General features: G+C 37.6%; 3 protein-coding genes and 1 long non-coding RNA gene across 4 annotated transcripts; 2 read left to right on the top strand and 2 right to left on the bottom strand.

Annotated features, from left to right (window-relative positions):
- Positions 1 to 34,387: 34,387 nt before the first annotated feature.
- Positions 34,388 to 46,986, top strand: LOC140532824 (uncharacterized). Its single transcript, XM_072651761.1, has 4 exons — positions 34,388 to 35,150; positions 39,222 to 39,760; positions 40,663 to 40,729; positions 44,522 to 46,986. The coding sequence occupies exons 1-4, from the start codon at positions 34,406 to 34,408 to the stop codon at positions 46,039 to 46,041; spliced, it is 2,871 nt and encodes a 956-aa protein (XP_072507862.1). The 5' UTR covers positions 34,388 to 34,405; the 3' UTR covers positions 46,042 to 46,986.
- Positions 46,987 to 140,020: 93,034 nt separating this feature from the next.
- LOC140532823 (uncharacterized) lies at positions 140,021 to 171,749 on the top strand. The gene is made up of 3 exons (XR_011976679.1): positions 140,021 to 140,356; positions 143,000 to 143,121; positions 166,824 to 171,749. It is a non-coding gene; the product is annotated as an uncharacterized lncRNA (long non-coding RNA).
- Positions 155,296 to 245,977, bottom strand: GAD2 (glutamate decarboxylase 2). Its single transcript, XM_072651759.1, has 16 exons — positions 245,902 to 245,977; positions 244,877 to 244,936; positions 244,505 to 244,657; positions 243,061 to 243,294; positions 238,211 to 238,301; positions 237,520 to 237,632; positions 229,395 to 229,510; positions 217,748 to 217,827; positions 203,006 to 203,060; positions 200,383 to 200,499; positions 196,472 to 196,536; positions 189,913 to 189,991; positions 184,942 to 185,091; positions 178,320 to 178,427; positions 176,784 to 176,873; positions 155,296 to 155,469 (listed from the first exon to the last, which is right to left on the bottom strand). The coding sequence occupies exons 1-16, from the start codon at positions 245,975 to 245,977 to the stop codon at positions 155,296 to 155,298; spliced, it is 1,761 nt and encodes a 586-aa protein (XP_072507860.1).
- A 5,824-nt stretch (positions 245,978 to 251,801) lies between these two features.
- On the bottom strand, positions 251,802 to 499,718 carry MYO3A (myosin IIIA). The gene is made up of 34 exons (XM_072651758.1): positions 499,576 to 499,718; positions 492,317 to 492,501; positions 487,970 to 488,104; positions 452,827 to 452,931; positions 450,038 to 450,137; positions 422,681 to 422,757; positions 418,499 to 418,644; positions 415,022 to 415,087; positions 412,036 to 412,191; positions 384,036 to 384,135; positions 378,927 to 379,043; positions 378,063 to 378,167; positions 377,620 to 377,703; positions 376,100 to 376,302; positions 360,129 to 360,227; positions 359,925 to 360,039; positions 356,138 to 356,264; positions 352,343 to 352,553; positions 347,507 to 347,654; positions 330,753 to 330,906; positions 323,577 to 323,665; positions 322,060 to 322,189; positions 316,048 to 316,127; positions 314,067 to 314,144; positions 308,860 to 309,065; positions 303,001 to 303,112; positions 298,613 to 298,775; positions 297,267 to 297,390; positions 293,875 to 294,811; positions 291,494 to 291,641; positions 271,002 to 271,105; positions 261,038 to 261,078; positions 256,832 to 256,975; positions 251,802 to 252,008 (listed from the first exon to the last, which is right to left on the bottom strand). The coding sequence occupies exons 2-34, from the start codon at positions 492,482 to 492,484 to the stop codon at positions 251,900 to 251,902; spliced, it is 4,881 nt and encodes a 1,626-aa protein (XP_072507859.1). The 5' UTR covers positions 492,485 to 492,501; positions 499,576 to 499,718; the 3' UTR covers positions 251,802 to 251,899.
- Between the last annotated feature and the right edge of the window lie 69,382 nt (positions 499,719 to 569,100).

The following is a 569,100-nucleotide window of genomic DNA, read 5'->3' as shown; positions in this document are numbered from 1 at the left end:
TGTTTGAGCTTAGGCCTACCTAAGGCCATGTCCAGCCTCTATCCCCTAGCTATGACTGTTAGCCACCCACCTCCTCTCCTTCCTTCCAAGGACCTCCTTATTAGTCTGCACCATCTCCCTACCTCTTCACCCTTGGCACAAGACCTTCCCACATCATCCAGAAAGTGTGCCCAGCCAAAGAGAGATTTTTTTTTTAAAACAACTTTCTCCTCACCTCTAACATTTTTTTCCTTACATTGTTCCTTGTAGGAGCATGAATTTAGAGCAGGAAGGGGACCTTAGAAGTCATTGGATCAATCAATCAAAAAGAGCTTATTAAGTGCTCACTGCCTGCCAAGTATTGTTCTGGCTACTGGAGATACTGATACAAAGAATGAGACCATCCTTATTCTGAAGGTCCTTACATTCCATTAAGAAAGAGATAGGAGCATATGTAAGAATATGCAGACTAAATACAAAGTTGTCAAGGAGGGAAATTGGGAAAGGCATCCTGTAGAAAGTGGTGAAGGTGAGGAAAGAGGGCATTTCAAGCACAGGAAGTGACCAGTGAAAGACATGGAGATGGCAGCAAGAGAAAAACAGTTTGAAATGGATGTTATGGGTGGAGTTATGGGTAGTAAGACTGGCAAAAGTTTGGGGAAAGATTGGGAAGGGCTTTAAAAGCCAAACAAAGGAGTTTATATTTAATTATAGAGACTTTAGATTGGGCTGGGGGGCACATGGTTAAACCTGCAGTTAAGGAATAACATTATGGCAGCCATGGAGAGGCAGCCATTTCAGTAGTATTTGTGGGAACTGATAAGGGTCTGATCTAAGGTAGTAGCTATGCTGCTAGCTAAGTGTACAATTCAAAAAGTGTTGTGGAGGTAGAAATAGAAGGACTTGACAACTGACTGACTGCATGGGGTGAGAGATAGGGAGGAATCAAGGATGATACCAAAGGTACCACCTGGGAGAATGGATGAATGGTGGTTCCTTTGGTAAAAATAGGGACGTCTGGAAGAAAGTTAATTTTTTGAAGGGGATGTTACGAGTTCTATTTTGGAGTTGTTGAGTTTGAGATGTCTCCAGTGTCCAATAGGCTGTGATACCCAATTGAAGCTAGTTCAGAGGAGAGATTGTGGCTGGATATAGACATGAATATATATGTATGCATGCAGGTATGTATGTATATATATATGTATGGACATATATAATTAGGCATGTATACATGTGCATATACATGTATGTGAGTACATATTATATACATGTGTATACATGTATGTGAGTATATATTATATACATGTATATGTGTATATATTATCATCCTCCTGCAGATGACTCGTGCATGTATCTGAAGTCACTGAAAGAATGTAGAGAGAGAAGAGAAGCCCCAGGATAGAACTTTGGGGAGTATCCACAGATAGAGTATTTAATATGGATGGCAAGCTCGCAAAGGATACTGAGAAGTGGTCAGACCAGTAGGAAGACAACCTAAGAGAGAATAATGTCACAAAAACCCAGAGCAAAGTATCTAGGAAGAGAGGGTAATTAATAATGTGTCAGAGAGGTAAAAAACAAAAGAATGAGAAAAAAACACACCAGAATCTGTAATTAAGAAGTCTTTAGTAACATTAAGGAGAGCAGTTTGGGTTAATTAATGACTTCAGAAGCCAGATTGCAAAGAACTGAGGAGTAAAAGAAGAGGAAGTGAAAGAAATTAGTATAGATAGTGTTTCTGGGAAATTTGGCTGAGAAAAGATGGAGAGAAATAAATGATAGCTTGAAGGGATTATAGAGTCTTTTGAAGTTCTTTTACGTTTTGTTTTTTGTCTTTTGGAGGCAACTGGGTTAAGTGACTTGCCCAGGGTCACACAGTTAATAAGTATCTGAGGCTGGATTTGAACTCAGGTTCTCTTGATTACAGGACCTGTGCTCCTAGCTGGTCTTCCTCCTCCTCCTTTGGGCAAAATTTAAAGCAGTACAGAAGGAACCACTAGAAAGGAAAAGACTGAAGATAGGGAAAGAGAAGGGATGGCTAAGGCAACAGTCTTCTGGAAAAAATAAGGGATGGGATCAAGGGTTCATGTGAAGAAATTGACCCTGACCAGAAGAAGGGTCACTTCATCAAAGATTGAGGGAAACAGTGTTATGAAGAAAAGGAAAGAAGAGGGAGCTCATAACAATGACCTGAATGAGAGAGAGCACCTCAGCTGAGAAGAGGGGGAGAAGGGAAGGTGTGGGAGGTTTGAGAGAAGAGAATGTTTGGAATAACTCCTGTGGGGAGTGAGATAATTAAGGAGGAAGAAAAGATTGCCTTGTTGCAGTGAGGTCTCAACAGGAGCTGGATAAAACAAATGTGTAGGATACCCAGTTAGAGTGGTTAGACTTTGATGGATTTAGTGCTCATCCACTTCTGGGTAGAGCCCCTCCTTCTATCCCCATCAAAGTAGCCTTGTTTTATTTCAAGGCAGATTAAGATCAAGGCAGATTAAGAAACATTCATTAAGCACTTACTCTGTGCCAGCCACTGTGCTATGCAGTAGGGCTTGCCTCTATTTAGTCTCAATCACTGAATGCGTGTTGCCTCATGAGACCTGGAAAAGACTTTAACTGGAAAATACCAGGGTCCCCTACTGCATCCTGGGCCATCTCCATCCATCCTGATCTGTATCTGGTCACTGGACCCAGATGGCTCTGGAGGAGAAAGTGAGGCTGCCTCCTCACTTGAATCCAATTCACTTGAGTGTCATGGTACCACCTTCCTGATGTGCTTGGTCCTCTTCAAGAACGAGGGACAAACAAAAACAAACAGTATGCACTAGGGACACTAATACATGCAAAGAGAAGTTCAGTCCTTGCCCTCAAGCCAATTACATTCTAATTTGAGAAGATAACACATGAAAGGAGCTGAAAAGGGGACAGAAGGTGGAGAAGACCTCACCTGGGGCCTGGTGGCAAAGTCTAGAGGAGGAAGGATGGCTGGTCAGGGCCCTTCCTCATAATGAAGTTTCTGTGAGGAACTTACCAATGGGAGGAGGAACCTCAGGGACAGAGGAAAAAGAGGAAAAAGACAGAATCATAGTGGCCAAGTCTGGAGATAGTCTTGACAGGACAGATTTGGAAAACCCACTGTGGAGAAGAATGTGAAGCATTTTAGAACCAGGATCAGTCCTTTTCAGGATTCGAGTATCTCAGATCCAGAATTGCAGAAGGCAGCATTCAGTATCAGTTCTTCTCTGGTATAACCCATACATTTCAGAGCAACAGAACTTTTGTTTAGTACGACTTCCTGCTTCACTCCCACTCAAACTGGAAGGTTGGATCCCCAGAAGATGGACCACTGCTTATCCTCTAAGGGTTCTAGGAATAACTATGAGGGGGTTGTTTCTTAATATCATTGCTCATGAGCCCCCAAGGTTCTAATTTCTCAAAGCACTTATTGCATTGACCCGAATGGAATCTTCTTTCCTAACAGATATGGCATAGGTGTGTATCTAATTTTATTCCACCAATCTCAATATATGTTTTCTGATTTATTACAATGATTGGAAACACTTCACTTACAATTTGACTAACTGCTTTGTTGGAATCTAATTTATTCCTTTGATTGGGTGTTTCACTGATGCTATCTAGGAACTATTCACAATTGTTTTATGTCTTTGATTGATTTTGTAATTCAAAGATATTCTCACTCAGCAGAGACAGGAGTATACTGGGGCCAGCTTAAACTTGCTCAGGAAAGGCTGCTGTTGGTTTTCATTCTGAGCATTTACTCCTGGAAACCTGTAAACACTTTAAATCAGAACTAGATTTATTGTTTTGTTGATTGATTAGACTTCAGAAAGTCATGGAGGAAATGATAATGCAGATTAATCTTGAAAGAATATTATAGGTACATTTTTGGAGAGCTCATTATTGGAAATTTATCAGCACACCCCTAAGAATGTATTGAGATAGAGGATGTTGCTAGTTAACATGACCTGAGCTTGGGGTATAGGATATCCTTCTTACTGTATAATGCTTTACATACATAATCTTATAGTAATAATCTCAATTTCACTTCCAGTCACCTCAGCACTCCTACCCCCCGTTTACCTAGGACCAGTGTCTATCTGGCTCACTTCTTCCATTTTCTCCATATTGTTCAAGGCCTGAGGATGAAAATGAAACTCAGATATCTTGCTATTTTTTTCTGATTCTATTACCTGAGATTTTTATCCCAGCCCATTTTCCAGTTGTGTCATTTCTACCCCTACCCATTTGGTCTAGTCTAGTCTCTTCAAGTATTATTCTGCCCATTTTACAGATGAAGAAGATGAAAAAATAGTCTCAGAAAGCATGAGTGACTTGCCTAAGGTAACGTCATCATTGCTAACATTTATTTTGTGCTTATTATATACCAGGCACTATGCTCAGCACTTTACAGATGTGGTATTGTGAATGGCCAGGCAGTTGAACTCAGGTCTCTATACTTCAAGACTCACCATTGGACTATACTGCTCCATTTATAGTTTTGTAGAACAAGGGACAATAAAATCTGTGAATAGATGGATAGTCAGCAGAAAACTCAATTATTCTCTGGAACCACCTTGGGTCCTTTGTCTTTTATCCTTCAAGAAAGAGTCCTTTGTCTTTTATCCTTCAAGAAAGAGTAGACCACCATGTCTCTGCTTGCCACCTAACAAAATTCTAATAAGAATTCTTAAACTATTAACTGACTTCCCTTTATGGGGAAAAGGATGCTTCTTTTTTTTCTTGGTTTATTCACCAAATTTTTGTGCTGTCATTTTTTATTCAGCCTAGTGCATAATGATATTAAAACTACTCTTTGGCAGTTAATGGATTAAAAAGAAGAGGCAGTTTGAGCAGTGAATGGATAGAGGGCCAGTAAAGACTACTTGAGTTCCAGTCCTATTTCTGACACAAACTGGATGTGCTCCTGGGTAAGTCATTTAACTTCCAGCATCCCAGGAAATCTTTAAGCCTCTAAATTAGAATTGTCCATCTTCATTGGTCTAGGGAGTTTCTGTAGCTAAAGTACCCTCCACTGGTGAAACCCCAAGTCCAGACCTAGACCCACATTCTCTGATTCTCCTCTACTCCCACAAAAAGAGTTAAAAAATACTAAGCAAAAAATGATTAATAAGATTGTTAGGGCTATCCCAATCAGTGAAAAGGGGTAGTACTGTAAATTTTATTAATCATGTTCTACCTGTACTTTTTTTTTACCTTCCCTGGGAAAAAGTAAGTGATAAAAATCATTAAAAAAACAATTGGATAATTGGGCATTAGATGTATAAAAGCAAGCATTACTTTGCAAAAATAGAAAAGGCCTGTCATCTTGGAATAAGTCTTCTTTTAAATAAATAATACATTTATCTGACAACAAATACTTGCTGAGGTATTAGATAAAGTAGGTGATTTCAAGCTGTCACAAGATTTCATTCCAATATCTTTGTAGTGAAACGATATTTTACATTCCACAAAATCTCTTCAGCTTTGGGTGAGGTAAAGAACTTAAATCATTTTATGAAGGATTGTAAAGAAAATCCAGAGTTCACAGAAGCAGAAAGAAGTTATAGAATTTAAATAAAATTCCTACAAAGAACATTCGCCTGAGAATTCTGAGCTATAGCTATCCTAATCGTTATTCTCCTCAAATGCAATACTCCATCTTCTATCTTTGCACCAACCTTTGCACTGGTTGTCTGCCATGTGTGGAATATTTTTCCTCCTCAATTCTGCCCCTTAGTTTTTCCTCTCTTCCATCAAGATTCAGTTTAAATCTTAACTTCAACAGATCTTTCCTGGTTCCCCGAGGAAAGTACTGCTAGTCCTTTCCCCTCTGAGATTATCTCCCAGCTACTCTGTATCTATCTTGTATGCATCTGGTTACTTCAGTGTCTCTCTCCTCATTAGAATGCAGTTCTTTTTTTGTATCCCTAGAAGAATGTTTGACAGATGAGCCTCAATAAATGTTTGGTAATTGACTGACTCACTAACCTGTACTGTGGTTGAAGAAATGGCCCAATCAGTACTTTCCCCCCTAGTTTCTGTTGTTGATAAGTTTTTGTAAGTCTTATTAATTAATTGTTCTTGCCTTCCCTTAATACAGGTCATTGCAGATGTTACTTTCCAACACTGATGTTGCCTTCATTCCCCTTTGCAATTTCTTTCTTTCTTTCTTTTTCTTTCTTTCTTTCTTTCTTTCTTTCTTTCTTTCTTTCTTTCTTTCTTTCTTTCTTTCTTTCTTTCTTTCTTTCTTTCTTTCCTTCCTTCCTTCCTTCCTTCCTTCCTTCCTTCCTTCCTTCCTTCCTTCCTTCCTTCCTTCCTTCCTTCCTTCCTTCCTTCCTTCCTTCTTTCTTTCTTTCTTCCTTCCTTCCTTCCTTCCTTCCTTCCTTCCTTCCTTCCTTCCTTCCTTCCCTCCCTCCCTCCCTCCCTCCCTCCCTCCCTCCTTCCTTCCTTCCTTCCTTTCTTTCTTTCTTTCTTTCTTTCTTTCTTTCTTTCTTTCTTTCTTTCTTTCTTTCTTTCTCTCTTCTTTCTTTCTTTCTCTCTTTCTTTCTCTTTCTTTCTCTCTTTCTTTCCTTCTCTCTTTCTTTCTTTCTTTCTTTCTTTCTCTCTCTCTCTCCCTTCCTTCCTTCCTTCCTTCCTTCCTTCCTTCCTTCCTTCCTTCCTTCCTTCCTTCCTTCCTTTTTGACTTTTACTTATTTATAAGCTTTAGTAAACTTCACCTGTCTGTTTCAAATTTTAAAACATTACCAGCTGATAATCAAAGCACTTTAGCTTAGTCTATTGTAAAATTTTGAAAAATCTAACAAGCGATACCCATGAAAATGAAGTACATGCACAGAGCATTTCACAATATAATTTTGTTAGTCTACACCGAAAACCTTATGAGTATCAACTAATTATCATAGCTTAGTATAACAGAAACAAATGAACATCTGGAAACTTTTGGAAATTTGTCCTTTGTTAAAAATGCTAATGTGATCATCAGTCTGAAACAATGATTTTTGCATTCCATTCATTACATTTCATTCTAGAACAACAATAGTTTTGTCTACAAGATGCCAAATACAGAATTTTCTTTTTAACTTTTCATCCAGATCTCAGTTTCCTCATCAATAAAAGAAGGAGTTGGACTAGGTAGCCTCTGAAATTTCTCCAGAATTAAAACCTTTGATCTTAGGCTTTGGCACCATGGACAGTATCTAATTCTCTTCTCTCTGGGAGGGAGATTGGGCCGTCATAATTCACTCTGAGGTTTTATGTATCTTAGAAAGGGGAAAGGAAGTTGAGGCGGCTGATAGGAGGTCAGAGGAGGGAATTAACAATAGCAACAATAATATAATAATATTATATTAAACATGTATCATATGTAATGTTATATATATTATATAATAATAATAATTTCCATAGCTCTTTAAGGTTTGCAAAACATTGCACGTGTTATCTCATTTGATCCTCACAACAACCCTGTGAACTAAATACTATTATTCCTACTTTACAGATGAGGAAACTGAGGCTGTGAGATGAAATGACTTGCCTAGAGTCACACCGCTATTGCATGACTGAGGAGAGATTTGAACTCTTACCCACTGCGCCATCTAGCTGTCTCTAAAAGAAAGAAAATTAATGTATCTTGTACAAAACTTTTTAGATATTTACATGCAAAGCAATATAAGTATAGATAAAATCAATATATTGTCTGCAGTTTGGCATATTAAATTAAGTTTGTTTCAACAAATATTTGTTACGTGCCTACTCCATGCCAGGCACTGGGTTATAACACTGGCAATTTTGTTGTCATTCAGTTATGTCCAACTCTGCATGACCCCATTTGGGCCAAGCAAAGATACTGGAGTAGTTTACCATTTCCTTATCCAGTTTATTTTAAAGGCAAGGAACTGAGCCAAACAGGGTTAGGTAACTTGCCCAGGGTCACACACAAATGTGAGGCCAGATTTGAACTCTGAAGATGAGTCTTCCTGGTGCTCTATCCACCAAACCTCCCAGCTGCCCCAAACATTGGAGATACCAAGTAAAAAAATAAAACACTACCTGCCTTGAAGGAGTTTTCACTCTGTTCAGGTTGGGGTAGGGGTACACAGATACGTTTACCCAAAAAGACAAAGTAAATGTGTGGCAGTTTTGTGAAGTAGGACAATTAGGAACAGCTTCCTCTGTCCGGGGGTGCCTGAGCTGTGCTTGGGCAGCAGCTAGCTCTTTTACAAGGTTGGAGGTGAAGAAGGGAGGGAATAAGGGAGAGAAGAACACTTATTAAGCACTAGCTGTGTGCTAGCTACTATGTTGTCCAAATATCATCTCCCCTGATCCTCATTCAAAGCATGGGTGACAGCTCATTCACATGCTGGAGATAGAAGAACAAAGAGGATACCAACTTAGCTAGAATACAGAGTAAATGAGAGGGGGAATGTGAGCTCAGTCTGCCAGACATAGGCTCTAGGCTAGAACCATACTGGGAAGAACTCTAAACCCCAAGGAAAAGAGTTTGTATTTTTACCTAGATATAATAGGGAACCCGGAAGCTTCTTAATTCAACAAATATTTATTGTTTGTTATGCGCATAGCACTGTTTACACTCCTTCCCCCGTCATCTCTTGAAACCTAGTAATACAATTCACTTTGCAACCATTCACAATAGAATTTGGTAGAGCGAAACTAATGATTGAATAAAACTAAAGCAAAGGTCTAAGTCAATAGTTTGGGAGCAGGGGAGGTGACAGAGTGAAGATGCTACAAATTTTGGGAATTGATCTATGGCCCTGCCTGCACTTCTAGCTGACGCCATGGGTTGAATTCAGGTCTACACAAACACAAAGTATGGTAATTACCTGGTAAATCTAGACCGTGTAGAAAGACAATCTTGCTCATTTATTGCCTAAAGAGACTTTGGTCCTCATTCTAACCCAGAGTGGTAGAGAAATGGATTTTTTTTAAGCTTCAGATTGTCTGGGTGGTCTTCTATCTTTCTATATTCATTTTCTCAATAATGTGAAAAAATATCTATATATGTACATATGTGTATATATATGTGTGTGTGTATATACACACACACACAAGCATATATAAAACACAACACCAAGAGCAAAGTGGAACCAATTGGGACCAGCTCTCAAGAGCTTAAAATTTCAGTGTAGGGATTTATACTTGAAAAATGAGCAGATGCGACAAACCAGGACTTGATTTATCATTTTGTTGATTGTCTAAAGTTAAGAATGATAGATAAAAAGAGAATAATGCAGATTAAATTTAAAAGTGCGTCAAGCTACATTTTGCTTCCTAGAAAATCAGCTGTTAAACATTTACCTAAATGAAATTTTCATTATCTCCTTATCAGATTTTTAAAAGCTGAACAGTCTAGACTAGAGCAGGCAGGAATGTCCCTTGTGAGCCCTCCAAATAAACTGTGAACTCCTTGAGGGCAAGAACTGTCTTTTGCCTCTGTTTGTATCCCTGGTTCCTGGCACATAGTTTAGGTGCTTAATGAATGTTTATTGACTGACTGATTATAATTAGTTGCTGATCTGTATTTGGAGTTTCTACACCAAACATCTTCCACATTGATGAAGTTATGGATATACCCCTTGCCCCCTACCCACAAAAATTACAGCCCTTCACTTATTTCCTATATGTTATATGCAAGGAACTAGAGCTGTGTTTTTCTTTAATCTGAACATGTGTTTTTCTAGGCTAAGCAGTCCTGGGTGATACTGCACCGATTTGTATCAGCAACTGTTCAGCAATAGAAACAGGGCTGTTACAGCTTTAGAAAGTTGTCTTGGGGTATTGAGGTGTTAGAAAGGCAATTCAATAAGCATTTATTAAACACATACTGTATACTATCCATGTTCTAAATGCTGGAGATGCAAAGAAAGGCCCCCCAAAATGTCCTTGCTCTCATTGAACTTGTAGTCTAATGAGAAAGACAACATGTAAACAATTATGCACAAACTGGCTATAAATAGAATAAATTGGAGATAATAAAGTGAAGGCAATTAAGCAGAATCAGGAAAGGAATCTTGTAGAAATCTAGATTTTAACAGGGACTCAAAGGAAGCCAGGGAAGGCAGGAGGCAGAGATGGGGTAGGGCAGAATTCCAGGGATGGGGGTTATCTAGTAAAAATACCTAGAAGGAAGAGCTATGCTTCATTTCTATGAAGTATTATGGGCCTAGAGATGACAAGGAATTTGAAAAATTGTTAGGGGCCATGCTGAGCTTAAAGTACCTGAGTAGAGTAGGAGGGACTACTACTGTTAACTAGCTTACTATACTTGTTACAAATAACTGCAAACCTACATGAGGTATGATGGTAGCACCTGGGCTTGCCAGATAAAAGGACCATAGGCTTTAGAATTGGAAGGGCTCTTTGAAATTATCTAGCCCTCATATGTTATACACAGGCTTGATCTCTTGTTAGATCTATGACTATAGGACCCTCAACCCCTCCCCACTTGACACCCAAGTGTAGAAGAAGTCAGTACAAAAATAGAGCAAGTAACACTTTCGCCTAAACCACAGGTAATGTCTCAAAAATATATGATTCGCTGTTGGTTAAACTGTAAACTCATCCAACCATTTTGGAGAGCAATGTGAAATTATGCCCAAAGAGGTATTAAATTGCCTACACCTATACTTTGACCCAGCAATAATGCTACTAGGTCTGTTTCTCAAGATGATTAGGGAAACAGGAAAAGAATCTATATGTTCTAAAATGTTTATAGCAGTTCTCTTTGTGGTGGCAAAGAACTGGAAATTGTGGGGTTGCCCATCAATTGTGGAATGACTAAACAAGTTGTGGTATATGATTGTGTTGGACTACTACTGTGTTATAAGAAATGATGAGTTTGATGATCTTAGAAAAATCATGGATAGAAATTACAGTGAAATGAGGAGAACCAAGAAAATTTTGTATACAGTAGTAATATTATTTTAAGAACAACATTGAGTAACTGTCATTTTAACTATTATAATTATTACAACTAACTACAAAGGACATATGAAGGAAGATGCTATCTGTACCCAGATAAAGAACTGATAAATAGAAATATATACAGAATGTATATGTACATATGTACAGTATAAGTACAGAAATATGTACGTATTTGTGTCTAATGGTAATCATTTCTAGGGTGGGGGAGGGGAAGGGAAGAAAAAAGGGGACAAAAGAAAGTTACATGCTAACTTTATTATATATTTAAAAAGAATAGCAAGTTGTACATAATAGATCTATAGTTTCATATACAATCTTTTTTTTCCTATTCTATGTTATGGAAATTTTTGTTTTATTTCTTAAGTTCAAGATAAATAACATTTTAAAAAGTATAATTTCCTAAAACTAAGAAAAATGATGTTTTATTCTGAGCTGGATCCATTTCATGGGAAATAACATAAATTTCTTCTGCAGAACTGCTTTTTATTTCCATTTATCTTTCTTCAGACAATATTTGCATAAGTGGTGGGGAAGTAAAGAAGAATAGATCAGAAAAGGCAATCATTGTGAAATGTAAACTAGAATTCCATTCTCTAAACTCAATTAAAATCAATTTTGCATGTTCCATATACATTTTATGGAACAAGATGACGATGTCAGGATGTGCGTACTTTAACTAGCTTGTGAGTCTGCAGGCTCTTTTACTTAGTAAAGTCTTTAAGTATTTCATTGGCACATGTTTTTGAAAGATTGTTCTGTTTAAATATTTGGTTTTCAGTCCCTACAATATGGGTATTAAAAAAAACCTTGCAATAAAAAAAAAGAATGAATCTAGTATTGTTTTAAAGTGAACAATATGTCACTACCATGAGTGATACAAATTATTCTTTATCTAAGTTTTTTCTCTTTGGCTCAACTTCCAACTCCTAAAACTCACAAATATCTTTGAAACAATTTTTTTGTAGTGTCATAGCTTTGTCATTTCAAATTTAAAAATGAAAATTAAGTTATACTTTCTCTTTCTTTGATCTAACTCATTTCTATTCTTGCTAGCAATACTCACATTAGACAAGTCAATAAATTTCTTTTTGTCTATCCATAAATGTTTATTGAACCTAATTATAAATAGGTCCATCATGGCTTTCTACTCAAAATAAGAGGACTGCCTTGCACATGGCAAGCATTTGATAAATGTTCATTGATTGATTCCAATTCAAAATACATCAGGATCTTTATTGGTGCCTTGAATATTACCAAAGAAAAGCAGCTCAACAATCACATAAGAAAATAAAATCTTATGAAAAGTTCTTAAAGAAAAGAGCAAAGTGAAGAAAACAGTGATACAATAAAAAGACTATGGGGCAGCTGAAAAAAAAGCAAAAAAGCAAAAATCACAATTATTCCATTATTGACTATTTCCCTGTTTTTGTTATCTTTGTCAATTTGCTGCACGTGAGGTAGAACCACTAGGTTGTTTCTCTTATTTGGAGTAATGTTTTATGTGTTTGTTAATACTTTTGAGAACTATTTAATTTTTTTTTTACCAATTTATCTATTTGGATTAAGTTTCCTATTACCTTGGATATTAAATTCTTATTAGAGTTACTTGATGCAAAGATTATTTCCCAGTTGACCACTTTTCTTCCCATTCTAGTTTCATTGCTTTTGATGGTACAAAAGGTTTTCAATTTTACATAATCAAAATTACATGTTTTATTTTAATACATCCTAGAGGACAATATGACAAGATATGAGCCACAAAACTGACCTTTTGCTAGAACTTTACCCTTAAAATAGCATTAGAAAGGAGAAAAGTACTTTAGTATAAAAGTATTTTGCTACATTTATCTAGTTACGTTTGCTACATTTATTAGTAAAAGCTGGAAAGAACCCCACTGTTCAACAGTTGAAGAATGATGGAATAAATTATGGGATGTTAATGTAATAGAATATTACAAGACTATAAAAATGATAAATACCAATACAAGGAAGTATGGAAAGACCTTTTTGAAGTGATGCAAGATGAAAACAGCATACACATTAACTATAACTTGTTGTCCTTCGTTCTCAAAGAGGACCAAAATGACATCACTGTGCTGGAGTCGAGTTTCAATGTGTCTGATTGTGGCTGACCAGACTAATATGAGCTCAGAATGCTCTACCACAGGTCAGGCACAAATAGTCTGTGTGAACATTTGGGGTGGATACACTAAATTTGTGCATCCTACCTTTGCTTTGGGCTATTTCAATTCTACTTTTCTCATAGAGCACAGCACCTTATCTAATGTGGGCATGTTATGCTGAGTGGTCCTGTGCCAGGGTCTCCCAGGTCACACAATCAATTCCAAAATTCTTAAGTGAGTCCTTGAGAATGTCCCTGTATTGCTTCTTCTGACCACCATGTGAGTTCTCCATAAAACAATCTTTTTGTCAAGCGTACGTTTTGCATTCCAACAACATGGCCAGCCCATCGGAGTTGTACTCTCTGAAGCAGAATGTAAATGCTTGGCGATTTAGTACTCAGTATCTGGTACCTTATCCTGCCAGGTGATCTTCAGAATCTTCCTAAGACAATTCAAATGGAAACAATTCAGTTTTCTGGCGTGACGCTGGTGAACTGTCCAGGTTTCACAGGCATACAACAATGAGGTCAACACAATGGCTCTGTAGACCTTCAGTTTGGTAGTCAGTCTAATACCTATAATCTATAACTGTAACTACAAATAAAATTAAAGACAAAAACAGAACTTCAGAAGGATTTGAAAAGGATAAGTACAAGAACATTTCTAGTTTCTTTTTTTTGTCTCTTAGATTGCTTCTAATGTGTTAAATGTTTAAGGTTTTTTCATAATAATAACTACCATTTATAGAGCACATTTATAGGTACTGTGCTAAATGCTTTATAAATATTATAAATTATAAATATTATCCCATTCCATCCTCACAACAACCCTGGAAGGCAGGTGCTATTATTATTCCCACTTTACAGATGAGAACACTGAAGCATACAGAAGTTAAATGATTTGCTTAGGATCACGTAGACAGTATGTAAAACTGTACTATGCATACTTCTGTGTATCAGTTCTTTCTCTGGAGGTGGGTGGCATCTTCCTTCATAGGTCCTTTGTAGCTGATTTGAGTACTTCTAGTAATCAGAATAACTTAGTTCTTTGCTGTTGTTATTTGAAAAATTTTGCTGTTCCTATATACATTTTTTTGATTCTGTTCTTTGTTATTTCGTGCAAGTCTTTTCATATTTTGCTAAAATCTAATCTCTAAAATCATTTCTTACAGCACAGCATTCCATCACAATAAAATACCACAACTTTTTTAGTCATTCCCCAATTGATGGGCATTTCCTCAATTTCCAGTTATTTACCACCACAATGAGAACTGCTATAAATATTTTAGAACATATAGGTTCTTTTCCGTTGTTTTCCTTTCTTCCTGACCACCTTGAGAAATAGACTAACAGTGGTATTCCTTGAGTCAAAGGATTTACACACACACACACACACACACACACACACACACACACACACACAGAGTTTTATAGCTCTTTTGTCATAATTCCAGATTGCTCTCCAAAATGGTTGGATCAGTTCACAGTTCCACCAATGGTGTATTAGTATCCCAATTTTTCCACTTCCCCTCCAACATTTCTTATTTTCTCCTATCATTTTACCCAGTCAGGTGTGAAATGATACCTCAAAGTTGTTTTTATTTGCATTTCTCTAATCAATAATGATCTAGAGCATTTTTATATGAGTATGTATAGTTTTGATTTCTTCATTGAAGAACTGTCTGATATCCTTTGACAATTTATCAATTGGGGAATGACTCATATTCTTATAAATTTGACAAAGTTTTCCATATATTTGAGACCTTTATCTAAGAAACTGTATATAACCTCCCCAATTTTCTGTTTTCTTTCTAATCTTTACTACATTGATTTTATTTGTACAAAACTTTGAAAATTAATGTAATCAAAATTATCCATTTTGCATCTCACAATGTTCTCTATCTCTTGTTTATTCATAAATTCTTCTCTTCTCCATAAGTCTGATAAGTAATATGTTCCATGTTCTTCTAATTTTCTTATATTTCCCTTTAAATCTAGATCATGTATCCATTTTGACCTTATCTTAGTAAGTGGTATAAGGGGTACAGGGTTGGAGAACCTGCAGTCTTGAGGCCACATATATGTAATCCTCTTCTGTCCTCAAGTGCAGCAAGTGCAGTCTCTTGGTAAGATATTAGTCCATACCCAATTCCTGCCAAACTACTTTCCAGTTTTCCCAACAATTTTTTTTAACCAAATAGTGAATACTGATCCCAATAGCTTAAATCTTTACATCTGTCAAATACAAGGTTTCTATAATCACTTACTCCTGGGTATTGTATGATTACTCTGTTCCAATAATTTAACTTTCTTTTTCTTAAACAATACCAGTCAGTTTTGATAATTACTGCCTTTCAATATAGTTTGAGATCTGGTACTACTAAATCTCCTTACTTTACATTTTTTTTTCATTAATTCCTTGGTTATTCTTGACCTTTTGTCCTTCCAAATGAATTCTGTTATGATTTTTTTTAGTAATAAAATAATTTTTTGATAATTTAATTGGGATGATATTGAATAAGTAGATTAGTTTAGGTAGACCTGTCATTTTTATTATATTGGCTCTGCCTCCGCCCCTCCATGAACAACTAATATTTCCCCAGTTATTTAAATCTAACTTTATTTGCACAAAAAGTGTTTTGTAATCACTTTCATGTAGTTCCTGAGTTTGTCTTGGTAGGTATACTCCCAAGTATTTTATACAATCTACAATTATTTTAAATGTAGTATCTCTTACTGCCTCTGGTAGAGGGCTGTGTGTGTGTGTGTGTGTGTGTGTGTGTGTGTGTGTGTGAGATATATAGAAATGCTGATGATTTGTGTGGATTTATTTTTTATCCTGCTACTCTGCTAAAATTATTGTTTCAACTAACTTTCTTAGTTGAATCTGTTCTAGGTATATCATCATACTGCCTGCAAAAAGAGGTAGTTTTATAACCTCATTGCCTATTCTGATTTCTTCAATTTCTTTTTCTTCTCTTTTTCCTGTTGCTAGCATTTCTAATACAATATTAAACAATATTACTGATAATAGACACTTTTGTTTTACTCCTGATCTTACTGGGAAGTTTTCTAGCTTATCCCCATTACAAATAATGTTTGTTGATGGTTTAAGGTAGATGTTCCTTATCTTTTTAAGGAAAAATATATTTATACCCATGCTTCAAATGTTTGTAATAAGAATGAGTGTTGTATTTTTGTCAAAAGTGTTATTTTACATCTAATCACAATATGTTTGTTACTTTTGTTATTTATATAATTATGTTAATAGTTTTCCTTATATTAAGCCATCCCTTCATTTGTGGTATAAATCCTACTTTGGTCACCATGTATAAGCTTTGTATTATTGACTATTATTGTAGTCTCCTGGCTAGTATTTTATTTAGGATTTTTGTGTCCATATTTGTTAATGAAATTAGTCTATAATTTTCTTTTCCTGTTTTTTGCTCTTTCTGGTTTAGATATTAACACCATATTTGTTTCATAAAATGAGTTTGGTAGGACTTCTTTGCCTATTATTTCAAATAATTTATTTAGTATTGGAATTATTTGCTGTTTAAATGTTTGCTAGAATTCACTTGTAAATCCATCTGGTCTTGATGCCTTTTTCTCAGAAAGCTCATTTATGACTTGTTCAATTTATTTTTCTAAAATAGGCTTATTTAGATATTCTATTTCTTCTTCTGTTAATCTAATCAGTTTATATTTTTAAAATATTCTTCCTTTCCCCAAATTGTTAAATTTATTGGCACATAATTGGGCAAAATAACTCCTAATAATTACTTTGATTTCATCTTCTTTAGTGATATATTCACCCTTTTAATTTTAATACTAGTGATTTGGCTTTCTCCTCTCTTTTAAAAAATCATATTAACCAATGGTTTATCTATTTTATTGTTTTTTCCCCTAAAACCAACTCCTAATTTCATTTATCATTTCATTAGTTTTCTTACATTCATTTTTATTAATCTCAACTTTAATTTTTTAGGATTTTCAGTTTGGTGTTAAATTGGAGATATTTAATTTGTTCTTTTTCTAGTTTTTTAAATTGTATATCAAATTCATTGGTCTGCTCTTTCTCTATTTTATTGATATTAGCATTTAGAGCTCTAAATTTTCCTCTGATTACTACTTTTGCTGCATCTCATAGGTTTTGGTATGTTGTTTCCTTATTGTTATTCTCTTCAATAAAATTTATCACTTCTATGACTTGTTCTTTAACTCACTCATTCTTTAAGATTAAGTTGTTTAGTCTCCAATCAATTTTTAATTTGTTTCCATAATCCTTTTTTAAAAAATAATTTTTATTGCCTTATGATCTGAAAAGGATTTAATATTTCTGCTTTTTTGCATTTATCTATAAAGTTTTTATCCCCCTACATATGGTCAATTTTTAAAAAGGTACTGTTGAAAAAATATATATATTCTTTTCTATTTCCATTCAATTCTCTCCAAATATCTATCATATCTAGCTTATCTAAGATTCTCTACATCTCCTTGGCTTTTTATTCTTTTATTTTTGGTTAGATTTATCTTGTCCTGAACGGGAAAGATTGAAGCCCCCCACTATTATAGTTTTGTTATCTATTTCCATTTGTAATTCATTTAGCTTTTCCTTTAAACATCTGGATGCTATAGCATCTGGTGCGTATAGGTTTAGTATTGATATTATTTCATTATCTATTATACCTTTTATCATGATGTAGTTTTCCTGCTTATCTCTCTTAACTAAATCTATTTAGCTTTAACTTTGTCTGAGATAACGATTGCTATCCCTGCTTCTTTTGCATCAGCTGAAGCATAAAAAAGTCTACTCCAGCCTTTTATTTTGTACTCTATGTGCATCTCTCATTTTACACTTTTCTTGAAAACAACATAGTTGGATTCTGGTTTTTTTTTTTATTCATTCTGGTATTACTTTTACAGTTATAATTACTGGTTGTACGTCTCCCTCTATCCTATTTTCCTTCACTGTTAATCCTTCTCTCTTTTTACACTATCCTTTCTGAAAAGTCTAAATTACTTCTAAGGACAGCCTCCCTAATCCACACCCCTTCTAAGAATCTCTCCCTTATCCTCTCCCTTTACCCTTCTACTTGTTAATCTACTCACCCTTGTAAGAGACCCTCCCTTATCCACCCTGCTATTTCTTGATCTGCATACCCTTCTAAAAGTCCCTTCCTTAAGATGTATATTATTCCCTTTTAAACTCAGTTCTGATGAGAATAAGGTTCTAGCACTACCAGCTTTCCACCCCCTCCTCCCGTCGACTGTAACAATTCTTCATTCACACCTCATTTGAATGAGATAATAGCTACATTTTTCCTCTCCCTACCCAATTTTATTTTTTAGGATCATGCCATCATACTCAACTCAACCCCAAGCCTTCTATTATACTCTTTCATACTACCCAAATAATAGTAACATTCTTGTTACAGATAACTGTAACTGTATAATTGTATGACATTATAAGAAGTAAACAGTTTGACCTTATGAAATCCCTTATAATTGCTCTTTAATGTTTAGCTTCTTATGTTTCTCCTGATTCTTGTAGGTCAAATTTTCAGTTTAGTTCTGGTCTTTTCCTCACAAATACCTGAAAGTCCTTTGGTTCATAAATATCATTTTTTTCCCCATGAAGAATTACACTCAGCTTTGCTGGGCAAATTATTCTTAGTTGTAGAGTCAGCTCCTTTTCACTTAAGAACAAAATGTTCCGTGTCCTTTGATCTTTTAATAATAGAAGCAATCTTATGTTATCCTGACTGTAGCTCCACAATATTTAAACTGTTTTGTGTGTGTGTGTTTTTTTCTGTTGCTTATAACATGTTCTCCTTGACTTGGGAACTTTGAAACTTCCCAATAATGTCCCAGTGAGTTTTCATCTTGGAATCATTTTAACCTCTCTCAGCCTCAGTTTCCTTATCTATAGAATGAGAAGATTGGATTTCATGATCTCTATCAGTTCTAAATCTGTGATGTATCCTATTTTATTTTGTTACCTAGATACAGCAGTACTGTTAGTATTCTAGCGTGGGTTTGTTGTTTATTTCTTTTAAGCATTTAGTTTTCTCATACAAATTTACTAGAAGTTCATTATGTAGTTTTGATTTCATAAGACCTCAATATGCTTGGCTTAACACAAACACAATTCTCAACAAAGTGCCTTTTCTCTGAGTTTTAATATTTCATTTTCTCACTACCTGTTTTTTTTTAACCTGGCAGGAAACTCTTATTTGGAATGATCATCTTGAAAGCAAAGAGAAGCCGGTGCAAGCTTCAATGGGTCCCCCATCATTTTCAGCTTCCATATCTTCAACTGCAAGCCCCAACACCATATTGTAAAGCCATCACAGTTTACTTAAAATGAAATTATTTATTATGTAGCTCTCTTTATTCCTTTTAGAAGATACCCATTAAAAAATATCACTGTAGGCTTTTTAATGATAGAAATGCAACTTACAAGGTGAATCTAAAAGGAAGAAAAGGTATTTATAATTTTGATAATGTTCTTATTTAACAAATCTGAGTGATTACTGATACTTCCAGGATTAATTAACCCACCTCTGACACTAACTGTGTGATAGACAAATCAGTTATACTCCCTGGACCTTAGTTTCTTCATCTATGAAATAAAAATGTTGGACAAGATGATCTCCGAGATCCTTTCCCACTCGAACTGTGCTACTACTGTCATATGACATTCTTCTGCTGCTTCTCGCACATAATTCCATTTAGTACAATCCGATGAGCATTTATTAGGCACCAAATGTATACAAGGTACCATGCTTGGTATTAGAGATACAAGGAAATGAATGTAAGATTTCTTGCCCTTAAGGACCTTAAAGTACTACTAGGGGAAAACTACATACAAACAGATATATAAATACAAAAATATATGCAAATTATTTTGTTGTTGTTGTTGTTGGAGAGGATACTTACAACTGGGGGAACCAGGAGAGATCTTGTATAGAAGTGTCACCTGAGCTGACATTTAGTCCAAACTATATCCCCCAGAAAGCATCCTTGCCACAGCATCCTCCAGAAATAATTATCTGGACTGTTTAAAGGTAGCCCATACCTTAGGATAGCTCTAATGATTGGAGAGAGACTTTCTTTACATCAAGCCTAAATTTGTCCCCTTTGCAATTTCCATTCCCTCTTGATTCTTCCCTCTGTGCCAAAGAGAAATCTAATCCCTTTTCTTTACAATATCATTGAAATACTTGAAGAAAGCAATCAGGTTCCCCCCTGAGTTTTCTCTTCATTGTTCAACCAATGCTCATATAACATGGACTTGAGATCCTTCACCATCTTGTTGCTCATTTCCTCTTTCAGCTTTTCAGTGTTTTTCCTATATTATAGTACCCATAGATGAGAAAAACACTGCATATGTAGCAAAGCAAAGTGCATAATACAGTGGGATACTCTCCCCCTAGTTCTTGGAAGCTATGCCTTTGAATGTTGGTCATCATCATATATCAATGAGGCATATTGAATTTGAAGTCCACTAAAACTCCCAGGTTCTTTTTTTTTTCCTGACAAACTATAGTTCAATCCTTCCTCTTCCATCTTGTACTTGTGAAGGTTGATTTGAATTAAAGTGTAGACTTGGTACTCCTATTAGATTTCACCTTATTAGATTTAGCCTCAAGTTCCAGCCTGTGAAGATCTTTTTGTATCTTGACTTTGTCATACAATAGATTAGATAGAGATTGGAGCCAGGTTGTGAAGGTTTTTTAAATGCCAAAGAGAGGATTTGTATTTTATTTTTTATAAGGGGGAAGCATCCTGAGGGGTGTGTGTGTGTGTGTGTGTGTGTGTGTGTGTGTGTGTGTGTGTGTGTGTGTGTGTGTGTGTATAGGATGTTTAGTGTCAAGAGTGCTCTAACGCCAGGCAAGGCTACGTTCCAGCAACAACAGTGCCAAAGTGTACCTGATCACAACCAGGATAACTCTCGCTGGTTCCTCACACAGGCTTGTTTCTTTGTTAATTTTGTCTTCTGGTTCAGAAGTGCTCATTTACCAAAAATTTCAGATATTTGAGTTGCCCACACTCTAATGCTTAAATTTTGAAATGTGGAGGTCTTAGAATCTTATAATAAACTTCATCTTCTTAATGAAGAAACTAAGAACCATAAGGGACTAAGTGACTGCCCAGAGTGACAATGAGTTAGTATCATGACCAGAAAGAACCCCAGCATACTGGTTCCCAGTCCACTTTTTCCCATTGCCCATCACAGCCCACAAAACCTTCTCAGACTAAACCTACCCATAGTGAATCATTCTAGCTCTCTGTCTTCATAGTTCTAGAATATTGCAATTATTCATCTATACATTTCCTTTAATGTTTCCTTTCCTGCTTCATTTATTAAATTCTAAGTTTCTAAAGGTCAGGGATTGCATCTGTCATTTTTTTTGTCTTTCTTATGACGATGAATATGTAACTTTGTAGATGCAAGATACTTACATTGGGCATTCAAGAATAAGATATGGGTAATGAATTCAATGATTAAGCTAAAGAAAATACATGAATAAATAGTTCAAATGGATTGTGTTCTTAAAACAACAATCGTTATAATTTTAATATATCATATGCTTAGCTTTCATTCTGAGTTAATATCTTAAAGCAACTTGAATCACTCATAATAAAAACCTTTATACTTTTAGTGATTAGCCATTATTTGGATTAAAAATAAAAATAACTGATAATTACATAACAATGAAAGCTTATAACATACTTCATATGATCCCATATATTATTTATATATTTACAAATATTGAAAAAATAAATACCATTTCTGCAGCATATAAAAGTATGATAAACATAATTTATTATCATGATCAAAATTATTTTAAAAATCTACAGTGTGATGTAAGGAAATATCTCTGTTTTTGGTGAATCAAAATTTTCAAATGCTGTTATGGGGACTCTTGAACTGAAGAACGTTAAATGGTTTCTTTATGTGGTTCATACTTGGAAATAAAATTCAAAATATCATCAGCATAAAGAATAAAAACAAAACCAAAATCCATCAGTTTTCCATAACCTCCTGGGTCCAGATGTCTGACAACCATAGGCCATGACAAACAAATGAAGATGATGGAAGATATATTTTAAGAAAGTGATGAAATAATAGTAGGTGTGTTAACCACAGCAGAGAAATTCCAGTTTAATATCTGAATCCATCAAAAAAAAGCACAGAATGTAAGTGAAACTAGTGTTATATATGAAAAAAGATATAGAAACATAAACTTTACTCAAAGGTCTTTTTCATCTAGGAATAATATTCTTGCCAATTTAGTCTCACTTCTGGCATAGAGTCCAAAATATACAAGCTACTTGGACTATTTGATGAAAATCTCTCAAGAGGATAAACCCTACTGGGTTTAAATCAATCAGCACTGCAACCTTTTCCAATTTCAATAGTTAATTTTGTGTTTGCCTGTGTGCTAAGATTATAGTATTGATTGGTTAAAATTAGGAAAAAAAAGCGTAGGAAAAGTTACTGTAATTGACCCTGCCCAATTTTTAGAAATATCAAATTAAGATTTGACAGCTTTCAGTAAGGAGAGAGAGAGAGAGAGAGAGAGAGAGAGAGAGAGAGAGAGAGAGAGAGAGAGAGAGAGAGAGAGAGAGAGAGAGAACCATATTTAAATACCAGCTATAAACATTTCCCAGCTGAATATAAGATCAACTCAAATTATTTACTAAGGGCAGTTGTGTGACCTATGCAGCCTGGAATTTTATTCAGTGAAAACATTTACATTTTTGTTTGGATTTCATTAGTAGTAAAAGGAGAAACTAATTTTTGTTTTGCTTCCTGAGAGATAAGAGAAAAACAATTTTAAAAGAAAGTTCACCTTTCAAAAGGATGCTAACTTAAACTGACAGATTTATGACAACAAAAAAAGTTATTTTAAGACATATTTCTGGTAAAATGGTTTTTGATGATTTGGTCTTGGCATATGTTAATTTTAGCTATCATTTATTTATTTATTCCCATTTTATTATGAAAATTAATATTGTTCCTCCTATAGCCCTTCCTTCTAGTATTTTTCTATGTTTGCTTGAACTTACTTCAGAACCTTAAAAGATCTTTGATTTCACTGGTATTGGAAAACTCTAGCAATATGCATCTTCCATGACTTCACAGAACATTTTCTGTGTTTTGGTATCTCTTCCCCCTTCCCCCTCCAAAAAAAATTACTCAGTGGCTAATTATAGGATTGAATCTTTCTTTTCTAAACATAATTATGCTAGTCCTTGGATAACATTCTATCTCCAGCCTTATGCATGAAGTCTTTCCAGTTTGGTAGAACACACTAGAACTTGTATTTCATTGGCACAGGCTTTCCAATTCTAGGGTCACCTTCAGACTGTGATAAAGCAGTACAGTAGGACTTAGGATCCAGAGAAACAGATTTATAGCTACAAAGGACCTAAGAGGTCACCAAATCCACTTCCCTATTTTTACAGATGAGAAATAAAGACTCAAGGTCAAAGAGGGGGCAGAGCTGGGATTTGAGCCTCAGACTTTAATACTAAATTCAACACTCTTTCAATTGTGCTGGGATAGTAAAGGACTTATATAAGTGCCAATTTTAAATCAAGGAGATAAGTAACGGAAGAGGTAAAATGCTTTTTTAGATTTTAAAATATTACCGTATTCTTACACATTTCATAAATGAGACTTGATTTCCTTTTTATTGTCCAGTTTTATAGCTTATACTGTTCTGATTTCACACTAATGGAAAGAGGAAAAAGGTCACTTCACAAGGGAGGTTTTGGTCACTTGGCATAGAGTATCTAGGGTATCATTACCTATGGTATTTTTCATTAACGTCTCCATATCGATTTAAATGAATTAAACTCATGATGGCATGATCATAAATGTTAATGAAAAAATGAATTGGTAATACTGTGGAGTTCCATTACTGCCTCTTTTGGTGGATCTCCAAATTCATAAGATCAGTAAACAGGTAATGAATGCCCTGGGCAGTGCAATTGAATTTTACTCCAGTGTCTATGTGGAAAGATGGTATCTTTCATGTCTCTTTTTTAGTAGTTCTAAAGCAGAAGCATAACTAGGGTGGAATGACTGTGGCTTTTCCCCAAAGCACTGAGATTTAGAGGTACAAAATTTAACATGACAGTAGCAGAAAAGTCAATATGGTAATTATTCCCCCCTCCTGTTAAACTGAATTTGTCTTAATGATTTTGATATTAGCAGTTACAAAACTGACTGAAAGTCCTAGTCATGCTGTTGGACCCAGAGACCTGTGCTTTTCTCAGGTGCCAAAATCACTAATTATGACTGTTCTAAAGTAACGATAGCGCATGAAAAATATGACCCTAGCTTTCAAGTTGAGGGCTCAGATTTTAATTAAGAAGATCTATTTTTCCCTTATGCCTAGGAGTATGACAGTCAGAAAGTAATTCTGAGTAAAACCAATCCAACATCCATATATAGAGGCCAGAGCAGTGTCCCTAATGCTTTGGAAGGGAACAGGACTTCTTAGTCTGACCAGTGGGAACTCCCTGTATTGGTTCTTTTTCCTAGTGCACAGGCAGCCTATATATTTCAGGATTTAAGCAAAGATAACCCATAATTTAGCCTTAACTTGTACCTTGTGGGTTTGAGGACACATTGATACTTTTTAAGGAAAGGTTTTGATTACATTTTCCTTGACTAAAGAGTTTTAGAGTATTTAGTTGTGCTCACTGTATTTTACAATGGTGTGACTCCTTGCTCCATTCCAAGTATTGATATTAATTCATAGAAAAGCTGAATGATTAATTAAATTCTGGTAGTTAGCCAGGTCACAGAATTGGTCATTTAAGGACTTGATACCTGGAACCAGAGTTATCATTTATTGTCTTCATGTGCCTCTAGGTGACAATTGAGCTCTGTATGCTTGGGTTTTTCTAGTTCTGAATAACAGAAAAATTATTGGTTACTGTCTGACACACAGATGTGGGGAAAAGAGAATGCAATATTTCTTTATCCTTGTATATGGCTCCTAGAAAAATGTTGGGTGATCAGAAACTATTCTCATTGGGCTCATGGAACAGCTTCATGTATACAAGTGTTAGCTAATGTTGATCAAATGTATTTTTTATATTTATGAAGTGTTTTAAATTTATAGAATTTTTTAAAAAACAAAACTAGTCTATTTAGTTCCCTTTTTATATTAGTTCTCTCCCCAAATGTAAAAGATAATTATTAGGAATTGTTTAAAGGATAAGCTGTCACAACATACAGCTTTTAGATTATTTCAATTCATTGACCAATTAAAAGTGAATCAATTTGTGGACTCAAATTGCATGAGCAGTTTTATAAAAAATATTAATGGCTACATGCCTAGAACTGCCTAAAGACTTTAAATTTTCTTTAGCTTTTATGATTTTCTGTCTGTGATCTATGATAAAACATTTAAATTTTCCTTATTTTTCATTGTTTCTTAATATTCCTCCTTTTATTTAATTCATCCTTGATGAGTAGTTATATCAAAATGCCATTAAGAAAAATAAGCTTGCTTTCATTTTACATTTGTAGAAATACTTATACTATAACATGCTGCAGAATGTAGACATCCTTTGAAAGATCTCTTTGAAAAGAAAATAATATGTAAGTCTATCCACTATAATAATCATCCCCCTGTGCTACTCAGTTTCAAAGACAAGAAAGTACTTGGACCGTAGAACTTCAACAGATTTTTCATATGTGAGGGGGAATCATTTCCCTTCATACCTAGGGAAAATTCTTGGCCCATTTTAAAGCTAGTAATCTCTGTTCCTCTGTGGTATCTCATGCCTCCCTGAGTTCCTTAGTTTTACATTCTGGGATAGTAGGTTCCACAGAGCTTTAGTCAGAGATGTTACTAGGGTCCACACAGTCCTTCAGCGATGTAGCAATAATAACTCATAGCATTTAGTTAGGGATAGGGACTAGACCTAGAAATCCATTTGTATAGATCGTTCCCAATGAGGACACCCCTTGTTTCAGTGCATACAATTAATGCCTAGAGTACCAAGAGATTAGGTAGCATGCCCAAGGTTACACAGCTAGCATACATCAGAGGCAGGATTGAAGAGAAAGATAGGTCTTGAAGTCTTTTCTCTATGGACTATGCCATGTTGCTTTCATTAGCAAGAAGAATTAATTAAAATAGGAAACCACCCGAAGACCTGCCATACCTAATGTTAGCTCCTCTTTGAAATGATTTGCATAAATCACTATTTCCATTTTATTCACTGTCAAAATGGGCAAATAAGGACAAGTCATTTTCTGTCAACTTCCATTTTTCTCTTGGAAATAGTAGGATAAGATTATTTATTTCAGATACTTTACAACGTTGAAAGAAATAAGTCTGCCTGCACTTGGCTTGTTCATCCATTTTCATTCATAAGATATTTATTAAACAGCATCTAACTCTAATCCTGGGCAAATTAATTATCCTTTCCATGCTGTACCAACCTGTCTAAGTAGAGGGACTTCCTTCATTCATCGGAGAGCTTCTTATACCAATAAAATCATAAGGCCAGCCCCTATCTTTATACTACTGTGAGTAAGACCCTGTTCCTTCTCACTAGTCATCACAAGCATACAAATAACAAAATGATGAGACAGTCTCTGCTAAAGACATTAAGGTAGGATCATTAAGAGTAAAATAAGCAATCTAGATCCAGTGCCTCAACTAGCTAGAAAACATGCAAATCCAGTCACCATTCTGGGTCTCAATGTCTTCCTCTCTTAGGTGTCAGAAACAGACTAGAAAAATTATCTCAAAGGATATTTTCTGTTATTTATAAAACTCACTGTGCATCTCAATCTTTTTTTCCTCATCTCCTGGCATGGTATTTTTTGCTGTGAGAAACCTCTGAACACTAAAAGCTTAAGTTGGCACCAAAGAAGGATTCCCCAGCAGATGGGCTTCCAGACTTAATACCAGGCCTAGAGATTCCTTGCCATCTGTTTTCCTCTCTAACCTCCTCATCTTCTTTCTTTACTTCTTCAGGACTCTTGTTGGAGACGTCAGTATTGTGTCTCCAAGAAAAAGCTGCTATTCTGACCTTTGAGAGAAGAAACCAGGACAGGTGGCAAACTGCAGCTAGGGACTGGTGGTGAGGAGTAGGGAAGTCTTAGGGGAGGGGGAAGAGTTTCATGGTACACCTAACAATTCTCACACCCTTTGAGAGCCATTGCCCTATTGAATATCTTTTCTAGCTGAGTTTTACATGTTCCTCCTGAGTTATACATTGTGTAGCCTTCTCAAGGGGCTCACTCTCCCAATCTCAACTCATAATGGTAGGCAGATCCCCAGATGACAGTTGACTACTTTGGTTTTTAGGGATAACCCTGAAAGTTTGTAGCTTCTAATGCTAGCTCTCCTGTGCCCCCATCTGGTGTGCTCCCCCACTATCAATTAACTACTATGTATGAGACCTGTTCTTCTTTAAAAGTCAGTGCAAGCATAAAAATAACCAAAAAATGATTCAGCCTCTGATAAATGCCCCATGATGACACTAGCTTAATTTCAATTAGTTTTTGCAAAGGGATGTTTACTGAGAAGGTATCGCTTGCATAGAAATTACAAAAATAACTCTCAGATTGGGGAGGAGGTGCACTCTTCACACTATATACACAGTCCCTGAAGAGAGTGGGCTCAACCTTAAAAAACAAAAGGGCTGAGTTGTGCATGTTGCGAACACATAAAGTCAAGGGGTGGGTACCTCCTGGGCATGCGGTTGCTTTTCTTCATTCAAGGAGTCCCCTCACTTCTGAGAGTGTTACAGCACACATATAAGTACATTCCTACATCAGAGGGTGGTTGGGAGGAGAGTCTTTTACAGTTAACTATTATTGGAATAGTACCTAGGCCAGTGCCCTTTCTACCATGTGAAAATGTCTCACCAAGGTGGTAGATATAAAAGTAGAGAGGAAAAGATTACTTATAAGACTTGGTAAGTGATTCAAAGTGGGATGTGAGGGAAACAGCGGTCAAGGATGACTTCAAGATCTCAAACTTCTGGCACTGGACGAGGTTGGAGTGATACCAATATCGATATCAATACCAATAGCGATAACAATGATAGAAGTAGAAAAGTTGGAGAGGGTAGACAGGAGAAGATAGGTGAATTCATTTTAGGTTATTTTTAGCATTGAATCTGTTAGATCAATGCAGAAGCATTGAAAAAAACTGGGAAATACAAATCCTATTCACATCTGAGCACTGATCATCTCAGTGAAGACTAGAGTTGGGTATATTGGTTTAAGTTATTTTGAGAAATAAAAGAAAACTCCATTATTTTGGAGAGACTACAGTGGGAGTCTGTAAGCAGAAGACACAAGTCCCACTGCAAATGCTTGACTGCTCTTTAAGTGTGTTTTAACATTTTATTGGAGTAATGCACTATTGTTCAAGGACTGAGCAATCTGGAGTCTCTTGATAGCTCCATGGTCAAGTTAATTTACTTTTGTACATCTCTAGTTATTTTTGCTTTCTTTTTCTATCAGCTCTTTCCCTTTGAAACATCCTTCCTTATTTTGTTTGCTATGTGGCCTATATTCTGAGCACTACACTTAATTTTGTTTATTGTTTACAATTGTACTATAAAATCAAAGTATAATTTTATTATATTATTTTAGCAGTTAAGGACTTTGTTTAATAGATCTCCTCCCAAAGGATATGCTTTGATTTAAATATTTGTTGCTGTTGTAAATGCAGTGTTTGGCTGCCTTTGATTGACCCTCTAATTTGTTATTTCTAACGTAGGCAAACAAAAGTGATTTTAAAGGACAGAGTGGCTTTCTCCCTCCTAAGCATTTTGTTCTAGCTTCCCAATATGTGTTATTTTAATCTAAACTGTAATCTCTAAATCGGCAAAATATTCAATAGGTATAATTTAATTGATTTTCTTTTGAAAACAGAAAGGCAAATCTCTAGATATGAATAATGCAAAGACTTACCTAGAAAGCATTGGTTTATATTTTATCTTTTATCATAAATTTTAATTAAAAATGAGGCTTTTTGTGTGTGTGTGACTGATAAGGTGAATGGTCATTTCTTTAATTTCTTTCTCTAGCTTATCCCTACCTTCCCTATTCTTTTGAGGGAGATATTTGCTAAAGAATTTGCAATGACTATGTTAGTTTGTCAGCAACAGTTTCTAATTGTACATTGCTAGGTAACATTTCCAGTGATGGTGCACATTTCATCTTCTTTTAGGCATTCTCATATCCTTTCTCAATAGGAGGCATAGTTAATTATAAAATAAACTTGCCCAATTTTATCAAATTTTTAAGCAAAATGGGTTTAGAATAGTCTAAGCGAAGAACTTATATATCAATTTGTACTTTTATAAAATACTTCTTGTAAAATGTAAAGACTGAAACCCTGGATCAGTTAATTATTTATCATGTTTATTTTTAATGTTTGAAGGAAAATGTGTTTGGCTTCCTTTTGCATGCAAATAGGAATTAATTAAAACCTTCACAGAGTCTATGTATTCAATTTTTATGTAGCTCATTAATATTGTTTTCATTTGAGCATTGTTATACACTTTGTAGACAGTGACATTAACTTTCTCTCCTTTACATTCCAGGTAACTTTCTAGGTCTGGCCATTTTACTATTTAGCAGAAGGTAGGCAAAAGCATGTAAATTATAATAATTATCCCTTCTTAAATTAGAGACAGACAGGATGGTGGTAGTAGATAAGCATGAGTGAGTGGTGGAAAGGCAGTCTAATATAGTGGGTTGAGTGCTAGACAAGCAGTTAGGGGGACCTGGGTTTGAATCTCCCAAGGTACCTGTGTGACTGTGGGCATATCCTTTCACTGATTTTGCCTCAGTTTCCTCATCTTAAAAAATGAAGATAATAATAGCACCTGCCTCAGAAATGAGAGAATTTATGTTACATACATGGCAAATATTAAGATACTGCATAAATGTGATATTATCATTATTGTTCATGTTTACAATAATTACAGATTGGTTTCATTGCTATATGAATGCCCTCTAAGCAATGCCTTTAATGTCATTAGGGACCTCAAGGCCATAGGTAGCTCTCTAGGTCCTCAAGTGTGACCCTTTGATAGTATCTAGACTTCACAGAACAAAAGTTTAGATTCCATCAAACGGCCACACTTGAGGACCTAGAGGGCCACTTATAGCCTTGAGACTGCAGGTTCCCCACCCCTGGACTAGGACAAATGTAGAAAAAGTGTTGAAATGAATCTGATTGAAGGGAAATTAATACATTAACTAGCAAGGTACTTTATTATCAACACTGATGAAACATATTGCCTGCACTTTGCAGAGTGGTCTTATGGATTTATTTAAACTCATTGGCAGTGTAGCATGGTGTAAAAAACAAAACCCTGGTATATCCAGAAGATCTATATAGCATCCAGTCATCCATTTATTAGCTTTGTGGCATTTGGCTAAGTTACTAAACCCCAATAGACCTCAGTTCCTCATGTGTAATGGAAACTGTGTTTAGATATTTTAGGCTATGAAGAGCAATGTGGGGACCAAAGGGAGGAGCTGTCCAGCTGAGACAAAGTGAGAGGAAGCTAGTAGAGGTGGTAACACACAGGCACACCCCCATACCCACACACGTGCAGAATATTGACCTCTCCAATCTAGAGAATTTCTTGTGAAATATAACAACCAGTTGTTCTCCAAGTCCCATCCTCTTTAGCCTTGCTCCTCGGATCCCACCTCAGATTTTTTTTTTTGATCCTGCATCCACTTTAAAGATTACTTTCTGCATCCAGTCCTACTGTTTCACAACCATTTTGTCTTTTAATGATTGGCTTTCCACTTGGACTTTCTATCTCTCTAACATCCTACTTACCCTCATATTGCTATCTGTCAGACTAAAAAGGCTTCTGTTTGTACAATGGAAATCTATTCCCATAGTCCATAACAGTTCTGATTCTGCCCTTGCCCCAGTACAGAAGAATATTGTGGTGGCTGATATCTTCTAGTTCCTATATACTGTGATTCTAATCAGTGAAATCTTCTTAAAGAGAGAGTGCTTCAATTCTTCAATATTATTGGTACAGGATATATTGAGACTTAATTCTGTGTTTAGGGATCCTTGCCTGTGGGATCAATGAAGGTACTAAGTACTTATCCAAAGTTAGTTCCATGACAAGCACTGAGTGTGTTTACTAGTCAAGTTAGAGAATAGAAAAAAATTGTGGAAACTTAATAAAACAGAGAAATAAATTTGAAGATCTAGAAAAATGTATACATTTCTGGAGAAATGCAAGTTTTGAAAAACAAAAAAAAAGATTTCCTGGTAGTAAAAATTCAGACCACTAATTTTAATATTTGCTATCAGCCCAGTCTGAAGAGATGGTTGAAACTACAGGCTAAACATTAAAAAAATTTATTTCTGTGTACTTCAATCATAATTTTTCCTTCCATTGTTAGAATAGATGACCAAGGATTGCTTAAATGGTGCACTATGGGAAAATTTCTTGGTGGCCTAATTCTGCATGCTTTACTGGTTGAATCTAATAGAAGCTTTTCCTGAATAAAGAATGGATTTACAGAATCCTTCTAAGTCTTTTTTTGGGGGGGGGTCTCTTTACTGAGGGGTTACTCTTTGGTGCCAGAGGGCTCTTGAAAAATCACTGAAACTTCTGATGGAAGTGCTACTAAGGTGATCCCTTAGCTCGTGTTCATCCTTCCTTGCCAAAGAAGACCATGCCATCATGCCATAAGGTTAGGATTTTGGAGACAGGATGGCAGTAGAAAGAATGTTGCCAAGAGAATCATAGGACCTGGGTCTGAATCCTAGGCCTGCCACTCGATAACTCTGGGGTGAGTTACTTTACTTCTCTAAGTCCCAATGTTATAAACTATAAGATGAGAGTATGGCACTGAATAACATTTATGGTCTCTGAGCTCTAAGTCCATTCTTACAAGATGGCGAAACTTGATTGGGGGATCTGGGTGAGGTGAGGCTCATTCCAGGAAAATGAACATGCTGAATTTCCAACTTAAAATAAAATGATGAAATTAGACTGCCCTGTTCTTTACATTACTCTGTAGTAGTCAGAAAGTAAATGATATGCTTTGGAAAGTATGTTTATTCTTTCAGAGGCTACTGTTATAAATTACATCTCTGTTACCCCCACCATACCCTAAATGCTGCTCTACCTTCTACCAAGTGTTCTTTATATACCCAGGTTTTACTGGTCAATCTTGGTGAAGGAGAAGAGTCTACTTACTTATTTAAGCCTTTCTCAAAGAAATCTTTTGAATTGTCAGGATTTATGAAATGCCAAATGTTGATGAAAAATAGTTCCAAGTTAGATGGCATTGCAGAAAAGTGAATTTGTGTTAAGAAATGCTATGATATTCATTAATTAATCACCAATTTTTGATCTGGAAGGAATCTTAGAGACCAATTATTTAGTCTAACTCTCTGGATTTATACTTGAGTAAACTGAGACCCAGAGAGATTGGGAGATTTGCTAGTCACATAGGTAGCAAATGGCAAAGCTGGAATTTGAGCCCAGGTCATTCCATTGTTCTTCTTGTGTATCACAGAATCCAAAAAAGCTTGTGCATTTTTCATTGTCATAGAATCATGAGTTATCTTTATATTTGTATATGACTATTCAAGGAAAATATTAATTACAATTAAAAAACTGAATTCTTCATTGTCTCTTTTCTCTGTCATAGTGAAACTCCTTGGGGAGTATTGACATTGGAGTCTGGGGCTGTCTCTCATCAGAATTTACTGCATGTAGCTGTTACATGTCAAGAGATATAATCTAATTCAAGAAATACCAGATTTCTTTAATGATATACTGTGTTTGGAGAAATTCTGTTAGAGCTTTGATTTATGTTTAGATACTTTTGTAGGGCCTTCAAGAAGCGAGTTGGCAATGATCATGCTTATAATTTTGGAATTTGTAATACATTAATAATTATGCATGCTAATGAGAAAAACCTGGAAAAAAAACCTTGGTTTCCACATTTCTTCCTGATGTCCTGAAGTTTCAAAGAAAGATACCAATTAACCCAGTGATCATGGACAGTACAATTGTTTAATAGGCTTCATTGATTTTTTTCTGTGAAAATTTAAGAAAAGATTGATGGGCTCATAAGTTAGAATCTTTCCTTATTAAGGAGGCTGAGGAAAATAATTACCCAAGTACTCATTTTATTGCATTGTATTGAAAATATTTCCCTTTCCACCTATAAATCTCATTTTCATGGAACATGAGCTGTTTTAAATTGTATACAAAACCAGTTCTCTGAAGTTTTTGAAAATATGCTTGACATAGGTCTTCTAATAGATCATTAATTATATTGATTCATTCAGTCATATATTCAAAAATACTTATTTTGCAAAGAGTAGAGTTATGACATGGAAAGCAACAAGACTCAAAGGTGGAGATATAACTACTATAACATAGAAGAAAACTGAAAAAAATCATTCCACTTTAGGTCTGCTACTTGTCTTTCAACCTGACTAGGCCTCTACAGGAAAGTTGAAGTCTCATTTGGAGCTGCTTCAGGGTTTGTTCTGGGAATCTTCTCAGCAGAAGTTTGTTTTCAGAAGGTCGCTGGTTCGCAATTCCTCATGGGATTGAGAGCGGTTCTTTTCGGTGCCTTCCAAACCTTACACGTGGGCTTGGGATTTATGGGGTTAAAGGGAGGTGCTTGGGAAATCTGATGCTAAAGAAGTCTTAGGAATGTTACACATGTTACACATCCCCCTGCCAGCCTTTCCCAGCAGAGCGGTCACCGGGGCTGCTGCAGGGGAAACTTGACTCTCGCATCCTTGTATCACTGCCTGGACCCTGCAGACTCTCAACTCCTAAGACAATCTTTGCCAGCTGTTCCCTCTGCTGCTTTCCTCAGGTAAAAACAAACAAAAAAACAAGTTAACGAATACGCAAACAAAGTGTTTTGGAGGTGATGGAGGGATGAATGAGGTGAGCATCGGCCACCAGAAGTTCCTAGGTTTGGGGTGAGCATGGGGGCCAAGGGACATGGCTTGTGGGAAAGCTTCCCGGCCGGGATAGTGGTAAGGCAGGAGGTACACTTCCAGATGTTGCAGGGGGCCCAGAACTGCCCTGGGATTTCTTCGGCCCAGTGCCTCGCGCCCATCTCCTAGCAAACTCCTGGAATCACCCGGCGGACTGCCCTGGGGGCCAGGAGCGTGGTGGAGGCTTTCTTTGCCAAACCTTGGTCCTCCCTAAAGCGAGGCCAACAGCTAGAAAGGGGCTCTGGGTGGGTGCGGGGGGAGCCGCAAGCCCTCGGTCCACTGGCCCGTCCAAACCCTGTCTTTCCTCTTTCAGGTGCCCAGCATGCGGGAGGTGCGGCGGGGCTGGCCCCGGGGCGGCGCCGGCGGGGGCTGCTACGGCTACCTGGGCCTCTGCTTTCTGTTGCTCCGAGGGGGCGGCGCGGACCTGTGCCTGGGTCCGGCGTGCGCCGGCGGCGGGGGGGACCCCGAGGCTCCGCAGCCCAAAGCGCCGTGCCTGCAGACGGGGGCAGCCCGCTGCCCGGGCAGAGCCGGCCGGCCGTCGCGCTCCTTCCTGCACGGCGCCTCGGCAGGCCGCAGCCAAGCCCCGGTCAAGCAGCCCGCGCAGCCCGCCCCGGCCCCGGGCTCCTCATCTGCTTCCTCTGGCCAGCCCCGCGTCGCCGCCGCAGACCCCAAGCTGCCCCCGCCGCCGCTGGAGCGAGTCGCCGCCAGGGGCGCCCTGGAGCTGGCGGCCCCGTGCGCTCCGGGAGCTGACTGTGCGGCGGCCGTCGGGGCTCCCAACGCCACGGCTCCCGGCTCCCGGGACTGCAAGGGCCTCGAGTGCCGCCTGCCTCCCTTGAGGCTGGCGCGCCAGAAACACCGAGCCGGCGGCCGGACCTCTGCCCTCCAGCAGCAGGGCGAGGGCTGCGCGGGGACCAGGCTGGGGCCAGGGCCGGGAGAGCCCACCCTGGTCCGGGTCACTGAGAGAGCGGCCCAGTTCATTGGGGAGGTGACCCCCGAGCTGGCCCATCCTGCCCCTGAGCTGGGGGGCGCGGGCCTTGGAGTGCAGCTCACCTGCGACATCAGGCCAGGTGGGTTGGGGAGGGGAGGCCGAAGGGGAGAGGGACACCACTTTCTCGCTGGAATTGCCTTCGAGTTCTCTTCTGGACTCCTGAGAGGTCACTTACATTCTTAGGAGGCTCAGTTTCCCCTTCTGTAAAACCAGAATCACAATATGAAACCCCTAATCTGTGTTCCCTGGGGTATAAAATGGTGATGTGGAGAGAGAGCTACTTCAGAGGCCCGAAGATAGGGATTCAGGTATCAGTTCCGATTTATATTAGCTGTGAGGCACTGGGCAAGTTTTTAAATCTTTCAGTGCCCTAAGCAATTTTCATAAGAATTTATAATGCTGAAATATACATCGCCTATCTGTTTTGGTTGAAATAGGCTCTTCACTGGGCCTTCCCTGCATACCTGAAATCACTCATCAGGACGGAAAAAAAGACTGCCACCTCTGTAGTAATAAAAGCTTTTATGTTATAGTACCTACTGTGTACCAGGAGCTGTGTTTAGTGCTTTATAAATATCTCATTTGAGGAACTATCACCCCCTTTTACAGTTAGTGTCTGAGATTGGATCTGAACCCAGATCTTCTGACTCCAGGCTGGGCACTGTGCCATCTAGCTGCTCAATAGCTGGATACCTTGAGCAAATCATTAATCTCTTTGAATCCCAGCTTCTTCATTTGTAAGATGGGGAGAATACTTGTAGAACTTACCTTACAAGGTTGCTTTGAGCATCAGATAAGGTAATGGAAGTAACATGCTTTGGAAAATTTAAAGCTGTATAAATTACAGCTGTTATTTTTAATAGTTTTTGGTTACTTCTGCCTTACAATGTCTTAATTTTTATGTTCAATTATGTGCAACTTTTTTCAAATATTTATTTTCTTACGTAACCTATGAATATTTATGTTCTAGGTTTCCAATTTCTGGTATATTTTTGAGTACAAATTATAGAATACTTCATTCTAGAACATGAAAAAGTTATAAGCTATTTTACAGCTTACGACCTACTGGAACAAGCACACTAAGGAAATGGGGCTAGAATCCAGAATTCCCATTTAACATTATATTCTTTTTTAAGCCTATTTTTTGGAGGCAGTCTGGTGGCTCAGTGGATCTGCCTGGTGCTAAGAAGACCAGAGTTCAAGTGTGACCTTAGACACATCACTTAACCTCCTTTTGTCACAGTTCACTCAACTGTAAAATGGGGGTGAGAGTTCCTCAAATGAGGTTATATTTATACAACACTTAACACAGTGCCTGGCACATAGTAGGTACTGTATAAATGCTAGTTACTATTAACACATAGTTGAGGTGGCTAAGCAAGTCACTTAACCTCTGTTTGCCTTAATCCACTGTTGAAGTAAGTGGCAAACTATTCCAGTTTCTTTGCCAAGAAAACCCCATATGAGGTTCAATTGGACGCAATTGAACAACAAGCTGATTTTTAGCCAGTGAACTTGTTTTAGTAATGGGGGAAAGCAGTTTGAGAGCACTAGACTGATCCAGGAGATATGAGTTCTAATTCTGGCCCTTAAATAACTAAGTGTTCTGAGCAGATCCTTTAAGCCTTTCTTTTCCAGCATCCTCATTTCTAGAAGGATGGAGTTGGAATAAGTAATGCTTAAGAGTCCTTCTAGCATGAAAATTCTATTTGGAGAGCATGGACGAACTTAATTGAATTTGAATATAGAACTCTGGAAAGTAAAAGTGAACAGACATTATTAGATTATACTTCTAAATCCAGAAAAAAATTAATTTGAGCAATCTTTGGGCCTTTTTTTGTCCTGGATTAATTAAAATGGGCTGGGCTGTGTTCCAGGCAGTAATTACCATGATCTGCAATGGTTTTGCTCAAATGAAAGAGCCTAGTTGCCTTATTAAGGGGGAAGGAAAAAGGGGTGTTCCAGAAAATTAATTTGACCAGAATGTTTCAGTGCTATGTAAAGATAAAAGGGTTTGGAGAAATGCTCCTGGCAAATGCACTCACTTGTTCGTATTTATTTATTTTTTTTAAAACAGTGTTCTTTCCAAGGGAGAACTTAATTATAATTAAGTTTAAAAGACGATTTCCACCACAGTCCTCATTTTTTCACTGAGGACAACTCTGTGGTCAGGCTGCAGATCTCATGCCTTGTTGAGGGAGATTAGGATCTTTGGGCTTACTGGTCCATAGGTACAGAGACAATGTATTTCTGACCAAAGGCTAATTTCACTCCATTTGAGTGTCTAGTTTGTATTTCCTTTGTTATAGATATCAAAGTATTGATGATCTAGCACTCTGGTAAATAATGGGATAACAAGGAGTACAGGTGGAGTATGAGTGGCAGTGGAGAGAAACTGAACAGGTTTATCTCATTCCCCTGGAAGAAGATTAATGCCCCGCTGCAGAATCTCACACAAAAACACCACGACAGTTAGCCTAATGGGGATTCAGTTCAATGGGCATTTAAGCACTTTCTATATACAAGGCACTGTACTAGATGCTGGGGATAGAGACAAAAATGAGAATAACTTCTGTTCTGAAAGAACTTACACTCTAATGGGGTGGGGGTAGAGGGATACAAAGCCCCAGAGTCAATTAAGTGGTGGAAGAACTTAGGTCTTTTGGCCCCAAAGTTCCAAGGTCTTCCATGATGCTTCCATAATATGTAACTTGACTAGGCAGTTGATGGGGGCAGTTAGGTGGCCCAGTGGATGGAGTGCCAGCTTAGAGTCAGGAAGACCTGAGTTCAAATCTACCCTCAAACACTTATCTTTTTTTTCTTTCTTTTATTTGTTGTCAATTTTCAACAATCACTTCTATAAGGCCCAAATTTTATCCCCCTCCTTTCCCTATCCTTCCCCAAGATGGCATGCAATCTTATATGGGCTTATATTCCTATTAAACACATTTTTGCATTGGTCATGTTGCAGAAAAGAATTAAAACAAATGGGAGAAACCATGAGAAAAACAAAACATAACGAAAGAGAAAATAATCTGCTTCATTCTATGTTCCAACTCCATAGTTCTTTCTCTGGATGTGGAAGGCATTTTGCCTCATGAGTCCTTCAGAAATATTTTAGGTCCTTGCATTGCGTGAAGGGCTAAGTCTATCAAAAACAGTCCTTGCACACTGTCAGCCTCAGACACTTAGTAGCTGTAGGACCCTGGGCAAGTCACTTAACCCTGTTTACCTCAGTGTACTCATCTGTAAAATGAGTTGGAGAAGGAAATGGCAAACACCTCCAGTATTTTTGCCAAGAAAACCCTAAATGGAGTCACAAAGAGTTGGAAACGACGGAACAACCCAAGTCAGTTGATATCAGTTGAGGATCTACAGGCTCTATAGCATGTTACATCATCCGTGGACCTGACTTGCACAAGAATCATGTTGATAAAACTCTCATTTGTCCAGAAAACATGAATATTATTCTATGCATTTTACAGACAAGGATGTTGAGGCTTAGAGCAGTGAAGTGGTTTATTTTCCCAGGGCTTCAGTCACATGTAGGGACTAACTTGACATCTTTCAGTTCCTTGTCTGGGGCTGTTTCCATTGTACCATGTTGCTACTTCTGTTGCTGTTGTGTGTTTGTGGTTTGTGTGCCAAAACTTACTATATAGACTTCTAAAATATTGGTTGGTTTTGAGCAGTTGTGGGGAGCCTGTGGCCTCGAGACCACATGTGGCCCTCTAGGTCCTCAAGTGCAGCCCTTTAACTGAATCCAAACTTCACAGAACAAATATTGGATTCAGTCAAAAGGACTTTGAAGACCTAGAGGGAGCTACATATGGCCTCAAGGCCCTGCGTTCCCCATCCCTGGTTTTGAGGATATAAAGCCTTCAATAAATAATTTCAGGTTTGCACAGCAGAATAAAGGAAGAGAACCTAGGGTTTGTATTGTTGTATGAAGGTTTTGTTTGTAATGTAATAAGATTTTTCCTCCTTCTACAACTCTAAATAAAGATGTCTGATCGTTAAAATAATCAGCATTTTGCATTAATATTATATTACATTGTGGCAACTTAGCTTTTTAATGTTATTTATACTAAAACAGAAAATTAAGAGCAATACTGTGGGAGATGTAGTCATTCTTCGCACTGTTTTACAGGAGAAAATGAGGTTCCTTCTGAAGATGCACTTATCCTGCATTTGCAGCTTGCTAAAGGACAAGAAAAATTTGTTGAGATGCTAAAAAATCAGCAGAAAGTAATTGCTGATTTGCAGCACAAACTCACCGAGCAACAGAACATGCTGATTAGCCAGCAAACAGAAATCCTAGAACAGCAGAAGAAAATATATGAGCAAATGAATCTCATTAAGGTCCAATACAGCATGCTTTTGGACACAGTGAAACAAATGTCATTCCAGAATTTGCAGGAGGACATCCAGCATTACTTTCAAACTCATCTTCAAGGACTTCAAAACCAGGTCAGAAATCATCTACAGAAGTCATACTCTGTGCATAAGGTTGAAGTTGATGCAAAAATGATTGCTGTTGGAGAAACTTCACTGGACTGTGGCCTTTGTGAAAGTGATGAATTTTGCAATTTCCAGAAGACACCCTCTCAATGTGAAAAATGCACTCTTTGCCCTGCTGGCTTTTTCCAGATGTCTGAATGTTCCGCAAACACTGACCGGATTTGTCAGGTAAAATGTTACACTTTTATAGATTACAATTAATGATGTTTTTCAAGAATTTTGTAAGATGTTGGGAAATTTTACTCAAATTCAATTGAAATCACTTTCCAGTACCCTCTTCTCACCTTAGAACTTTTGCTCCAATAGAAAACCAACTAACACAGCAAATGTATCTGACATTGTATCCAACATTCCATACCCATAGTCTGTCGCCTTTGTACCAAGAGGAAGGGAGTATGTTTCATCATTGGTCCTTGAAATCTGATTGGTCATTGCATTTATCCTGATTTCTTATGTATTCTAGTGCTGCTCTCATTTTGCATTAATTATGATCATTTTGTATAGCGTCCTCCTGGTTCTAAGCATGGTCTTTGAAGAGTGGCGTACAATTCCTTAGAAGGTCCATGTTTGTTTGTCTTTCTAGCAAATTGTAGGTCCTGCTCAAAAAAAAAACCTTTTTACTAATTTAAATTTCCAGATATAAATTCTAGATATATTTTCCAGAATAAATTCCAAGTATATAAACTCCAGATACAAATTTTCAGAATAAATTCCAAGTATAAAATTCTGATACAAAATAATTTTAAGATTTTTTCTAATAACAGAATGTTAAATTTTAATTTTAAATCTTCAGTTTTACATAACAGGAAAGCACACTAAGACTTTGGGGCACCCTGTATAAATGCTCCATTTCTGGATGTGTAGACAAAACATAACTAAGGAATAGAGTTTTGAGTTTTAAGTTTCTTTATCTTGTGGTAATTAGGTAATAAAATTACATACTTCTTTTAAAGCAAGCTTATCTTTTAAAATGAATCATTCTATCCAGTGTTCATATCTGGTTATATTTATAAAATGACATTTTCATATTTATTATTATATTTGTAAAATGATATTATTTTATTTTACAGGACAGAGATGAATGCATTGAATCTCCAAATATTTGTGGTGAAAGAATAAAATGTCTGAACACTCCAGGTAATCTTTTGTGGACTGTATTTTCTTTGTACATATCTCTGTGTATGACAGATTGGTAAATAATAGATATTTTCACATTAGCATTAGTCATCTTAAGCACTCTGGATTGTGTGTGAATGATCTACTTTGGGGATTTTGCTGTGGGAAATTGTGATCCCAAATTGCTTTCTCATAGCTGAAGACTCAAGGGAGTCTTCCTTCAAACATCATTGTGTGTATCTTTGGGGAATACAAAGTAATTTTAATATTATCCTAAGCAAAATATAATTAAGAAGGCAAACTTGGTGCTGACAAGTTCCTGCAGTGCCTTCCTAAGCCAAAACCAAAATGATTTTAAAATTGTTTGGATTTTTGATGGCATATTCTTCTTTTTCATTGTTGTAGTAAGAGATTACTGTCCTCTTTTATACACATATGTATACATTGCTATAAGAAGTATCCCCAAACTCTTAGGACAGTTTAATGCTTAAATAGCTTAAAGGCTGAGTACCCATCAATCAATCAATCAATTAGTATTATTAAGTGCCTGTTATATTCCAGATACTTTGGTTAGCACTGGGGATACAAGTACAAAGGATAAAGTTATCTCTACCAGCAACCAACACATATTGGCTTTAATAGTATAAAATGGCCCTAAGACTTTTGGGACACCCTGTATGTACACTTTTCTATGTATAATTTTTTTATGTATATGTGGGCATATGCTTATGGACACATACCTGTAGTAGTAGACATAGGGACAGGCCTTTACCCTGTGATTTCCATGGTATGGGAGCCTCCAGATGAGGAAATCCATTCTTCTAATGGAGGGAGGTGCCTTCCCTGCAATTTAGAGTCTTAGACAGTTGTACTGTGTACTGAGTATGGAGTTGTGGAGTGTATCTTAGTACTGAGAGTGACTTGTTCAGGTCACACAGCCAGTTTGTGTCAGAAATGGGACCTGAATTTCCATCTTTCTGGCTCCTGGCCCGATCTTCTATACCATATTGCTGTTCAATATTATGTGTATGTATACACATATGTATATATGTATATATAAGTTGTTTACACACAAATATGTATTTATCTCTCTCCGTCACTCTCCCTCTGTCTTTGTCACTTTCTGTCTCCTGTTTGTCTCTGTGTCTCTTTTTCTTTCTTCTCTGCTTCTCTTTTCCCCACCCCTCCTTTCTTCCTCTTTCTCTTCCCTCCCCCAGGCCCATCCCATATAGTTATGATCAAACAGAGCCCAGATCTGTTTTTTTCCTTTTCATTATCATGCAGCTGACTTCCATTTATTGTAAAAAAACAAAAAACAAAAACACCTGAAGTCTTCCTTTTTTTCCTTCTCACAAGCTCTCCTATCTCACCGTTGTCTCTGGAGAACAGTTGGGGCACATTTGTAAGTATGGCTGGAGGAACATCTAACTTGGGAAGGGGAAGATCTTCAAGTACATGAAGAGTTTCTATGGGATGGATGTTGTTCTGTGTTCTCTCTGTCCACAGAAGTCTGAGTGAGAATGACTCACGGTGCTTTATGGTGCTTTAAGGTTTGCAAAGCACTTTCCTCAGCTGAGTTGAAGTTCTTCTTCAAACCCAGACTGACCCTGAGCACATCACTTCCTCCCAGTGTCCCAAACAGTTCTTTAATCCTCTTAATTAGCGGAGTCAGGTGCAAATTTGCATTGATTGGGGAAGTTTCTTGCCTGGGTTCCTTATACTGATGAACTACAGATCCAATTGAAAAAAAAAGATGGTGGTAGGGGGAAAGAATTCAATTAAAGTAAGAATTGCTTTGTTGGATAAAAAGTAGAACTTCACTGGCTAAGGTCAGTAAAATGCTGGAATAAGATACTGACAGATTGTATAGAAAAAAACAGATAGCCACCTATAATAGATTATTTACTAAATTATTTCTAAAGTGGAAGAATAAACTAATTGATAACTTGATGTCTCTTTGATTTTGTGATTTCCATTTTTCTGATGTAAGGGTCTTAGGATTCCCTAGCAATAGATATAGTTGGAAGTATAAATATTTGTATTTGGAGAAGTACATCCAATGTGCAACCTATTGGCCAGTCAGCACAGTTTGTAAACCAGCTCAGTGTATAGGCTGCTCATAATCTTTTGTGGAATATAAGATCCTCAAGGGGACAGTTTTTTTGGTCTTTATATCTGAAATGCCATGCATGTAAAAGGGGCTCAAGAAATACTTTTTGAATTGGATCAACTTCTAATACTTAAACCCCTAGGGAGGCAAATTTAGGTTTATTTGGTATGGAATTAGAAAGCTGCATTGAAATTTACTGCTATGGATTTAGAGTTTGAATATGACTTTGTGAGAAGAGGAAATTATTATTTATGGTTTAAGAGGCTTTTCTCTCTTTTCCTCCTCTCTCCCTGTCTCTGTCTCTGTTTTTCTCTGTGTATCTCTCACTGGCTCTTTCTCCCACTTTCTCTTTCCCCTATCCCTACTCTCCTCTTTATGTAATATTTGATTGAGTATTTGGCTTGTTCAGAAGCTCAACATTTCCTACCTGTCACTATTTTGCTTGTTTGTCAGTATGAGCAAAGAGGGTTCTGAGGTTATGGGGGAAAAATGATGGTGTATCAGAGCATCATGAGTGAAAATAGAAATTAATGCATAAAAAGAACAGAAAGGGATGTAAATATCTTTTGCACTGAGTATGGCGGAGTCATTAGCAGATTAAGCAAACTCTGATGTCTCTTACCAGACTATGGCTCCAGATGCCTCTGTCCTCTAGCCAGGAATAGAAAATGTCCCCATGATACCATGCTGCGGTTCTTACCCTCAGTTTTGGCATTGGGGGTTTCTTGAGGAAAACACTACATTGTTCCTGTACTTGGAATTGAAATCTTGGCCTCTGGCTGAGGAGCTTTTTTAAAAGAGTGAGAGACTAAAGAGAAATCAGTCTTTTGTGTCACCTAATTGAGTCTTCAATATCCCTTCTGCTTTCACTAAGAGAAAAATTAGGTCTTTACCCTAATACTTCATTTTACAATATGATGAAGTTAGACACTAATGAAAAAAGAGAAAACTCAAAGTTCTTTATCCTCAGTTAATTGATTCAAGAGGCATTTAATTTTTTTATTTGGTTGTCCATCTGAGTACTTAAGTGGTTTTACGTTTCCTTCAAGTTCTGTTCAGTATATAACTAATGACTCTCTTCCATACTCTGTTAGAAGCCTATATTGGAATCACATGCAAACATACATATGAACAATATAATGTATGTTATATATATGAGCAATATATGAACACTAGAACACAGAATTAATTTAATTTAGCATTATAAAGTCTTTTTGATGGAAGGGATCCTGGAGATTATAGAACCACCTTTTTCCCTTGACAGAATGTAAGCTCGTTTGTTTCATTCTTGGTGTTGATATCCCCGGGGCTTATCAGAGTACCTATCACATAGTAGGTATCTAATACTTGTCGATTGATTGATGATACTCAGCCTTTCCTTGAATAGAGCATGTGTGAAACACTCACTACCTACCAAGGAAGCTTAATAGTATCCTAGATGAGACCTTTGGAGAATTATTTCTAGCAAGCATTGCTCTGAATTTGTAATAGAAGGAGCTAAAATATATTGTGGTTTAAATGAGAATCATTCAAACTTTTCTGCAGAAAAGATGACACTTTCAGTGTACTTGTTTCATTTCTCATTTGAAGGCTTTATTTGGATAGGGCATTTCAACAGTTAAAATTTTGAACTTGCATTTTCCAAAGTATAGGTCATTACCATAATATTCCCAAAGTCAGTACTCTGTTTCCCTTCCAAACAGGTGGCTTCCGATGTCTGGGCATTGCAGAGAAGGATGCCTTTCTAGGGTTTTGTGGGGATGGTTATTTCTTCAATAGGGAAATGCAAGAATGCCAGGCTTGTTGGGAGTGTGAAGATGGAATGGTGGCTCTCCCCTGCTCTGCTGTTAGTGACACCGTTTGCTCAGCAGTCAGTGAAACCCAGCTCACCAAGTCTTGGGCTGCAGATCTCCAGCTGCCCTCAGCAAAGTCTGCCTCTGTTCAAGTCTATCCTGGTTTAAATCTTAAATTAAAAGGGAAGAAGAAATTCGATATTGCCTTCGTTGAGGACAGCAAGCTCATATTCAGGCAGCATGGGTTACTCTGGGTTGACCTAAACTTTGCTGTGAAACACAACTGTAGGAACTTTCTCCAGCTGTCCCTTAAGTCAAATAGCAGTGAGGAGGGGTCTGAGCTCAGTGGTGTTCGCATTGAACAACCAGAAGGAAAGTACTTCCAGAGTTCGAGTTTAAGCAGTGCTGCAGAGGTGGAGCCAAGCCAGACCCTAGCTGTGTTCTTGAGAAGCCCAAATCAATTCTGCAACCAGAGCAAAGACTTAAATGTGTATGACCTCAACACACCACTCAGTTTGTTCTGGTTGTCCCATGACACAGGGGCAGTGGCCATGAGTGCACAGATGTCCACAGCTATGCATTACCAGACCAACTACCGCCCTACATTTAAAATTAATTCTGTTTCTGACCCGTACATGATAAGCTTGTCTCACGATGGAAGAGGGATAAGGTTCACTGAAGCTGGTGTCATTAAGTTTGTTTTCCATCAGGCACTGTACTCCATGGGTCACACTTGCGTCCGAGAAGGGTTTTCTTTGATTTCGTCCATTAGCAGGAATGGTACCAACGTAGAACTGATGAATACATTCAAATCTGGAGTAAATTACCGAGACACTTCCCTGTCTGCCTCTGGGGCAACCAGAGTCCAGGCTGGAGATCAGATTAACTTTGAGATTTTCTCACCAGCCCAGTGTAGTGTTCGCTACTTTGGGGACAGCTTGGGCGTGAGTACATTTAGCCTCATCTGGATCCCATCTGCAGTTTCTACTGCCGTTTTAGCCACTGTTTCCACTACAGGCCTGCCTACTGGAGCTGTCAGGAACAAATTTTTGGATTTCAAACTTGTCACATCCAATGAGAAACAGATACAGCTTGTTTCTTCTGGACAATTTGCTCAGAGGTATTTCATATTTACAGAGAAGGGAGTTGCCAGTGTTGCTTTTAACCTCAAGTTGATCCATTCGTGTAATGTGATCAAGGTTACCTTAAATCAGTTGATTCAGAATCAGACACACCCAGCAGCAATCGCTCAGCAAATTGGGGGTCAGATGCCAGAGGGAAGCATGTGGACCAGTGTTAGCCTTTGCTCTTCTTTTGAAGTTCACAATGGTACAATGATCTCCATTTCTCTTGACTGTGTTCGTGGAAGGATCAATCAGATTGCCCATGAACGTGGAACAGGCATATCAATTTTATGGATCTCATCTTAACTTTTTTAGGGAATAGAAAAAACTGATGGGTAGCTTTGAAGATACCCTGTGGACATTGTACACTATTAAATAGTTTGTGAAAATGCACAAGGTTTTATAGAAATATTCTTATTTCAAGATGTTAGATTATATATACAAAGAGAAGACTCTTTTAAAAAAAAAAATCACCAACTTGCACTGTTAATCTTTGCCCCCTATAAGAGTTGGAGTTACAGACTCTTGGATTCAATTTAGGTTCTAGTTTTGACAGCACTGTCATATTAAATACAGTATTTGTGTAAACATCGTGAGAAAGTTAAATTAATAAAAACAATTTGATACAGAAATTCAGTACATTTCAGTTCAGTTCCAACAAGTCTGCACTTGGGTGTGTTCAGCCAAGGTAAAATGCTTTTGCAGGTTTGACTGTGGTAGATTACCCCAAATTTAGATGTGTTTGGTTGGCGTTGTTAGGTTAAAAAACTCTTGCTGAAATTTCAAATTAAATAAGTATGAAGTTCAATTTATAAATGCAAACCTGAAGGAAAGCATATTAATTATACTGACTTTTATTTATTTTAATCACTATTTATTTCTTTAGATGTTGTTCTTTTCTGCAAAAACCTATTTTGGAGGTTTTGTTTCTCTTTTATTTGTTTATTCACTCTTATTAATTTTTGCACTCTGTTATGTCATACATTGATTTCCCTCTCTTTGGAAACTTAAAAATAGAGGTGATTCCTACTTTGCATGTTTACCGATTATTTTGGCCCTAAGGATTAAATTTTTTCTTTTAAAAACTGTGTGCTGAATCACATATGTAATAATACAAGGGAGAAAATGCCCTGGCAATATGCTGACCAGATTATCAGAATAAAGGTTTTTGTTGCGATTGCTCCTTAAGAGCAGGGATGATGGTCTTTTACTTTTGATTGTATCTCTAGCACTTAGCACAGCCTACATATTAGGTAGTTAATAAATGTTTACTAACTGAATTCTTATTTGTGAGCATTCAGATTTGCATCCACAGGGCCATTTCCATCCTTATTGTGGAGTGTTGGGTGGTTGATGTGTTGGAGAAAAGCCTTGTGATTAGCTGTCATGGGGAGGGTGGGATGCAGTTTACCTTCCCTTCTTCTGGTTAGCTGATCACATACCTCTTGGGGATAAACCATGACCTTCCACTAGAGCAGTGAACTAGAGATTCAACACAGTATAGTGGGTGGAATACCAGCCTCAAAGTTAAGAACACTTAATACATAATGACTTTGTGATCTTGGGAAAGACACTTAAAAGACCTAAGTCAACCAGTGAAAGAAGAGAAAAGTCCTACACCTTGTGTTGCACTCAAGAAAGTCCTACTTCTGTGTGTACCAGGGTCTTTAGTATCAACAGTGTTCAAATTTATCACTAGTTCCTGATCTATCAAGCCAAATTCCACTCGTCATCCATTGATACACCAAATAACACTGTTGGAGAAGTGAAACAATGTATCTTTGCCTAGAATATAGACTTTCAGACTTATCTGAAGGGCTGTAGCAACTCTATATCCTCCTTTTGATATAGTTTTAAGATCCAGACTTGTTAGGAATGACCCATCTCCTTACTTGAGTGTATTTCATCCTTCAGTTTGTTAGTAGGACAGTCTCACCAAAAAGTACAGGATCGTAAATTTAGAGATAGGAGGGAACTTGGAAGTCAATAAATTCAATGTTTTCGTTTGACAATAAGGAAACTGAAGTTCAAAGAGAATAAGTGATTTATCTAAGGTCATACAGCAAAAAGTAGCTTGGGTAGGTCCTTATACTCTAAATTCAGTATTCTTTCTAGTGCCCTGCGCTGCTTCCCCACAGCTCCATGTGAAGAGACTATATATATATATATACATATATATGTATATAATGTATCTATATGTATGTATATATACTCATATATTTATATGTGTATATGTATGTATATATGTATATATGTGTATATATATATATGTATATATATATATACATATATATATATATATACATATGTATATATATATATATAAGTAAAGCTATTCCTGGATAAACTTTTCCTGGTTAGCATATTAGAAGATTAACTCGTGAAAAGATAGTCATCGTATCTGATATTTGAATGATCAATAAAGGAAACTTGAGTGGTGTGAAGCTGGGTTCATTTCTATCCCTTTAGTACCCAGTTTGAATGATGTTACTGTTCTTGCACTTCAGGTAAGCTAACCAGTTTTCAGCAGGTCATTCAGCCATCCCTCTGCCCTTCAGCCTCTTTTCAGGCTCCACTAACTCAAGATAAGGCCAATGAAGGAAGAGCCTTGGTGACCCCAGTATTACCACTCTGAGGATTTCCCCATTAACTCGGTGCACTGATCATGCGATCCAGGCACAAAGGCATTCTGGGGAAAGCTTATTGTTTAAGCCTTTCTGAGTTGCAATTTGACTGGACTTTAAAAAAACAATCTATAGGGGAAATCCCCGCCCCCTCCCCCCCTCCCCCCCGAATAGTTGCAATAAGCTTAATACTGCTACAGTCAAGTGATACAGGTGTACTGTTGAAGTTCAAAATTAGGATAGGCATAATAAAGCCTGGTGCTTCATCTGAGCACTTGGCGGGTGTTGATCATGTGGGACAAACTTGCTAAATTCACACACTTTAAAACAAACCAACCAATCTTAAATGCTTCTTTCTGTGGTCTTAGAGGCTCTTAACATTTTTAGCTTGTGCTTTATAGTTTTTGATGGTGTTACTGTGGCATGATCAAGTTTTAGTTTGAGAAGTGACATTAAAATAGCCCAGCAATTGTCTGTTAAACAGGAAGCCCCCCACGGACGTCTGAAAAGGAAAGAGCACAGTTAGGTGTGGGGAAAAAATAAATGAGTGATGCTCTGCGGCATCTTGGTTTTTGTAATCTGAGATTATCTGGGAAACAGTTTTAGGGAAGTTGGTAAGATAAAAATACATTGGAAAAGGGCAAATTGGATCTTATCCAATACTTGACTGAACTTGACCCAGACTTGTACTCTATAAATGTTGATGGCACTAACTCATGGATTCTAGTATTGCCATGCATTATAAAATAATAATATAATGCATGGGCATGCACTATAGAAAAATATAATTATAATTTTTGATGCTATGCATTATAAAAAGATAAACTGAGTCAGACACAGGAAGGTTTTGTACTAGTGCCCTCTATTTTATGTCAAGATCGTAGAACTGAGGTAGAAAGGGAGGAAGATTGGCATGGTGGAAAAGACACTGGATGGAGAATCAGAGTGCTTGGATTTGAGTCCTTCTTTGCCATTTACTACCTGAGTGATCTTACAGAAGGGACTTAACCTCTCTGGGCCTCATTTTCCTCACAGTGGGTAGAGTGTTGGACCTAGAGTAACGAAGTTGTTGCTGTTGAATCGTTTCAGTCCTGTCTCTCTCTTCATGACCTCATATGGATTTCTGGCTTTTTTTTTTTTTTGGACAAAGATACTGGAGTGGTTTGTCATTTTGTTCTCCAGCTCCTTTTACAGATAAGGAAACTGAGGCAAATAGTGTTAAGTGACTTGCTTAGGGTCACACAGCTAGTAAGTGTCTGAGGCCAGATTTGAATTCAGGAAGATGAGTCTTCCTAACTTTAGGTCTGAGCTCTATCCAATCAGCCACCTAGCTGCCCAGACCTTAGTTCAAATCCTGACTCAAGACACTAGTTATATGACCATGGGTCAGCTTCTCAACCTCTCTCAACCTCAGTTTCCTTATCTGTGAAATGGAAATAGTCATGGCATCTTCCTTACAGGGCTGTCATGAGGACCAAATAAGATAAAACTTGGAACACTTTGTAAATCTTAAAGTGCTATATAAATTCTAGCCATTATTACTATCCATAAAGTGAAGGGATTGAATGGGGTGACTTACTAAATTTTCCTCCATCTCAAAATCTGTAATCCAGTGATCTGTGGGGTATTATGCATGATAGGAAACTACTGGTTATGGGATACAAGTTGAAGGAGAGTCAGGAATGAAGACTAATTTTTAATTTTTCAAAGGTATTCTACACATTTGTGAAGGATCTCTGATTTTGTTGGTATGGGAGAAATCCCAGTGTGGGAACTCCTTCCATCAGCATAGATCCTAACATGTCTATGCCTCTGTAGATCACAGACTTGGAGCTTGAAGAGAACCTAAGAAACATTGTCTAATCTTTTTATTTTATCAAAGAGGAAACTAAAGGCCCGAGATATTAAACAACTTGTCTAAGCTCTCAGGTAGCAAATGCTGAGCTAGGATTTGAGCCTAGACCTTCTGATCCAAAATCCAGCATTCTTTACACTGTATCACCTTAAAACCTATAAGATTATCTGAGGCACAAGTGGATCAGTGACTTACCCAGAGTTAAACAGGTGGGAATTAAACCCAAGTCTTCTTGACTCCGAGCCCAACATTCTGTTCCTGTCTATCACACTGCCCTTTTTTTAAAAAAATTAATAGTATTTAATTTTTTTCTCAATTACATGTAAAGACAATTTTTAACAATCATTTAAAAAAAATTGAGCTCCAAATTTTCTCCCTCCCTCCCTTACCTTCCCTCTTCCTGAGATAGTAAGCAATTTGATATAGGTTATGGCATCGCCTCTTTCATAGTCATTATTTTTCTGGCACATACATATTACTATATCTTGTTATGGTCATTTCTGTTCATATTCCTGAAATTTTAAAGACACACTTGAATCCTCCTGGGTTATTGACTTCTCCTTCTCTCTCTCCCCAACTCTCAGACTGCAAACACATAAAGAACTACCTTAGGGAATTATTTTCCCTGTGAATCACAGGGCAATACAGAAGCATAAAATTTTACATCTTCCCCCTTACCCTCCCCCCAATCAAAATTATTGAAAACTTTAAATCCTTCAAATGCCCTACAAAAGCAAGAAATCTATAGAGGCCATGATGGAGAATCTCCCATCTTAGACATCAGCCATGTAATTTTCTGTCTGTCATCATTTCTAGGAGAGATTTTTGTACTATCACCGTGGAATTCACAAAGGTTGATTTCAACAACATTGCAATTACAACTCAACATACCAAAGGTAGTAAAAACCATTGAACTGTATTTTGGGAGCAGCAGCGACCCTATTAATGTGAAATGAGAAATCTGGGTGATTTTAAGAACCAAGCACCCTGCTCTCATCGCTCACTACATCTCATTGCATTATTAGGAACAATAATAGCTTTTAGATAATGGCACAGCCATTCAACCACAACAAATTTGCAAAGCATTTTCTTTTAAAGGTGTAGGCGAAGGTGATGAGTGGTGATTAAAAAAAAGCCTGAGAAGGAAATCTTTCTTTTCTTCTTAGGTCTCTACATAAATACTGTTCTTTTAGGACCATAGAAGATTTTTGTATAAAAAATTGCTAATGGACTTGGGTCTTCTTCAATGCTCAAGTTACTCCTGCCCCAAAGACTTGCTTAGGTGCTTAACGAAGCAGCTATGACTACTGGTGGATATTGCACTTGGGGTCAGCCGGATCCATATTCTGCCACTGATATTTGGTAGATATGTAACCCTGGGTAATTCACTTAGTATTTGCAATTCTTAGTTTCCTCATCTGTAAAATGGGGATAATATTAGCACCAACCTCACAGGGATTTTGTGATGATCAAATGAGGCAATATATGTAAAATACTTTGCAAACCTTAAAGCACTATAGGGAGTGTAGGGTTCTGGGCCACTGGGTTCTATGTAACCCTGAGGGATTTGGGGACAGTCTGTTCTCTACTGCATTAACTCCAGCTCCCACTGACTATGTTACCAGCACCCTTAGGGTTCTGTGCCTAGCCCCAGTTGTATTTAATCACTTACTCTCAGTTAGCTTTTACAAAGGAATATTTCCTTTAAAGGTATAGCAAGAGTGAACATACAAACACATCTCCTCCATACCTTGGGGGCATAGTCTTCCACTCTATAACTTTGGTCTATGAGGGGAGTAGGGTCCAAACTTAGTTCCTCTAAACTTGCTTCCTTTATAGCATTAACTGCACCAAATTCATATCTAGATGTGATATGACTTCTGTCTTTAGGCTCTGCATCTGCTAACCTGATGGTCCCTAAGACCTGTCCCCTAGGGCATTGTCTCCCAATGGATTCTGTCAGTGGAGTCACACCAGGAACAGAGTAGCCAAAAGGACAAAGGCATGAGAAGAACTCTAAGGCCTTTGGAATGTCTCCTTAGCAAAAGTTTCCTCTTCATTACTTGGTTAGGCATCCAGAACCAGCTCTAGAATGTCCACACGTGCTTCACAGTCTCTCCAAAGCACTTTCTTTAGAGGTTATAGGTTTATAGGTTCCAGAACCAGGGCTTCCCAGCATCTCCAGGAGGGACAGTTGCATCACTTGAGCAAACTGATGGGTCCAGACCCTTCTTCTGGAACTATGTAAATGACCACTAGCTAGTAGTCATTCACAAAGTATTTATGAAGTACTTGCTATGGTCCAGGCATTGTGCCAAGCACTGGGGATAAAAGAAAGGCAAAGGATTTCTTGTGACTGCTTCAGAGTTTGCAAAGGACTTCATACGTATAACCTCATTTGAGCCACACTATTTGAAGTAGGTTCTGTAGGTTTTAATCAATTAGCCAGTCAACATATATTTATTTAACATCTAATATGCAAGATACTGGAGATAAAAAATGAAAGAGTGGTTGACCTTAAGCAGTTATAGTGTACCAAGGGAGATACCCTGTAAACATAGACATTTATACAAAATATCTACAAGATGAATATGAGATCCTTCCAGAGGGAATACACTAGAAACAAGGGGATTTTGAGAAACTGAGGTGAGCAAACTATGCATTTCAATTAGGAAGTAGAGAGTCAGTTACTCATCCATTATCACCCAGTGCTAGAGAAAGGTTTTGAGTCTACATTTCTCCTGATTTCATATCCAGTACGCTAGCCACTATACTCTGTTGCCTCTCCAAAGAGTCTCATTAACTTTTTCTAGCCATTAAACTTCCATGAGTTAATGAAAAATGGGCCACCTCTTTTATGTAAAAATGGTGCCTCTGACTGGGCTACCACAGTTGTCTTACTGCTTTATTACAAATAAAAATGATTACAACTTCAAAAAGTTGAGGACATAAAGTCTTGCTTTCCAGTGGACGTAAGGAATTGATCCACCCATACTTGCCCTCTCTGTTTAGTTACTGATTATTGACATAGATGTATAAGTTTTGGAGGTGGATACTAAGGGTATAGTTTGACTATAGAACATACTGGAACCCATCAGCCTTCATTCATTCCCACACGTTTCTAGAAATCTGTCCATCTTCACTATTTACCTGCAAGGAGTAGCTAAGGTGCAGTGGATACAGCACTGGGCTTGGAATCAGGAAGACCTGAGTTCAAATGTGGTCTCAGGCACTTACTAGCTGTGTGTCCCTGGGTCAGTTACTTAACCCTGTTTGCCTCAGTTTCCTCGATTATAAAATGAATTGGAGAAGGAAATGGTCAATCACTCCATTATCTCTGCCAAGAAAACCCCAAATGGGGTCACAAAGAGTTGAGGTCTGAACCACAACAACAGCAAAGCGCATGGAAACATTCACCCATCTACCCCAGCTCCACCTTCTGTTCTTTTCCCAGAATGGTTACCACCCCTACCAGCTCCACCCATGACTTTCCTAAGCAAATAAAACAAAGGGAAGTGATGAAACTCAGGACCTTGGGACATATCAAGAACTGTTGGCAATGCCTTGAAATGCTTTGCTGTCCTCATTGGGAAATAAGACTCTTAACAAATGAGCTTGAAGAACTGAATGATGAGAGCACAGCCTTGTATTTCTAGTGGCCAGAAAAAAATAAGTTTGTCTCCTTAGACTTGACTGCTGATTTATAAATTTAATGAATCAGCAGAGTTTTAGAGCTCATAGTTCTAGAGCTGGAAGGTACCTTGGAGGTCATCTGGTCCAACTTACTTATTTTATATATGAGGTATGTACTATAAGTTTTGTTCAAACCAAAAGCATTTATTAGGTACTTCCTTTGACTCTAAATCCAGCCCTCTTTGATTCAAATCCAACTACTAGGTCATCTACTACCAATCTTTATCTTATATGTGAGGAAACAGTCTCCAAGAGGTCAGTCTAGCTCAAGGTCATGGAGCTAATTAGTGATGTGAACTGACAATATACCTGGGTACCTCAAAGGTATTTGATATAGTTTGAAGACATGTCCACATTCAGAAATGAATTATCTTTCCCTTAAGTACTCAGCTTATTATTATTATTTTTTGTCTTGTAACTATGCTGGATGAATAAACTTTCCCTAGCCTTCCAAGAGGAGGCAGCTAAATGGCTTAGTGGATAGAGCACCTGACCTGAAATCAGGAAGATCTGAATTCAAATGTGGCTTACTAGCCACATACTTACTAGCTGTGTGGAGCTGGGTGAGTCACTTAAGGTCTGTTTGTCTCAATCCATTGGAGAAGAAAGTGGCAAACCATTCCAGTATCTCTGACAAGAATACCCCATGGACAGCATTGTGGGGCTATGGTCCACAGCATCACAAAGAGTTGGATACAACTGAACAGCTCAGCAACAATCAAGCCTTCCCTGAAAGCTCTCCTAAGAATGCTGGTGAGAATGAATACTGAGCCCAGGTCTCTCACTAATTAGCTATGTGACCTTTAGCTAGTTTCTCTTGGGACCTGTTTCTTAACATATAAGATGGAGAATTGGATCTTTGGGTAAGAAAAAAATGACTGCACTGAGTCAGGAGGTCATGGTTTCCATCCCAGTTCTTTCACTAAAGGACTGAGTGGTCTTATAGAAATCACTGACCTTTTCTGGGTTTCTCCACATTCAAAATGGAAACGTTAGGAGTAGATGATAGATAAAGGCTACTCTGCTCAACTCTGATGGTATTACTGGGAAGAGGGTTGGATTTGGAGTCAGAGCACTTGGGTTCAGCTCTGTCCCTTACTCTCAGTGTGATCTTGTGAAGGAAGAAAGCAAATATTTAATGCCTCCTATGAAGCTTTTTTCTGTCTTGGAAGCTGCTCCTCTTTATTTATTTATTTATTTTTGTTTATATCTGTCTGTATGGTAAGTGTGTCTGTTTAATGCTGGAATCAACGTCTCCTAACCTCTGATCACTAAGCTGTTAGAACCAGGTTGGACTGAGGTGGTTTGGGAGTAGGAGTGGGGAAAAGAGAAGAATACTTTTTCCATTCCCTTCTATAAGGACAATTTCCCCTCAGTCTCTGGGTTCTTGCTCTGATTGCCACCAGCTCCAGCCTGGATTGATTGAAGTCAGAAAACTAGCTTTTTAAGGGCAACTGAGGGCATAGCCAATCAATAACCAACCAATGACAGTTGACCAGTTCCAATTTAAGTTATGACATTTTTCCATACATCCTAAACAGATTCAGGACTAATATACTTCTTTACATTTAGTTTAATACCCTATTACATATCCCTCATCTCTTTTGTGTTCTCACTTCTGTACTTTGTTACTGAATAAAGCCCAAACTCCTCAGGGAAGTATCTGAGTCCCTCTACCATCTGGTACCATCCTTATCTTTCTAATTATGTATTACCCTAGTCCCCTTCACCTTCTCTGTGGTTCAGCCAAACTGGATGGGCATTTCTTGTGAACACCTTGGACTTCCCCAACTATGCCTTTGCTCAATTTGTTTTGGAGGAAAGACCTTCTTTTTTTGCTACTTCTTCTTTTTCCCCAATCTTTCTGCCTACTGATATCTTATCCCTAACTCTGTATTTGAGAGAGAATCAGTCTTGGCAGCTAAGAGTCAAACTGAGGAGAAAAAGAATATGAAGGGAACTCAGCTGAGTGGTCCTCCTGGTAGAGACACTGTGCACCAGGGGGACGAGTGTGAGAACTCCACAGGGAGAAAAAGAACATTGGGACCCTGTAGTATTTGAGTTTACTTAGCCACATATGTTCCATAGGTTTGTACTTCATTCTCAGTGTACTCTAAGTCCCCCTACCCCCTACTTTGCCTACTGATGCTGTTTGTATTTGTGAGAGAATGCACCCTAGGTTGATGTGTGTTTGTGTGTGTGATTTATAGCTTCTGTTACTACTGTATCATCTTAAATAAATGCCTTAGTTTTGAGCTACTTGTGTCTACTGGCTTTTAGATGAAAGATCATCAATAGAGACTCCTGAGTGATCAATTTGGGAGTGCAGACCCACAGAGTAACCCCTAGTACCTATGAGCAGGAACATTGCTGGTGTCTAACTTGCAATGCTTTGAGTGAGTAGTTTAGGAGGTAAGACAAAAGGGGTGCTACAATATCATTGATCATTTAGAGTTTTTTAAAATGTGCTACGTCTTTATATGTAGCTCTATTTATCTATCTATCATCTATCTATCTTTATTTACAATAATGGAATGGGAGATGGAAGGGGGAGGGCAAAGTAAGAGAGAATATCACACCACGGTGGTCAAGGTGTGGATGAACCACATCTCAGTTTCTTCTTCCCTTTAAGGAAGTAATTGCAATTCAGATTTTTATCTCACTTTAAGGTTCACCAAACACTCTCCCCCACAACTCTGTGAGATAGGATAAGGCAAATATTAGAGTCTCAGTTTTATCGATGAAGAACCCTGAACTTAGAGGGGCTAAGTCATTTGGTTATTGTTGCACAGCAAGTAAATGGAAGATCTGGGTCTTGATTCCACCTCTTCTGACTCTAAGGGCACTGTTGTTTTCATTATACCTCACTTCTCTCAGTACATTAAAAAAATCTTCACTTAGACTCAAAAGACTGATCAACTTAAAAAGTATTTACCTCTCCTCCTAATGCAAGTCTCAGTTTGATAATTGTTAATGAACCGTTTTCCCTTGGGAAGACAGTTCTGAGTTAAAGTAGCAGGCTCTCTTTTTAGAAAATGCCTCACGTCTGAGGCTGGCACACATCAATTGCATCTCGATTTCCAGCTGTGCCAATGTATCTGTGTTACTGATTGGCTGCCTATCAAACTAAAATCTGATCTGCTTCATTGACAAACTGTTGTTCACACCTGGCTGTCATTAGTTTTCTAAATGTCGTGTCCCTCTTTATTTTCAATGGCACCAAATCGTCTTATCCTTCCACTTTCTACTTTTTCAAAAACAATTTTTTATTCATCAAGTCAGAACCCCTATCTTAGCCTCTGATTCATGAAAGAGGTACCAGAATGATCCAAGGCCAAGTTAAAATGCTCCAACCTTCAGGAAGTCTTCTCTGATCCTCCACAAGTAGATCCTCCACAAGTAGAAATGGTCTTTTCTTCCTCAGCCGTGGTCTAGCATTTGTTTGTATAATGTCAAGAGCTCTGAAGGTGTTTTGGAATACCTGGTTTAGAATTCTGGCTTTGCTTCTGACCTTGGGCAAAATCACTAACAGTTTCTTCATTTGTAAAATGAGAATTATAAGACCTAAAGAACTCCATCTCACAAGGTTGTTGTGATACAGTGTACTTTGTAAGTATAGTGCATTGTGAATAGTAGTTTTTGCATCTCCTTTTCTTGTACTACTTTGAAATTGTGCACATGGCATATCCTTCAGTAGTTTGGAAGTTTCTTGAAAGCAGGATGGAGGTCATACTCATTTTTTTTCTATTTCCTTCACTGCCTGGTACAATGTGTTTTGTATCATATTTTAAACAGCTTTCTTGCCTTTGATAATTTTCATTCAAGATTGGTTATACATTTTATATTTATCTGCATTTGATTTGTAATGATTTTCTGATTTTCATTTTATCTTCTGCCCTATCTCATTCTTCTATCACTTCTGTTTTGACAAGCTAGAAAATTGAAGCCATATGGCACAGCCTGGGCTAATACACTCTAAACATGTTTTTCTGCATAGTCTTCAAGAGACCTCTTGAATAACATAAGGATAATAAACAAACTATGTTTTTCTTGTATTTTTAGAGGGCTCCTTCCTGAAAGGGTCACAAATATGGATGAAAAATAAGTTTTTACTTTTAAAGTAATACATTTTTTAAACCAAATCCCCATGTGTCCTGGTTGAGATGTTATTTTAAAAATCTTTTCTGTTTGGTATGTATTATACATTTCTACTGATGCAGGACTTCTAATGAATGATACATTTACATTTGTTATGGAAGGAACCAATTTTGAAACTGTAGCACAAGTAATCAAATCTTTAAAATTGCAGTGATACATTTCAAGGTGTATTTTAGCCTTCCCGGGCTGAAATTGTACTGCAGCAATCAGGGTATAGATAAACTCCATCTTGGTTACTTTTTTTTCCTTTTGACAACTAATCATAATTTACACTTAGATCTCATTTTACAAAGCACTTCTCTCACAACTCTGAGTTCCTAGGCAAGTTGTTTCTCTGCAGGGGAGCTCTGCAGTCCACTGTCAGGACAAGGTTACACCTAGGAGAGGAGAAGAGGGCCAGGGGTGGCAGATGGATGATAAGGAGAGTGGCTAGGGATGGTTTCTACTACCAAGGACTATCCCCGTATCATTTAAACTAGAGTATGACCTTACAGAGATCAGGGATCATATCTTATATTTATGTATCCATACAGTACCTAACATGGTTTTGGGCATGCATTGAATTTTTAGTAAATACAGTTTAAAAATGAATCATGAAAGCACCCCTCTTCCCATACCAGTCACTAGGTGCTTCCAAATCTTCTGTAATACTGAGAGAGTTCACTATAGCACCGATCACAGCCCTACATTGTCTCTTTCAAATCAGTTTTTAAAATAATACAATTCTGTCTGCCCTCTGTTGCAACTCATTCCACTTTTTCATGAGCAATTCTCCAACTTGTTCAGATAACTGAGTTCCTCGCTATCCTTGACCATATGGATCATTTTCTCATTTTGGCAGGGTATATTTTCATGTGATAGTTTTTCCAATTACTATTCAAATTCTTGCTCATTTACTTCCTCTTTTATTTTCAGCTCCCTCCCCCCCTCAACTTCCCCATCTTTGCCTCCATCCTCTGGTTTCTTCCTCTTTTGTGGGGGAGGGGGAGGATCTACTTCCTTTTGTAAACCATTACTTGTTCATTTGATAATTATTGGTATTTACATGTTTATTTATATAATGTATGTGAGTTATCATTATTATTCCTTATCATCTCCATACTTTTCCTATTTTCTTTTGACTGTTCAGGGGAACATTATTTAGTGAAGTGGAAAGAGTGCTTGACCTGAAGACAGGAATTCTGGGTTTTTAACATGTTTCTCACTTTGACTAGCTCTGCGAATAGTGAGCATTAGTTTTGGCCATTTGTCAAATGGGTGCAATGATATTCACACTTCCTACCCCATAGGTTGTTGTGAGGAAAATCCTTTATAATCTATCAAGTATTTTATAAATGTGAGTTATTATTAATATTATCTGTTCAGTTGTTTTTTTTTAACTAAAGAAATTATTTCCAGTGGATCATCTAGCAAATGTTAGGGTAAAAACTAGTTATTCATGAAAATGAGAAGACAATGTCTAGAGGGGAGATTTCCTGGGAACCTTTTAGATATTGAGATTGAGAAATTCTCCCTTGCAAATGTTGAAACTTTCTCAATCAGAGAGTGAGGGAAGGCTAAAGCCAGAGAGTTTTGTATAGATGAGAAGCATCATGCAATAAGCCAGACTTAATGATGAGGATATGGATAGCTGAGTTGGACGAGGAAGTGCTAGGCAGTGTCTTTAGAAGTAGGTTCACTACTGTGATTAAGAACTAATTTTAATATGGTCTGATTTTAAGGACATTTGTCAAGGAGATAAAACAACAGGAGTGTGGGTTTGACAAAGAATGGTCATAATTTGCTGTATTTGGCATTTGGGGGCATGTACAGGATGTGTGTAATTTTGCTAATTTTGCTGTACCTCCTGATATGGACCCTATTGTCCACTGTAAAGGTCCTCTGCAAATGGTGGTGAATAAGCCTTAAAAGGAAAAAAATGATAAAGGAGGAAAGAAAAGAAAAAATTAACAAGAGGAAGAAATTGTTGTTAAAGAATATGAGGCAAGAGTAGGAGTTGGAGAAAGCATGAACAAGCTGCTGTTGGGAAACTCTTATGTCTTGAATAATCATGAACTAAGTAGAATGGGGACTATTGGTGCATGAGGTCCTGCTGGAGATATTTTTCCCACTTATAGTTTTGGTGTTGGGTGGTTTGTGAACATCAGGGCTGTAAGTATCAATGGACTGCAGAAGCAGAATAGAAAACCAGGACAAGGAAAGCTAAGGTTAAGATGGAAGACCATCAACCAGAGAAATTACCCAGAAGGTCTGAGAAATATTCAAAATCTAGCAGATAAGGTAGAACCATGAGTCTTGAGCTAGGTAAGCAGAACATGGAACTGTACATAAGGCAAGACTGAAAAGGTAGGCAGGCAGGAACCGGGAAGATAGAGATATCAAAGAGAAAGGAAAGGCAGTTGATCAAAAAGTAGATTGCTAGGCAATAGCCAGAAAATCTTGGGAACTGAAAAACTGAGTCAAGGCATTAGAATGGGAACCCAGACCAGCAGTCCAGGTGACAATGGTTCAAAAACCCAGGTGCCAGAAACAAGGAGTTCTTCCTTAGCATAGAACCTATTCTTCCCATATAGAATGGTTGCTTTGGGTCTATAAGGCAGAAATAAATAAGTGAGCATGCATGAAATTGGAAGGTGGGGGCAGAAGAGACAAAAGAAAAGAGTATCATCCATTGAACATCTTTTGTCTTAAGACACTTGTAGATTAAATCCAAATTAAACAAAATTCACTGGAGACCTTTGGTATCCCAAAATGAAATTGATGAAAAGATACAAGTCTTTAGCTTAGTAAATTCAGTTAAAGTTCTTCAAATATTGGCCACTGAATGATCCAGTTAAAAAATTGGAAGAAACATTATTTCTTCTTCCAAAAATCACTAGGATTCTAGTAAATCCAATTTAAACTACAAATAGTGATCTTTATAAATTGTGTGAAACCTTGTGCTCAATTCTCATTCACTTGAGTCCATATCTTTAGGACAAATGGATTGCCTTACAGGCCTATGAATGGAATAAGACTGAAGGTTCTAGTTTAATCACACTGACTGTAAATCAGACCAATAACTGTAGAATAGCCTACACTCCAGGAAGTGTAATTTGTAGTTGCACAGAGAGAAGACAGTAATGAATACATTCAAAACCAAGGGTTTAAAAGCTCTTGGTAGCTCAATTTAATGTTCATGATTGTTTCAGAAAGCAAGGTGGAAGGCAGTATGTGGAGAAATTTTACTGCCTGATTATCTATTAAAAATTTCTGAGAGATATTTCTTAAAGATAGGTTACTCATAAAATGCTTATGGGGAAATAAAGCAAAAGATAATACATATTTATCAGTTCTTCCATTTTTTTTTTGTTTTAAACTTTGGTATGTTGAGATAGCTTTATTTATTTTCCCCCCTTAGAGAAGACATTCTGTTTTGGCATGTGAAGATTTTAAAATATCGTTTATGAATATTCACAAGCTATATTATATATATACATATGTATATATATATTTATTATCTTCCTGAAAAAAAAAAGGAGTCAGAATCATGGTACACCTGTCTTCTCTTTCTAAGGAATTGAATAACAATAATTTTGTTCTTCAGAAAGTGAATGAAGCAACAAGCAGATGTTCTATTCTAGACCTGATTCTCACTAAAAAGGAATGAGAATGGCAAGAAGTGACTGGTTGTTCCTACACTTAATGATAGAGAAGAGGAACCCCAGGGGATAGTCTGATATTCATCCAAGAGTTTAGAGAATGAGATTTCAAAAAGTTCAGAAAAAAGAGTAGATAGGATGCTACGAATGAAAATTCTTCAGGGAAGTCAGTCTAGGAGTGATGAGTAATATTCAAGAGTGAAATTCTAAAGGCCAAAAGAGAAATAATTTCAATAAGAGGGAAAGTGGAATTTGTCTGAAAAGACCAACATGGATGCATAAAAAACTCACTAACCAAGTTAGATTATAAAAAGAAATATACATAAGATGGAAGCAAACCTGACTGTTTCCACCTGCCCCTTCTGCTGAATCTCAGGTAGCACAGCATTTGGGATGTGGGTATTTGTTTTAGTCAGAACTGCTGTACAGTGCAGGCTCCCAGTCCCTGGCAAGGGAGGGATTGTGCTGAACCGAGCCTGACAACATGGTAGAGGCAAAGGTTTCCAGTAGCTACTATATTGACAAGAACAGTGCCATTAACATTGCTGATGCCACAAACTTTGCGGTTTTATTCTCTACATGGACTGCAGCATTTGCTAAGGCACCCCCAGAGCTTAAGGGGCATTAGTCAGAGGTGAAGTTGGGCTCTCTGCCTTTTGGGGCAACACCTGCTACTGTATTTTCTTTTGATTTTTCTCCACGTTTCCATACCTTTTGGTGAACTCCAGTTTTTTATGCCTCCACCCTCTTTTACACTTCTGCTACCTTTCCTTGCATTTCTTCTGTTCCTCACTAAGGCATCTCCAGTATAACCTTGGTTTCCAGTGGCAAGTCCAATTTCAAATTTACCGTCCCATTCAGTAAAAATACAGTAAAAAATACAAACAAAACTTTTGTTAGAACAACAGGTTCAGATTTTTTTTCGTTGCTTATTTCAGAAAAGAGAAGGAAGAAAGTCTGGATTGAACAGGTTCCAATTAGACTCTTCTATCTGTATTTTTGGATGTTGTCAGTTTCTTCCTACTATATACCCTAGAGGCAACAGGACTGATGTCTCACCCCTTTAATTATACGTTCAGGATATTCTGAGTGCCCTTTAATTTTACAACTGTCATATCTAGTTCTGCAACCCCATATTTCTCTCCAGTAGGATCTCATGGAAGAGTTTGTCTCAGGAGAATAACCAAGATTCTTAAAGAGTCCACTTTTCATGTTCTCTTCAATGAACTTGACATGAAAAGTTAGGTTTGGAAGGGACAGGACCACAGATTTAAAGCTATAAAGGATCTTAGAGAGGTCACTTGGTCCAATTGACTCATTTTACTAGATTCTTCCTAGCTGCTAGGGCCTCCCCAAAGAAATGGCCATTTATTTTGTTTATACTCGTATATGAAGAGGCAATGGATGGAGTGGCTAGATATGACATGTGCTTACTTTGAACTTGGACAAACAAGTCACAGACAATAAGTGACAGCTGACCTGCATTGATAAAAGGAAATTTCCTCAATCTGGGAGGTCCCTGAACTAGTGAAACCACAAGTTTAGTCCCTACACTTGTGTGTGTGTGTGTGTGTATGTGTGTGTGTATATGAGATCACTCCTGATAAAGTATAAGCTGCTTGAGGGCAGGGGCTGTTTGATTTTTGTATCCCCAGTCTCTAGCATGGGCTCATTTAATAAATGCTCATTGACTGATCACTCAAGATCAAGTAGGTGGTAAGTGGCAGTCTTTTGGTGTATTCTACCAAAGATTTAGCTTGAAGATGCTTCTGAGTATCTACCTAAGTCAATCCATTTATGAAGCACATATTGTGTACCCAGCACTGTGTTAAGTACTACACAGCAAACACAAGAAGTAGAATGCATAGTTCCAATCCTTGATGAGGTTTTAGATTGGGTGAGAAGTGAAGATATAAAGACAAACAAGGTAGTGTGGTGGAATAGACAGATTGGTGGCAATGGAGTCAGAAGACCTGGGTTTGAACCTTTGCTCTGCAAAGGAAATGTGCAAAACAAACACTCTGTGAAGACCCAAGGGGAGGTAATCAGTGACTGGAATGGCAGCATTTATTCTGGAAATGATATAAAATGGTGCCTTCATTAGTCAAAAGAAATATCTTTGTCTATTTCTCCTTTATATGGCAACCACAGTGCAAAGTATGTCTACCACTTGGGTATGAAAAGGAGAGGGAATATGAAGGAATATGAGAGATCATCTCATTCAACTTCTTCATATATCATAAGGTCCAGAGTGACCAGGGTTAAGGGTACTACTCCTGGCTAGGAAAAAAAAAAGCAAAAATGAATTGATCTGTACAGAAATCAAACCTGTTGGATTATAAGCTTCTCAGGGATAGTCATGATGTCATTTTCATTTTTGTATCCTCAACATCTTACACAAAATCCTACACACAGTAGGAGATAAATAAGTGCTTGCTAAATTGATTTGAAGCTTGATTGCACTAATATGGTGTTCTAAGGTACTGAGCTAACCAAATAATCAAAATTAGGACAGATTATTTACTACCTTGTGTTGTTCTCATGTTATGTCTTCTTCCTCCAACTAGTTCATGACCTCATTATATCTTCTTATTCTTGGTTGATTATCATAACATCTAATGGTGCTAGGAAAACTTGGGTGCTTAATAACTGTATTGACTTGAGAAAACCACAAATTTCCTAAAGAGGGAAAATTTATTTTTTCTGTAGGGTAAAACTGATGAGGCTCTGTGAGGTGACAGTGGACAAAGCATTTTGTCCTTGGAGTCAAAAGACTTGGTTTAAGTTCTATTTCTCCACTTACTAGCCTTACAGATTTTATTGTCAACTAGTTTTTCTAGGTCTCAGTTTCTTCTTCTGTAAAATGAAAAAGGATTTAGACCTTTGATGATTATTCCAGTTCATTCCAGCTCTATCTAACCTTTACAGAAAGTCCCTTTTTCAGACTCAGTCAAGCCATAAATATTTAAAGTGCTTACTACTATATAAGTGCCTACACCATGCTAAGTGTTGGGGATACAAAAAAGGCAAAAGACAATCCTTGCCTTCAAAGAGCTTATGATATAATGAGGGAGATAACATGCAAACAAATCTGTATAAAACAAGCCATATACAGGATAAATAGGAAATTATGGAGTTGGAGGCACTAGAATTTAGAAGGGTTGGGAAGGGTTCCATTAAAAAAAAAAGAGAGAGAGATTTTAGATGTGATTAAAGAAATCCAAAGAAGTCAGTAGGCAGAAGGAAGGAGAGAGTGGTTCAGAAATGGAAGAAAGCCAGAGAAAATGGTAGAAGTCCAGAGATAAAGTGTCCTGTTCATGAAACACCAGGAAGCCAGTGTCACTGAATGGAAGATTCAGTTGGGTTGGGGAATGATTCATAAGAAGACTGGAAAGATAGGAGGGGGGCAGTTGTGACTTCATGGGAAATCTCCTTCTCTGTTATACTCAGACCTGGAAAAAGACCTCCAGAGTGTTGGGTAATTTCCCAGAGGAAGCTTTATGTAAATAAATGGACAAGAATGGTACAAACTGGAAGGCTGAGGCATTTCTCTTCAAGTTTTTTTCAATAAGCATTCACTAAGTGCCTACTGAGTGGCAGGTACCAGACTAGATGCTGTCCACTCAAAGAGAAAGACAAAATAGTTCTTGCCCTCAAAAAACTGACAGAGTTGCAATCTGCACCCTGGGAGTGGGTATCCACAGATTCACTAAGTAAGAAATATATATTTTTAAAGTTATGAATATGTCAATAGTGTGTTGGTAAATGTTTAACAATCACCTCTCTGGGAAAGAACAAATCCAAGCTAATTAACTATACAGGAAAGTCTTTTAAGTTTAATTTATATTATTGATATATCTCTCTCCTCCACTTCCCCATCCTTTCTTAATTCTAGACAATCAGCAAACAATAAATCAAATCCGGATTTGTAGTGCTTGCTGATTTCTGCAGTGTAAATGCTGACACTGAGAAAACTCGACTCTCCTGCGCTTCCTGGAGAAGGCTCCAGTACCACCCTAGACACACTGACTCCTATGACTGAAGATGACTGTGGTTTCCCCCCTCTTCCATGCAACTGACCTAATCAGGACACTCCTTTTTCTTTTCTCTCTTCTCTCAGATCAGCTCCATATTTGGGTGGGAGATGAAAATCTTTTTTTGGTTGAGCTGAAGAGGAAATATTTGGCTGAATTTGCATTCTCCTCAGGAGGAAGTGGAATTTCCCTCTCAATGGACTGTGTACCCCTTTTATTAGGACACTTTCATGTACTTCCTTGTATTGTTATTATTTGTTGTATAAGAAAACACCTCTACCCCACCACTATACTAAATTACAGTAGAGTAGGCACTATGTTTAATAATAGTCAACATTTATATATAATAGCAAACATTCATATAGCACTTTACAAATATCATTTTATTTGGTCATTACAACAACTCTGAGATATAGGTTCTATTATTATTATCATTCCCATTTTACAGATGGGGAAACTGAGGCAGACAGAGATTAAGTGACTTCTAGGGTCACACTGCTTGTAAGTGTCTGAAACTGGATTTTAACTCAGATCTTCTTGATTTCATATCTAGTGCCCTATCTCCTGCATCCCCTAGGTGCCCATAATGGTTCCTGTGTGACTTTTCCAGATTTATTTTATATTACTTCTCTTTACTCATTCCACGTTCTGGTCAAACTGGCCTAATTATTGCTCTTCTATTTGCTGTTTCTGATGTCCACCTTCCATGCCTTTGCTCAATCTTGGCCTCATTTCTGGAATGAACTTCCTTCTCACCTAAGCTTCAAAAGCATCTCAGGGTCCATTTCCTAATCTTTTTCAATGTGGAGGCTTTCTCCCTCCTTAGTAACCTCTTACCTGGTTCTCTAGGTCTATATCCTCTTTTAGAAAGTAAGCTTGCTACTTGTTGACATGGGAAAGGTTTTCTTTTTGTCTTTGTACCAGTACCCAGCACAGAACCTTGCACATAATAGGTCTTTTTTTAAAATTAATTTTATTTATTTTCAGCGTTCCACAATCACTACCATACAACTTAGATTATTATTTTTCCCTCCTTCCCCACTCCCTCCCTGAGACGGCATACAATCCTACACAAGTTCTACACATACATTCCTATTAAATACACTTTCACTATAGTCATGTTGTGTAGAAGAATTAAAATGAATGGGAGAAATCATCTAACAAACCAAAACGCAATACACACACACAAAAATGATCTGCTACATTCTGCAATTGAATTCCATAGATCTTTCTCTGGATGTGGAAGGCATTTTGCCTTAGAAGACCAATGGGAATTTTTTTTTTAAGTGCTTACATTGCTACAAAGTTCCAAGTCTACCAGAAAAAACTCTCACATACTGTGGTCATTGCTGTGCACAAAGTTCTCCTGGTTCTGCTCTTTTCGCTCAGCGTCAGATCATATAATTCTTTCTAGGCCTCTCTGAAGTCTTACTGTTCATCATTTCTTATAGCAGGATAGTATTCCATTACATTCATATACCATAGTTTATTTAGCCATTCCCCAATTGATGGGCATCCCCATAATTTCCAGTTTTTGGCCACTACAAAGAGTGCTACTATAAATATTTTTGTACATGTAGGATCCTTTACCATTTTTATGATCTCTTTGGGATACAGTCCTAGAAGCAATATTGCTGGGTCAAAGTGTATTCATATTTTTGTAGCTCTTTGGGCATAGTTCCAAATTGCTCCCCAGAATGGTTGGATCAGCTCACAGCTCCACCAACAATGAATTAGTGTTCCAACTCTCCCACATCCTCTCCAACATTTATCATCTTCCTGTTCTGTCATGTTTGCCAATCTGATAGGTGTAATGTGGTACCTCAGAGTTGTTTTGATTTGCATCTCTCTAATCAATAGTGATTTAGAGCATTTTTTCGTATGACTATAGATATCTTAAATTTCTTCCTTTGAAAATTGCCTGTTCATATCCTTTGACCATTTATCAATTGGGGAATGACTTGTATTCTTGTACATTTGACTCAGTTGTCTATATATTTTAGAAATGAGACCTTTATCACCGACCTTAGCTGTAAAAATTCTTTCCCAGTTTTCTACATCCCTCTGAATTTTGGTTGCATTGGGTTTGGTTGTGCAAAAACTTTTCAGTTTAATGTAGTCAAAATTATCCATCTTGCATTTCATAATGCTTTCTACCTCTTCTTTATTCAAAAATTCTTCCCTTCTCCATAAATCTGATAAATACACTCTTCCTTGCTCCACCAATTTGTCCATAGTATCAATCTTTATACCTAGATCATGTACCCATTTGTATTTTATTCTGATATATGGTGTCAGGCATTGGTCTATGCCTAGTTTCTGCCACACTTTTATCCAGTTTTCCCAGCAATTTTTGTTGAACAGTGAGTTCTTATCCCAGAAGCTGGGGTCCTTGGGTTTATCAAACAGTAGGTGGCTATATTCATTGTCTGCTGTGTCTTGAGTACCTAGCCTATTCCACTTGTCTACCCTTCTGTTTCTTAGCCAGTACCAAGTGGTTTTAATAATTGCTACTTTACATAGTAGATCTTTAATAAATGTTTGTAAATTATAAATGCATCATTGGTCTTTCTCCTTCAGTGTTTAGCACAAGGGCTGCCACACAGGAGGAAGTCAAGAAATATTTGTTCAGTCAGTTCCTTTGAGAATGTCCCTCATACTAATTTCTTTGGATCTTTTTAGTTGGATAGGATTGTTAGGTCAGAAGGCCATGAAGATGGCTCCATTTCACAGGACAAAAAAGCTTGTTGGTGATCAGGATGGGTCCTGCTGCACATATAGTCTGGGTATAATGGCTTCCTGATAGAAAGAAAGCTCATGACAAATGAACACATTTGGAGTGTTTTACTTATTCCCAAGTTTTAAGTGTTCACAGACAAAAACAATAAACTTGATCATGTTCTAGTCAGTCCTCTCTTCCCTATCTCATCCCTTCCCTCACCATCATTGTCTTCATCTCATGTGCTTTTTCATTCCCCTAAATTGAGGTGAAGGAAGGAACTCTGGAGATCCAACTGCCAGATGTATGCCTTGAGGAGGTCAAGGATCAAAAGAAAGACCCCTCCCCTCAGCCATGTCCATACACCAAAATATTTTTAGCAATACTTTTTTGTGGTAGAAGAGAATTGGAAACAGAGTTGATACTCATTGATTTGGAACCTCTAACCAAATCGTCATGCATGATTGAAATGGAATATTATGCATTGGTAAAAAATGATGAACATTCATTATAGAGAAGTCCAGAGAAACAGGGGAAGACTTATATGAATTTATTGAATGTTATGCTGACTCAGCGATCTGTTGTTCTTAGTGCTGTTGGTAAATCAGTGTTGGGAGAAGTTCTATTGAGGGAGCCATCATTCAGTCTGCAACTTTTGGATTTAACCTTCTATTTATAATGTAGCTCCTACCTGTGTACTAGCAGCTGAGAGTGCTGAGGTGCAGTGGAGATCAGCAAGGGATTCAAGATGGAGTCAGCTTTTATTGATAATTTTCTCAGTGAGATAAAGACCATTGGGATAGGTCAAGTGATCAGCCTGTAAAAGTGTTGCTACCTTGACATGTTTTAATAAACTCCTTTTAGTTTTCTTTTGCCTAAATTTTGCCTCCTTAATCAGGGTGCAAGCCTGAACAAAGAATTTTCCTTTTAACAAACTGATGGAAAGTGACATAAACACAATCAGGAAAGTGATATATACAAGAGCTACAACATTGTAAATTCAAATAACCATAGCCAAAAAAGATTGAAATGAAATTTTATGATATAATACCCAAGTTTGGCTTTTAAGAAGAGATAATGACAATAATGTTAGAAAGCATACATATAGCACTTTAAGGTTTGCAGAATGATTTTAAACATTATCAAATATGATCTTTACAACAATTTTGTGACATAGTTGCTCTTATTATCCTTATTTTACAGATGAGGAAACTGAGGCTGAAAGATGTTAAATGACTTGCCAGGGGTCATACAATGAGCAGAATTTGAACTCAGGACTTCCTGACTCCAAAAAGAATACTGCTCTGGACTCCACTACTCCACCTACCAGCCTAGTTATGGAAATGCACCTTCCTTTCTTTGCTAAGCTGTGGCACTATGAATGTGGGACATTTTATACTCAGTTGATATACTAGTGAATTGCTCTTTTCTCTTTCACCTCACTGGGTTGAGTAGAAAAGGAAGGAAATATTTAGAAATGAAGGTGATGGAAAAATAAAAGCTACCAAGAGCAATGTTAATGAATGGTGGCTTATATTTATATAGTGGTTACCATATAAATGGCCTCATGTGATTCCTCCACTAAACTAGAGAAATGTTAGGCAGGATAAAGCAGGTGCTATTCAGTCAACAAAGATTTATTAAGCCCTTACTGTGTGCCAGTCACTGTGCTAAGCACCAGTGATATAGATACATGCAAAAAGAAAGGACAGTCCTTGCTGTCAAGGAAGGTAAAAGGGGGAGTGTGTGGGTAGGATAAAGGTACCATTACTCAGTGAGGGGGTTGGCAGGGAAGTCTATAGAGTAACCTGAGGTGAAATTAAGATATGACTAGCCTGGTAGCCCATCTGAAAGGAGGCCCTAAGAGGAGCCATCCGAATATAGGGAGAGGCTGCAGGGGTAGAGGATTTTATTAACCCTTTTTGCTGCTTAGAAAACTAAGGCTCAGGAAGGAAAAATGAACTGCTCAAGGTCACACAGCTAGTAAATGGTGGGTAGGACTTTTTAAGACAAAACTTCAATGTAACACTGTTGTCATATCAGATCTGTCACTTCTTTCTCTCATTTCTTTTCAGAAAACCCCATCTCTGTCTGTCTGTCTCTCTCTGTCTCTCTCTCCTCCCACATCTACCTCTCCCCTTTCCCTCTTATTTCTCTGTGTCCGTGTTTCTTTCTACACGGTATACAGAAAAGGTCAAACTTGCATCGGATGGAATGCAGTCCCATCTCTGCTGACCTCCATTAGAGTTTCATGTCATAGCTGTAGGAGTCAAATGTGACTCTTTTGGGGCTTTGAGAAACTCTACTTCCCTTTGCAGCAAGTATCTCTGGAAATCAGATCAGCCAAAGTCTGAACTATTTTGGCTGCAGAATGCTGATTAAAAAAAAAAATAAGGAAGTAGGCATGGCACTTCATTATGCATGCAAACACACAATTTTGTTTCAGACGGCTTTCCCACTTGCACCACACTTCAGGAAGCTTCTAAAAATACCATATTCATTCACTAGGAAAGGATCATCATTTTATTTTATTTTTAAAAATTGTACTAAAGAAAATTATATAACATGCTCAGCTTGCATTCCTATTGCAGGAACAAAATATTAAAAAACTATTCACATTCATTTTCATATTTTGCCCTTGAGAAAATTAAAACAATATGTACTTCCTGAACGACAATTAGTGCTGCCATCTGTTCCCATGGGCAGATGTATTCAATCACCTTGTGATCTTTGCTTCCTGAGATTCTTTTTTTTTTTCTCCTCCACCTCCAAATCTTCCCTCTTCTTTGGAAGAACCACTGCACTGTCTGGGATGCTCCAATAGAGAGGCGAATGACTACTGGAAATGCCTTTCTTGATGGTCCAAATGAAAGAAACAAGGATAGGACCAACAATGTGCTCATCAGGTTTATGGGCCGCTGCTAAATTAGGTGTGGTTGCTAGTACTCAGGAAGACAGGAAGAAAATTCAAGATGACCTTGAGACAAAAACATGGTCTGACAAAAATAGGATGAAATTCAACAGGGAGCAGCTCCTACAGATGCTTTCTGGAAATCGGCACATCAGGCTTACTGTGTCCCCAACTGAACCCACCATCCTCCCAAACCTGTTCCTCGCTGTCCTAAGTTCCCTATCTGTGTCAATCAAGGTGCTAACATCCTCCCACGAACTCAAACCCCTATAATTATCTTGGATCTCACATCCCCTGTCAACTCAATCACCAGATTTCTGTTGATTCTACTTTCCCATTCTCTCTTGGATACATCCTTTCCTTTTCCTCCCCCTTTACTGCCACCCTAAATCAGCCCCTTCATATTTCTCTCCTGAACTATTGCAAAAACTTCCTCTCTTCCCCCATCCTTTATCTCAATACTCTTTCCTTCTCATCTAGGTTCTTCTAGGTTTGCTTGGAGAAAAATACAGTTGAAACAAAAGTATTCATAAGATGATTATCTGGTTTTATTTTCAGGTTCTCTCTCCCTCCCCTATCTCTCTTAAAGAGATTTTACTACTCATAACTGGTGGAGAGGTAGCTTGAGATAATGACTAAAGCACAAAATTGGAAGGCGGAAGACCTGAGTTTGAGTACAAATATATTATTTACTTATGTGATTATGAATGATATTCTAACTCTGACCCTTAGTTTTCCTATCTTTAAAATGGGCAATAATCCTTACTCTATCTACCTTATGGCATTACTGTGAGGAAATGTTGAGGTAATTCATGTTTTGTAAACTCTGAAATGACATAAAATTAAGGAATTATAAAGAGGAGTGAGGCAAAGCCAAGGGAGATTAATACTAACAGTGGTAATGAAACTTTTATTTTCAGTGGATTTTTTTGACTAATTGTCTCTTTCTCACTTCATCAAGAGATGGCATTATTGGAAACTCATCTGCCCTGCGTCTTTGATCACTGAGACAGCGAGGTTGTGTTGCTGTTGAGTCATTTTTCAGTTGTGCCCAACTCTTTGTGACCCCACTTGGGGTTTTCTTGGCAAAGATATTGGATAATGGTTTTCCATTTCCTTCTCTGGCTTATTTTACAGATGAGGAAACTGAGGCAAACAGGGTGAAGTGACTTGCCCAGGGTCACATAGCTAGTAAGTATCTGAGGCCAGATTTGAAATCAGGAAGATGAGTCTTTCTGATTCTAGGTCAAAGAGTCAAAACTGTAAAGGACCTTGATGTTGAAGGGTTCTTAATCTTTTGTGTGTGTATCTTGGACCCCTTTGGCATACTGGTAAAGTGTATAGACTTCTTTTTAGAAAAATGTTTTTTTAAATATATGAAATAAAATACATAGGATTACAAAGGAAAGCAATTATGTTGACAATACAGTCATCAAAATATTACAAAAAAAACCACTTCATGGATCCCAGGTCAAGAACTCCTCATAGAATCCAAAACTGTTGTTTCCCAGGGCCTAGAATAGATGAACTGACTTCCTAAGGAACATACATGTATCATAATGCAGTCAGGATTCTAGTTCAGCCTGACTCTAAATTCCGTGTTCTTTCCACCCCCCAATGTTCTGCTTCGTTTACTCACCTGTCCCACAATCAATGCCATTAAATGTAGATGAACCTTTAAAAACTTTGCTGTATTCTCTGACTGTGCTAGATTGTCACAATAGGACTGTGTTATCCATGGAAAAGATGAACCTTTGGGAATCAGATTGTTCCAAAGTACTTAGAAGTTGGAGACCATTTCACTTCTTAAAATGTATGACTAATTACAGTCTGAACATTTTTGGTGATAGCATCACTCCCTTCCAAATTAAAATGCTGGCAATGTGAACTGGAACATTTTCCCTGGGATTTAAATGCTTTCAGTTCCTCTCTTTGCCTTATGCAAGGAAACCAAGAGACCTAATTATATAGGAAGGATAGATAAGTGACAAAAGAAAAGCTTTGTCCTCTCAGAGTAGCAGAGAATTACATAGAGAAGTGGAAGAAATAGCAGGAATACAGAATAATAATTTTGCATGTGTCCTTAGAAATAAAGGCAAAAAGATTGCACATGACATAAATGCAAAAAGCCTGCTGATGGAAAACTCAGAAAACAAATGTGTGATTATAGGAAAGTTAACAGTCCTTCCAGTCAAAATGCTGTTGTGTACCATGCCCCCTGCAGCCGGAACGGAGTACAAGACCAAATCAGATGTCAGACTGGGAGGTCCAATCCTATATGCGATTCTCTAAATCAAAGGAACATAGGAGGGGTCCTTCAAAGGGGACATAAGGAGCACTTTAACACTAACCCTGTCATTTTATATGTAAGGACACTAAGGCCCATAGAAATTAAGAAATTTGCCCAAGAGTCTTTAGCTAGTGAGAGGCAGAGGGAAGACTCAATCCGGAGTCCACTGACTCTAAATTAAGCTTATTTTCCCCTGTTCTGTTATGCCTTCCTCAGGTCAATTTCCAAAAAACTGTGTTGTGGCTAACATAGCCCATTCCTTTTGGAGCACATCTGAATAAATACTCAAGTAAAACTCAAGTGAAAGCAGGACCTAGACTCAATGCCAGTAGCAGAGTTGAGAGTAAATTTCATATGATACTCCAGCCTTGGAGTTAGGAGGATCTGAATTCAAATGTGATGTCAGACATTAGCTGTGTGACCCTGGGCAAGTCACTTCACTCTGCCTCAGTTTCCTCATTTGTAAAATGAGCTGGAGAAGGAAATGACAAATCACTCCAGTGTCTTTGCCAAGAAGGCCCCAAATGGGGTCATCAAGAGTCAGACACAACTACTAAGTCAGACACAATCAACTGAATAATGATAACTCCTTGAAGAAGACACCACCCAGTGCCACGAGAATGTTACCTTTATTTTAAAGTGTAATTGAGCAAGACGCAGGAGAAGTATTGGATTCCAATTTGAGGTTGCCCAGGGGAAAGGTTTACTGAAGAAAACCCTACAGAATTGGGACACAGGAGGTATGAAGTAGCCAGATTCTTTCATTTGCTTTTCAGACTGGGGTTATTGGGCTCTTCATCTGTTATATGAAGCAAGATTTTTGTTGTTTGGCCATGACTACCAGATCTGCTTCTCCCCCACTGGGGCGTCCAGTGTTGTCTTTAGGTTTCTCTGGGTGATCTCCATGACCTGATGATAGTCACCAAGGAGGATGACAAAAGTCAGAAAAGTGAATAAGAAGGAAAAGGAGGTGCAAATGTTTTCCCCTGGACTCAAAAAAGACTCAGTTGGAGATATTTCTTGTTGGGATTGGAAGCTCAATTCCGTGTGGACGGTCTCGGGCGGGTAAAAGTGGGACTTCTAAATCTTAGAGTCTTACGAGGCCCTCCATGAACAGCAGGGGTTCGAGAAGGTCAGACTGAGCTAGCTCGGCTAGCTCGGGTATTTCCGCCTCTCCCCGGGAGATACGTGATGGGTGGAGTCTCCCTGCCCTCGAGATTGTCCCGGATTGGAGCACACCTAGTTACCTAACAGCACGGTATTGAAATGCAAACTGTGCAGCTGAAGGTTAAGTAGGATTGAGGAAGCCTGAAAGCTCTCTTAGCACGTGAGGAGCCAAGAGGACAGTAGGCTCCGCTCCTCTTCTTTCCTCTCTCCCCTCCCCCTCTCTCCCCGCTTATACTTCTACTTCCAATCTCTTATTGTAAGATCTTTGCCTCCTTGGGAGATCTTTCTCTTTCCCTCCTAAGGAAGAATTCCCCTGCACTTGTAACTAGACCCTGAAATAAAGCTCAACCCTTGTTTGACTCTGGAACGTCCTTTCTCTCATACGAGCATCCGGTTTGGCCAACCGAAGACCTCGGGATAGAGGTAAGCAGACTCGGGTAGCCCACAGGCCTCTAGGCCTGGCAATTTCTGTTCTGATCTTAACAAACACCAGATAAAATGGGCATTTCCATATACATACATAGTAGAAAAGAAAAAAGGGATTGTACAGGAAAATGAAGATCTCTTATGTATAGCTGACTTCTTAAGTATAGAATGAATTCAGCTTACACTTTCAAAGCTTGTTTGTACTTATTTCTGGCCATTCTTCTGTTCTTGTCTCTGAATTAAAAAAAAGATGCCTCAGTGATGACCTTCCTTCCTTCTTCTCTCCCTCCTTTCCTCCTTCCTTCCTTCCTTCCTTCCTTCCTTCCTTCCTTCCTTCCTTCCTTCCTTCCTTCCTTCCTTCCTTCCCTTCCTCTTCATTTTTTCCTTCTTTGGAGGGAGAGAACACTTCTGAGTAAGGGGACTGGGCAAATCTGAAGATAGAAAATGCTTAACAAGTGTTTGTTAAATTGAATTGAGCTGGATCCTAAAGGATGGGTAGATTTCAGCAGGCAGATATGAGAAAGAGGATGTTCTAGTGGCAAGGACAGTACACTGTTACAGAGGCAAGAAAAGGTGGGACAAGCTTGCTGAATAGTGAGTGGGCTGGTTAGTATTTTCATGTGTCCTATTACGATTTCCTACATATTGCTCTGACTCTGAGTGCATTTTGATTTGGGGAACTTTTCACTAGAAAAGCTGAAGACTGGGTATTTTTGAGATGTCAGTGTTTAAAACCATTTGCTGCTGTCCAGATAAGTCCTATAATCTAGCAACCAGGTCCCTGAAATGCTTCTCATTTACTTTTTTTTTAACCTCAAATGTAGACATTCATTGCTTCTGCTTCCTGGTATCATTTGTTATATCACTGTTGATTGGACAGCTGCCTTCATCCTCTTCTCCTCCAGGGTTTATGAAAGGAAAGCTTTCCTGTTTCATTTTTTATGGCTTTTTTTTTTTTTTTTGCAAGTCACATCTCTTTCCTGCATTATAGTTTCCAACTCTGCTGCTACCAGCCTTCCCCATTTCTTTGCACCTGCATGGTACATGATTAAATATGACACAGCAGTAACTGCACTTGGTATTTGTTGGATATACATGAAAATGTGCATTAATCAGATAAGACATTAATTAGGGAAAATCACGTGGATTTTACTTCAGAGCACATTAAAAGGCAGACTAGATTTAGCATTTGCAGTTTAATAACTGAAGCTATTTTGAATAAAATAAGTTTTAAGAATTTTTTAAAAAGTCCTTGGGATGAAGGTGATAGTTCCTTTCCTTAACTACTCCAAAGAGTTTTCTTTTTTTCATGAAAAACCAAATGCCAGGGTTTTAAGGCAGTAAATACTCCATGAAGAGAGGTAATTTGGGAGGGATATTAAAATGGCCAGTATTCCCAGGACTAGAATGTCAATCAGGCATTTGAGGGCATTGATCTACTTGGAGATTTCCAGATTCCTTCTCTTTCCTTTCCTTCCTTCTTGCCTCTCAGGTGGTAAAGGAGACACAGACCAATGTAGCTCAGTGGTATCTGACTTACTCCAGCATTTCTGGTGTAACAGGGAGCGCATTGTGTTCTCAGGTGCAACCTGGGACCTTCTTATGTTGAATCAATAGATGGGAGGAGGACCAGAATTCCCTAGAGCTTCATGGTCTAGTGGAAAGAGTACTGGACTAGGAAGTCAGGAGAACTAAGTTCAAATTCTAGCTAATGCTCCCTGGACAAGTTTTCTCAGCTGTAAAAAGGTGTTTGGAGAGTCTCTAAGGTCCTTTCTAGTTCTAATAACCTACTGCTACCACTACTACTACCACTACTACTACCACTACTACTACTACTACTACTACTACTACTACTACTACTACTACTACTACTACCACTACTACCACTACTACTATTGCTACTACTACTACTACTATTGCTACTACTACTATTGCTGCTACTACTACTACTACTACTACTACCACTACTACTACTACTACTACTACTACTACTACTACTACCACTACTACTACTACCACTACTACTATTGCTACTACTACTACTACTATTGCTACTACTACTATTGCTGCTACTACTACTACTACTACTACTACTACTACTACTACTACTACCACTACTACTATTGCTACTACTACTACTACTATTGCTACTACTACTATTGCTGCTACTACTACTACTACTACTACTACTATTACTACTACTGCTACAACTACTACTGCTACTGCTATTGCTGTTGCTGTTATTGCTGCTCCTCCTGTTGTCACTGTTGCTCCTCCTACTAACCTAATAATCAGATAACAGTAAGTTGAGATAGACTTCGAGGTTAGGAGGCAAAGGATTTCTTATTAGCTCTGCGAACTTGAGTAATTGACACCTTTTCTATACTTAGTTTTTATACCTGTAGGCAGGTTTAGGGGTAGAGGACAGCTGGGTGGTACAGTGGATGGAGCACCGGGCTTGAAATCAGGAAGTTTCTTCCAGCTTCAGATACCAGCTGCATTTCCCTGGGCTAGTCACTTCACCCTGCTTGCCTCAGTTTCCTCATCTGTAAAATGAGCTGGAGAAGAAAATGGCAAACCATTCCAGTATCTTGCTAGAAAACCCCAAGGGATCATGAAGAATTGGACACAGCTGAAAAATGACTCAACTCCCACAACGTACAGGGGTAGGGAATGGACATGAGATTTTAGTGGTATAGGGAATTCCTGGGTGAGGAAGTTTATCTAAATAATAATAACAATTATGATAGATGACATTAATATAGTGCCTTCTATGTACCACACATTGTGCTAAGCGTTTTACAGTCATCAACTCATTTGATGCTCACAACAACCCTGGGAGATAGGTGCTATTATTACCCCCATTTTACAGATGAGGAAAGTGAGGCAAACAGAGGCTACATGACTTGCCCAGGGTCATACAGCTACTAAGTGTCTGAGGCTGGATTTGAACCCACATCTTCCTGATTCCAGGCCCAGAGCTCCAACCACTGTGCAACCTAGTCGGCACCTTTTCTGGAACTTAATAGTCTTAGAGAGTTGTCTAGAGAATTGAGAGGTTAAATGACTTGCCCAAGGTCACATCAGTATGTGCTGTGTCAGAGTTAGTCAATCAGTTAACAAGCATTTATAAAGTGCTCACCTTGTGGCAAGTAGGAATTAGGAATACAAATTCTAGTGGAAAGAAAGACAGCCCCTGCCTTGAAGGAGTTTGTTTTCTACTGAGGAAGATGACACATAAAACGAAGCTGAAAAGATGGAAAGGGGGAGATGGGAAGGAAGGGCAAAGTACCTTGTTCTGGGCTCAGTAGAGAAAGTTCTGAGAAGGTATGTCAGCAGTGTTACCTGGAGAAGAAAGATGAAACCTTGGCCTTTGTCCTTTCTTAAATTTCTTAAAGTCTTCCAGAAGTGGAGTGAGCTTCCAAGGGGAAGTAGTTTCTATGGCATGGAAGACTCAACAGTACAGCCTAGAGAAAAATGAAGATGGTGGGACTTTACCTAGGTTTTGGCTTTGAGGAAGGTTCCCCACCTACTATGCCATACTGTCTCTCTTCTATAAAATAGAAATAATAACAGGTTGGTTGTCAAGGTTGAATGGAAGGACCTTGCAAACTATAAAATGCTGCACAAATGCAAGGAATGCCATATTGTCTTACCAACTGTCAAAGAATTTAGAAGAAAGTAACACAGATTTAGTACTAAAGCTGTGATGGACATCATCTAATCTTTCTTTAGTGATTTAGAAAACACTTCCCAACTTGGTAATGTTTTAGAATCTTTGTTGTGATTGTCAGTGATAATCATACAGTATTGTGAAAAGTATTTCCGTTTCCTCAAATGGAATTTGTCTTCAGCTTAGCTCATCGTTTTCACCCTCCACCATCCCAAATCCATCCCCTTCTTATTTCTATTGATGGTATCACAGCCTTTATCTTCCATATCCATTCAGTTTCCAGGTTCTGACAATTCTTGCTCCACAATCTCTTTTCAGCCTGTCTTGTCCCCCTTACTGGCTCTGCCTACCACCATGCTAATGCACCCTCATCACCTCTCATCTGGACTCCATATTTTTGAGTTTTTCAATGAAGCTTTGTTAAATGTCATGTATGTTTTTATGGTCTTAGATAATGTGTCAATAAATATATCAATTTTGTTAGTATTTCAATTTTGACCAAAAATAGATATAGTTTGTTTGGGCCTGATGATATTATCTAGAATTTTGAAAGTCTCATAAAAGAGAATGGAATTTTTGTCTCAGCTGAGGATAATACCATTCCTAGTTGAGTCCTTTCTTTGGTTAGCTCTGTTGTAGTAGGGGAAGGGGAAAGAAAGAAGCATTTTAAAGTGCCTACTATGTGTCAGACACTTCATGTGCTAAATACTTCAGAAACATTTTCTCATTTGATTCTCACCATAACTCTGGGAGGTAGGTGTTATTAGGATCCCTATTTTACAGTTTAGGAAACTGAGGCAAACACAGGTTAAATGATTTGTCCAGTGCCCATAGCTAGTAAGTATCTGAGGCTATATCTGAACTTAGATTTTTCAGACTCCAGATCCAGTGGTTTTTCCATGAATAGTCTTGTAATTGATCTTATCCCTCCAATCCACCCTTCATGCAACTGTCTAAAGCATTGAATGATCCTAATGTCACTTCTTTCCTCAAAAATCTCGAGTGGCTCCTATTTTGTTCATAAGAAAAAGTGCAAACGCCTTAGTTTATGACTTGAGGCTCTCCACAATCTGTCTCCAGCCTCCTTTTCCAGTCATATTTCACACAATTCTCTTTTGCACACTCTACATTTCAGTCAAACTGGACTCTTAATTGTTTCCTCATCCAGTCCTGGCTTGTCTGAACTGTCTTCTGACATGTTTACTTGTTGAAACTCTTTGCTTTTTTCAAGGTCCAGTTCAGATACCATATGATCTTCCTTGAATCACCCCATCTCAAAGTGTTATTTCCCTCAAATTTTATTTGTCTGGCTGTCTGCTTTGTCCTAATTACAGTGTAATTCATACCAATTATTCACATGCATGTCACCTCTCCTCCAATTATATGATGAGCTCCTTAAAGTCAGAGACTGTCATTTTCATCTCTGTGTCCCTAATACCTTACACACAGTAGTACTTATTAAATACTTGTTAAATTGAATCCCCTTTGGACAAGAATGTTTGAGTTTGAATTCAGTATCCCTGTTCTTAAAAAAGAGTTATCTTCCTTGTAGATGATATTACTTTTTGGTAGAACTGACAAGAACAGTGATTAGTGGGGGCCATTTAAAATGAGTGGTTAAGAAATACGAAAGAATCCTTTGATTTTTTTCCCCGTGTAACACTTCAAAGCCTGAATTTCCTGTGCTAGGGACTGGTCAGCTCAGTGACCAGAGAGAACAATGTTAATTTATTGCTAGACTCATTTTAAAAGCTGCACAAAGGAAAGACAAATCCAGTATTTCACCATCTGTAGTGTCTTTGTGTCTTAGTTGTTAAAGGCTACTGCTAATTCCAGCGTCCTGGAATTCTAAGAGTTGAGCTGTAATAAAAGGGGCACCTTTTCTTTAAGTTATGGGTTACACCTTGCTTTACAATCAATGTCTGATGGGAGGCGACCACTGAACAAGGAATGGGATTCTGGGAAAGCACTCAATGCCATATTTCCTTAGAAGCTACATCACCTTCAGGTTTCCATTGCTATAGATGTACAGAGCTCAGGCTCATTCAGCTACATTTGCTTGTTCATAGAGGCTGGCCAATGAAAGCCCAGTAATTATGAGCATAAAGAGCAGATTCTGCTTGATGCAATTTACCAGGTGAACTTTGGAGCATGCCTACATATTCTACTACTGTTTCCTGTTTATTGCATAGTGAAGAAAAGCCCTTTTCATTGGATGCAGTACCAAGTGTGCACTTATAAGGGCACTAACCAGCCAAAGCTAGCACTTTCTTCTCTTTCCTGGCAGTGAGCAGCCTCCAGGTGAGGAGAGAGGTAGTAGCAGTGATTTCCCCCTCCTGCCGTCAACTTCTTTCCCACCTAGGCATACAGGTGACAGTGAATTAGAGTGCCCCTGTTTCTTTCCCTTTTTGCATTTGTTTTTTCCTGGTCTTAGGTAAACAGTGCAAAAAGAATAAGAATCCATACCGGAATTTGCCACCAGCACAACTCTGAGGAGCAGTTTATGAGATCCAGCTCAGCAGTAAATCTGACACACAGCCAGAACTCCATTTTATGGAGTGACTTCCTCTGTCAGCATTTGAAAATAGAGCAAATGTTTTGTAGTGAACAATTTCATTTTCGGCTCATTTTCCTCAGAGACCTAGCAGCTATAGGAGAGAGTGTGCCTCCTTTGAGGTTATGGAGAGTGCTGATGCTGGGGGGTCCAACACTGGTTCAATCAATGCCACAAGGGAGATACTAACTGTAACTGATAATTATTATTGGAGAGAACACACTGGAATGGTATTTCAAGCTGCTGGCACCAGAAAGTCACCCCAACACCTCGGGAGTGTCTCTTGAATCCTGAGAGGGAGATGTCATCTTCCTCTGGGAATCAGATGTGATAGTGGGAGTTGGGATGAGGCCACTTGGACAGTTTATAAAAGCTTCACTTATGGTCATTAAACTGTTACCTGGAGTTTGCTATTGCCTTAAACTCAGGTTGCTTTTTTACTTAACCTCTGTCTGCTTGATTTGAACTCCTACTGCCTGATACCATGAAAACAATATTCCAAATATTGTTTCCACAAGAAATTATTATTTTTTTAAAAAGAGTAGTACATTCACAACAAACAGGCAGTAGGAAGACAGTGCTTTCCTTTGAAATCTCAGACTCATGTTTTGCTTAGTGCTCACTCATTGAGCAAAGTTTTTCATTTGCTTTCTTTTCTAGACTTTGAGCTGGAAGATATCAGTCAGTTAATCAGCAGTCACTTCTTAAATGCTTGCTGTTTTCTAGGCACTGTGCTAGGTGGTGGGGATGCAAAGATGTAACAGGGTCTCCAGAGAAAGTCACAAAGTTGTTAATTTTGTCCATTATAAATTCATACCACCTGACCTTCTCTGGGCACTTACTACTCATTAGTGCCTTTATATTTCACACTCCTCATAGATTTCTCCAAACCTTCTCTCTTTGTGCACTTCCAACTTTGTTTTTTCCCCCGGCAAATGTCAGCGAGTGATGTCATCTATATTTTACTGAAAAGATGGAGACCATTGATGGGAATTCCTTCAACTTCCCTCCTCCTTGCCACAAGGCTTTTCTCTCTTGACCCTTTCAACTCTTTTTGTCACTTAGTTTATACATGTATTAAAGGGGGAGAATAATACCAAGCTTATGTACCTCATGGACTAGCTATGTCTCAAAAGAGAAGAATAACAAATGAACGAATTTCATCCTGCACTGGCACCTATCTGATATCAAGAAACCTAGGGAAAGTCCCCCGGAAATTGTATGGATCTTCAGAGGATTATTTATAGGAGGGTAGCAGGCAAAGCACACAAAGGATGTGTGAGTAGATTCCAATCTATACCTTGGAAGGACCAATCTCATCAATGGGATCCAAGACCCATTGAAATAGTGAAGTGCCTTCTTTAATGCTTTGAAATTTTGATGTATCTGGAATTTCCCTGATGTAGATACTCCCTTCAGTGGCTCAGATCACAACCCATCCATAGCCTGTCATCTTGTGAGACTTTTGTCAACATCTTCTTATAAATTCCCATGAAATATGTTTTAGGAATTTCCTTTGAATCTTTTAACATCCCTAGCTCTTTCTACATGTCTGTTGCCTCCTTTTCTATTTATTCATCTTTCTGGATGATGTCTTTTGCACTGTTTGTCTTGCACAAATTATTGGCAATATGGGTTTTTGATGCCTACCATATACATGTGCTTTGATGTTTGGGCAACCCACAACTTTAATTCTTCAGAGATCAGAGATCATAACTTAGAGCCACACAACGCCAACAGAGGCATATTGTTGTTAAAAAGATAGGTCTTTGTTTCAGGCAGCAGCTTGGTGTCATTAAAAGCATTGCACAGTTTCCCAAATGAAATGGAGCCAAATCTCCTCCTCTCATTCCAATCTGGATTTAGTTTAATTGTCTGATCCTCAGTGTTCATCCAAGATACATTGGATGGACAATAGTCATTCATTACCCACTTGACTTCTCCTTGTGTGGATAGTGAGGCTGAAAATTTTTCATGGTTTTGGATCTATCTTCTAGGAGGCTTTGTTATGTTTTCAGGGTTTGACAAATTAGCAAAATACCACCCACAAACGGGAAGTTCAGGAAAATCTCACCATTGATGAAGGATCCCTCTTACATTTCCACTCTGTTCTGGACATTCTCTGTGATACCCTCAGACTGAAATAACTTCCCTCAGAGAAATGCTGTGAAGATCAAATGAAACCATACATGTGAAAGCCCTTTGAAAAATCTAGCCCATTATGCATACACAGAACAATGTTTTTATGGCAAGAGCGGCCAGCTTATGCAGGGCCACAAATACTAAGTAACCCCTAAAGAGGAAATGTCTCACCTCCTATAAAGGGTCAAGGAGAAGTATGGTGGGGGCAAAGGAGAGAAATTGGATTCCTCAAAGGATTCTGGAGCCAGGAAATAAATCACCTCTGCCCTCCGAGTGTCAACTGGCAGAAAGTCACAGTTCCTATGTTTTGTTTTATTTATCTTTTTGCTAGTTCTAACCTCATACTCTAGAACTACTTTTGAACCTTCCTATGACCTTTCCATGGAGGTCTTGGTCTATTGCTTGAGAAACTCTGAGTGACATCATACCATTTATTATCAAACCTTCTCTTGAGCAGAATGGGCTTCTGATCTTGTGAGAGGCAGCCATTGTGACTGTGGCTGTTGTTTTTCTCTCTCTGTACCCTCCTCACACTTGTGGTCTTTGAGGCTAATTTATCCTTCAAGCACGTGGAAGAAATACATAGGATGTAGGGGCCCATGGGAGGAGACAGTGTCCCATTGAAGAAAGTTTTGTGTGCTGTAATAATAATGATGATGGTAAAAGTAACAATAACTTGCAATTATATAAGCACTTTAAGACTTGCAAAGCACATTATATATGTATAAAAAACTATGCCTACATATTTCCTGTTTTTGCAACAATTCCATATATCACATGTAGTCAGTAAATATGTGTGAAATTCCCTGAGTCACTAACGGTGGTTTTATCCAATTATACTACTCTCTTTTAAATGGCCACATTCTTCTCTTTTGGAACTACATGGCAGAACCGAATAGTTGATATTTAAACTCCTTTCCAGTCTGGCTATGAATTATCCTAGCATCACATACAATGAGAACCTAGCTCCTCAGCTCTGTCACTGAGCCCGATGGTTGACAAGGTCTAATGAGCCCATTCATTTCAGGAGGACTTGGGCTATAAAATATTCCCTAGTGTCTCATCGATTGTGCTCTAGTTATATAGGACACCCTGGCCATATCCTATGCTATACATTATTTTCCTGTATAATCTTATTTCACAACATTATGACATCATTACTATGAATGATAACTTGAAATTAGACTCTCTTAAGGCCCAGGCTGAGGTAATCATATTAAAATATAACTGCAAACTAATATTGTGACATGAATGGGGAGGATGATAAAATGGAATGGAGAGGAGACATTTTGGTTTGTGTCTGTTGAAATAAAAAAACCAGAGAACATTGAAAGGCTGTATTACAAAGAAATTCAAGGGGCCATTGGAGAACTCATATTTCATTGCTGAACGGTCTGAGGTGAAGTGGTGTAGCAGATAGAGAGCTGACATCAGAGTCAAAAAGACCTGCCCCTGATATATACTGGTACAATGACCCTCCTGAAGTCATTTAACCTCTTTTTGCTCCCAAGCAACTTTCTAAGAATAGTTGCTGATCTATACTAGTAGATGAAATTTCCTCATTGGGAATTCTTTATGTTCAAAATTACAAATCTGAGCTCCCACCCTTTATTTCTCCCAAATAAAAAGATCCAAAAAAAAGCAACAGGATGTAGTAGAAAAGCATCATCTTAGGAACTGGGTGATTTGGATTCTACTCCCAGCTCTACTGTTAACTATATGAGTGACCTTAGATAAATCACTTAAGCTCTCTAGGCTCATGTCTAAATTGGATGAGGGTTGATTAGATGGCCACCAAAGGTCCTCCTAGGAAATTCTAGAATTCTGTTAAACAATGGAGATACTGATATTCCAGATTCCAAGTTCATCAGCATCCTCTAGTTCATAAGGCTATCAATGTATCTGCCATGAGGGAATCTGCTTTCACTCTGTACTGGTTCCATGTCCAGAAGGCCCCTGGGTATGGGGGTTGGGATTTTAGGTCTGAAAGGTTGTGGGGGAGGGAGCTGCTAGTATCATAGCTATAATGGAGGCAGGGTAATCAAGGCTCTGGCCCAGAGTCCTTATAATTTGTGGTCTTTCAATGGCCCATGATATATTGGGTGATCTTTCCTTCATCTTTACTTATCACAGGACACTTTTCACCCAAGAATGACTTCCCTTTTTCAGGGCCTGCTTTCCCCCGTAGCCAAGTCCTTACCTTCTATAATGAAGTTGTACTTTCCTCTCTGTTCTCTCTCCCATCTCCTCTGAGACCCCTTTTCCCCAACTGAATTTTCTCTGGGTACCACAATTCCTTGGTATGACTTTGTAGAGCATGAAGAGAATTTCCTCCATTGAGTACAGCTTTCAGCCTCAGGCATTGTGGGAACATGAGCTCTATTCAGGCCCCCCCCATACATACACATACATACACATACATATGTATATATACTCTGTTATAACATGGCTCTTAATGATGTATACTTGGTCAAATCATGTCACCCAGAGCATGATAACTACATATATGTGTATATATGTATGCATATACACACATACACATATATATACATAAACACACTCACATACACACATATATACACAAACACGTACACACATATATACATGCACATATATACACAAACACATGTACACATATATACATGCACACACACACACACACACATATATATGACTGACACCACAAATCTCAAAAGGTTCTATCCTCTAACATCACATTAGAAAGGAGACCATGATGTTTGTACTTCTTACTTAAAGATGCCACTATCAGTGTTTATTTCCCTACCAGGCCTGACCAGTCTTAGCAGGACTTGATCTTGTTTTATGTGGAATGGAAGGGACCCTTTGCCCCTGTGTTCCAGCTCTGTGAAACCTGAGATGTTTAGTGTTTGACAGAGGTCAGAGTTTGGCTCCAGGCTGCCAGATGAGAACCTTGTGCGTTCCTTATGGCAAAAGGCAGTGTTTAATGCCTTCAACATGTCACAGAGCATCCTCTAGAGACCTGATGAGAGGGTACATCTCTTTTCCTGTTTCTTTCTATATAGGAAACCAATCATGTAGAAACCCCTGCAAATAAAACAAAACCGTAGGAGTTTTAGTTTATTACACACTCATTAATTATGTGACAAAGTAATTTTAAAAAACCGTAACTGACCTTAGGGTGGATTTTTGTGGGATGAGATCTGCTATTTTATTGGTCTACGGAACACTGGTGAAGACACTCCCTCTTCAATGCAGATTGGTACTTGAAACTTATAGTCTAGGAATGTTACCTAGGACACAGACTTGCATAGGGTGACTCTACCAGGGACTTGAACCCTGGTTTTCTGACTCCTAGGCCAGCTCTTTATCTATTATGTTATAATAGGTGTTCATTAGGCTACATTCATAGAAGTACAAAGGGTGCCCTGAAGGTCTTTGTCCAGATTTAAGCTGAACTAAGACATTTGGAACAATATCATGGCGTTCTGAACTCAAGATGTGATGATATTCTGCACTGGTTAAACAACGTCTGGAGTATTGTGTTCCACTCTGGGGGCCACATTTTAATGAAGGACATTGATAAATTGGAAGGCATTTTAAAGAGGGGATTTACTCTCCTATGAGAATTGGTTGGAGATCTGGGAACATTAGGCTGTAGTAGAGAAGACAGAAGGCACATGGAAAAGTATCAACTATTGGAATGCCTGTCATGGGTAAGAGCAGTGACATTTATTATGGGAGCAAGGGAGGGAAGTCAATAAGTGCTGGGCACTGTGAAGCACTTTACAAATATTTCTCATTTGATCCTCACAGCAACCCTGCAAGGTTACAATTGAGGAAACTGAGGCAAGCAGAAATTAAGTGACTTGCCCAGAGCCACACGTCTAAGTAAGTGTCAGAGTCCAGATTTGAATTAGGATCTTCCCGCTTTCATGTCCCAAACTCTCCCCATGGTGCCACCAGTGACTTTTGTAATTCCAGGGCATAGAAGTAGGAGAAGGAGGTGAAAGTTATAGAGTACTGGATTCTGGTTAGGATGAGGAAGAACTTTCTAACCACTGGAGCCCTTTAAAATAGGCTCATTTGTGAGACTCTCTGTCACTGGAAATGTTGTAACAGAGGATGTATGAACATCTGTTTGGGAAGTTGTAGAGGGAACTCCTGAATATGGAAGGAAATTGGATTCAAGGTCACTTCCAACTCCAAGATCTTATGAATTTTAGTATTGAGAATGTGGATCATGTGATACCTATAGTAGGATGGGGAGTGAGGAATGGAAGGCAGAGTATTGGGTGTATTGTAGATGGGGTGTTGTCACTAGGATGATGGAGAGAGGAGGATGTCAATTGACCAATCAGATCTAACTTGCTAAACAAAAAAATGGAAACATTATGCATGTCTCGTACAAAAAAAAAGCCTATTTCTGGTACTAATTCAAATAAAGAGGTAAGAAAGGATACTTAAAAGAGAGTGAAGTGGGACAAAGTAATAAAAGTTAAAATTTTATGTTTATAGTTCTGGTAAATTTTTACTAATAATTTTTTCCTTTCCTAAATTTCCTCATAAAAATTCCTTATCCTATTAATAACAAGCAAGCAAAGTCATAGACCTCTTGGGGTAATTTCCAGGAGATTTGGATCGGAGGATACCATTATATACAGTATTCATTTTTTGTTGTCTTAATTGCCTATTCCAGTTCCTGGATTTTAAAAGATTAAAAAAATGCATAGACATGCTTTCTCTAAACCTTGGAGCTAGCGTGATATTGTAGAAAGAGAGCTAATGAGTTGGATGGCATTCTGGGGAGGGGAATCACCAGTTGGAGAACTGGGAACATCAGGTTAGAATAGACATTTAGAACAGAGAAGTCAGAGAACCTGGGTTCAAGTCCTGCTTCTGAAATTACCTCTGTTGCCTTGAGTAAATCATATAATATCTCTGGGTCTCAGTTTCCATACCTGTAAAATGAAGGAAGTGGGGTGGGATTTGGACTAGCTGGTCTCTGAAGTCCTTTTCAGATGTAAATTCATGATCTTCTTATTGTACCCATCCTAGACCAAATTATGAAGTAGGGAAATTTGTGATTCCAACCTTAACTTCCTGGGATCTTTATCCCCTTACATGGATATAAACTCTCTCTCCCAAACATGCTGTCCTTTCAAATTTGTTTCTTTCTCCAAATTTGCTCTCAGGAGGTTAGGTAGTCATTTATATCTTAGTGTGAATTGAATAGACGTGTACTTTTCTCGGGCATTTGTATTTTTGGTTTTATCTTTAAATGAGAAATGAAAGGTATTTGTCTACACTTAAAGAACTTTCAGGCATCAGAGATCAGGCATGAGAGTTATTTTGGGAGATGACGACAAGTGGATGGGTGAGAGAGGGAATCTCCTTATTCTCCTGAAGCCATAACATGTTGTAGGTCCTGCCTTGCCTCTTGCACATTTTCTTAAGAGAAGCAATTTTTCCATGTTTAAGAACCTAGTATTCCTAGCCACCTCCACCTCTTCAGACTTTGCTTCCTAGAGCTCCTTAAGCATTCAGAAGTAGTTTCAGGCCTGATCAGGGTCAGTGGGCAGAGATTGAGGTCAATTTTCCAGCTATTGAATTACCGATCTCTTTAACTAGTTCTTGGCTTATCTAAGGGTATAAAAGTTTAGTTGTGTCTTTGACCAAAGGCACAGACAGTTTATCAGGATGCTGATCTCTCCTGGCTTCTGATAGTAGAATTCCAAAGATTTATTCACAAATTAAAAAAAAAAATCCCACAGAATGCATGTTATGGGCCTGGAAGTGAAAACTGGGCAGTCACCAAAGATAAGGAGGTTAAAAAGGCTCTCACAGGAACTAGTACTTTGTCTATTAATCCAGAGCTGGCTCTTGTGCCCCTGTAGCCTATATCCCAGCTTAGAACCATTTGCAAATCCATGCCTTCATGCTTGTTGCATGGTTGACTGAATGTCCTTGCAAAAAACAAAAAAACAAAAAAACCCAAAACAAAACCCAACCTGCCCATATATAGAGGATTCATCTTTTCTATAACTTGTAACCACTGTGTTTTAGAGCAGGAGTTCTAAATCTGAGGTTCATGGATTTGTGGGTAGATTTCAGTGAACCTGGATGAGAAAAAGTTACATATTTATTTTAACTAACCTCTAAGTAACATTTAGCATCTCCTTCAATTATGAATCTTTTCTTCTTAAGCATTATTTGGAGAAGGTGTCTCTGGGCTTCACCAGGCTGCTGAAGGGATCTATAAATCTATATTAAAAAGTTTATAAATCTATAAAACAAAGCAAAAAATGTCAAGGATCTCTCTTCTAGAGTTTTTGTGCCTAAGACATTAAACAGTGTCTTATTAATACTTTTAAAAAATTGCTGTCACTTTTCAGTGCTTCTTGTATTATACACCAATTCCAGCTATCCTTGGCCTTTAAGAGTTTGGTCTCATCACCTTCTGAGCACTGGATCCATTTTTACATAAAATTTACTGTAAGTAGGGGAAGGGAAAAAGCATATATATATATATTTTATATATGTATGTGTGTGTATGTATGTATCTAGCACCTACTATGTGCTAGGCATTATGCTAAGCATTTTACAAACACTGTCTTATTTGATCCTCACAGCAATCCTAGGGGATAGTGGAGTAGATCCATTCTACTAATTAATAGATTGGAAAAAGTGGAAGCTCTTTTTAAAGTAAGGATGCATCAGACCATGAGAAAAAAACCAAAGACATTGATTTGCAAACAGTGTTGACTTGTACCCAATGACTTTAGGAATGTACCAGCTGGGTCCTTCTTAGTTTTTTGCCTTCATTGCTACTGAGTGTGAGATCATTCTCTTGCATAAGAATAATTACTTTTTTTTATCTTATGAAACAATAATAATTATTAATAGCAACACCACCACAACACAGTGGTATATGAATTACTTGAGACAAGCAATTATTTTGATATAGTTTTGCTTTGTGTTAGCAATGGGCATGTATGACTGTTTCTGCTCACGCTAACTAGGCTGACTCAGAATGATTGATGAAATTGGATTAAGCTGGTTTCCCTAATTTCAGTTAATATTCTCTCAGTTGAGTGCTGGATTTCATGCCTTAAAAACGTTTCACTGATCTCTTTCATTTTTTTTTTTTTTTAAGAAGGGACATTACTGCAAGCAAACATGCAAAGACTGTAGCTCCAAAAGAGCACACTTGGATGACTGTTAGAGATGTTGTAGTAGCTGTTGGTGAAGTCATATGTTTCAAGTGTAGTGTATATATACAAATGTGTATATTGTTTAAATACATACACACTTGGCTCATGGGTGGTATAGATAGGTATGACTGGTTTACCTCTACAAAGCATAGAAAGGCTGTGCCAGCACTGCCAGTAATCTAGCTTGTAGGGGAAAGGATACAAGACCAATTAGGCTGGCCTATCTCTTCTTTAAGCTCCAAGAGTGGTGTTTGTTGTGAATTATATTTATCTGTCATGATCCAAATATTTCCAGTCTAAGAGTTCTAATTCTGAGTTTCAGAAGGATAGTACTTCCCTGTTTGCTCTTAAGGAGGAAAATGCATTTAGCTTACACTTGCCAGCTTAGCCCCTTCTCACCAAATAGTGGTTGTATAAAAGATCATAAAAATAGCAAATAATGAGTAAACTCATTTTAAAAAGCAAAATAGTAAGCAGGAGTTGAATTTAGATTGGACAATATCCATGAATATGCAATAGTAAATGACATCTTTAGCCAGGAGCAAGATAAGATCTCAGTCTAAGCCAAGAGAAAAAAACTGTCTCACCCAGAGGAGGTTCATTTCAGCAGTTTCTAGAGTGCAAGTGTTGAAAGTCAAGGGACATGGTGGGACCAGCTTCCCACACATGCCCGTGATTCAGAGGGCTCCTGGTGGCCTTTCAGTAGTTCTCACCTTACTTCTCTTTTGGCCATCTCCCCTGAGGTTGTTCCTTAAAATCTTCCTCCAACCAATTGGCTAAAGTTCTTTTATCTGCAGCTCCTTGGATCAGCATTCTCTCAGCTAATCAGGAGTTACATCTCCCTCTACATTGCAGCATGCAGGTCATAGATCTGTGCTAGAGGGGACAGCCAAGCCTACCTGGGGCCAAGATTACACAAGAATCATTCAAGCACACAATGAAACAGGATCAGTTATACCAAAGTACAAATGAAAGTGTGGAAAATAAGAGAAGACCTTCAGAATGAGTGCAATTAGAGGGGTTGTTGTTGATTCCCCTATAGTGCAGCATGGTTTTCCTGAAGTTGGAAGAATATCAAGACTAGTTTAAAACTAGCAGCTAACCATTGCAATGACGAAAAAAGTCTGACACTTGTTATGTGTAGGACAATGCAAAGAATGAAATGCCAAAGATCAGAAAAAGATAATTTTATTGATGAAATTAATATTTATTCAAGGCTACACCACAACCAGGGAAAGTTTGGTGTTGTAAGGGATAGAGTGCTGGGTCTAAAGTCAGGAAGACTTATCTTCTTGAGTTCAAATCTGGCCTCAGACTCTGACTAGTCCACTGACTGTGAGCAAATAAAACAAAACCCAACCCATTTGCCTCAGTTTCTTCATTTATAAAATGAACTGGAGAAAGAAATGGTAAACCACTCCAGTATGTCTGCCAAGCAAACCCCAAATGGGGTCACAAAGAGTTGGACCCAACTGAAATGACTAAGCAACAGCAATAACAACACAGCCATTTAGAAGCAGTCCAGATGGATTGGTAAGATCTAAGCATCATCATCAGCTTGCTAAACATTTACTCCAAAAGATGTTTCAGGGATTTTTATTTCTAGTTGTGCTAAAAATTTTGTCTCTATTGCCTACATGGGTCTTGGATGGTATGGTTAGGTTGTTTCATAATCCGGATACAGGTCACACCAAAAGCTATAGGATAATGAATTATGCCTTATCTTCAACCTTAGAGCAGTTTATTAGACTGCTGTGACTGGTCTTACTCCCTAGTCTTTGGAAAGGTCTGATCACAAGCATCAGGACATAAGGCCAATCTAAGTGCTGGTCTAATTATGGCTACCAGGGACCTGCTTTTGTAGTTTTCAGCAGAGCAGAGATGCCAATGGGCAGTCATTGATGGTTTCATTCTGGGCGGGGAGCCTTCTGTGCCACAGCACACATCTCTTGCCTGTGTTTTTCCCCAGACTCTTTCTTAGACTTCAATCCAATCCAATAAGCATTTATTCATCATTTATTCTGTGCAAAGCGTTGTGTTAGGGATACACAAACAACATGGAAAAACAGCAAAATAGAATTTGCATTTTGTTGGGTGTGTTTGTAACGACATGTAAATAGATATAGAATAATTTGAGGAAGAGAAGAAGCACCAGTTACCAAAAGAATCAGAAAAGGCTTCCCCTAGGAAGATGATCCCCAAACTTTGCGTAATGATGCTTTCCTTTTTAACAAAAATTTTTGTCCCTCCTCTTTTCATAAAACAATGGAAATAAAAAATTTTAATTCATATAAAGCTAAGAATTTATTGCATATTTTATTACAAAACAAATATCAAGCATATAATAAAGTAACATTTTTAAAAACAAAATCCATTAAAATCTTTATATTCATAGCTTCTAAAAATAATCATAATTCTAATGTTATCAGTGGGATGGCTGGGCTTGTTTTTGGTACAATTTTTCAAAATATAAGATATTGATGATACGGTTATTCGTAATTACTTTTTCATCACTAATTGAGACTGATATATTATGTTTATAAAAGATACTTCAGAAAACCCCATTTCACATAAATAGAATATTATGATTGATAGTGAAATCCATTTCTCCTTGATGCACCAGAGAACTATTTATTTACCTGTAGCCAAGATATGATAAATTTTTTCAGATTCAAATATTTGTTTCAACATGCTCTCACAAGACAAGTCTATTCATCATTCTTGTTCAGAGAGTAAGTCCAAATTTATCATTTTTATCCAAGGCAAATTAATTTCTGGTATATATTTCTTTAAACATACCTAGGTCTTTAGAAAGAAGATTGTACTTGTAGAATGGTCAAGTGATCAATAAGCAAATTTTTACTTTTATTTCTTTTCACAACTAGCATTTTTAAAGTGCTTTATGGGTTGCAAATTTCCTTACAAATATCTCATTTTATCCTCATAACAATCCTAGGGAAGTAGATGCTATTTTCCTCATTTTACAGGTGAAGAAACTGAGGCAGATAGCAGTTAAATGACTTGCCCAAAACCGCATAGCTACTGATTGAGACAGAATTTGAAGTTAGGTATTGTTGACTTCAGGCCCATCATCCTATACTTAGTAGATGTCTGAGACTGAATTTGAAGTCAGGTCTTTCTGACTACAGGACTATCTACTATGCAGGGATTTTAAAATTTAGGTGCTATTCTGGTGGCGATGCTCCATTTGCAGTCAGTAAGACCAGAGTTCAATTTTTACCTTAGACACTAGTTGTGTGATTCTGGAAAAGTCATTTAACTTCAACCAGTCTGCTTCACTTTTCTATAAAAGGATCAAATGAGACAATACATGGAAGGAAGAGCCAAGATGGTGGATTAGGGGCAGCTACCCAGTTGAACTCTCCCAACTATCCTCTCCAAACAACTTTAAGATAAAACCTCAAGTCAAATTTTGTAGCAGTAAAGCCAACAAAAACTTGGGGTGAGACATTTTTCTGGTCTAAGAAAACTGAAGAGGTATGCAGGAGGTCTGTACCACCATGGTGTAGATCTGGTGAGATCTGTTTGGAGCCCACAACTGCTCTGAAAGAGATTGCAGGAGATCCTTTGCTGGCACTGGGTACAACTGATGCTTTTTGGCAACTCAATTGCCCACATGCAGTGCTGGGTTGCAGTTCCAGGGTGGAGAGGAGTACTGTCAGTCACAAGAGAACAGGGGCTCTGGCAGCAGTTCCAAGGTAAAGAGGAGAGCTAGCAATCAAAACCGTCAGACCCCCAGAACTAGCTCTGAAAATGGCTCAGAAAGATTACGAGACTTGCCCACGGTGCCATGGCAGGTAAGCAAAATTATTCTATTCCTTGTGCTGCCCTGCTGTCTCTGTGTGCATACATCTTCTAGTATCCCTCCTTTATAGATATGTTTATGGACTTACATCATTACAAAGCTTATAACTGGACCAGTCTAGTATGAAGACTTTTCTATGTTCTTAGAAATCCTGAATCTAACTAGCACACACTTCCCTAAAGTATTCTTTGGCACAAAGAACCATTGAAATCAGTTCCTAAAGTTTCTATTTATTCCTCTCTTATAAATCTTCACTGCCACTAAAAATCTTTTAAGATCCCTGTACTGTACTACCAAGGGAATCTCAAAAGTCAATTTACGTCAACCTCCTGCCCATCCTTCAGAGGAAGACAGGTTACCTGTCCTGTACTGTACTACCAAGATGCAATTTTTTTGCTTTCTTTCAATATTTCAGGGCTCACTAGAAAGGGAGGTTATATGAGAATTTTTGACAGGATTTGGTCTTCATGATCAAACAAATCATAATGTTTTAAAATAAATCTCTTAGTAATGGATAAGGGTAATTGAACATTATCTTCACAATAATGAGTACAGCATGACATCTGATTTTATACCTCATAACAAGAAGGATCATTTCAAAATGTTTTAAATTTGTTAGAAAACTTAACCAAAAATATAGCTTTTAACATGACTTCTGTGTTCCAATCACATTCAGCCTACGTCAAAGTTTTAAGATTTACTCTCAGCATCTTTTCAGTTGTCACCTTTTTTTCTTCTAATTGATTTTATTCATTTAAACTGTTGACAAATGGACCAATTTCAAAATATTCATTTAAGGAAATGTGATACTAGATTACATTTATAGGGAGGAAAGAAATGTGTTTAATTCTCCTATAGCCATTATTTTACCTCATAACAACTGGATCAGGACAATGATTTGCTTTTGGATCCAGAACCTCTTATTCTGGTTCCTCAGACTTTGGGGGAATGTGAATTTTCGTAATATGCGAACTACATGAACGCATGAACAGCTTGGAGCCAGTGACTAACCTATCTTTCTTCTTTAGCATGAAATCTTATCCAACTTTCAGGAAGACTCAGGTCACTCAGAAAAACAGATATTATAAGGGATATGTGTATATATATATATATATATATATATATATATATATATATATATATATATATATATATGCCATCCATAACCTAGATTGTTGGATGAACTAATATCAATATCTAGTTAAAGGGAATTATTATTTTTTTAAAAATTAAGCTTTACAATACCCATGTCAGATTAAATACAATTTAATAAATCAGCAAAAGGGAATGTATCAAGTATATATGACATGCCCAGCTCTGTGATAGGGTCAATCATAGGATCATAGATTTTAAACTGAAGGGAATCTCAAAAGTTAATTTATGTCAACCCTCTGCCCACCCTTCAGAGAAAGACAGGTTAAGTTACCTAGCCTCAGAGATACAGAAAGCAGGAAAATTAAAAGTCAAACACAAGTCTTAGGAGGTATATTGAGATGTATAAGATTGTTTGGCTGTCAAGGAACTAACAATTTAGTTGGATGAAAAGATCTATTCACTAAACAGAAAAAAATACAATGACAAGTTTAGAGCTGAAAGGAATCATAACAGTTAAGTCTAAGCCCCTTCATTTTATACATGGGAAAACGGAAGCCTAGAGAGCTTTGGTCACATGTCCAAGGTCACACAGGTAATAACAGAGACGGTATGGAAACCCAGATTCTTTTACCTCACTTTGAATGCTTTTCTTACCACACAATGCTACTGCCTCTATAAAAATACAAGACAGTATATGACTTTATGCGTAGAAGTAGATTATTTCCAATCGCTTCTTTCTGTAACAAATCTCAAATTTGTTTAGTTTGGTGCTCATTTACTAACTCCTCATTTATTTTGATTTTAAATTCACTTTAATCCCTTATTTCGTAATGATCATGAAATCATTCTCCTTTAGAGAGAACATGAGCAAAATAAGGGTTGAGTAGTTTTCTTTCTTTGATCACTGTGATGATCCCTCTATCCCTTCTTTATCTTCCTATTTAATCCAACAAAGGTTAAACAAAAAACACGAACACGTGCATGCACACACACATACATTTCGGTTTTAGCTCTCTTATATGAACATTTGACACTATTCTCTTTATCTTCAATGACATAGCCTTGGTTTCTCCTTCTAAATGTGCCCTTTGAAAATCAAGTTGAATTTATTTTATATGTGTTAGTCTCTTTGGACAGCCTCCCTTTTTCTTACTCATCAGAGTAAGAGTTACACTTTCATAATTTTATTTTTGAGAACTTGGTATTTCCTTTAAGGTTTCCTTTATTAGTAGTCAGAAACTTGAGACAAATGACTATCATCCAACATTTGTTATGATTGGTTTAGCTATGGCAAATCTGAAAAGCATACTAAAAAGCAGAGACATCGTCTTGCTGACAAAAGTCCTTATAGTCAAAGCTATGGTTCTTCTGGTAGTACCATATGGCTGTGAGAGGGGTACTATAAGGAAAGTTCAGTGCTACAGAATTAATACTTTCTAATTATGGTGCGGAGAAGACTTTTGAGAGTCTCTTGGACAGCAAAAAGATCAAATCAGTGAATACTTAAAGAAATTGATTCAGGCTCTTCATTGGAAGGTCAAATACAGAAGCTGAAGCTTAAATTCTTTGATCACTTAATGGGAAGATGGAACTCTTTGGAAAAGACCCTGATGTTGGGAAAGATTGAAGACAAAAGGAAAAAGGGAGGGCAGAAGATGAGTTGGATAGATTGTGTCATGAGAACAATGAACATGAACTTGGATAGACTTTGGGAGATAGTGGAAGATAGAAAGGTGACAATAACAATATTAGTGTACCTATTATTATAAAAGCAAATTTATTATACAGGGTATCCACAAAAGCCCAAAACTGCATTGAGGCTTTTAGGATACACCATATATAGTTCTAAGGTTTTTATAAGTGTAGTCACCTTATCTTTCTGGTTTGAAATATGAATTTGAGTATTTTGCATTGATTTATTTGGAATACTTAGTTTTTCAAAAGTATCATTTGAATAGGAAGAATTTCTTATGAAATAAAAAAATTTGCTTCATTTTTTATTATTATAACTAATACAAGTGATCATTTCTTCTTTTGATTCACCCTCCTTGAAATATTTTGGCAATAGAAAGTCAACAAGTTTCCCAATAATATAGATGTGCCCTCTGCTCTGCCCTCATATTATCACACGTTTTTTAAAAGAATCTTCCTTTTAATGTTCTATTGTCTTATAAAGTTGCTTACTCTTGAAACAACTTGTTCTATTGTCTTATAAAGTTGCTTACTCTCAAAATACGAGTAAATCCTTACTCGTATTTCTCAGTACAAGTAATGGTGAAACATTCAATGAGTGTGGATAGAATCAGGGTCTACATTTTTAAATAATCCTCAAACTTAGTTTTCTTTTTGACAATTCATTTGTGTCACGAGTAGATGCCAACTGGTAGTGATAGAGGCAGATCATATTAGCACTGAGATTTGAAAGATGCTGACTCAAATTTGATCTTTTAAAGTGTTAAGTACTGTTTGAAATAAACATTGTGTTGCATTCACTGTTTTCTTTCTCAATTTTTGAGAATAACTTGCAGTATTAGCATTAGTTTTTCTTTAAAAGCTTGGTAGAATTTTCTTATAACCCCGTCAGGCTCAGGAGTATTTTCTTTTTGCTAAGTCTTTTATAGTTAGTTCTATTTCCTTTTCTGAGATTGGGTTATTTAAGACATGTATATATATATATATATATATATATATATATACACATATATATACATATATATATACATATATATGTATATATATATATTTGGTGTTCTGTTAATTTGAGTATTTTATATTTTCAAAGGTAATCTATTTCTTTTCTGGTCTCATTTTGTTGGCACATAACTATACTTAATAGCTTTTGATAATTCTTTTTATTTCTTCTGTTTTTTTGTGATTTTACTTGTCCATTTAATTTTTGCTAATTTGTTCTCCTCTTTAAAAAAATCAGTTTCACTAAAGGTTGATCAATTTTCTTAGTCTTTTCAAAGAACCACTCTTTGGTTTTATCATTGCTATAGATTTCTTGGTTTCAAATTTATCAATTTTCCCTCTAATTTTAAAGATTTCCTCTTGAGTATATTTTGAGTTTGTTTATTTGTTGAATTTCTAATTTTTGAAAATGCTTATGCAGTTCATTAACCCTCTTCTTTTCCATTTTGCTAATATGATTTCAGGGACATAAGCTTTCTTCTGATGACTTATATTAGCTGCATCTCAGAAATTTTGGTATCACTAGCCAGTAGAATTTTTTCACTGTGTTGACCTTGCTTTTGTTTGCTTTGATTTGAGATTGGTTTTGATAAAAATAAAAGTAGATGTATTTATGTGAGAGCTATACTTGAAAATAATCAATAATTTTGGCCATTGCTTAGCTTTTCTCCCGAAGGTTGATGCTTCTTAGAGTTTAGAGCAATAGTGTCAAACTCAAATAGAAACAGAAGTTAGTAAACCATACATGTTGACTTAGAAAATCACATACTGGCATTATCAATGTTCTATTGTATTTTTGTTTATTTTGTTAAATATTTCCCAATTGCATTTTAAACTGGTTCAGAGATCACTCAACAGTGCTGCTCTGCATTCAACTGGAGACCTCTTTTTGATACCCTTAGCTTAGAAAACTTCACCAAGGGAGATAGCACATTAGTTTGGAAGGAAACTAGGATTCTAACAGAGGGAGGTGAGAAGGGATTGTGTTCCAGATATACAGGATAGCCAGTACAAAGTCATGGTGGCCCAGAGGTAGAAGATGGTGTGCTAAGTTTGGAGAACAGAAGGTGGCAAGTTTGGCGGAAATGTTGAGTATGTGAAAAATCTAACAGGAAGCCTAGAAAGGTAAGCTGGTGCCAGATTGTGAAGAATTCTAAACGTTATACTGAGGAGCTTCTTTTGTCCCCTAAAGATAGTAGAGAACCACTGAAATTTCTTGAGCAGGAGTAATATGCTGTGACCTGTGCTTTAGGAGGAATATTTTGAAAACTATCTTGGTGAAAATGGAGTAGAGAAGGGAAAGAGAGAGAGGGAGAGGGGCGGAGAGAGAGAGAGAGAGAGAGAGAGAGAGAGAGAGAGAGAGAGAGAGAGAGAGAGAGAGAGAGGGAGAGAGAGAGACTAGAGCTTAGAAATCCAGTTAAGAGTTCATAGACCAGGAAGAGAAATGTCTTCAGGTGTGTCATGCACATTCTTAACAACTTGTACTCATTGCTTTCTTTCTCTGCGTAAGTATGGCTTCGATCTTCTCTTCCCTTCTTCAATCTTAACATCTTCCCCTGCCAAGAGGATACCAGTTAGATATTTTATTTTTTGGAAGCATTTGACATTGTTTTAATTAATTTTTCATGATTTTTAAAAACTGAAAATACTCCTTTTCTTACCTCTTGGAACAAATTCCTATATCTTCTATATTACTTTCAACTCTGATAATGGAGTCTCTTACAAGAAAAGGAGGCCATTTGGATCCATCCATGGTTTTTATAATGTACATGTGGTTGCATCTCCCTTCAGTGATTTTTGCTTATCCTATGAAGGCTGTAGTTACCCTACTCCTGGACTCAACTTTTAAACAGACCAAGTAGCAATGTGGAAAGAATCACTGAGTGGACTTCTGTGTACCTCTTAGTGCCAAAAATGTTAATGAATAGTTGGAAAGTGAGTAAAAAAAGAGGGAAGAACACATTGGATTTTCATTGTATAAAGGAATGCCATTCTGAAAATAAATATCCCTGTGCCTTTCCTTGTCTGTTTAACTTATAGACCAAACAAACCTGAGCCCAAGAACCACATTATAGATAACAGAAAGCTTGTGTCTGAGAAACCTTGTTTCTCTCACAAGAGAAAGACCAACACACTTGGTTCCATTAAGGTCCTCTGATGCTACCAATTCAGTAACTTTTTTGTACAGTGGTTCATATTTCAATCACAGAACAATCTCTCCTATGGATTTTTTTTTGTAAGGATGTATCCTTCCTACCCTAGAAAACGGAGCCTCATATTTTCTTAATTCAGAGCATGTTAAAAATGCATTTGATTGCAGGGTCATGCATTGAGCAGGAAACCCTCAGTCTGCTTTGCTTTCCCAAGTTGATTAAATAGCATACTTTGAAAACTAATAATTTACTGGACTATGTTAGCAGCATCTGGAATGCTTCCACCAGTCAAATATTCATCAGTCACCTAGGAGGTAAAATGTGCAGAGATGTAAAGATTTCTTTGTTGTTTTTCACTTTTCTTATAGAAATGGGAATTGATACTGCATGCTGGCAAAAATTCCAATCTTCTAGATAGCATTCTGTTCTTTACTTTGATAGTTAATGGATCTATGATCTCATTCATGGGATTCGCTCATTTATATCCTCTCTACTAAAGAAGGTTGCAACCCTTCTATGTCTCAGTAGATTGTCTTAATAATGACTGAGGAACTTTATCACCTGAAAGCTAATCCTTTGATGATAACCTTCCTGGAATTTAACTTGGCTGATCCTTGGACAATAGATAGTTCATTGATGACCTAGTAGAGGACTCAAAACCTTTCTAGCTTGGTAGGACCTGTGGGAACTTGTTTGCTACTGTCAGAGCTTTGGAAAACACAGGGTTGCCTTAACACTGCGATAAAGAACTTCAGTCAGACTTTAGAGGAGGAAGGTTGTATTGTTTTAAAGGGTAGGATGTCTGCCTTGAGCTAGAATTCTGCTTTAGATACTTCAATGACCCTAAGTCGGTAACTCCAGTTGCTTTCTTTTTTGTAGAAGGGGACATGTTACACTTACCTCCTAGGATTGTTGTAAGAATTAAATGAGATAAAATACTTTGCAATTCCTAAAGCACAATTCATTCAGAGGAACAAAATGTCAAGAAGTGATGGGAATAAGCATTTATATAGTACCTACTATATGCTAGGCATTGTGCTAAGTGCTTTATGAATATATCATTTGATCCACAGAACAACTATGAGAACTAGGTGTTATTATTCCAATTTTATAGTTGAGAAAACTGAAATAAACACAAGTTAAGTGACTTTCTCATTGTTACATAGTTCTCAACCTGGGATCCATGAGTAAACTAAAAATTTTATATTTCAGTATAATTTGTTTCCCTTGAAATCCTCTATATTTTATTTTACACTCTTAAAAACATTGTTCTGAGAAGGGGTATGTATGTTAACCAAGGGATCTATGACACAAAAAAGGTTAAAAACTCCTGGTCTAGAATCTCAAGGGAAATAATGCAAAACAAACAGACAAACAAACATAACAGTAGGTATGCAGTGGAAATAGTGTTTCTGGACTCCAAGTTATACTATAAAGCAGTAATCATTCAAAATCATTGGTACTTCTTGAATGTAAGGGGTGTGTGTTTGTTGTCCATGTAAGTTAGGTATGTCCATATAGACCTGTTTAGATGGAGATCTCAGGGAGATGTGAATAGCATTCACTAGAGTCTCCTCAGTCCACCCCTCTGCAAGGGAGATTTAGATTCCTGTTATGAGTAAAACAGGAGATTGGAGTCATGAGGGTAGCCATATGGCTCTTCTCAGAGAGAGAGAGAGAGAGAGAGAGAGAGAGAGAGAGAGAGAGAGAGAGAGAGAGAGGGAGGGAGGGAGAGAGAGAGAGAGAGAGAGAGAGAGACAGAGAGAGAGAGAGAGAGAGAGAGAGAGAGAGAGAGAGAGACAGAGAGAGAGAGAGACAGAGAGAGAGAGAGACAGAGACAGAGATACAGAGACAGAGATACAGAGAAAGAGACAGAGACAGAGACAGAGACAGAGGCCATCAGGCTAGAATTATAGCCTGATATAACAATATCCTAAATATTGTTAGTCTATGGAAAATTTTAGATTGATGTTGTGTTCTTGATGGTAAAGAAGTGCTTATGCTGTATATTCAAGGGCTTATTTCCTTCCCACCAAGTGTCAGTTATACAAAGACCACACATAGTGAATAATAAAGAAACTCATTTATTCAAGCTGATAACAAACAAAAATCAGAGTTTATATAGATGAGAATATACTAGACAAAACATAGGATGAATCAGCTGTCCCATTGAAAGTAAGATATCTTAGCTCAACCAAGAGAGAGAGTCATATCTCAACCAATGGGAAATTGTCCAAAGTCTCTAGTATGGTAAGCTAGGAATCAGGACATAATTGGGGTGCTGGTTCCTCTTGGCTTCTTCCTAGAGTTTTTCTCTCTCTTCAAGGACTTCTTCCTGAAAAGAATTTGGAGTGTTGTGTCTTTCCTCTTGAATCTGGAAGCCAGAAAAACAAGACTTTCTCTTCCTTCAAGCTCTCACTAACTCTGCCCTCGCTAGGTGATGCAGTGTGTAGAGCACCAGTGCAGGAGTCAGGAGCACTTGAGTTCAAATCTTACCTCAGACACTGGATATTCACTAGCTGTGTGACCTTGGGCAAGTCACTTAACACCAATTGCCTCATCATGGGCCATCTCCAATTATCCTAATGAATATTTGGTCACTGTATTCAGATGGCTCTGGAGGAGAAGTGAGGCTGGTGACCTGCATAGCCCTCCCTCACTCAAAACAAAGTCAAGTGCAAGTCATGTCATCATTTCTCTGATGGCATGGTCTTCTTTGGCAATGAAGGATGAACACACACAGAACTCTGCCCCTCACATTGGCATGTAGCATCTGAATAATGCATCTCCTCCAATGAGGAGAATCTATACAAATGGGCTTGAACCCTTGATTACCAAAAAACAAATATAGAAAAATAGATCTATGGAAACAGTGTAGATAAGGAAGAATAATAAAACAATTGAACTCAATAACTCAATGTCTGATAAACACAAGAACATAAATTATTTGAGGGAAAAACTCCTTATCTAACAATAATTTCTGGAAAACTAGAAAGCAATTTGGCAATTTTAAATTTAGCCGCATCTTATAATATATGACACAATAAGTTCACAATGGATACGTTATCTAGATATTAAAGATTGCAGCTTGAAAAAATTTATAAGCATGCCAGATCACGTATTTTTCACAACTGTAGCAAGGATGAGAATTCTTAACCAAGCAAGGGAGAGAAAAGATGACAAAACATAGTAAAGATATTACAAATAATTTCATCAACATGAAACTGAAAAATTTTGCACTAACAAAATCAATGTAACTAGGACAAGAAGGGAAATAGTTGTTTGGGAAAAAAGTGTTTCCCAAGATATATAGGAAACAAATGCAATGGATCAAGATCCATTCCACCATGAGTTAATGGTCAAAGGATTTGAATAGTGGTCTAAAAATAAGGCAAATTATTATCAATAATATGGAAGTTACTCTAAAGTAGAGAAATGCAAAGCAAAATAATTCCAAAGTTTCACAGACACTCTACAAATTGGCAAAGATAACAAAAAGTGGGGACAGTCAATGCTGAAAGCTTCACATGATAATAGATTCAGAGCTGAAAGAGACTTAAAAAATTACCTAGTCCAACTGCCTCATTTATACCTGAGGAAACTTGGGCTTGAGGACACTGTGCCCAAGTTCATGTAGCTACTAAATGTCAGAAGTTGTATTTGAAGGCAGGTCTTCCTGACTCTACATACAGGGCTTTATTCCCTGTTCTGAGAATTGAATCAATACCATACCTTTTAACCTACAGATCTCACTGCTAGGCATATACCTTAAAGAGGTCAAAGACAGAAAGATCACATGTATATCAAAATACTCAGAGCAGCACTTCATTTTTGGCAGCAAAGAACTAGAAACAGAATAGATAACTATCTTTTAGGGAATGGCTAAACACATGACAGATGAGGTTCCTTTGAGCTAGCATATCTTTGCTTTCTATGTATTGGCACAAATTGTATGTCTGATATTTTATCAAAACAGAAAAATGGGATTAAGTTAGAAAATGAGATGCTACAGGGAAATTGATATTAGGGCAATTGAAATATTAGAAAAGCATCCCATAAATAAAAAAGTATTTATGAGTGAACCTTATGTGAACATTTTTTTAAGGTTCAGATGACTCAGCTTCTGATTAATCAATCAGTTAGATTGTAGTAATGTGACATTATTTAGGACAAAGCAAAGAAATCACTTAAATTCCATTTCTCATTAAAAAACTCAACAACTCTCAGATCCTTTCATTTTCAGAAGGTTTCTCTGATAGGGAAGTGAGGAGGGAGCCAGTAACTAATAAGTTTGGATGTCTGGCAATCTATTCCATGAATTTCAAAGTTATTTTCCTCTAAATCCTTTCTATATCCATATGAAATTCCCTTCCAGTCTGACATTCATTGCAGGAAAAATCCATATGGTGAATCTCTTAAGAATCTTTTATATTTAAAGATCAGTTAATTCCAATAATAAATAAATTATTTTGAATAATAGGCAAAGAAAGGATCCTATCGAACTCCTTTTATGAAACAAATATGATACTGATATTTAAAACAGAAAAAGTAAAAAACAAAGAAAGAAAATTATAGGCCAATTTCATTAATGAATGTAGATGCAAAAATTCTAAATAAAATACTAGCTAAAATATTATGACAATATATTTCAAAGATTATACATTATGACCAAGTAGGATTTATATTAGGAATGCAGGGATGGTTAAACACAAGGAAAACTATTAACATAATTGATTATATCAATATAAAAATTAAAATATTGTTATATCAATAGCTGCAGAAAAAGTTTTTGATATAGTACAACACTTAATTCTTTATAAAAAATCAGTTGAAAGTATAGGCACAAATGGATTTTTCCTTAAATTCATAAAAAATATTTACCTAAAACCTGCAGCAAACAATATTTTTAATGGAGATAACTTAGAAGCCTTTCCAGTAAGATCAAGTGTGAAGCATGTATGCCTACTGTCATCATTATTATTCAGTACTTCATTAGAAACTCTAGCAATGGCAATAAGGGAAGAAAAAGAAATAGAAGGGATCAGAATAAGGAATGAGTAATAAAACTATCATTTTTGCAGATGATATTATGATATACTTGGAAAATACCAAAAACTCAACTAAAAAGTTGCAGCACCAGATCTTAAACTATGTAAGGCTGTAATTATCAAAACTTTCTAGTTCTGGTTGAGATAGAAAGGTAGATCAGTGGAAGGGAGTACACATATAATTTATAGCAGCAAATAAATGTAGTAACCTTGTATTTGACAGGTATAAAGACATAAATTTTTGGACAAAGAATTCATTATTTGGTAAAAAAAAATAGTTGGGAAGACTGAAAGCAGTCTAGCAGAAATTTGGTCATAGAGTAATATCTTACATTTACCAAGATAACATCAAAATGGATATGTAGCCTAGCTATAAAGAGAGATATTGCAAAAAAATTTGAAAAATATTGAATATATTAACTGTCAGACTTATGGATAGGTAAACAATTTATGAATGAACAAGAGATAGAGATCAGTGTGAGGTGTAAAATGGATAATTTTGGTTACATTAAATTAAAATGGTTTTATACAAATAGAACAAATGCATCCAAGATCAAAAGGGGAGCAGAAAATTGGGAAAACATTCTTATAGACAGGTTCTCAGATGAAGGTCTTGTATCTCAAATATGTAAAGAACTTTGTCAAATCTATAAGAATACAAGTCATTCCCCAATTGATAAATGATCAAAGGATATGAACAGCCAATTTTAAATGAAGAAATCAAAACAATTTAAAATCATATGAAAAAATGCCTTAATTCATCATTGTCTATAGAAATGCAAATTAAAACAATGTTGAGATATCATTTTATGTCTATCAGATTGACTAAAATGGTCGAAAGGGAAAGCAACAAATTTTAGAGGGATGTGGAAAAATTGGGACACTAATTCATTGTTGGTGGAACTGTGAACTGATTGAAACATTTGAGAGAGCAATGCCCAAAGATGTATTAAACTGCCTAGATACCCTTTGACTGAGTAATACCAATACTAGGTCTGTTTCCAAAGATGATTAGGGAAAAGGAAAGGAAGCTATATGTTCTAGAATATTTATACCAGCTTTCTTTGTGATGACAAAGAACTGGAAATTGAGGGGATGCCTGTTAATTGGGGAATGGCTGAACAAGTTGTCATATAGGATTGTGCTGGAGTAGTATAAGAAATGATGAGCTTGATGATCTTGGAAAGATGTGGACAGACTTGCACAAAATAATAAAGAGAAAAATGAGCAGAAGCAAGAGAATTGTTGTGTACAATAATAACAATATTGTTTTAAGAACAACTTTGAGTGACCCTCTTCTCCCCTCCTCTTCTCTCCCAAAACTTTAAGCCTACTGCACTCTGAAGCTGGGACACCAATGGGGCCCTATTTAAGGACTCTTCTGGACCCTCCTGCGTGTGTTTGTCCTTCGTTGCTGAAGAAGACCATGCCATCAGAGAAATAATGACACGACTTGCATTTGACTTTGTTTTGAGTGAGGAAGGGCTGTGCAGGTCACCAGCTTCACTTCTCCTCCAGAGCCATCTGAATCCAGTGACCAGATATTCATCAGGATGACTGGAGATGACCCAGGAAGAGGCATTTGGGGTTAAATGACTTGCCCAAGGTCACACAGCTAGTGAGTGTCAAGTGTCTGAGGTGAAATTTGAACTCAGGTCCTTCTGACTCATGCACGGATGCTTGTGAAGACCTTGAGAAAAGAAGGAGCTCTTGGTGAATGTTCTCAGTTTTTTTGATGAAGGATGGAACAAGATCCTAAGCTATGAGGAGAGGTGCTAATGAGAGACTTGAGAAAGGGTGAACGAGTTTGGAATAGCAGCTATGGAATTAATTGATCAGAGAGGTGAAAAAGGATTGTCTTAGTGCCGTGAAGGTCCAGTTCAGATAATATAATATAAACTTGTAGTGGACTCAGTCCACATGGTTTGCATGACTTTCTCCAGCTTCATTAAGAAATGTGAATTAGAACAAAGGCAGTAGACGGCAGAAGGTTGGGATTGGCAAGGCATGATCAGTGATAGGATAAGAGGGCAAGGATCTCAAGAGAAGAGAACTGTTCAGTTGCACTGGAGGTCACAATAAAAGACCAAGACTATGTATGGTTAGGGGTTGTAAGGCAGTGGGAAAGGTGGAATGATAAAAGTTATGATCAGATAAAGGAATTTCAGAACATTAATTGCACTGATATTATCTATCAACAAATTTTAAATATGTGTATTTCTTAGATAAATATACTTCCAACTAAAGTGTACAATGAGGGAAAAACAAGCAAATTCATGCATGATGCTTTGGTTTAAGTGTATAAGGGCTTCTGTATGTTTCCTGAGTTATGTTAACACATGTTACTATATTAGCTGAGTCTGACTCCCAGTGGAAAGCAAATAGATATCCAAATACAAACACTGTTCTGTACTAATGACTTCCCCAAAGGCAGAAGCTCGTATTTAAACAATGAGCCTGAGGACAGCAAGAACTGGCTTCTTTTGGAAAATTGCCCTTGAGAGAAAGCGTTGGGGAATGAGAGTTGGGACAAATTCCTCAGACATTTTTATTTATTTTTTTATTTTTTTTTTAAAAAATATTTATTTATTTAACTTTTAACATTTGTTTTCACAAAATTTGGGGTTCCAAATTTTCTCCCCTTTTGTCCCCTCCCCCCACCCCAAAACACCGAGCATTCTAATTGCCCCTATCACCAATCTGCCCTCTCTTCTATCATCCCTCTCTGCTGTTGTCTCCATCTTCTCTTTTGCCCTGTAGGGCCAAATAACTTTCTATACCCCTTTACCTGTATTTCTTATTTCCTAGTAGCAAGAACAGTACTCGACAGCTGTTCCTAAAACTTTGAGTTCCAACTTCTCTTCATCCCTCCCTCCCCACCCCTTCCCTTTGGAAGGCAAGCAATTCAATATAGGCCATATCTGTGTAGTTTTGCAAATGACTTCCATAATAGTCGTGTTGTATAAGACTAACTATATTTCCCTCCATCCTATCCTGCCCCCTATTGCTTCTATTCTCTCTTTTGATCCTGTCCCTCCCCAAGAGTGTTGACTTCAAAGTGCTCCCTCCTCCCATTGCCCTCCCTTCCATCCTCCCCCCCACCCTGCTTATCTCCTTATCCCCCACTTTCCTGTATTGTAAGGTAGGTTTTCATACCAAAATGAGTGTGCATTTTATTTCTTCCTTTAGTGGAATGTGATGAGGGTAAACTTAATGTTTTTCTCTTACCTCCCCTCTTTTTCCCTCCACTAAAAAGTCTTTTGCTTGCCTCTTTTATGAGAGATAATTTGCCCCATTCCATTTCTCCCTTTTTCCTCCCAATATATTTCTCTCTCACTGCTTGATTTCATTTTTTTAAGATATGATCCCATCCTCTTCAATTCACTCTGCGCACTCTGTCTCTATGTCTGTGTGTGTGTGTGCATGTGCATGGGTGTGTGTGTAATCCCACCCAGTACCCAGATACTGAAAAGTTTCAAGAGTTACAAATATTGTCTTTCCATGTAGGAATGTAAACAGTTCAACTTTAGTAAGTCCCTTATGACTTCTCTTTGCTGTTCACCTTTTCATGCTTCTCTTCATTCTTGTGTTTGAAAGTCAAATTTTCTTTTCAGCTCTGGTCTTTTCATCAAGAATGCTTGAAAGTCCTCTATTTCATTGAAAGACCAATTTTTCCCCTGAAGTATTATACTCAGTTTTGCTGGGTAGGTGATTCTTGGTTTTAGTCCTAGTTCCTTTGACTTCTGGAATATCCTATTCCACTCCTTTCGATCCCTCAAGGTAGAAGCTGCTAGATCTTGTGTTATCCTGATTGTGTTTCCACAATACTTGAATTGTTTCTTTCTAGCTGCTTGCAATATTTTGTGCTTGACCTGGGAACTCTGGAATTTGGCCACAATGTTCCTAGGAGTTTCTCTTTTTGGATCTCTTTCAGGTAGTGATCTGTGGATTCCTTGAATACTTATTTTGCCCTCTGGTTCTAGAATCTCAGGGCAGTTTTCCTTGATAATTTCATGAAAGATGATGTCTAGGCTCTTTTTTTTGATCATGGCTTTCAGGTAGGCCCATAATTTTTAAATTGTCTGTCCTGGATCTATTTTCCAGGTCAGTTGTTTTTCCAATGAGATATTTCACATTATCTTCTATTTTTTCATTCTTTTGGTTTTGTTTTGTGATTTCTTGGTTTCTCATAAAGTCATTGGCCTCCATCTGTTCCATTCTAATTCTGAAGGAACTATTTTCTTCAGTGAGCTTTTGAACCTCCTTTTCCATTTGGCTAATTCTGCTTCTGAAAGCATTCTTCTCCTCATTGACTTTTTGAACCTCTTTTGCCAGTTGAGTTAGCCTGTTTTTCAAGGTGTTATTTTCTTCAGCATTTTTGAGGTCTCCTTTAGCAGGGTGTTTACCTGTTTTTCATGCTCTTCTTGCATGTCTCTCATTACTCTTCCCAGTTTTTCCTCCACCTCTCTAACTTGATTTTCAAAATCCTTTTTGAGCTCTTCCATGGCCTGAGCCCATTGGGTGGGCTGGGATACAGAAGCCTTGACTTCTGTGTCTTTCCCTGATGGTAAGCATTGTTCTTCCTCATCAGAAAGGAAGGGAGGAAATACCTGTTCACCAAGAAAGTAACCTTCTATAGTCTTATTTTTTTCCCCTTTTCTGGGCATTTTCCCAGCCAGTAACTTGACTTCTGAGTATTCTCTTCACACCCACTTTGCCTCCAGATCTGCCCAGCTAGCTCTTGGGGTCTGAGATTCAAATGTTGCTTCCCAGCCTCAGGGCTTCAGCAGGGGCGGGGCTGATATTCAGTGTGAGATTAAGTTCAGGAGCTCAGGTTGGGGCAGGGCCGCCTCTCAGGCTCAGTTCCCTCAGGGGGTTTATGCAGAGACCTTCAACAATGGATCCTGGCTCCTGCCTGCTTGGGGAGCCCGGGTCTGCTCCCACCTCTGCTGCTGCCTCCCGAGGGGGCCTGAGTTATGGGGGCACCCCACTCCCCTCTCAGCAAGCCTAGAAGACCCTCTCACCAACCTTTAGGGCCCGTGGGTGGAAGGACCTGAGCGGCTGCTGGAGATTCTGTCCCTGAAGCCTGCTCAGATCCGCTCTTCTTGGTGCTGTGCAGCCAAGGCAGGACTGGGCTCGGCTCCCAGTCTGGGGCGTGACGGACCTTTCACGTCAAGTCTCTCTGGAACAGAAATCTCGTCCGCTGCGTTGTTCTGTGGCTTCTGCTGCTCCAGAATTTGTTGCTCCAGAATCTTTTTTACAGATATTTTATGGGCTGTGGGTTCGGAGCTAGCATATGTGAGTCTTTCTACTCTGCCATCTTGGCTCCTCCCCCTCAGACATTTTTAGACTTCTTTGGTAAAACAGTGCTGAGGCCATGGGGCCTTCTGAAAAAGACTCCTTTAAAGTCAAGGAATAAATAAGGTATAGACAAACTTTAAAGTTATTGTAGTGTCTTATGAATTACCACAGCAACCTCTTAATTATGAGGGACCCCAGATAAGAGTCTCCCAAAACATTTTACAGGCCTAGGCATCGGACATGGAGGAAAAAACTAAAACTCTCTCAGCCAAGTTGGAGAGTCTGATCACATTTTCTTTTTCCACTTTTCTAATTTCTTCTCTGTGACTTTCCTTACCAAGTCTCTCTTTTGTGCATAGTTATCCAAATATAGTCTAGACTGTTTATAACTGTTAACTTGCTTCTTTGGAAAAATACTTAAAGTTCTTTGTAAACTTAATAGCACTGTATAAACGTCAGTGATAATTTTTGAAAATAAGGATTATTACCATTTTTTCAATTTCTTTTCTTTCTTCTCATTTCTGGAGATAAAAATTGAGACCGACTTTAGTTTTGACCCAGTGGCCAGATCAGATGATCCAAGAATGATAATCCATCTAAGTAATTAGTTTAGGACATCTCATTAATATTTAATTTTCTCTGTGAGCTAAAGATTTGAAATCAATTTGAATAAGCAATGAAATAAAAAAATTGTGGAAGACAGTTTAATTCCAGTGGATGGAGGCAGAGAATGGATATAGAGATTATTGATCCAAGATGGTGGAAATCTCGATAAAGTGACGGGACATAAGCACCAATGGTAACTCATAAGGAGTTTAAGATGAGCCACAGCTGCCATTTATGTTTAAAAGGTTGGAAAGATTCTAGTTCAAAGCACCTGCTGCGTGCAGGCACTGTGCTAAATGTTTGCAACCCTACATCTATGCTCCTTATGAGCTATAAGACACTAGCTGTGTGATCATGCAAAAGGAGACTTTCTATGGGACTCTCAGAAGATCATTGTGGTTAAGCAGAGGAAAAAAGGATGGAAGGAAGGAAACAACTATTTATTACATTCACTGTGTTAAATATTATCTCATTTGATCCTCACAAAGAACTTGATAGGTAGGTACTATTATTGTCCCTATTTTATAGTGAGGAAACTGAGGCAAACAGAAGGTAAGTGACTTGCCCAAGATCACATAGCTTGTGTCTGAGTCTGAGATTTGAACCCAGATCTTCTTGACTCTAGGTATGACTCCAGGCTCAGCACCCCATCCACCCCACCTTTAGATAGTGGCTCTGATCTTCCAGATGTTAGTGTCTCACTGGCCAAATGACCTTGTCCTAATTTTGTTTATGCTTCTGTGTGTGCATGCTATCTCTTCCCATAGAGTATAGGCTATTTAAGGAAAGAACTGTTTGATTTTTGTCTTTGTATCTCTAGAATGTAGCAGAATGCTTGGCCTAGACCCTTAAAATATTTGTTGTTTGATCCATGGTAGGAGTTTAAAAATTGTTTGTAGAATGGAGTAATGAGATGGAGTGAAAAGAGCAACAGATTGGGAGTCAGAGCACATTGGCTCACAATCTAGCTCAGCTACTAGTTAATTGCATGACACTAGGCAATAGCCATGGTGATGAGAGCAATAACTAGAATTTATTTTTAATAATTTAAGGTTTGGAAAATGCTTTTGATTCACAACAACCCCAAGAGGTAGGGGCTATTATTACTCCCATTTAATAAATGAGGAAACTGAAGTTAAATGACTAGTCTAGAATCCAAGGCAGGATCAGATCTCAGTCCTTCCTGACTCCAAGTCCAGTGCTCTGTCTATGGCAACACCTGGCATTTCACATTTCTGTTTCTTCATCTGTAAAATGAGGGGTTTGGAGCAGATGATCCCTAAGGTTTCTTCTAATTCTAAATCTCATGAATGAATTCTGCGAAGAAGGCATAAATAGTAGACATATGTGTACTTTTTATGTGTTCTAGAGTCTGGGACTGTCTGTTCTTTAGTACCTCCATCTCCCATTTAAACTTTTGCCCCTTAAGGGAGAGATCTTCTGGCTTAATCAACTCTTTCCCCTCTCATAGACTCACCACCCCTACTGAGCCTGTAGGAAAGTGTTAATACACACAAGATTAAGAACATGTTGCCCCTAACACAGCTTAAAAGTGTCTGGTTGGGTGGCAAAAGCAATTTCTCGTTTAATTTGGCATCTAAATGGATTGTGACAGCCCTTGGTTATATGGCAACATAAAGCCAAACTGTGATTGCACATCTTTTCCTTTATCTCTTTGCTGCTGGTCAAAGGCTTAGCACCCTTCATCAGGATCTAAATGTCCAAAGGGGCTCAGGAATACAGAACAAGCAATTGAAACACCTCAAGTATTGCAATGCCTCTTAACAGAATAAAGGAGCAACATGGACCCTACTTGGCAGAAATTCAGTCTGAGCCAGTTGATTGGGGTGATTTTTTTTAATGAACTCACTCATGTGAGAGCTTTTCCTTTTTCAATATGAAACTGTGAGCTTCAGTTACATATGCTTTTAAAAAGTATGTATTTAATTTAAAATGACTATAACTAAATTGTCCTGTTTGTGTCCCCTTCTGAGCTTCCTTCTCCTTTCTTTGTATTTTAAAAATGTTTTATTGATGATTTTTTCTTTTTCTTCTTTTTTTGCATCTCTCTCATTACCCATCAACTTTCCCCCTTCTTACCTTTAACTAGAAGCCCTTCTTCATAACCAATAAATGTAGTCAGGCAAACATCAACACATTTTTTCCTTTTCTTTTTGATATTCATTCAAAAAAATTGAGCTCCAAATTCTCTCCCTCTCTCTAACCCTCCCATCTATTGGGAAGGTAAGCAGTATACCTATATACACGTGAAGTTATGCAAAGCATAATTCTATATTAGCTGCACTGGAAAGAAAAGAAAAAGAGAAAAAAGCAAGAAAAATAAAGTAAGTGGAAAAAAATATCCTGCAACCTGTGCTTAGACTTCCTCAGTTATCTTTCTGGAGGTGGATAGCATTTTTCATCATGGTTCCTTTGGAATTGTCTTAGATCATTGCCTTGATCAGAGTAGCTAGGTCTTTCATAGTCGATCATCCTTACAATACTGCTGTTACTGTACACAGTGGTCTCCTGTTTCTGCTTACTTTGATCTGCATCAGTTCATATATACTTTCCCAGTTGTTTTCTGAAACCATCCTGTTTATCACTTCTTATAGCACAATAGTATTTTGTCACAATGTATACCACAACTTGTTTAGCCATTCCCAGTTGATGAACACCTTTCAATTTCAAAATATTTGCCAATAAAAAAGCATTGCCATAAACATTTTTGTACAAACATGTTATTTTCCATTTTCTTTGATCTCTTTGGGAAACAGGACCTAGTAGTATTTCTGGGTCAAAGGATATGGCATAGTTTTATTATGAGCATAGTTCTTTGAGCATAGTTCTCCAGAATGGTTTGACCAGTTCACAACTCCACCAACAATGCATTTGTGTCCCCATTTTCCACACCCCCTCCAGCATTTATCATTTTCTATTTCTGCCATCTTAACCACTCTGATAGGTATGAGGTGGTACCTCAGAGTTGTTTTAATGTGCATTTTTCTAATCAATAATGATTTGGTACAGATTTTATATGACTAGAGAGCTTTGATTACTTTGTCTGAAAACTGTCTATTTATATCCTTTGACCATTTATTGATAGGTGAATGGTTCTTATTTTTTATAAATTTGGATCAGTTCCTTATATATTTGATAAATGAAACCTTTATCAGAGAAACTTGCTGTAAAAATTTTCACCCCAGTTTCATTTCCTTCTAATTTTGGCTGCGTTGTTTTTGTTTGTGAACACATTATTAATGTTTGTAAGTATATGTTTCATTTTGTATTTATCCAATGCCTCTCTGCCAAGAGTTTACATTCGTATGTCCTCTGAAGTCCTGATTGGTCACTACGTTGATCAGAACTCATTCAAATTGCTTTCCATTACATTATTGTGAATATCATATAAATTGTTTTCTTATCGGTACTTTTCTCAACAAAAAGTGCTTCTATAAACAACTTTGTACATATGGGTTCCTATTCTCTGTCTTTGACATCACTGGAGTCTTGCCACTGGACTCTGATGACTCTGGAGGAGAGTGTGACGTTGGTGACTTTGCATAGCCCTGCCTCACTTAAATCCAATTCATTTGCAAGTCAAGACATCACCTTCTTGATGTCATTGGTCTTCATCAAGAAGGAAGGACAAACAACAACCACCAAGGGAAGACTGAAATGAAGGATTCTGATTCCTGAGCTGGCTTTCTATCTACCATCTCACATTCCCAACTCAGCAAGTGTTTACTTGTTTTGAAGTAATTGGAGCAGTTGGTACAAATTATGTTGATCAAATGACTTTTTATTGTTCCAGAGTCTTATGTACTTTTCTTTTAAGTCTTATGGTGTAGAATTGGGGAGTAAAATTCTCATTAGAGGAAAGTGAATAAAGCTTCCAGTGCACTAGGGAGCTGTTTGGTAAATTGCCTCTTACATGATACTAGCACTTAATTTGTTAATTTGCCAAACGGTCCTCATATGTACGTGTGCATGCTCATATATACACACACATACACAAACATGCACACACAAGAATTCATGCACCTCCTAGGGTGACCCTTGATTGCTTATCAAGACCAGACTATGATGACATGGAGATGCCTAGAATCTCTCCCTTAGTGACTTGTTATATGATTCAGAACAGAAGGGACTCAGAATAATAAGACTGAAAACAGGGACCTTACTGACGTGGATGTTTTGAGATTTTTTTTTTCTGTGAAACTTGGGAAATTAGATGGAGTAGTCTGGTTTGGGTGTTGCTTTTGGGTACAAATTTCGCTCTTCTAAAAAGGTTGAAGTTGCTGGATGTGAACCCCTCAAAGGCTGTTCTTCACATCTCAAAAACTCTAGGGTTTCATTTGTTCTTTCCCTCTCTAGTTTTATCTTTGCCAAGCTTGCCAACTCCTGCCCTGATCTAACCCTCTCCTCTTTCATTCATCTTTTTCTTCCCGTCCAACACTATTACCTATGTGGTTTTTTTCTTACTCATAGAGACTAAATAAAGAAAGAGAAAAGGCCATAGAGAAGATACTTTTTGCCCTGTTTCCAACTTTTATTAACAGCAAAAAGCTCAAAAAGGATATAGTAGGAGATCAAGTGAGCTCTTGGGGCCATTCTACCCCACTCTTTGGATCAGGATCCCTGGTACTTTGCATATGTGCATATGTATTATAAAAGAATTATCCTAGCAGTAGGGAAAGTGATCAGAAATCTTTTCCTGAATCACTGGAGGTAACTTCCTATCTTCCTAGAGATGAGAGATAGGCTGTTGTGTGTGTCAGGAATAGAGAAGGCTAGTTTGGGTGGATCTTGGAGTGTAGGAGTAGGGGTTATCACTAGTGAAGTTGGAAGGAAAAGTTGGTGTCAGGTTGTGAAGGCAGACATGACAAGATCCAGCAACTGGTTGGATATATGAATTGAGCGAGAGTGAGGGGTTAGGTTTAGTGCTAGGTTTTGAACCTGAGTGCCTTTAAGGATAGTAACACCCTAGATGGAAAAAGGGAGGCTTGGAATATGGGTGAAATATTGAGCATATTGAGTTTGAAATGTCTATAGGGTATTCATTTGAAATGTCTAATAAACTGTTGGAGATAGTCTACTGGATTCAGATTTGGGAGATATCCATTCATCTATTCATCCATCTATCATCTATCTGTCTATCAATCTATCTATCTATCTATCTATCTATCTATCTATCTATCTATCTGTCTGTCTGTCTGTCTGTCTGTCTGTCTGTCTGTCTGTCTGTCTGTCTATCTGTCCATCCATCCATCCATCCATCCGTCTGTCTGTCTATGTAAATAGTTATAGAGATGACAATGAAACCCATGAAAGCTAATGGGGTCATCAAGAGAATAAAGAGAGAATAAGGTCTAGGACAGATCCTTGAGGAACACTTACAATTAGAAGCATGGTGTAGAGGGTGAGCCAGTAAAGAAAGATGGAGAAGTGGTCATGTGCAAGTCCAAATTTCTCTGAATCTCAGTTTCTTCATCTGTAAAATGGGGCTAGTAATATGAATATTGTCCCCCTTATGAGGATAAGGACTCAGGAGACCTGAGGAATTTAAGTAGTGGGTGGGGTGTACTTATCCAGTATCCCAAGTTCAAGGGTTCACCTGAACATTGATCTCTGACTGACATTCTCTGTGGCACAACTCTCTTCCTTGTGTAACAACCACAGCCAACGATGGTCTAAGGACCTGGTGTGCTATGTCTTTCCCTTCTCTCTAAGTAGCCCCAACTCTTCTAGAGCCATGAATGTAGTCACACTAGGGTAGGTTGACCACCTAGAAGGGTCAGGATTCTATTTCACTTTTTGACTTCTCATACCCTAACCCTAGCACCCTGGGAAAGATTACTTAAATCTTAGGTTTAGGCTTATGTCTCCTCAAATGGGAGAGTAGAAAAGTAACTAAATGCAAAACAGAAATTTTCTATGGGACAGGAATTAATATCTGACACACAAAATACAAACTAAACACGAAAGGTCCTCACTAGTGCATATTCATGACTTAAAACAGAATTCAGTAACTAACTACCACTCTACTGAGCACATGTTGACACAAATTTAAACGATTGGCAGGAGTATCTACTGCTATACTCTACTGGTAGGTTGAGACATAAACATTGGAACATGAAGTGGTTTCTGGAACAGCTGAATTGGCACTGCTATGTTTCAACTCAATTCCCTGCCAGTTCATATCTTTTGGCAAGGCAGGCCAAAGGCTTGTATTCGTTCTTCAGTTAGTGGCATCATGTCCCTGATGCTGATCAGATTTGACCAAAGACCCAGGATCTCTAACTTCCCAGATCCATAAGGTTGCCTCCAAGATGGGACATGCCCATCTCCAGTTCAGTAACCTGATCTCAGGAAAGGAGACAAAGCCACCACCCTCCACTCTCCCTGCTAGAAAAGCAGCCATGGGTCCCAAGTTTGCCTAGCCAAGCACCTTCTCTAGCTGCCACATGGTTGAAATCTGACTTTTTCCCCAGGTGTGGAGCAAAGGGCACTAATCTTCTCTGCAGGGAGAGATTCAAAGAGTTCTGACCGTCCCTGCACTCAAGAAGAGAAGAGGCCATTAAGGGCAGCTCATTCCCTTTTAAGCATCCACTAAGTGACTGGTTCTTTCTCCTCAGTGGCCAGCGAGAGGATTGATTTGCCCCCTTCAAAGGATCTACATCCATTAGCATTGAATCACACGCTAGTTGGAGGTAGTCAGGGCTTCAGCCTCCCTAAAGTATCCAAATCCTGAGCTAGCACATGTAGTTGGCTAAAAGTCAGAAGGGCAGCTCTACTCATTCTGTTACGCTTTTATACTTGCAGTGGCCTCTAGCTTCTCCCCTTTTCCCTGGCTTCCTCTAAGCTTCTCTTTTTTGTTCCTACAAGCCTCTTTGAATTCACAGTGAGAATCAGGGGCTGATCTTAGAACTTGGAATACTGGGTAAGCCCTTCTTCTCCAGGACAGCAGGAACTTGAATACCTCAAAACTTCTGATTTCTACCACCCCTTCTCTGCTGTATCCCCAGCACCTACTACAATGCCTGGCTCATAAGTGTTTAAAATGTGTTGCTCATTTTTTTGGCAAGGCAATCAGGATTAAGTGACTTGCCCAGTGTCACACAGCTAGTAAATGTCAAGTGTCCGAGGCTAGATTTGAATTCAGGTCCTCCTGATTCCAGGGCCAGCGTTTTATCCACTGTGACATCTAGCTGCCTCAAGAAATGTTGCTCAGTGGAATTAATTGACTTAAATTCTATGAGCCATCTGCACTGGATTGGTGCTGGGTTTTAATTCTGGATCCTATTGCCCTGATAAGAAAATCAATATCATGATTTCTTTCTATCAATGCAGATGAGGATCTTATTTGAAATATACATATTTCCTAAAGCATTGAGAAACTATGGCTTGTCCAGGGTCACAGACAGTATATGTCAGAGATGGATTTGAACCTAGGTGTTCTTGGCTTTAAAGTCAACTCTTTCTATTTATTCCTATCTCTCTTCCTTCCTTCCTTCCTTCCTTCCTTCCTTCCTTCCTTCCTTCCTTCCTTCCTTCCTTCCTTCCTTCTTTCCTTCCCTCCTTCCCTCCTTCTGTCTGTCAGCAGTAGCAACTGGAGGAATCAGGGAAAACTTAATAAACAAGGCAGCATTTGAACTGAGTATTTTAAGGAAATGAGATCTTTGAGAGATGAAGGTGAGAAGGAAGTGCATTCCAGGCATGGGGGACAGCTAGTGGAAAGGTACTTAGAATGTTTTGTGAGGAACAGTTAGAAAAATAATCTGGCTAGATCATAGAATGCAGAAAGGGAAACACTGAATAATAAGGCTGAAAAGGTAGGTTGGGGGGTCAGGTTATGAAGGGCCTTGGACCCCAAACAGAAGAGTTTATATTTGATCACAATGTCATTAGGGAGTCATTGGAGTTTATTGAGTAGGGAAGTGACATGTTCAGACTTGAGTTCTAGGAAACTGACTTTGGCAGCTTCATGGTGAATGGATAGGAGTGGGAGGAGACCCAAGGCAAGGTGATCAATTAGAAGGCTATTGCAAAAGTTCAGGTGAAGTGATGAGAGCCTTATTAGAGCAGTGACTGTTTGAATACAGAAAAAATGACATATGTGATAAATGTGGAGACAGTAATGATAACTGATGGACTACATGGAGTCAAGGAGAGTGAGAAATCAGTATAATGCTGAGATTGTGAACTTGGCTACCTGGAAGGATAGTGGTTCCTTTACTGAAACAGGGAAATCTGGAAAGGGGTGAATTTTGTGGGAAAGATGATAAGTTCTGTATTGAACATGTTGAATTAGAGATACCTGCAGGATATTAATCTGAAATGTCTAATAGAATGCTGAACTAAGGCTATACATACATATATACACACATTATATATATATATGTGAGCTATTGACATAGACATTACAATTAAATTCATGGAAGGTAATGAGGTAGAGAGAGAAGAGGATCTAGATCAAATCTTTGGGGAACACTTGCAGTGTGTATGGAGTGTAATTTGCATGATGGACAAGCAAAGGTGACTGAAACAAATGGTGAGATAGGGAGGAGAGCCAGAGAATGATAGCATCATGAAGACTCAGAGCAAAGAGGGCATCCAGAAGGAGAGAGTTGTTGGTATGTGCTTAATGCTGCAGAGGTGAAGAAGACTGAAGATGGAGAAAAGTTCACCAGTTTGGTGATGAAGATGTCCCTGGTAACTTAGAAGAGAGTGGTTTGAGTTGAACGATGAGGTTGGAAACCAGATGGCAGAGAAGTTCAAGAAAGGAGGAAGAGGAGAGGAAGCCATCGCCAAAAGGTTATGCTATGGCAGAGACTGGACTCCTTATTTCTGGCCAATTGTTCTTCCAACTGTGTTACAGAACTCTGCTGTAGGTCTTCCTTAGATAGAAGATGGTCCTTTCCTCCTCTCTTACTCTGAGGTCTTTGTTGTTGTTCAGTCATCTTTGACTCTCTGTGACTCCATTTGGGGTTTTCTTGGAAAAGTGGCAAAGATACTAAAGTGGTTTGTCATTTCTTTCTGCAGCTTATTTTACAGGTATGGAGACTGAGGCAAACAGGATTAAGTGACTTGTTCAGGATCATACAGCTAAGTGTTTGAGGCTAGATTTGAACTTGAGAAGATGTCTTCCTGGTTCCCAGCTCAGTGCTCTATCCACCAAATCCTTTGGTTAAGACAAACTGAGGCAAATAAGGGGTTACTTTTATTTGCCAGTATTTTCCCCTATTTTTCTAAGCCTTGTGTTTCTCATGGCAAAACTTCAAATGGGGGTGCTCTTAAGGCAAAATGGGCAGTAGTTGAAAAGGGACAGACCTGGAGTCCATATCAATGAGTTTAAATTACAGTTGACTTTGGAAAGAATTATTTATACTTTTTGATTTCTTCAGATGTGAGGCCAACAGGTTGCTGCCTGACTACATAAATTTTTTAAATTGTGTTTTCTACTCTGTTGAAGATACAAACGGGAAATCCAGACTAGATGGATATTTTTTTTTCCTGCAGAACCACCCAAGCTACAAATCAGATCTTATACAGACTTATTATGTAGATAGCACATGAGAAGGGCCTCCATGTTCAAGGCACTCTGAGGATCTGTGTTCACTCAAAAATCATAATTTACAAGCCCCTCACTGTTGTGTTTACGTTTTCCTCTTGTCAGCTAGAGGATATACTCAGTTCAAGGAAAAGTATTTAATGAAGTATCAAAGTAAGGAAAAATTACAAAAAAATAGGGATATAATCTCCCATGAATGAGTATGACATCAGTGGGGAAAGTGGGCATGCATATAAATCATAGATGGGCACTCAGGCGGGAATCACGTGAGGCCAGGCACACGCATAGAGGGGCAGTTCCCACCTTGGTCGTGATATGATCACGGATGTCTTTTGGCACTGTTATCACACTGCTGCCACTGGGGCTACACCTTGCTAGATACTGCATCTTTGTTAGACATCCTATTATTCTGGTCCTTGCTAATCTAAAGGGAGCTACTGGTAACTCTTGCTAGTCATGCAGTATCAGCTTTATTGTTTCAAATGATCTTGCAGTGGCTTCTGTGCATGTAGTCACTGCTGGGAGTTGGTCTCTACTACTAGTTTGAGGGCCTTGTTTATTCAAGACTATCTTCAATTCATCTTAGCTCCAGTCTGTTAGCATGTAGTGGCTTAAAGGTTTCTTTGATAAGCAATTTGATAGCTTTTTAAGTCACAGTCATAATAAAAGTTAGACTTATATTAAATTTTTTTCATCCCTCATGAATGGGTAAAGATTTCAGCAATCTGTTCCAGACAACTATCCAGTTTTGGATAAGACATTCCCAAGTTTGAGTCAGCACAAAAGATAAGCAAAGGAGACAGTCATTCTTCTCCATTCACTTAGCATTTCTAACGTCAGCAAACTTTCTCCCTTCCTCTCCCCCACTTTAATGCTGTATTTTGACCAATAGAATAAGATCTTGCTATATGCCTCCAGGTATTTTTATTGAGACTTTGAAAAAAAATAAAATAGCAGATTTGTATATCTGTAGTATCTTTGAGTAAACACTGAGAATATATCATCTATATTAGTTCATAAATACATTTAGAAAGGTAGATATTAGACATTTTTTTCTGGATAGAGAAACAGAGACCCAGAAAGTGTAAAGGAATTGTCACAGGCCACACACAATAATGAACCCTAGAGAAGTCTTTAAGTGGAATTCAAATTCTGTTTCCCATCCATGGAAGGCTGAGTGATTCCTTCCTAGAGCCCTTTGAGTAATAGCCTATAACCTTTTCTTCATCTTTCACTATATATTCAGGATATTGCATGCAAGGATACATGATCAAAATAAGTTGTGAACAAACAAAAAACCCAATTTAAAGTAAGACAAGTTTCAGTTTAAAGTTAAAGCAGGAGTTTTCCAGCATGGGTTTTATGCAAGCCCAGCAAAAATCTCATCACCATAAGTTCTGCAAGACTGAGGGGTTAAAAAGTAAGTAGTCTGGAAGGGGAAAAAAAACCCCAGAGTCCGAAGCAGCTCCTTATGGTACAGATTAGAGTTTTGTAGCTTTCTGGTTCAAATGAGTGTGTAGTCAATCAGTGGCATTCTGCAGCAGAAAAAGAATGGGGAAAGGTGCAAGCCTTGAAGTCACAGGAACTAAAAAAGGTCATTACCCTCATTTTGCAGTTGAGGAAACAGGTTAAGTGACCTGCCCAGAGTCAAACAGCTAGTAAATGTCAGAGGCCAGATTTAAACTGTAGGCCCAGCACTCTGTCTACTGCCCCAACTAGCTTTCTACATGGAGAATTCTGAAGTACAAACTCCATAGCTCTAGTTTCTTAGTCTCAGAGGTTATGTTAGGTTTCCTTCCTTCTCACAATGCTTAGGTTCATTCACCTCCTCTATACCATAGTGGAAAGAAAATTGGAATTGGAAACAGGACCCGGGCTCCATTCCGACTTCTGCTACTTATCTCAGTTTCCTCATCTGTAAAATTAGACTTTCATGACCTCTGTCTGAATTTCCTTCCAGGTCTACATTGATTATTTTCTGTTTATAAGTGGGGATGTGTCAGTTTCTCACTTTATGAGGAATAACAACTAAGAACTCATCAGAACCTAACAATATGAGAACAGCCACCCTGGTCAGAACCACGATCCATCTTGAAGCTGCAAAGAGTACATTGTGCAAAGGCCTGTTGTTCTCAGTGGCATCAAATTCAGACACTTCAGTTTTCTTTAATGATCCCATATGAATCTATCATCCAATAACTTATCTATACCTTTTGTGAATCTATATTTTCAACCTGTATCACCTCTTGGGGATATGAATTCTTTACCACAGGCTTGTTACCTGCTGTGTGAAGTCATACTTCAAGGATCACGAATGTTATGGGTGTATGCATTCTCTCCATTGATACAGATCATAACCCCCACCCCTTGCAAGTTAATGGCTATTTTTGCAGTGTTGCTATGACTCAGGTTATCACCCTATGGTCCAACCTCATGATGAGTCTCTTCTAGACTTATTCATCTTATTCTCATATGACAATTACAATTGCACATTCCATCTTGGGGCTAATAATCAAAGTATCATAAGCTTAGTAGGACCCTTCAGATTTGATGCTCTACTGGCATAGTCTTTGAGGATTCATGGGCCCCTCCATGCTGTGATAAGGCCTTTATTAGAAGACATCTATTAATGTATTTATAGATCATAGGATTATAAAATGACAAAGACCTTGGAGGCCAGTGAGTACAACCCTCTCTCTTTACAGATGAGGAGATTGAGGACCAAAGAGGTTAAGTGAGTTGCCTAAGGTCACTTAGGCAATAAGTAGTTGAGTTAGGATTTGTATGGCAGTCCTTTGGATCTGAAGCCAGTGTTCTTTCCACTGGGCTATACAACAACAATCTTCACATTGTGTCTCTTTTTTCTAGCATTCTGGGATATAGTGGACGAAACCAAACATACCCTGTCCATGTCACTCATGATTTTGTTGATTTCTGTCATTCTGCTTTTGTTTATTTAATGCAGTAAGTACTTATCATGCACCTGCTGCTCTTGAGGCCTTGGAGATACAAAATAAATGAAAACATGTTCTTGAGAAGGGGCATGACATGACTAGACTTCTTCAGACTGAATACTCCCAATATTTTTAAGCCTGTTTCCATAGGTCAGGCCCTGACCTCTCCTTTTCTAGACCTCTAGTTTGAGTCTAAAGAGCGTTATATTACTATGTTGAGGTTGCCCAAGCATTGGAGAGTTGATAGACCATTTAGTGTATCCACCCTCACCAAGAACTAATGATTTTGGGGGTATCCATAGGCCATGACGAGGTCCCTACTTTACCCAATGCTTCAGATTCTTGAAGGTGTGTAATAAATACAGGGGAAGTTTTCCAAGGAGGCAGCATAGCTGTCTTGTGGAAGCTTCCTGAAACCTTAGAGACTTACAAAGTCCCCAAAGAGATACCTTAATTCCAGTACCTTTTCTTTGTTAATTATCTCTATTTAATCTGAATATAGCTAGCTTTGTATTTATTTGTTTGCATGTTGTCTCCCCCATTATAAGCTCCTTGAGGACAACATTTAGCACATTGCCTGGCACATAGTAGGTGCTTAATAAATGTTTATTGATTACTGCCTAAAAATGGGAGCAGCTGGGCATATCAGAATTAGGATTATTTGGCCCCTGGTAGAGTTTCCCTGGAACATCAGAATCTGGCTCCCTGCTAGGGTAACTGGATTAGCTCACTTGTCCGTGACCAAGGCCAATGATGAGCATTTGGACATAAACACATTTTGTTTATGTGTGACAAGCTGAAGTTCTGCATCACTGTCAGCTGACTCCTCTACCTGTGCATTGCTGCTGTTGATTCTTGGGCTGCTGTCCATCTTTCTTGGATGGTCCTTCTTGTTTCTGCCTCTCTAACAGCCGCATACTGTTACTGAAGGTCTTTCTACTCCAATGCACCTTGCTTAGAGAGCCTCTTTCTCTCACACAGACACATCAAGTGCAAAGTCTTTAGTTTTCTGCTCTTCCCCCATCTTCCTGTCTGCAGTCTCTGATCTTCTCTGAATGGTGCTGGTGGGCTATGGATTCTTTCATATACTTTTGACCCACAGCATTCTAGGAAACAGAGGCAGCAAAGTGGTGCAGTGGATAGAGCACAAGACCTGGGTTCAAATCCAGTATCAGATGCTAGCTGTGTGACTCTGAGCAAATTGTTTCACCTCTGCTTGCTTCAGTTTCCCCAGCTGTAAAATGGGATAATGATAAAACAGCTACCTTCCAGAGATGTTGTGAGGATCAAATGAGAGAATATTTTTAAAATGCCCAGCGCATGGTAGGTGCTTAATAAATGCTTGTTTCCTTCCTCTCCTCTGCCCTTGCATGCACATTCATGGGTATAGGGGAATAAAGGGGAGTAAAAGTTCCCATCCTTAGCTACTACAATAATAACTCATATCTGCACAGCATTTAGTTTTAGTAGTTATTAAAGAATAAGAATGGCTAGCATATATGTAGCACCTTAAGGTTTGTAAAGAACTTACCATATGTTATCTCATTTGATTCTCTCAATAACTCTGTGAGTAGATACTATTATAACCCCCATTTTACAGCTGAGAAAGACAGAGGCTAAATGACTTCCCATGGGCATATGGCTAATATCTCAGACTCCATGTATATTCAGGTCTTTCTGACTCCAGGTCCCCCTTTCTGTCTACTGAGCCACCTGGCTACTTACAAAGCACTTTGTTGACAACAACCACATTAAGTAGGAAGTACAATTATTATTAACCTCATTTTATAGTTGGAGAATCTGCAGCTTGGAAAAGTTAACTAACATTTGCATAGTCACGTAGCTAGTAAGCACTGGAGCAGTATTTAAGCTCAGATCTCCTGATCGATAAGCCTTCTAGTGCCACAAGCTTGGGAGCTAACATTTTTATTATTCCCACACTATCATACTGTGAATTTTAACGTGACTTCATCTCTATAAAAAGTGTTTGAGGGAAAGGTATATTATACCAAGGATAGTGCCCAGCCCATAGTAGGCACTTAATTAATGCTGATCATTTGTTTGTTTGGCTGAATGGAAAGCATATGACTCTTTCTGCCCACCTTTCAATGTTATTCCCAGCACCCTTGCAGTTCCTATGACTATTTCTATTAATAAGGACAGTGGGCTGGTGTACCTCATGTCCTGAATTTACTTGTAGATATGATATTGTCAGGAGGTGGTAATACATCTGTTTCTAAATCTGCAGTCGCATCATTATCAAGTTTGTGGGTAACACCTTGCAAGTATCCCAGTTAGAGAATGGGGAAGGGAATAGACATTTATTGATATACATATGTAAATATGATATACAAATATATAATGTACATATACATACATACACTATATATTATATGCATATGGATACATATTCATAATATATATAATATATGTATTATGAATATGTATCTATATTATATGCATATAGATACATATTCATAATGATACATATATTATATATATATATATTAAACTAAGCCAGTAACAGTTGGGAAGACCTGAATTCAAATTCAAATTCAAATCTGGCCTTAGACACTTACAAACTGTGTGACTCTGGGCAAGTCACTTACCTCTGCCTGAGTTTCCTCATCTGTAAAATGAGCTGGAGAAGGAAATGGCAAACCACTCCAGTATCTTTGCCATGAAGAGCTGGACATGACTGAAATGACTGCACAGCAAAAAGTCAATAACTTAATGTCATCCCACCCACCTAATTCTAGCTGACTGACCTTTGGGAATCAGTACTTTGTTGACAATCTAAGGTCTCCTTTTTCTCATTCAACACAGGCTCTGCCTGCCAACATGTTGGAGGAGATTTATATACTCACCAGAAATCAATTTCTCCTCATTCCCATCCTGGTTCTAAAATCATAGGATCATAGATCTAGGACTAGAAGGGACCTCAGAGACCATTTAGTTCAACCCCTTCATTTTGTGGTTGAGTTTACTGAGGTCCAAAGAGGTTAGGAACTTGTCCAAGGTCAGGTAGGTAGAAAGTAGCAGATCAGAATTTGAACCCAGGTTTTCTGACTTCAGAATCAGTAGTTTTGCCATTGTACCACAAGAAATTGAAAAGGCTATATATTCCCTTTCCCACAGGGTTATGTTTATTTTAGTTAGTGGGTCTGTGGGCTTTTGCTGAGTGCTTGGCATTGGTAAAGAATGTTTTTTAATGTTCATTATTAGAGGGACCTGCAAACCTCTCGCAAAAGGTCCGTCGTGCTGCAGACTCGGAGCCCAGCCCAGACCTGCGGTGGCCGTGGCTCCGAGAGGTACAGACCCAAACAGGCTTCAGAGACGGGATCTCCAGCGGCAGCACAAGCCCCTCCACCCACAGGTGACAGGGGTCGGTGAGAGAGTCTCTTTGGCGGGTCGAGAGGGGAGTGGGGTGCCCCCATGGCTCGGGCCCCCCCAGGAGATAGAAGCTGAGAGGCGGCTGCAGACAGGGGTTCCCCAAGCGGGCGGGAGCCTGGATCCATTGTGGAAGGTGTGTACATAAACCCCCTGAGGGAACTGAGCCTGAGAGGCGGCCCTGCCCGGATCTGACCATCTGAACTTAATTCTCACACTGAATAGCAGCCCTGCCCCCCCCAAAAGCCCTAAGGCAGGAAGCAGCATTTGAATCCCAGTCCCCAAACGCTGGCTGGGAGGACCAGGAGGTGAGGTGGGTGTGAGGAGAATATTCAGAGGTCAAGTCACTGACTGGGGAGAATGCCCAGAAAAGGGAAAAGAAATAAAACTATTGATGGCTACTTTCTTGGAGAACAGACATTTCCTCCCTTCCTTTCGGATGAGGAAGAACAATGCTTACCATCAGACAAAGACACAGAAATCAAGGATTCTGTGTCCCAGCCCACCCAATGGGCTCAGGCCATGGAAGAGCTCAAAAAGAATTTTGAAAATCAAGTTAGAGAGGTGGAGGAAAAAAAAGAGAAATGAGAGGGATGAAAGAGAAGCATGAAAAGCAGATCAGCTCCCTGCTAAAGGAGAACCAAAAAAATGTTGAAGAAATTAACACCTTGAAAACTAGCCTAACTCAATTGGCAAAAGAGGTTCAAAAAGCCAATGAGGAGAAGAATGCTTTCAAAAGCAGAATTAGCCAAATGGAAAAGGAGATTCAAAAGCTCACTGAAGAAAATAGTTCTTTCAAAACTAGAATGGCACAGATGGACGCTAAGGACTTTATGAGAAAGACAGATATCACAGAACATAGCGAGAAGATTGGAAAAATGGAAGATAATGTGAAATATCTTATTGGAAAAACAACTGATCTGGAAAATAGATTCAGGAGAGACAATGTAAAAATTCTGGGACTACCTGAAAACCATGATCAACAGAAGAGCCTAGACATCATCTTCCATGAAATTATCAAGGAAAACTGCCCTGAGATTCTAGAACCAGAGGGCAAAATAAATATTCAAGGAATCCACAGAACACCGCATGAAAGAGATCCAAAAAGAGAAACTCCTAGAACATTGTGGCCAAATTCCAGAGTTCCCAGGTCAAAGAGAAAATATTGCAAGCAGCTAGAAAGAAACAATTCAAGTATTGTGGAAACACAATCAGGATAACACAAGATCTAGCACCCTCTACATTAAGGGATCGAAGGGCATGGAATAGGATATTCCAGAAGTCAAAGGAACTAGGACTAAAACCAAGAATCACCTACCCAGCAAAACTGAGTATAATACTTCAGGGGAAAAAATGGTCTTTCAATGAAATGGAGAATTTTCAGGTTTTCTTGATGAAAAGACCAGAGCTGAAAAGAAAATTTGACTTTCTAACACAAGAATGAAGAGAACCATGAAAAGGTGAACAGCAAAGAGAAGTCATAAGGGACTTACTAAAGTTGAACTGTTTACATTCCTACATGGAAAGACAATATTTGTAACTCTTGAAACATTTCAGTATCTGGGTACTGGGTGGGAGTCCACACACACACATGCAGACACGCACACATACATAGAGACAGAGTGCACAGAGTGAATTGAAGAGCATGGGATCATATCTTAAAAAAAAAATGAAATCAAGCAGTGAGAGAGAAATATTGGGAGAAGAAAGGGAGAATTGAATGGGGCAAATTATCTCTCATAAAAGAGGCAAGCAAAGACTTATTAGTGGAGGGATAAAGAGGGGAGGCGAGAGAAAATCATGAGGTCTACTCTCATCACATTCCACTAAAGGAAAGAACAAAATGCACACTCATTTTGATAGGAAAACCTATCTCACAATACAGGAGAGTGGGGGACAAGGGCACAAGCAGGGTGGGGGGGAGGATAGAGGGGAGGGCATGGGGAGGAGAATGCAATCCAAGGTCGACACTCATGGGGAGGGAAAGGATCATAAGAGAATAGAAGTAATGGGGGACAGGATAGGATGGAGGGAAATATAGTTAGTCCTATACAACACAACTAGTATGGAAATCATTTGCAAAACTACACAGATTGGGCCTATATTGAATTGCTTGTCCTCCAAAGGGAAGGGGTGGAGAGGGAGGGAGGTAAAGAAGTTGGAACTCAAAGTCCCTGGATCAACTGTAATGTTCTTACCACTAGGAAATAAGAAATACAGGTTAAGGGGTAAATAAAGCTATCTGGCCCTACAGGACAAAAGAGAAGACGGAGACAAGGGCAGAGAGGGAGGATAGAAGAGAGAGCAGATTGGTCACAGGGGCAATTAGAATGCTTGGGTTTGGGGGGGGGGAGGGGAGAAAAGGGGAGAAAATTTGTAACCCAAAACTTTGTGAAAATAAATGTTAAAAGTTAAATAAAAAAAACAAACAAAACAAAACAAAAAAACAAATAAAAAATAAAAAAATAAAAAAAATAATGTTCATTATTATTGGGTTCACCACTGAGGTGAAACATCACTTCTTTTATATGCATGGAGATTTATGAAAGTAGGAATATATTCTGCAAAACTGCCAACCTGATTTTTTGGGGAAGTGGAAAAGGGACCCTCGGGGAGGGGTCCTGGCTAATTTACTGCGGTAGTTTGCTTGTTGCTGTTGCACACGAGTGATCTCCTGCAGCTGAGGAGAAGATAGCTATCTTCTCTGTTTCAGGTGGCTGCTGTTCACCAGATAACAGGCCATCATCACCTTTGCCTTGCTAAGTCTTGTTTCAATGGAATTCAATAAAATCCATAGGCTAAGTCGACCAGAATAAAACCTGCTCCTCGTTTGCTTGAACCCTGCAGGGAGGAGCACCTGGGCATATCTTTTTTTTATTATAGTTTATAATTTTCATTTAGCTCTGACAGCATACCTGTCCTAAATCAAATACAATTTCCATAATGAGTTCTGTGAGCATCATGGGTTCTCCTCTGGGAGCTTCTATGCCCTCAGAGATACTCTTACAGCCATCCCAGAGGGCATCAATGCAATTCAACAAATAAACCTTTATTTAGCATCTGCCACATTTAAGACATAGGGCTGGGCAGTGGGATGGTACAAAGATGAAAAGTGACACATGATTGCCCTCAAGTAACTCACAAACAAGACCATCCTAAGAGTGTTGAGGAAGTACATGGGCATGGAAAGTCATAGAAATGGAAAATTCCTATTTGGGAATAGATATGAGTGGGAGGATTTGTTCAATAGGTGTGAATGGACTGAAAGGCTGATTGGCCAGCTGGGAGCCCTGAGGAAATAGGACAACCCTAGGTCACTCCCGTGTGATTACCTTCTCTGTCCTCTAAGCAATCCTGCATGTACTATTCCTATTCCTGATAATTGTGCCAAAGGGCATTTCATGCCCTTAATTTACTTGCAGAATAAATTATTTCTTTTAACATATTTGCATAGTCAACATAGCAGGAACTAAAACCACAACTCAAGGTCACAAATTCATTTTCTATAATTAACTGACTACAGATAGGTGGACAGGTGTGGAAGAGGTGAGTTTATTTCCAATGCGTTTTTTTCTACCACAACCTTGGTATCATTCTGAGCTCCTCACTTTCACTCATCTGACATCCACACAATTGCCAAATCTTGTCATTTCTAGCTCTACAATATCTTTCCTGTGTCCTCTTCTCTCCACCTATACAGTCATTATTCTGGTTCAGGTGTCATCACCTCTTGTCTGGACTAGTCTCCGAATTGGTTTCCCTTCCTCAAGGCTCTCCCCTCTTGGGTCTATCTTCCACACACTAGTGGTTTTCCTAAAATGTGGCTCTGACCACTGCTCAATAGACTTTCCTATTTCCCTATTGACTCTAGGATCAAATATAATAAACTCCTCTGTTTACTATTTAAAGTCCTTCACAACCTCAACTCATGCTACCTTTTCAGCCTCATGATACATTGTTCCTCTTGCAATCTATGGTCCACCCAAATGGGACTTTTTATTTTTCATGTTTTTATTTTATTTATTTTTTACTATTCTTCACACCTAGACAAAAATGCAGCCAAAATATCCAGAGATGAATAGGAAATTAAGGTTATCATCCATTGAGTAGAACTACAAGAAAGAAGGAAGAATTTATACTGAAAACTTTCTGTTGAATTGAAATCAAATACAATTCACTTGCTTATTTTTGTATCCTTTTCGGTGAATACTTACAGAGAGAAAGGAATCCTACTGAAAAGCTGCTACATTCACTGACTGTTATGACTATTCATTTATTGTTATATTGTGGTATCTTCTAGGGAAAAAAATCTAACAAAAACCATTCACTTCCTTGGTTAGTTACAATGATCAAGTTAACTAGAATAATTAATGACTAACAAACAATTATTACAAGATTTCCCTATGATGGGGAACCTGCAACCTGAATCCAAACTGAATCCAAATCGAAGGGCCACTATGCTTGAGGACCTAGAGGTTGCATGTGGGCTCGAGGCCTCAGGTTCCCAACTCTGTCCCAGAATATACATAGAAACAAAAAAAAATGTACATATATATTCAATCATATTACAAAAAATTTCATTATGTATATTTAAAATATATTTGTATATATTTAAAATACATTATACAGTTCATCTTTCATCATTTTAACTGTTTTATATATTTTATAATATTAGCATAGTAACATAAGTATATCATTGTAATATAAACATATATTATATAATATAATATTAGTATAGTAGCATAAGTATATTATTTATACATACACAAACATGCTAGACACTAGACTTGAACCCATTTTCCTTATATGAGGTCCAGGGCTTTTTCTGTACTTGATGAGAGTTTGCCTCAGCATTATAGAATGATATCAGGCACGCTCAGTATAAAAGGGAAGTGAATAATAAGGAGCAATTCTGTTCTTTTGACACTGTTAATTCCCCCAACTTGAAAACTGGAATTGGAAGGAAAGGAAGGCGTGGCTACAGAATTCAGATCCCTGGTTTCCTTTTGATGGAAATCTGCATTTGTACTTAGGGAATGTATTTGAGTCTTTATTTCTTTCTAGTTTGTATAACTGAATTTTTTGTTGGAATTTGCAAAGTTACCATAGTTTCAATAAATTGAAATTCTTCCTGAAAGTTATTTCCTTGCCAGCTGTAATAGGTTTTTAATTACTTTTCCTCCATGAGAAGTCTAGGTTCTGACATCTCTAATCTTTAGGGCAAATATACCCCCTTCTAGTCTACCCCCACTGGGAAACAGGATTGCAAATACAGAAGCAGTCATCCAGCCTGCAGTATAGCTTCTGGGTTTATTTAGACCCATTGCCTATGGGGCTTTCAAAACACCTGCCTAATTGCTGGAGCATTGGGAGGCGAAGCTGCCCTTTCATTCAAGAACTGAGATTTCCCTACATGCCTGACATTTGGTTTTGAGGATTTGGCAGCCACTCTGGTAGCTTGGAAAGAGAATGAATCCCAGCTCCTTTTAAACAGAATTCTTCTCCGGTCTTTCTGGGCAATGGTGATTTCTTCTGCTCATGCTGTCATGAAAAGGGCACTGATTTTGCACTTAGAAGACTGAATTTGCCGTTTGAAGACTGGATCGAGTCCAGTTCTGCTATTCATTTTGTGACCTTAAAAAAGGTTATATTTCCTTTCTGGATCCCAGTTTACTATTGACTTCACGGGGTTTTTGAGAAAAGCACTTTGTAAACCTTAACGCACTATATAAATGTCAGCTTTTATTGTAAAGGGATGGCCACTATTTCCACTTAGATGAAGTCATGGTAGTTCAGTCAGAGAGTTCACCCAGGTAGGATCTCAATGTGCTTATTCTTGGAGGTATCTCTTTATCTGATGGGCGTGAGTGTGGGACATGTGTTCCCGTCTGGAATTTTTGGTACCTTTCAAAGACAAGGCCACCAGTACTGAACACTGTGATTTTGTGAATGTCATTGCTCCTTCTATTTTCACACTCCATAGCAGATAGTCTTCAGGAGTTGCTGTGATGAGAAAGAAAACCAGCAAAGGGAGACTATCATTACCAGATATCAAAATATGGTTTAAAAACACTGTAACTTAACTTCTGCCCAGGTTTGGGGTGGTTTTTCTGAGTGCTATGACTTTACTCTGTTTAAGTAGAGGGTGATATGACCTTTGGTTGAGAGAATGCTGAGCTTAGAGGTTTATTTAACCAGTGTTAGAAGAGAAGGGACCTCTTTGGAGATGGGAGAAGGATTTCTAGATAGTCAAGTCCATTGTATGGCTACTGAGAGACTGAAGAGCTGGAGAAATGCAGGAGAAGTTGGCTCTTTGTCACATCCCTTCATTTCCAATCTTCAGTCCTAGAGACTGCTGAGAGTTGTCCTTAGAGACCTTAGGAACCTTAGAGATCATCTAATAGATGATACAAATGATGGAACGGAGGCCTGAAGTGTGTAAATGACTTGCCCAGGCATACAGTTAGAAAATAGACGAGGTGAATCTTCTGACTTCACGGTCTCTTCCCTTTCTAGTATACTCCTTATTTTGCATATTTATTTATTTGTTTTTATTTATGACTATTAAGTTTTTTTTAACATTTTATTTATTTATTTATTTGTTTTCAACATTCATTTCCACAAAATTTTGAGTTCCAAATTTTCTCCCCATTTCTCCTCTCCCCCCACCCCAAAACACCAAGCATTCTAATTACCCCTATCACCAATCTGCCCTCCCTTCTAACATCCCTCCCTTCCCTTATCCCTATCTTCTCTTTTGTCCTGTAGGGCAAGATAAATTTCTATACTCTATTACCTGTATTTCTTATTTCCTAGTTTTATGGAAGAACAGTACTCAACAGCTGTTCCTAAAACATTGAGTTCCAACTTCTCTTCCTCCCTTCCTCCCTCCCTACCCATCCCCATTGGGAAGGCAAGCAATTCAATATAGGCCATATCTCTGTAGTTTTGCAAATGACTTCTATAATAGTTGTATTGTTAAGACTAACTATATTTCCCTCCATCCTATCCTGCCCCCCAATTCTTCTCTTCTCTCTTTTGACCTTGTCCCTCCCCAAGAGTGTTGACTTCAAATTGCTACCTCTTCCCACTGTCCTCCCTTCCATCATCTCCCCCACCCTGCTTATCCCCTTCTCCCCCACTTTCCTGTATTGTAAGATAGGTTTTCATACCGAAATGAGTGTGCATTTTATTCCTTCCTTGAGTCGAATGTGATGAGAGTAAGCTTCATGTTTTTTCTCTCACTTCCTTCCTTTTTTCTCCACTGAAAAGTCTTTTATTTGCCTCTTTTATGAGAGATAATTTGCCCCATTCCATTTCTCCCTTTCTCCTCCCAATATATTCCTCTCTCACCCCTTAATTTCATTTTTTTAGATAGGATCCCATCCTATTCAACTCACCTTGTACTCTCTGTCTCTCTCTCTCTATGTATGTGTGTGTGTGTGTGTGTGTGTGTGTGTGTGTAATATCCCACCAACTACCCAGATACTGAAAAAAGTTTCAAGAGTTACAAATATTGTCTTTCCATGTAGGAATGTAAACAGTTCAACTTTAGTAAGTCCCTTATGATTTCTCTTTCCTGTTCACCTTTTCATGCTTCTCTTGGTTCTTGTGTTTGAAAGTCAAATTTTCTTTTCAGCTCTGGTCTTTTCATCAAGAATGCTTGAAAGTCATCTATTTCATTGAAAGACCGTTTTTCCCCCTGAAGTATTATATTCAGTTTTGCTGGGTAGGTGATTCTTGGTTTTAGTCCTAGTTCCTTTGACTTCTGGAATATCATATTCCACACCTTTTGATCCCTTAATGTAGAAATTGCTACATCTTGTGTTATCCTGATTGTATTTTCACAATACTCAAATTGTTTCTTTCTAGCTGCTTGCAATATCTTCTCCTTTACCTGAGAACTCTGCAATTCGGCTACACTGTTCCTAGGAGTTTCTCTTTTTGGATCTCTTTCAGGAGGTGATCGGTAGATTCTTTCAATATTTATTTTGCCTTCTGGTTCTAGAATATCAGGGCAGCTTTCCTTGATAATTTCATGAAAGATGATGTCTGTGATCTTTTTGTGGTCATGGCTTTCAGGTAGTCCCATAATTTTTAAATTGTCTCTCCTGGATCTATTTTCCAGGTCAGTTGTTTTTCCAATGAGATATTTCACATTATCTTCCATTTTTTTATTCTTTTGGTTTTATTTTGTGATTTCTTGGTTTCTCATAAAGTCATTAGCTTCCATCTGTTCCATTCTAATTTTGAAAGAACTATTTTCTTCAGTGAGCTTTTGAACCTCCTTTTCCATTTGGCTGATTCTGCTTTTTAAAGCATTCTTCTCCTCACTGGCTTTTTGGACCTCTTTTGCCAATTGAGTTAGCCTATTTTTAAAGGTGCTATTTTCTTCAGCATTTTTGGGGGTCTCCTTTAGCATGTTGTTGACTCACTTTTCATGATTTTCTTGCATCTCTCTCATTTCTCTTCTCAATTTTTCCTCCACCTCTCTTACTTGATTTTCAGAATCCTTTTTGAGCTCTTTCATGGCCTGAGCCCACTGAATATTTACTTTGGGTGTTCAGGATACAGAAGCTTTGACTTTTATGTCTTTCCCTGATGGTAAGCATTGTTCTTCCTCATCCAAAAGGGTGAGAGAAGATATCTGTTCACCAAGAAAGTAACCTTCTATAGTCTTATTTTTTCCCCCTTTTTTTGGGCATTTTCCCAACCAGTTGCTTGACTTTTGTGTCCTTTGTCAAGAGTAGGATATACTCTGGGGGTCTGTAGGATCTCAGTTCCTCCAAGGAGGAACCAAGTGTGTACACTGGTCTGGGAGCAAGCAGAAATTTTTGTGCCCAGAATCTGAATAATAGAGTTTCCTCTTCACAACCACCTAGCCTCCAGTTCAGCCAAGCCAGCTGTGTGGGCTGAGATTCAGATAAGCTGCAGGAGCAGGGCCGCCATTCAGTGTGAGATAAAGATCAGCTGCTCAAATCCCTGAGGAGTATTAGGTGGGGGCAGGGCCTCTACAGAAGGCTGAGGTGAGAATCAGCTGCTCAGTGCCCCTAGGGGTTTTAGGATCCAACAATGGATGTGATGCAGGCTGCTGTAGGGGCTGCTGTGGAAACTGCTGCCGCCCACCCAATGTGGCTTCTGTGGCCACTGCCTGAGGCCGGAGCTATGGGACGGCCTTTCTCCCTTCTCAGCCAGCTTAAAAATCCCTTTCACTGACCTTTGGTGCCTGTGGGTTGAGGGATCTGTAAACCACAGCTACTGTGACTGGGGATTTGGCCCCTAAGGCCTCCACCCAGAGCCACAGCATGCAGCCAAGGCTGGGCTAAGTTCTGCTCCACATCTGGTCGACAGATGTTTCCTGTTGGCCTTTCAGGTTACCCTGGGCTGGAAATCTCCTCCACTCTGTTGTTCTGTGGCTTCTGCTGCTCTAGAATTTGTTGAAAGTCTTTCTTTACAGGTATTTTATGGGCTGTGGGGGAAGAGCTAGTATATGTGTGCGTCTTTCTACTCTGCCATCTTGGCTCTGCCCCCAGCTATTAAGTTCTTAATAATTTTTCTAAACGTAGGTTACTGTGGCAAAAAATTCATTATCAACTTGAAGAACCTCTTTAAATTTAGCCAGATTGGTCGTTTGACGAGAGATTTAAAAGAACAGTTGTGTATTCAAAGTCTTTCCAGCATGGTAGAGATTACCAGTGCTTGATCACGTTGAAGAATCCAGGGCAGGGGTGGCCCTCTAGGTCCTCAAGTGCCACCCTTTGGCCGAATTCCAACTTCACAGAACAAATCCCCTTAATAAAAGCATTTGTTCTGTAAAACTTGAATTCAGTCAAAAGGCTGCACCCAAGGACCTAGAAGGCCACATGTGGCCTGGAGGCCCAAAGTTCCCCATCTCTGATCCAGGATAATGTCCATGCTATAATGAAGCACCAGAATAGGATTTGGGTGGAAGGTTAAAGCCTTGACCTAAATAACATCAGCTGCCTTCTTCCCTATATTCCCTATTCCTTCCTCCTTTGCCTTAGCAAACAATGTGGTACCCCACCCAGCCACCTGGGAAACCTATAGTAGGACCATGTCACAAGTGTGTGCATTTGACCTTAGTAGCTTATGATTCCAAATATTAATATGGAAAGGGGATAAGATTACCCACTTTCTCTTTCGATACTCATTCCTTTATATCTAACATGTGGATCTATTTAAATTATTTTCAGGGAAACTTTTGGGAATGTGACTTGGAGGCGGAGAAAGAGAATGATCTCTTTACCCAGTGGAGTATGGGAAGTATTCACATTATGAAACAGCTTCTCTATTAAGAGTGGCTTTTGCACAGGCCACTTGAGTTCCTCTGGTGCTTTTCTTGGTTAAACTATTTGCCTTTGATATATAGAATCACTGTCCAAAGGCTCTGATGTTCAATGTTACCAATGCTCCTGTCCCTCACTTCTGCTGCCTTTCTGAATACCTATTAAGAACATCTGCTTTGGGTGTCTTTGTTTGTACAAATTTTACAAATTACAAAATTTTTACACATTTTTACAAATTTTACAAATACTTATGATGTGTACATACTGTCTTTAGGAATTCCTTCATTTTTATTTGTGTATCCTCAGCACCTGGTACAGAGCCTGGCACCTAGCAGGAGACTGATAAATGCTTCTTGACTGATTGATTCTTAGCCCAATGAGAACAAGAAAAAGACTACTCCTCTTTAATATTCCTTTGGGGTGAATTTTGAACCTTTGGCAATTGCTTTGTCACTTTTTAAGATGGATGAGTTCTTAAAGTGAAATAATTAGAATTAAGAGAAGTACTGAATGAATAAAATCATCTCAAATCATACTTTCCTTGACATGAACAGACCGATGTTAGACAAAGTGGTTTTCCTAAACTGATGTTTGGATATAAGGTAGTGAAGGTTGTCATTTTCATTGTAGGGTCACATTCACTCCTTTAGGTCAAACACATGGATCTGTTTGCAGTATTGGCAGGGAAACTTTTGGGAATTGGCAAGGGAGAAAGAGAATGATCACTTTGCCTGGTGGGGTATGGGAAGTATTCACATTTTGAAATAGCTTCAAAATTCACTTGAGACTGAAGTACAAGGGCAGAGGGAAACATGGAAATGTTTTTCATATTTCATTTTGACTTTATCATCCATCTTATCAGACTAATTTTGCAGTATTGGTTTCTTTGAAATGCAGAAGATTTTATGGTCTATTTCATTAAATGATTGCCTTAAAAATCAAAATTAGGCTATTTTTCACGGTAGGTGGTGTGCTTCTAATTCTGGTCAGTAATCCAAGGCTCTCAGTTCATCAATTAGTTAATAAGATTAATTAAACTCCTACTGTGTATCAGGCACTGGGGTTATAAATACAAAAGTAAGGCAGGTTCTGACCTTAAGGGGCTTATATTCTACTTGAGGTTATAACCTGTCCATAATTATGGGAGTACAGACAATAAAGTGATGGGGACAATTAGGGGAATAAGTAATGACAATTAGAGGAATCAGGAAGGGCCTCTTGAAAGAGGTGGTATGTGAGCTGAGCCATGAAGAGATTCTGATCCGTTGGCTACAGAAATGACATAATGTCATTTGTCTACTGCAAAGTCATTAATGCTTCTGGAATAAAAACTAAAAACCTTACTGTTTGTGGATCTTATTTTCTATATATAAGGACAAATCTATTATAGGTCAGTCTTTTACACTTTTGATCTGGTTTGCAAATATTCTATTCCAATCCATTTCCATTAAATTTGTTGAGTGCTTTTACATGGAATATTGTAGTGTAAGCAGTGGCACCACTAGGGTGGAGCAACTGGGGTTTATTCCTTAGAGTGCCAACATCTGGGGATGTATGATCTCCCTTTGTATTCCCCAGGCTTCATGGTCTTATGTTGAGTGATGCCACAAGGGTTCCATTTCCATCTCACACCTAAAGCAAAAAACATGATAATTCAATTTAAATGAGAGAAGTACTACTTTCAGGGTAAAGATTGGATAGGAAATAAGATTTTATAATGAGGAAGCCCAATTTAAAGGGAAAGTAAAAAAAAAGTCCACTCTCTTTGAATGTCTAACATTTGATGTCCTATATAATATGGCCCTTGGGGGAGCTGGGGGATTTAGTGGATATAGTGGAGTTCATATCCTACCTCAGACACTTACTAGTTGCGCAGTCCTAGGAAAGTCACTTAATCTTGTTTGCCTCAGTTTCCTCAATTGTAAAATGAGCTACAGAAAGAAATGGCAAACACTCCAGTATCTTTGCCAAGAAAACCCTAAGTAAGATCACAAAGAGTTGGACATGACTGAAAGACTGAACAGCAAATAATATGGCCACAAGCTACCTTTCTAGACTTATCTCCTACCAGATCCCTGTGTAGCACATACAATTTTATGTTGAAAGAATCTGAGCAGTTCCAAAAAAATAAGCTAATCCTTTTCCCTAACCATGTGGGGTTGAGAGGAGGAGGAGGAGAGAGAGGAGGAGGAGGAGAAAGAAGAGGAAGAGGAAGGGGAAGGGAGAGGAAAAAGAGAAGGGAGAGGGGAAGGGCAAAAGGAAGAAGGAACTTCTAGGTAACGTGGCCATGAGGAATCTGAGTGTGAAACAAGGCAGCTATTGATTCAACTCTGAACAGTTCCAAGGTCAACCAGGAGCTGTGGGAACCAGGGTAATTGGCAGCATTGAAACCTGAGAGATGGATGCATGCAGACTGAGAAAGGTGGAATGGGGGAGAGTGCTGACCTAAAAAAGAAGGAAGCTGACACTGAACTGGATCCAAAAACTGTGATAGGGGACACAGATATTACTAGCTGGTTGCTGAGTTTATGTATTTATGTGGTGTGATGAGTTGCTGTGATGATCTGAACTTGGGGGCAAAGGAGGTGGTGTGCAAGTAAGGAAATATTACTTGTTATTTAACTTTTTAACAATTTAACTATTAAGTTTTAACTATTTAACCTTTAACTATTGCTTTGCTAAATTGATTTAGGTTTGAGTCCCTTTTTTTATTCTTTATGTGAGAATGGGGTTCAATTAGGTCAATCTCACTCATCCTAAAGTAACTGACAAGATGCTATACGGTGATATCTTTGTTAGGTCAGAACACTTCTGTTGAGCCAATCAGTCAATTAATAACAGGCATGAACAAAGGCTAACCACCTCTATTGAATCAATCAAAGGCTTTAGACTAGGTATAAAATGTCATTGATCAATTTTAAAGTTCTCTAAATGTATTAGATGACATGGAGTGACTTTACATAAAAATTATAATATGGATGGTAGAAGAACTTTGCTCATTAACACTCCCAGGATTAAGTATAAAATAGAAGCCAATTTGGAACCCAAGCATTTGAGTATTTGCTAGCTTAGAGTTTAGCTTGAAGTTTTCCAGCAAAGCCCCTGTAAAGAAATCACTTATGAGGGAAGAGAGTGCCCCAGTCTTCTCTTCTTCCATGTCTGTCTAGAATACTCTATTGCTTGCCCTACATCTTCCCACTTATTTAAATTCTACTCCTCCTTTAAGGCTCACCTTTGGTCCCTCTGCTGACTAATCCCAGATAATTTTTCAATTTTGAGCTATGTAATGCTTTGTAACTCTAGCTCACATGACATTTACCATAAGCAGCCATATATTTTAGCTATCTTTAAATAGCCTCCTCTCTCTTGTTGGATGAGAAGTTCCTCTAGAGCAAGGGCCATGTTTTTTACTCCTTGTATTCTATATCACTCATGTTATAGCTGTCCAATAAATATTTTTGAATGTACAAAAAAAGAATGAAAACAGGGAGACCTGCTCCACTACTCAGAGAAGGTAGCAGAGAATATTACTTAGTTGACAGTTCTATCTATATTAAAATTATTACAATACTTTTGGTGGTAGCAAAGAGCTGCAAGCAAAGTAAGTGACCAATAATGTAAAAAGTTGAACAAATAATGGCACATGAATATAATGGAATATTATTGTGCCATAGTAAACAAAGAATTCCGAGAAACTTGGGAAGACTTATATGAACTGATATAAGGTGAAATAAATAGAAACAGGAGACAATTTACATAATGACTGAAATAATGTACAGGGAATTTTTGATGGAATTGTTAATCATTATTTCAAGGTAAAGACTTGCCTCCCTTCTTTTGACAGAGAGATATTGAACTATGTAAGTTCAGAATGAAGCATTGTCAGGCATGAGTATGTTGGTTTCTTTTACTTAACTATATCTCTTTATTACGAGAGACAGGATGCCATTGGGAAATGACAGTGACATTTTTAAAAGACATAAACAAACATTTCTTTAAAATCTCCATAGTTGCCTTTGGGTAGCACATGATGTGGGGTGTGTGTGTGTGTGTGTGTGTGTGTGTGTGTGTGTGCGTGTGTGTGTGTGATGATATGAGTACAGAGATATGGGATATAGAGTTATTATAACACGTGAAGGTGGTGGGCGAAACATGTAAAAACAAAACAATGTAATTGGGAGTACAATACTGCAAATTTAAAAGGTAAGTATTTTTAGCCATGGGGAAAAAAGGTGTATAGGGTGTGGTTTTCAAAAGTGGATTCAAATGGCTAATCTGCTTTGACTTTAGGAGGCAGGGAATTATTTATAGCTCTGTGGGTAATGCAAACAGGACAATAAATCATGTGGGCTTGAATCCAATAGCATTTTGGGCAAGATAAAAAAAAATTACCTGAGTGTTAAAAAACATCTCTTTAAAACTAGTGTATTCACCTAGGTGATTCAATTTATTTGATGTTTCTGGTTAACCAATCCCAAAATTTTAAGTGTCTAATGCAAAAACTGGATTTGGAGAAAGGCAACACAAGCACAGAAAAAGTCAGTCTTATAGGAAAATTGTGAATCTGAAATTTTGATTGAGAAAGAGAGAACAAACAAGGTTTTTTGGGACAAGAGATTTTCGAAAAAGTCATTAGCAGTTGTGCCAATTCTCTGAGTTAAAGGAAGTCATTTGAAGGGATTTTATTCTTCACCTATCCCCTATTTTCTCTTCTCTCTTACCTTTATCTCTGAGCCTGGAACTTTCCCTGAACTATCCCAGTCTCCTAGTAGCCTTCTATCCTGAGATGTTCCTCCAACAGACTGGCCCCCTTCTTCTAATGGTGAGTTCTTTCTGTGACCTCCATTTTGTGGAGGGACCCAGACCAACCAAGCTTTATTCCCCTTCCAGTTTTGCTCCCGAATTTCCAGATTTCAAAACCCTGCCTGGGCCACTGGATACCTTCATTGCTTTACCCTCTCCATGTTTCCAGCTTCCTTTTGTGTGCTGTCGTCTGTGCCTTGAAGGCAGGAAGAGCCTCCTTTGCTTGTATTTGTATCTCCAGCACTTAGCATAGTGCTTGATAACACTTAATAAATGCTTGCTTCCCTCTTAGCCTTTGCCCTCTCCTCCCTCAACAACCTCCTCTTTCTCAAAGACACATTGGCTCCATCTTATGCCATAGACAATATTGCACACCTGAAGTTTTATACCTCTCCAATAAAAGGAAGGAGATGACATTTTCTCATTTCTTTTTCAGTTGCCGGTCACTGTAATTATGAATCATTTCACTGTTATTTTCGTTTACATTGTTGAGGTCATGGTGCACGTCGCCTTCTTGACTCTTCCCATTTCATTCTGCACCAATCCATCTAAGTCTCGGTAAGTTATTCTGAATCAGGAAATACTTTTTCTGAAAAAATGAAGGGGTCTGGACTTAGTTCTGAGACATAGTTGGTGAACAGAGAACTGAGAAGTCCTTCTTAGCAAGTGATGGTTTTCTTTCTCTGAGACTCATTTTGGTTAACATTCTTTTATTTAATTTGATGGGAGTGGTGTGTGACTTTGACCCATTTGAGGGTAAGCAGCCCTATGTTACCAGCAACTGCTTTTGCCTGGGTGAGATCATTACCCCTCCTTACTGGGAGTGTGTAGCTGGGGCTTGGTACCTATCCCTCAAAGTCATGTTTGCTTGTGACAGGACACAACTCAATTGCTCTAGTGCAGATGGAGGCCTTATTACTAAAATCCTTTCCCAAACACAATCAAATTTCACAGCTTGTTACCCATAATGTTCTATAAAGCAACACTTAGCAAGAGAGAGAGGAAATTAAGTGTCTTGGAAGCTAATGTTTTCTGAGTCACAATAATAACTAGTTGGAAAGTAAAATGGCTTCATAAGTGCATATAGAAGGATGGACCACTTTCCACAGGGCATTTGCAACTTTTCAAGGCTACTGTGGTTTGGAGGATGATAAACTTTGAAAAACAAGACCCATGCTACAGGTTCAGTAAAAGTATGAATGAATGCTCTCCAGATTGTTTTGATATAGGCTAACGTAGCCACGGTTGGGATGTGTTGTCCTTTCCCTTTTTCTGTGTGAAGAAATGGGGAGAATACTGATTGGGTTGGTACCTGGGCAAGATTGAAGAAGGAAGAAAAGAGGAAAAGGCTGCTGGGAGGTGATATCAACAACTAAAGGAGGAGAATTCTGAAGGTTTTAGCTCTTTCTTTGCACCAGGGAGATGACTCTGAAAGACTACAGGTTTCTAAGGGCTCCTGGTGTCTTTGCCATGGAGCTGTGAGGATCTATAGAAAATTGGAAGGAAAACGAAAGACACTCTTTACCATGCCCACCTTCCCTTCCATGAGAGAGAGAGCAATAGACCATGATAGATCTTAGTAAGGTCTTCCCCCAAAGGTGTCCTTATGCTTGGGATTTTAGGAGCATTTACCAGCATCTTTGAGACAAAGGGTTGGTTAAGAATTACTGTTTTATCTTTCTGTTTTCCATAAAAATTTTCTCTGTATTACTGTGAACTATGGACTTTTAAATGAGGAGTTATTCTTAGTTATTAGAAGTGCCATGCATATATTGTCCATGGTTTTCAGGGTGTGGGCTGTAAGTCTAGAATGGGAAAATTTCTTGAAATTCTTTGACACAAGGGTTGCTTATGCAATTTGGCATTAAATAAGTTATATCTAATTCAGTAAACATTTATTAAGCACCTACTGTGTACATATTCTAGGCTAAATAATAAAAAGGTTAATAAGACAGCACCTGCCCTCAAGGAGCTTTATGAGCCATTATTTTAGTATTAATTTTCAATTCATTTTAATTCAAATTTTAGATTAAAGTTGGAAAATCCAATAGAATCCAATAGAATGAAAGCTCCTTGAGAGTTTCTGTATTGCCAGCATAATGCCTAGCTCATTAGGCATTTAATAAATGTCTGATAGATAAAAATTGCATCTTCTTCAATAAGCTTTTATTCTGTCCTTATCATTTTACTTAGGCAAAGTATAAAAAATTTCTGTCTGCTAAATCAATTAGACATATACCCCAGTGAGGTCAAAGATAGAAATAAAGGTCCAATATAAATATTTATAACAGCACTTTTTTTTTGGTAGTAGCAAGGTCTAAAAACCAAGTAGATGCCCATCGATTGGGGAATGGCCAAGCAAATTGTGGTGTGTGAATGTAAGGGAATATTACTGTGCTGTGAAAAAATAACAAATATAAAGAATTTAGGGACACATGGGAATATACATGAACTGATACAAAATAAAGTCAGCAAAGTCAGGAAATAACAATAAGTGTAACAATGCAAATGGAACAGTGATGACAACAACAACAAAATCAAAATTCAATCAGGAAAACCTGAGTTTAAATCATGATTCACAAAGAACTGGAAACTGCAAGGATGCACATCCATTGGGGGATGGCTGAACAAGTTGTGGCATATGATTATGATGGAATACTACTGTGCTGCAAGAAATAATGAACTCAACGACTTTAGAAAAACATGGAAAGACTTGTACAAAATAATGAAGAGTGAAATGGGCAGAACCAAGAGAACATTATATATAGTAACAGCAAGATTGTTTTAAGAACAACCTTGAGTGATTATTTTGACTATTATAAATATCCAAATCAACTATAAAGGACATATGAAGAAAGATGCTATCTGCTTCCAAAGAAAGAACTGATAAATAGATGTATAGAAAAATTTTACATACACACACACACACATATATACACGCATATATATGTGTGTGTGTGTATATACATATTTGTGTCTAATGGCAGTCATTTCTAGGGTAGGAGGGGGGGATGGAGAAAAAAGAAAATAAAGAAATTTATATGATTATTTCATTTCATATTTGAAGGGAATAGTAAGTTGTGCATAGTAGATTTGCAGTTTCATGTGCAGTAATCTTTTTTTATTGTATTGTGTTATGGAAATGCTTATTTTATTCCATAAATTAAAAATAAAATAAAATATATCCTGCCTTAGGTACCTGCTAGGTGGCTCTGAGCAAATCATTTAACTTCTCTGTCTCAGTTTCCTCACCTGTAAAATGGGGATGATAATAACACCTACCTCCCAGGGCTGTTATGAGGATCAAATGAGATCATATATACAAACCTCTTTGCAAGCCTTAAAGTCTTATTTAGATGTTAGCTATTGGGGTCAGAAATGTCCCAGTTTGCAAAGAAGGTGAAGGAGGTAGAGGCTGAGATTCAAACCCATATCTTTGTTTCCAAGCCCAGGAGCCTGCCTACTATACTGTGCAGCCTCATATGATCAAATAAGATAATACATGTCAAAGGCCTTGCAAACATTAAAGTGCTACAAATACTAGCTATTATTATTATTAGATAAAAAATTTTAAGAGCTATACTTGAATTAAAAAGTCAATTGTGGAAGAATAAGTTGGGGAAGACATAACCAGATAGCTGTCCCTCTGAAAAAGACCTGGGATTTTTGGTAAAGTCCTTCCTGCATTAGGGTATAATTCATTCCTGAAAAGACCCTCATGGGGTGAATTCTCCAAATCTTAATTACCATTAATTTTTCTGGAACAAATTGGTTTGTGTTCCTGAACCCCAGCATTATCATCCATTGATACTTAACGTTTATGAAACTGATTTTTTAATTTAAAAAGAGAGAACAGCATAGACAAAAGAAATCAGCGAAAGAATGCAAATAATATCACATTGACATTATGGAGAAAGGGAAGAAGGGATGACAAGGAGAGGAACTTTATTAGTTTCTTCCTTTTAGTAGCTGTGGTATGATAGAGATATTCACTGCTGCTATAAATGAGCAAACCTCAAGTATTCTGAGAAGAAAATTTAATGCAGCACTTCTCAACTATATAGTTATAAAGATGACTGCATGATAGTTCCCATGACTATGCTAAGCTCAGCTTGAGAGACACAAACTCCCAATCACCCTTTTAAATTCAAAGAAATGCCTGGGAAGTTGAAGGAGACCCATGAAATGAAATTCCTTGTAAATTTGAATTCTTGAAACCTGAATGGGAATATCTCAAGGTATTACCATATAAGTAAACAACATAGCATGATAGCCAAAAAACGTAAAGCCATCTCAGGATTCAAAGTGTCTAGAATGAAGGTGACCAGCCTACTGTACTCTATCCTGGTCATCTCTGCTGGAGCATCGCATTTATTTCTGGGGTCCACTTTTCAGGAAAAACATTGACAAGTACATCCAGTGAAGGCCTGATCAGAGTAGTGAAGGGATTGAAAGGTATGCCATAAAAGGCTGAATTGAAAGAATTTGAGATATTTGTTTGCAGCAAATTTAGAGGGAGCTTGATCACTGTTTTCAGAACTTTAAGGGTTGTCATTTGAAGGCAGGAATTAGGCTCATCTTGCTTTATAGACCTAGGACCAAAGAATGGGCGGCCAATTTCAGCTTAATATAGGGAAGAACTTCCTAAAAATTAAAAGTATCCAACAGACTTTGTGTGCTCCAACTCTGGGGACCTTCAAGTGGGGGCTGGATAATAACTTTTCAACTATGTTGTGGAAGGGATTAATACTTCAGGTTGTGCTTGAGGAAACTGATGGACTCTGATGTTTCTTCCAATTCAGAGATTCTAAGTCTTTGGTTCTACTAGTCTAAGGATCCAAGTTATTTAGGAGAGTGGAAGAAGAATATGGGGAAGGGGCTGCTAAGAGGGAGGGAAGAAGTAGTGTCTAGATTGCCATAATGCCAATGTTCCTAGACCAGAGGACTAAATGAAGGAATCCCTGAGTTCCCTTTTATCAGTGAGATTCTGCCAAGTCTGTAGTTCAAAGCAATTTAGGAGAGCAGAGGGAGGAACATGGGGAGGTGGGGGAGATACCATCCAATTTGTTGTGACAGTAATTTTTTGGTACTAATATGTTCTGATACATAGGTTTGGGAGCATTCTTCTTCAGTACAGTGTTTAAGAAATCCAGGACAACTTCTCCCCCCGACTTCTTTTTTTTTCCATAAGGGAAATGTGATCTTTCTTCCTTTCTCTGTCTTTACATTGGAGCTCTGAGATAACAGATCTTTCTTCTCCGCTCAATTATTTCCCCTACTACTACAAAGACAAGAAGCATGTTAGCTAATTATTCACCTCTGACTCAAAGGATAATGTTGCTTTGCTTCCACCAACTCTCTGGAATAGATCTCATTTTTGCCTTTTAAAACATCTTCTCATAGTCAAGGCTTCTCAAGGTCTGGATAATGTCTGTAGTACAATATGTTCTTGAGCTTGAAAAATTGGTTACTATCAACTTTTTACTGAACCCTTGGCTTCACACCCATGCTGATTCTGTAGAGAGGACAGATAAAAATGTCTAGTGGAGTGGAAGGAATGGGCCCTTGCTAAACCATAGAATGTAATTTCCCTGTAGGCAAGAGCTACTTCATTTTTTGTCTCGGTGTCTAAAAGAGTGCCTTATGTATAGGCATTTATTCAATATCTCTTGTTTAATTACTTTTAATTTTAAGCAATTGTATGGACAATATTTGATTTCTTATTAGACTTCAACATAGTAAAGATTATAGGATTTAGATGAGTAAGAAGCTTAGATCATCCTTCATTTTACAAATAGAGAAACTGAGGCCCCCAAAGAGCTGAACATAGTTTGCCATAGTAGCACAGACTAGAAAGAAAGAAGGGATTGATTTAAGAGAGCATGTAGAGATAGAATCAACAGTACTTGTTGACTGGATGAACAGCGTGCTATAGTTGTAAGAGCAGTGACCATATTCAGATAACCTAGGTTCACATTCTGTCTCTGATGGGTACTATCCATATGGCTTCAAGCAAATCATTTAACTTCCTGGGGCCTCAGTTTCTTTATCTGTAAAATGAAGTTGGACCAGATGGCTTCTTAGGACTCATCCAGTTCTAGAGCTATAATTTATAAAGCATTATCCAAATGTTGACTAATGTTATTATTATAGACCATAACAAATAAGTAACTGGAAGATCAAGATAAAAATCTGATCTAATTCTATTGAAAGAAACAGAAATTTTAGAGCTCTTATTAGGCTGTGATAAAAGTTATCTGTAAAGATCACCCAGTTAACAAAGTTGACAGGAAATAGATAAAGGACCAAAGATTCCAGCCCCAAACAAACAAGTATCTGATGCAATACAAAGGTCATTATCCTCAGTGTCTGTGACCAACCAAAGACCTGCAGGAACAGTTGATTTTTATCTTACAAAAAGATAAAGGATATCACAATAAAGGAAGAAGAGACAAAAATTTAAACAAAGTGAATTGACTGCCCTGGACTAGCAGAACACTGATATAACAAAACTTTCTCATAAGGCTTTTCCTACGAAGAAATTTGGGTTAAGATCTATTAGGACTTTCTATATAAGAAGACCCAGTAATATGGGGGCCCTTAAGGATCCCACCATACATTCAATGTAGTTGCTGTTTTCAGTCTTGTCTGACTCCTTGTGACCCCAGTTGCGGTTTTCTTACCAAAGATCCTGGAGTGGCTTACTATTTCCTTCTCCACTTCATTTTGTAAATGAGAAGATTGAAGCAAATAGGGTTGTGACTTACCCAGGGTCACTAACTAGTAAGTGTCTGAGGTTAGATTTGGTACTCACCAAGATGAGTTTTTCTGACTCCAGATCAGGTGCTCTATCCACTGCACTATCTAGCTGCCCCTTACACTCAATAATGAACCTACAATTTCCTCCCTTGTTTGAATTCCCTGTGAAAGCTAATGGCATCACAGATCAGAGCTAGCAATACCTCATAGCCTATGTAGGATAATTTCCTTATTTTATAGATGAGAAAATGGAAGTCCAGAGAGACATCTAGATAGAGTACCAGACTCAGAGTCAGTTAGACCTGAATTCATTTCAGGCTTAGACTCTTACTGGCTATGTAGTTCTGGGTAAATCACTTAGCCCCAGTTTCCTCATATGTAAAATGGAAATAATAATAGCATTCACCTCCCAGGGTTGTATTGAAGATGAAATGAGACAATATTTGTGAAGTGCTTTGAAAACTTTAAAGTGCTAAATAAAAGTTTGAGTCTTATAAAGGGTGGGGTTGCCTAATGTTTGTAGTGTAATTTGTTCTCATAAACATCTACTTAACACCAATGCACTATTGAAGTTGTGAACTAGTTCAGCCATTCTGGAGAAAAATTATGCCCAAAGGGTGATAAAACTGTGCATGTACTTGATCCAGCAATATCATTACTAAGGGTATATCCCAAAGAAATCAAAGAAAAGGGAAAAGGATCTATATGTACAAAAACTTATAGCAGTAATTGAAAATTGAGGGGATGCCCATCAACTGGGGAATGGCTGAACGGGTTATGGCATATGATTGTGATGCAGTGCTATTGTACTATAAGAAGTAAGGAGCAGGATGGTTTCTGAAAAACCTGGGAAGATTTATATGAATGAATGCAAAGTGAGGTGAGCAGAACCAGAACATTGTACACCATAATAGCAACATTGTAACAATTCTCATCAGTGAAAGACTTAGCTACTCTGATCAAAACTGATCCAAGACAATTTCAAAAGACCCATGATAAAAAAAATGCTATCTACCTCTAGAGAGAGAACTGATGATCTGAGTACAGATTGAAGCATATTTTCCCACTTTTGTCTAATTTTATTTAATTTCCACTTTATGTTTAATTTTTTGCAACATGTCTAATATAGAAAAATGTTTTGCATGATTTCACTTGTAAATTGATATCATATTTCTTGCTTTCTCAAAAGGGTAGGAGGTAGGGAGAGTATTTGGAACTCAAAATTTAAAATAAATGAATGTTAAAAGATAAATAAATGAGTTCACATTAAAACAATATACATCTACCTCTCTCTTTCCTAGATAAATATGTAGCCAATGTGTTTTTGGGTTCATGTGGCTGGCATGTTCATGACAGGTTGTTGCTACCATACTACTTCTGCCTCCAGTAACTTTGAATCATATGCAAACGTAGGAATTAGGAATAAGGGCCTGTATGTGTATGTGAGTCAGTCATTCAGTTTGAATTGACAAAATGTCTTAGTTAATAAGTCAGTGTTTAGATGACTTTTGAGGTTCCTTCCAATTCTATAATAAATCTTTGAAAATTCTTATTTGATTGGCAATTTGCTCTCCCCTGGCTTCATAAATTTAGGAACACAGCTTAATTTGGGGACATTGACATTTTCACCACAGAAGGTGCTTTGTACTAATGTGATGTGGGGCCAATGACATATTTCCTTTACCCTTTTCACATGAATTTGGGGTTTGAGCTGTTGCTGATTTAGACTCAGAGGAATGAGGTTATCTCTGTACCTCTACCTTTCATTGATGAATATGTAGTCAGTATGCTTTGGATCTGGCCTAACAGACTGCTAGGAACAAGACAGCTATATCCTTAAGAGTTTCAACTCAACCCTATCTAAAGAATGAATGGAATTTGCAAAGAGACAAGCTTATGCTCATGGCCAGTCAGTCAACAAACATTAAGTGCTTACTAAGTGCTAGGCACTATAGAAACCAACAGGAAAATCTTTCTAACAACTGGCTCTGTCTTAAAGTAGAATGGGCTGCTTCCAGGAGTAATAGGTCCTGTTTTATTTCAAGTCTTTAAACAAGGACTGAAGGGCCCTTTGGTAGTTATATCATAGAGAGGATTCTTATTCAGTCCCTGGTGCACCCTGTGAGATCTCTTTAGACTCTGAGGTTTTGTGATTCAATCAGATGCTGGATGTCTCAATGGACTCTTAGGGGCTTTGTGCTCTGGAAAACAAAACAAAACAAAACAAAATGACAATAAAAAACAGCTAGGAAAGAAAGATCACCTCTTGTATGAGATGCTAAAGTGCTCATGAGAAAATATGGTATATAATGATGAATGATAGCTCACCAAAATCAACAAGATCAGAAAGAAAAAGGAAAAAACCCATCTCAGTCATTGGTGTGTAACCACATTTTCTGCTTTTATTTGGGTTTCAAGAGACAACACAGATAAAATACTTTGATCAAACACAAGTTTCTATTTGGTCAGAAGAACAGGTTGACATATAAGTCTCTTTTCTGGCTGCAGGAAATGAAGTAGTGAGGGAAAATACCCATGACCTCCTGAAAGACCTGATGTGTCCTGTGTTGTGGCACACACAACTTATAAATATACAGTGTTTGTACGTAGCATTGAAAAACAGAAGTGCACGTGCAAGATGAAACCAAGTTATTTATCCCCCTCTTCCTTCTCCATGTACTATGTCTTCACCTATGCCCTTTGCTCTTGGTCTAAAGAATAAAATGTATTCTGTTTGCCCCGCAGATGGAATATCGATGACTTCAGCAGGTCAATACACTGCTCTAATTGTGGGTTTTTTCCTATCCTCCTAGACAAAGTGGGACTCTTACTTTGATTTTCATTAAAGCACCCCACTCTTGTCATAGTGGATCTCCCAGGAAGGGGGTTAGCCACAAGGGCATATTCTGCATTAGAGCTGATATGAAGGGCAGACAACTGAGCAAAGAGATAATACAGGGACAAATGTGGATGTAGTTCTTACAATATCAAGATTCAATACAGCTACCACACAGAAAGTGACATATCCATAATATATTGTACAAGCTTATACAGCAACACAAGTTGATTTGCAACACTGTACAGTTTAAATCTAAAGTGCACAGCCTCAATCTGAGGTGACGAGACAGGACTATCAATAGAATAAAAGGTAACACAATTACAGACACAATTTGTTTCCTTTTCTTGCTTTCTTCACATTCTTGTGACATTACACAAAGTCAGTACCATTTCTACATTTCAGATAAAATAAAAACGCACCGCACTTTTTTTCAAGTATTTTTAAAGAAAGAAAGAAACACAATATTGCTTCAGAAACGAAAATGGCCATGTTGATTCTAGTTAAAGCTAAAACCAAAACTTTCCAAGGGTTATAAAGAACAGTCTCACATGTAGGACTTGGCAAGGGGAACCTGGGCTGACTCTCAGAGACTCTTGTTTTCCCTTTACCAAGGGAATGTAGGCAAACTTTAAAATATTTTAATTGAAAGTCTCTGGATCTACTTGTGTTTCTGATCTTGCCCTTTTTCACTAGGTCATAAATAGATGGGGACTTTGCTGCATAGTTTTAAGTGAAATATTCTTAAATATAGAGAAACTCCTTGGGGTTGAGTAGGCAGAGACCCTTTCAGTAAAAGCTAGGCTATAATTCCAAGTTCAGGTGCAAGGATTTGAACTTTTGAATCCCGTTAGCTTATTGGCACAGAAAGTGACATCCTCTTTGAGTTAATATATGGCACCAGAAGGGATGGGCATCCCAGGGTGCAAAGGGAAGAGATCAGAACATTGAGCTTCATTGTATTCGTCAAGAAGGATGGGCTTGTTAGAGCTCTGGTCTTATAAAAATCACAATTAATTGCTGGACCACTTTACAAAAGCTCATAACACATAATCATATGCTAAATCCCAACAGTCAATTCACAGGAAGGAGCAGGAAGTTTGGTTGCAGAACAAATACCCAAATGACATTCTTTTCCCACTGGAGACTAAATACAAAGTCATATATAAATTTATCTTCTAATGTCTCCGGTGAATACACTGATAGGGGAAAAGGAGAACTGGATTCAAAAGCCATATATGCCTAAGCATACATTTTAAAAAACATAATTAAAGCAAGTTCTTGCATGAAACACAGGAGAAAGGATGCAAGAGTTTGCTATTTCACCCAAATAGACAGGTATATAGCTGCTGTTATCAGGCAGAGGATCTCTTTTTTTTAGTTTATTTTGATCCAAAGCAGCATTAGGATACGTATTCATGAGTAGTCCTCCTTCCTCTCTGCACCTGCAGTTTTACTGTTCATAGAAATTGTATGACCTTCAATACTTTCTCAACATGGGTGGAGGGAAGGAGCACCTAGTGGATGGCTTAAAATAAGTAACCAGGGTCTACAATATGAACTTAGGAAGCTATCTCTGTGCCCATTTCCTTACATGTTGTTGTTTCACAAGGACAAGCACATATGTCCACTTTCCTTAATACACCCAATAGAAGAGGCTGCTGGGAGAGACCTAGAAGAGTCAATTGCTATTCTAACTTAGGGGAACTGCTACTCCAAGTACTTTGGTCATTGTTCTGTATTATTGGGGAGACAGTAAACGCATCAAAGATCTACTCAAGATGATGTCTCACTATGGGAATTTAGGAAAATTTAAGCTTATAAGGGAGGAAGAAGAATCATCCATGTTATTTCATTTGCTTTTGCCAGATGTTAGTGAACTTGTCATTAAAGATAAGTGGGGATAATAAGTAAGCATCTATGAAGTAGATGACTTCTTCTTGGTTACCTACTGGAGGTAATATAACATGTAGAAAGAGCTTTTCATTCTGTTTGGTTTTTATATAGATCTCTTTCCTGCCAAATAGGAGTTTAATTTTCTTGGCTTATCACATCCTGGGAGCATGCTTCAATCACTTCTGCTCCATTCCTGTTAGATTTTGTTTTCTATTTCCCTAATCTAAATGACCTAATTATTCAATGCTTTTTGGGAAAATGCTTTGAGAATGAGCATCAACTGTTCAGAGGGGAGGAAAGCACTGGAAGGCAGAAGAAAGAAAATCATCCTAGTAGAATCTTAGACTGAGGTTTGGTGAATACTGTCTACCGAGTGGGTCAGTTGAGGGAAGACCATGTGGAAAAACTTAATTGGGAAGTGTACCCTATTGTTGTCCTGTAATTGATCTGATCTAGCTTTTTTAAGAGTGCCAATGCTCTTGGGAGGTTTTGAAATACTAAACCTTAGAGATGTGACAAGCTGTGAGACATGTAGAAATAAGTTGTTCCACATCATAAGAATTTGTGGGTCTAATGTTTCAAAATAAGTATTACACTAAGTATCTCATGTGCCTCCACTGGAAGAAAAAAAAATCTGTTTAGTTTTTCATTTCTGCCCCAGAAGTTTTTATAACCCATATAAAATAAAAATCTATACTTTACAAAATAGGATCTTCTTTATATATATATATTTCCTTTTGTAAAATTATATGTATTTAAATACATTTGAAATGTTGCTATAGGTAAATTAGAAATTCTTTTCTAATACTATGAAAAAGGCAAGAGTTTTTATTTTCAACATACATCTTATATTTACTTTGTCTTTTTTTTCCCCTACTGCTCCCCAAAGAACATTTTTGTGACTCTTGGGGGCAAATTTGGCACCATTCAACCCTACTACTCTGAAATGAAAATACATACTAACTTTGCTCGCTTTGCTGGAATTGGGGGGAACCATTTTGAACAGTTTTTAGCTTTTCCTTATTAATTGTACTGCTGATTATGAAAGAGGTATTCATCCTCAAACTTAAGGAAGGACTTTTAAAAGGAGCAATGTTTCCTGGTTTTTTAAACTGTACTCTACGTTGACACCACAATATAGAAATAGATTCACTTTGGAACAAACTACAAATACATTCACACAGTTTGTGACAACTTAATTGTCTACCTAGAGAGCTGGGATAGCTTGGTTGGCTGGATGATTATAAATCTTGTCCAAGGCGTTCTATTTCCTCAATCAGGAAATCAATGTCTTGATGAGTTGCTGCTGGATTTGAGATGACCATGCGAAAGAAATTGACTTTATCTCCCAAGGGTTGGTAGCTGACCATTGTGGTTCCATACTCCATCATTCTGGCTTTAATCACAGGGGCAACCTGTGGAAGAGACCAAATGATTGTGTTTTTCTTCTTTGACAAATATAAAAAAAAATAATTTTTTTTGTTTTTGAAACCAGGTTTCCTTTAAAAAATTCAGTACCATATTTGTTTTCCCTTAAAGAAGTAAATTATTAGTTTTCTTGAGATTAGATGAAGTTACTGGTTTACTCGTGCAACATGATTATTACCGCAAGGATATCATGGTATAGTGATGAGAGCATTAGAGCAAAGATTTTTGCATTTCAGAACTTCCTCTGCCAATTACCTTATCCAAGACTTAATTTCTTCATATATAAGAGGAAGGAATTGAAGCAGATTATCTCTAAAGTCTCTTCCAACTCTAATACTATATTGGATTCTGTGATCTTTATGGGGAACAAATGATGGGACTTTTGTGAGGTCTCACACTAACAAGTTAGGTATAATAGTGTTTTTCACCTTCTTGTGATGGATAAGTGATGAGAGATAGCATGAGTGACAGAGATGAGAGACAGAAATGATGAGAGATGGAGAGCTAGTCTTGATGGCAAGGTTCAAGTTCTACCTCTGATACATATTATCTGAATGCTGGTGAGCAAGTCACAACATCTCAGTGCTCCTAGGTGACTCTTTAAAATGTGACATTTATAGAACAGCTGTTGATTTGTATTGGAAGGAATTTTCTCACCTGGGGTCACTACACACCAATGACAAAACAAAACAAACAATCCATTATTGTTGACCATTGGTAGCTAAGAGATCTTGAGATGAATCCCTGTCATGGGTCCCCATGGAGCATTTGCATCAGATGAAGGTAACAGATAGGTTGTGATCTTCATTACTGAAAGGAGTACCCAAGACCACAGATTGTCAGAACGGTGAGGCATTACCTTATTGGCTTTGTTTATTTAGAGGGTACTAGTGGTTACTTAGGGGAGGATATAAGTTATTTTTAATTATGCTAGAGGGTAGAATGTCTAATAGCTATTCAAATCCAATAAATACAAATGTTAGAAATAAGATTTGGAAAGCTGAATGGGAAGGTCAGAAAACAAATAGACCAGTACTAACTTCCATTTATTTCAAGAGCATTTCAAGTTTTCTGTGCCCCAATTTCATCATATTCCATTTTAAATCTTTTTTTGTGTGTGCATAATGTTTCGGTTTCTAAAAATCATAGTATTCTGTTGAAGTGCAGGTAGTTTGGAATAAGTATTTATACTGTCCAGCTGGGAGTGGGAATGTGAGGAGGTGGGCAGAGTAGTACATCAAATATAAATCTAATAGAAGCGTAGAACAAGTTTGGTTTCACAAAATGAATTCTGGTCTAATGGTTAAAGTGTAAGTCTAAGACTATGAAGTTGTTGTTATTGTTGAGTCATTTTTTCAGTTGTGTCTGAATTTTTGTGACCTCCATTTAGGGTTTTCTTGGCAAAGACACTAGGGTGGTTTCCAATATCCTTCTCCAAGTCATTCTGCACATGAGAATATATAGGCAAACAGGATTAAGTGACTTGCCCAGGGTCACACAGCTAATAAGTGTCTGAGGCCAGATTTGAACTCAGGAATTCCAAGGCCAGTGCTCTATCCACTGCACTACCTAGCTGCCCATAGCCTATTGAATCAAGTCCCAATTCTTCAGTCTATTTTTCAAGGCGCTACTCAAGTCTTACCTTCTTAATAAGGCTCTACATGACAACATTAGCTAGTATTTCTCCCCTACTTTAAAGAACTGTACTTGTAGTCTTTACCTAGAACCCTTGGTCACACACTAGTACTCTCTTTAAAGTTAAGGACTGTCTTTCTCATTTCTGCATCCCCTTGGCCTAATGGGCTTACTAGATACATCAAGACTACGCAGAATGGGGACAATAAAAGTAGCTTTCTATAGTGGCGTGAGTTAAAATTCTAGATCGCTGAACAAAAGTTCCAAGAAAAATGCCAGTTTTTGGCTCAGAAGAGGCAGTGAGGTGTAATGGGAAGGGTGTTAGACTTGATGTCAGAGTACCTGGACTTTAGATGAGTCATTGGACTTCTTGGGACTCACTTTCCTCCTCTGTAAAATGGTCATCATAATACTTGCATGGTTTACTTTGCAAGTTGGAAAGGAAATTGCTAATTGCAAAATGGAAAGGAAAGGCATCCCATGAAAAACGGGACATTTGTATCTGTGTGTATGAACGTGTGTGTGTGTGTGTGTGTGTGTGTGTGTGTGTGAGAGAGAGAGAGAGAGAGACAGACAGACAACAAAAGACAGTGAGAGAGACAGAGATAGAGAGAGAAGAAGAGAGAAAGAATGAGAGATGGATTGGGAGAGAAAGATAAAAGTGAGAAAGGTAGAGGGCAAAGAAGAGATGGAGAGAGAGAGTGAGAGAGAGAGAGGGAGGGAGTGAAGAAGGGAGAGAGAGAGAAAGAAGGAGGGAGGAAAGAGAGAGAGAGAGAGAACTGCATTTTAGAAGACTTCCTGGACAATATGCTTGTAAATATTCCCACTATCGATATATCTTTCAATGGTTCTAAAACTGAATCTTCCCTTCTATAGTTTCTACGAGGTAATATATGTTTTGCTGATAAACAGGAAAAAAACCATCAGATACTGTTATGAATGAGAGCACAAGAATGTTAGTCATCCTAGGGACTTCAGGTTTACTTTAGGACAAACCCAACAATTTATTTTGCCTTTCATAAATGGAAATTGTGCTTGTTTTTCTCTTCTAGATATTTGGCTTCTATTAATGGAAATTAAAAAAATCAAAGTGATGATGATCTCTCTAAGCCTGTGATTTCTGAATGTTTATTCCTTTCCATAATCATCTGTTTGTAACTGCCCTGCAGTTTCTCTCCTTAAAATTTCTAACACATATGAGATCTTTAGTTCATGTTGCAGGACCATATTGAACAAATACACTGAGTGTTCTTGGGCAAATCTGGTTTTTCTTAAAGTGAGGATTGGACTAGATTACTTATAGGACTGGATAGAATGGTAGAAAGAACTTTGGATTTGGCATCAGAAGACTTGGGTCCAAATCCTGACTTTTTTACTTATTTTGTAATTGACTTTGGACAAGGCCATTAATCTCTCTGAGAATTAGTTTCTTTGTCTGTAAAATTAATGGGCTGGACTTCATGATTTGTAAGGTCCTTTCCTTCTTGGAATGTGCTAAAATTCTGTCTGGACTTGTACATGTGCTCAACATTGTTATCTAATGGTGAGCTAATACAGGATGTGCTCTTCCCACTGGGATGAATGCTAAATCTGAACTGAGGATTGAAACTAGGATCTAAGATCTGCCTAGTTGGAGTACTAGGTTCAGTGCAGGGAGTGAACCTCAACAGAAGCAGTCATAGGCATACTAAAACTAAATCCTGACAGAAAATACAGTGCTGCTAGATAGAATTACTTGGAAAGTGAATGTGGAGGATGCACATCTGAGGCTAAAGACTAGCGATTGATTGTATGCACAACCAGGACCAGAAATCTGAAATTAGAAAAGGAACTCCAGTTTCTGAGACCCATTTTGGGAACTATATGAATATGAAGAAATTTAAGACACAAGGAAGGATCTCTAATGTTTCTGAGTTTTAGCTGTTTATTAGATTTAATGTCTCCAAATGGAGGTATCAATTTATATGCGGTCCTTGTACAACATCTAGACCTTTGTGACTATTCAAAATATGTAAGATACTAATCATGATGGACTTGACATTAAGTCCCAACTTAATGCCTAAATGGGTAACCCAAGCAAATAACATCTAAATAGCAGAATTTTATGCAACATGATCACCTCTGTTCTCTTAGATTAGTGAAAAGAGGTCAAAACAGTAATCTGTTATCAGTCCACATGCCAGATAGACTTTGGAATAAACAGTATCAAAGTCCACCTGCCTTTGAACCTAGCAAATCCACAGCTGTCTAAACAGATATGTTACTTTTAGAAGATGCTGTAAGAGACACAGTGTCAAATAAATGGAATATCAGTGGCAACTGATTAAACACTAAAAATGAGTGCAAAGGGAGAGTAAGATCCTGATGATTTGGATGAATGCATTGAGTTCTCATTTCCTTCTAGACATCTTGCCTTATTCCTGGGATCAGCAGAATAAAGAAATCCATTGGGAAAAGGCTTCCCTCTCTTTCAAATTGAGAGTTCACTGGAGATCTAATCAACAAGAACCCTACTGGGGCTGGGAAGTGGAGATGAAGGGTGTTAGGGGATCATTCTTTATTGCTGGTCCATTAGCTTTCTCATACTTGTTAAAATAAGGACCACTGAACACTTCCCCTGCTTGAGTAAACATTTGCTTTCTCCAAAGAGAGCTTATGTTAAAGTAGTGGGAATTAGGCAGAGGAGAAAGCATAGAAAATCTATTTCTACTGTGTATTAACAAATCACAAGATATTAACACACCTATAGCTAGCTAAGAGAGGCAACATGATAAAGCTTCAAACAATTTTACATTTTCTCTCTCTCTCTTTGTCTCTCTCCATCTCTGTCTCTCTCCCTCTCTGACTCTCTTTGTCTCTGTCTTTTTTTCCTCTTCCTCTCTGTCTCTTCATGCCCACTGAAATCTCCCTATAGAAAAATTCCTTCTCCCAGTGCAGTTATAAAGACAGACAACTCCTCTCTTATTTACAGGCTTAGAGAGTTGCTTGGTGCCTTGAGGTGAAATGTCTTGCTCACAGTCACATATCCTACGTGAATATATCAAAAGCAGAATTTGAGCCATTTTTTCTTATGTCAAGGTTGGCCTCTCTATCCACTATACCATTCACTTCTTTTAAAATGCTATAAATGGAACTTCTGGGAACCACAATGGCAGAGTGATAGGAAAATGCTCTCCCCCTCCCCTTATTGACCTCAAAAAAACCATAAAATATTTCCCCAGAAAAATCCTGGATCAGTGGGATGAGCAGAAGGGGCAAACAGTTTCATAGCACCTGAGGCTAGGAAAATCACTAAAGAATATTCCTCTTACTGTGGTAGAGGCAAACTGGAAGGAGAGGTGGAAACTTGCACCAGAACCCAGGCGTGCCTCAGTGCTAGGAGAGGAGCAGGGTGGGGGGTGTGTGGAAATTCTCATTGGGACCCAGGCATGCCTGAGTGCTCCAGGGGAAACGGCAAGACAATAGAGCAACCGGATCACCAAGCACTGAGCTTGCCTTTGCCTCAGCTTAGCTGAGGAGATCTCCCGGGACCAGACCACCCCTCCCCCACACTTCATAAGCTAGCTCCAGGGCTAATCCAGGGAAACGCAAACAGATTTCACCTGCCTTTGCTTTCTGACACCAGCTAGTTCAGCACCAAGTTCTTTAGAGTCTAGCTGATAGAACCAGAGGCCACAACACACAAAGCCTCACCATCATGAGCAAAAAGCAACTGAGGAAGGAAAAGACCTTAGAATCTTTCTATGGGGACAAGGACCAAAACATGAATACCAAAGAGGTCAGCATTGAGACTTTACTCCCATCTGAAACATCAGAAGGGGCTATGAACTGCTCACATACACAAACAGCTCTCCTAGAACAGTTGAAGAAGGAAATAGAAGAAAAACTGGCTAATGATTTTAAAAGTATGAAAAAAGAATTCACTGCCGAGAATAGCTCTTTAAAAAGGAAAATTTAACAAATGGAAAAGGAAGCACAAAACCTAACTGGGAAAATTGGACAGATGGAAAAGGAAATACAAAAACTAACTGGAGAAAATAATTCCTTAAAGGGAATAATTGGACAGATGGAAAAGGAGATGCAAAAGTTAAATGAAGAAAACTATTTCATGAAAATTAGAACTGGGCAAGTAGAAGCTAATGACTCTATGAGACATCAAGAATCAGTCAAACAAAATCTAATGAATGAAAAGATATAAGAAAACGTAAAATATCTATTTGAAAAAAACAATTGACCTGGAAAATAGATCCAGGAGAGAAAATTTAAGAATTATTGGCCTACCAGAAAGCCATGATGAAAAAAAGAGTCTGGACAATATCTTCCAAGAAATCATCAAGGAAAACTGCCTAGAAGTGCTAGATCCAGAGGGCAAAATAGTCATTAAGAATCTACCATTCACCTCCCAAAAGGGATCCCAAACTAAAAACACCAAGAAACATTGTTGCCAAATTCCAGAACTATCAAATGAAGGAGAAAATAATATAGGCAGCCAGAAAGAAACCATTCAAATATCAAGGAGCTACAGTTAGGATCACACAGGGCCTTGCAGCTTCTACATTAAAATATGGAAGGAATTGGAATATGATATTCCATAAGGCAAAGGAGCTAGGACTATAACCAAGGATCAATTACCCAGCAAAGTTCAGCATAACATTTCAGGGAAGGAGATGGACATTCAATGAAATAAGGGATTTCCAGACCTTCTTGACAAAAAGGCCAGAACTCAACAGAAAATTTGATCCTCTCTCAAGAGAGACATAAGAAGGTAAACAGGGGAAAAGAAGAACTTGTTACTCAATTTGGAAAAACTGTTTACTTCCCTATAAGGGAAGATGATACTTGTTAACCTTGAGAATTGTACATCTATTATGAAGTATAAAAGGGATGTACATAGAGAGAAAGAACAGGTATAAAGTGAATGATGTGATGATAAAAATGTGATTCAGGTATGTGAAGGAATTGTAACAGGAGGTGTGAAAAGGAGGAAGCAGAAAATGATAAATTATATCACAATATGATTGTGGAAGGAAGAAGTACAAAATTATAATATAGTAGAGGGAAAGAAGGGAGGGAGATGGGCACTGTTTGAGAGGTACTCTCATCTGATTTGGTTCAAGGAGGGAACAATAAGCTTAAGTATATAAATCTAACTAGCTCTATAGGCAGTAGGAGGGAAAGGGGGAAGATAGGGGAGGGGAAGCTAAAAGGGAGGAAAGAAGTAGTAAGAGTAAAGGGGAGTAAAAGGGAGGGAGGACTGAAAGAAGGAAGGGAAGACTGTGGGAGGTGGTGGTCAAAAGTGAAAACTCTATTGAGGAGGGGAAGGGAGACAGGAGAACTAAAAGCACAAATGGTGAGAAAGAGGATGGAGGTAAAGACATAGATGGTAATCATAACTGTGAATGTGAATGGAATGAACTCTCCCATAAAATGGAGATGGATAGCAGAATTATTTAAAAGCCATAAACCAACAATATGTTGTTTACAAGAAACACATTTGAAATGGGAGATACACACAGGTAAAGGTGGAGCAGAATATATTGTGATTCAGCTGGTGTAAGAAAAGCAAGGGTTAGCAATCCTAATCTCACACAAAGCAAAAGCAGAAATAGATCTAATCAAAAGAGATAAGGAAGGAAACTATGTCCTGCTAAAAGGCACCATAGACATTGAAGCAATATCATTACTAAACATGTATGCTCCAAGTGGTATAGCATCCAGATTCTTAGAGGAGAGGTTGGGGGAGTTGCAGGAAGAAATAGACAGCAAAACTATACTAGTGGGGGACCTCCCCCTCCCCCTTTCTGAACTTGGTAAATCTAACCTTAAAATAAATAAGAAAGAAGTTAAGGAGGTGAATAAAACTCTGAATAAGGTAGATATGATAGATCTCTGGATAAAAATGAATGGGGATAGAAAGGAAAATACATTTTTCTCAGTGGTACATGGTGCAAACACAAAAATTGACCATGTTCTAGGGGATAAACACCTCACAATCCAGTGCAGAAAGGCCGAGATAGTCAATGCATCCTTTTCATATCATAATGCAATAAAAATTACATGTAATAAAAAGCCATGGAAAGATAAACCAAAAATTAGTTGGAAACTAAATAATCTAATCCTAAAGAAGGAGTGGGTTAAACAACAAATCATAGAAACAATCAACAACTTCATTCAAGAGAATGACAAGAATGAGACAACCTACCAAATATTATGAGATACTGCAGAAGCAGTTCTTAGGGGAAGTTTTACATCTTTGAATGCCTACATAAGTAAAATAGAGAAAGAGGAGATCAATGACTTGGGCTTGCAGCTGAAAAAGCTAGAAAAAGGACAAATTGAAAATCCCCAAGTAAGTACCAAATTAGAAATACTGAAAACCAAAGGAGAGATTAATAAAATTGGAATTAAGCAAATTATTGAACTAATAGTTGGTTTTATGAAAAAACTAATAAAATTGATAAACCTTTGGTCAATTTGATTTAAAAAAAAGAAAGAAGAAAACCAAATTACCAATATCAAAAATGAAAGGGGTGAACCTACCTCTAATGAGGAGGAAATTAAAATAATAATTAGAAATTACTTTACCCAACTTTATGCCCATAAATTCAACAATCTAAATGAGACAAATGAGTATTTTTAAAAATATAAGTTGCCTGGATTAACAGAAGAGGAAGTTGAATACTTAAACAACCCCATCTCAGAAAAAGAAATTGAACAAGCCATCAATGAACTCCCTAGGAAAAAATCTCCAGGGCCAGATGGATTTACAAGTGAATTCTATCAAACATTTAAAGAACAGTTAATTCCAATATTATATAGACTATTTGGGAAAATTGGGGAAGAAGGAGTACTCCCAAATTCTTTTTATGATACAAATATGGTTTTGATACCTAAACCAGGAAGAGACAAAACAGAGAAAGAATTTTATAGACCAATTTCTCTAATGAATATAGATGCACAAATTTTAAATAAGATTTTAGCAAAACGAATACAGCAACTTATCACAAGAATAATACATTATGATCAGGTAGGATTCATACCAGGAATGCAGGGCTGGTTCAATATTAGGAAAACTATTAGCATTATCAGTCATAAACAGCAAAACTAATAGAAACCACATGATTATCTCAATAGATGCAGAAAAAGCTTTTGACAAAATACAACACCCATTTCTATTAAAAACGCTGGAGAGCACAGGAATAAAGGGAACTTTCCATAAAATAATAAGCAGTATCTACCTAAAACCTTCAGCAATCGTAATATGCAATGGAAATAAACTAGATGCATTTCCAATAAGATCAGGGGTGAAACAAGGATGTCCAGTAACACTACTGTTATTCAATATGGTACTAGAAATGTTAGATGTAGCTATTAGAGAAGATAAAAAAATTGAAGGAATTAAAATAGGCAAAGAGGAAACTAAATTATCACTCTTTGCAGATGATATGATGATATAGTTAGAGAATTCCGGAGATTTAAGTAAAAAACTTCTTGAAATAATAAACAACTTTGGCAAAGTTGCAGGTTACAAAATAAACCCACAGAAATCTTCTGCATTTCTATATATTAATAAGAAAGCCCAATAGCAAGAGATAAAAAGAGAAATCCCATTTAAAGCTAGAGTAGACACTATAAAATATTTGGGAGTTTACCTGTCAAAACAAACCCAGGGACTATATGAACACAATTACAAGATACTTCTCACACAAATAAAGTCAAATCTAAGTATATGGAAAAACATCAGTTGCTTGTGGGTAGGCCAAACCAATGTAATAAAAATGAGAATTCTACCTAAATTAATTTACTTATTTAGTGCTATACCAATCAAACTATCAGACAATTATTTTCTAGAGCTGAAAAAAATAATATCAAAATTCATCTGGAAGAAAAAGAGGTCCAGAATATCAAAGGGACTAATGAAAAGAAATGCTGGGGAAGGTGGCCTAGTGCTACCAGATCTCAAATTGTATTATAAAGCAGCAATCATCAAAACTAGTTAGTACTGACTAAGAAACAGAAGGGTCGACAAGTGGAATAGAATAGGTACTCAAGACACAGTAGGCAATGAATATAGCAATCTACTGTTTGATAAACCCAAGGACCCCAGTTTCTGGAATAAGAACTCACTATTTGACAAAAATTGCTGGGAAAACTGGATAACAGTATGGTGGAAACTAGTCATAGACCAATGCCTGAGTCCATACACAAGAATAAAGTCCAAATGGGTATAAGATCTAGGTATAAAGATTGATACTGTGGACAAATCGGTGGAGCAAGGAATAGTGTGTTTATCAGATTTATGGAGAAGGGAAAAATTTTTGACTAAAGAAGAGATAAAAAGCATTATGAAGTGCAAGACAGATAATTTTGATTATATTAAATTGAAAAGTTTTTGCACAACCAAACCTAGTGCAATCAAGATTTTGAGGGATGCAAAAAACTGGGATAAAATTTTTGCAGCTAGTGTCTGTGATAAAGGCTTCATTTCTAAAATATACAGAGAACTGAATCAAATGTACAAAATTGCAAGTCATTCCCCAATTGATAAATGGTCAAAGGATATAAACAGGCAATTTTCAGAGGAAGAAATTAAAGATATCTATAGTCATATGAAAAAATGCTAAATCACTATTGATTAGAGAGATACAAATCAAAACAACTCTGAGATACCACTTCACACCTATCAGATTGGCTAACATGACAGAATAGGAGGATAATAAATGTTGGAGAGGATGTGGGAGAGAAGGAACACTAATCCATTGTTGGTGGAGCTGTGAGCTGATTCAACCATTCTAGAGGGCAGTTTGGAACTATGCCCAAAGGACTACAAAAATATGCATACCCTTTGACCCAGCAATATCACTTCCAGGGCTGTAACCCCAAGAGATCATAAAAATGGGAAAGGGTCCCACATGTACAAAAATATTTATAGCAGCACTCTTTGTGGTGGCCAATAACTGGAAATCAAGGGGATGCCCACCAATTGGGAAATGGCTGAATAAGTTATAGTATATGAATGCAAAGGAATACTATTGTGCTATAAGAAATGATGAACAGGAAGACTTCAGAGAGGGCTGGAAAGACTTATATGAAGCAAAAGGAGAACTTTGTGCACAGCAATGACCACAGTGTGTGAGAGTTCTTTCTTGTAGACTTGGAACTTCATTGCAATGCAAGGACTTAAAATAAATTCCCAATTGTATTTTAAGGCAAAATGCCTTCCACATCCAGAGAAAGAACTATTACAGAATGTGGCAGATCATTTTCTTTTGTATTACATTTTGGTTTGTTTTTTGATTTCTCCCATTCATTTCAATTCTTCTATGCAGTACGACCATGGTGAAAATGTATTTAATAGGAATGTATGGGTAGAACCTATCTAAAATTGTATGCCATCTCAGGGAGGGAAGGGGGACGTAGGGGGGAAGTCGGGAAAAAAATTTAAGTTATATGGTAGTGATTGTGGAACACTGAAAATAAATAAAATTAATAAAAAAAATTTTAAAAATGTTCTCAATGTTAATTACTCATTTTAATAACAAATATAATAAAAGGAGATGAAGAAAACTGATCTTGAACTTTAAAAGTCACATTTATTAATCAAATTTCCCTTCCTTTGCTATTACCCAATACTTAAAAAGTATTTACTATAGTACATCCTTCCTAAAAGTACTCATCCAATATTGCTTCTATTCTTTATTTTTAGATCCATGCCTCCCCATTTGTAAGCCCTTCAAGCCATAATGGACCGTATTAAGGTGATAGAAGAGTTGGAGATAATGACTGAGTATAATGAAGACAAAAGAACCAGAGACACTGCTATCAATATATCTGTCTTGTGACTCCAGAGGAAGTGCCCTCCAAGACTGAATAATGGCATTTCTGAATAGAGCTCTCTGTTACCACTCATCTATCCCTACTTCACATGGGTCTATCTGTATTGTAGTAATCAGTAACCTATCACAAGCCCCCTTTCTGTTTCAGTGTCTATCAGAGTGAGCCTCTTATGTGCTCACAATCTTATTTTCTAACAAGGACAGATTCTTATCTTAATTGTATTCATGAAGAATTGCAGAGTAGAGGCAGCAATCCAGCTGAGCTCTCTTAACATTCCTCTCCAAACAACTTTAAAACGTGTCAAATAGTTGAATTCTGGGGTGGCATAGCCAACAACAGGTCAGGATGAGGCATTTTCCCAGCCCTTAGGAGGCTGGAAGGAGAGGCCTGTGTCACTGTGGTGGGGGGCCAGCCTGGAGCACCTGTGGCAATGGCAGCAGTGCTGGACCTAGGGGGTGACTGTAACAGCAGCAGCAGGAGGGGCAGCTTTAGGAGCTCCTACTGACCATGGATGATGAGGGAGTCAGAAAGAAATCATAGGGGATGCTAAGCTGGCACTGGGTGCAGGACACGATGCTACTTGGCATCTCTATTACCCATATGCAGTTCTGGATCTCAGCTGCAGGGTGGAAAGAAGCCCTTGTGATTGATCAAAAGGGAGCAGGGACTCTGGTTGTAGTTTCAGGGTAAAGAGGAGTGCTAGCGGAGGACCAGGGACCCTTCCTATGTAAAGACCAGAGGGAAGATCTGGAGAGCAGTGATTCTACCTCTCCTTGGATAACACTATCTTGCAAACACCCCCAAAAACTCTGAAAATAAGGACATAAAAAACCCTACATCTTGGGACAATGCTTCCCCTTGCCTAGGTGAGCAAAGCCTAACTTTAGCATAAAGTTCAAAGTCAAGAAATAGACTGAAAAAATATGTAAACAAACAAAAGAACCTGACTATAAAAAAGCTGCTAGGGAAGACACAGGTTTGGAAGACAGTGATATGAAAACAGCTACAAGCAAAGCCCCAAAGAACTCACCCCTGCTTCCAGTTGGACACAAACTCAATAAGAATTCCAGAAAGAGTTAAAGAGATGAGAGTAGTAGAGGAAAAATTGGGAAAAGAAATGAGAGTGATGTAAGAAAATTATGAAAAGAGAATCAATAGCTTGTTTGAAAAGGCACAAAAAATACTAAAGAAAAATACTAAAGAAAACTATCTTAAAAATAGAATTGGCCAAATGATAAAAGAAGGACAAAAATTACTGAAGAAAAGAACTCCTTATAAAGCAAAATTGGTCAAGTGGAAAAAGAGGTACAAAAGAAAAGAATTGGATAAGTGGAAGCTAATGACTGCATTAGACATCAGGAAATAATAAAACAAAGTCAAAAGAATGAAAAATAGAAAAAAGTGTGAAATTTCTCATCAGATAAACAACTGACCTAGAAAACAGATCAATGAGAGATCATTTAAGCATTATTAGACTACCAGAATGCCATAATAAAAAGAAAACCTAGACATCACATTTCAAGAAATTATAAAGGAAAACTGCCCTGATATCTTAGATCTAGAGGGTAGAATAGAACTTGAAAGCCATTGTTCACCTCCTGAAAGAGATCTCAAAATGAGAACTCTCAGGAATATTATAGACAAATTATAAAGCTCCCAGGTTAAGCAGAAAAAATTGCAAATAGCCAGAAAGAAACCATTTGAATATTTGGAGCCATAGTCAGGATCATAGAGAAATGAGTAGCTTTCACATCAAAGGAGTGAAGAACTTGAAAAATGATATTCTTGAAAGCAAGGCAGGTAGGATTGCAAATAACCTACTCAGAATAACCTCCCCAGAAAAACTGAGTATAATCCTTCAGGAAGGAAAATGGATATTTAATGCAATAGAGAACTTCCAAGCATTTCTAATGAAAATATTAGAGTTAAGTTGAAAATTTGACAGTCAAATATAAGACTCAAGAGAAGCATAAAAAAGATAAATATGAAAAAGAAAGTATAGAGGACTCAGTAAGGTTAAACTGTTTACATTCCTTTATGGGAAGGCGATACGTGTAACTCCTAAGAACTTTATCATCATTAGGGCCATTAGAAGGACACTACACAGACATGACTTTCACTTGACTTTGTTTTGAGTGAGAGAAGGCTGTGCAGGTCACCAGTCTCACTTCTCCCCCAGAGTCATCTGAATCCAGTGAGCAGATATTCATCAAGATGACTGGAGATGATCCAGTTTGAGCCAACTGGGGCAAAGTGACTTGCCCAAGGTCACACAGCTAGTGAGTGTCAAGTGTCTGAGGCAAGATTTGAACTCAGGTCCTCCTGACTCCTGCACTGGTGCTTTATCCACTGTATCTGCCCCACTACACAGACAAAGGACATGGGGATGACTTGATTACATTGGGATGGTCTAAAAAAAATGGGTGAGTGAGAAAGAAGAATACACTGAAGGGGGAAGGGAGAGGAAGAATGGAGAAAATTATCTCACAGAAAACAGGTGCTTAAGAAAGAGCTTTTACAGTGGAAGGGAAAATGGGGATGGTGGCAGATAGTACTTCAACCTCACTCTCATCTGAATTTGTCCAAAGAGGGAATTATATGTATGTATGTATGTGTGTGTATATGTATGTATGTATATATGTGTATACACACACACACACGCACTCAATTGGATATAGAAATCATATCGTTGTTCATAAATTTTAGTTATGTCTGACTCTTCATGACCTATTTGAAGTTTTCTTGGCAAAGATACTAGAGTGGGTTGCCATTTTTTTCTGCAGTTCATTTTACAGATGAGGAAACTGAACCAAACAGGGTTAAGTGACTTGGCCAAGGTCACACAGCTATTAAGTGTCTCAGGCCAGATTACACTCAGAAAAATGGGTCTTCCTGACTCCAGGTCCAGCACTCTATCGCTTGTGCTACCTAGTTGATAAAAAACCCAAAAAGAACAATGAGAGGAAGGCAATAAGAGAAAGATGAGGGTGATAAAAAGGAGAGTGGTTTAAGGGAGTCAATAGACAAAAGCAAAACAGATGTTTGAGGAGGAGCAGGGTAAAAAGAGACAAGAGGATAAACAGAAAAAGATAGAACAGAGGGAAATATATGGTTTGTAATCATAACTGTCAATGTGAATGGGTTGAATTCACCCATAAAATGGAAGCAAATAGAATGGATTAGAAACCAGAATCCAACAATATGTTGTTTACAAGAAACACACTGAAACAGAAAGACATACACAGATTTAAAACTAGAGGCTAGAGCAGAATCTATTATGTTTCAGCTGAAGTAAAAAAAAAATCAAGGTAGCAGTCATGATCTCAGACAAAGCAAAAAGAAAAAGAAACCTAATTAAGTGATATAATCATGAAAACTTCATTTTGCTAAAGGGTACCATAGACAATGAAGCACTATCAAAAAATGTTTACAGCTAGTTTCTCTGATAAAGATCTCATTTCTCACACACACACATATTTATATATGTAACTGAGTCAAATTTATAAATATTAGAGCCATTCTCCAATTCATAAATGGTCAAAGGATTTGAACGGGATGCTTTCAGAAAAAGAAACAGAACCTATCAATAGTCAAAGAAAAATGTTCTAAATCACTATTGATTAGTGAAATGCAAATTAAAACAACTCTGAGTTACCACCTTACTCCAATTAGATTGTCTAAGATGATAGAAAAAGAAAATGATAAATGTTGGAAGGCATGTGGAAAAATAGAGATATTAATGCATTGTTAATGGAATTGTAAGTGGGTCTGACCATTCTGGAGTAAAATTTGGAACTGTGCCCAAAGGGCTATAAAACTATGTATACCATTTGACCCAGCAATACAACTACTAAGGGGGCAGCTAGGTGGTGCAGTGGATAAAGCACCAGTACAGGAGTCAGGAGGACCTGAGTTCAAATCTCACCTCATACACTTGACACTCACTAGCTGTGTGACCTTGGGCAAGTTATTTAACCCCAACTGCCTCATCCTGGGTCATCTCTGGTCATTCTGACGAATATCTGGTCACTGGATTCAGATGGCTCTGGAGGAGAAGTGAGGCTGATGACATGCACAACCCTCCCTCACTCAAAACAAAGTCAAGTACAAGTCATGTCATCATTTCTCTGATGGCATAGTCTTCTTTGGCAACAGAGGACAAACACACACACAACTACTAAGTCTGTGTCCCAAGAGATCAAAGAAAAAGGAAAAAGACTTTTTGTACACAAAATATTTATAGCAGCTCTTGTTGTGGTGACAAAGAATTGGAAATTTAAGGGATGCCCACCAGTTGGAGAATGACTGAACAAATGGTGGTAAATTGTGCTGTGGATTCCCTGTTGGGGAAAAGTCATAAAATGCAGTAAGAAGTGAAAGCTGTAACTTAAACACTGTGACTGGTGAAAATCATAACTTAGGTATGGTGACCATAACTTACACAGTATGATTAGTGAAAACCATAACACGGACAAGGTGACCAGTTCATTACCAGGACACGACCAGTACACAACCCTGTGTTTTGGCATTTAAACAACAGCCCTGGCTTAGCCCAAGCTTGGAAATGAACTCATTACTAAGCAGAAAACCCAAAATATCTACCAATCTGCAGTGAAGCACTCTATTGCTCCTCCTCCCTTTGCCTGATTTCTATAATTATCACTGGGCTTTCCTGGGGTCTTGAGGGGGTGTGTGGAGGTTCATGCATTACTGAGACTATTTCATCTGGCAGCCGCCCCAGACTGGTGTAATTATTGTAAGTAATCCTATTGATTAAACTACTATCTGTAATCAATTTGGTGTGCCTGGCCTCTTTCTTTGGGATAAAATTAACTCCTCTGTTTGGAAAAGCTGAGAATACCCCAGTGCACTGGGATACTGACCCTTGGGAAGGTACAGAGTTTCCCAGTCAGGGGAATTCTAGACTTCATAGTGCTATTAGAAATGATGAACAGAATGGTTTTAGAAAATCCTGGGAAGACATATGTGAATTAACGCAGAGTGAAATGAGCAGAAGCAGGGGATAATTATACACAGTAGCAGCAATGTTGTAATGATGATCAACTGTGAACAACTTAGCTACTCTGATCAATACAGTGACCCAAGACAATTCCGAAAGACTCATGGTCAATAATCCTGTCCTCCTCCAGAGAGAAAATTGATGAACTCTGAGTGCAAATTAAGTGTAATTTTTCCCTTTCTTTTTCTTGCCTTTTTTTTTGGTGACATGGCTAATATAAAAATAAGTTGGAAATATGGAATAATAATATGGAAAGTGGGATTTCACATATATAATTGATATAATTGCTTGCCTTCTCAATGAGTGGTACAGGGATTGAACACACACAGAGAGAGAAAGAATTTGGAATTCAAAATTTTAAAAAAAGAATGTTAAAAATAAAGAAATTTGAAAAATCTATTTGTGGGGATAAGGCTGTCTCTGTCTGGAAACCTGCTTCTGCTGTCCAAAGTTCTGTCTTCTTATAGACAGGTTGGGTATGGTGACTTTTGACCCACCCACCATGAAACACCCTGACTGGCATTCATTAGGCCCAATCCCTTTATTAGGAGACTCTCTTGCCACCTTTAGGTTAACAGGTTACCTAATTAACATATCAGGATCTGATCTCCACAAATCCTTACTAGTAACCAAAGGTAATCCCTCTGGTTGATAATCAACTTTGCCTCAGTGGACCTGATTTGGTCTTAGGTTCTGGCCTTATCTAAGGGTTGGGAAGAGTTGAGACTACCCTAATCCTGTTTTGTCCCCTCTTTAAGGCACATATATAACTATGTACACTACCCCCCATCAATTTTATGGTCCCTTTTTATTTCTTAAATCTTAACCTGTTTCCCTTCAGCCCTTCTCTAGTTAGATTATTTTTGAAGGGTTTTTCATTGAACAAAACTCTTTCCTCAAACATGTTTTTCTCATTCATTTTAGATGTAAATGGAGAAAGATTAAACTTAAAATGCATGTGTGGTTACATTTCCATTTCTTAGTGCCCAGAAAGCTAAAGCAATTATCTAGACAGACAGATTCAGTAATGGAAACAGGAATACAAGAGAGAATTCATTATGGGTTTCTTACCATTCTCTTCCAATATTTTGATTGTCAAAAGCATGTTAAAGATTTGATGGTATGCTAACCTTGATTCCCAGGCAAAGATTTCTGTTTCTATCCTATGTTATATAATATGCTAAAATCTACACGGGTGATTTTAGAGAGGAAAATCTGAGTTCAAATTCTACCTCTAACAATTATTATCTATATAAATGTAGACAAACCACTTAAACTCAATGTGTTTCAGTTTCATTGTGTGTAAATTTGAATATGGGAAGGATTTGTTTGGAATTTGTAATTAGTGCTTGTAATTCCTCATATGGGAACTCCTTATACCAATTACAGATTAATCCAACTCAACCCAAGAAAGAAAATAAATCCTATGGAATTTCCTGAGGAACACAGAGTTTAAGTCACTTGCCCAGGGTTACACCACTAGGAGAAAGGATTCTGGTCATCTTGATTTCTAGCCTAGCATTCTAGCCATTACTTTCTATAGTCATTCATAATAAGGGGTAATAATATTTATTTGGAGTATCTACCTACCTGGGTTGTTCTAAGCCTCCAATCAAATGAAGTAGGTAAAGTGCTTAGCAAACTTTAAAGTATTTTTCAAATGAACCATTGGATAGGTTTCATAATATTCATCTTCCTTTAAGGATCAGTTCAGATTCTGACCCTCCCTTCTCTGGCATCATTTTTAGTGCTTGCTTCTGCCTTGGTTTTTACTACACTGCTTAGCCTAGTCTCTCCCTTCCAGGAGAATGTAAGTTTCCTGAGTGTAGGTGCTGTTGTGTTTTTGTCATTGACTTGCTGGGACCTAACATATTGCCTTGAAGGTGATAGGTCCTTAATAAATGTTTGTTCAGTTGAATTCATTCTTCACCTAGTCAGTGGTTTCATTTAGGAGAAGAATAAAGGATAAAAAATCATCTGATTCTAGCATTCTTTTTAAAATAAGCAAAGTTAGTTACTAATAAAGCCAATTTTTATCATTTAAATAAAAAAAAGCATCATTCCTGACACTGTTAGGGAAATCACAAGTTTTCCTTTCATATAATCAATATTCTTCTCATTTCTTCTCAAGCATCTCCTTCCTAGAATATGTCTGTCATTTCTCAGAGCATCTTGTGAGGGTCTTGATTCATTTCTAATGGCTTATCTTCTGTCATCTGCCTGTAATCTGTCTTTTGGTCTTGCCGCAGAGAAGCCCAGAAATCTGTTCAAGTTTAAGGTGAGGGGCTAGATCACAGGAACTTTTAACCTTGAACTTGAACAGGGTTCTGGGCGCCTCAAGGTGGAGGGACCAAAAAACACATTATTCATCCAAACTTAAATAAATTTTCAATTGATAATTCAAAAAAACCCTCTTTTAGCCACAATCCTCAATGAAAGATGAAACTTAGACTAATTTTGGAAATAATTTTTAAAAAGACCACACACAGCTTTCCATTTCTAAGACTATTTTGGGGAGCAAATCTCTGATAATTCAAAAGGAAAAGAAAATATTTCTCTCAAAGTTAAATTCTTAAACTTTTCTTCACTTCACTTTCTCCCAACTACAATCTCACATTGCCTGTCTTTGATCAACATCCCTGTAGAAGAGGGAACATAAGGTACAATCTCATAGGAATTTCTGTTCCAAAAGTGTGTTCGAGTAACCATAGGTCACTAAATTTGTCAGTTTCTTAAAAGGTCAACTCTCCAAGCAATCCCTTAGAGAGAGGTTCCGCAGGCCAGCTTTTGCTTTCCATACTACATAGAGAGATTAAAGGCAAAGTTATCACTTGTTCCAGGTTCCTTAATGAATCAGACAGTGAGCTTGGGAGGGTCTGGGCTGCTTCTCTGACACCAGGGGGGTGGCTCCCCACAGGTTGTTTTTAGGTGAGGACCTGTGATTTCACTGGTGTAAGGAACTTGTGTTGAGGACACTTTTCTCTCAATAAAGGCCCCCAGTTTTCTACAACTAATAGTTTTAGAGAAGGGGATCTTAATCTGGGGACTATGATCTTATTTAAAAGAATTTTTTTTGATAGCTGTTAGTATAATATGTTTCCTTTGTCATCTTAAGTATTTTATTTTTTACATTTAAAAATATCATTCAGGGGCAACTAGGTTGGTACAGTGGATAGAGTGTAGGCCCTGGACTCAGGAGGACCTGAGTTCAAGTTTGGCTTCAGACAGTTGCTAGCTGTGTGACTCCAAGCAAGTCACTTAAAACCTATTGCCTCCAAAAGAAAGAAAAAAACCCCAGCATTATTCTAGGAATAAATGTATAATTTCTTAGCATCTAATAGATGCTAAGAGGATCTATGATATGAGAAGGATATGCAATCCTGTCTTAGAGAGGTAACAGACATTGAAAAGTTGAGTGACTTGTATAACCAATATGTTCGACTCCGAACTTGAACTTGACTCTTCTTGATTCTAAGGTTGACTATCTGTCTACTGTAATTCCATCCCCTCAAAGATAAATACTAGAAAGAAGACACCAAGTTCGCATACATATGGGTATGCATATGAGTATCTATACATGTATATGTGAATATATGCATGTGTATGTGTATGAATATGTGTATTGTGTATGTGCATATGTATATCATTATCTAGTATATCTATACATATACACACTTTTGCATAGATGCCTGGACAAACATGTACAAATGTACTTGTGTACAATATACAAATATGTGTATGTATACCTTTAAAATCCTACTGTCATCATCAAGGCCCAGATTCTCCCTTTATACCTTTCCTTCCCAGGTTAATAGCTTTCTTGGACTTCTTTTTCCCTTCAAGACTTCTATTAATGTTCATTTTACATTGATTTTACTTGTATCAGAATGTTGGGGAGCAGGTGGGAGGGGTACACAATGTGAGTTTTACCTTTCAGTGACATGGAACGGTGGATAGAGTGCCAGTTCTAGAGTCAGAAAGACTCATCTTCCTGAGTTCAAATCTGTCCTCAGACACTTCCTAGCTGTGTGACCCTGGGCGAGTTCCTTACCCTGATTGCTTCAGTCTCCTCATCTATAAAATGAGCTGGAGGAAGGAAATGGCAAACTATGCCAGTATCTCTGCCAAGAAAACCTCAAATGGGGTCACAGAGAATCAGGCATGATTGAACCAACTGAAGAAAAATAACAAATCACATTTCTTCAAATCTTCCATTTTCTGGGCTCAATGCCCATAGTCCTTTCAATGAACCCTCTTATGACATATTCTCAAGGCTCTTAACCATCCTGGTCCCCTTCCTCTGGACACTATCCAGTTATCAGTTGCCTTCCTCATGGGCTCCCTTGAACTGCACACAACTGAGTTCTCTTATGGTTTTAGCTCTGAGTAGTTCAAGTTAAAGGCACTAAGGCTGTGTTCCATTGCTGCCTGTCTGGAGCCTGAGTGTTCCAACTTCACTTCAACATTCCATCCATGTACCTGCTGCCATTTTTACTGCTCTAGTTATGGCAATGGAGGAAGGGCGATCACTTAATTAGTTATTTTTAAGACATCATAAATTCTTCTGTAAGCATGAGGAAGTAAATGAAGGTAGTGAGAGCATAGGCATGTTCAGGTTTCCTCAAATTACTACTAACAAGCACTCTATGTTTACAAAACAGTGTGTAACAGCTCATTTGAAAAACCATTGTACTGATGACACATTTCTCTTGAATAGGGTCCTTCATGTGTATGCATACATAATTACATACATACATACATATGTAGAAAACCCAATATACATATCATAGGAAGTCAAGGATCATTTACCTTTAAGAGGCGACTCATTCTTTCTTCATTGTCTTCCAAGTGACGTAAACTTGGGGGGATATACCAGAAGCAGACATTTGTGTGCTGAGGCTATGTGTAAAAAAATTGAACAAAACTTTACCTCATAATTAATACTTAAAGTAGGTTAGTACCAATGACTGCTAATTAGTGTTCTTTGACATTCTCTGTGAAACACTTATTGATTGTTGATATATTAACAGTGAATTTATTTAATGAGTGAATGAATGACAGGATATGCTGTATATATGATGTTTGCCATAAATAGGGAGATTCAAGTATGGTGGCACATATTTATCTGGGTGAGGTAGAGATAGTCTTTAAAAAAAAAATCAGCAAACATCAACCCAGTAGTATATCTCTAAGACCTCAATCTACTTTGTCCTATAAATATAATATGGGGAGTTGATGTGAGATGCCTATATTGAATAATGGACTTGTAAGTCTATGTGGCACACTCATCTAGGAAAAAATTATTCCAAAATTAATGTGTAGGGAAGGGGGAGAAATTGGAAAAACCACACTGGAAAACAGGAAAACATTTTCCCCATCTCACTTCTGCTATCTAATTAGTTTACCAGACCTATTGACTCACTTCTGTATCTATCTCCATGTCTGTCTCCTTCTCTTTATTCTTACTGTTGCCATTGTAGACCCTCATCATGTTTTACCTGGATTATTGTAATGGCCTCCTAACTGGTCTCCTTGACTCCAGTCTCTCCTCTATCCAATCCATCCTCCACACAGCTATCAAAATGATATTCCAAAGGCATAGGTATGGCTATGCCATTGCCCTGATCAAAAATCGTTTCCTGACCCAGGATAAAACACAAACACAAACCCCTCCATTTAACATCCCTTATAGTGTGACTACAACTTACTTTTTCAGAATTAATTTTCATTCATTATATATGTTCCATCCAAAGTGGATTTTTGATTTCTCTCCAGCTCAATATATTATCTATACAGAGTATCAAGAAGGGAGTAAAGTATAAAAAGACTGGAAAGGAGGGAAGGGATTAGTTTGTTATGGGTTTTAAAAGTCAGACAGAGGACATTATATTTGACCCTTGAGGTGATAGGAAGCCACTGGAGAACTTATATAATAGGACATATATATGACATGGTCAGGCCTGTGCTTTAGGAAGAACCATTTCATAGCTGAGTGGAATATGGTCTAGAGTGGGAAGAGACTTGAGGTAGGGAGACTATCCAGCAGGCTGTTGGATTAGTTCAGTCATGAGGTGATGAAAGCTTGCACCAGAGTGCTAGCAATGGAATAAACAGAATTTAGCAGCTAATTGCACACAAGGGATGAGAGAATGAGGAGTCTAAGATAACCCCTAGATAACAGTTTTTGTAGCCCCTGCATCTCATGAAAGCACTGTTAAAGTGACCATTCTGGATCATGGAAACTGCCATCTTAAACACTGCTCCTTGCACATGATTTACCCAAGACACCAACAATTTCTCATTTGGAGCAAAGTTAGGATTAGGTAAATCAGACTACTGTCATACCTTCCCATCAAACACCATTTCATATCCTTCTCTATTTTTTATAAGATTGTATAAATACTCTGCCAGCTCCAAACACTTGTCAATCTGTGCTTCAAATCCGATGGTCCCCTAAGAGAAGGAACATAAAGTTTAGTTAGTGCCTGATGGGGGACAGAAGCTCTTAGTCAGAGCTGGAAAAAGTCCATGCAGATTCCAGAAACCAAACTCCTACTTCACAGCCTCTGTAGCACTTTCCTCTCAAGTTATGTTTCTAGAACTCTTGGAAAAATTCTTGCAAGTGTATAAAATAGGGAGTATGGTACAGTGGAGGGAGCTCTGGATTTGAAGTCAAAGGATCTGGGTGCTAATCTTAGTTTTACAACTAACTAGCTGTGTAACCTTGAGCAAGTGAACTAGCCCTTCTGGACTTCAGTTTACCTATTTGTAAAATGAAGCATCTGAACTGGATGCTTTAAAGGTCCCGACCACATCTTCACCTATGACCTTAATTCTTAGTTTTGGTCCCTAAGGCAGCAGAACTCTTTTAAACAGCTTTTAAAATGATTTCTCTCCATCATTTAACGTTTATTGAGTGCCAACAGAATGACTTAGAAAATAGCTACTACCCATAACAGGAGCACTTAATGTTTCTCTAACAATAATTAAACCAAGATGGATAACTCAAAGTGATAACTTCCCTGTTTATAGTCTAACTTTATGTGGTCTGGCTGGGAAAAGATAGAGATATATGTCATTGTCTCGTAACAACTGAAGTGCAGTTTAGGGGATGTCACATCTTATTTTCTGCAGAATCTTTCTCAAACCCTCAGACCCAGGATAATAATGGGTTCTAGTTTAGCCCTGTTGGAACATAGGGTTTTAGCCTAGCTCTGGCATGCTCTGGTCTGCTTAGAGCCATGCCACGCTGACCCTGAGGAATTATTGCAGGTTCTGATTGCTTAGGATTAACCGAACATGTGGGTCCACTTAGCATGGACCTTGGGATGGCCAAACGTTTCTCTTACAAGTTGGAGCTCTGGAACACTGTGGTGTAGATGTGAACCTGCACATCAGCTCTAGGACTGTAGACTGGTTATAACCTAATTAAGGGAGAAAGATTAAGTTTCAGAATTAGCCCTGCTTCTGTTTCTGCCATTAACTCATTGTGTAATCGTGGGCCAATCATTTAACTTCCATGGGCCTAAGTTTCTTTATCCATTAGCACTTGACTTACCACATAGAAATGTTTGCTACAGTTGAGAAGTTTGGATGAAATCAATCAACTACCATTTATGAGGTACCTACATATGTGCTAGGGCTAGGCACTGGAATGGAAACGGTTATTTCAGCACTAAAGGGGATTACGTTCCAGCATTTTAAATATACAAACACTAATCTTAGAAACAGTTTTTAGTATACTCTTGTTTCTGATAAGCTGTGAGAGATGATGTTCCATGACACCAACATATGACTTCTGTATTTTCCTACCAGTATTTTTCAAAAGTTGTAGAATTAACATAAATTTTGAGCTAGGAGAGACCTCAAAGATTTTCTAATTGAACCCCATCACTTTATAAATGAGAATGGAGAAGTCTCCAGACCAAAGTGACTTACCCCAGGTCATCTGGGTAGCAAATGGCGAAGTCAAGATTCAAACCCAGATCCTTTGACTCCAAAGTCAGCATACTCACAAATGATTACAGTTCAAATAGAAAGTGGAAGAGTATTAGGTCCTTACAAGGATTCTGAAGGCATAATAGGGAGTGTCTACCCTCCTACTGGTTTTAAAAACAATGGTAGACAGGGCACTAGCCAGTGGGGCTTGTCATTACCTCTAGGTTTTAGATATAACTCATAAAGTTTAGCTAAAGACCAAATCTTCTCCCTTTCTTCTCATGGAATAAACAGGTTCTTAGTCTTGGAGGGTCTGCTTGAAAGCTCCCTATATACCTAGTTTGTCTGTCTTAGTAAGACAGATTCTTGGGACAGCTAGGTGGCACAGTACATAGCTCACTGGACTTGGAGTCAGGAAGACTAGAGTTCAAATCCTGCCTCGGACATGTACTAGCTGTGTGACCATGAGCAAATCACTTAAACTCAATCACCTTGAAGAGGTAATAAGAAGAGGTCTTCTATAAATGTACCCAGAAAAACCACAAATGTTAGGTCACTGTGCTAAGGCTCTTAGCCATTCCTATTTCTCTCCTTTTTCTGCCCTTTGTCTCTCTTGTCTCAGCCCCTTGTTTGGAGAGAAACATCTTCAGAAGTTGGTTTCCTTGCCTATAAAAAAGTACTATCAAGTATTCATTCACTAACCCTAATACTTGGTCCAATGAAGTCCTTAGCTATGGCACTTATAATTCACATTGTAAGCAGAAAATAAGGACTTCTTGAATGCAATGTATATGATTATGCAAGTGAACATATCAATTTGTATTCATTAGTAGACAAACATTGGTTTTTGAAACTTAGTGCAAGAAAGCTGGCAGTTATCCACAAAGGCATGGGACAGGAAAAAGACAAGAAATGCCATGACAACCATGGGTCCTGGTCACTCAGCTGATTTGCAAAACACCTGCTGAGTCCTAGAATTCTATCACATCTGCAGATAAAATTGCTGGATCCTTGAAGCTAAGATGCCTGCAACAGGAATTCTGCTATTGAAGTATTAAACTGATTGTAGACCATCCGAGACCCTCCAGTAGAATAAAGCTTCTGGAAAGTAGAGACTCTCTCATTTTCATGTTTGAATCTCCAGTACCAACACAGTGCCTGGCATGTGGTAGGGATGGGGATAGGGGTGGACCTGTGACTTCATTCATACCAGAACTCCTAGATAAAAAGACCTCCTCTGATAAAGTCCTCATTTCTCAACTATGTAGAGAACCGAGTCAAATTTATAAAAGATGCAAGTCATTCCCCAATTGATAAATGGTCAAAGGATATGTATGAATAGGCAGTTTTCAGACAAAGTAATAGATGGTATTTCTAGTCATATGAAAAATACAACTCTAAATAACTGCTGATTAGAGAAATGCAAATAGAAACTTATAGTCTTTAGAAGGTTGCCTAGAGTAGATGTGTGAAATGGGATAGCATTCCCAAGTGTGGCTGAACCAGATTAAAATGTAATTGGGAAATATTTTACAAAATAAATAAAAATACAACAGAACATAGATAATGTTAATCTGTGGTTTTCTATGCCAATATGCAGTCTATAGGGATTTTTATGTACAGTTCAGGATCCTTTGGAGACCACTGGCCTAGAACACTAAGACTTGTTAAGTGACTTGTTAAATTACTTGTCCAGGGTCATGTTGTCAATATGAGATGGGACTTGAACCCAGGTCTTTCTGACTTTGAGACTGACTTTTTATTCCCTATGCCCTGCCATCTCTCCGTTGCGTATATAGGGCTTTAATAAATGCTTAATTGATTTGCTTATCACACATTGAAGGAACAAAACTTGCTTTTTGCATAATTCTGCTTTAAGCAAGATTTCTTGTGTATTGCAAGATAACTGCTATTTGTATTCTATTGTATTCTAATTTCAAAATGGCAGTGAATGAATGAAAAGAGTATTTATTAGGTTCTTAATATGTGCAAAGCATTTTGCCAAGTGCTAGTTCCTGTTCTCATGGAGCTCAGCATTCTAATAAGCAGAAAGAAACACATATAAGGCAAACACAAACTAATGCACCTTATTAGTGTATTCTTAAATTGACTCCCTCAGGCCTCCCTAAATCTAGTCTTTCTTTCGGGCTTAATTAAAATATGAATGACCTTTGTTTGAGCAAGGGGTCTTAAAGGAGGTCTTGCTCAGGGCTATGGAGATCAAAGTGTCACAGGAGAGATGTGAACATAGGGTGGCCTAACTCTATTTATCCAGTCTAACAGGCCACCTCCACACAGCTGTATGTAGACATATTAATAGGAAATGACTACATATATTTGTACACACATACATAATGGAGGTTCATGAGACTTAGTGTTGGAAAAGGTGTTAGAAATTATCTAATCAACTCTTTTTTTTTTTTTTTTTGTTATAAGTGAGGAAACCTAAGGCCCAGAAAGGTTGACTTTTTTGCCCAAGATCATACACATGTAACAGAGTTAGGATTTGAACACAGGTCCTCTGGCCTCAAATCTAGTGTCCTTTCTACTATCCACGCTGCCTTACATAGATAATAAAACATGTAGTTAGTTCCTCTTAAATAGAAAGTACTACTAATCCCAAATCCCATTCCTCAATTACATTGGATGATAAAACATTTATTAGATTCTTATCATTATTCAAGTTGATTTTCCTGACCAAGTTCTGTGGTGTGTAACACAACTTTCTGAAGTTAGGGAAGGAACCTCCACATTTTTTTTAGCATCAACTTCTCTTGGGAAAGAAGCTGAATTCTCTGGATCAATCTGAACAATTCTTATATAGAACGGATCCCTCCAACTTCCCTCCTACCTATGGAAGGATTGGCTTAATCGCTACCATTATCGTTATAATACCAGATTAGGTAACCTGTATGAAGCACTTTGTAAACCATAAAGTGCTTTATAGATGTGAGCTAATATTCATTATTGTTGTTATATTATTATTGTGGATAGGGGTTGGTCCTGTGGTTTTATTGGTGTTACAGACTCCTAAGTGAGGAAATTCCCTTTGACACCAATGTAGATCAGCATCTTTTCTGCAGCTAAGAACATTGGGAGATTAGGTGATTTGCCCAGAGTCACACTGCTAGAAGTAAGACTTGAACCCAGGGCTTCATGGACAGCTTTCTATCTACTATACTCTATTTTGTGTTCACTATTTTTATACACATCCAAAAACACTGATTCATTGAAGAGATTCAAGTGGAAATAGTCACTATCTAGATGTCAAGATACATCCTTTAATGAATGTCAACCTATCTCCTGGAAAATTCTAAAAACATTTGGCTGGAAACAATTCTGCAGCTGGGTTATATCTGCTCACTCACTTTCCTTTCATGATTTCTTGCTGTTTTACAGCTGCCTAAATACAGGGTCTTTTGTTTTTATTTCAGTTTCATCTGGTCAGGCATTAGATGCCCACCTGATGTCCTCAATGACACCTGAACTAGTCGTGCCAAGACTTGCTGGGAAGTTCCATGCTGAAGGGCACTCACACGGAATATTATCAGCAGGGGCAGATGAGCTATTAGGGAACAGAGACTTTGTTTTCATGTAGATGTCTTTAGTGATCATCGTAACCATAAAAACAACATGGAAAACAGAGGAAGAAATCACAGTACACTGAATAAAACTGAGCAAACTTGGAAAATATTTAGAGATCAAGTTTCTGCTGAAAACTCAAAGATATTAACATTCTTTTAATTTATGTCAACCAACTGAAGAAAAACATCTCTTTATTTAAAAAAAAAAAGCCTGGGAGAATCATTTGAATTCCTGATCTATGTGTATTTGTTGCCAATGCATACAATTTGGTTGCTGCCCTGATGTAGTGGATAGAAGGTTGGGTTTGGAATCAGAAAGATCTGGACTCAAACCCTGCCCCTGATACACACAATCTGTATATGACCATCTCTGGCAAGTCCCTTTGTCTCTCAGTACCCTAAGTAAATTCTAATAATTTGCATGTAAAGTGGGAGTTTCCATGCAGGAAGTACTCAACACAGATGAAATGACAAGTCTAGACCATCTACCTCTGTCCCTTAACAAAAAACCCATTTAGGAATGCAATTTCTAATAGAATGAGCTTTAATTGTACAGAGGAGAGTAGTAGGTGGCTGAAGGCTTTAAGCATATTCTGCTTTGTTCACTGATCTAGGCACACCCAGAGAAAATATAATACACTATTCTATAGCTATAAGGATAATTATACACCTCAAAAAATACTGCTTTGTTTAAGATAATTGCAATCACTGCTCACAAAATGCAAAATGGGACCAGGTGGGCTGGTCACTGATTTGTCATGTTTAAGTCAGGAATCTGGTTAAAATAAAAACCATCTTTGGGCTTTTCTGGCCTGATTACATTTAAACATAATATTTATACTGTTAGACAGCTACAATTAGGTCCAGTAAGTGCTGCACATTTTCAGCTCTAGAGTCAAACTTTCAGAGAGACAAGTGATTCTCTTATAGTTAAAGTCCCATAAGGTAAACAGAAAAGTAGTATAGAAGACGGATGATTAAGTGCTTAGGGTTGTTTTTCTTTAAAAGCTCAGTTGCCCTCTCAATGCCACAAATGAGCTTTTGTAGCACTTTCCCCTTGTTCTCCAAAGGTATAATTTATGGCCTTACATTAATCTATCCCAGTGTTCAATCACTAGGTAAAAACAACAAGTCAGAAAACAGGGGCGCCTAAGGAACAGGGAATTCGGTGTTACAAATCAGAATGGATTTATTTTCTAAAGAGTTAGCAATAGATGCAATTTGTTATTTATTTTAAAACACACACATGTACACACACAAAAAAGTGATTATATTTTGTCCCACGGAGGGTATAGAAAATATACACATATACAACTGGACATAAGGAATTCGCCCTTGAGGGAGGCATTTTCAGTCTAGAAACTAATCGATCACATGGTGTACTGGAGCCGATCAGATCTGGTCTCTGTCTGTAGGGACCAACCCAAAATCTCGCGTTTGCTTACCTTTGCCCTCCACATTAGCCATAATTTGAAAACATCAACATGGCGCCCACATTGTAAAGCTTTGTCTCCAGTGTCGTAGGATAAGTCGTAGTGCTTATCTTGTTGAAAGAGGTAGGAAGCGTGCATCTGGTTGCAACTTTGCATCAACCCCTTAAAAAGACAAGGAGAAAGCAGAAAAAAATCCCATCAAATTGACTAATATAATTTAAAAATCCTGCTTTTGTAACAAGTGAGATAGCTTGTGACCTGGAAAATGAAGGCAGAAGGATTCATGCTGTGGGACCAAAGAGAAAAAAATGGGAAGAATTTTTCTCAATAGAAAGTACAGGTCACTACATGGACATGATAGGCTGCTGAATTAGTTTTAGGTGTGGTAAATGGCCCTAGAGTCCAATGATACTGGACTATAACCATAGATATGTGCTTATGCTTTCATTCTGTCCTTAAAGACTAGCCTTTATAACAAAAAAATCATAATCTGGAATTCAAACCATATGAAACATAGGTTCTTGTGAAATATTAGTTTGCAGTTAGGAAGTATAGCAGACAAAGTACTAGATTTGGAGTTTGGGGGGGAGGAGCCAAGATGGAGGGGTAGAAAGACACATATATGCTAGCTCCAAACCCACAGCCCATAAAATACCTGTAAAGGAGAACTCCCAACAAATTCTGGAGCCGCAGAAGCCACAGAACAATGGAGTGGAGGAGATTTCTGTTCCAGAGAGACCTGAAAAACTGACGCAAAAGGTCCGTAGTGCACCAGACCCGGAGTGGAGCCCAGCCCTGCCTTGGCTGCGTGGCACCAAGAGGAGCAGATCCAAGCGGGCTTCAGGGACAGAATCTCCAGCGGCCAAGCAGGTCCCTCCACCCGCAGGTGACAAGGGTCAGTGAGAGGGTCTCTTTGGCTGGTCGAGAGGGGAGTGGGGTGTCCCCATAACTCAGGCCCCCTTGGGAGGCAGCAGCAGAGGCAGCAGCGGACAGAGGCTCCCCAAGCAGGCAGGAGCCAGGATCCATTGTTGAAGGTCTCATCATAAACCCTTTTAGGGAACTGAGCCCCATGAGGCAGCCCTGTCCCCACTTGAGCACCTGAACTTAATCTCACACTGAATAGCAGCCCTGCCCTCACCCAAAGCCCTGAGGCTGGGAAGCAGCATTTGAATCTCAGACCCCAAGCATTGTCTGGGCGGATCTGGAGGCGTGGTGGGTGTGGAAAGAAAACTCAGAAGTCAAGTCACTGGCTGGGAAAATGCCCAGAACAGGGAAAAAAAATAAGATCATAGAAGGTTACTTTCTTGGTGAACAGATATTTCCTCCCTTCCTTTCTGATGAGGAAGAACAATGCTTACCATCAGGGAAAGACACAGAAGTCAAGGCTTCTGTATCCCACACATCCAAAAGAAATACACCATGGGTTCAGGCCATGGAAGAGCTCAAAAAGGTTTTTGAAAATCAAGTAAGAGAGGTGGTGGAGTTTGGAAGATCTGAGTACAAATCTGACCTCACACTTACTATCTGTGTGACCTTTGGGTAAGTCACTTAACTTCTCTCCTGATCTATAAAATAGGGAAAGTAATAGCATTTATTTCACAACATTGTTGTAAAGTCCAAATAAAATATATGTGAAGTACTGTGCACACTTTAAAGTTCATTTAAAGAAATGCTCCTTCTCCTTCTTCTCCTTCTCCTCCTTCTTCTCCTTTTCCTCCTCCTCCTTCTCCTCCTCCTCCTCCTCCTTCTCTTCCTCCTCCTCCTATTAAAGGCAACTATCAGAAGTCTTGGCTTTGTTGTAGTTCAAATGTTTCCAGATACATATAGGTTTAGTTCCTAGTTATACTGATTCATTAGTCATATTTAAAATTTTTGATTCAGTAATAAATTAATCTTTAAAGATGATCTAAAAATTGTGATTCTTTTCATACTCTTCCCCCTTTCCTACCACTGCCAACATTCATGGGAGTCAGACAGTGGGCCCTTTTGTCTTGGGCATAACCAATTCATCACCTAGCGGACATCTTAGCTAAGCTTTTTCTGGGACTGAATTTAAAGTCTATTTTGTTTGGTTGAAACTGCCTGGGCTCATGTGAGGTGGTCAAAGCTTTGAAGAGCCTTGGGTAATTTCCATGCCATAGTGAACCAGAACCATATTATTTGAGTTAAAAATTGACATATGGGATCTACTTCTCTTAGGTTGAGTAAAGGACATCAGCAAAGAAGTGTATGAGTGAAAAAGAAGATGGGCTGGCCTGTAGTGAGTGGGAGAGATTACTGATGGACAGTCTGTGGGCTCCACTGCTGTCTTCATGATGTTAGGAGAATGAGGAAGGCCCTTAGCATATTCGGTGAACCCTTTGTCTCAAACCTATGGCAAGACATGGCTAAGAGTCATACAGAACAGTTAGGTATGACTGGGTTGTGGTCTGAGTATTTCTAGTGAATACTCCCATTAATGAGATACAGGTCCATTGGAGTATGGGAGGATATTGGAACATCATGGATTTTGTTTGGATCAGGGTTCAACAAATGACTATGGCTCATTCTAGTGGTTTTTTTTTCATTTTTGCTTCTAGTACTTTCTCTTAGAATGATAGTTTCAAAGAGTAGTTGATGGGCATTATTTCAACGTTAAAAGTAAAGAGAATACTATTCTAAGACAATCTTGATAACCTTTTAACAGAGTGAAAAGTATCCTTATCAAACTGAATTACTCATTATAGCTATAATGGGATTTTGCCAGAAGCACACTTTTCCTTAGTAACCCAACTTTATTGTGCAAAATGGGTAGTGGTGGCATCTGATTTGTCCCAAAGAACAGTGTGAGTCATGCTTTCTGTAAAAAACAAGTGTTTTGATTTAATCACTGACAACCTCTTCACTAGAAACGACCTAATACTTTATTACTTGTTATGGATCCCAAGAGGTCTTTGTCCAATCTTTTTATACAAAGCACCATAGTGCCTTTTGGAGTGTGTTTTCTTCCTGTCATGAATAGAAAAGAATGCCTTACGAAGTGGAATTATTTATTCAAAATTAGTAATGAAACTAGAACCTGGACCATTTTTAAAAATTAAACTAAAACACAAAGGAATAAAAACTTGAATATAGAGCCCGTAGGTTTGAATATGCGGGCTAAGAATGAACAAAGTCTATACCTAACTCATAAGCTAGAATTCATTTTGTTCTTTGAACTCCATTTTGTCTTGAAAATCATCAGATTATTTTTCAGAGTGGACAAAAATAAATCACATGCAATGTTATAGAAGACAGGGATGAAAATTGACTGGGGCAGAAAAGACATGTTTGAGGAATAAAGATTATAATAGCTAGCAGAGATATAGTACTTGAAATTTTTCAAAGGGTTTTAAAAATATTATCATTTTATCCTCATAAATGATAATAAAGCCTACGAGGTATCTTCATATTACAGATGAGGAAACTGAGGCAAACAGGGTTAAGTGACTTGTTCAGGGTCACATAATTAGTCGTGTACAAGACTGGATTTGACCTCAGAACTTCCTGACTTCAGGTCCAGGGCTCTCTTTGCTATATCACCTGGCTCCCTATTTAGAACTCATTTAGGCTTCATATAGATATGAAAAATATTAATAGCTAACATTTAGTGTTTAAGGTTTTCCAGTTATTCAACTAACATTAATTCCTCATCTTCCATGTCTATTATGTGTTGGTGTTAAGTATACAAAGACAAAAGTGAAATTGTACCTGCCTCAGGGAGCTTACCTTCTATTGAGGGAAATCAATATCTACATGGGTAAATAAACATGAACCACAAAGTAAATACCAAGTTGTTTCTGGGTAGAATTGCTAGTAAATGGGGAAGATAGATTTCATTGTAGGAACCTATGAATTCTTTGGGGTGAAGATGAGGAGGGAGGGCATTCTAGGCATGAAGTACAGCCCACACAGAGGCAGAAGTGGGAGATGGCATATTGAATACAGGAAGCAGGCCACTTTGTTTATAACATAGAGTGTGTGAAGGAGAGTAATGTCCAAGAAATCTGAAAAGGTAGAGTGGAGCCCTACTGAAAATGGCTTTTAAATGTCAAACAGGCTAGTTTGTATTATATTCTGGAAGCAAGAGGGAACCATAGGAGTTTCTTGAGCAAAGGTGTGACATGGTTAGACCATGCTTCAAGTGTGTTAATCTGGTAGCTGCGTGGGAGATAAATTGGAGATGGAAGACAATTTAGGAAGAGAGGCTAATTTGAAGACTATGCTAAGCACTTTACAGATTTATGTCAATCGATCCTCACAGCAACATTGGGAGGTAGATGCTTTTATTATCCTCATTTTACAGATGAGGAAACTGAGGCAAACAGAGATGAAATGACTTGCTCAGGGTCACACAGTTCATAAGTGTCCGGGGTTGCTTTTGAACTCATGTCCTCCTTACTCCAAGTCCAATGGTCTATCTATTGCCACCTAGCTGCCTCTAAAATAATTCCCATTTGGAAACTAGACCAGTCAAAATGGCCAGGCCTTCTAAAGCTATGACTGAATATTAGATTGACTCTTCTTCCCTTCTCACCCCCCAAATTCTTCTGATTTTAATTCTTTTGAAGTTCCTGGAAGAAACAACTTAACTAGAGTTTGAATGCACTCTTCAGTTTTGTTTATTTTTGTCGTTTAGTTGTGTTCAACTTCCTGTGACTCCATTTGGGGTTTTCTTGGCAAAGAAAGTGGTTTTTGATTTCCTTTTCCAGCTCATTTTACAGATGAGGAAACTGAGGCAAACAGGGTTAAGTGACTTGTCCAGGGTCACAGCTAGTGAGTATCAGAGGCTGGACTTGAATTTAGGTCTTCTGGACTCCAGGCCTGGTGCTCTATCCACTGCAGCGCCACCTAGCAGCCCCAGTTTTGTCTATAACTGTCATCTCATTCCCATGTGCACCATTTATGTCACATGTAAGGAGAGAATGTTTTGAAGGAATAAAAATGAAAGCAGCCCAAACCTACCTCTTCTCTAACCAGCAGAGCTGAGCACTGCAAGGGAACGCCCATCATCTTGTGAGGGTTCCATGTCACGGAGTTGGCCCTGAAATAAAACCAAACCATATAAGGGAAAAGCTTCACTGAAGAAATCTCAGGTGACTAAAACTGTCTGGGCAGGGCCCAGGATTCCAGGGCTCCCCTTCCCATGGTTACTATTACAACAACAACGAGTGTTTATATAGCTCTTTAAAAGTTTGCAGAATGCTTTGTGGGGATTCCAAAATTATCCAACGTATAAAAAAAAACAACTGAGGCAGAGCTCTGAACCAATGGCACTTTATTGAAGGGTGCATGGCCCCCGCTAATGAAGTGGACCTTGGATCTTCCTCACAATCTGGGATGCCCCCTTCCTTCAAAGCCTTAGTTTTATAGTGCTTGATACCTGGACAATACAGATGAAGCAAACTAAAAATACAGAATCTGACTGGTTACCCTTGACCCTCCAGGAAGGTCTACACAAAATACAAAATTCCTTGGGCTGACAAACAGGATAATGAGCAGACATTCACAGACCTATCTTGACTTTTCAGGAAGTCCTGATGAGCATACCCAGGGGCTGGTAGAAAATCAGGCATAAGTCAGCAGCCAGGGCCACTTGTTGGTCAAGTGCTTGGTCATCTCCCCATGTTGGGCAATAGAGATATGACAAGGGATAGTGGAGCAACAAAAATAGCTGGGAAACCTTTCATGCAATTGAGTCACCTCTGCCTTGCTGGGCTTGGTCACCATAACAAGTTAAAACAAGGGTGGAGGTCCTCTAGTTAGCTTCCTATGATTAAGCAAATGAACTTACAATCTACAGTTCACAGCTCTGAGGCCTACTATCAAAACTTACAATCACCACCCCAGTGGAATCATAACAAACAAATTAATACTGATTGGAATAAAATAGTGGCCCAATAAAATAGGGATCCAATTTATCATCGATCATAATTTTATGTACATTATTTTATTTGATCTTCACAATAACCCTATGAGATAGGTGCCATTGTTACCTCCATTTTACACAAGAAGAAATTAAGTCTGAGAAAGGTTAAATAACTTGCCTGGGGTCATACAACCAGTAAATAATAGAGACAAGAGCTGAGCTGATGAGACCCAACAAACATGACTTGAATTTGAACTCTCCGTCTTGCCGCATAAAGAGTAGAAAAGCCAAAGAGAGAGAGATAAAGTAAGGGTTTCCATGCAGCCCTGAGTACTCACATTTGTAGGTACTTATTCTGTCTTCCCTAGGGCACCCAAAGGATCAGTGAACAGAAGAAGACAGTACTGTGACTATTTCTGGTTTGGGGTCCTTAAAAAGATTTGGAGTTCAGGGAAACCCAACATTCCATGGTAGGCGTCTTTTCCTTCCAAGCCAGTATGTGACTATCCTCTGGGAGAAATACGCAAAGCAAAGTGGGAAGTCTAATGTAGCATATAGCTCCCTCTGGTCCTAAATGGAAGAAAAAGGCAAGGAGGCTGAAAGCCAGAGAGCTCTTTTTCTTCCTCTTTTTTTCACAATAGTGAATTTGCTTCCCACCTCTTAGTGACTCTGCCTCAGGAAGAAGTTAGGATGTGAAGGTGGAGGGGAACCAGTCTATCTGTTTGATGAATGGGTATCAGTCAACCAGACAACAAACACTGGCTGAGCATCTCCCGTATCTGTGACCCCAAATGATGTGGTTAAGAAGACAGCCCCTCATCCATCTTTGTCTTGGCTGATGACTGATGGCACCAATAGGAAACCTTCAGGATTGGAGTTGGGGAGAAGAAAGCCATAGTAGAAATATAACTAGCAGGGTTGCCACTCTTGAGAAGAGGACTGAGTAAGTCTCAATAAGTCGCCCTTCCAATAGGGAGAGCCTAAGGAGCACATTTCCTAATTAGCTGCATTCCTTTGGACTTTCCTCCATGCACCTAGGAACCTCATCACCAAGAACCTCACCAACATGCAAGATTGCATCAACGTTGGTACTCACATCTCATCCATACCCTCTACTTTGGGACCCCTCAAACTGAAGGGCAGAATGAAAAACTCCTATCAAAGGCTCTGTTTAAGGAAGGCACCCAGGCCAGTCATCATGGTAGCCATCATGGGAAATGACCAGTCATTTCCCACCTATCTGGACTTCTCTATCATGCTCTTCCCTCATCCTCCTCATCCTTCCTTCTCCCTACCTGCTTTTTATTCTCCTTCTGTGTATTACCTTCTCCCATTAGATTGTAAGCTCCTTGATGACAGGAATAGTCTTTTTTTATATTTGTATCCCCAGTACTTAGTGCCTGACACATAGTAGGCTCTTAATAAATGCTTATTGACTGAGTGACTTTGTACTTTCCCCTCATTCCTATACTTAGCCCAGACTCTACACATAATAGCTACCAAAATAATTTGTTGACTACATCAACAGAAGAAAGAAGGTGTCTGTTATCAGATTTGCCACCTCTATTTCAGAGAAACTGTAATATTGGTTCTAAGTCTCTGCATTACTTTATTTTCTAAGCTTTCCTTCTTTTCTTGGTTATCTAGGTGACACAGCTCTGAGCATGTACCATGTGCTTCCATAAGAGAGATAGACAGCACGTGTTGAATTCTCCATGTGTTTATACTGATTCTTCTATAAGCTAAATGAGAAAATAAATGTTCAGATCTCAACACTATGGAGACACTGCAGTATTCTTCTAAAGGTGTCTGTGCTCCAGCAGGAGTTTTGGAATCACTGTGTCAATTCCCACAAGTGGTAAGAGAAGATAGAGACTTGAAGAATTTATTAAACATTTAAAAAGTGGTCTATAATAATAAATACTGACATTTCTATGAGTACTTTGAAACTATCTCATTTTAACTTCATAATACCTTTGTTGGGTGGGTAGTATAATTATTATCCCCATTTGACAGATGAGGAAAATGAGACTCAGGGAGCTTAAATGATTGGCACATAGTTATACAGCTAGCAAGCGTCACTGGTCCTTTAGACTCCACGTTTAATACTCCTTATAAATGTCCACACTTTCTTTACCTCTGTAGTATTATTTTACAGAATCTCAGAGTAAAAAGGTACCTTGAAGATGACCTAGTGTAACCAGTATGTGAATAGAGACTCCCTCTACATCATTTCTGATTCTACAGCCCTGCTGGAAGAACTCCAGTGCTGGGGAACTTACTACCTCCTAAAACAACCCATTCCACAATTCTAATCATTGAGAACTTCTTTTCTATTTTGAGTCAAAATCTCCATCTCCATAACCTCAAACCTCTTGTTCCTAGCCCTTGTCTCTGGGGTCAAGTATAACAGAAGCACCAAGAGTATCCACCACCAGTATTTATAGTGTGCTGAGGTTTGCCAAGCTCTTTGAAGATGTTATTGCATTTTATCCTCACAACAATCCTGGGAAGTAGCTATTTATTATTCTTCTTCCTGTTTTACAGATGAGCAAACTGAAGTTAAGGGATTGGCCCACCATCACATTGCTTGTAAGTATCTGAGGAGGGAGCTGGATGGAGGGTCCAGACCAGGGGTGGGAAGAGAGCATATGTGGCCTTCTAGGACCTCAGGGGCAGCCTTTTGACAGGGTCCAAGTTTTACAGAATAAATCCTTTTATGAAGGGAATTTGTTCTGGGAAGTTTGGATTCAGTCAAAGGGCCGCACTTGAGGGCCTCATGTGGCCTTGAGGCTGCAGGTTCCCTACTCCTGGTCTAGACCTAGCCTTCTATTCCTTGCACCACCCACTTGTGTTAAGGCTAACTCCTCTTTTAGGTACTAATCCTTTAAATACTTGAAAATAACCATCTTGTTCCACCCCCTGTCCTCATCTTCTTTCAGTGGGCTGAACATCTTTATTTCTTTTACATGAATCTTATATGGCATGATTTTGTTTCCCTCATGCATCCTAGTTCCCTTCTTTTGGACATTCTAGAACTAACTTCTGGAACTGAACTTAAGATTTGGGATGTGGCCTGACCATGTTTAAATAAAGCAAAACAATAACCTTCCTCATTTATTCTTCAATAACCTTCTCTTAGTGAAGTTTAAGTGGGCACTGACTTTGTCATGTCACCTTGCTGACTCACATTGACTGTGGGGTCCATGAACCCCTATCCCTCCCTCCAGTTATTTTTCACAAGAATTGTTATCTGACCAGGCCTCTACATTTGTGTTGCCCCTTTGTCATTTCAAATATAATTTTTGTCTTTCTACTCTTTATGTGGCAAGACAGAGTCAAATCTTTCATCTGGGGTTTCCACCTATTTCTGGTCTGATAGCTGGCTAAGCAAGGCATGTTATCAGACCATGCGAGGATATTTGTTTGAAAGTTCCTTCCTCTCCTGGTGAGTACATATAATCTCTAGCACCCAGCATGGTGCTTTGCACATAGTAGATAATATTAATTAATATCATTTGTCTATTTGAATTATTAGGAATAATAGCTAGCATTTATACGGTGCTTTGAGATTTGCAAAGTGCTTTACATGTTATCTCATTATATCCTTGCAATGTCCCTATGATGTAGATACTGTTATCCCCCTTTTATGGATGAGGAAATTGAGGATGGGAGAGGTTAAGTGACCTACCAACAGTCATACAGCTAGTCAGCATCTAAGGCAGGATTTGAGTTGGGGTTTTCCTGATTCCAAGTCTAGTACTCCACTTACTTCACTATCTGGATGCCAATTGAACACAGCCAGATTGTCCCTCTCTGTTGCTCCCTATCCCCAACAGCCCATAGTTCCTTTGTTTTGTGTTCCAGGGGGTATTTGAACCCTGACTAGCTCTCAGATCAGTAGTGATGTCTATAGGGGAGCAATTCTGTTTCCAACCTCCAAGGACTGGCCTCACTGGGTTGGGAGAAGGGGTGGCTATCAAAGTAGCAGCTGCTGCTTGGAAGAGGTCATGGGATCATTGATTTTGGGTTGACACTTAGAAATCATCTAGTCCACAGAGAGAAAGGAGTCATCCAACCTAAAGACCTCCAATGCAGGAGAAAGTCACTGTGGCAGCTTGTTTCATTTTTGATTGACTCTAATTGTTAAGGAAGATTCTTTTTTTCTGACATCAGACCTTCTTACAATTTCCACCCATTCCTCCTGGTTCTGCTTTTGAGGACTAAACAGAAAAAATTCTCATCCTTCTTTGACATATCAGCCTTTCAAATACTTGACCACATAGCTATCATTACCCCCCTTTTCAAAACATCTCCAATTCCTTCAGCTGATCCTAGAATTCCTCTGTTTGCCACAAGGTAAATTCTCTTTGTTCTCTGATAGCCAGCCTTAATAGTTATCGAGCCTTGATTTACTGGAGAGAGTAGCAGTTCTCTTTGCTCTTACTTCCTCTACTCCTTACACGAAGAAGGATGTATCAATCCAGGTTAGGGGGCAGACAGCCTCTAGGTCTGGGGCTAATAGCACTACCCTATCTGCTCTGTTGACTGTGCCTTCCCACCTTTACCAGCCCCATGATGTCCACTTACACTATCCTTCTGTTTGGGCCTCCTCATTTTGCATGGACAAGTCTGCCTCTGTCTATGATCTATTTTCTTTAATTTGACTTGAAATCCCAGGATTTGACCTTGGTTTTACCTTCTACCTTCAACTACTCAGCTTCCCTCTCTTCCTAGATTCATTGATTCTCCAGTTAGAACCATTTGCCTGTGGTGCTGTATCGTCTGCCATGCCAAACCAGACTGGTCTAGCTTCTGGTCTTGGCCTCTCCAGGGCTGCCATGTCCTGCTGCTGTTTGTGACCTGGGGCTGACAGATGCTCCCACACGTTACTGGGCTCCTCCTTCTGTTTCTGGGTTGGATATCTTCAGGAAAAGCTTTAGCACAGAGCCTGTGGGGAGTGTGTTTTCCTGGGGAACATCTGGCTATTTGGCAGGATGTGGTGGGCATTTGGCTGCCTCTAATGAACTCTGTTCCCATCTGAATTGGGGAAGGGAGAGGACAAAGTGAATGACTGTAGGTCAGACTTCTATTTTGTGAGAACTCTTTGTTGGAAAAACTGGGTGAACCTTCCCTAGTGTCTGTCTAGCAACAATTTCTGAAGCTGCCATAGCAGCCAATATGCTTTGAGTGTCCTTTTCAGAGCATATATATTTTGTTTTTGAACTGGAAATAAATGCCCTGTCCTAATCATTTTTACATCTGCCATGTGAAACTGGTTCTCCATCAGAGTTTAGCCTCTAAGCAAAATGAACCCAACAACAAAGTTATAGCAGAAAGCAGTTAATATAAGAATAAAACCATGAGACAGGTGTGTCCTACTTTAAGTAAATGTGTGCACAAAAAATTCATTGTACATTGAAATAAATTAAGAAATGATTATTTGGGTTACAAAAGAATTCACAAGAGTCTTATCTTCAAACAGTCAGCTCCTTGGCTGGATTTAAGAGGATTTGATTTTGAAGAATTTAATTTACACATAATCTATGGGAACAGCAGAAAGCTAGGTACACCTGCATTCCAGGATTCTCTGGAGTCTCAATGGGCAAGTTGCCTTTGATACCTAACATTAAGCTGCTGGCTAAATGTGCTTACCTTTCCACACCATTAAGCTTCCATTTATGTTTCCGGGACATCAGTAGTCCGCCACCCCAAGCTGCCTAAAAAAGATCATAGGATCATAGGTTTGAAAGTTGAAAAGAAACATTTGGGACCATCTATTCTAGGGTTTTTTGACCTGGGATCCATGGACAGATTTTAAGGGGCCCCTAAATTTGGATGGGAAAAATGACATCTTCATCTTCACAAATACCAAACTGAAATTTATCATTTTCTTCAATTATGAATTTAGGCAACAAACCACAGTAGTATTAGTGGTACAGTTGTGGTAGATATTTTGAAATATCACTTAGAGTCATCGCTACTTTGAAACTTGCAACTGTTAAACCGATTGGTGGATATTAGTATGCCATAAATTTATTTTTTATATTTTGATAAAGTATTAATTTTTGCTATTTGCCAGTTATTTTGGCATCTGTATTTCAATATATTTACTTTCCTTTGTCATTCTATCTACTATATGTATTTTAAAACATTCTGAGAAGTTCATGGACTTCACAAGACTGACAAAGTGGTCCAAGGCATAAAAAATGTTAACACCCCATGATCTAGTCCAGTGCTTTCATGGGAATATAAGAAAAACAAGAACCTGTCCTTCCTTTTCTAGATTTCTTTGATTAGGGGGTATAAATAACCTTTAGTGCCTTTTACTAGAGAGGTGGCTTTACCCACTGAAGACCACCTCTCTGACTAAAGACATACTCTAATTTGATTATATTCTGTACTGGCTTTCTGAGAAGAGTGTGATGAATTTTCCCAGAATCTCTAACTCCATTCAAACTTTTAGGTCTGTGCAGGAAGAAATATTTAGGGAACATCACCTCTGCCTGAGTACAGTGCAGAAGAGTCCACACTGTTTTGTCTTCTCCCCTCATGAAGGTTCTAGTGCAGAGTATGTAGAAATAAAGCCTAAGTATCTGAAGTGTGAAGAAGGGTGTCCTTTGAGGCACGAGATCATGTGGCTGGGTGGGACAAAGAGGCCTAGTTTCTCTCTTAAAAAGGATGTAGCCCTCAGTAGGAGGATTATATATATATATCATATATATATAATTTATCTTCCTGGAAGGGTCTTCCATTTACCAAGATTTCTATAAGTGGGAAATCAACCCTGGGAAATGTTCTCTCTAAATAGAATATTAATTTGAAAATTCAATTTTTAAAAAAATTTGTCATATTGAAAAAAAACCCCTGGTATTTATGCACTTCACTGGTATCCTTGTGATGTCAAGGGACGAGAAAGTTGCCATCTCATTATTTAGATCTGCTGGGGTGACCTTATGGGAGGACAGTCAAAAGAGTAGCCTAAGACCCCAGGTATAGAGGGGTTGTGATCTGGATTGCCAGAGAGAATTGCCACATGGATAAGGTCACAGATTTTTTTTCAAACATTACCAAAATAACTCAGAATTTAAAATGTAAAATAGATTCAGCATTAAATCATATTTTGTACATTATTCATTGTAATTTGAGGTTTTTTCTTTCACTATTAAAAGATACACACTAACCTCAGAGTTACATACTGGGCTTATAGGGCCTATTTTATAACTGAGGATTTGTGTTACGTTTCTTCTCTGTTTTAATTATAGAAATCATATAAAAATCAAAGAGCATGATAGAAGTTTGAAAAGTTACAGGATTTTGAAAGAAATCTGATTTCTATTTTCAATAGGAGACATGGGTCAGAGACCATGGAGTGAGCTCAGCACAGAGAGAATGTCTTGTTTTCAAAGTCATTAAGGTGGTTCCTTTTAGTGGATCGGTTAACAAGGTTAAACAGGCTGCTCACTCTTTGGGTAACTGGGCAGCATGTCATAATTGCTGCTGTTTGTTCTTCATTCTCGAAGAGGATCATGTCATGACACCAGGGAGGTGATGCCATGACATACAAGTGAATGGGATTTAAGTGACGGAGGACTAGGCAAAGTCACCAGCCTCACTTTCACCTCTTTAGCCATCTGGGTCTAGTGACTAGATATAGATCAGGACAACTGGAGATGGCCCAGGAGGCAGTGGGTCCTTAACAGGTCTCAGTTTGATTAACGGAAAGAAAGTGGGTCACAAGACTCAAGTTCTAATTTAGGTTCCACTAATAAGCTCCATGACCATACATGACCATGAGTCATGTAATCTGTTGGGGCCTCAGTGACATCATCTGTAAATTAGGGGGTTGTGCTACGTGGATTCTAAAGTTTATACAAGGATTTCTTGCTTGGGGCCAGACCATCCCAGAAAGTAAACAAGAATTTGCCTAGTTTGGGCATTATCCATACTGCTGGGTTGGGGATGGTAAAACAAAACAAAACAAACAAACTCCTGATAACAAAGGGCCAACTTTGCTTCTTGGTCCATAATGGTCAGAATTTGTCAGGCCGGCCTGACTTTAACCAAGGAAAAGGAAATTCAGTTTTCCCAGGTCCTAGACTCAAACTCAACAATAACAAAAATAGTTAACATTTATATAGTATTTAAAGGTTTTCTGAGTGATGTGTGTGTTATATATATATATATATATATATATATATATATATATGTAATTTCATTGGATCCTTATGATGATCTAGTGAGGTAGGTGCTATTATTTTCTCCATTTTACATATAAGGAAACTGAGATTATGCACGTTAAGTGACATGCACAAGGTTGAAACAATCTAAACTTAAATCCTTTTCAAAATTGATTTTTCATTTGGAAATATTTTGGGTAGGTCTGTCTTCATGATCCTTTAGAATGCATGTAATTAATCATGAAGGCAAAATACTGGAAACATAAACTGTATTTTCTAAGCTGATTAAAACAAGAAAGTGCATGAAATTGGGTATAACCAGCCTAGCAAATACCCAAGCCTTCTTTCTTCATCAAACTCACATGTCTGATGTGGAATCCTTTTTGAAAAAAGCTTCGTAATTTTTGGCTGCTGACCTAAACTGAACATGTTGTCTCCTTTAAAGGTGTTGCATAGGAGTGTCATTGAAAGAAAACATTCTGGGGAGAAAATGAATCTTACTGTAAAGAGGTTAATTGTTTGTAGTCAGTTTGGTTACTCTATAGGTTTTGTTCAGTTCTGTCATTTGGGGATTAGATTGTTAGTTCCATGTGCTACTCACAGGGTCCTGAAGACTTTGACCAGGACTTTCCATCATGGTGGAAATGCATTCATCAATACATTTCAAAATGGATTGAATTCAAAAGAGTCCAACCCATTCACATAGAGACAGCATGGTACAGTGGAAGGAATGGTGGAATTGGGATCAGATGACCTTGGTTTGAATACTCATCTTGCTACCTGTATGACCTGGGGTGGACACATGCTTTTGGGACCTCCATTTGCTCATCTGTACAATTAAGGGGTTGAACTAGGTGATCTCCAAGTTTTCCTTCAGATCTAAAGCTATGATCCTCCAATTTTGCAAAGTAATTTAAAGTATAAGAAGATAATAGGTCACAGTAGTACAACTTAACAGGACATTAGAGGTGATATAATCCAACTCCCCCATTTTGTCAACAAGGGCCCAGACAGGCAAGTGACTTGCTCAATGTAATTAGCAGCAGAGTTTGGATTAAAAACCAATCCTATGATTTCAAATTCAGATTTTCTGAATTTGCCTACCATTGACTTCAAGCTGATTCCTGGAAACATTAATATTAGGCTGGCTATAGCTTTCCATGCTCCCTCCATCTATGGTGGAGAACTTAAGAAGATCATTCTGAAATTTTTTTTACTAAGTAAAAGAACTAAATTCCATTTTGCATTCCAACAGTCACAGGCAAAAACCCAAAACAATGCAGCATCAAAAAAAAATTTCCTAGAAGAAAAAACCCACATAATTTCCCAGCCCCAGAATTCCTAGGGGGAAATACTTCATGAGTCAATCATTCATAGGGTACTTACATCCACATGCATCCAGATCTTATATTTTTTGCAGATGTCAGCAATAGCTAGAAGGGGATCAAATGCGCCATATACTGTGGTTCCTGCAGTGGCACTCACAAGAAAGGGAACAAATCCCTAGAAAAAAGAGGAGAGACAGAAGAATATGAAGGAGTAACTTGCTGAATGGCTATCTCTTAGATATGGTCTGAAACACCAGACAATGCCCTTGGGAAACAGGTGTTCTCCTTCTTTGGAACAGCCATTGCAGAGAAATAATGAGTGAATCTGCTCCATCATGGTTGCTATCTCTCTCTCTCTCTCTGTATGTATATTGATCTACCTCTATATATACACGTAAGTAAATATCTATCTCTGTATATATTTATGTATATAGGCATACTTATATACTTCCTTATATACTTAAATACATATGTACACAGAAATAGATTGATTTAAGATTGAGGGCCTGGAAAATTCATATATATATGTAATATATATATTCACATACACACATATATATAGATGTATATCTATATATCCTTTATCTATCTATTTCTACTTCTATTTTTGTATATATATCAATCTATCTACCTCTATATATACACATATCTAAATACATACACATGTCTATCTCTATGTATATGTGTATATAGGCATTTTTATGTACTTCCTTATATACTCATATATATATATGCACAGAAATAGAGATATAGACATTGGTAGATTGATTTAAGGTTGAAGGCCTAGAAAATTTATATTATATATGTATATATATATGTACACACATATATATCTATGCATACATATATGTGGATGTATATCTATATGTCCTTCATCTGTCTCTATCTATCTATCCATCTATTTGTCTATCTTTCCATCTTTCTATCTATCTATACATCTCTCTATCATCTATCTATCTATCTATCTATCTATCTATCTATCTATCTATCTATCTATCTTTCCATCTATCTATCTATCCATCCATCTATCTAATCTGTTTAATTTTCCAGGCCCTAACCTTTATTATCCTCTTGTCCTGTTTTTACCCAGTCCTCCTCCTTCTTCTCTCTCTTTTCTTCTTCCTCTTTTCATCATCAGTTCAGCATGTTCCCGGTTTCCCAGTGGCAAAGTGGTTAAAATGCTGGACTTGAAGTCAGGAAGACCTGAGTTCATGTCAGACCTTTAGCTATGTGCCCCTTGGGCAAGTTAACACTACCTGCCTCAGTTTCCTGAATTGTAAAATGGAGACAATAGGAGCAACATCACGGGGTTGTTGTGAAGATCCAATGAAATAATATTTACAAAGTGTTTAGCACAGTGCCTGGCACACAGTAGATGCTTAATAGATGCTTGCTTCCTTTCTCCTTTCCTCACCGCTCACTGGAAACTGACTGAAATAATACCTTCCATGGGCCAAGAGGCTTTTATTGAAGATGCATGTACTAAAGACTGGAGAGGATTTTTTTCCATGGAGACAAGAGGGGGAAACGTTCAAAAGGGAAGTCATGGGTTTACCAGCTTTAGTACATCCCCCCACCCCCATCTTTTCTGTTCCTCTCTCCTTTGGCAGTTAGACCAGTGTTTTACCTCTAGGTGGCACAAAAGGCCAAGACTGTAAGCCTGCAGTATGCTGTTTAACTAGGAGACAAGGGATGTGACACACTCTAACTTTCTCCTCCTGCCCTCTCTCTCATTTTGTCTAGCCCTGAGAAATGTGTATGGTCTTTTGCTGTCCTAAGAGCTGCATGCTACCTTTGTCAACAATCTACCAACAGAGCAGAGATCTGAAAACAAAACTGACCTTGCTGGTCTACGAACCAGGGCGGGAAGTGGATGACCACCATGACAGCTAAAAGAAAACCTTATTTGCTCCTTGCAAAAGATGACATTTGGAGAGAAGAAAAACCGTGTTTGAAGACAAATGGAGCTGCAACTCAAGAGTTATCCACAGGTTGTCCTCATGAAGGATACATGGAAGTTCTGGGTTGATTATTAGCAATGTTAATAAAATAATGATAATTAGTATTTATATAATGTTTTAAGGCTGGCAAAGCACTTTGCTTATATTAATCTCGTTTGATTTTTCAAAACACAGTGAAGTAGGTAATATTATTGTCCCTGTTTTACAGATGAGGAAACTGAGGCACAAGGAAGTGATTTGCTCAAGGTGTCAGAGCTAATAGGTGTTATCAACTTAGGTCTTCCTGACTCCAAGTCCAGCACTCTATCCACTATCTTACCTAGATTATTTCTTAGAATGCTGCATTTTACATTTTCTGTTTGTGAAAATAATATTCTCAAAGTCTTTCCATCTCATACGAATTCTCAATTAGTGATAGCCTCCCAGTTCTGAATCCAAAGTAATTGAGAAAGTTATGGCAAGCACAAAATATAGACAAATCTTGTGGAAAGCCACAAGACTTTTCCATCTAATAACCTTGGCCTCCTGAATTTGTAGCTTCTATTCCAGAGGAGTAATCAATGATTGAGTGGGAACTTCCATATTTTCTTACAAGGAAGGAGATGGAGTTTGATACCTTTTCTTAAAAGAGAAACAAAACCTGTTTTACCTTGGATAGAAATGGAAATAAGGTATTCCCAACTTGTAATGAGATATGTATTGCTCATCGTACAAACTTACTTTTTGTTTAACTTCAACAATTCTTCTCTCCAGATCAGATGGAATCATTTTCCCTCTATTGAAAAGAATAATTATGTCAAAATTTTGATTTAAGTAATGTCCTCTGAATCCTTTAAAAGGTAAGTAACATTGTATGGGAAATAGCCTGAATCAGAAAAATGGATAATAACAACCATTTTAAAAGGATGCACTAAGGTTGAGAAACCAGAACTTCACCTTGAGATGCTAGCATTGGAGGGGAAGCTTACCTCTTATGGAAAGCTCTTGACTTGCTGGCTCCATATCATACAGAATCAACCCTGAGGTTCCTAATCTTCTCCCAGGATCCACCTTCATTGACCACTGTCCCACCTCCCGTCTGATTTTTTTTTAAATTAGTGCTTTTATTTTTTATCATTTACTTGGATAAAAACATAGTTGGTATAATTATAAAATTTGCATATGTCACTGAACTGGAAGGGACAGTCTAGATCATCAGGGGTTGGCAAACTTCTTACTTCCCAAAAGGCAGATCTGGCCCAAGCCTGTTTTTGTACTGCTAAGAGCTAAAAATGTTTTTTCTCTTTACATTTTAAAACATGACTTATTTTAAAAAAGAAAAACCATTCTTAGCTTATGAGCCTTTCAAAAATAGGCAGTGTCTGAATTTGGCTGGTAGGTGATTGTTTGCCCACATCTTGCCTAAGAGCATTGGACTGATGATGAAATTTAATAGGCATAAATGTAAAGTCTTCATTTGCGTACAAAAATCAAGTATGAGATGGAAAAAGTTTGGTCCAATGACAATCATTCTGAAAAAGATCTGGATATTTTAGGGGAATTCAAGATCAATATGAGTCAGTGATGTGATAGATACAATAGCCAAAAATGCTAATAGGATCTTGGACTGTGTTGAGGGGGTGTGGCTTCGAGGTATCGGGAGGTCATAGTGCCAACATACTCTGCCCTCAGCAGACCTCATCTGGAGCATTGTCTTCAGTTCTGGGCACCGGGATTTAAGAAGGACATTAAAAAACTAGAGATCTTTGAGGAAGGCATCCAGGCTAGTGAAGGGATTTGGGTCCATGTCATGGGGGGATTGGTTGAAGGTACTGGAAAATGTTTAGCCCAGAGAAGAAAAGACCCTGGGGAACAGAATAGCTGTGCTGACATATTTGAAGTACAGTCATATGGAGAAGGGATTAGACTTGTGCTTTCTGGCCCTAGAAAGACTCAGAAGTAAAGGCTGAAAGTTGCAGAGGTAAATTTAGGTTTATCTCAGGAGGCAGTGGTTCCCCTTTCTTGGAGAACTTTAAGCAGAGACATCGTAGTCACTTGTCAGGTGTGTTTAGGGTGGGGAGTCTTTTGTGTATGTGTTGGACTAGTCGGTCTCTGAGGTTCTTTCTGACTCTCAAATTCTGTGATTCCATATTTCCCTTCTCCCTTTGTCTCTTCCCAGAAATTGGGTTGGTGCTTTCACCTCTACTATAAGTGTTGGGGGTCAGACTTCTTGGGAAATGACCATCCTTGAGTATCTATACATAACTAAGACTGATCATTCTCTGACTCCAACTCAAATAATTTCCCCTGGTTGCCACAATTCCTAATGACAGCTCTCCTGTCGGTTCAAAAGAAATTGTCTTTTCTAGGACAATATTTTATTTATTTCTCTAAGCTATTATCATCCATGGTGCATCTTTCCAGCTGTTAGTTTCCCTTATTTATCATATATTGTTTTTTTATCCATTTATGCACATGTTGTCACTTCTCACTGCCCTCATAGAATATATAAACTCCTTGAGAGTAGGGACTGTTTCATTTTTGTCATTGCATCCCCAGTGCCTGACAGAGTCTGACACAGAGTAGGTTCTTTGATTGTTTGGGAGTACTGATCATCCTGTGTTTGTTTCCTGTAGCATCTACAAAAGGTAACATGGCTTAATGGAGAGAGTGCTGACTGAACCCTCTCAGTGACACGTACTAGTTATGTAACAACAGGCAAGTAACTAAACTGCATCTCTCATGGTTTTAGAGATGGAAGGGATCTCAGAGGTCCAATGCCCCTTGTCTTTCCCATTTTGCAGATGAGAAAGCTGAGCCTCAAAGGAGTTCAGTGATTTACATGTATGGGCTGAGCTATGATTTCTGAACCTTTGTTTCCCCATGTTTAAAATGGAGATGGGAATAAGTTGTACTATGAATCATCATTATCATCATCATCATCATCATCATCATCATCATCATCATCAATAGTGTTCCCTGGTACACCCATTTCATAAACTACCTTCACTTGATTTCATATCTATCTATCTATCTATCTATCTATCTATCTATCTATCTATCTATCTATCTCTGTTTATCTATCTATCTATCTGTCTGTCTGTCTCTGTCCGTCCGTCCATCCGTCCATCCGTCCGTCCGTCCGTCCATCTGTCTGTCTGTCTGTCTATCTATCTATCATCTGCCTAGTCTGGATTTATTAGTTTATTGGTTCAGGGAATTCCTGGGCAGGAGATTCTCTTCACCAGTGCAAATTAGCACCTGCTTTACCACTTAGAGTCATAAAGTTATCCAGGGCTCTGAGAGGATGTCACTTTTTTGGGGTGGCCAGATGGTACATGTGAGATAGAACTGGAACCCAGGCCTTCCTTAAGCTGAGGAAAGCTCTCTATATACTATCATACTGCCTCTCAGTGGCTTTCATAATAATTTTTGAAGAAAGACATCTGTCAGTTAAAGAGGAATTAGCAATATACTTATATTTCAAAAGTGCTATAGAATGAACTGGCAAGAAAGGAAATGTTGAGAGTAGAATGAGCTATTCTGAAATCATTTGAGTGTCTTCCTTTATTTTTTCCACTAAAATTATGAATAATACAGCTTGGAAATGGCTTACACTTCAAACAAGAGGAGATAAATGCTAGAGGAAAGTCAGTCAGCTGTGAAAGAGCCACTAGCCTTTATATTCCCCATACTCTTTATTTCTTATGTGAGGGTGGGGGGGATCAAGTGACCCTTGATCAATTGATTTTCCCCCAGTCCAGTTAAAGAAATTTCAGAAGGCAAAAGGCAGTTAAACAATGAGGAGTTAAGAACTTAAACAATATGTAAACAGTGTCTCCACTCCGTTATACCATGTGAATAAATTCATTAGTCAAACCTGAACAAATTAGGGGGCCAGTAGCCACTGGTAGACCAAAGATCAGCCACATTCCAGGTGTCCTTTAAAAACTGAGATAGACTCTCTAGGAGCAGAGTTAAGGCAGGAGTAAACTCTGAGGAGAGTGAATTTTGTGAGGCAAAAAAGAAGGAATTAATCTTTGCATGGAGCTGGGTACGGGGAGGAGATTTGAGGCATGGCACCTTGCTATAGGATTACTTGCCCTGCTGTAGACACCAGACTTGAGGGAGTAGGCCTGACTGGTCAGAATACCAGAACAGAGGAGTTTAAGTGCCCTTGGACATAAGGAGTTGAACTGTGGAGAGGGAGACTAGTTGAGTGACCTGTCTCCAAGGATAGCAGTCTTATGTTCTCAAGACTGACAAGGTGCACTAGGTCTCAGACTAATATTTTTTAAAAAGAATATTACATATATGAAGTCTGAATGATATTTTGATACCTTTGGAGAAAGATTCTCCAAAACAAAGGAAGTGTTGAATTTATTTTTTGGTGGAGCGGCATAGCTTGATCTTATCCATAGACAACAAGGCGTTAACATGTTGTCTTGGTTTGATTCCTTTATTTTGGAAGACATGCTCAGTTCTATTTAGAATAGAAGATTTGAAGCCAAGCAGAATCACAATGAACTTAAGCTGCTTCTCTGAAAACATGGAATTTTTACTGTGAATTGCTTTTGAAATTCTTGTATCGGTGGCACGTTTTAAGAAGAGAACAGTTTTCCATCTGCACATCTGATGTTTGATCAATGGCATTTCCAGAGTTCAGCTGGCCAGTTTATCTGGTTCTTGTCAGGCCTTGAAACCCTGACAGAAGAATCTCAGGGCATTAAGAAGGGCCTTACTCAACATCAGCATTCCCTTACTTTGCCTTTTCCCCAACCTCACAACATGGATTATAGGCTGGATTCTTGAGGTAGGCAGTGTTGTTATTATGAGTACTTAGGCAGTTGGCTTGGCACTATTTATTGGTTCTGACTCACAAAGTTGGCTCCTGGTATAGGGATCCCTTGTCCCAGATGGCTTTCATGAATGAATCAGGACTTGCTTTGTTCTCCTAGGCATGTGTGGGGAGAATTTTTTTTAAATTCTGTGAAAGGTTGGGTGAATTTTCCCTGTTTGGGATTCATTCAATATCTGGAACCATTTCTGATTAATGGGGCTACTGCTAGTCCTAATTAGCAAGGGTTTTTTCCAGAATTGTATCTTTAAACTGGGTGACCTTTTCCACGAGACATTTCACTGAGAGTTTTCCTACAGCCACATGAGAATAGCTCTTTGAATTTAACATATATATCCTTGCTCAGGAGACCCAGGTATATACATTGTGATCTGATCTCTTAAAGTCAAAACCTCAGCTCCTTTGGGAATGTCATGATCATCAAAATATCAGGCTATATTTTATTGCTGAGAATATATGGACATTAAAAAAGGTACCTAGGGAAATTCTGGGTTCCAAATAGAAGCATCTTTGTCCAACATTTTGAAGGAGGTGCAGTGATAGGGATTAATCAATTTATTCATTGATCCAATTAATTCTGTCAGCATTTCTTGAACGCCCAACATAATCCCAGCAAAGTAAGCACTTCATAAATGCTTGGTAAGTGATTGATTGATAGCCATATGAACTGCTCGATGTTAGGAGCTACAAAAACACCACCTATTCCCTCAGGTAGTAGTTTGAATAGTCTTCCTGAGTCCTCCTAGCTGATGGTTTGTTTGCACTTCAGACAAGTGATGGCACTTGCCTGAAGAGATGGGTGATAAAGTTAGGTGAAGTTCAGTCTGTAGTTGGTCAATGACTTCCTTCTGAATTTTTTCATCCGTCTGCTCAGTTTTCCTCTCTGTGGTCCCATTAGCCCTTATATGTATTGGTAGCATGGCTACTAATTCCATCAAAGGATGCTCAACAGATAAAATTAAGTATTTACATTTATTATCTATATTAAGTATTTTTTTAAGCTTAAGTGAACACAATTTTGTCCCCAAATAAAATAAAAACCCAAGAAATGATGAGTCTAATTTTACAGGATGACAAATTCAGAGGATTGAGAATCACTGGGTCAAGATTATAAAGGCTATCGTTTGACAGATGAAGGAACTGAGGTCCAGATAAAAGAAGTGAGCTTATAATCATAAAAGTCATTCCCCAATTGATAAATGGTCAAAGGATATGAACAGGCAATTTTCAGAGGAAGAGGTTAAGGCTATCTATAATCATATGAAAAAATGCTCTAAATCACTATTGGTTAGAGAGATGCAAATCAAAACAACTCTGAGGTACCACATCACACCTATAAGATTGGCAAACATGACAGAACAAGAAAATGATAAATGCTGGAGAGGATGTGGGAAAGTTGGAACACTAATTCATTGTTGGTGGAGCTGCGAGCGCATCCAACCATTCTGGAGAGCAATTTGGAACTATGCCCAAAGGGCTACAAAAATGTGCATACCCTTTGACCCAGCAATATCGCTACTAGGACTATATCCCCAAGAGATCATAAAAATGGGAAAGGGTCCCACATGTACAAAAATATTTATAGCAGCACTCTATGTAGTTGCCAAAAACTGGAAGTCGAGGGGATGTCCATCAATTGGGGAATGGCTGAATAAATTATGGTATATGAATGTAATGGAGTACTATTGTGCCATAAGAAATGATGAACAAGAAGACTTCAGAGAGGCCTGGGGGGACTTATATGACCTGATGCTGAGTGAAAGGAGCAGAACCAGGAGAACTTTATGCACAGCAACAACCACAGTGTGTGAGAGTTTTTTCTGGTAGACTTAGATTTGTGTAATAACACAAGAACTTCTTACCAAAAAAAAAAAAAATCCCAATGGAGGATCTCAAGGCAAAATGCCTGCCACACTCAGAGAGAGAAATATGGAAGTCACTCATATATTGTAGCAGATCATGTTTGTGTATGTGTATGTGTTTGTGTATCATGTTCTGATTTGTTATACGATTTCTTTCATTTATCTTAGTCTGACTACATAGCATGACTATAGTGAAAATATACTCAATAGGAAAGTATATGTAGAATCTATACAGAATTGTATGCAGTCGTGGGGAGGGAGGGGGGGAGTGGGGGGTAGGTGGGGGGGGATAAAATCACAATTGTATGGCAGTGATTGTTAAACATTACAAAATTAAAAAAAAAAATAAAATAAAGGAAGTGAGCTGACCTCAACCATACAGGCAATAGGATCAAGCAACACCTCAAAAAGATCTCCCATCTCCCATTCTTTTCTCCATTGCTACAGTTTCTGATAAGGAAGTGGCCCTTCTTCTTCCCAGACCAACCCTGTCTACTTGTGCCCTTGATTTCATTCTCTTCTCAGTCTCCTTTGCAAATCTATGTCTCATACCCTAAGTGTAATTACACTACAGGGCTTTGTCCTGGTCTTTCTTGTCTTTCTCTCTCTCTCTCTCTCTCTCTCTCTCTCTCTCTCTCTCTCTCTCTCTCTCTCTCTCTCTCTCTCTCTCTCTCTGTCTGTCTCTGTCTGTCTCTCAGCTCTGAATGATCCCATCAACTTTCATTTCATCAGTTGACTACACATCCAGCCCTCTCCTCTCTTCTGAGTTCTACTCTCCATTTTCCAGTTGCCCACTGTATATTTCTACCTTGATCTCCCATACAGATCTTAAACTATGTGAATCTAAAATGAACTCTCTGAACCTTATCCTCCTTCTAACTTTCCTATTCCAGAGCCTCCTCACCTCTGTCTCTTGGATCCTTAATTCCCTCATTACACTTCCTCAAATGAAATCCTTTGTTCTTTCTTTGTCTTTGCTTCTCTGTATATGTGTTTTGTCACTGTCCTGGTCATTTACCTAGATTCACTATCTTAGAGTCACCCTCAATTCCTTCTTCTTCTTTATTTCCTAAATCTAAGCACTTGCCAAATTTCTTGATTCTATCTCCACAACACATTCACACACATTTGCCCAGTCATCAATCTAGTTTAGATCCTCATCACTTTTTAGCTGGTATATTACAATAGCTTCCTAATTCTACTTCTTGTCTCCACCTTTTCCCACCTAACAGCCAACATGATGAAAAACAACATGGAGCAGTGGAAAGGACAGTGGGTTCAGAGTCAAAAGATATTTCAAATCCTATCCCTGATACTGCCTATGTGAATCTGCACAAAGTCACTTAATCCCCTGGACCTCAGATTCCTCATCTGTAAAATAAGGTGAATGGTCTCTGAGTCAAGTTTGATCATGCCCCTCCCTTGCTTTAGCAGATCCCTACTATCTCTAGGATAAATTATAATCTTCTTTTTTAGCATTGAAAAAGTCCCTTCAAACCTAGCTCTAGTAGGCTACTTTATATATGGGTGTGTGTGTGTGTATACATATATACATACCTATCTATCTATTCATCCATTCATCCATCTATCTATCTGTTTATCTATCTATTCCACTCACTATCTCTCAGGCCTCTTGGGTTCCAGGCAAACTGACCCCATTCCCTTTCTGTGATGTTTCATCTCCTATCTCTGTGCCTTCCCACAGGTCATCCCCCATACCTAGAATGCTTTCCTTCCCCACCTTTCCTCTTAGAATCCTTGGCTCTTTCAGATGTGACCTCCTATGTTAAACCTTTCCTGATTTGTTTTCCCTGGTTTTTAATCCTGCCCTCCCCATATCCCTATGTATTTTCTTTGTATTTACTTATTTGCCATCCTCCCAATAGAATGTAAGCTCCTTGAGGGCAGGAAGCATTTCTTTATCTTTTCTTTTCTTTTCTTTCTTCTTTTTTTTTGGTCTTTTTATCCCCACTGCATAGCTCCGGACTTGGTACATGGGATAGGATAGAGACTAGCCATGGAGACTGGTTCTATGATTTCATTGATCTGGCATATGGTGATCTAGTAATCAATAACAATCATTTATTAATTAATAATAAATTCTTATTGGTTGATTGATTAATTTTTTTCTCCTCTTTATTTACTTGACCTAGCTATCAAAGAGGTAAACACTGTTAATTAAACACTATTGTAGGTCACTCAATTTATTCTGGCTGCTTTTGAAGCATTATCATTGAGGAGGTGGAATGTAGAGGAAGGAGGCTGTGGGGGAAGATATTGAAAGCAAAATCTGTGATGCTAAGTGGAGGGATGAATGCTAATGGGGAAGTCCTGCCATACTCTCCTCACAAATGTTTCAAGCAAGTATTTCAATCACAGTAGCTTATGACTGTGCTCTGCTGGCTGCAGAGAGGGATGTGAAGAGCTAGGAAAACCTGCTGCCACGATCTCTTTAGGGCAAGCATGGCCAACCAATTGGGACACCTCAGGCGTGTACTCAGAATTCTATTGTTTTCAATGTTGCTGGTGCTCCTTTAAATAAGAACCAAATTATTAGGGCAGTGCATAAATTTTTTTTCTAGTCATTAGAAACATCACTGAATTTATTGCAAATAAATCCGAAGGAAACAGGACATTTGAATGTTTTACCTATAGTCCAGTTAAAGAATGATTGTTGCTGATTTTTGATGCTTTAGTGTACTGAACAGTTCATTAATGACCTGAAAGAGTTAAGGAGCCTCCCTGACCACTTTACTTAGTATTAGAGAGAGATTCCTGGCTTTGGGCAGAATCAGTTCACTTAATACACAAATATAACGACCCCAGATAACTTAGAATTTAAATTGTTAGAGTAAACATGAATGACAAAGTAGAGTACTTAGCTAATCTGGGGGCTTTGTAATGGAGTTGTAATTTACAAAACAAAAAGGATGTGTTAGAAACGTTTCAAGGAAAAGCACTGGTTTGTTTGCATATGCTTAAAAAAATCAGAAGTGAAAACAGAATTATAGAGCTGGAAGAGACCTAGAAGCACAGATCCTTCCTTGAGGCACCTTCTAGCTGTCACCCTTAAACTGATCAAGTGCTATTTTTTTTGACAGGCTTATTTGCATTTTGGAAAAACTTCCAAGATTTACAATTTGGAGAAATGCCTGAAGGAGAGAGCTAATGCAAAATCTATGGGCAGCACCCCTGAATGTCCTTTGGGTACTTTTACCACCTTCTAGTTTACTGCCATTGCTTCAGTACCTTCATATTTTCATTGCATGCAACAATTATCTTCTCAAAAGAATGCAAGGTCACTGAGGGCAGGAGCTGTTTCTTTTTGGTCTTACAGCGCCTCGTATCTAAGACAAGGACTAGGTCTATGGTTTCATTGGTCTGGAACATAATATATGATTAATTAATGCTTAGTGATTGATTAAATTGCTGTTACCTGTCCATCCTAACCCTGTCCTATCTTCTACCTGTCTGAGTTTTCTATTCCTTGCTAACAATAAGATGTTGATAATGATGATGATGGTGATGGGGATGATATCATTTATATGATGCTTTAAGTTTGCCAATCACCTTACATATGTTAATTCATTTAACCCCCACAACAACTCCGAGAATTAGGTGCTATTATAATCTCCATTTTACAGATGAGGAAACTGAGAAGCTAAGTGATTTATCCAGGGAATGCTTGCTTCCAGTTTTATGATGTTAGATAAATGGTGGAAAATGCTTATCATTTCTGTTTTTCAGTAGTACTTCATGAATCCCTAAAAAGAAAGACCTATGCCAACTTGGGAGCTAAGTGGTACAGTAGATAGAGGGCTAGCTTTGGAGTCAGAAAGAACTGAGTTCAAATCCCTCTGCCTGACTGTGTAACTCACTAGCATTGGTTTTTTTTTTCAATCTGTAAAAAACTGTGATAATAATAGTATCTACTCCACAGAGTTGTTGTGAGGATCAAACAAGCTAGCCTACGTAAATGATAACTATTATAATTAATAAAATACAGGCATCAATGAAGGCTAGAGAAATAAGCAAAAGTTAGTTGTATTTCAATGTTTCTTTATATTAAAATATGGATTTTCCCTTTCTTCTGCCTTCTCCTTTCCCTCATCACCCCTAGTTCTAGCCTAAGATATAGCAAAACCATGGAAAGCTGACCATGTATTATCCGGGAGTTATGATTTTGGGGCTAAGCTGACCTTGAATGCTGAACTGACCTTGAGTGCCAAACTGGGAAAGAAATGCTTCAGGGATGAATGTGGCTAAAGGAAGCCCAATCTCCATCTTATAGACTTTTGGAGTCTACTGATGATTACAAAGAACATTCTCCCTCATTTCCCCTACCTCCCTCCACTTCTTCCCTTTACTCAGTCTCCAAAGGTAGACCACTTGGAAAACACCCCTTCTCCCCCTCAGTGGGAAAAACCTGTTCAGAGACAGCATTCAATTTTTCTTTATGTACTTCATCTTTTCTTTGGACATAATATTGATTTTCTCCTTCCCCTTCACCCTTAAACTCTAGATACAACAAAACCATACTAATTTGTATTTCACTAATGTAGCATTTGTAATAATTTAGAAGAAGCAATTCTTATTAGCAAAGAGTCAAACTAAGGCTTTCCCATTTTTAAAGGTATTGTGAACCAGTCTAAAATAAATAGCCTTTATAAACCTAGAACTTAAGACAGTAAGAATCCCTCAAAAAGGTCCAACATTTAATTCTAGCAGGTTAAAGAAATGTAGGCTTATGAAATATTACTATGCAATTTATTCTCTCTTATCTTACTTATTAGTATTCTTTATGTCTTGGATTATCATATGTAAAAAATAGAACAAAACGATGCAGCAAATGAGAGTGTTGCATTTTATGAACTCTGAGACTCCTTCCAGTTTTCACTATGAGCCCATTTCTTTGACAAATTTGACTTTCGTCTATAGCCCAGTGCTGCTATTATTCCAAATCAGTGAGGGAAACTTCTGTTTCTTTTTGTTATTTTATATTTAAATTTTCTTTTATTCCAAAAGGCTCAGTGTACTGGAAGATGTGATTTTCTTCCACGTTGTTTGTAATTTGCTTCCCATGAGAAACACATTTCTAATTTTAAAGGTAAGGCTAATAAGAAAATTGAAGTTAACATACAGACCATAGTTCATCTGATGAAGTATACCTGATCTGGCCAACATCCATTTAAGCCCTTGCCAACCTCCCATTGTGGTAAAGACTTCTCCAACCTCTTCCTTCTTTTAAAAAGGACATCATATTCCAACTAAACATAGGGCATCAAGGTAATTTAGTGTAATAACTATGGAAATATCTAATAGCTTTATTATTTGCTATTTCAAGCATCAATCCAAAGAAGGAACAGATTGTTCTCCTTACTAGGATGTGTTCCATTTATTGTTTGGATTGTAAGTCGATTGTCCTCGGTGCAACATGGGGTGAAAATGGCTCTGTCATTTGGGGTCCCTGGGAAGATAAAAATTGTCTCTTGGCAACTGACATGCTAATATGCACAGCCAGGAGTCAGTGAAAGAGACAGAAACCTCATAGAGAGGCCAATCCCAAGATGTGGTGGAGTTGAGCCTTTAATAGCTAGATAAGGAGAAAGAAATGCCTGAAGCACGCTTCTTGAAAGCTTTAGAGAGTTCTTTGCTGTTGTTGTCTATTTATTTTTCCACTTGAGCTGCTTTTCTGGCTTTAATATGGATGTGTCTACCTAAAGTCATGGTTATCAAAGTGTAGTCTAAGGGGGTCTGGGGGTAGATAGGTGGTCTAGTGGAGAGAGTGCTGATCCTGTAGTCGGGAAGAGCTGACTGAATCTGGCCTCAGATATTAGTTGTGTGACCCTGGTCATGTCATGTAACTTGTCTGGGTCAGTTTCATGAACTGTAAAATGGGGATAATAGTAGTGCCCACCTCACAGGGCTGTTGTGAAGACTCAATGGGATACTTGTAAAAGTGAGTGCTTTAAGTATAACCTATATCAGATTGCTTACCTCCTCAGGGAGGGGAGAGGGGAAGAAGAGAGGCAAGGAATTTGGAACTCAAAATCTTAAAAAGCCTCAAAATTTAAAAAATGTTAAAACTGTTTTTACATTTAATTGGGGGAAAATAAAATATTATCTTATAAGTAGGTGCTTAATAAATGCTTATTTCCCACCATTTCTAAGACCCTTTCAGGGGTCCTGCTAGAGCAAAACTATTTATGTAATAATACTAATTTTAATTCCTAATATGGTAAATATTGATAGACATAATCTACATAAACTAAAGTTTTTTGAGGTTCCTCAATAATTTTTAAGAGCATAAAGGACTTCAGAAAGTTACAGAACTGCTAACCTAAAGCAAAGATGGTTATGGGCGTTCTCACTGAACTGTTCCAGGTCTAACTCCAGAGACCACTGACCTGAGTCTTTTCCTAGAGTCAACAATTTAGACTTTGCAGCCCATGATCTGATTCCATTCCACCATTCCAATGAGCTTTTGACTGGTCTAGGTGGGAGAGAGCATTAATTCATCAGATTCAAATTGGGCAAAGGAGATGGGGACCTCCTTGTCGGGATTCCCTCCTGAAACACTATTGGTTACTATTTCCAAATGGCATGTATTCTATGACTTTCTATTAGAACATCTGTTCCTAGTACATATCTTGGATATCAATTCCATGCTGTGGTTTTTCAGTGGATCCTTGATTCTGATGGTGTGGGGCAACCGCCTTCACTCATGCAGATCACAATCCTCGGGCCTTCTTATCCGGTGAGACTGTCATCATTAGCCATCCATAAATCCTCCTCAGTGGATCAATTTGACACTATGGAAGCCTTCTGTAGGTCTATGTTTTTTTTTTTTGGTGTATCTAGACTTGCGATATCATCAATGTGGGCAACCCTCTCCACCTATGTAGATCAGCAACTCATCTCTAATACAGGGCACTGAGATGCTGAATGACTTGCCCATGGCCATATCCAGGATGTGTCAGAGACAGAATTGGACCCAAATCTCCCTGAATCCAAGGCCAGACACCAAATCCAGGTTTTTGTGATTCTAAGGCCAGCATTCTACACTGTAGCATTGTACATTATATTATCATATATTATAATTATTGTATTGTATATCATACTAAATGATATATAGAATAATATATTATACTATTTTATTATAATTATTATATTAGCCATTACATTATATAATACAATATACTATGATATATTGCCTCAGCTCCATATCATCCTTGAATTCATCATGTATCTAAGATATATTAAAATGCTAAATATAGAATTGAATAAGTCATTCCTGATAATTACAAACATAGACTTAAAAACAAATATCTTTATTTTTTCCTCTTTTCTCTCCTAAGGTTCATTTATTTCTTTCAAAAAAAATTTTCCCCTTTCTCTGTCATTTTCTTTATTGCCTCACCCCTCTTCCATCTTAATTCAATCCTTCAAGTTTTTCTTCCCTCAAATAACTTGTCTATCATTCCCTTCCCTTTTTAGAGGGGGAGTCCTGGAGTGATTGGGAAGATTTTTCTACTGAAAAACCAAGAATATTTTCCAGAGGACAGGGACTGGTTTTTTTTATCATTGTATTCCTAGAGCCTAGATACAAGACCTTGCTCATAGTAGGTCCTTCAAAAGTTTGTTGAATCTAAATAGAACGGAATGTTGAGGGTATTTTAATTTTTAGGAGAGCCAAAGGAAATGCAAAAAAATTTTGACAAATGAATCCTTTCCTTCACATTTACTTTCTCTTTGATCATGAGTGAGAAGCTTCAAGGTATAGTGGATAGAGAACTGGTCTTGGAGCTAGGGAGACCTGAATTCAAGGCCCATTTCTGGACACATTACTGACAGTGTTACATTGGACAAGTCACTTAATCTCTCTTTGCCCTAGACAAATCTCTGAAATGTAGATTTCAGAGGAGGAGCCTACTGGCATTGGTAAAAGGGAATATCCACATCTCAGAGTTCCCAGCAATCAATGACATCACAGGTCCAGTTTCCATCTTTGACCATAACTAAGTCATGGAGTTTCTCTGAATTTTAGTTTGTTAGCTGTGAAATGGGGGTAACAATATCTATCTAACATACCATACTATTTCATTTCTACCTCTGTGCTTTTAAACATTTTTTTTATTTGTCTGGATGTGCTCTCTTTTCCTCTTCTATCTACTCAAATCCTACCTTGCAGAAGCTTTAAAAACAGTTCTCCAAATCAAATAACATTCCCTAGTGACAGAGAAAAATAATGTGAAACCCAAATGCTATTTATAGCAGGTTTCCCCCAGAATTCCTTGCTTTCATCCCTTAATGAACTAAGAAAATCACAGAGTTGATGAGGTTTGAGGGCATCATTTGCTTCTTGCTCAGCGTATATGTGATCTGTGATCCTTTCATCGTATTTACATAATTTGTAGCAAAGAGGATGATAATGACACTTTAACTCAATGTTCATTTCACCTGCTGGTGCTACATGGCTTAGATGATGAATGCTTTCTGCTTTGTACAACTGTAGAAGGAAGGCTTTCTTTCAATTGGAACTTCTGAATGGTTCAGGGTCACTGAAGCTGATGGATGGTGCTCTCCCAAAGAGGATATATTTTTAAAAATTCCAACAACAAAGCAACAAAATTAGTAATGTTAGTGAGGATAGAGGTGTACTACTGCCTGTGTTCCAATTTCCAGCTGTTTTCTGGCCAAGCAGGACTCTGTTGATTTCAATTTATTGATATAGGTAGACAGGAGTTGGAAATTCACGCTTACCTTTCATCACATTTGATCAGAATCACACTGTCTGTTCCAATCCCCAAGGCTGCAGCTCCCTTCTTTACTGAAAAATGACTCTGAAAAAAAGCATGTTTATGATCAGTCATGATTTAGTATTCAACTTGCATCTCCCTCTGTTTTCTTTTCCCTCTCAGTGTCTACTCTGAACTGTGCTATGTCCCTCTGTATCCTTGAATGATTGAGAGTATGTGATAGTTTTCAGAGAGTGTTTTTTTTCTAGGAAATTTCCATGATCCTGGGGAAATTCAGATGACCTTTATCTCCCAACATAAGACAATGACTCCAAACAAACCTCACTTGTAAGATTTAATAATGTGCTAACTGGCTCCAAAAAGTTGTATTTTTCATGACTCCTACAAAAAAAGGCCAACCCCCAATTTTGCCACTGGGAGAACTGAGTCAATTTCTAGAGACTTCAGTGAAATTGTATGTGCTCAACCAAGAGGAAAATTTGGCCTTAAGCATCGCATATATCATCCCCAGTACTATTAGAGGGGCCAGTCACTTCAGAAGTGACTTCTCAGATGAAGGGACCTTTCACTGGGCTAGAAAATGAGGTTGGGAAAAGGCATGAATTTATTGGCTCCTGCGGAAAGTGGACAAAGTGAAAGCCACTGATGCTAAAGAACAAATTTTTGAATGAGCTTTGGCTTGTGATTCAGAATCTGATTTTTGATTCAAACGGCTGTAATCATCCTTCAATTTGTAGAACCTAGAAAGGCTAACTTAAGTCTAGCTGTAATGCATCTGCCTATCAGCCTTTCACTATTAACTACATACAGATCATTAAGCTGTCCAGAGGAAGAGCTGCTTCCCCAATTTAAATCTTCATGATGTCCCTGACTGGAATTTTAAGTTACAGTTCTAAGAGGTGTCCTCTTTCTTACATTTAAGGTTCAAGGTGGACTGTCATTGCTAAGTCTTGAATTTAACAAGTCAGAAAAAAAACCACATTTCCACCATACTTGGCAGTAGTGAGGAAAGAAAACTGGAATAAAAAGGCAAATACTGTCATTAAAAAGCACTATTTAGTGGGGGAAGAGTGATAAAGAGGACTATTACCCCCAGTTTTAAGCTCTTGGAGACAGGCAAATATTATTAAAATACACAGGATCTCAAGAGAAAAAACAAAACAAAACAAAAAGCAAGCCTTAATTGTTTGAGGTTTTAGGCATCTTTTCCAAAAAGCACCCTTTATATTGAAACACATCTGATATTTTAATTTAATTTATGTTTACTTACATCTGATATCTTAACAGACCGTGTTTTCACCCAGAAAGCAAAGCACCAAAGAAAAAAATTGCCCATAATATGCTAATAATAGGGAAAAGTGCATAGAAAACCCATGTTAAAGGGAGCCAGCTGCACTCCAGTGAACATGAACACCTTGGATAGTTCACCTCAATGCAAAGGCTTGAAAATGTTAAACTGTAAAATGGTCAATTTCTGATAAAGAAGAGATCTAGTGCACCTGCTCAATGGAAGAAAGAATTTTAATCTACTCTCTAATAAGGATAAATGGGGGTCTCTCAAATGAGGGGCAATTACTCAGTATAATTGATCATTGGGCAGAATAATACAAATTGGAGGAAATACACATGGAAAAATAGAAAGCTCAGAGGTGCAGGAAAATACTGGTGTTGAAAATGGACAAAAGAGAAAGCAGAAAAGAAAACAGAAAGAAATATTAAGCATTGGCTCAAATTTTTTCAGGAAGGGAAGGGAAAAAAAAGAGGGACAGAGTTATTGAAAGTCATTTAGAGAAATGGGAGGCCTTTGCTAATGTGCCATGAGTAAAATATACATATTATAGAGGTCTCAGAGGATTAACCAACGAGGAAAAGCCAAACCATAAGGCAACAGAATAACCGTACTCTTTCTTCTCTGTTCTTATTACACCTGGAATTTTGTATTTTGTTGTAGGTGTGACTTTTTGAAAGAGGCATTGATTGATAAGAGCGCCAAGAAGAGGGAAGCCATGTTGGTGAAGAGTCACCAAGAAATGGTTGAAGGAACTAAGACCATTTAACCAAGAGGAGAGAATCTTATGGAGAAATATGCTGGTTGACTTCAATGTTTGAAAGGGTAGCATGTGAAAGAACAAACATGTTTATTCTATGGTGCTCAAGAAGGCATAACTAAGCTCAATAGATAGATATTACAAATAGACCAATCATAGCTTAACAGAAAAAAAAGACCTTTTCAGCAGCTAGAACTGTACAACAATGGAACAGAATGCCTGCCGGATGAGGTCCCAATAAATTTTCTTTGGAACTGGATGAGTCAAAAGTCTTGAGTTAGAACCCTGATTCTGGGTAAATCATTTAATCTCTCTGGGGCCATTTCCTTCACTATAAAATTAATAGGTTGAACTAGACTTTCCTACGCTATATTTATGATCTATTCTTTTTTTCCTATTCTAATCATATCTCTGATTAATGACATGAAACCCAATTTATTTTCAAACAACAGTTATACTATCTAAAAAATGGAAGTTTAATAATGACTAATTTCTATGATTTAAAAGAAGATTCTTCTGGAAACCTAGATACAGAAGAAACTGGATATGGTACTAGGTATAAGTTTAAGTTCCACACAGAGAGGTTGTAATGACTGTGAATATTGTGTACAAATAATAAAGCACATAATTCCATTTTAGCTACTTCAGGAAGATAAGGAAATGAGTGAGCACTTGCCAACCTAGTACAGTTTAGGGCACTGTTACTGAGGAGGGAAGATGGAATAAGATGACCTCTTAGGTCCCATTCAGCCTGATGGCCTGGGAGTGCAGAGCCTGTTTCTCATCCATTTAATGGGGATAATAAATCTTCTCTCCCTTCTGAGGACAGTAGTAGAGTAGGTCAGATTTGTAGAGAGCTCAGAGAGAAGCCATATTGAACCAGATTCTCCTGGTATGTCAGCTTCTCTGCCCAGGTTACAATTTAGGCGCTTTGGAAAGCTATATTAACTGGTTAAAGCCACCAGTTAGATCAGGGACTTTAAACAGGAGGTTCATGAACTTTAATAAAAATATTTTGATAACTGTATTTCAGCATTTGGGTTTCTTTTGTAATCCTATGTATTTTCTTTTATGCATTTAAAAACATGACCTGAGAAAGAGTCTGCAAGCTTTACCAGACTGTCAAAAGGGTCTTTGACACAAAAAAGTTTAAGTCGTGATTCAAACCAAGGCTTTTGGTGATCAACTGCTCAGTCCTAAAAGCTGAATTGTCCATTTTGGGGACTAAGATCTCTTCTCCAGGGCTTTTAGGGTTAACCACTCCTCAATTTCCACATGATCAGTGATTCCAATGTCAACACTCATCTCCTGACTGACTTGTAAGGTCAATTCTCCCCCTCCTTCCCCTGGTGACTTTCAGGTCAAAATTACCTCCAGCTTTTCCTTCTCTCATACCTTCCTGCTCCTTACAGCCTGAAATTTTTTTTAGTACTTTTGGGAAAATGAAAAATAGTTACCCCTGTGGGAAAAGTTAGCAACACCAATTTAGATAAATTATAGTTTCAATTCACTAAACAGTCCTCCTATGGACTAAACAAGTTATTGAGGCATCCTAAACTGCATGATTTGCAACTGGAGTGAATCTTATCCCCTGGAGGGTCTGGCTCATTAAGTTCTAATTATTGTGATTCAAAAAGAATATAGCTGGTCATGTTCCCAAAGAGATCAAAATAATTCCGAGCAGACACAACGCTAAGAAAGAAGGAAGCAAGGCATGACTGTGGAACTATTCTCGGGTTTTCAGGCCCAGAATCAATTAGCAACCTGTTAGGGTTGTGCCCTAAATATCTGTTAGAGCAAAAGACAACTTTGACCTAGGCATCTCATCTCTATATGAGAAGACAATGAAGATTGAAAACTAGAGCAAATGCTTATGAGGGGACTGGCCAACAAGCTCTGACACTTACTACTGACAAATCACATCTGCCACTTGGGCTTCAGTTTCCTCATTTGTAAAATAAAGGGATTGGTGTAGATATCCTTCTGTACAGCATTAAGTCTCTGATTCATGTGTCCTTGCTAAATCCTGCATTTAAAGTTATACTCCTTTGAAATTCCTGTTAAATTTAAATTTTTACATGGGTGAGGTAACAATAAGCCATGGCAGTCATTTACATCTTATTGGGAAGCAATTTCAGAGAAATTTCTTGAGAAAAGTCTTGAATAGTAGAGAAAGGATGGAGGAGAGTAAGGGAAGGGAACATTCAAGTGTTGGGCACTTGGGGGTGGAAAAGGGAAAAAATACTCATGGGAGAGGGTGCCTAAGAATAGGCAGCTCTACTCCCAATTCTGCCACTAACTATGTGACTTTGACCAAGTTCTTCCCCTTCTCCATGCCTCAGTTTCTCACTTAACATACTGAGGGATAAGAGAGTCTACAGGGTCCTTTCCAGTTCTGAAGTTTTACAGCTAAATAAACTTCAATGAATTTACATATTTCAGAGCCCAATGGAACTGCCATTCTTCTCTGGCTTCAGAGATTATACATTTGTGAACACTTGGTTTCAGGATGAAGACTCTTTTAGAGCATCATCTCCTGAGAATAATTTTTCTAGGACAAAAGAGGCCTGAAGAAAGAAATAGCCACCGTCTTCCTTCACCCCTTGCCCCTCCAACCCGCTTTGAAAGCTCTTACGACAAATGATAAAGACCAATTCCTGTAGAGTCTCCCAGAGGGTATCACTGACTCACTGCCAGTACTCAGTTTCAAGGAGAAGTGGATACAAGTTAGAATTGCCTTGTAAAGAGTTGAAAGCCAGTTAGCTATGGTAATTTGCCTCAAAAGGTCTTGGATGTTCTGATTACAAAGAACATTTTTCCCTTCTGGATATGATTATGCTGCTTCATAGAGGTTATTTTTGGAAGGGCTTGTGTTACACAGGGGAAATAATGAGCGCAATGGAAAGGAGCTTGAAGCTGGGGATCTCACAGAGCTTAGAATTCTAGTTCTAGTGGATGAGAAGAGTGGTCACTAGCAATTGTGGTGCCCAGGGCAAGAAGTATGAAATTGTGCTCACTATAAGCAATACTGAATTCATGCTCAAAATAGCAATGGTGGTAGGGAGACCCTGACACTGGTTCCATTTTTGGGGAGGGATACTACGTCCTAAAAAAGGGGAACAGAGATCTGATGTTAGCATGGGAGGAGATTTCAAAATCCCCCAGGCTCCTTGTAGAGAGGAACAGGATGGAGCAGAGAGCCTACATGGTATGCATGTTTGTACCCTCTAAATTTCAGTGTCTTGCATTCCTTTCTAGTTACATGACTCTGTGAACAGAACTGTAGATTTGATCTCTTAATGAAGGTGTCTGGGAGTTTAGGAGATGGTTTGAAAAGCCTTTTTTGTAAGGTTATATTAAACTGTACTTTTAAAGGCTTTTTCTTTCTCAAGCTACTTCTTTGGAAGGAAAGGACCACGGAACACAACTAAAATGTTAAATGCCAACAACAACTGATATTTATACAACACTTTACAGCTACATAGTACTTTCACATTTAATATCTTTTTCAACTTCCAAATCCATTCTGAGGGTTTAGGTATTACAATGATCACAATCCCTATTTCACAGAATAGGCAAACTGAGCCTCAGAGAGGCTAAATGAAATTGTCCAAGGAAACATAGATGTTAATTGGAAGAACTGTATCTTGAACCAAGGTGGCCAGACTCCAATGCAATGCCCTTGCTACTACACCATCCTGCCTTTTTTACCCTGACTTGTACAACCTCTACCTCTTTTCAAACCACAGTTGTAGCAGTTTCAATTAACCTTCTTCATTACACCTTCATTAGGTGACCAAATCTACAAAGAGTCCATTCTGGATATAAAGAGACAAAATTCCAGGTTTTTTGCTACCTCTTAGTACTTTAAAATCAGCAAAGGTTTCAATAGCCATACAACCCAAACCTCTTATTTTACAAATGGGGAAACTGATCCTCAGAGAGATGATGTTCCAGGTCACATTGGAAGAGTCAGGATTGAAACCCATATCCCAGTCTAGGACCCTAGTACAAATAATGCCTCTATGAGAAGAAAAGGAAAAGGTAGGAGCAGGTGAAGTTTGAAGAAAAATAGAATGAAAGATATTCTTTCCTGGGAAAATTCTTGTACTTGCTAATGTTGGGCATTTCTGCTTCCCTATCCAGACAGGCAGGGATAGGAAAATCCCATGACCCTTGCTAAACTTAGAATAGCTGGGAGGCTTTTTGGGCAGCAAGTCAAGAAAGTCAGTCTGAGGAAATTTCTCCAATCAGACTGGCAGGGGAAACAGATTTTTCTCTGGAGGACCTAAGTGGAGTTCCTGAGCCCTTTGAAGATCAGTCTCCAGTGGAATTCTGATCTCCAAATGTGACTACACCAACACAGAAGAAAGTGAACAAATTATTTGCAACAAAGTATGATAATAGAATATATAAGGATATGGTTTTGTTCAAAAATGTAATTAAATGTCATTTCTACCGGTGGGCTTCTGTAAATGTCACCTTACAAACTCAGTTTTTGAAATAGAAGAGAGAAAAGTGTTGTGACTTGCATCTCTCTCTCTCTCTCTGTATATGTGTGTGTATATATATATATGTATATATATACATATATATACCCATATATATATACATATATACCCATATATATATATATATACATGTAGGTCATATATATATATACATATATATATATACCCGTATATATATATATATATATATACATGTAGGTATATATATATACATATATATGTATGTAATCTATTTATACCTATTCTGAGTTATTCAAGGAAAAGTAGAGAAATATTCACTGGAGCTAAGCAATCAACACAGAGATTAGTATTCATCAGTTAGCATGGAAATAGAAAAAATACTCATCTGTCATTCAGAAGACCAGGGTTCTGGTCATAGATTCTGCTGGAATTGAGTTCAGATATTATCTAGTCCATATAAGAAAACTGAGGATCAGAGAGGTTCAGTTAGTTGGTGAAAACATTTATTAAACACCTACCATCTTCCAGGTTCAGAAGTAAAGCACTGGGGATACCAAGAAACACAAAATCTCTGTCCCTGACCTTAATTTAATACTAATGCCTAAAATGGTGTTGAGTAAATGGAAGGCAACCTCAAAGAGAAGACCCCAGTATTTGAGGAGGCCAAGAAAGGCCTCCTTCAGAAGGTAAGATCTGAACTGAGCCTTGAACGAAGTCTGAAAAATTGTGGATGTAAAGAAGGCGAACACTCCAGGCACAGGGAACAGCTGAGGGAAAGCATGGCAGAGGGAGAGTCCTGTCAAACAAATGGTAGGGAGGCTGGATTGGAGAGCATGTGGAGGGAAGTAGGGCACAAGAAGGTTGAAAAGGTTGGAAAAGTTTAGGTTATGAAATACTCAAAATGCTAAACAGAGGAAGTCATCTTGACCCCTGAAAGTAAGAGGGAGCCACTGGAGTTTGTTGAATAATTGGATGACATGGTCAGATTTACAAAAAATCACTTTGGCAACTGAGTGAAGGATGGATTGTAGTGGGAGAGTTTTGAGGTAGGGAGATGGATGGGAAGTCTATAGCAATAGTCCAGGTAAGATTGAACGGGGGGAAATACATACATACATACGTGTGTAAAATTTTTGTATACATACATACATATGTTTTATTACCACATCATGGTGAGACTGAGAAAAAAGGGATAAATGTGTATGTGTGTATAGTATGTGCATACATATGGATTTCCATACACACATATTAGCACATCATAAATGGATTATATGTGATGTGTATATGTGTATATATGATGTTGCAAAGGTAGAAATAATCAGATTTGTCAATAGATTGGATAAGTAGAGTGAGAAGTTAAGGACAACACTGAGGTAATGAGAGGATATCGGTGTTCTTGACAGGAATAAGGGAGTTTGGAATAGAGGAAAATTGGAGGAAAAGACAATGAGTTCTGTTTTGGACACATTGGGTTTGAGATGCACCAAATACAGTGGGTGAGTTGAGATTGGAGCTCAGGAGAGAACTTAAGGATGGGTACATGTGAATTAGCTGCTTAGAAATGATAAATACCCTAGGAGTGGATGCACTCACAAAGCAAGTTAGTACAGAGGGAGAAGATAAGAGTGTTGATGACAGAAACTTGGGATATACCCCAGGTGAATGGGCATGACGTGGATGAACCAGCAAGGGAAGTTGAGAAGGAATGGTTTGGACAGATTGGAGGAGAACCAAAAGAGAATGGTGACTATCTCAAGGTCATTAGAAGCAGTAAGTAAATGATCAATATTCTAACTTAGGTCCCCTGACTCCAGATTGGGATCCAGGGCTCTTTCCACTGGACTGTCCTGCCTCCCTTGCCTCTGTCAGTAGCTGCATGACCTTGGGTATATTACTTTACCTTTATGAATTTCATTATCCTTCCTTGTAAAAAACTGCATAGCCTAGATGATCTATAAGCTCCCTTAGAGATCTGATATGCTATGATTCTATATTTGCCTCTGGTCATTGTGCTCCCCCTATAGCTTTTTAGGATTTACTATTAAATTGGCAGTTTTTCCCACTGCCCTGGCTTCCTGCCACTCTCCCTAGCTCTGAAAGAGCTGCAAAGACACATAAATCTGCTGCTGCCACCAGTGGCATATCCCTTGTTCATCCCCAATATGACAAAACTTTTTGAAACCACCTCAGATTAAAGAAATTGAAGTAGCAACTCAATCATTGTCTTCAAGCATATGACAATTTATACATGGATGATAGTAGCAAATTATTCTTAAAGTCTACTCTAGAGTGATCAATGGGAAATGGATCAAGTATATAATAATATGGGCTTAAGCGAGATAGCAAGAACTTTTTGGCCCTGAGCATTTTAAAGTGGGAGGATGAATTGCAAACAGAAATTGTGGTATGTACCGCAACTTGTGGATCTTAAAGAGTGGAATAGATACTTTTCTTCTTGGAATGACTTAAAGAAGTCTTTCCAGAGACAGAGGGTAAATTAAATGAATTCTGAAAGCCTCTTCTACCTTAGTCAGTCCATGCCAAAAATGTGGTTTTGTTCTGGTGGCTGGTAATATGCCTAGTGGACTTCATATACCTTCATAGAGAGTCATAACTAAGGTGGGGAAGTTGGAACTTTTCTCAGTTGCTGACATGGAAGTTGTGCTTCCTTCTTGCAGTGGTTCAGAAAATGTTATCTTCATGCCTTGTGGGCCTCTTCTGATCATGTCCTTATGGGAATTTAGGAAGAAAGCAGGTCCTAGGAGAAGTTAAGTGAGTGGATGAGACTACTGGAGGAGAAGGAGGGGATATGTCACACCTTCCACTCTCACTTGTACTCTCCTATTTTTGCTTAAGTGTTTGCCTTTACCTTGGACAGAGATCAACAGTGACATCTTTTTCAGATGATATATGCTGTCCAGTTGCTGAATATCAATGGCAAGGAACCTCACCAATGGATCTTTGAACTTAGCTGGTCTTTACTGAAATTTAAATCATCTCTCAGATATAATATAAAGAATTCATCAAGATTATAAAACTATCAGAACCAACTAGCACTTTTAAGGAAGTTCATATAGTAATTTCCCCTGCCCAATGACATATGTCTAAGTTGATGACAAATGGAGGAAGAAGAGTAAATAGGAAATTGCAAAAAAACAAACAACCCAACAACTATCTTCTCCTCTAAAATGAGACGAACAGATCCTACCTGTTAGACACCAAGAAAAGAAAGTAGGGCACACAGTACTCATGCTCTGATGAGTTTGGGTTGGGGATTGAGCCAAGAAGATTAAGATCTTAGTTGGGATTTAGTCTTGGAGAGAATGAAAACCAACATGGTAGGGCAAAGGCAAATGAATGGGGCCCTTAATAGACAGCATGGGTATACACGGGGATATGCCATAACCCTGGTATACCTCCCCAGAGGTAGGCTAATAGCAACAAAAAGAGCCAGCTCTTAGCTGGTCTGAGTTCAGTGTTCTTCTGTAATAAAACTCTGGGTTTGTAAAGGTATAGAGAGACTTATTCTGAATGCTCTGAGAGGGAAGAAAATGAGACCAGAAAGTCATTACTGCAACTTTGGACACCAATTCCCAATCCAGCAAGAGCACAGTGGTACAGAAAATCGGGGGCAGGGTGGCTCAATAATTGTATGTAACCTGCTTAGCTGAACCCCTTTGAAGAGAGATAAAGTAAAAAAGTAAAGTAAAAGTAAAAGTAAAAAAAAAGTAAAAAGTAAAAGTAAAAAACAAACAAACCAACCCAAAATGATAGACTCAATTATAATGAATTCAGCCATTACTTTCCCTTTAACTCCAGGGCTACTAGCCATAGTTCTAAATTATAAATATGAGTTTTCCAATTTGCACTTATTCTTAATTTTAGGTGTTTGTGATTGCTTTCCCCCTTTCTTTTCTTTGTTTCTCAGTTGAAAATGAAATAAAATATTTAAAACAGGAAAAAAGAAAAGAAAAATGAAGTGTTGGGTTTTAAAACTTCCCCTTGCAAATTTGCTCTTCTTTCAGCTTTCTGAGACCTCCTTTGGCTATTAACTACACATCTCTCTTATCCCCTTCCTTGTCATCTTGCTTTCCACTGTCACCAGTGAAATCCTTGAGCATCTGATGAAATAGTCCCTTGAGATCCTTTGACAATTCATATCAGTTTGCGAAGGAATGTCACAGTGAATGGCAACCTAGGTTGGTATATTATCTGATGCTAACTGTTGATGATATCTCAAGTTGATTTTGTTTATTCAGATGATCAGAATGGGCTCCAAAGCAGCGGATTTGTGGTTTGGGTCTCATTTGATCCTTCACTGATAAGTGAAAGAAAGCTCAACACCCACAGGTTCAAAGTGTCATGGTAATCTTTAAAGAAATAAATAATCAAATGGAACAGTTTTTCTCAAAGTCTAAATTATACCCTTCTCCCGCTTCTTTGAAACTTGGGCACTTTGGTTGAGAATTTTACTCTTTTAAGGCCACTAGGGGACCAATTAATAGACTTTCAGTATGGTGTCTGGTTGGGTTTTGGAAAACTGACAAAAGATCAGCATCCTATTGCCTAACCAGCAGTTAGGAGTGAAGCTAATCCTGGGCCAGATTCAATGCTGAGTTTGGAGTTTCCTTGGCTCCATTGGAACATGACTTAAAGGAGGCTGGGAAAGGGACCAGTGGGTCCAGACCTAGCCATAGACAAAAGGATGCTGACTTGTCATTTGATGTTAGAATTTCCGGTCAAGTCAGTTGAAGAGTGAGTTGTAAGTAACATGTGCTTGATTATATTTTCATTTGAATAGACAGAACACTTAGATATCATGTGGGCATAGCTTCAATAGTAGCCTAGTGGTCTGACAGAGTCAATAATTCTTCAATTTACTGAGAAAGAGAAGAAGTAATAAGGGCACAGATGTTAGGGAAATCCACTTTTGTATTTCATAAAACCTGTATTTCAGAAACAGAAAAGCAAGTCTCTCCCTCCCAGTAAATAAATCCCTCCCCTCCCCACCTCTCTCCCAAGCGGGTGACAGGAATGGAATATGGAGATAGAGATAGAGAGCAATTCTAAGTATCTTTTTTTCATAGTGACATTCACAAAATGTACCATTGATAAAAACAGAAACACGTACATGCTCAGATGTGAAGGCAACCAGTCTGGGAATAGCTGCCATTCCTTTTTCTTTGACTTCTGGAAACATCTTGAAACGTGCAATCAACATAGCATACATGTTAGATATGGCACCACCTGGAGTGCACAGTAACATACTGTTACTTTTTCTATTCATTAGGAACATCATTTATGTACAAGTCACATCCTTTCTTTCTATCTATTAACCCAGAGATCCTCCTCTGCACTCAAGACAGTAACGGGTGCTGATACACAAGGTTGATTTTGTGACCCAAGTTAAACCTTTCCCTCCTTAACCTCGGTCTACAGAGAAGCTGCTTTGCATGTGCTGATTTTACATTGGAGAAAGTCAGGAGACTCTCCAATGTGTGCATGAATAAATGGAAAGTTGCTAGGGACTAAAGTCATAAATAATAATATTATACTTTAGATAGGAAATACAAAATGAGCCTGGGGCTCAAGCAGCAGAGAATGTGCCCTCAGGTTTGCTACCAGAGAGAGGAGGGGGCTCCAAGGACCAGAGAAGAGCTCATCTAGGGTGCAGCCACTGAGGGAAATGAAGCACTATCTGGTAGTTTCCTATTTTAGCTAACCATTCTTTCTTACTAAGTACTAAGCTCAGTCCTTTTAATGATGCTTAAAGATTTGTAAGTATTATCAGTGTCCTCTAAGTTTCTTTGCCCTAGGATGTAGTGTTAGTCACCCTGCCTTAGTTATACTTCTGCTATGGGAGTGCCTAGGAGCAGATTAATCTGCATCTGCCCTTCCCAAATTGAAAATAGGGGCATTCTGCCCCAGACCAGGTTTCCGAATATATGTGGCCTGAATGTTAAGCCAGTTAGCCATTTCAAATCTTGCTTTAGGTCATATATCTCGGTGAAAATTTCATTTTTATACTGACTAAATATTTTTTTCATTCATTTTTGCTATACTCCAAGGGAATGTTACATATCTGCAGCTGGAATGATAACAAATTAACTTTGGTTAACTGTGTGAATGATTTATAAGCAATTTAGAATTCAGGATATACATGAAAACTCATCATTTCCTTTTATTCATGTCCAAACTCCGTCCTGGCCTCTTAGAAAGATCAATAAAATATAATCATCATAACAAACAAAATTATCTTTATTTATGGAACACTTAAGTCTATATTGAGCTGTTAATGCTTAGGATTGTAAGTCAATGTTTTTTAAATCTCTCATCTTGTCCACAATGGGTGGGCCCTTGAGCCATGGTTCCTTATCTGAAAATAAGAGAGTTTGATTAGATGGTCCCTACAAGCTTTAAAGCCTTTTTCCAGTGAATGCAGCTAATGTACACCATGCTTGTGAAAAGAAGGAACCATTTCTTCATCAGTCCCGAGGAATCATATTTTAGTTATTTTTGGTTACCTAGGTGATATGACCTTAAATTACTGGGACTCAGTTTCCCCTCTTAAAATTAGAGGATTTTAGACTACATGATCTCTAAGTTTCTTCTAGCTCAGTTATTAATGAGTCTATAAAATAGCCACATTTTTTAATGAATGCAGATGGATGCAAATATTGACACAAAAAGTATGAGATTCTAAGTTAAAGAAAGCAGTAAACATGTTCGAGATGGTGCTGTCCTGCCTAGTTAAAGGTCACACTACCAACCCAGCAGCAGCAGGACATGCACTTTAAGAGTTTCTCCCTTTCTGTGGTCGTGCAAAGCTGCTCAGTGAAGCCAGGGCTCATGACCTTCATTAGCACCGTGCTCCAAGCCAAAGTATATGATTACCTAGAACGAGTCTCCCTGAGACTTGGGGACTCATCATCAGCCAGATCAAGAACAGTGACTTGGGGGCCTCAGAAAACCCAAGTCGCTGTGATTGGATCAGATGGGATCTCGGAAAGGTCTGTCATGCTTGCAGTACGAGGTGAAAGCTCACTAACTGTTCAGATTTCCTTCTTCTCTGTCCCTTGGAGGGGGCATTCTTGTGTTTATGTTACATGCAATTAGGACAGCAATTTCTCATGAAGCTTTTAGTCTCCCAATGGGGCATTTTGCAGCTCAGGGACACCACCTGATAGGAATCTGGGCAACATTGATAGGAAAATGAACAGATTAGTGACACTTAGGAAAAGACATGATTGCTGTAGCACTAGTGACAAGGGGGGTCCACCAGCTACACTAGAAAAAATAATGGGTCTGGACCTGGGTTGAATCCAGAGGACCTGAATTCAAACCTGACCTTTGACACTCCTTGTGGGACCTGAGGCAGGACAATTAACACTCCTAGACTTAAACTTCCTTATCTATGAATTCAGGGGGTTGGTTCCTTCCACCTCTAGGTATGTGACTCTTACTAGTAGTCAGGCACTCTCTAGATTACGCATTGTGATTATCCATCATGCCCCAAGAGAGGCATGTGTATCCTGTGTGGGACTTTCAGAAGATCATTGAGGCCAAGCAGAGGAAGAATGGAAGGAAGGAAGAAAAGTAGGAAAAACAACTATTTATTGTAAGTACTGTGCTAAGGGCCTTACAAATATGATCTCATTTGATCTTCCCTCAACAACTCTGGGAGGTAGTATTATTATTATTCCCATTTTAGTTGAGGAAATCTCTATTCAGTTGAGTAAACCAAGGTTTAATGTCTTGCCCAGGGTCAGATAGCTAATAAGGTCTGAGGTCACATTTGAGCTCAGATATTCCTGACTGTAGGTCCAGTATTCTGTCGACTATGCCGCATAGCTGCCTCTAGAACAGAGGAAGGACAAATGGACAAGGGAGCCACCATACTTTGAGGAATTCCTGAAGTTTTGCTGCATATAGGAAGTCTCATGAGTGGACTAAACTCCATCTTTGTTGTTGGGTTTTGTTAATTAGACAAGTATTGGAACATCCATTCCCTGTATCCCTCAATCTGACGACTATGATATCCCCTGTTTTTCCTGACATAAATCTAGTGTTATCCAGCCAAGAATCCCAAAGCAATTTCCCAATAAGTGCATATTTCCTAGGGAGAGGCAGTACGGTATAATGAATACATAGCTAGCCTCAAAAGTTCATCTCTTTTTGACACAAACTTGTGTGATGTTCATCAAGTTGCACTATAAGTTTCAGGGAAGGTGTCAGCTTGCATTAAGAGAGGGAGTTCTCTGTAACAGAGTAATTCCAAGTCCAGTCCCACTCCCTAGCTTAGGTTTTATGAATAGGAAAACTCAAGGGCTCAAGGTCAGTACCTAATATGATCTTCTTGATGCAGTGTCTTAAGGTGTACAGTGTTCCTTATAACAACCTGGTTATATCGGCAGTGTGAGTGTCACTATTTCCATTTAAAGGAGGAGACTGTAGCATTGAAAGCTTAAGTGGGGTGTTGTTAAAACTTATTAAGTTTTAGAACATATCTGAGATAGGAGTTCAAAAAGGGGACCAGCAGTTTTCATGTCACTTAATCTCCTTGGGTCTCAGTTTCCCAAGGGATTTGGACTAGATGTCTTTAGAATTCCTTTCTAGCTCTAGACCTCTGATATTAAGATACTGCTGCCCACCTGGACACTGAGGCAGATTTCTTGGAAGTCACTTCAGTCTCTGCCTCAATGAATTTACCTGACCAGCCTGGACAATCTGGATTTCCACAATGTCTTTCCAGACATGTAGAGACTTCAGATTCCCTGCCTTCCTGGTACTAGATGCCTATTGACCCTAAGAAGGGTCAGTGAAGGAAGAATTTGTATTTAGCTCCCTTAAAAAAGATGGATCCTGAGTGATACTTTGCCCATGTCTAACCTATGCTTGTTCTTCTTGAATACCTTTTCTCTGTGAGGTTTTAGCCTTCTTCACTTTCAGTCACTCCACTAAATTTGATATTCTTATGGGCTGAGAAATTGGAGAGCTTGAAACCTGGGTTCTAACTCCCTACTTTTCCACTTAATGTGCATTTTGCTGTGTTGACCTTGAGCAAGTTACTCCTCTAATTTTCCCATCTGTAAAATGGAGTTATACAAGCTGATGTCTAAAGTCCCTTCAGACTCTAATGACCTGTGCATTCCTGGTGTTTTCCCTAGGAAGCAAGAAGATTTCTGTCTGGTTCTGCAGTTGCTGGCCACAGCAGTCCACATAACAAGGAAAGGAACTCCTTTTTCTGACTTGACTCTTCTCCTGCTGCTGTCATGGCCTCAAGTCAGCAGAAACCTGTAAATTCTTTTTGCTATCATATATTACTCTAGAAACTAAACTCTTATTTCTTTCTCAAGCTGAATGCTTAAGACCAGCTGCCTGCTTTTATGTTAGTGGACAATTCACCTTTCAAGAAGAAGGAGAAAATCCTGTTTGTTTATGTTCATTGGTATCTTCAGATCAGGTTCATGTAGGATAAATTGAGGTTTTTTTCCTGCTCAGAAAAATATTTGAGTAACATAGGTATGGGCACTGGTTTCATTAAACTGGGGTGGGGGAGGGAGGTTATTAACCTGCTGATTTTCTGGGTCATAGACCGTAGGATCATAAATTTAGAACTAGACAGGGACCTTATAGACCATCTGGTCTAACTCATCGCCTTTATATAGGAGAAAACTGAGGCACAGTTAAGTGACATGCCCATGATCACACAGGTAGTAAATGGGAGATGGAATTAAAACCCAGGGTCTCTGATTTCAAATACAGTGTTCTTTCCACCACATTCGGCTGACCCTCATGTATTTTTTCTGTTCTGCCTTGTTAGAGACCCACTCTAACTACACAAAACTCCTGGTAATGCCTTTCCATATACATATCTATATACATATCTACATACCTCTATATATGCATACAGATACAAGTGTGTGTGTGTATATATATATGTATGTATATATATATATATGTATTCTCTCTCTCTCTCTACCTATCTACCTACCTACCTACCTACTACCTACCCACTGTCTATCTATCTATCTATCTATCTATCTATCTATCTATCTATCTATCTATCTATCTACCTATCTACCTACCTACCTACCTACCTACCCACTGTCTATCTATCTATCTATCTATCTATCTATCTATCTATCTATCTATCTATCTATCTATCTACCTATCTACCTACCTACCTACCTACCTACCTACCTATCCAATCATCTATCTCAGGGTAGTATTGTGGGCCTTCTGGGCCATTATATTGACCTCTAGACTTATATATAACATATATATACAACGTATATATTTGTGTGTGTATGTATGTATATATATATATATATGCATATGGAGAGAGAGAGACAGACAGACAGACAGAGACAGAGACAGAGAGACAGAAAATATAGGCAGCTAAGTGGCATAGAATTTTGGATTTGGGTCAGGAAGATCTAAGTTCCAATCTTGCCCCAGATCCTTCCTAGCTATGTGATCAAAGGCAAGTCAACTTAACCTCTCTCATAGCCTCAGTTTCTTCGTCTGTTACAATGGCAATAATAACAGTCCCGATGTTACATGGCTATGGTGAAGATCAAACGGGATCACATGGAAAGTGCTTTGCAAACTTTAAATTGCTATATAAGTGATAGATATTATTATATCATACGTATTTGTCTATAAGCATATATTTATACATATGGATGCAAATAGGTATTGAATGATTTAAGTCCTCTAATGTCCTTTACAATTAAAAATCTATGATCCCAGGATTCCATGTGAGGGCATTACTATGTGCCCTTTCCCTGAGGGGAAGGGAAGAGGCAATTGTTCTACCTGCATCACTTGGCACACTTGGGCACCCTGGGCCCATGCTCCATCTTTAGTCTTGGCCCAGTATCAGTTCATTTGGAAAGAATCAACAAGGGCATCATCTTTCTTAGTCTGATGGTCAGCTCTATCCACTTCACTTTTGAATGTTTGTGTAGTCACACAGTCCTAGAAGGACATGTGAACAGACAGAGAACTAGGTACCAGTGTGGACAGAGTATTGAGCTTGGAGTCAGGAAGACTTGACTTGTTCAAACTCTGCCTGTATAATGCTTTGTCCTCAGTTTTCTCATTGGTAAAGTGAGGATGCTACTACCTACCTGAGAAGGTTGTTAAGATCAAATGAGTGTTTTGGATACTTTAAAGCACAATATAAATCCTGGTTATTATAAGGGGAACTTCTGAGCCAGGAGGTGAGGCCTGACAGGTTTCTAGGCTGTGGCAAAAGCCTAATGATGGGCCCAGAGTAGCCTCTTCTTTCCAGTTTTCCATCATAATCTTGAGGAGCGGATGGAGGCCTTGAGGCTCCCATCCTACAACAGAGAATATGATTTTAGTCACTTAGTGACCTATGAGGATTCTCTAGATTTTCTTAAGAAAGGGCACATCATCCTAGGGGTGCATACACTCCAAGATTATATACAGCTCTCACAAGACAGGTCAGGAAGATGCCTCAAATGCCAACCTACCAGGTAGATTTTTCCCACAGAAAAAGGGCAAAAAGTAGATTGTCCCAGAGGTTATCTGACTCCTTTTGGGGTGATGAATGGATGGGAAGAAGTATTTGTACTTGCCAAATTTATAAAAGGGGCGAGAGGAAAGCAGTATTTGGAACTGATTTCAAATTCTTCATACAAAATATTTTGGTAGATAAGAGACCTGTGTGCTGAGAAGACCCCCAAATAATAAAAATTCTTCTCCCAGGGGTATACATACTAACTTTCCTGGAAAATTTGGGCCAATTTAGAATCTGTTAATTTAATAATTGTCCTTTACATGTAGCTAGTCATGCCTTTCCTCAGGCCTTTCTCACTTGGGGTAACTGTAATTTTCAAAAATCTTATCTTTTTAATTTAAATCTTAGTTTTTTTTTTAAAAAAACAGATCTGAAAGTCCATATTATCCTGGCTAATTTCAATCTTGGACTTGGTTATGCAAGTACATTTTCTTTCCTTCTTTTCACTCTCTGTCTTCTATTTCTTGTCTTTGTATATTTAATCTTTGTGGTGCTAAAGGAGAGGTCAATGCTTGTCCTTTGACAGGTGCTATTGTCTATTTCTGACCAAATGACAGACTTCATGTCTTCATGGCTTCTTCAGCAGGCCTCGTTTCAATGAGCACAGACAGTGAGCTCTGAGCCTTGAGCATCTCTGCTGATCAGCCTGCCACTGATTAGGTGATAATCAGGACACCATCTTTCTTTTCCATGGGTCAGTGAATCCCTATTCCTATTTGGATCTGCTTTTTTTTTTTAAACACATTTCCTCTCTTCCAATAAACCGAGTTCATGGGCAGTCCTAATAATCAAGCACATAGCTTTCCTTTTAGGATTGTTTTCTTGTCTGGGAGAGAAGACCTCACTGAAAGTAATTTTGTATAATGGAGTTTCAAAATACAATGGATGATGATTTATAAAAAAAAAAAGGTGGAAAGACTGAGTAGTGAAAGAAGAGGAACCAGAAATCTCTTAAAGGAATCATCATCGCTTGTTATTTCCAGAAGATTATCTGTCAAGGCACCATTTTCCCTCACTGACTTTAACTAGGAACAATTTAGGGGCTAGATATCTCTGTCTTAAGGGGGGATTTAGGAATATATGTGCTTCAGATCTTTTTCTCTTTTTGCCTCTATGTGCCTCTCATTGCCTTTGTCTCTTTGTGTTTCTGTGTCTTTCTGTCTCTGCTTTTGTCTCTTCTGTCCCTGCCTTCTCTGTCTCTGTCTAGCTCTCTCTTTGCCTTCTTTCCCTTCCTTCTAAAATCCCTGAAATACTCGATCATATAAAAACGTAAAATGCTATTCATTTATTCTATATTTTCCTTTTCATGGAACTTTTCACTTTAAAATTGGAGACCTACAAAGAATCTCTCCTTTATTTAGAACACTCTATTTCTTGGTTTCATATGACCTATAAAGAAAGTGCGATCCCACTAGAACTTCAGGGCAAATGTCACTTCTAATCATGCTTTTCATGTGCATCTATTGCTGTTCCCAGAACAGGACTGTTACATTGAAGGAGGAGTCAAAAGTGGTGGACAGTTAAGTCTCTACTAACCACATCTATGCATTTCTTGAGCATTTATCCAATAACAAATCTAGAGATGCACCAAATATTATTAGTGGGAGGCCTCTTATTAGCAAGGTTTCACTATCTTAACTTTTCTAGATTAATTTCAAAGCATAACATATCATAAAGTGAAAAAAAAGTATAAAGTAACATGTACCAGGTGAAAAGATCCCATCACCGCTGCCCCCCGGCCAGCCGATAATTTCTCTCATTTTCCTTAATGTGACATATTCCAAAAGTACAAACACTGGAGCAATTTCGTAGGTGAACCTGAAATGCAGTAATGTTCACTTTTTATTTATATCACCAAAGCAATAATTTAGCAGTTACAATATCTATAGAATTGTTCCCTGCCATAAGTATCACATTCATATCACATTAAGATTATAACACAGTCAGCACAGAAGATTATGCCTATCAATAGGTCTCATTATTTTTGCTTGATCCCTGAAGTTAAAAATAAAAATTAATGGCAAAATGCAAAAATGTGGTGGATCATAGAGAAGATTAAAAAAGGAATTTTACAAAGTAACATGATTCAAAGGAGAGCATCTGTTCCCATTCTTTTTCATATTATACATATTTATATATGCAAACTACAAAAATATTTTGCCTTTTGCATTTTCGCACAGCTGTCTTTAGAATTTTGTGATGAATATTACTGAATTTTTTTCTGTAATCTTACAAAAACCCACAAACCACTCCTGAAACTCACACCAATGTTGTAGATGCTAGTGAATTTTTTCTTTACAATATTAAAATTTTTTTCCCAAAGAAGCTGGAGTGTGGACTACGGCATCTCACTGAAAGTTAACCTGGATTATAAAAAGTCAAACTTAGCTACTTACATATTAGTATTTGCTGTTGATGTTAGCCAGTCTGCAGCTAATCCAACCATATCCAATCCAGTAGAAAGCTGATTGAAATATCTAGGATGACCTATGCAAAAATCAGATTACTTTGATTATGGTCTCATCTAGTAGAAATAAATAATTCTGAAGCACAAAATTTACCAAGGAGACTGGCCAATCTTTTGGGCAATAGGAAAGTATTTCCTATATTCTATAAGAGTATTTGCTTTCAGGTTTGGTTTTCTTTGCTTTAAAATATCCATTCCTTAATCCCAAAGCATGGGTTGGGAATCTGAATGCTACTTTGTTTCCTTGTTATTCATTCATTGTAGCTGAAAATCTAATGTATGGCTCCAATCCAAAGATGGACAACCTCCCATTTAAATGGCTTATGAAGCTATTAAAATCTTTTGGGGGACAGGGGAGATTTGTGATGCTTCAAGAGCAGACACTGAGAAGCCTGCCAAACACTGATAATAACATCAATGATGAATGGCTAATGATGATAAAAGACCAGACAAAAATGCGAAAATGGGAAACTTTGCTGACTGCTTTGCCCAAGATTCAAAAGCTGTTGATTGTCTAAAAAATGGGATAGAAGGGTCTAATATTTGTCATTCCTTTCCTGTCAGAATAGATGATTGAAAATAGAAGAGCTCTCTCATAATTGTGATTTTAGATAAACTTGATTAAATTCAACATCATTTTCAAGTCAGAAAGATGCTTGGGAATATATTTATTTGATGGTCTGATTAATCCATTAACAAGGCTGATCTAATTGACTTCTGGATTTTTCTAAAAACCCTCTCAGGGGTTTGACTTCAAATATCCCTGGGGATATTATTTTTTTAAAAATGGGATTTCCAGGGTCATGTTACAATTCATTTATAGACTGTGCCCCACAGATGCTTGTTTCAGGTGCTCTGATTTTGTTAGCAGCCAAAATTTTGAAAGATGAACAACTGAAGGCATACAATCTGATAAAAAGACATTTCCCACTTTCTGAACATCTGTCTTAAACTAGGAATAGTGATTTCTCACAATCCCCATATGGAAAAGGCAAGATAAAGGATGGTTATGGGGAAAACAAGGGCAGAAATCAGCATGCTACTTATCTTCTGGGCTATAGTGGTCTCTTATCAGACCTAGGCACATTGCTAGAAAATTATGCATTAAAGGAAGATATAATACTCTGAATGAGCTTTGAAAATTAAAGGGTCTCAGGATTTGTGTTTCTTTCAGTTATATCTCGGTATCATATTAACTCTATGTGGCCTTGTTCAGAGCCTTTGTCTAATATTACTCCCTTCCAGGCCCTCCAATGCCAACCTTCTCAGCTTTACCCTTTCATATTGGGTGAGAGAACCTCCTTTCCTGCTCCGGGCTACTGTCTGGAACAGCCTTCCCTCCCATTTTTCTCGCCTCATTGACTCTGTATTCCATTTCAGCTCTCTGCTGAACACATAGCTTGCTTCTGTCTCCTAGTGCCATGTCATTTCCCTTCCCCATAGCTTTCTTTAAAGCTATTAAGCTTAGCATTCCTATGCATCAGTCTACCTATATGTCTACAGAGTCACCTCTGGATTTCTTTGGGGTACTATTATCGTACCCTATTTAACCTTTTGCCATATTTGAAACTAATGGGGAACATGAGACATTTCATAGTGGCAGAGCAGGCCATCTTAATGGCTACCTTAAACAAACTAGAAAAATCAGTTTGTTACTTGTATTGTTTGGCAACAAAAATATCTTTGCTTTTCCATATTTACATGCCTTTCTCTTCCTTGATAATCTCTCAGTCAGTGTTAACTGATCCGCAGCTTTGGAGAGGCCAGAGTTTCTCTTGGAAGGTCAAGCGAACCATTCCAACTAATTACATTTTAACTCTTTTGATGATTCCTTATAGGCTCCAAATATAGCCTCTAGGATCCCAGCAAAGAATTCTACCTTCTTCCCACCTTTCACCTCCCATCAAGGACTATTGGTGGGACCTGTCTCTGAACTTGCCCAGCTGTTTCCACAACCCCTTCCAACCAGCTGCTGCCACTGGTGCTATTTCATGCTCTCCTTCTGCTGAGAAGGACTGATGAGCATCTCCCTGGGAAACTAATGTTAATGCCTGCATTTGGCAGCTAGTGGGGAACACAGAGCAGGGTGGGGAACAGGGAGGTGACCAGCAGCTTTCACCTCTCCACAGTTTAGCAAATGATCCCAGACACCTTCTTAGGCTCTGTTAACCTGAAAGATAAGGAATGAATGTGTCCAATCTGTAAAGCTAAACATAGGTAGGATGCAAGATCTCATTGTCAAACAGTTCTTTGTGTAAATGAGCCTGCTGCTTATCACCTTCATGGATATTTTTAAATGTCAAAGAAACGAAGAAGTTTGAATCCAACAATCCTCACTGTGATTATTTTTAAATCTGCCTTTCTTGTGCAAAGAAATAGAAATTTCAACATGAAACATGAAATTAATTTTTTAAAAGCTGTTTCCACCTCCCTTTTAGCCTGAAGTGCATTATGCTGCAAGTGAGTATCAGGTTAAGATCGCCCAGGATAAAGGAAAGTTAACTTGTTAAGCTTCCAATCCACAAAAGGGCCGTGAGAAACTCAGCGGGGGTTAGTAGCATGACAAACACTTTGACAGTGACTAAATAATCATACTAATCAAATAAGTCAAAGGACAGTACCAAAAAAATCTATCTGTTAAAGAAGCAATTGGAATTTGATTCTAATAAGCCACACCTTTTCTTAAAGCCAGAAGATGCAATGCTTCCACAAACTTATTGAGATCTTCTCGGGACATTGACACCACTGGGCGAGAGAGTTAGCCTGATCAATCCAATTTTTTATTTGAATAAAAGGCATTAAAGCTGTCCTTGATTAGCAGTTAGTCCCTCATGCATTATGGGGAAAGATAAGTATTGAATTGGCTGGTTTCTTTCTGACGTTAAATGGAATATTGATGACCAGAAACTATTAATTTCTTTCACTTGCAGTTTCCACTCATTGACTCTTAAAATTGAATTTCAAAAGTCAGTGGACTTTTGCAAAATTGAAATCTAAGGATTTCTCATAAATTGTTTTTGATTCTGTAGCAATAAAAATAATAAGCAGTGATTTACCACTTTGGAAGCATTTAACAGGTACCACCTTTAAGGACAATGTGTCAACAGGAAATGAAAAAATAGCTATGCTTCTTTGTTCATGCCATGTTTAAAGTGTAATAAACCATATTTTCATTGCCTAGTATAGTGTCATGGCCCTATCTCAGTAATCTGTGAGTGTTAATTAATGATATACTAGATTCCAGTTCTAGATCTGTCCTATGATATAATAATATTTTATATGGATCACAAAGGGCAGAATTCAGTTACACCTCAGGCAATGAGTTTGTTGAGACTTATCTACTAAGTTTACTTTTTTCCCTTTATGTAAAAGCCTTCACAGCTCTAAAACTATAGATATGTAAATATTGAAGATGCTCTTTTTAGTTCAAGGCATTTAGAAGCCCTCATTTACCATCCCTTCCCTCCCCCCCCCCCCAAACCCCAAAAGACAGAATAGCTTTTCATCGTCTGTGACTAGTTTGTATAGTAGGACCTAAGTAAATGGTTATGGATGATGAAAGTGGAGGTGGTCAAGGACAAAATTGTCAATGCCAAATCACATTTCAATGCAAAGGCTAATCTACATTTTCACTTTCTGATGAAAATAGTTTTGAAATTGCATGTACATTTAAATGCAAAAAGTATGTTTATTTCCTTTTTGTTTCTTTTAAAAAATGTAGCACCGTGCTTTTGGTTATTAAGTATTTGCTTACTTTTTTTATTATAATTCTCATTTTTTAAATTTAGCCTCAAGGGGTCCATGTGTCTTGGTGATTAACAGTTGAATGTATGAGATTTGAGGATAATCATGACCTAGACAGAAATAAATGGTTGACTTTACAGAAATAAAAATGAAATCTTGAAAGCATCTGCATTAATGTAATGTTTCTGGCTATAAAATGTATGTGAATAACATTGGAGAGGAAGAAATCAATGTTTATATCACTGTGTGAAGAAAAATTCATTTTTCTACAAAATAGGAAATCAGATTTCCCCTTTTGCTTCATTTACCCAGTGGCATTCAAGAATATTCTCCCTCATTCAACACCATTGAACTGTTAAGCTTTTTTGTGGGCATTTAAAAACAATAATTTAAACAATACTGAGAATCTGGAATGCAAATTTTAAATCTACAGTCACTTGATTAAGTGCCAAAAAACATTACCTCACTAATACAGCGAGCAAATAGATTAGTGACAGTGTGAGTGAACATTCTTACTAAGGAAATTGGTAGTGGGGGATAGCTAGTATTTGTCATTTCAGTTCCAAAGATGCTTTTTCATCATTTATTTATATATTTTCTGTTTCTCCATTTAAGTTCATTCTGTTGGCATCTTTCAAAAAATGATTCTTTTGAAAGGGGCAGTTAATTTGCCTAGCAAAGTATGTCCAGTGTAAAAGGTAGCAATTTGCATGAATCAAAAATAACTAAGAATTTTTTAGAAATAGAGAAAAAACTACTTCCTATGCAGATATTACTCCAGGCAAACTTACATGGAAATATCATAGTAATGAAGGCATGAATGGCCCAGGTGAAAAAAACCTCCCAACAACCCAGTCTTCTAAAACAGACTCTTTCTTTTTTACTGACATCAGTAACAAGTGACAGTGATGCTGTAAGTTTTTAGAAATATCAATAGCAGTAAAATTGTTAAAAATTTAATTTTTAGAGAAATTGATTCTTATGGTATGAAAACACAGAAACACTAGACATTAATATTGTCTGCCCCAACAGTACCTGTTTTGATTGCATATTTTAGAGTTGTTCTGCAATTGGACAAAATTTCCTCCAAGGTCTGTGGCTGATCAGCCAATTCCCAATTATGTTCTTGAAGAAGCTCGTTTGGGTAATGGAAATCAATCACCTTGGTTGATCTATCAAAACTCTTCACCACATACTGAAGCAAAATGTCCATTACATCTTGGAGAAAAGACAAAGTGGCCACTTCGCCGTTACATGCTGGCAACAAATCTGGGGAGACAAATTCATGCTAAGAAATTTAAGATGTCATATACATACATATAAAAATCGTGTATATACTCCTGTTCAGAAAATATTATGGCTTCATCTCTTCGGCAATCCAGAGACAACCTTATTGTGTTTGTATAAAAAGCAGATTTTCCTCTCTATTCCTATATTTATACACTCGGAGGAACCCTTGGAAATACTAAACATTTTCCTTTTGCATTTTCAGGAAGAAGCTTATAATAATAAGAAATCCAATAAGCAAACTCTCGAATTCGTTCTTACAGATCATTGTGTTGGCTTATTTAGGAAGCCTTTGCCCTAGCGGGGCGTGGGACAACGGTTAATTTTATCCTATTGCTACATTTTTGAGTTAAGGGCTCTCTCTTGTGTATGGGGAGTTGTCTGACATAAATGTAAAATTTGCACGGTTGAATATGCAATGGGAAAATGGTACTGTATTTGGGAAAGTCCTTGGATTCCACAGGCCAACCAGATTGTGGTGTGTGTGTGTGTGTGTGTGTGTTATCGCTGTAGTCGTCATTCAAATAAAATTGTTCTTCGGCGGATAATTGTTCTCTCAGTCCTAAGATCTAAGATAAGCTCATCATATTAACACAGACATTGACTGAAGTTTCCCTGGTTAAAAACACCGAGTCTTCTTGCTCTAATGATGCCTGGACACTCTTTTTACGGGTGGCGGGGGGTGATATCACTGTATCTTTTGATTGTCAAGGTACCGAAAAGCCAGAGCCAGGATTTCAAGATGCGATGCATAAGGTAGCACCACGACCTTGACCTTCCAACGGGATCTAGAGAAGTTTGCCTTTGCCTACGTTCTCTGTTGGTTTCGGAGAGAGGGTGGGGGGAGGGGGAGGGGAGAGAGGGAGGCCATTCTAGAACTGGTCCGTGTGGGGAGACAGGCAGACCTGATGCAAAAGGTGCGAATCGGCGGCAGAGGAAGCCGGTGATTTAGTACGTTCAGAGGAGGATTGCCTTCTCTGGACACCTCCAACTGTCTGGGTCTTGCCACTCTTCTCCACCGCTTCGCGCATCCCCCCAACCCCCTTGCCTTGGGGCTCGGGCCCACCCTATGACTTTGAGGGAGAGCAGGAAGTGTGGGGGAGTCGGTGGGAGGGGGCGCCTCTTGCGCGCTTTTGGAGACTGCGACAGTAAAGCTCTTAGCCCCGACGTGGGGAAGCCACTTTGCTTTTACCTGTTGAGTGTAAACATGCGTAATTGAGATCCGTTTTGGGGCAGCTACAGGGCTTCTGATTGCAAGTACAAATGGTCTTTTTATCCGTTGATCCCTGAGTCTCCTTCTCGCTGCCAGTTTCCATCGGCTTTTCCGCGTCTCCATACAGCAAGGCTGAAGCATACATAAGATGGAGCTTCAGTCTGAGGCCTGGAGCCCACCCGCTCCGCAGTCCCAGGCCTTTGGCTATCATCGGCCAAAGGGATTTGAGGATCTGGCCAGTTTTAGGTTTAAAAAAAAAATGAACTGACTACTTAAGTTAACATTCCTCCCTTCCAGCCCCTTTTCCCTACCACCGAATTCTGCCACTGAGTTCTCAGGCTTCACACTTACCACAGAGCTTGTTTCCAATGCCTCCAGTGAACTTCTGGGCAACCTGGCACCAGGCTCTTGCTGGAGGAGGGATGTAGGGGTAGGGAAGAGAAACAGAGGTTTTCATTGACCGAAGTCAAGAAAGTGGTACTGGGTTACAGAAAGGTGACTAATCCTTTACAGAGATTTCGAGCCTTAGGGCTATCCCCATTTAACAGACTTCTACCTAAGACGGAGTCAACGAGACCTTTCCCCACTTTGTCTTAAAGATTCATTTCTCAGTTCAAATAATGGGGCAAAGAATTACCTGCTTTCACTTCAACACTGTCTCGGAAAGATGTTCTCCTTTGCTAACTCTCCTCTCTCCCAAAGGATCTCTATTATTCTTTGTTTCATTCATTCACCCATCCTCCCTTTCCCCTTCCCCCCTGCAGAATCTCTTAATAAATCACATTTTCTATAGCGATTTCAGGTTTTCAAAGCGCATTCCTTAAGCATTTGGAGGTAGGAAACCATTGCTTCCATTTTAGAATTACTCAGACACGGAAAGGCTGTGTTTTACTCAGGGTCACAGAATTAGGATCAGGGTGGGGAATCGAAATAAGATTTACTGACTTCCAGTCAAGCATTGCTAGGTCTCTTCTTTCTCCAGTCCTGGGAGATGGGAGAGGTAAGTATTCAAAGAGCTGAGTCGGAGAGACTCTCAGGTCCTGGGGGCTCCGGTTTCGTTGGGGTAAAAGAAACCCAGAGATATATGAAACCCCTCCCCAGTAGACTGGTGAACTCAGAGGTAAAAGGAGAGCTTAGAAGCTTGAGCTCACTTGGGTCAACTGGGCATAAGATAAGGGATGCATCCTGAGAACTTTTCATGCTGCAGGTGAAAAGCAAGCCACCACCAAACAAAACAAACCCAAACCCAAAACAAAAAACCCGAAAAACAAACCAACCTTCTTTCCCCTTATCCCTTCCTTAGGAAACCCCTCTTGTTTCCGTCTCCCATGTCTACAACTCCACAGGTCAAGTGTCCTGGTTTTCCAGCTTCTTACCTGTACTAGGGTTCTCCGGGTCCCCAGAGCCATCTTCGGACCCGAAGGACCAGAAACCAGAGCCCGTAGATGCCATCCGTGCTGCGAGGCTGGTACAAGGAAATGAGAGTGCCAACTGCAGGCGAGAAGCTATCTGTTCGGTGCCTGCGTGCTTGTGCGTGAGTCTGAGCGCGTGAGTGAGTGAAGAAGGGAGAGAGCACCCTGGGGAGTCCCGGAGTGACCGTGTGGGTGGGTGAGTGTGTCACACTCAGCAACTCCGTACGTGTGTACTAGTTGAACAGCAGCGCCTATAGCAGCAGCTGTACTTAGCTTGGAACCCACGCGGGGGAGGGGCTGGAGAATGTAGGGGGGAAGGGTTAGGGAAAGCTGTCTCTTTCCAGTAAAGCAAAAGGGACCCAGGAGGATGGCATGGGAGATGGTGTGATTGCAGGAAAGTGTGACTGGAGGGAAGGAGGGAAGTAAGTGTGGAGAAGGGGGGGAGAGGGGGAGAGAGAGAGAGAGAGAGAGAGAGAGAGAGAGAGAGAGAGAGAGAGAGAGAGAGAGAGAGAGAGAGAGAGAGAGGCAGAGACAGAGAGCGAGAGCGAGAGCAGTTCGAACGGGGTGAGGGGTGAAGAAAGGAAAGGGAAGGGAGATGGAAGTGTGAGGAAAGAAGACAAGACCGTGAGCGTGAGAGACCGATAGTGGTGCGCACGAGCTGGGTCAAGGAGGTGTGAAGCTCGGTGGCCGGGAGCAGCAAGAGGAGGAGTGTATGTGTGTAAGCGCGTCTTCAGGCTGTTGGCCTTTGGCTTGGCAGCGGGAGAGAACTGTCCAGGGTCCTGAGAGACGTCCTAAGCGCAGTCCTACGCACCGCCCCTGCTCAAAACAGTCTTAGCTAGAGTAACAAGTAAAGAGCTTTAGGATACATGAAGGGCTGCGGAGAGGAGCTTTATTAAATCATTTCCCCCTCCTGTTCTTTCTCGTTTGAGAACTGACTTTGAGTTACCTAGGGGAGAGTCGGAAGAAAAGGGGGAGGAGTAGCTACTGAGGGCCGAGCTCTCTAACCATATCCGTACTGGGAGTTGAAGGAAATGAAGGCTGAGGTGAGGGAGGGAGTAGAGGAAGGAGATGCGGTCTCAATTCGGGGAGAGCAAGACGACGGCGGAACCCTGGGCAGCTGCAGATGGCTTTTAGGCGTGGAATCTATCGGATTGGAGGGAACTATCAGGGAAAGGGGCGTGGGGAGTGCTGATGGACTCATTTCAGCTCCTTAGTAGTGTCTAATGCCAGTTTAGTGAGCCGCTTCAAACCTCAGGGGAGCGCCCTCTCCGCTGCAGCTGACCGCACAGTAGGGGGATGGACTGTATACGATAGACAGGAGGCTGGGGTGAGAGATCGAGGTTTTGACCGAGGCAATTAAATTCCACGCTGGAGACTGTCACTGTGGAGCGCAGGTCTGAGGAGAAGCAAATGAATATTTCTTAGGAGGGGGCGAAAGCACAGAGTTCCTAGGCTTGGGGAGGTTGGCGTCTCAGGGTTACGCTTTGACCTTGACCAACAGAAGCATTGTTGAGTTTAAAGGACAGACACTGCTAAGGAATTAAGTGTGGCGTGTGCGCGTCAAGCATTCCATGAGAGGAAGAGAATAATTGGAATTCAAGGTGTTTCAAACTCAGATGTATGTCTGTTTTCCAGACCAGAGCTGAAAGGCACTGGCTGGGGGACTACAGCCTACAGTTTATTGCTTTTTATTTGCGGTCGCAGGAAAAAGACACTACCCCTCCTCAAAAAGAATTCTCAATGTGGAGTAATATGATCCCTTCACCCACGGATAGGAGGAGAGTCTTGTTTCTGATAGCTTGGTAAAAATTGTGTCTCCCTCTCTTAATAATGGAAGAACAAAAAGATTCGTCTCCCACTCAATGGCCCCAGCAGTTTCTAGTAGGAACAAAGGGAGGCAGCTCTGTTGATCAAGCCATCCTTGTGAGCACCAGTTTAGACATGTAGCTGCCATTTTAGCTAGCTTTCTACAACACCCACTAGACTCGAGGAGACCAATAATTCACCATCTTCAGAGGAAATAGTGCGTCTTTGTATATCTCTATATGTATGTACATCTTTATGTGTGTTCACTGTCTACCTCCCTCTGTGCTCTGGGCACCAAGGCTATTTCTTTGGAAGAATTTGTGCACACATTCGTTTTTCAGACCCTAATGCCCAGGAATTCTACCTCCACTCCAGGTAGTGCTTCTGTAGTTACTGACAATGTTTCTAGCTGAAAAACAGCACCCATCACTTAGTCTGTTGTTCGACCCTTTCCCCAACTTCCGGTCTTTCCACCCTCCCCAGGAAAGTGTACATCAGCGACCATGGGACAAAACATTCCTGGACTCGAAGCCGAATAGGGAAGCGGATTTGAGGGTCAGAGAGGGGGAGTTTATCATCTATCACTTCTCCCCCGAGATTGATTCGTAAGAGGTGAAGCATAGGGGAAAAGCTTCCACGTCAAAGGATCTGGCTTGCTTGGTGTCCCCTTTCATTACAGTCCAATCTGAGGGAGGCCAGTGAGAAACGTGGCGTGACACATTGGATCGACATTGAAGGGTCACTGGAAGAAGCGAGCAATACTTACTATAACACACGCACGACTGGGAAGGAAGAAAAGAAAGTCGTGACTCTTGGGGTGGGGGCGATTTGGATAGGTTGAGGAGGAGGAGGCAATTTCTAAGAGCCCTCTATTCCACCCCCATTTCATTATCTTCCTAAGCTAATGAACTACAATAGCAATTTTAGGGGTTAAACACTTTGCCTCTCAGAATTCTGTAAATGAGGAAAGATTTGGGAGAAAGGTATCTCTAGCAGGACACATCTGGATCGAGGACGAAACTTCTTTATTTAAAGACATATCAAAATATACTCTGGCGAATGCTTAGCTTCAAGCCAACAACGCAGGAGTTGCAATGATTCTTTCCCCCCTCTGTGACTAAATGAGCAGAAAAGATGCATTTCCACGAAACATTTTTTTAAAAAAAGAACCAAGAAACAGGTGGAAGAAATTAATCAAATCTATACTGAATTTTAAAATTCTGACAACCTACATCTCGCTCTGTGGCAAGATTTTTTTTTTTTTTGAGTGAAGATTTCAATTCCGGTTTGAAGCTAAATTTAGATACAATTAGATCTCCAAACTCTAGACTTAGTTTGGGTGTATTAAGGATATTTATACTTTTATTTAGAAACAAACCGGTTCAGAAGCACAAGGGAACCTAATTTGTCTATCCTTATAGAGTTTTTCCCCCCTCGACGGTAATTTTCTTTTTGAAAAATTAACTTCGGAAAATATCTGTTCTCTCTCCCTCTCCGTTTTTGTCTCAAAAGGAGGTTATAATTACAGTAATTAGTTCACAAAGGATCCCAGTCTCGAATTAGAACTACAAGGAGAGAAAAGCCCAGGGAAAAACCTTTCTAGCCCTCGTCCTAGATTGTCGGCAAAAAAAATCTTCTTTTCAAAAGAGGGAGGGTGGGAAATTTAATAGTGACCAGTCTTCTTGTCTAACTTATTTCTCAGTGTAGATTAACAGGCGAACCTTTTCCCAATTTTATTTACGTGGGTTGGAGGAGGGGCACAGAGCAACTGAATGAGGGCTGCAGTAAGATCTTTCCGCCTCTGCCCACTAATCAATGCCCTATCTTCTACCTGGCAATCCTCGCTTTCATTTCACCCTAGAAACGGATTGTGCCGAATTGTAGCAGACTGTCTGAAGGAAGTCGAATAACAGCCCAGTTCATTAATGACTGAATGGATTTGCAAAGGAAGGCTGGTCATGGAGCTATTTCTTGGATTAAAAATTCAGAGTTGGTTCTTTCTGAGGGAGATTCTGAGGGAGTCCTGGATGAGGTGAGATAGGCGATACTTAAGAAAAACCCATCCTTGGCTTAGATGGAACTAGAGTAGCCACAGTTAAATCTGGTATTGATTTAATTGGTTAGCTTTGGTTAGATCCCTAGGAGAGAAACCTTTGTGTTGTGTGTTGGGGTCTGGTGCACTGGGGTGGTCAGGGTGGCCACTCAAGAAGTGACTAAGCAGCTTAGTTTTTCTGTCCTGGCCAGCACACTACTCTCCTTCAAGAAAGGGCCCCCAGCTTTGGGGAAAGTGGATCTACTGAATTTAAGTTCTCAGAAGTTAAAGGGAACACAATAAAAACTGTCTCTTCACTCTCCCTTTTCCAGAGCCCTGGGGAGAGATAAATAAATGCTAGGCTGCCTCTTGATATGTGGCAGCCCTGGTCAGCCCCGAGATTTGGTCTTCCCCTTCTCACAGCAAGAGGTCTGATGGCAAAAATGAAATACCCCCAACCAAAGGAGATAGATTGTGCTTTGGCTGCAAGCAGCCTGTCAAAACCAATCTCAAAATGCTCCTGAAAGGCCCTGAGGGACTTGGGTTTCTTCCTTCATTATTCAGCCACTGTTATTGAAAGCCCACTAGCACAAGGCTGAGGGCTAGCACTATGGTGTAAGACAGACCTCAGAATTACCCTTGGGAATCTCATGTTTCACCTGCCTCAGGAGAGGAAAGGCACCCAAACTCTTCCTGAAGTCCCTTCGAAGGCATCGTTGAGACCTGAGGGAGTGGGGGAAGATGATCCTAGGCACAGAAGACTTCTTGAGACTTCTACATCTGTGTGTACTCACTATGTCTACTACTGGGACCTATCTCTTCCAAATTCTCCCTCTGTCTCTGTTCTTCTTTACCATCCTGCATGGAATGTCTAACAACCTAGCTTCAGTTCTGTTGCCTATGTGGGGATGGATGGGGAGAGGGTGAGAAGCTTGCTGGAGAGGTAGCCAGAGGAGCCCAGAGCTACTTATAGATAGCAAAAAAGGTCCTTTGTTGTCACCTTCTGGGATGTGACTTAATGAGCCAATTCAAACTGAGCTCCTTGCCCCCATACCTGCCACCTGGGATTTCAATTCAATAGCTACATTTAATAGCAAATTGAAAAAAAATATGCAAAGAGATCTGGACCTCAGAGAATATTTAAGAAACAAATCTAGAACTAGGAATCTAAATAAGATGTAGGCTTCCAGAAACCCAAAGTCTCCTTAATGAAAAGGACTGCTCCAATGATATTCACCTGCTGTCAGTTCCATTTGACCTTCACTTGAGATACAAGGGGAACATGTTCCCACCTTTCCCAGTCAGAAAGGTTAAGAGTAATTCTTGAGCAGCCACCAGAGAAAATGGTATTTCCCGAAGAGTTCTTCAATCGTTTTGTAATTTTAATAACAATGAGGGTGGAGAAATAGGCTTACATTATCCAAAGCACTCAAACTTTGCTTGAGACTTAGCCAAGTTAAGGGATGCTGCCCAACAACCAAATCCAATGGACTCCAAAGAAGGACAGAATCTGGGGAGAGGAGATATCACTCTAGACACCCCCTTTGAATAGTGCTATGGAAAAGGTGATGGTAAAGCAGTCTTGATCTTGAGCCCAGGTTTGGCTAGGGATTCATCCTCATAGCAGACATGGGATTGCTTTACAATTAAGTCAGCTATTTAAAAAAATCCATTTTTTGGGGGGGAATATTAAGATGTTTTCCTTTGAAGGAGAGGTGCCATTTATTAACTGCTCTAGTTGGGACAGATGTTTCCAACAGGAATACCCTTCCTGATGGTCTCCTGATACCTTGTGACAATCAAGAAAGCTATGGGCCAATGGTATACAGCTGATGTGAGAGACTGGCAGAAGATAATAGAAGAGAATGTTTCTGGTCATGATACATCTCACATTTTTCAAGGTCCAGAGTGATTCTCACTCACAAGGGTGTTTGCCCTTTGGGGCTGTCTTTCTGCGCCTCTTGGTGGATTTTTTCCCTAGGTTAAAGGGCAGGGGGCCTCCAAATCTGCCATCTCTGGGATCACTTGTCATAGAGCAGGGAGGAAGGCAGCACCAAACAAGTAAGGAAAATATGCCCTGCCTCGGTTGGAGAAGCCAAAGGATCATGCCAGCCCTGCCAGTGGCTAAAACTGCTGGACCAGTCGGCGGCGCTGAGAAGTTTTTCGTAGTAGTTTCCTGTAGTCATAAGGATTGTCTTCTGTGCCTTCTCCTAAGTTTGCCGTAGCCCAACACCTGGAGGGTGCACAGAGAAGATAACAGTGTTAAATCTCCAAGTTCTGCAAACCAGAATTCATTTTTCCTAGTCATATGTATATGTATACACATACATACATGTCATTGTGCTTGAGTTGGGTTGCTTTAAAATTCTTTTTCCTCTAATCGTATAGAGTGATATTAATGCACTACCCAATTAATTAACTGGGTTTGCTTCCTGGAGTTTCTCAAGTAGCCAAAACTTCAAAGTTTGATGCTGTTTGCATTGGGGGAGGTGCTCCTTTGGAACATTTTTCCAAATATTCCAAATATTTGAGGGGCTTTAGGGTTACACCTTGCAAATTAAACTAGTAGTCATTTTATGTCTCTGAAGTTAATTCTCTCTAGCAGACATAATATCCTTTTAGATACAAATACCTGGAAAGCATAGTTAATAATAACTAGCATTTATAACCCTTTAAGGTTTGCAAAGCACCTCATAAATATTGTTTCATTTTTTATTCTCACAACATCCAGTCCTGGGAGGTAGGAGTTTTTTTTAATCCCCATTTTATAGATGGGGAAAATGAAGCAGAAAACTTGTTAAGTGACTTTTCCAAGGTCACACACTTAGTATCTGAGGTCATATTTGAACTCAACTGTTCCCAACTCTAGTTTCTGTGCCCTCTCCACTGGGCCTCTACTATTGAACTGGAAGAATGGAGTAGACGAGAGACCCCTGGATGTAATTCTAGACAAAATGGTTTTTAAAGAGAGAGATGGGAAATGAACTCTGCCTCTGTTCGGGTGCTAACATAAGGAAAACGTTGGTCATTGACAACTCCAACCTTCTAAACCTTCTAAACGCTGGACCCCAGGTTTTATTTGTGTTGTAGTGGAATGAACATTGGATTTAGCCTCGGGGAAGGACCTAGTTTTTCTCACCTGCTGATCGTTACCTGTGTAATACCTTGCACCTCATTTTTTTCTACCTTTTCAGTCGTGAGTTGTCTCAGCTAAAAATAAATCTGTTATGTCAGATTTATGAGTAGCTAGATGGCACAGTGAAAAGAGAGCCAGGCCTAGAGTCAGGAAGACCTGAGTTCAAATCTGACCTTAGATACTTGCTAACTATGGGACCCTGAATAAATCACTTAACCCTGTTGACCTCCATTTTCTCATCTATAAAATGAGCTAGAGAAGGAAGTGACAAATCACTCTAGTATCTTTGCCAAGAAAACTCCAAAGGAGGTCACAAAGAGTTGAACATGACTGAAAGGATTGAATGACAAAACCCAGATTTATAGATTATGGTTTGGAAAGGACCTTAAAGGTCATTGAATCCAATGAGGTCCAGAGAGGCTAAGTAACTTCCCTAGGGTCTCAGGCCTAGTAGATCTCCAAGGCAGGATTGAAACATATATCTTTGTGGTGCTTAGTCCAGAGCTCTCACCTCTCTGATGATTTTCATATGATGACAGGGTTCCTTTCAGTTCTGAATCTCATGATTTCTTTTAAAATATTTGTGGGACCCACTATCAAGGCTTATGGTGTTTATGGTGTTAAATTCTTTGCTCCTAATCTCGAACCCTCACACCTATTCTTTTGCCCTCATTGTACATTCACTATTTTCATCTAGACAGGTGTATTGAATAATGTTTCTCTGCTTTAGTCTGCTAGTTTTCTTTTACTGGCAAACAACACCACTCCTAGACTTTATTTAATATGTAGAATTCTCATACACCTTTTTGGGGGCTTACAGGGGTCTGAGATTAGGGCTAGATGGAAGGGTGACACTAAAGACACTGTAATAAGAAACCTAAGAAAACAGAGGCTCAGGGGAATTGAGATTACACAGTGAGTTACTAGGTCAGTAGCCTTTTCTTCCTACCATGTTGTCCCTATTTGTTTGTCAGCTTGCTTAATTTATTTGTTTCATATGTATATGTCTTGCCTAATTTAGACTGTAAGTTCCTGGAGGATAGGTATTGTCTTATAGTGTAAGACATACTCGTTGGTCTCTAGTTGAATGCCTAAAGCAGAATCACATACTGTAGTCTCTGACATAAATAAATCTCATCATCTGTCCCCATGATATCTGTTCAATCTTTCTTTGAACTGCACCTTAATATGAACCTTCCACTGTAGACAAACCGTCCTCACCATTTTCACCTCATGCATGTGCTCTACAAATGTCCATTGAAATACTGAAATCTGTGCAAGCAGCTGCTACTGTAAAGGTTTATGGCTGACCACTTATAATCTGGAGTCATGTATGACATTGACAGGCACTCTTGAAGCAACAGGCAGTAAGTCAGAGAGATAGTGTCTCTGCAACAAATGAAAAGAGATGTGTGCTTTGGTGGGAGACAGCACTCTGCTGAGCCAGGCAAACTGGTTTATGGAAGTGGGCAACAGGTAAGGGTGCGCTGGGAGAGAAGGAAAGTATGGGACAAGGAAAAATAAATTTCAGCCTGCTTATTCTGGGTCTAAGAAAGGAAAAGAATATAGACAGTATATAATAGAAGGGAAGTCACTGTTTTAGGCTGAAAGCATTCTGAAGTTTAAGGTAGGACTGATTATGCTTAGGATTTTCATTAGATTATACTATTAAACTATTTTTGTTTTCTTATAGAGCATTTTTCTCTTTCTTATCTTTGCTTAAATCTCAAAATTTCACAAAGATCTGATAGGTACTTAATACTTCTGAAACAGAATCATTAAAGCTAATTCTATCCTGAAGAAGGAACTGAGCCACAGAGGGCTGGTTTGAAGGACTCACTCATTGTCAAGCAGGGTCAATGCCAAAGAAATTATAACTAAAATGCTTCCTCAGTTTTTGGACTGATGTTCCTGCTTCCAAATAACTGGATACTAGAAATGAATAACTGATGATTGATCTAAAATTATATTGACTTGTTTCTTAAAAATAATTGCCTATGGTTTTCTGGTTCTATCACTTATGGTTTTACTTACAAACTACCTTTTGCTTGCAACATATAGAGTATGATAAGAATATCTACCAAGAGGTAAAATATAGTACGGTGTTGCTTAATAACAATAACAGTTCACATTTCTATATTGCCTTAATATTTCAGTGGATCTGTGCTCTAAGTGCTGTGCATTATCTTCTCTCTCAGCGTAGCTTACAAATCATCTACATTTTATTCTGCAGGACCCTTGTCCATGTTCCCTCATGTATCATTCATCTCCCTCTCTCTCTCCCTTCCTCTCTCTCATATCTCTCTCTCCTTTCTCTCTTTCTCTTTCCTCATTTCCTCCCTTCCTCATCTCTATCTTCTCTGTCTCTTCCCCCCTCTCTCCTCTGTCTTCTCTTTCTCTCTGTATTCGTCTATGTCTCTATCGGCTTCCCTCTCCTTTCTCTCTCTCTCTCTCTCTCTCTCTCTCTCTCTCTCTCTCTCTCTCTCTCTCTCTCTCTCTCTTCTCTTCCTCTTCTCTCTGTCAATTTTTTACATTTTACAGGTAGCAGGGGCATCATTAAGGGCATTACTAAGGGCACTTTGCCAATACCAGGCCATTACTATTCAATTGCTATTTCCTGTTCTTGATTTATGATTGCTCATGTCCTTTTCAGAGCAGATGACATCCCTTAGGCCATAGGATTATGGATCTAGAGCTGGGAAGGACCATAGAGATCAACTAATCCAACCCCTTCATTTTATAACTAGGAAACTGAAGCCCAGAAAGGTAAAGGTCATACAGGTAATGTGTAGCAGGGGCAGAATTCGAACATAGATCCCGTGACTCCAGGTTCAGTGTTCTTTATGCCACCCACAGTCTTAGTATCATTGGAAATATATGGCAGCGTACTTATGCTCAATATACATCTTTCCATTGCCGTGAGTCACCTACAATTTTGAGTTTTTGGAGACTGTGGTATTGCAAGATTCAAAACTATGCCATATTTTATTCAGAAGAACAATTTTCAGCTTTAAGATGCATGTAATAATTCATAGATATGTTAAGATCATGCAGAATTCCTTGATATACAAACACAGGGAAGATTTTTTTTTCAATGACTGTGATTATTCATGTTTAGTAAGGTATAAGACAGGGATATGTGTGCTCGCCACAAGGTATTCACCATAGTTATGGACGATGTCCTGGACAACATCCCAAGAGAAGGCTGGGGCTCTCCTGATATTCTGGTGTGTGTGTGTATGACATGTTGATTGCATCAAATTCTGGAACATTAAAGGGCTTTCTCAATGAGCTTTACAACTGCTCAAAAAATCCTATCAACTGAACAGTTGTTATGGTACAGACTAAATGGTTGAAGCGCATGGATCGTCCCGATTATGACTGCAGTTGTGTACCAATTTCACAGTTAGTACATCAATACAATATATCCAGGACGGTCACTGTTGATGGACTATGAGCTGGGCCCAGTGATCAATGGAAAGAAGAAAGCAGATTAGATTGCATTTGGTAAACTAGTGCTTTTAATGATCCCAAACTGCTCCTGACATCAAAATCCATCTTCTTCACACCAATGTTTTCCTGGTGATGTTTTATGGTTGTGAATCCCTGAACAGCACAATTCCTGAAGATGGACATTTCTACAACTCTTTATAGATTTTAAAAGTATGTTCATGTGTATTGCCACACTTTGACCCTCACAACAACTTTTTGAGGCAGTCCAAATATGATTCCCATTTTACATGTGAGGCACAGAGAGGTGAAACAATGTGTTCACATTCATATGCCTACATATAGAGCTGAGATTCAAACCCAGGTCCTTTCGTTTCTAAGTTCAGTATTCTTCACATTCCTCCAAAATGAGCTCTTTTGCTTAAGCAATAAAACTGAAAATGTGAAGATGATAGCTAAAGGTTTATTACCTTTCATCAGCCTTAAAACATGAGTTCTGGAGTTCTGTCCGTGGTCTTCTCTCTCTCACATAAGGTTTATGTTCTTTCAGTCCAGAGTGATTGGTTGAAAATCCTTTGTAATAGAAATCCTCTAAATCTAGTACTTTTCCCTGACTGTAAATGAACATATATGTCATACATAGTATCAATTCTATTTTCATTTTACTTATATTACAAAGTAATTATTTAACTTCCTTTCAATGACTAGAATTTAGGAGTCATACACATGGTAACAAAAATGGCAGAAATCTGACAACAAAAATTTGTGTCCCATACCATGGGTTTTTATAGCAGACTTACCAATAGCCACAACCTTTGACTTTTAACCGTAAGCCTTGTCACCTGGCTTACCTTTCCTTTTGGTTCTGATTCTCTCTCTTGCGGTTTTAATGCTGTAGTGTTGGGGCCCAGCTCTGGACCGTGGCCTCCTGTATGGAGAGTTGAGACACCTGGAGGTGCTAACCTGCTTACGTGGCACTAGCTGGTCTAGTAAGCTGCGTGGTACTGGGAACGCCTCAGTAACAGGATAGGCTCCGCCTACGGGGAGGAACATGGGAGGAGCTCGGATGCCCAAATATATGCTGGGTGCATTGGGGGAACTGGGGAGTGATGTAACCATTAAAGAGTGTGCAGCTGCCAACTCGGGTGCTCTGTCTAGTAATTCCCCTCCCCCACAGGAGGGGCCAGAGATGTCTGAAGACCAACAGAGATCTAGATCTAGATCTTGAGGTAAGATTCCAAGCGAAGCCCAGGGAGGGAAAGTTAGCGTAGGGAGCCTGGGATATTTAAATTAGTGTAGAAAGCCCAGGACAGTGTAGTTTTGCTCCTTATCAAATATCCCTCTCCACACAAGATTTCTCATCAACTTCTGTGGCAATTTTTTAGAGCCTAATATATAAATTCAAACCCACAGCAAGTTTTATCCATTGGTACATCAAAAGGCATGTTCCACTTGCATGATTCTAGGGAGACTCTCTTGCTGTTGTTCTTAGGATCTCCCTGAGACTGTTTCCCCCACCTCCAACTGTATTTGGTCTTCAGAGGGAATTCCTATGCCTTGTTTATACTCCAGTATAGTATGAGAATACGGGAGGGTACTGTCTCACTTTAATTTTTTAAAATCTCCATAGGCTTTTTTCTTGCTTGTTCATAAAGAGCAAAGCAATTGAGGTCAAAGTGGGAGCAAGTTTCTTTCATTCCCTCATCCATGTACATCACTGGTATCCACAAACACATGTATAATAGTGATTCAGAAACTCTGACAGACTTATTTACTGGATCATCTCAGCAGAGGTCGAGGTGAAGCAGATTTCAGTGAAAGTGGTTGCTTGAGGATGAAGTATACAGTAGTAGTTCCAGCCCATAGAAAATGTGGTAGAAGGACTTGGAGTAGCCAGATGGGCTGAAAGCTGCTGATCACTGATAGCATATTTTTCAAGTATTCAAGTTATGCTTTCCATTTGTCTTACTAGCATACACATTCAATTTCTTACTATTTGTGAGACCATGGACTAAACCTTTTTAGACTTTAATTTCCTCATGTGCAAAATCAGGTATTGGACTAGATAGTTTCTGAGGTCCCTTTTAGCTCTGGGTCAAATATGTAGAAATGCATAAACAAATCATTTGTTATTAGCATCATTTTGGAATATGTTTTTGTCAAATCCCCCATAAATAAATTTTTGTCAGTTTATTCGGGATAATTCCAAGTTTAATTTGGTAAAGGCTTATGGTATAATGGTGGTATGGTAAAACATCAATTGACCAGAATGTTCAGGGAATAGGATCCTCTCTGGTGAATTGATTTTTCTGGTTAATTGGAGCCTAACCATACCACTCCCTATCAATTTTCCAGTTACTGTTGAATATTATTTGAAAATGCATTATTTCATATCACTGCTTTAGTAAACATAGTATACTGAAGGTAACCCAGTGCTTGGTGTATAGTAAGCACTTTAGTGCACATGGTAATTCCTTCTCATTTATTCATTTAGTTTTTCTATGATTACTGAGTCCTGGAGGGTTGCCCAGGACTTTATACAGAGTATACTTCAATACTTCATAAGATCACTGATTTCATCAATGCAGGTCCTCTCTCCACCAACATAGATGGAAATCCCTCTGTGTTTTAGGAGATGATTTTAATGAACTGCTGTGGTTGAAAAAATTAACCACCTAGCAGCCGACCTTCTGGTGATGAATGTCCCTGAACTTAGCTAGATTTGTCCACCTGCAAAAAATAAATAGTCCATCCCTGAGACTGTATACAAAGCTTCCAAGCTCAGCAGCACTTGCCACAACCTTTACTCTACTGCCACAGCTTTGGAGACCTCGAAGTCACCATCATACTATGATGATGTGCTGAAATAGGATTTAAAGAAAGGTTGTATGTAAAAGGCACTTAATGATAACAGTATTTAGATAGCACTTTAAAGTCTTTAAGGCATTTTAGATAGGTATATCATTTGATCCTCACAACAACCCTGTGAGGCAGGTGCTGTCATTAGCTCCATTTTATAGTTGAGGAGTTGAAGTTTAAGGAGGTTAAGTCACTTGCCCATCCTCACACAGCTAGGATTGGAGGTCAGATTCAGAGTCAAGTCTTCCTGACTCCATGTCTATCACTCTACCTGAAGGTATGAGGACTTGGAAGGAATGCTTGGGTTGTGCTAGGATATGCCAAGATGTTAGTTACTTGAATAAATAATTGATATGGTTTTATTTTCTTGTGATTTACATTTTACTCCTAAAAGTTGAGCTCATATAAATATTCCAATTAATCAGAATTTTACTGTAATATCTTCTTTCATGAATATTTGTTTTAATGAAAAGATTATATAACCTCCTCCCTTTTTATAGAAGTAGAGGACAATGAATATAGAATACTGACATGTTATCAGTTTTAGTTGGTATGTTGACTTGGTTTTATTCAGCTGCTTTAATCCTTTTCAAAAATTCTTTGTTATAAGGGATGGCTTTCTGTGTAGAGGAGACATATTCAGAGATGGAGGTGATGTAAAACAAAAGATATCAATAAACATTTTTAAAAAAAGGCAAGACTACCTGGTCAGTACTTTGTACTATTTCTAGGGAGCTAGCATGAGTGCAGCATAACCTGCAGGATCACAAGGTTCATTTTGTATTCTTTCAACTTGGCTCAACAGTCTCAGGCTCCAAAGTACTGAGACTATTGCTGCTGGTGCTGCTGCTGCTGCTGCTGCTGCTGCTGCTGCTGCTGCTACTACTACTACTACTACTACTACTACTACTAGTACAACTACAAGATGGGATATAAACTTGAGAATTATAGGTCAAACGCAAGTGAATGACAAAAACTTTCTCACATAGAGATAGCCCCTTTAACACACACACACACACACACACACACACACACGTACATGCACACAGAGAAAGAACCTCAAAGAAAGAGAAAAAGAGAGGCAAGAAGGGAACTTTATAGGGACAAATGGGTTACATGTCTATAAAAATTTTCTTTTTGTATAAAGAAAAGATCATATTTCAAGGGGGTCAAGAATAATAACATATGATACAGTAGAAAATGGTGGGAAACATTCTCAATATATGGTTATGAGGTTGGATATTATATAGAACTATAACTAGCAATTTTTGTCCTTGGGTCAAATTTCATAAAATACACCTAGGGCAAGCAAAACAAGATATATTTTGAAATATATTTTCTGAGATACGTTCCATTGCTAGTGGTGACAGTGGGATGGGGAAAGACCTGAGATGCTGCTCCTGGTGGGGTGTGGAACAAGATGGTGTAGACCAGATAGAAGCTTACCTAGAATATGTCAGAGTAGAGATAGGAATGGAAAGGAAGTTCAGCATCTGGTAACTTCCTAGTTTAACTTATTATTTTGCTAACTAGGTGCTAAATTTGGTTGTGTCTAGCAGTTGAAGGAGTAAAATGTTATCAGCACTCTAAATTTTGGTGCTTTGGTTCAATGGTCCAGTTGCTTTGACCTATTATGAATTTGATGAATATTATACTTTTAGAACGCAAGAGATGCATTATGCTGGGAGTAGACTGTATTTTCAATTTAACTCAAAAGAATCAACACTTTTTCATAATTTGGATTTAAGAGTTTATAAAAGTGCCTGTATTTTTTTTGGGAGCAGGATTATATTTATACATTAAGGAATAATGATTACCTGTTTTTCCTAGGTCTTCGTTTTTCTTCTTGGATTGATTTCTAGGGAAAACAAAAATTTTAAAGTCTAATTTATTAATATAACATTGACTTCCTTCAAAGTTGCATTAGATATGTTACTGACTAAGGTATTTTCATATATTATTAGTCTACAATTTTTGTCTGATCCATGATATAAGAAAATCTCATTAATTTTAGTACATAACAAAACTGAACTAATTTAGACCTTCCCATTTCTGAAATTATGATCATTTGGACAGTGAGTATGTTAAAATTAACCTTTGTACTACTTATAGAAGAAGATTATCTGATTAAACCAATTACCTAAATAAGATTTAAAGGAAAATGTTTGTCTGCTGAAAAGAAAGAATTTTTAAAGTATTTTGAAGAATCCATTTTCAAATACAAAAAATAGAGGCTAGGCTGGCTTAGGCTAGTGTTTTGATACACTATTGATATAATCACTCTTTTCTCTTCCTTTAATAGGGTGCCTCTCTGGAATGCCAATAGTGAGCCTACCTCAAGTTACCATATTTATCTAGAAGCAACGAAACAGCATTTCTTTCCAAGTATTCTTTAATTCAGATTTTTAACTAATTTAGACAGTCTCTCCCATTATGTTCCCATTATTTCCCATTAGTGTAGCTGACTTTATAATTTTATATTATAGATAAATGTAAAACATGCCTAATTTGACCGAGATTAAAAAGCACTTCTCTCCTGAAACCAAGTAAATTGTAGCCAATGATGAGAAATTAAGAAACTAATGTGCTTGTCCCAAATAGGACAGAATAAAATATTACTTTTCAAAAAAGTCCCTTAGATGCTCTGGTTTTCAGTTTCCTCATTTGCAAAATGGTGGAATTGGTCTAGTGAATTGCTCAGGTTTCCTATAGTTCTAAAATCCTAAGGTTCATACAATTTTGTTGCTTTAAGTGGGAAGCCTATGGAAACCATGGTGCTAGTAGACTAATGGACCATAATTATTTTAACTAATTATAGTAAAGAATTTAATGAATGAAATTACATCATGGAAGTCATCTGATAATACTCACATTAAAACTAGAAGCATATATGCTACTAATATGCCCTACTAATAATTACAAGCTACCATTGTCTATGTAGTAGCTCCATTTTAACCTCCTATCAAATATCATTGTTCTTTGCCTTGAACTAAAATTAATCACTGTCTGATGGTTTGAAGCACTATGGGATATGTTTCATGTCATGATATTAAACACAGACGCTTAGCTGTGTGGCACAAGGACATTGGAGATCTCTGTCTCTGTACACACAGAAATAATGTCTTCCCGGTAGAGAAAACAAATATACCATTCACCTTGTACTAGTGGAAAAGAACCTTTTAATTATGCAAAGTATCAGCACATGCCAAGGTGACTGGCACAATGCAAGTGCGAGGAAATAAATAAGAACAATTAACAATGATTTGTTCATATCTGGGCAATTTTCCAGTAATTTTAGAGACATACTAAATCATTTCTCTCTCTCTCTCTCTCTCTCTCTCTCTCTCTCTCTCTCTCTCTCTCTCTCTCTCTCTCTCTCTCTCTCTCTCTCTCACACACACACACACACACAAACACATACAATTTGTTATTTTGGGGATACTCCAATATTTTGAGTGAGATAAACAATTCTGTATCAATTTCATTCTTATGGACTTCAGTGAGGTGGGGGATAAGGGATATTGATATTTATATACAACAGTATGATGCTATTCAAGGAAACTTAGAAGTAAAATTAGACAACTGGGACCCTCCCTTCTCTTTCCTAACTTCCATCAGTTCAAATCCTTCTTTTAAAACCCTAAGCCAGTTTGTGCTTACATACTATACCGGTGTGGGAGGAACGCTGGGTTTGGAGATGGAATACATAGTTAGATACATTTGAACCACTTATTTTACAAGTCACAATCGTATTTACAAATGATACGACTTAGAGCAAGTCATGTAATTTCTTTCAGCTTCAGATTACTCATAGACAAATTGGAAGAAAATGACTGGGTTTTATATAAGAAGATGCTTCCAGCTAAACAATGTGACCATAAGCAAGTTGCTTAGCTCTTTGAGTCTCATCTGTTTCCTCATCTATAAGATAAGGATAATAATACCTAGAATACTGAGCAGTTGTGAAGTTCAAACGAAAAACTACGTAAAGTGCTATATAAGCATCCGTGATTTTAATCTCTAGCAGTCCAGTTGACACTGCTGTGAACCACTTTCTACACCATAACACGACTTTCTGCAAGAGGTATGTTTTCTTAGTTCCAGATATTTAATGAATACATAACACTTGATCTTGGTGTTTGTTTTCTGGATCCAGCATGTTAATCTGAGTGTTGTGAACAAACTGAATGACAAGAACCCAAGGTGTCCGTTCCAAAATGGAGCACCGAATGTCACAATTCTCTTGAATCCCCAAGCTGGGGGATCTCTTTGCTCAAATCCATAGCAAAACTTGACTCTAGGAGATGGCAATTATAAATTAGTCCTTTCCTTAGAGCAGTGCACAGTAGAGGGAATCCTCCCCAATTATTGCATTTTTGCCATTTCCGGAGAAGCAATATTGTGCCCCAACTTTTGATAAAGAACACAGAAGGAAAAAGAGGAAAGAATGATTTCCCTTATATCAGTAAAAGATTTCTTTCTAGCACGAAGTGCTTTTTGTGCAGTCCTTTTGGAGGAAACTCTTTGTCTCCCATTCTAGAGAGGATGTTTGTTTTTTGAGAGAAAGGACCTTGCAGACATTTTATATTCATTTTCTATATACATTATATGTTTATAGCTGAAAGGAACCTTAGAGGTCATGCATTTTTGCAGATGGGGGCAGCTAGGTGACACAATGGATAGAGTGTCAGGCCTGGAGTTAGGAAGCCTCACCTCCTTGAGTTCAATTCTGGACTCAGACACTTACTAGCTGTTTGACCCTGTGCAAGTTGTTTTACTCTATTTGCCTCAGTTTCCTCACTTATGAAATGAATTGGAAAACCACTTCAGTATCTTTGCCAAGAAAAGCCAAATGGGATCATGTAGAGTTGGACAAGACTGAAATGACTGGACAACCACAACAACATTTTTGCAGCTATAGAATCCTCTCTCCATTTTTCAGGTGAAGAAACTGAGGCCCCAAAATGTTAAGTGATTTGCCCAGACTAGTAAAGGTCTGAAGTGTGATCTGAACCCAGATTCTCCTGATTCCAAATCCACTGACCTATCCATTACACCATAGTGCCTTTTATTATAGCAGTCACTATAAATACAAAGAAAAATAATGAAATAGCTCCTGTTTTTAAGGAACTAGCATTTCATTGGTGGAGGGTGGAGGAGACAACACGTATATCACAGATTAAACACATAAAATACATACAAAGTAATTTCTGGCAGGGGAGCACTAGGATGTGTTTCTGGTAGGAGGTGGCTCCCTGAGCTGAACTTTGAAAGAAGCTGAAGTTTTGATGGGGTGGAACTAAGAGGTGACTATATATGGCAAGTATAGTGGGCAGTCTGTGCCAAGCCACAGAGATGGTCATGGGAATGTCCTGTTCAGGGGACAGCAAACAGGCCAGCTTAACAAATGAACTTAATAAGGATGCCTTTCATAAGTACTTGTTGACTTGGACTGAAGGAGTAGAGGGAGTCAAAGAACCTGAAGTGAGTTATAGCTCTCTGGCCAGCCATGATCAATCTTTCTTTTCCCTCCCAACCTACAAAGAAATAGTCTTACTTCTAAGTCAAAGGCAGTTCCCCAAACCTCTGCCACCTCAAATTACTTTGGCTAGCATCCATTTTCATTTTAGTAATGTAGAAAAACTCCACTTATCTGGAAATTGGATTCCTAGCAACCTCAACTATCTGGAAAGGGGTAATGATCCAGAAAGAAAACACAAGTCACTAGGCAGCTCAAATGGCTGCTGAAGCAGTTTTGAAAGGATCACAGAATCATAGAAGTGTAAGGGAATTTAGCTATCATCTCTTTTTTACCCTCTAATTTTAGGGAAGGCAATAAAGGAAAGGAATAAGCATTTACTATGTGTCAAGTACCTTGCTAGGTGCTTTGTACAAATATTATCTTATCTGATCTCACAATAACTCTGGAAAGTAGGTGCTATTATCCTCATTTCATATTTGGGAAATTGAGGCACACAACTAGTAAAGGTCTGTAAAATGAACTGGAGAAGGAAATGGAAAACCACTTCAGTATCTTTGCCAAGAAAACCCAAATGAGTCATAAAGGGTCACACAGCTAGATTCTGAGGTCAAATTTGAACTCAGATGCTCCTGACTGCAGGCCCAGAGCTCTGTCCACTGAATCACCAGCTGTCTAGAAAAGAACAAAAGGAAGATCTTAGTTACCAAGCTCCAATAATATATCTAAGGACACACAGCTGGTTAGTGGCTAAGGCGGGACAAGAACCCAGGTGTTACAAATTCTGTGTACTAAAATTCCTACACTTTCCTCTGCAGGAGAGTTCCCCAGGTTTTTCACTGAAGTCAATTCGTTTTTACTTTACAAGCAATTCTAACAAGTTTGGCTTTTTGTTTCCTGGCCAGAAGTGGACTAGAAACACAATTTGAGGTGTTCATGGAAACACATGCAAAAGTTATAAAAATCAGATAAAAAATTCAAAGGTAGGGAAATAGCACCATAGATTTCAATAGTCCTTGGAGGCCCTACTATACAGTATAATTTTTGGTATTTATAATTCCCACCCTGAGACAAAAAAAGCATATATTAGACTCAGTATTTTGGGAAATATGTAATATACTTTATAAAGATTTGCATCAAAAGTGTAAAGAATTGAAAAAAAGTTTTTTTATTGAAGGAATAAGTAGCTGTAAAATGAACATATTCTAAATGTCTATTGCCTTCATGATGGCAGTTGAACACAGTGATGCTATATGTTTTTTATTTGTAAGAATGTTTTTTTTAAAAACAAATTCGATGTTTTATTTTTCTCCCTTTTGTTCTGGCTGCTCCCTATGCCTGGAATACTCTCACTTGCATCCCCAATTGAGGTTCTTTTTTCTTTCAAGATCCATCTCTGGTGCTAAGTCTTCCATGATACTTTCCTTGATTTCTTTCTCCCCCAGCTGAAGGTGATCTCTTCTTGCAGTTTTCTTTGGAAACCCTTCTTTGCTACTTTCTTGTGCCTTCACTATATATACTTGTGTCACACTTATTTTTGCATGTACTTTCCCCTTCCTCCTCCACTAGACTTTCCATTTTTAGAGGCAAAGGAACACATTTGTTTTTCATCTTTGTACTTCTAGCACATAGTACACCTTATAAGGAATGGGCATTTAAATGCTTATTGATTTTAACTAAGTTTGGTCCATGAATCGGTCTCAAACCTTGATTTTGATAGAATTGTCATAGTCACAAGCTGCCCAAGTTGTTTCAAAATAATCCAAATTCTTGTTTTTAACAATAATGCTTATATGCCAAGTGAAAGATAAGCTCCTTGAGGCTAGGATTCTATATCATTAGAGCCAGGGCATCATAGCTATGGGTAGAAGTGAAGTACGCTTATAGCTACATATAGAATGAGTGAGTACAACCTCTCCTCTTATAAAACAAATGCCTAAATTTATACCATGACAAAATTGTAAAGAAAATCATCTTTGAAATACTTAAGGATCCTCTTTAATTCAATGACTAACCAGCATTTCAGAGGATTGACCATGAAGCATACTTTTTCCACTTCTTGACAGAAACTTTTTGGACTAAAAAGGTGGAATGAGGTAAGTATTTTCAGACATGACCAATGTATGAATTTGTTCTATTTGAGTATTGATTGTAAGGCAAGGTTGGGAGAATTATAGAGAATTGAGATGTATAGTGATGCCTCACTCCCCCCAAAAGAAGTCATAAAAGAGCACCAGTGAAGCATTTAAAAATACATAGAAGAGAACAGAAGGAAGTTGGGAAGGAAACACAGACAGGTGGGAAAGCTCTGGGACATTAGGAATTTATTATATACTTAAAATAACCTCAACAGGCTGTATGTAATGGAGACTCATTTTCATGAACAATCAGTCCTCTTTTCTGTTCTTTGCATATGGAAGTGCTTATGTATGCTGGTGTTTAGAATCAAGTTTAGAATACAAAGAAATTGAAAAAAAGAAATGTCAAGATGTTTCTTTGATGCTGGTGTTTACATTACAGAAGCTCAATGTTTTAATACCTAGCCTGATATTTTCCCCCACAGAGGCAAAATTGGGGATGTAGATGATGACAAACTCTCCACAGATGGCAAAGAGGAGGGAAAGTCAGAGGAGAAACTTGGTGTGACAGGACACATATGTGTGAGAGCTCTAAATAACATATAATCATTAATACATACCTTCGAACTCAAAGCCCTGCTACCAGGGATTTAACAGCTTAATCAATCATCGAGCTGAAAGGATTTTACAAAGGCAGTCTGACTCTTTCATTTTCAAGCTGAGGGACATGAGGCTAGAGGACACTAAATGGCCCAGGTCATATGGGTAGCAAGTTGCAAAGTTAAGACTTGAACACAGGTCCTCTGCCCCAAATTCAGAGCTCTTTCTGAAAGCAATTTTATGAATACTTGCTAGTAGACTGATTAGATCTTTAATCTTAGGAAGAGCCTTTTGACCTCCTCTGCTCAAAACACATCATAATGGTGTTTAATGGGAATGGAAATCAGTTTAATCTATCATTTTGTTGCTGTTAAAAATAGTTCAATAAGAATAATTTGCTACTAAATGCTGGCATTAATGGAAACCTTATATACTGATTTGAAATGTTTTATCCTAAGACTCTGCTTTTCTTTTTATGTCTTTGAACATATAGGTGTCCGTCCAGCTGCATCTTACTCTAAATAACAGAGAAAATCAGTATACATATCTTACTCTGAACCAAGGCTTGCTCATGGTGACATCCAAATACATTTGAGTCACCCAGAATTGCCTGTTTTCTCTGATTCTTCCTTGATTGACTTTTTTTTGACATGTTTAGTAAAACCAAGTGCTGGTTATACATGAATACTTTTTAAAGAACGGTATTCATGATTTTAGATCTGTGATCTGTAAGTGAAAAATTTCATTGAGATCTGCATTTGGACTATTTCTCTTTGTTTAAATGCTCTAATAGTGATAATCCTCCTGTTTACATAGCACTGACAAATGATCTCATTTGATTTGTGAAGAAAAGAAGGGTTGATGAATATTTCTATTTTTATAGGTGAGGAAATTTATATTTCTATTCTCCAGGCTATGCAGCTGGTATGTGCCTGTGGCTGAACTTTGACTGAAAGGTCTGGCAGCCCATTGGCTTTGGGAGAAGCCATGGAAGGGGAGTAGTAAGGGTTCACAGCTTCTTAGTTTATTCTGGAATATGGAGAGATCCAATCTGAAACATGAGCCGGTTTTACTCCAGTATATTTTCTACTCTTAAGACATATATTTCTTTAGTGGAATGAAATTTAAATTTGTGTGGATGTGTGCACACATGTGTCTGTGTATGCATGTAATGTGTATCTCTATTTCTTAATTTGTGTTGTATTAGGAGAGATAAAATTTGGGCTTTGGCTTGTCCCCTCTCCTATCTAGTGGGTAGATGACTGATACTTGCAAAAGAAGGAGCACAAAGTCATTCATAAGGCAGAATGAGGTGTAGAGCATCCCACAGATCTTAGGGATGCCTCTAAGGTAAGGGTCAATTCTGACTCATGGATAGTCTTTGGGGATATTGTGATTGTTACATGTGATTTTAGGTATAAGCAGAGATGTCTATAGGGAATGATATGAGGGGAAACAGAAGGATCCATGTCTTCAAAATTATCTCTTAATTCTCACCTTTAACTGATTCCTTTGGGTTAAAACATTTTTTTTCTGGAAAGCTCCCTTTAATGTGCAAATTCTTCTAAGAAAGAATAGCTTATCAAGGCACTAATTATTATAAACATGTCAACATGAATTATTTTTTTTTATCAGTTGAGAACAGAACCTTGAATGAATGGGACAACTAACAAACAGGTTGTGGTGGAAGATGGGACAAGAAGGAAAGGAATGGAACGTGAAGCACTGCTATGAGGTAGGGTAGGCTCAGGGGGCAGTCAAGGTGGGACATGAGGGTGCATGAGTTCCTTGTCAGGGAGATAAAGAAACTGAAAGGGAAGAGAAAGGGAATTTCTCTTTTTTTTCAAGAGAAAATATTCTGCTTCATTCTGCATTACAATTCCATAGTTCTTTCGCTGGATGTGGATGGCATTTTGCCTCAAAAGTCCTTTGAGAATGTTTTAGGTCCTTTCATTGCTGTGAAGGGCTAAGTCTATCAGAAACCGTCCTCGTGCACTGTGGCTGTTACTGTGTACAGTGATCTCCTGGTTCTGCTCATTTCACTCAGCATCAGTTCATAGAAATCTTTCCAGGTTTTTCTGAAGTCCACCTGTTCATCATTTCTTACAGCACAACAGTATTCCATTACATTCATATACCACAACTTGTTCAGTCATTCCCCAATTGATGGGCATCCTCTTGATTTCCAGTTTTTGGCCACAGTGAGATACAGTACTAGAAGTAATATTGCTGGGTCAAAGGTATGCACATTTTTATAGCCCTTTGGGCATAGTTCCAAATTGCTCTCCAGAATGGAGAGCTCACAGCTCTACCAACAATGAATTAGTGTTCCAACTCTCCCACATCTTCTCCAACATTGATCATCTTCCTGTTTTGTCATGTTAGCCAATCTGATATGTGTGATGTGGTACCTCAGAGTTATTTTGACTTGTATTTCTCTAATCAATAGTGATTTAGAGCATTTTTTATATGACTAGAGTTAGCTTTAATTTCTTCCTCTGAAAACTGTCTTTGACCATTTATCATTTGGGGAATGATTTGTATTCTCATAAATTTGACTCAGTTCTCTATTTTAAAAATGAAGTCTTTATCAGAGACATTAGCTGCAAAAATTATTTCCCAGTTTTCTGTTTCCCTCCTAATCTTGGTTGAATTGGGTATGTTTGTGTAAAAACTTTTCAATTTAATGTAATCAAAATTATTCATTTTGCACTTTATGATGTTCTCTATCTCCTATTTGGTCATAAATCTGTCCATTCTCCATAAATCTGGCAAATACACTATTCCTTGCCCTCCTAATTTGTTTCTAGTATCAGTCTTTATACCTAGATCATGTGTCCATTTGGACTTTATTTTGGTATACGGTGTCAGACATTGGTTTATGCTCAGTTTCTGCCACACTGTTATCCAGTTTTCCCAGCAGTTTTTGTCAAATAGTGAGTTCTTATCCCAAAAGCTAGGGTCCTTGGGTTTATCAAATAGAAGATTGCTATATTCATTGACTATTGTATTGAGTACCTAACCTATTCCACTGGTCTGCTCCTCTATTTCTTAGCCAATACCAAGTGGTTTTGATCATTGCTGCTTTATAATACAATTTGAGATCTGGTAGGGCTAGGCCACCTTTCCTAGCATTTCTTTTCATTAATTCCCTTGATATTCTGGATCTTTTGTTCTTCCAGATGAATATTGATATTATTTTTTTCTAGCTCTAGAAAATAATTTTCTGGTAGTTTAATTGGTATGGCATTGAATAAGTAAATTAATTTGGGTAGAATTATCATTTTTATTATATTAGCTTGGCCTACCCATGAGCAACTGATATTTTTCCAGTTATTTAGATCTGACTTTATTTGTGTGAAAGAGAAGGGGGATTTCAAAGACAACCTTTACTTGGTCCATAATTTTGTCAAGGATTGACCTTAGCTACAGGAATACTGAAAGTAGTACTATTATAATAAGCACACTATCTCTCAAGGGGCAGAGGGTTAAATACTATAAATATATAGCCCAATCTTTCTTAGTATGGCTGCGACTTTTTCACCTGCCTTCAGTGATTCCTGTGGGTTGAATTTTGCAATAGAATAGAATTTTAAAACTGGAAGAGCCCAGATAATCACTTACATGTAACAGATAATAATATGTGGAGTCTTCGGGATTATTTAATGTTTTGGGTTTTGATGGTCGTCTTGGAGGCCTTAATATTTTTGGCTCTTCTTTAGAGACACCTACAACAAAAGTATTGAGAAATAAGTATTCCGTTTTAAAGCTCTATTATAAAAATTATTTTCACATTTCACATAGAAAATTGAGGCTGGAGGTGAGAAAGGAGGAATTGGGATGGTTTACTTTTCCTTGCTGACATTCCCCCTCTGATCTTGACCACCCTTTCCATTGCCTATATGAGAGCTGGGAGGGGGAAGGAAGAGGAGAGGGTAGCTGACGAATAAAATGCAGTTATAGGAATAGAAAAGTATCCTCTTGGAGATGGTGAAGAAATAAACTCCTAGAACTAAATTATCCTACTCACTATTTCCTGGCTTTTCACTGTAATATCCATTTCCCTTTTTCCTTCAATGCAATTAATATACTTGTCTTCTCAATTTGTAAATTTCATAGGGTGGTCCAAAAGTCTTAATGCAGTTTTAAGTAATTAAAACCTAAACAGCATTGGGACTTTAGGGAAAACCTGTATATGTACATATAAACATTTATCAAGGATTTGCTTAGTACCAATTGATGGGGATTTATATAATGCTGAGAGTCTATCTATCTATCTATCTATCTATCTATCTATCTATCTATCTATCTATCTATCTATTTATCTATCTATCTATGTATTTATTTATCTATCTATCTGTCTGTCTGTCTCAAAATATATTTTGTTAGTAGAATTATATGTATACATACCTATTCAATTGGATATGTTTGTATAAACTCAAATATACATATATATGTATATATTTTAATTAAATATATGAAGAAATTGCCCATTTCATAGAATAAGATGAATCACTGAGAGGTAGAAAGGATCTTAGAGGTCATCTGTTTAAATTTCTTTTTTTGAAGATGAGGAAACTGAGGTCCAGGGAAGTTACATGAATTTTCCAAGGTAACATGTCAAAAGAATGAAAAAGTAGATTTCAGATAAACAATTGACCTGGAAAATAAATCAAGGAGAGATAACTTAAGAATTATTAGACTGCCAGAATACAAAAAAGAGCCTATACATCATATTTCAAAAAATTATAAAGGAAAATTGTGCCAATATCTTCGATCCAGAGGGTAAAATAGAAAGGGAAAGAATCCAGCAATCACCTCCTGAGATTCCAAAATGAAAAATCCCAGGAACATTTTAGCCAAATTTTAGAGCTCCCAGGTCAAGGTGAAAATAATTATAAGCAGCCAGAAAGAAACAATTCAGATATCATGGAGTCACAGTCAGAATCACACAAGAATTGGAGGCTTCCGTGTTAAAGGAGTGGAGGACTTGGAATGTAATATTCCAGAAGGCAAAGGAGTTAGGATTACAACCAGGAATAGCCTACCCAGAAAAACTGAGTATAATCCTTTAGGGGAGAAATGGGAATTTAATGAAATAAAGGACTTCTGAGAATTTTTTAAAATAAGGAAAGGTTCTATGTGGCAAGAACCTTGTGGAAGCGATAGTGATGTAGAAATATCAGCATTAAAGAAAAAAATGCAACCTCAGAATATTATCAAGAAAATAGTATAAGTGCCCCCATTTCCTCACTAACCTAATTCCCTCTTATGTTCCTGGAATATGACTTCCAACTTCTTGACTATTCAAATTGCCCTCTCAAAGTTACCATAACTTAGGGACATCAAAGGCCAATCTGTACCCTATAACACAAACGCCTCTTACAAAGTAGTCACCTATCGAAGTCTTCCTTGCCCTTAATGCCATGCTGTGCCACCTTCACTCTGGCCACCTTCCCACCTTCTTCTAAAATAGAGGAACCCTGGAGCATTTTGGGCTCCAATAGGTAAGCAGACCCCACTCATTTTCCATCTCCCTCTTATGTATTGCCTTCCCTATTAGAATGTAAGCTTCAGTGGGACAAGGACTGTTTTGCTTGCTTATCATCATATTTCAGCACTTAGCACAGTTCCTGGCATACAGCAAGCACTTAATAAATGTATTTTCATTTGTTTCTTCCTAACGTAGTTCATATTCAATATGGCTTACTGTTTTAGTCTCCTAATTTTTCTATTTTTGTCTCTTATTTTGTTTCTTATTTTGTCTTCTAACATATTTGGCTATTTTTGATGCTACTAAGGATTGACAGAAGTTTTTTCAGGATCATTAGTACCATCACACTCATTATAACAAGTAATTTTCTTAACATTATTGGTTTATAAAGTTAACATGCCTAAACTATCAAATCATATCTGAGTATTTTCTCAGTTGGATTCAGCCTGAAATTATTATTTTTACATAAATGTGAATCCATCTTTGCTCAACCATCACATCCTGTAACAGTTGTACAGACTGTTGGTACACAATTGAGTGAATTCAATCTGTCACATGCTTTGGTGTTGTTTGTAAGTGGTATCTGATGTAGGCTAGCAATGGGGTTGTGAATTCAGATAATGAATCCATGTATGAAAGAGATAACAATGCCAGAAAGTCATCAAATAAAATAGCTTACATATACATTGTAACTTTTGGAGAGGAATGAGATAGAATAGGCATCAATGTTCAAAAAATCACTTAGGGATCTTTTTCATAATGTTTTATTGAGTTTGTCTGTGCCTTCCTGTTCCTGCCTAGGCATTTATCACTTTTACTATTTATTACTGCAATAGCCTCTTAGCAAAAAAATGTTCCAATAGCTGTTGACATAGACAACACCTATGGAATAAAGTCCAGACTCCTTGACCTGGAATTCAGAGTCTTCCACAAGGTGGTCCCAATCTATCTCTCCAGCTTTATCTTTTATGAAACTTCCACTCAAACCCACCACTTCAGCCACTGTTGTCTGTTTTCCAAGCAAAGAAATCATACTTCTTCCCTATTTGTCTTCTCCTCGATGACACAGTGGATAGAACACCAATTCTGGAAGCAGGAAGATCTGAGTTCAAATCCAGCCTCAGACACTTACTAGCTGTGTGACTTTCAGCAAGTCATTTAACCCTGCTTGCCTCAGTTTCCTCATCTATAAAATGTACTAGAGAAACAAATGGCAAACCATTCAAGTATCTTTGCCAAGAAAACCTCAAATGGGGTCACGAAGAGTCAGACACAGCTGAAAAACAACAGTAGCATCAACAACAAAGCAGATTCCTCTCCTCTTCTTATTAGCACTGGACACGTAGGTGCTAGTGGGTTGTGGGAACAGAAGAAGAAGGTAGTCTCTGGAAAGCTAACCTAGGGCTAGAATGAGGGATAGGGGCTGGACATGGGAGTGGGGCAAGCCTGGAGAGGGACACAGGAACCAGTGGTTGAGGCAGAATTGGGCATCCAAGAGTAGTAAACAGGTCAGAGTATGTGTATGTCTATAGGGACATGACACTACTAAAAGTAGGAGCTCACCAGTGGCCCAGAACCATCATAGATAATAAAGCTCAGAACAATAAAGGACACATGTAACAATTAGGACCTTAACAATGATCCCAGCTTTTGCTTCAGCCTAGAAACTTTTAGATTTTCTTCCTGTTTAGGGAAAAGCTAGCTTGGAATCTATAAAAGTGAAACTACTTGGTAGCCTCTCGCATTATGGAATGAAGAGACAAACAGAGAAGAACCAGTGTGGCAGGAACAGATTTGGGATCAGAAGAGGTGGGGTAGAATCATGGTCTTGAAACCTAAAGCCATCTCACCATGGACAATTCACTTAGAGTCTTAGTTTTCTCATCTGAAAAATGGGGGCAGTACCTGTAATACTAATTTCACAGGGTTATTGTGAGTTCTCAATGAGATATAGAATAGAAATCACTTCATGGGACATGTTAGCAGATATGTGTGTATGCACATATACACAGGGTATCCCCAAAGTCTTGGTGCAGTTTCACATATTAATAGCTCCACCTTAAATTTTAATAGCTTAAAACTGCACCAAAACTTTTGGGACACCCTGTGTAAATGTGTATACACACACAGAGATGTCTACAGCATCAGCTGATCTGTAGGTCCTGACATAGGTAGACTCTGACAGTTCCCATCTATGTCCTACCCATTCTTCAAGGCATAGTTAAAGGTTCCACCTCTGAAGCCTTTATCAACCATTATAGCTCAAAGCAATCTCTCTTCTCTCAACAACTATGCCCCGTATTGTTTGTGCCACTCAGTTGGAACTTATTCATCTATTACCTTAGACTGATATTTTATTTTCCATGTTGCAGAAATTATCCTCAAGTGAGACTTTAAATTCCTCAAAAATGGAACCATGCCTTATATCTCACTATCCCTTATATGGAAGGCAGCTAGATGGTGCAGTGGAAAGAGTGGAATCAGGAAGACTTATTTTCCTGAGTTCAAATCTGTCCTGAGACATTTATTAGCTGGATAACCCAGGGCAAGTCACTTAACTTTACCTCAGTTTCCTCATCTGTAAAATGAGCTGGAGAAGTAAATGGCAGGATTTTTAACAAGAAAACCCCAAATGGGATCATGAAGAGTTGGACATGACTGAATATCAACATCCCCTATAAACTTTAGTATGGTGCAATTCACACAGTAGGTACTCTCTGGATATTCTGTTGACTGATTCCACCTGCTTAGTGATCCAGCTCAGAGCAGGTACCCAGAGCTGAGCAAACAGCCAGCATTCAATAAATACTTGCATTTCTATCCCAGAACTAAATTTCTGATTTAGACATGTAGGTAAATTATACAAAATTTTACTTTAAAATTTACAGTTAATGTTAGCTTCATTGAAATGAGGAAAATGTGATGAAATATACTTCTGAGGAAACATGAAGATAAATTAGTAAGTTTCTTGCTTATTAATTGGCTTACAGTAACAGAATACAAGACTTTGCATTCTTGAAATATATTACTCTTAAGATGTTGTCATGAAAACAATGGATGTCCCTCGATGCAAATTATCAATGAATGAACAGGGATAGTTGATAGTACCCCCTTTTGAGTGCCAGACCACTACTGCATATTTGGCAATACCCACGTATTTGAAAAGAAGCAGATATTCATTTCCTCTTATCTTTGTCCTCAGAATCTTTATTCCTTTGGGGAAAGTACAAAGTATGTCTACTCCCATCATCATAATTCCTTAATTACAAAAATGACAAACATTTATAATAATAAATGATCAGCAGTATATCAATGTTGGCACCAGAAAAATTAGCTGTGTAATTTTTGTGTATGATAAATATTAGCTCGTAAAGGTCACTGACATATTGAACTGCTGGAAGGTATGATATTAATTTAAATTGTAGTTGTTACTGATTACTTTTATTGTTTTAGTGGATAAGAAATTCATTCTTCTCCCTCCGGGATGAGTGGATAATTATCTCTCTCTCTCTCTCTTTTGCTTTTGGAAGGCCTGTGGTGATTTTCTAATGTTTGCTTTAGTAAATTAAATTTCATCACATTTTGATCATTTTAATGAAGCTGATATTAATTGCAAAATTCAAGTATATGCACTCTGTGTCATTTCACTAAATGTCAAATATCTAAATCCAAAATTGGATCCCTAGACGAAAATTTACTTGTTATACTTCTGTAAGTGTTTTAAAAAAATTTCTAGTTTTTCTTTTGAAAAGATCTCTTTTTTACTTTTGATGAACTGTCCAACAGAGAAGTGGAATGCAAAAAGAGAGGATCATTGATTTATTGTGATGGTTAGGATACCTGACAATATTTGAAGTCACTCTCATCTGCCAGGAACTTCTGCAGGTCTTTCTTTCAAAACATCTGCTTTTTAACTGAGCCAAGAATTCCAGATCATCTGCTGCTATGTTCAGGATGTAGGCTGACCGCGCTGGAATGAGTTCTGACCTCAACAGCAATCATAGAAAAATTCTGGGCTGTTTTGAGTGCTTTGGCCTGAACCTTCAGCTCCTAAAAATGCCGTGGTTCTTACCTTGGACTTCTGACCACTCACCTTTCTCTGTCCCATGGTATTTAGGCTTGCTTGGAATCACAGTATTTAGAGAAAACCTGTCTGTTTGGGTTTCTGCCTTATGGCTACATGTTCCAAGCTATGCTCCTGAGTCAAGACTTTATCTCCCATGTCAAAAAAACCTTTTCATCCTGAAAGTTCACTCTATCCCTGGACTTCTCATATTGGAAATACTCTACTACTGTGGTGCTTTCCTTTGATTGGCTGGTTCCTCCCAGAACCTCCATTTTTAGGAGAATGCTCATGCCAGCTCTATCTTCATTACTCTTCAGATTACATTACTGACTCTCCAGACCTTCTTTGCCTTTCTTCCTCCATCCCCAATTGCCTTCCATTCTCCCCACTTTTCAGGTCTCTTTTATGTGCACTTGTCCTCCATTAGATTATAAGTTTCTTGAGGACAAGGACTATCTTTTTTTTATACTTGTATTTGTATCCATAGTACTTAGTGCAGTGCCTGGAACATACAAAGTACTTAATAAATGCTCATTGTTAGATTCTGATACTCAGTTCTCAACTTATCACCTGGTCTATAGCTCTGCCCTGACTACAAGTTTTAGGACTGTGCTTTCACAACCATTCTTTCTTTTATCCCATGCTTCCAGTCTTCCTCTAGTTCTGGTTTGAATTCCTCCCCATCTCAATCTGTTACCTACAATCCTGGTGTTGTGAGTCAGAAATTTGGAGGTCATAAGATCATAGATTTAGGGATAAGGAACCTTAGAAGTCACTAGACCAACCTCTGCATATTGTAGATAGGGAAGTTGAGAACAGGAGAAATGAAATTATTTTTCCAAGATCATACAGGTAGGTGGCAGGATTAGGAATTGGACCCAGTTTCTCTGACTCCTAATTCAGTTCTCTTCTTGGTGATATGAGAACTATGCCGTATCATGCTGGCTACACTTCTGGATTCAGGGAATTCTGCCTCTATCCTTTCTCTTTGTTGATTTCATTGCAAATGTTGGGAAAATCAGGGGAAGGCAAAGATAATTGTAGTTGGGATGTGACTGAAAGGGACATTCCTGCTCCCAACAGTTGCCACACTATCACCTTTACTAGATCACTAGCATGTTAGCTCAGTTGACTGAAATGCTGCTGCAATGTGGTGAAGAGAGTGCTGGGCTTAGAGTTAGGAAGACCTAGGTTCAAATCCTGCCTCAGGCACTAGATGTGCGGCCCTGGGCAGGTTACAACCTCTCACTTAGCTTCTTCCTCTGTAAAATGAGGGGGTTGCACTCAATAATTTCTCTGGCTTCTTTCATCTTTAATCTATGATCCCATGATCCTATAGTTTGGAGGACCAAAAATTAGATGCTTCTCTCCCCCATTACAAAGTAATATATGGTATCCAGTCATCTTGCAAATGTGTACCCATTATAATGGAGGGGAAGTTAGTGGGTGGCAGGTAAAGCTTCAACCTTACTCTCATCAAAATTGGCTCAAATAGGGAACAATGTACATAGTCATTTAGCTATAGAAATCTATCTTACCCTATAAGGAAGCAAAAATGGATGTGGATAAAAGAAGGGGAAGGGGTGGAACTAATAAAAAGGAGGATATATTGGAGAAGGTGGTGATCAGAAGTAAAACATTTGTGAGGAAAGGGTGGGATATAAGAGAGAAGAGAGGGTTAAAAAGCAAAAAAAGCATGGAGTTAATATACAGTTAGTTACCATAACTATAAATGTGAATGGGATGAACTTACCTATAAAATGGATAGCAGAATAGATTAAGAATCAAGATTGTACAATATGTTGTTTACAAAAAAACCAAACAAACCACATTTGAGGCAGAGAGATACATAAAGGGCAAAATTAAGGGATTGGAACAAAATATATCATGCTTCAGCTGAAGCAAAGAAAGCAAGGGTAGCAATCATGATCTCAGACAAAGCAAAGACAAAATGGATGTAATTTAAAAAGATAAAGAAATAAACTATATCTTGCTGAAAGGTACCATAGAAAATGAAGTCATATCAATACTAAACATATATGCACCAAATGGTTTAACATCTAAATTTATGAAGGGAAAGTTGAATGAGTTACAGGAGGAAATAGATAATAACACTATACTAATGAGGGACCTAAATTTTCCCTTCTCAGAACTAGATGAATCTAACCAAAGAAAAAACAATAAAGAATTTATGGAGGTAAATAAAATTTTGGAAATTAGATGTGATAGGTCTCTGGAGAAAATTGGATGGGAATAGAAAGGGATATACTCTTTTCTCAGCAGTACATGCAACTTACACAAAAATTGATCATGCGTTAGGACACAAAATCCTCACAATCAAAAAAATAGTAAATAGTAAGAAAAGCAGAATAGTAAGCATCAATGAATTGGGCATGCAACTAAAAAAACTAGAAAAAGAACAAGTTAAAAATCCTCAATTAAATACCAGTTGGAAATACTGAAAATCAAAGGAGTGATCAATAAAATAAAAAGAAAATGATTGAACTAATAAATAAAACTAGAAGTTGATTTTATGACAAAACCAATAAAATAGACAAGCTATTGGTGGATTTGATTTAAAAAGGAAAGAAAATACCAAATTATTAGTATCAAAAAATGAAAAGGATGAATTCACCACCAATGAAGAGGAAATTAAGGCAATTGTTAGGAACTATTTTGCCCAATTATATGCCAATGAATTTGACAATCTTTTAATGAAATTGATAAATATCTACAAAAATAAAAATTACCCAGATTGGCAGAAGAAGAAATAAAATACTTAATCTAATCTTAGAAAAATAAATTGTGCAGGCCATCAATGAACTTTCTAAGAAAAAAATCCCCAGGACCAGATGGATTCACAAGTGAATTTTACCAAACCTTTAAAGAATAATTAATCCCAATACTATATAAGCTATTTGGAAAAATAGTTGGAGAAAGAGTCCTACCAAGTTCCTCTTACAATATAAATTTGGTGTTGATACCCAAATCAGGAAAAGCCAATCCAATTTCCCTAATGAATATTGATGTAAAAAATTTAAATAAAATACTAGCAAAAACATTACAGCAGTATATCACAAGGATTATACACTAAGACCAGGTAGGATTTATACCAGGAATGAAGGATTGGTTCAGTATTAGGAAAACTATCAGCATAATTGACCATATCAATAACAAAATCAATAAAAATCATATGATTATCTTAACAGATGCAGAAAAAGACTTTGACAAAATACAAAGATCTAAGCTTTTGGAACAAAAAACTAATTTGACAAAACCATCTGGGGAAACTAGTAAACAGCATGACAGAAACTAGGTATAAAACAATATTTTACAAAATATACCATGATAAGGTGAAAATGGGTACATGATTTATACATAAAGGGTGATACCATAAGTGAATCAAGAGCATGGGATAATTGATCTTTCAAATTGATGGATAAAGGAAGATTTTAGACCAAAGAAGATACAGAGAGCATTGCAAAATGTAATATAGATAATTTTGATTGTATTAAAAATATTTTCGCAAATAAAATCAATGCAACCAAAATTATAAGGCAAGCAGAAAACTGGGAAAAATTGTTTTTGCAACAAGTATCTCTGATAAAGGTTTCATTTCTCAAATATATAGAGAACTATATCAAATTTATAAAAGCACAAATTGATAAGTGGTTAAAGGATATGAACAGGCAGTTTTTAGACAAAGAAATCAAAGCTACTTGTAGTCATATGAAAAAACACTCTGTTATCACTATTGATCAGAGAAATGCGAATGAAAACAACTCTGAAGTACTATCTCACACCTATTAGAGTAGCTAATATGACAAAAAGGGAAAATGTTGGGTGTTGGAGGGGATGTGTGAAAACTGGGACACTACTGCACTGTTGGTTGATGTGTGAACTGATCCAAACATTCTGGAGAGCAATTTGGAACTATGTCCAAAGACCTATAAAACTGTGCATACCCTTTGATCTAGCAATACCACTGCTAGGTCTTATCCCAAAGACATGCAAAAAAGGGAAAGAGACCTATTTGTAGAAAAAAATATTTATAGCAGCTCTTTTTGTGCTGGCTCAGAATTGGAAATCAAAGGGGTGCCCATCAATTGGGGAATGGCTAAACAAACTGTGGTATATGATTATAATGGAATATTATTGTGCTATGAGAAATGACAAGCATGATGATTTTAGAAAAAACCTGGAAAGACTTACATGAGCTGATGCATAGTGAACAGAACCAGGAGAATGCTGTCCACAGTAACAGCAATATTATTTTATGAAGAACTATAAATAACTTATTTATTCTCAGCAATACAATGATCAAAGACAATCCCAAAGGACGAATGATAAAGCATACTATCTCCAGAGAAAGAAAGAACTGCTATTGATTGAATACAGATTGAAGCATGCTATTTTTCTCTTCCTTCCTTCCCTAACTGCCTCCCTCCCTTCTTTCTTTTCCTTCCTTCCTTCCTCCCTCCCTCCCTCCCTCCCTCCCTCCCTCCCTCCCTCCCTCCCTCCCTTCCTTCCTTCCTTCCTTCCTCCCTCCCTCCCTCCCTGCCTTCTTTCCTTCCTTCTTTCCTTCCTTTCTTCCTTTTTCCTCTCTTTCATTTCTCCTTTTGAGTCTTCTTGGATAAATGACTAATATGGAAATGTTTTATATAATTGTACATGTAAAACCTGTACCTGATTGCTTATTGTGTCAGGGAGGGAGGAGGATAGGGATAGAGGGAAGGTAAGAATTTGGAACTAAAAACTTCCAATAAAAATGGTACAAAATTGTAAAAAAAATGTGTCCATTTATTATAATGACTTCTAGGCCAGAGAGAGAGGACCAACAATTCAAAGCACATTATCCCCCAAAGCTAAAGCCATGGGTACTAAAATGAGGGCACAGGGTGTTGGGTCAGGGTCAGGAAGACCTGAGTTGGTCAGTAAACATCTATTAAACACCTACTATATGCCTAGCATTGTGTTAAGGATAGAAAAAGAGGCACAAAGACAGCATCTGTCTCCGAATTTACAATCCCAGTGTTGTAAGTCAGAAATTGGGAGGTTTTAAGATCATAGGGTTAGGGCTAAGGAACCTTAGAGGTCACTAGTCTGACCTCTACATTTCACAGATAGGGATAGAGGTCTGCATTAAAATCCTGTCTGATATTTACTAGCTATGTGACCCCGGGCAACGCATCCTCTGCTGTCTCAGTTTTCTTAGCTGTAAAATGGAGATTATAATAGCACCTACCTTCCAGGGTTGTTGTGAGGATTAAATGAGATAATATTTGTATTGTACTTAGTATAAGTACCTGGTACACAGAAGGTGCTTACTAAATGCTTACTTCCCTAAGACAACATGTTGGGGTTCTTTTTGAGTATAAGGATACCATGGAGCCTCTAAAAAGGTCACACTACTTAGGAATATGCCAACCTGTCTAGGGAATAGGAAAGAATAAGTAGTAAGTTAAAAAAAATTGCTTTACTTTTTGCTTGTCAAAAAACCACAGATTCCAGGATAAGTAGTTAAGTAGTCATAGATCTTTTCAAAAATGTAGATGATTCTTTATTCTTAGGTATGTTGGACATGTTTCTTTTTGGCATGGGCCAACCCTCGGTAGCTGATATGTGTGGATGAGGATCTGTGGTTCAGCTTAATTCAGTACACGATGCAATTTTCAGTTATTCTCGTTAGAGTGAATCTGATCACTGGTAGAGGGAGACATCAAACAATTCTGCAGTAGTTAAAAGGTGATACACAAAAAATTGTGACAGCTGCTTAGGTACATATAACAAACATTAGTTGCGGTGTTACAGTAAGGCTTCCGTGAAGTCACCTCAATTCGTTTTAAACTGAAGTGAGTGATTCAACTCCAGGTCGAGAAAATTGTCTCAATGGAAACCATTGAAAGGGCCCTAGTTCCAACTGCTAGAGACTCACATGATCATATAGTGTATCTAAAGGGAAAGAAGGAAATATGTATTTATTAAGTACCTATGAGGTACTTAATAAAGTACTTAATTAGGTACTGTGCTAAGTAAGCACTTTACAAATACTTTCTCATTTTGATACAACAACTCCGAGAGGCAGGTGCTAGTATTATTCCTGTTTTACAGATAAGGAAACTGAGGCCAACAGAGATTAAGTGGCTTTCCCAGGATCACAGAGCCAGTAAGTGTCTGAGATGGGATATGAACTCAGCTCTTTCCTACTCCAGACCCAACAACCTATCCACTTCATTCCTTAGCTTTATCTCAGGGTAAAATTCCCCCAGAATTTAGCTCTTCAGAATCACCCAATTCTTATTCAGTTTCTTCACATCGTATTTTTAAGCACCTTCTGTGAGTGACTTCACATTTACATGGCTAGATTAAACTGTGGAAACATCTTAATATTATATAAACAAGTTACTCTTCTTGAAATTCTAATTCACTTTTTAAAAAACCATTTTATTCTGGTGTTTGCTTACATGGCTGTTTTGTATTGTTATGGAATATGCATTTTACCATCTGTGATTAATTTTTAATGCATTTGGTAATCATTTTGGACACTCAATATAATTTTAATATTCTGCTAACTTCTTGACAATGATAAAACAAAAAAAAGCTTCATTAATCAATGTAATACTAGGGAAAGCACATGGTCAATAGCTGGAAACATTTTATATGAGAAAATAATTACTATTACATGCCACCAAAACCAATTTTTTGGTCCTCAGTTTACATCTCTGAATTATATGTTGTTAGATCAGCCAGTCTAAGTTGTACTCACACTGTAATTAGGGTCTAGAAGACTTTCAGGATCTCACTGGGGGCTGAGATTTGAAGGGTACAATGAGGTTCTTAAAGAAATGGTCAAGAGAATTCATTTAATTGACTATGTGTATAACTCTGTGTTAGCTACTAAGTTTATATATATATGTACATATATATACATATATACATATACACATATATACATATACACATATATAGTCATTGAAAACTGCTAGACACAAATTCTGTGATTACACATTAGACACGACTGAATAAAAATTACGTGAAGTCCACTACTTACTGTTTAATAAAATAGCTTATCTGTGTACCAAATACTGCTACAAAAGTGGTAAAACCTCTAAATGATGTATGGATAAAGAAAGAGGTTAACACTTGTGTTGTAGGCTAACCCTATTACTCAGATTTTTACTCTAGGCTTGGCAATGGTATGATATGACCTAAGGCATATCTGAGTCCATGTATTAATGACTCACTAATGAATTCTAATGAGACAGGTAAATGGTGCTGAGCTTCGGGTTAGGAAGATCGTGGCTCAAATCCTACCTCCAAAACTTATTTAGTTCTGTAACCATGGACAATCACTACTTCCCTAAGTCTCAGTTTCTTCATCTGTACAATGAGAGGACTGGCCTCTGAATGAGATCAGTTTCCTAGACCTTTATCTGTTAACCTATGTTTAGATTTCAGTGCTCCCCTAAGTTATCTGCTAAGCTATGTTTTAAGGTAGCTCTAGAGTGAACTTTTTTAAAAAATGGGCAAATAAACAGTATAACTAAAAACAATAGCTTTATGTGGAGGTGACGCTTTCAAGGTGCTTCGCAGATATCTTAATATACTACAGTGGAATGCAAATATTTCAGTCACTGTGGAACTTAATTGTAGCTACTTCCCAATTAAGTAATTATTGCCACAAGGCAGTAAGAGGACACAGGGATTATAAAATCCACAACAAAAGACACTTATATTTGTTGAAATTATTTAAATGTCTTATTTTGGTTAATAATTTCAGTAATTTTCTTACACTAAATTCTGTGCCAGGAACAAACAAGCAACATTTTTCTGAATTAAATTTCATAATCTCTCCTTTTCCATCATTCATTACCAAAAGGGAAGTAAAAAAAGAGAAGAGGAGAAGAAGGTAAGGATATTGGTAATACATGAATTGGATACTTAGTTCAGAATAATTAAAAGGCAATTTACCAGTTAAATTCTGTGAAAGATAAGATGGCATACAATTTCTTTGTTGTAGTTGACCTTGCAACAGTTGACCAACACAATGACAGGCACTGTACCTGATAGGTAATTTCTCTAGTTGTCTAGCTTCTGAGGGATAGACTTCTTGGTAGGTTAAAGATATCTTCATAAACAAAAGGTAACAAACTCCCTCCACCCCCCCCCCCCAAAAAGACAAGACAGAAATAAGAAGGACAAAGTGTCTTTGGCAACCAATCCGAAATATAAACTACAAATTCCATTGAACTGTTTATACAATTACCTGTAAGGTTATACCTCTTAATGTTAATATTGTGCTTATTTTTTAAAAAAATGAATAAATTGGTCTGGTATGTATATATATAAATATATATAAAACACACACACACACACACACACACACACACACACACACATATATATATAAAACATATGTATGTTCAGAAGTGAGAGGTTGTGTGTCTAGAAGCCATTTGGACTGATTTTAGCCATGAATTCAACTAAACTATTGGTCAATCCAGCCAAACAATGGATTGTTTTTAACCAGCTTAAAAATATAATGTGTTACTTGACAGAAATGACCAAGTCATCTACTTGTTTTGATTTCACGTACAAAAACAGAGGCAATCAATCAATTAGTCAATAAGCATTTATTGATTCTGCTTATTTCTGTCCATGTCAGCACTGCTTATTTTTAAACTATAAAATTCTTCATATGCTGAGACTGTTGGTTATCTCAATTTGAATAGTACCCTGGACAGAGAGGTGCATGATAAATGTTTTTTGATGGTGATGATGAAGATGAATTGGAAATATAAAGAGAACTACCTAGTTCCATGTTGAATTCTGGTAATTAGCAAAATAATTATTTTTCTTGCATTGTCACCTTTCTGCTTGGAGTTGTAGAGGAACTTTTTGGGGCAACGAGTGTGATTATTTATCCAGGAGAAGAGGTATAGAATGCTTAATGATTCCTGACAGCAGACTGACTTGGAAGAGTAATAATCCTTCAGATGCACATTTGGTGCAAAGCAACATTATTTCTCCAATTTCTTTGCTTTCTGTTGCTAATGAAAAATCTCCCCTTAAAAATATAAAATCCAATATCTTTTAAGCTGTCAGATGAATGAAGAATGTTAGTCTGCTCTTGGATGAATGTAGACACAGCTTCCTGTCCAGCATGTGAAATGCATTTTGAGATGCTTGCATTACAACTGTGAGATAATACACACATATCTAACAAGTCTAAATTCAGGAAATCTTCATAATTATCATTCAAACATAAGCTGACATATAAATTTAAGGTGTGTTTGTCCTTCGTTGCTGAAGAAGACCATGCCATCAGAGAAGTGATGACATGACTTGCACTTGACTTTGTTTTGAGTGAAGGAAGGCTGTGAAGGTCACCAGACTCACTTCTCCTCCAGAGCCATCTGAATCCAGTGACCAGATATTCATCAGGATGACTGGAGATGACCCAGGATGAGGCAGTTGGGGTTAAATGACTTGCCCAAGGTCACACAGCTAGTGAGTGTCAAGTGTCTGAGGTGAGATTTGCACTCAGGTCCTCCTGACTCCTGCACTGGTGCTCTATCCACTATACCACCTAGCTGCCCCAAATAAATTTAATATCACCTTAGAAGATGGACTAAAGAGAAACCAGATATCAGTATTTATTGGCTTTTGTGATTAGAATCAAACATGGCATCAGGAAGACCTGAGTTTGCATCCTGTCTTAGATAATTACCCAACCATGTGACTCTGGGTAAGTAACTTGACCTCTCTCAGTCTCCATTTCCTCATCTATAGAACTGGGGAAATAATAGCATTCTCCACAGGATTGTGGCAAGGATAAAATGAGCTAATATGGGGAAAGAATACCTTGCAAACCCTACATCACTATTTAAATGTTATTATTACTCTTGTTATTTGTGTGTCCCTAGGCAAGTCACATAACTTCTTAGCCCCAGTTTTCTCACATGCAAAATGGGGATAACCATGATATCTTTCTTATGAGATATGTAAAGAACTTTGTACTATATAAATGTTAACTATTATTATTATTTAGACTTTTTTCCTTATTGGAAAAGGGACATTAAGGATTTTTAATAGTTTGCAAAATGTTTCTTTAATTGTTTAAAATGTGTGAAAAAAAATGAAGCAAAGGACATTGACCATCTTGGTGCAGCATTATGTCCTTGATATACTAAGCAAGTACATCATTGCAATACAACAGAATGCTTCTTAGTTATTGTTTAGTTGTTTCAGTCATATCTGACTCTTTGTGATCTCATTTTAAGCTTTTCTTGGTAAAGATACTGGAGTGGTTTGCCATTTGCTTCTCCAGCTCATTTTACAGATGAGGAAACTGAGGCAAACAGAGTTAAGTGATTTGCCCAGGGTCACACAGCTAGTAACTGTCTGAGGCTGGATTTGAACTTATGAAGATGAGTATTCCTGATGCCAAGACCAATACTCTATCCACTGTGCCATCTAGTTGCTTAATTAACCACTACCCAGGGAAAATGTATTCCTTTGGGTAGTTGTATGTTCAAGAAGGGAGGCTAGGAGCTTACTCTCCTATCTGTTTACCTAAAGGCTTATTTCCCCAACAATTAAGTCTTTTCTTCTCTTTATACAGCACTCATGACATATTGCCAGGTGTACCATAATCAAGAAGGGACCACAACAAGTTAAAGGAGCCCTTGGCACCTTATCTGAGGGCAAATAAAATGCAGGTGATGTCTTCAGTGCACTTAGAATCAGAACAGCATTTGTCATTACATTAGTGGAAGATGGCTTTGTTCTCAGCTGCAATGCAGAAGTACTTAACTCTTACCAGTCTGGATTTAATACCAACATCAAAGCAAATAGAAAAATAAGTAGCCTATGAATTACTCTTGCTTCAGTACCCAGCTTCATAGTTGGCAGAAAGCTTTCTTTGTCCATATTACGAATGATTTGATTTTGTGCTGAATAAACTTACACGTTAGACGTGTGATTGGAGGGACGAGAAGATTTTCCATGTATAAGGTCATGGTTCACTCTAGGAACTTGAAACCTATTGAATTGTAAGCATCAATCATCTTGATTTTCCATAGATTTATACCAAACTGATGACTTTTCCTATGGTTGTGGACATATCTAGACACAAGTAGCTGTGTTTTTACATTTGTGCATTTTTCTTCTCCATGAATGCCTGAAGATTTACATTAGGAATGAAACACTTAAAATTTATAAATGACAGTTATCTGAAAGTAAATTGGAGTTTGGAGATCTACACAGAATCACTGACTGTAGTTCACCAAAGGCCACCTTATCTTATAGAGTCATTTGGTTTGTATTATCATAGGCTTTGCTTTTTGATGACTGGTGGTCTGTAGGGCACACATTCTGGCTAACAGAATCATAGAATTATAGAACATCATAGTTGGCAGACATTTCAGTGACTATCCAGTCCAACTCATATCTGGAAAAGAATTCCTTCTACTTCATAATCAACAGACAGGCACCCAGGTCTTGCTTGTAGACCTCTAATGTATGAGGCAGCACATTCCACTTTCAGATAGCTCTATTGATTAGGAAGTTTTCCCTGAAATCAAGCCTAAATTTACCTCTTTTGTCACCTCTATCCATTATTCCTGTGAGTCCCACCTTCTGCAGGAAGCCTATCTACTCCTCCTTGGTCTCAGAGCCTTTCTGCAGAGTATGTCCAATTTATCCTGTGTATATATCTTGTTTGTACAAAGTTCTTTGTTATTCCTCATTAGATTGTGATAACCTTGAGAAGGACTAATTTTTTGCTTTTCTTTGCATTTCCAGCACTTAACACAGTGTCTAACTTACAGAAGGTGCTTAAGAAATGCTTGATTTCTTGTTGCATACTGCTCTGTGGGGTCAAAACGGACACCTCTGCCAGCTGTCCTTCAACCACTTTATTTATCACATTCCCATGTTCCTGCTGAGGCTTTAGTTCCTTTATCTAAGCCTCATCTATCACTTTACCATCCCAGTCACTCTGCGTGAGCTCTTGATTTTAGCAACATCTTTCTACAGTATGGCGATAAGACTGAAGAACATACTTCAGATATGGCCTGACTACAGTAAAGAACAGGTGGATTATTATCTCCTTAATCCTCAGTGCTTTCTGCCTCTTAGTACTAAGACTGCATTGACTTTTTTGGGTGTCATATCATTCTCCTGAACTTATCATGAACTTGTGGTCCACTAAAACCTCCAGATCTTTTCCACATGAACTGCTCTTTAACCATGCCTTCCACTAGAACCCAAGAATAAGAATTTTTATTTGTCCCCTGATGTTTGTTAAGCAACTAGCTGGACAAAACCTTATTTTGTCTATTATAAATTAAGTTCCTTTTGAGTACAGGCTGTGTTACTTTGTTTGGCAGCTAGGTGTTGTGATGGTTAGGGCTCTGGACTTGAATTTCCAAAGGCCTGGATTCAAAACCTGCTTCAAAGCTATACTAATGACTGGGCAAGTCACTTAACATCTCCGTCTCAGCTTCCTCATCTGAGGAATAACAAGAGCACCTATCTCACAGAATTGCTGTGAGGATCAAATGAGACAACATGGCTAAAATGTTTTGAAAAACATGAGACATTATCTAAGCATACTATTATTATTATTTTCATTCATATCCATAGCATGCAGCATAATGCTTTGTATATAGTTAAATACTTAAGACATTTTTTATACATTCACCTTTTTGAATTCTCACCTTCTCATCTAGTTTGTCACTTTTCAAACACATGGTCTGCACAGGCCACACACAGCCCATAACATTCCCAACTGTGACCCAAGCCAGATTAAAGTGTAATTGGGAAATATTTAATAAAACAAACAAAAATACAACAAAAATAGGGAATATTACATTTTAAACCTAAGTCAATATGTGACCTACAGGGATCCTGGTGTATGGAACAGTGGCTATCATTTCTATTTTAGTTTGAAATCACTGCTACAGAGTACATAGAAGAAAAATAAAACCTACTGTCCTCCTATGTCTGTGAAATAGGAAAAAAATGAAAGAATAAATAGGGTGACTTCTCCTGTCTTCTAACCTCCCCCTACAAAGTCTCTGCTGGACATGGAGACAAACATGGAGAGTTTGAAAGAATGGGAGAGAGAAGTAGCAGCAATTAAACTCAAATGAGGCATCTGTATGTCTTAGGCAACGTTTTAAAGTTGTGCCCCTTGGGCTTTGAAAATGATACACTTCTATTATTTCTCACTGAGATAAATTGATTCCCGCCTGCTCCAACATCCTAGAATTTTGGATGACAGCTCTCAGTAAGGGGATCAGGACTTTCCATCTCTTTCAGTCAGAGCTGACATTATGAAAATGTCTATAAATAGGCTTTCTAGAAGTTTGGGGAGACAGTGCTAGAAAGAAGATTGAAAGTATGAATGATGAGATCTGGGTTTGAATTCACTTACTGTGTGAGCTTACCTTATGATAAGAAAGTTAACTTATCATAACTGGATATCATTTTCCTCATCTTTGAAATGAGAATGTTGGGATAGAGCAGGGGTGGGGAACCTGTGGCCTTAAGGGCACACATAGTCCTCTAGGTCCTCAAGTGCAGCCCTTTGACTGAATCCAAACTTCACAGAACAAATCCCCTGTGCCGTTGAGGCCACAAGTTCCCACTCCTGGGCTAGATGTTCTCTAGGGTCCCTTACAATTCTGTCATGATGATGACAATCAAAACATTAACAGGTGTATCATGGAGAGGGGAATTTTTCAGTACTAAATATAGATTCCTTTAAAATATTTTTCATTGTGCTTTCAGGATATTATGCCCTGGTTAACTTGCCATCTCCTGGCCCCAGATCTGCTTAGAGAGGACCAAAAAGTGCTATTTGGAAGAAATAATGGTATTAGAGATGTTATCTATTGAGATTTCATTGCATTCAAAATGCTTTTCAAAATCCTGGAGTTGAACTGTTTATTTTTCCCAGCTCCACTCCCTCCAAACATTTTGACATATGCGTCTTTTAGTCAGGTGGCAAATCATTGATCTCTTCTGTAGAGTCACAATGATAATAAGTGCCTGAGATAGGATTAGAACCCAGGACTTCCTGAATTCAAGACCAGAGCCCTAAGCATAGAAGCCATGTTGCTTTTCTTGGTCTAGTGTTCTTCCCATCATGTTACTTTTATGTTATGTGTTATTTTGCACTCACTTGACATGCTACCTGTATTTGAAGGAATACTTGGAAAACACTGAAAGAAATACTGCTTAGGGTTTGAAACTGGAAAAAAGGAATTGGAATGAATGATCTTTTCCTTTGGTCCTGTCCTCTCTGTTCACCAAACCACACTAAGACCTCCTCTCTGAAGGTGTGTTGTGTTAGAATTGAACCAATGAAAAGGAAAAGGAGAAGAAAAAATAAGGAAAGAAGAGGCATGAAATATAGATGAGAAGAGGATTGTAAAGCAGTTTACTGCTCAAAAGAAGTGGCCCAAAGTTAAAGTCCCTTTCCCAAACAACTGGAATGTTGGCTTCTCTACTCTCTTTAACCTCTAGCTCCTGACTACAGAATTTTACCTGACATACATCGATGAGAAGGAACTCGTCTATTAATTGTCTTGACTGGTGGATGAACACTAAGGGAAACAGGCTTCAGCTGGTGCAACAAAATAATTTCATTCAGTTTTTTCTGGAGAATGAAATAGTCTTCTGACAACTTTGATATCTGAAAAAAAAAATCATGTTTCAGGTTACATCAAGACAAAATGAACCAGCATTCTATGTGCCTAGTAGTGGTTTGATAAGTTGCTCACGGCCAATTTTCCCCCGATACAGTCATCTCTGTCTCTAGGTTTCTCCTCTGTTTTTCAGTATGCCATGACTGTAATACAGTTATCAGTGTTTCATCTCCTTTCTTCCTTTTATGGCTATCTATATCCAATGTTATTTTCTCATTCCTATTTCTTGGATTTCCTGAAATCTTTCTTCCAGTCTTACTCACCCTTCAACTTAAACTCACTTAGGGAGACTTGTGAGCTCCTTGAGGGCAGGGACTATGTTGTTTTTGTATAGTTAGCACCTAGCCCAGTGCCTGCCATAGGGTCTCTATTTAATAAATCCTTGTTAGATTGAACTGAATTCCTGGCTAAATCAAAGGTTTTTTTTTGTTTCCCATTTTTGTTGTCTTCTTGACCTTATCTTCTATCTGTGACACTGCTGACCATTTTTTTCCCTACTTGACACTCTTAACCTTGACCCTGTAGGCCATTCTCTTCTGCCCTTCTTCTCCCCCCGAGTCATCAAGTTTATCTTCCTAGGCTTATTTTTGGGCCATCAGTTCTTCTCTTCCTCTAATTTGACTCTTTTTTTTGAGAGCTTTTGGACTATCTTCAGTTACCAGTGGTCTGAGGATGTCTCTCTAAATCTAGATTTCTTCTTTGAGATCAGGATTCAGAGTTTAGACTTCACATTCCCAACCTTTAGAAGAAAGAGATTCAGGCATACTTAAAGTCCAGTTTTGCTCCTTCTCTTTTTAAAACATAGTTAGGTAGTAAGTATATTGTAAACTAGTTCCCCAAATGGATGTTACAGCTTTAATCTCAAAATGGGTTCAAGAAAAAATTTCAGAAATTTGATGGAGGATAGATTTATGTGATACAAGTTGAAGATATTCAGGATACCCCTTTAACCTTTGAGGATGATCTCAGAGAGCTAGGCATCATGCTTTTTCTCACATCACGTATCCAAATCAAGGACATGATACTGGGATATGGGGATCATTCACTGCTTGAAAGCACTATGGCATGTGCTGTACTCACTGTCTTCATTGATTATACATCATAAGAGTGAATTTAATTTTCCTTTTTCCACTTAGAATTATGATCCTTTTCTTTGATCCTGCCCTTTCCTCTATTCATCCAGTGGAACCAAGACTCTCAAGTCCGGAGGCTTCTGGTGCCAACATCAAAGGGAAAGCAGGAGAAAGATAAGGAATGAAGAAACCCAAGGTAAAGTAAATAACGGATTTGCTCAATATCATCCAGGTAGTTCACAGCAGAGCTGGAGCTAAAACTTGGGTCTTCTGGCTTCTAGAAGTATCTTATTCATTCATTCATTCATTCATTCATTCATTCATTCATTTTTCTATTACTATGCCATGTTGACTTAGAAATGTGTTTCTATTAGATCCCCTAGGAATGCTCCCTCACAAATATTCAGATGAAATATTCCCTCCAGGTGAATTGTCATCTCTCTAATGAATGGGGTTTTCTCTAGAGTCCCCTCACTGTCTCAAAACAACTAATTTGAACTTTGACTACAGTCACATAATGACTACAATCTAATGTTTTGCTTGTTAAAATGTCATTTTAAACACTTTACAGATATTATGAAACCACATAATTGAGGCATTAAGATCTCTTGGCTCTAAGTCAAAGTCTTAGGGAGTTTTCCTAGTTATAATACAAAATTCATAACAATAGCAAGAAAACAATCTACACGGTCAGATATTAGCATCTTATTTGGTAGTGTGAATCAAACGATGTTGTTACTATGTAATGTTCCTTATTGACCTTGAATAGTTGTCAGTTAGTTGGATTACAAAGTGAATATTCATTTGAATATATTCATTCTACTTCACTTAACTATTTGGTTTCTTTCTTTCTTTTTTTAAAAGAGTAATGATGACCTTGGGTAAATCACTTAATTCTTCTGAGCCTCAATTTCCTCATCTTTAAAATGGGATTAAGAATACATGTAGTACCTAACCTCCCACTGGGTTGTTTTGTGAAACTGAAGTGAGAAAACATAAGTAAAGTGCTGTGTAAATCTTAACCATGTCTATAATTGGTTGCTAACACCAGCATCCCCATGACTTTCATTAATACTGTTTCTTTAAAATAATTAATTTTATGGATAATATAGATTTTCCTGGGAAATAAATGGAACTATCAACCTACCTGCTTTGAGAAGACAGCCAAGTCAAAGCCATCTTTCTCTGAAATTGTCTTTAAATCCTTCTCATCCCTGGCCTTGATGTTAAAACTTCCCTTATGTTTCACTGAATAGGAATGTGTATTGCAAACATGTCTTCCTATTTCTGGTTTTCCTGAGGCAAGCTCTTGGTTTTTAACAGAAGGAGGCTTTCCGTCCCTTAACTGTTGTCTTCTTCTATAGCCCCGATACTTGCTCTGAATGAATACAGCGGCTTTATCTTCTTCCAAGTCTTGTCTCTTCTGCTCAACTTGTTTTTCTTTCTCTCTGACAGATTCTTGTTTTAATTCTGCCTTCCTTCCTCTGGCCACTATTCCTTCATGCTTCGGAAGGCTTTTCTCCTGGCCATGCTTTGAATTATTCTGGATAAAGGAAGATGTTCTCCTTTCTTTCTTTTTATTGTCTTCACTTTGATACCTTGAGCTGACACTAGGTTCCAGTGTTTTTTTAAATGAACCCTGGTGAGGGCCATGCTTTTGGAATTGATATCCCATATAGCTGAGCTTTTCTGATGTGCTTTTCCTTTCAGTGTATACCATTTTTAACTCCTCAAAATTCTTGTTTTCATTGTAACCCTGATGGTTCCTCTGAATCACAGCAGTGCCTTTTTCAGTGGTCTCTATCTTAGTTATTTTTTCCTGCTCCTTTCTGTCATTTGGTTCCAGGCTTACTTCTGGCTTAAATTCCTCCATTGGGACCAATTCTTGCTGAAGTTCTTTCCCACAGATATGGTTTATTTGATATTCTCTGTAGTTATTTCGAATACCATTGATGGTCTCCTCTTTTGCCTTAAAACTAGCTGCTTTTATAACTGATACACTTCCTTTATTATTGAAGGATTGATTGAATGCTTCATTAGCAGGAACCACATCTTCAGAGTATTCTTTCTCCACGATGAAGTCCCTGCATAAATTATATTACATCTGAGTATGTACATAATAAATAATAAACAAACTTCACATGGAAATATCTAGGTGCTAAGTAATAAGTATTTTATTACCCAGAAAAGGGAAGCAGATGGAAGGGAATAAACACTTCTGAAATACCTACTATGTGTCAGACACTGTGCTAAGCACATTAAAAATATGATCTCATTTGATCCTTTTGACAACCCTGAAAAGTAGGTGCTATTATTAAGTGTTATTTTACAAATGAGGAAACTGAGGCAGGCGGAGGTTAAGCGACTTGCTCAGGGTCCTAGTAAATGTCTGAGGCTGGATTTGAACTCAGATATTCCTGACTCAAAGTCCAGCATACTATTCACTGTACCACCTAAGCACTTCAAAGTACAAACCTAGGGAGTTACATTAACTAAGTATTTCTTCAAATATTTGTTTTCCAGATGGCTTAAGTAGGTAGTAGGGTGAGTAGGATGAATTCTGGACTTGGAGTCAATAGAGATAACTGTATTTAAATTCTACCAATGCACTTACTTAATAGTGTGACCATAGGCAGGGTACTTAACTTTGCTACACCTGTTTCCTTATATGTGTAATGGAGACAATAATAGCTGTAGTACATGCCTCTCAGAACTGTTGTGAAGATTAAACAATATATTATCTACAAAGTGCTCTGTAAATCATAAAGTCCTAAATAAATGTCAGTTTTAAAGAAAATCAAGAGAATAATTAGATAAAGTGTCAAATCACTTGACAGGGGCATTGGAAAGTTAATCCCTTTTTAAATGCTAGCACATATCTGTATTTTATTGAGGTCTGTGTATTCCAGTTTATCCCTTTCAATATAGGTTTCCTTAGAAAAGGAAATGCCTATAAACAGAGATGTAACACAAAACCTATATAGATATGACCAAAAGCAGACTGTATAAACTCTTCATCCCCTCCAAGCAGTCTAGCTGTCCTGTCAATGAACCCAGAGCCCATTGAGCATTAGAACATTTTAGAAAATGAAGGAACAACACCATAAGTCCCAGACCTTCTTATTCCATGCATTCATGAAACAATTTCCATTGTCCTTGCTTTCTTTGTGTTGATTTTCCTCCAGCTTGAAGAACATATATTCACTCTTACCAGGAGTACTCACAAGTGAGACTCTGGAGGGAATATCATGAAAGGGTTCAGCACCTAGAACAGTACCTTGAAAAAACTGATGTCTTACTTGTCCAGGGTCACACAGATAGTAAATAGAGGAGAAAGATTCAAATCAAGGTCCTCTGATTGTAAGCCCAGCATGTTTATATTATGCCATGCTGCCTCATCAAACAGTAATTCCAGAATCAGACAAGAGCCAAGGAATATTTATAATTCCTAGATGTTTTGACAATAATTTAGATACTTCCAAAAGAACTGATGTTTGCCAATACCTGAAAATGTCATGAATGTGGCATTGACAGATCACAGCAATCTAGGGTGGACATATGAGACCAAGATAATCAAGGCAATGTGGTACCAAGGAAAGAGTGCTGATTCTGGAGTTAGAAGAATTTGGTTCAAATTCTGTCTCTGGTACTTATTGTCTGTGTGACCTGGGGCAAATCCCTTAACCTCCCAGGGCTTTCATTTTTAATCTGTAAAATGGGAGGGCAGAAGGATTGGATTAGACAGCTTCTGAGATCTTTCATCTTTAGAGCTTTCATTTTGTGATTGCCCCCAAAAGACCATATAAATAAATAGCCACAAAGACAGAAATGGCTCCCTAAAGCAAATTGATTTCAGTAACTTGGCAGGGGGTAGGGAAGGTTATATAGGATGGTGAAGGATAGATCTGTGGTTTCACTGGTGTAAATGTTCCCAGTGTTGAACCTCTCTCCACCACTGCAGATGGTAACTCACCTGCATCTTTTAGCTTCAGAGAACTGTTTAAGGGGCACTGAGAAGAGAAATAACTGGTCACACAGATAATATGTGTCAGAAGGAGAACTGAAACCAAGTGTATCTAGTACTTGATCCACTATGCCGTGCTGCTTCTCCTTCATTAACATTAGATGAAATGACATGAATGATAAATATTTGTAGAAAAAGTTACTATTTTTTGCATAGTAATGAATTTTTCAAATCTAAATGGAAAGTTCTCCATTGAAATCTTTTTCTGGTGCCTCACTGTGGCACTGAGATAACCCTGGTTTTTTGAATCCATGCCAACAAACTCTGGTAGATTGGTGGGAAGACTTCAAATACTCTCCTCCAACAGACTGTATGTCTGCCCTCTAAGGCTTATCTTTGCTAGGTTTGGAGAAGCTGATCACGTAAAGGTTGGCGTTGATTTTTTTTAGATGTTGTAGCTCATGGAAGCTGTCTGTGGAGGTGTAGAGGGATTGGAGCCTTCACCTACACTGAGGGAATCTTGACTCCTTTTGTATGTTTTAGGGAGGCCCAATAATGGGAAAGGATTACTATACCTTTTCCTTTCAAAGCTGAACTTTCTTTCAAATTCCTGGTCACGAATCTGAAGAGTTGCTACTTCTTTCTCCATCTTTTTAGCCATCTCTTTCCTTTGTTTCCTAACCAGATGCCCTCGTGCAACTAATGCAAATTAAAACACATATTCAATTTCAGTAATTATTATTGCTTAGAGAAACACAAACATTAAATATGTTTTATTGGCTACATGGACACAAAATTGAAAGCCAGCAGAAGAAATTGAAGTTAAGGGTTCCAATAAAGAAAAAAAGAGTCTACAGATGATGGTGATAATGGAGAATCATCACTGAGACTTTCCAGGTGATAAGTTATGACAATTAGAGCATGAATATGTATGTAGTTACAGAGAGGCTTAATTGCAAAGGCCAACAGTTATCATGTATCCCAAACACAGAAACAATTCTAAAATAACATTGGCAGGCTATGATGATATGGGCAGGTTAAGCCATTTTTTTTTTTAAAAAAAAGGAAAATAAATATTTGAAATTTATTTTGGATATTCTCAAATTATCTATGGGAAAGATGGCACTTAAAGGTGGTCTTTTAGAACCTTTAAAACACTAATTATTTTAAGTGCTTAGAAAATATTGTTAAAATGGTGGTAAATTATTTTTATTTATGGTGGATCTTATGGCTAAAGACTTCAGAATTTTCTGCTTGGTACCTGATAGTAATAAGAAGTTAAACAGCAATGAGCTGGTAGTACTGAAGTGGAAATCTGAATTTCTTGACTATTAGTTTGCCATTTTGTCTACTAACTATATAAATTATTAATGAAAAATGAAACTCAAGAAAAAAATCACTGTTTGTGATAGAAATTTAAAATAAATGTGATAATGTCTACATTTAGCCTACAGTTAATAGAAAAAGAATGCCCTTTAGAAAGGTGAGATTTGATTAACTTGTCAAAAATAATGGAAGCACAGGCAACATCTGCAGAAACAGACAAAATCCAAGCTGTCTGTTCAGTTTAGAAGATTGTGAAGCTTGAGGCTATACAATTAGTGAATTTCATCAATGGCTCTGTCTTATGTGTTAGGTAAATAACATTTCATTGAAATGGTATCAGAATCCATAGAATTAGGAGTTGCAATGAAGTAGCAGGCAAAAAAGCAACCTGTATTTTAAATAATCCAATGTTAAACCAGATTAGATTAGAAATCACTAATACATCAGAATAATGAAAATCTGTAATCAGATCAAAGTATATAAAAATTGTGAATGAGATGTGGTTGGTATTAGTATGATCAAATATCAACTGTCCACCCATATCCAAGTTGATTAATTTATCTATTGAATAACCAAAGAGCTTTCATGTGTTTACCTGACTGTATCTTAGTAGCACTCTCTTTCCTTTTCTCCTGTAATTTTTTATACCTCTTTGAACCCAAGAATCCTCTGACACAGGCCTGTATCAATATGATCTTGTCAATTTTTTCCTTTCTCATTATATTCAACTCTTCCACATGATAATATTTAAGGAACACCTTAAAAGAGTTAAAAAAATACAAATAGCAATTATGATGTCTGTAGCTAAAAGGGTCAAATTTTTAATCCTATAACCTGCCTATAAGCAAAGATCTTCCTCAGGTAACAGAAAAGATACTTGAATATTAATTGTATATTCAAATATTCAACCAAGCTGCCCGTAACACTGCTACATTGGAGCTTCCAATATCACTATTTAAAATGCTATTCTCTATAATTTTGTATTTGGAAAACAATAAACTATGGGTCTCTGGGTTGATGACTGCTATGCTTTTGCAGCTGTGACTACAGAAAACCTCTTTTTGGCATAGTATAGAACAATTTATAAAATTTATAAAATAATTTATATTTATAATTTATGTAGACTAGGGTTGGAGAAGTATGGTCTGAGGGCCAATTCTGGCCTACAATCTACACAGATCAAGAAGTAAGAAGGATTTTTACAATTTTAAATGCAGATTTGGTTTATTGCTGTGGTCTGCTAATTCTGATAGAGACCATTAAGAACTGGAAGGGATGTTTAAGGATCATATAATCTAGTGTGCTTCTCTTATAGAAAATAGAACTGAGGTCCAGTGAGGTTACATGATTTTCCCCAGGTCACATAGATCATATACTGCAAAGGGAGATTTTAACTCAACAGTTCCAACTCTAAATCTTCTACTCTCTTTCCACTATTAAGGAAACAGCCCTTTCATTGATAATTAAAGACTATAGGTTTTATGGAATGGACTAATGGTATTACTGGAGGATATGGAGATTTTTAAAAGTTTCAGTCTAAGAACTTTCAATCTAAAATTAACTGAAGCTAATAATTTAAAAAATATGCTAAAATTACTTCCCATACCCTAATTTCCAAGTTGGGGACAATTAAGACATTGGTTTTTCAGCTGAACAAAGAGAGACACAGGGAGCTGTACAGACCTCTCACCTGTAGGAAGTAATGGAAATTCATTCTTTTTGGATATAGTCTTGACTTTAAGGAAACCTAGACCGGCATTTCAGAATTGTAAATACAAAGTGAAGATAGTTTTCCATTCCACAAATAGGTGACCGGAGGACTGAATTTTCTGAATAGAAAGAACTTATAACCTTTTGGGAACAAGGTGGCATATTTCCCCCCACTGAAAGGTTAAACATTTATTAATAGCCCATTGCAAAGAGATTTTATTTCAGTAACCAAAAAAAGCAGCTTTTATAATTCAAACCTGACAAGTGAGACAGGAGACCCATGTAACCCTTATGACAGACTTCTCTCAGAGTTGCTCAAGGTCACACAGGGAGCAAATATCAGAAGCTACTTTTGCACATGAATTCTATTGCATGAGAATCTCTCTCCATGGACAAGCAAATTAGCACTATGCCTTTTGATTAGATCTAGCTTTTAATTTCTATGTAACTCTGAAGCTGATATATTTAGTCTGCTCTGCTGCTGACAATTCATTTCAGATTCAGTCTGTTTAAAAAGGTCATCATTTCTTTTTTCCCCCACAATATTAGAAATGTCCTTATGTTAAATACCTTTATCCATCTTAATGAGTTGGAAAAGGTGAAATGGAAAAATACAAACAGTTTGAAAATGCTACACAAATATGAAGGTTCAGCCTTTTTGTTAGTTAAAACTCCATTTGTAGTTTGGAATGGCTTTCTGACCAGGAAGGCGAGCCTTTTTGTTTTTTACTTTGTATTCCAAGCACTGGGCATAGTGTCTTTGTACACAGTAAGTGCTTAATCAATATATGCTGAATTAGACTATTTTTTTGGGTTCTAAAGAGAAAATTGTTATTAAACTATGTCTCTCTGCATGTTACATGATTGCTACTTGTTCCTCGTTATAGGTTCTTGGACTAGGTTAAAGACCAGGTCAGGTGTTTTACTTGAGGTGGTTTTCCATCCCATAATAATAGGTTTGTACAAGCCAACCCTTCCCTAAAACAACTTCTTTGACAAATACTTAATATGAAGGACTATGAAAATATGAAATACTCCATCAAATACTGCTTATATTTAGTCACAATGATTGGATTGGACTTTTGCATATAAATTTGCAAAGGGGAAGGATCTGGTTTGAAATATGATTTTTAGTGTTACATTTTTTCCTCTTTGGTCTGGGCTTGTGATTTCATGATGTGGGAACTCCCAATGTGGAAACAGCCTTCTTTGCTGCACAGCACCAATTCATCTGCCCAGAGAGGCATAGACAGTTGTCTGTCACACTGACAAGCCATGCACTGACGATCATAGTTACATAACTATGTGTCAGAGTTAAGATTTGAATCCAGGCTTTCTATATCAATTATTTCTTAGTGCTACCCCAACTTTTGAGAACTTCTCTAAAGGTGACATTCTTGAGTGCCATGGGTGGCCAACACATGCTCCTTGCTCTCTGGTTTGGTTTCCACAATGTTGAGTTCAACACTCAGGACTTGGGATGTTATCCTTCTCTCTCTCCTTGGAAAGGTAAAGGCTATCCGAGAGGTACAATGTAATGCTGATGCTGTATTGTTGTGTTTGTCCTTTGTTCTCAAAGAGGACCATGACATCAAGATGATGACATGACTTGCAATTGACTTAGATTTGAGTGAGGGAGGGCTGTGCAAGGTCATCAACCTCACTTTCTTCTCCTGAGCCATCTGGATTCAGTGCCCTGATATTCATCAGGACAGCTGGAGATGACCCAGGATGCAATGGGAGACCCTGGTCTTTTCAGATTAAGGTCCTATAGCATTTGAGTGAGATACACCCAACAGTGTAATGCATCATTTCCCTAAGAGTCTTCTAATTCCAAAGAGCAAGCGCTGCTTATCAAGGTTTACATCTTTCTCTGAGGATTTAAATAAACAATTATCTGACAGAATCTGAGATCTGACATCTGAGGTATAGTGGAAAGGATACTAGTTTTAGAGGATTCAGATTCAGATCCTGCCACTGATGCTTATTACTTGTACGACCTTGTGCAAGTCACTTAATCTCTATGACCTTAATTTTTTCATATGCAAATTAAGGGAGTAGAATTGAGTGGCCTCTAAGGTTGTTTATCCAGTGTTTTATCTAAGGGCATGTGAAATATATGAATATACATATCGCTACCACCACCACCACCACCACCATTACCACCACCATCATCATATGTTATTATTATATAGTTTATAATATATTTATAATTTGCATTATTTTACATATTTATATTATATATTTGTATATAAATATACATAACATAATTTGTAATTATGTTTTATTTCATAGTATCATCATTGTATAGTTTGCAAAGCACTTCACCATTATTATCTCATTAAATCCTCAAAAGAAGCCTGGGAGATAGGTGCTATTATTATCCTCATTTTCTAAATGAGGAAACTCTGAGGCAGGCAGAGGATAAGTGTGTATACATAGATGCAGTATATGTCTGGTGGTTATAGGAAGAATGGGATCCAACTTATACAGAGTAAATTTAACATCACTCCTGTGCCAGAGTTGAGGCTAGGGTTAAGGACTAGCCTGGTAACCTTATTAGATAGGGGATTCCTAGGTGAGGAAATTCCCTCTCACAAAAATGTAGGTTCAGTAACTTCTCTGCAAATTATAGTCATTAGAAAGTTGTCTAGAGCACTGAAAAGTCATGTGTCTTTATAGGGTCACACAGCCAGTGTGGCTCACAGGTAGGATTTGAATCTTGGGCAGAACAGAGTATTACAAAAGGACTTGAATGCTTCAATTTGACTAGTACAGTCCCTTATGGATTCTTTACTGCTCATTTTGGAGAATTATAAAGTAGAAAGAAATCAGCCAAATTTATGTAGAATCATTATTACCATATTCTTTATGGCATCTCTCTTTTGGTAAGGATTTGAAAGAACATTTTCTTTTGATTCTAAGCTAGCATCTCAGAGCAGGTGTCATCATTAAGAACTTTTACATTTTTGGGGGCAAGTGGATAGAGCACTGGCTCTGGAGTCAGGAGGACCTGAGTTCAAATCTGGTCTTAGATACTTATTAGCTGTGTGATCCTGTGCGAGTCATTTAACCCCAATTGCCTTTAAAAAAAAAAAGAAAAAAAAAGTTTCTTGAGATTATGTAACCTAAAAAGGCAGAGCTGCTAACCATTTATTTGTCTTATTTCCAATTCCATGGCACTAGCCCTACAGTTATCAAAACACAATTTCATAAACCTCAAGTGAAGAAAGTCTATATATCTATATATCTACACACACAGTAAAACATTACTTTGGTTTTTCCAAGAGCCCAGTTATCAAGACCAGCTTGTTCTAAGATGGTGGCACAGGTTTCAGGGCTTACTGGAGGTTCCTCACTTGATCTGAAGCAGAGGATATAATACCTAAAGCCAGAAACAGGTTTTGATTAGTACAGTAAAGGAGTTAAATGTAGACTCTCTATTTGTCTCCAGTTCTAGACGTACACTAGCCTGCTGGGTATACAGAGAAAGAGAGTTGCCATGGAATCCTTGGAAACTCTTTCTCTGTTGTATTCCCAGAACTTAGCATAGAGCCTATGATACAGTAGGTACTTAAAAAATGTTTATTTAGTGATTATTGTTTGAGGCAGCCTTCAGACAAAGGATAATGTAGGGTTGAGGAAGAATACTTAGAGCAGCTTTGGAGTAGATTTAGGGTTTTTCTAGCTTAGACGATTCAACATTAGGTGGCCTAGAATCAAATTGGTTTTAAGGTAAGATTACAGAAGAAGCTATTTACTCCAGGGCTCAGTAGTAAACCTTTAACTCTTGAGACTTTACTATAAGAGGATCAATGGAAGGAACTGGGGATACTTAGCTTAGAGAAGATGGGAATTAGGAGTGCCACAGCAGTTACCTTTAACTAAATGACAGACTTTTTCGAGGAGAGATTAAATGCCTTTTGTTGGGTTCCAGGAGCAAAAGGTGAACACTGCAAGGAAGCGGATTTTGACTGGATATAAGGAAAAAACATTCCTAATGGTAGGGGTGATCCAAAAGTAAAATGGGCTTCTCCTGGGTGGTAGTTATTTTTCACTTGTGATCTTAAAAGGAAGTTGGAGGAGGTATAGCAAGGATTCCTGGTCAGGTGGAAGAACCCTTTGAAGTTCCTTTTAACTCTTAAATTCTGGGATTGTGTGAAATTGCTCTTGTTGAATATACTCAGATTTAGCCTTCTATGCAAAGTGAGTTCAGGAAGCATAGTTGCCATTTAAAATCTATTTCTTTGCACGACCACAGAATTATCTAACTGGAACACACCAACCAAAGGGTCTAATTAATTTCTTCATTTTATTTAGAAACTCAGTTAAAGTCTAACACCATATACACAGCACACCTGGGAGGGTTATCTGCTTCTATTATCACCACCACAGGGCTTTCGCAAAACATTCCATCTTAGATTCCTTGCCAGTTTGGAGGAGAGCTTTAAAATAACATGCAAAGCAAAACATTTAGCAACTGACTTATTGTAATAAATGGCCTGAGTTTAGGTCACTCTGGCACTTCATTGTTCCACCTTCAAAGTCTTCATTTACCACCCAAGTTTTTCCCCACCTCACAATAATTTAACATTTCCGAATTAATTTAAAATTCATTGGAGTTTCTGACCTGCCAAATGAGCGATCATCAGCTCCAGCTTCCAAAAGTGGACAGGGCTCGTTTATTTTGTTGACATTTTAACGGAATAATAGCTACTTTGAAAACCATCAATATTAGTATGACTTTCAAGGATGTCTGTAATCATCTATAATCCAATTTGAGCCAACCTTTGTAGTCCTACCTCTCTCTACTCTCCTACACCAATCCTACACCTTAGCCAAACTGGTCAATTTACTGTCCCTCAGATACACTTTGTGCTTCCCTTCCTAATATCCTACTTTGCTTATGCCTTTACCTATTCCCATGCCTAGAATTTCCACTGTCATCTTCCCCAGCATATGCAAATGCTACTTGTCACATTTCTGGACCCTACTGGGAACACTATTGGTTGAACAATCCTCAGTTCAGAAGGCTGTAGAATTGATCTCAGATGGTTCCAGATTTACAGCTTCTGCTGACCCTCCTCTGCTTAGCCTCCAAAGACCTCTATATCCTAGTCCCAATCTAACTTCCTGGACTCATTGGACACCATTTTCATTCCTTCACTATGAGACCTAAGCAAAATAACCTTCTCTCCTTTCTTCACACATACTACTCCTAGTCTTATAGCTTTGCCTTTGTATTGGCTGCTTCCATGCCTGGAATGTACTACCTCCTTACTCGTTCCCTACAAAATCACCCACTTTCTTCAAAATGCAACTCCAGCACCACCTTATGCATGAAGATTTTCCTGATCCCTTTGACTGCCAGTGCCCTTGGACCAGGCATGTCAATTGATGCAAATTTTAAGAGTAATTTTTTTTTTTACTATAATTTACTAAATTTCTCCTATCCGTGTAAATGTGCTTTAAATACAAAGAACTATAAACAATATTACATAAACTCTAAACAATATTATAATGTTACTTTGAAATAAAATTTTCATTTCACTATCTCTACTTTCTTTTCCTAATGGATAAAGAAATGAACTTCATCAACTGACACTCCTTGATCCTTCCAGGTATTCTTAAATTCTAGTATTAGTTTAATCACTAGTGTTTATTAGTATTTTTTGGTGTATGTATATATATTTTCATATATACATATGCATACATTTATATGTATTTCATCCATTAGAATGTAAACTTTTTGAAAGTTGGAATTGTTTCATTCTTTGAATTCGTATCTTCAGTATCTAGCATCATGCCTGGCACATAGTAGGTACACAGTTGTAGTTTGTCCTTCATTTTGGAAGAGGACCAATGATGTCAGCACCCATGAAATGGATTTAAGTGAGACAGAATTATACAAAGTCATCAAGTCTCACTCTTCCTTCCAGTGTTATTAAAGTCCAGTGGCAAAAAAAAGGTCAAGATGATGGTGTTGGCCTGGAATGCAGTGGATAACCTTGGCTTCTTTAACGTCTGACCAAGCACACTTCAGCCACATTCATGGCTGTTGGAACAAATTGTTCTTAGATCCCCATTCTGCCTGGGGACATTTTTACATTCTTGGGGTAGATAACCCATTAACTCACCAATGGGTTTGAGGCCTGTCAGTTACCTCCAACTTGGTTTAGCTCATCTGCTGAGATGATTTTACTGGGGTGTGACTTCTGTGCATACTACAGCTTCTTGGAGGCATAGGCATATTAGGTACCTAGAAAATGCTAATCAATCACTAAACATTTATTAAGCACCTACTACGTCTAAGGCACAAAGTATACATACAGGTTCAAAGAATGAAATGATCCCTACTAGCAATAAGCTTATATTGAACAATGCTAACTGTTCATTACTCAAACAAAGCTACATGAGACAGCCTGGGGAAGGTGAACATGTACTATTGAATCTCCTGAGTGGAAAACACTGGCAAATAAAGGCTGAGAAATCAGTAGAGCAAAGGCACAATTAGTCCGTCATGATGAAAGCACTTATTATTTATTAATATCTGTCCACAGGACCCACATGTCTCTGGAGGAGAAAGTGAGGCTGGTGATTCTGTGCAGCCCTCCCTCACTTAAATCCAATTCACTTGCACATCATGGCATCGCCTCCCTCATGTCATGATCCTCTTCCAGAAGGAAGGACAAACAGCTTTTGTTAAGTACATACTTTACACCAGGCACTGGGCTAAGTCCCTGGCAACACAATGCAAAGCAAAAACACTGAATCCTCCCCTTAGCCTTCTCCCAAAGTTATCAGACTCTGGACCAATAGAAAGGATCACTTAAAAAAAAAAAAAAGAATGCCTGTTAGAAGAAAGTAGAATCTGCAGGCAGCTTAGCCAAATCTTACCTCTTCCTTTTATGAAAAAAGAAAAAGAAACCTTCCTAATAAAGTAGATGGAGGAGTTTTTAAGTGTGTGTAAGAAACTATGCATTATTTACATATTGCTTAATATTTCTAGATTTTCTGAAGCATTCTTAATGCCAATTTATACCTTAGTCCCTTTACCAGAGCCAAGGGTGTCTTATGCTGGAAGTTCCTTTTGAACTAAGGTTTTGCTACCACATTTGGGGTGAAATTTACCTTTAAAGCTGTTTTGGTTTATATACTCACAGTAATAATCATATTAGCAAATCTTAGCAACTCAGCAGGACAGTGAGTCAGTTAGTGTCTACTTTGTGCCAGCCACTGTGCTAAATACTGAGGATACAAAGAAAGGAAAAAAAACCAAAACAAGCAGTCCCTGCTCTCAAGGAGCTAATTATTTAATGAGGGAGACAACGTTGCAAAGATATATAGAAGATAAATTGGGTTTAGTCTCAGAGGGAAGGCACCAAGTTTGAGGAAAATTAGGAGACTTATGGAGAATGGGTCTTGAATGGTACAGTATATTGGCAAGATCACTGATTTTAGGAACAAAGACTTGGGCCTTGATTTACTGATGCATAAAACCATGTGGATAAATAAATTCAATTCTTTCTTCCGGCTGTATGAATCTATATATTCCTTTAACATTAAGAAATGAATCAGTAAGAAATTATTCCCCATGTATTAAAGTATTTTATCTAGGATATATCAATTTAAAAGTGGTTAGGGCATACATTATATTTTATCATACAGACACTTTCTTTTAGCTACTAGAAAAACAAATACTATCTGTTCTTCAAACTGGGGCATCATATGATGGCAGATTCTGCAAATAAAAGTCAATGGAGGCTTCTTTTTTTTTTAAATCATAGAATAATCTGTGAGAATAAAAGTTGATTGGTATAAAATAGCCCTGTTTCTTACTTTGCTTTCTCTTGAGCTGGCATTTTGTGCACAAAGAAAGATCAGTACTCAGAGCATAGAAAAATGTGCCTGTCAGATCTATGGATAAGGGAAGAGTTTATGACAAAAGAAGAGATAGAGAGGATCACAAGGAAGTGAAACAAGTTTGATTACATGAAATTAAAAAGTTTTTGCACAAAAAAACTAAGGAAGCAAAATTAGAGGAATAATGGGAAATCAGGGAAAACTTTACAGCAAGTTTCTCTGATAAAGGCCTTACTTCTAAAATATGCAGAGAACTGGATCAAATTTATAAGAATGTGAGTCATTCCACCATTTGATAAACTATCAAAAGATAGGAACAGGCAGCTTCAGAAGAAGAAATCAAACCTATCAATAGTCATATGAAAAAATGTTCTACATCACTATTGATTAGAGAAATGCAACTCTGAGATACCACCTTACACTTATTAGATTGGCTAATGTGACAGAATAGGAAAATGACAAATGTTGGAGGGGATGTGGAAGAATTGGGACACTGATGTGCTCTTAGCGGAGTTGTGAACTGATCCCACAATTTTGGAGAGGAATTTGAGACTGTATCCAAACGTCTATAAAACTATTTATACCCTTTAACCTATTACTTTGATACAATTATTAGATCTGTATCCAAAAGACATCAAAGAAAAAGGAAAAGGACCTATATATACAAAAATATTTCTAGTAGCTCTTTCTATGGTGGCAAAGAATTGAGGGGATGCTCATCAATTGGGGAATGTCTGAACAACTTGTGGTATATGATTATGATGGAATATTACTATGCACATGAAATAATGACTGGAGTGGTTTCAGAAAACACCTGAGAAGTCTTATATGTACTGATGCAAAGTGAAGTGAGAACCTGGAGAATGTTGTCCATAGTAAACAGTAATATTGGAAGGATGACCAACTGTGACTTAGCTACTCTGCTCAAGACTATGATCCAAGACACTTCCAAGGGATCCATGATGAAAAATGCTATCCACCTCCAGAGAGAGAATTGATGAATTCAGTACAGATGAAGCTTACTTTTATTAAAAAAGTGGTTAATATAGAAATATTTTTGCATGACTTCATATATATAATACACAATACAAATAACTGATATCATATTCCTTGCCTGGGCAGGAGGGAGAGAATTTAGAACTAAAATTAAAAAAAGAATGATAAAATATTTTACATGTAATTGGGAAATATTTAGTGAAATGAAAACATGTTAAAAAAGAAAAAGATCAGTACCTGGAGAATATGAACATTTACAAAGAATCCACATACCGCTTAATGAAGTTAGCAAAAAGTATACGATGGGAATAACCCTGCCTCCGAATCCTTGCTGTTTCCAGAATTCCTGTGTAGCGCAACTGTAACATAACTTTCTCCTTATCAAATTTCCTGGCCTGGCGATCATTATTTGGCTTGATGCAGCGAACAAAGTGAGGCTGGCCAACCACCATCTTCGATAATAAATCCATCAGGGAATACTATAAGACATGACGACATATACTTTCCACTGTGGTTTAATCAATCCTTTCTTTTCATCACAAAAATATTTTTCAGAAAGGAAGTGTCATAACACCTCATTAATTTAGGTGAAAAATTAATTAGAAGACTGCATCACAGACTATTTTGAAAAAAGGAAATATCGTTGTTACTTTCAGGTTCATGCAGTCACTAGAAGGAGTCATGAGAATGTTGCCTAGTAGAGGTCTATGGTAGATCCTCTCTAGTGTACAGCTGAGAATTATCTATAATATATAATTTGCTAAAACATGCTTAAAATGTATATTTATATGCATTTGTCCACTCTGAGTTTATAGGCTCCTTGGCCAACTTTGTTTATGTTATTAATTTGCTTATCAATTATAATTAATTATAGAAAATTCAAAAGTAAGTTTCAGCTTAGTTCACCAGAATGAACAAATTAATGTCAATTACTGAAGTTCTTGTGAATGAAATTACGTTGAGTTGCTGGAATGAATGAAATTTGAATCTATACTACATCAGCAGAAAAACAAAGTGAAACTCATCAGCATGCTTTACTTTATTACATTTTGATGAAGCAGTTGAAGAAATAATTTTCAGTTAGACATTAAAAATCAAGAATTTACTCAGTAGAAAGTGGGGAAAGGAAAGGCTTTATATGGCACCAATTATGTACTGTGTATTGTGTTAAATGCTTTTTATAAATATTATCTCATTTGATCCTCACAACAACCTTGTGAAGTAAGTGCTATTGTTATTCTTATTCTACAGTTGAGGGGACTGAGGTAAACAGGTTAAGTGACTTGTGTATAGCTGCTAACTCCTGGTCTCAGATCTTTCTGGTTCCCTGGTCCAAGTACTCTTATCAATTGTGCCATTAGCTACCTCCAATACCAGATATAATGTATCCCTCAAATCTTAGTGTATTTGTGGGCTTTAATAGCTAGCAAAAGCAATAAGATTTTTAGGATACCCTATATTATTAAGGGTTTGTTTACTGGAAAATTAAATTAATACAAAAATTTGAAACTTCCATGGTCAGAAAATATGTCTTGGCATGGTAAGGATTACTGCTGAGGTATGACAGAGCCTGAGCATTGATGGGTAGATCTCTTCTGTTATGAAGAGAAAATAATCCATATCTATCTATCTATCTATCTATCTATCTATCTATCTATCTATCTATCTATCTATCTATCTATCTATCTATCTTTCTATCTATCCATCCACCCACCCACCCACTCACCCACCCACCCACCCATTCATCCATCCATCCATCCATCTATCTATACATCTATCTATCTCCATATCCATATCCATATCTATCTATCTATCTACCTGGGCACAAACACATGCCAAATGGTGGCTTTGCCATTTCTAGAGGATATGCTTTGCTTATTTCTTTCTGGCCACTATATGATTTTAGAAGATTCTCTTTTAAAAGCTAGACTAGAAGGTGGCAAAGTCATTTTTTCTTTGCTTTTATACAGTTTCTATGTATTGACTGTTTAAGGGATTGAGGTTAAAAGAATAAGGTTCAGCTAGCAAAGTGATTGCAGAACACACCCAATGAATGGTATCTGAAATTATCTTACAATTATCCTTCTATTTCGGTATGCTGGTTAATCAGATTTTTTTGGCAGAAGAAGTTAGTAGTAGTAGTAATAGTAGCAGTAGTGACTGTCAACATAATACTTAGCATTTGTATAGTATTTAAAGTATGCAAAGCACTTTAGAAGCATCTCATTTTATCTTCACAAAACTGTAGGAGGAAGGTGAGGAAATAGAGACAGAGGTTAAGTGAGTTGCCCTAGGTCTCACAGCTATTAAGTGTCTGAGACTAGCTTTAGATTCAGGTCTTCCTGATGCCAAGTCTAGCACACTATCTACTGCTCCACTTAATTGTACCAAGAGAAATGTTATTTCATGCAAGTGGGAACTCTCAGTGTGAAAACTCCCTATAGCAATGTACATCAGCAACTTACCTGTACCCTATAGCCTTAGAGAGCTGCTTGGGGTACCAAGTGGAAACACTGAGTTATTTAAAATGTACAATGTTGCATCAAAAAGAAAGATAGAGGGCGTAAAAGATCTAGCCATCAGTAATGACTGTGTCAAGAATGGAAATTCTAGTAAAAGCTCTACAATTACACAGATTTGGATGTTTCCTAAGTCTCCTCAAAATAACCTATGATACCCCAGGGATCCTCTCAAGGATTAAACTCCTAGAGATGTTTTTCATATTTCTAGGTCACTTTCTCATGCTACGACTTCTCTTCTATTCTGTGAGACCTTTCTTCCCTGTAACTTCCATTCTCAAATTACCTTCTGTCTATTCTATGTATATCTTGGATGTGCTAAATTATTTACTTGTTGTCTTCCCCATTAGAATGTATGTTTCTTGGAGATAGGGACTCTTTTGCCCTTCTTTGTATCCCTAGTGCTTAGCTCAGTGCCTGGAATGCATAAGCAGGAAATTAGGCAATGCTTCTTGCAGAAGGAGGATTTTGGCTGAGACTTGAAGAAAACCAGGGAAGAAGTCATGGATCCAGTTCCTATCCCATGAATTTTCACTGACTGTCCCCTGTTTCTGGAATTCTCTCCCTCTTCATGGGATAGGGAATGAACCCATGACTTCTTAGTCACAGAGTATAGAGAACTACCAGGAGAGGAAACTCTATCAATGCAGGCTGGCACCTTTTCTGCAACCTAGTCTTTAGAGAACTGCCTAGAATACTGAGAGATTAAATGAGAAGCCCAGAGAGCTGATACATGTTAGAGGTAGAACTGAACCCAGATCTTTCTGGTTTCCAGGCCAGCTCTCAGATACTCATTATGCCATTTTACCTCTTATATGCTACAGAGAGACAACTCATTTGACAGTTCTTCCCTAACATATGAATTCAAGGCAACCCTGACAGGCAAGGGACAAATTCAAGTTAATAATTATCTACTAAATACATCGTTACCTATAAAGTAATATGCCAAAAAATGATAGCTAAGCAATTTATTGGGGAGAATGAGAAAATTCTTCGTAGCTGGGGACAAAGCAGGAATCTGTGGTAACTATTGCAGGTCAAGCTGATTGCTGAAGACTTCAAGAAACTCTGTGTACATGTGTGTGTGCATATGTGTGTGTGTGTATGTGTGTAAAATCAATAAAAAACACAGGAAAATTAAGCTTGAAGCCATAGAAAAATCAATGTTGACTCAGTGTAAAAAAAAAATCATGTAATCTTTAAGACCACAGAAGGGGCAAAGCCCTTCAGTAGGAAGTGTTTTTAAAAACACTGATGACAGCATTGTCACTGTCAAAAAGTTACCTTCCTCCTACCAAATACTGCGTGTGTGTGTGTGTGTGTGTGTGTGTGTGTGTGTGTGTGTGTGTGGTCATTTTAAAGAAAGTATTCTAAGTTATGTTGTACCTAGGGGTGAATGGGAATAGTTAGTTCCAGGTACTCCAGTAGCACCCCAATATACAAAGGATGGTATAGCATATTTTCACCTATCAAAGCTAACAGTATTAATAGAACAATGCAGAAAGGTAAAAAGACACATGACTTTCATTATATGACTGACAAGTCAAGTTCTCTACATTGACAAGTACAGCAGTAGTGTGGCACAGTGGAGCGAATGCTGCACGTGTCATCAACAAGACTGGGTTCAAATCTTGTTTCTGATACTTACTGGCTGTGTGACCATGGGCAAATCCCTTAACTTCCTTAACTTTCAGTTATCTCATTTATAAAATGGGTATAAAATCAGTAGTGCTTACTTCACATGATTGTTGTGAGGCTCAAATCAAAGTATACGTATATATGTTACATGTATAATATATTTAATATGAATAATATGCTATGTATATAATATATATCTATATCCATCTACCTACCTGTATCTATAATCTATAGCTATCTAAATATATATACATACATATATAAATATATGTAATATATCTATATCTGTATATAAAATACCTATGTATGTATATATATATATATATATATATATATATATATATATATATATATATATATATATATATATATATATATATATACACGTGTATATTCACATATAAATGTATGTGTATATCCTCTGCAAGCATACTCACTCTATCTCCATCATAGTTATTATATGGAATACTGATATTTTATTCAACTCTTACTTTCTCCTCTAAAATTCTTTGACCTATTCTAGCTTTATTCCCCTTAGCTAGTTAATTGTGAGCCTTTTGATTGGATAGGCAAGTAGGAATCTTAGAGCTAGAAGGGACTTAACTACTTTTCCAATCCACTTTTCTCATTTGGCAGTTGACAAAACTGATGCCCACATTGGCTAAGTGACTTGCTCACAATCACACTGCACTGCAAAATGCAGAGGCAGGACCAGAATCCAGTTTTTTTTTTTTGATTCCCAATCCTGTATTCTTTCCACCATACCACACTACCTGATAAGCAGCTGAATTTTCCTCTTACCCACCCCCCTCCCCTTTTCTACTCTTAGACTATTTCTTCATTTAGAGATTTGTAACTATAAGAACTATAGGAACATCTGTTAGGATGTTCCGATGTTCCTACTCCTGTGAGGACTGGAGGTGATGTATGACCCCTTCCCTCATCCCCAACACTAGACATTCAGGAATAAGGAGAAGAAACACCTATGATTACTATTTTAGTGTGGTGCTTGGTACTAGCATGCTTTTTATTCTGTTGTTTTGTGAGCTGCTTCTAAGGGCAAGAGATTCAGCACAGTAATTAGGTTGATTAATCATCTTGTAGGCAAATTCTCATAATGTACCAAATTCACATATTTTTGACATCATTCTCTAACCTGGGGTGCATAGACTGAATTTTACATGATGAATGAAACCATTCTTCTTTGCTAATGACTCTCTGAGGTTTGTCACTAGCTCCTGGCCTGCAATTTTTTATTGGACTGAGCTACTAAACCTCCCCTTCCACCCACCTCCAATCATAGGAAACAAGTTTATATCTTACTCTGAAATAGGATGCAACAGTCTGTGTTTTCATGTTGGTTGTCTCTCTCACAAGATATGTTGACTCTCCATTTTCTCCCTACAACAATTAGGAAAGAAAATGACACTTTAAGTGACTGTAAACTGCTTCATGATTCAAGACTGAAAGGCTAATAATTTCCCCACAGACGTGTGCCATTTTGTATCTTGAGGATATAGCTAGAAGCTTAGAAATACACAAGCATCACAGAGTGTGACTTTCTTAGTAAAGAACAGGTACTGACCTGCAGTATTTTGTCAATATCATGGTGACCTTGCTTGGTCTCACACATGTAATCCAGCTTCCAAAAATTCTGAGTTCTGTGTCTTAGGAATGGGTGTGGCACAATCTTAACCTTGAGCAGTTTACAGCAAGGGTGAATTAAGTCTCAGTTGTAAAAAAATAGACTAGGTTACCCCAGCTCTCAACTGGTTGAGATAGAGAAAAGCCAGATCAGGGACAAGTTCTGAGATGGTGAGATGAGGTGGGATAGTCTAAAGGGATAAGACTCTGGAAGGAGAACTAATGTTTGGCAGGTAAGAGAACCTAGAGAGAAGGTAAAGAATGCACTGGGCCACGACTGAAGCAGAGGAGATTGGTCCGAGCAGAGTAAAGGCAGTTGATGAAAGCCATCCTGGACCTCCCCAGCTGAAAGTGATTAGATTGTTCATCTAACTGTCATTGTCTGGATTGATCTCTCCTTAGGCCTTATAACATTAGCTTGGTAGGAAAAGGCCAGGTCTTGGAGTAAAAATTCCAGCAAGTGCCAAGTCATGCAACATCCTAAAGTCTCAGTTTCCTTATCTGTAAGACAGAGATCATATTACTTTTAAAGCCTGTCTCACAGAGTTTTTGTGGGGAAAGTGCTTTTAAACCTATTAATGCTATATAAATGTGAGTCACCATTGCCCAAACAAAGGAAAAAACCAACAACCAAAAGAAGCACATTGAAGGAAGGAGCAATGAGTTTGAGGACATATCTTTCCTCAGAAACGTATTAGCTGTGTGACCCTGGGTAAGTCACTTAACCTTTGACTGCCTCAGTTTTCTTATCTGTAAAATGGGGATAATAATAACACCTACCTCCCAGGGTTCTTGTGAAGACCGAAAGAAACTCATGTATGAAAGGTGCTTTGCAAATCTGAAAGGCTTATGTAAATGTTATTATGATTTTACAACTGGAGATATGGAAGCTGAGAGAGGTTAAGTCATTTGCTAAGCACCATACATTTAAAAAAGTGAAGGGTTTAAACTTGTCTTCCTGACTCCAAATCCAGAACTCTATCCACTGCTATATTTGGCTATTAAGCACCAAAGTACTAGGCACTGTGGTTGGGGTACAATGACAAAAATGTAACAACTGCTTTCCTCAAGGAGGTTACATACTTATAAGGGAGATGTGAAGATATTAGTGCTTATATATATGGATGCATACTTATAATATATATCATACATATATATATATAATGCAAAGTGAATACAAATCATTTTAAGGTGCTAGCAGTTGGGTGGGATCATCTTTTTTGTGCTTTCTGAGTAAAAAGTTTTGCTTCTGATACCTTTGGTCAGTGTGTCTGTAAGGACAGAGTTGGGATGTTTGGTAATAAAGATTTTTCCAGGAGTCTGTGTGAACTCTCTGAGTCATGCCAGAGCACCTTCTCCCAAACATAACCTTTGTGCCATAAGGGGCCCGCACGCAGAATATGAAAACCTCAAATGTTAACCAACACACTTTTAATTTATCGTATGGATAAATAAAAACATAATTACATAAAATGGTCAAAAATACATGATACATTTATACTTTTAAAACACTTCCAGGGGAAACTCTATAATGCAAAGATATCTGACTAAGCAGACGTGAAATATCAAGTCCAGAAAGGGATTGCTTGCCTTCAGTGGCAATGCAAATAATACCATCTTAAAGGTTAAATCAACTACCATGAAATATACATTTTCCTACCTTTGATAGGTTGATTGATCTTTGTGAGGTCCTTAGTTGATAGTTTATTACATTTTTATTTTTAGAATATGGCAGATTACCTGTGGAAAGGCAAATAAAATGAACATATCTCCTGGAATTCTAAGACTATTTTGTCCTTAAAAACCTATGTTTCTCTCCTCCCTCCTCTCCCCCCACTACAAAAATGCTTGGTAGTTTAATTGGAGAAATATCCAATGCATATGGATAGATTGAACCAATGTTATAAAAAAGAGCAGTGCAACCCCAAATGAATTTATCCAATCAAAATGGTAATGGAATACTTCATAGAATTAGATAAAGTGATAGCCAAATTTATATGGAACAACAAACTGATAAGAAGAGTAAAAGAACTATGCCCCAAAGACTATAAAACCATACGTACTCTTTGACCAAGAAATATCACTACTAAGTCTGCATCCCAAAGAAATAAAAAACAAAAAGAAAAAGGACCTATGTGTACATTAATATTTATAGCAGCTCTCTTTGTGGTGGCAAAGAATTGGAAATTGAGGGGATGCCCATCAATTGGGCATTCAGCTATTCCAATTGGGGAATGGCTGAACAAGTTTTTGTGCATGATTGTGATACAATACTATTGTGTTATAAGAAATGATGAACAAGAGGCCCTCAGAAAAACCTGGAAAGCCTTATGTGAACTGATGCAAAGTGAAATGAACAGAACCAGGAGATCATTGTAGACAGTAACAACAATATTATTAGATGATCTATAGTGAATAATAAATTAGCTGTTCTCAGCAATGCAGTGATACAAGGCAACTCTGAAGGACTTCTAATGAAAGGTACTGTCCATCTCCAGAGCAAAAAGTGGCAGAGCCTGAATGCAGATGGAAGATACTTTTTCTTTACATTTCTATTGTTTTTATTTTTATGTCTGTTTTCTTTCACAGCATGACTTACATGGAAATGTGTTTTGTATGACTACACATGTATAGCCTATGCAAATTGCTTGTCTTCTCAGTGGAGGGAAAGGAGGGAAGGAGGAAAATTTGGAACTCAAAATTTGAAAAAGTAACGTTAAAATAGTTTTTATATGTTGTTGAGAAAATAAAATATTAAATTATTTAAAAAAGAATAGTAAAATAAATGCTTTCTTTAGGTCATCAGCATAGGAGATTTCCAGTATAAGGTCTCCCTCCTCTGAGTCAGATCAGAAATGAGCTCTGGAAGTTAACAGTTATTGAAAGTTTCCTGGGGCGCTGAGAGCTTCTGTGACTAGGGTCGACCAGTGAATATATTTTACAAGTGATACTTGAGCCCAGTCCTTCCTGCCTCCATTGGCCCTTTGTCTACCCTGCCATACTGGGAATTATGAGAACAACAGAATAGTGGAACAAAGTAGATAATTCAAACTTAGACCCAAAGGCATACAACAAATTTATATTTGACAAACCCAGGATTACAAAACATTAGGGAAAAGCATCATTATTTAATAAAAGCAAAAGGGACAATTGGGTAGCAATATGATGGTAAAGGGGATTAGAATCATATCTCACACTAGCTATTATAATAAGCACCAACAGATATGAAAGCTGGTCTCCAAACCAGAAAGACCTAGGTTCCAGCCCTACCTCTATCATATACTGCCTACGTGACTCTGGACAAATCAATATCTCTCATTGCTTGAGAAAATTCTCTAAGACTATATATTTTAGAGAAGATGCTAGCATATATTAGTAGAGGGAGTTTTCTCACATGGGAGTTACCTGTACTAAAGATTCAGTCCTTATTTTAACATGAAATGCTTCATTTGCTCTATGTTGAATCATTTAGTAAGTTGTATTCTTAATTGTGGTGCTGGAGAAGACCTTTGAGAGTCCCTTATCCAGCAAGGAGATCAATTCAGACAAAACTTGAAGAAATTAATTCAGAATATTTACTGAAAGGCCAAATATTGAAGATGAAAACCATACTTTGGTCACAGAGTGAGAACATGAGACTCATTGGAAAAGACCTGGATGACGGGAAAGATTGAAAGCAAAAGGAAAAGGGGATGGCAGAGGATGAGATGGGCAGATCGTATGGTAGAAGCAACAAACAAAAGCTTGGACAGACTTTGGGAGACAGTAGAGGATAGAAGGGCCTGGGGTGCTAGGGTTCATGGAGTCAGGAAGAGTCAGACACAACTAAACAATAATAGCACCCTTAACAAGAAGAGGTGTGTCAATGTAGACATTTTAACAATTAGATTAAGTGAATTACCTGAGGTCATATAGCTGTTAAGTGTCTGGGGTTGTACTTTGAACCTAGATGTCCCGCCTTCAAGTACAATGCACTGTCCACTAACATTCCATCCCTTGTCTCTGTGCTTTAGCCCAGGCTGGACTCCATGCCTGGAATGTGCTCCTGCCTCAGTATACATCTTAGAATGCCTGTTTTCCTTCACTGCTCACATCCAATACCATCTCTGACCTGGACCCTTTTTAGACTCTTCTAGCCACAGGCATCTTTCCTCCCCTTCTACTTTAAGCTTGGACTCTAACTTTGGAGCTTTCGGTTCTGATAGGTAAGCTTTTACATTATCTTGCCAGGGCTGAGCTTCCTGGCTGCCTCCTCCCTATCTCCCACACCATAGCATTCCTTTAGGTTTTGTCTCTTGTGTTTGTCCTTCATTGCTGAAGAAGACCATGCCATCACAGAAATAATGACATGACTTATACTTGACTTTGTTTTGAGTGAGGGAGGGCTGTGCAGGTCACCAGCCTCACTTCTCCTCTGGAGCCATCTGAATCCAGTGACCAGATATTCATCAGGATGACTGGAGATGATGTTTTGCATTCTTCCACTTGAATATAACAAGCACCTTGAGAACAAGTGCTGTCTTACTTGTATTTATATCCCTAGCACTTAGCACAATGCCCAGCACATAATAAATGTTTTATCTATCTATTCATATAAGTTTTGTATGTTCTTATATACAAAAGAGAAATGAGAGTTCCCAGATGGTGGAGTCTGTTTCATCTATTTTTTTGTTTTGGTATACCAATCTTTTAGCATGTGCTTGGCACACAGTAGGTATTTAATAGATGCTTGTGGCTTGCTCACTTGAGAGGCATCTCCACTCTACAGTAAGCTCTGGTCCTTCCTTCCTTCCTCCCCCCACTGGCTGAATGCCTGTGATCCCTGGCAAAAAAGAGAACTCTGTGCCACTCACTGTAGAGACAGGCTTTTTTATTCCATCTTGGAAGAAGTTGGAAGGGAGTGTGTGGGGAGAAAGTGCCACAGGAGTCTGTGGCACTAGAAACTTCTGGAAGTATATTTTCATTACAGAGGGATAAACAAGCAAAATTGTGTGGCAGTTCATAAAACAACTAAAATGAATCCTGTATGGATTAAGGCATATGGCGAAGCCTTGGAGGTTTCTAGGGAACTCATGTGTTGTATTGATCTATTCTGAATATATAACATGCAGGATAGTCCTGGGACACTTATGATCTTCAGCATTCGAATTAGATAATATACATACATATGTGTATAAACCTATCATTTTGTAGAACTTAAATCACTGTATGAACATCGGCTATAATTTTTAATATGCAGCTGATTAAGACTAAATCTTTGTATTTTATGGAACATTTAAAAATCAGATGAAAATTTATGAGGTTTTTCAGTTTCATACAGTTTATAACTTAGCAGCTAAGAAATCAGAAAATGAAATAGAAATGATTACAATTTCAAAAAGAATATTGAATATATTCACAGGGACCAAGAGAATTCTATTTAAATTAGCACAGAATTTTGGCACAACAGATAAAGCTGGTCAGAGATGGCTTTAGGTTCCAAGGTTTTAATCTGAGAAAGTTTATCTGCTAGGCTTTCCTCAGCCTTCATCTGTACAATGAAGGAATGGACTTGGACTATGAGGTCCCTTCCCACTCTAGTTCTATGATCCTAGAAGCTTACAAACATATCACTTTTATTTAAGTCTGTCAGGGTGGTAAAGAAACCTTTGTTCAACTTGATTAAAGATGTGGGCTGCCACTGTCTCCATTGTTTCCAAAGTCATCCATTTAGAGACATTTGCTTCGCAGTCAAACTAGAGTGTATTTGATCCTTTATGTGTTGGGATGTAGTATCTTAGAGCCTAGTATCTCTCCCTTTCTCCTCGTGTAATTTTATGAAAATAATCTGATTCTTAATTTTTAAAAATAAATTTAAAAAATTACTATATAATTTTTAAATTTTAAAAAGTCGAATTTTTAAATTTAAAATTTAAATTAAATTACTTTTAATTTTTTAAAAAAAATTAAAAAAATTATTTGTTTTCATTTGAGGGAAACTGGCTGAGTATTTCTGTTTTTTTAAAAAATTATTAAGACCCTTTCCCCTGAACAGAGCCATACCTAGCACTTGTGACCCTTGGGGCAAACACCACAAAATGAAATTGGGTCAAGAAGTTAAACACGGACGTGATGGAAATTGCGTGAATGGAGAGGCTTCAGATCTTGAGACACAATAAGTTGTTGACAGAGATCTCCTGGGGCTGTAGCCCACAGAGGTGGGGAAGGGCACAGTTGAGGAAGGGAAGCAGGGCAGAATTGGGCATGGGAGGACTATGCCTGAGATATGACGGAGGGATCGAAAGAAAGCATCATTTGGTAGTTTCTTGATTTAATGATTTAAATTTAATTTGATTTAATTTTTGCTAATTAGTTAGATAAAGTTAGTTTTTTTCCTGCCTGCTGAAAGAGTATACATACTTTCAGCAGGCTCTAAATTTCAGTGCATAGAGACAAAGTCACCATCACCCAATCCTAGTCATGGTTCAATGCCTGCATCTTCCCTATCTTGCCACTCCAAGCAAGCACTGGTCTTTTGTTTTTCAGAGTATGATTCATTTGCTGATTTTCCTTGGATATTTTATGGAGGAATTTGGGTTGTAATTAGAATTATAGATATTATCTGGGACATATGATCAAACATTTCTAAAGAAAGAGAATCCTTAATATACGAAAATAACTTTGAGTTGAAAATGGAAGGACATGTGGGTTTTGGTCTATCTTCAGTGGTGAAGAAGAATGGGAGATAGCTTAGTAGTATTGGAAAATTCCTCCTCAATGCCTTCCGTGACAGTCAAAATCTCCAAAAAATTATTATACAAGTTGATACCTTCACTAAAATGTTACAAAATTCTTTTAAGTTCCCTGGAGGTCAGCAAATCCTAAGGATGTGATCATATCTGATCACAGAAATGAAGTATCCTTCAAAGAAACTATAAACCTGTATATAGACACACACATTTAGGTATATGTATATATAAATATGATTGATAGATATGCATATGTATCTATCAATCATATTTATATATGCACATACATTTTTATTTATTTATTTTTAATTTGTTTTCAGTTTTCAACAATCACTTCCAGAAGTTTTAAATTTTCTCTCCTCTCTCCCTCCTCCTTCCCCAAGATGGCATGTAATCTTGTATGCATTCTACACATACATTCTTATTAAACACATTTTCACATTAGCCATATTGCACAGAAAAATTAAAACAAATGGGAGAAGCCATGAGAAAAACCAAACCAAACCAAAACATAACAAAAGAGAGAATAGTCTGCCTCATTCTGTGTTCTGATTCTGTAGTTCTTTCTCTGGATCACACAAGTTTTTAAACTGGAGTTCTTCATATTTTTGATATTAATGAACCATTTACCAGGCTAGTGAAATCTAGACTTCTCTTAATAATGTTTTTAAAGATATAAAATGGATAAGATTATCAAGGAAACCAATTATATTGAAATACAGTTATCACAACATTTTAAAAAAGAACACAAATTCACAAGCCCCAGGCATCAACTTCTGCTTAGAAGATCTTAGGGGGAAGGTGTAGGGGGTAAAGAAAGGGAAGAGGTAATCAATGCCTACTTAGAAAGTTGAAAAGGACCAAGAAATAACTAATTAAAATGATAGACAACAGTAAACGATCAGATCTTACTAAGCGAGCTAAGCTAAAGGTAAATGCTTTACCTGTTTTAGAAAGAGGATGGTTGACCAGCTGTCGAATGACATGGTTTTCTGAGGATCTCAGGAGCAGTACAATGTCAGTTGGAAGGGTATCTCTGTTTTTAGCTAAAAACCCACTTGCATTATACAGGACCTATTGATAAAGCACATGGTCACAATTATCCATTATGAGAGACATTTACAGAGCTTTGGGTGCTAAGAACACAAAGAAAGAAAGAAAGATGGGATCTTTGCGTGAACACCCTTGTTATGATGTCTATTCCATGACCATAATGTATGTTCAGATACTATGAAATTTGGAGGCTTTGCAAAGACCATTGTAGTCCCAGGGACTCTCCAATCTGGTTGCTGAAGAGAAGTGGAATATATTCTCAGTGGCTCTTTGATATAAGGGAAAAAACGAACTATTAGGAGGCTTAGTTAGAAAGTAGTGCATTAACAAATTGCACGAGAATTTAAATGTATTTACATGTAACCTTGGATGAATGTCTCTGAGTTTCAATTTCTTCATCTATCACATGAGGGGAGTGAACTAAGTAATCTCTAAAGTCCCTTCCAGGTCTAAATCCCATGATCCTATGACCTTATAAATGCCTTTTAGGGAATAACAGCTTGCCTTCCATCAGAGAGGAACCAAGGGTTTTGGTGAATGCTAGAGGGGCCAGGGTTTGCTTTGCTATAATAGGCAGTTCATTGGGATGATTACCTGGATGATTAATTTACTTACCATGCCAGGGGTTCCCACCATTCCTTGGTGGGGAGATGTCAAACAAAGGAATAGAGGGGGAAAACATAAAAGGTGATGGGGCTCTTCAGATAGGAGTTTTATCTCATCCCTCATAAACTATGCTAAAATGTAATTAGATTGGTATCAGAAACCTACACTCTCTGAAATTCATCCATTTCTGTGGCTTTACTTCTCCATCTCCCTCTCTCTATTTTCCTCTCCTTATGCTCTGTCTTTATTTTCCCCTAGTTTCTCAGTAAAAATTCCTTTTGAAAAACTCCAGGGCCTTCTCAGAACTTAATTTTGTTTTGATCTAGGGGTTGCCTGTTTTAGTCTTGTTTGTTTGCTTGCTGGGGTCCCTTCCCTCCTCTTTCCCTTCTTTTCCTCCCATGCAAAAATAAAAAGTAGCAGCATTCTACATGTAGCTTGGGAGACCGTGACAGGCAGAAGAGTAGAAAGCCAGAGGAGACAGATTGTGAGCTGAGTGGTGATGTCAGCCTAGGTCATCCCATGACAGCAAGGATTCTTAACCTATTTTTTTTTTTTGTGTGTGTGTATCTGGCAAAACCTAGGGACCCCTTCTCTCAATAATGTTTTTATATGCATGAAATAAAAGACATAGAATTACAAATGAAATAAATTGTACGAAATACAATTATTAAAATATTTTTCAGGAAAATGAAGTCCACAGATGCCTTTTCATTATAGGGTTGGGGTTACATTTTCATTTTTATTCTTTCTGTGAAGAGACAAATAAAAAGAAAACATGGAGTTAACTTTTAGTTTGTCTTACCTTTCCTGCATAATGATGAATTCCAAAAGTAAGTTCCAGTCTTTTGGCCCTCCAGAAGTACTTTGATTTCAAATTAACTTCAAATTTTTCTGTAGGAAACATACATCATAGGTCTTAATATGGGGCCCATCCTGTTGTTTTGTACATCAGGGCTTATATGCTCCTATGCAGGCATGAACTCATTATTAAAAGAAGGCACATTGTTAACGTCAGAGAGAGATGTGTGCTGCTTGGCACCCCTAGTGTTCGTTAGGGCCCGCAGATTTAGGGAAAGGGGGGTGGGTATTGCAGAAAGGCAGATTTGAGCTCCACATATGGTTAGCATTCCTAACAATGAGAGCTAATCAAAAATGAGATGGGCTGCTGTGGGAGGTAATGAGTTCTCCATCACTAGAGGTCTTCAGGTAGGGGTTATTCTTATCAGGGATGTTGAAGAGGGGATTCTCATTCAGATAATAATAATAGCTGAGGTTTATATAACACTTTAAAGCAGTGATCTTCAAGGTAGGGGCTCTGGCATCACCCAAATGGGTATGAAGATAACCATTGGGAAAGTGGGAATACAGGTTGCAAATAATGTGTGGATTGACTCCAACACAACCACACCTGCCCTTTGCATCATCATTGCCCAACATTCCCCCACTTTCACCCCTTTACATAATGCTCACGTTTCCAAGCTCTCTACTGCTCTGGGGTTGGCCCCTCATGCAGTAACATAACTGAGTAACTCAGTAACCTGAGACCTGGGTACATAGCAGCAGGTGTTCAGGTATGATTGGGAACACATCTCCCAAATAACTCCAACATACTTGTTCCCTGTTCCCAAGATCATCTCATGGCTTGGGGAACAGGCTTAATTTTTTTCTGACAGGAATATGGGATCAAAAACTTTGGAGAACTTTGCTTAATCATCTTATTTGATTCTCCCAACAACCTTGTGAGATTGCTACTATTATGTCCATTTTACAGATAAGGAAACTGAGGTCAAGCAAGGGCAAGTGATTTGTCCTTGGTCACATGACTAATAAGTATCAGAGGCAGGATGGAAGCCTGGGGCTCTCTGGTCAAGTCCAAGGCTCTTTCCAATATGTCACACTGCCTCTCTAAATAACTGCAGAGTTTTCTTCCAGATTTGAGATTCTGTGATTCAATGACAAATAACCAAAGACAGGAAAACTACACAGTTCTCTCTAAGAAATTTAGTAAGAAGCCAGAACTTGAGATCTTTGACTTCAAAGTTTCATCTAGTTTTGTCCAATGGTTATTCCTTAAATGGAAAATGCTGGAAAATTATTTTGAATTCTTAGAAGGTAGTAATTTAATTTCATAATACAAACAACTTGCATTTGTATAGTACCTTAAAGGATACAGAGTGCTTTTCTCACAGTAAGTCTATGAAGTAGATAGTTCAGGTATCCTCATTTTACAGATGGGGCAACTGATTTTTACATGACCATCTAGCTAAACCATACTGGAGTTGAGATTTGATTCCAGGTTTCCTGATTTAAGCCAAGAGTTCTTTTTTATATATTTAATAGTAGCAAGGGTTCTTAACCTTTTTAAAAAAATGTGTCTTTGACCTCCCTGGCAATCTGGTGAAGCCTAGATATCCTTTATCAGAGTGATTTTTTTTTGAGGTAATCAGGGTTAAGTGACTTGTCTAGGGTCACACAGCTATTAAGTGTCTGAGGTTGCATTTGAAATCAGGTCCTCCTGACTCTAGGGCATACCACCTAGCTACCCTTGTTTCAAATGCATGATATAAAATTCAAAGAAAACCAATTAGATTGTAATACAATTATCAAAATATTAAGAATCCAAATCCAAAGATTTCAGGTGGAGATCCATTGTACTAGAGATACTGCTGATTCTGGTTGATTGTGGAATTTTTATTTTAAAAAATCAACCAAATGCTATGCATATGCAGTGAGCTTAAGATTCATATTGCCCTAGAAACTTGACAAACTTAACATTGACTTTTATGTAGGTTGTAAAAAAACAAACAAAAAAAACCCTAAAATCATACTGGGGGAAAAGGTTAGCAAAATTTCAATGGTACTCAGCCATAGAATCATTGAGGAAGCATCATTAATGAATTTCTTAAGAGATGCTTTTTGAGGGGATAACAAAAACTTATTCCTTTCAACACTGAATTAAAAAAAAAACACACCAAGACAAAGCACTGACAATCATACTTTCCACAAGAAATTGTTCTACTTATAGTAAAGTGAATGCCTTGCTCCTTTTCCAACCTTAGTTGACTGGGAAGGTATTTTCCTTTCCTTTTCACATTCAGTCTTACTAGAGAGCCAACGAAAGGAACAACACAATAACTTCCAGTTGAGACTTCAGGGGAAAGAACCAGGCTTGGAGTCAGAAAAACTGATTTTAAATTCTGACTCTACTGCCAATAGTTATGGGACCTATCTCACCTGTAAAATGGGTATAATAATACCTGTATTACCTACCTCACAGGGTTGCTGTGAGGGAAATCCTTTGTAAAGTGCTATGCACATGTGAGTTGTAGTGATCAATATTATGTTTCAATGTATACTATTAAAAAAGTCGATGAGAGAAAAAGCCCTAGATGTTAACCACAAAGACTGGAAGTGGAATATAAGTCTACTCCAATATCACTTATGTGGCATCATTAAGGAAGATTATCCACAAGTGGTTTCTTTTTTTTTTTTTTGAGAATTTAAATAAAACTTTTTCCTTTGAACATTGAAATTAAAAAGAAATCACACTTGGTGGAATGCTTTCAAAATTTATTTCACACTTCATCTACCTCTTAAGCAGAGTTTGCCAAATGTACTTTAATCTTTTCATAATGTCCCATGGTTTTCATTATGAATATATCTGATTATATTGTGGTGTATATGATGTAGTAATGCATTCATGGACCATGGACTTGCATAGGATTGTTTGAATCTACACTAAATGACCCTAGGTTACTGTAGAATGTGCCATTCTATTTCTTTTCTGTATCCCTAACATTTAGCATAGTGCTTGGTACATAATAGGCATTTAATAAGTATTTACTGACCATTCTGCTGCCAATGGCATCTTTAACTCTTAGCTTAATTTTTAGCATTTTGGGGGCTTCTACCAGTGCTGCACCCTTTCCTTATGGCTTCTAATTTTGGATTAGATAAATTCTCAGTACCTAGAAAGGCCAAATTAAAAATGCCATGGCAGTTGGGGGTGGGGAGTGGTGAAGTAAAGACAGAGGAGTAGAGAAGGCAACCCAGCAGAACTCTCCCAGCATTACCCTCCAAACAACTTAAAAGTAACATATTGAATTGGACACAGAATTGAATTATGGAGAGGCAGAATCAACAACATGTCGAGGTGAGACAGTTTTTGAGCCCACGACTACTTAGGTGGTCTAGGAGGTAGACAGAAGAGATCTGTGGCACTGGGGTGTGGCCGAGTCTGGCATGCAGTAACAGCACTGGCTATGGGCCTTACAGGCTTCAGGAGCTCTCAGACCAGAGATGGTAAGGCATCTGATGACTGGTCAGAAAGAGATTATAGGAGATCCTTTGCTGACAATACTGGGTGAAGGATCTGGCACTGTTCAGCAACTCTATTGTCCATATGCAGCTCTGGGATGATGTTCAAGGGTAGAGAGGAGTGCTTGTGATTGGTCACAAGGGAGTAGGGAACCCAATCACAGTTCTAGGCCGGCAAGGAGCACTAGTACTTGTAATTGCCTGGGAACTTGGGACCTTCCTACCAGAGTATAGGCGAGGAAAGCAGTGACTACAACTCTCCCTGGATCATACCACCTTGGGAGTACTGAAAACTTGGAGACCACAGAACTCACTCTGAAAACAGCAGCATGAAAAAGGCTTGAGCTTGGGACAGTGCTTCCCCACCATCAGGTAAGTAAAGCCCACCTTTAACACAAAGTTCAAGGTCAAGAAATAGACTAGAAAATAAGCAAACAACAATAAAAATAACTTGACCATAAAAAGCTACTATGGTGTCACAAAGGGCTAAAATATAAATCCAGAAGATAACATGAAAACAGCTACAATAACCTCTAATAAAAATGGTTTTTTTTTTTTGGGGTGGGACACAAGCCCAACAAGAATTCCTGAAAGCACTGAAGAAAGATGTAACAATTGTAGAGGAAAAACTGGGAAAAGGAATGAGAGTGATGCAAGAAAATTATGAAAAAGAAAACTAACAGATTGGTAAAAGAGGCACAAAAATTCTGAGAAAATATATCTTAAAAGCCAGAATTAGCCTAATGGGAAAAGAGGTACAAAAGTTCTAAAGAAAAAACTTCTTATAAAGCAAATAGGCCAAATGGGAAGAAAGCACAAAAGTGTACTGGGGAAAATAATTCCTTAAAAATTAGATTTGGGCAAGCAGAAGCTATTGACTCCATGAGAAATTAAGAAACAATAAAACAAGATCAAAAGAATGAAAAACATAGAAGAAAATGTGAAATATACAATCAAAAAAAGAACTGACCTGGAAGTTAGATCAGAGACAGATAGCTTAAGAATTATTAGATTACCTGAAAGGCACCACTAAAAATGAATCTAGACATCATATTTCAAGAAATTATACAGGAAAACTGCCCTTATATCTTAAATTCAGAAGGCAGAATAAAAATGTAAAGAATCCACTGACCACCCCTGAAAGAGTTTTCAAAATGAAAACTCACAGGAATATTATAGACAAATTCCAGAGCTCCTAGTTCAAGGAGAAATTATGGCAACCAGCCAAAAAGAAACCATTCAAATATTGTTAGGCCATAGTCAAGATCACACAAGATTGATCAACTTCCATACTAAAAAAGCAGAGAGCTTAGACTGATATTCTGGAGGGAAAAGGAGCTAGGATTACAACCAAAAAATCACCTACCCAGAAAAACTGAATATCATCCTTCACAGGAAGAAATGGACATTTACTGAAATTCAGGACTTTCAAGCATTCCTGATGAAAAGAGCAGAGATGATTAGAAAATTTGACTTTCAAATACAAGATTCAAGAGAAGCATAAAAAGGTAAATAGGAAAGAGAAATCATAAAAGACTTAACAAAGTTTCACTATTTACAATCCTATAGGTAAAGATGATTCATGTAACTCCTAAAACTTTGTTATTAGGGCAGTGAGAAGGATTATACACAGACAGAGGGCATGAGTATGTCACTATTAGGTTTGGGTGATCTCAAAAAAAATGAAGGAATGGGAAAAGGGGGAAGGGAGAGGAAGAATGGGGCAAATTATCTCACATAAAAGAGGCATACAAGGATGAACTTTTATAATAGAGAGGAACACATACACATGTACAGTTGGGTATAGAAATCTATCTTACCCTATGGGGTAGAAAAAGGGGAAGAAGATAAGAGAAAGGGAGGAGGTAGAAAAAGAGAGAGAGGGTTAAAGGAGGTAGCAGACAAAAGCAAAACAGACATTTGAGGAGGGACAAGTTGAAAAGAGAAAGAAGAATAAACAGAAGAAAATAAGATGGAGGGAAATACACAGTAATCATCATTGTGAGTGTGAATGAGATGAATTCATCCATAAAATGGAAGCAGATAGCAAAATGCATTAGAAACCAGAATCTAACAATATGTTGTTTACAAGAAACACATGAAACAGAAAGACACACATAGAGTTAAAATAAGGTGCAAGAGCAGAATCTATTATGCTTCAGCTGATGTAAAAAAGGTAGGGGTAGAAATCACAATTTCAGACAAAAGCAAAAATAAACCCAATTAAAAGAGATAATCAGGGAAACTAAATTTTTCTATAGACAATGAAGTGATAATAAAAATGTTTACATCAAGTTTCTCTTATAAAGTCTTCATTACTCAGACATATAGAGAATTGAGTTAAATTTATAAAAGTCATTTACTAATGGATAAATGGTCACAAGATATTAATAGGCAATTTTGAGAAGAAATAAAAACTACCTATAGTTATATAAAAATTCTCTTAGTCACTATTGATTAGAGAAATGCAAATTAAAACTCTGGATTTCCACCTCATACTTGTCAGGAATGACAAATGCTGGAGGGGGTATAGGAAAATAGGGACACATACACTCCTAATCAAAGCTATAAATAGTCACATGAAAAATGCACCAAATCATTCTTGATTAGAAAACTGTACATTGAAACAACTCTGCAATTAAACTCTACATGTTAAAACAACTTACACTTATAAGTGTGACTAACATGGCAGAAAAGGAAAATGATAAATGTTGGAGGGTATGGGAAAATAGGGACACTAACATACTGTTGGTGGAGTTGTAAACTGATCCAACAGTTCTGGAGGATAATTAGGAACTATTCACAAAGGGTTATAAAATTGTGCATGTACTCTTTGACCTAGCAATACCTGTACTAGGCCTATATTTCAAAGAGATAAAAGAAAAGGAAATAGGACCCATTTGTACAAAAATCTTTCTATGGCAACTCTTTTTATGGTGGCAAATAATTGGAAATAGAGGGGATCTCCATCAATTGGAAAATGATCGAACTAGCTGTGGTACATGATTAAGATGGAATACTGTTGTGTTATAAGAAATGGTGAGAAGGATAATTTCGGAAAGAAATCTAGGAAGAATTATACGAACTGATCCAAAGTGAGATGAGCAGAATCAGGAGATCATTGTACACAGTAAAAGCAATATTGTAATGATCAGATGTGAATGAATTAGCTACTCTAATCAAAACCATGATCCAAGCCAATTCTGAGGAACTCATGATGAAAAATGCTATCCACATACAGAGAGAGAAATTATGAACTCTGAGTACAAACTGAAGTCTGATTTTCTCGCTTTATTTTTCTTGCTTTCTTTGGGTAACATGGTTAATATGGAAATATGTTTTGCATGATTTCACATGTAGAAGTGATATACTGCTTGTTTTCTCGGTAGGAAAGGGAGGGATAGGAATGAGGATGAGAATTTAGAACTCAAAAAAAGAATACTAAAAGTAAATAAATTATTTATATGTATATACATATGTACACACACATATATACATATGTGTATATATGTATACAAACATATATACGTCGGGAAAATGTAGAATTAATAACTTCATATAGTAACATAAAACCAGAGTGTTTTAGAACCACAGTGAAATTTAGAGATTGTTGAAAGGAAAGGGTATTTGACCAAAAGTTCACTGTGCAAACTTCACTTACCAACAAGGGTCTGATCAGTGGCCCTAGGGAATCGACTTTCTTCATCAAGTAGAGAGAGCAAACCCATTGGTTTCTCCAGAAACATATCTAAGATAGGCCGGTTATCTTCATATTCAATAACCCTAGCATCAACCTCTTCGTTTAGATATTCATTCTATAATAGAAAACAATACATTGAAAAAAACATTCAGTTACAATTTCTGTTTTCTCTTGGAAAGCTATTTTTAGACACTTAGTTCATATATTAGTGGATAAGACAGCATTCAGTAGTAATTTTTTGAAAATTGCATATTATAATAAAATTGTGTGCATATTATAATAAAATTCCTTTCCTATTGCAATATTCTTAATCTAAAATAATTTTATTTCCCCTCCACAGTGCTGCTAGCTCTTCTGTACTGTTTAGTACAATAACAAATGGAATTCTATTTTTATGCACAAAAAATTCGGATATCTCAAAGAGTTTTGGAATGAAGATGAGGCATGACAATGTTTAAATGCTCAGAAAAGTATACTTCAAGAATTTATAAAATTTGATCTGATCAAAGACAAAGGAGATCACATCAAAATTAAATCTATTATCTAAACTTGAAATGCCATTTGACATCTTTAGAAATAGACATTTTCATAAATTTTCAATCAAGAAGGTGACAGCTGCAATATGATGAAGGGAATTTCATTAATGGCAATATTAGGCTCATCATGTCCAAAACTAAACTTGTGTATTTTCTTTCAGGAACCTGCTCAACTTTCTGATTCCTCTCTTTTTAAATGGTACCAGCATTTATTCAGTAGCCTTTTTTAAAGGATTTGGAGTCAGAGGACCCAGTTTTGAATTCTAGTTTTCCAAGTTACTTTTTATATGACCTGTATCTGTCACTTAACTTCTATGGGTCTCAGTTTTTCTCATCTGTAAAATGAAGAAAGTTAGACTAGATAGTATCAAAGTCCCTTCCTGCTCTAAATTCTATGATCCTAGGAAACTGTAGATTTCTTTTTGATTCTTCACTCTCCTTCAATTTCCACATCCAATCAGTTGTCATGTACAATTGATTTTTACCTCTGAAATATTTCTCACATCTGACCCCTCCTCTCTGTCTCTCTTGCTAATACCTTAGGTCTTCATTATTGCTCACCTGAAATATTTAAATAACTTTCTTACTGGCTTTCCTGCCTCTGACATTTGTTCCTCTTCATCCCACATTGCATATAATGCTGTTAGATGTACACAGATTTGTTCATATCAGTCCTTTATTCAGAATACTTCACCGGTTTTCAATTCTCAACTGAATAAATTTCAATTCCCCAGCTTTGGCACTTAAGACACTCCATAATGTGGTGCTACCACCAGACCATTCCAATCTGCTTGTACACTGCTCCCCCACCATGTAGTCAAATTGGACTATTTGGCATTCCTCATTCCTAAAATGTAAAGTTTATTGTTCTATCTACTTGTAATATCTTCTACATCTACCTGTTAAAATCCAACCCATCCTTCGATACTTAGATCACATTCTACTTTCTCCATGAAATTTTCTTTCAAGTCTTTCTTCTCTCCATTTTAGCTCAAAATTGGAAATATCTTCCCTTCCTTGGGTCTTGAAAAGTACTTTGCAATTCTCGTATATACTCCCTGTGATATATTTCATATTTGAGTAATTTATGATGGTAATAACAAGATACCATTTATATAGCATTTTGTGATGCAAGGTATTTTAAATGTTATTTCATTTCATCCTCACAATCATGTGCATGGTGTCTACCTTCTAGATTGTGAGATCCATAATGACTGAGACCAGTGTCTTGTTTGTTTTGCATCCTTCATTTTCTCCGTTTCCCACATCTAACACAGAAAAACCCATTGTACTTACTGTTTGTTGACTAGAAAGAATGTTTGTTGACTAGAAAAACCCCATTTATCAAGGGTTTTTTAATGCATATAGTTGAGATCATATAAGATTTCTTGATAGAGAGGACACTAGAGATAACATTTCAATGATAATCCAAATGACCAATATCAAGTGAAGCACAGGATAGGGAGGATGATAAGTTGTCAAGGCTGTTTGTCACTGTCATGGAGGATGTCTAGCACAAAGTTCCATTGGGAGAGGGATTCCTTAGAGATGGAAAGATACCCCAAATCCTTCAATTAGCAGATGGTATTAGAATATCAGAGAACTTCATGAATGAAATTTATAACTTCAAAAGAATTTGGTCTGACAATCCACAGGAAAACAAAGAAACAAACAAGTAGATGAAGGCTATCTTTTTGTTCAGAGTATATATACAGTTGTATGGAGAGATCACAGAGCTAGTACACAATACATGAGAAAGCTTAGGCTGAGAGGTTAGTGACTTGACCAACACAGTAAGAAGATAAGCAAGAAACAGAGGTGAGATTTAAATTTAGTTCATCTGATTTCAGATTCAATATTGTTCCTGCCATCTTCTATTGTTATTTTGAAAACTCTTTTTTGGACAGGGGCCAGGTTTTCTGTGTTCTTCTATCATGAACCATGACTTCTAGCACCATGTTCTCATACACTTGTGATGCTAAATAAATTCTTGTTGAAAGTTTAAAAATAATGAAAATTTCAATGAATACCTAGCTTAACTTTGCCATGTAGCATAATTGTGAATAATGCGGGCTATTTAAATTTCCCTAAGGTTGTGTGTCACATGTGCAATGGATTTGTGATCTCATCCATTTTGGTACTCCTTCCAGCGGCAGATCACAAACATAACTTCATCCTATTTGGCTTTTATTCATGTTGCCTTTTCCTCCCTTAAGATTCATGGCGTCTGCTCAATTTTCTGTGCACTTTCTACTTAATCTTTTAAGATGATGTGGACACAATATGGCATTGTGGATGGTCCATTGGTTATCTATCACTGTCAAATTGTCCTAACTTCTCTTCTAGTCATATAGCTCTTTAATGATACTTTTGATGTTACGTCTTTTATGCAATTAGCCATATACAGTATACTACAGCTTATCAAGCTCCATGATCCTCTGGGTGACCTGCAATGTCGGTTCTTTGGAGACTATGGGATTACAGTTCATGATTTGTAGCCAAATAATATCATCAGAAGGCTATGGGTATTACAAAGATTTTTTTGGGTACCAGGGTAAAGAAAAATCATTAAAAGTTCTGTACAGTTTTCCAAACGTAAGCCAGCTTGCTCACTTTCCCCAATTCAGGTCTAAGTTGTGTTAATTGTACATCTGAAGTACTTGTTCAAGATGAATGTCATAAAAGTGGAACTCAAGTTCAGAGATCGATAAGAGCATTTCTAGATCAGAGCAGGCTTTATGGAACATTTGAGCTGAGCCACAAAGGATGAGTAGAATTTCAGTAAGTATGAAATGTGGGCACATGTGTGTGTGTGTGTGTATGTGCATTACACGGAAGAAAAATAGCAAGATTAAAGACATGGAGATCCCCAAGATATGCTTGTGAAATACTGAATTCTACAGTTTGGTTATGAGTAGAGAAGATTAGCAAGTGGTGGGAGGAATTTAGTGAGCCACCCTGACTCTATCCTGTAACTCAATTTGGGAGCTAGCTCATGTCCCATTCTATGCATTTATGAGTTTGGTCCAACTTCTATCTTGTGAGAAAAACTTATTCAATTGTAGGAACTGTTAGAAAACTTTGCATTGTTTGAACTTAGCCCTTCTTGGCAGGGAAGCTGAACCTCTACCTGCTGCTTAAGGACTTAGACTATGCTAATCAAAAACTGAATCAGAGCCAGAGAATGATGTAAGAAGTTTTGTCACAATTATATATCTTAAGCATCCCATTTATATCTTATTTGAAAACTGAACCTGTACTAGTCAATCAGCTATTATTTCCATGTTCTAGTGACTGAATATAGACATGGGGGTAAGTGAGACACCTCTTTTTTTATTTAAGGGAATTGAACCTATTCACTTCCCCCCTCCCAACTTGGAAAGTCTCTAATCTTTCCTTCAAATAGAAATCAGGTTACCTAATTTTGTATTCTGGTTAATTTTTTAATTAATTGGTCTTATTTGATCAATTGTTTTTAATGCATAAAAACTGGTCTCCCCTTGTATTTGGGGTCCAGTGCCAAAGCTGAAGAGGTCTGGTCATGATTACTTGAGCAATTGGCCTATATTGCTTAATAAATTCATGTGCTTGGAAGCTTGAACCTTTGTTTCTTCAGTCTTTCATCTTTTACTTGGCATAGTTTGGAGTCATAGGATTAGATATTTTGAACTGGAAGAGACATTCAAAGCTATGCATCCCCATCTTATAGATGGGAAAACTGAGGTCCAGAGGTGAAGTGACCTCTCCAAGGTCACAAAGGTATTAAATGGCACAGCTAGAATGTGATTCTGTGTCTTTAGGTGTCAAATATAACATTCCTTCCACTATAACAGAGTACCCCCCTCAACCCCCCACAGTGTCCACAATGGACAATAATAAGAGATCATCTTGAAAGGTAGAATGGGCCAGAGTAAGAATCTTGAATGCCTGATTAAGTACTTGGATTTTCCTTCGAAGATTAATGAATGTGTGTAGAAATGGTGGGATAAAAGTGATTCAATGGAACAATTATTGTGGCAGTGATATATGTGGTAGATGGGGTTGGAGAAGAAAAGACTGGAATCTGGGAAATGACTTAGGGAGCTATTGTAAAGTTCAGGCAGGAAATAAAAAAGCTCTGAATGAGGGCGGCAACAGTGGGTGGTACCTGTCTCTTGTATTGACTTCAGCTAGAAAACTGTCAGCTTCCCTCCATAATGGCTTCATTTTCAGTACCTCTTCCCAATTTCCTATTTAATCTTGGTGTTTCAGAGGAACCTATTAATACCTCAAACTCACCCCCCAAAAAGACAGGACTATAAAGGAGGGGACATATTTCAGAGGCATTGCAAGAAAGAAATGAAAAAAAAAACTTGGGAAAGATTAGATTGGGGTGAAGGAGAGGGAGGAATCAAAAATGATTTTGAGTTTTCTGGTATAGACAACTGGGATAATAATGTTGCCACTTAGAGAAACCAGAACAGAGAGAAGTAGAGGTTTTGGAGGGAAGATAAAAAATTCTATTTAAGACAGGTTAAGTATAAGAAATGAATGGGATATAGAGATAAAATTGTCTAGGAGGCATATTCAGAGAATAGGAGGGCTATTCAGAGAAACATTAGAAGCCCCATTAGAACTGATGCAAAGTAAGAGAACAAGGACAATAATATACACAGTGATGGAAATAACGCAAGTATAAACAACACACAACGGCAACTGAACTTCATATTTAGGGGTCACATAGAAGAAAAGGAACCAGTAACAAAGTAGTTAGAGAATTAGGATGATAGCTTTATGGGAGTTAAGAAAGAGTTTTAAGAAAGCAGATGATTATATGCCAAATCTTGCAGACAAGACAAAGAAGATGGTGACTAAGAAGAGTCATTGTATCTGACAGTAAGTCATTGATGACATTTAAGAAGCCATTTCAAGGGCAGAAATCAAACTATAACATATTAAGTAGTGAGTAGTAGGTCAAGAAGTGGAGGAGTCAAATAGTTCATGTACTTTATTCTCCAAAAATTTGATGAAAAAAGCAAAGTATGCAATAGAACAATACCTTGGGGATAAAGCATCATGGGAGACATACATTTTATATAAACAGATGTACCACATATGTCTAAAATAGAGAAAGACTGAGCATATTTGTAGGTTGAATAGAATGTAGTGAAGAAGATTGAAGATGGAGGAGAAAGAAATAATTGGCTAAATAAGGTCTCATAAGAGGTGAGAGGGCATGGGACCAAAGGCACAGACAGAGGGGTCTGTTCTTGGAAAAAAAGGTTACTTTATTCCCTGATTCAGCAGGGAAGTAGAAGAGGAAGATATAACAACAGTTATTTTGAGGTAAAAGGGGGAAGGTTACATGAAACTGTCTTTGTTTTTTGAGGAAATTGAAGCTGCATGGTGCTGTGAAAAAGGGAGCTGGGGCTTGGATGTGAATTTTATAGCAACTGGAATAAAAAGCACAGGAACCAACAAACTAACATTGAGGTGAGGCAGGGATTTTACTCAATAGCACATATTCATAAAGTTGGCATCTCATTTTTATGTGGAAGTCTGGAGGGACAAATCGTATTACTTAAATGATAAAACATCTAATAACGATAGCCAGCATTCACATAGCAATTTAAGATTTGCACAGTGTTTTACAAATGTTATGTCGTTTTATCCTCATAACAACTCTGAGCTCTTGCTGCTATGATTATCCCTATTTTACACTTGAGGAAACTGAGGCTGAAGGAGGCTGAGTCACTTGTCCAGAGTCACAGAGCTAATAAATATCTGAATCAGGATTCAAAACTTGCATCACCTAGCTGCCTTTATCTTTCCTCTGATACTTCATTGTGCTGTGGACATGACTCTCTGCTCTCAAAGGTTGTCCCTCTGGATCACAAGCCCTATCAAACCATACTTCGTTTTTACCTAGTTGGAAAGGTTTTAAGATCTAGGCCAATGATGGGTTTAAAGTCTACATTCTGGTGATGAATTTTTTCAGTAAACAGTCAAGAGGCACTTATTAAGCACCTATTGTGTAGCAGGCACTGTTCTAAGTACTTGGGATAGAAAAGAAGGCACAAAACCAGTGCATGCTCTTAATGAGCTCCTAGTCCAGTAGTTATAGTCAGAGAGGCTCATTATCAAAGGTTGGCCACCAGGGGATGAATAGTTTTTGGTCATAACAACTAATAAAGATTTTTGACTAAGTTGAAAGGGCTGCCACCTGCACTGCGCTGTTGAAGTGAGTGCCCACACTGAGGAAATTATAAGTCCTTAAAGTGCTGAAGTAAGCTATAGACAATGTAAGAGCAAGACTAAGTAGAACCTTTTGTCACTTCTTAAGGAGTATATAATAGACAATTCTGTTTACCAAGCAGAAAAATTGGACCCTAAGTTTTATAAATTATGAAGCTTCTTCTCCTTCAAGGTTACTTTGGCAGCCTCATGCAGGCTTATGGTTTTTACTATTAGATAGGCCATGGTGACAGCCTATTACAGATTAAATGGCAACAGAAAAGTTCAAAAGTGGTTTTTGTATATGACTTCCATTGAAACCACTGAAGGTTAAGGTCCAAACTAATGCATTTGTCATTTCTATTTGCTTATGTCAAATTCTACTAAAGTGCTTCTGTGATAGGTCACACAGGGCAGAGATGAGTAACTTGAAACATAATGGGCTCCACTTCAAAATACTTGTTATTTGGGTTGACTAAATGCTGATAGAAAAACAAAAAAGGACATATTAAGGATTTATGGCTAAGGAGATAATTAGAGGGAAATCCCTATTTTTTTTAATACCTACAACCATAGAGTATTAGTGATGGAAGAGACTGGAGATCCTTTAGTATAAGCTTATCTAATTATGTAGAGAAAGGAGGTTTAGTGAAGAAGATGGAATTTGATTTTGGTCTTGAAGAATGTTTGGGATTTCAAAAGGTATAGATGGCAAAGGTGGTAGTTTTGTGTGTGTGTGTGTGTGTGTGTGTGTGTGTGTGTGTATGTGTGTGTAAAGCAGAGATGGAACCTATTTCAGGTGGAGGAAGCATTAGCAAAGACATAGAGGTAGGAAAGTTATAGCTGTTCAGGGATAGTATTTGCCCTGGCTATTGTCTAGGAAAGTAGTAGGGTGGTAATGCTAGAAATTTGGTTTGGGCCAGCAAGTGGAGAAACTTAAAAGGTAGACTAAGAAGTATCAACTTAATTTAGTAATTGCTGGGAAACTAATGAATATTTATGAACTAGGGAATACCATGATTGGACTTGTCACATATGAGGACAAGCATCTGTGAAGTAGGGAAAACTAGGAGAGAGGCTGAAGAAGGGAACCCCATTTCTCCTTTGGAGAATATCAGGTTCTCTCTGAATGAGGAAAAAGAGAAGTCTTGAGGACTGAAGTGGGTTAGTCATCACATTCTTCTCTTCGAGACTAAATGAGAAGAATACAAAGAAAAATCCAAAAGAATTTCTCCTTTAGATATGGCATAAATAAGAATATTTGGTATATATAGCGCTGACTTCATACTAATATAAAGAAAAAGGCAGAGTAAGATAGTGCCAAGAGCAGTGGAATTGAAGTCAATAGACTCGAATTTGAATTTTGCTTTTGAAGGAGAGGGGATTAGTCCATTACATGCTGATACTTTATAATGTTAACTTTTTGAGTGGAAATTTTCCTAAAATGTATTATAGTAATAATTATTAGAGCATCACATACATAGTTTTTGGTTTTCTTCAATGTAGTGAGCAAAATTTTATCTTGAATCATTTAATATCAAGTCAAATTGTCATGAGTTGAGGATATAGGCACAGATATAGACACATGAGGACTTGTGGTAGTATTCTAAGAGAGTGACAACTTTCTGCTGACTTGAAGATATATCCAAAGTTGACTTGCTTTTTGTGATTATTGACTTTATTTTCATAAAAGTGGCATGATGAGTAGGCATCTACATTGAGCAGTTGTAAGAGACCTTAGAGGTCACTAACTCCCACCTCTTTATTTAATAGATGAGAAAACATACGACTGATGTAATGTGACAACTTTTCTGCAAAATGAATTAGTGAATCAAAGGATAGAATAGCCTTCTAAGTGGTTTACTTTTTTATAGAATGTCTTCACGATTGGGACTAGAGCCAAGATGGCAGAGTAGAGGCAGAAACTCAACTGAACTCTCCCAAATTCTCCTCCAAATAACTTTAAAATAACGCCTTGAATTGAATTCTGGAGCATCACAGCCAACAAAAGGTTGGGATGAGATAATTTTTCTAGCCCAGTACAACTTAGGAGGTCAGGAAGAAAAGTCTGTCGCAGCAGGGTGGTGGTAAGAGTTGGAGCACAGCACAGACCTGCTTGTAGTAACACCAGCAGCAGATTTTGGAAGTGGCTGCACCAGTTGACAACAGCAGCTTCAGGAGATCCTAATCCACAAATGGTAAGGGAGTTTAGACAACTGGTCAGAAAGATATTACAGGGAACTCTTGCTGGGGTTGGATTCAGGGCACTATTGAATTGCCCATACACAGTTCAAGGATAAAGGAGAATAGTAGTGCACGAATGCTTTTTGGCTACAAGAGAGTGGGTCCCTCTTTCATAGCTCTGGGGTAGAGAAGAGTGCTTGTGGTTGCTCACAGACAGAGCACAGGCCAAGAAAGCAGTGACCACACCTTTCTTTAGATCATACTACCTTGGAAGAACCACAAATTTCTAGACTGACAAAAAACCTGATGAAATCTACTTTCTAAACCCCCAGATATATATTTTTTCTATTTCATTTTATGACTAACAAACATTTATTTTTTCCTTTACTTCCTCCTAATTTAAAAGAAAAAAGAATGCCTTTCCCCAGCTGCATAACAAATATGAATAGTCAAGTATCAATTCCCACACTGGCCAAGTCCAAAAATGTTTGTTCCATTTTGCATCATTAGTCCAACCCCCCTTTTCAGGAGGTGTGTAATGTTCTTCACCAGCTGGTGCTCTAGAATCATGGCTGGTCATTGCATTGATTAGAGAACTTCAACTTTCAAAGTTACTTGACTTTCCAATGTTGTTTTTAGAAATTCTTATCTTATTTCGGCTCATTTCACCGTTCATAAAAGCCAGTCACTAAGACGTTCCAAATCTGTTGAGTTTTATGTTTACTTATATTTCTCCATTCCATCCATATCCACAGGGATGTACCACACCAATTTATACTAAGTCTACGTAGTCCCATAGTATACCAAATGAATATAAAGAGCTTTGTAAACTTTAAAGTTTGACTCAGCTATCTTGTGGTTGTTTAGGTGGTGTAGTAGAAAGGATGCTAGACTTGGAATCAGGAAGAGCTGGGTTCCAATTTTGTTCTAGACACTGGTTGTATGACCTTAGATAAGTCAATTAAACCTTTATTTGGCTCAGTTTCCTTTTCTTTAAAAGAAGGAAAATAATAGCAACTACTTCCCAGGATTGTTGTGAGGATAGAATGAGAATGTGTAAAGTGCTTTGCAAACCTTAAAGCATTATATGTTAGTTATTATTATTGTTCTTATTAAGCATTATCAGTCTAGTAATCCTGTTAAAAAAAAGTGGAAAATGAATTCAGTCAAGCATTGCCTGGTTTTGGTGAATCCATGCTAACTCGTAGTGTTAACTACTTTTGTATATGTTCACAAACCATCCCCTTAGCAATGTATCCTAGAATTTTCTTAGGCATTAAAATCAAGCTCACTGGTGTATGGTTTGTAGAATCTGTGGTTGTCTCCTTTTGAAAATTTGGACTGTATCCTTCTTTACGATTATGGCACATCTTTCATTCTACAGTTTTTTACAGTTCATTGAGAATGATGATCAGTCATTGGTATTGGTTCCTTTAGAAGTCTGGAAGGTCATTTGTCCAGGTCTAGTTATTTGAACTTTTTTGCTGTCTCTTCACTTATCTCAGGTTTCAGTTCTTTATTAACCCTTTTTTGTTTTCTATTTCTCAGGCTCAAGATTGTTCTCTTTGATAGAGAACAGAGAATTAACATTTGAGTTGAATGGTTCTGTTTTACATCTTTATCTACCCATGCATGCTACCTAAGCACATGAGTATGTATGGAAACCTCTGGCCTTAAATTTATGGAGGAAATGATCTAACATGACTTTACTTACTAAGCTATTTTGTTAAATGTCTTTGCTTTGAATTATTGCCCCTGGCTGACTAGTAAGAGTAAACTCATTGGTGGGGGGCTTATATACTATAGCTTTTGAATGGACACAGATCAGCAAGGTACCTTGAATCTTGAATAGTTTTTTCTGTAATTTCCAGGTGCAAGAAGGATGAGGGAGGGACTCAGCTGCTACACTTAACAATCATAATATTACACATATTTTAAAGGTTATGATATCAATCACCATATTAACTTACTTTTTACACTTATAAGTCCATTTTGTTAGAGATATAAAATTGCACACTTTAAGATGCCATCTATTGAAAAATGAAGATTGGCTAAGGCATGGATTTATTCTGAAATATATTTGGCTACTTTACTACTTATCAGCCATAAAGTGATCTTCACCATTTGGGGACCTAGAATGCTTGATTTGATTTTAAATTGCCTTATTTATTCATTAATTTTCCTTTCGAGTGGTATAAATGAGATGGTTTATAGAACAGCTGTGACTGACTCCCTTAGCATAAGTATCTTTTGTAAGTGTGGGGGAAAATATGAAAATTTCAGGTAAAATACAAATTCATACTTTATAAGCAAAGCAACACAAATTCATTTTCAGGATTTAATATGATACACCCACACATCCTGAGTCAGAGGACTGACTTTTTAAAACTTTTAAAATGTAAAATAGCTGAAAACCCAGGTATTTTAAAAAATAATTGAATGAGTTTTATCATTATTAGTTTTGGTAACAACTACAAATTATGTGCTGGAGCCCACACTCAGAATCTCAAAAGCTTTAAGCTTGAGGATATGAACAGCTGGAAATGAAAACCATGCACATCACTTTTCATAAGAGAAGCTAGAGAAGTAATAGCTGCTATTGGTTTCATTCTATGCTATAAATAGTCCCCTGTGGACAAAATGACTTCTGATGTTCCTCTCCAAATCCAAGTGTGCAAATGTATAACCAGAATATATAGAAACAAATCTTTAGACAAAAGCAGAAACAAATAGCCCACCTCTAAAATGTTATAATGAACTTCAGAAAATTTGGCAGCTAGACAATGAGTTTGCTATAATGGAACGACATATTCTAGATAGAAATAAGGCATTTTACAAAGGAGATTAAATCCTCAGGCCACGAGGGAAGCAACTGCTTTGTATAACTCAAATACTTTAATAGATTTATTGAGGTATTTATCTAAATAATGAGCTTCCACCAAGGAGTAACCTACCTACAGCTGGTGTTGAGTGATGCTTCTCTGACTTTAAAATGTAGACTCTGAGAAGGTAAGGTTCATTTTTTTGCATGTTTACATCCTGTTTAGCATGATGCTTGTGGCCCAATTAGGATAGCAAAATAAAAATCAAGGTTTGCTCCTCTCCCCAAGGAAAGAGTGATATCCAGGAAACAACTTTCTACTGTATATGAGTTGTAAGACCTCCATGACTTCCAAGAACTCAGACTTCTCACCTCAAAGTGAAAAAAAGATCAGAAAAGTATTTGTGCTAAAAAACTACTCGGATATAACTCATTGCTTGGGTGGGTAGTTGCAAAATTTGTCTTTCGTGCAAAAACTGTACTAGTGGCTGCCAACTGAAGTGTCCACTAATATTAGCATCTGGAAAACCGAAAAATCAAATATATGTGCCATATTTATGTCAGAGGAAATACTTAAATAGGAATAAATCCTTTTTGTGAAGTTGAGAAATATGAAGGGAGAAAGATAAGCTTTTCCCACTGCTAATACATTTCCAAACTTGAATTTTTAGAAGGATTAAAAACTATATGTTAGTGATGTTTGAATATACATATTTGCAGTATAAAAGGCTGAACTTCTACCTAGAGTGTACATAATCTTATAAATACAGCTTGTCTCTCATTCTTAAAAATATGAAGAATTTTGGTCCTGTATTATTAAAAATATTGGGAACCCATTTGCATATGGCACTGAACTTTAAGAATTGTTCAGATGATGTCATCTATTGGCATGGTATTGATAATAATATAACTGTTCTATTAGACACATAGCAAATAACAAGACGGCAAGAAGGAAGGGACCAAAGCTTTGCATACTGTAAAGATATACTCGAGATTTGCAAGCATGGTAGAAATGCCTCTAGACTGAGCTGATACAAACTGGAGTGCTCAAGAAAGACCATGGAGCAGAGAGTTAAATGGTTAAGGGAGATCTTAGAGTTGGGAAAATATTCTATTGGCAAAATCAATTTCTAGGTAGAGGACAAAATTCCAAGATAATATGTCAGAGGGCTGGCTACAACCTTTTCCTTACCAGAAATTTTCAGCTCTACAGGGATATAATGACAGTAAATGGGAAAACAAGATTCCATTTTCAAAAATAGATTGATAATCAACTTGATAAGAATTGCATCAAATTTTTCTCAATAAGACAATTTTCTCAATTTCTGCTCTTTTCTTTCATGAACATATAGCAGCTAAGGGCTGGACTTGGCCAAATGTCCTTGAACAGGAAGTAACTTCTTAGCACATTCTTGAAATAGATTCCTATTTGGTGTTCCACTTGCCAGGTTTGTCAGATCAGAACTACCTGGTCTATGAAAGTGCTGACTGAAGTGTGGCTCTAGTTGGGGAATTTAAGGCCCTGGTAATCCACACATATTGGTGAAGTTCACTGTTTCTTGTCGATAAGTAATAATGGCTGTGATTATAGTTGACAAGTGAAAACCTGACATTAATGAATTTACAGATAATTGTTCTCTTTTTATAGACAGTAAACCAGTTTCAGGTGAATTATAAATTTATTCCTTTTCTATCATATACAACTATGAGAAGAAAACAGAAAGGAAATATTTGTATCTGTAGCCATGTATATATATTCAAACCAGACGGATCACCAGTGACATGTGGATTGTACTTCTGGGGGCTATAAGACCATCTTTTGGCAATAACTCAGTCAATAGCATAGCTACCAAACCTGATGCCCATTCACTGAAGACGTATAGATTCCAAGTTTGCCATCTTGGAAGAATCACCCTGAGATTATGGATATGGATCTGATAAGGTTAGTTTGCTTTTCATAATTCTGACCAGGGGTAGATTTTTCTTTTGATGTTTGTTTAGCTATTTGCCTTTGAAGCATCCTAGAAATCCTCACCTGCACTTTTTATAGGCTTTTATTGTTCAACAGACCCAAGAATAAAGACTATGAATTGCTTCCAAAGTGCAATTGCACCAAGCCATAAGAATCTAAGAAAAACAAGTTAATTATTTAAATAAAGCAAAACAAAATAATTGGCTAATATCTGTCTCTGAAATAGAACATGCCATCAGTCAATAAAATGGAAGGCACTCATGCATGGCTGAAAACAAAACTGAAAACTGAAAAGCTACTTGGGAGCACCCAAATGGACAATCATGAAACAGTTCAAATGAAAGAAAATGTACTTAGAATAACAATGGTTAAAGCTGTAAGGAACTTTCGTGGTCACCTAGTTCAATTTCTGAAATTTACAGATGAGAAAGTTGAGGCTCAAAGAAGTTAACAACTTGCCCAAGGTTACACAGTGGTAAGGAACAGAAGTCGCATTTGGAGTTAGAGCTAATTGCCAATCCAGCACTATTTTGTATGCCCCATGTTGTCTTCAGCCAACTGATACTAGTTTATACAGAGGTTTAAGTCATAGATTTAGAGTTGCAAAGAGCCTCAGATATGAAGTAATCCAGAGGTTTTTAGCTTGAGGTCTATGAATTTGTTTTAAAAATTTATTTTATTTTAACAATCTAAATTAAATTTTTAATAAAATTTCTGTATACTTTATTTCCTTTGCTATCCTGTGTATTTTATTTTATCTATTAAAAAACACATTATTTTGAGAAGGGTCCAAAGACTTTATTATACTCCCAAAGTCGTTCATGATACATGAAAAAAAGGTTAAGAACCCAGGATCTAGTCTAGAGTTGGGGAACTTGCAGTTTCAAGGCCAACGTGACCCGGTAAATGCTCAAGTGTGGCCCTTTGACTGAATCCAAATTTCCCAGAACAAATGTTTGGCTGCACTTGAGGATCTAGAGGGCCACATGTGGCCTCCAGGCCTCAGGTTCCCCACCTCTGAATTCTAGTCCAATCCTCTTATTTTACAGATAAGGAAAGCAAAGCTTGAGTAGTAAAATGATTTGTCTAAGGTATCTGTTAAATAAATGAAATTCAATCTGTGACTCTTCCAAATACAATAGTCCTTTCAATATTTAATTTTTAAAATAACAACATACATGTATATATATTGATAATCCTTTTAAGATCCAGATTTTAAGGTTCCTTAAACCCAACTCTAATGACCTTCACCACCAAGATCATTGATTGAGTCATTATGATATACTATTTGAAAATAAACTAATTCTTTTACTTTCCAAAAATAAAGACCTTTTTAAAGTTATTGATTATCCTTCTAATTAGTATTCTCAAACAATGAGCCCAGGTGCCACATCTTTGGTGCAATAACTGATATTCATGATTATAGTCCTGAGATAGAAAAATGCTGAAGTGCCTTCTGAATCATCATAGGAAAATTTGATTATCCCCAGCAGAATTTTATTGCTAAGTATATTTAACTGGATTTCAGTTCTTTAAAGAAGAACAAACCACGAATGATATATGTAGTAACCTTTATTAACCAGAATATTTGACAATATAACATGCTATTCCAAGGCCATGCTCCATACCCGAGCTTAATTTATCTCTTTAGCACTGCAAGGACTTGGCTTTAGATTTGTCCATAATTTTGAGAAGGCAATAATATATATTATAACCAAAAATTTCTTTTTCCAAATTCTCCTACTCATCATGATATATAAAACTCTTAAAAAGCCTGGATGTTTCTAACCCAAAGACAACTCTTCACCTTTAATCTATCACAAAATTACCAAATAGAACACCAATTTAGAAATGCCTGAAGGAAATAAAAGAGCATAATGAAAGATATAAACAAATATCAGATTCTAGACTACGCCTTTCTTGTGGTCATGGTGAAGACAATGTCAACAGTATTGCTTTAGCCAGTGCAATTTAAGAAAGCTTATATTAAGTTATTATGAAAGTCACTGAGTTCTCTTTAAAGAAAAGTATTTTTTAGGTTGAATCATAAATTACACATTGTACCTTGTTCAGTGACAAGATCAGTATTGTACTGCATTTGCATCAAGCCCATTATCAGCGTGTTCTGTTGCCTAGCTACTGCAAATGTGAAGTTTAATGCACTTTTGATGGATATTTAAATTGTAACAGCCATTCAGCTATGTAGGTTTATAGAAAATGAAATAGTTGGTCTTATTCAAATCAAAATGAACTTCTATTTTTAGCAAAGGTTCAGCCTTCCTAGGTTTTATAGAAAGGCACAGTACGTACTGCACAAGGGGAGTGTTGGCCAAGTCATATCCCTAGTCCCTCTAGACTCTTATAAGTTAACATTATTAATGCCAGATTTGAGGACATAGATGAAGGAAAGAACATTTAGGCTTCTGCATTTAAAATATCCTGCATTACTTATGGGAAGATATAGGCAAGAGTTGCACAAGATGATCAGGTATAGAACTGATATCTGTCTTTATCTATATATCACTGTAGGGAGTACTCACATTACTGGGGGAACAGATTAATTATGACATCAAAGTTTTCCTCCTCTCTCAAATTATCTCCAGTTTATTCCATATCTTTCTTTTATATATATATATATATCTATTTGAACATTGTATCCATTATTATTGTGACCTCTCTGAGGTCAGGGATTGTTTTTTACCTTTATTTGTATCCCTTGCACTTCGCACAGTGCCTAGATGACTTGACTTTTATACATATAAATGTATATGTATCTACAATAAAGAGTTATTTTCTCTCTCTATGTATATGTGTGTTTTCAGGATGTTACAAATGTCTTGATGCAGGTTTAAGTTATTAAAGCTGAGCTCAAGTTGTGGGGGTGTGCGTGTATGTGTGCTTTAATAAAACACATACATACAACGATGGCTCTTCACCATGAATGAACATGACTTCGTTCAAAGTAACAAAATCCACTTCCTGGTCTTACCTGTTCCCATGCAAACACATGCTGATTGAAGTAGAATTGAATCTGTTCATTTGCAATATTAATGCATAGCTGCTCGAAGGAATTTTTTCTGAAGTTTTCAAAGCCGAAGATGTCCAGGATGCCAATATTCAGCTCACCATCAGTCCCACTGAAAGAATTAAGCAGGTATTAAATTGTGTTTGCAGTTATTTTGTTGAAAGATACGAATATTAATCAATAAAGGATATAAAACAACCCATCTCAGGAAATTCTCAGTTAAGCTTTTGTAAATGCTGTACTGTGATTAGGCTTAAGAAATCACAACTGGGACATACATTTAAATGGTTGTTTTTCTTAACTGTGCAAATTTCATTCCACACAACTTGAAGAAGAGGAAGGAGGAGGCTTCACCAGCATTTCAATAACATGGTATTTTTGCTGCATTGTGGAAACCTCTTGATTCTGCCTATTTAAGAGGTGGTAGCAGCCACTTTTTGAGTTGTTTTTGTGTTAAATCAATTTTGCGAAGGACTCGCAACTTGGGTAAAAACTGATCATCGTCAATCAATGACAAAAGAAAACATAATAATCAAAGAAAGGAAGGTGTAGTAGGAAGAGTTGAATCTGGCATCAGAGGGTCTGGCCTTAATATCCAGATTTATGACTTAATGTCAGCTTACCCATAGGCAAATCACTTGACACCTCTGGATCCCAGGATTTTTATCCATAAGATGAAAGAGTTGAATAAGATGATCTGTAAGATCTCTTCTAATTCTAAATTTGTGACTGTTAATATCTACATGTCTGTTCAGTAAATACCCTATTAGAAAACTCCTTGATTTTACACTGAGGAAACTGGAGTTCAGAGTTAAAGAGTGACTTGCCCAAGGTAACCCAGACCGATGGAAACATTTGCCTGATTCTATTAGAAGGTACCCTAAATAAAAAATGAGTTTTGTTTTCAGTTAACAACAAAAAAAAAAGATTTCAAAAGTTGCCTTGCAAATAGTGCAGTTGTCCTAGAAGGGCATGTTGTATTGCCAGATGTGTTGTGAAGTTTTGGATGCAGTGTTTTTCACTGCAATGAAAAGAAATTTAAAAAGAACTTTGCTTAAAATAAATACTTACCCAGAAGTATGATGAAGCATAGTATTTATAGGATAAACAAAGCATGTTTCATATGTACTAACCTCACAAATTCATTCGACTTCTGTCAAAAAACTCAACAAAATGGCTTCTGATATGGAAGAGAAATTTCATGCCCACCTCTCTTGACTCTACCATAGTACGGACTACTTCAACATTAAGCATGCCACAATGTCCCCCAACAAAAAATATCCACTAAAAAACAAAAACATCCTCCTCCAAAGAACCACTGCTATAATGTATTTTTGTTTTAGTAGAATATGTCCTTGTATTATTTGCCTATAATTCTAGTTCTTACATAGTCATAATGGCCAATTCTTATGTATTTGGAGACAGCCTTAGAGTAGGAAATTCATTAGAAATGGACATAGCAATGTTGAGGGACAAAAGGAATATGAAATAAGGGAAGAAGAGCCATGTTTCTTAGGTGGCAATCTTAACCAGTCTGCCTAATTGGACAGTGATGATATTTGGTTTCACAAAAGGCTCATTTTTTGAGGAAAATCACCTTAATTAAGTGCAATGTTTTAAAATTATTTAGCCATTTTGTTGTCAGTATAAAGGTCTTTCATTCATTGTAACCATTTGCTTAACTTACAGCAATTGTATAAAATGCCTTGAGAATTTATTATTCCATTAAGAAAAAAATTCCTTCCAAATATATCATTTACTATTTGTATAGTAGTAATTTGTAGCAATAATGAAATAGTAACTGGCACTGAAATATTCTTTAATTATTTCATTTGCCATTTTTATTCAAGAATCTTTATATGAAACATAAATACATAGTAAAGTCTATTTTAAATATTTCTGGGCTTGTCTACATAATGAACAACACTGAGTTAAAAAACTAAATCTGGCACTTATAGAGCATTTAAGTAAACAAAACAGCTTGATTTCATGCTGTATTGAAAAGATGACACAGAATTTGGTTGTCTGCCAACTGCCCCTTTCCTTTGCCCCTCTAAAAATGGAATTCAACTAACCAGTGGCCAAACCTCCCTATCACCCAAACCTACTCTGGTTTTTATCCCCATCATTATTTAGTACATGATTTAGTATAGGGATCTAGAATATGAGTAAATGTTTCTGAGTTTTAGGTTTCCTCTTTGAATGATTCAGAAATGTACTCTCCAGTATAATATTATTTTGAATTTTCACTACACCTCCTTTTGTTACTGAGTGTTCGTTCCACTCCTATTATAGTATCATAGAACAGTAAAATTATAAGGAACTTTGGACACATTTAATCCATCTCCTTGATTTTACACTGAGGAAACTGAGGTTCAGGGAGGTGAAGGGTGACTTGCCCAAGGTAACCCAGGCCAATGGAGACATTTGTCTGATTCCAAATAAAAAATGAATAGTATTTGGTGATTTTGACTTGAATGTAATGAAATAATATACGCTAAGAGAAATTTCAAGTATTTTAAACTGTAATCTTGTACAAATAAATTGCATAACTTGCATATTCATCACTTAAAGGAACCTACAGATTAGTGGTTTATGACTCTTATGCTTCCTATATTCCTAAAACATGTACAGTAATAATATATATATAATACAATATAATTATAATATAATAATAATAGTACACTCTATGTAATTATCATCTGAGGAATAGCCTAGTCAGTCAATACATACCTGTTAAGCAACCACTATATGCCCAACAAGAGGCAGCAAGGTGGCTCAGTGGATAGAGTGCTGGATCTATAATCACGCTGCTACCACGCTGCTGACTCCAGCCTTGTTTGACATTACTTCCCTTAGCCTCCTCTGCCCTCTGATTGGAGGACTGGAGGATGGAGTACTAAACTCGTACCAATCTCTTCCCTTATACAGGGCAGAAACTAGACGTTCAGTTCATTCCATTTTGCATCTGCTGCTCTGCCTGCCTGGCTTCACTTCCATGGATTAAGATGGGGTACCCCTACATCAGCTATCCTTGGTGTCTTCCCTACTTCCTATCTCTTTTTGTGTGCTTTCTCTATCAATTGGTAAGCTCCTTGAGGGTAGGGATTACCTCTTTTATTAATTGCATCCCCAGTTCTGCCTAGCACATAGTAGGTGCTTAATAAATGTTTGTTGGATTGGATTATTGGTGACCTAATGATCTTCTATGAGTTTAATGATCATCTCTATTAGACAAATCCCACATCTAAATATTTAGCCCTTATCTTTCTCCAATTTTGTTTCTCCAATTGCCTATTGACCATTTCAGACTTCTTATTCCAAAGATATCTCAAATTCAACATGTCAAAAGCAGAACTCATTACCTTTACCCCCAAATCTGCCCTTTTCCCAAATTTCCACTATTTCTATCAAAAATTCTTCCATGCCCCAAGGCTCATCACTTCAGAGTTACCTTTGGCTCCTCACCCCACCTTACTCTACATGTCCAATAAGTTGCTCAAACTTGCCATTTTTATGGCCACTTCAATTAGTACTACCTTAGATCAGGCTCTCCTTGCTTCCCATTGGGACTAATGCAATGGCTTCCTAATTCATCTCTCTGGCCTCAAGTCTCTATTGACTCCCATGCATCTTTCACAGAGCTGCCAAAATAATTTTCCTTAATCACATATTTAATGACATTCCCCTGTTCAATAACTTCCACTGGTTCCCGATTTTCTCTTTTTAATTTTTAAGGCCCTTCACAACCTGGTCCCAACCTATCTCAGGCCTCATGATACATTACTCTCTATCCCCATCCCCACTCCAACACACTTTGTATGCTGCATCCAAACTGGCCCACTCTCTGTTCCACACAAATGATGCTGTATCACCCACCCATTTCCTTTTCCCTGGTTGTCCATCATGCCTGAAACATGTTCTCTACTCACATCTATCTGAGAGAATTCCTCTTCCTTCAAGATGCAGCTGAAATGCCCCCTTCTATACAAATCTTTAACTGATTTCTCCTCAGATATTAGTTTCCTCCCTTTATAATTATATTACCTTCTATTTATATTGCATTCAGTCTGTGCCTATATTCTGTACTTAATTATACATATATATCGGGTGTCTTAAAAGTCTTAGTTTAGTTTTAAACCAATAAACCTTAAAGCTATTTAAGTGAATAACTTTAATAAAGCTTAATACTATGCTAAGACTTTTGAGGCACCTTGTATACATATACTCTGAGATACATAAATATGTATATATTTATGCATACATCCATATATACCTATATATGCACATATACATCTAAATATACATATACACATCTACACATATATCTATCTCTATAGTTATAAATGTACACATACAAATGTTATTTCCCCTAATAGGATGCAAGCTTCATGAGTGTCTTTTTTGGTTTTTTGTGCTCCTGTCACTTAGAACAACCCTCACAGATAGTAGATGCTTAACAAACACTTAATTAATTGATGGATCTGCTTTTGTAGAGGAAGGTTCCTTACCAGGGCTTCCCTATACCAGTGAAATTATATATTGAGTCAAAAAAAATCATTGGTAAAATTATAGATTTTTTTCAAAGCATCATGGTAATGAAGAGTTACAAGGGAAAAAAAATGGTATTGCTGTGGTAAATAGTGGATTTAGTGAGCCCTAGGTTTGAGAATGAAATAGGACTATTTGGAAATAGCCTGCTGAAATTCAGTTTCACAGGGAGTGAATAAAAAAAAAAAAAGAGGACGCACAGCTCTATGTAGCCTGTGAGGGAGGTAAATTTTTCTATATCCCTTTTACCTTTGTGATGCATCATGCTTCAGCAAACTGTTAATTCGATTGACGATCCAACTGAAGAGGCGACCATACAGCGTCTTTGCTGTAGCGTCTCTGACGTCATTAGCTTTTTCCATGGTATTAGGACGAATAATTGTTTCTCCTCGAGTCACCACACAGTGGGAGGTGAGAGCTTCTTGTAGCTCATCTGCCTGAATGAAAAGCAAAGCTGCAGCTGAAAAATAAATAAGAGCTCTGTTATGAAAAATGCCAGCAATGGGGATAATCAAACACATCTAGCTTTTTGTTGCTGACAATGTGTTTTCCCCACAATAGCCCTGTGGGTAGTCCAGGCACCATTTTACCCATTTTACAGATAGGAAAAGTGAGGCTGAGGGAGGTTATCGGACTCGCTCAAAATCCCATACCTAAAGTAGCAGGGTTGTGTTTTGAACTTACTTCAAAACCATTGCTCTTTTTACTTCATCAAAACCTGGGGGTGGGGGTGAATGGGTCTTTTTTCCCTCAGGAATAATAACGACAATCATAAAAAACCACTACTACCACATACCACCACAACTACTCTCACTCCTCACACTTATATAGCATTTTCCTCCTAACAACCCTCTAAAGAAGGCAGTAAAAGCCTTATAACTCCTATTTTACAGATGAAGAAATGGAGACTCTAGGAGGTAACGTCTTTATGATCATATAGTTACTATGTAGTCTGAGGCAGAATGTGAATTTGAGATTGTTGACTTGTAGTACTACAGCAATAAAGAGCACTTTAGTTTATCTTCGTTTAAGTACATGATATTCCATAATGAAATCTAAATACATGAAGACAGTGCATGGAGAAATAATTTGTTTTTAACAAATTTCTAATTTTTATTGATTCATTTGGCTTTTACATCACATTTATTTCCAAATATATCCCTCTTCTCCCCCTGTCCTGTAAGTAATCCCTTACAAAAAAAAATAAAAAAAGAGGAAAAAAAAGTAGGTTAGCAACACTAACCAATATACAAATCATGTCTGATAGTATATGTATACAATCCTTCATACCCAAAGCCCCCCAGAGAGAGATAATTTTAAGGTAGATGCGTAACTTTGCTTGGTCATTAGTCTCTCTCCATTCATAAACATCTTGGTGAATATTATGCTTACGTTCTTATCTATACTGGGAGTTTATACAAAATCAAAGCAAGCCCTAAAGTGCAGCATTTGATCAACCAGATGGCTGCTTTTTTCTGAACAATGCCAGGCAATTGAATTCTGTCTGAATTTTTCACTGAAGTGACAAAAATGACCAGCTATTTTGTTGTCATGGAGACACAGCTGTATGTGGTTGGTGTCTTCCAATCTTAGCTTGCCTTCTTTAAAAATTGGAAAATCTACAGGCATTTTACAACCAGTATTTGGTTTTTTAAAACCAATATACGTATATATTTTTAACACAATAGATTCCTGTGGATTCTGGACCTCAGATTAAATAAGTTAAGATAGAAAAGAAGATAAGGATGTATGTGTGTGTATATATATCAATACATATACATACATGTATATGTATGCATATATACACATTATTTAAAATATACTTTGTGGTACATCAAGCAACCCATAACACACAGATCATCTTAACATTTACATTTCAAACTTCAGAATATTTTCTAGCTACATGTTTCAATTGTTGTCTTTTTCTGGACAACTGCTATACCTTGAATAAATGCCTAAATGTTACAGGACACTGGAAATTAATAGCAATTAAACTCAATGAACCAAAATAATAGGAATTATTTTTATTATTAATATAATAAAGACACCTTTCCACAACTAATATCAATTTGGTGGAGTTAATATTTACACTAGTTGTTAGAATGTTTTAATTTTTTTAGTTTAAGCATTTAGGACAAAGGAGTTCTGGTTATTTGGCTAAATTTGTTGAACCCCTTCTTGGTGGTTTTTTAATACTGAATTAACATATATTTTAAGGGGTCAGGAGAGCATTCCCTTTTGTTGGTTTCTTACCAATGTGATTTAACTATATAAATATTGTTATCGATTGTTAGAATATATTCCTTCCCCTTCCTTCTATATCTAGCTAAGTGTGATTTATACAACTATGCGAAACATAGTTGGCTTTTGGTATATACCATCCAAGTATGTACTATCCAGCACGCATCTCTTAGAACTTTATTCCACTGATTATTTGCAATTTATCTCAGTTCTCATGGCAATATATGATTGGGAATATCTTTTAATTTGCTTCTCCATGTTGGGCAAGATGTATCTTGGTGGCTCAGAGAGTCCATTAGTGTTTTTAGAGTCATGAGTAGAGGATTGCTATAAGACCTTCATGTATGTTCTCATTACCATATACCAACCAAAGAGCCACCTTAGTTTAGTCTGAGATAATTCTGCAATTTCTGGGTAACCTGAGAATAAAGTTATAGGGTAAGGTACCTCCTGACAATCACCTCTTTATGGGTGATGCCCTGACAGAGAATTCCTTTAGGCACAACATTCTTTGAACTTTCATAATTTTCATAAAACCAGGAAAATCAGTTTTGAGGCAAACATGCAAATTAGGTTTGGATTATTATGGGGTTGGGGAGCCCAGGATAAACTTAGACGTGCATTTCCTAACCATTTCTTTTGGGTAGAAAATATACATAATCCAGAAACTTAGGGTATGTTTTCTTCCTTTGACCCCATTTTTTAGCTTCGCAATTTTTTTTTGCATAATTAACTCAGTGTAGAGTTATGGAAAGTACAGTACATTTGAAGTCAAGGGTTCTACTTAATACTTTTGAAACCTTGAGCAGGCTACAACCTTCCAGAGACTGCTTTCTCACCTGTAAAATAAAGGAGTTAGACTAGATCAGGGATTCTTCTGCTTTTGTGTGTGGGGGGGGGGAGGAGGAGGAATTCTTTAGAAGTCTTGTGAAACCTAAGAACACCCCTTATCAGAATTATATTTTCTTGCCTATATTCATGATGTAAGGAAATGCTAAAATTTAAAGACTGGTGGACATAAAAAGGTCATAACCCCCCTGAAATCTATCCCTTGACGTTGGCTTAAGAACCTTTAGACTCAATGATAGTCCTTTTCAAGTGAACCTATAATATTTTGATTTATGACCTAGAAGCTAAACCTATCTTTAAAATGCTAACTCTTACATAGTATGACCTTTAGGTTGAAACGTTCAGTTTCATGGGGGAAGGCTGCTGAGGTACCTTCCAACAATCTAATTCTGTGATTTTGTGAAATAGGATTTAGAGTTAGAAAGAATCTTAGAAAAAACCTAGTCCAAGCTCATTTTTACCTTTAATAAGGAAGCTACTATTGCTGAATTGTTTCACTTGTGTCTGACTCATTGTGACCCCATTTGGGGTTTTCTTGGCAAAGATACTGGAGTGGTTTGCCATCTCATTCTTTGGATAAGTAAGCTGACGTCCAGGGAAATGTAGTGACTTGCAAAGGTCACAGAGATAGTTATTAGCTAAGCCAGGATTCCTCTTCAGGTACACTGTCTCTGAATTCTTGCCACTATCCCCAAACTGCCTTTCTCATTGATATTAAACTAATTAGATAACCATAGAGACAATTCCTTACCAGCTTTTATATGTAGGCATAAAATATCTATTTTTTAAAATGGACATTTTTTGTTTTTATTTACATATGAACTGAATCTGACTATTGTTTTAAGGTTTCTATATGTAAATACAACTGCTATAAATGACTATCATGTGATACATATGCTACACTAAGATGTAGAAAAGAAAAATGTAATCGTGAATGGAAGGCGATAAACTCACAGTTCTCAAGTGCTGCTGGGTTGGCAATGTTGCTTTTGTCAATCTGGTGCTCAGTTGCCACAGAAAAAAATTCAATATTACCCACATTTAAAATTGCAGCTAGAATGCTGTATACACTTCCAAGTTCCTGGGAGAAAAAAGGACAGAAGTATTGGTGTCCATAAATCTCATTCATGTCTCTATTTTAGGAAGTGGCTGACTATAGGCTGACTTTTCCTACAGGAAGAGAACATACACTGTTAGCCTGTCTCCCACGGTCTCCCCTTGTCCTCGGACTCTTAGGACCCTTAACTTCTTTCAAGGTTCAGTTCACGGGCTACCACTTGAAATGCTGCTGTAGGAGACTCTGATTTCCCCCAGTTTTTATCCCACCCCACACATGTATTACTTTGTGTGTGTGGTAGGTGTATTTCTTTTTACCTCTCTGTGTTTATATTCCCTCTGTACCCAACCAAAATAGGAGCTTTTTTGTTTTTTGTTTGTCTTCGTAGCACCTAGGATATAGTAGGTGCTATGGAGACCTTTATCTTCCTGCTACACAGATGTCATCACAAATTGGATGGCCCAGCAAAAGCAGGCCTCAGGGAACTCTCTCCCTAGATCTATCCTCCCTTAAGCCCTGTTGTCCAGGTCCAACCAAGTACCTCCCTCTGTATTTCTAGCATTAGCACAGTACTTGGCACATAGTAGGCACTTAATAAATGTTTTTTGATTTGTTGTTTATTGGTTGATCAAAAAAGGACAAAACCAATGAAAATAATCATGCAATCAGACCATTCTTGTCTGTCCTCATCCTATCCCTATTCCTTGTGCAAATGGATATAATCTATACCTCCTGTGGTGGCAGATGTTTTCTGGGAAAAATCCCAATGGAAATTTAAGCAGGGGTGGGTGGGAAAACTATTCTCCTTGAACATGAGCAGAAGGGTCAAGAAAGCAATTTTTTGTCTCTCTTTTCCTAGCACATCCTTCCTAGGCAGCAGGGAGGTCTACTATAGCTCCATTGGGGTGGATTGACCTTTATGCCAACTCTGAGATTTCATCTCCCTCCTCCATAGAAGTCCCATCATTCATTGTCTTCAGCATAGTGTGGGACATAATACCAACATTTCTGCTCAGTAGAGAGTCCCATGCCATCAAACTCTTGCAGTTCAGATCTCCACACCCATAAGAAGTTTAGGAATACCCCACATCTCCCCCTTTTATGCAGATATCCATCTGTCTATTTCTTGTCCTCTCTGCCCCTCTTGACCACAATTCTTCTTTTCAGCTACAAATATCACAAGATTCTAAAACTCTGGGGCATTCTGCCCATGAACCCTGTCTCCTTTGCCTAAAGCCATGACTACAAATTCCATTATGGTCTAAGGCAATTCCTGTACCCATTGCACTAAATTATAGAGGGGCTGGCTGTGGTCTGCTTGGGAGGGGATTGGGGTGCTCACCCAGATGAAATCATATGTAGCCAATGATATTCTGCGTGCACCATCTCCTCTGTTTCTCACAATAACTCTCTGAAGTAAATTCTAAAGGTATTATTATTTCTATTTTACAAATGATGAAATGGGTCTAGAGGTGTTGAGTGACTTGCTGAGCATCACACAATGCTCATAATTATTGGAGGTAAGATTTGAACTCATGTCTTCCTGGTTCTAAGTCCAATGTGCTTTCCACCAGGTAACACTGTGGCAAGCGCTGACATATAGTATGACATGCAATTCTTTTATTTCCACTGTTTCAGCATTTAATATAGTGCAGATCTCACAGTTAATAGAAATGACTTATTAAAAGATATGCCAAGTCAAGCAGAAACTTTCAATAGGATAGCAACATGTGGGAAGACTAACTCCCAGTAGGTATCCTCATAAAATGATTCTTTTGAGTGCATAGATCTATCAATAAATCCTGATTTATAAAGCAGACAAATCTCAGAAAAAAACCCAAATAGATGTGTTTTCTTTTACATCAGGTAGAATGCACACAGTAGCTGACATATGAGTGAACTTTTCCTGTAGATGTTAAATGTGAATTTTGACCATCATGAGAAAAATTACAGAAAATCAGATAAAATAGAACAAAAACTATGGTTATATCTGGCCACAAGGCAAGTGTTTTTTTTCATAATCTAATTAAACAAACATTTATCGAATGCCTAAAACATGTTAGGCATGGGGTATTAAAGAAAATAGTAAAGAGTCTTACTTTTAGGGAACTTACACTCTATATTCATATTAACATGAAACCAAAATAAAAATCTATAGTATTAGTATAAAATAATCTCCCCAAATCTTTAGATTATATGAACACTAATTAGTTACATTCAATTTCCACAAAGACAAAAGCTTTTTAAATTAAATTAAAATTTTAAATTAAAAAAAAGTTTTGGTGTTCTCCAATTTTTGCTGTTTGTACAGTGATTCATATTTGTCCTCCATCCTTTCTAAGTATGCTTAACTTACAAACATGAAATTACAATGTGATCTTAGGACATATGTACTTAATCCATCGAGCAAATTATATTCATTGTGAAGACCAGCACAATTATTTATTGCCAGAATCCGTGAGGAAAAGCAAATCCCTATACATAGGGGATCCCAAGAAGCCATATCTTTAGTAAACTGTGAAGTCAAAATGTGGAAACAGAGAATATAGAAATAAAATGGAAAGGATCCATGTGAGTGCTAAATGAGCTACGGAAAGTTAAAACCATTTTACTTGGTTGATATATCGGGAACCAGAATCAGGATGGAAATGAAGACAAGAGGTCCACTTATCGTTTGAACTCTTTAGCTTACCCTCTTGAAAATAAAATAAGAAAAGTGCAGGTCAAAATTCAAAGTCTGCAAAGGAATAAGTTAATTTAATTTTATCATAATAGTAATTCGGATTTATGTAATATTTTGCAGCTGACAAAGTTCCTTCCTCACAATATTCCTGTTTAGCAGGTAATATATCCTAATCATCATTTTGCAGATATGGAAACTGAGGACTAGAGAGCTTAAAAAACTTGTCCAGGCTCACACAGCTAGCAGTTTTAGAGCTGGAAATTAAGGACCAGAGTTTAAACTCTATTTTCTGAGTTACAGCATGCTGCTTCATATGTGCTGAGGCACCTTCTGAGAAACTTTGATTATATAAGTAAGTGAGGTTAATATTAGCAGAAAGCAATTTTAAAAATCTACAGATCTCTAAATGAATAGGATTGATATCTTCACTACACACATTTTGAATAACTTTATAGTGCATTTCTATCAATGACTGTTTATGGTATGCCCAGCTAGTAAAACTTTCTAAATTTATGGAAAGGCATAAACTGTTTTATAACCCTAAGCTATTTTTATACATCCAGACGCACAAAGGAACTAAATTAAGTCTCCTATAAATTAAGTGTTTATGAGGATACACATTCACCCTTTATGGCCTTAAGGGCATCACTCAGGAAATGGAAGTTAAAACTCAGTTGGATCTCCCCAATGATCTGGAGGAGGTCATGTGTCTATCTGTAAGTCCAATAAATACCCAGTGAACAATTTTATCCTTTCACACAACGCTGGGCATTATATGAAAATAATAAAACAAGGAGTAATCATTCAGAAATAGAAAATAAATAAAAGAAATCTGAGTTAAATGATGAAAATAATTACAGATCAAATCTATGACCATGTGGTTTGTGTCATTATTTATCAATAAACACTTATGATATGCTACTAGTTTATCAATCCTGGTTTAATAAATGTGTTTACTCATTATTGACCAAAAAACAGGCTTGAACTTCATTAAAACTCACCTCCATCGTGAAACCTATCACTTTGAAGCATTGTTCAATTAATTCAAATTGGGACTTATAGAAACTGTTGTTCAACAAGTCCTGCTGCATTCTGAGATGTTCATTTTGGAGGTACCTGAAAAGATGTATGAAGGAAAGGTTACAACTAAAAGTCACTGGAAAACAAAATTATTTCATGCCCCACAGAACAGTTCTTTATTTTACCTGGGAGGTTTATTTTCAGGCAATTTATAATGGGCCAGTTTTTTCTTTTCTGCCAAACCCGCATAGATGTAGTAAAAAATATGGAAATTTTTTTCTCCACTGAAACAATAAAGAGATGTTAATGAAGTGGTAAGTAAAGTTAGTTACTACTTGCTAAACTTGTTTTTGCCAAATTTGCATTAAAATGCCAGTGCAGACCTTTTCCCATGGATCTTGGTAGTAGCTGTACACTAGACTTACTACTTGGAAAAATAACTTTTAAGAGCAACCTTAAAAAAAATAAAGAAATAAAATTCTCATTGAAATCATGCTTAAAGACATCAACTCTATATTTGGAGAAAAGTGAAAGTACATATGTGCTTTAATAAAATAACAATCTTTTAACTCTGTGTCCACTTCTGATCTTTTTTTTTTTTTTATCTATCTTCTACTTATAAGATTTGTAGTTGTTTCTCATTGCTTCTGGGATAAAATAGAAACTCCTCAGCTTAGTATTAAAATTCTCCCTCCCTCCTTCCTTTCTTCCTTTTATTCTGTTCCTTTTTTACATCACTGGCACTTCTCAATAATTCTTCCCCCCAATCCTATCATCAATATAACAATCTCTTATAATAAATAAATCAGCAAGAAAAACAAATAAACATATTTGCCATGTCTGAAAATGTATGTCTCCTTCTGAACCCACAATCTAGCATGTCTCTGACAAGAAGGAAAGGCATATTTCACTTGTGGTACTCTGAAGCCATAACTGGACACCACAGCCTTCCTTTTCAGCCATATTTCACATCATTTCCCTTCAGTCAAACTAGCTGGTCTTCTGATGCCAAACTTGGCATTCTATCCCGGTTTAGCTGTCTACAGAAAGTCTATACCATACACTGGGGATGAACTCTTTCATCACTGCCACTTCTTAGCTTTCTTTAAGGTTCAACTCAGAGCCTTTCCTGGTTAGTTGTTAGCACTCTATCCCCTCTTCAAATGAACTAATATTTATTTGCATTGATCTTACATTGCCCCTACTATAATGTCAGATGCTTGAGGATAAGGACCATTTGTCATTTTGTCTTTGAATTCTCAGAAAACAAAATAATGCATTGCATGTAGTAGGTGCTTAATAAATGCTTTGTTGAATTGAACTGAATGTGTGAACCAATTCTGCTTTTTTTGGGGAGGGGCTTACTTACTACTTAGTGTTTGTTATATGTCTTTGTATTAAAACATTACACTTTGATAGTGAAATAATGTTACATTATAATAATACACTATAATTAAATCATTCCAAAATCTTTGAACATATAGGGGTTTTTCCAGTTCTTCACTGTTATGCATAAGAGCATCATGAGTATTTTTGATAGGTGATTCAAAAGTTTTTTTTTCCTTTCCTATATTCTTAGGATATGGTCCTAGTAGAAGGATTACTGGTCAAAAAGTCAGATTAATCTAATAACACATTGCATATTACCATATTTCTTTCAAAAATGACTATCCCAGTTTTCTTCACTTTGCAGTCTAAGAATTTTGTTTTCCATTGACTTTTAGTTGTAATCTTTAATTCAAGATATCATTCACACATCTTTTTCAGGTTTCTCCAAAATGAACATCTCAGAATGCAGCAGGACATGTTGAACAATAGTTTCTAGTACATCAAAGGAGTAATGTGTCTATTTTGTTATAGATTTTCTGACTTTTTTTGTGATTAGATAGTGTGACATTTTATATAACACAATTAAAAGTGAAATACAGTTTACTTATTTTCTTCAATATACAGTCTGACATATGAATAGGTGATTTTGATGTTAACTGAATTGCTCTCTCCAAAATGACTGCAATTCTTAGAGGAAATATTGTTTTTGAAATAATTTTTTTTAAAATTATGAACTCAGTAGTAATCAATAAACATGCAAATTTTCATATACAAAGGACAAAAAAGAGCAGTTCATATGAAGCTATGAATCTACCACATAAATGTTTTTTTTAAATGTACACTAAATTTAACGTGGCAGTATCAACACTCTGTTGCTTATTTGAATCTCCCTTTTAATTTCCTTCTGCTTTAGTATATGTATTTTTAAAAGTGGCTTTTGAGGGGCAGAGCCAAGATGGCAGACTAGAAGCAGAGACTTGCTAGAACTCTCCCCCCAAGCCCAGCCAAATATCTGTAAAAAAATGAATAAACAAATTCTGGAGCTGCAGAACCCATAGAATGATGGAGTGAAGGAAATCTCTAGCCCAAGACAGCCTGAAAGGTCAATATGAAGCATCTATCACACCATGCAGGGAGCAGTTCAGTGTGGGCCATGATGCCAGGACCTGAGCAGGCCTTAGGGACTGAATCTCTGGCACCTGTGGCAGTTTCCAGACTTCACATCCCCAAAATGCCAAGCACAAATTGGAAGATCAGTGGCAAAAACCTGTCAGACTTGTGTGAGAGAGTAGAATGGTCTGACCCTAGCCCCAAGGAGGTAGAGGGGGTGGAGGAACCGACTGTACCTGCAGCAGGGACAGAGGCAGTGGCTGTTTCTGGAATTCTAGGTTCACAGATTGTGGGGAGATCAAGTGGCTGACAGCACAACCCACACCACCATTGGAAGCAGAGAACTGCCTTGACAAAGACCTCAAAAGTCAAATAAATGACTGGGGAAATGAGCAAAAACTGGAAAAAGAATCAGACTATGAAATCTTACTTTGGTGACCAGGAAGACCAAAATATACAAACAGAAGACAACAAAGTCAAAGCTCGTACATCCAAAGCCTCCAAGAAAAATAGGAATTGGTTTCAGGACATGGAAGAGTTCAAAAAGGATTCTGAAAATCAAGTAAGAGAAGTAGAGCAAAAACTGGGAAAAGAAATGAGAGTGATGCAAAAAAATCATGAAAAATGAGTCAACTGCTTGCTAAAGGGGACCTAAAAATGCTGAAGAAAATAACACCTTAAAAATAGACTAAACCAAATGACAAAAAAGATCTAAAAAGTCAAACGAGGAGAAGAATGCCTTAAAAAGTAGAATTAGCCAGATGGAAAAGGATGTCCAAAAGCTCACTGAAGAAAATAATTCCTTAAAGATTAGCATGGAGCAGATGCAAGCTAATGACTTTATAAAAAAATCAAGAAATTATAAAAAAAACCCCACAGGAATGAAAAATAGCAGACAATGTGAAATATCTCATTGGAAAAACAACTGACCTGGAAAATAGGTCCAGGGGGGACAATTTAAAAACTACTGATTACATGAACTCCATGATCAAAAAAAGAGTATAGAAATCATCTTTCAAGAAATTATCAAGGAAAACAGCCCTGATATTCTAGAACCAAAGGGTAAAATAGATATTGAAAAAATCCACCAATCACCTCCTGAAAGAGAATCCAAAAGGAAAATTCCTAGGAATGTTGTAATCAAATTTCAGAGCTCCCAGGTCATGGAGAAAATATTGGAAGTAGCCATAAAGAAACACTTTGAGTATTGTGGAAACACAATCAGGATAACACAAGATCTAGCAGTTTCTACATTAAGGGATCAGGGGCTTGGAATATGATTTTCCAGAGGTCAAAGGAACTAGGCTTAAAACCAAAAATCTTCTACCCAGCAAAACTGAGTATAATACTTCAAGGGAAAAAATGAAACTTCAGTAAAATAGAGGACTTTCAAGCATGATGAAAATACCAGAACAGACTAGAAAATTTGACTTTCAAACATAAGAATCAAGAGTAGCATGAAAAGGCAAACAGGAAAGAGAAATCACAAGGGGCTTACTAAAGTTGAACTGTTAGGGTTCCTACATGGAAAGATTTGTAACTGTTGGGTCTTTTCTCAGTATTAGGGTAGTTGGAGGGATTATATACATATAGACAGAGGGCACAGGGTGAGTTGGAAAGGAAGGGATGATACCTAAAAAAGTAAAATTAAGAGGTGAGAGAGGAATAAATTGGGAGAAAGAGGAAGGGAGAAATAGAATGGGGTAAATTATCTCTCATATAAATGAGGCAAGAAAAAGTTTTTTCAATGGAGGGTTACAGCAGGAAGGTGAGAAAGAAAGAGTGAACCTTACTCTCATCAGATTTGACTTAAGGAGGGAATAGAATGCACACTCAATTTGGTCTGAAAATCTATCTTACACTATAGGAAAATAGGGGGAAAGGGGATAAGTGGGATGCAGGGAATGATAGAGGGGAGGGCAAATGGGAGGAGAGGTAATTAGAAGTTAAATACTTTTGAGGAGGGACAGGGTCAAAAGAGAGAATAGGATAAATGGGGGGGGCAGGATAGGATGTAGGGAAATATATTTAGTCTTTCATATCATGACTGTTATAGAAGTGCTTTGCATGACTACACATGTATAACCCATATTGAATTGTTTGCCTTCTCAGTGGGGATGGGTGAGGAAGGAGGAAGGGAGAGAAGTTAGAATTCAAAGTTTTAAAGATGAATGTTAAAAACTATTTTTACATGTAGTGAGTAGAACCAGGAGACCAATGCACCCAGTAACAGCAAAAATATAATGATGATCAACTGTGGAAGACTTAGAAATTCTGATCAATACAATGAAACATAATAGCTCCAAAGAATTCATGATGAAAAATGCTATCCACCTACAGACAGACAACTAATGGATTCTGAGTGCAAACTGAAGCATATTTTTTTCTTTTGTCTTTTTTTTGTGCAACATGGCTAATGTAGAAACAAGTTTTGCATCACTTTATGTGTATATCAATCATATTTTTTGCTTTCTCAGTGGGTGGTGGAGGGAGTAGAGAGAGGAAAAGAATTTGGAACTGAAAATAGAAAAGTAATATTGGTTCTTTTTTTCTTTTTCTTCTTTTATCATGATCACTACCTCCATTCAAACAGATCAGGTAGTAAGTATTACCAAGTAGCCAAAAAGAAACAATTCAAATATTGTGGAGCTACAGTGAGGATTACACAGGATTTGGCAGCTTCCACATTAAGGAACCAGAGGGCTTGGAATATGGCATACTGAAAGCAAAGGAATTAAGATTACAACCAAGAATCATCTAACCAGAAAAACTGAATATAATCCTTCAGGGAAAAAAATGGACATTCAATGAAATAGAGGACTTTCAAACATTCTTGAGGAAAAACCAGAGCTGAATAAAAATACAATTCTTATGAAAAACATTAAAAGGTAAAAAAGAAACAAACAAAAAAAAGAAATCATAAGATATTCAATAAAGTTAAACTGTTTATATTTCTGTATGGCAAGATAATATTTGTAACTATTAAGAACTTTATTACTATAAGAACAGTTAGAAGGAATATATCTAGATAGAGGGTGTGGATATAAGGTGACTTTAATTGAATGATAACCCCAAAAACAAAACCAAGTGGTGAGAAAGTAAATTGTACTAGAAGAAGGAAGAGTGAGGAGACTCTATGGGGGTAAATTACCCCACACAAAAGAGGCATTAAAGTGCTATTATAATGGAATGGAAAACATGGGGTTGGGATACTGGGCAGAGTTCAAACTTACTCTCATCAAAATTAGCTCAAAGAGGTAATTTCATATACAGTCAGTTGGATATACAAATCTATCTTATCCTAGAAGGAAATAAAAAGGGATGGGATAATGGAAGGGGGAGAGGGGACTGATAAAAGGGAGGGTATTTTGGGGGAGGAAGTAATTAGAAGTAAAACACTTGTGAAGAAAAGGGTGATGGGTAAGAGAGAACGGGGGAATTAAGCAAATGAAAAACAGTATGGAGGCAAATACACAGTTAGTTATCATAACTATAAATATGAATGGGATGAACTCTCCCAAAAAATGGAATAGGACAGCAAAATGGACTAAAAACCAGAATCCCCCTATATATTATTCACAAGAAACAGAGAGAGACACAGGGTAAAGGTAAGGGGCTGGAGCAGAATCTATTATTCAGCTGAAGCAAGGAGAGCAGGGGTAGCAATCATGATCTAACATAAAGCAAAAACAAAAATAGACCTAATTAAAAGAGATATAGAAGGAAACTATATCTTTCTAAAAGGTACCATAGACAATGAAGTCATATCAATACTAAAATTGTATGCACCAAATGGTATAGCATTTATATTTTTGAAGGAGAAATTGAATGAGTTACAGGAGGAAAGAGATAATAAAACTATACTAGTGGGGGACCTCAACTTTTCCCTCTCAGAACAAGGTAAATCTAATCAAAATAAACAAGAAAGAAATTAAGGAGGTGAATAAAATTCTGGAAAAGTGAGATATTATAGACCTTTGAAGAAAACTGAATGGGAATTTACTTTTTCTCAGCAGTATATAGCACCTACACAAAAGCTGACCATTTTTAGGACATTAAAAACCTCACAACAAAATGCAGAAAAGCAGAAATAGTAAGCACATCTTTTTCAGATCATAATGGAATAAAACTACATTTGATAATGGAAAATGAGAGATTAAAATTAATTGGAAATTAAATAATCTAATTCTAAAAACCAAGTTGGTCAAAGAAGAAATCATAGAAATTGATAATTTCACTAAAGAAAGCAAAAACAATGAGACAATATTCCAAAATTTATGAGATGCAGCCAAAGCATTACTTAGGGGAAAATTTATCACTCTAATTGCTTACATCAATAAAATAGAGAAAAATCAGATCAATGAATTGGGCATGCAACTAAAAAAACTATAAAAAGAACAAATTAAATTAGAAATCCTGACAATCAAAGGAGAGAGTAATAAAATTGAAAGTAAGAAAACCACTGGAGTGCTAAAACTATCAGCTTGTTTTATGGGAAAAAACAATAAAACAGATAAATCATTGGCTAATTTAATTTTAATAAGGAAAGAAGAAAATAAAATTACTAGCATAAAAATAGAAGGGGTAAAATCACCACCAAAGAAGAAGAAATTAAGGCAATTGATGGAGCTATTTTTCCCAATTATATGCCAATAAATTTCATAATCTAAAGGAAATGGATGAATATCTACAAAACTATAAATTACCCAGATTAACAGAAGAAGAAATAAAATACTTATACCAATCTTAGAAAAAGAAATTGTGCAAGCCATCAATGAAGTTTCTAAGAAAAAAAATCCCCTAAACCAGATGAATTCACAAGTGAATTCTACCGAATATTTAAAGAACAATCAATCCCAATATTATATAAACAATTTGGAAAAATAGCTGAAGAAGAAGTCCTACCAAATTCCTTTTACAACACAAATTTGGTGGTAATGCCCAAACCAAGAAAAGCCAAAACAGAGAAAGAAAATTATAGACCGATTTCCCTAATGAATATTGATGCAAAATTTTAAATAAAATACTATCAAAGAGATTAAAGCAATATATCATAAGGATCATACACTATGATCAGATGTGATTTATACCAGGAATGCAGGGTGGTTCAATATTAGGAAAACTATCAACATAATTGGCCATATTAATAACAAAACCAAAAGAAATCATAAGATTATCTCAATAGATGCTGAAAAAGTTTTTGACAAAATACAGCACCCATTCCTATTAAAAATAATAGAGAATATAGGAATAAGGTGAGCTTACCTTAAAATGATAAGCAGTATCTATCTAAAACCATCAGCAAACATCTGTAATGGGGATATTAAGCTAGAAGCATGTCCAGTATAATTGGGGTGAAGTAAGGTTGCCCATTATCACCTCTACTATTTAATATTGTACTAGAAGTATTAGCTATAGCAATAGAAGAAGAAAAAGAAATGAAAGGAATTAGAATAGGCAATGAGGAAATAAAACTATCAGTTTTTGCAAATGGCATGTTGTTAAGCTTAGAAAATCCTAGAAAATGAACTAAAAATACTACATGAAATTCTTAACAACTTTAGCAAAGTTGCAGCATACAAAATAAACTCACATAAATCATCAACATTTCTATATATTACCAACAAAGACCAGCATCAAGAGATAGAAAGAGAAATTCCATTTAAAATAACTGTAGACAATATAAAATACTTGGGAATCTGCCTGCCAAGACAAATTCAGGAACTATATGAATATAACTATAAAACAGTTTTCACACAAATAAAACTATATCTAAACAATTGGAAAAACAGTAATAAATCATGGATAGATGGAGTCAAAATAATAAAAATGACAATTCTACCCAAATTAGTCTATTTATGAACTATGAAAAAGTATTTTATAAAGCTAGGAAAAATATTAACAAAATTCATCTGGAAGTACAAAAGTTCAAAGATATCAAGGGAATCAATGAAAAAAAATGCAAAAGATGGTCATTTAGTCATACCAAACCTCAAACTCTACTATATTGCAGTTATCAAAACAATGTGGTACTGGCTAAGAAATAGATCAATGGAATAGATTAGATACAAATTACATTATAGCTATTATAGTAAATGACCACAGTAATTCAGTATATGATAAACCCAGAGATCCAAGCTTTTGGAGCAAAAACTCACTATTTGATAAAAAGTGCTGGGAAAACTCGAAAACAGCATGGCAGAAATATGTTTATCTTAACATATGTTAAGATAAAGTAAAAATGGCTATATGATTTATCTATAAAGGGTGATACCATAAGCAAATTAATAGGGCATGGAATAGTTTATCAGTCAGATTTATGGATAAGGGAAGAATTTAGGACCAAAGAAGAGATAAAGATATTTTACATTGCAAAATGTAAAATAAGTAATTTTAATTACATAAAATTAAAGTTTTTACACAAAGAAAAACCAATGCAACCAAAATTACAAGGACAGTAGAAAACTGAGAAATAATTTTTCAACAAGTATCTCTGATAAAGGCCTCATTTCTCAAATATATAGAGAATTGAATCAAATTTATAAAAATACAAGTCATTCCCCATTTGATAAATGGTCAAAGGAAATAAATAGGCAGTTTTCAGACAAAGAAATCAAAGCTATCTATAAGTCACATGAAAATACTTTAAATCACTATTGAGCAGAGAAATGCAAATTAAAACAATGCTGAGATATCCCCTATACCTATCAGAGTGGCTAGTATGACAAAAAAGGAAAATGTTGGTTGTTGGAAGGGATGTAGAAAAAGAGGGATGCTATTACATTGTTGGTTGATATGTGAACTGATTCAGCTACTCTGGAGAGCAATTTGGAACCATGACCCAAGGCTGTAAAATTGTGCATACACTTTGATCTAGTAATACCACTGCTAGGTCTATATCCCAAACACATCCAAAAAGAGGGAAAAGTATCTATTTGTTCAAAAATATGTATAGCAGTTCTTTCTGTTGTGGCTAAGTATTGAAATCAAAGGAATGCCTATAAATTGGAGAATGGCTAAACAAGCTGTGGTATATGATTGTAATGGAATATTATTGCTCTATAAGAAATGACAAGCAGGATGATTTTAGAGAAGTCTGGCAAAATTTACATGAACTGATGCATAGTGAAGTGAACAGAACCAGGAAAACATCGTACAGAGTAACAACAATATTGTTTGATTAAGAACTGTGAATGACAGTCCTTCTTAGCAATACAAAGATAGAAGATAATCCCAAAGGACTAATGATGAAGCATACTATCTGCCTCCAGAGAAAGAACTGATGCTGACTGAATACATGTTGAAGTATGCTATTTTCATTCATTTTTCTTTTATTTGAGTCTCCTACAGAATGACTAATATGAAAACTTTTTGCATGATTGCTTACGCATAACCTATATATGATTGCTTACAGTCTCAGGGAGGAGGGAGGGAAGGGAAGTAGGGAAGGATAGAATTTAGAATTCAAAAAACTTTAAATAAAAATGTTTAAAAATTGTAAAAAATTATTTCTTATGGCGGAATAATATTCTAATACACTTAGGTGACTATAATTTGTTTCAGTAATTCCCTAATTGATGGATATCCACTTTGTTTTTATTCCTTTGCTATATGAAAAAGTGCTGCTATAAATTTTAAAAAATTTTTTGGTTCCTTTCCTTCTGTCTTCGATTTTTTTTTGTGGTAAAATTCTAAGAGTGATATAACTAAGTTAAAGGATATGCATGATTAATGGCCTTTTAAGCATAATTCCAAATTGCTTCCAGAATGGTGAGGCCAACTTGTAGCTCCATCAAAAGTTACCACAGTGTACCTATTCATTAATTTCATCCTCCAACAATTGCCATTTTCCTTTTTTGTCATTTTTGTCAATATGGTAATGTGATGGTAATCAAAACAAGATCTTTTGCTGTTTTTGTTTTAGTATAATCAAGTGCCTCTGATTGAATCTTGCCTTTATCAATCAAGAGTCTTTACAAGGAGTAAAGTACAGAAACAAGAGTTTCTTTAACTAGAAACAGTGTATGTATTTGTATTGTTAGTTATTTTAATATGATTAAAGATCTTTCCCACCCATTGATGGACCTGCCCATTGTGGGAAGCTTGATTAGGGGAGTTGTTTTGTAGGAGGGGCCCAAGTACCTTTTGTTTTTTCTATTGAGGCACTGGGTCCAAGGGTTGTGATGCCCTCTGGCTCTAAAAAAAGGTATAAATACTCTGAGTTGAGGTTTTACTTTGAGGCTTAGTTTTTCTAAGAAGGGTTGAGTGCCAGATAAGGACTCTGGAAAGCCGCTAAGCAGCACCTTGGTTTTGAGAACCCAGATGTCTTGCTTCTTTCTATCGCAACTGGTCAGACAGAAGTGCCTGTCTGTTGAATTATGGTCAAGCAGAGGAAACCATGTCTGTTGATTACTTTGGGGTTTACTGATTGGAAGTGTTTGTCTAGCCAGATGAGGACTCTGGGAAGCCACCAGATGTTATGCTTCCCTCTCTGGTAACTATGGTCAGACAGTTGGGGTCCAATTGTCTGTTGAATTCAGGCAGAGGAAATTATGTCTGTTGATCTTTTGGTTTCTCTGTATTTTCTTTGAAATTCAGGGTGCTGACTCCCTGAACTAACTGAATAATATATGTACTTGGTTAAAGGAATGATACATGTGTTTGATTAAAGTGATTGTTAACTCCTTGAAAGTTGCTTTCCTTTTATGAATGCAGACCTAAGAACCTGTGATAGCAACCCCCCTGTATATGCTGGGGTGCTTACTGATACAGGTGAGTGTAGGATAGAACCTCAAATTTGTTTACTATTAAAGATTTAGAACATTTTTCATATGCCTGTAAATAGCTTGCTTTTCTTTTGAGAACTGTCTTTCTGACAGCTAGTTAATGCAGTGGGTAGAATGTTTAACTTGGAGTCAGGAAATCCCAAGTTCAAATCCTGCCTCAGATGCTTTCTGGCTGTCTGACCCTGGGCAGGTAATGTAACCTCTGTCTGCCTCAGTTTTCTCATCTGTAAAATGAAGATAGTAATAACATCTAACTCCCAGTGAAATTGTGAGGATGAAAGGACATAATACATTTTTAGTCTTTGCAAACTTGAAGTCGCTATATACTATTTTTATGCTTATCATTATTAGCATTAATCATTTTTATATTCATTGATCGTATACCTATCATTGAGCAATTTTGAACTTTTTCAAAAAATAGTGTAAGTTATGGGTCCAAAACACATTTTTTCCATGCTAGAATCCAATTTCCCAATAGTTTTTTTCTGGAATAATGCTTCATTTATATTTTTTCCATTTCTTGGGTCACCCTTATTTATAAAGAAGTACTATGGTTTCTATTTTATAGGTAGAGACACTTCAGTTCTGAGAAGTTAAATGATGGGTCAAAACTACATCTCTCCTGATTAAGTTCAGCACTCCAAACCACAAAATTTCAGAATCAGAAGGAACCTCAAAAGACACCTAGTAATACTTATATCTGGAAAAGAATCTCAGCCACAGCATATTTGACAAGTAGGCAGAGTGTTTCCCTTTTAGTCATTTAAAAAAAAATCCATTACTAAGATTCCGCAATATAACCAAGTATCTGTAAGACTCTGTACACCTTACGGTAATATTAATATAGCATTAACATTTGACCACAGAGTAGTATAAAACAGTGTATGATATAGAGCAGACAATTAGAGAGAGTAGTAGAGCATTAATATTCTAAAAGTAGACATGGATACCATCCACATTTCCTAACGGGATTAAATACAGGAAGAAAGATGTGTGTATACATACACACACACATACACACACACACACATATATATGTGTGTGTGTGTGTATGTATGTATATATGTATATATACACATATACATGTATATATAAATATGTATATATGTATTTTTTACATATTTTATATATATAAAAGCATCCACAGCAGTACTTTCTGTGTTAGTATTGCTCTTTAGCTGTTCTCAGTCATGTCCAACTCTTTGTGATCACTTTAGAGGTTTTCTAGCCAAAGATACTGTAGTGTCATTTATAGTGTCATTTCCTTCCTCAGTTCCTTTTACTGATGAGGAAACTGAGGCAAACAAAATTAAGTGACTTGCTCAGGGCCATACAGCTAGTAAGAGTCCAAGGACAGATTTCAACTCAGGTCTCCCTGCCTCCAGGCCCTGTGCCACCTAACTGCTCCTTCTGTGTTAGTAAAGAACTGGAAACAAATAAGTCCCCACAAACTTGGGAAGTGGCTAACCAAATGGAAGTACATGAATATAATGGAATATTATGGCACAATAAGAAATGTTGAATTTGAAGAACAAAGCAGAGTGAAGTAAGCAGAACCAAGAAAGCAATATACACCATGACGACAATAACGTAAATCAAAAGAATTTTTAAAATGAGAACTCTGTGTGATTTTAATGACTGAGCAGCCCTAGAAAAGAGTTGTGAGAAAAGACTATTGGTATAGAATACTGGAAAAACTGGCAGACATGATTGATGTGTTAGTTTTTTTGAAGCACTCTTTTTTCTTATTAAAAAATCTGTTACAATTGAGTTTCGTGATTAGAGGAGGAAAGATATTTTCAGAAATGATGGCAATGTAAAAAATTTCAATAAAAATAAGCTTTTAAAAAAGTAGATGTCATCTAAAATTTTACTCGAAATTAAAATATTTATAAGTATTATTGCAATTGTTTTCTATAAACTTGGCATAGTATGTTATAGTCAAATAAACCCTAAGATATATGAAGGGCTTTATATCAAAGATAAATGGTACAGAGGAGACAATATTGGGTTGGGTATTGGAAGACCGTTTTAAACTTTGTCATTTATTGTTTTTATTATTCTGAGAATTACTATTTAACCATCCGGGGCCTTAGTTTCCTTCTCCATAAAATGATAGCGCTTAATTAGAAAAATTTTGAGGTCCGTTGGCATGGTTACAGTGAGGGCTCCAGAGGCCAGAGACTACCTACATGCTAAAAGAATGTCCTCATATTTAACAAAACAATTTTACATGGGACTTGATTATATGACATGTTACTACAATAAATCACAACCTTTTACACCTAAAAATAATGTAAAAATGAGTCAAAAGGTTCTACCTTTTCACATTTTGGCCTAATATATCCACATAATAAATGCAGTGTTGCGAATACCATTTTCTTATAAGGACAAACAAAGCAGTTTGGGAATCAGCAGTCAGGAGAAAAATTTTGCTTAAAAAACAAAATAAAAAGCAAACTATCACATCCAATCCATCTAACTCAACAGAAAACAACAACAAAGACATTATAGCTAGATTCTGTATCTTACTTGGTCTCCACTGCCTAAGTATCAAATTCAATTTAATTCAACATTTGTTATGTTCCAACATTAATTGCTCTGATATGCAGAACACTATTCCAGGATGGAGGATACATAAAATTTAGACAAGACATAGTCCCAAATCCCAAATCTCAGCATCAAAGTTACAAACACACAGAGACAGAAGGGACCTCGGTGGTCACTTTTTCTACCCTACATCTTAAAAGAAACTGAACATGGTCCTCCAGTCTTTGCTTAAAGACCATCAATGAAAGGGAGCTCACTACTTCCTGGAGTAGCCTATTGCACTTTTGACTATTTCTAATTGTTAAGAACTTATTCATTTTTTTCTTTCACCAAGAGCAATTTGTCTTTGCAACCAATTTGTCCTCCAATAATTTCAACAATAGGACTGAGCAAATTGGAATGACTAATGACCTTTCCCCAATGGCCATACTTGAAATTTTGCACTGCTGATCAATTGTGATGAGTGGGGGAGGGAAAAAGAAGAAAAAAAAGGAAGAAGACAATGAAAAGGAGGACAAGGAAGAGGAAAAAAGAAAGAAATGAAAGAGGAAAGAAAGAAACTAGGAAAGAAAAAACATGGATAATGAAGTGGGCACAGAATTGAATGGAAGGGCAAACTAGACTGACTTAAGGAATATATGTAGCACTTTTAATGACCGTAAGTATCTATCTGATACAGAGATCCATATTTTAAACATCAATATTTTTCCAGTGGTCCTTTATGGCTACAAGTCATGGGATACCAGTCTCTGCAGAATTAAAATCAGAGACCCAAAGGGCAACGAAAAGCACATGGTGGGAGTGAGTAGGCTATAGCAAATGGCCAATGACTTATTGAGTAAGACAAGTAGCACAAAGGAGGTCAATGGAGAGCAAGGGCAGTCATATAATAAGACAGAGAGATAGCCTTTCTATTCCACTGGTACCCATGCAGGTGATGCTTTAGGGAATATTTGTAATTCTGTTATTGTGTGATTTATAGGAAGATATAGACAAGTCATATAGGGTGATGAGTGTGGATAGGTTGGGATTCAGACCATTGGGGGGATAATCTAGAATGCTGAGAACAGAGATTCATTCTAGCATATGGACCAGAAAAGTGTGTGTGTGGAGTTAATTGGGCAGCAACAAGTGAAGAGTCTGCGTGGTATTCTGGGTACCCTTGAGATCCTAAAACAGGGACTCAACCTTGAAACCTATGGACCCTTTCTCAGAATGATTCTTTTAAATGCACAAAATAAAACACATATGATTATTTTTTAAAAACCCACAAAGATTACTGAAAATAAAATGTAAAATTCCCCCCACCCATATTCATTTCCTCCCTGAAATCCTTCCATGGACACCAGGTTAAGAGCCTCTGTACTTAAAGAATGAAAGGATGGCATCCGTGACTTGGGTTAGCTTCTGTCTGGAAGGTTTATCCGAAGACATTGACAAGAGGAGCATGAGATAAGAAAGGTGGAAGGAGGTCATTTATTTATTCACCCAACAATTATGAAGCACCTGTTGCATACACTTCAGACACTGTGTTGGCAATAGCAAAACAAACATGAAATGGTTCCTGCCCTCAAGGCAGCTAACATTCTGTTTGTGGGACTCCACACATACACACATACACAGAAAGTGAAAAGTAGTTTAGGGTTGGGGGAGAGTCATGGGCAATTAGAGGCATCAGCATAAGCCCTTTGTAGGAGGTTGCACTTGGGCTGACCCTTGAAGGAGGAAAGGGGACTTGACAAAGTAGGGATGAGGAGGGAGTATGTTTGCATAGAGGACAGCCTGTTCAAAGCCAAAGAGATGGAAGATGGAATGTTCTGCTTAGTGAATAGCAAGTAAAACAACTTGGTTGGAACACAATGTGCTTGAAGGTGAGAAAAGTTTGATAGGTAATCCTGAAAAGCAATTTGGCAACAGACTGTGAAGGAGTTTCCCCATATAATTGGTTTTCTTTGTAATCTTGTACAGTTTATTTTATGTATGTAAAAACATAATTCTGAGAAGAGAAACATAGACTTAGACTGACACATTGGTCCAAAACACCAAAAAAGGTTAATAATCTGCCCTAGAAGCAGTAGGGAGACATTGAAACTTCTGGAGCAGAGGATTGACATGGTCAGATTTGTACTTTGAATATATCAGTTTGGAAGCTGTTGTGTGTGTGGGTGGCATAGACTGGAGTGAGGGAATCTAGAGGCAGGGAGACAAATTTGTAAGTTATCACTGCAAGCTACATTGGTAGAGGGAATACTCACACTAATGAAAACACGATTCCACAAAAATATTAAATATATTGTTTTAAAAACATTACATCACAAACCACGAAATAGCATATTTGGTTATAGTTCCTCCAACCCTGTGGGTGTTGTCCATACACTTACACAGCTTGATGGATAACTCTGGACTTCTCAAGTAAGTATTCTGAAATCTGAGCTCCGATCACAACACCAGTGGAGGTGAAATTCATTTCTAAATATTTTCCAAAACGACTTGAATTATCATTAATAATAGTGCAGGCATTGCCAAAAGCTTCTACCAGATTGTTTACTTGGAGAATCTTCTCCTGTAGAGTTCTGTTATTGGCCTAAACAGAAAATATAGCACAGAAAGGATGTTTTAATAATATAGCTACATACATGTATATGTACACACATGCACACATGTATGTATACATGCAAGCATGTACACAATGAATTAAGTTAATTTCCATCTTTTTGATACACAAATTTTTTATATTGTATACTGCAGCTTGGCAACTATTCAACCAAGATGTGTAGTTAGCTGTAAAAAACTTACACAGTGAAATGTGGTACATTGGGCATATTGAGTCACTGGGATGTAATGGAAACAACACCGCATTTGGAGTCAGAATGTTGTTAAGTCATTTCAGTCCCATCTGACTCTTTGTGACCCCATTTGGGGTTTTCTTGGCAAAGATATTGGAGTGGTTTATTATTTCCTTCTCTAGCTCATTTTATAGATGAGAAAACTGAGGCAAACAGGGTTAAGTGACTTGCCCAGAGTCGCATAGCTAGGAAGTGTTTGAGGTTGGGTTTGAACTCAGGTCTTCCTGACGCCAGACTCAACACTCTATCCACTGTGCCATCTAGCTGCCCATAAGAATATATGTTTCAATTTTGACCTCACAGAATTTTGGATTTGGAAGGGTCATCACCAGCTGTGCAGTCATCCCACACTCCTAAAACAATCTCCACTAGCATGTAGCATATCTAACAAGTGGAAACCCATGATCCTTTATTTATATTCCCTCCTACCAGATAACTAGCTATGTGATCTCAACCAAGGTATTAGACCTCTCCAGACTGCTTCTTCCTTATATAACAGTGCAAACAATATTTGATCTGCTTACCTCTTAGAATGATAGAAACAAAAAGCTGAAAGAGGTGTCCAAGAAAATCTAGTGTCCAAACAATAACCCGTTACACATTAGCCCCTCCTTCCCCCAGGTAGTCATCCAGCCTTTGCCTAAAGAGCTCCAGTGATTGGGGAACCATGACCTCCTTGGGCAGCTCTCTCTCATAATTCTCCACCTAATGATCTTGTACCTATTAGGCTGATAATGTAGTGGATAGATAACTGACCTCAAAACAAGGAAACACCTAGCTCAAAGACTGCCTCTGACATATCCTGCCTGGCGGAGTCTGGGTAAGTCATATAACCACCCAATGCTTCAAGAAACTCTCTCACTCAGAGAAGGAGCAGGTCAGTATTGGTAGGAATAGTGGCTTTACCTTGTAACTCCCTGTACCAGTGAAATCACATGTTCAATCCCTACTTCTACAGTGTGTGTGCGTGCGTGTGTATGTGTGTGTATGTGCAAGTGTGTGCATGCATACATATGTGTGTGCGTGTGTGCATGTGTGTGTGTGAAACAGCTTACCTTTCCAAGAACAGTTAGCTGCTGCACTAAGAGATGGGCACTTTCAGTCTTTCCAGCCCCACTTTCTCCAGAAATGACAATACACTGCATGGTATTAAAAACAGAAAAAAGGAAAGAGAAGATAGGAACTGAAGTTTACATGGTCAATGAGTTTTCATCTGGTACAATGGGAAATAACATTAAACAGTGCTTCCTATGTGTCAGACTGTGCTTTATGCTTATTTCTTCATTTCATTCTCACAACAACCCTGGGAGGTAGGTGCTATTATTATCCCTATTTTACAGGTGAGGAAACCAAGGCAAACAGAAGTTAAGTGACTTGCCCAGCTAGTAAGTATCTGAGGCCAAATTTGAACTCAGGACCTCCTGACTCCAGGACCAGAACTGTATTCACTGAAATATATGGCATCAATGCTAAGTAATAAGAGAGGAGTATTTCTTACCTGATCTGAATTATATGTTACCATGGACTGATAGCCCAAGTCTGCCACTGCAAAGATGTGGGGAGGGTTGGCAGTTCGTTTTGCTCCAATATAGAGCTTTGAATGCTGGAGGGAAAAGAAGACATGAAAAATCAGAATGGATCTATCACTTGTGGGTTTTTTTTTAAAGTAGATCTCCTGAGTTATTCACAAATGTACCCTGAAATTTAAAAGCAAAATCCAAATCTGGGCTATCATTTGCATAACAGAGGACAAGGAAGGGCTGGTCCTGTGATTTCATTAGTACCTGGTACTCATGTACTCCAGGTTTGGAGACGCTCTCTACCCATGCAGGTTGGCATCTTTTTGGCAATTTCAGGTTTTACTGAGTTGCATAGAATACAGATGGGTTAAGTGATTTACCAAGGGGGCACACCACCAGCATGTATCAAAGATGGAACTTGGACCCAAGTCTTCCTGTCTTTGAGGCTGACTTTATAGCACTATACTATCTTGAGTAAGGATTTTAATGAATAATGATGATTTTCCTTCTTTCAATGTGCTGATTGAAATGATCATAGGCAGGATTTCTATGCAGCTTTGCATAATGGATAAAGCAAGGAAGCCTTGGATTACAATCCTGCCTCTGATACATACTGATTACTTGACCTTAAGGAGGTCCCCTACTCTCTCAGTGCTCCAGGTGATCATTTAAAACTTAAGCTATAGATAGTTTATGATCTTCATTGGTGGAGGGAGATTTTACATGAGGAGTTTCCTATATTGTACTAATAAAATCAAAGATTCAGACCCCTCTGTCCACCAAAAAAGGGTTAAAAAGTGCATTTGATCAAAATGAGAGGTGCAAGTCATTTTTTTTTATACCTTTGTGGAATAAAGGTCCAAATTCTGAAATGGGTTAATTGCAATGAGTATGTCTCCAACGTAGATGTAGATCTGATCACGGGAATAGCATTTCTGAAGCTGCTCTGACACAGTTTTCTGTAGAGATAAAAAGAAAAGATATTTCTGCATTTTTGTTCCTTTTGATTAAGTAAAATGAAAGAATTAAAGAAATGAACCTCTCTCTACTTAGTTAATTCTGTTATCTAACAAGCACATTATCTTGAATCAGAGATAAGGACCAGAAAGGGGAAAAATGGTACCCCACACATACAAAGACTTGTATCCAGAAGCATAATAGTGACGTGACTCTAAGTATCCTTCATAAGCAGAGACACAGCTGAAACTATTTGTCTTGATTTTTAAAAGCTAAGATCTGCCATGAAAGATGGTGGCTAGATGTTATTTTCCAAATGAAAGTACTGATATTGAATCTATGGAGTATCATACAGAAAGGGAATAGGAACAACCGTAAAACTTCATTATCCGCTAAGAGCAGAGGGAGATGGTGTAAGGTCAAAAGGAAGAATAGAAAAGAAAAGAGAAGGTGGCTTTTAGAGGCATTTGGAACATGGCTTGGTTCCAACCATTTCATGTAATTATATGAGCCTGTGGTCCAGTTCATCATTTAATTTAGAAATCCATGGGTAAAATCTTGTTAAATTTTTAAATATTTTAAATATTTAAATAATAAATAATAAATATTTTTATTTATTCATTATTAATTATATTTATTTAATATATATATATATATAAAATTCGTGTAATTATATTTAAATATTTTTATTTATATTTCATCCTTGACAAATCACATGAGTACATAAAATCAATATTAACCAAGGGTCAGAGATCAGCATTTATGAGAACTGATTTGTTACCCAAAGCAAAGTTGAAAAGGAGTTTTTTGGTTATTCACTATAAAAGATTTCAGGTGTGAACTGTGGCTCGAAGCAAAATGGCAAGAGCTGAAACAGCTGTAGAAATACCGATAATCTCTGTGCTAAATATCAGCCTATTGTTCTAACCTCCATGGGCTATTAGGTTAAATTCAAGGCACAGTGGATTTCTCATTTCCAATTAACAGTAATGTACGGCTATTTACACAGTCAAATTATGTGCACAGAATCATTAAAGAATCCAGAAATGCTCCCAGACTAACATAACGGAAATAATCTGTGGCAATGAAAACAGATAGCAATAGTAACATACCATGTCAAACAAAAATTATCTTGGGCCTTTGCCACAGTTTTGTTCCTCAAATGAGGTTCAAGGTAAAGGGATTGTCTTCCTGCTCTCACCTCCTATAGGTCTTATGTCCACCAACAAGATGACTGTGAAGCTCTTCTGGTCCTATTCAGGCTCCCTGAAAGCCGCCAATCCTGACCTTAAGGGTCAGGAATCAGGACAAGCAAAAGAAGGACAGAAAGGTAAGAAGACAGAAGAATTATTTTTTAATTTTTTTCTTTCCTTGATTTCATCATCCTTAGTCCTTTACTATTCCTTAATATCTTATGCTCCCCAGAAGTTGTGATTTCATTGTTCAAGGCTACTAGAGCAACTGAGGCTCAAGAAAGACTGTTATGTAGGCACAGAGATCCAGGATTCACCTTCAGCCTTTTCATGGCCTGAAGCTTGGGGATCTGAGGCTTCCCAGGAAAGGAAATTTATAAGTGGTACCTACATCTTCTGGTACCTTTATTTAGTTATTTAAATATTCTTAGGAACCTTGCTTACTTCACTGGAGTGGGTACTCCCTAAACATTTATTTCCCTTTCTAGTCAACATGCTGATGAACATCCCCAAATTTAGTTAGGTGGGTCCTTAAATGGAATAGAATTCATTGCCATTCCCGTATTGCCTACTCTTGCTGACTTGACAAGATCTGCCAGAGTTTGACTTAAGAATCCAAGCTCATCTCCTTGCCACAGAGAGGCAGTTATTAAACAAAAAAAAATAAGGATAATAGACATTTAATTGCATTTTACAAAATTCTTAATCTACATTATCTCAATTGATCCTCATAACAACCTTTTGAAGTAATAACTCCTAATAGCACATTATAATTTACAAACTCTTTGGCTCACAAAGACCCTGCAAGGTATCCTTATTTTATACATGGCAAACTGAGCTCAGAGAGATAAAGTGACTTGTTCAGGGTCATCTAGTCAGAGTTGAAGTCATAAACTCAAACCAAGCCTTCCAAATGTAGTGATCTTTCTACCACATCACACAATTTGAGATTAATTTCCCACATACCATGCGTGAAATTTATATCTGATGATAATTTGGCTATATCATATCTTATAAATTCAGAATAATTTTTTGTACTTTATTTTAAAATCTAGTTATATTGTTTACAAGCAAAGAAGAAAAGGTTGCGTTGGCTCTCAAGGCCATCCAAAAAAAGATTCAAATGCCATAAAACACAGATAAGGAAGAAAAAACACCCACTTAACATTTAGTGACCTCTAATATATATAATTCTCATTTCTTACTGCTGTAAATCTCCTAGAATTTCTGACTTCAAAACAAGAAATTTTATGATCAAGTCCTTCATGAATTCAATTGAACAATAATGTTATATTTAAAAACCGTCACTCTAAATGACAAATCATAAGCTTTAAAAGCCAGGACTAATTTCTTGTGTGTTCATTTGTTAAAGATCATATAGTGCTGGTTTAGTTATTTGCCTTTTTCAAAAAACAGAGTTGAAATCTAGAGTCAGCTTTGCTGATACGTTATTGACCTGGGAAATAAATTGATGAAATACTCCACTTTTGTTTTCATTTTTCTCAGCCCAATAATAGGAAGTTGGTCAGCCTAAACTTTCTCTTTTATAATTTAAAACTGTAAAATGACAACATGTCCTGCTCACAGTTCTAACCTTCACAGTTGGGGGCAGGTAGGTAGTACAGTGGAGAGAGTGCTGGCCTCGGAGTCAATTCAAACCTAGCCTTTGACACTAACTGTGTGAACCTGGACAAGTCACTTAACCCTGTTGCCTCAGTTTCCTCATCTGTAAAAAGAGCTAAGGAAGGAAATGGCAAGCCATTCCAGTATCTTTGCCAAGAAAACCCCAAATAGGGAAATGGAAAGTTGGACATGTCTGAAACAACTCAATAACAAGCCTTCACAGTGACTAAAGAACGCCGCTATAAGACAAAGGTTTAAATTTTGTTTCTACTAAACCTGGAAGATGAAATAGATCCTTAAATATTTGACATATTCTAAAATTACTTTCAAATCTGTTTTTAAGTCCCTAAAACCAGGTTCTAGCACCTGCCATCCATCTAGTCATCTATTCATCTCTCTTGTTCTCTCTCTTTTTCTTTCTTTCTCTCTCTGTCATCAAGCATTCATTTTTCCTCCCTCCCAATTCTCCCCATCCACTGAAAGAAAAAAGAAAAGACAGAAAGAATTACATAATAAATACATAGGCATAGTCATATAAAATAAATGATCACATTGGTTATGTCCAAAAATGTGTTTCTTATTCTGCATATTAGTCTATCATCTTTCTCTCCTGAAGTGGGCAGCATTCTTCATTGTCAGTTATCTGGAATTATGGTTGATATTTAAATTGATCACAGTTATTAAGATTTCCTGAACTGTTTGTTTTTTTACTATACTTAGGTTAAAGTATAAATTATTCCTCTGATTTTGCTCCTTTAAGCTTACAACAGTTCAAACAAGTCTTTCTATGTTTCTTTGAAATGACCTTCCCCCATCTCTTTCCAATAGCAGAGTAGTTTTCTACTACATTAATATACTATATTTCTAACTGTAAGCACTTAATGTAAAATGCAAGATGAAGATAAAATGTGATTTTAAGGAACCACTCTCCTCTTGCTCATGTTTGAAAATCATAAAACCTCATTTCCACATGAATGAGGAGTAATATAGATTACCTGGAATATTTAGTTTACAGGTTTTTAAAATGGTATTGGTAAGTTATGTTGAAGAAGACTTCCTTGATTTCAAGACATCTGATGCTTGCAAATGAAGTCATTTTTAAAAGAACTGTAGTTTTTGGTAAACAAAACTTTGAAAAATTAAGCTTGAATGAATCAAATGCTGGTTTCTGTTTACAGAACATTAAAGTTAACCTGTTTTATTTCTAAGCAAAATTAAGTTATCTGTCAAACGTATTCGGAGAGCTACTGAATTGGGTAGAGCAGAGTGTCTAGATTTTTGCTGAGGAGGGGTTGTGGATTTCTCTGAAGGCTTATGATTACTTCTGGAGACATGGGAAGGTTGATATTGAGACTGCAAGTTGCCAGCTTGCTGATCACTTGCCCATGGAGTCAGGCTGTGTGGGAGCAGAATTTATTGTCTCTGCTGAGAATTCTCAGAAAATGTGAGTTAGGGTTTGAAGGATAGAGGAGAAACTTGGTGGTAGCACACACTTCCTTCACCCTGTGGGGAACTCCCCAAAGCCTAGAAGATGGTCATGGTTGGAGGAACAAACAGGCTTGCAAATCAACTAGCATAAGAATTATAGAAGGGACCTCAGAGGTCATCCAATTTAGCCTATAATGAACAGAAGTCTTTGCTTCAATGTGTCTGACAAGAGACCATTTAGTCTCTATTTGTAAACCTCGAGAAATATGTAGCACAGTACCTTCTGAACCCATTCTACTTTGGGACACTTCTAATCAGTAAAAAGTTTTTAAAAAATATTTAAGTTGAACTGAAATTTTCCATTGTCCCTTTGGCACCCAGGAAATTCTTCTATGTGACAACAAGAAGACATTATCACATGTGTCTCTCTCTCCCCTCCTCTTCACCTTCAAAGTCAACTGCTGGATCATCATCTATAACTTAGAGAAAACTGATTTTTTTATGGGAGAATATAAACATTATTGCAACCAAGGGAGAAGTTTGAGGAATTTTTATGTTACTGGTACTACATAGTGAGGAAGTAGAAGAAGGTATGAAGAGTACTTAATGGTGACGCTGGACATCTAGGCTCATCACATTTTTATTTAGGGATACATCATCAGATTATAAGAACCTTAGAAAGGGGCTACCTCAAGGGCATGCTATTAATAAAATGTCATTTGGGCAACATGTCTAACTTGAATTTCTTACCTCATCCAAGACTTCAAGAGTTGCTAAATCATCCACATCCTTCAGAGAGGACAATGAAGTTTTACTGTAGTTACTTTTCTTGGTATGAATGCGCTCATGTCTACAAAACAAAACAATCAAAATTTCCTGACCTAAGAAAACATTATTGACACATCAGTAGTAGCAACTCATAGGCATTCAGAATTGAGCAACCTCCATGAAAGAGGCCTACCAAAATCCATTGATGCCACTTCACTAGGCTGACTTTCCAATGTGGTGGTTTAAGAATCAACCAACCCTAGTTTAGATCTACATTGGTCATCTCTAAATATGTTTTATTTAGTTATGAATTGGTTAGCTTTGGAGATAAAAAAATAAAAAATGAAATAAAAATACAAAAACTAAAAAGAAATTTCCTTCCCTTTTTTGTGATTGAGTCCAGTTGAGGCTGGTATTATTCAGAGTACACTAAGGAGAATGTTTTTATTTGCCCAGTAAAATTCCATTTCATTCTGAAAAAAATATATCTTCAAAATATTTCAAATCAAGAGAAAAATTAATTCCAAGAACAATAAAAATAGGTTTTTCTGGTTCAGAAGGAAAACCACTTACTTATGGAAGGCACGGAGATGAAAAGACTGGAAAAGAGACAGATTGAAATGTTATGGCTAAATTCAAGTTTCATGGTTTATTAGCAACAGTGCATATAGACAGAACTCTTTCAGGCTTACAAAGCACTTTTATCTTTATAGTTGAAGAAATTAATTTTTGATTTTAATACTTTAACATGAATTTTCATGGATGAATGAAACCTTTGTAAGGAAGGTGACATAAGAAAAAACAATGAAACAGAGATGAATACAGGCAGGTCCCAATTAATGTGAATAATGAATTCCCCCTGAAGTGGGCAAGTATTCAAATTTGCACCATTTGAAGTTAGAATTATGTAAAATATGGTAACCAGTTGTAGCTCAATGGAAATATGCAATGTGGATTTGAATAATGTAACCACTTCAGGGAATTTGTCATTTACACTAATTAGAATCTAGTTGTGCAGCATATGGAAAGCACAGTTGACCTGAGGGTAGGAGTCCTGGGTGCAAAATACTTGCTCTACCACCTAGTAACTGATTTGGTACAAGCTTCTAGACTCTTTGGAGTCTCATTTTCCTAATCTTTAAAATGAGAGGGTTGGACCACATGACCTTTAAGGTTTTATTCAGTCCTCACATTCTATGAGTCTATAAGTCAAGTATACTGCAATATAAGCTTGTTTGTCACTGCTGCAAACAGGAAGTTAGGGTTCTTTCTAGAATCCAGAGGAAACAACTTCACTGTACTATACTATGCTATTTAATACAGCAAGGATCTGTAACTTCATTGGTCTATCCCCTGATGTATACTGTAATGCTACCCTGTATAATTTAGTTGATGGTCTTTGACAATTGATGCCATCAAAAATATTTGTCATCCTGCAGTTGCCCTCTTAATGAGGATCTCCAAACTCAATGAGACTCATTCTTGAACAAAAGACATATCTATCTATCTATCTATCTATCTATCTATCTATCTATCTATCTATCTATCTATCTATCTATCTATCTAATCTATCTACCTACCTACCTATCCATCCATCCATCCATCCATCCATCCATCCATCCATCCATCCATCCATCCATCCATCTATCTGTCTATCTAATCTATAGCTATACACACAATACACATGTGTATATATATATATGTATATATACACATACACATACATATATACACACATACACACACACATGTATGGTCTAGACTTTATAGGTCCATAGGATCATTACTCTAAAGTTTGGAAGGGATTTCAGAGATCATGAAGTCCAACCTCTTCATTTCACAGATGTGGAAGTAACTTACTCAGGGTCATATAGGTAGTAAGTGACGGAATTAGGTTTTGAACCCAATTCTCTGTCTCAGCTGCACTTCATTTTTACTTATTCTGAATGGTTGAGTTTCCCTTTGCCTCCCTTCAGTACGGAAATGAACAACAGGAGGATGTCTGTCACATAAATGACCCAAATAATTTAATCTTCAATCTCTTGCCAAGAGGAATAGTGATATTCTAAGATACTATCATTTGCTGTTCCCTGACAGAATATGCTGCCTAGATATTAAACTTTTATCCTTATTCTATAGAGCTAACATCTAAGCATCTAAGATCTAGCATCATCCCAAGTGACCCAGAATCAGACCATTCAAAATCAGAAAGAATTTATTTTTTACTTTTTACAAAATCCCATAAAAATTTGTTTTTAAATGGAATTTTGTTTTCAAAAAATAAGCATTTTTTTCTGTCTCTCCTACACTCCTGTTGTAAAAAAGAAAAATAAAACCCCTGTAACAAACATCCATAGTCAAGCCAATCAAATTTCCACACTAGTCATGTGCAAAAGTGTGTGATTCATTCTGAATATTTAGCCTCTCATTTCTCTCTGTCAGGAAGTGTGTAGCATTCTTCATTTCTGGAAAATTAGAAGGAATTTGCTCAAACAGTTATTTTTTAGTCATGTCCAATTCTTCCTGACCCCATATGGATTTTTTTTTTTTTGGCAAACTGGAGTGGTTTGCCATTTCCTTCTCCAGCTCATTTTATAGATGAAAAAGCGGAGTCAAAAAGGGTTAAATGACTTGCCCAGGGTCACACATAGAGCTAGCAAGTGTCTGAGGTCAGATTTGAACTCAAGAAGAATGAGTCTTCTGGACTCCAGGCTCAACACTTTATCCACTGCACCATTTATTTCCTTGCTCTAGGAATTTAGAGATCACTTAATCCAAATCCATAATTTTACATATGAGTAAAATATCTTCTCAAGAGTCATGCATGCCCTGTTTCATTGAATATCAAATCCCTTGGAAGGATTATACTCAGTTTTGCTGGGTAAGTGAGTCTTGGTTGTAATTCTAACTCCTCTGTCCTCTTGAATATCATATTCTGAGCCCTCTCTCTGGTCCTTTAATGTAGATGCTAAATCTTGTGTCATCCTGACTGTGGCTCCAGAATACTTGAATTGTTTCTCTCTGGCTGCCTGCAATATTTTCTCCTTGGGAACTCTTGAATTTGGCTACAATATTCCTGGCAGTTTTCATTTTGGGATCTCTTTCTGGAGGTGATCAGTGAATTCTTTCAATTTCTATTTTGCCTTCTGGTTCTCAAATAAGAGGGCAGGTTTCCTTGATGATTTCTTGAAAGATGATGTCCAGGCTCTTTTTTATCATGGCTTTCAGATAGTCCAATAATTAAAAAATGATCTATCCTGGATATTTCATGTCAGTTGTTTTTTTAATAAGATATTTCACAGTGTCTTCTATTTTTTCATTTTTTTGGTTTTGTTTTTATTGTTTCTTTATTTCTCATAGTCATTAGCTTCCATTTGCTCTATTGTAATTTTTAAGGAATTATTTTCTTTAGTGAGCTTTTGTACTTCTTTTCCCACTTGACCAATTCTGCTTTTTAAGGTATTTTTATCATTGGCTTTTTGGACCTCTTTTACCATTTTAAAGGTGTTATTGTCTTCAATGTTTTTCTCCCTTACCAATCTGTTGGCTCATTTTTCATGATTTTCTTGCATCAATCTTATTTCCCTTTTTAATTTTTCCTCTACCTCTCTTACTTCAACAAGCATTTATTAAATGCTTATTATGTGCCAGGAACTCTACTAGGCTTTGGGCATACAAGGGAAAGCAAAGACACATTTTCTGCCCTCAGAGGCTCATATTCTTTTGGGAGAGACAATATATAAACAACTGTATACAGGTTTGAAGTGATGAGGGTTTGCAACAAGGTGATAGCCATGATATTGGAGAGAAGAAGTCTTACATGAGAAATGTTGTCAAGGCCAAAGTGACAAACAGGAAGTTAGCCACAGTAACTTATGAAGACTACTTGCTAAGTAATAGAGGTATTGAGATCTTTAACAAAAGAGGATGTTCTCCCATTAAGGAGAACTAGGGAGCTCTCCAGTTCTCGCCCTCATTACTTTTCATGTGGTTTATTGTTACACCTTCCTAATGGGTTTCCCTCCCTCTATTATCTATTATGTTTAAACCAAGCTTCAGATAAGTGGACATGTCTAAAGCATAATGGCAGTTAGGTGGTACCATAGTGCCTAGAGCCCTGGGCCTGCAGTCAGGAAGACTCATCTTCCTGAGTTCAAATCTGGTCTCAGACACTTGTTAGCTATGTGACCCTGGGCAAGTCACTTAACTTTGTTTGCCTCAGTTTCCTCATCTGTAAAATGAGCAGGAGAAGAAAATGGCAAACCACTTCAGTATCCCTGTCAAGAAAATACCAAATGGGGTCATGGAGAGTCAGAAATGACTGAAAAAATCAGGTTTTCTCTTATCCCTCTCAGCTATCTTTTAACTGCGTGACTCAGTCACAATGAGAACTAGGGAAAGAATACGGATAGATTAATGAAAATTTATTAACACTAGATGAAAATTATCTCAAAACACATTTTCTACTGATGGTGGATCAACTTCAAACTTCACATATGAAGGAGAGCATTATACCTATCATGAAATCATAGTTTGTATATGTATCTACATACACACATTCATTCTGCTAACCAATGGCTATGTATCAATTTGAGCTGAAGTTAAATCCAATGATATATGAGTGAGACAAGGGGAAAACTGTCCCTTCTCATTCTTACTGCTTTTTTCCTTTTAATTTCCCATTATTTTTATTTACATTCCCTATTACTTTTTAAAAATAGTATAACTAGGACTTAGCTAAGATATAGCAGATGTCCGGAGATAGGATATATGGTTGCCCAGCACCTCTCCACTGGAATAAGCTCTCCCTTCCTCTCTCTCCCTTAGCTCAGGGTCCAGTGTCCTGGACTTGCCACCTCTGCTTAAGGACGAGGCCTCGGGGCACAAAATTGTGCCTCTGTATCTCCATTTCTGTGTTCATACATCATCACTGCAGATGATTACTGAGGAGTGATTCTGCCAGATGAATTGACCTAGAATACAAGAGTCAGCAATTCTGAGATTCAATTTGGTCTTAATCATTAGGAATACTGTCAGGAAAACAGTGTCTAAGAACCAGCTGCACCCACTAAACCTCACATTATTTTTTTTTACCTTTACAGCTGTATAATCTATAGTGTAAACAATATTATTTTTCAGCTTCTAGAAAATAATCTCGGTCCCAAAACCTTCATGAGTGATGACATCATAATAACAGCAATTAGGGTTTACATAGCATTTTGGGGTCTGCAAAGCACTTTATATGTTTTGTCTCATTTGATCCTCATAACAACCCTGTTAAGTAGATGTGATTATGCCCATTTTACAGGAAACTAAAGCTGATAAAGTGACTTTTCTATGGTCATACAGCAAATAGATATTTGATTCAACATTTCAACTCAAGTCTTTCTGACTCCAGGTCCATTGCTCTGTCCATGTTAGCTTGTAACTGTCATGCTATGAAAATAATAGAATTTTAGAGCTGAAAGAGGTCTCAAAGAAAATCCTAGTTTAAATTCCATAATGAGACCAAGAAGTTGTGGTCCAGAAACATTTCCTGAATTATTCAAACAGTGACATAATTAGTTAGGAGAAGAATCCAACTCAGACCCCACCCCTGCCTTCAAGGAGTCAACATGTCAGTCAACAAACATTTATTAAACACAAACTATGTGCCAAAAAACTGAACTAGGTGCTAGGGATACAAAGAAAGACAAAAGACAGTTCTTTCCCTGAATACCACAATACCACTCCATATGGTTCATATGCAATTTCCATTTACTTTTAAAGTGTATTGAATTAAAAATACTTTATGCTGCTTTCTAGAAAGAGTTCTAGCATATAACACTTTATTTTCTGACTCATGTACTTAACAAACAATATTATTATCTATGTTTATATCTTTAACTCCTACTAAACTTTAAACTCCATGAGGACAGGGACTAAAAATAGAATCATACAGACTTAAGCATTTTAGGTACCGTCCCTCTCATATCATATATAAGAGGAAACTTCAAACCAGGGAAACTCAAGGTCATATGGACAATGTGTATCAAAATGAGATCTGAATCCAATTTCTCTGATTATAGATCCAGTACACTTCCTACTATACCAAGAAATTTTTCTGAAACCTTACCTTTTCTCTAAGTACTTAATACAGTGCTTTATCCACATTGGACTTATGTGATAAATGCTGAATGACTGAATAAGTAAACTGAGTCACCCTTGCACTGACACTTAGCCAAAGGCCAGGGTTTTCTGATTAACCTTTGAGTATGTTATACTGCACAGATTCTTTCTTTGCTTGCAATTTTATTTCTTGGTGATTTTAATGTCTCAAAGTTGTTGGACATGATACATTTCAGAACTTATTATGACCCTTCCCTTCATATTGCATTTTCTACTCAGAGGCAAACCTCTGGAGTATGAAATTTTGGTCAATTATAATGGATGGGTAAAAAAATAAGATGAAAGAGATGGTTCAAGAACTCATTTTAAGGGTAGCAATGGTAAAAATTTAACTTAAAGATTTCCTGGAACAGTCTGTGGCAGAAAAGGAAAATTATGTGCAAGATAACACACATATTATTTGCTTAGAACCTGATCCCAGGGAGATTTCTGGAGGGAGATCATCATTTCAAGAGATTGGAAATAATTATAAAATAAGCTAAATTAAGTTCTAATTTACATCTTCTTTCGTGTTGCTGTATCACTTTTCAAATTTCATTCTACTCAAAAACACCACAGGATTGTTTCCAGTATTGAGAAAGTTCATATGAAAGGATGCCTTAATAACAGCCCATAGATAATAATTGCCCCACAAAGGCAATCTTATTTTGAAGAAGGCAGCAGTTACTAGATTTTAAGGAATAAGTTTTTCTTTATTAAATCAACTGAACTGAAATAAAGACACAGATAGGGATATAACTGTAGGCAATTCTAAAGTTTTTCACCCCCTCACTTTACCCCATCTTCCAAATAGAACCTGAAAAGGTCATGAGAAGAAAGTATTAGACTTGTTCTGTTTGGATCTAGAGCACAGAAGCAGGAACAGTGGATGGAAGTTGCCAAGAGGTCAATTTGTGCACAATGTTAGGAAAAACTTCCTAACAGTTAGAGCTGTCCAATGTCCTTGGAGGCTTTCAAAAAGATGGTGGATGTCTACATATCTGTCCAATGAGGCCCCTTTCAACTCTCACTGGGAAATGGAGATATTGTAAAAGAAAAGAAAACAAAACAAAACAAAAACTCCCCACTCAAAAAAGACACCAATAACATTATTTTTAAAAAAAAGATGACTGGGTGCTGAACTAAAGCAAAGAAACAAGGAGAGATATTGTTTCTTTTTCACACAAGGTTGCTGCATTAGGTCCATGGTTTCTGAATTACTTCACGCCCTTGACAATAGGGCTTGATATTTATTAGAAATGTATTTCCTTCAGCAAAAGTAAATAAAGCTGTTCCAATCTAATAATACAACTTCATAGTAAGGATGAAAATTTGATATAGAGGCAGCAATTATTTTTCATATGGTGGTTTTTTTTTTTTTAACGTGTCTGAGGTTTGAAATAGAAGTGCTATAAGAACTGTACCCCAGGGCATGTGCGCCCTTTTGATAGCAAAGCAAGAAAATAATTTTTATTCTTCTGCAAATCTGTCTCTTTAGTACATATAATAAATGGAAAAACATAATCTCTTTAACAACTTTGGCTACCCATAAGAGGAGAATGAAAGTGAATCTATGGTAATTTAGACTCCCCTTCTTTGTCTTGTGTAAACTGAACGTCTCCCAAAATGACAGATATTTCCAAAAGATGAGTGAATCAAAAGCAAAATGTTGAAGCAAGTCTAAAACTGCCTTATAACCCTTGCTTTTTTTAAAAAAGCAATGTATCTGTTCATTTTACAACCAGAGAGAGAATAAGAAACAAATCCACTGATGTTTCACTATGTAGTTGCTTAATAAAAAGAAGATATTGCACCAGAATGTGAAAAAAATTACATTCTCTTGAAAGTTTAATTCAAGACTTTCCTCTGTTCATAGGGGGAGAAATATATATATATATAAAATTCAGTTGTGAGCCACCATGTTTAAAATAAAATCTTGCTCACTTAATACTTTCCCACAGAATTATTATCTGATGCCTGTGAAGAAAAGATTTCATTCCTTCATAGCAGCAATATTTTTCATTTATTAAACGTGCTCAATAATTCTGTGATTATTTCAGAAATGTCAAGTATGTGTAGGATTTCATCTCCATGAAAAGAGAAACTATTTAAAATTCAGTTCAATTTAAAAGAAATTTTATAAATACCAATCCCAGGGATTTGGCTAAGTGTTAGAGATAGAAAAAAAAATTATGGGAAACCACTTCAGTATCTTTGGCAAGAAAATCCAAAATGGGGTCACAAAGAGTCAGACATGACTGAAAAATAACTCAATGGTAACACACATATATACACATTTATATATACATACTTTTATGTATGTGTATGTCTCTCTGCTTATGTTTTTGTTTTTGTCATCATTCTTTCCATTATAGTTTTCTTTGCTTTGTTTATTTTACTTTGCATAGGTTTAGCTTCTCCTGTCCCAGACTAATCAGTAAAAAACGGAGGGTACCTGACTGTGCTGTACTAAGAAGGACACTGGAAGAAACCTGGGTTAAAATGTCAATGTCCCTACTTACTAGTTGTACGATAGTAAGCAAGTCACTTGGCCTTCTAAATCTCAGCCTCCTCACTGTCAAAACGGAGATGATAATATAACACATCCCATAAGTACTTTATTGTGCATAATTCTGAATTTGTGTAGGCTGATTACTCTGTCCATGGTTTACCTAAGTGTAATCTGAATGCTACTCACAATGAAAGGTCACACAATTTTAGCTAACATTTCTAAAGTTCTTTAAGGTTTGCAAAACACTTTATAAATGTCATCTCATGTGATTCTCATGTGTTATGAAAAGTGATTTTTTATTGTTTTTCTTATTGTCTGAAATCAATTTTTAAAAATTAAGATCTTAGCATAAAAGGCCACAGAATTCTGTGTAATTACTAGTAAGAAAAAATGTTTTTCATGTTAACAATTTTATTTTGTGTACTGCATTTTATGGTGACTGTGCCAGGAAAAGTGCATATTATTGGGATGAATGTTTTGTTATAAAGAATTGTACGCAGAAAAGAGTGTTTTCAGCAATTTCTAGTGAAGGATTATAGTTTTTGGTAGTCAAAGGAGCCTAACTCCCTATTTCCTATAGGTTCAAGGCATCAACATTCAAATTTTTTTTATTTTTGTGCTGTTTTCTAGGAATCTTATTCCTGTGGAAAACCGTTTATGTCTATAAGCTTCTCCCCCTTTTCTTTCTCCCTGACTTGGTTTGGTTTTGTTTACTTTACTTTCTCTCAGTTCATAGTTTTTCATATTGAATTCTTTTCCAAAGCTGATGGGCTCCTATTTTAAAATTTTTTTGTTTCCACAGAAAGTGTTGCTATTTGCATTTTGGTGTCTATTTGACCTTTTTTCTGTCTTTCACCTCATTAGGGTATATTCCTAACAGCAGAATCTCTGGATTTTAAGGACGTGGCTCTTGTAGTCAATTTTAAAAAAAAATAATGTATAATTCCAAATTACTTTCAGGAATTTCTTCCTTTCATTTTATAGATGAGAGATCTCTTGTCCAGAGTGGAAAAGGGATTGGCTCCCAGTTACATTGGTAGCAAAGCCAGGATTTAAACTCAGGTATTCTGATCATATTCCTCTGTAGTTATTTTTGCTACACAATGCATTTTAAAATTTCTCATGAACAGAATTTTTTTATGTCAAGTTGTAGAGACTCCAAACAGAGTTTTAGAGTTCCTTTGACTCCTCCGGCCATGATGTCTGTGATTTATACAGATAAGTACTGGACCTGTGATTTTATTAGTATAGGGGATCACCCAACAAGGAAGCTCCCTCTATCAATTCAGTTTATAGTCTCACAAAGTTGCTTAGAACAGTGTTGTCAAGCATGTGGCTTACCAGTCTGACAAGGTTGGCCCAGAACATTCCTGAACCAGATTAAAATGTAATTGGGAAATGTTGAGCAAAACAAATAAAAGTACAATGAAACAGATAATGGCAATATGTCGTTTTGTAATATAATGTGTGTAATAGTGTAATACATAATAAGTGGCCTGTAGGAATCCTTACGTAATGCATAATAAGTGGCCCCCATTTCTATTTGAGTTTGACACCACTGACCCAGAACATTGGGGAATTGTCATTTGCTCAGGATAGCCCAGCTAGGATGCAGCAAAGGCAAGACTTGAATTCAGAATTTTTGGCTTAAGGCCAGCTCTCTAACATCACCATGCTGTTTCTCTGTCTAGCCTGCAAGCACATCAAAGCTATATTTAAGATCTCATTAAATTTTCTTTTTAAAATGCTATTTAAAAATTATGTTCTGGTGAAAACTGGATTTGTACTAAGAGGTACCCTGCATCAGAAAGCAGATTTGATTCTGCATATGAATAGTTTGCCTCCTCTAAAGGGGGAAGATTATTTGATTTAAATGACTAATAAATTTCAAGCAATCCATAGCAGCTGACAATCCTCACTGGGATACTTCTTTTTAGAGTAGAATGGAAAATTACAGCTAGCTGGCTGCAGAATTTTCAAATAGGAAGGGAGTTGAAAGATCAGCTTGTTGAACACTCATTTTAGAGGCAAAGACATGGAAGTACAGGAAAGTGAAGTGGCTTTCTCAAGGTCATACAGGGAATGGGAGAAGCCAAACTAGAATCCAGACCTCTTCATTAATCCAGCATTCTTTCCAGTCTACAGCTAGATAGTCACAAATAGTCCTTTGGAAAGATACAGAGAAATACATTTTTGAATGTAATCTCTCCTCTTTAGTCCTGGGAATCAGAGGTTAATGGAAAAAGTCTTTTAGCATTTCAGAGGCTAGAGATGCAAAATAGGGGCATCCTTTTGATTGGCTTTATTTGAGAATAGTTTACTTCTGGCTGAGACTGAGGAAAGTCAAGTTGAGGTGAAATTGCCAAAAGCTTGTAATGACCAAGCTTGTCTGAAATTCAAGGCAAAAGAGGTCTGACTCTGAGATAAGGGTTCAAGACTGGTCAGAACAGAAGTTCTCTAATCAAGGTAATTAGGGATAAACCAACATTAAATTTGGTAGTGATTGATAACAAGTAGTGATTAGGGAGCTGTCATTTAATACCTCTGTGTATTTACTTAGAGCTGCAATATTTTCTATTAATAGCTAGCATTTATATAAGGCTATAAGATTTGCCGAGCACTTTATTTACATTATCATAGTTAATCCTCCACAATTGTCTCTATTTTATAGATAAAGAAACTGAGGCTTTTGAGAGGTGACTTGCCCAGTTTTAGGTATTGTAGGGCAGTTAGATGGTGCAAAGGGCATCTAGGTGACTCAGTGGATGGAATGCCAGGTCTGGAGTCAAGAAGATTCATCTTCATGAGTTTAAATCTGGTCTCAGACATTTACAAGCTGTGTGACCCTGGGCAAGTAACTTAACCCTGTTTGCTTCAGTTTCCTCATTCATATAATGAACTGGAGAAGGAAATGGCAGACCATTCCAGTATCTTTCCCAAGGAAACCCCCAATGGGGTCATGAAGAGTCAGACATCACTGAAACAACCTAACAACAACAAAACTCAGCTAGTGAACGTCTGAAGCAGGATTTGAACTCGTCTTCCCCATCTCCAATCTTCCCACCTCTATCCACTGTACCACCTAGCTGTTCAAAGCCTCTAAGTGGCAGAACAGGGGCTGTTCTGTGTTGCCAAATAGAGTTTTCTCACTGAGAGTTTCCTAAGTCAGTGCAATCAAAGATCCAGTCCAAACTTGGACTATTTATATATCACTTAGTATTGCCTTGAACATGATGATAATACACACACATATATACATACAAACACACACATGTATGTATCTGTATATATATATATATATACACATATATGTATATATTATGATGGTAGGATTTTGGCAGTGAAAGGGAACTTGGAGATCACTTTTCAAATGAGGAAATTGAAGTTTAGTGAAATTCAGGGATTTGTCCAAGGTTAAAAAGTAATGATAGTTATCACTATAGTCAACATTTACATAACACTTACTGTGTGTGAGGTACTATGCTAAGCATTTTACAATTAGCATCTTATTTGATCCTTACAATAACAGAGAGATAGGTGACATTACTATACCCATTTTACAGATAAGGAAACTGAGACAGGGGTTAAATGACTGGAACAGGGTCACACAGCTATTGTCTGAGGCTGAATTTGAAGTCAAGTCTTTCTGACTCTAAGCTGGACACTCTATCCACTGAGATTCAAATCCAGCTCTGATACTAACTGAATCTGGTGCTTTCCCCATTTTACCACTCAGCTTTGTTTTAAGACCTTATCTACATGAATTGCTTATAAACAGAATGTTTAATTTCAGTGGTTTTAATAGTGTTATAATTCTGCTAAAGACAAAACACAAAATGACTAAAGTCTCAGGGGCTTAAATCTGGTTGCTCAGAACAAACAATCTTGGTTCCTCATTTCACTTGCTGGCAGCATAGGGCGACTGCAGGTTTAGGTCTCAAGTGATAACTCAACCTTGAAAACTGAATTTACAAATTTAAACCTTTATGAGATGATAAGTTTAGAGCTTGGAGAATCATTAGAGGCTATCTTGTCCAACCACCTCATTTTACAGATAAGGAAATTTGAGCCTAGAAAGTGACTAGCCCAAGGTCACACAAGATAGAAAGTTATAGCTCTAATTCTAAAACTAGTACTTTTTCTCTGGTGCCCATGCTGCTTAATGCTGAATTTAAATATGGGCTAGTGTTAAGTCTAACTTAATTCTTCCTTGCTTCACTTCAAGTTCGTTGCTACTAATTTTACCCTTTGTGAAAAGGGGGAACAATTAGTGTCTAACTTAAAACTGTGAAACTCGGACTTAGACAAAAGGCTGCACTCAAGATCCTAGAAGGCCACATGTGGCCTCAGGGTCACAGATTCCCTACCCCTGAGTTAGACTGTTGTTTTTGTTTTTTATTTACCATTAAAATGTTAAAAGTGTCTTTTTTAGGACTAAATAATACAATCCTACTAAGACTTGTTCAAAAGCATTTCTTCTTTATTAAAATCTGAATTCTTTGGGGTTTGGGAGTTTTTAATTTTTTTGTATTTCAATCCTCAGTACTTAGGACAGCACCCAGTTGATTTCTAACTCTTTATTCTATTTCTCCTCATTTGGGCCCTCTCCAATTTCTTATCTCTCTTAAAATGTGGGAGGAACAGAATAGGATATAACACTTTAATAATGTATAGTGCAGTAGAAGTATTTCTTCCTGGTTCTTATATGGCATACTCCTGTTATTACATTTCAGTATCAATTCTTTTCCAATAGCTCTATGCTGTGCCCTGATACATCTTGAGGCTTACCTTCTTAACTTCCTCAGTTAATTTAATCAATTTTTCATATAGGATTAATATGGATTCCATGTTAAGTTAATCATATGTGACCCCTTTTAAGAAAAATCTTACAAATAGAAACTTGTGAAAAAAATTGTGAAATTGGTAAAGTGATAGTCACATCATACAAAGACCTTTCATCCCATTGTATTTATAAAATACCCTTTGTGTGTTTAATTAGACATATAAGTGATTCCCCCCCCCCCAAAGAAACAAAGTTATTAGATAAAATCAATTTTCCAAATATGGGAAAACTTTGCTATAAGTTTGTATGTTTTCTTCTTTAAATGACTGCAAACATACCCTCTGTTCTAATTATGCTTGAAAGATCAACTTGTAGGTTTGAAGTTTGTATGTTCATCAGAGACTCACTCTTCTAAAACAAAATTAGCTCTTATTGTAGGGAATATTTAATTTTGAAAACCATTTTATTACTACATAGCATAAAATTCACATCAATTTTAGTGCTTTTAGAAATAGATCCAAAAGGAAAACTATACACACTAGCAAACCTTGTCAGTCATAAGCTGGAAAGGTGTTTTCTCATGTCTGTTATTTTATATGGAGTAACCTGCATTTATATTTTGGATGGTACTGACACCTGCTTTTCCAAGACTGATTGTGGTTCTCTATTTCATCTTATCTGACCAGCATTCCTAGCAGCCTTCTTCTGTTCGCTCTTATCTTGGCAGCCAGTAACTTGATGGGAGACAGAAACACAACTCCTGCATGCAGGATTTTCTTGTGAAATGGGGATGGTATCTTTCTCTCCAGAGCATTAAGCCACACTGCCCACAAAAAGTAGCAGCTGTCAACAAGGCCAAACCATGTTGCAGGAAAAACAGCAGCCAGAGCCTAGAAGGGAAGTTTCTAATGGATTTTTAAAGTATAAATATCATTAGGATGATTAGATATTGGGTAAGAATTATACTTTCTTTCTGGTCATCTTTACATCATTTCTTACAAATAAGATTACTAGATATAGTATTTGTATTTTTTTATCTATATCTGTTGAGGGCACAACAGTCTAGTCACCCATCTTTGTAATCTCAGAGTCATCCCTGATAGCTCATTCTTCCTCAGCTTCCAATATGGGATCAGTTGTCAAATGTCAAAAAAATTTCATTTCTACAACATCTCTCACATCTGCCCCATTTTCTCCATTCAGGTGGTCATCCTCATAGTTCAGACCCTCATCAGTTCTCATCTGGACTTTCACAATAGGCTCTTAATTCATCTCCATTCCTTAAGTATCTCCCCCTCTAATTGGTCCTTCACAGAGCTACCAAAACCATATTTTTAAAGTTTAGGTATGACCATGTCACTTTCCTTTCCAAGTGACTCCAGTGACCCTCTCTTGCCTCCAGGGATCAAATAAAAACTCATTTGTTTGACTCTTAAAACTTTTTCCAAATTAACTCCAACTTATTTTTTAAGCCTATTCTACTTTACTGGCCATCATGGATTCTAGGTTCCAGTCAAACTGGCTTATACATCATTCCTCACAGGGGATGTTCTCTCTCTCATTGTCATATATTTGTACAGCCTGTTCTTGATGCCTGGAATGCTCTCCCTCCTCACTTCTTAGAATTCTTAGCTTCCTTCAAAGCTCAGATTAAGCAGCTCCTCCTACATGTGACCTTACTTGATCTCTTCCACCCCCACTCCCACTTGCTAGTACCACTCCCACCCCAAATTAATTTGTTTACTTTGATATATATGTATATATGTGTGTATATTTAGTATGTATATACATATTTGTATCAACATGTATAAATACATACATATACAGATGATGTTTCTCTTGATAGAATATAAGCTCTTTGATGGCAGTGACTTCTTTAGTTTTGACTTTGCATCCTCAGAACCTAGAATGGCTGCCTATCCAAAGGAGGCTATGTAATGTGCATTATTTCATTTGATCCTCATGATAGCTATATGGGTATCACTATTGCTGTTTTACAGATGGGACACATTGTAACTTGACTCCAACATAGTGATGTCATTTTGGTGCTCTTTGAGAGTGGAGGACAATAACCAACCAACCAATAGATGGAAAGTCTCAGACAAAATAAATGGCTTGCTGATATTACATAGGCAGTAAGTATCAGAGGTGAAATTCCAACCTGGATGTGTCTCTGATCTCCAAGACTAATGTTCTCACTACTCTGGGAGTAACCACATTAAGGAAATCTTAGAATTTTTGTATTTTTGTCACCAAGGTCACCTCTTATTGGCCATCTTTATCAGTGAAAAGTGAAAAATAAATGTATAATTTTAGCTTACTATAGAAAAATCTGACTTGTCTTGTATTGGGATAACTGAATCTTGGATATAGGGAACTCCCTTTAATGATGCAGGTTGGTACCCTCTCTGCAACTTCAGAGTTTTAGAGAATTGCCTAGAACACCAAGAGGTTAAATAACTTGTCCAGGGTCACACAGCCAGAATGTGTCCAACATGAGACTTGAACCAGGGCTTTGCTATATCTAAGGCTAGCTACTATTCCAGGTAAGATTATTACTTCTCTTTCTGAGCTAATTTTTAAACTTTAATAGGATATTTAAAAAACTCAGCTACCATTTCTCACAATATAAATGCCAAAAGGGGAAGGGAATTATCAAAATATGCCAGTACATAATAAGCTTGAATACAGACACAGAGAGAAGAGAAGGAGTTTTAGTCATTCAATTGTATAGTTTAAGGGGGCTACTGAGTTGAGGCTACTCCTGTCACTCTAGTCCAAGCTCCAATTATGGAACTGGGTCATCCAAAGATTTTCTTATCCTTATCTTTCAGTAAAAGTCACTCAGTTGAGCAGCCAGCTCTATAGTCCCCCATCACAGTCAAATATACATCTTCTAGTTGATCACCTAGTTGATTTGAAATAGCATAACCTTTGACCTTAGATCAAAAGGTGATTGTGAACACCTCATATCGCAATAATAACACAAAGGGAGGAGAACCCAGTCTTGAATACCAAGACCTTCATGATAGTTTCCAGTCACCTAGTTTCATCTATTTTCTCCTTTGAGCTAGATTACTTTTTCTTAGCACATTCTCTGCTTGTCTAATTCAAGAGACACTAGACTCCTTCTTGAGGAAGTAGGCATAGTCATTTGATCTAAGAAAGGAGTGGTCATTCATTAGACTCAATACGTAAATCACTTTAATTCTTCAAATAAGTTAGAAGCTCACATGTCTCCTCCAACAAGAAACAAGAACTTTGCAAAGAGGTCCACTGGAGGAGTTCTCTATCCATTTTCCCACTGATCTCAGAAAATGAGACAATACTATTCCTCAGTAAGGCTAATCTTTATACTCCTACCCTTGATCCTAGTACTTATTGCCTCCTCAGGGACCCTAAATCAGTGATTCACTCTCCTCTAAAGCACATTCAATCTTTCCCTTATCCTGTATCTTTTTTCATCCATCTACAAACAATATGACATGATTGATAGAGCCCTGGAGTCAGGAAGATTTCGGTACAAATCCACCCCTGAGACTTATAAGTTATGCAAACCCGGGCAAGTCACTTAACCTTCATGGGGTTTAGTTACCTCAAGGTTGACCAGACCTCCAAGATCTCTTCTCATTCTAAATCTATGATCCTATTTATGATCACTTATTTCTTCATAGTCTTAAAACAATATATCTTTTCTAGATATTTGCTCTACATTTGTTTCCCAACTTCTAAGCATTCCACAGTTTCTTGTTCATTTCTTTGCGCTAGCAGGACAGTTAAGTGACACATTAAGTAGAGTAGTAAAGTCAGGAAGAACTGAGTATGAACTCTGCCTCAGACACTCACCAGTGGTATAATCCTAAGTCACTCAGCCTCTCTCATACTCAGTATCTCCATCTGTAAAATGGAGATAATAATAGAACCTACCCCACATGGTGGTTGTGAGGATCAAGTGAAATAGCATATGTAAAGTACTTTACAAATCTTCAAGTACTGTGTACATCTTAGGTATTGTCATCTTGATAATATAATTTACTCCTGCGGCTTCAACTGCAACCTATTCATAGACAACTTTCAAATCTACATCCAGTCCTGAACTTCCTTCTGTAAGACACCTCTTCACTTGGATGTTCCACCATCACCTCAAATTCAACATGTCTACACATGTAACTTCTTTTGTCCATCATCATCGTCATCATCATCATCATCATCACCACCACCACCACCATCACCACCACTACCACCATCATCACGTCAATAACAAGTCAACAAGAGTTTATTAAATGCTTACTATATGTCAGGAACTGTGCTAAGTGTTGGGGAATGCAAAGAAAGGCATTGCATTCTAACAGGTGAGACGATGCATAAACAATTAGGTACAGATAAGATACAAAATAATCTGCGAAGACAAACCAATATCACCTGAGGAGAAGCTTAGGCAAACTGGGACAGAAGGAAAGGGGTAACATGGGGACCTGATCCAGAAGAATGGAGAGCCTAACCTTCAAGGGGACCCTGTGATATGACAAATTATTTGAAGGAGACTTAGGAAATATCCAAATCTGCATAATTAAAAGCCTCTCTCTGCTATAGTTTCCAACTCATTACAGTCACTATGGATGGTGAGGTATAAATTTCCTTTTTCCTTTTTGATGTAGCCCTGTGCATCTGACTCTAAGTTCTCACTTTTAAAAAGTGGCATTTATAGAAGTGTACCAAAATTTACTCTGTGACTCATTCCAAAATGAATCACAGTTCCAAAAAAAAGTCTCCATCCACCCTACTAACTATGGTGTATTTCTGCAGTGAATGCAAAAGTAAATGCAAAAGCTAATAGGATTAGGACAGCTGAACAACCAGAGATAAAGCCTTCTGGGCCTGACTGTCACAGTGAAAGGGGCATGCCATTTTGAATTCTGCATCAGAGGCAGGCAAACTGCCTTAACGCATAGGTATGCCATCTTTGGAAAATGCTTCTCTCCCTCTCCCACCCAAAACAGGTGGCCAAAAGTCCTATTTACTTTATGAGACACATTCTCCATTAAGTCAATATTACGAAATTTATCTTGAAGGCACTTGATATGACAGCAAAAATGTATCTTCATGATTTAAAACGCAACGACGTCCAGGGCAAACAATTCCTCTGCTCCCTAGCACCATGCCCTGCTGAGCTGTTGTAAATCAGTATAATCCATTGCATAATACCCCACCACCCTGGAGTGTGCCATGGAATGCAGCCTCAGAAAACAATTCTGAGAAATCTTAGCTCCACTCAGCTGACCTTCTAGCACCAACAGCAGCCTTAGAGCAATTGACCCATCATTCTTATTTTCAAAAAGAATAATTTGGTGAAGTGATTCTGTCTGGTAGTTCCTACTTTCTCAATGCAGATCAAGATTTTTGACAACCCACAGTGATCAAAAAGCCAATGTTCTTTAAGAGAAGAGAAAGCAAGGCACGTTCTGAGAACTCTTTCAAGGTACCTAGCATCCTGCTATGCTCTCTTTTTTGCTTTCATGGACATAATATTACCATATCTCCCCTCCATCCACAAAAGTTCAGTTCATACTATTTTATTAGGAGGAATAAATGTGATATTAATAAAGAGATCAAATAGTGCAATTGTGCAACTGAAAGAAAATGTTTAATTATTTCCAGTTGTGTTTGACTCTTCATGACCCCATCTGGGGTTTCTTGGCAAAGATATTAGAATGGTTTGCCATTTCCCTCTCCAGCTTACTTTACAGATGAGGAAACTGAGGAAAACAGGGTTAAGTGACTTTCCCAAGGTCATACAACTAGTAATTAAAGGAGGCTGAATTTGGACTTCCTTACTCCATGCCTGGCACTCTATCCACTGTACCATTTAGCAACCCTTAAAGAAAAAGTATAATTGCATTAAAAAAAAACCCTGCACCAGGCAGGTAAAATGACAGTCTGAGTTAATGATATCTTGAAAAGGCAGTTCCTTTAGTAATAACTGCTCACATTTAATAAAAAGTGTTCTTGACTCTAAAATGTCACTGGCAACATTAAAAGGATGAAGAATATGATCAAGGCTTTTATAGTTTGTAAGATGATAATGACTGTCAAAAAATGGACTCCAATAATTAGCAGTATCTTTTAAGAGATACTGAACAATGTGTGCAGATTGATTGATTTCATTGTCATAGAACGCCAAACCCCAACTGTTTTTAAAATTTTGATTCCCTATTGTTTATCAAATAGAGCACAAATACCTCAACCTACCACTTCTACAATCTAGCCCCATACTACCTACTCAATTGTGCTCCATCCTTCTTGCAAGACTGTAATCTCCCTTAGGTCAGAGACCATACTTTAATCCATCTTTATAGTTCTGATCTCTAGAAAAGTGCCTTGAACAAACTAGGCACTTAGTAAGCAATTAGTAAGCATTTATTAAGTAAAATAATCCCTGCCCTCAGAAACTTATATCTTAATGGGTGAGATAAAATGATCACATATAAGTTAGAGATGTAAACAAAATGAATGAAAGGTAGTTTGGGGAAGGAGGTCACTAGAAGTTGTAGGGTTGCCCAGAAAAGTCTGCATGTAGAAGTTAGAACTTGAGCTGTCTGAAAGGCAACTAGGCATTTCAAGAGGTGAAGATGAGGAGGTGGGGGTGCTTTCTAGTTGTGGGGAACAGTCAAGACAAAGGCATGGAGATAGGAGATGAAGGTATCCTACAGGTGGAACAGCTAATAGGTCTATTCAGCAGGATTATAGAAAGTGATCAGAGAAGTAAAAAGGCTGGAAAGGCAAAATATAAATGGAAAATGTGGTTTACTCATGACAAGGATGATAGAGTGGAAAGATGATGTAAGTCTATCACTATTAAAAAACCCTAAAGTTGTTTTTTATTGCTATTATGTTAGTTGTGTATAAATTTATATAAGAAATACATAAGCGTGGGAAGAGAGACTTGGGTTTGGGCTCTAGCTCTAGTACTAACAAGCTGTGCATGACCTGAGACTATTAAATTCACCTCCTTCATTCTCAGTTTCTCTGTAAGTAGTAGGTTCCTATATTTTAGACAAAAAAAGTGAATTAAAGCTTGATAAATTGAGGCTATGCACACATCATATTTCCTAAATAATCTTTCCATGTGTCAAAACATTTTCAATTCCCAAAAGTTACTAACTGGTGAATACTCTTTGTCCCATCTATACTATTACTAAGGCAATATCCCAAATAAATCAAGGAAAGAGGATAAGGATCCATATGTACAAAATAGAGCAGCTCTTTTTTGTAGTAACCTTCACCTGGAAACTAAAAGGGTACACTCCCATGGAGGGATTCCCAAACATCTGCTGAAGCGGATATCTGCTTGCATTTGAGCATGAGTCTTCTTAGGACTAGAGAAAACGTAAAGTTGGCTGGTCAATATGCTGGGAATGTGATGGAGCATTATTGTGTTGTGAGAAATGACAAAGTGAACAATTTCAGAGGAAACTGGGAAGAACTTTATGAACTGATACAGAATGAACTGAGCAGAACTAGAGTAATTTACATAATGACAGCAATATTACAGAGAAAAACAACTTTGAAAGAATGTAGAATTCTGATTAACGCAATGATAAATCCAAGTTCTGAGGACTGGAGATGATTCATGCCACCCACCTCCTGTCAGAGAAGAGTTGAAATCTGGAATAAGACGTATTTTTAGACATGATCAATATGAGAATTTGCTTTGCTGAATTATGCAAGTTTATTATTCAGTGCAGGAGGTGGGGAGTGGGAGAAAGAGAGACAATAATGTTTTTTAAAGTTAAAAACTTTTCTCTAAGGCCAGGCTTTGGTCATTTTAGCAAGATAGCTGTGTTTTTCATAATTTGGACCACTTAGATCAGTCTTTAGAAAAGAAAATATCGGACAACATAGGCTGTCAATCTCTGACTTCCCCATAAGTTGAGCAGTAATGCCAACAGCAAATGCTGCTCTGAAGATAATGAATTTAAGTTGAAAGGACTGGTAGGTGATTCATACAGCATAAGCAAACAAACTTTAAACTCCCAGATCACAACACATAGTAATTTCTGCCACTGGTGATGAAGTCAGAAAAAGAGAAAGCAATTTGGAAGAGAAAAGAATTAGTTTCTGTAACTGGAGGTCATTTCTAGAGGGAGATGACATCTCCCACTGCTGTTTACTCACTATACTCTTACATCCAAAGGTCACGAAGGTTGTCTTAATCATTGATGTTACATTCCAGATGGAAGTTTACTATGGCTCTCGGAAATCTCTCTCTTGGGCTTTTTACAGTTCAAGTCAATATATTAATGTTTAGACTAAGGCCAAGTGACCAGAAAGGCATATATTTTTCTTTCAGTAGTCATTAGGACAGGGGACAGGAAAGACACAGTAAAAATACTAGTTCTTTGATGCTATCTCTTCTGTTGGACTTATTGTTAAGGCTATGTGACAGAATATTGAAATGCTTAGTGACACTTAACAGGACCATAGGATTATATATTTAAAACTGAAAGGGATCTTTAAAGCCACTGAATCCAACCTTCTTATCCAACAGATGAGGAAACAGAGGCAGAGAGGTTTTTAAGCTATTTTCTTGAGTTCACACAGGAAGTGTGTGAAACAGGATTTGCAATGAGGCCTTTTTGGTGCCAGGTCTAGTACTTTCTCTAGTATGCCTTGAAGACTGTCTAGGGTGTGTGATTTTCTATAGGAAATAGTTTTCTCCAAACTGAAAATATCAAAGGGTATAACAATTTTTGATCAGTTTTGTTCTTTGGTCAGTCAACAAGGAGAACTGAGCAAAGGTTCTTGGCTTTGAGAAATTGATGCTTCTTTTACCCTTCCTTCCACTGTTCTAAAGAGCCAATGTGACTTCTTTAGCACATGATGGTCTTGTAGCTACCCATCCTACTTCTCCTTACTTATTTTCCCAGTGATAAGTTGAGGCAGAAAAACTCAGTGATGCCATTGTTAACTGAGTGGTTATTCAGTCTCTGGCCCTAATGCAATTCTTTTTGGGACAAGGATTGACATGAGGTCTAATCTAACTCTGGGAAACTCTGGGTACCTAGAAAAGGAAAGAAGATATGTTGAAGAGTGTGCAAAATGGTAAGTGAGTCTACTACTCATAGTAGTTGTTAATTTTGTGTTATTGGGGGCAAGGAGAAGAGTGGAACGTTCATTTCCTGACATATCATCATGACCTATTGGTATCATTCTGGGAGAAAAATACTGAAAGCTAATTGGGGGAAATGAAATAACCCTGGAAAATGGGCAAAATTTCCTGTGCTAGCAGTATTTGTTCCTGAAGGTGCCCCCAGTTTGATGGTGCAGGGTGAGAGTGCTCAGTCAGTAAATAAAGATTTATTAGGCATCTGTCATATGCCAGACACTATGCCAAATGCCAGAGATATAGAAAGAGGCAAAGGAAAGTCCTTGCCCTCAAGAAGTTTATAATCTTATGGTCAGATACTTGCAGGTCAGTAACAGATTGAGCCATCACCTCTGTGATCCTGGCACTCTCTGGGGTACTGTGAAAGAAGGAGAACATTATGTTCAATTGCCAGACTCAAGAAGGATCTAGTGAGCGTGCACTTTACTTCAGTCTAGGCTCTCTGAGAGGCTTGGTGTTACATGAAAAGGGATTGGTGGATCGGCAATCAAAGAATCCAGTTATGCTATGAGCGCAAGATAGGTAATCCTGAATCTATCAACAAATATTTACATTAGATTGTGAGCTTCTTGAAAACAGGGGCTGTCTTTTGCTTTCTTTGCTTTCTCCAGTGCTTAGCACACTACCTGACAATATGAATTTAATAAATACTTATTAAATTAAATGTGATGGAACATTATTGTGCTATCTAACAAATATAACTGAAAAAAGATGTGGGTTGGTCAAAGCTAATAGATGCATGTTGTCCTGGTACCCATATAATGTCAAAATATCCCAGAGTAAGGGTTTTGAACCCTTTCTGTGTCATGAACCCTTCCTTGAAGCCTACAGACCCTTTTTTAGAATAATGTTTTTAAACGTACAAAATAAAATCTCTATGTTTATAAAGGAACCCACTTATATTAAAATACAGTTAGCAAAATGTTAAAAAAATGGGGGTCACATGCCCAACAATAAGAACTTCTCATCCATTGATACACTGAAACAAAGTATGCAAGGCATTCTGCTAAGGGCTGTCATGCTTCTCTTGATCAAGAGGAGAGATAGCATCTGTTTCCTTGTAGTCTTAGTCAAGTGGACCAGATAAGAAAATATTCTAGATTCAGAGACAGTAGAGATAATTTCTCCCCCTTAGTGACTGGGAGAAGGTTTCATGGAGGTGCATTGGAACTAATCTTAAAATCCTCCCCCCCACAAAAGCCTGAGCTAAGATGCTCAAGTACGAAAAGTACTAAAGTTTAATTATTTATTTATAATGATGAAGTTGAGCTCTAGAGGTTATTCTTCTAATTAAAAAAAATTCCTCCCTTCCACTATTTCTTCTCCCCCCCACTCCAGTTGAGTAGGATTTCAGTTGGCTCATAGGATCATGAATTAAAACTGAAAGATCATCAAGGGCATCAAGTCCAATCTCTTCATTTTATAAATTAAAAAATTAAGGGGCAGGGATATTAAATGACTTTAAGTCACATAGTTATTAAGTGACAGAGGCAGGAGTCAAGTCAAGGTCCTCTGCCACTAAATCCTTTAAGAAGAGGGTACTAAGTATTTCAAAAAGTATATTTTATTAAAAGAGAAGGATAGTTCTGAAGGATAAATTTTATCCATAAAATCATTCTAACAATCTCAACTAACATTTATGAAGCATCCATTGTGTACAGGGCACTATGTAAGGCATTGGAAATGATACAAAATTTAGATAAGAAATGGCCTCGGTCTGTATGGAACTTACAGCCCTTTAGGGGGATATGACACATGCAAATAATAATAATTTAAAGTAATGTTGTAAGTGGATTACAGGGGTGCAAAACATAGTTGCATGTAAGTTTCAAGGAAGAAATGGTCATTGCTCACTGAGGAGATCAGGCAAATCTTCATAGAGAAGGTGGCATTTAAGTGGACATTAAAAAAATTAACTAAGGATATTCTATGCTTGTGAGATAGTGTTAGCAAAGGCCCAGAGGTAGGAAATCATGGGGCAGGTGAAGGAGACAGGCACAAGTCTAATTTGGCTGGAACTAAGCCATTAAAATGAAAGCTGTCCATTTGGCAAATAGGAAGTAAAATGGATCTATTTGCCTGATGACAGAAAAGCAAAAAGGGCTATTTTTCCTTCCATTTTGTTATTACTGCTTATTGATCTTTCATTTTCTTTCACCATTGTATTGCTTCTGTAATTAGACTCAACTGCATCAAAGTCCCATCACCAGAACTTACATTGTCTCACAGCCTGAGCCAAGTACTCATAAGACAAAATGGGAAAGAGACCCAGAGGGAGTTTGTCTTTTATTTCTTCATCTTTTGAGATATGTTGAAAGTGTTTCATTGGACTCCATTGGTTTTCTTAGCACATATACCTGAATAATGAAACTGGCCCAACTAAGGTCCACAGGTAGAATTTTTGAAGTGAAGGAAGTTACATATATGTATACACACATACATGTGGTGGTGGTGGTGGTTGTCCCTCATTCTCGAAGACTACCAAAATGACATCACCATGATAAAGTGAAATTTCAGCATGTCCAGCTGTGGCTGATCAGACTAATACAAGCTCAGAATGCTCTACCACAGGTTGGGGACAGATAGTCCATGCGAACATTAGCACATCCAAATTTGCACATCCTATATTTACTTTGTGCTGTCTCAATTCTGTTTTGCACCCTTTCTGATGTGGGCATAACATGCTGAGCAATCCTGTGCCAGTGTCTCCCATGTGGTGCAGTCAAATCCAAAGTTCTTGAGAGAGACCTTGACAATGTCTTTGTATTGCTTCTTCTGACCACCATGTGATCACGTGCCCCATGTAAGTTCTGCATAAAATAGTCTTTGTGGCAAGCATACATTTGTATACATAACAATGTAGATATATATAATATGTACTTGAAAATATACATATCTTAAAAAGCATTATAATAACCATTATGTTTAGGAATCAAGCTATTAATAGAATATTTCTTTTCACAAAATTTAAAAGACAAATCTAAAAATACTACTCTAATATGGCAAAAAAAAAAGCATGGTGGAGTCTGAATTTGTAGTCATTTAGATAGGGATGCATTTAGAAAACCCTTAATTAATAGTATAAATATGATTTTTTTGTCTGAATGTAAAAAATACTCAAGGAAAATAATTCTCAAGATAATGAAAAATAATTAAGGATAAGTGTTGTGACAATGCTGTTATCTAGAGCAATGGGTTGAATTCAGTAAGGCAAAATTTGCTAGAGGTAATTGTCAATCTTAGTACTTGGATACTTGAGTCCCTAGGACTTGTTACCACTTATATTTATAGCCTTTGACAGCTCAGGGTCTCCTCCATACTAGTATAAGCATCAGAGGAAGACTTTAGTGGAAAAAATATTTGAGTACATTACAGAATCAGAATGACATATTTCAGCTTTTACTATGTAGAAAGTGATGTCTTTAATGACATGCCTATTTGCCTTTCCAATGTGGGCTCCACAAAAATAGATTTATAATGTTATAATCTCCTTTGAAGCTGAGTGGAGTTGGACTTTATCCTGCTAAACACACATGCATCCAATTCAATCCCAAAACTGAGTTTTTCAAAAGAAATGTCACTTTTAGGTCACTAATGCCAACTCAGCACAGCTGGACTTTGAATCAATTTCAATCAACTTGTGGTATTGCAATTGGTAAAACAATAAGGCAGTTCAGTGTTTCTGATTAGCTTTTTAAAACCCTCAGAATTTTTCTAGGATACCATCAGTGACATAGGAGACCTTTTCCTTTTGCTAGGGAGATCTCAGTTCTTAGAATAATAGAGGGCAGTGGAGTCTACTTGAGGGAAGCTTTCACTTGCCTCTCTGCTCAAGGCCAGGAAGAGATAAGCTGAGCCCAGAGCTTTATATGTAGTAGGGGCTCAATAAATATTTATTGAATGTAGCTGAATTTTGAATCCTCATAACACACAGCAAAGTGCTGGACCATAACAGGCACTCAATGAATCTTTACTGGATTACTCCTATTATTAATTAAAAGAACAACAATATTTCGTGTTTCTGGAAAGTGAACATTTTCCAGGTAAAGAAATCTCTTTTATATGCCTTATTGGATGCTCACAACAACTTTGATGGAGCAGTAGGAAATGGGTGGCAGAGACTGAGGGAGCAGGGCAGCAGAGTATTTAACTATCGGGAAAGATGAAAGGACTGGCCCAAGGTAGTAGCATTATTAGGGGGGTAGAACTAGGACTTTTTAATTGTGTCCTTTCTACACTTCCTTTCTTGAGTTAAATCGAGTATGTATGTCCTGCCTTAAGTATGGTATGTATCCAGTGTTACAATTTCTCCTGCCAGTCCTTCCCACATAGTTTGATTTCTTTCACTCCATTCTCATTCCTCCTAAATTATTCACATGGAATAATGAAATGATCTTTGAGATATATTTAATAGAATTTTAGGGATAGGGAATGGACCTGTAATTTTATTGGTGTAGGGAACTCCCAGGTAAAGAAGTATCCTTTACCAATGCAGGCCAGCACCTTCCCAGCAAGCAATGCTCTCAGAGAATTGCCTACAGCACTAAGTGTTAAGTGACTTGTCCCAGGCAAGTATGCCTGTGGTAGGGTCAGGATTTGAATTCATGTCTTCCTGGTTTCAAGGGCAGCTCTCTAATCACAACTTCAACAGGCTAAAATGATAACTTTAAATCTCAAACATCTAACAATATACTAGAAACAAAAAAGAAGCTTGACAATTGACTACACAAAAAGATACTTGTATGCAGTGAAGTCAGGTGACAAGATAACACCCATGGAGAATACTACCAAAGAGTCTTTAAGGCAGTGGTTCTCTAAGTAGCAGATAGCAGGCACTTAAAAAAGCATTAAGAGGGCTTGAGATTCAAAACTATTTTCATAATGATGCTGCCTTAATTTCTAATATTGTAAATATTAATGGATGTAACTCTCATAAACAAAAGGTTATGGGGCATGGGGTGGTCCTCGATAATTTTTAAGGTTGTCCTGAAACCAAATAGTTTGAGGATTGCTGCTTTAAGCTCTAACTTTCAACCCTTCCCCCATCCCAACTCTATTATTTCTTATCTTGAAGTAGAACAGAAAATGCAATAAAATGTCCATCACTATGTCACATCTATTGGATTTCACATTCAGAGCATTACTGTGATGCAGTTGTTTAGAAAACGCAGAGTTCAGATAAAGCCTTTCCAAGAAGTTTGCAAAATTATTTGATTTTTTTAATTCATGAAATACCAACCCAGGAAACAGAGAACTTAATGATTTTTAAAAAATCCTTATAAAACCTTAACTATTTTATGTCATAAACTTCTGAAGACTTCCAGAAATAATTCCAGAAATTCGATCTGTCTGCATCAAGAACCTCTTTGTTTACCTGGCCCTTTCGGTGACTCCCAGTCGCTGGTGAGCTTCGATGAATTCTGTAAGTTGTTTCTGTAATATCACATCTTTGCCCTCAATTTGGGTAATGAATTCATGCTGCAAAAGATCAGACACGGTTGGCCGCTTCTCATAATCTTTAGTCAAGCACCTGTGCTGACAGAGAAAAATATGTAATTATCAGATAAATTACACAGAGTTTTAAAACTATCATGCAGGCTCTTTAATTTTTTTTGTTAATTTCTTTGATTTGCTATGGAAATGAATTTTTCCCAAATTCTGGACCCAACAAACTAGCTCAGAAACATCAAGGAGTAGGATGATAAAATGGACTTTTGTGGAAATGAAGGAATCTGTGAGTCATTTTGTTGTAGGAATGCCATCTTTCGAATGAAATGCCAATGCCCTAATTCGCCTTCTGTGTGTCTCCAGTGAAAATTTTCTTTCACAAATCTGCTGCTAAAGATAAAATAAACCAACCATAAAGACAATTACCTTTTGATAGCTATTTAAAATTAAAATAAACTTTATAATTTCTTTTTCATGATGTTTTACTAGATTCTCACTGAATCTTCCAGTCCTTTTGCTAAGACTCACTATTATTTTGAAGAGATCAGAGAATGAGATGTTTGATCCCAGTGTACATTTTAATGTTCATGGTGAAATACAAAATTCTTTATCCTCCATATTCATTAGGCCAGAGGATCATAGGTCAGGAGCTAAAAGGGAATTCTGAGGCCATCTCATCTATGCCCCACATTCTTATAGATAATGCAGTGAAGGCTCAAGGGGATTTGAGTGACTTGTCTAAGGTCATACAGGTAATAGTAGATGTGAGATTTGAACTCAGGTCCTTTGACTCCAGAGAAAGTTCTTTTATACTAAGTGTTAGAAGTCTTTCTAGTACAAGGAATGATTATATTCATCTTCCAAACCCACTTGCCAGGTGACCAACAGCATCAATAGAATCATTTGTCTTATTACTAACAGCACAGAGGGCAGCAGGGTGGGAGAGTGGAGTCAGGAGGACCTGAGTTCAAATGTGGCCTCAGTCATCTACTAGCTGTATGACCCTGGGTAGATCACTTAACTCTATTTGCCTCAGTTTCCTTATCTGTAAAATGAGCTTGAGAAAGAAATGGCAAACCACTCCAATATATTTGCCAAGAAAACCTAAAATGAGGTCATAAAAAATTGGGCGTAACTAATCAACTAAACAACTACAGCACAGAGCTGTGAGATGGTGAACCAGTGTTAGAGTGTCCATGCCCATGGACCACAACAATGCTTTAGACCTTCTAAATAAGTGTGCTAATCCACTACATGATGCACTGCCCAAAGAATTCCTAACCAATAGGGAATTCAGAATGCAGTGGGTGACTGACTCTTTAAAAATAACAATTGAATCTATTTTATTTTTGTGGGAATAGGAAAGAATTTAGTTTAAAAAATCCCAAACTGAAAAAATGTAAGAATATCATACATTTCTGATATGTTATGATATGATAATGTAGTTCTGTATCCTTATGTGATTAAAAAAGAACCCCTAAATGTCTGACTTTTCTTTATAGTAAAAAAATCTATCACTTTGGTACCCATAGATTTAGGTTAGAAAGATGTTTCAGTCAATGTGCGAAAATGGGCTAGAAGCTATGGAATTTGTTTTTTGCACCTAAATTAATTAGTCAAGTCTACTAAGAGATCACTAAAATATGAAGGAAATATCCATTAAATTTTGCATTTTCTGTTCAGAAATATTTCTCATTATCTTGAGGTCTGTGCAATAATATTGGAGTCTTAATTCCTTCCAATAATTTAAAGGAAAATTTAGAAGTAGATTGCATATTTCATCTTTCTTTAAAAGTCCTAAAATTTTTAGATCTTAGATTGTTGTTTATACAATAGTAAACTAATGCTTTGGAAAGAATGAAATGACATGCTGTCGGTAGTTAGATGGCACAATTGAATGTTGGACTTAGAGTTGGGAAAACCTCAGCTCAAATCTGGCCTCTGACACTTACTAGCTGTGTGATCCTGGGCAAGTCATTTAACCTCTGCCTGTCCTAGTTTCCTTATTTGTAAAATGGGAATAGTAATAGCAATTACTTTGCAGGTTTTCATGAGGATCACATGAGATGATATCTGTAACATACAGAGGGCACTATATAAATGCTTATTGGATAACTAACATCAATACATGTAATTTCTACATTTGCTTCACATTATTTCCCACCTTTGATGTGAAGGGAGTTTTCCAGTTCAAATTCTCCTGGACTGGTCATCAAAAACCTGGCTATATTTCAGTTTCTTTAAGGTGAGAAGAGTTAGCAGAGGTTGAGGAACAGGAGCCTGGTGGCATGGAAAGAGTGCTGGATTTGGAGTCAAAATACCTGGGTTCAAATTTCAGCTCTGCTATTTACTCCCTGTGACTAGACACTCTTTTGTTCTATTTGTTAAGGGCTCCTCCAGCTCTAATCTCTATGAGAAGATAGGCTTGAAGGCAATATACTTGCTCTTCACTTTTGCATTTATTTTTTGTTTTTTTTTGTCAACTGCTCTATTGTGGGATAGGGTTGGTTAGGGGTGGGGGAGGGAAGAGATTTAAAGATACTTCCTAGCTTCATGTCAGTTATCTAGATACTTCCAAGTGTGTCAACATTATATAAACATCTTAATCAGTGACTAAGTTTTAACAATAAAAGACAAATGCATCTTACATTTATATAACACGTTATAGTCTAAAAAGCAATTTCAGACTGCCATTAGCCCAGTGATCCTGGTTCCTCCTACTTTGATATGCTGTCTATATTCTCAAATCAGGAGAGTGTCCTTGTTAGGGCTGTGGGCAACAACTTCTCCCTTTCTCCCCCCATACCAACTGCCCTACCTTCCTGATTACAGCAGCAGCAAAATGGCAATATTTTTCATATAAAGAGAACATGCTTTAATTTTTTAAAAACACTCTATTGTTTGTTACTCACTTGCTAATGAAGTCATTGAATTCTGCTGTCCACAGTTCTGGTTGTCTTAGAGTTGGAGGTGGACTTCTATAAAACAGAGAAGAAAAATTCAATTATATACATTGGATAACATATATGAAAAAAGGAGAATGAACAAGATACACTGAGTAGTGGACTTCTGAGGAATCACTGGAATCACCCATTCTAACAGTCAGCTCTAACCCAGTACTGCCATCATTTTTCAAACATGTCCACAAATAAAAAAGAAGACAACTATTAATCACTATTCATATATAATGACAGATTCCATGTTTTCTCACAAGCCTGAAATATTTGACTCATTTTTCTAGCTGTTAACTTTATTTTCAAAAGTGAATCTTCTTGTAATTACCTGATGGTATTAGGGAATGATGATAGGCAGCATGGAAGAGGAGACAACCCTGGCCATGGAGTCAGGAAATTGGTGCTAGAGATCTGTTTCTGATACATGTGAAATCTGTGACCTTGGACACATTAAAGCATATGCATCACAAATCACAGTGTCCCAGGTTGACTGTTAAATAAGAGTTGATTATCTATATCAATGGAGAGACTTTAATCCCTGAAACTTTTATCCTCAGATGATGAGGAAATAATATAAACAATAGGAGGATGACAGAATAAAGAGCCCTAACAAGAAATTCTCATCCCCAAAGTCTGTACCACAATATGTGTGCAGGGTTAGCAGCATGAAACATATCTTCAATTCAACTTTTTAAAGGCAAGTTATGTTGAGAGAGAGTGGGGGGGGGGGAGAAGAACTTGGATTTTAGGAAACAAGGTCTCATAAAAGAAAAGACTTCTGGGATACCACCCTTTGTGGCAGAGACAGCTATATCTGAATTTCATGAAACAGATGCTGGCGAGTCCACAGTTAGGGCAAATAACAGGCTTAGGAAGAACTCATCCAGGAAAGGGGAGAAGAAAACATACCAGGTGTAGTAGCTTATTATTTTAACTAATTATTCTTGTTACCTAGGTTATAAACTCAATTATTTCTACTTACTAAAGGAGCACAAAAATTGCCAAAAATCCTTAAATTTTAACATTCTAAGGCAAAGTTCTAATTTCTTCCATACTAGTTACAATTCTGGCAAATGGAAAATAAGGCTAAATATTAGGAAAATATTTTTGATCCAAAGATATGTAAAGTCTTCCAAGGACAGGAGTGGGAACTCTCATCCTAAAAGATCTTTATAAAGGAGTATAGGTCAAAGAAAGATACAAAGTATGGTGTGTAGAATGGGACAAAATAACACACATTTCTGTAGTTTTTAATCAGTCTGACAGAATTAATACCAGGAATAACTAAAAGTAAGTTAATGAACAACATTACTAACCACATCTGAGGCTCTCAATGCCCCTTAAAGGTACTTTTAATCAATTTCTTTCATTTGAAAAAAAAAGCAGGTCTTTTTTTCTTCTTGAAATGCTCATGAATACAAAGGGACCCCATGTGAAAACGAGACCATTCCACTTCTGCAATCAAGCAACACTGATCAACCACGATAGCCGAGTTTCCTGAAATACTTCTTTTTGTTAATTTCAATAGCACTTTGTTTTCATTAGTGAAATGAAAATGCTGTCTTTAGTTCCACATTACTTTCTAAATAGCTGATAATGAAATTAATGTACAGTTTGTACAGGCTAATTAAAGAAAGGTGCAGCTCCTCATCTATCATAGATCTCACTCCAAAGCTCCTTTTAGAAACCTTGAGGTTATTTGGAGATTGCTGAATTTGCACATTAAATGAAGAAATTCTTATCTCTAAGGTTCTATGCTTTTTGCCTTCAAAATGAATTATTCCATCTCTAAAAATTGATCCTTTTGTCCCAGTGTGGGAAGAACCAAAATTCTGCTTTATTTTTGGGCATTTCCAGTCTCATGGCTTTTTGAGATTTTTTCTTTTAAAAATCATGTTTAGAATTAGCACCCTCAGAGTCCCATTTCAGAGATATACTGGTGTTAGAAAATGCTGAGTGATGACTAAAATGATGTAATTTCCAGAATTATTACCCTCTCCAGGCATGGCTTGCAAGGGTGATTTAAACTATAATTAAAATGGCTTACTCCATGTAGTATGGTCCAATGAGTAAGGAATGTCACTGCAAGTTAGGAGAATTAGATCTTATCTTTGTCACTAGGAAGGAAATGAGGAAGTAGGGCAAGATGAATGATCAGTTTCTGGGGGTTAACTATGCCAAAAGCTTTCACTGGTAAAAAACATCTTGGCCTAGCTAGGTTCAGGTTTTGTTTTTGATGTTTAAGTTTATTCAGTTGCAAAACAGGGAAAATTTTTTATCAACAGGAAAAATTTGTGATATGTTTTGGAATCTTTGTGTAAGGGCTCTGTGATATTTACTGACCCAAATAACCTTTAACATTCCAAGAGTCTGTGATCCTGGGATCTAAAGTATTATAATGGGTAGCACCAGGATTAAGAAACTTCAGTGGTTCCTTACTGCCTCTAAGTAAAATAAGATTTTCTCTGTTTGACATGTTAAGGCCTTTGCAATCTAGCTCCAACTTGTCTATTCAGACTGACTTTTTATTTCTGCCCTATGCATAATGGGCCATCTATACTGCCCTACTATCTGTTCCTTATACATGACATTCCATGCTCTACTTCTGGTTCTTTGAGTAGACCAACTCTCAAGCCTGGAAGGGTTTTTCTTTTCACTTTCACTTTGTAGGATTCCTAATTTCCTTCAGACCACAGTCCAGGTACTACCTCCTAATTAAGGTCTTTCCTAGTTCCCCAGATGTGAGTGTACTCTATTTACTTGTAGATATTTCGCACATGCTAATATGTGCTTATGTTGTTTTCCTTTAGCAGAAGTTAGATTTTGTGAGGGCAAGGACTGTGTTTTTATGTCTTCAACTATCTATCATGGTGTCTAAAAAATGTTGAACTGAATTAAATTAACAGACATATGATGGCAAAAACCAACTCCAAATCTGACTGCTCAGGTCACCTACTAGTTTGATTCCATGGAAAATACACTTAAAATTTTCAAGTAACTTTTTAATGTAGAAATCAGGCACACGACTTGACTTTTTAGTGGTGAAGTTTCTCCATCCCACTCTACCATGTATGAAGCCTTTTACTCATGCAACAAGTTAAGTGAATGATACCCTTTCTCCAACAAGCAGAGGGATAAAAAGAGTTGTGTGGATGGGATGGTTGGTTTCCAAGGATGTAGTGCTTCTGAAGACAGAAAAAATATTCACTGACTTCTAAGATTCATTGCATTTTTATAAAATTCATTGTACTTCAAGCAGAAAAATGAAGCTACTCAGATAGAATCAAAATGACTCTCCAAAGCATTTTGCCTCAATATGTTGAAAAACAGCTTAAGTATTCCCATTCTTGACTATATTCAACTGTTTTGTGTAAAGTGTTGAAGGGAAAGATTTTGGCAAATGGATGCTTTACACAAAAGGTTTTGTCCCCTTACCTTGGTATTTTGAATAGTGCTCTCATAGGGTGCAGATCAGCAAAAGGTGGGTCTCCATCTCCCAGTTCAATAGCTGTAATACCCAATGACCACGCATCACATCTGGCATCATAGGTGCTATCCAGCTGCTGTTCACATGCAATGACCTGGCAGAGCAAATGGAAAGAGCCAAAGTCTCAGATTTTATTTAAGAATCCTATTTGAGTACTGAACACAAAAATAGTTCTACCTGACACTTCAACAAAATTATTATGGAAAGGTGACATGTGGGAAGGCAAGTCAAATCAGAGGTCCTAATTGTCAGACTATTTTATGCTGTATATGCAAAATAATTTATTCTGACCAGACTATATAAATCAATTAATTAAACTACACACATCCTCCACTCCAGCTGGGCTGAGCTCCTCTTTGGTTTTTAGTGATTTGCATTCTACCCAGGTCAAGTGCCATTTCTTTTATGAAAGCTTACTTACCTTTTCTATGTATTGTTTATCTAAGCACATGATGCATTTTCCCCTGACTTCCCTGATAGAATAGAATCTTTCGGAAGGCAGGGTTTATTTCATATTGTCTTTGTATCCTTAGTGCCTACCTGGTACCTTCCACATCATAGCCCCTTCAATAAACATTTAATTGCTAAATTGAAGGGAATCATTCTAGTGATTTTTCCCAATTTTGAACTCTTATGGGATTAATTATCTTTACTAGTCATTAGACAAGCATGAGGTAATGACAACCTAAACTAGGTTCTGGATAGTGGCCCTAGTAATTGAGAGAAACAGAAAGAAGAGATATGATGATAGAAGAATCACAAAAGATGAGATTTTAAAGAGACCTTGGAGATTCATCTATTTCATTTACAGAATTCTCCCCCCCTCAAATTTAAGAATTTTGCTGATGGTCAGATAGCCAATAACATAGCTGTCATCAAAATGTCATTGGGTATTGCTTCATAATTTATTATTAAGTGGGGAGGAATGGTCAGAGAGATTGGGCAGGTAAATCTGATCATCACCAGAAAGCACAATTTCCAGCACCTTACTTTTTGTTTTTTAATTTTGTAAATGGCAGCCAACAGAAAAGATGGAAATGTCCATTCTGGGAATGCTATTTATATCATGGTCAGATTATTTATGTAAAGGTCTATGATGTGACATTTATAATGAAGAAGCATTAAAATCTCTAGAACTCTATTTTCTTATGCTGTCCATTTTTACCTTTGAAGCTGAAAACTTTTAAATGTAAAATATTAGAGATAGTTGATGACACCAAAGTACTCATCAAGGGAGGGTTCTTTGGAAACATTAAGACAGAAAAACCAATCATTTCTAAGATCTTCTACTAAAAAATTCCATGAAGTCAAAGTCCTAGGATTTATCAATCAAACTAGTTGATAGACCCATTGACATTTGTGAATTCTGGGGATGTTAAATCTAAACCTGATTCGAAGAAGGCATCTCCTTGGAAAACAAACATTCATTAAACACCTACTACATGAAAATCACTGTGTTAAGGAATGTGGGGCAATAAAAAGGTGGCTCAGACATATTTCTTACCTTCAAGGAACTTACTATCTAGAGTGTGATGTATATGAATATCCTCATGTGAACATATGTGTAGATATGTTTACAAATGACCTAATACATATGATGGATATATTACATACTATCCTTCCTCTTCAGAATTTCAAGATAATTCAGAGAGTGCATCAAGACCACTAGCCTTTTCCACTCCGGATTCACAAAACTCTGTTATTATAATTAATAACATTCACTGGTGAGGTGAAGCAGTCTGATCAGTGCCATTTTCCAGAAAAGTTGGCTAGTAAGTTGTCCCATAAATCAAGGAAAATAGTAGTGCTTGCTGGACAAAGCACATTTTTCTATTTGTGATGATGGTATCTGAAGCTGGATTTGAACTCAGGTCTTCCTGACTCCAGGGCTATTGCTCTATCCATTGCACCACCTATGGTACATATATATGTATATATACACACATACATATACGTAAACATGTATATATGCATACATGTATATGTGTATATGTATATATGTATATGGCAACTATTGACTAACCAGATATTTAATTGACTGCAATTTCCCAAGCTTTCTGTATAAATATGAACTAATTCTATTATTAACTTTTCCCTGAGTGACAAGATGGAGCTTGTTACATATGAATGAATGTGCTACACATAATTAAGAGCACATATTATGCTGGTTCAAAAAATTTTCGCTGTGCTCTTCATCTGAAATTGCATAAAAGCCATTATTCTGCTAGATGTGAAGTCACTGTAGGCTAGATTAAGCTTATAAGTCATAGACTATGACTTTTTAGTAAGATGGATGCTCATTAATTGCATATTGTTGGATGCCCAGTTTAATTATTAGCCTTTTTGAATAATTTGGAAATGACTAAAAAGCACAAAGATGCTTTATGCAATTTGAAATAATTTCTAGGCTTAGCAAACAAAATAGTTTTCACAAAGGAACTCTGAACATGAGGTAGTGGTTGAGTTCCCTAGTAAAGTGATGGAGCTGCAATACATGCGCGCCACACAGGGCTAAATGGTGCGGAAGTACATTTATTTAGCTCAAACAAGACGGATGTGGCAGCAGCTTTGATGGCGACGATGATGATTACAATAACTACATTTGTATAAAGTTAAAATCTGCAAAGTGCGCAGAAATCAGTTGCTGAGAAATTAGCCATCTTTTAACTATTTTTCACATAAGAGCATTCTTTGTCTCGCAGACTTAGACTGCGGTAAAACCCTCTTAAGATGCTCTTTCTTTAGATTTTTTTGTAAAATATGCTCATGTGGGAGGGCTTCTTTTTAAGGCACAGGTGTGTGATTTTCTATTTCCCTCCTATTTTCTCTCTTGAGATGAACTAGGTGGCACGGTAGAGAGAACGCTAGGTTTGAGTCAGCAAGACCTCAGTTTGAATTCTGACACATACCCTGACTAGCAGTGCAACCTTGGGTCAATCACTGAAACGCTTTCAACCTCAACTTCCTCATTTGTAAAATAGGGATGTGATTGCACATGTCTCTCAGGGTTGCTATGAGGATCAAATGAAATACACGTAAAGCACTTTGCAAATCTCAAAGCACTGTGTAAATGCCAACAACAGTTATTACATATTTTAGATGGGCTAGTCCTTTGAAAAATATTTGAAGAGGATACTGATGCCTTAAGATAATATCTTAAGATGATTTCACACATATATCATACTGTTTTTTAATAATCGTTTTATACAAGTAATGCTCACTGGGTTCAAAGGCAAACCCTCTTCTATGTATTAACTTCTTAAATATCTTTCATTTTGTGGTTGCCTATTATTAATGAGTCTCTTGGAGCATTCCCTTCCCTTTGGTAAATGCTGACTAAATAGAAGTTTCTTAAAAAGGTCCCAGGATGACAGTTTTGAAAAATACATTGTCATCACTGATATATAGAAGTAGAAAAATTAAAGGCATTAGGAGCATTATAGTGACCATGGAAAAAAGATGATTTGACAGAAAACTGCTTTCCCTCAGCTATTTTAGCAGCTGATCTACAGCTTCCTGAAGGTAATGCTATATAGACAAGACATTAAAAGCTGAATCCAGCCCTGAGGTAGGATACTGAAATGATGGGAAATGTCACATACTCCAATGAATAGTAGATCTTATCTTAATAAACAAAGTTTAGCCAACCTCTGTAACATTTTTTATTCTAAAATAGTTTAAAACATCATAAATATGCCATCAAAAAACTAATGTGCCATGCATGAGAAATAAGGTTTTAGGAAAATGAAGGATATAGTCAACTTCTCTGTTTTAAAACTTTTTTGTGGATAATATAATATAATATAATATAAATATATACACATATATATTATATGGAAGATTTAACACCTTGAAACTGCACTAAGACTTTGGGAACACTCCGTTTATGCTAGGTGGTTTATTTATTCTCATCTGTGTCCTCTGCACATATATAAATCCCAACTCTAAAAAGATGCACAAAATATTATAATAAAATTTATTAAATATTTAAAATTAATTTAATTGCATATTTATTGTAAACAAATTAAGGAAATTTGAAAACCTTTGCAAATTGAGAAGGACTAGAGAAGGAAAAGAAAGAGTAGAGGAGATTAAACATCAAATCTGTATTTCTTGAAATTTTATCTGACCTCAGGAGCCATCCAAAATGGTGTTCCTACAGATGTGTTCCGACGATGCCGAGTACTTGTTAGCTGTGCTGACACACCTGAAAGGAATGAAGGAAAACTTATTTCTGGGTTTGATTACATATGCCGATCTGTTCTCCTACAAATCATTTTAAAGCTCTAGCTTTTTCAAGGGATCACTAGGCTTTAACTTGCTGTTCAAGAGGTCTTACAACAGACATCTGGTACATTCATGCTCCAAGTGTGGATATCTCATGCAGGGATTCTTTGGCACATTGGAAAGAGTATTTGTAGCAGTAAGCACCCTGGCACATTCAGGATGGCCTGCTAGCACAGGTTCTTAGGTTTGCTTTTCTAAAAGGAATGCAACTTTTGAGGGGTCAACAATCTTCTTTAATCACATATACCAACAGAGAAAATACACGCAGAGAAATAAAGACCGACAGAAAGGGCTTCCAACTGTCTGATCATAAGCAATAGATACACCACAGATCAACAGACAGATCCAACTGTCTGACCATTACATATATACATAGTTACCAGAGAAAGAAACACTTGGGTTTTCAAAGGGGGCTCCTTAACAGCTACCCAGAGACTCATCTGGCACAAGAACCTTCTTCCAAAGAGTAAACCTCCAAAGCAAAATCCTCACCTCAGAGTATATATTAATGGGTGGGGAAGATATTTAACAACATTGGATTTGTTCAGGGGCCCTGGGTTCAAATGCTGGCTCAGCCAAGCACTACCTATGTCACCTTGGACAAGTAACTCTACTTTCTGGGCCTTCCATTTCCTCAACTGCAAATTGAAGATATCTATTAGATGACCTCAAAATTCTTTCCCAGCTTGAAATCCAAGGGTATATATCCTAGCTATAATACTCACTGGCTAGGCAATGATGAGGCTAGCCACTGCAACTCACTGAGCTTCCAGTCCTTTATTTGTAAAGCAGTCACAGTGATATATTTATACTATTTCCTTACAGAGATATAAGGAGAAAAAATGCTTTGCAAATGTTAAATATAAGCTGTTTTATATACACACACATATTATCAGTGCTAATAGATACATAATACGTGCATCATTCTAGGCTCAGCTGGAGTTTTATCCATGTCATGAAAATTTCCTACATTGTTCCATTCATCTATCCATCATTTATTCATCCCTCATCCAATCCCTGCATCCATGTCTCCTCCTGAAACACTCCTCTGTACTAAATACTTCCTTTCTTCACCTTTCATATGTATATCTTGTTTTTCTAATATAATTTATATGTTTCTTTAGTATAATTTATACTAAATAGTAGAAATTTATACATTTCTTATACAGACCTAGGCATACCACAGAAAGTTAATAAATCTTTGTTCATTTGAACCAACAGCCAGAAATCAAAATGTCCCTTTATTTAGACTTCACCTATCACCCCAATGAATCAAAGAGTCAAAGATTTAGAGCTAGAAAGATCCTTGTAGTCCAATGAATTTATTTGCCTCTTTTTACAGGTAAGGAAACTGAGGCACAGAGATAGGAATAGACTTGCCTAGGATTATATAGCTAAGTTGAAAGCATAAATGGAGCTCTTTCTCTGCCTCTTTTAATAATCCAATGTGACCTAACTGTTTCTTTTTGCAGTCATATAGTTTCTTAGATAATATATTTTATTCTGCTTTTCATGTATGAGCCCACATTGTTTACATGTGACAATCACTTACATCCCTCATGAGTATTTCCATTACATTTGAACTTCTTATAATGTTTATGCTTCCAGGATCTTTGTGATCAATAATTCCTCACCAAATAACACTGCTAGGGGAAATAAAGGTGTTAAAAAGATGAACGTTTCTAGCAGCAAATACCTTGGGATCACTGGAAACATAGCTCAGTTTCTCAAATGCAATCCAGCCTAATGTACTATTTCTACTGAATTCTAGGTCTAGTTCCCTTTTCAACTGCAGCATCTATCCAAGATATGAGACTACTGATGAAATTATTCTCAGGTTGTTTGACTACATGTCATAAATCTGGAAAGTATGTATTTTTCATCTAGTTCTCTAGTTTGTTTTTCCAGGATGAACACTCAGACCAATCCCTTTTGCATTGCTATGGATTTGATGCAAGGGACTCTATAGTATTCTAAGATTCAATATAATGACTAACAGTAGTAATACTGTTTCATCTCTGAATAAGGATATCTAGTGCAACTTGTCATTATCAAGGCATCTTTTTTTACTTGAATTGCAAGGATGGTATCTTTTAATATTTTGTTGAACACCTTAGATGAGCAATATGTGTCTGTATTTTATTGATTTCTTGAGGTTGACATTCATCTGATCATTGAACAAAATCATTTCAGTGATTACATCTACCAGAGTCTTGCAAAGTTTTTGCATATTCATTTTAATGGGAGACTTGCTTGAAGACAACCGTCCAACGGTGCATTTCATCTTGGTTAGTCAAGGGCTTTTAAAAGACCAAGAACAACCAATTATGGAAAGGATCATTCTGTAAACCTCTTACTCTTCTGCCTGGTCATAAAGAGATGATATGCTTTGGATGCAAGATGAAAACAGCCTTTTCAACTTCTTTATTTGACTCTCCGGGGAAAACTTTTGAGCCATACTTCAGTTTGGCTCCAATTTCTGTATGTACATTGGGGTCATTTATTGTGAGGATATCAAGAAAGCTGTGAATCAATCCCTCTATCAATCTGTCAACTCACTGATTACTAAGTAGAATCTGTCAGTCAATAAGCATTTATTAAGCGCTGCCTGTATTCCAGGCATTTGGTAACTGGGGATGCAAAGAAAGACAAAATCCCTGTCATCAAGGAACTCACAATTTAATGAAGGAGATACCATGCAAACAGGTAGATACAAATAAGCAACAAAGAGAAGGCACTAGAATTCAGAGGGATTAGCAACAGCTTCCTGTAGAAGGTGGAATGTTAGCTGGGACTTGAAAGAAGCCAGGTAAGCCAGGAGGTAAAAAAAAGAGAAGGGAGAGTATTCCAGGTATAGGGGACAACCAGTGAAAATACCCAGATTTGGGAGATGGAGTATCTTGTGTAAGGAGCAACAAGGAGGTCACTGACCTGGATTGCAGAGTGTTTGTGCACACGTGTGTGTGTGTGTGTGTGTGTGTGTCCGTGTGTGTGTCTGTGTGTGTCTGTGTGTGTAGGAGGGGTTATAGAGTTGTGAAAAGCCCGAAAGTGAGGAGACAGGTTAAGAAGGGCTTTGAATGCCTTTTAAAAGTACTAAAACTTAGGTGAATCCTGTCCGAAGAATTGTCCAATTCAGGCTTGCCCCTTTTCTTACTCCTTTGTCACCATCACAGCAAAAGCTGAAGGAGGCCACCCAGGACTGTGGGCCATTTGGTGTTTCTGCCCATTTTTACTGAGGGCTGGTGGCCAAAACAATGAATCATCTTGTGATCTGATAAACCTCTCCATGATCAGCTATGCTGGTCCTTGGCCATCATACATATAGTTTATTGCCAGGTCTACATCTGAACTGTTTCCAGGTTGGCAGGACCAGACATAACTTGTGCTCCGCTGACAGAGTCTTTAAGAACCCAGGGTCACCTTCACACTATGATAAGACAGGAGGAAGGTTTTTGTGGAGGACTGAATTAAATATTTCTAAGCTATTTACATGTGAAATTTAAGATTTTATTAGATTCCAGGTATATCCCTTTGGTTCCAATTTTGGTACAGACAAATTATGGTGTCACATTTATGTGGTGTTTTTTTATAAAGTAGACTCAAAATAACAACACTACTTTTGCTCCTGGCAGAATTCCAGTGGCATTTCTGATTTTAGAGCTTAATTGCTTGGCAAATTGGGTTTCTATGAATTCTTACTGAGAATGGGAGGGAAATATCATCCCACAATCGGCAATGATTCTTGTCAAGTTTTTCAGAACTTGATCAGGTGTATTAGATATAATAATGGACTTAGAGTCTAAATACCCAAGTTAGCTACATAGTTGGTCTATGACCTGGGGCAAACAGCTTATCCTTTCTGAACCTCAGTTTCCTTATAAGTCAAATAGGGACAACGACAATTGCAACCTCTAACTCATAGAGTTATTGTGAGGATTTAATGAGATGTTATGCATTCATTGACAAACATATGTTATTAGAGTCAAGCTCTCTGCATTTATACAAAGAATCATAGACAAAATAGAGCCTGCAAGGGGCTTCTATTCTATCCCACAGAATGTAATTTTCACTCAGAGAGGAGGAACAGATTATGGAATAGAAGAACAATGAGAAAACAGGCCAAGAAAAAAATGATTTAGTTTTTAAAGGTCCACAACTATTATATCATTCCTTTACAATGCAAATGGTTTATTTAATTCAAATATTAATTATGTATGCATTCAGGGGGGATAAGAACTTTCTAAATCTTTTCTGAACAACTTAATTTAGTGTTATGTCTTTAAATATTTGGGAATCCATGAAAAGACTGAAATAATTACTAAAAATGGCCATACACCAAAAAATGTTCTCAAGAATGTGCATTTCACAGAAATGAGCACAGAATTTATAAACTGCCTAAATTCATATGGATACCATAGAATCATCAGCTGTGGTTTGGTGACCTGGTGTGTATCTCAGAAGAATCTGCCTATAATTTTACTGCTGGACTCCTCATTAGTAAAATAAGAAAGCTGAATTAAAAGACCTTGTAGATTTTTTACTAGCTCCAACTCTATAAGCGTACAATCATGGAAGATTCCTTAAAAAGAACAATAGGGAATCAGCTTGGGATTTGAAAGCTATAGGGGTAGATGGTTGGGGCAGGATATAGCAGTGGCAGAGGGAGCCCAGACTAAAGGCTGAGGAAAGGGAAATTAAACCATATATTCTTATATTGATATTTCATAGCTCTAGTTTATTTACAAATGCTATAACCTATCAATCCCTGCACACAGTGAGCTCCAAGTGCTCTTAATTATTTTTGTATCTCTTACAAAGTCTAGCAAATAATTGGTTGCTGTATAAATAAGCTGCATAGAAAAATGAAATACTTGAATCCAAGAATAGAAAGCCTGCTAGCATGATACAGGATGATCAATTAGAAAAGGTTTCTAAATTGACAAAATTGACAAAAAAACTGACAAATAAAAAATTAATGTTATCTCAATATTCTCCAAATAGTCATTCTGGCAGGAATGGGAGGTAGGTGGGGGAGATAAGTAAAAATGCAACCAATCCTGGAAAGGCAGTCTAGAGATACAGTGTCAACCAACAAGAAAGAGGAAGGTCTCAGCAAGTCTCAAAAGACTAGGAGAGTGACAGTATCTCTTCTCCAGGTTTTCATGATTCTCCTGGTTCTATCTGTTTGGGTCCTCCTCCTTAGTCTTCTTTGCTGACCCATCATCCATATCACATCTCCTAACTGAGAACGTCCTCCAAGGCTCTGTGTTGGGCTTTCTTTTCTTCTCTTTCTATGCCAGATCATTTGGCAATCTCCTCAGCTGTCTTAGGTTAAACTATCATCTTTATGCACATCTCATGAAGTATAGTCTCATATCACCAATTGTCTCTTTGGTATTTTGAACTTGATGTCCCCGAAAATCACAAACTCAGCATAATTCATTATATTTGTCCTCCTTTATCCCTCAAATTTATATTACTGTTGCAAGTACCATCATCTTCCCAGTCACCAAGGCCCACAACTTCAGTGTCATCCTTAACTACTTATTCACCCTCTTTTTACATATCCAATCTCTTGCTAACTGTTAGTATCCTTTCTATCTTCACAACTGGTATTAATCTTCTTGCCTTTATAAGGCCATTATGCTGGTGTAGGCCCTCACCATCTCTCACCTGCACCACTACGACAGCCTTCAGGTTGGTCTCCCTGCCTTGTCTCTCCCTATGCCAATCTCTTCTCCACCCAGCTGCCTAAGTGATCTTCCTGAAGTGGAGATATGATGTCACTCCTCTACTCAATAAACTCCAATAACTTCCGATGACCTTCAGATCAAATATAAAATCCCCTGGCATTTAAAGCCCTTCATAACTCAGTCTCATTTTTCCTCCTTCTCTTCCTCCTCTTCTTCCTCTTTTTGCTATACGGCTATTACTGCTTCCACTGCTACTACTGCTGGTGCTACAACTACACTACAGTTGCTGCTGTTACTGCTATACTACAGCTGACACTGCTAGTAGCAGAAGCAAATAGTAACAGGAGCAGCAGCAGCTATATATTAGTAACAGCATACTGTATACTACTTCTATTGCTATTGCTTCGGCTACTACTATACTACAGCTGCTGCTATTGTTACTACTATACGACAGCTGCTACTACTACTACATTACTATTGCTGCTGCAACTTTCACTACTACTACTGCTGCTACTACTATGCTCCAGATGCTGTTAATACCATTGTCATACTACTACACTTCTGTTACTGTACTCCTGCTGTTCCTGCTATGTTACTGTTGCTGCATTAGAAGTTGCTGCTGCTGCTAGTACTACTATTATACTACTGCTAGCTAGTATTTACACAGTGCTTTAAGGTTTGTGAAGCACTTTCTATAACTTTTCATTAACTCATTTGGTCCTCATAAAAACCTTATTTAGGTAGTAAGCACTATTATTATCCCTATTTTGGAAATGAGAAAGTTGAGGCACAGAGAGATTAAATGACTTGCCTAGGGTTACACAGATGGGAGTATTTGAAGCAGGATTTGTACTTAGGTCTTCCTGGTCCTACACGCTACTCACTGCACTACCTATTTGCTTCTGAAATTCTATAATTCCAAGAGTCCTCCAAGCTGTGCTAGTCAGTCCTAACATCTCAGAATTCTCCAGTCTATGTTCTAAGGCCCTTCCAGAGCTCATGTTCTCTTTTCTGTGTTCTAAGATCTTTTCTAGCTCAGAAAATCTGCAAGCAAATGTTCTGTGTGAGGCTGTAATTGTGCTGGAGTCCAGTAGGTCAGGTGGTTTAGGCTTTTGGAAGGAATGGAAAGAACTCAGAAAGGTGACTGGATGAAGCAGCCAACCAGAGCTCTGTCCAGGAGAAAGATGATACCAGAGCATTCCAAACCCATTCTACCTTTCCAGTCTTCTTACCCTTTATCCCTTCCATACCCTCTATGATCCAGTGACACTGGTCTTGCTCTTCTGCTATAGGGCACTCCATTTACCATGCCTTTTGACTGGTTGTTCCCTCTATGCCTGGACTGCTTTTCCTTCTCAACTCTCTCTTTTGGATTCCTTGACTTCTTTTAAAGACTAAGCTCAAATCTCACTGTCGTCTGAGGGCCATCCAGGTCCCACTGCCCTCTTGCTTTTTCTATCTGCTAGCGCCTCACTTCCAAAATTACTTTCTATTTACATGATGTAAACACACACACACACACACACACACACACACACACACACACACAATCTTGTATTTACATTATTTTAATGTTGTTTCCCCCATTAGAATATTAGCTCCTTGAGGTCAGGGACCATGTTTTTGCCTTCACACCCTCAGCATCTCATTTATAATAAGAGCTTAATAAATACTTATTCACTGATCAATTGTGGCAGCATCTTTAAGCAATAATTATAGCATTGATATGGGAAGCAAATTTGACTGTCTTTACTGAAAGACTCACCAGAGTTTTAGAAAGACACACTAGAGACGCCCAGAAAGTCAAGTACTGAAAGACACTGTGCATCTCGATAGCCTGCTGTACAGGCTGCTCCATTTAAAACAATCCCTATTATAAAATGGTTTCTCCCATTTCTTAAAAATCTTTATACAGAAACAACTTCTCAATGGGATCCATATTTTATTTTTGATTTCATTGATTGCTTTTTTGTCCTTGGGTCATACCAGAACATAGAAATAGCCCTAACAAGTGGAGAATAGATCTAAGCAGTAAAAAGGAATGCTTTTGTGTTTGTAATTACTAAACTATTACGCTCTCATGCTTTAGCTAAGTTTCTTGTGATGTTTATGAGGTTTATATCAAGTTTCATTTATGCATATTTCCTAGTTTAAATTACAACCAGCTTCATTCTTAATGTTTCCAACTTTTTTGTACCATTAAAGTTAGGTTTACTCTAAAAATTAAGTTAATTCTAAAAAACAAAACAAAATAAAACCAATACCTATATTTTGTGGCATTTCTGGAAGCATGAAGAAAGGCATAGGAAAGAGTCCTAAAGAGTACATAAAATATAAGGTAAAATTTATAAAAAGAAATGGGGGAAAAAGTTAAGACTATAGTCATTAAAGCTAATATGCAAAAGAAGGAAATTTGAAAGCTTACTGGCTCATCTACAAACTGATAGATGAAAACTAAAAATTAACAAGTTAATTCAAAAAATAATGTTATTAAATTGAAACATAGTACCTTCAAAAGTAATGTGGTTAAAAATCTCTCTGAAATACCTCATCTTTTATGGACTATCTATTAATTCAACAGAAGTTGGAGGCCTCAGTAATTATTTTTAATTCACTCTTTTTGAATTAAGTCAAACTTTAAAAAAATGTGCTTATTGCTTTAAAAATCTAGTATCTCTGCACTTGGGCAGGGGTTACCAATTACTTTGTAGAATTACTGGCTACTTTCCAAATGGATTAATCTTTATAAATGTCCCTTAATACAGTTATTAGGTATAAGATGCAGAAAAGCAACATTTATTATATAACTCTTTTTGAAGGAAGCATGGATCTGATGCATGAATCAGAACTAAGAAACTCTATGTGCTAAGGAACATTAAGAAAATCATCTTTCACTGGCAATTACTCAATAGGTCAAGAAATGGAATTCTATTATTACACAAACACTTCAAAGGACAAGCATGCTATAGGATAGAAAATTCTCTAAAGGGAAGACAGGAAGATTGGGATTTTGAATGAAAATGAACAGAAACAGAACACCAGAAGAAAGCAAATTTGGGAATAAAAGGTAAAGATATTAATTAATAGAAGGATAATTTCAAGGGAAAGATAAATGGAACTTGAGGGGGAAAAGTCTGAGGGACAGGAAATCTGGACTTACCAAAAATTTATGGGGAGCATGGTAGGTGGGAAATATTAAAAGACAAGAAATAAATAACTTATTTGGCCTCTTACTAAATGATATCATGAGGGATAATATCTTCTGTGACGACTACCAACTCACCTCATCCTGTGTTATGATGCCCTTAGGGTTGACACAACTGCTTATGACCTGAGGTGATGAGGAAATTAACTTTAGGGTTCACAGTTTTAAACCTCTAATAATGTTTGGAGGGACTTCAGAAGGTCTTAATCTGGTTCGATCATTTTAGGATACTTTGATAAATTTTGTATTCTACTCTCTTAGAGCAGAGAAAGCCCTGGGACTCCCCACAGGAGATCAATTAAATAAGGTGATTCCTTCTAATTAACAAAAGAAAAAAATTGAAAGAGATCATTTTGTTGCACTGACACTCTATAAAAATGAAAGTAGAACTATAACATTCTAGGACTTTTGACTCAGAGGAAATTTTAGAGAATATATAATTCAACAGAGTATAATGGAAAGGATATTGAATTTTGACAGGTTTGGTCTGAATGCAAATCCCAGCTTTTTTGTATAACCCCATACATCACTTCACTTGTTTGGGACTCGGTTTCCTTATGTTTAAAACAAGCAGGTTAGCCTAGATGACCTCAGAGATTCCTTTTAACTCAAAATTGAGGATCCTAAAAGAAATTTTTCCTTCCACAGGATGACAAAGATGAGATTAAGGTTAGGTGAATAAATCAAATCAGTAGTCTTTGAAGAGTTGGTAAGAGCAGTAACAGAGTAGGAGTAACATTCTATGAGTAACACATAAGATCATGGGACAAAAGTGGGGTATTCGGTATCAAAAGAGTGAAGGCTTTGGTCTCAACTTCCAATATGTCATCACATATGTTTTCATTCTTCTCTACTTTAAGTCCAATTTATTTGCATGTCAAGGCATCACTTCCCCGATGTCACAATCGACAAGCAACACCGCCACCTTTCCTTGGAGTACTTGTTACTATGTATATCCCATGATCTAAGAAGATACCATGATATAAGCCTTGCCAGAAGCTTCAAGGTCTTGTTTCAGTGTTGAGTGTCCAGCCCTTTCTGCCTCCTGAACCAAGGTTCCTAAGTGTTGACTCTGGCTCTGGAGGTCCTTTGTGACTTGTCATAGTGCTGCCCACCTCCCAGATTTCTCTCCAATGACTCTTTGATGTATTATTGTTACCACAACATGACACTATTTTGGTGTCATTTCCATCATATAAATTCAATTCAACAGAGACTTATCAAGTGCCTGTTTTGTGTGAGGTACTGTGCCAAATTCTGGGGAACACAGTCCTTGCCTTTAAGGAATTTGCACTTTATTGATCTAAACAATATTCATGTTACTAATAGCAAATGTAAAGTTCTTACATAGTTAACTCTGGGAGAGAAATGGGAGTGTTGTCAACTACCAATGAAATAACAAAAATACTTGGTTAAGCTTGAGTCCTTTTGTCCTTCACCATAAGACCATACCATAGCATATATTTGTCATGGTCAGTTTCAGTATGGATTTTGCCTGGATGCATTCACGTTGGGCTTTGGATTCTTGATGTGATGCTCAAACGAAGCATTAGCAAGAGCCACCGTGAACAAACTACACTTAGCAGAGTAGAAACAACCATGGGGCCCATCAGCCCTTCCCCACTGCAACCTATTCCATATACGTTCATGACATTTACTTTTACTCTAATGCTAAAAGCTTTCTGAGATCAGTAGCATGTCTTATTTTAGCACAGTGTCCAGGGGGATTTGCTATTAAAGGTAGAATTATCCCACCATGATGTAGTGGCAAGTATTTAAACCTGAATAAATGTATTGATTTGCCATCTGCCTTGGGGGAGACTGTTAGGGAGAGGAGCAGAAATTAAAACATGGACTCACTCTAGTCTAACTTAACCGAGTTTAGAGCACACATTAATCATACTGGACCTCTCATATCTTGAACACTAAGCCTCAGGGTACAATCTAAACAGTGTGCTTGGATTGCATCCATCTCTTCATATGGGGCTGTGATTTTAGCTGTCATATTTTAATACTAGTTGGTTGTCAAAGAGGTGAAAATTCTCCTGAGGTCTTAATATACCTCTTAAAATAACTAACTGCCTGAGGAGCCTTGAAATACATTTGCTACCAATCCTCTGGGCCATTCAAATCATTACACTCAACTGTGTTATGGAAGACATTTTAAAGACACAAGATGGACTGCCCTAAAAAGAGAATAAAGACAGGACTGGACATGGGGTCAGAGGCCATGGGTTTGAATCCAAGATATGCCACTTACTCCCCACCTGTGTGTTGTTGAATAAGACACCTAATAACACCTGACCTTAGTTTCTTCATATAATAATTTAATAATAACAATAATAAAGCATTTATATACTGCCTTTTATTTGCTAAACACTTTTAAAATATCATCTCATTTGATCCTCACAGAAACCCTGGTGAGAGGCAGGTGCTATTGTTATCTGCATTTTACAGTTCAGGAAAGTGAGGCAAACAGAAGCTAAGTGACTTGTCCATGATCACAGATTTGAACTCAGATTTTCTTGACTACATGTCCAGTACTTTGTCCACTGAGATCTTCTCTAGATTTCCTTCTAGCTTTAATTCCATGATCTTATTTCTCTGACGTCATGGTCCTCTTTGAAACCAAAGGATGAACATAACAATTCCATGATCCTGCAAACATCTTCTTGATGACAAATTACTTTTTCAGTTTCAAAGACCACTTTTCTTTTAATCGTCATTGATAGAAATCTTTCTCAATATATTAAAAACTTGATAAATGAATCTAGTGGACATAACTTAATCATTTGTTGATTTGAGTGTTAGAAGTTGAGATGGAGACCATCTGAACTTGTATTGATCATTTGGCCACATAATGCAACTTGCTTTCCTGACTAAATTTCTGATTGATATTAACTTCTTTCTGGTCAAATATCTTTCATTTAAATGGAGGAGAGATTTTGCAGTAAATAATGGTTCTTTGTACTGTCATTTCTTTATCATATATAATAATAGAATGAATATATGACTCATAATCCAACATCCCAAAATAATACAAGAAGGATTTATGGATGGTTAACTGAGAGATTAGGTGACTTGCCTAGGGTTACAGAAAGGACTTGAATCCAGGTCTTCCTGACTGCAGACTTTCTCTCAGTCTACCTTGCCAAGTTTGCTCCAGCTTCTACAGCAAGTGAGCAGAGCAGCTGCTATATCTAGAATACAGGGTTTGATCCCTATACTGGTGCTCTTTGCAAAAATTACATTTGCTTAAAACTTATACCCCCTTGATGCTTTACCTTCTTCTTTTTAAAATAAGAGAGTATCAACATTGTACTTCTAAAATTAGTTATTTAGTAAAAGGAAAATATCTTCTGAAAGTCAGTGTTGTTACTGGAAGAAGCATCCGAGCTGTCCAACGGGTTTCTTAATAGTCAAGTCATGAAGTATAGAAGTAGGAAAGAGCAAGAAAAGAAAAGGCAATTTTTTACATTCACAAGAAACATACTTTCACACCTTATGATTTACAAAACTATTTTACTATAAGATTGTCTTATTTTAATATTTTTCTATATTTGAGGCAGCTAGGTGGCACTGCATATAGAAATCCAAATCTGGAGTCAGGAAGACCTAAGTTCAAACTCAGCCTCAGACATTTACTAGCCATGTGACCTTAAGAAAGTAATTTAATCTCAGTTTGCTTCAGTATCTCCATCTATAAAATAGGGTTAATAAAAGCACCTAACTTGCACTGTTGTTGTAAGGATCAAATGAAGTAATGCTTATAAAGTGCTAGGCACAAAGTAGACATTATATAAATGCTAGCTGTTTACTATAATCAATAATAATAATTAATATAATTAATAATAATAAAATATTATCATTAATAATTATCACTAATAATAAATAATTAAATATTATTATCATTAATAATAATATAATTAATAATAATATCATCATCATATGTCAGTTTCTTTCCTAGGTTTACACTGATTTGCAGAATCCTGACATTTCAATACCATTTGGGCTGTCACTTCACATAAGGAGAGGTTGCATGACACGATGGGTAGAAGACCAGTCAGAGTCAAGAAGAGCAGGATTCAATTCACGCCTCAATCAATCAGCATTGATTTAATGTGCCAGGCACTGTGCTGGGGATACAAAAGAAACAAAAGGCAGTGCCTCCCTCAAGGAACTTACAATCTGGTGAGACATACTAGCAATGTAATGTAGTAATGTAGCATTTGAAATCCAGGAAGAAGGGTTCAGATTCTACCTCTGATACATAGTAGCTGTTCAGCAATAGGTCAAATTACTTAACCTCTCAATGCCCCAGGCAACTCTCTAGAACTCAGTTATAGTTGAATTGTAACTTTAAGTGAAGGGAGTTCCCACACTAGGAGTTCCCAACACCAACGAAACCAAATTTAGACACTGAAATCTTTTCTCCAAACTATGCTTCTGAGAGCGTACCTCTGATGACCTGGACATGTTGTTCGAATGCAAAATGTAGGCTTGCCAAAAAGACTATTTTATGGAGAAATTGCAAGGGGCAGGTGATCACATAGTGACCAGAAGAAGCGATACAAGGACACTCTCAAGGTCTCTCTCAAGAACTTTGGATTTTTGACTGAGTAACATGGGAGACAATGGCACAGGACTGCTCAGCATGGTGTGCCCACATCAGAAAGGGTGTTCTCTTTGAGCAAAGCAGAATTGAGACAACATAAAGTAAATGCAGGATATTTGGGATATCCACCCCAAATATTCACATGGACTATCCATAACCAACCTGTGGTAGAGCATTCTGAGCTCGTATTGGTCTGATCAGCCACAGTTGGACACGTTGAAATTTCACTTTATCATGGTGATGTTGCTTTGGTCCTCTTTGAAGATGAAGGACAACAACCAACCAACCAATCATAAAATTAAATGAAAATGATTAAATTGCCAAAAATTTTTAAAAAGCATAAATTGATATAACAGGATAGAAATAAAAATAATTATCTGAAAAAGTGAAAGATTACTTCAAAAAAATGCAAAGTACTCCATCCTTTCTGATGAAGAAGAACAAAGCATAACTTCAGAGGAAGTCCAGGCTTCTGTGTCCAAAACCTCCAAAATAAATATGGAATGGTCTCAGGCCATGGAAGAGCTCAAAAAGGATTTTGAAAATCAAGTAAGAGAGGTGGAGGAAAAATTGGGAAGAGAAATGAGAGTGATTCAAGAAAATCATGAAAAGCAAATCAACAGCTTGCTAAAGGAGGCCCAAAAAAATGCTAAAGAAAATAACACCTTTAAAAATAGGCTAAATCAATTGGCAAAAGAGGGCCAAAAAGCCAATGAGGAGAAGAATGCTTTAAAAGGCAGAATTAGCCAAATGGAAAAGGAGGTTCAAACGTTCACCAAAGAAAATAATTCTTTAAAAATGAGAATAGAACAGATGGAAGCTAATGACTTTATGAGAAACCAAGAAATTACAAAACAAGACCAAAAGAATGAAAAAAATAGAAGGTAATGGGAAATATCTCATTGGAAAAAACAACTGACCTGGAAAATGAATCAAGGAGACACAATTTAAAAATTATGGGACTACCTGAAAGCCATGATAAAAAAAAGAGCCTAGACATCATCTTTCATGAAATTATCAAGGAAAACTGCCCTGATATTCTAGAACTAGAGGGCAAAATAAATATTGAAAGAATCCACTGATCACCTCCTAAAAGAGAAACAAAAAGAGAAACTCCTAGGAATATTGTAGCCAAATTCCAGAGTTCCCAGGTCAAGGAGAAAATATTGCAAGCAGCCAAAAATAAGCAGTTTGAGTACTGTGGAAATACAATCAGGATAACACAGGATTTGGAAGCTTCTACATTAAGGGGTCAAAGGAATTGGGATATGATATTCCAGAAGTCAAAGGAACTGGGATTAAAACCAAGAATCACCTACCCAGCAAAATCGAGTATAATACTTCAGGGGAAGAAATGGTCATTCAATGATACAGAGGACTTTCAAGCATTCATGATGAAAAGACCAGAATTGAATAGAAAATTTGACTTTCAAACACAAGAATCAAGAGAAGCATAAAAAGGTAAACAGGAAAGAGAAACAGGAAAGGAGAAATCATAAAGAGCTTTCTAAAGTGGAACTGTTTATATTCCTACATGGAAAGATAATATTTGTAACTCTTAAGACTTTCTCAGTATTTTGGTAATTGGAGGGATTACACACACACACACACACACACACACACACACAAACACACACACAGACACAGACACACAGACACACAGATAGAGAGCACAGGGTGAGTTGAATAAGAAGGGATGATACCTAAAAAATAAAATAAAATTGAGGGATGAGAGAGGAATATATTGGGAGGAGAAAGGGAGAAATGGAATGGGGTAAATTATCATGCATCAAGGAGGCAAGAAAAAGTTCCTTCAGTGGAGGAGAAAAGGGAGGATGTGAGAGGGAAAAAGGGAAGCTTACTCTCTTCACATTTGGCTCGAGGGAATGACATGCTCACTAAATTGGTATGAAAGTATATCTTGCACTACAGAAGGGTAGGGGAGAGGAGGACAAGTGGGGTGAGGGAGATGATAGAAGGGAGGGCAAATGGGACAAGGGAGTAATCAGAAGTAAACACTTTTGGGGAGGGACAAGATCAAAAGAGAGAATAGAATAAATGAGGTGCAGGATAGGATGGACGGAAATATAGTTAGCCTTACACAACGTGACTATTATGGAAGTCTTTTGCAAAACTACACTGATACAGCCTATATTGAATTGCCCACCTTTTCAGTGGCCATGGGTGGGGAGGGAAGAAGAGAAGGAAGTTGGAATTCAAAGTATTAGGAATGAATGTTGAGAATTGTTTTTGCATACAACTGGGAAATAGGAAATACAGGTGATGGGGTATAGAAACCTATCTTGCCCTACAAGAAAAGAGAGAAGATGGGGATAAGAGAAGAGAGGGGTGTGATAGAAGGGAGGGCACATTGAGGGAAGGGGTAATCAGAATGCAAAGTGTTATGGAGTGGGGGGAAGGGAGAGATGGGGAGAAAATTTGGAACTCAAAGTTTTGTGGAAATGAATATTGAAAACTAAAAATAAATAAATAAACATAAAAATGCAAAGTACTCCAATTAACCTAGAAAGTAGAAATTTTAAACACCATCATCTCAGAAAATGAAATAAGACATTTTATCAGGCAAATCTAAAATTTTTAGCAAAACCAAGGAATGATAAAGCACAGAAAAAGAATCAAACCACTGCCACTCATATAATGATATACAATGTAATAATAATAAAATTGGAATTTAACCAGTATCATTAATGAATACTGATGCAAAAATGTAAATGAGATCTTAGCAGTGACTACAGAAATATTTCCATAAAAATGATCCAGCTGGATTTATGCCAAGGATACAAGTATTTTTCAGCATTAGCATAACAAACATAAGTAGTCATTGGGATAGGGACTAGACCCTAAATTTCAGTGGCATAGGGAACACCTTGATGAGAAAACTCTACCAAATAAAGTTGACATCTTTCCTTCAATTTATATTGTCAGAGATCAGTGCAGAGAACACTGAGGAGTTAAATGGTGTGCACAAAACAAAAACAGCCCCAAATATATCAAACTGGATAAGTATCCTAGCCTTGTCACTGTAATTTGGGACTATACAAGTAACATGTTCTCTGGCATTTTCAGAGACTTGATTTTGATAACTGTTTGAAGAATAGGAAAAAAGCCAAAGGGGGAGATGCAACAACTGAATAGACAAACTGGACATAGTTATCAATGGGTTGGCATACTCCGGAAACATGGCAGCAGGGATTAGACTGGATAGAACAAGTCATCGGATGCTGGGTGACTCTTCTTGAGTAATGCTTTGAGTAAACTATGAGTCAAAGAGAATCACAGGTGCCAATGTCTATAATTAACTGCTGAAGCTTTAGGGAAAGAAAGGAAACAGTAAACATATGGTAGAAAATCCAAATTATTCACTCATCCTTTTAGTCATGTTCCTGCCTGGTCACCCTGCAGTTGAATCCTATCTGGACATCGGAATCCATGCCTTAGAGGAAGGGTCATTTAGCTGTGTAGCCCCCAGTTCTGGAGCACTGCTGATCTGTGCGTGGAAGCACCACACACACACACACACACACACACACACACACACACACACACACACACACACATGCATACACACACAGACACACACACTCCAAATGCAGGAAAGAACAATCAGTATGTAAGCCAGTTAATGTGCTTTTATTGTCAAAGCTAACCATTGTTTTAAATGAGATATTATAGGAAAGAGAGAAGACATATTTAAAAGGCATTGGGTGAACAAATTTTTAGGGAACCAGAAGCAGGATAATAAGGTTATGTAATCATTTTCTAGACTTCTTTTTAGAGACTGAAAAAAAATTGCTGTGTATCTGTAAGCTTAGGTTTTTTTCTTAAATCAGGATTTTTTTATAGATTAGGTTTTCTTTAAGAATAAATTTCTGGGGGAAAAGGGTGAATAAAAAGGTAGCTTATTGCAAAAAAGATTCTTCAAGGATTTACATCAACCATATTCTACTTAGGGGACCTTAGGGCAATCCTTTTCTCTTTCTGCACTTCAATTTCCTCATCTGTAAAAGGAGATTGCACTGGATGACCTCTGAGATATCTTCCAACAGTGAATCTACAGTCTTACTAATAATGTAGGTTGATGTAGGATTCTTTGAAATATCCAGTTCCCTAAGCATACCATATTAAGAATGATCAAAACTCCATGAAACTAGAACTTTTCTGGAACAAATCTACTGTTGCATCCATATGAATAATACCATTTTTATGTAGATTTATCAGGGAGACTCATCTTACTGAGTCCAAATCCACCCTCAAACACTTACCAGTTGTGTGACCCTGGACAAGTCAATTAACCCTGTTTGTCTCAGTTCCCTTCTGTAAAATGAGCTGGAGAAGGAAATGACAAACTACTTAAGTATCTTTGCCAAGAAAACCCAAATGAGGTGATGAATAGTTGGATATGACTGAACAGCTATCATGGAGAGACTCTCTGTGCACAATGAAGCCCATGGATTGATCAAGGATGGGTCCCTGCCCAACCTCCACTCACTGGCTGTTTTTGGACCCTCCTGCTTTAGAGTGAATGTAAATAATAACAATTTCCCTTCAAAACAACAACCCTGAGGCGCCTGCCCCTCCCAGTGTGATTTATCTATTTATTATTTTCTTTTCTATTAAAGGGGCCATCCCCTGACTACTTTTTAAAGAGGCCTGTTCACTGAATGGGCATTACCTCACTTTAAGTGAGTACCTGGAAAGGCCTTAGCCTAAATGACCACGGTCTCCCATTGCATCCTGGGCTGTTTCCAGTCATTCTGATGAATATCTGGTCACTGGATCCAGATGTCTCAGGAGGAGAATGTGAGGTTGGTGACCTTGCACAGCCCTCCCTCACTCAAAGCAAAGTCAAGTGCAAGCCATGTCATCATTTCTCTGATAGCATGGTCCTCTTGGAAACAAAGGACAAACACAACAATAGACATTTTAACATCAGCTTTGAGGTGTCTACAGGTGTCTTGTGCTAAGCATCTGAAAAATATTCTATTATATAAATACACGTAAGACTGGGGTTTTCATTAGAGTAAGAAAATTTCAGGGTGAGAAGTCCCTCTACCAAGTAGATTGCAACCACATGTGACTTAATAGATAAGTCCTAGGGAGTTACCTGAGCCAAATAAATGGTTAAATAACTTTCTTTGGGTCATATAGTGAACAAGTATTGGAGAAAGAATTTGAACTCAGGATTTTTGACTCTAAACTCAGCATGCCATCTACTATGATTCTGCCTCTACTGTATTCTACTTTCTCTCACTAAATGAAAAAAAATCTCATTCAGATTGATTAAAATTTATATCCAATTTTAAAGGAGCATTAATACCATCATTAGGCTTCATTTAAGTTTAATTGAACTCTTGAGTACCTTGACTCAGAATAAAATGCCTGGCATATCAGTTTGGATGGAGTGCGCACAGACATTTTCATGAAATTATAACACCGTACAGTAGGATTCAATTTTGGAAAATGTTCATTTTGGGAGAGCTGAGAAACAGATCAGCTGGAGTTCTAAAGAGAACTTTTAAAAGCAATGAGTCAACTTATTCATTGCTCAGCTTAATGTGATGACTGAGCTATAAATGACTTGGATTAGAAGGAAGATAAATACCACTTTCCAAAAGAACTGATTTTGTATTCTTAGTGAAACATCAACTTTGGTTATTGGATAGGAAAGTTTAAGGACCTAGAAGTTTTATGTTATGTCCAGGCAATGTTCTGTAATATCCTTGAGACCTGCTATGTTTCACATCATCCTACCAATAAAAGAAAAAACAAAAGCTATGAACTTTCATGCAATCCAATAGAAGCAAATGATGATATGTCATTTCAGACATGAAGTTCACAACAGTTGCTCACATGGGTCTTGACAAAGTTAGATGTAAAAATAGAGGCAGCATGATAGAGGATGAGCGCTGTTCTTGGTATCAAGAAGATTTGGTTTTGAATTCTGCCTCAGATGCTAATGAATGATGTGACCCTGGAAAAGTGAATTAACCTCTCTGGGGCACAGTTTCTTTATCTCTAAAATGAGGGTGTTAGATTAGATGGCTTCAAATATCTCTTCTAGATTTAAACCCTATCACCCTATGATAATAACTGACAATTATGTTATAGCACTTTAAGGTTTGCAAAGTGCTTTACATATATAATCTCCTTTGATCCTTATGATAACCCAATAAAGTAGGCCTATTATTGCCTCCATTTTACAGATGAATAAACCAAGAATGAAAGAGGCTAAGGGTCTTGGCCAGGGTCATTTAGCTAGTAAATATCTAAGGCAGGATTTGAACTCAAGTCTTTCTGACTACAAGTCCAGTGCTCCATACTACCTAATTGTCTGTTATATGAAAATAGAAAGGACTTATAATTTGTAAGAAACAATGTAAATGAGATAATTCTAAGTGACAACACACAGACAGACAATACATTCATTAAAAAATCAATAGAACAGTTTTTCTTCCTCCCCCCTCCCCCTAGGTTTAGCTTTGGGTTGGAAAGGAATAGGGATGGAAAGCTGGTAAAAGCCTGATTCATGTAAGGGTGTCAGGGTACAGGGTACAGGTATAACCCAAAGTACTTGTACCACGAGTCAGAAGTGGCCCAGAATGTGGTAAATCTTAAAATGTTGCTAAGTGCAGGTTGCCAACAGAGCAAAAAATGCGACAAGTAAAAATGGGGCATGTAACAATAAAGTGAAGGCAAAATAAGGGAGTGCTCTGGCTTGAAAGAGAACAGTGAAGATCACAGATTTAAAGTGAGAAGGCACTTTAGAAGCCACCTAGTCCAAACCTTCCATTTTACAGTTGAAGAACTGTGGTCCAGAGAAATAAGTGGCATGCACCAAAGTCAGGATTTGAACCCAGATTCTCTGATTATAAATGCAGAACATTTTTCACTATATTATGCTGTTTCATCAATATAATGGATGCAGTGATAGACAAAAAAATGCTGCACCTAATAACCTCTCTTGCGATTGCAGTGAAGCAGAAGGTAAGACAAGAGGCCAAAGACAGAGGGAGAGTTGGGGGTGACTGTTTGTAGTCTTGATGATGGAGCAAACTCTTCATTTAAAGACTAAATGTGTGTGTGTGTGTGTGTGTGTGTGTGTGTGTTTATCCTTTGTTGCTGAAGAAGACTACGCCATCAGAGAAATAATGACATGACTTGCACTTGACATTGTTTTGAGTGAGGGATGGCTGTGCAGGTCACCAGCCTCACTTCTCCTCTAGAGCCATCTGAATCCAGAGACCAGATATTCATCAGGATGACTGGAGATGACTCATGATGAGGCAATTGGGGTTAAGTGACTTGCCCAAGGTCACACAGCTAGTGAGGGTCAAGTGTCTGAGGTGACATTTGAACTCCGGTCCTCCTGACTCCTGTACTCTATCCACTGCATCACCTCGCTGTCCCAAAAGGCTAATGTGAAGAGATTATCCTAGAAGACTGGAGACCAGAACAATACAGAAGGTTAATTTCACTCTCCTTACAGAAAGCCTGAAACTGATTAGAAAGTGGCCACTGTCATCTGCCATTGTCCCCCCTGTTAATGGGTAGAACCATATCAGTTCCAATGTAGCACATCACAAAAGGTCATTTAAAAGTAAGTCATTTAAAGCAATTTTCTTCAGACATCTTACTGTACTTGTGATGACCAAGTGTGAAATAGGAAATATTTATATTTTCAATGAGAACTATTAAATGTTTTGTAATATTGACACATTTTTAGTCAGTTCCACATTTATCTTGTAATGCATGGCGTGATTTCTAAGCTATATATGCTTAATGTAGATCTGACAGGTACATATAAATGCATATATACACACATATACATATGCATAAATATACATATGTATATATCCATACTTTGATAAAGCAATACGTAAAGAATATCGTTTGAGTTACTTTCAAAATTTTGAAACTTTGAAATAAATACTTTTATTTAGTTTTTATTCATTCATTTGTTCATTTATTTATTGATTATTCAATTTTTGAGTCAGGATTCCCTAGCTTATAGTGGTCACTCATGGGTCTTATTCCATTGTTGAGTGACACAAAAGCTTTGACCAGCTCTATTTCTGATCTTGACTGGTTTGCCCTTCCTTATACAGCCTGGTGTCACCATATGAGTGTTGCGTTTGTTACAGATTGGCCTTAGCTCTGGTGTAACTTAGTACTTCTGCACGCAAGGAAACCATCAGAATCACTAGCAGCAGAGATTATAAGTGTGCACTACAGCCACATCTGGCCTAAAGTGGCATTATTATAGTGTTAACTATTCTTTCTTAGAGCTCAGTAGTTCAAATCATTAACTTTGTCCCACCGTTTGATGTGTACATTGTTTTTTTTTTCTTTTTTGGAGAGTAACAGTTTCCCTGAAAAGTTGATGGTACAGTGAATCAAATCCTTGTTTATCATTGATTGACATTATAAAGTTGAGACTATATGCCTGAAAATATAGTATGTTTGAAAGAACTCTAGATGAAAACTCAGAGGTCCTGGAATTAAGCTTTGTGACTCTGGGTAATGGCCTCAGTTTTCTCATTTGTAAAATGTTGGTAATATCACTAGTGTGCTATAGTTGTAAGAATTCAAGGCCTCTGTTCAAATTCTAGTTCTTAATCTCCTCAGCTGTAAAATGGGACAATAACATTTATATGGAAAACACCATTGATTGGCTGTGAGGATAAACAAGAAAATGTATTTAAAACATTTTTCTAACCTTTAAAAATTTTTTTCTTATTAGTAATTAGAAAAGAAAAAGAGACAGTATATAATTAAGTACTAATAAGTTTAAAGTAGGTGCAACAGATAGAATTTCTGGCCTGGAGTCAGGGAGATTCATCTTCTTGAGTTCAAATTCAGACTCAGACACTTACTAGCTGTGTGACCCTGGACAAGTCATTCAACTTGTTTGTCTCAGTTTCCTTTTCCATAAAATGATCTGGAGAAGGAAATGGCAAATAACTACATTATCATACCCAAGAAAACCCTAAATGGGTCATGAAAAGTCAGACATGACTAAAACAGCTGAACAACAAAAAGTTTAAAGGAGATGGAAATTAATGGTTGAAAAAAATGATGCCACAGGACTTACAATGAATTATATACTACACACCTCCTGATAGAGAAATGATGGGTTCAAGATAGAGTAAGACATACATTTTAGATATGAATAATATGGGAATTTTTGCTTGACTATACAAATTTGTTAGGAGGGTTTTACTTTTATTTCATTTTAAATTGAAAATAGTTGGGGCACCTAGGTTACACAGGGGGTAGAGCACTGGCCATCAGGAAGATCTGAGTCCAAATCTGGCTTCAGATACTTACTACCTGTGTGACCTTGGACAAGTCACTTAACTCCAAATGCCTCCAAAAAATAGTAAATTGGAGATTGTTGGGAGAGAAAATATGTTTGTTAATTCTAAAAAAGGGAGCAACCCAAACAAGGCAGAATGACAAGGAGGAAAATGACGAGTCTGTGGGTGAGCAGATTGAAGGCTAATGTGAAGAGGTTAGTGTAGGAGGCTAGGGAGGAGTGGTCTAAGACCATGCCTGAGTGCTGGGAGTCAAAGACATGGTCGTATAGTGGGGGGTGCTGGGTATAGAGGAGGGGTTTTTAACCTCTTTCCTATCAGTGACTCCTCTAATAGTCTGGTGAAGCCCATGGACTCCTCAGAAGAATATTTTTCAATGCATAAGTTAAAACACATAGGATCACAAAGCCTATCAATCATATCGAAATAGTTACTAATATATTAAAAAAGAAAACAAATTCATGGACCTCAGGTTATATGAACTATTGCTTAAAAGGATTAACATCAATAGAAAATAAACATTTAAAGAGTTGAAGAAAGTATAAATATTATGGAATATAATTAGACAAGATCTATAGAACCTAATGATTCATTGTTCTTTCCTACATTTTCTGCACGAATAAAGATGACAGCCTGCGCTATCAACACTTCAAATCAGTTTTATTTCATGAAACAATCTTTCTGTCAGAATGCTTGAGGTAGGTCTTAAGTGAGGTCAATTATTTTTAAGCTGATTATATAGTCAGTGGCTTACCTAGGTGTGATGTTAAGCACATTTCTTTCCTCCTTGGCAACTGCCTCTTATCAATCAACTGACAAGCATTCATTAAATACCTATTAGGTATGGCTGTCATGCTAGGTGCTAGGGGATACAAATATAAAGGTGAGACAGCCCTCAAAGTGCTTACATTTTATTGGGAGGAGTACCATATGTTCTCATCTAGGTAAATAGTATAATGTGTGTACATATTAGAAGGCTAAAGTCACAACCCCTATCACTTCAAGTTCTTCATCTATAAAAGAGAAGTAATTTCTGATTTCTAACATCCTATTCCAAATACCTCATCACAGATGGTTCCCAAAGGCAATTCTACTGTAGCTAACGTTATGGCAGATACTAAATCAAACATGAACAGCTTGCAGTACAAGCCCTGAAGAAGAGCGTTTGCCTATCACCCAAGAAGTAGTCTGGTTAAACTCAGGGACTCATAATTAAAAAGATCTAGCCAGGTGATGATTGTCTTTGTGGGAAGGAAGGAGGAGGGTCTCACTAAACTAAACTAAACTCACTAACGCATAGAGGAAGGTAGACATCTAAGAGTCATATGCCCACACTAAATAAGCCATGAATCCTTGCCCTGCTTACCTCAAATGGTTGTTTTGATCAAACAAAATAATACTTTGAAGATTATAAAGCACCAGCCAAATAAGTGTAAGTCATTGGAGCTCTTGTATTAGAGGTCCTCTATCTGTCTCTTCCCCCACAGAAAGCCCTGATAAACTTCACGGGGTTTCACACTTTTATGACTCAGTGCCTCAACCTAAACAGTCTGGACTATCAGTATATGACACTCTCCAAGGATGGTCACCAGTTCCCCTTATAAGTACCCATAATTGCAAGGCTTGGAATGAGAATAATTTTATCAATGTGTGAAAAGAAACAGATGTGATTCATATATGAGTACACAGGAATAAGCATACACCTCATGAAAAATCTTCTTCCAGACCTGTACAATTTCTGTGACACTGTCTGGGGTTGGGCTCCAGTTGAAGGCAGCTAGAATAGTTTTCTCCAATTGGGTCCAACCACCAAATCTGTGACATGCTCTGCCTCCTTTTCTCTCTCTTCTGTGGTAAGATGGTGCTAGTGGCTCTTCTTGCTGCTCTTTCCATCCTCTACAGATCCTACCAGAAGGTATTGTCAGACCCTTTACCATGGTCCCTCAATTATGCCTCTGCTCCCAGCATCAGAAGCATGCTTTCTATTCAAGTGGCTGCTGTACTTGATGCTCTTGGCTGTTCAATTTTCCTCCAGCAAAAGCTTCCTTATCTGGCTGCCCTGAGGGCAGAAATTGACTTCCTTTTGTATCTGTGGACCAGTAGAAAGACTAGTGAGCATTTAAATGTTGATGGATGATCTCTCACAATTTGGTCCTGCTCCAGCAGACAAGGCTCATTCCCTTTCTTAGGGCATATATATAGATATCTATATATAGATATATATATCTATCTATATCTATCTATCATCTCTCTCTCTCTCTTTCTCTATCTATCTATCTATCTATCTATCTATCTATCTATCTATCTATCTAAACAGTTACCAAATTATGTAGTTTTCTTCTCTATGTCATCTCTCGCATCTTCCCCCTTCTCTCTACTTTGACATCCTGGTTCAGGTCCTCAGCACCTCATGGCAGAACTATTATAATAGCCTCATAATTGACCTCTCTGCTCTGAGTCTATCCTCATCATTCATCATAGAACTGCTAGTGGTTTTCTTAAAGGGTAACTGTGACCATGAGACCTCTCCCCCTGAATAAATTCCAATGGATCTTTATTAACTTCAAAGCTCTCTATCACCTGGCTCCTTCCTGCTTTTCCAGTCTTTTAACACATTACTGCCTTTTTCAAACCCTGTGTTCCAACCACACTGTCCTTCTCGCTGTTCCTTATATACAATGCTCCATCTCCCATCTCTAGGCCTTCCCTCTGGCCGTTCGCCATGCTCAAAAGGCTGTCTCTTTTTGTTGTTCATTCTTCATTTTCAAGGCATATCAATGACACCCCAAAGGTCATGTCTTGAATTGGTGTGAATTGGATTTAAGTGAAGTAGATCTGCACTTCTGCCTTGAAGATCTCTGGCCTCCTTTAAGACTTGGCTCAAGCACTATTATCTGCAGGAGGCTTTTCTCCAATCCCTCCCTGTTGCCCTTGCACCCTCCCCTACTCCACCAGCTGTAAAGGGCTTCTCCAATAATACTATTTTCTATCTATTCTCTATCTTGTATGCAACAATTTATGCATATGCAGTCCCCCCCCCATTAGAAAGTAAGCATTTTGAGTGCAGGGATTGATTTTGCTTTCTTTCTATCCTGACAACTTAGCATGGTGCTTAATAAATGCCATGTATTGTGCTAAGCAATGAAGATACTGGGAAAGACAAAAACATGGTCTATGTTCTAAAGCAGTCACATTAAAACTGGAGAAACAACACGTAACTAGGTACAAACAAGATACACAGTATAAAAAGAAGTCGTGTATAGATATAAGCAGTATAACTGAGTACCATAATCCTCAGGGAGAAGGTACTAGTAGTGGAATCAGAGGTATAGAGAAACTGGGAAAGGTGTGTTGCAGAAAGTTGGATTTGATCCATTAAGGGGACCAGTTCACTAAACTGGTGTATATGGAACCAGCCTCAGAAGTGCTTTTTAACTTTCAGAAAAATCTCACCTCCATCCCACTTGGGCCTTATTTTGTAGTTACCCCAAGAATCACACAGTTGCATCAAAGCAGGAGATATGGGGATCCTTTAATTTTATATTTCCTATGGCAGTTATTTCTGTATACGCCTATTGTGAGTTACTGCTGCTTGCCTTCACTGTTCTCTACCATCCAGGAGATGAATCTCTTGCTCAAACTAGCACATCCTGCTGAATTGGGAGAGTTCATAGACTCCAGGCTTCCCTTTTGTCTTTCCCTTCTGTAATGCCCTCCCTTTCCCAGGACAGTTGGGTCAAGTTATTCAAATTATTCCAGGGATATTAAAATATTCCAGGGACTCCTAGCAAAAGAACTTGAAAAGGAAAGAGAGAAGGGATGAAGTTGGCCTGTCTTAGCTTCTACTGGGGAAGAAGATTTGTAGTTTCCCCTACTATAATATTACCATTAAAACTTTAGGAACAGATCTTTTCTATGAATAATTTCTTCACTTGCAAAAATTAAATTTTTTTCCTTTTCTTGTCTCAGAGTAAGCCGTGAGGATGTATTGAACTTTATTCTCTGTGTTCAAAACATGATGGTCCAAAGTTCTGGAAAAAAGACACCCCTGAAATCCTTACCACATTCTGAATGATTTTTCTACCACCCAATCTTATGAACTCCTCACTGTTCACTGAAACATGATGACTAGCCTTAATGTGTAAAACTTCTTTAAGCATTAAATGTCAAAATGGTCACAGTAGAATTTATTTCTCTATGTTCTCACCATTTTGATTATTATATTTATTTTTATAAATGATTCAGAAGTATATTTTCTAGATTTCTTTAAAGAGAAAAGAAATGCAAGAAGTAATCCCATCATCACACTCTTTCTCCTCCTCCCCCACCAAGAATGGAGTCTCCCAACATACCAAAATCCACCAGCTTAACTCCGCCTTCAGTGGTCAAGAGGATGTTATTTCCTTTCACATCCCTGTGGATAGTATTGTTGTTGTGCAAATGCTGCAGACCCTGGAGAGAAATATTTAGGGTTTTTGTTGTCCTAGTGTTTCAATTAATATAAGATATTAATCCTATCTCTGGAGAATGAATTTGTTTTTCAAATACACTGGGACAGGCTTACCATGTTCCAAGTTCCAAGAAATAGTTCACTTAAAATGCATAACTTTCAGTTTTAACTAGATAAATTCCCTTATCAAGATCATCCAATCATCCAATCAGGTTAAAGCCAGAAGGGACAATAAGGACCATAAAGTCCAGCTCTCTCATTTTATACATAAGGAAACTGAATCTCAGAGAGTCACACAGCTAATTCAAGCAGGATTCAAATTCAGGTCCTTTCAGACTCCAAATTCAGTAACTCTCTCCATTCAACCTCTCTTCTTTTGTTCTCTCTAATTTATTTCCCCAAAATGTAATTACTAATCTTGTTGGAAAGATCTTATGTAAACTTAATGGCAAAACAGAGATAAAAAGTACCAATATGTTCTAGAAAATTAATCATTAAAAAGATAAAATTAAATGGATGTTCATCTTTGATTATCATAAACAGTTGCAAATTTATTTCCCTAAGATCAGCCAAGTTTTCATTTCATGGTCAATAGCTTTAAAATGTACAGGTTTTTAATTTGGAAATATTCCCTATCCAAATGTGGCAGAGAATTTAAGGCAATCTAAAAGACCTAGAACTATTAGCTACGTATCATCCAAAAGAGGGCAATTGGATGGCACAGTGCTGCTGGCCCTGAAGTCAAGAAGACCTGAGTTAAAATTGGACCTTGGATACTTACTAGCTGTGTGACCCTGGGCAAGTCACTTAACTTTGTGTGTCTTAGTTCCCTCATTTATAAATGAGCTGAAGAAGGAAAAGACAAACCATTCCTTTCTCTTTGCCAAGAAAACCACAAATGGGGTCATGAAGAGTCAGACATGACTGAAACAATTGAATAACAAATGAAAAAAAAACCCACAATTACATAATTCTAACATCTTCAAATAGACAAATATTTTTATGCAGGAAAGTTCTAGAAAAAACATGTTATTCTGGAGAGGGAGAATAATATAATGGAATGAATGCTGAATTTAGCATCAGAAGTTCATTGGAGTCCTGATTCTACCATTTATCTAAATCCTTTGTGCCTCGGTTTCCTCATATATAAAGTGGAGATATTAACATCTGCACTATATACCTCACAGGATTGCTGAGGAAGGTGCTTTGTAAACCATAAAATACCAAAAAAATCTCACCTTTATAGATGTCAGCTAAATATATAAAGTTGGTGCTACTGACCTACCACCATTAGATTACTTAAGGTAGAGTCTTTGAATTTTGTATAATGGAATTATATTCTCTTGCTTCTTCCTCACAGGCTGTGACCATTCAATAGCTAACTAACTCACTGAAAATCTCTTCATTAGCATTATCCTAACTGAAAGCAATACTCAGATGCTGACATACAGTTTATGACCTTCTGAGTTACTCACAACATCATGGAGATGGTGGATAGGCTTCGATTCTTAAGTTGTCTTGGATACCTCCTCATACATACTATGGCCCCAGGGGTATCTTATATAGCACCATTATATATCTTATATATCACCATTATATATCTTATATATCACCATTATATATCTTATATATCACCATTATATATCTTATATACCACCATTATATATCTTATATACCACCATTATATATCTTATATACCACCATTATATATCTTATATACCACCATTATATATCTTTTATACCACCATTATATATCTTATATACCACCTCTTATATAATGTTATCTGATTCCAAATATATGCGTGGAGAAAAGTTCAGCATTTAGACTGGGTTCAAAATCTCACTGTGCTGCCATATCTCCTCAAGTGGTACAAAGAGTCAGGGGAATGAGAAGAGGCAATAGCAGCAGGAACTGTCCTTGACAAAACCCAAGGTTTGTACTTGAGAGATGGAGAGGGGATTTCTAGTGGAAAAGAACAGCTCCCTCATATAATGAATATTTCATAGGCTCATAAGACCAGAGATCTGTAATTGGAAGGCACCTTATAGGACCTCTAGTCCAACTCCCTCTCCATTAGATTTTTAGTTCTCTGCAGGCAGGAACTGTTTTTTCCTCTATTTGTACTTCCAGTGCTTATCATAGTGCCTATGCACAGTGTTCAGTCATTTTTCAGTTGTGTCTGATTCTCCATGACCCCATTTTCTTGGCAAAGATACTAGAATGGTTTGTCCTTTCCTTTTCTAGCTAATTTTACAGATGAGGAAACTGAGTCAAACAGGGTTAAGTGACTTGGCCAGGGTCTGAATTTGAATCCAGGAAGATCAGTCTTTCTGACTTCATGCTGAGCGCTTTATCCACTGTGCCACCTAGCTGCCCCAGTGCACAGAGCAAGCATTTAATTGACAAAATTGCTTATTGTCTTGATCTGAGATAAGTAGTAGGATCAGGATTTAAACCTCATTCCTCTGACTCCAGATCCAGTATAATTTCTACTGCATCATGCTGTATCATTATTATATTATTATACATATTATTATATGTACCATGTTTCTAACATTCAGTTTTGTGTAAATGAATTCATAATTTATTTAAACTAATTCACTTAATTTTATTAATCATTACATTTATTTAAACTAATTTATACTTAAATGAGTGATATACAAAAACTTCTTAGGCACCATTATCCTTACCATTAGTGCTTCATGTAAAATATAGGCAATTATAAGTTCGCTCATTCTTTCTCCTCTCTTCAAAAGTCCTTTCACAAGATCAGTCACTGATCCTCCATTGCACAGCTACCAAAAAAAGAAGGCCCACTAACAGTTAGAGGTTGAAATTAAAAGGAGGAATGATGTCACTCAGTTTTTATGTAAGATTCTGCTGAACAATAAAAAGGTGACTTTTCCATTTGCTAAAATTGCTTTCAAATACTATCTGATTTTTTAAAAAGTTGCTACAGAAAAGAAATGGGAAAAAATTGAAAAGAGCAACCTATACTTGTATGCAATTTCAGTGTATTACAAGAACATAGGCTTTGGAACTGTCACTTAGAGATATGAATGTGTTTTTAAGGATACTCTCTAGAAGCACTGGCCAACTTCTTAAAGTCTAGGATAAGGACTATGACTCCACAAATCATTCCTACAGTTTCAGGGTCTGAAATTTAAACTCATCATTGATTTCAGATTTTATAATTGAGTTCAACATAACATATGAATTTATTGCACAAATGACAGTATATTTTATCACTTTAAAAATCAGCTTCTTTCAACTTTAACCAAAGCTTGAAGACAAGGAAAGATTACAAATAGCATTTTTAAGAAACATACATCAAAATAAAAAATTCACAAAATATTTACCACTGTTATTGTCATCTTATTTCTATGCCATTAATTGTCATGGAGGAAAAAAGCATGAATCTTAGAATTCAGAGACCCCACAGTACAACTGGATTTTCATCTACTCAAGATTTCATCCAAATCATGCAAGAAAACTTGGAGTTCCATTGGGTTATCAAAGTACCTTACTTTATCCTTGGTCTGAAACTCAAGCCTCTCCATGATCTGGCTCAAATCTACTACTTTAATCTACAAAATCCCTAGCCTTTCTTGTTCTCCTTTGCATTCTCTATCATGCCAGTTCAGTTACTGTCCCTCAAACATGTCCCATGCTTACTCAACTCTGTATCTCTGTCCATGTTATTCCCTGTATCTAGAATGTTGTTGAGTCATTTCAGTCATGTCTGAATCTTCATGACCCCATTTGGGGTCTTCTTGGCAAAGATACTGGAGTGGTTTGCCATTTCCTTTTCCTTCTAGGAAACTTTCTTGATACACTCAGGTACAAATGATTCCTCCCTTTCCTAACTTCCTAGAACTATGTATTCAACTCATGCAGTTGCCATGTGATTGAAGTAAGCATTTATTAAGTGCTTACTGTATGTTACAAGCATACACATTACCACTAGATTATAAACTTTGGGAGGCAGGTGTTCATTTTTATTTAATCTTATGTTTCCTATGCTGCACAATATACATTGGAGGTACTAAAAAGTTTGTTGAATAAATCTTCAGGGCCTATGTTTCATAAGAACAATGAAGAGGGAAAGCAAACATAGGCCTAATCTTTCTACAAGATATTAGACAGTTCAGTTCTGACCTTTAGGGCAATTCAAACCAGAGCTGACAGTTTAATATTCATAAGGTACCCTCCTTCAGTTGGCAGTAGGATGTGCTGCCCTGAATTCCAAGATAAGCCTTTTTACACTGCTGCAGGAATATTAATGCCTTTTTAGCTGGGATGAAAAAGGAGTTACAAAAGTCTTAAGACTCTCAGAGAGATGTTGGAGGCCACAGATAAACCTAAAGGGGCCAAGAATTTCAAATCCCAGAAGGGGTCATAAAGCCTTTGTGTGAAATCTGTCTAGTGAGGGGGCTCTCACTACATCTTGAGGCAATTGATTCCATTTCCCAACAGCTTTCATTGTTAGAAAGTTCTTCCTTTTATCAAGCCCAAATTTGCCTCCCTTATTTCAAGTTTTGCCTTTTGCAGCCAAGTAGAAGAAATCAAACCCCCTTCCATATGGTTTCTTTTATATTCTTCTGCTTAACAAAGTCCTTCCTAAATGTGACATTCAGAACTGATCACAGTACTCCACATGTCATTTGAAAGGCATAGTATAGCTGCCCATCTCCTTAGTCCTAAACACTACATGGCTCCCTATGTAGCCCAAAATCACATTAATTTTCTTGGCCATCATATCATACTGCTGACACATAAAGGTTTTTAGCCAATGAAAATTCCCAGAGAATTTTCAAAGTGCTTTCTAGCTATATCTCCATCATCCTGTTTTTTGAAAATGATTTTTTTGATTCATCTATAACTTTACATTACTTTAACTTCACTTTTACTTAACTTTACTGAGCTTATTCAATTCAGCTCAGCATTCTAACCTGTCGAGATCTATTTGACCCTATTATTCACTGTATTAACTATCCTTCGTAGATCTGTTATCTGTGAATTTGGTAACTACATCAACTCTGTCTTTGTCCAAGTCATTGGAAAAAACTCTTAAACAGCACAGAGTCAAGTACAGATTTATAGTAGGGACTTTATCTTTTCAAAGTGACGATGGACAATTAATGACTGTTCTTTGGTCTAGCCACTCAACCAGTTCTGAATCCAGCTATCATACTATTGTCAAGGTCATATCTCTTAATCTTGTCCACCAGATCAGTGTAAAGGAACTTGTTAAATACTCAGCCAAATTCTAGATAAACTGTATCTACAGAATTCTCCTGATCTATCACTTTAGTAACACTATCAAGAAAAAGAAAAGAGGTTTATCTGGTTTGCCTTTCTTTCAAAGATCACATTGACAGAAACTAAAATTCACATCCATTGGTTATTTCAGTATTTTGGGATATAATTCACCTGGTGACAAACTCATTGAGACCAGGCTTTTTTTTTTTTTTTTTTACTGTCTTCTTACTTAGGTATCAACACTTAATTAGCTATTTGTTCTTTCTCAGTCTTGGGACTGGAAAGGTAGTTGGGAATCAGATTGTAAAGGGATTTAAATGTCAGGGTCAGGATGAATTTTATATTTTTATCCTAGAGGCAAACAGGAGTCACTGGACATATTCTAAGTAGAGGAAAGACATGCTCAGATCTATGCTTTAGAAATAATTTGGCAGGAGAGAAATAAAAGCAAGACCAATTTGCAGGCTATTGCAAAATTCCAGGTGACAGGTAATGAGGACCTGAACTTGGAGGATGACCATGGGAGTGAACAAAAGCAGCTGATGATATATAGTAGGGACATAAAAATATAAGACTTGATTTATTTTGAGGAAAAGGGAGAGGAAAGAGTCAAGGATGGCTCAGATGACACACCTAGTAAAAGTATAGTGCTTCCCTTGATACGAATTGGGAAGTTTGGAGGAGGATGGGTTACATTAAGATTGAAATGCCCATGGGATATCCAGGCAGATATGTCCATAAGATACTTGGTCATGCAGGGCTAGACTTCCAGAGATTAGAACTGATTATATAGTCGACTGCATAAAGGTTATATTTGAACCTAAAGGCACTTAGGAGAACACCAAGACAGAGAGAGTAAAAAAAAAAAAGACGCCCTCAGGTCAGAGCCGAATGGTAGAGTAGAAACAGGGACTTGCTATGGCTATCCCCCAAATTCATCAAAAACCTGTAACAAATGAATCTAAACAAATTCTAGAATAGCAGAAGCCACAAAATAACAAACTAAAGCAAATTTCCAGCCCAAGACAATCTTGAAGGTTGACAGGAAGGGTCTGTTGCACCAGGCAGGGAGTGGAGTGCAGTTTGGTATGGGCCACTCAGGGATAGAGCCAGAGCAGGCCTTAGGGGGACTGAATCACTAGTGGCTACTGTGGATTCCAGACTTCTCAACCCAGAAACCCTAAAGACACTTTTAAAGTCAGTGGGAAGGATCTCTCACCTGGCTGAGAGGCAGCCCTAGATCTGCCTGGCCTCAGCCCCAGGGTGGTAGCAGCCACTGCTAAAGCAGAAGCTGCTTCTAGAACCCTCCACTTAACAAAGCTCAAAAATCAAGTAATTGGCTGGGAAAATGAGCAAACAGGGGGAAAAGAAAAAGACTACAGAGTCTTACTTTCTTGGTGAAGGGTATTTTTTTACATCATTGATGATGAGGAAGATCAAAACATACAACCAGAAACTCCTGCATCCAAAACCTTTAAGAAAAATATGAATTGGTCTCAGGACATGGAAGAGCTCAAAAAGGATTTTGAAAATCAAATAAGTAGAGGAAAAACTAGGAAGAGAAATGAGAGTGATACAAGAAAACACTGAAAAATGAGTCAACAGCTTGCTAAAGGAAATCCCAAAAAATGCTGAAGAAAATAACACCTTTAAAATTAGACTAACTCAAATGGCAAAAGAGGTCCCAAAAGTCAATAAGAAGAATGCCTTAAAAAGCAGAATGGGCCAAACGGAAAAAGAGATCCAGAAGCTCATTGAAGAAAATAATTCTTTAAAAATTAGAATGGAGCAAATGGAAACAAATGACTTCATGAGAAATCAAGAAATTATAAAACAAAACCAAAAGAATGAAAGATAGAAGACAATGTGAAGTATCTCATTGGAAAAACAAAAGACTTGGAAAATGGATCCAGGAGAGATAATTTAAAAATTATGGGACTACATGAAAACCATGATTAGAAAAAGAGGCCAGACATCATCTTTCAAGAAATTTTCAAGAAAAGCTGCCCTGATATTCTAGAACCAGAGAATAAAACAGAAATGGAAAGAACTCAATGATTACCTCCTGAAAGAGATCCTGAAAGGAAAACTCCTGGGAATTTTGCAGCCAAATTCCAGACTTCCTAGGTCAAGGAGAAAATATTATTAGAAGTCATAAAGAAACAATTCAAGTATTGTGGAAGCACAATTAGGATAACACTACACTAAGGAATCAGAGGGCTTGGAATATGATATTCCATAAGTCGAAGGAGCTAAGCTTAAAACCAAGAATCACCTACCCAGCAAAGCTGAGTATAATACTTCAGGGGAAAAATGGAACTTCAGTGAAAAAGAAGACTTACAAGTATTCTTGTTGAAAAGACCACAGCTGAATAGAAAATTTGACTTTCAAATACAAGAATTAAGAGAAGCATGAAAAGCTAAACAGGAAAGAGAAACCATAAGAGAATTATTAAAGTGGAACTGTTTACATTTCTACATGAAAAGATGATATTTGTAACTCATGAGATCTTTCTCAGTATTAGGATAGTTGGAGGGAATATATATGTATATATATACATGTATATGGAAATATATATACATATATATATGGAATATATACATATATACGGAGAGAGAGGGGGAGGAGGAAGGGAGGGAGGGAGAGGTCACAGGGTGAGCTGAATATGAAGGGATGATATTTACAAAAGAAAATTGAGGGTTGAGAGGATTATACTAGGAGAAAGAGAGAAGTAGAATGTAGTAAATCATCTCAAATAAGAGAGGCAAGAAAAAGATTTTACAATGGAAGAGAAGAAGGGGAAGGTGAGAAGGAATGAGTGAGCCCTCCTTTCATAGGATTTGGCTTCAGGAGGGAATAACATACACACTCAATTGGGTATGGAAGTTTATCTTATTCTACAGGAAAGCAGGGGGTGAGGGGGGAATAATAGAAGGGATGACAGATTGGGGGGAAGGAATAATCAGAAGCAAACACTTTGGTAGAGGAACAGGTCGAAGGAGAGAACTGAATAAATGGAGAGTGGGACAGGATGGAGGGAAATACACATCACTGCTGTGGAGGTGTTTTTCATGCCCACACATGTATAAGCTTTATTGAACTGCTTACCTTCTCAATGAGAGTGGGTGGGAAGGGGAGAAGGGAAAGAATGTGGAACTCAAAGCTTTAAAAGTGGGTAAGGGAAAGATGGGGAGAAAATCTGAAATTCAAAATTTTGTGGGAGTGAATGTTGAGAACTGAAAATAGATAGTTATATGGAAAAAATAAAACTTAAGCTGATTTTGAAAATGAATCCATAAAGTTTAAAAAAAGACCCCCAATGGAGCTCCAGGGGACATCTCCAATTAGTAGATGGGAACAGCATTGTGCTGATGATGCAACAAGAGAAAGTGAGATAGAGTGAGCAGAAAGATGAGGAAAAATCAAAAGAAAAGAAAGTGTCAGAGAGTACCCAAGAGGAGAGGTTAGTTCATGCTGTCAAGTACTGCAGAAGGATGGAGAAAGATGAAGACTGAAACAAAGAGCATTGAATTTAGCTTTTAAAGAGATTTTTGGTAATCTCAGACAGAGCTGTTTCAATCCAATGGTGGCATCAGAAGTCAGACTATAAGGGACAGAAATGTGAATACAAGGTGAAGAAATTGAAGCAACAAGAGAAAATGAACCTTATTGCGTCTGTGACTATGAAAAGGAGGAAAAAAGTAGGAAGAGACTCTGATGGGATAATAGGGTCAAGATAAGTTGTTGATAGTTTTTTTAAGGATTAGGGAGTCCTAGATATATTTGTAGATGGTGGAGAGGGGTCCAGTGAATAAGAAGAAATTGAAGATGAAGGAAAAAGAGGGAATGATTGATGGAGTAATTACCTGGAGGAGACAGAAGATGATGGGATCAAGAACAAAAGTTTGGAAGTCTTTTTTTTGTAGTTCAGTTTTATAATTCCTAACATTAGGAACATAGGCATTTTTTTCTATTTTTCAACTCCTTCACATTTGGTTGGTATAACATTAGTTTAGAAGTAAAACAGACTATTAGAAAAAGAAAATGGGGCACCAATGTAAAGAATAAAAACTGAGAAAGAATAAGATGGCTGAGCCTATCTCTATGTTATGACCTTGGGAGAACTAGGATAACATTGCTTAAAGATGAGTTGGAAGGCACTGTATAATTTCCAATCCAATTTTATTTTTTTATGGAAGCAGCTCTTGTTTATTTGTGACAAGTTGGTGTCAGGTAAAAGCCAAATGACATGAGTTTCTATTTATTCCATCTAGCGAATTTCAGGCTTTGCTTAATCTGCTGATTTGTCAGTCAATGGTATTTAAGAGATATTTAAGATGCCTGCTGTTGCTAAATCTCAGAGGTACAAACAAGGTGCCTCAGAAGCCTTCTAATCCAGCCTGAAGTTGATCCAGAAACTCGTCTTTTAAGCTAATCTTGCAAATTTGTGAAAAGGGTTTAAAACTATAACAAAGAAGAATATAAGATGAACACAATATAATACAAGGTGTCCCAAAAGTCTCAGGTCAGTTTTATGCTTTTGTAGCTGATGAATCTTATCATAACGAAATCTAAGGAACTATTCAAATTATTTTGGTCATAGAGGCATATGCCACATAAAGTTTCACCAGCTAATGTTTCACACTAACCAAACCTCAATGTAATATGGCTAAACCATATGAAACATCATCTAGCCAATCAATTAATGACAATTTACAAAGTGCCTATACTACGCTAAGCACTGGGGAAAACAGTCCTTCCCCTTAATAACCTTACATTCTATTGGTCCAATGGTCCATTTATATCACTGTTCTTTTAGAATTAACTCTTTCCAACAGTGTTGTTTCATCAAGCATTCTGTTTTCAAGGAACCAATTATTACTATAGGTGGGATTTGTCTTGAACTTTCTACCCAGTATTGGTTGAAATTAGTAAGCTATTAATCATGGCTTAGAAATTTTGTCATGCAGATTTTTCATTGTAGTGGTATTTATAGCAAAAAAAAAAATAGATCTGTGATGCTTAAAAATATACTGAAATGGTTCTGAAAATAAAGAAGCACTTGGGGGGGAAGCATTTCCAGGAAAGATAGACTTTGAAAGAAGAAAATATGATGGATTGTGAAGGGGCATTTTGTCCTTTTGTCCCAGAGAGACAAAGTATCCTTTAGACAAAGTGTACTCAGACTTTAAGGAAAGAAAGCTTTTGCAAAAGGAGGAAAAAGAATAGAAGAAATCCAGGGAATAGGACGAATTATCAAGAATGGAGTGGCCATAAATCTCAAGTTTCTAGGCACCAAGTCCCTAGCTACTTCTGCACCTGGGGTGAGAATTGTAACTATGTGAGGAAAGTACATTTTATAACCCTAACCAGACAGTAAATTAAACTGAGACCATTACCATATTTACATGTAAACTCACTGGAGTTTTTAAAAATTAGCAGCAATCACAGGAAAGGCTTAGCAAATTCAATTTAACAAATATTTCTTAATCATTTACTATGAAACAGGTACTATTCTAATCCCTGAGAATACAGAGACAAAAGTGACAGAGTCCCTGCTCTCCAGGAGTTTCTATCCTATTGGAATATGAAAGAATGTAAGGCAAACCTAGAATGTGGAGATTTACCTACATTTCCCATGTATGATATATTTTAGTACTTCTGTTGCCACTGATGTAGGAAGTAGCATAAGAATGAAACTGAACAATTGGTATGCAGCAAACTCCAGGCTATCACATGTACTGAAATGTGAGTTGTTCTCTCTCATTAGGAGGATGAATGCAAGTCATGCCAGAAAGTACCATGAAAGAAAGTTGAGGCAGCATTGCACAGCACACAGTGGAAGGACCTGAGTTCCAGTCTTGCCTTTGATGCTTACCTATATGAACTTAGGTAATCTTCTTGACCTCCCTGGGCCTTAGTTTCTTTCACTGTATAATAAGAAAGTTGGACTAGGTCTGAGGTCCCTTCCAGCTCAAGTTATATAATCCTAGGAACACAACTGTGTGAGAAAGCTGGAACTTAAGGAAGATGCTGATGGTGGGGTAGTTTGGCAGAGAAGGCCATTCCACCACTGGAAGCAAAGCAAAGTTCTGCTGCTGCTGAGCATTTCACGTGAGGACAGGGATAATGAACCCTGACTTCCTTTGTAAACTCTGTATTTCATTTCTCACATTTAAAAACATTATTCTGAAAAGGGCTTCATAGGCTTCACTAGGCTCAGGGGTCCAAGGTTAAGAGCCCTTGGATTATATGGTCTCAACATAACTTCCAGCTTTAATTCTATGAACCTACAAATAGAATGGAACTTTGCCTGTGTACTTCAGGGAATGAGACCAAGGCCAAATGGTCAGAAGTATGGAGGCTAAGAGAAGAAGGAATTGAGCTATGCAACTAAGCAGCTCATCCTTGAAGCTACCAGACAGAGTCCTGTGGAACCAAGACATGCATGACAGTTATTCAATATCTCAACAAAGTTCCTAAATATTTAAGGGATGTGGGAAAGTAGCCAAGACAGGAAGGGAGCCTAGACACACAAACTGGAGAAATCAGCAATCATAACAAGTCAAGAAAATGGTGCAGCCACCCATTTTTTTCAGATATAAATACATAGATCCTTTATTCAGGTTCCACTCAACCCCTCCTTGGGGAGTAAAGCTGACTCAGGGATCTTCACAGCCATGGTAGTGGATTGCTACTGTTGCCACAGTATACCACACTGGAAATGCTTCCAGGACAGGCACAGCAGCCAGGCTAAATCAGCAGAGGCTTGTTGCTAGAAGGTTGGCCATTGGTTGATATATTTTTTGATTACAACAACTCACGAAGACCAGCTACTTTCTACTTCAGTGGCATCAGTGGTAATGAACTATATTATATGTGGGAGAGATCTGAAAATCTCATCACTCTCTTTTTATGTTTTCCTTGCATTCTTTCACATTTCTATAGAATGGAAACTTAAGAGGGGGTGTAATTTGAAGGTGAAGATCATCCCTGTATCCTGCACCATGTGTGCACATGCACATGTATGCGTGTGTGCATACACGTGCACAAGCAAAAGAAAGTTTAAAAAGTCATTTACACAAGACTTTTTAAATCTTAAAGTTTTTTTTCATAACCTTGCGAGGGAGAATCTCAGAAAATAATGAAAAATGTAGCAATGCGAAATGCAATAATAATCCACCAAGAAAAACATCATACACTCTCAGAATAGGATTTACTATGAAATAAACTTGGAATATCTAGGTGGTGCAGTGGTTAGAGCTCTGAGTCTGGAAGATTCATATTCCTGAGTTCAAATCTGACCTTGGACATTTGCTAGTTGTGTGACCCTGGGCAACTCAATCTTGGTTGACTCATTTTCCTCATCTGTAAAATAAGCTAGAAAAAGGAAATGGCAAACCACTCCAGTATCTCACCAGGAAAACCCAAAATAGGATCATGAAGAGACTAATATTAATCGCAGTTATCACTAGCAATATTTTTTAGGAAAAAGTACAAAACCTAAATGCATCAGCAAATACAAATATAGAGATGGAAACAAACAAAAAGCAAAATGTTTTAAGTGTATATTCACTGTCAGGAGACATTTAAGAACTATTAATTCCCCAATATGGCTTTCAGTTATCTAGGTCAATTAAGACAGCAATTTCCTCCATCTACTTTGCAGTTAGTTTTATATTCTTCTAATTATATTAGCTAAGCAGCTTGTGTAAGAAATACAGCACAATCATAATAGACATTTTACTGAAGATGGTATGACTGCCATCTTGTTTTCTACCTTAAAAATCTATATCTTTTCAGCAAGATCCATCAAGTGCCCCAAATGGAAAGCAGCCTTTTATAATGCTATATAAAACCATTATTAGGGGCTGACATGTTGAAAAAAGAAATTAGGAGCAAGACATCTTCCTTCTACTTACAGTTGACAGACAATTTGAATCTCTTAGAACAAGTATATTTCTAAGGACATTTGAAATTCTCAGTCATTCATTTAAGGTTAAGATCAATCCACACACAAGAATATTCAATAGAAATGCTATTTTATCTAAGAATCAGGAAAATAGTACTTTTCAGCGGATGCTACTTCTTTTGGATTTCATATATGGTCATAAATTCCTAAATTCTAGAAGGATATGGGAACTGCTTATACACAGGCAGAACTATGCTTTGATTTCACTCTCCCAGTGGTCAGTATTGCCCAAACTTGCAACAATTGCCCTAACCAAGAAGTACTAGTCCATTTATGAAGGTTTGCCTTATTGTGCTGTGTTCTACAAAATGACTAACTTTAGGTACAGGAAAAAATAGTTATAGGAAAAAGACAAAAAAGGAACCAGGAAGAAGTGGGAGTGGGTGAGGTATGATTAAATTCAAAATGTTTTTATTAAGTGTCTACTGTGTGCTGTCAAGGATCTTGCATTCTACTGGACCCGAGATTACTAAAACCTCAAAGGAACAAGGTGGATTACAATCTTGTTTCTTCTCTAGTCTCAACTGATTGTTCTGGTAAGAAAATAAGGCTTTATGTAAAAAAAAAAAAAAGTATAGCCCTGTAGTTTAAGAAAAAGTGCTCTGTTTCTTTTCTAATCATTTTATTGAATGTTCTGAGCATAAATATACTGATTGGCTAACATTTTGCTACTAAAAGGGAGATAGAGAATAGTAGAAAGGACAAAAGCTTTGTGTGTGTGTGTGTGTGTGTGTGTGTGTGTGTGTGTGTGTGAAATACTCCTAGTGAAGGTCTTCCATAGACCTTTTGTTTTTTTAAAAAAGGCTTTTCTATTTTTATTTTTTTTCCAAATTCAATATATTTTATTTTTAGTTCCACATTCTCTTCTTTTCCCTCTGTCCCCCAAACATTGAGAGGGCAAGAAATACAAAACTCATTACAAATATGCATAGTTGTGCAAAACAAATTTCCACAATAGTTAGGTTCCTCTACCCTCTGTCCAAAACAAACAAAAGCAAGGAAAAAAAAGATAAAAAAATTTGCTTCCATCTTTTCCCAAAACATTGTTGATCTGGAGATAGATATCATATTTCCTCATGAGTCCTTTGGAATTGTGGTTGGTAATTGTTTCTTGATCATAATTATGAAGTCCTTCAGAGTTAATTCTCTTTACAAGATTGCTGTTACTATGTACGTAGTTTTCCTGGTTCTGTTTACTTGACATCAGTTCATATAAGTCTTCCCAGGTTTTTCTGAAACCACTTTCTTCAATCTTTCTTTTTTTACAATTTTAAACTTAAATATTGAAACTTAAATATACAACAAGAAAAGAAAAAGAAACATTATAAACTTAAATATTAAAACAAATACAAAATAAGAAAAGAAAAAAAGGCATGTGCACAGCAGAATGTAAGGGAGGATTTCAAAATATATAGCAATAAATTTCCATTTCAAGAAAGCCTATGTAGTAAATATTATATGTTGTGTTAAGAACTGTTGATCTTTTCTTTACTTCCCTGTAAGTTTTCTTTTGTTCTCTGCTGTGTACATTTTACTTTGTTCTTTTTTCCCCCTTCCCCACCAGAAGGTTACAATTGAGTATGGATATATTTATATACAGATGTATTCACATACACACACACACATTTTCCCTAAAGAATTCTACTCCTGATTTTTGTTCTGTTTGTATCTCTTATTTCCTATCCCTCCTCACTTCTTTACTTCACTTCTACCCACTACCTTGCCCTTCTATTACTTAACCTATTTCCCCCAAAGACCCCTCCCTTATTCTCTTATTTCCATAAATTTAAACATCATTCTATATCCCTCTTTAACCTATTCCCTTACCCTCCCCTCTAGAGATCCCTCCCTGATCCTCTCCCCACTCCCTATCTCTTTAGCATTTTATTTCTTTCTAAATTTAAAAGGCTTCTATTTTCTTCTAGATATACATGTATTCTTCCCTCGAATCCATTCCCAATGAAAGTAGTTTTCCGGAACTAATAGTCCTCCTCCCCTATCTAATTCCTCTGTGTCAGTTTTTCCTCTCATACCTAATTTGTATGAGATAATTACTCATTTTAGCTGTTTCTAAACAATTTTACTTTTTAAAGTCATATCATACTCATATCTACCCTAATCTTTCTTATGAACTCCTTAATTACTACTAATAATCTTAGACATACATTTTACATACATAAAAGGAAAACATTTTGTCCTTATTGTGTCCCTTGTAATTACTCTTTGGTATATACCTTATTGTATGTCAAATCTTTTATTAAGTTCAGTTGTTTTTTAAAACAAAGTCTTGAAAGTCTGACAATTCCTTAAGGGTCCATTTTTTTCATTCAGGATCATGCTTATTTTTGCTGGGTATGATATTTTTGGCTGGAACCTCAGTTCTTTTGTGCCTCAATGTATAGTGTTCCAAGACTTGCAGTCTTTTAATGTCACCATTGCTAGGTCTTGGGTGATTCTAATTGTGGTACTGCCATATTTAATTTTTTTCTTGTTGCTTATAATATTTTATCCTTGAGCTAGGGGCTTCAGAATTTGATTATAATATGCCTGTGGATTTTTCTCAGAGGATCTCTTTGAAGTATGATCAGTGGACTTCTTCTCTTTCTACCTTCCCCTTTTGTTCTACTGTTTCATGAAAATTTTATTTAATTATTTGTATTGTTGTGTCAAGATTCTTTGCTTGATCATGGCTTTCAGGTAGTTTGATTGTTCTTATTTTTTCTCTTGATCTGTTCTCCAGATCAGCTGTTTTTCTTATGAGATGTTTCATAATCTTCTACTTTTTCCATTGTATTTTGTTTTATTATTTCTTGATCTCTTATAACTTTGCTGGCTTTCCTTTGCCCAATTCTGATTTTTAAAGAGTCTTTGCTTCCTTAAGATTCTGGATCTCCTTTTCTATATGGTTGATTTTCTTTTCATGATCTTATTTTTCTTGGATTGTTCTTAATTTTTTTTAGTTTTTCCTCAATCTCATTTGATTTTTTAAAGTCTTTTTAAAAGTTCTTCTATGAATTCCTTTTTGGACAGGTGACCATTTGACACCACTCTTTGGGGTAGAAGAGAGTTTCTTTGTTTTAATATCCTCCTCTGAAGACAAACCCCAGTCTGTTCTGTTCCCATAGTAACTCTCTATGGTTGAATTCTTTCTCCTTTGCCTGTGTATCTTTTTTTTTTAATTTGCAGGAGCTCAGTTTTTATAATCACTTCTAGTCCTGGGATATGAGGGATGGTGCCTCTGGTTTCAGATCCTCCTTCAGATATCTACTCTGGCTTGGAACTGGGACTAAGATCTCAAACCTCTTGCAAGTGCCCACAACCAGTAGCATCTTCACCTCACTGCATCTGAACTCACCTGTGTGCTTGTCCCCCCACCCCCAGCCATGTCTTTGCGGCACACTTGGGTCTGGCATTCCTTGTCAGTAGAGGTTCCTTCAATCTTCCACAGCTCAGATGCCCAACTCTCCTCACTGTCCCAGGGGTAAAAGTTCCTGTGACTGGGGTCAAGGCAGCCTCTCAACACAGCTAACCCCATGGCTTGTTGCCTGTTTTTTAAGTGGTCCTAGCCTGGAGGTATTTACTCTTCACAGGGGCTAAATCTCTTCCTGGGGACTTTTCTTCATATCTTCTCCTATTGTCTCAGAAGGACCACTGTTCTGCCCCTACACTTATTTATTTTTTTACAACACTGTGTTTGCTCTGAGGTACCATTTTATCTCTTTGTAGGGGAAAATCTTGAGAACTTGAAATTTTATGACCTGCTCTGCCATATTCCCCAAATCCTCGCCTCTATTATTTCTTATAGCCCAGTAATGTTCCATCATATTCATATACTATAACTTGTTCTGCTCTGCCCCAATTGATAAGCATCCTCTAAGTTTCCAATTCTTTGTGATCATAAAAAACCCCTGCAATAAATATTTTTGTATACGTGGATCCTTTTCCTCTTTATTTGATTTCTTTGGAGCATAGACCTATTGCTGGGTCAAAGAGTATGCATATTTTAGTAGTTTTTTGGGCAAAATTCTAATTGCTTTCCAGAATTGTTGGACTAGTTCACCAAGGATGCATTAGTGTATCTCTTTTCCTATACTCCCTTCAGCATTTGTCATTTCCCTTTTTTTTGTCATCTTAGTCAATATGATGGAGGTAAAATAGTACTTCAGAGTTGTTTTAATGTGCAATTCTCTAATTATTAGAGGTTTGGGACATTTTTATATAGCTATTGATAGTTTTCATTTCTTCTTCTAAAAACTACCTAGTCAATTTGGAAATGGATGTTATTTTCATAAATTTTACTCAGTTCCCTATATACTTGAGAAATGAGACCTTCAGGCACCCTTCTTTCCTTCTTCTTTTGTATTGATTGCATTGATATTTTTGAGCTTTTGTTTCTCTGAATGAATTTTTTTTAGCACTACAAGATAATTCTTTAGTAGTCTGGTATGGCTCTGAATAAGTAAATTAATTTAGGTAGTATTTTCATTTTTACTATATTGGCTCAACCTACTCATGAGCAATTAATATTTTCCAATTATTTATATTTGTATTTGTGTGAAGAACTTTTTGTAACTCTAGTACTTTACCCTGTTGGTAGTTATTTTCAATGCAATTTATCATTTTATCTCTTCCTGCTGGGTTTTGTTGGTAATACAGAGAAATGCTAATGATTTATGTGGGTTTATTTTGTAGCATGCAACTTTGCTGAAGTTAATTGTTTTGATTACTTTTTAGTTGATTCTCTAGGTTTCTATAAAGAAACCAATATATCATCTGCAAAAAGTGGTAGTTTTGTTTCCTCATTGCCCATGCTTATTACTTCAACTTCTTTCTCTCATCTCATTGCTGTAGTTAAGATTTTCAGTACAATACTGAAGTAATGGGGATAATAGACATCTTTGATTCACCCCTGATCATTTCAGAAAGGCTTCTAGTCCCTTCCATCCCCAATACAGACAATTCTTGCTCTTGAATCTTGATAGATACTACCTATCATTTTAAGGTCCATTTATTCCTATGCTTTCTAGTATTTTTTTAAAATTTTCTAATGTTTATTTTTAGTTTTCAATACTCATTTCCATAAAACTTAGAGTTACAAATTTTCTCCCCATCTCTCCCCTCCCTCCACCCCATAACACCTTGCATTCTGATTACCCTTTCCCTCAACATGCCCTTCCTTCTATTAGCCCTCCCTTCCCTTATCCTCTTCTTCTCTCTTTTTTTTTATAGGGCAAGATAGATTTCTGTACCCGATTACTGTATTTTTTTTTCCCAGTTATATGCAAAAATAATTCTCAACATTTATTCCTAATACTTTGAATTCCCAATTCTCTCCCTTACTGCCTCCCCAACCAACCCCACTGAGAAGGCAAGCAATTCAATATAGGCTGTATCAGCGTAATTTTGCAAAAGACTTCCATAATAGTCATGTTGTGTAAGACTAACTATATTTCCCTCCATCCTATCCTGCTGCCCATTTATTCTATTCTCTTTTGACCTTGTCCCTTCCCAAAAGTATTTACTTCTGATTACTCCCTTCTCCCATTTGTCCTCTCTTCTATCATCCCTCTCACTCCACTTGTCCCCTTCTCCCTTAGTGCAAGATATACTTTCATACCAAACTAAGTGAGCATGTCATTCCCTCCTTAAGCCAAATGTGAAGACAGTAAGTTTCCCTTTTTTCTCTCACCTCCTCCCTTCTCTTCTCCACTGAAAAAGTGATATTTTACCCCATTCCATTTCTCCATTTCTCCTCCCAATACATTCCTCTCTCACCCCTCAATTTCATTTTTTAAAGTATCATCCCTTCTTATTCAACTCATCCTGTGCTCTGTGTGTGTGTATGTATGTATGTGTGTGTGTGTGTGTATGTGTGTGTTTAATCCCTCCAACTACCCAAATACGGAGAAAAGTGTCAAGAGTTACAAATATTATCTTTCCATGTAGGAATGTAAACAGTTCAACTTTAGAAAGTCCTTTATGATTTCTCTTTCCTGTTTACCTTTTCATGCTTCTCTTGATTCTTGTGTTTGAAAGTCAAATTTTCTATTCAGTTCTGATCTTTTCATCAAGAATGCTTGAAAGTTCTCCATTTCATTGAATGACCATTTTTTCCCTTGAAGTATTATACTCAGTTTTGCTGAGTAGGTGATTCTTGGTTTTAATCCTAGTTCCTTTGGCTTCTGGAATACCATATTCCATGCCCTTCAATCCCTTATAGTAAAAGCTGCTAGATCTTGTGCTATCCTGATTGTATTTCCACAATACTCTAATTGTTTCTTTTCAGATGCTTGCAATATTTTCTCCTTGACCTGGGAACTCTGGAATTTGGCCACAATATTCCCAGGAGTTTCTCTTTGTGGATCTCTTTCAGGAGGTGATTGGTAGATTATTTCAATATTTATTTTATCCTCTGGTTCTAGAATATAAGGGCAGTTTTCCTTGATAATTTCATGAAAGATGATGTCTAGGCTCTTTTTTTGATCATGGCTTTCAGGTAGTCCCATAATTTTTAAATTGTCTCTCCTGGATCTACTTTCCAGGTCAGTTGTTTTTCCAATGAGATATTTCACTTTATTTTCTATTTTTCCATTCTTTTGGTCTTGTTTTGTAATTTCTTGGTTTCTCATAAAGTCATTAGCTTCTATCTGCTCCATTCTAATTTTTAAAGAACTATTTTCTTCAGTGACTTTTTGAACCTCCTTTCCCATTTAACTAATTCTGCTCTTTAAAGCATTCTTCTCCTCATTGACTTTTTGGACCTCTTTTTTCCAATTGAATTAGCCTGTTTTTTAAAGGTGTTATTCTCTCCAGGATTTTTTTAGGTCTCCTTTAGCAAACTGTTGACTCACTTTTCATGATTTTCTTGCATCACTCTCATTTTTCTTCCCAATTTTTCCTCCAGCTCTCTTACTTGATTTTCAAAATTCTTTTTGAGTTCTTCCATTGCATATTTATTTTGGAGGTTTTGGACATGGAAGCCTTGACTTCCTCTGATGATATGCTTTGTTTTTCTTCATCTGAAAGGATGGGAGAAAATACCTGTTCACCAAGAAAGTAACCCTCCATAGTCTTATTGTTTCTCCCTTTCTTGGGTATTTTCCCAGCCAGTTACTTGACTTTTGAGTCTTTTGTCAAGAGTAAGGTATATTCTGGGGACCTGTAAGTTCTCAGTTCCTCCAAGGTGGCACAATGAAGGCAGAGGAGTTTTCTCCTCTTCTGATTTGTACACTGGTCTGACAGAAACCAAAAGCTTTTTTGTCTAGGATCTGCAATTGGAATTCCCTCACCACAACCACCTTCAGCTCCACTGCGAGTGCTCCTGTTCACCCCTGGGTGGAGCTCAGAGCTGAGAATCAGATCAGTGGCTCAATTCCCCCAGGAGCTCTAGGTTGAGTGCTCCAAAAATGGCAGCTGCTCCTGCAATGCCTGCTGCCTGAGGTCTAGAATGAGCTCCCCTCTCCTGGGTGAAGGAGTTGTCCCACTGACTTTTCAGGCTGTCTGTGGCATTTGTGGGTTGAGCAATCTGGGAACTGCTGCCAGAGGTGCCCTTAAGCCTGTTCTGGGTTCTGTCCCTGCTGTACTCTGCTGGTCTGGTCTGTGTGCTGCATGCTGGGTTTAGTGTTTGTTTGTTAGTTTGTTTTTTTTTTTTAACAGGAATGGATGTTACATTTTTCAAAAGCTTTTTAATCTGTCTATTGAAATATCCATATTTTTGCTTTTTTTGTTATTGATATAATCAATTGTGTTTATATATTTCCTAATATTTAACCAACCTCACATTCCTGGTATATAAATCTAGCCTTATCATAGTATATGAAATTTGCTATATACTGCTGTATTATCCTTGCTAGAATTTTATTTAATTATTTGCATAAATATTTATTAGGGAAATTGATCTAGTTTTTGTTCTCTTGTTTTGACTGTGGATTTAGGTATCAAGATGATATATAGATTATAGAAGGAATTTGGTACCATTCTTTCTTTGCTAATTGTTTTTTCTTTTTTATAAATTTATTATCTATTTACTTTTAAAAACTTTTAAAAAATTGAATACCAAATTCTCTGTCTCAGCCCTTTCCCCTCCCTTACACTGAAAAGGCAGACAAAACAAAATTAATTATACAAGTGAAATCACACAAAACATATTTTCATATTAGCCATATCATAAAAGAAGAAAGCAAGAAAATTATACTTAAATTTGTACTCAGAATTCATCAGTTTTCTCTCTGGAGGTAGAGAGCATTTTTCATCATGAGTTCTTTGGAATTGTCTTGAAACACTGTATTGATCAGAGCAGTCAAATCTTTTACAGCTGATAGTCATTACAACATTTCTCTTACTGTGCACAATGATTTCCCAGTTATTCACAGTTCACTTTGCCTCAGCTCATATAGGCCTTACCATTTTCTCCCCTGAATCCACATCCCTCTTGTCATTTCTTATAGTACAAAAGTACTCCATCACAGTAATATACCACAACTTGTTCAGTCATTCTCTAATTAATGAACATCCTCTCAATTTTGAATTCATTGCCACCACCAAAAAGAGCTGCTATAAATAGTTTTGTACATATAGGTCCTTTTCCTTTAATCTCTTTGGAGTCCAAATCTCATAGTGGTATTACTGAGTCAAAGGGCATGCACAATTTTATAAACCTTTGGGCAAATTTTCAAATTATTCTCTAGAATGGTTGGACCAGTTCACAACTCCACCAATAATGTATTAGTGCACCTATTTTCTCTCATCCTGCTTCAGCACTCGTCATTTCTTATAGATGTAAAGTGGTGCTTCAGAGTTATTTTAACTTGTATTTTTCTATTTCATAGTGAATTAGAGCATTTTTCCATATGACTATAGGTATCTTTGATTTCTTCTTTTGTAAACTGCCTGTTTTTTGGAGAATGGCTCTTATTTATAAACTTGATGCAATTCCCTAAATATTTGAGAAATCAGGCCTGTTCCAGAAAAACTTGCTGCAGATTTTTTTTGAAACTGCTTCCTTGTCCATGGTACCTTTTAGCAAAATGTAGTTTCTCTGGTTATCTCTTTTAATTAGGCCTATTTTTTGCTTTTATTTTGTCTGAGATCATTAGTGATACCCCTGGCTTATTTTTTTACTTTAGCTAAAGCATAACAGATTCTGCTCCAGCCCCCATTTTAACTCTCTGTATGTATATTACTCTTTTGTGTATTTACTGTAAACTACAGATCATTGGATTCTGGTTTCTAATCTACTTTGCTATCCTCTTCCATTTTATGGGTAAATTATTCATATTCACATTCACACATGATTATTAACCGTATGTTTCTCTCAATCCTATTTTCTTATCTTATCCTTCTCTTTTTTTACTGTCTCCTCACAAAAAGTCTCTTTTACTCATGACCTCTGTCTTCCTTTATCTACTCTTCTTATTTCCCACTCCCTTCTTTCTCTGAACTCCCTTCCTTTCTAAGTATGATGAACTTCTGCACTCAGCTGTGTATATTTACGTGTACTTTTCCCTCCCTAAACCAGTTCAAGGATAAGAGATGATATATGTGGTTTGAGTGTTGTTCTCTCAGTTAAGAATGAGGTTCAAGTGTTATTACTCCCCCTAATACTGCCATACATTGTTTAAACTCTTCCCTGTGTGCCCCATTTATGTGGGGTAATTTCCCTATTCTTCCTCTCCCTTCCCTCCTCTCCCAATGCATTCCTCTTCCTTTCCTCTTACAACATCCAGCTGCTAAAACCTTCTTTCCATCTAATCTCTATGTATTTCTTGAATGTACACGGTATTGTATCTTCCCATTACAATGTAAGTTCCATGAGACTGAGGGGGCTTTCTTTGTATGTTCAGTACTTTGTCCAATACCTAACATACCTAGTAAGTCCTTAATAAATACTTATTGAATTATTCACTGACTGAAAATAGTTGACTAGACTTATGCTTAAAAAGAGAGAGGGAGCAGCAACTTGAAATGGACAGATAGCCAGCTCTGGAGTTAGGAAAACTAGGTCTAAGTCTCCTTTGACATATTGTAGGTATATGACCATGGGCAAGTTACTTAACTTCTTAGTGTTCCATCTGCATTAATGGAAGGAGTTTTCATACCAGAAGGCCATGCCTCAAATAAAACTGTAAGTTTAGATCTATCCCTTCTTCTCTTTAATTAAAAAAATAAGTCCATGTAAATATGATCATTTTTACATGATGTACTCTTCAAATGCAATAAAACAATCCGAAGTTCTATGTCTGAATACTCAGTAAGTTGCAAAAGAATAAATTCTCAATTTTCCTCAATTTGCCTTCAATGGAGAGATTGATGACAGAGGCAATTTGAAATGGAAAACAATTTGAAAACTATTTCACCCTGCTTTTTAAGTGTTTTTATATTTCAAGTTGTGTATGATATCCTAAGAGAGAAAACATATAAGCAAGACTGTGGAGACCTTACTGAGGAAAGAACTGAGAAATGAAACATTTTCCACATTCTAAACCATTCCCGTCTGATTCAACTGCTCCTGCAGTCAGCCTATCAGAAGACTTTGCTCTCTGTCTACAAGTCCTTGGAGTGATTTAGATCAGAACAGTAAAGGGTCAAGATTCCTGCTCTGTCAGGGTTCTTAACCTTTTTGTGATCATAATATCTCTTTGGTAATCTGGTGAAGCCTATGGACATACCCCATCCCAGAATCATATTTGCATGCATAAAATAAATAAACACAGTCAACTACAAAAGAAGCTAATTATATCGAAATAAAGATGTTATCTTTTCCAATCCAAATTTATGGACAACCCCCTTCCCAGTCCAAAGTAAAAAAAAAAAAGAAGGAAATAATGGATACAAAAGTTATTAAACTAAATATGGGCACCAGCTCTGAAATTTAAAAGCAAACATTCGATCTAAAGACACCAAATCTTACAGTAAAGCCTCTTTAATTCTAACTCTACAAATTCAGAGTTTGCGATCATCAGGCTGGTTTGGAGTTGATGTTTCCCTTTATTCCACTGTGCTACAAAGGGTTTTCCAAGTAAATGTATACATCATAAAAAATAGACCTTAATGAGTGATATGGAACTATTTATATTTTTAAAAGCAGGCACAAAAGAGTCAAAATTAGCTGGGGCCATAAAAGGGGGACTCTTTACTCAGTGGCTCTGTAATAGAAAATCCATTCATTTTCCCCCTTAATGAAAATTGCATTCAGGTGAATGAAAGAACACTGCCACACTACAGCCAAGTACTATTTAAAATCTAGCAAGATAGACTGAAAAGGAGATTTATAATAGGAAGATTGAAAAACCTTTAAGTACAGCTTTGAAGCACAATGCTATAATAGACCTTTAATGTTTTGTAATCAAACAAAATTGAAGCATAATTTTCCAAAACCAGAGCTACCATAATTAAATGACTGAGCAAGAGTGGGACAAAATTCTATGCTAAAGTTCTATTCATACATTTAAAAACAATCTTAAAGACAAGGTATCCTACAACAAATGATGACAAGTAACTTACATTGGTACTGTACTTAAATTTTCCAAATGCATGTGACTTTTACCATATTTAGAGATATGCTATCTTTTTCCTCCACTCAAGTTTGTGGATAAAAGAGAATAAAGATTGATTAATTTCTAGACTTTATATCCAAGATTTCTTCTAGCTTTTACCTACTTTGTAAAAGGAAGATAATGTTTGCAATGTGACTTGCAAATTTTAAAGTACTACAAATGTTAGCTTTTAGTATAAATAGGGAATGGTTCAAAATATTCTTTCTCCACCACATCCCCCCCACTTCCCTCTTTCTAATGGCTAAAGACCTTCATTCCTTTGTTTTAAAATTCTCACAACCTTTTGTAGGTCTAGAAACACCCTAGATTAAGTCCTCATTATTCATTAACATCTGGTTTCAGATTAATTGATAAAACTTATTTCCAATGCAACAGTATGACTGAGAGGTGATATTAATAGATGGCAGAGAGAAGATGGATATTGACCGGGGAAGAAAGGAAAGAGGAGAGTAGGAGGTGCAGTAAACTACCAAGAGTGGAAAGAGGGACCCTGAAAAAGGAGTTGGAAGGGCACCAAAACAGACAGAAATTTGTGCGTAGGGATAGTCCTACATTCCCACCTACCTTTTCATTTTATTTCCACAATAATCCATAAGAAAGAGTGGCATTAATCTGAAGAAACCTATCTTTCAGTGCAGCTAAATATGTACATTCTTAATTGTTATCTATAAAGGACTTTGTAACCTTGATCAAAGATCACATTTTTATACTGTGCATGTTCTAATTTCTTCTTGTTTTCTAAGTATTACAGGTTGACAAGTATATTAAGACGAAAAATTCTGGATTTCAGTGAATCACTAGTAATGTAGAGGTGAATTGGTGATGTTTCCACTAAGTATTTCTTTTCACTCAATTAAGTAGAAACATTTATGGAATTCATAATTCAGGTTAAATTACATATTGACACTTATCTGGATAAAAACACCAATTGATCAACTAATCAAGAAACCTTTACGAAGAGTTTGTTCTAGGCTCTGTTAAGTGCTAAGGATACAAAATAGAAGTGCCTGACTTCAAAGAACTTACATTCCAGTAGGGGAAAATAGATATAAATCAGAACATATGAGACAAATATAGAGTAGATAGAATGTTTAGAGAAGATGGCATTGAGGACTGGTGGAACCAAGAAAGGTCTGGAACAGGTTACATTTGAACTAAGACTTAAAGGAAGCTAAAGATTCAGATGTCAGGAGGGAGAACATTACAGGCTCGGGGAAAAACCAGTGCAAAATCAATGGGACAGGATATACAACATCACATGTGAGAAATGGCAAGTAGGCCAGTGTGGCCACTAGATTATGTAGAGGGGAATGAATTAAGATGAGATTAGAAAGTTAGTAAGGGGTCTGCTTGTAAAGAATTTTAAATCCTAAAGAACTTTATGGACAAACAAGGTGATGAATTGGATAGCATGGGGCCGAGAGTTAGGAAGACCTGAATTCAAATCTGACCTAGTTGTATGATCCTGGTAAGCCACCTAACTACTGTTTGTCTCATTCTTGTCATCTGTAAAATGAAAATAAGAATATTATCTACCTCCCAGGGTTTTGTGAGGAGCATATGAAATAATGATTATAAAGTATTTAGTACAGTACCTGGAACATAGTAACTGCTGTATAAAGGTTAGCTATTGTTACTATTATTACATTCTGGAAGTAATAGTTAGCCACCGGCGTTCATCAAGTAGCAATATGGTCAAACCTATCATTTAGGAAAATCACTTTGATAACTGAGTAGGGGATGTATCGGAGTGGGAAAAGGCTTGAGGCAAGAAGACCAATTAGAAAGCTATTATAATAGTCTGTGTGACAAATAATGAGTTTCTGAACTTGGGAGTCCCTGCCATCCTTCAAGCACCAGATCATGCACTTTTTCTTAGAGCAGCAGTTCTTAATGCATGGTACAAGAACTGTTGAGGGAGCCCCAAGACCCTTTCAAAAATATAACTCTAAGTAGAAATATAACCTAGACATATAAGGTCACATCATAAGCAAAGAAAGATGGGGAAAAATTACCTGTCAGTATTATGGATAAGTTCATGACCAAAAAAGGAACAGAAAAGATCACAAAAGACAGTGTGGATAATTTTTCATAAATAACATTTTTAAAGATTTTATGCAATAACAAATTCAATAAATCTATTATTAAAAGGCAAGTAAATAACGTGTAAAAATCTTTGCCTTAAATTTCTCTGATAAAGATACATAATTCAATAACAATTCAAATTAATAAGAATAAGAGTCATACACCAATTCATATTTTCAAGGACATGGTAGTTCTGGAACAGGCAGTTTTAAGAGTGTTTTGGTATTTCCTTCTCCAGCTTATTTTATAGATGAGGAAACTGAGACAAATAATGTTAAATGACTTGCCCATGATTATACAATTAGTAAGCATCTGATATTTATAGCAACAGTTTCTGTGGTGGCAAAAAGCTGGGAATTAAATACTCAAAAACTGAAGAAAAACTGAATAAATTATGGTATATGAATGTGATAGAATGCTACTGTGAGGAATTAGGAAATAAATGATTTCCAAAAGACATGGAAAGACATGTGAATTGATGCAGAGTGAAATAAGGAGAACCAGAAAACTATTTATGCTATAACATTAATAATAAAAAAAAAACAACTTTGAATACTTTTATTAACTGATGAAGAACAAGGAGGACAATTTTTAAATTACAACAATTTTGTAAAAACAAACAATTTCAAAAGCTATAGGAACTATGATCAATAAATATGACCATAATTCCAGAAGACTGATGATGAAGCATATCTACCTCCTGATGGAAAAATAATGGATTTAGGGTTCAGAATGAGACATATATATTTTTGCATACAGCCAATAAGGGAATTTGTTTTGCTTGATGAATCATATCTGTTACAAGGAATTTGTTTCTCTTTTCCCTAATGGGGTTGGGGTGAGAAGAAAAGAACAAATATTTTTGTTAATTATAAAACCAAATTCTTTAAAACTAGAGAGCTTGAGAAGTGAAATTTTGCATGCACTTTCAGATGAGTTCATAATGTTGTGAGTTTTGCTTAATTATTTGACTTCTTACAAGTGCATGCTCAGGGAAGAGATATCTATAGTACAAAAACAAAATATGCCCAAAAAAGCAAACAAAAAAATTATTTCTGTGTTGGGTCTTCTAACTCAGCCCCAATGCGAACAACTTAGATTAAAATGAGTCAAACAATTCATGTAGCAGTAATATATTCAACTTTGCTAAAAAGGTAGGAGGGAAAAAAAATCAGAATCCTTTTCTAGTTAGCTTGGGCTTTGTTTGCTAAGTAGGAGTTTTAGATTTTAAGACTGCATGTCACGTGAAATAATTATATGATTAACAAAGAGGCCAGGTTTAGTAAAAAAGGAATGAGTCACTGTTGATTGGGACCATGTTTACTATTTATAGTGGAGAAGGGGAACGAAGGTTTAGAGCACTGTAGCATGAAAAAAAAATTCCATTAAAAAACCAAAACTTACGGCTTGTCTTTTAAAAGCACAAACACCTTGACATTGATTTTCTTCTGAGCCCTAACTAAAATAATAATTATTATAGGAAGGATAACAAAGGTGATAATAAATTTTTACAATTCCTCAGTGCATTCTGCCATCTTGTATAAGCATACCAAAATGCAGCCCATTATACCTGGGAGCCTGCAATGGCTGTTTCTTCTCTAGAAACATAAAAGAAATCACCCTGTCAGTCACTTTTCTCCTGCAATAGTGTACCACCAGAAGGAACAAAATAGGAGGTTAGGTTCTCAGTACAACCCAGAGGCCTATATTGACCCTCCCCACAGCACAGCATGGGATTATGTGGATTTATTTTTATTCACTCCTTCCCATGGAAACATTGCCTCTAGTACTCAGCAAAAGAGAAAATATCTACACAAGCAGGAATTTAGACTTTGTGTCATTTCTCTTTTCCCCCTCCCCCTCCTTCTCTCTCTCCCCTTCCGTTATGTTATATTCTCTTTCTTCCTAACAGGCAAATAGGAGCTTCTGAGATTTCTGAATGCCACCCTCAAGCAGGAAAATAAAAGAGCCACTAATAATCTACGACATATGAAAGTAATACTTATTTGCTGTGAAAACCATGGCCAATGAACTGAAATCTATGTTTGAGAGCTTTTATGAGTGTTTACTGAATTTTAGAGCTTCCTAATGCCACCTGTGATTACAAGTCTTTGATTTTATTGAAAGAGAGATGATTCCAAAGAGAAAAATTGCTATAATTGGGAAGCAACTAGAGAAACTGATGTAATTATTAAGGATGAATAAATCAGGGCTAAATCAGATGCATAATGGGCCACAATGTGCATGGCACTGCCATGGCAGGAACAATTATAGTCTGTGTGGAATTTAGAGAAAACTGGCTTCTCTACCAGTATGACCTCCTAGGTCCAAAGTCAATATTGGTGGGGACCTGATGACTTTTCAGCTAATTTCCAAGTGGCAAATAAGTCACTTTTCAAGTATTCCTTTTGTTCCTCTTGTTGGCATTTTTGCTACCTTCAATCAACAAATAAGTATTTATTAAGAGCCTACTATGTGCTCGGGGGCAGCTAGGTAGTGCAGTGGATAGAGTACAGTGCAGGAGTCAGGAGGACCTGAGTTCAAATCTCACCTCAGACACTTGACACTCACTAGCTGTGTGACCTTGGGCAAATCACTTAACCCCAATTGCCTCATCCTGGGTCATCTCCAGTCATCCTGATGAGTATCTGGTCACTGGATTCGGATGGCTCTGGAGAAGTGAGGCTGGTGACCTGCACAAGCCCTCCCTCACTCAAAACAAAGTCAAGTGCAAGTCATGTTATCATTTCTCTGATGGCATGGTCTTCTTTAGCAATGAAGGACGAACACACACACACAGACACAGACACAGACACACACACACACACACACACACATACACTATGTGCTCTATACTGGCAACTCAAATATGAAAAAAATGAAAGAATGCCTGCTTACAAGGGGCTTACATTCTGATAACAAAGATGATATATAACCTAGATGCCTAGAATATATAGGCATATATGTGGATATGTGTGCTCAAATATATGAATTATCTGTAATCTCATTAATTTATGTGTTTCCTTCAGTGATACAGATTTCAGCTTTTCCATGCTTTCCTATAATGTGTGCTTCTTGTCAATGTCCTCCCAAAGGTTTACTTTAGTGGGTTCACACAATGTGCTTGAGGCCCTTCTCCATTTCTTCTGAGATCACAAGAATACCATGAGAGTACTCTGGATATCCACCTCATGTCCCTGGCTCTTTCCGTATGACCAGCCCATCTTCTTGTCCCATCATATAACACCCTTTACTCTAGTTCTTCAGAGCCTGCTCTCATTCATCATATGTCCTCATCCACTGACTTCTGTGTGATACTCATTTTTGGCTCTTTTAAGGTTTGGTGTTCCATGTCTCATGGCATATAATCATTCCAGAAAGATGTTAATGTTGAAAAGATGGGTCTTTGCTTTCATGGGAACCTTGAGATCACTAAAAGAGCATTTCAAATTCCTAAAAGCAACCTAGCCTATTTTAATCCTCCTTTTCTACTCTGGGTTCAGTTCCATTTAGACTAGGGATGGGGAACTTGCAGTCTCAAGGCTACATGTAGCCCTCTAGGTCCTTAAGTGCTGCCCTTTGACTGAATCCAAACTTAATAAAAGGATTTATTCTGTAAAAAGTGGACTCAGTCAAAACGCTGCACCCAAGGATCTAGAAAATCACAAGTGGCCTCAAAGTCACAGGTTCCTCGCCCCTGATTTCTAGACTATTTACTCAAGATGTACATGTTTACTAGACAAGCATTATAGGGTATCTGTGCAAATGACAGATGAGACCTTCTTTATCATATACTTATGCAGTAATACACTGTATGCCTTCATCTCCCTCTTAGGGTCCCGGGGTACCTCAGGGGTCAGGTGGGAGTTTTGCCAATATATTCCCTCCACCGTTAGCTGTCTGTGACAAATGCCTCAGTTATACTCAACAATTAACAACAATTTCTAAAAAAGGTATCAAGGCCAAGCAAAATTAGGTTACAAACATTCCCTCCCTACACTTAATAGGTATACTCTTCCTTATTCCACCTCAACTCTTGGGGAGAGGGCTCATACCTGAGAGTTTCTACATAGCATTCACTCCAACAAGGTCACTTGTGGTGTGGCTGATGGATAGATGAATCTACATGTCTGCTACTGCTAGGTTGAGTCAAGAAAATTTTTCTAGACTTTGTTCCTCATTATTAGACTTTCAGCAAATCCCAGCATAGACACTAGTTTATTTAGGTTAGAGACAATGCATGTAGGAGTCAGGGTAATATTTAGTTATTTAAATAGAGCAATATGTAATAATTTAAAGACTATTTAAATAGTCAAAGCAATATATAATAATTTAAATAGTGCTATACCAATAATAACTACTGATATAACTCAACAGAAACTGTTGGAAATATTGAGAAGATATTTGACCAAAATTAGGTTTAGACCAAAGTCTTGTATAACACACCAAACTCCAAATAGATATATAACCTACCTGTAAAATCCTCAAGAATACAGAAAATAGAAGTATATTGTATATCTAGGAATAAGCATAAGACTTCTTAAACAAATAAGGGACCATGGATGATAAAAATTTCAATTACATAAAGTAGAAAAGCTTTTGCAAGAGTAAAATCAATGCAGCTAGAATTAGGAAAAAATGGTTAGTTTGAAGAAAATCTTTTTAGCAAATATCTCTGAAGTACTGAAATCCAAGATACAAACAGATATAAAAGAACAACAGGCATCACCCATTAGATTAGCTAGAGAAATATGAAAAGGCAATTTTCCAATAAAGAAGTCTAAGGTATAGATAACAATATGAAAAAATTCTCCAAATCAGAAATGCAAATTAAGGCAACCCTGAAGTTTTACTTTACATCCACCAGATTGGCAAAAATGACAAATGACAAAGATCAGAAATACCAATGGGACTGTGGGAATACAGTATAGGAACCGGGTTCAAGTCTTCTGGAAAAAAGAATGGAGCTAAACACACACACACACACACACACACACACACAAATCATCATCATCATCATCATCATCATCATCATCATCATCATCAGATGGTATTTTCCAACCCAATGACGTCACTAAAGGCTACCTAAAAGTAGAGAGAAGGGACCCATAAATACAAAAATATTTAGAACACCACTCCATAATAGTAAAGTGCTAGAAAGAGAGTATCCATTGATTTGAGAATGGCTAGGCAGATTGTGGCACAGAAATGTAACAGAGAAGTGACAAAAATGAGGCAAAGAAACTTGGGGACATCTAAAATAGTTTTAGAAAATCATGCAGAACTAGGAGAATAAATTACAAGATGAGAGCACAATAATGAAAAAGAAAACACTGAAAAACTTCAGTTCTCTGATCAATAGTAACTAATTGCGACTTCAGAAGACTTGATGTAATATATCTCTTATCAGCAAAGGGGAAGTGGACAATAGCTTTGGAATGAGGCATATGTTATTCAGTCAATTATCAGGCATTTATTAAGCACTTACTTTTTTGCCAGACTGGGTATTAAGCACTAAAAAGCTGAATGTGTTCAGATATATCCAATGTGAAGATTTCTTTTGCTTGATTGTACTTACCTATCATGAAGACAGGCTGATTGTGTGGGGCAGTCTTTAGGCAATGACAAGGATATTTTAGAAGTATATCAGTAAAATATTTTTAAAAGAAAAAAATAAAATGAAGAGGTTGTGTCAAATTCAAGAAGAAATGGGGCCAACTAAGCTATATATAAAAATTTCTGTGGACTGGACATTGACTTAGAAAACCGCATATTAATATTCTATGTTATACTGTATTTTTATTTATTTTGTAAACTATTTCCCAATTCCACTTTAATCTGGCTTGGCCCACACTCAAAGTGTTATGGGCCACATATGCCCTGTCAGTCATGTCTGACACCTGTGAGCTAGATAACACTGAGTTTCCAGCTCATGTTCCTTCCAGAATCTGGAGAAGTTATGTGATTTGTCCAGTGTCATACAAGCAGTAATTGATTGTGTTAGAATTGTGTTCATCCTTCATTTTCAAAGAGGACCATGACATCAGAGAAATGACGACATGACTTGCACTTGACTTTGTTTTGAGTGAGGGAGGGCTGTGCAGGTCACCAGCCTCACTTTCTCCTACAGAACCACCTGGATCCAGTGACCAGATATTGATCAGGATGACTGGAGATGACCCAGGATGCAATGGGAGACTTTGGCCTTTCAGGCTAAGGCCTTTTCAGGTACTCATTTAAAGTGAGGTAATGCCCATTCAGTGAGTAGGCCTCTTTAAAGAATAATAAAGGTAGTGGTATAGGCATGCAGTGGAATACTATTGTGCTATAAGAAATGATGAACAGGAAGACTTCAGAGAGGCCTGGAAAGACTTGCATGATCTGAGGCTGAGTGAAAGGAGCAGAGCCAGGAAAACTTTGTACACAGCAATAGCCACAGTGTGTGAGGAATTTTTCTGGTAGACAGTGCTTCACAGCAACACAAGGACCTAAAATGCCCAATGGACTCTTGAGGCAAAATACCTTCCATATCCAGAGAAAGAACTATGAAATTGGATGGCAGAATGAAGCAGATCATTTTTTCTTGCATTATGTTTTGTCTGGTTTTATGGTTTCTCCCATTCATTTTAATTCTTCTATGCAACATGACTAAGATGAAAATGTATTTAATAAGAATGTATGTATAGAACCTATATAAGATTGCATGCTATCTCAGGGAGGGAGCGGGGAGGCAGGAGGGAGGGAAAGGGAGAGGAAAAAATCTAAGACATATGGAAGTGATTGTAGAAAACTGAAAACAAATAAAATAATTTTAAAAAAGAATAATAAAGGTAGTACAAAGTGGGTAAAGAAAGCTTTCCCATTATCCCCAAATCATAACTCCTCACAGTCTTTTTGGCAATGAGAAAGAAAAGGGTGAATAAGAAAAATAAAAAGCACATTTTTTTTTTCAAAACCCCCCTCCAAATTAAAAAAAAAATAGCATCTAAAGGAAATCATTTGTCTAGGGAGAAGAGAAAGGCATTACTACTCTCTCTGAATCTTCAACCCTAGATTGAAATACAAATTAAAAGATTTTTCATAGTCACAAAGAAGCATTTGACAGTTTTTTTTTTATCAAGACCAGTAACAATCCTCCCCACATACCACACTCATAATGAGGGATGTCGCTCAAAATTCAAATGTTCTCTTTTCCCTAGAAGCTGTTTAAACTTTGCATTGTGTTGCAAACCTTGAATTTTTAAAGTGGAGGTAAGCAGAAGAGGCTGGTTAAAATAACATGGTTTTCATGGAGCTATTCTACTGGAGCTCTTGGCAGGCATAACTCATTTGAGCCTTAATTGGCTGAGAGGCTTGATTAGCAGTCATTTAACAGGATAAAATATTTCTGCTACCAATCAAATCTTCCAAAGTACATCTGTAGCAGTGCCTTCTACTATTTGTACGTTCAGAGCAGGTAATTAAGCATCTAGTCACATGTGCATGCGAGCTATTTGCCTAATTTCCACAGATAAATACAGACTCTTACATACAATCTGAAAGCTTACTTTCTTCTACAACATGCATGGAAAAAAATATATGTATGTATATATGTATATTGTTACCAGGCTATTTCCCCTCCTACTTTGAATGCTTGCATAGGTAAGATCTTTAACATACTCCTGTGTTACACAGGAGCCGAAGTAGTGGTTATTCTGATGTAAAGAAGATTTGGGATCCAGTTCTCCCTCTGACACATAATAGTTGTGTGACCAAGGGCAGGTCACTTAACTACCCCTTGTGCCAGACAACTTTCTCAGGTTAAGAGAAGAGTTAATTAATTTATATTGATATCAGTGGAGGAAGTTTCTATACTGGGAATTTCTCACACTGATGAAACCTTGGGTTTGGCACTTTCCTATTCCTATTGCTTTAGCCCATACAACTTTTCTTTCACAGTGTCCTACTCTGATACCTCATTTTGGTAAAGAAGGGACTCTGGGTTCTTGAAGGCAATGCCAAAGAACAGAAGCTCTGAGAAGTTCTATCATGATGGAAAAGCATGAAGTAGCATTCCAGTAGGCTACATTTGCTTTCAATGACCATCTCAGTATGGCAAGGCTGATTGTTAGCAGGATGATCAACTGATTGATCATTGGTGATGAATTATTTGGTCTTGGCAATCCCATCAAATAAAGAAAAATACAAGAGGATGCCTAATTCCTTTCACTTTCGCAATGATGGCGACAGAATGGAAAAAGTGGGGACAGAGTATTCTAAGAATCGCAGTTTTTAGACAGACTATAAACATTAACTTAGTTATTGGTATGCTGTATAATTTCCTTGTCCAGTGATTAATGAATGGACATATTACTGTAGGAACAGAATCCTATTAATCAAAATGTCCCTATTATAAATGACACTATAAAACCAAAGGAAGTTACAGAAAGTGCCAAAGAACACTGCAGAAGTGGTGTGAGGATGTCATCAGAGTGCTGTATGACCAGGAAGAGGAAAAGATGGACCAGTAATACAGCAAGAGGGAGGGCTAACTGATGGACGGTCCGTACTTGCCACTGGGAAGAAATCTGGAGGAATGCCTCTGGAACACTGGGTAAATCCCCTACAGAGAATTTTTGGAAGGAGATAGATAAGTACTGCATAGAACAATTGATTCGTGAGATCGAAGGATCCTCAGAAGTAATTGAGTTCAAATATCTCATTTTACAGACAAGGAGACTAAGAACCAGTAGGTTAACTAATTTGGTAATGATCACATAGCTAACAAATTTCTAAGATAAGATTAGAACTCAGGTTTACTAATTTCAATCCTGTAGTCTTTCTACCACACCTCTTTCTAATCATATTAACAATGAAATGTAAATATAGAGAGCAAGTAAGCTGCCATATCCAATCTGGTTCAGACTCAATCAATCAAAGAGTATTTATTTAGTGCCTACCATATACTACGTATATACTAGGCATCATGCAAATCAGTGCAGATACAAATACAAATAATTAAATAATTTTCCCCCAAAATGAGCTTACTTGCTGATGGGGGTAACAAGTACACAAAAATGTATAAAACACAAACATAAATGACAACAAATCTATAAAAGGTAATCAAATAGAACATAGGTTGACAAGGAAGGCACTAGAAGTTGGTAGGAACCAGGACAAGAGAAAGGTACAAGCATTTATTAACCATCTCCTATGTGTATTTTACATAAGCACTGTACTAAGTAAGCACTTTACAAAAAAAAGTCTCCTTTGATCCTCACAACAACCATGGGATATAGGTTCTACTATTATTCTCATTTTCTGGTTGAAGAAACTGAGGCAGAGAAAGTTCAAGTAACCTGCCCAGAACCACAAAGCTAAGAAGTGTCTGAAGATGGATTTGAACTTGGGTCTTCCTAAATTCAGGTCAGCTCTCTATCTACTGTGCCACCTAACTTCCTCTAAAGATTTTATGCAAGAGGTGATCCCTAAGTTGCACCTTAAAAGAAGTCAGGGGAACTTATAACGTGGCAGTGAGGAGATAATGAATTCCAGGAATGGGGGTAGGCTAGAGCAGTGACAAAGGCAAAGAAGATGGAGTGCTGTTAGTATGGGGTGGATAGGAGACAAGTTTGCCTTATTTGGGTTTAGATGCTCTCACGCTACATTACTCAGTCTTTCTTACTATCACTCAAGCAAATGTTGCATTAAAATGAAGAACGAACCCTGAAATGAAAAGTGGAACTCTAAAGCCTGAGAAAAGCTATTAAAATTAGGATAGGAAATTGACAGTAGAGAAAAAGTATTGCTATAATGCTTGTTGAATAGAATTTTTACCTAGTGTATTTTGTCTCAAGCATATTATATTTTATTTGAACTAGGCAGAGTCTCCATCTACACAGTGAGGAGTCACTATTCTTTTTACAGAAATAAATGGCATATTTATTTGAAAATCCTTTCAAAACTCTGGAGTCAACACTGTATTTTGAAAGAAATGTAAGGACTTGAACACCTTTGACAAATAACAAATACATTTTAAAAAGTAAAATTAAAATGCAGAAAAAGATGCACAAGAGGACATCCATGATAGTTGTATGATATAATCGCTTTATTTGAGAAACCTTGTTAGAGAAACAATACAGCCAAGTCTGAGGATCAGATGATTTCTTCATGGTTACAATGAATTCCACTAGATTTAGCGTTACCTTCTGAACCAACAACTATGCCATTGGTGCATACAGATCAATTAATTGCTAAAGAAAAATCTGAGAAATAACCTTTTTCAAAAGGCTAATGGGTGTGGTAACATGTCACTTTCTAGTCTCTTCCCCTATCTTTAGAAAGGACCTTCCAAAATCTGAGAAATAACCTTTTTCAAATACTAATGGATGTGGTAACATGTCACCTTCTACTCTCTTCCCTGTCTTTAGAAAGGACCTTCCAAATAGAGGATAATTTATCTTAGGACCTTTAAAAATTTTTTTTATAACCTCCCTTGATAAATCATCCCATATTTAACAAAAGTTTTTTTCTTACATTAAAACTGAATGCCTCATTTGATTGACTAAACCATTATATCCACCAAAGAGAATAAATAAAAGAAGAAAATACTTCCTCATCTCCTTTTGCCTACTAATTCTTCATACACAAAGGCCAAAATTAAGCTAATCTATAGTCTACTCTTCTCTAGGATGAATCATTCTAATTTCTTCTTCCTTTCCTTGTAGGCTTTTTAACTCCCATTCTTTAATCATATAAGTGCAATTCATGTGAATTGCCTCCTCATTCCTGATGGCTCTCAAGATGAGGAATCCAGAATGGAATCATTATTCCAGGAAGGCTCTGACTAGTCTTGAGCATAAAGAGACGGATTGGTGGATGGATTGTCTCTTAGAGCTTCAGTAAGTAATCAAAGGTAAAATAATTCCAGGGGTCCCTTCCCAAATATTCTCCAGTTTCAGTAAGGATTAAAGACCTACCTCAAGAACCAACCAGAGCTGGTCACCGTTCTTTTTGCCCTTCTTGAAGTACATCCCATAGAACTTGACTACATTGGGGTGATCAGAAAGGGCTTTCAAGATGTGGTATTCTGCTTCTATTTCTTCATCAATGTCCTAGATGGAAATGATCAGAACAACGTCATAAAAAACAAAGAAATGGGAATACATGAGATTTAAGGTTTGTCCAAGCTAAGTAATAATCAAGTGGAGTTTTTTCCTCTTCAAAGGGGAGGGTCCAGACGTATGATTTTATCAGTGTGAAGAACTCCCCATATAAAAACATCATCCACAAAAGTAGATTTGTAACATTGCTCTAGAAAGGTTTAGTAACATGCTCCGGGGCACACAGATATAGGATTTTAACCCAGGTCTTCTGGACTCCAAGGCCTGCCTTCTGCCCACTAGGTCATGGTGTCTCTATGGTGGATATTAGTGACATGTTATAAAGACTATCAGTGATTATTTTTCATATTTAAAGGAAGATATTGGTGCTTTCCCTTCAGGATAAGAACTTCTCTCTCAAATCATGCTGTTATTTCAACAGACTAGAAAGTAACGGGAAAAGGAGATATTACAAAGGCACAGCCAAGGTTGGAAGGTTAATGGAGAAAGGTCATTAACTGAAGAGACATGATTTAAATAGCAGAACATTAGATTCTTATGTGCCTTTTAGGAACTTTGCTTTGGTTTATCTAAGATAGTATCAATGAAGAGCCAGCTGTTAAGTCAAGAAAACAAGAATATTTAAATGCCTAAGATATGGAAGACATTGTGCTAAGTGCTGGGACACAAAGAAAGACCATAGACAGAACCTGCTCTCAAGAAATTCAGAATCTAATGGGGGAAGCAATAGATAAGCAACTATATACAAACGAGATACAGGCAGGATAAATCAGAGCTAACAGTGGGAGGGTACTAGAATTAAGGGGGATCAGAAGAGTTGAGCATGTTATAAAGTTAATTTTCTAATAAATAATTTATTTGATTAAAGTTACATAGCTCTCCAAAGGTCTGTTTTCACTAAGAGAGAAACAAATGGTTAGTCTGTTCTAAACAATCAAGAGTAAAGGAAGGCTATAGACAAACCTGGAATGACAGGCACATTATTCACAGGAGAATAAGAAAATAAAGAAGGATATTGCCCGTGTAATTAATAATGATAGAACAAGGCAGGCATGTCAAATGTACCCTCAGAAAAGAAAAAAAAATCGCTAGTTCCCTTAGTGATTGAAATTCATTAAAATTACTTTTTCTAAAAATAGTGCAAATATTTCAAAATTTGTGGAAATTCAGAACCTAAAAACCCTAGAAATTATCTAGTCCAACTTCTCCCCACTCCCTCTTTTTTTTACAGAGGAGGAAACTGAGGCTTAAAGAGCTCATGGACTTATCCAAGAGCCCACATACTTTTCCAAGGTAGCACAACTAGTAAGGGGGCACAGTTAGGACCTGGAATCAGGCCTTTAGGGCAGTAGCACTAGCTCCTCTTCCTCTACGTTTTAAAAACATTTCACTGCTTTGAAGTACCTCTAAAGTTCAAAATACCTTCAGTTTGTTACTAATAATAGATTAGTATTAAAAGGAAGTAGAAAATGATATTGCATAGAAGAAAAAGCATTAAAGAAAATAATTATGAGAGTTTCAGGACATCTATCAATTTAGATAACTTGATAGGTAATGATGAGTGGTTATGACAGTGGGAAAATATATATTGCATGTATATGCATGTAAAGGTACACATAATATAACATATAATATATATATGGTAAATGTCAATATATTACATACAATAAATTATACATAATAAATTGTTATATGGTAAATAATTACGTAACATATATTATATATTATATAATATTATATATGTGTGCCTCAAACCAAAGAACTATTTGTGCTAGCTGGAGCTTTGACATGCTGACACATATGGAGAGAACAAATACATAATACTGATCTATGTAGACTTCAGGAATAATTTAGCTCAAGACACAGCTGCTCCTCACTATCCAAAGCATATTCAATAATTCTCATAAACACAGAGACAGTCTGTTTATCACTGATCATTGAATTGTCCAGCTGGAAAGAACCTCAAAGAATCCTCCAGTTCAGTCTCCACCATTTTATAAGAAAAACCTGAAGGTCACAGAGGTTTAGGTGACTTGTTTAAGGGGACACAACTGGCTATTACCATAACCAGGACAAAAAACCAGGTGTCTTTGATACCTGGGTTAAATCCCCTCTCCACCATGCCAACCTTCTCCTTGTTACTTTGTGAGAAAATATGCATTCAGGAACAGTAACAGAAAGTGAAAATCCTTTTTCAGAAATCAAAACCAGTCACTCTTTATGAGATACTTGAAGGCATTTAAAATAATTTCCTTATGATTCTAATCTTTTGGTTATAAATCTTTTTTTATTTGAAAAGTGACATGATGAATGTAGGGAATCAGTCTTAAATACATAAGTATTAGTAAGAGAATAAAGGCAGGCAATGGATCACATTTAATAGCACATTCATGAAATTAATATACTTGTTTGAAATAGAATGAAACCTAATATGGTTTTCTTCTGCTTTTCTGCTCCAACTTTTATCCACAAAATGTCCATCCTTCTTCACTCAGAAGGAACAAAGGTATGGCAGATACAGGCTTTGAGAGTGCATGTGGATAGACATATGTACTCACTCCATTGCCTCTACCAGCCCTTGTCCTATTGGCATGGGTAAAGAATATGAGGTAACTGAAGACAGAATGGTGGCTATGTTCTCACCTCCCTTTACCACATCTGAACCGGTAATAAGCTTACACAGTAGAGCAATAGAAAGATAAACGTATGTCAAATGCATGTTGAACTCATTAACATAGGATGGGGTGGAAGAATTATAGGGATCACATTTATTCTGCAAGTTATCAGGATCAACAATTCCTTGAATGAATTTTCCTTTTTCCATTGCTTCAAGGAAAAAGAAAAAGGCAGAAGTGAAACCCTAACACCTCTATTGAAGGATGCAAATATGTGATCTCCAAAAGAATAAACTATGCAACTTTGGGGAAGCTTTTCTGCTAGGGTTGGACAGCATCTTATGTTTGAGTGATGATGAGGAACAACAGGTACCATTAAGATGGGAGCTAGAAAATACTACAAGAGATTATGAACTCCAGAATAAGAAACTGAAGACTTTAGGGCTTTAATGAGTTCTTCATTACAGCTGCTAATTGAAGACAGTTGCAGAAGAGAAATGCAGACTTGAGAAGCAAACAGCTGATTAAGAAGAAGCTAAATGAGAATAAAATTTGAGTTTTTGGAGAATAGTTCAAGACACATGAACAAGGGGTCTATGGTCAGAGACAGAGTCCATCTAATCCAACAAGGGTCAGTCATAAAAATATTTGAGAGATTACAAGGCAGAATGGATAGAAGTCTGATTTTAGAATCTGGGTTTAAATTCTAGATATGCTACATACTAGCTGTTTGACCACAAGTAAATTTTTTAAACTCTTCAGTGGCAATACAACTTTTTAAGCCTCTTGAATTACAAACAACTGAACTACATCAAGAGTTTGCACACCAAGAGGCCCCTACGTGGTTGAAATCATATATCCTCACAAAGTCAATCTCTTTATATATACTACATACACCATACACATACATGTATATGTGTAAATTCATGTTATATGTACAAATAGGCAAATATACATATGTATAAATGCACATGCATATATGTGTATATATACATGCACACATATGTACATACACACACATACATATATATACATACATATACATATATACATACACACACACACACCCAATCACTTGTGGGTTATGATTACAGCTCCTTGCTCTGATGACCAACTAGTCAGCACAAATTATTTAGATTAGATTTTGAAAGTACTACTTTCCCATTTTGTAAAAAAAATTAAGCCAACTACACTGACCTGCAAATGAACTCCCCTTTCCTAGATGCCATTTATGACAAGGCAGATTTCAAACTTTCTACTATGGTCCAGGGATGCTTCTGCTGAAATCCAATGGCATGGAAGCTGCTTTGGATAACAAGGCCTCTCAGGGGCGCTTCTTGACCTGAGAATCTGGGTATCTGATTTTACAGAGCCTTTGACTAGAGCTCTGATCCTACTGATATGCCCTTCAATGCAATGCACTATAAACAAGGCAACTCTTCTGAGGGCCTTTTTCATCTTTGTCCTTCTTTAAAACTGTAATTTGTTCCAGAATGCAACTGATTGGCCAAGCAAGATAAGACAACCAGAGAATGCATTAATTCAATATAATAACAAAGAAAGTTAATTATAAAAAGATGTGACTCACATGGACGGGGTCCAGGATTTTCACTGCTGCTTTTTGGCCATTTTTCTTGTTCAACACTTTGAAAACTTTCCCGTAAGTTCCCTTGCCAATTGTTTCGATGATTTCCCATGTATCTGAAGGATCAGGAAAGCTATCAAATGTGATAGTTTTTCCAGTTACTGGAAGCATCTTAAAGGTTTATATTTCTAAAAAAGGAAAAGACAGAGAAAGAAGTTCAACATTTCAGTGATATAAGCAAATATACATAATATGTGTTGCAATATTAAATAACACACATAACAGTAATTCACATCTGAGGCACCCACATCATACAGTGGATAGAGAGCTGGCCCTGGAGTTAGGAAGACCTGAGTTCAGTTCCAACCTAAGACACTTATTAGCTGTAAGACTCTAGGCAAATCACTTATCTTCTGTCTGTCTGAGTTTCCTCATCTGTAAAATGGGGATAGTAATAAAACCTATATCTCATGGTTATTGTGAGGATAAAGTGAGAACATTTGTAAAACTCTTTGCAAACCTTATAGTACTATACAAAAGTTAGCTATTATTCTTATTGTTAATTTTCATCATTACATGACAAGTGTCCCAAACTATTTTTGGTGTGGTGGGTCCCTTCGGAAGACAAGTGAAATCTATGTGTCTTTTCTCAAAATAATGTTTTTAAATGGATAAAGTAAAATACATATAATTATAAAGGACAGAAGTTATATGATAATCTTTTTCATCCAAGTCCAAAACCCTGTGAAATCTATATGTAGATTCCTTCGCTATCCATTGACTCCAAGTAATATTATGGTTTTATATACGGTTTTAAGTGTTTCAAAAAATTTTCCTTGCAAAAACCCTGTGAGGTAGGTAGTATAAGTATTATTATTATTTCTATTTTACAGATGAGGAAACTGATCCTCTGAAAGGTGAAGCAGCTTGCCTGCAGTTAAACATCCAGTTAAAAGGCAAAAACATGGTCCCTGCTATCAAGGGGGTCACAATCTAATGAGAGAGATGACACAAATAAATACAGGGCTTTCAAAGCTTCGCTAACTCAAAAGTGGACCAAGACCTCTGGACATCTTGCATGTACATACTAGGTATGTATACAGCACAAGCAGACACATATATGTGTGTAAATATGTATATATATGTATGTGTGTGTGCGTGTATACGCACTTACACACAGTATAATCAGAAGGCAATCTCAGAGAGACTTGAAAATCTAAAATAGGACTGGGGAAGATCCCAACATCAGGGAAAATGGAAAGCAGTTTTTTATGCCTCATTTGAAACTATAAATCAGAATAAATGAAACAATTTTTTCCCTGATCTTTTGCATGTAGCTATGTATCCATCCAGTAAAATGACAAGGAATGATCGTGCCCTGAATTACAACAGAATAAAGTGACTTCAAAACAGCTCTGGGAATACAGATTCTTTTAAAAATTCTTAACTTTGGATATAAAATGGAGAACCATTTAATGATAGGTAAGAAGCAATTTACAATAATCATGTTCTTTAGCAATTTTATAATCAGGCACAGGAACAATTACTTCTTAAATCTACATGAAGTGTGCACATAAACCTTTGCTTCATCCATTCTATGTAAATGTTGTAAAAAAAATGATGAAATTAAGTCTCAGTAAGTAGACTGACGCCAGATTTTAATCATGGATAAATTTCATTGCAGATTCAGAAAATATTAATGAACATAATTACAAATTTGAATGACAGAGTGGATAGAACACTGGCCTTGCATCCTGTAAGACCCAAATTCTAGTCCTGCTATGATCCATCTCAGTTCTGGGACCCTGGGCAAGTAATAATTGCTCACTACTCTAAGCAACTCTACAAAGATGTGAAGTTTCAGAGAAGGTGACCAATTACATTGGTAAAGGAGATTTCCCTTATCCAGGAGTTCCCTATATCAGTAACATCCTAGCCAACTCCCTATGCCCTAGCCTTATTAGGACTGCAATTTGAGTCTTTGAATTTGGTCAGTAAACATTTACTAATAGCCTACTATATACCAGGCACTGTGCTATGCTAATTTATGATAATACCATTTAGCCTAATATACAATTCTCTCTCAAGACTCCAAGATCAGATCCATATATCTAGAAGCCCATATTCATATTGTGAAATAATCATAGAATGAACAAAGGAACACCTAGTTCAAGGTTGGGGAACCTAGAACCTCGAGGTCATGTATGACCTTCTACGTCTTCAGGTGGGACCTTTTGACTGAGTCCAAGTTTTACAGAGCAAATCCTTTTATTAAGGGGATTTATTCTGTGAAGTTTGGATTCAATCAAAGGGACACACTTGAGGATCTAGAGGGCCACATGTGACCTCGAGGCTGCAGGTTCCCCACCCCTGACTTAATTTATCTTTCTCCATGATTTTTTTAATAGAAGAAATTAAGGCTCAGAGAAGTTAGCTGGGGGACTATAAGAGAGAAACATAGTACACTGGAGGGCTGCTAGCACAGGTTCACTCTTGATTTGGTCAGACAGGAAAGACACTAAGAAGAGGTTAATAATCTCACTTTATCCTATTCTAGTTTTCTAGAAGAAGTTGATGATAATGAGAACACAAACTCCTAGAGCATTCCCTAATCACACTTCTCACAGGGGCCAATGGGAAGGGGGGTGCATCTAACCCCATGTCTCAGTGGGGTCCAAGCCTTGATGGGGGCCCATCAAGGCATTCACAGCATTGCTGCATTCAACCCTAAGGGTTCCCTGTTCACCGACCACTGACTGCCTGCTTTATAGAACAACAGACAAAGAAGACATTTCCAGTAATCACCTCACAAGTTGACATCACCTCATCCCCGTATCTCACTGCGCAACCACAGCGGATGTTTATGTTATTTATCATTACATAATGCTCAAGCGTGGTGATGTTTGGAACTATAACTGGGAATGCATATCTAATACCTGGGAACAGGAGATTGTTATGGCTATGGATCCTGGGAAACGGAACTCTAAGAAATAATAACGAAAATCCACTTCACACACACTAAAATCCACCTTCCTTATACTAAACTTCACCTTATATACAAGGACATTCTGGAAAGATGGAGTAGATCAGAAATTTACAGGCTCTCCCGATTTTCTCCACAGTTAGAAAATTGCCATGAAATGAATGTAGAGCAGTAAAAATAAAGCAGGGAAAGCAGTTGTCCTCCCTAAGATAACCTGAGAAGATCTCAGAAAAGACATGGAATCCTGGGACTGAGGTTTGGCCTGAGGGATGTGTAGACACCTCTAGGTGAACACTACTGGATCAACAAAGAGCAAGCCCTGGGCCAGCTGTATCAGGAAGTAGATTAGGCCTCTAGAAATTTCACCTCAATTTCCACCTCACTTACAGACTCAAGAAATTTCATCTCAAGGAACTTTAACTTCACAACCTCATGAACTTTCACCTTGTAAACTTTTACCTCAAAAACTTTCATCTAAGGAACAGCAGACTGCTGAGTGGAGGAAGACTGAAGGATAATTTTCCCTTCTTCTTCTCCCCTCTTTCCCCCTGTGCTGTTTCCAGAAACCAGACCTAGTGGTGCTGACCAGAAGGGATCCAGGGCTGTGGTTGTGGGTGAGGAGGGGCCACCTCACACCCTGTGAGGGCCCTGCTACAGGGAGCAAGGGCATTTTTGTGACAAAGTGGTTGGGGGACTAACTGTGTGGTTTATGGAAGGAGAAGAGTCCCTGAGGTTGAGACCCAAGACAGAATATTTGCTTACTGCCATGGAATTCCAGCCCCTGGCAGGAAGACCAGAATTTGAGTTTCCCAGACCAGTGGTCTTTCTTTCATTGCACTACATTGCCTCTGACTTCTTTTTAGAAAGAAATGAACTGTCACATTCACTACAATTCATGACTTACAATAATAAGAAATATACACTATGTGATATTGACTCTATAAGTCACATACTTAATTTTAAGGTGTTTAATTTTTAGAACTTCCATACACAAAACAGAAAAATATTTTACATACAAAAATAGCCTACAACTAGGTGTAATTTAGAACGAAGGGAAGAATTTAATATTTATTAGAAAGGTTGAGTTTACTTTGCACATTAGCTGTGCTCCTGAAAAATTATTGGTAAGGTAACCTAAAAATTGTATTTTCTTCCATTTGATTTCTATAAAAATTTTGTTGAACTTCACTGCCCTATTTTCCTCACACCGGGCTCCCCCTTACATTAATATTATTGTAAGGCTAATAAGAAAAAAAAATAGTTCTCACTTCTAACATTCATTTTGAGGGTCATTCTACCATTGTCAGTACATGTCAATACTTTCTAAATACATGCAAGAAATTAATAAAATGAGAAAAAATATAAATGCTCTTAAAGGTGCATTTAGAAGTTGTTGTTCAATTGGTCACTCATGTTTGACTCTTTGTGACCCTGTGGATTATAGCACGCAAACACTGTTTATGGGTTTTCCTTGGCAAAGATAATGGAATGGCTTGCTATTTCGTTCTCTAATGGATTGAGGCAAAGAGAGATTAAGTGACTTGCCCAGGGTCACACATCTAGTGTCTGAAGCCAGATCTGAACATGGGTCTTCCTGACCCCAGGTCCAGTGCTCTATCCACTGAGTCACTTACATATTTAATTTACATTTCACTGGGATTCCTCATGGACTCCATGGAGTCAGGATAATACTAGTGGATGGTAATCACAGAACTTCTCAGATGGAAGAGTCAAATGCAGTCATTTTATTTCCAGGTAGCTCCACCAAAAAAATACCGGAGTAGATCTTGTGTTCATAGCTGTTACTGTCCCTTTAAATAGTCTCCCAGATACAAGTGAACCATAACAGGTTCTAATAATTAAATAGTAACTGAAAGGTTCTAACAGACACCTTTTTTTGTTAATTACATCTTTACCAAGGTTTGGGAGGTGATGTGTCATTTTAATAGACACTCAAAACACTAAACATTAAACTGTTAGATATTTAAATAGGAATTTGTATTACAGCATCATGTTCAAAACCAGGTTTACTTTAGGTCTATTTTTAAGAGTCTTCCAAAAGCCAGATATACAATGGTTCTCACTTAAAGTCAGTTCACAATTGTTTAAAATAGATAATAAATCATCTCTATGGAACCCTGGGATGTAGCCAAAGATCACGAAATAAACCTAAACGTCTTCTAAGTAGTCAAAAAAATGTCACCAGCTCCATGCGATAAAGCTCATGAATTATATAGTTAAGAGAGTTGCTCAGATCCTCATGCTACATGTTTGCTCTTACTGCATACACAGTCCTAAGAAGGCTGGCTATCTGGTTTCCAAGGCCACTGAAATAGGAGTTAAACTCCAGTGGTCCTCTGTTGGCCCTGGTATCAAACATAAACTACTCTTTGGCTTTAAAATATTTCAGTAGCTGGTGCCAGCCTCCTCATAAATCATTCCTCTTTCTGAACTCTAAAATCCGGCCAAACTGGCCTTCTTTCTGTTACAAATTGACCCATTGCCCATCTCTGTGTCTAGTCATCCCATATACACTTATTCTCACCTATGGCTCAAAAAAATCCCTTTTCGTTCTTTCAAGACGTATTTTAAGAAACACCTTCTATATGAAACCTTTCCCAATTCCTTTAAATGTTGGTGCTGTCCCACCCTAATTACCCTTTATTTTGTTTATAGTTGTTCCGCATATAAATATAGATACATGGTATCTCCCCTCAATGTAACATAGAGATTGCTTTTTTGTTTTTGTTTCACCAGCACCTTGAGTAGTGGCAACTTGGACCATAGAATTAGCAGTCATTGAAATTATGGTCCAGACCAACAGGAACAAATTTAGAACAGAAGAATCAAAGGATTATTGGTCAATATCTGCTAACTTGTAAAGGTCTGACATTAAAGTATAGGAACCTTTCGAAAGCTAGGACTGAAAACCCTTTAATTCTTAAGCTTTACTTTTATGTTCTCATATAGTTTACAAGAATCCTGGTAGACCTTAGGTGAGAAAGGAGAAATAACTTGAAATACCTGTAAGAGCTGTGACTAGAGCTAATCTCCACTACCTCTAAGGTGACACATTGTTTAGATACCCATGAACCTCAGAGGCAAATGGCAAATTACTGGATCAGTTTGGGGACAATAGTTGTGAACCTTGTGTCCACCTCAGGTAAAGACCAGGGCAGTGGGGATAGAGGGACTTTCCAGACACTACCCCAAGAGCACTGAGTAAATAAACTATGAAGAATGAAGGAAGGAAAGATGCCAGTAGGTATCTTTCTTAGGTTTAACCAGAAATTTACTACATGAGGATGGAAAGCAGGCTAGGAATTGTCTGTCATTTGTTTAAAATACATCTAGTTCTTCTTGGGGCATGGAATAAGAGGAATGCCTTCTGGAAAATGACCTTTGTCACTCTTGAAAAATAGCATAGTACTGAGGACCTGAATTTAAATCCTGACTGTGCTACTTTCTGCATCACTTTGGATGAAACACTTCAGTTCAGCCTCAGTCTCCTCATCTCTAAATTGAAGACATTAGATGACCTAAAAGGTCACTTCCAGCTTTAATTAAATGTTTTTTTAAATCTATGAGAAGGGGTTGAAGTTTTATGCTTCATCGTTAAGTCAGTTTATGTCTGTTTGGGTACATAAGTCATCTTAAGAGACAGGTATGAGTGAGTTTGTTAAAATGTATCTTCATGGGTCATTTACAAATTATTTTTGTTTAGAAAGAATTCTTTAGAAAACTGCTAAGTTCAACCAGACCTGACAGGAATTGTATTTGAGAAATTCCACAATGCTTTCAGTGATCCTGAGCTGCTCCCTAGCATGTGCACATGTGTGCATACGTGTGCACACACACAAACACATACACACCAAAAAGCCTGTGGTTCAATAAAAAAATTGCCCCTACTTATATAATCACCTCTGCTGGATCCTCCTCCCACACACTACATGTTGGTGACCTCCAACATGCTCTTCTGGTCCCCCCTTTCTCCTCTTTTACACTCTTTCCCTTGGTGCTCTTATCAGCTCTGATGGTTTCCATTAAATCTGTGCTGATTTCTTACATCTCCTGATTTCCAGCTCCACATCAGAAGCCTCCTAACTGGTATATCAGTAAGAGCCCCATCATACACAGGGGACACCTGCTATCACAGGTTCTCAGATCTGCATTTACATAAGAAAAGGCAACTTTTGAGGGGTCAACAATCACTTTAATTACATTCAACACACAGGGACCAACAGACAGGCTACCAACTGTCTGACCATTGCATACATACATAGTTATCAGAATGGGAAGCACCAACATCTGGGTTTTCAAAGCCAGGGGGCTGCCTAGCAACTTCTCAGAGTCTCATCAAACTTTCTTCCAAACTAAACTCCAAAGCAAAACCTCCCCTCAAAGTATACGTACTCTTTTCAGAGCCAGGGGGCATGACTCCTCGTGACCCAGTGCCTCATTAGCAATCAGCAAAAGGCATGAGTCTTCATAGGAAACAAACCTCCCCTAATCAACCCTCCCTCAATAGTCTCACCTGGAGATTTTTAACTCCCATTACAACTGGATATCTCTACTTGAATGTCACATAAACATTTGAACTTAACATGTTCAAAACAGAGCTCTGTTTCCATTATTTTTTTCTCTGAATTGTCTTAACATGCCCAAACATTTGCGAGTTTTGTTGATTCTGCCCCTAAAAGAACTCAAATCTATCATCTCTCCTTTCACATAACCCTTCCTCTAGTTCATACCCACTCACCTGGACCTTTGAAGTAGGTTTCTAATTGGTCTCTCTCCTCTCCATACAGCTACCAAATTGGTGTTCCTAAAACACAAAATTTAACCATGTCACTTTTTTTACTCAAAAATGTTCAGAGTGAGCTCCCTATTGCCTCAACGATAAAATTATAAAGTCCTTGGCCTGGTATTTAAAGCTCTCCATGACTGGTTCACACCCACCTTTCCAGTTTTATTCCACATTATTCTCTTTCACACGCTCTCTGTTTCAGTCAAATTGGCCTTCTATCTAGTTCCTAGTATGTGACATTGTATCTTTTAATTCTGTGACTTTGTACAGGAAGACCCCCCAAGTTTGAGATGTGCTCCCCGCCTCACTTTTGCCTCTGAGTTGCCGTTAAGATTTAGCCACGCTGCTCCTTCTAACACAACATTCCTTTCTTCAAAGTTGTTAACACTTTCTCCCTGTAGAAGTTACTTGGTATTATTTCATATGGACTTTTTATTTACATAGATTAATCATGTTTCCCATCAGTAGAACATCAGCTCTTTGAGGGAAGGGCCTGCTTCTGTGTTTGTTTGGGTTCATTCAGCATCTACCTTAGTATCTTGTATACGATGAGGGTTTAAACACTAGCACTGGAATTTAAGAATATCTCAAAGGATGAAGCAAATCACTCAACTGACATGTCTCCTTTTTCTATTAGTAAGCTTATATACTTGGGAATTCTGGGACACAGCCAACTCTGAAAAATCAATGTTATGTGTGATCCAAATGGTGAAAGAGAGATGCCTAGTGGGGGCTCTCCAAGGCACAAATTTTGGGGTCACAGCAACTCAGAAAGGCAGAGGTGAAGAAGGGTTATGATCTGCTAAGGGGAGGGAGTCCCCACTCATCCACTCCAATGAAATCATGTATTCCTTAAGTATGAGTGTCTGCAAAACATTATGCCAGGCATTTATCTGGGAAGTTGGTATTTCCTCCACTCCTCTTAGAAACTCACTGCTGTTCTGTTGCTTTATCAAAGGAGGAAAGCACCTGTGAAATTAAACAACATTGAGGTGTGGACTTCATTTGTTTCCTCTTTAGGAATGTTTCTTAGTTCCTTTCCACCCCTAAATCTAAGGTCCTATAAATTGAATTTTAAAAGCAACCAGTACAGGAGATAGTTCATAATACAAAAGGGGAAAGGGGAGGGAATCACTAGTAATGCAATTCTGGGCATCAATGGGAAAAATTTTAAGGATGGGGAAGGGCTTTTTAGCACTTCTCAAATCATCTAGCAGCAACAAGATACGACCCTAAGAAAGAACATTTGACCAGGAGTCAGAAGAGACCATGTTGAAACTGTGCCTCTGACACTTGTCAGTTATGTGACCCTCCTGGGTCAATTCATTACATCTCTGATTCTCAGTCACCTTATCTCTAAAATGGGGATAAATTACAAAGTCACAGAGTTTAAAAGCTGGTATCTCAGCAGTCACCTAATCCAACCCATACACGAAAGAATCCTGACTGTAACATATTCAATATGTAGATATCCTATCTCTGGCTAAAAAAAATGATAAAGAGAAGCCTATTCCATGTTGGTTAAGTGACTTGCCCAAGGTCATACAGTTTGTGTCATATGTCTGAGGTTGGATTTGAACTCAGGTGCTCCTGACTCCAGGGTCAGTGCTCTATTCACTGTGTCACCTAGATGTCCCTATTCTCAGACATATTAAATTAGAATGACACTTTCAACATCTACTTCAAAGGGTTGTTGTGAGATTCAAATAAGATTTTATATATATATGCAAATATATACACATATACACATGTATATGCAGTGATTTATAAACTTTACAGATATTTCAACGTGTAGGTATATATATAATATATGTATACACTCACACATCTCTATGTACATATGTATATATATGTATACATCTGTAGTGATTTATAAACTTTAAAATATATGTCACTGTTGGCTTTTATTGTTTTCGTTGTAAGATGCTTTCCTTTACTTCTTTGCAATTGATGTTTACCTTCTCAGTAACCCTAGAAAATTCTTTCTCTTTTCTACACTGTTTCACTTGGTGACTCCTGTAAGTTCGGTTATCATCTCTGTGCAGATGAATCTTAGATAATATATCTAGCCTTAGTTTCTCTTCTGGGCTCCTGTTCCACATCACCAACTGTCTGCAAAAGATTTCAAATTGCATATTCTATAGATATCTTAAATGTAACATGTCCAAATAGAATTCATCATCTTTTCTTCAAAATACAACCCTCTTCAGAACTTTCCTATTACTATTGCTGGTGCAGTGACAGTCACCCAAGTTTTCACCTTGAGAGTTTGTAAACTTCTTGTCATCCATGACTCCTTATTCTCACTCATCTGATGGATCCAATCAAGTTGCCAAGTCTTGCAGGTTCTACCTCCACAATAGTTCTCCCATATTCCCCTTCTCTCTGCTCACATAGCCACTACCCCATATCAGGCCCTCATCCTGTTTCACCTGGCCATTGTCATAGCCTCCCATTTGGTCTCCTCATCTCAAGATTGCACTCACTCTAATCTGCCTTCTACGCAGTGGCCAAAGTTATTTTGCTGAAGTATAGGTATGACTGTACCATACATACTCAATGAATTCGAGTGGCTCCCTATCACCCCTAACCACATATAAACTCTTCTGTTTGCTTTTTAAAGTTCTTCACCATTTGGCCCCTTAATTTTCCAGTCTTTTTGTATATTACCCCTCTCCATGCATTCTATGGTTTAACTGCATTGGATAATTTGCTATCCTTCCTACATGACACTCCATCTTCTACCTCCAAGTCTTTGTATTGACTGTCTCCCAAGTCTGGGATAGTTTTCCTCCTCATCTCATACCTCTTAGGATCCATGGATATAATTCATGGAATCCACAGAATTCATGGCTCAGTTCAAATGTCACATTCTACACAAGGCTTTTCCTGGTTCTCTCAGTTGTTAGTACCTTCCCCTCAGAGGTTAATTTATATTACTTTTGTATGTCTCTTGTATATATCTACATATAAAAATATGTGTCTAGATATGATGTACACATATATGCAACACATACATATACATGCTACATATAGAGGCATATATATATATATATATATAGTCTGTGTATATAAAAGCTTGTTCTTTGATTTATTTTTACATTTTGATCATTTATATTTTGATTTATAGCTACTTGACTATGTGCAATTTGAGGGAAAATATGATATCTTAGTTTTCTGTATCTCTCACAGATACCAGAACAGTGCCTTTTACAAGATGTACACTCAATAAATTTTGCTGATCATTCAAAAAAAAAGGATAAATCTCTTTTATGTGCTTCCTGTTACAATAAAAATTTACATAAACTGAAGCACAAAGTTCCAAAAATGGTTTATTTATTAGTAAATCATGAATTTACCAAAAAAATAAGATATCAATTTCCCCTGCAAAGCAAAGACCCCAAGGTGGGGAATGACTATTCTTTTTAGTAAGTGCAGAGCAAAGAACAGGACTTCATGGGAGGGAACAAGTTACTATTGCTTAGAAATTAGGATTGAGGGGTCAGCAAAACACCCCTCCTTTCCTCTTGTGACTAAGAAATTTTTATTGTTTGAGTCTACCTGCAAGGTTAGAAACAGTGGATGAGACTTCTTTGGATAACAAACCAGAGACATCCTTCAAGGGAAACAGATTTTCTTGACAGTGATAAACAAAAGAACTGGCTTTCTAAACTTTACTCATTACATGATAGCTGAATTTCTGAACTAAGTTCACAGACAAAGAATCATGACTTAAGCAGTAAAAGGGCAAAATCAATTAGCTGTAAATAGGATCAATTTCTTAGAAGATACAATAAATCTGAGTATTTCACTACGCCACAATGATACACTAAAAATACAACTCTGCATTTGTCTTGTACTTCTAGCTTGGTGACTGACAAAGGTCATTGGGAGGATTTTTCCATGTATCACTTGTAGGACTGTGTTTTTCCTCTACCTCCCCCTACTGAACAGATAAGAAAAAACAATGTCTCTATGATTAGAAGTAGTACTGTAGACCTCAACTTCTCAACCTGGGTTAACCTAGGGAAAGGATATCTCTATCTATCAATCTTAGATAGATATAGATATACATATATGTATATGTATATATACACATATATATCTACCTCTATATTTATCTATGTATACACACTAATGAATATATATACATATACACATATGTATGTGTATGTGTATTATATCTATATCTATCTATCCATCTATGTTCTAACTTGCTGTAGGTAACTGGAGTACCTTCAAGAACTTTGTTTCTAAGAATCTAGAACATTTTTGTAGTACATAGAGTCATTTTTCCCATTAAAAATAAAGCTATTTACTGGAACTGTCCAATCACCAAAGTTCCATATTGGCAAAGTAAGTTTTCCATAAGCCACCACATCCTCAGTAAGAGATGGAATCTCATTTTCTATTTCAACATCATACTATAGAGTTTTGAATAATTTATTAGTAAAATTGAGCCTTTCTAGTTAGCAAACTCACTTATAATATTTTAAAATCTGGTTCCACCATGAAAGGTATGTCTGGTCTTTACCTGGCTTAGGAGCTGTTTCTTTTTAAACATAGAAATGCGGCTTGAAAGTTAGCAGGAACTTTGATATCTTTTAGTCCAATTTCCTTATTTTAGGAAGATGTTCAGAGAGGTATAGTGACCTGTCCAGGGTCACACAGGTTGCAGAGCAATGACTCATACTCAGGTCCTCTGATACTGAATACAGCACTCTTTTGTCGATTAACTTCATTTTAACTAAGTTAGACATTCTTAGATGGAAGTAATTTTCCCTTCAGATTGTTTTTCCATATTCCACAATAACCATAAAAGTACAAGATTCACAAATTTCTTATACTAGTCTGTAAGTACCCTAACAAGTAAAATTATTATTAAAACTCAGGCTGTTTATTATTAAATGGGACAATTAAAAAAATTGTCTTGTTCTTTGAACATATGAGGATAAATTTTAACTAACTGCCCCTTCAATGAGACAGAGACAATGTTATTTTAGGCAATCCTGTTTCATAGTAAAAACTAAAATGACAGCAAATTCAAGCAAAAACTTGAAAGTCTGAAGTAGAAGGGGTACAAAATACTTTCTTGAATTTTCCAGAAAATTTCTGCACTTGAACATCTGGAGAGTAACTGAAAAAACCCTGAAGATAAATGCCCATGGAAGGAAAACACTACCCCTTTTCCTATGTTTATTCTCCTGAACCTTCACATATTTAATACCAAACAACCTATCTGAATTTATGTATTTTCCAAAGACACTATTAAAACAATAATGTTCCTCTGTAGAGTAATGTGTCTGGACCACAGCAGGGGAAGGAAGATGCTGGAAGAACTAGAGGTGAAGGAGAGAACAGAAACATTCCTTAGGCATAATTGCTTCATAAATGAATATAAGCACATTTGCTTCCCATATGACACAAACATCTATCACGTTAATTGTTAACCTTTTCAAAATATAGCCAGAGAACATAATTTTCAGTAAAAATTCAATAGCTAGAGATTGCTGCCTAAAGTAGGAGGTGACCTTACTGAACATTGCAATACTGATGCTATCCTTATAACTTTCTTAGATTTTGCCACAAAAAGACTATTTTTTTCACTAAATATTCTTTGTAAGGATATTTTCCCCTTTACCTTTCTCTCCAACCCTCTCTTTAATGAATTTAAATTCTAAGAAATTGAGGTTAGACAAAGAATTCCACAATCCAATGAAAATTATAAACCTAGAATGCCATTTAAAGTGTTTGTGGGACCAACCTACTTCCTTGATTTTTATGAAAAAGAGTAGTAGTCAGTGCGAGTTTTGCTTTCAGGTGGAGGCCAAATTATATGACATCTAAAAACTCTTTTGATTTTTAATTGACATATACTATACTTAAATCCGTAATTAAATGGTAGGAGAACACTAGCCACATACCAACTCCAGCCATCCTATGAGTGCATTCAGCTTATGGGGTAATAGTACTATGATGGATGATGCACACACACGCACACAAAACAACCCGGACTCCAATTCACCAACCTCCTTTTTACAGTAGTGACTCTTTCAAAAGGAGCAACAATTCCTAAAGATTTAAGGCAAAAGAGCAGTTGTGGCTCTGTGAATAGCTCTAAATGAGCTAATTAGCATTTCAAAAGACTGTAATAATGCTTCCAAGCTTGAAGAACAAATGTACAGCAGAGTGCGACATGAGCTGTTTACTAATATTCTACAATATCTATTGAGTGTCTTTCTTTACTTGTCTCTCTTGGTGTCTTGGCCCCTTACTCTCTTTTCTGTTATTTTTTTCTCCATTCAAGTTAATAAGAATTTATTAAGAGCCTACTATGTGTTAGACACTCTTCTATGTCCTGAAAATAATTCTCTCCCTCAAGGAGCTTACATTCTACTGGGAGATACAGTAAGCTAAATGATAATTAAATACCAAATATTTTGAATAGGAAGAAAGCACCTAAAACTGGGATTGGGGGCAGGGCAGCAAAGGCTTCACTAAGGAGATGACAGCTGAGCCTGGAAGAAGAGGTATGGCTGGATACCATTCCAAGCATGACTTGGCCAACTATTGCAATAACAGGGTGGGGTGATAAGACAACACAGCATATTGGATACAGTGCTAGAGAGAGTCAGAAAGACATGAGTTTGAATCCTGTCTCATACACTTATTAAGTTGTACATCACTAAGATTAATGTAAGATTAATAACGGGGTAGGGGGAAGACATAAAGATCTTCCCCACCCATTAATAGGCCACAAGACATATTTTGTTAATTTCTAATGAGGCACAGGGTCACTCCAGCCCTGAAGAGCGTATATATACTCTGAGGTGAGGCTTTGCTTTGGAGATTATTTTTGGAATACATGTGTGCCAGATGAGACTCGGGGCAGTCATTTTGAGGAGCCCCCTGGCTTTGAAAACCCAGATGTTGCTGCTTCTCTCTCTGGTAATGATGTATGTATCATCTGTGGTCAGATAGTTGGAAGCCCTGTCTCTTGGTCTTTCTGTTTGTAATTTCTGCTTGTATTTTCTCTGAAGTTCAGGGTGCTAACTTTTTTCCTTTGAACTAAGTGAATGATATATATGCTTGATTAAAGTAGATTGTTGACCCCTCAAAAGTTGCTTTCCTTTTAGAGAAGCAGATCTAAGAATCTGTACAGTAGACCCTCTTGCATATGCTGGGGTCCTTGCTGATACAATCACTGGGTAAGCCTCTTAGGCCCTCCCAGATTCACTTAACTCACCGGTGAAATGGGGATAATAAAAGCAAACAGGCTTTGGAGACAGGCCAGGTGTCTTGTATCTGTGCAGGGAGTCTACCACTTCCTGCTGCCACCTCCTAGCCTGTCTCCTTAGGCAAGAAGACTTCATATTGCAGGTGAGCTAGAGCCTTAAATCTTTTATTTCTTGCTGGGCACAATGTGTTCCCCAAGGAAAGACTTCAAGTGGCCAGGCCAGGCATCTTTCATCTGCCCCAAAGCAAACACTTCCACCTATACCAGTACAAGGCATCTTTCACATCCTGCTGCCAACTGAACCTCCCCATTGGGATATGGAGAATCTCTAATGAAGAGCAACCTTCCTTTGACCTCAGGTCTCCCATATCCTGCTGTGCCTGTCCTTGAAGGTGGGGTCATCTCTAGTTATCCTGATCTATATCTTGCCATTGGACCCAGATGGCTCTGGAGGAGAAAGTGAAACTGGTGATTTTGTACAGCCCTCCCTCCTTTAAATATAATTCACTTGCAAGTCATGGTCCCTTCAAGAATGAAGGACAAACAACAGTAACCCTTTGAAGGTAAAGCTATTACCACTTCCCTGTTCCCCTCTTCCTTTGCCACTCAGTAACCTTTCTTTCTTTGAGGTTCATCCTATTCATATCTACCATTCAATCCAAATCCTGGTAGCTATTGGCTACAAACCTCTAGGTCTCTCCCTTTCCTTTCTCAATCAGTTTGATACCTGGCTTACATTTTTTTTTCTTTTTCCCAACTTCTGCCCTCACACTATGGGACTTCAACATACATATGGATTCTCCCTGAAATATGCAGTTCTTCAACCTACTCATCTCCCATGAGCTACTTCTCAATTCCATCTCAACCACACAAAGATGGTCATATCTTTGATCTTGCTATTACCCACAAATACACCAAGGTTTAAGATTTCTGAAATCGTTTTATCTGACTACAATCTATTGACTTGTCATCTCTCCCTCTCCTTCTCCATTCCTCTACTTAAACTTACTCTTCATTTACACAATGACTTCCAATCCCTTGACCCCTCAATTCTCTCCCAGGTCATCTCTACTACATGAGCCACTTTCTCCTCTTCTCCTCTTCTTGACATCTTAGTGAACCAATTCAACTCTACATTGTCCTCCTTTCTTGAATTCCTAACGCCCTTATCATATTATCAATTACACCTAGCCAAACAAACCTCAGCCTTGGATCACTCCCACCATTCACAGCTAAATACATGCTGATGAACAAAGAAGGAGAAAATCATGCAACTGCTCTGACTGGGTCCATTACAAATTTATACTGCATAACATCAGTTGGGTCCTCACTACTGCTTGACAATTCTACTATACCTCCCTTAAGAACTTCCTATTCCATTCTTTATAGCAGTTTTTCCAAGCCTTTTCATTCCTTCACAAATTTTCCATAGCTCTTCTTCCTTTACTCTCTTAGCTGAGAACCTTGCTTCATATTTTACCGAAAAAAAATTGAGACCATTTGCCATGAACTCCCCTTTCCCTCCTCTTCCTTTTGTCCTGTCACTCAGGGGCTTTCTGTCACTTTCTCCTCCTTCACTCCTGTTTAACATGATGAGGTGGGCTTACTCCTTACAAAGGCTAACCCCTCTATTTGTTCAAGGGATCCCATTCCATCCCATCTCCTCCAACAGGTTACCCCTCCTTTACTATATCCACTCTTTCATTTATTTTCAATCTCTCCCTCTTTACCGATTTATTTCCCACTCTCTACAAACATGTCCATGTCTCTCCCATCCCTGCTACTCTCCTAAATCTTTTCTGCCCTTTGTAGCTAAATTCCTCAAAAAGGCTGTCTGCAACAGGTGCTTCTGCTTTCTCTCCTCTCACTCTTCCTAACCCCTTACAATCTGGCTTCCAACTTTGTCCTTCCACCAAAACTTGAAGCTACTAATGATCTTATAGTTGCCAAAATGAATCCTCATTCTTCTTGACCTCTCTGAAGTCTTTGACACTGATGATCACTCTCCCCTCCTTGGTACTCTCTTCCTTCTAGGTTTTTGAAATTCTCTCCTGGTTTTTCTCCTATCTCTCTGACCATTCCTTCTCTGTCTCCTTTGCTGGATCCTCTTCCAGATCACCCCCTCTAACAGTAGGTGTTCCTTAGGGTTTTGACCTGGGCTCTTCTCTTCTCCCTCTGTACTATTTCACTTGGTGACCTCATCTGCTCCCATGGGTTCAATTACCATCTTTATTCTGATAACTCTTCGTGTCCCAATATCCGTGCTGACTTCCAATCTCGAATCTCCAACTGCCTTTCAGACATCTTGAACTGGATGTCCAGTAGACTTCTTAAACTCAATATATCCCAAACAGAACTCATCATCTTTCCCCCCAAATCCTCCCTACTATTTCCTGCCTTCTCTGTCACTGTAAAGGGCAACACCACCCTCCCTATCCCTCAGGCTCACACCCTAGAAGTCATCCTATATTCTTCACTATCTCTCACCCCCTGTCTCCAAGCTGTTGAAAAGGCCTGATGATTTTACCTTTGCAACATTTCTCAAATATTCCCCCTTCTTTCCTATGACTGTCACCTCTCTAGGGCAGACTTTTATCACCTCATGCCTTGATTACTGCAATAACCTGCTGGTGGATCTTTTTTCCTCAAGTTTCTCCTCAACCCAATTCATTCTCCATTAGGCCACTGAAGTGATTTTCCTAAAATGATCTGATCATATCACTTCCACTCAATAAACTTCACTGGCTTTCTGTTACCTCCAGGAACAAATACAAAATTGCTCTGTTTGCCATTCAAGCCCTCATAACCTACCCCCCCCCCAAATTTTCCAATCACCTTAAACCTTACTCTCCAACGTGTACTCTTTGATCCAGCAACACTGGCCTCCTGGCTATTCCACAAATTAGATGCTCCATCTGTCATCTCCAGGCATTTTCTCTGGCTGTCATTCATTCCTGGATTGTTTTCCCTTCACCACACTGACTATTGACCTCCCTGGATTCTTTTAAGTCCTAACTGAAACTATCTACTATCTAGGTGGTACAGTGGATAAAGTACCAGTGCAGGAGTCAGGAGGACCTGAGTTCAAATCTCATCTCAGACACTTGACACTCACTAGCTGTGTGACCTTGGCTAAGTCACTTAACTCCAACTGCCTCATCCTGGGTCATCTCCAGTCATCCTGATGAATATCTGGTTACTGGATTCAGATGGCTCTGGAGGAGAAGTGAGGCTGGTGACCTGCACAGCCCTCCCTCACTCAAAACAAAGTCAAGTGCAAGTCATGTCATCATTTCTCTGATGGCATGGTCTTCTTTGGCAACGAAGGATGAACACACAAAACTGTCTACAGGAATCCTTCTTCAAGATGTCTGAATGGCAGTTGGAGATTCAAGATTAGAAGTCAGCACATATATTGGGACAGTAAGAGTCATCAGCATAAAGGTGGTAATTGAATCCATGGGAGCAGATGAAGTCACCAAGTGAAATAGTACAGAGGGAGAAGAGAAGAGCCCAGATCAAAATTCTAAGGAACACCTACTGTTAGAGGGGGTGATCTGGAAGAGGATCCAGCAAAGGAGACAGAGAAGGAGTGGTCAGAGAGATAGGAGAAAAACCAGGAGAGAATTCCAAAATTCAATTCCAGTGCTTTCTGGAATTAGAAATTTATCCTGTATATAGTTTGCTTTGTATATATTTGTTTGCATATTGCCCCCCTCCTGTTGGATTGTAAGCTCCTTGAGGACAGGGACTATCTTTTTCCTTTTTGTTCATTGTTGTTCAGTCATTTCAGTCATATCCAACTCCCTGTGACTCCATTTGGGGTTTTCTTGGCAAAGACACTGGAGTGGTTTGCTGTTTCCATCTCCATCTCCTTTTACAGATGAGGAATCTGGGGCAAATAGGGTTAAATGACTTGCCTAGGGCCACACTGCTGGTACGTGTCTGAGGCCAGATTTGAAATCAGGAAGATGACTCTTTTTGACTGCAGGCCTGGCACACTATCCACTGCACCATCTAGTTGCCTCACCATGTACAAAGTACTATGCTAAGCACTTTACAATATTATCTCATTTGAGCCTGGTGTTAACCCTAGAAGGTAGGTACTGTTATTATCCCCATTTCACATTTGAGGAAACTTTCCAGGATCACACAGCCCAGAATGAATATAAATAGGAATTGTTTCTGTTTTGCCAGAAATCCTGACAGTCTTCTCCCAGTTTAATTTTTTCCCCCTAGACTAGAATAAAGAAGTCATTCTTTGCCTCATTATTTTTTACCTAGCCTTAATCACTAAATGGGCATTGACTCAGTCAAACTGAGACCTGCTAAAGACCTTAATTTTAAAATGCCAAGGTCTTCCACCATATGTGGGGCCATCTCCAGTCATCCTGATATATATTTTGCCAGTGGACCCAGATGGCTCTGGAGGAGAAGGTGAGGCTGGTGTCTTTGCACAGTCCTGCCTCACTTACAATTCACTTGCACGTCATGGCATCACTTCCATGATGTCATTCATGGACCTCTTCAAGAACTTAAGACAGACAACAAGCCTGGTGTTTCTTTGATTCATTCAGTTCCTTGGAAGAAGGGAATGAATACAACTTAAATGGTTATCAACAGAGACCATCCCAAATTTGAATTTTAGATAAGTAAAAGAATATGAAATCCTATGTCTGAACTTTTCCTTTAACTTACTTGTCACGTAGTTTATCAGCAAAATGTTCAAAATTCCTGCCCCACAGAGGTATTGGGAAATCAATCAGGATAGTAATCTGGGCCATTCTTGAGCCCATATCACTTTAGTAGTAAGAAAGGAGTTCAGAAGGTTCACATTGATTCTTTCTGGGCTAAAGGGGAATATTGAGGGTATTGATTCTACAGGAATTACCATTATTGGCAAGTACTTACCTACAGTAAAGAACCACACCATGTACAAATGCTAGAATTTATTAAGCCTGGATTTATTTTACTCATATCTTTTGGCTTAGAATATCTTATCTGGGTGGGTTTTTGTTTGTTTTTGACAGGGCCTGGGATTTGATTTATGTAGAGAATTCTAGTAAAGGAAACTTCCTCTACTACTCAATGAGAATAAGCATTTATTTAGTATTTACCAAATAAAAGGCACTATGCTAGGTTCTGGGGATACAGATAAAATAGTGAGATGGTCTTTACCCTCAAGAAGCCAACATTCTACTTCAGGTCATGTACATATATATGTATAGGCAAAACAAAGTAATATGGGGCAGGAGCATTAGTAGCTGGTGAGGAGAGGTGATCAGCAAAGTTCTTGCATAGGAGGTTAAGTTTCAGCTGGGCTTTGAATAATGTAGAAGACAATTGCTCTTCAACTTATAGTCTTACTGGAGAATTAACTGAGTCACTAAGAAGTTAAATGACTTGCCAAAGGTCATCCAGGCGGTAGGTATCAGACGCCATGCTGCCAGTCTTTTATCCATTAGGCCATCCTAACTCATGCCAAAAATAGTTAGGCTACCTTAATAAGGATGAGGAAGGAATTGTAGAATGGGTCTATCACATGATGAACATAGATCTCATGCTACTCAAGGTAAACCAGCTGGTTATCAGAGTCCAGTCACCTGAATTCTTTTAATTTCAATTTGCTCCTACCTATAAAAAGAGATGGAGTCTAGGAGTATATTTTGAAGTGCTGGACAGGATATCAATATATTTGTTAAAACAAATTAACTCTGAAAGCTTGAGTATCACTTAATTTTCTTATTTGAAAACAATTACATTTCATAATGCAAAGAAAATCAATATAGCAGGAATAACATGCTTTCTCCTCTAGCTGTCAAAACCTAGCACCAAGCCTTCTCGTGCCTACAAAATGAGTCAGTTTTGTCATTTACCTTTAGGAAAGCTTCAAAGTAATGCGTAATACAGTCCTTAGCTACCAAAATTTATGAAAAAATAAAGTCAAAACACCCAGGCTACCAGCATATCCATTGGCCTGTAACATACAACAGGAAAATCACAATTGCCTGGGAGATAAATATATAGGATGTGGGTAGAATAATTAGAAGTTACAGTTGAAAAAACATTTCTAAACCTAGATTGTAGTTTACTCTTAAACCTTCAGCTAATACACTGTTTTACAAACCCAAACAGCCAAAACAAAGGGAGGGAAAATTCCATTTTCATGCAAAGCAAAAAACTAAATGGTCCCTTCAGCTGGATCAACATAAATTGTAGATCCCTTTATGAGACAAAGGAATCCCCATTATTATTTCCTTTGCTTAAGATTCTAAAACAGCAGGAATCAAAGTACAGTTAGAAAAAAAAACAGAGGAGTACAGATAGTCATTTTAAGCCTAGCTCTTCAGTGACTGGTAGTTGGGATCTTAACTCGATTGCTGATACTGTTTACATAGCAGAACGTTCTAAGAAACTACAAATTCCTCCCTTGCTGTGCCAGACTTTTTTGCTTCTCTACCTGTTTTAGTTCTTTCCAGAGGACTTTTGTGTTGGTGTAGGTACAACAAACTACTACCACAGTCTGAACACAGATCACTGCACAACCACACGCTCTTAAATGACGTCTTTTTATTACGCGGACAAAACTTGAACGTTGGGCCAGATCTCGCAGGCTATTCTAACAGGTAGTCGCACCCCACGGAACAAACATCAAGAATGCAACTTTGGGGCATCTTTCCTAAAGACCTATAAAAGGTTTAGGGCCCCATGGTTTGGGGACAGAGCAATCCCTTTCTCGTGCCATCTGCCAGCAGGACTCTTGGAAGGTTTCCAGTCAATCCGCCTGTCTCAGATGCCCACCCACTCTGAAGGGAGCTCCTTCCCTTCCAGAGCCACGTCCTGTTCTCCCAATACTACTTGGGGATGGCTCAACCTAGGGACATTCCTCGATTTCCAACCCGGGAACCCCTCTTCCTCCCCGTCCCCCTCTTACGGGCATATACAGCATATCTCTATACTCACCTGCCGGAGCGGGGATTGGCTTCAGAAGCCTTTAAAAAGTTGCGGGGCAGGACAAGCTGGGGCTCAGGCAGGTGGAGGGTGTGGGGACAGAAGGAGCGGAAGAGTTGGCTTCCTCTGGGCTCTCTGCCCGAGCTGAGGCAGTGAGGGAGGGGGCGCTGAAGGCCGATCCAAGCCAAGGTAGCCTGAAGGGTCAAACGGGAAGGCCGTTCTGCCAGGACCCTCCTCTGCTCCAGTCCTAGATCACAGTTATGGGGAAGGTTATTACTCTCTGGCCCCGGCAGCTCCGCCCCTTGTGACACCCTGGCGTGGGGAAGCGCTGTGCCCTCGCCATCCGCACCACTGTACAGCCCACGGGAGGTCAGCAGGCACCTTAGACTGGGCACCTTGGACCGCGAGAGACTTGCCCCGACAGCCCAGGCTTCTTCCCAGGCGGGCAGGGCGCCAGGACCCAAGTGGGCTAGGGGTAAGAGGTGTTTCTCCCGGTGTTGCGCCGGGCGCACTCTTGGAGACGTTGTCTCCTTTACGCTCAGCATTCCCAGCGCTCCAGACTATACTCTAACTGGGGATGCGCTTTGCGTTCTGTCGCCGATCCCCGCCTACAGTGAAGAGGTACCCCTTCAGGGAGCTCCCCGAGTTTTATGCAGGGCTGGAGCACGAGGCTGGAGAAGTTCGAGAAAACTGAAGATATGTGGCCCGCTAGCTCCTAAGGCTTAAAAATGTCTCATCTGGCCAAGGCCGAGGGAAAGTGGTTAGTGAGATCACTGCTACAATTTGGCCACACACTAAACAAGTTTGGTATTACAGTGAAGCTTCGAGAGAAACTTATTTATTCTCTGGAAAATTCCATCCTCCTCTTTGTGCTGGCCCAGGGTACCTTGCCCAGCACTTTGTCTTGGAGTCACAGTAGGTCCAAATGTATAGCTATGCCAGGCAAGTTAGAGATGCACATGGATAAAAGTAAGGATGTAACTAGAATATCTTTAGTTTCCTTTCATAATAGAATTAATTTATCTTCCACGAACTTACCTAAAGAATGACATGGACTAGGACCATGAGAGGTGATGACCTGGCATGGTGGATAAATCCCTGGCTTAGTGAGCTAGTTGGAGCTAGGATAACCTTAGTCCTGCTTCTGATACATACTCTGTGTGACTCTGAGGAGGCAGGGACTCCCCAATGCCTCCTGACAACTCTCTAGGACTGTAAATTATCGATAGGTTGCTGATCTAATGCAGTTTTTGCATTTGGAGAATTCCTCACACAAAACCATCATTCTACAGAAATCCATTTCTCTTCCAAGATCCCTTGAGACTGTTGAAGGAATCACCATTTTCTACTAAGTGAAATTTGCAACCTCAGTGTCATCAAAGAGAATCTAAGGACAGTTTTCAAATCTACTAGTTTCTACCTTGTAGACATCTCTCCAAGTGTTCCTCTTTTCCCATTGTCACAGATACCACTTTAGTTCAGAACCTTATTACCTCTCTTGTCTGGCCTATTGAAATAGCCTAAAGTGTCTCCCCTCTTCAAGTTTCTCCCCACTCCAATCAATCCTCCACAGTCAAATTTGTTTTCCTGCTACATGAATCTGATCATATCATTCCCTGACTAAGACCCTTATGTTGGATAGTCAAAGCTCTATACAAACTGATTCCAACACACTTTTCTAAACATATATCATTTCATACATTCTATGATCTAACTCCGGGGTGGGCAACATGAGGCCTTGAGGCCACATGTTGCCTTCTAGGTCCTCAAGTGTGGTCCTTTGACTCAATTCAAACTTCACAGAACAAATCCCCTTCATAAAAAGATTTATTCTTTAAAATCTGAACTTGGTCAAAAGGCCACACCAAAGGACTTAGAAGATCACATGAGGCCTTGAGGTTTTTCAGGTTCCCAACTCCTGGTAGCTATACTGGTCATCTTATTTTTTCTCATCATGATACTCTACCTCTTGTCTTTGGGCCTTGTAGTACTGGCTGCCAATGCCTGGAACACACTCCCTTTGAATCTTAGAATCCTTTTTTGTTATTTTTAGTTTATGTCCAACACTTTGTGATTCTATTTGGGGTTTTCTTGGCAAAGATACTGGAGTGGTTTGCTGTTTTATTCTTCAACCCATTTTACAAATGAGGAAACTGAGGCAAACCAGTTTAAGTGACTTGTCCAGGATCGCACAGCTAGTAAATATATGAGGCTGAATTTGAACTCAGGTTTTCTTAACTCCAGTGCCAATGCTCTATCCTTTACACCACCTAGCTACCCCTTAAAATCCTTAGTTTCCTTAAGATTCACTTTAAACTTGACCTTGGCAGAAGGCCTTCCCAGATCATTCCAGTTGCTAGTGCATTTTCACTCAAAAGTTGCTCTATGTCTTTTCTGTATATACTTATGTCACACCTCTTTTGGGCTTATTCTTCCAACTCACTGATGCTGTCAGAATGAGTCCCCAGAAGGGAGCTTCTTCATTCAAAGTTCACAAGACTCAATCTGGTTTTTTCCCCTCTAATCTTAATCACTTTCTCAAATGCATATTTGACAATATATGAACATGTTGCTCTTCCCTGTTAAAATGTAAGCTCATTGTGGGCAATGATTGTTTCACTTTTGTCTTTGTGCCCCCAGCACCTAGGACAGAGTCTGCTATATAGTAGAGGTTTAATAAATGTTTGTTGATTGATTAATTTATTGGAATTTCCCAAGTTGATGAAATCACAGGTCAGGACTGCCCCCTCCTACTCAAACATATAATCAACAGAATCATAGGTTCTTTTTAGAAAGAAACTTTAGAGATTATTCCAATATCCAACTAAGTTATCAGCCCTCTTTATAACATTCCTGATAGTCTGTGCTAACAAACTACAAATTTTTAGACCTAAAAGATGTTAAAACTGGACCCTAGAAAAAATCTATTCCAATTTCCTCATTAAAAGGTGAGAAAGCATATATAAAAAAGTAAGACTTAAAACAATTTCAAAGGACACATGATGCAAAATTCCATCCACATACAGAGAAAGAACTATGGAGTCTGAGTGCAGAGAGAAACTTACTATTTTTTTGTTTTTTTTCTTTCTCATGGTTCTTCACATTTGTTCTAATTCTTAAATATCACATGACTAATGTGAAAATATGTTTAATAGGAATGTATATATAGAATGTATATATATCAGATTGGATGCCATCTTGGGGAGGGAAGGAAGGGAGGTGGAGAAAATTTAAAACTTAAGGAAGTGAATGTTGAAAACTAAAAACAAATAAACTTAAAAGCAAAAGAAAACTAAAGCAACTTGTCCAAGGTCATACAGCTAGTTCATGGCATACAGAGGGCAAAAAACAAAAACAGAAAAACTCACAGCATATCTCTTGGTTATCAGTGCAGTGTGTTTTCATTTACATTCTAGTGCCTCCTGTCTCTTCTACTTAAAGAGAGCTCAATTTGATTAAACTTGTTTACTTATAATGCACATAGATCTGATTCATTGTGTCTTAGGAACATTGGGTCCTAACTGAAGCAATGGGAAAGATCTCAGAGTGAATTGAGGCAACCCCCTTCATTCTATAGGATTTCAGCAAGAACTGAGATCTATAGAGGTTAAGTGATATCCTGGGTCACCCATCTAAGTGTATGTCTGAGGCAGTACTCAAAACTCAGGTCTTTTGAATTCCAAGTTACACCACACTGCCCTACATTAGTCTTCGTTCTGGTGACTAGAACTAGAGGAAAAATATAATTTAATTTATTAATGAAAACTTTAAAATATGTACAAATAGCCATCATGTATGCTCTCTACCTCTGCTTTCTCTCCATGCTCAAGCAGAGTCTTGCTTTCTCTAGCCTATATATCTCAACGTCCATATACACTTCTTTATATGATGTGGTTTCTATACCTCTCATTCACTATTCTTGCTGGTTCCCTCTGGATGTGACCCATTTTTTCAGTATTCCTCTTAAAATATGTGAGTCAGGATTTAAAATAACATTCTCAATATTATCTGACCTATGAATTTTTGCATCCTCTTTTATGGACTCTATACCTCTTCTACAAGCCTTCACAACCAACAGTATCAAAGACCTTGGTCAGATCAAGGAACTTTTGTGTACAGATCTCTTTTCTGCTCCTGGCATCTCTCCTGGAATTTTCAGGCAGCAAACATCATACCAACTGTTCCTCAGCCCTTTTGGAAGCCACACTGGCTCTCAGGTAGATGACCATCTTGTAGGTGAAAGATCAGCCTATTAAGGAGGACTCTGGGAAGGATTTTTCCAGCAATGACTAAGAATCTTACATCTCTCTAAGCTTCACTATCTGGTCACTGGATTCAGATGGCTCTGGAGGAGAAGTGAGGCTGGTGACTTGCACAGCTCTCCTTCACTCAGAACAAAGTCAAGTATAAGTCATGTCATCATTTCTCTGATGGCATGGTCTTCTTCGGCAACAAAGGTGGAACACGAAAAACTTCTACTAATGAAGAAAAATGCATTAGTTTTCTCAGGAGCTATATCAGTGTTGATTTACATTGAGAATGGCAATTCAAAAACTTAGCTCTCTTCTATGTGAAAGGCTGTTCAGCTCATTGTTTCCTGTCCTTTGCTGAACTACTGGATTTTTAAAAATAGAAAACCATTTGTTCTGTTAAATTTAATTTAATTTTGTTCTTCAAGGGCATTTTAAGTTCTTTTTGAGTCTTGATCAGACATGTTAGGGGTGTTGCCTCCACAGCTGTCTGTTATCTTTGTATTTTAAAAACATGCCATTTATATCTTCTTCCATATTGCTAAAGAATATGTTAGATAAAATACAGCTGAGGAAGATGTCCCTGGAACATATGGACATTACTCCAGGTAGATATCGTATGTGCACATATATGTTTCTAGTTTCTGGAATCCATATTTCTATACCTTTTTGACAATCAGGTCATTTGCATAGGTTTAGAGGTGAAGCACTCCTTTTATGTTTCCTCTCTTTTTATACAGGCTGACATCATCAAAAAATTTCCAGTGAAAGCACACTATTTTCTTTAGATGCCTGCTACTTTGCTTTCTCATTGGGATAATTTGTAATGATCTTGTCAATTTAATTTTTAGAAAATTGGTCTTCTTTGAAGTTTTGAAAATGGATTTCTTAGAATCAAGGGTGTGATATCCATTATTCTCATCCTTTGCTATTAGTAACTAAAATTATATGATCACCTTCTCTATAAGTGGCCCTATAAGTGCATGCCTTATTCAAAAAGAACAGAATAGAATAGTGAACAAAATAAGTAATGAAGTCACATTTTCCATTAAGAAGATATAGGTCCATTAAAATTTGAAAACAAGAAGAAACAGGCATTTCATGAGAAACCGTTGATATTACTTATAGGGAGTTCACTGAACAACTCAGATTTTTAAAACAAGAAAAAACAATAGTTGAATGAAAGCAAGGTCAGGCAGCTGAGGAGTATTGTAGAAGAGTAATATAGTCCTACAAGGACAGTGTCAGGAGCACTAAAGCTGAGAACGAGTTGTGTTTGGTAAGAACTACTGTGAAAACAAGAAAGTGGTTCATTTAGCTATGTTAAGGGGAAATATAATGATAAAATAAGGGACAGGGCCACTGTTCAGGATGGATAGGATGATAATTGACTAAACTATGAGGTCTAAACTACTTAACTCTTTCTCCCTTCCCTTCCCTTCCCTTCCCTTCTCTTTTTCCTTCAGTTTTCTTTGGCACAAAGAATGATCTTTAGACTGGGAAAGATAATACAGAAATGATTAATAGTTAAAAATCAGAGACAAGTAAGAAGATGGTAAGAGACAATTAACCTTAATGAGTACAAGTCAATGTTGGAGACAAACTTCATCACAAGGTACTGGAAAAAAAAAAAACCCACGAGAAAATATCATTTCTTAAACACCAAGGTGAATGGGAAAGGTGTCACATGACTAAAGAATAAAAAATGTATTGATTTTCGTAAAAGCAACGAGAACTGAATCTGCTATCTCTAGGCTAGGGCTATTGGCTCTGGTTTCAAAGTTTCTATACTATTCTGTATCGCATAATTAAAGGGAATGGCTTGGGGAAATTTAGAAAGGGAAGTTGGTTGTTATCCTTTGTTCTTGAAGAGGACCAAAATGACTTCACTCTGTTAGAGTCAAATTACAGTGTGTCCAACTGTGGCTGATCAGACCAATATGAGCTTGGAATGCTCTAACAGGTTGGGCCCAAGTGGTCCATTTGAACATTTGGGGTGCATTCTCTAAATTTGTGCATCTCATGTTTCTTTTGAGCTGCTTCAACTCTGCTTTGCTCAAGGAGCACAGTACCTTCTCTGATTAGGGCATGACATGCTGGGTGGTCCTGTGCCAATGATTCCCAGATCACGCAATCAATTCCAAAGTGCTTAAGAGATACTTTGAGAGTGTCCTTGTATTGCTTTTTCTGACTACCATGTGAGCATTTACCCTGTGTGAGTTCTCTGTAAAATAGTCTTTTAGGAAAGCATACATTTGGCATTTGAATAATGTGACCAGCTAATTGGAATTGCACTCTCTACAGTAGAGTTTGAATGCTTGACAGGTTAGTTCAAGAAAGAACCTCAGTGTCTGGTACCTTTTCCTGCAAGGAGAACTTCAGAATCTTCCTAAGACGATTCAGATGGAAGTGATTCAGTTTCCTGGCATGGCACTGGTAGACTGTCCAGGTTTCACAGGTATACAATAAGGTCAATACAACAGCTCTGTAGACCTTCAGTTTGGTAGATATTCTAATATCTCTTCTCTCCCACACTTTCTTTCAGAGCTTCCCAAATATTGAGCTCTGGCAATGTTTGCATCAACCTTATTATCAATGTGTATACCCCTGGAAAGTTTACTGCCAAGGGAAGTGAACTTATCCATGGTATTCAAAACTTCTCTGTTGTAAATGATGGTTCGATGTAAGGATGGTGTGGTGCTGACTAATGAACTGCTGTGTTTTCTTGGTGTTAATTGTAGGGCCAAAATTAACATGAGCAGCAGAGATCAGTCCATACTTTGTTGCATTTCAACTCCAGAGGCTACATTGAATTCACAATTATTTGTAAACAAAAAAATCATGCACCAATATTCCCTCTGCTTTGGTCTTGGTTTGTAGCCTTTTCAAGTTGAAGAATTTACCACCAGTGTTGGCTCAGCTTTTCCTCTAACTTAACAACAAACAGTTCCAACTCAGAGAAGTGCTCTAATCTGTTGACGTTAATTCTTCTGGTGGTCATCTTGCCTTACAGTCACCACTTTTGTTGAATGTGAATATTTAGCTTGGAGATGATAAGTCTATGATTAGTCCAGCACTTTGTGCTACACATTGCTTTCATTACTCTCATATCCTATCTCTCTCTTCTCTTTACAGTCACATAGTCTATTACATGCTACTTTGTGAGAGAGTGTTTACTGTGAGGGTGCATCCACAAAATTTTTTTTTAATTTATTTGTTTAACTTTTAACATTCATTTTAACAAAATTTTGGGTTACAAATTTTCTCCCCTTTTATCCCCCCCCAAACACCAAGCATTCTAATTGCCCCTATGCCCAATCTGCTCTCTCTTCTATCATCCCTCTCTGCCCTTGTCTCCATCTTCTCTTTTGTCCTGTAGGGCCAGATAACTTTCTATACCCCTTTACCTGTATTTCTTATTTCCTAGTGGCAAGAACATTACTCGACAGTTGATCCTAACACTTTGAGTTCCAACTTCTTTACCTCCCTCCCTCTCCACCCCTTCCCTTTGGAAGGCAAGCAATTCAATATAGGCCAAATCTGTGTAGTTTTGCAAATGACTTCCATAATAGTTGTGTTGTATAAGACTAATTATATTTCCCTCCATCCTATCCTGTCCCCCATTACTTCTATTCTCTTTTGATCCTATCCCTCCCCATGTGTGTTGACCTCAAATTGCTCCCTCCTCCCCATGCCCTCCCTTCCATCATCCCCCCCACCCTGCTTATCCCCTCATCCCCCACTTTCCTGTATTGTAAGATAGGTTTTCCTACCAAAATGTGTGTGCATTTTATTCTTTCCTTTAGTGGAGTGTGATGAGAGTAGACTTCATGTTTTTCTCTCACCTCCCCTCTTTATCCCTCCACTAATAAGTCTTTTGCTTGCCTCTTTTATGAGAGATAATTTGCCCCATTCCATTTCTCCCTTTGTCCTCCCAATATATTTCTCTCTCACTGCTTGATTTCATTTTTTTAAGATATGATCCCATCCTCTTCAATTCACTCTGTGCACTCTGTCTCTATGTGTGTGCGCGTGTGCATGTGTGTGTGTGTAATCCCACCCAGTACCCAGATACTGAAAAGTTTCAAGAGTTACAAATATTGTCTTTCGGGGCGGAGCCAAGATGGCGGAGTGAAAGCAACGACTCACCTAAGCTCCTGGAAAAACTCCTCTGGATATCTCTGGGGGGAGAGTCTGACCAGACTTTGGAGGTGTAGAATCCAGTGGGTGACGGACTTTGACGGATTCGGAGCCCAGGCTGGACCGAAGGGTCCACGGGAGGGATCTGTTCCGCGGGGGTAAGACCCCGGCGCACAGCAGCGCGGTCGGCGCGGCAGGGCGGAGGGGACCAGAGGAGCCCGAGAGTGGTGGGCGAGACCAGCGGAGCAGGAGATAAGCCAGGCCGAGCCGGTGAGAGCCGCTGAGTGCCAGACATCAGCGCAGCAGCCCTTGAAATCTTCAGCCTGAAGACAGACTTCGGTGGGTCACTACTTGAACTTCCAGGAACTGGGATGGCAGAGTGATCAGTAAGTGCTCTCTCCTCCCCCCTGATGACCGTGAGGGAACCATAAAATTCTTCCCCAGATTAATCCTGGATCAGCGGGAACAGCAGAAGGGGGCGGGTGGTCTCATAACACCAGAGGCTGGAAAAGTGGCAAAGGGGGATTCTTCCTACGGTAGCGGAGACGGCTGGAGGGACAGACAACCCAGGGCAGAGAAAATTCGCACTGAGACCCAGGCAAGCCTCAGAGCCGGGAGACGAGCCCAAGGAGGGGCGGGAACACGCTTTAGCTTCTAGGCGTGCCCCAGCCCTCCAGGGGAAAAGGGAAGACAATAGGGAAGCTGGGATCACCATCCCCTGACCTTGCCTTTGCCTCAAGTCAGCTGAGGAGATATCCTGAGGACAGACCACCCCTCCCACGTACCTAACAAGCTAACCCCAGGGTTGACTGGGGAAACAAAAAACAAAAGCCTGCTTTTAGCCTAGACACACATCAGCTCAACTTAAAGATCTGTACCTTCTGACTGAAAGAACCAAAAGCTACAACACTCAGCCAACATCATGAATCGGAAAAAGCAGACGAAAAGTGAAAAAACCATAGAATCTTTCTATGGGGATAAGGACCAAAACACAAACACCAAAGAGGTTAGAGCTGAGACTGTACTTCCATCTGAAACCTCAGATGGGACTATGAATTTCTCGCAAACACGACTAGATTACCTGGAACGTCTGAAGAAGGATATAAAAGAAAAACTGGCCAATGATTTTAAAACTATAAAAAAAGAATTCACTGATGAGAACATCACCCTGAAAAAGAAAATTGAAGAAATGGAAAAGGAAGTTCAAAAATTAACTGGAGAGAATAATTCCCTAAAAGGAAGAGCTAATCAAATGGAAAAGGAAACCCGAAACCTAATTGGGAAAATTGATCAGATGGAAAAGGAAACCCAAAACCTAACTGGGAAAATTGGTCGAATGGAAAAAGAAGTACAAAAATTAAATGGAGAAAATAGCTCCTTAAAGGGAAAAATTGGTCAGATGGAAAAGGAGATGGAAAAGCTAACTGAAGAAAACACTACGATGAAGATTAGAATTGGGCAAGTAGAAACTAATGACTCAATGAGGCAACAAGAATCAGTCAAACAAAATCTAAAGAATGAAAAGATAGAAGAAAATGTAAAATATTTAATTGGAAAAACAACTGACCTGGAAAATAGATCCAGGAGAGAAAATCTAAGAATTATTGGCCTGCCAGAAACCCATGATGAAGAAAAGAGTCTGGACAATATCTTCCAGGAAATCATCAAGGAAAACTGTCCAGAAGTACTAGACTCAGAGGGCAAAATAGTCATCGAAAGAATCCACCGTTCCCCTCCCGAAAGGGATCCCAAACTCAAAACCCCAAGAAATATAGTTGCCAAATTCCAGAGCTATCAAGTGAAGGAGAAAATACTACAAGCAGCCAGAAAGAAACAATTCAAATATCAAGGACACACAGTCAGGATCACACAGGACCTTGCAGCTTCTACATTAAAAGATCGAAAGAATTGGAACCCAATATTCCGTAAGGCAAAGGAGTTGGGACTTCAACCAAGGATCAACTACCCAGCAAAGTTCAGCATAACATTTCAGGCAAGGAGAAAGTCATTCAACGAAATAAGGGATTTCCAGAGCTTCCTGACCAAAACACCAGAACTCAATAGACAATTTGATCTTCAAATGCAGGTCTCCAGAGAATCATAAAAAGGTAAACAGAGGGGAAAAAACAAAAACAAAAACTTGCTACTCAGTTAGGGCAAACTGTTTACCTCCCTATAAGGGAAGATGATACCTGTTAATCTTGAAAACTGTGCAGCTATTATGATAAAAGGGATATATGTAGAGGGAACGGGCATAAAGTAAATGATGTCATGTCAAAAATATGATTTAAGTATGAGAAGGGAATGTAATAGGAGGTGTGGAAAGGGGGAAGCAGAAAATGGCAAATTATATCACAGGAAGAAGTACAAAACTATAGTAGAGGGAAGGAGGGGAGGGAGATGAGCATTGTTTGAGAGGTACTCTCATCTGATTTGTTCAAAGGAGGGAACAATAATCTTAAGTAGATAAGCCTAACTAGCTCTATAGGTAGTAGGAGGGGAAGGGGGAAGAAAGGGGAGGGTGGCTAAAAGGGAGAAAAGAAGCAATAAGAGTAAAGGGGACTAAAAGGGAGGGGGGTCAAAAGAAGGAGGGGAAGGCTGCAGGAGGAGGGGGAGAAAAGTGAATACTATTGAGGAGGGGAAGGGAGACAGGAGAGCTAAAAGCACAAATGGTGGGAAAGAGGTTGGAGGGAAATACACAGATTGTAATCATAACTGTGAATGTGAATGGAATGAACTCTCCCATAAAACGGAGACGGATAGCAGAATGGATTAAAAGCCATAATCCAACAATATGCTGCTTACAAGAAACACATTTGAAACGGGGGGATACACATAGGATAAAGGTCAAAGGATGGAACAGAATATATTGTGCTTCAGCTCATGTAAGAAAGGCAGGAGTAGCAATCCTAATCTCAGACAAAGCAAAAGCAGAAATAGATCAAATCAAAAGGGATAGGGATGGAAACTATATCCTGCTAAAAGGCACCATAGACAATGAAGCAATATCATTACTAAACATGTATGCTCCAAGTGGTATAGCATCCAGATTCTTAGAGGAGAGGTTGGGGGAGTTGAAGGAAGAAATTGATAGCAAAACTATACTAGTGGGGGACCTCAACCTCCCCCTGTCTGAACTCGATAAATCCAACCTCAAAATAAACAAGAAAGAGGTTAAGGAGGTAAATAAAACTCTGGATAAGGTAGATATGATAGATCTTTGGAGAAAATTAAATGGGAATAGAAAGGAATATACTTTTTTCTCAGCGGTACATGGAACATTTACAAAAATTGACCATGTACTAGGACATAAAAATCTCACAATCCAGTGCAGAAAGGTAGAGATAATCAATGCATCCTTTTCAGATCATAATGCATTAAAAATTACATGTAATAAAAGGCCATGGAAAGAGAAACCAAAAATCAATTGGAAACTAAATAATCTAATTCTAAAGAAGGGTTGGGTTAAAGAAGAAATCATAGAAACAATCAACAATTTCATTCGAGAGAATGACAATAATGAGACAACATACCAAAACTTATGGGATACTGCAAAAGCAGTTATTAGGGGAAGTTTTATATCTCTGAATGCTTACATAAATAAAATAGAGAAAGAGGAGATCAATGACTTAGGCTTGCAGTTGAAAAAGCTAGAAAAAGAACAAATTGAAAATCCCCAAGTAAATACCAAATTAGAAATACTGAAAACCAAAGGAGAGATTAATAAAATTGAAATTAAGAAAACTATTGAATTAATACATAAAACCAATAGTTGGTTTTATGAAAAAACTAATAAAATTGATAAACCTTTGGTCAATCTGATTAAAAAAAAGAAAGAAGAAAACCAGATTACTAATATTAAAAATGAAAGGGGTGAACTCACCTCCAATGAGGAGGAAATTAAAACAATAATTAGAAACTACTTTGCCCAACTTTATGCCCACAAATTCGATAATCTAAACGAGATGGATGAATATTTTAAAAAATACAAATTGCCCAGATTAACAGAAGAGGAAGTTGAATACTTAAACAACCCCATCTCAGAAAAAGAAATTGAACAAGCCATCAATGAACTCCCTAGGAAAAAATCTCCAGGGCCAGATGGATTCACAAGTGAATTCTATCAAACATTTAAAGAACAGTTAATTCCAATACTACATACACTATTCTTGAAAACTGGGGAAGAAGGAGTCCTCCCAAATTCTTTCTATGATACAAATATGGTTTTGATACCCAAACCAGGAAGAGACAAAACAGAGAAAGAAAATTATAGACCAATTTCCCTAATGAATATAGATGCAAAAATTTTAAAGAAGATTCTAGCAAAACGAATACAGCATCTTATCACGAGATTAATACATTATGATCAGGTAGGATTCATACCAGGACTACTGGGCTGGTTCAATATTAGGAAAACTATTAGCATTATCGATCACATCAACAACAAAGCTAACAAAAACCACATGATTATCTCAATAGATGCAGAAAAAGCTTTTGACAAAATACAACATCCATTCCTACTAAAAACATTGGAGAATGTAGGAATAAAGGGAACTTTCCATAAAATAATAAGCAGTATCTATCTAAAACCTTCAGCAAGCATTATATGCAATGGGGATAAGCTAGATGCATTCCCAATAAGATCAGGGGTGAAACAAGGTTGTCCATTATCACCACTATTATTTAATATGGTACTAGAAATGTTAGCTGTAGCAATTAGACAAGATAAAGATATCCAAGGAATTAAAATAGCCAAAGAAGAAACTAAGTTATCACTCTTTGCAGATGATATGATGATTTACCTAGAGAATCCCAGAGATTCAAGTAAAAAATTACTTGAATTAATAAACAACTTTGGCAAAGTTTCAGGGTACAAAATAAACCCACACAAATCTTCTGCATTCCTATATATTAGCAACAAAGTCCAACAGCAAGAGATAGAAAGAGAAATCCCATTTAAAGTTAGGGTAGACAGTATAAAATACTTAGGAGTCTACCTGCCAAAACAAACCCAGGGATTATATGAACACAATTACAAGACACTTTTTGCACAAATAAAGTCAGATTTAAGTAAGTGGAAAAACATTAGTTGCTCATGGATAGGCCGTGCTAATATAATAAAAATGACAATTCTACCCAAATTAATATACTTATTTAGTGCCATACCAATTAAACAATCAGACAATTACTTTCTAGAGCTGGACAAAATAATATCAAAATTCATTTGGAAAAACAAAAGGTCCAGAATATCAAAGGGACTAATGAAAAGAAATGCTTGGGAAGGTGGCCTAGCGCTACCAGACCTCAAACTGTACTATAAAGCAGCAATTATCAAAACCACTTGGTATTGGCTAAGAAACAGAGAGGTAGACAAGTGGAATAGACTTGGCACTCAAGATGCAGTAGGCAAGGAATATAGCAACCTTCTGTTTGATAAACCCAAGGACCCCAGCTTCTGGGATAAGAACTCATTGTTTGACAAAAATTGCTGGGAAAACTGGATAACAGTGTGGCAGAAATTAGGCATAGACCCATACCTGACACCGTACACAAGAATAAAGTCCAAATGGGTACATGATTTAGGTATAAAGATTGATACCATGAATAAACTGGAGAAGCAAGGAATAGTGTATTTATCAGATCTATGGAGGAGGGAAGAATTCTTTACTAAAGGAGAGATAGAATGCATTATGAAATGCAAAATGGATAACTTTGAGTACATTAAACTGAGAAGTTTTTGCACAACCAAACCCAATGCAACCAAAATCCAGAGGGATGTAGTAAATTGGGAAAAAATTTTTACAGCTAAGCTCGGGGATAAAGGCCTCATTTCTAGAATATATAGAGAACTGATCCAAATGTATAATCATACAAGTCATTCCCCAATTGATAAATGGTCAAAGGATATGAACAGGCAATTTTCAGAGGAAGAGGTTAAGGCTATCTATAATCATATGAAAAAATGCTCTAAATCACTATTGGTTAGAGAGATGCAAATCAAAACAACTCTGAGGTACCACATCACACCTATAAGATTGGCAAACATGACAGAACAAGAAAATGATAAATGCTGGAGAGGATGTGGGAGAGTTGGAACACTAATTCATTGTTGGTGGAGCTGCGAGCGCATCCAACCATTCTGGAGAGCAATTTGGAACTATGCCCAAAGGGCTACAAAAATGTGCATACCCTTTGACCCAGCAATATCGCTACTAGGTCTATATCCCCAAGAGATCATAAAAATGGGAAAGGGTCCCACATGTACAAAAATATTTATAGCAGCACTCTATGTAGTTGCCAAAAACTGGAAGTCAAGGGGATGTCCATCAATTGGGGAATGGCTGAATAAATTATGGTATATGAATGTAATGGAGTACTATTGTGCCATAAGAAATGATGAACAAGAAGACTTCAGAAAGGCCTGGAAGGACTTATATGACCTGATGCTGAGTGAAAGGAGCAGAACCAGGAGAACTTTATGCACAGCAACAACCACAGTGTGTGAGAGTTTTTTCTGGTAGACTTAGATTTTTGTAATAACACAAGAACTTCTTACCAAAAAAAAAAAAAATCCCAATGGAGGATCTCAAGGCAAAATGCCTGCCACACTCAGAGAGAGAAATATGGAAGTCACTCACATATTGTAGCAGATCATGTTTGTGTATGTGTATGTGTTTGTGTATCATGTTCTGATTTGTTATACGATTTCTTTCATTTATCTTAGTCTGACTACATAGCATGACTATAGTGAAAATATACTCAATAGGAAAGTATATGTAGAATCTATACAGAATTGTATGCAGTCATGGGGAGGGAGGGGGGGAGTGGGGGGTAGGTGGGGGGGATAAAATCACAATTGTATGGCAGTGATTGTTAAACATTACAAAATAAAAAAAAAAAACCAAATATTGTCTTTCCATGTAGGAATGTAAACAGTTCAACTTTCGTAAGTCCCTTATGACTTCTCTTTGCTGTTTACCTTTTCATGCTTCTCTTCATTCTTGTGTTTGAAAGTCAAATTTTCTTTTCAGCTCTGGTCTTTTCATCAAGAAAACCTGAAAATCCTCCATTTCATTGAAAGACCAATTTTTCCCCTGAAGTATTATACTCAGTTTTGCTGGGTAGGTGATTCTTGGTTTTAGTCCTAGTTCCTTTGACTTCTGGAATATCCTATTCCATGCCCTTTGATCCCTTAATGTAGAAGCTGCTAGATCTTGTGTTATCCTGATTGTATTTCCACAATACTTGAATTGTTTCTTTCTAGCTGCTTGCAATATTTTCTCCTTGACCTGGGAACTCTGGAATTTGGCCACAATGTTCCTAGGAGTTTCTCTTTTTGGATCTCTTTCATGTGGTGTTCTGTGGATTCCTTGAATATTTATTTTGCCCTCTGGTTCTAGAATCTCCGGGCAGTTTTCCTTGATAATTTCATGAAAGATGATGTCTAGGCTCTTTTTTTGATCATGGCTTTCAGGTAGTCCCATAATTTTTAAATTGTCTCTCCTGGTCTATTTTCCATGTCAGTTGTTTTTCCAATGAGATATTTCACATTATCTTCCATTTTTTCATTCCTTTGGTTTTGTTTTGTGATTTCTTGGTTTCTCATAAAGTCATTAGCCTCCATCTGTTCCATTCTAATTTTGAAAGAACTATTTTCTTCAGTGAGCTTTTGAATCTCCTTTTCCATTTGACTAATTCTGCTTTTGAAAGCATTCTTCTCCTCATTGGCTTTTTGAACCTCTTTTGCCAATTGAGTTAGCCTATTTTTCAAGGTGTTATTTTCTTCAGCATTTTTTTGGGTCTCCTTTAGCAGGGTGCTGACCTGCTGTTCATGCTTTGACTTCATGTCTCTCATTTCTCTTCCCAGCTTTTCCTCCAGCTCTCTTACTTGATTTTCAAAATTCTTTTTGAGCTCTTCCATGGCCTGAGCCCATTGAGTGGGCTGGGACACAGAAGCCTTGCCTTCTGTGTCTTTGCCTGATGGTAAGCATTGTTCTTCCTCATCAGAAAGGCAGGGAGGAAATGCCTGTTCACCAAGAAAGTAACCTTCTATAGTCTTATTTCTTTTCCCTTTTCTGGGCATTTTCCCAGCCAGTGACTTGACCTCTGAATATTCTCCTCACACCCACCTCACCTCCTGATCCTCCCAGCCAGCGCTTGGGGTCTGAGATTCAAATGCCACTCCCCAGCCTCAGGGCTTAGGCAGGGGCAGGGCTGCTATTCAGTGTGAGATTAAGTTCAGGTGCTCAGGTCAGGGCAGGGCCACCTCTCAGGCTCAGTTCCCTCAGAGGGTTTATGCACAGACCTTCAACAATGGATCCAGGCTCCTGCCTGCTTGGGGAGCCCTGGTCTTCCTCTGCCTCAGCTTCTGCCTCCCGAGGGGGCCTGAGTTATGGGGTCACCCCACTGCCCTCTGGACCCACCAAAGAGACCCTCTCACTGACCCCTGTCACCTGTGGGTGGAGGGACCTGCGCGGCTGCTGGAGATCCCGTCCCTGAAGCCTGCTCGGATCTGTTCCTCTCAGTGCCGCGGCCGTGGCAGGGCTGGGCTGGGCTCTGTGTCCGCAGCGTGACGGACCTTTTGCGAGAGGTTTGCAGGTCCCTCTGGAACAGAAATCTCCTTTGCTCCACTGTTCTGTGGCCTCACTGCTCCAGAATTCGCCATGAGTTACTTTATACAGATGTTCTATGGGTTGTGGGTTCGGAGCTATGTGTATGTGTGTCTTTCTACTCCTCCATCCACAAAATTTTATTGCATTAAGGTAAATGGAAAAATGTGTTGGTGATAAGATGGTCACAAGACATACAAGTCTTCAGCAGCAAGTGACAATTGCTGTTCCTGTTTCCAACTCCATTCCTCCCAAGGATTCCCTGCCCTGTCTGGTACTCTGAGCCTACTCTAGCATTAAAGTTACCCAGAATTATAAGCTTGTCATCTTTTGGCACATTGATGACAAGGGTCTCCAGGTCTTCATAAAATTTTTTTTGTGACCTCGTCAAGGTTTGTCATGGTGAGAGCATAGGGACTGATGATGGTAGCATGGCATTTTCCTGCAAGTGGCAATCATGTTGTAACAAGCCTATTGTTTACTCCTTTTGGTAGTCATACAAGCTTGTTGACTAGATTATTTTTATTGCAAAACCTATACCAGCTTCATGGAATTCCCCTTCACTATAGCTACTCCAGACAAGTGTATCCAGTTCCAACTTCAGTAACCTGGCCTTCATCTGCCAGCCTTGTTTCACTCAGGGCTGCTATTTGGATGCAATACCTGCTGAGTTCTCTCACAACAAGGGTTTTTCATCTTTCAGGTCTACTGAATTTTGTGTTGTCTATAAGTATGCGTACATTGCATGTACCAATGGTGAGTGGAATCATTTCTGCAGAAGTTTTTGTATATTTCTTTGTGTGTTTTGACTGCAGGGTGGGATCACCACCCACTGAAGTAATCACGGTTGGGTAAATAGAGAAGTTTTAGGGCACCTTTTCTAGCTCTTTCCTCACACCAGGAGGTGAGCAGTGTGGTCATAAAAGCCTGCTCACACATCCAGGGGGCTGCTGAATCTGACTGCTGCTTCCAGTGAGAAATGACTCTCTGGTCTGGGTCACCTACGTGTACTATTTTGACTATAGCTCCCAGTGTATTTGCACCTACTGCTTTGTCACTTACCTGTCGCCACAGGATTTGGATTATGGTATGGTAAAATGGTATGGGTGATGTGTTTTGATTTGTGTGTAAAGTGGATTTAAGTAAGGCAGAGTTGCATGAAGTTGCAGGACTCACTCTTCCAGAGTTGTCCAGTGGCAGGACAGAGTCAAGATGACTGGTGTTGGCTTGAGATGCAGTGGTATCTTTGATGTCTAACCAAACTCTGAACACTCTATAGCTTGTGCTTTAGATGTCTTCATGGCCATTCAAACCATTATTCTCATTCCCCCCCCCCCCCCATTCTACCAGGGGAAATCTTCACATCCTTGGGGTAGACATCTCCCTAATTCACTGGTGACTCCTTGATTATCCTCAAACTGAAATGGTTTACTATGGTGTGGCCATTGTGAATTCTATAGCTTCTTGGAGCCACAGGTGAGAGTTAGGTGGATCAGATAGGCACTAAAAGTGGAAAGCAGCCCTGAAAATGGGTTGGCAGCCCTCATACCAGTGGTACTAGTCTTCCTTGAACACACCCTCAAAAAGGGGAAGTAGTGAATCTCAAAAGCAAACATGACTTCATCAGAAACAAGTCATATGAGACTAACTTTATTGCCTTTATTACCATTTTGATGAAGTAACTACATAAGAAGATAATGAGAATGCTATAGACATGCTATGTTAATATTTCCCATAGATAAATTGAAGAGATGGAAGCTTTATGTTTAGGTAGATCTGCAACTTGCTGAATGATTGAACCCAAAGATTAGTCATTGGTGGGTAGGTATCAATGAATGAAGTCTCTAGTGTTGAATCCCTGGATTCTTCTGCCTTGTTCTGTTCAGTAAATTTAATACTAACTTAAGTGAAACCATAAATAGCATGTTTGTTATAATAATAAACACCACAAAGTTAGAGAGGCTATTTTAACAAGATTGAAGACAAAGTCAGGATTTTAAAAGAGCTCAACAGGATACAGCACTGAACCGACTTAATTTAGAGGAATTTGAATAGGGATGTGGATTTGTTCTGTGAAGTGAGGATTTGGTCAAAGGTCCGCACTTGAGGACCTATAGGGTCACATGTGGCCTTGAGGCTACAGATTCCCCAGTCCTGGAATAGATCTGCATGTACATCTAGATGTAAAAATTCAACTTCATAAGTACAAAATGGGTGAGATATGGATAGACAACAATTTACATGAAAAAATTGTGTTTTTAAAAATTGAACTGCAAGTTCAATATGAGTCAAAAGTATTACATGGCAGCCTAAAAAGCTAATGATAATTTAGAAAGGATGAAGATACACCTGTATTAATAACAAGAGAGGTAACAGACCTCTGCTGCTCTTTGATTACATAGAGAGTAGTGTGTTTAGTTCTCAGAAGCATTTTTTGAAAGGACATTGATCAGATGGAAATTAAGAAGAGGAGGACAACTAAGATGGTGAATTAGGTGGAAGATGGAAGAATTAGAGACAGGGCCATATGGGTACCACTCTCTATCCTGTGATTATCATCTATGTCCCTGATGGTGCAAAGGTACCAATTAATTTTCTTGTTGTCCACCTGTTTTCTTGTGTCTCCCTATATGATCACACCATCTTTATTTCTTCTCATGCATCTTTTACTCCTGTTCTTAAGAGTTGATCATTATTGATATTCACACCCACTAGCTAGGTGGTACAGTGGATAGAGTTGGGTCTGGAGTCAGGGAGACTCATCCAGTACATGAATTGGTTGATCCTAGGTGCCCTTTCATTCAGAACTTAGAAACAACACTAATCTTTAAGTCTCCCCATATCTAATGACTTCTTTGTCTAGAATATCCAGGAGGATATTCTTCTTTAATGGTGTCACTTATCTTCCCTGTAATTGTTCCAGGTAAAAGCAGCCAGAGACAGGACTGATGGAAATATGTGAAACAACTGTACTTTTGTCTTAAAGTCATTTTTATTGATATCCTTTAATATTTGATAGGTACCTCAATTCATGACTAAGTCCTATGAAAAACTGTACATAGAAAGAAGTGGCCTTCACTCCTGCTTCATTGGCTACTTATAAATTTACCTCTATCATGTTGTTTGCTGATAGGAGAAATACAGGTGGTCTAAATGGATCTTTTCCTCTTGGAGGAACTTTATTATAGTTTTATTTATTTTAAATTTATTTATTTTTAGTTTTCAACACTCATCTACACAAGATTTTGAGTTCCAAATTTTCTCCCTATCTCTCCCCTCCCCCACCCCAAGACACCATGCATTGTGATTACCCCTTCTCCCAATCTTCCCTCTCCTCTATCACATCCCTCTTTTCCCTTATCCCCATCTTCTCTATTATAGGGCAAGATAGATTTCTATAACCCATTACCTGTATTTCTTATTTCTCAGTTGCATGCAAAACCAATTCTCAACACTCATTCTTAAGTCTTTGAGGTTCAACTTCTCTCCCTTCCTCCTTCCCCACACATCCCCACTGTGAAGGCAAGCAATTCAATATAGGATATACATGTGTAGTTATGCAAAAGACTTCCATAATAGTCATGTTGTGTAAGACTAACTATATTGTCCTCTATCCTATACTGTCCCCCATTTATTCTATTATCTCTTTTGACCTTGTCCCTCCCCAAAAGCATTTACTTCTAATTACCCTCTCCTCCCCTTTGCCCTCTCTTCTATCATCTCCCCCCACACCCTACTTATCCCCTTTTCCCCTACTTTCCTGTAGTGTAAAATATATTTTCATACTAAATTGAGTGTCGATGTTATTCCCTCTGTAAGCCAAATGTGCTGACAGTAAGCTTCACATTTTCCCTCTCACTTCTCCCCTTTTCCTCTCCACTGGAAAAGTTTTTTCTTGCCTCTTTTATGAGAAATAATTTGCCTCATTCCATTTCTCCCTTTCTCCTTCCAATATATTTCTCTCTCACCCCTTACTTTTATTTTCTTAGGTATCATCCCTTCCTATTCAACTCACCCTGTACTCTCTGTCTATATCTATATCTATATCTATATCTATATCTATATCTATATCTATATCTATATCTATCTATCTATCTATCTATCTATCTATCTATCTATCTATCTATCTATCTATCTATCTATCTACCTATCTAATCCATCCAACTATCCAAATACTGAGAAAAGTCTCAAGAGTTACAAATATTATCTTTCCATGCAGGAATGTAAACAGGTCAACTTTACTAAGTCCCTTATGATTTCTCTCTCGTTTACCTTTTCATGCTTCTCTTGATTTTTGTGTTTGAAAGTCAAATTTCCTATTCAGCTCTGATATTTTCATCAGAAATGCATGAAAGTCCTCTATTTCATTGTATGACCATTTTTTCTCCTGAAGTATTTTACTCAGTTTTGCTGGCTGGGTGATTCTTGGTTTTAATCCTAGTTCCTTTGATTTCTGGAATATCATATTCCAAGCCTTTCAATCCTTTAATGTAAAAGCTGTTAGATCTTGTGTTATCCTGATTTTATTTCCACAATACTCGAATTGTTTCTTTCTGGCTGCTTGCAATATTTTCTCCTTGACTTGGGAACTCTGGAATCTGGCTGCAATATTCCTAGGAGTTTTTTTTTTTCAAATCTCTTTCAGGACATGATCAGTGGATTCTTTCAATATTTATTTTGCCCACCAGTTCTAGAATATCAGGGCAGATTTGCTTGATAATTTCATGAAAGATGATGTCTAGGCTCTTTTTTTGATCATGGCTTTCAGGTAACCCCATAATTTTTAAATTGTGTTTCCTTGATCCATTTTCCAAGTCAGTTGTTTTTCCAATGAGATATTTCACATTGTCTTCATTTTTTTCAGTCTTTTGGTTTTGTTTTGTAATTTTTTGGTTTCTCGTAAAGTCATTAGCTTCAATCCCATTCTAATTTTTAAAGAACTATTTTCTTCAGTGAGCTTTTGAATCTCCTTTTCCATTTGGTTAATGCTTTTTAAAGCATTTTTCTCCTCTTTGGCTCTTTGGATCTCTTTCTCCATTTGGGTTAGTCTATTTTTAAAGGTGTTATTTCTTCAGCATTTTTTTAATCTCCTTTAGCAAGCTGTTGACTCACTTTTCATGATTTTCTTGAATCATTCTCATTTCTCTTCCCAGTTTTTCCTCCATCTCTCTTGATTTTAAAAATCTCTTTTGAGTTATTCCATTACCTGAGACCATTGCATATTTATCTTGGAGGTTATGAATGAAGAAGCCTTTACTTTGATGTCTTCCTCTAATTATACATTTTGTTCTTCCTCTTCTGAAAGGATGGAGGAAAATATCTGTTCACCAAGAAAGTAACCTTCTATAGTCTTATTTTTTCCTGATTTTTTGGGCATTTTCCTAGTTAGTTACTTGACTTTTGAGTCCTTTGTCAAGGAGAGGGTATACTCAGTTCCTCCAAGGTGGCACAATCAAGGAAAAGGAATTTACTCCTTTCCTTGTTTGTGCTCTGGTCTGGGAGCAACCATAAGCTTTTCTACCCAGGATCTCCAAGTAGGATTCCCTCTCCACAACACCCTCCAGCTCCACCATGCCAGTGCTCCTCCTCACAGCAGGACCTCCACTCTGGGTTGAGATTCAGATCAACTGCTTGATTCCCTCAGGGTCTTTAGGCTGAGGGCTTCAAAAATGGATGCTGCAGCTGCCTGGGGCAAGGGCTGGGGCAGGACTCTGCTCCCTTCTCACCCAGGTGAAAGAGCTTTCTCACTGACCTTTGAAGCTGTCTGTGGCATTTCTGAGTTGAATATTCTGGGAACCACAGCTGCTACCAAGGATTCTGTGCAGTGAAGCCTGATCTAGTCCTGTTCCTTCTGTGCTGTATGGTCAAGGCTGGACTGTACTCCATGGGCTGCACTCTGCTCCCAGATTAGTGTGATGGACCTTTCCTGTCGGCCTTCCAGGCTGTCTTGGACTAGAAATCTCTTTCACTCTGTCGTTTTGTGGCTTCTATTGCTCTATAATTTCTTTATTATGGCTTTAGGGAAGGGCTTCTTCACGTGTGTGTGTGTGTGTGTGTGTATGTTTTGGACACTTTTCTTAGTCTGGCACAGATTATAAAACCCTTCCAAGATTAATGTTCTTAAATACATGAAATAAAATGCATAGAATTACAAAGGAAATTGCTTATATAGAAATTTATTTTTTGAAACATTTTTTTAAAAGGATCACGGATCTCAGAACCTGAGTTTGGAAGGAAGAAAAGTATATCAACCAAGAGGTATAATGTCTTTTCTGGGATTAGGCAGCGTATGAAGTGAGTTACAGGGAAATCAAGTAGGGAAGATAGTTTAGAAGTAGGTTGTGGATGCACTTAATGTGCAAAACTTGTTTTTGTCCTATGGCAAGGGGGAGATAGAAAGGGACTTTGTGCAAGAGAATGATATAGTTAGGTGAGTGCATTAGGAATATTATTTTGAAAACTTTGTGAAGGGCAATTTGGAAAACAAAGAGACTGGAAATATGGAGACTAATTAGGATGTTATTATAATAGTCCAGATATGAGGCAATGAGGACCAGAACTGGGGTGGTGGAGAGGTGAGCAGAAACAAGGGGACAGATATAAAAGAAATGATGGTAGTAGAGGTGACAGAATGCTATCCTTAATTAGAGATGGAAGTAGTGGTAGTGAGGAAGAGGAATGAGTCAAAGACAGCACCAGTTAATGGGAGGGTATTTGAATGATCAAATAAGAAATTGGAAGGAAGAGAAGGTTTTGGGGAAAATGATGATTCCAGTGCACTTATACCACCTTTCTAATCTACTGGATTTGAGTTGTTCCCTAGAGAGTAGACAGAGATGGATCTGTGCCCTGGACTTTTGTCTATGTGACCAGAGGTTCTTGGTTAGTCCCTGTGTATTCATTTCTATGACTAGGTCATGCCTCAAAGATAATTAACCAGTGAGCCAGGAAGGAAGGCCCACTGTAATAATTTTAAAGGAAGGATTCTGCCCTTTCTCTCTGGAGTGTGTTGTTTGGGATTCAGACAATATGTGTTTGAACTTCCTTCAAAGTGGGGGGAGGGATCTCTTTCCTTTCCCCCAATGCTATGTGGAATGATGATCACATACATATTACAGTGAGATCTTTTGCTGGCTTACATTAGTCTGAGAGTGTACCCCAATTCTTTGGCTGCCTCTTCTGCCTTGTGTTCATTTCTCTTAGCATAGATGATGGAAGAGTAATCTTGAGCTGGGTGTTTTGATCCTTGGTGGAGCTTATAAATTAGAGAGGTTGGGAGCAACCTGGTCCAGGTTCTGCTTCCCCTGCAGGAGAGGATCATAACAACTTCTCAGGGGAGAAGATAATTACAACCCAGAAGATACTATAGGTATAAAGACAAGTCAAGCTTTAACTTACAAGGAAATTAAGACTTTTAGCTGTAAAGACTATTCAAGTCAGAGGTAAAAGTGAAATGTCTATTCAGCAGTACCACAAATCTGCAGGGAGTCTTTACTTGTCAGAAGAGTAAAAAAAAAAAAAAGGAGGAATGGGTTACTGTATCATATTTTAAGCATTTGTTAATGTGTACTTAGGGGTCATCCTGTGTTTCAACTAGTTACTTTATGGAAAAGGAAAAAAGAACTGTCCTCTACCTTATGTATGTTATACTACAGAATATTTTCCTAATCATTTTTTGTGGAATTATTGGCATGAACCATCCCTAAGCTGTGTTAGAAGTGTTTTTTTTACCCCAGAGATCTACTCTGAGGTGGGTCATAATGAACCAGATAGTATAATTAAAGCCTAATTCCTTCTTCTTAGATGTCAAACTTCCCAAGAATTGAACCTAGCCCAGGTGAGTATGGAGATGGGGCCTTCTGGATGAGAGGGTGACCCCATACTTCTGAGATGCAGGTCTTACACTAATATTGGACATGGTGGACTTGAGATGCCAATGGAACATGGAGATGGAGATGTTCTCCAGCTATCTGGAAGGCTTAGGAGCAGTATCTTAAATTCCTTCTGCTAGAAGTGGGAGGAGACACCTCTAAAAAGCAGCTATTCCAGGCAACATTAGTGCATTTCCTCTAAACTGAACTTTCATCAGAACCAAAAGATAGTCTAGAGGATCAGAAGAGCAACCTTAGATCTCAAAGCAGTTCCATCTTATCTTAAATCATTTGAAGATTTATAGATCATGGAATAAACAAATGCAAAGAATTCTTATGAAAATTTGCATATTCTAACTATCTTCATGTGCCGATTTGTATTTTAAGTTTCTTTTTTTTTTTTTTTTTTTTTTTTGCATTTTTTTTTTTTATTAATTTTTTTATTTTTTTTAATGTTTAACAATCACTGCCATACAATTGCGATTTTATCCCTCCCCACCCACCCCCCACTACCTCCCTCCCTCCCCACGACTGCATACAATTCTGTATAGATTCTACATATACTTTCCTATTGAGTATATTTTCACTATCGTCATGCTATGTAGTCAGACTAAGATAAATGAAAGAATCCGTATAACAAATCAGAACATGATACACAAACACATACACATACACAAACATGATCTGCTACATTATGTGAGTGACTTCCATATTTCTCTCTCTGAGTGTGGAAGGCTTTTTGCCTTGAGGTCCACCATTGGGATTTTTTTTTTTTTTCAGAAGTTCTTGTGTTATTACAAAAATCTAAGTCTACCAGAAAAAACTCTCACACACTGTGGTTGTTGCTGTGCATAAAGTTCTCCTGGTTCTGCTCCTTTCACTCAGCATCAGGTCATATAAGTCCTTCCAGGCCTCTCTGAAGTCTTCTTGTTCATCATTTCTTATGGCACAATAGTACTCCATTACATTCATATACCATAATTTATTCAGCCATTCCCCAATTGATGGACATCCCCTTGACTTCCAGTTTTTGGCAACTACATAGAGTGCTGCTATAAATATTTTTGTACAGGTGGGACCCTTTCCCATTTTTATGATCTCTTGGGGATATAGTCCTAGAAGCGATATTGCTGGGTCAAAGGGTATGCACATTTTTGTAGCCCTTTGGGCATAGTTCCAAATTGCTCTCCAGAATGGTTGGATGCGCTCACAGCTCCACCAACAATGAATTAGTGTTCCAACTCTCCCACATCCTCTCCAGCATTTATCATTTTCTTGTTCTGTCATGTTTGCCAATCTTATAGGTGTGATGTGGTACCTCAGAGTTGTTTTGATTTGCATCTCTCTAACCAATAGTGATTTAGAGCATTTTTTCATATGATTATAGATAGCTTTAATTTCTTCCTCTGAAAATTGCCTGTTCATATCCTTTGACCATTTATCAATTGGGGAATGACTTGTATGATTATACATTTGGGTCAGTTCTCTATATATTCTAGAAATGAGGCCTTTATCCCCGAGCTTAGCTGTAAAAATTTTTTCCCAATTTACTACATCCCTCCGGATTTTGGTTGCATTGGGTTTGGTTGTGCAAAAACTTCTCAGTTTAATGTACTCAAAGTTATCCATTTTGCATTTCATAATGCATTCTATCTCTTCTTTAGTAAAGAATTCTTCCCTTCTCCATAGATCTGATAAATACACTATTCCTTGCTTCTCCAGTTTATTCATGGTATCAATCTTTATACCTAAATCATGTACCCATTTGGACTTTATTCTTGTGTACGGTGTCAGGTATGGGTCTATGCCTAATTTCCGCCACACTGTTATCCAGTTTTCCCAGCAATTTTTGTCAAACAATGAGTTCTTATCCCAGAAGCTGGGGTCCTTGGGTTTATCAAACAGAAGGTTGCTATATTCCTTGCCTACTGCATCTTGAGTGCCAAGTCTATTCCACTTGTCTACCTCTCTGTTTCTTAGCCAATACCAAGTGGTTTTGATAATTGCTGCTTTATAGTACAGTTTAAGGTGTGGTAGCGCTAGGCCACCTTCCCAAGCATTTCTTTTCATTAGTCCCTTTGATATTCTGGACCTTTTGTTTTTCCAAATGAATTTTGATATTATTTTATCCAGCTCTAGAAAGTAATTGTCTGATAGTTTAATTGGTATGGCACTAAATAAGTATATTAATTTGGGTAGAATTGTCATTTTTATTATATTAGCACGGCCTACCCATGAGCAACTAATGTTTTTCCACTTACTTAAATCTGAGTTTATTTGTGCAAAAAGTGTCTTGTAATTGTGTTCATATAGTCCCTGGGTTTGTTTTGGCAGGTAGACTCCTAAGTATTTTATACTGTCTACCCTAACTTTAAATGGGATTTCTCTTTCTATCTCTTGCTGTTGAACTTTGTTGCTAATATATAGGAATGCAGAGGATTTCTGTGGGTTTATTTTGTACCCTGCAACTTTGCCAAAGTTGTTTATTAATTCAAGTAATTTTTTACTTGAATCTCTGGGATTCTCTAGGTAAATCATCATATCATCTGCAAAGAGTGATAACTTAGTTTCTTCTTTGGCTATTCTAATTCCTTGAATATCTTTATCTTGTCTGATTGCTACAGCTAACATTTCTAGTACCATATTGAATAATAGTGGTGATAATGGACAACCTTGTTTCACCCCTGATCTTATTGGGAATGCATCTAGCTTATCCCCATTGCATATAATGCTTGCTGAAGGTTTTAGATAGATACTGCTTATTATTTTATGGAAAGTTCCCTTTATTCCTACATTCTCCAATGTTTTTAGTAGGAATGGATGTTGTATTTTGTCAAAAGCTTTTTCTGCATCTATTGAGATAATCATGTGGTTTTTGTTAGCTTTGTTGTTGATGTGGTCGATAATGCTAATAGTTTTCCTAATATTGAACCAGCCCTGTAGTCCTGGTATGAATCCTACCTGATCATAATGTATTAATCTCGTGATTAGATGCTGTATTCGTTTTGCTAAAATCTTATTTAAAATTTTTGCATCTATATTCATTAGGGAAATTGGTCTATAATTTTCTTTCTCTGTTTTGTCTCTTCCTGGTTTGGGTATCAAAACCATATTTGTATCATAGAAAGAATTTGGGAGGACTCCTTCTTCCCCAATTTTCAAGAATAGTGTATGTAGTATTGGAATTAACTGTTCTTTAAATGTTTGATAGAATTCACTTGTGAATCCATCTGGCCCTGGAGATTTTTTCCTAGGGAGTTCATTGATGGCTTGTTCAATTTCTTTTTCTGAGATGGGGTTGTTTAAGTATTCAACTTCCTCTTCTGTTAATCTGGGCAATTTGTATTTTTTAAAATATTCATCCATCTCGTTTAGATTATCGAATTTGTGGGCATAAAGTTGGGCAAAGTAGTTTCTAATTATTGTTTTAATTTCCTCCTCATTGGAGGTGAGTTCACCCCTTTCATTTTTAATGTTAGTAATTTGGTTTTCTTCTTTCTTTTTTTTGATCAGATTAACCAAAGGTTTATCAATTTTATTAGTTTTTTCATAAAACCAACTATTGGTTTTATTTATTAATTCAATAGTTTTCTTTATTTCAATTTTATTAATCTCTCCTTTGGTTTTCAGTATTTCTAATTTGGTATTTACTTGGGGATTTTCAATTTGTTCTTTTTCTAGCTTTTTCAACTGCAAGCCTAAGTCATTGATCTCCTCTTTCTCTATTTTATTTATGTAAGCATTCAGAGATATAAAACTTCCCCTAATAACTGCTTTTGCAGTGTCCCATAAGTTTTGGTACGTTGTCTCACTATTGTCATTCTCTTGAATGAAGTTGTTGATTGTTTCTATGATTTCTTCTTTAACCCAATCCTTCTTTAGAATTAGATTATTTAGTTTCCAATTGATTTTTGGTTTCTCTTTCCATGGCCTTTTATTACATGTAATTTTTAATGCATTATGATCTGAAAAGGATGCATTGATTATCTCTACCTTTCTGCACTGGATTGTGAGATTTTTATGTCCTAGTACATGGTCAATTTTTGTAAATGTTCCATGTACCGCTGAGAAAAAGGTATATTCCTTTCTATTCCCATTTAATTTTCTCCAAAGATCTATCATATCTACCTTATCCAGAGTTTTATTTACCTCCTTAACCTCTTTCTTGTTTATTTTAAGGTTGGATTTATCTAGTTCAGAGAGGGGGAGGTTGAGGTCCCCCACTAGTATAGTTTTGCTATCAATTTCTTCCTTCAACTCCCCCAACCTCTCCTCTAAGAATCTGGATGCTATACCACTTGGAGCATACATGTTTAGTAGTGATATTGCTTCATTGTCTATGGTGCCTTTTAGTAGGATATAGTTTCCATCCTTATCCCTTTTGATTAGATCTATTTCTGCTTTTGCTTTGTCTGAGATTAGGATTGCTACTCCTGCCTTTCTTACATGAGCTGAAGCACAATATATTCTGCTCCATCCTTTGACCTTTATCCTATGTGTATCCCCCCGTTTCAAATGTGTTTCTTGTAAGCAGCATATTGTTGGATTATGGCTTTTAATCCATTCTGCTATCCGTCTCCGTTTTATGGGAGAGTTCATCCCATTCACATTCACAGTTATGATTACAATCTGTGTATTTCCCTCCACCCTCTTTCCCACCATTTATGCTTTTAACTCTCCCGTATCCCTTCCCCTCCTCAATAGTATTCACTTTTCTCCCCCTCCTCCTGCAGCCTTTCCCTCCTTCTTTTAGCCCCCCTCCCTTTTGGTCCCCTTTACTCTTATTGCTTCTTTCCTCCCTTTTAGCCACCCTCCCCTTTCTTCCCCCTTCCCCTCCTACTACCTATAGAGCTAGTTAGGATTATCTGCTTAAGGTTATTGTTCCCTCCTTTGAACAAATCAGATGAGAGTACCTCTCAAACAATGCTCATCTCCCTCCCCTCCTTCCCTCTACTATGGTTTTGTACTTCTTCCTGTGATATAATTTGCCATTTTCTGCTTCCCCCTTTCCACACCTCCTATTACATTCCCTTCTCATACTTAAATCATATTTTTGCCATGACATAATTTACTTTATGCCCGTTCCCTCTACATATATCCCTTTTATCATAATAGCTGCACAGTTCTCAAGATTGACAGGTATCATCTTCCCTTACAGGGAGGTAAACAGATTGCCCTAATTGAGTTGCAAGTTTTTGTTTTTGTTTTTTCCCCTCTGTTTACCTTTTTATGATTCTCTGGAGACCTGCATTTGAAGATCAAATTGTCTATTGAGTTCTGGTGTTTTGGTCAGGAAGCTCTGGAAATCCCTTATTTCGTTGAATGACTTTCTCCTTGCCTGAAATGTTATGCTGAACTTTGCTGGGTAGTTGATCCTCGGTTGGAGTCCCAACTCCTTTGCCTTACGGAATATTGGGTTCCAATTCTTTCGATCTTTTAATGTAGAAGCTGCAAGGTCCTGTGTGATCCTGACTGTGTGACCTTGATATTTAAATTGTTTCTTTCTGGCTGCTTGTAGTATTTTCTCCTTCACTTGATAGCTCTGGAATTTGGCAACTATATTTCTTGGGGTTTTGAGTTTGGGATCCCTTTCCGGTGGGGAACGGTGGATTCTTTCGATGACTATTTTGCCCTCTGAGTCTAGTACTTCTGGGCAGTTTTCCTTGATGATTTCCTGGAAGATATTGTCCAGACTCTTTTCTTCATCATGGGTTTCTGGCAGGCCAATAATTCTTAGATTTTCTCTCCTGGATCTATTTTCCAGGTCAGTTGTTTTTCCAATTAAATATTTTAGATTTTCTTCCATCTTTTCATTCTTTAGATTTTGTTTGACTGACTCTTGTTGCCTCATTGAGTCATTAGTTTCTACTTGCCCAATTCTAATCTTGATCGTATTGTTTTCTTCAGTTAGCTTTCGCATCTCCTTTTCCATCTGGCCAATTTTTCCCTTTAAGGAGCTATTTTCTCCATTTAATTTTTGTACTTCTTTTTCCATTCGACCAATTTTCCCAGTTAGGTTTTGGGTTTCCTTTTCCATCTGATCAATTTTCCCTATTAGGTTTTGAGTTTCCTTTTCCGTTTGATTAACTCTTCCTTTTAGGGAATTATTCTCTCCAGTTAATTTTTGAACTTCCTTTTCCATTTCTTCAATTTTCTTTTTCAGATTGATGTTCTCATCAGTGAATTCTTTTTTTATGGTTTTAAAATCATTGGCCAGTTTTTCTTTTATATCCTTCTTCAGACGTTCCAGGTAATCTAGTTGTGCTTGCGAGAAATTCATAGTCCCATCTGAGGTTTCAGATGGAGGTACAGTCTCAGCTCTGACCTCTTTGGTGTTTGTGTTTTGGTCCTTATCCCCATAGAAAGATTCTATGGTTTTTTCACTTTTCGTCTGCTTTTTCCGATTCATGATGTTGGCTGAGTGTTGTAGCTTTTGGTTCTTTCAGTCAGAAGATACAGATCTTTTAAGTTGAGTTGATGTTTGTCTAGGCTAAAAGCAGGCTTTTTTTTTGTTGTTGTTGTTGTTGTTTCCCAGATCAACCCTGGGTTTAGCTTGATAGGTGTGTGGGAGGGGTGGTCTGGTCTCAGGCTATCTCCTCAGCTGGCCTGAGGCAAAGGCAAGGTCCAGGGGGATGGTGATCCCAGCTTCCCTATTGTCTTCCCTTTTCCCCTGGAGGGCTGGGGCACGCCTAGAGGCTAATGCGTGTTCCCGCCCCTCCTGGGGCTCGTCTCCCGGGCTGAGGCTTGCTTGGGTCTCAGTGCGAATTTTTCTCTGCCCTGGGTCGTCTGTCCCTCCAGATAGCCTCCACCACGGTAGGAAGAATCCCCCTTTGCCACCTCTCCAGCCTCTGGTGTTACGAGACCACTCGCCCCTTTCTGCTGCTCCCACTGATCCAGGATCAATCTGGGGAAGAATTTTATGGTTCCCTCACGGTCATGGGGGGGAGGGGAGAGCACTTACTGATCACTCCGGCATCCCAGCTTCTGGATGTTCAAGTAGTGAGCCACTGAAGTCCCGTCTTTAGGCTGAAGATTTCAAAGGCTGTTGCGCTGATATCGTTGGCTCGGCCTGGCTTATCTCCTGCTCCGCTGGTCTCGCCCGCCACTCTCGGGCCCCTCGGGTCGCCTCCGCCCTGCCGCGCCGACCGCGCTGCGCTGTGCGCCGGGCTCTTACCCCCGCGGAACAGATCCCTCCCGTGGACCTTCCAGTCCAGCCTGGGCTCTGAATCTGTCAAAGTCCATCTCCCACTGGATTCTACACCTCCAAAGTCTGGTCAGACTCTCCCCCCAGAAATATCCAAAGGAGTTTTTCCAGGAGCTTAGGTGAGTCGTTGCTTTCACTCCGCCATCTTGTTAAGTTTCTTTAAAATAAGATCTTCTAGGGTTTGTCTTTTGCTTCCTTTTGTATCCCCATGCTTAACATAGTCCTTGACACATAGTCGGCACTTACTCTTTATTGATTGATTGATTATTACTGCCTATTCAGGGCTTTCTATAACTTCTGGCTTTTACAATTTGTGGGTGGGGAAAAAAGAGAAAAGGCCAAAAGGGAGGGATCTAGAGTATAGAAATATTGTTTAACCATTAAAAAAAAGAACAAAAAACCAAACTCAGTACCATGGGAATTTTGAGGTTTCCCAAATATTAATTAATGACCATAAAAATATAAGCTTCTAGAATTGCTTCATTTATTTTATTTGTGTCTCCAGTGCCTGGCACTGCTCTTCATGCTTGCTTATACTTAATAAAAACTTGTTTATTGATTGATTGTTTGACAAAATGCTATTGATAGATAAATATGAATCAAGGTAGGTTTATCTTGATTTTCACTTTTCCCCTAAAGGTATTATATCTTTGAAATAAGCAGTTAATACACAGCTTGGTGGTATAGTGGATAGATCATCAGACCCAGAGTCAGGAAGACCTCAGTTCATATCTGCTCCCAGACACTTACTAGCAATGCACCCCTGGGCAAGTCACTTAACCCTGTTTGCCTCAGTTTCCTCATCTGTAAAATGAACTAGAGAAGGGAATGACAAACCAGTATCTTTGCCAAGAAAACCCCAAATGGGGTCACAGAGAGCCAGACATTACTGAAACAACTCAAAAACAACAAGTATGCTGAAAGGTAGAATGTCATGAGAACAAACAAGGGTCTAAATCTATTATTATAAAAAATATGAGGAGGGAGAGAAGTCCTTAGCTAGGGGGACTTCAGGGAGGAAGTGACACCAGAGACCTTGGGCCTTAAAGGAAAAGAAAGATTTCAATAAGTAAAAGTGGAGAGAATGGATTACACAATTTTTTTTTTCAAACGGACATTCTTTTAAAGTGTCCACTTGGTGAGAATGGCCATGAGATAGTCAAATAAAGATTTCTCAAGGGGTTTTCCTTTTCTTCTGAGATCTTTGCATATACCTACCAAGCCATGTGCAGATTTCAAAATTGACATTGTTTTGGTCTTGCCATTTGTTTCTGGTGAAGGGGCATCATTGGTGTAATGCAGGTTCCCCGGTAGTACTAAATTATACATTGGCCTAAAGCTGAGGTAAACTGATCCCAGAGAGTTTGTTTAAATATTTAGATCACCAATTAGGGTAATGGGCAGTAGGACTTGGTTCACATCGCTCTGTAGAGCCAGAGCCAAACTTTGAGGTGGTAAGGGACGTACTTGCAAGGGAAAAGGAAAATCCTGAAGAAACACAGGTCAGATAGCAATTTTCTCTTCAATTTCACAAGTTCTTTTTGACAAATTCATTATATATTCCTAGTGATTTTCAACCTTTCCAGGATTTTGCCAGTGATGCTTCTGCTGTTAATAATATACCCTAAGTTATCCATCCCTAAGTAGGTTAAATTAGGATACTCATTCCAGGCCCCTTATTGTGGGGACTTCTTAAGTGCTTGCACAGGATGGTAGGCAAAAGAGGCAGTTGTGGGGTGGGAAGGAAAGGCCTCTCCCTAACCTTGAATTAAAAATTACCTGAGGTCCATATGTTAACAATGACTCATTTTTATAGCACTTTATAATTCACACCATACTTGTACCACAATGATTTTGTGAGGAAGGAAGGGCAAATAATAGTAACAAAAAAATAAATGATGGCTAGCATTTACATAGCACTTTAAATTCTGAAGAGCACTTTGCAAATTTTATCTCATTTTATCCTCAAAGTAAACCTTGGAAGACAGGTGTCATCCTTATTTTACACATGACAAAACTGAGGCAGACAGAGGTAAAGTGACTTGCCCAGAGTCATGCAACTAGTGAGTGTTTAAAGTCAAATTTGACTTCAAGTGTTCCAGATTCTAGGTCCAGTGCTCTAGCTATCCACTGCTGTCTCCATCACTACTAATATGCACTTTTCAAGAGGAGGAAAATGAGGCTCCATCAATCAACATGAATTTATTAAGGGCTTACTATGTGTTGGGCAGCTTGGAGGTGCAGTGGATAGAACTCTGGACCTGTAGGCAGGAAGACCTGAGTTCTAATGCGCCCTCAGAAACTTAGTAGTTGTGTGACCTTGGGGAAATTGCTTAACTCTATTTACCTTAATTTCCTCATCTGTAAAATGAGCTGGAGAAGGAAATGGCAAACCACTCCAGTATCTTTGCCAAGAAAGCCCTAAATAGGGACACAAAGAGTCAAACAGGACTGAAATGACTGAACAAGAACAAAAAATGTACTGGACACTGGAGGAGGGTGGTGTACCAAGAAAGGCAAAAATAGTTCCTCCCCTCAATGAGTTTACATTCCAATGGAGGATATAATATGTAGATAACTAGATATGACTAGTAGCTTGGGGGACTGGGGAAAACATTCCTATAAAATAGAGGATTTTAATTGCTTCTTGAAAGAAGCCAGGAAGGTTAAGAGGTAGAAATAATTGGACAGAACAAAGTACGGGATTTGTTGATGTTTGCCCTCCATTCTCAAAGAGAACACGACATCAGAAAGGGGATGCCACAACTTGCAAGTGAGTTGGATTTAAGTGAGACAGGGCTGTGCAAAGTTACCAGCTTCACTTTCTCCTCTGGAGCCATCTGGGTCCCATGTCAGATATAGATCAGGACAACTGGAGATATCCCCTAAATATGGGAGACAGCTAGTGCTGTACAGAGATGGAAGATTGAATATCATGTGCAAGGGATAGTAGGCAGATTAGTTTAACTAGATCATATACTACATGGAGGAGAGTAAAATGTAAGAATAGTTTAAAAGGTGTGAAGGGGCCAGGCTATGAAAAGCTTGAAATGGTAAATAGAGGATTTTGTAACTGATCTTGGAGATAGTAGGGAGACCGGGGGAGTAACGTGGTCAGACTTATATTTTGAAAATATCACTTTGGCAGCTGAGTGGAGGACAGAGTAGGGAGAGACTTAAGGCAGAGAAATGTGTTAGAAGGCTATAATAATAGTTCAAGCAAGAGAGATGAAGGTCTGAATTTGAATGGTGCCTATGCAAGTGAAGAGGGGAATATTTAAGAGATGGTGTGAAGATAGAAATGACAAGACTTGGCAATAGATTGGATATTGGAATGAGAGTGAGGAGTTAGGAATGATAGCCAGATTGTGAGCCTGGGCCACTGTCTGTGATCTTAGGGAAATGTAACAAATTCTGTTTTGGACATGTTCAGTTTGAGATGCCTTTGGGACATCTAATCTAAGATGTCCAAAGAACAGTGGCAGAGTGTGACTATAGTTCAGGAGAGACACTAGGATTGGGTAGAATCCTTTGCATAGAGACTGAATCCATGAGAGCTGATGAGATCCCATGTGAAATATTATAGAAGAAAAAGAGAAGAGGGTCAAAACACTGATCATTGGGAGTAAGTGGACATCGCATGGATGAAAAACCAGCAAAGGAGACTGAGAAAGAGCAGTCAAATGGGTAGGAGAAAATCAGGAGAGAATATTTTCAGACAAAATCTAGAAAGAAGAGAGTATTCAGGAGGAGAAAGTGATTTACTGTGTCAAATGTTACAAAGAGGACAAGAAAGATGAGAATTGGGAAAAGGCCATTTGTTTTGGCAATCAAAAGATCATTCACAACTTTGGAGAGGGTGGTTTCAGTTGAATGATGAAATCAGAAGCCAGGATACAAAGGATTTGGAAGAGAGTGAGAGAAATGGAGGTAATGAGAGTTTATAGACAGCTTTCTCGAGGAATTTAGCGATGAAAGGAAGGGGAGATGTAGGGTAAGGATGTTAGATAGCAGGGGAAGTAGGATAAAGACAGAGCTTTTGCTTTTTGGATGAGGGAGACATGGGCACATTTTGTAGGCAGAAGGAGAAGAGGAAGGGATGGTAGAGAGAGGCCAAAGATAAAGAGGAAGTGAGAGAGAGAATGGGGTCAAACTGCTAAAGAGGATGAAAGAGGAAAGGATCACAGTGCAGCAGGAACATTACCATTGAAAACAAGAGGCACTTTATCAGGGACTGGAGTGAAGGGGGAGATTTTGGAGGAAGATGTCTGAATGATGTGAGCTGAGAAAGGGAAGAGAGAGATGTTTTAGCAAATGGTCTCATTTTTAAAACATCAGACAAAGTTTATAGCTGAGACAGAAAAGAGTGGTACTTGGGGAGCTTGAGGAGAGATAAGAAGTCTTGGAAACATGACTGTAGAGAGTGGGATAAGAAATCAATTTGGAAGGAGCAGAATTTTTCTTGCTACAATGACATCACAGTTGTGCTTAGTTACACCACATTTACAGTGGGCCCAATCAGCAGTATTTCACAATTGCCTTCAGCTCTGATCAGCAGCAGATGCCCAAGCCCTCCTTTAACAAATGAGACACAGACCCAGAGGAGTCAGATGGGTAAAAAGTGGGAGAACTAGGATTCTAACCCAGGTCATTTGGTGCCAACTCCAGTGTTCTTTCGATGGTACCACACAGACTCTAAGTTATACTTTTCTGAATATGAAGTATAGTAGTAATAATAAGAAAATCAGGAAAAAGAATAATAGCTAACATTATAAATGTTAGAGCTTACTTATGCCCCAGGTACTGTGCTAAGTGTAGTGTAGTTATTGTCTCGTTTGATCCTTACAACCACTCTGGGCTGAAAGTGCCATTCCTGTCCTCATTTTGTAAATGAGGAGACTGAGGGAGACTGAGGTTAAGTGACTGGTAAATGTCTGAGATCAGATTTAAACTCAAGCTTTCCTGTCTCCTGGACTGGTGCTCTATCTACTGTATCACCACAATCTAGATGACATAGGGGTCTTGGGCATGGACTGAAGAATGCCTCTTATTCCTCCTATGGGACATCAACATCAAGATGTCTGTAAAGTTTTTCAAGCTACTTTGAAAATCACCTGCATGGTATTTATTCCATGGGCAACAGTGTACTTTGGGAGCTGGGAAGATTCTCCCACATCCCAGTAGGCTAGGACTTTCACTATGGAATTTAGGGTACATAGGCTAAGTGGATTGTGCTGTAATAGTTATGCACATGTTCAATCAATACAAAAATAGTTAAATACTATTACACTTCAGGCTTCGATAGTTACCATGATCATTATTTATAACCTCTTAAAGTGGTACTTTAGATTCAAACACTGCGACACGAATCCTTCTTTGGAATCAGAGATTTGAGCCAATGTGCTGTAGAAGTAGGAAATAAATACATCTCAAAGGATGTCTTCCCATTTGCCCATTCAACATCATATCAGCCCCTGCTCTCAAGACTCTACTTTTAAATCTGAGGCTTTTAGCTTAAAATCTGGAATAAAGGAGCTATAATATACAACATTCTGAAATGCCCCTAAATTGAGAATATTAAGGAGATATATACATGAATGTATAGAAGAATGATGCCAAAGTGGTAAGGCACACTTTGAAATAATTCAGCATGAAGTCAGTCCTTAGGAAAAACTTATCCTTAATACCATACTGCAAAATATTTTATTTTTTGGGAATGAGAGACAACAAGTAGTGAGAGTGCTGAGCTAATTAAAAAGAAATTCTAAGTACAATATGGTAGCCAAACACATTCTTCCTCTTCATGCATTCTAGATTCCAATCAAATTGATTGGCATGTGACAGTCCATTTCCAACCTCCTGGTCTCGGCATAGGCTGTATCTCCCATAGTTGGAATATACTTCTTGCTTACCTCTACTTTCTAAAATTTTTAACTCTTTTTAAGGTTCAATTCAACCGCTGCCTTCCACATCCCTTCAGTTATTAGTGCCTCCTCCTTGAAATTACATGCTGGTGGAAGGGCATGGCTAGCCTTAGCATCAGTCTCAAACATTAGGGATGTGTTTCCAAACAGTCTAGTTTCTCTTATAGATAAGATAAATAAATACTTATTAATTACTTAAATTAGCTAAATGTATTTTCCAGTTAAAATACATACTTCCTTAAGAAGCCTATAAAAAAGTGAAAATTAAGGTACCATGGCAAAAAAAAGAGGTTTTTAAAAATTAGATTACCTTTCTCATTACCCTCAAATCATTCTACATGGGTAGTTTCCTAACTTGTAGAATCATAGTATCATATAGAATTATGTGGAATAATAGAAGCAAGAAAGGGTCTTAGATTAATCTGGCATAGTTCTTTTATTTTCCATATAAGGAAATTAAAGCATTAGAGAGGTGAAACCATCTGCCTAAGGTTACATGCCTCATCAGCAAAGGCTACTTTCAGGATGTGAATTCCATTGTGTGAGATGTTAAACTACATTGTCTCAAGATCCAGTTCAGCTGGATATCTATGAGCTTATGGTTTAAACAAAATTGTCTCTAGAAGTTCCCCATTCAAATGCAACAGATAACATGTTTGAAAGGTGTTTCTAAATAGCTCTTCTCAGACATTAACATTTTGCTGGGGAATTATTTATTTAGATTGTTTTCTGACCTTATGGATCACTGTGAGGGAATGTAGCCTTTGATTTGGGAGGAAAAGGAAGAGAAGTCTGGTGTCCAGGGTGAATCTGAAGTGAGATCTCACTACTGGGAAAGGATATGGGGTGTTTAAGGGATTTTTAAGGCACTTGGGAGAGAATACAAACTCAGCTTGCTTCTCAATGTTACCTGGAGCTATATGGTGGACCCCAATTCATCCCACCTCCCTGACTGGTCAATCCACCTTCTTTTTACATCAGACTATAGAATTTTAGGTTGAAATGGATTTTAAAATCACCTAGTCAAATGCCCTCATTTTACAAATGAAGAAGACTTCTAGTCTGTCCTTTGTGCTTTTCCAGCAGCATTCAGGAACTCCTCAAGCATAAGGCTGATTAATTTTCAGATAGTTTTGTATCCTAAGGCATAAGCATTGATTGTAGAAACTGACTTTCTTAACAGAAACCGCAGGCCACAAAGAAGCATCCAGAGAAGCATGGCAGCGTGGCAGAGCGGAGTCTGACACTCAGTATGTGTGGAAGAACACCACCTGCCAACATTTTTGCTGCTGCCTAGCTCAGGCAATTGATCTTTTGATCTCTGGGTTTCATTTTGTTTGAATCATGAAAAGCCCAGCAGGAGACATTTTCTAGTCTTCTCTGTAAGGTTAAGTACAAAGAAAATACAAATATACACATATGGAAATCAAGTATCGGTGTAACTGAGTATGTCATTGACTCTGCCCTCCATCTAATGCTAACACTCTTGTATATTATAAGTGGCATGCTCTGTTCTATATCAAAGGAGATAGAATGTTGCCATGAAAGCCTGACAAAAAGCAGCTTTAATTGTTTCATCCATACTGGCATGGCAAAGCAATATGTACTAGTTTGGGGATGACCAGGTGAGACTGTGTTAGTCATGCCGAATGTAGCATCATAAGCTAATTTCCTGTTAAATACTAGTTGTATAGTTAATATCAAGTGCCCTAAGAGTACACATCTGTATACCCCTAGCAGGCAGAGGAAAAGCTAAGATAGTTTCAAAGTCTATAGACTTGCATTTTCAAATTTTAGAAAGTTTGCATGATCCATTTATTTGCTAGAGGCAAAATCAATATCAAATTAAAAGAAAGGATAAAAATTTGAAGACAGGGTATGCACTGGAGGCAATATCATTTTAATATATTTTAATAAGCTGTTAAATTTGAAAAGGGGAAATGGATAAAACAATAGACATCAACAACTATTGCCATTTCCTCAGAAAGTTTAACCAATATATTGATCACCAGAATGAAGAAGCCAAAAATCCCTGGAAACTCTTCATGACCTCATTTGAGGATTGTTTTTGGCAAAGATACAGGAGTACTTTGCAGTTTCCTTTTCCAGGTCATTTTACAGATGAGAAAACTGAGGCAAACAGGGTTAAAGTGACTTGTCCAGGGTCACCCAGCTAGTGAACATCTAAGACTATATTTGAACTCAGATCCTCCTGACTCCAGACCCAGCACTCTATCCACTGTGCCAGCTCACTGCCTAGCAGATTTCAAATAAAGGACTTCTTGTTATTGAGGTTCTACAAATGTTCTTCATCCTTGCAGATGTCATTATTCTACTTCCATCAAACCTAGAATATTTCAAAGCCTACTAAATGAGGTAAATAACTATTGATTATTAAAAAGAGTTTTGTTTAACTATACAGATGAGAAAAATCAAGTGGATGAAGAGTACTTGTTGTTAAGACCAATTAGTGCAGCTAGATGAACAAACAATAGAACTGGTCCATTGGTAAATATATTTTAGACCAACGCTATAGGTGAGTGATGAACTCGGGCACTTCTATATTCATATGCTGCCTCATCTTCCTAACTTTATGAGCATGACCTCAAACAATGCCCTAAGATTTATGTAATAAATTATATTTGTGAGCAGACAGAGTTCTCTGATAAAATCAGAGGTCTTCCATTTATGAATGCATTGTTCTTGTGATGTTATATAGCTGCAAGTTTTTCAATACCATGTTCTCTGATGAAATAAAGTTTTGGCATCACTTAAAGTTCTATTGAGAGGCCCATGCTGGGTGTAAATTGACCAAAGCTGAGAAAATTGTTAGAATTGTGTGAAGCAAACTGACTCCATCTTGTAAAATTGACTCCATTTTGAGACTTAAATTTCATTTTCTTATAATTTCCACTTGCTTGCTAATCATGGGAATTGAGTGACATCCCATTCCACATTTGGGAAACTCCACCTGCTCATTTTCTGCCCTCCCAACTCTTGAATCCCCAATCCCTTTCCAACTTGAAAATTCCCTAATTATTCCCTCCAATTAGAAATCAGATTACCTAATCATGTATTCTGGTTTTAGCATGTTAATTGTTTTCTTTGTGGTCTAGTGCCAAGCTGGGGAGGCTTGGTCTTAATTTATTATGTGACTGGCATGTATTGCTTAATAAATTGATATGCTCAGAACCCCAAACCTTCATTGTCTCAGTTATTTCAGATTTCACCCATCACGAAGATTGTCAGTAATAAAGAATTGTTCTAGATAAGTAGTATAAAATATATCATCAAAAAGATGTATAATCAGAAAAAAGCAGTGAGCCAGTTAGTATGGTAAGCCTGATCGATAATGCATGGACTCTCTGTGTACACCACTTGTATCTACACAATGTGAAGAGACCTAGAAAATAGTACCTATTATGTTAGGTGATGTCCCTGTGGAAGATCCATAAGGGGAAATTTACAATAACACAAATTAGAATATATACTATTGGAGGAAGTAGCAATTATGATATTGAGAAAACATATTCCTTACCCTTAGGCAGAGTTGCTGACTAATAGAAAAGATGCATTATATGTACTTTTTTCTGGTTAGAAGGAGACAGTTCTTCCTTTTCCAGAGAATCCAATGTTTATAACAGGAAGAGAATACCTCCTCTTTGACAGGTATGGTTGCTATCTGATAATATGCTCTTGGCATGAAGTGAATTGAATAGCACTTAAATTTCCTGGACAGGGATCAGGAATGGTATAATTTAAAGCTACATTTAAAAAGTCTTAATGATCAAGTTATGAGTAGAATTTCAAGTTCAATTTTAAATGTTCTTGAATAGTAGGCTTAGAAGTCATATATTTAATAGTTTGAAAAAATGTCTTTTTTTTTAGAAAGGGGACAAGGTTCCATGAAATAGTTGAATGGGTCTCACATAGTACCAGAAAAACATTCAATTTTCCATTTTCTTTTCTGCTGGATTTTCTCAAAATCCACAGAAAAGTTTCTTGACTTCCAATGTCATTTATTTTTCTGAGAAGCCTAGCTTTTCAAAGGAATATTGGTTTTCATCTAGAGTATGAATTACTCAAATTGGATATTGACACCTGGGATGATCAACCTCATTCTATGTGCTCTTGTAAATGATGTCCTTTTCTCAGTCACTCATATCCCATTTTTAAGTAGAAATTACCTTTTAGAAGGTGATGTGGGAATCTCTGGGAGAACAGACTTTCATACTGGTGTATTTCACAGAGGAATAAGTCAACAACTTAATAAAAGAGGTCAGGGAGTTCAACATGTCCAAGGGAAACTACAGAAGAGTATATAGAAGAAAATGGATCTGTGACTGAATGTAGGAAGAAGTCCATATACTTGTGTTTTATAAACCAATTTATAGGTAAGCAATTTTAACACAAAGCATTGTTCACTATATTGAAGAATCTTCTTTAGCTCTCATGACATTTCCAGTGATGATTTAAATATATTTTTGTCCTTATTCATGACCCCATTTGGGATTTTCTTTGCAAAGATACTGCAGTGGTTTGCCATTTTCTTCTCCAAATCATTTTATGGATGAGGAAACTGGGACAAAAAAGATTAAATTACTTGTCCAAGGTCACACAGCTAGTCAATCTCTGAGGCTGAGCTTGAACTCATGTCCTTTCTGACTCCAGGTTTGATGCTCTGAACGTTGCCACCTACCTACCCTAATTTCTACTAGATAAAGTGTAAATGAACTTGACAGTTTTATAATTCTCAACTTATGCACATGAACTCCAGCATGACTGACACATATTTTTAAATACTGTGGAATTTAGTAACATTGAACTATTGTCACAGAATTTAGATTCCCTCCTCAGGCTCAATTATTGGAGATTTTCTGTATTCTGCTTTTGCCAGTTTGAATTGACTGTAGACTACTGTTGAATCTAGGCTCCATAAACCTTTCAGATTCTGTCTTTGAAAAAACCAGCAAATAACAGACAGAACAGCAGAAAAGAGGTTCCTTGCATATGCATATATCATATGTTTAGAAAAATTCATTAATATTTTATCACAAGACATTTTTCTTCTTTATACTTTGGAAGTAGAACTAAAATGCCTTATATATATATGACATGTGACATAGATCATTGTCTCCCTGGGTTTCACTAACATTTCCATAATCTCCAGCATTTAAACATGTTTCCATTGTGCTACAAACTATTATCTCTAGCATAAGGGGGAGAAATGAGCATTTTGTTTTTATAAAAGCATTATTCACTTTTTATAAACCCATTCTCTCTCTGTGTACTGGAGGATAATCAGGACCCCATTGAAAAACTTCTTTGCTCAATAATGTGGGAGGCTCCTCGTTGCCAACTATGAATGGGCTCTGTGTTTCCATATAGTTTATTTTGGGCAATCTTCCTAGGAACAGACCCTAGCGTTGGGAGGGAGTACAGCAACATCACTGCTATTATTCTCCTCTCCAATGATAATTACTCTGGAGATCTCTCTTAGTAAGGGTAATAATAGTCATAGTCCCTTTGAAACAATCATAGCAATTTCCCCTTCTTATAACAAAAGCAGACCAACTAATAGTGAATGATAAGGCTTTGGATCCTGGGATCATAAGCTAATAGTTTTTGTATTGGAAGGAACCTTAAGGTCATGCAGCCCACCCTCACCTTTGCTTTATTTTACGAATGGAAGAAGTGAAAAGATTTACTTAAGGTGGTAACAGAGGTTGGATTTGACCCCAAGTTTGTTTGTTTGTTTGTTTGTTGTATTTTGTCTTTGAAGAGGATCAAAATGACTTCACTATGATAAAGTGAAATTTCAGTTTGTCCAACAGTGGCTGATCAGACCAATATGAGCTTGGAATGTTCTATCACAGGTTGGGCACAGATAGTCTGAGTGAATATTTGGGGTGGATATCCCAAATTTGAGCTTCCTACATTTATTTTGTGCTGTCTCAATTCTGCTTTGCTCAAAGAGCACAGAACCCTTTCTGATGTGGGCATGCCATGCTGAGTGGTCCTGTACCAGTGTCTCCCACGTTGCATAGTCAAATCCAAAGTTCTTGAGAGAGACCTTGAAAGTATCTTTATATTGCTTCTTCTAGCCACCATGTGATCGCCCTACCCCATGCAAGTTCTTCATAAAATAGTCTTTTTGGCAAGGGTACATTTTGCGTTTGAACAACATGGCCAGCCCATCAGACTTGCACTCTCCGAAGCATAGTTTGAATGTTTGGCAGTTCAGCTCGAGCAAGGACTTCAGTGCCTGGTACTTTATCCTGATAGGTGATTATCAGAATCTTCCAAAGACAGTTCAAATGGAAGCAATTCAGTCTCCTGGCATGGTGCTGGTAGACTGTCCATATTTCACAGGCATATAACAATGAGGTCAGCAGAACGGCTCTGTAGACTTTCAGTTTGGTAGTCAGTCTAATACCTCTTCTCTTCCAAGCTTTTCTTTGGAGCCTCCCAAACACTGAGCTAGCTCTGGCAATGCAAGCATCAGCCTCATTGTCAATGTTTACATCCCTGGAAAGTACACTACCAAGGGGAGGTCTTCACATGCTTGGGTAGATATCCCCCTAACTCACCAATGGATTCTCAAACCCCTTTGTTACACTCAACCTGATTTGACCCCTAAAATAGTTTACTGGGGTGTGGCTGCTGCACATGCTGCAGCTTCTTGAAGCCACAGGTTAAGAGTTAGGTGGAACAGGTGGACACCAAAGGTGGAAAGAGCCCTGAAAAGGGCTTGGCAGCCATCACACCAAAGGTACTGGTCCTCCCTAAACATACCCTACACCCTGACCCCAAATCTAGCATTCCTTTAAATGTACCACATTGTCTCCAGAGAATTCCTGGAGATTTGCCTAAGATCAGAGGAGAAAATGCTTGGAAGGGATGATAGTATTAAAATGAAAATTGCAAAAATAATTCACAACTAATTCAGAAATAATTAAATTTCATTCCCTTTTAAACAACTGACTTTTGGACTAGAGAAGGGACGAAAGGGGAGGGTTTACATCAAGATAGTATAAGAATTATTTATTTCCATGGAAGGGTTAGTAACATGGAAAGATTGCTGGGTTTGGAATCAGAGAACCTGGGTTTGAATCCCGGACCTGGCATTTATTACCAATGTGTCCAAGAAGCTCTTCAATTTGGCTAGAATGTGGGGTATGTCGAGCTAGCAAAAAAAATAATGTGACAATTAGCAGGACACCTTGTCATTAAGTAAGAAAGGAATAAATAACCTCATCTCATTGATAGGAAATCAGTGAACTCAGTAAATAAGTGAAAGATTCAGACAAGAATCCAGTGTTCCCAGCTGGTTTCCAATTCTGTAGAATGCTATTCCTATTTTCCTGCATCTGGTTCAAGATTTTATAAAGGTAAGCGTTGCATATACTTACCGAGATAATATCTGTAAAGTATTTAACACATTGTCTGGCACACATGGGTGTTTAATAAATGTTTTCTCTTTTTCTCCTTCTGTTCCTTCCCTCCTTCCTTCCTTCCTTCCTTCCTTCCTTCCTTCCTTCCTTCCTTCCTTCCTTCCTTCCTTCCTTCCTTCCTTCCTTCCTTCTTTTCTTCCTTCTGTCCCTCCATCCACTTTTTCATCTTCAAATACAAACATGAAGGTGAAGCATCATTGCAGATCATTAGGGTGAATTTGACAGTGAGTGCACCAAGACAAGAAGCTACTGAAGTTGTTCTTTCAATTTAATTATTTTGAAAACAGATGTTAAAAGCCAGAAAACTGTTTCCTCCTTTTTCTAAAGGAGTAAGGTTTGGAAGAGGCTAGAGGAGATTATATTTTCCCTCTGTAGCGCTGTATGGGCTTAGTTACAGACTGTCTACTATTCAAGGACTAACCTAGCTAAGTGTGGAGAGGCTTTTCCTCAGGTTGGCTACTGGTTAACAGTTTTTTAAAAAAATTATTATGCAAATCTATGCCATAGACAAAGACACAAAATGGTTGGAAGGTAGGCAATTTTTCATATGTAATCTATTTTTAATATGCAATCTCTGATTAACGACTGATGAACCATAGCCATATTGACATTATTGCTACAACTGAAATTTCAAGACATAAGGACATTGCATCTAAATAGACAGAAAGCATATGGACCTCTTTCCAAGGATGTGAGTAAAAGAATTGGTTAAGTTGGTTATGTAATACACCCAAATTCATTAAGAATTACTTCATAGTAGCCTTTCTTTGCAAATGTTCATGATGAGCATAAGCAAAAGAGAGCAATGATAATTATCATGGTTTATAACTGCTTCTTTCATTGCATACAAAGAGTTAAGGACATTCTGTGAAGAATTTCATTAAATCTTCCAAAGTCAATGTTGGCCTTTATGTATGTTGTTGTAAGTATGAAAGTGAGCATAGAGGAGAATGCTGAAAAGTACACGGGAAAATGTGGCTTAGGGTAAATAAATTAAAAAGACCAAAACCTTGTAGACTATCCAGAAATCTCATGCCATTTATATGGATGAATAAAGCACTTACTAAGCTCTCATTATGTGCAAAGCACTGGGGGATATAAATAGAGAAGATTGTACAAACTCTCAAAGACTTACATACTAATGCTAAAGACAACATATATGGAAGATTTCTACTGGAAATCAGATGGAAAAGTCCTGTGGTCCTTAGAAAACATCATCAATAACATCTTTAAGAAAAAAATTGGCAGGTAGAGAATAATGATATCACAAATGATAAAAATTATGTCTTCAAAAAGTAAGCAGTGATTTAAGACTCAACTGTGTGGTCATATTGTCAAAGCATTGGGGAAGAGGTCAAAGATATTATCAAAAGATCAGGATTGCATAATGACACAAAGAGGACACCGTGTAGTTAAAAGAGCTCCAAATCAACTTCTTTCAAGCTGTCACCTCTGAAAATTGGAAAAGGGACAAAAACAAGGACAATAAATTTGATGATCTCCACTTCTCAGAAAAACTTAATTGCTGTAAAACAATCATCACAACAAAGGAGGCTAAAAGATTGCAGAACCTGCCTCATTAAGAAGACCTTTGGCCTTCTTGAAAAAAAGGTGATACATGCCAACTAAGACAAAATTTACTTAAAATGTATTAATTTTAAAATATATATTTTTTTGAAAATTATGAGCAGAAAAGTCTGTATCACCAAGGCAATACTCACAGCACTGGTAGTGACTGTGAATATTCCAGTGTAGTTCTCAATCACCAAGCATAAAAGATTCTCCATATAGAAGGCAGAATAAACACATTTGTTTAAACACCAGAAAGTCAAATCCCAGAACCAGAAAACAAAATCCATTATGGTGACCAAGAATTTAATACACATGATAATAACAGAGAGCAAAGCCATTCTCAAACCTACCCTCCCTCAGCCAGGGCCTTCTCACTATCAACTATCACAATGTGTCACTAGGTCTGCATTCTATCCCCTCTGACCTCACCCCACTCACTCACTTCCTTCCAGTTCCACTCCACCCTTTCTGTTCTGCCTCTTCAGCAAGCTTCTCCCATCACATGTGACCCAGGCTTCCAGGCAATTTAAGCATATCATATGGGCCTATTAATTGAGAAAGATCTTTCCATTTAAATTACTATTATAAAGCCTCAAACGATATTTAAAATCATTTGAAGGGAAAAATGAACTTCCAAAGAGATGGCATAAGACCCAGCCAAGTCAATCTACAGTTATATAGGTAAAACTGGAAGAATAAAAAATGGAAGAGATTTACCATCACACCTACAGCCTCATTTTTCATTAGACATGATAGTGGAGCCACCATATATGATCTCTACCATCTCAGGAACCTGGAATATATCTGTCAGTCAGAAAACGAATGTTTATTAAGCACCTACTATGTGTCGGGCTGGAGAAGGAAATGGCAAAACACTTCAGGATCTTTGCTAAGAAAATCTCAAATGGCTTTACAGAGAGTTGGATATGACTGAAATGACCCAACAACAACAAAAAAACAAAACTTGTTGGGCACTGTGTAGATTGTTGAGGATACAAAGAAAAGCAAGACAGACACTACCCTCAAGGAGTTTATAACCTAATAGGGAGACAAAAGGAAAACAACTATGTACAAACAAGTTAGGTGTGAGGAAATGACAATGACACTTTAAAGAATAAGGTCAAGAAGAATTACTGGACCTGTCCAAATTCAACTGATTTACCCAGGATTGGTTGTTGTCCTCTGTCTTTGAAGAGGACCAGAATGACATCACCATGATAGAGTGAAATTTCAGTGTGTCTGACTGTGGCTGATCAGAACAATACGAGTGTGTAATGCTCAACCACAGGTTGGGCATAGATAGTCTGTGTGAATATTTGGGGTGGATATGACTTATCCTGTATGATTAGTATCCTGTGTTTACTTTGTGCTGTCTCAATTCTGCTTTGCTCAAAGAGCATAGCACCCTTTCTAATGTGGGCATGCCATGCTGAGCAGGCCTGTGCCAGTTTCTCCCATGTTGTACAGTCAAATCCAAAGTTCTTGAGAGAGACCTTGAGAATGTCCTTGTAATTGCTTCTTCTGACCACCATGTGATCACCTGACCCATGTGAGTTCTCCATAAAATAGTGTTTTTGACAAGCATACATTTTGCATTCAAACAACGTGGCCAGCCCATCTCTGAAGCATAGTTTGAACACTTGGCAGTTCAGCTCGAGCAAGGACTTCAGTGTCTGGTACCTTATCTTGTCAAGTGATCCTCAGAATCTTCCTAAGACAGTTCAAATGGAAGCGATTCACTTTCTTGGCATGGCGCTAGTAGACTGTCCATGTTTCACAAGCATATAACAATGAGATCAGCACAATGGCTCTGTAGACCTTCAAGTTTGGTAGTCAAATACCTCTTCTCTCCCAAACTTTTCTTCAGAGTCTCCTAAACACTGAGCTAGCTCTGGCAGTGCATAAGTCAACCTCACTGTTAAAGTTTACATCCATGGAAAGTACACTACCAAGGTAAGTGAACTTATCCACAGCATTCAAAACTTCTCCATTTGTTGTAATCGATGGTTCCACATATGGATGGTGTGGTGGTGGCTGATGGAGCACGTGTGTTTTCCTGGCGTTAATTATTAGGCCAAAATTAGCACAAGTAGTAGAGAATTGATCCATACTTTGTTGCATCTCAGCTTCAGAGGCTGCATTGAGTGCGCAATCATCTGTAAACAGAAAATCATGCACCAACATTCCCTCCACTTTGGTCTTGGCTTGTAGCCTTTTCGAATTGAAGAACTTGCCATCAGTACGGTAGTTGACCTTGATGCCGTGTTCATCCTCATTGAAAGTATTTGTCAACATGGCTAAAAACATCATGCTAAAAAGCATGGGAGCAAGCACACAGCCCTGTTTCACTCCATTGGTGACTGGGAAGGCACGAGAGCTTTGTCCATTATCCAGAACCTGGGCAAACATGCCATCACGAAATTGACGTATAATATAGATAAACTTCTTTGGGCAACCAAATTTTGACGTAATTTTCCACAAGCCCTCATGACTAACAGTGTCAAATCACTTGGTCAGATCTACAAATGTTGTGTACAGACCTCTGCTCTGCTCTTGACATTTCTCCTGGAGTTGTTGGGCTGCAAACACCATATAGACTGTTCGTCGGCCCTTTCTGAAGCCACACTGGCTCTCAGATATATGACCATCTTCCAGGTGAAGGATCAGTCTATTAAGGAGTACTCTAGCAAGAATTTTGCCAGCAATGACTAAGAGAGAGATCTCCCTGTGATTGTCTCAGGACAATCTATTCCCTTTACCCTTATAAAGATGGACATCCTTGAACTCCTGGGGGATAACCTCTTCTTGACATATAACCTAGAAAATTTCAGTCAGCTTTTGTATGAGAAATGGTCCCCCTACCTTGTAAATCTCAGCTGGAATAGAATCAGCACCAGGTGTTTTGCCACATGAAAGGAGACTAAAGGCCCTCAAAATCTCTTCTTCAGTCGGAAGTTCAGCTAAGGAGGAACTGACTTCAGCCTGAGGGGAATGGTCAGTGGCTTCAGCACTGATTGATGATAGTCTGTTGAGAACACTGTGGACACTCTCTAGGGTCATGTCCTTATCACTAATCAATGTGGATCCATCAGCACTGAGTAGTTGTGATGCACCATAGGTTTTTGGTCCATAAATAGCTTTCAGGGAATCATAAAAGCTCTTTGGATTGTTACCATCAGCATTAAATTGAATTTCATCTGCCTTCTTACTGAGCCAATAATCCTGCATCTCTCTAAGCTTTGCTTGTACTTTGCTTTTGGTGGAATTAAATGCTGTCTTCTTAGAGGCAGATGAACTATCCTGCTGGTAAATCCTGTGGAGTTCATGTTTTTCATTTAGCAACTTCTGAATTTCCCCATCATTTTCATCAAACCAGTCTTGGTGTTTGTGAGTGTTTTGACCCAGATGAGCAAATGCAGTGCTATACACCAAATCTCTGAAAGCTGCCCACTCCTTTTCTCCTCCACTGTTGCCAACAATATGTTGGCTCAGCTTTCTCTCCAGGTCAGCAACAAACTGCTGACGTTCAGAGAAGAGCTCTAACTTGTTTACCATTAATTCTTCTGGTGGTTGTTTTGCTTTGGGGGCAGTGCTTTTGCAGAATGAGAATATTTTACTTGGAAAGGATGTCTATGATCAGTCCAGTACTCTGCACCATACATTGCCTTTGTCACTCTCACATCTTGTCTGTCTTTTCTCCTTCCAATCATATAATCTATTAGATGCCAGTGTTTGCTGTGAGGGTGCATCCATGAATTTTATTGCATTTAGGTAAATGGAAGACAGTGTTGGTGATGAGGTCATGTGATTCACAAATCTTCAGCAGTAAATGATCATTGATGTTGTTGTTTCCAACTCCATTCCTCCCTAGGACTCTCTGCCAAGTCTGGTAGTCTGAGCCTACTCTAGCATTAAAGTCATCCAGAATTATAAGCTTGTTCTCTTTTGTCACATTGATGATAAGGGTCTCTAGGTCTTCATAAAATTTTTCTTTGACTTCATCAGCGTTTACCCAGGATTATGTAAGTAGTGAATAGCCAAGATAGATTTTAACCCAATTCCTTTGGTTCTAGAGCTAGGGTCTTTTTTCTTTTTACCCCACTGCCTCCTCAAAGATGGGGAAGATTTCAAAACTATATAAAAGATTGGCTTTTTATTCGAAAAAAAAACCTGAAAAGACATCAGAAATTTTTGCTGCTTATGCCTACTTTCTCATCTCTACAAATGATCTATCAATAGTCTCTTAGAATGGTCAATTTATTAATGAAAATGCATAATCAATAAACAGATATTTGTGGACTCATATGGCAGATCATATTTTTATAGTAAAATATCTGCCTTAAAGATGGAAAGAACATAGGAGTCTCCTGTGAGGAGTGTTTGCTGATTTTATAAAAACCTTTTGATTCTGTAGAAGAAAAGGATCTGTATGAGTTTGCCTTACTCAAAAGGTCTCATCAGCACAGTGAAATAATACAAGATTGTATGATAGATGCAACTACAGTGCATTTTTGAGTGACTACCTAAGTAGTTAATAAGGTTAAAATAAATTGCAATATTAAGCTATCCATCTGTCTGTTTGTCTATCATCTATGTATCTAATTTTGATGAACAGGCAATTTAGTCTATCTGTCCCTCTCTTCTCTCACTCCTCTTCTCTTACCTTCTCTCTCAATCTCACACAAACACAGGCTGTACTGTATAGGTGTACATATATGTATACACATATTTGTGGTTATATCTTAGATAAATGATGTAGATAGGCAATGAAGTGGGTCCAGAACTGTGAAATAGGATGAGGTGGAATGAGTTCACATTTCAGAAACTTTGTGGTAATTTCTTTCTTTTTTTATTTTTATTGATACCTTTTAAATAATTTTTATTTCTAACTATATCTTTCCTCCAATCCTCCCAGAGAGCTATACCTAATAAAAAATAAAAATAAAACAGGTAAAAAGAAGCCAATCAGTCACACTAACCAACACATCAGCTAAGTTTGCTATAATAGAATGCCATACACCCATAGTCTTGTACCTCCTCAGAGAAGGGAGAAAGTTGTGTTTTATCTCTTCTGTAGCAGTAAACTTGGTTATTATAATATCACTACTTATAGATTTTGTTGTTCTCATTGACATTGTTTTAGTTATTGCATATGTTTTTCCCCTGATTTTGTATATTTTAGTTAGCACCAATTCATACATCTTTTAATACTTCTCTATATTCTTCGTATCATTTCTTATGGTTGAGTAATATTCCATTTCACATATATATGTATGTGTGTGTATATATGTGTATATATATGAATATATTCAGTACTGCTATAATTTGGTGTAGGTAGAGCACTTTATTTGTATTTGACAACCTTGGATCTCTGGGTAAAAGATATGGATATTTTCATTGCTTTTTTAGTGTAACTTCAAATGGTTTTTCAGAACACTTCGACCAACTCACAGGTACATCAATAGTTAGTCTATCTGTCTACAACTCTCCTCCTTTTTTCATTTTCTTGCCTATTTCCACTTTGCTTCTGAATCTCCTCTATGCTGCCTTTCCACTCTGAATGTTCCTTTTCTTCTTCTCACACTAGAAGATCCTTCTGATAGTGTGGTTCACTTCTCCCATAGCTAAGTTCCTTACAGAACCTTCATTTTGTCTGAGGGCCCAGGTCAGACATCCCTCAGTTACTCTCTTGGCTTTACTGATTTTTCAGACTGTGCGACCTTGCCATATATTCCCCTTTCACTTTTTATCTTCTTTTTGTGTTGTCTTTCTCCCTTTGAATGTAAACTTCTTGAGGACAGAAGTAGTCTTTATTTTTACTTGTAATTTATATCCTGAGGTTTTAGCACAGTGCCTGGAACACAGTAAGCATTTAGTAAACACTTATTGACTTGACATTTCAACATTTGTCACCTCTAATTTCCTGAGTATGTCATAGTTGTTTCGATTTGCATTATCTTATTTTTAGTGATCTGAAACAGTCTTTCATATAGTTAATAGTTTGCAATACTTCTTCTGAGAACTATTTGCTTATATTTTTGGCCATTGATTCATTGGAAGAAGCACTACTTAACTTTATTAGTATCCTCTATAACTTGGACACCAAACCAAAGACATTTCATGCAAAGATTTTACCTCTCCCCCATTGGTGGACAATATTTTCAGTAACCACAAACTGCTTACTGCCAGAAAAGTTTGTTTATTTGATACCAGGATTCTCACAGTGATTCCACATGGCTGTCAATGGTAGAATATCACCATCTCAGAAGAATCAAAATGATAGATGATCCAAATGGCAATAGAAAGATTTAGAGTAAACACAAGTCAGTTGTAACATATTGCCAGTGATGACCCATAAGTGGGAAATAATATCAACTGTATTACCAGGAACCCAAAATGTCAGAAAATAAGGTTAGTTGATCATGGAGTAAGAATGAGAAACAGCAGATAGCCTGAATATTCTGTTACCTATACTATCTGTGCTAGCCTGTACCACTCTGGTACTCCAGAGATACTCAAATAAGCAGAAGGTCTCCAGTTGGTTGAATGACTCCCCTTTGAGAAATTACAGGATATGAATGAAAATAGCACAGGATGAAAAAGTATGGTGAATTTGGAATCTTTACTGGAAGAAGCAGAACCTATACTGATTAGTCACAGTTCCATCAAAGTATTAAAATATGACTTTCCATCAATCTGGAAGTCAATTTTAATACATTTTAATTATACATTGTTTCTACAGCAATTCAAAAAATACATTTAAACTGCTGGAGATCTCTTACAAAGCTGTCATTCACCCATCATGATTAGCTTTTTTTCATTGGAGGAAACATACTTTGAGATATTTTGTATACCAGTATTATCAGGGAAATTCTAGTCCAAGAAATAGTTTTATCTACAAAAATATGTCATTTCTTTCTTATATCCCATGTTGTAGACAAATTATACATAATAGGGTTGCTTAACCTTGGGTTAAATTGGGATAAATTTCAGGGGTCGAATGTGGATGGGAAAAATGTATCTTTATTTTCACTAACTTTGGGGTTCCTTTCTAATTGTATGTATTTTATTTTATACATTTGAAAACATTCTAAGAAGGGTCTATTTGTGTCACCAGATTTCCAGAGGGAACAATTATGCAAAAAGCATTAAAAGAATTCCTGCACTAAAGCTTGTGAATCTAACTAGTCCTGGTAGCCCAGTGTTTCCCAACCATTTCATGAGAAGATTATTTTTCCTGAACAATAAAGATCCCTGATTGGGTTATTGACAGAATAAGCCTGGAAAAAGTGTTAATATCAGAAAGGCATGCAATATCAGTACCTTCCTAGAATCCTCTTGTCTCAATCACCCATTTAACTGCACAGAGAAATAGGAGGGCTATATTCCCTAATAACTTCTATGCATGCCCTTGGATGTAGAGCTATCTGTTGATGCCACATTTGTCCAAGTTGAAGAAGGATTGACTGTTTAGAATAAATGAATTTTGTTCCTTTGAGTAATGCCATGTTTATTTGAAAGTAAATAGTTATATGTGAAATAAATAATATGGGGATTGGTGTTATAAAGCATCTGATCTAGTTTCAAAATAATATGTTGCACAACAGAATTATAAAATCAGAGATTTAGGGTGGGAAGTGACTTTGGAAGTGACTTTCCAACTCCTTCATTTTACATATTTATAGAAACTGAGGTAAAGAGTAGTGAGGTAATTTGTCTGAGGCCCAAACAGATAGTAAAGAGCGCAAGGATTCAAACTCAGGTCATCTGATTCCAGCACTCAAA

Source organism: Notamacropus eugenii, chromosome 3, assembly GCF_028372415.1.
Source record: "Notamacropus eugenii isolate mMacEug1 chromosome 3, mMacEug1.pri_v2, whole genome shotgun sequence".
In the NCBI taxonomy this organism is placed as follows: Eukaryota; Metazoa; Chordata; class Mammalia; order Diprotodontia; family Macropodidae; genus Notamacropus; species Notamacropus eugenii.
The sequence above is the reverse complement of the archived record's forward strand: the minus strand, read 5'-3'. Positions and strand labels throughout refer to the sequence as shown.

Bases quoted from the DNA above. Each gene is read 5' to 3' on its own strand.
- MYO3A (XM_072651758.1), bottom strand. From the start codon at position 492,484: ATGCTTCCAGTAACTGGAAAAACTATCACATTTGATAGCTTTCCTGAT. The intron at 412,192-415,021 runs GTGAGTAACAAA...CTGTCAGCACAG, and splicing joins TTCAATGACTTCATTAGCAA to GTGCTTGACTAAAGATTATG. The intron at 356,265-359,924 runs GTGAGTTTTAAT...TTTTTCTCCCAG, and splicing joins TGATAGGTTTCACGATGGAG to GAACTTGGAAGTGTATACAG.
- LOC140532824 (XM_072651761.1), top strand. From the start codon at position 34,406: ATGCGGGAGGTGCGGCGGGGCTGGCCCCGGGGCGGCGCCGGCGGGGGC. The intron at 39,761-40,662 runs GTAAAATGTTAC...TTTATTTTACAG, and splicing joins ACACTGACCGGATTTGTCAG to GACAGAGATGAATGCATTGA. The intron at 40,730-44,521 runs GTAATCTTTTGT...CCTTCCAAACAG, and splicing joins AAAATGTCTGAACACTCCAG to GTGGCTTCCGATGTCTGGGC.
- GAD2 (XM_072651759.1), bottom strand. From the start codon at position 245,977: ATGGCATCTACGGGCTCTGGTTTCTGGTCCTTCGGGTCCGAAGATGGC. The intron at 229,511-237,519 runs GTACATGTTACT...TGTGCACTCCAG, and splicing joins TGATGGGATCTTTTCACCTG to GTGGTGCCATATCTAACATG. The intron at 196,537-200,382 runs GTAAGTACCCTA...GATCTTTTTTAG, and splicing joins AGATCTGGATGCATGTGGAT to GCAGCTTGGGGTGGCGGACT.